At 36.9% G+C, this 576,716-nt stretch overlaps 1 protein-coding gene, 1 long non-coding RNA gene and 1 pseudogene across 3 annotated transcripts; 2 read left to right on the forward strand and 1 right to left on the reverse strand.

Annotated features, from left to right (window-relative positions):
- Window positions 1-110,229: 110,229 nt before the first annotated feature.
- On the reverse strand, window positions 110,230-354,112 carry ANGPT1 (angiopoietin 1). 2 transcript variants are annotated; one of them, XM_054590395.1, is made up of 9 exons: window positions 353,370-354,112; window positions 210,191-210,346; window positions 201,408-201,529; window positions 190,855-191,084; window positions 171,194-171,315; window positions 162,231-162,332; window positions 151,579-151,745; window positions 122,806-122,936; window positions 110,230-111,302 (listed from the first exon to the last, which is right to left on the reverse strand). In XM_054590395.1, exons 1-9 carry the CDS (start codon window positions 353,664-353,666, stop codon window positions 111,142-111,144), a joined length of 1,488 nt encoding a protein of 495 aa, XP_054446370.1. In that variant the 5' UTR covers window positions 353,667-354,112; the 3' UTR covers window positions 110,230-111,141. The 2 variants fall into 2 exon arrangements, with proteins under 2 accessions (XP_054446370.1, XP_054446369.1); XM_054590394.1 differs by having other exon boundaries at window positions 190,852-191,084.
- On the forward strand, window positions 300,862-321,519 carry LOC129084275 (uncharacterized). The gene is made up of 4 exons (XR_008530574.1): window positions 300,862-300,977; window positions 301,097-301,194; window positions 318,372-318,451; window positions 321,268-321,519. It is a non-coding gene; the product is annotated as an uncharacterized LOC129084275 (long non-coding RNA).
- Window positions 354,113-398,918: 44,806 nt separating the features above from the next.
- LOC129084055 (sperm-egg fusion protein Juno-like) lies at window positions 398,919-399,659 on the forward strand (annotated as a pseudogene).
- Window positions 399,660-576,716: the final 177,057 nt, after the last annotated feature.

The raw sequence follows: 576,716 nt of genomic DNA on the forward strand, positions 1-576,716 counted from the left end.
CTCATGTGCTACTGCAGTGGCGTGGTGGGAGTGTGGCTGGGCTCCGCCACACTGGCTCACAAAACAAGGGCAGCAACATTTGGGCATTTTGTATACTCTTTAACCTGACCCTACGTCTCTTATCATTGGCTTGGAGTAGACTGACGTCTCATTGATTCTCTTCAGAAAGGATTCTTACAAGTGGGTGGGTTTTGTTTCATTTTCGGGTTTTCTTTATCTGTAACAGCAACTGAGAGGGCCTAATTCATAATGTCAATCTGATTTTTGTAAACATTATCTTAGTGAATAGAAAGTGCACAAGAAGAAGGGAAGGCCAAACCTTCTGTTGAGTCAAGCCTTTGCCTAAAGGAAGTCTGCTGAACAGGAAGCTTTATATAAGTTGACAGGTGGTTAACTGGGGATCACTCTAGACTGGGGTCTGTTGTTGTCAGCATGCTACTTTAGTTGCTTGTGGTTTGTTTTTTCCTTAAGAAAAAATAGTAGTCTATAAATGTGCCTTGAGATATTTGATTACACATATGAGCCAATAAATTCTAAAATAACAAAATGTCTTTAAATAAGGGAGTTTATGAACCAGGATAGCAATGGGAGAGATGGCAAATCTCCCCAGAGACCCAAGCCACACAAGGGAAAGTAATGAGCTCTTAAATTTTATGTTTTTGAAAATGTTGTTATCCTAAAAATAGATATATGTAAAATTACATATGTGTATGTAGATATACATACACATATACACATATTTATACATACATATACCAACACACTTCATTAGAAAACACAAAGTTCACTTTCTATTTGTACTGTAAGATTTTCAAATACATTTGGTCCATTATATTAAAGTAATGTCTTAGCTATTCAACACTCTTTTTCCTTGATCTTCAAACCTTTCAGGCAAGCCAGGAACCAAGAATGAACAAGCCAAAGACTCCAGTGAAGAGTAAGAGGAATTCTTAGAAGCTGAGTGAAAGATGTTAAGATGCAGAAAGAGCTTAGCCTACCAGCCAGAAGATACAATCAGCACGCGGTCAAAGCCAAACCTCACTGGTGCTAAGTCAAAGATGTTTAGAAAAACATTTAAAAAGCAGAGAAAGCAGCTGTGTCAGCATTGTGTGTTGGGCAGCAAAGCAGCAGAGAGCAGATGATGTGCTGGTGATTAATGGAAGTCACAGGGCTTGAGGAACACCGAGAAAAGTTACACCAGTGAATAGATCTGTAGGCAAATGCCTTAACTTCCCTGAATCTGTTTCTTCATTAGTAAAATTTAGATAATAGCAGTATCTATCTTATAGTATCTATCCTATAGATACTTTGTTATTTAAAAAGATATTTATGTAACAAATAAAAAGCGTGTCTGGATTATATTTACTGAGTTCTCACTGTTAACTCTATAACGTGAAGTTTTCAAATATCAGTGTCTCTCCTGGCATCTCATGCCTGTCCACCTATCTGTGCCTTATGTTGATTGTATGTTTTACTTGTCGGTGGGTTGGATTGTGCATTATGATTTTCCTGTGTGGCATGCTAGTCATTCTAGGTCACATTCAGTGTTGTGATGGGTACAGTGTTATGGATAAATTAGTGGCCATGGAAGCAAAGATTTTTCAGAGTGAGATATTGTCAGAGGAGAACTGTAGAGAAGCTTCATGTAACATATGTATCAACTGATAAGAGCAGGTACTGACTCAGTTTGAAAAGACATCAGTTACATCTAACTGGAGTAAATGTCCCACAGTGGACCAGAGAGCATCTGTCCTGCCTCAGCGGTTCCAAGTTCAGCTAATCTGTCGTGGGGAAGTTTCAGGGAGAGGATTTTTGTGGGTGGAAGATCTTCCTCTGTTTTCCACCTGGTGTTATGGCCTTAAAGCAGACATCTGCCTAGTCATTCTGGGTCCCTAGGAGAGAGGAAGGGAGGGAAGACAGAAGGGAGAGAAGGAGGAGCGAGGAAGAGAGGGAGGGAGGGAACAATAACAAAACCAAAGATAAAAACAAACAAACAAAAAAATTTAGGTTTAAATTTTTTTAATTTAAAACTTCTAATGATTGATTAGCTTAAAATAAAATCTCTTGTGAGTATTTGATTTGTTAAAGCCATAAAAATAAATAATATAAAATAATTAAAATTAGGAAAAATATTCTTTCTTAATTTGGGTGAAGTATTATTATATTCGCAAAGATTAAAAGAGAAGGACTGCCTCCATGGGGATGAAACAATACTTTGATTATTGAAATCCTGAAAATATTATAAATATTTATAAAAAGAATTAAGTTGACTGTAAATGTAAACAAATAGGTTTTTTAAAAAAAAAAATCTTGAAAAGCCTGTGTGAAAAATGACAAAAGGACTTAGGACGTCCAGTCAGAAAGGCATTGATTGTAAGAGATTTGGTCACTGGACACACTTCTCATTAAATTGCTTCTAGGGGCAGGGACCTCAGGCAACCTAGACTGAAATAAATTAACCAGGGTCTACTTGATCCAGTGAGAGCATCATGTCACATCACAGGAGAAGGATTTTCCAGGCTCACCAGACCTGCCCCTCACCTGGATTTGAATGTCTGAACTGTGCATGTGGTGTGATGCAGGTGGATTTAGTGATCCTGTAAGAACATGCCTCGTCATTTCTGGGACCAACTTCTTATGAACTTAGTTGGTACCTGGGTACTCTATTATGTTCCAATAATGACTGTTCCTACTGGGGGGCCTTTTTGAAGCAGTTCATTCGTGGCACATAAAAGGCAGAGAAATGAAACTTAGACTATCTGGAGTTTTGCTGAAACCACAGAAACTTTGGCAATCTCAGCTAGGCTGCTGGATGTTGATGAATGAATGGGAAAGGTTATACCCAGGGTCCACAGCTTGGATGAAAACATTACCTGGGATTAGCTTTAAGTGGTGCTGACTGAGCGCTATGTAGATTAAAGATCTGCAAGAAAGTCTGAACTGTATGTTAGTGTATCATCCAAATATATTATACACTAACTCTGGTCTTTCCCAGGGAAGGAATTCATGGAGCAAACCATTTATTAACTAATGAGACACAGCATTACACATGGCTAACAGGCATCATAAAGTTTGAATTGGCTTAGATACATACCCAGAGGAGTGTGTAGGGACCCCAGGGGACTGGGTTGTTGTGGACACAGGATTCTCTAATACAGGTAAACCAACTCGTATCATTAACTATCTTGAATCCAAGGAAGACCTATAAGGCCAGAGGGTCCCATTCTTTCATTTTTGATATGAGGACAATTGAAAAATAACAATTGTGGTGTGAGTCTCAGTTTTTAGCTCCCTAATTAGAAAAGTGTCCTTGGTATATCAGATGTTTAGGCAGTCTCTAAAGTAAGGGATGAAGTGGAGCTGCGATCGCAACTGGCTAGAAATAAATGCTTCAGAAGCATTCTGTTAGAAAGCACAGTAAGGACAGGCAGTCCTCCTTTTGCATGGCATTATGTTAAATGATACATGTGCGGGTCAGAGTAGTTTCATTGTTTCTATGATTCTACTGTGCAAAGCCAGGAAACCATTCTGACATGCTTAAGTTGCTATTAACATAATACATGCAAAGTGAGGGCTATCTGTAGTTACTCCAGAACATAGTGGGTCACAGGTAGGTGATGATACAATTTATTATTCAAACTGGAATGGGTTGGAGAGTGAAATCAGGACCTATTAATTATCACACTGGGACAACCGGCTTAATTCCATTGTTCTAGGCAAAAATATGATCACTGTGATCTTAGATTTATAAACCAGGTGAGACCAAGAACAAATGGAAAAGAGGAGGTGATAGACATCACTGTGGTGCCAAGAGCTGTCTGTCCATAAACACGGCATGGTCTTGAGATGATTTCGTAGCCAGAATACCACAGTGCCATTTCCTCGACATCTATCATATTGTGCCTCCAAAAACTGGTCTTGACCTGCCCTGTATTATAATGGCAGTTCAACACGCCCACGATTGGGAAGAGGTTCAGCATCAGTGAAGGTCAAGCCTGAGCTTTCCCTAACACTGGTAGTATGGTGTATTTACCAGCAACAGGTGTGATGCACAATGGATTTGCTTTCCTAGCTGCATATGGTTATAATAATTTAGCATGTCGGTACGTAAAAGACATTTGATAGATATGCAAAAAAATAAAATCCAAGATGCCGTCCTACAATTTCCTTGACAAAGTCATCTAAATTCTGCTAGAACTCAATAGAACATCATCTGTGACAGAAAATATACAACTTCATAAGGAGTCAATTTCATTGTGAGCCAACTCTGGTTCTAAAATATTCTTTCTTAGATTATGTTCACTTTTTTTTAACATATGTCTTTTTATACTTCCTTCACTTTCTGTCTTCTGAATTAACAAAGAACAAGATCCTTTCTTTTCTCGATACCCTTATGTTATCTCTTAGACAATTTCTTTATTTCAGGAAAAAATCCCCATTGCTTCAACTATCATTCTATGATCTGTTTCTAGGTATTTAGGAGAAAAGTATATTAGAAACATCTTGGGAAGGCACATGGAATTTTCTTGCTTTGTGTCAGAATTAACAGATAAGTCGTACTATTTGTTTTCTCTATGATATAGAGCATTAACATCTTGATTCATGAGTTGTACTTATTACTGGTGATAAATTTTAGTGTCCTGTTCTGCTAGCTATTATCTTTGCTTTTTCTCATTTATCACTTTTTAATCTACTTTGTGAACAGTCAGATCTGTCACTAAAATTTCAAGAAACTATTAAATAAAACTGTTTTCTAAGAAAATATACTGTCCTGTCACTGCATTAAAAAGGTTTTGTTTTAATAAGGCTTCCAGAGTCCAGGCATCGCCGTTCTACTCCCAGCTCGCCGTTGCCTCAGTGCTACTAAACGAAGCTTTAGCGGATATACTGATTCTTTTAACTGGTCATTATCTCCATAGATATTTTTAAGAGTACAGACTATAGATGCACACTTGACACATATATTGTCAAGTTTCTGGCAAGGAAATAAAGTTAAGTCTGGATAAATTTTAAAAAAAGTTGTGTGTGTAAACCACAAACTTTCACACGGTGATTAGAGGCCTAATGAATAATTTAGGTTTGTAGAGGGGACAGCGCCTTTATAAAGTGCCTGAAGGGTTAAAAAGCATTTTTGTTAATTTTTTTCTCATGCAGTCCTACCAAAAATCTGGAGGTTTGAAATATAGGAAACTCTCAAGGCTATGTGCACTGTGAGGATGCTTCCCAGAATATATTTCTAATTTTTGAAATGCAAAGTCATGTGGCAAATAAAAGGAGAAAACCTTGGTCCAGTGGCCTGGGTAGGCAGAGGAAGGCTCTATTCAACGCATACACACACACAGGCCATTGTTTGAAATCAGCTGCTCTGTGGTCTCTGCTCTTTATAGCACCTTCCCTTTGTCTAGTTTGGAACAAACACATTTTTCTATAAACCCTCTCTCGGTGTTCACAGCAGGATTCTTTGCAGGTACTTCTGAAGCAGGGCGGACAAGAGCCATTGTTTATAGATTTAGGTTATTTGAGAATTGAATGTGTATAAGCTGGGGACTTGAAAAGAACCAAATCATAGGAAAATGCATTATTCCAGAGGCTGGATTTCTTACTTCTCCCCAAACACTTTAACTGTAAACCCACCAATTTTTAAATGACTCTGGTTTTTCAGAAACACATATTTAGCTCTAAGACAGTAAAGGGCTTGGATTTGCCCCAGGTCAGCAGTTGTGCTCTAATTGCTGACATTAGGTGAACACCAACCAGCTAAATCACAGTGGCTCCAGACCGTTTTAAGGAGCTGGGTCTGCACAGTATATAGCCTCCTGTGCAAAAGAGCAGATCGCTTATACGAACCGAAGAGCGCACGTGCAAATTCCTCTTTGTGTTGAGAGCTGCTTATTTCGTACAGATAATTACCAGGCCGCATTCCCACTAAATATATTCTGCTGCCTTAAATTGGGGTCTTAATTGTGAAAATTGATCCTTTGAAGAGATGAAACCCTTTGAAGGTTTCTTTCCTGACTGCAAAATTTTATGGGTTTTGTCTATAAATTGAGTTGTGCAGGATGACTAGGCTGATGGATTCTATAGACTGAGGTCCAGTGGTGTCATGTTACCTATTTTCTACCAGAATCCCGTCTCTGGCACAAGGGTCCATGGGCCATGAATTGATGGTGACCTTACCGCTCCAGGAAGTCAGGCCTCTGCCTTGGGACATTTTCCCCATTCAACAGTCTTTCATTGTTGACAGCAAAGGAATTGGAAAACATGGTCTGTGTATTAGAAGAAGCTATGATATGAGGTAGTCCTAACTGTTACATGAAGATGAAAGGGTATTAATATTAACAAATGATTATATTTATTACTTATGTAAAATACTTTGAACACTAGAGAGAAATGGCTCTATAAAGTTCAAGGCTTATACTTTTCTTATATGGCACTTCTGAGAGAGAGGTTTGACAAGACTAATATCGGAGCCCCAGATCTTTCCATAGTGAGAAATGAAATTAGTTTGACATGCAGATGCAGAGACTGTCTACACACACAGGCTTCGTTTGCCGAATTACTTTTAAGAAGCTTAGGTTGGCCTTTAGGTGGAGGTCTTCTTTGTGTATTTTCATTTCTTTCCTTCCCTATTCTGCTGGTGTGGTCTTACAGGATTTAAACATAATCCTAAAAGTGATAGTACTAACCCAGCTGGGAAAAAAAAATTTTTTTAAATGAGCATGTGACTGTTACAAGCATGCAAGGCAGGCATGAATAGTTGCCTGTGGTCTGCACTCGAAGCCGGGGCTGCTGCTGCTGCGCTGTAACAGGGCCTCCAGCATGTGCACAATGAGAACCTTCCTCATTGCCATATGCCGCGCTGTTGTGGTGTGACCTGGAAGCCCACATCTATGCTGTGTTGTGAAGGTGGGTCACCCTGTGGTTTCCAAAAACTGCCTTTAATATATGTTGTGTGTGAATCGATGCAACCCTTCTGGAGGGAAATTCAGCAGCAGCCATTCAAGGACTTAAAAATGCCTACATTCCATGACTCAGCAACTTGACTTTCTGGAATTTACGAGAAGAAAAAAAACTCAATTGACATGTGTGAAAATTTACAAATACAGTTGTTCTTCAAAGTGTTAGGTACAATAAAAATTTTGAAATTTATTATGCTGTACAATGAAAGATTGTTCATATAAATTCCATAGAATAGATTGGTTTGGAGCCATTAAAAAATCATTAGATAAAAGAGTTAGATAAAAATAGATAAAATGATTAGATAAAAATCATTAGGATATCAGGAGATGTTTATATGTGTTTAAAAATTGAAAAAATATTTTTGGAAAGTCTTACTTTGAAACTACTGCTTTTAGTAAAAAAGAGAGGTAAATATATAACAAGCATTAATATATTATATAATATCTGTGTGTATGTGTATAATGCTAAACACTATTGTCATCATATGTTATTAACCCCTAATTTTTTTTGTGCTTTTGGGTATTTTTCCAAAAAACTCATAATGATCATGTATTAATAGTACCATAATTAGGTAAACAATAGTTGTTCTACTTCCCCACTCTTATAGAATTTCCAAGGGTAGCAGTATTTTATGGAGAAGTCCTAAGGATAAAACCTAAGGATAAACAAGAAATGAGTAGGCCTTCAATGAAACAAATCCTTTATTACTACACAAGTAATCTAGTTAACATACCCTCTTATCCTGCCTTCTCTCTTTCTGTATGCAATAAAAATGGCTGCAGTTTGATTATGAAATTATCGTCCTTTCTCTTCCAAACATTACCAAGCTACAACGCTACAACCTCTAGCACTTTCTCTCTGCTGGGAGCTGGAAATCAACAATGCCTCTGCACCCACAGCAAATGCCACCCATACTTCAACCTGTGAGGGGGTATGCTTTGATGAAGCTGTATCTAATACACTAGAAATTGAGGAACAGTTGAAGAAATATTAAAGAGGTAGAAAAGAGATAGATGTGGGCAGGAAATGGGATAGGCAAGTTGGATTTCCAGGTTCCTGGTTTGGGCAACTGGTGAAATGTGATGCCATTATCCAAAATGGGGGGAAAGGAAAGGGAACAGGGTGAATGGGAAAAAATGGATTTGATTCTGAACATTTGTAGTATAAATAAAATGGCAATGACACTTGCAAGTAAATGGTGCAGGGTGATTTTTGCAGATGGATATTAAAACAATTTTTTCTGGTAAAAATACTGCAAAAAATTAAAGAAGAACCCTCTTGCTACTTCCACTGGAATTCAAGTGCCTTTGCATGTTATACTCCAAGTATTACTGAGCTGCAACACCACGTTCCATCACTGACGCACCCAATGGTTAGCACGCAGGGCCTAGGGATGTAGAGATGGGTAAGGCACTTCTCGCTGCCCAGGGGGCTCTTAGTGTGGAGGGTGAGAAACAAATATTATAATGCAGTGTGGTTAATACAGTAATTAACAATAGGTACCCTACCCTGCCAGCTCAGAAGAAGGAATAATTACTCTCTGGACACTGGAGCTCTATTTAAGGTCCAAAATCAGGGAGATGCTTGATTTGGATCTTGAAGATTGAGTAGCCATGGAAATTTTGAGTTCTTGCAAATTATGAGTACCAACAAATTATGAGTGGTGACATGTGGCAATGTAGCCCCCATCATTTAAGGTTTTCTTAGACCAAAGCAAAGGTCAAATTTGGTTCAGTCAAGAGAACCATTAGAAAATGTCATTTTGAATTACGCATGTCCAGACTTCTCCCAACATACCATCTAAGAAATGCCAAGAGTTTCACTGCTGTGAGAAATGACACAACTCTTCAACATCAAAGCGGCAGGACCCACACAGTTGGTGAATTGTTTGCGAAGCATAAACTTCAGAACAAGAACAGATAAATGCTGGAGAAATGAACTTGCAATAATTTCACTAATTTATCATAAGTTTCAGTGTTTCTCAGCTTAATTTTCATTATCACTCCCCTGCCAAGGAGACTTTTTAGGCTTTTTCCTAATTTTCTTTTTTTCTCCTCATGAAATATAAATACCACGGATAAACGTTATCTGTTTTTCCCAACCACATGTCATTGTAACATCTGAGAATTTCCCCCCCATAAGAGCTCATTTTTGCCCAGCTGGGATTCACATAGCCCCATTACTCACATGGGGTTTAGATGAAGATGCTAATGTAAAAGTTTGTGCCCTAGCTTGCTCGGGGTCCAACATTATTTTAAAAGAGTCCTGTATTTTGTTTTGTTGTTTACATGTCTCAAGCATATCAATCACAAGCTAGACATTGATTGATATCTAACCCTTTAATGACTTCAAATCCCATGCAAAGCAGAAATTTTGTTCAGATTCCCTATGAAACCATTCTCATCTGAAGTATAGTTCCCCTTGAAGATCTTGACTGCTTCATATTTCTTAGATTTTCTAACATCTCATTTTGTTTTCACAATATCAAGGATAATAATTAAAAATAGAGAACAAAAATTCTTCATATGGACAGTCCTTTTTTAGGACATAAATTTCCTCTGGCTAACCTCAACTACACAAAATCACAGCAACAAGCAGTTAGAGCAATTTCAAAGAACACACACACACTCACAAACTAAAAAAGAGACATAATTTGACTTGGCAAACACAAGCTCTGACCAAAATTGTTATGTAAAGTATAATGCTTCAGAAAATAGCATACCCACAACTATGCAGCGTGGAGGCTCCGTAAAGAAGGAAGCAGAGCTCTGCTGGAGGAGAGGGAACCCCCACAGGAAGATAAAAGGGGCCACTTCTGGACAAGTTTTAACTTGGACAAGTTAAAGTGGAAAGGTGAGGGTTGAGAGTAACAAGTGAATGGAAAAATGTCCCCTCTTCTCCGGACATGTTTAGACTCCGAGGAACGAAGGGCTTTAGACCCTTTCCTAGGATAACCAGCATGCATGTGAGGGGACTCAGCCAAATGCAGATGAAGCCCATGAGCCCCAAAAGAGGACTGTCCAGGGGACTAAAGAGTGAACTTCAGAAAGACATGGAGGAAACCAGAGGAAGACTTCCCCGGGTTCGACTGTCACAGTTTGACTCACATGCAGTGGAATTTTGGAGCATCAGGCAAAAGATTTTGCCAGTTCTATACATTAATCATGAATGAAACATTATTAAAACCATTAATTAAAAACCATGAATAAAATATTTAGATATGGTCCCCAGGAGTAATAGGAATTGGGATGAAGGGCTGGGGAAGGATAGATCTAGGTCATCTTGTCATCCATGGGAGCATTTATATGCGAAAATAATTCAGGTAGAAGTGGTCTGAGATGGGGTCCATACACAAAGCATGCCTTGGTGCTCCTCCCTCCCCTTGGTGTGCCCTTCACTCGTGGCTGAAAGGGTGATCTCTCTATCACCCTTTCAGCCCTTGGGCACCTGCCTTCTTCGCTGCTACTAGGTGAGAGAAGAGTTACCATCTCAGACACATTGAGGTTGCTGATTTGTAACCTTTCTGCTGGTCTAGGGCTTAAAGTTCCTAAACCGCTGTCCCAAAAGGATGATCGATATATATAAATAAAATACTCCATGGGAGAGAATGCTGGGAATCTGGGATGAATAAATTCGAACAGCTTTACCAATGTGCTAACGACCACTTGATTCTTCAAGAAGAGCATCTGGTGTATGTAGTTTCCTAACATATATTAGAAGATAGTCTGAGAAATGCTAAAATGCAATTCTATTTGACTTTCACATTGATGAACAGGAACAAATATTTGTCAATGAAAATTTTACTTCCCGATTAGGGGCAAAAGTAACTCTTGGTGAGAAAAAGTAACTCTTTGTAGTTACTTGAGATCTGAATTAATATTCAATTAATTAAATTTAACGAATTTTAAAATTTCCTTTAGCCTTTTAATTCAACCTATAGATCTTGACTTTTTATCAGTATATCTTCTATTATAATATGAAATAAAATCACTTTGTATGCATCAAAATAGAAATTAAATCCATTTGAACAGACTAAACCACCTTAATCAGTGACATTTAAAATTTCATTATATTTTAAAAATACTTTATCTACACCTGTAAATTTAATCATTTCATTTTCTTAAGTGATTCAAATGTATGACAGGGTACACATATGACCTTCCTTGCAGAACCTTTTTAAACTCTTATAGCTACACATTTCCATGGTGTTTTACTCCATGCCAGATACTGTTCTAAGCTTTTTACACATATCAATATATTTAATCCTCACATCACATAAGGTAGGTAACTATTCTGATTTCTATGTCATTGAGGAAACTGAAGTATTAAAGTATTGAGCAACTTGGTCAAAGCCACACAAATAAGAAGTGGCAGTCAAAGTTCTTATTAATACCTTAAACTTAGTGTAATGAAATCAAATTCTCTTAGACATTCCCAATCTCTTGACTAACTAAATTCTTTAATAATGTTTACTTAAAAATTACAAAACTGATATGTTACATTTTCTCAAACATACAAATGCCTTAAATAACAAACACACAGATTATTTGGAATTTCACATAATCTTTCAATACTAAGGATTGAGTTTGGCTTTTATTTTTAAGTTTTTTTAGAGCTTAAAAGGCCCAGATAAGGAGAGTTACCATCTCAGACACACTGAGGTTACGAGCCCATTAACTCAGGACCACAGTATTGTTTCTTCTCAGTAAGAAACCAGAACCTAGAACATGAGGCCAGGAAGCAAAAAGCTTCCAGACAATGCTCCAAGAACTACAGTGGGAACATTGGACCCCTGATTTTAGTGCAGCCTATGGGACATCAAGTCTATTGTGTTCAGCTGAAATGGTAGTCTACTTCTGAAATTAGAACCTACATCTCCTGGTGTGTGTGTCTAAGGAATGCTTGGTTGGATCCATGTTTGTTTGTTTGTTTTTTTAACTGTCTCATTGAATTCTGTACTCCTTCCATGTTTTCTTTTTAGCAAAACATAGTCTTTCTAATGATAAATTATTATCAGTTGTTTGCAAACAAGGAAGGGGAGGATCTGAGAATTAATTAATTTGCCTTGAGTCTAGTATGGATAAATGGTAGAGTTGAGATACAAGTACAGCCTTTCATATTCAAATCTATTGCTTGTTCAGTGATTACAATTGGTTCCTAGTCCCCCTATTGAGGTTGCTCAGGCTGAACTTCCCACCAGTCATGTGACAGCTGAAATTACATTCTTTTAACTCCTTTCCTTCATCTGTGCCTTTGAAAATAATCAGTTCCTATTAGGTCATTCATTCTTTCTTCAGTCAGTCACAAAGTATTTACCGAATTTCTGTCATATGCTGGGTACTGTTCTTGGCACTTGGGATTTTATGAGGGCAAAATATTAATTTATACTGAGGGAAGGGTTAGACTTCTGTTTAAACAGATCCGTCCCTCATGTATTTGTCAGGTTTCCGCCCCCCCTCCAAGTAAACCAACTTAAATTTAAAGCAAATGGATTGATCTGTGGAACTGCAAGCTGCTTGAGCAAGAAGATGATCCTTCACATGTGGCTGCTCCGGGGCCTGCAGCATGTCACAAAGTCCACCTTGCTGGCTCTTGCAATCCATTTCCACACATCCTCTGTCTCCATGTCTCAATCTGCTATATTATGAGTTTTGGTCTGATTTTCTTCCTGCTGCTGAATACTTCTTCCATGTGGCAAATGAAAATGACTGCAGATTCTTCATTTGTATTTTCCTTTCATCTTGTGATTTAAGAGAAAACAAGAGCATCTCTTCCCAAAGCCCTTAGAAGAGAGCTCTTGGAGAGAATTTTAATTGACTCAGTTGGAGCCACATGCTCATCTCTGAATATGGTGACCGGGAATATGGGCCACTCAGAATGGTGGGGGTGGTTAGTTAAAGGAAAAATGGTAGGCCGACAAATCTCCTGACCCACGAGTGTATTCATTGTCTGTCTGCCTGCCTCTCTCTCTCCCCCTGCTTCTCTCACTCTCCCTTCCTTCCTTCCTTCCTTCCTTCCTTCCTTCCTTCCTTCCTTCCTTCCTTCCTTCCTTCCTTCCTTCCTTCCTTCCTTCCTTTCCTTCCTCTAATAGTTATCATGTATCTGCTATGTGCTACTTACTGTGTACAGAGCCAGGAAGAAGACATACATAGCCTTGCCTCTACAAAGCTTCATATACTAGCAAGGAAGATAGAAATCAAATGACTGGTTAATTATTCAGCTTATTAATTCATTTGAATTGTAATAAATGTTCAGAAGCAGAAGTGCAACATGTTAACAGTATATAGTGAAAAAGTAGTCTGGCCTGGAGGGTCAGGGAAGGCTTACTTAAGGAAAACATGACTGAGATATTTATTGAGCTCCAAAGGAAACATAACAATTAACTAGAGAAAGAAGAGAGCGAAGAGCACCACAGGGAGAAAGACGAGCGGCTGTGAAGACAGCGAGGTGGGCAGAACAATGGCGATGAAGTGAACTGGAGGCCAAGATGACTGCCTTGTGCTAAGCGTGGGGGAGCGAGTCAGGGGCATAGTGACCACATCCCTCACTGTGTGGCCCAGTGCTGAGCACAGAGTAGGGGGTCAGCAATGATTTAGCAATAAAGGAATAATGTCAACTGGTCTGGTTGATATTTACTTTTTAGATTTATACTTAAATCTGGTGGTATCTTAAAATATGTACTTGGTCTCCTGTTGAAAACTTGCTCATCACGAGCTCTCAATAGGATTTGCTGAAAGGAATTAAATGAAGAAAAATAAATCCAGGCTGTTTTTAGAATGGCTGAGCCATGTAACTTTTTTTACACATAATTTGATTAAGAGATCAAAAGCACAGAAGAACTATCCAAGTAATCTCCTTTTAAATTCCTCTCTGTGTCGAGTCACACATTCATGACCCCTGTTCCTGTCTCTGGATGCCACTATCAGAAAGATGCCTGCTGCTGTGACCGGCGGGGGATGAGACATGAGGAAGAGGGGACAGAACCTCCGGGCCAAGTATAACCTCATCTCCTCTGGCAAATACTCATACCATAATATTCTATGGCTTAGCTCTTGTCTGTCAAGATCTTCTTAGACATTTTTATTTATTAACTGTTAAATGCTTCTCAATGGAGGAGTACTAAACACATACACACACACAAAAATACAAATATATATTTCTTATTTGCTGAAGATGTCTCTTGTGGTTAGCTCCAGTGGCAACCAAAACTCTGACAATTTTACGTTATGTGTTAACCTCCAGTTTTCTCTTGAATAAACCTCATGTCGGGGCCTCCAGCAGTAGCTGGTTAGAACTGCTCTGTGGCTACTAGATGAGATTTCAATGATACTAAAATATTCATGGTATTTGGACTTGCAACTGTTGTGCTCTTCTAGAAGGGGAATCTTGAAGATGAGTTGACATAGCTCCATGAACAAACATCCCACCGGATGTTTTCTTAAGCATTCTGAACAAAGTTCAACTGTCCTTTGGGAGAGAACACACATTTCTTTCTAATTTATAATTTCTGGAATGGTCCCAACCAAAAAAATCTGAAGAGTTCATTAGAGGAAAAAAAAGTCCAAATATAACATACTTGTCTGTTATTTCATAGAATCATATAGTTCTTTTTAAGTATCAGCAATCAATTACTATGATTTCTTAAGGAAGGCAGGATATACTGGCCTCATTTTAAAGATGTTTTAAAAGAAACAGGACAGCCTAACTCTTCTGAGATTAAGAGCCTTCCTGGAAGACGGTTAACTTCTTGGAGAATGTGTTAATAATTTCAGATCATGCTTGAGAAGCAATGCAATGCATTACTAATTTTAGCTCTGCACAGGAACAGCAGAATTAAAAGTGATCTGAATAGACTTTTAATTTTTCAAATACAGGTTGTTTTATGGAGTTTGCTTTAAAACATGAAGGACCTGGTGATTTAGAAAACATGTAATATTCATGTGACTCAATGTGGAAAACATTTATGCTTGGTTTAATTACATTTGCACATTTATCTTATATTTCTTCAGGCCACTGTAGCCAGTAGTGCACTACAGACCAGACACAAAATAAAATAATAGTTTTTGACCATAGCCCTTTCCAGCAACACCACTGAAACCTGAGTGGTCTAAAACATGTTCCTCCCGCTTAAGCCACATTTGGTTTTTTCCCAGGTATTAGGAGTGACGTAGTGATTCCTATCTTCCGTTTTCTGATAAGCATCCTTGAACTCTGTTTGTTCTCCATCTTCACTGATTCGTCTCCCTGCCCCTGAACCAATACCATTTAAAAATTTATTGATGTTTCTCTTGCTGCTGTGCTGCTGTCGCTGTAGCAAGGGCATGATGGCGCACGGCCGCTCTGCTCCCACGTTGCCATGCTGAGGGTGCAGAGTGCGGTGCGCTCTCGGGTATTTAAAAAAAAATAATCATACATTGAATACATGTACTTCAGTTCAAAATTTTAAAAAAATATATAAAAGTGAATATAATATGCCTGTATGTATAAAAAACAAACAACAACGATACTATTACTAATGAAATGACCGTTCAAGGACCCACCAGCCAGCTTAGGAAATAGAACGTTCCTAACATCTTTAAATCCCTCTGTGTGGCCTGTCTCATCCCTCCTCCACAGCAGAGGCGGTAACCACTAGCCTCAATTTTCCATTACTCATTGTCTTGTCTTTCTTACTATTTTCCCACATATATGTACATCCCAAAAGAATATGGTATTTAGTTTTGTCTGGTTTTGATGTTTACATGCATGAAATTACAACATATATGTCCTCTGACTTGCTTGTTTTGCTTACTATATAATATATATTTCAAGACTATTTTTTTCAGAGCCATTTTAGGTTCACAGGAAAATTTAGGAGAAGGTGCAAAGATTCCCCATATGTCCCAGCCCTCAGACATGTATCGCCTCCCCCGTTATCAACATCCTCCATAGAATGGTACATTTGTTACAACTGATGGACCTACATTGACACATCTAAATCATCCAGAATCATAACTTTCCTTAGGGTTCACTCCTGGTGTTGTGCAACCTGTGGGTATGGACAAATGTGTAGTGACATGTATCTATATCATTAAATCATGCAGAGTGTTTTCATGCCCTAAAAATCCTCTGTGCTCTACCTATTCCTCTGTCCCCCTACCCCAAACCCCTGAAAACCACTGACATTTTTACACCCTCCATAGTTTTGCCTTTTCCAGAATGTCATATAGTCAGAATCATACAGAATGCAGCCTTTTCAGATTGGCTTCTTTTGCTTAGTAATATGCATTTAAGACCCTCCATGCCTTTTTGTGTCTTGATAGTGGGTTTCTTTTTAATGCTAAATACTATTCCAGTGTCTGGATGTACCACAATCTATCCAATTTACCTACTGGAGGACATCTTGGCTGATTCATTCACATTGGTGTGTATAGCTGAGGTTTATTCATTCTTATTGCTGTATAATATTATACTGTATGTACTGCCACTTTAAAAATAATTTCTCCTCTGGATGGACTTCTTGGTTGTCAGTAGTGTTTTTAATAATATGAATAATGCTGTTGTGAACCATCATGTTCTGTGTAATTCTGTGTAAATATGCACAAGTGTTTCTCTAGGGTATATGCCTTATGAGTGAAACAGCTGTTGTGGAGTTAATACAATTTCAATTCAACATTACTAGGCAAGGCCCATTTGTCTTCCAAAGAAGTTGACTCTATTAATATATTACCAAATAGTGAATAAAAATTCCTTTTACCTTATAATCTCATCAATGTTTGATCTGGTATTTAAAATTTTTGCAAGTCAAGTAAGTGTGAAATGTTACTGTATTATTAGCAAAGTTGAGTATTTTTTTACATTTTTATTGATCACATGTTTCCAGTAAATGACTCTCCATGTCTTTGTTCATTTTGCTTTTGAGCTGTCTTTTCCTTACAGACTGTAGAAGTATTCTATAGTTTGCATGTTTAGAGTCTTAAGAATTTCTTCCATAACTACAGCTTACAAAGTTATTCTCCTACAGATTTTTCTAAAAGTTTTAAAATTTTGTCTTTCAGATTAAAGTCCTGGTTTAATCCATGTGGAATTGTTTCATGCATTTTATGTGGTAAATGATCCATTTCAATTTTCCCCCATGTATATATTTCATTTTTATACCACTTATTGAATGATAATCCTTCTTCTTCCCAGTTACCTGAGCTGCATCTATGCCCTGCACCCATTTCCATGAATTTGGCATTATTTCTGAACCCTCTACTTGGTTTCATTGGAATATTTGTCCAATCTTTTTCACTATTACTTTGTCTTATTAACTATAGCTTTAAACATTTTGATGCCTAATAAGTCATTTTCCTCTAGCTAATTATTCTAGAATGTTTTAGCTCTTCTTGGCCTTTTGACCTTTCATATAAATTTAATATCCATCAATGTTAAAATTTTGTAAATTTCTATTGCATTATATGGTGGTATATATTTACAACTTTCTTTGCTCACCATTCATCATATATCATGGATCTTTGTCTCTAAAGACATCATTTAGAAGATATTTTCATGTAAATCTTTGTGTAATAAAGATGATGTTTTTGTTTACCTGAAGTGGTCGCTTTTTGACCTTATTGTTAAAAGAAGGTTTGATTAGTTATAGTAACTGGCAAATATTTTAAATGCCAGTTACTTTTTTACTCTGTACTTGGAGTATGTTTTTGCATACTTTATGCCTTCTATAATTTTGAACCATAGCTATAGTTCTGTAGACCATTCTAGTCTCAAACCAAGGCAGGGTTACAATTTGTTGACGAGAATTTTTTTTCTCTGGCTGTCATGCCAACAAACATCATGGAAATTCAGCATCTCCTTCAGAGTCTCTATACTATCCTTGGGGATGTCTCAAGTAGGCCCCAAAACAAGTCACTCCTGCTCTTATGTGGCAGTTGCCATCTTTTCTGCCGTTGCTGGACCTCACATGCCTATAAACCTTCATGAGAAGGTGAACCACCTCTGGATGTGCCCAGTGCCCAGGGCTGATATTCATGCCCCATCAGGTTGCCTGATCTCCATGCCCTTGCTGGTCCTCTTCTTATGCCAATGACAGACTGTGTTCTCCAGAGACCTGTGATGTGTTATCCATGCATGGGAGAAACAGATCTCTCTCTCATACAAGGTCTTACAAGGATAGGTGTTAAACATCTTTTGATTCTTGTTCTGTTTGCTGACTGTTTTTAGGATGATCACACTGCTTTCCCCTAGGCCTTAGACACGCATATGTGGAGAGGAAGGGGATGGGGCAGGAGGACTGGTGTGGGGGGGGGGGAGGGAGAACTCAGTATATGACAGATGATGAATAAGCCCTATTCAGATCAGACAGGCCTGCTGCTCCAATGGCTAATGTGTTGTTATTGGCTAATCCTAAATCCTGTTCTTTTCTTCTTTAAGATGATCTCTTTCCCAGGTAGTTCTTTCTCTATCAGATGAGTAGCTTCCTGGTGGACTCATCCTATAAGCCTTCCCTTCATACCTGAATCCCAGGCTGCGGATCTGGGTATTACTTTAAGCTGGAGCCTCCGGAACAGCATAAATTGGATGTTTTGTATGTATATTTATTTCAATGTAACACTCTGATTCTTTGTGGCATCTCTCTTAATTTGCTTTACATTGAAAAACAAAGACTGGTATTATTTTTCTAAAATCTCCCTACTGAGGCACATGCCATTTATTTAGCTGGCCTCAATCTCTGTACTTTAAATATAATTAAGCTCCTCTTTTTTCTATTTGTTGGTGGTTTCTTCTCACATTTTCAAAAACAATTTCTCCTATTTTCTTAATTTCCTGTTTTCTATTTGTATATTTTCTAGATGATGGTGTTTTTAGGTTTTGAAAGTTTAATTCCTTGATGTCTGTTTCTTCTTTTTCCCTTTGTTCCCTTCATTCAAGAATTTTTTGCATTTTTATTCTTTTTCCAATGTTGTTTAGAGGCTCTTTGATGATTTACTCCTGACTCTCTTCATATATTTAAAAATTAATTGAATAAAGATTTCTTTTCAGAAGAAATTTAGTCTGTCTTATTTTAGACATATCTTTATTTCGATGTTCACTTAAACTAAATTTGAAGCTTACAAATATTGAGTAACGTACTCCGCATTCTCAAATGAAAATAAGGACCATACTCACTGTGTGGCAGCTAAAGCCCGGTAAAATGACACTCACCTCATGGCTCAGGAATGCCAGCCCCCACTGGTGTGACCATCACTGACCCCAGAAAAAAGGAAAGAAGTGAAGTCTCTACTGCATAAAAAACTTGGCTTGAACTTGCAGAAATATAAGTGTTTTGTTCTTTGTTCTCACTTTAATATCAGAGTTCAATAGTGAGACTCCCTGTTTTGAATGGTCACATTTATCTTCAGAGCTCAAAGCACCATGAGAACAAATATGAAACATTAATAATCTCTGTCAGTGGAATCAGCACTCGTAAAGGCAGCCATGGTGTGTGCGCGTGTGCCTGCGTGCTCGCAAGAGTAGAATCGTAGCCATGTTTTGTTTTAATGCTGCCATTCATGAGCTTCTTACATGTGCCTGGGATTCCGTAGATATCTTAGTATATGTATGTTTGATATAGTATAAAGTGATTTAGAATTTTACCTCAAAATATGCATATATTTACAAACAACAATTGAATATATTTATTCCTGAATGCCTGGATGCGTGAGGTGTATGTTTTAACCTTTGGAAAAACCTTCTTTCTCTGACCTTAACATTGGATAAGAGGGACAGTATAACCTATCAGTGAGAATGTATTAGTGCTGGCTCATCAGTAACATGCAAGCCATCCACAAGAGTGTGTAGAACAATCCTTTCTGCAGAACAGTCTTCTCACAGCAGTCTTAGCTGGAGGCCACCTGGAGTTCTTCTGCCCATGACAACCAAGCTCTCCTCTGCACAGCCTTTTCCTCTCCTGTTCCCCATGGAGCCTATTTATTTGGCATGTTCTTCTTCCTTCCAGCATTCACCATTGGCCTTCTAGGTCAGCTTTCAGAGAACACCTTTCTTCTTTTCCCATGGTCTTACTCCACTTTCTTCTTTGGCTGAGGATATCCATCATATAGTTTTAAGGGTTCTCCTCCCCCTCCCCCATGATGAAACTAGAAAGGCTTCAAATCAAAGGATGGCTTGGGAAACTGAAGGGAGCCAGTTAAAAAACTCTTGGTCTTAGCTCAGTGCCAAATCTCTATGGGACAAATAAATTTGAGCATAGCTAAGGTCTGTCTCTTATAGGAAATCTGTGCATTTTTTAATTAAAAAGGCCCTCTGTCTCCTATCTTGCTCTTGGGTTCAGTGAAAAGAGTTTCCTTTTTGCCATTTAGGCTTTCTAAATGCAAGTTTCAAAGAATGAGGGTTTGTTTTATGGTCCAGTTGGGAGTAAGGAGAGAAAAACTCTTACCTTCCACAGCTGTTGAAAATGAATTTGAACACATCAACAAACCCATCACAGATGGTGTTGGGCAAACCCTAAGTGGAAAATTGTAACATTCCTTAGTATGTTTTGGTTTGCAATCCTTTGGCTTAAAATGAAGTTGGGAAAGTAGATCTAGATGGGCAGAAGAAAGAAGAGTGTCAAGTCTACCGATGACATTTTGCCAATCTGTCCTTAAGCAAGTCATACATGTGTGTGGTCAGAGAGAAGCTTGTGGCTTTTGTAAGAAAGCTGCATTTGTGGCAGACTTCCAAGTGGCTGATCAAATAATAATTCACTCTACACCTGCTCAGTTTAATGGACATTTTCAATGCTTTCTGCACTCCATTGTGCTCTGGAGTTAGGAACTTGGGCTTGAAGATTTGATCGTTGATGTGTGTAGTCATTTGAAATACTGGATTGTCTCATCTGTTTTTGGCAGAGCTCAGTTAGAAAGTTAAGTTCAAAATTCTTAAGGGAAAATAATGTAAGTGCCAGTTTTAAATGTTCTTTGGAGATTTAAAAAATACATTCATATAAAATTATCTGTATTGGTAAAATATTCATTTCAAGAGTAAATGGGACATGGCTAAAATCATCATTTGTTGACCTTTTTAGCCTATTTTAATATGAACTTTAAAACATGCCCTAGTTCTAGGGCAGTATCTAATTCTCATAACTATGTATTTGACTGCCATTACCAAACTCAAAGGATGACTAAATAACAAAATCTGGGACAATATTCTTTGATGAACAATGAGTAGTTTCTTTTTGTCGTTTACTTTTTATTTTTTTACCTTTCTATTGAATTTGTTGTAGTGATACTGGTTAATAAAATTATATAGGTTTTTGGTGTACAATTCTATAATAAATCATCTATATATTGTATTATGTGTTTACCAACCCAAGTCGAGTCTCCTTCCATCACCATATATCTCCGTTATATCCTCTTCCACTTCCCATCACACCCTTTCTCTCTGGTAATCACCACACTCTTGTTTGTGCTGAGTTTTTGTTTTTGCTTAATCCCTTTACCTTTTTTGCCCAGCATTGCAACACCTATCCCTCTGATTGCTTTCAGTCTGTTCTTTATCTATGAGTCTGTTTCTATTTTATTTGTTAGTTTACTTGATTCATAAGATTCTACATATAAGTGAAATTATGTGGTACTTGTCTTTCTCTGAAGGGTTTATTTCACTTGGCATAATGCTCTCCTGGTCCATCTATGCTGTTGCAAAAAGTAAGATTTTCTTTTTTTATTTATGGCCAAGTACCACATCATTGTGTAAATGTACTACAGCTTTTTTATCCATTTTTTTTACTGATGGGCACTTAGGTTGCTTCCAAGTCTTGGTTATTGTAAATAATGCTTCAATAAACATAGAGGTACATATACTCTTTTGAATTAGTGTTTTAAGTTTCTTTGAATATATTCCCAGGAGTGGAATCACTGGGTGATAAGACAATTCCAGTTTCAATATTTTGAGGAAACTCCATACTGCTTTCCATAGTGGCTGCACCAATCTGCATTCCCACCAACAGCGCACAAGAGTTCCATTTTCTCCACATTCTCACCAGCACTTGTTTTTTGTTGACTTATTGATGATAGCTATTCTGACAGTTGTAAAGTGATATCTCATTGTGGTTTTAATTTGCATTTCTCTGATGATTAGTGATGTTGACCATCTTTCATATGTCTATTTGGCCATCTGTATGTCCTCTATGAAAAAGCGTCTATTTAGGTCCTTTGCTCATTTTTCAATTGGGTTGCTTGTTTTTTTTGGTGTTGAGTTTTATAAGTCCTTTATATATTTTGGATATTAACCCCTTTTCAGATGCCTGAATTTGGCCACTGGGTGTGTTGGTTCTGGGCCCCTTGGGAGGGACTCTGATGCAGACCAATGCCAGACTCTGCCTGCAACTGGCCCTGGGAAGCCTGATTGGAGTTACCAGTGCTCCACAGTTTGTGGCTGCCTCTGCCTGCAGGTTGCCTGTTAGGCTCAGTCGCTTAAAGAGCCTCTGGAGGCATTTGAGTTGCACGAGGTAGGTTTTCAGTGAGTCACCAGGTAGGGACGAGTGGTGTTCACAGACTGGTACAGGCTCAAACTCAGTGCTAGTGCTGGGTCTGATGCCACTCAGCAAATGTCCCAGGTATACCAAGTCTAGCTGCCTTCCACCTGCTGGGTGCTCAGGCACCTTTGTGGCGGGGCGGGGTCTCAGGGAGTCCAGGGTAACGCCAGCACTGTTTATCAGGCCCAAACAGACCAAGATTTTGCCGTGTAAAGGGAGGGCTCTGCTCTGGTTGGGCATGTGAGGGAAAAATGACCCTTGTCCTAGAGCCACACAACTCAGTCTGGCCCGGATTCTGTTGGGAGGAAACAGAGCTCAGCAAGGTAGCGCCACTGGGAGGATGGGTCTAGTAGATCTCCCATGAAGGGGAGGTGCTAGTTAGACAATGGGGAAGGTGGAGGTTGTGTGTTCCCTGTCCCAGAGCCACACATCTCAGTCTGTTCCAGATTTTGCCCCAGCCTTGGCAGAGCAGAGCCACTAGGAGTTAGGTAGGTGGGGCTACGAGAGCCCTGAGGGTGAGTCTGTAGGGAACCTGGAGGGTGGAGCCAGTAGATTTCCCATGAGAGGGAAAGACCAGTCAAGTTCACAGGAAAGAGGGGGAAATGGCCCCCACATCAAAGCCACACAACATAGTCACTAATACCCCCTTGTCTGTTCAGAGCTCTCTACACCCGGCCAAGGCAGATGGCTCCTCAGCAGTGCATAAGCTCTGCAGGGTGGGGCAACGGAGTCCAGAGGGTGGGCTATTGCTTTCCCCCTGGCTCATGCCATATAGAGGGGAGTGCTCTACCCAAGAAAAATGGCATCTGTGGTGTGGGAGAGACACTCAGCACAGGGATCCTGGTGGCTGTCCCTTCAGCTCTCTCCCCAGAGCCACAAAGCCCACTGTCCTTATGAGACTCTAGCCTGCTCTGCCCAGGGTTTGTGGCTGTGAAAGGAATTCTGTGATTTGGCCCTCTAGGAGGACACCTGTGTCTCTAGCAGACTTCTATCTCTTCCTGATGGACAGAAACCCCACTGCTTGTCACAGCCACCTATTTTGTGGGTGCCTCTTCCTGGCTCTCGTGCTCTGGTCTGGGAAGCCTGGCTTGGGTTTGAGACCCCATGCTTCTCAGGGGGACTGCCCACCCCTGAAGCTGACATATCCCTCTGGAACCTTATCTTCCACCCAGGGGAGCAGGGCCACCCATTTTCATGTCTCCACTCTTCTCACTGGGCTCAATGTGGCTTCCTCTGTAAATCCTTGGTTATAAGGCTTCTCTTCAGCTACTCTTCAGTTGGCTGGTTATTCAGGATAATTGTTTTATAACTTGTAATTTCAGTTTCATCTTGGGATGAGGTGAGCGTAACTTCCATCTACTCTGCTGCCATCTTGGATTCTCTAGTAATTTCTCTGCCTAAGGAAGTATACAGTTGTCCTTTATAATCTAATATCACACAAATGTTCATGCTGATGATACTTTAAAATTCTCCCCTGAAAAGCAACTTAGGAAAAGTAACGTAGGCATGCTGTATAATGCTCCCCCCAAATGATTGGGATTAGTGGCCTCGGATACCATTATTGCCATGTCTCAGGCCTCTGATGCTTAGACTCATCCGATGCTCATGAAAGTATAGGTTAGGCTTTTAGACTGGAGTCCTTAAACTGCCAATGACCTGAATAATGTAAAAATGGTGTTTTTTTGAAATGTGAGCTATAGAATAATAGTGTCTAGGAATATTTATACATGTTAATCATGCAAAGTTAAGTTTTTAAATAAATTTGGGACATTCTGGATCAAACAAACTCAAACAGGATTCTTTATCAGAACCCTGTAATATGCTAAGATGCGCCATGGCTCTAGATTGTATTCAGGCAGTAGATATTCATCCAGTTCCTACTGTGTGCCAGGAACAGCACCATGCATTGCTCAAAGAAATGGCAACAAATCAGACATGCTTTCTGTCCTCGCATCTCCAAAGTAATGGGAAGAGAGAGTTAAACAAATAAAGACTTAAATATTTAGATAGCAGGATATTGCAGACTGTTATGATGAGAAAGAACAAAACGCCAATAGAATAAAGAAAAAGAGTTATCAGTTTCATTGGAGGATGGCTTTAGGAACGGTCTCTGATAAGAAGTGAAATTTAAGCTGAAGCAAAAAGAAGTAGGAATTAACCAGATAAAAGGGGACCTTCCAGCCCAGTGAACAGCACATCCAGAGCCTTGAGGCAGGAAAGAGTTTGCTACATGGGAGAAAAGAAAAGATCTGTGTGGTCAGGGTGTGGTAGACAAGAGACCCAAGAAGAAGCAGGAGAAACAGTGAAGGGTAAATTCATGCAGAATCTTCTAGGTCACATGAAAGATAGTTTTTATTTTAAGTGCAAAGGGTTTTAAGGAAGGGGCTGGGGTTTAAAATACCATTTTCCTGAAGAAAAACACAGTATTCCATTTAGCATTCCCAAATGTCTTTGACCATGGAATCATTTGGATGAGAAATTTCCTGGGAGCAGTATCTTTGGAAAACGCACTGCCAATGATTTAATAAACCCAGAACAAGGTCTCAGTTAGGACCCTCAGATTGTGACAGAAAACAATCAGGGAGACTTTATCAGTTCAAATATAATTATCAGTATCAGAAACATTCAGAAGTAGGGCCACCAACATAGACGAATTTGGGGACTAAGCTTCTCTTCCTCTATCAGCCCCTCCTGCCAATTTGGTTTCCTTCTGGAGGCTCAATGGTATGACTCCAGCAGTCCAGGGTTTTCCACTGTGGCGGCAAGTTGGCAGAATCATCTTTTCACGTGCACCCAGACTGCTCACCAGTGGGAAGGAAAGGGAAGCCTCTTTCACGACATTCCCAGAAAAATTCCCTTGTCTCTTGTTACCGCTCACTGAGGTGCCCCTCTGGGAACCAAGCACATAAACCCAAGTAATAGGACTACGTGGGTTGGTTTAAGCCTAGGTAACCTGCAGCCTTGCCTATTTGGATTCCCAAACATAAATCTGGGAAGACTCTACGAGAAGGAACAATGCTGGGGAGGCAGGAAGCAAAACTCCAGTGCAGATTTCTTTTTTTAATTTTAGTGTTTTAAATTGTGTGGATATAGGTGGGGTCCTCATGTTGTATTTCCAGTTGAAGTGTAAAAGGGAAATGCAATAGTTTCTAAACAGCATAGAATACAGTGTTTTTTGTTGTTTCTGGGCAATGATAGAAATGTTATGGGTCAATAAAAGATGATACTTTGGCTATTACTACTACTAACCATTCACCCCAACCTATGACCTTTTTGTTGTTGTTGTTCCTTTCATCTACATAAAAATTCTTCTACCTGGGCTAGTGAATCACTAAATAAATGTCATATGTTTCATATAAGTTACTGGCTGCAGCCATCATCTCTTTCAAATACACCTTTCACATATATATACAAACACACATATACATATATATGTATAATATGTGTGTGTATGTATTACATATATGCCTTTACAAAAACATAAATCCTGTGGATTATAAAAAATGATTTTATGGTTAGATTCGTTAATCAAAATGTTCTCTAGAGTACTTTTAAGATAGTCATAAATATTGGAATTTATAAGAGGCAGTGAGTCTAACTCCTGAGCATGTAAAATAAATTTTAGAGGTATAAAAGGGGAAAATGCTCTTTTATGAGAAGATAGTAAGGTCTGAGGGATCAAAATAGAATTAGATAAACCATGGAGACTGCATAAAACCACAGGTCAAGGAAAAGCTATGACCCTTGCAATATCAACAAGCAGCCTATTTTTAGTCTTACAGATGGCGGTTAACACTTCTGGTCATATATACTTTGTTCCTTATTTTATGACTGTCATCTAAAAATAGTTGTGGCCTTAACAGGGTAGGAATTTTTAGGGAGGGCTTTGTGGATGAAATGAGACTTTGGGGAATTTTTTGAAAGGGAATGAGACTGGAAGTACATGGTTTTACATGGTCAAGAACCTAATGTAAAGACAAACAGAAGGAAAAAACAGTTTGGCAAGTGGAATTTCACTGTCTCCATCTCAAAACCTGGCCTTGTTTGCCTCAGACCTCAAGGACGGCCTAGAGCAATTTTTTAAATGCTCTTCAGCTTCATAGATAACCCAGGCCAGATTAAATTTTCTGATTTCGTCCTAGATGGTTATATGCCTACAAATTCTCCTCTCATCCCAGAGAAAGAACAGAAGTAGATTTACCTTTAGAAGTGAAGAGAATGGCAAGTAGGCTCATTTTTCTTGTCCTTTGGAATTGATTTTTTAAAACTTTTGAATTCTGCACACAGGTACAAATGTTTGAAAGCAGGTAGGTTTAAGCATAAATATTGTATAATTATACTTTTTTACTTGGCAATCATTGAGTATTAAAACAGTATACAACTTATAGCTATCATTTGGTCCTTTGACATTTCTTTTTTTGGTTGATGTTTATCACTAAATATCTTTACCTTTAAGCTTTGTTAAAAAAAGGTGATTAGTTAACAACTAATTGTCACACAGTTCTATGAAGTAAAGAGAGCATCTTTGGAAAGCGTATTAGAATTATTTTATTAATGTAACTTCTGCAGTCATTCCCTAAATCAAACAAGATCTCATATATAGTATTCTGGAGCTATAATAAAGTTATTTTAAGAATTTATCAAGACATATTAATTCAAGCTATCAGTGTAAATGAAATGGTCCATTTTCTGAATAATTAATGGGAAATTAAGTATTATGCCATGTTTATGCCATCTTTGTTTCAAATGATAGATTTTTGTACTCTATGTAAATAAGAATGTTAACATTAATATGTTTAGTTAATTAATTATACTCAGGCGATGCATTAATGTAAAAATATTTTAAACAGATGCCAGCATATAAAAGCTTTGGCAATGCCATATACTATCAATCATCAGATTATTAAACTATCAACATTAAATTTTCTAAGGACAATTTTCCCTTGAGATTAATACAATGAATCTAGTTGCTTAGAAACATAGCATTTTTTTTTTTTTTGGTTTAGTGAAATGTAATTGACAAATAGGAATTGTATATATTTAAGGTGTAGGACTTGATGTGTTGATATAAATGCATTGTGAAATCATCGCCACAATCAGGCTAATTAATGTATGTATCAGCTCACAGTTACCATCTTCATTCTTTTTTTCTTTCTTTTTTGTGATGAGAACACATAAGGTTTACCCTCTTAGCAAATTTTAAACATACAATACAGTATTGTTAACTGCCGGCACCGTGTTAGTACCTTATAAGCAGAGAGCAACTGCAATGTAATACATTTTGCATTGACCACATACCTGAGAATTTTAATCTGTCACATTTGGCAGGGGGGATCTTTTTCTTTTAGGTTCCATAACTAAGTGAGATTATACAGTATTCGTCTTTCTCTGTCTGACTTATTTCACTTAGTGTGTAATGCCCTCAAGTTCCACCCATGTTGTCACAAGTTCCACATTTTTTTAAAACAAATAAACAAAATAGGAGGAGGTTATGAAAAAAGTTTGACTGATATAATGGCCAAATTCATAAAGTAGAACTCAAGAATTCAGATTTTCTTTCTCTTAATTTATGTAGAATTATTAAAACTGTCTTAAATTTAAAAAAAGATTATTGAAACTGTCTTAAACTTAAAAAAAAGAAAACCTCACGTATGGCTAGACCCAGGGGCACAAAAAATATTAACTGAACTCTCCCTTACTCTGTGTGTCTCATACTCCACAGTGTGCCTTTCTTCTGTGTTGGCTCAAGTTTCAGAAAGACTTTCTCTTCCTGGGTGTTGCCTCTTCTTCATCTTACAACTTATCTTTTCAGCATTCTATCCAATAATTTTAATAAATCTTAAAATTCAGACTCATTGGCTCTGATTGGGTCACATGTTTATTCCCGAGCCCATCACCATGGACTGGTAACTCCAGTGATCAAATTGACTATGTCTTGGTTACACACCACCCCTTGGGTCTAAGGAGGAAGCCATTTCCCATGGAACCACAAGGGCTAATGTGGAGAAGAGGTAACTTCTAAAAGATTAAATTATTATTCTGTGAATACAAAAACAATAGGCATGAACAATGTATGAGAGAAGAAAAAATATATAGGTATTATATCAATAGGAAATATACATAAAATACAAACAAATAATCATGGAGCTTAGTACATCATGACATAGTCTTAGAAATATTTGACATTAGGCAGTAATTATAGAGTAATCCTCAGATTTTCCAAATACATAATACCTTGGCTTATTTGGAGAATCACCAAAAGGTAGATAAAAGAATTTTCCTTAGTTCCTCTCCACAAGTATTTAAATTTCATCCCTCCTGCCCCTCCACCCCGCCTCCGGAATCAGTGATCCCTTATCCTTTAGAAATCAACAAAAAGGGGGGATTATCTCAAAGACACAGGCACATTTACAGGAAGTCTCAGGATGTCATCCAAACTCTTAAATATTATTCTCTTTCTTTCTTTTTTTTTTTTTTTTTTTGCTCTCCTCACTTGTAAATGTCTTTTGAAACTGATATTAATGGGATCCTTACTGTATGTACTAAAACAAGGAGCATTAAGAAAAATGGATAACAAAGATAATGATTACAATCTATAATTTAAATTCCTTCTAGGTATACTTTGTTGCCCTTAAGGTAAAAGCAAGTAAAGTTCACAATTGTGGGCAGCAGATGCTTTTTCTAAAGTTGGATATAATCAGTAAAGTTATAATTAGAGCAGGTTAGGCAGCTACTCGTCTGGAAGAACAGCGCTCCAGACCCAGAAACAACTGCATCATGTGAAGGAAGAATTGGATCATAGTGGTGACTAGTGGCCAAGAGATATCCAATTTGTTCAGGAAGAAGTCTAGTCTACAAGTCCAGAGACCTGGCCTCTGGTCCTGACTTATTAATTTGTTGTGTGATATTAGCCAAGGACTTCAACTTTCCGGACATTAGTGTTCTCACCTTTAAAATGTGTGCGTGTGACCTCTGTTTTCTAAATTCACTTCTAAGTGCCAGGATATTATAACCCAAGGGGAAGAAGAGAGAATAAAGCACATGGATCAGATAAACCTCTGAGAACTTGTAGGAGCTGTATGGATGGATGTTGCTGTGTTGCTGAAATAAATATTGCAGAAAGGTTCCATGCTTGGGATTTGAGTGGCTTCAACAACAATGGCAGCCAGAATCACCAAGGAATGACTCAATAAAGGGATCACCTCTCCCAAGTGCCCATATCCCATCATCAAAAGAGAACTGGACAGTTGGAGAAAGCTGACCATTTTCATGGCCGCCTATGAAACTCCATTTCTAGAAACTGAGTTGTTGGTTCCTCCCACTAACCCCTTCCAACGACATGACTGTGACAAGAGCAACCTGACTTCAGCTTCCGGGCCAGTAGTGGGCTCAGGGGCCGGAGTGGAGTAGTGAAGCTTTTCCTCAGGGATTTTGACATAGCATGAAAAGAGAGAAGCAATTTTTCCCTCTTGAATGGTTGACCTTGTAACTCTTGGATGATGTTGATGGTCATGACTTCCACTGTATGGTATAGATAAGGGGAAGAAACTAGAGGAGGAGAGAAGGATCAAGTGCTTATTCAGAAATGTGAATAGATGAGAAGCAGAGAGAGACCTACGGGGTATAAAATTTCCAGTTTTTCCTGAGACCCAGTGGCGTTCTTGTCCTAGGGTTCTATGACACACCCCAGTATTATTTTCAATTATTATCAATGAATTTTTAAGTTAATTTGAATTAGTTATAATTCTTGTCAGCTTGTAGAGCTGGCGTCAAATATGTGTTTGATTAAGAAGTTAAACTTTTAATATTTTTTAAACTATATTAGAGTTTCTTGTTGATAAATTATTAGATACTGAGAATTAAACGTAGATTATTTTCTTTAATGCCCCTAAACTCTGTGAAACAGGCAATGTTATATTCTTTGCACAGATAAATAAACTGAGGTTTAGAAAATTTTTTTAAGGCAGCCCAAGTTTGACAACTGTTAAGTAGTGAAGCTATTTCCTAGTAGACTTTCATTAATTGGATTCCAACTCTAATCAGTTTAACCTCAGGTCCATGTTTTGAATCACTATTTTGTAAGATTTGGGAAGATAAGCATGACTGGTGGGAAATCTGAGACAGAGAAAGTATACAAAATACTGATTTTCTTATTTCCAATTTTCCAGAAAAAGAAATCAATACGGTTCTGAGTTGGGAATGAAGATATGAGGAGAGAGTGGATGGTGTTTAGGGGAGTCTGGTATCAAAATGTATCTTTTTATATCAGATTCTGTAATTCTAAAAATTGGAGACTTGATGGAGTTTTTAAGGAAGGGACATTATGTAAGTGTTAGTCATTTAGAAGTGAGGTCTGTGCATCATTTGGCTGGTATTTACTGGTGCCAGAGGTCAAAAGCTACCACTTGAAGTGTTAGTGGATTCTCCCTCAATGAATTTCTCCCAGGCTTCAGGACCTTATAACTCTTTTCAAGTCTGGCAGTGGTGCCTTCACAAGTATTTTTAATCACAAACATGCAGTTTGGCCACAAACACATTCCTATACCATTCCTTCATCGGTGTCTTCTTAAGAGTCAACTGAACTGTTAACTTACTTTTAAACAAAACTGAATAGTTGAAATGTCTGACTGCTTCCTATCAGTATAAAAAATATGAATTTGTACAACAGCTGCAACTTGTTTCAGCAGGATTAAATTTTACCCAGAGAAGGACCAAAAAAAAAAAAAAAAATGTGGTCTGTAACAAGGGAAGACTAATGTTTTCAATGGAGAGAAATGAATATACCCACAGCTTTTTAATGTTGGTTAACATAAAAATGGCTTTGAAGATTAAATGAGGAACATCCTTTCTATTATAATTCATCTCATTTCCAGATGATTAGTGGTCAGACAATAAACATGGTAAATTTATTAAAGAAAATAGAGTAGGATATGAATTATGCTACAAAAATTCAACAGCAGTCCCTAAAAATGGTTGATCAAAATTTATAAACTGTCATGGCTACTTTATAAAAAATGGTAAAAAATATGTCTTTGTGGTCTTTTCTCATTGGGAGTCCTTGCAATCTTTCCCCATGAATAAAATAATTGATACATTTTCAACTGACTGAAGTTATATGACAGTAGTGAATAGATGCAGAATATTTTATAAGTACTCAGAACCCACTACGGCACATTAACAACTCTCCCACGCTTGTACTCTGCTGTAGCAGTGACTGAGGAGAGCTTCGCAGTCACTGTCTGGAGCCCTTAGAGCAAATAATATCTGAACTGAGTCATGGATTCCTGGTCACATCTTGCTCTTTATATTCAGAACTGTGCATTATCAGCATACATAGAGATGATCAGGTTTTTAGTAGTCAACTTGCTCATCAAAGCGTTCAATAAGTCATTCAGAAAGCATGGCGCAGAGGGTGGGAAAAATGCATTAAGAGCGGCTGCCAGATGTGAATCTCCCTTAGCTCTTCCACTTGGGTTATGACTTGGCCATTGTGTGGCTCAGCTTCATGGTCAGCCAAATGGAGGTAATACCAACCTCACAGGATTGTTATGAGAATTAAAGATATTAATACTTAGGAAACCTTTAGGACAGTGCCTGGTCTTATAATGAGCGCTATGTAAATGCTGAATATAAAAAGGAAACTCATTGACTGGTTCCAGCAGTAGTGCTTATGTGCTTCCCCAAGGTCAGGGGCTATGGGTTGCTCAAGACTGATGAAGTACCTGCCCCCATGAGGCTCACAGTCTGGCTGGAGAAGGCAGACGATAAAAAAGCAACCTGTTCCTCTACTGCTCTCTCCTCAGGCTCTCCTTTTCCTGCCTCAGTCCTGAGTTGCTGCTGTTGTTTTAAACAACTTTAGGGTAGACAAACTGGCTCTTATATTACATGCATTCTTCTCAATTCTATTTGTTACAGACAACAATTTAAATTTTGGTAATCAAAAGCCAGGCTTTAGGAACTCAAAAATCCTCTATTTTAACCTAAATCATTTGCTTAGCAATTTTTTTTTTTACATTTTGTAATTTATTAAATTTATTGGGATGACATTGGTTAGTAAAATTATATAAGCTTCAGTGTACAATTTTATAATTTGTCATCTGTATATCCTATTGTGGGTTCACCAACCCAAGTAAAGTTCCTCCTATTACCATTTATCTCCAATTCACCCTCTTTTACTGCCCCGTACCTCTCTTTCCCTCTGGGAATCACCATACTGTTGTCTGTATTTATAAGTTTTTGTGGGGTTTTTTTTTTTTTGCTTAATCCCCTCACCTTTTTCACCCAGTCCCCCAAGCTCCTTTCCCTCTGACAGCTGTCAGTCTATTCTCTGTATCTTAGAGTCTGTGTCTATTTTGTTTATTAAATTCCACATATAAGTGAAATCATATGGTACTTGTCTTCCTCTGACCGGCTTATTTCATTTAGTATATTACTCTCTCGGCCATCCATGTTGTCACAGGAGTAAGATTTCTTTCTTTTTTATAGCCAAATAGTATTTCATTGTGTAAATGTACCAGAACTTTTTTATCCACTTTTTTACTGATGGACACTTGGGCTGCTTCCAAATATTTTTAAAGGTTTTTTTTTTTTTCTTTTTTAAGAATTGAACTTTCTTTTCCCTTTTCTGGTGTGCCTTCATTCCCCAAGGAAGTGAGCCCAATCCATGCTGGCTGATGTATGAAGAGCCCTTTACAGTCAAAAACACTGTGTGCTCCAGATCCACCCTCCTTCCTAATTACTCATATAATCAACAGGCTTTTAAGTTCAATGAGTCTCTATGTTTGGCCTAGTGTTTAGACTTTATCTCAAGTCTATTAAGCTCATGAGATCTTTGCTTGTTATCACTAATGACAGCACTTTTTGGCAATATTTCTTTTTTAAATAATAAAAATAAAATGCAATAAAGCACATAATAACATACAAGTTTTAAAAATGTCTGTGTTAAGTGGCTAACACACTTATAAATTACACTGCAAGAATACCATCAAAAATGTACCTTAATAGATGGGGTACAAACATGTAAATTTAGGACATAAAAGGCATTTATAGGCTTTTCAAACATGATGTCTAAAAGTGAGGGAAAGCCTTCAGGCTCGGAGGATACTGATGAGGAACGCATGGAGTGTTTAATATTTATTGCTGGGGTGATCTCTGGAGATGTCCTAAAGCAGCTGAGTAAAACTTGGACAAATTACAGAGACTGGGCAAGAGACTCCAAAATCTGCTTCGTTGTGAGTAATGAGACTCCAAAGTGCCTATGGTTTTGTGACCTCTAGGACCACTTTAGATACACAAATGACCTTATCTATTATCCACACGTAGCTTTCAAAATATGCATTATTATTTTTCTCTTAGAAGTTTAAAAAAATGGAACTCAGAGAAATACATAGCTTATTCAGGACCAGGATGCTTGTAGACAGCAGAGCTAGGATTCAAACACAGCTATCTCTGACTTGAAAGTTTACATTCTTTCCACTGTGCATACTGACTTCCTGAAATGATGGGGGAAAAAAAAACCCCGAAAAAAAGAAACCAAACTATTGTATCTTCTGTTTGACACATACCAGCAAAACCTTCCTTTTTTGGTACTTGGCATTTCCCATGACCTAGAAATTAGAATTCATTGATAATTTTATAAAATGAGGTCCCCAGAGAAGAATTTTATTCTCGCCCATTTAGATAAACCTCCGTATGCTGTTACAGTCTGATGATTCTCGATATGGTTTTCTTTAGAAAATGGGACCTCAGATGGAGCTATCACTTTCGATGTGTGAGGCAACACACATGCACCCCCTAGTTGCTCACCGCCCATTCATATGGCGCACAGATGAGAGCAAAACACTTCATCTCCCACAGTGCGCAGTCTAGCCTCTCACAAGTATTTTCTTTACTGTTTACAACAAAATGTGTTTCCCAAGACATTATTCTTCATAAATCTGGACATTATCCTACTTAAGAAATTCTATAAACCTCTTCCTTGATTAAAAAGAAAAAAGAAAATCAGATCTCAAAAGTAGAAAGGAGAGAGGGTGCTATAATATCTTCAACAGAAATGTAACTCAGGGGATTCTGAATTGAATTACATTGCATTCCTATCAGTTCTGATGAAATTATAAATTTGATTTTTGTCAGAGGGAATTTGATCATGCATAATTTAATTCTGAGTAATTTATGATTCCATAATTCAGAAGACAAAAAAGAGGGAGCACCGTTTATGGCCAAAGTTGACAGTTTCACTAAGAACCTGAGTTCAGTTGTCTGCTGATTATACGTGGGTCAGGGAAGCATATCTAATGCACTTGGACACCTCAGCCGAGGGTGGGAGTGCTCCCCAGGGTGGGCTGCTTCTCCCTGCACGTGCTCCCGTGTCTCCCCGAGTCTGTCTGAATTGCTGGGGTCAAGGTGGTGAAGGGACGCCACTCCCTTGCCCTTATTCTGACTGGCTAAAGCATATCAGCAAAGTTTCAGAAATTAAAGCCTTCTTAGTGGAGTTAAAAATTTTAATCCTCATGCTACACAATTGGGATTTTTATTGGAAGGTACAAAGGCAATAGATGTATATTCATATAAATGCACAATTTTATAAACAATATGTATTAGCAGCAGGAAAGGAAAAAACCCCAACTATGTCTCGGAGTTACTGCCTTATAGTTACGAAAAAGTTTCCAAACTAATGGCCTGCGGGAAAATGAAGAATATATTTTGCCAAGAATGTTACCCCTCTAGTATTTTAATCCCAATAAATTCTATGTATCTCAGAAAATGAATACATTCTTTTCGAACATCCTTAATTTGTTAATGCTTGTGATTTTCTCCACATTAATTTGAATCAAAGTGTGAAGTGCAAAATTAGTTCCAAAAAGATGCACATTGAGTTTTGTACTTGGTTGGACTCCAAATAGGTTATTTTAAATATTTGAGGTTTTTCTTTCTCTTTTAACAATCATGAATAAGCCACCATTCTTGCACAATGTGGATGATTAAACGATAAAACTTGGAAATAAATTCAATAAGGAATAACAATGAAAACGTATGAGGGTGTGCCAGCGAGAGGTCCTGGTGTTTCAGTGAAACGGCTGACGCTTCTTAACAAATCATGTGTCACTGCATTTGAGGCTGCTGTGTTGGAGGCCAACTGACTGCTAAAAATTTAGCAAACTAACTGTTAGAGGATCGTGAGAGGGAAGACTTGTTCAAACAGATCTTCAAGGCGCCACTAGAATCTAAAATCGTTGCTAAATGAATGCCTGTCCTGTTCTCTTAGGGAGGAAAGCATTAGCCCCCGCTTCTCCCACCCCTCCACGCCGCCCCCACCTCCAGCTGGTCAAACTCTCTTCATATTTCTAAATCCAGTTCAAATACCACCTTCTCCATAAATTCCCCTCATATCCACCTTGTTCCTTTAAAGTCAGTTTTCTTCTTTAGATGCCCACACGATTACCAGTATTTCTCCTAAGGCATATTTACCCCTTTCTATGATGCTCCTTTGAGTCCCCAACATATCTCCCCGACTTGATTCTAAAAACGTTTACAGTTCAGGTTTCCTACCTGACCCATCTTTGAATTCTCAGGGATTAAGGTGTCCTTTACACAGGTTGGGAATAGCCTAAAGAGAGTGGACACTTATCGAGGGTCTACTACCTACCTATCAGCCTGAAAGGTGTCATTTAATCCCTCAAAAACCATCCATGGTAGGCAACATAATTTCTGTTTTACAAGTATGAGATCTAAGACTCCAAGAGAATGAATAACTAGTAAGTGTTCAAACATGGGACTCAAACGCAGGGAGTGTGACTTCAGAGCTAGTGATGGAATCCATACAAACAGAGGTTAAGATTACATTTTCCCACTTTCTGCTACAAGATCATTCACAGAACCTAGTTCCACTTCCCATGTTCTAGCCCTTGCTGAGCCTCTATGAAAGCAGCACCCCACAGTTTCCCGCTATCCATGGTTTTCAGGTCAGTTTTATTCTAATCTGGCAGAGCCAGCATTTAAATCCAGGGACACTGAAGCCCTGTGTTGTCAGTCACGGTGCCAGGGCTCGCTAAGCCCCTCCCACTTTATCCTCTACTGCCGTGTGGTCGCTGGGACTCATCTCCACTGTGTTCCCCTCTTGCCCTGTTGCCCAAGCCCTAGAAGCTCTCCCTTTAAAACCTGTTATATACTCTCAGGCTTCTAATTTCTCCCCAGCCCCCTGTTTCCAAAGTCGGAAAAGCCACTTTTTCATGCTTTTCTGAAGGTCAAATTTTTAGGTCTTGCAACATTCTTGCGGCTCCTCCCTCTGTCCTCTTCAAGTTACGCACACATGATATTAATATTAAGTGACTGCTTTGAATTATTCAATTGTTGATGTAATAATTGTCATGTGCGTTTTTCTGAAAACAATAATTGCACAGGCTGGTTCAGTAACTCTGCTGTCATGAGCATGAATATAAAATAAACACAAGGGAGCAGATGAGAGTTGGGGAAAGTAGCTGCCAGCTGGGCCTTCAGAAAAGAACAATGTTCTGTAACCTCAGGAGCCATTGAGCACATTGAACCTTGTCTATTTTTGGCAACATATTAAGGATACATGTAATATTGTGGCTTCCCTCCCCTGCCCCTGCACTTTTGGGGTGTATGGAACTGATCTGGGTATAATGGTAAGCAGCCTAGTAATCTTGGTTGCATGGCACTTTGTTAGCTTATAGCTCAGAACTATTTTTGGCATTTTCTTCCTATGAAAATTCATAATGATATAGCAAACCTGGACACACATATTTTCTATTTCCTAACATTTCTGTGCTTGCTCTATAGAAATGAGCCAATGTGATTTTTCTTGTACACAGAGCATATAGATTTTATGAGGTTATTACATAGAGCTTTAGTATTTAATTTTGTTTTCTTTTTAATTAGCCTCTGTCAAAACACATGGAAGTAAAGAAGAATGTCAACATTTTCTTGCACATACCATAAAATACAATGCCATTTCACTTCATACTCTTAAGGGTTTTCCCTTTAATTTGACTTTCCCCAACAGAAAAAAAATATGTAAAAGCAAGTACTGAGTGACTGTAAAACACTAGTCTTAGTTATTGTCATAATTGCTATTATTATAGTTATCATTTTTCACTATTAGGCAGGGAAAAGTCATCACCAGCCTTGCCTTATGACTCTTTGATTTTAAGAATTTAATTTGCTTACTCTGGTGATGTTTCCCTAAGAAGTCTCACCTAATTACGTACGCAAGGCCATCTGAATAGGTCCTTATTCTTGATCCATGTATAATTTAAACATGCCCCTGCATTTTCTTCTTTTGGTTTCAATGTTTTGGTTCTAATCTGCTCTCCTACCATTGTGTGTGCCTCACCGCCAAGGTTGCCCTCCTTTGGAATGCTTCTCAAACTTTAATGTGCATACCAATCACCTGGAAATCTCATTAAGAGCCCTGTTCTTAGTGGATCTGGGTTGTGGCCAGAGATTTTGTATATTTCTAACAAGCTCTCTGGTGATGCTGCTGGTGGTTCCGTGGACAACACCCTGAGTACACAACAACCTTATTAAATTCTTTATTAAACCAGCATGACAGGTATCCTTGATTCCTCTTTCTTCTTAAATACAGAACTAATCAGTCATTCATCCAACAAATATTTATTAAAGTCCATTATGAGGCAGGTTAAGTCAAATAGTCTTCATTCTAGTGCACAGTCACCTACTTTTTTCCATTTCTACTGCTACCACCACCCAAGGTCATGCTACCATTACCTCTCTTCATGATTTTTGCAGTAGCTGCTGAATGTATCTCTTCACATAACATCCTCACTTCCTTCTTCAATTCACTTAATAGCAAAAAAAAAAAATAATGTATTTTAAAAAGTTCATTTCTAATCATAGCATTCCAGGGGACCAAATACTTAAAACTCTTCCCATTAACTTTTAAGATAAAATCCCAAATTTTTAACCTGAAAAGTCAGCAAGATCCTGCTTACATTAACACCTTCATTTTTCATCATTCCCCTTCTGGCTTTTGATGTTCCAGCCACTTTGGCTCTCTTTAGGTTATTAAATACGCTAAGTATCTTCCCATCCCAAGCGTTCAGTACATGTTGTTCCTTTGCCTGGAATGCTCTTTCTTCTCTTCTTTATCTAATACTCTTCATCCCTTGTAACTCAGATTAGTGTCACTTCATCAAAGAGCCCTCATTTGTCCTTTCAGATTAAGTCAGGATGTCCTGTTACAAGTACTTTTAGTGCCACTTACTTTTTATCGAGGGCACTTTTCACAGACATAATTACAATATTAAATAAGCAAATTAGTCTGCTTCCTCTGATAACTAAGTTGCATGAGGGCATGCATGGATCTTGTCTTTGTCTTATATTATATACCTAGTCCCAAACACTGTACCTGGCATATAGTTAATGTCAACAAATACTTAATAAATGACTAAAAAAATAGAAAGAGGTTGAAACATTTTAGTCCATCTGTATCCCTCTGTGAAGAACAGAAGTAGTTTGCCAATTTTAAATGAACCACTCTGTAAAAATATACACCTCATTAAAATGTTATCCAGTCTCTTAGATGTATTCATAAGGTGTTTCAATATCTTTCAGTGTTCCCATGTCATTAATATGGTATCCATTTTCCTCTAAAGTTCATGAGATGACTAACAGTAACTTAAATTTCTTGCATATGAAGGAAACCCCCCAACTGTTTATGCATTTGAGAAGTGTTTAATACACTGCCACATACTACCTCCTACCACCTCATAAACTCTTTCTGATGACACATTGTCTTCATAAATGGTGAATTACTGCATGTGTTTAAGATTCCTTTGTCAAAAAGGAAGATGAGTCTCTAGGAGCTACATCCCAGAAAATGTTTGTAATTGCATTGTTTGGGTATTCTAAGAAGCCATGGACTCATCTTTCCTCTGGTTGATAAATTTCACTTGTGAAATACATGTTGAAATTCCTTCTTAAAGTTCTACCACCACCCTGGGGAACAAGGGGGAAGAGCATGAGTTGGGGGAGCGGCTCCTGATGATGATGGTCCCTGAGCCCTGCATGCCCCTAGGTATCTGGGACCATAAAGATGCTGGTCTAGCAGATCTCTATGATCTCTTCAGTAAAAATTACTTTAGAAATATTTTCCGAGGTCTGGAAATACATCCTTAACTTTCTGAAATCAATGGAGAAGCAAAAATAAATTTGGAAAATTCATTTCTGTCTCCTGCATAATAAAAAGGAAAAATAATTCAAATTGGTAAACTGAGGTAAGACGGCTTATGGCTTGGTTAACATAACTTCTGAAGACCTTTATGACAGGGTGACCTAAGAAGGTCACAAGCAAAGACTTCAGTTCTCCCCAGGATGACACATTCTGTATCTCCAAAGTGGTGATTCAGCTTTATTTTAAGCCCTGAATGAAAGGGGGAGCATTATTCTCCTCAGGTCCACAGTGGGCTGCAGGCCAGCAGCAGCTGTCAGCTCAGAGGGTTTCAGCTTGCGGCTCAATGCAGACTGACTTAGAGCCCTTGGCAGGAACGAATGAGAGCCCTGTGCGTATGGGAAAATACTTAAGTTGTCTGCTCTCTTTTTGTTGCCATTGTTTTACAGTCCAAGTTCCACTTAATAGGTATCAGGAAAAAGCTGTTCCATCCTCAGTAGCACTGAAACATCCATTCTCGCGGGTACACATTGCATCAACACAGCTTACTTGGGGGTCATTGAACTCCTGAACCAACAAACAGGGTGAAGGTAGGTGCTCTGTAAATGAGGAGATCCGACTACTCGTTGTCACAGGGTCATCCTTGGCCATATGCTGGCTCTGGCTCTGGCTCTGGCTCTAACTCTTACTCATCTTCTCACATGCACATTCTTATACTTATCCATTCCCAAAGGTTTGATAATGGGAATACAATAAGCAGTGTTTTTACTATTTCTTTCTCCTAACAAATCTCATTCCAATTTTTGTCCTTCATTTTCATTAATCATTTGAGTTAACACACAAAACATCGTTGAGCTTTAATCTTCTATCTGGATTTCCCAATTTATAAACTAAAGTAACTAAGTAACTAAGGTAACCAATAGGCCAATATGAGTGAGCCAATAAGCTCAGTCAGTTCCTGTAGAGCATATGAAGACTTTTGTTTTTGTAGTATTTTGGATATTCCCCTCTGATTTTCCCTTCTTTCTTAAGGTCAAGTCCCATAGTAATATCCCCAAAGGATCCTGGGATATCCTAACACATGCTTTCATTTTGTCCACATAGATTTTGTGGGGGAAACAAAATTATTTTCAAAAGGGTTTGAAAATGATCCACAGAAGAAAACCGCTCATTCTAATTCTCTCTTCTCTCCTTCACTGTGAACACATACTTCTCTCCTCCTCTCATCTTTCCATTTCATTATAAACATTTTCATTCTTCTCTTCATTCTCTTATTCAACAACATTACTCTAAGGTTCACCACATTTCAGAAGCTGTACTAAGCATCAGGGATGTAATAATGGGCAAGACAGAACTTTTCCCTGCCCAGTTTGCATTCCAGTGAGGAAGACCAATAGTAAACAAGTAAACAAAGCCATAATCAGGGGAATAAGGGTTGACATTATAGATACTAACAGAAACTGGTTTCTTTCTACTTGAAGTAGACACTCTACCTAACATTCAGAACCTTCACGGTAGAGAGATATCGAAGTTGAGATCTGGGGAATGAGACAAACTTGAACATGCAAAGAATGTGGGGAAAGACATTTCAGGCAGAGGGCAATTCAGGCAGCAGGAGAGAGCATGTTTTACTTTTAAAGAATGACCAAAATCCATGTGGCTGATGGGGAACTCAGAATGTCCCCTATAGGCCTTGGTGAGCAAGGATCACATGAGAACCTTGCAGGTCACAACAAATTCTTGAAGAACAAGGCTAAGCTCTCTGTGAGGAGTAACCTTATGAGAGTTCTGATGGCTGGCTAGTAAAACCAGGTGATGTAATTCCAAGGAAATCATCTTGGTACATTATGTATTGACATGTTCACATTGGACATGGGGTAAGTATCAGGGGAGAAATTCAAGAAAGTCCATTCTCAGCACTCTTGTCCACAAAACAGTATCTAGAAGAACCAGCTCTCTCATTTTTAAGAGTATATTGTGTAATATCATGTATACAGTGCTGTATTACTCCAGCTCTTGGAATGTGTCCCCTACATTATTTCTAGTCCATACTTCCACCCACTGAGCCTATCACATTCTATATATTCAAGATCTATTTATCAGGCATTTGGATTACGCAGGCCAATGTGAATTTCTAGGCAAATTTGGTTGATACCAGCCTACTTGAACATAGACTAAAACAACCTCAGGAAACTTCATTTAGATTTTCATTCCTATGGTTATTTTCTATGTGGATGCCTATTGGGTTTGTACTTGGTACAGTATCCTACGTCTGTTAGTATTTGACTTTTTTTCCTATTCTTAATGTACTCTTGTCACCCTCCCTGGTTCCATGTTAGAATGTGATCATTTGATTCCTAAATCTCCACCTAATACTTTGGTAATAGTTTTAGAAATTTAAAATACAAATGCACTTTCTGCATTATTTTCCAACAAAGTAGTTTTTCAATCTTACTTCAAATGAACAGTTTAATTGACTTCGTTAGGCTTTTTGAATAATAAGTTGAGCCAAAGGTGAAATAATGTCTTGTTACTTACATTATTGTATTGCAGAGCATGTGACTAACTCTGGTGGAGAACTAGGAAAGTTACATATAAAGGACCCAGATGATGGAAACACACGTGTTCTATGTCTTAGTATGAGAAATAGCACAAGCAAGTAAATTATTCCCAGATGTTTATTACAATAGTCCAGGTCTGGAATAATTATTGTGCTTCTGGCAAGAGACAAAGGTGGAAAATAGACATTTAAGTAAAGTTAACATAAAAGGAATTATTGCATTCTTTTCTGAACATAATCACCTGTAGCTGGAAAAGTAATGGTTCCACATGTCATGTTCTTTATTGATTTCTGTTACATATTTGCATTTGTTTGACCCAAATATAGGTTTAGAATGTTGCTAACCTAGATATTCTTGAGAACTTAATAAAACCAGCTGGTACTTGATAATACAGCAGTATGTTTAGAGTATATGTAAGCTAATATTTCCAAAAATATAAATAGCATACCTCTATTAAAGTATCTAAAAGCATGTCCGTTCTCTATTACCTACATACTTTTTTCAAAAAGATTGACATACATTTGCCCACTTTGTGCAAATTGTACATATATTTCATTTCATGCATATACTTCTGAATTATATATGTATGTATACACACACACATATATCTATCTATCTATCTATATATCTATATCTATCTATCTATCTATATCTATATCTCAAGCCTCTTTTTCATGGCATTTCTTATTACTAAGTCATGATTTTGAGCTGGCATCTCAGTATCTTACTGATGATGTTATTTCCTCATTAACAAATACATCATTTCTCCTATTGAAACTACCTAGAATATTTGAATATTTTTTGGTAGCCCAGAATGAAGATGAAACAGAATGAGAGACTTTTAATGAACAAAACTTTTATCTTTTTAAAGAAATTCAGATATGAGTAAATGGACCAAGGCTGGTTCCAGCAAATACCTCATGTCACCTGAATACAACCAACAAAGTACATTCTGCTTCTTTTAGCATTAAAAACACATTTACAGAGGAGAGACAGCTACTCAGAACTCCAAAGAGAAAATCACACATGAGCAACTCTATGCATAAATCACAGCTCTCTTGGCTTTGATAGTACAATGCATGATGATGGGAAAGAATCCAAATATTTATCCTCCATTTCCTGTATGAACTTCATCTTGAGGTATCCAAATAATCTATGAAGAGAGTTTTTATTTATAGAATAATACGAGCTACTCAACTCAAGACGTGGATTTTAGAAAATCACCTAAAAATATCCTTGGGAAAAAAAATGTAGAACTCAGGCCAGAGTGTCAAGATTTATATCCAGTTAATAGTTTAAAAACTACCCTCAACAGAATTCCAAACACTATTACGATGTCTCCTTTTTTTTCAGCATGGAAATCCAGACCCAGGGGAGTAAAGGGAACGTGGCCCGTGTCATACGGGAATTCTGTGGCTTATTCACATTAGAATTGCAAGCTAAGTCTTCTCAATCCTGGTCTTTTGTCCTTTTGAGATAACGCACTGCTTGTTATTTCGGTGCTTTTTCCATAGCACGAGGAGAATGGCTCTATGATTCTACTGGGTAATGAGGGCAGCATGTCATAACATGGCTGCTGTATTTATTTTAATTTTCTTGGGAGAAAGAGTCCCAAAGTGAAATAAAGTGAGTGAAGACTCTGAGGCCTCTCTCCCCAGACTCTTTTCGGAGTGAGGCTGACAGAAGTCTGCATTGGCACTGTGTATGGCGGTCAGAATCACGACTGCCCAGTCCGTTTAAGAAAAAGCTTTGGTTCTTCATAATTAGTGGGTCTGGGGGAAAAGAGAATCTCTATCGCATTCTTCCCAGGCTTTTCCCTAACTCTCCATGGCTCACAGCTCAGAGAGGAGGCAAAGCATGAGGAGAACAAACAGAGACAGGCCTTCGCTGTGTGCTGGCTCTCGGCCTGCCAAATCAGCCGGCTGGATGCAGAGGCAATTTCCTTAGAGTTTGCGGCCTCACACTGACTTCTGCACAGAGAAGTTGGGCAATATTTATTGTTGAATGGAGCCCCGGGAGATTATTCTTGGAAGGAAAAAACCTCTGTGAACCTTTGTGTGTTGACTGAAAATCTCTTATAGCCAGGGTTTCACAAAGTAGATGTGATTGCCTCCATCCGACACAGAAATGACTGGGCAAGAAGAAAATTCTTAACGTTTGGAAATCCAGGCATGGTTTCTTCTTACTCAGGTGATTTATATCTCTGGAGCACTGGGTTAGGGTAGTGTGGAAGTAATTGGATAACTTAAAGATCCTGTGAACTGCTCTCTAGGATTTTGTGAAACTTGAAATTTTAAAATATCTATTTACTCATTACTTATTTCCAGGGGATTTTTGGTTTTCAGCTCCCTTTGTATGCAGAATCATGGGTCAGGTACTGGAATAGTTTTTTAAAAAGTCTAATTCTTGACATTAAGATGCTCGCACTATTCACTATCACCCCATCCTACCCCCAAATCAAACAATAAGAATAAATAAACCATCTGGAAGCAATAGTAGTCTAAGTTAAAGAGTCCATTTAAATGTCATAAAATAGTCATTGAAATACCACCTCTTGCCACTCCTTCTCTCCCTAAGTTAGTGTCTAAGAATAGGGAGAAAGGGGAGCCAGCACATGACTTAAGTTGATGGGAAGAGTTGGGTCCTCAGGCCCAGTGCTGTCTGGGCTCTAGGACAATGTCCCTCATCCAGCTGGTGCTGCTTAGTCTTCTCTTGTCTCCAGCTGAACTGGGAGGTTGGCAAGATTCACGAGCTGGCCTTTCTCAGCGCAGCCAGGGCTAAGCAGTTTCCCTGGCAAACAGGGGTCACATCGGCTTCTGCCCTTGTCTCGACCTTGCAGGTCTAGCTCAGTCAGCGTTGGGTCTTGCAGGCTGCTCCATACCCCTGGTACAGAGTCATGTTGTTAAACAGTGTGTAAGCTCCCCAGCTAGAGTCTCAGTTGCTTTGAAATCCAGGGTGACTTCGGAAAGTTGATCTTTGAAGCCTTCCTCTGCTTGACACCACCTAATGCTGCCAAGTCACTGTACCCACTTCCCGGCTTTGTGACTGGAGGGTGTCACAAAGCTGATCAATCTGGAGGCCTTGATGTGGAGAGAGAAGAACCCTCCTCTGCCTTCAGTGTTTCCCTCACATCTCTGGAATCACATTTTCACCACAGAGAGGACATCAGAAGATACATGACTAACACTCTCAGTTTTTCTCTTCTCTGTTCCTTCCTACATATTGTCTTGGCCTGAAAAGGATTGGGCATTTTTTTCTATTTCCCCCAAATTCTATTTTCTCTTTACATTCACTTGGCTGGATGGGGCTTGCCCTCTACACCACAGTAAGTCCCCTGAACATACTTGTTATGAGCAAAGGCACTGTGGGACTTCAACATTCTACTTTCATAACAACAGTCTGTTTTGGTCTCAGAGGCCAGGCACTACCTTGTTCTTTTCTTCATAATATCCAAATGTCCCCTGAGGCTAAGGGTTGCTTTGGGTAAATGGGGTGAAGATCTTATGTTCAGAAAAGCAAAAGGAAAAACATATTGATAATGTTTATGATTATTATATTTACCATTTGGACCCTTCCCCTACCTCCAGAGTACAAAAGGACTCAAGACTTAATCCTCATATTAGGAGCTCTACAGAATCGAGTGAGTAAAACCTAGTTTATTTGCCAATGAAATCTCCATGAAAAGGGGAGATCAGAAACTTTTAACGGCATCTAGCAATGATGAGAAACAATGCCAGAACCTTCTATAATGACGGAAGCCACTCCCAGGTACAGTCAGTAGAGGCCAGGGTATAAGATGTAAGCAATCAATTGCTTCAAGACAGATATTGTGGGCCAACAAGGCCTTCCTGTGGTACCCATCAGCTCCTGGTCAACGGCAGCAGGAGTAAAGGTAAGTACACAGGAAAGATGCTGCTTCAGGGTTCATGAGCCAGAAGGATATGGAAGAGGCTGAGAGTCTTTGTCTACGGAGTGCATGTGAGATAATCTGCATTGGACTTCCAGCCCTCTTCTGGAAGAATGTGAGAAGGCCTCAGGTCCTTAAACATCAGTCGCGGGTTAGAGAATTTGGGGGGAAGACAACTTAGAACAGTAGTGAGACTTCTTACCTTTTTTAATTCCCCTTCTCCTCTGTTGAGACCTGGGAGAAGTGACAGAAACCTCTTAGATCACAATGGCAATGACTATATTCATATAATTACAATCTAAAGTATTATCATTTCTCATTTTATATTGATTTAGTCTCAGTCTTTAAGAATCTATGTGTTGTGATTTTATTTTTTAAAATTTCTAAGCATTAAATCATTTATAGGTCAGTTGGCTCTGCAGCCCATCTGGTTTCTGGAACAGACACGGGCGCTGCTTCTCAGAGGCACTGTCCCAGTGACGCTAAAACAGAAGCCTTCCCTCTGCCCAGAGACCTCTTCCTCCTGTTCTCTACCCACTTCTGCTTATTTTGCTGCCCCACGTCTCAGCCCTGGCCCCAGGCTTCAGTCAGATCTCCGTTGCATTCTCTCATTGCATCCTTTTCTTAGCACATATCTTGATTTCAAAGCACCTGCCTCTTGGGGTCTATACCCCATGGGCCCTTGGACCTCCAACTCCTCCCTCTCCTGACTTACCGAGAGCCCATGTTTGTGACCGTTACTCTCCTATCTAATTTTTAATTTATTCTTCACTTCTTTTTCTTCCACCACATCATCCTCTGTCTGAGCCCCACCCCCAGTGAAATAGCCTGGGGGGTATATCTCCAATTGGTTGGGAAAGGACAGATCCCGGTGGGGTAGTGGGAAGAATGTTATAAACCCCTGAAGAGCTCCAGTACAGAAAGCGCGCTTCTGGAATCCCATGTTGGACCCCCAGATGCACTTTTCTCAAAACACATGATCGTGGGGATCTAAAGTGGACATAGAAAAATGCAAGTCAATGTGTTTAAAAACATGCCCATTTGTGGCAGATTGGGACTCAAACCCCAGCCAACCTGAATCCAAAGTCCATGAGCTACCTCGTTACATCCAGCGGCTTTGTGCTCACAGCTCAGTATCAGGATCAACCTCAGCACAATTCTCTCTCTGATCCTGAGCTCAGGAACCTTAGCGACCAAGCCCCTATTTTAGGGGTTTTCAGTATTTTACCTTTTTTTCTTTTGTCCTGACACATTGGTGCAATACGAAGCTTTCCTATCAGTAACAGTGGCTATTGCAACGGAGGGGAGGCTGGATGGCAGTAGGACAACTGTGCAATTTGAAAATGGCTCGCTGTTACCCCACGCGGGCTCTGCCAGGGACCGTCTGAGCAGGGGTGGGCAGCCTTGGGGTGTCTCGGGGCCACACTGCGAGAAGAGTTGCCTTGGGCCACATATAAAATACTTGGCAACATGTAATCACACACACACACACATCTCATAGTGTTTTAAGTAGATTTACAGTTTTGCGTTGGGCCACATTCCCATTCAGCCTGGGCCACGGGCTGGACATCCCGGGCCTAGAAAGAAGGGCCCCCCTACCATTTGTGAGCATCAGCCCTTTCAGGGCCCTTTGACTTCAGAAGCAGGGTCGTTTGTGCGTTACTCCTTGCTTCCTGAGCCTCCCCTTATCCCAGTTTCTCTGGAGCCCGGCACTTGGAACATCAGGTTTACTTTTGAACATGCTTCCTTGGCACAGGCTATAGCTGCACTTCTGCTCCTGTGTGTTGCTTTCCACGCATTCCTTTCCACCACCTCCCCCACCGCCACCCCCATGCTCAGCTGGCCTCTGCTAACCCCAGGATGCCCCACATCACACTTTCCTCACTAATTGACATGTCTGCCAACTGTTTACCATGAACCTTTGGCACATCTGCATAGCTCTCCTTGTCTTTATTTCTACTCAAATAAGCCCTCAGGGGTCGTCGCTGTGGTCTGGCTGGTTGCTGGCTCTCCATCATTTTAACCTCACCAACATTTGTCTGGGCCTTCTGGCCATGGATATCCACATAATCATCCCTTGTTCTTTAGTGTTAACTTGAACTTCCTTGTAATAGCTCCATCATGGATGAATGAGCTTTTAACAAAAGACATGTATCTTCCTCACATGCCTTTTTATATGACTTCTTGTTTTATAGTTACAACACATGATGGACATGTTTTCCTTTTGGAAGTTTATTTTGTTTCCTCAGTGTTGTCAAAATTTGGATTTGTAAACTACGTCTGTGGAATATTTATTTAAAATATCACTAACAAGATATATGAGTCTGTATATTAAAGTTTATGAAACCACTTTCATAAAAAAACATTAAACTCTTTAAAGGTGAATATCATTAAACATTCTCCACCAGGTTAGGACCTGTTGGTTCATACTCTTGCTCTGAGGAAGTTCTATTATTCTTCCTCCTGAGTCATCAAGAGCGGCTCTGGTAAGAATGTGTTGATATAGCATGATGTGTTGTGGTCATAGTGGATGGGAACTTTGTCAAATACCTGTTCTATAAAATCACTGAGGGAAAAACACTGTCTTTATTGTGAGGTTTTTTTTTTTTTTTTTTTTAAGAATTTATGTTTCTTCTGGTAACTGTAGCCACAGCAATTACCTGAAACAAAACTGGTAACTGATTTCCTTCTCTTTACTCAAAGCAGATACAGACTGACAGTATACTCTGGGGAAGTTAACATTAGTTTTTATGTTTTTTATATTTTAATCTTCTAATGTTTTTGCTTATGAAGAGAATACTCACACAGGAACTGATAATAACAGAACATTTTCAATTAGTAACAATAATCATTCATGTTTTCACGTGCAGAGGTTTTGAATACCTGGAGCATTGGATTATTATTTCCATGACATTACCTGAGACATATCTATATCTATATCATCTATATCTATCTATGTCATCTATATCTAGATGTATCTAGACATAGATACAGATACAGATAGATAGCCTTAAATTTCAGTGAATGGATATGGTCAAATACATTCAGTTGATTATGCTGTTTCAGAGAAGTTCAAAATAAGGTCATATTTGAAAAGTGAGCCCTTTCTGCATTCTGGAGAAAATGCCAGTTTGGAATTTTCATATTTAAGACACCCCTACCCTCGCCAATAAAATATAGGTTACACGATTCTAAAGTTTTCAGTGAGAGAGTTTTACTTTCATGGCAGAAGAAAACTGCAAGTTATTATAACCCATGGTGTGTATTTAAGGATAATTGGGGATAACACATAATTTCAACTTATTTCTGGACTAAATTAATATGATTATATATTATTTTATACCACAAGAGTAAAAGTATGCTTTCATAGAAGTTGATCCTTTCCCCGATGAACCAGATTGTTAGGTATTTTAATCAATATTTTCAATTAATACCACTACCAGACAGATATTCTTAGGAAAGAATAAATTCACATTGTCACTAGTGCTATTTCAAATTAATAATGAGAAGTGGGTAGCTCACAGGGTATGTGCCTATGTTAGTTTGAAATTGGGGGTAGGGGGTTGGTCCTTATTGGTTATCTGTCCACACAGCTGATCTAGAAGCAAACAGTCATTAGAACACTTGAGGTTCAGGTTTATAGACAGATAACCACTAAAGACTAATTAAATAGGCTGCCCTCTTGAAAGAAAGAAATAGAGACATGTATGGGAGGTATTTGTTTTTCACCTATTTCACATGAATAGGTGAAGATGCTAAGAAAGATGCTGTTTAAGAGCTAGGATCCTAAATTAATGGTGAAATATGCATTTTAGAAGCCACACGCAGATGCCCTCCTACTAAGGAACATTCGGGATAATATTCAGAATAGTCACCATAAACCTATTCAAGATGAATTGAGGTGTTCTAATTCAACCAGGTAAATGAGAGAAAGAATTAGAATTGAGAAATATGCTTTTGCTTACATTACGTGGCTGGCTTCTTCCAGCTACCCCATCAAACGGGTTGAAAGAGGTGTCTCCTAAATGAATGAGAATTGAGGTCTATACTGTAGACTATCATAGGTCCTAATGTGCTGGGTTAAAAAAAAATGCAGAGAGAACTGATCTACTGCCCATGTTCACTGGACTTGGAGTCTTAAGCATAGCTCCTTAAGAGAGTTTACCAGAAACAGTGAGCTGATGAGTTACCCATCGGTGGACTACACCAGACCCCCAAGGAGAGGCACCCTGTGCAGAGGATTCAATGCTCCTTCAGCTGTCAAGAGGGAGCCCCTCTCCAGGAAGCGCCCCATGAGCCAAAAGTGATGGACAGTCATTTCCCTAGGTGTGACATTTAGAATAAGTCTTTCTGTTCCTCTTTTTCTTATTTCAAAAATCAAATAGATGCTCTGCTTAATAAATTTGACTGTCTATAAATTGTTTAGATAAAAAGTGTTCAGCTAAAATAAAACATTGAAAAACAAGTTTAGTAAAAGTATTTGTAGCAAATATTAATAGACTTTATTCATATTATATTAGATAAAAGGATCAGAAAAATAGTAAGAAAAGCCTCAAGGATCTCAATAGACACATGTACAAGATGTATAAATAACTAGTTCATCTTGAGACACTGAAAACATTTTGAACATCAATGATAAAGAATATAAATGAAGATGTCACATGATGCTATTCCTGGTGAAAAATAAAAGGAATATTCTGACCCCATTAATTGAAACAGAAAAATGATTACCGTAGCCCCACACCCGCCATGCCTTGTCTGTGGGGAACACATTCCAAGATCCCCGAAACATAGAAAACACCAAACCCTATATATACTACGTTTTTCTATACATACATACCTGTAACAAAGTTTAATTTATAAATTAGGCACAGTAAAAGATTAACAACAAGAACCTATAATAAAACAGAACAATTATAACAATATAAGATATACGAATATGGTCTCTTTCTCTCAAAATATCTTATTGCACTGTACTAACCCTGTTTTTGTGATGATGTAAGATGATACAATGCCTACATAATGAGATGAAGTGAGATGAGTGGTATAGGCATTGTAATGTTGTGTGAGGCTACTACAAAGGTTACTTGAACACAAGCAATTTGATATTGCAACAGTTGATCTGATAACCAACACAGCTAAGTGACTAACAGGTGCATAGTGTACACTGAACAAAGGAATGAGTCACATCTCAGGAAATACAGAGTGGGAAGGTGTGAGATTTCATCACAATAATCTGAATGATGTGCAATTTAAAACTTAGGAATTGTTTATTTCTGGAATTTTCCATTTAATATTTTTGAACCACAGTTGGTCACAGGCAACTGTAACTGTGGAAAGAAAAGCCATGGATAAGGGTTTAATATTTTTTTTTGGTTATGTCTCCTTGGACAAGGGAGACAAAAGAAAAAAATAAATGGGGCCATATCAGACTAAAGAGTTTTTGCACAGCAAATGAAGCCGTCGACAAAATGAAAAGACAGTCTACTGAATTGGAGAAGATAATCATCAATGATATATCCAATAAGGGTTTAACACCCAAAATATATAAGGAACTCATACATCTTAACACACACACACACAAAAACAATTTAAAAAATGGACAGAGGATCTGAATAGGCATTTCTCCAAAGAGACCATACAGATGGCCAATAGACATATTCAAAGATGCTCAACATCACTAGGCATCAGGGAAATACAAATTAAAACCACAGTGAGATATCATCTCATTCCTGTCAGAATGGCTGCAATCAATAAATCAATAAATAACAAGTGTTGACAAGAATGCAGAGAAAAGGGAACCCTCATTCACCATTTATGGGAACATAACTAGTGGAGGCACTATGAAATCAGTATGAAGGGTCCTCAAAAATTAAAAATGAAACTGCAATATGTCCTAGCAATTCTTCTTTTCAGTTTTTATCCAAAGAAATCCAAAACACTAGTTCTAAATTACATATGCACCCCTATGTTCATTGCAGCATTATTTATAATAGCCAGGATATGGAAGCAATCTAAGTGTCCATTAATAGATGAACAAATAAAGAAAAGTGGCATATATATACAATGGATTATTACTCAGCCATAAAAGAGAATGAAATCTTGCCATTTGCAAAAACATGGATGGAGAGAGGGTATTATGCTAAGTGAAATCAGAGGAAAAACAAATACCATATGATTTCACTTATATGCAAAATCTAAAACAAAACAAACAAACAAAACAGAAACAGACTTATAGATACAGAGAACAAACTAATGATTTCCAGAAGTGAGTGGGGTTGAAGGTTTGATAAAAATGGTAAAGGGGAATAAGAGGTACATATTTCCAGTTATAAAATAAATAAGTTATGGGGATGTAATGTATAGCATTGGGGATTTTGTTAATAATATCATAACAACTTTGTATAGTGACAGATGGTTACTAGACTTACTGTGGTGATCACATTGTAAGGTATATAAATGTTGGATCATATGTGGTACAACTGACAAGTTTATATAGAGGAGCCACTGAGAAGTAACTTAAAGAGTGTAAAAATAACATTAAAGGAGTTATATGTGAGTAAATTTTTGTGATTTAGGTGGCAAAACCTTCTTAGATATGATACTAAAAGTACAGGCAACAAAAAAATAGATAACTTGGACTTCATCAAAATTAAGACCTCTTTTTTTAAAAAAAGTGCCATTAAGTATATGAAAAGACAACCCATATAATATAAGAAAATACTGCATTGGTAAGTAATTTGTATTTAGAATGTACAAAGTATCCTTACAACTAAATAATAAAAGACAACCCTGTCAAAAGTGGGCAAAGGAATTGAATAGACATTTCTATGAAAAATATGCAAATAGCCAATAAGTTTATAAAAATCTGATCATCATTGGCCATCAGAAAAATACAGGATACAGTCAAAACCATAATGAGATACCATTTCAAATCCACCAGGATGGATTTAATAAAAATGTCAGATAATAATGAATGATAACATGGATGTGAAGAAATAAGAACACATCTACTTCTGGTGGGAATGGAAAATGATGGAAAATAGTCTGGTAGTTTCTCAAAAGGTTAAACACAAAGTTACCATATTACCCAGTAATTCCACTCTTAGGAATACACCTAAGAGAAATGAAACATAATTCCTCACAAAAACTTCTACACAAATATCCATAATAGCCCCAAAGTCAAAACAGATCCAATTCCCATCATCTAATGGACAATAAACAGAAATATGTCTATCTTATATGAGTGCATGTTTCCATGCCTGTGTATGAATATGTGTCTAATATGATGTATGATTCCATTTATATGAAATGTCCAGAATAGTCAAATCTAATTGGGACAGAAAGTTGATAAATGGTTGCTCAGGGTGGTAAAGTTGGGTCAAAATGGGGAGTGACTGTTAATGCATATTGGGTTTCCTTTTAGGGTAATAAAAATGTTACAAAATTTATTGGGGTAATTGTTTCATAGCCCTGCAAATATACTAAAAACTATTGGATTGTACACTTTAAATGGGTGACCTATATGGTACATGAATTGTATATCATAAAGATGTTATATTTAAATAAATAGTGTAACAAAATGTGTACAAATGCAAACATGTAATACATCTTTCCCTATAGAGATGGACTATTTTATAAAGTTCTGCTAATGTTAAATACAATTCCATGAGAATAGCCAACCAAGAAAGAACATATAAAGCTTTTTATAATGACAGATTGAATATAATTAGGCAGCAAAATATGAAGAGACCTTAAGAATGGGGAGGGCTTGAGTGCACATAGTGAAGTATAGCAATTATTCCTCACTACAACTGCAATAAAAGGAGAAGAAAGTGGAAAGATTTAGGTTTGCCAATTTTGGGAGAATACCATTCTCAAGAAGATAAAACTTGACAGAATCCTTAAATGACTGAGGTAATTGGTGAAGTCTCTCAGGAACAGACATGTTTTGTTCTAAAAGGGCTCTGTTCTCTTAAGTACAGCTGCTATTTTGTCAGGTATTTTTTAATGCATTTTACACACATTGTCATTAGTTCTCACAAAACAAAATTTTACAAAAGAGAATATTGGAGCTTTTTAAAAGGGTAACTGCCAATTTTCTCATAACTAGTCTGTGGTAAAGACCAGAATTCAGGAATGCTTAGGGAACCATTATATGTTGATATAGTAATTTCAAACTCTATATGATCCACCAAACAAACTTTTTCAAACATCTTTTGTATGTCAGTTGATTCAAAACAAAGAGGAGAGAATTGAACTTCATGGTCAAGTTATTAATTTATGTTTCCCAAAGTTCACCCCTAAAATTCCTAAATTCCTGTTAATATAAATTAAAAAAATTAAATATTAAGCCTTTTTTAAACGGAAATTACTTAGATCATGTTAGGGATTTTTGCAAGTGAAAGTAATTTTTTTTTTTTTTTAGTTCTTTCTGGATAGGTATCATTAAAGTTTTTTATTTCTCATTTAATTCTTTATAAAATCATTGTATGAGTCCTGTCAGTGAAGAAATCTTGGTCACATTTATGAAAAATCTTTGAGATTGCTTCTTTCTCAGACTGTGACAAGTAACATATCAAGTAGTTTCTCTGCTCAATATATTATAAAAATATCCTGTATGTAAATAATATGTTAATGTGAATAACATACCGTAACACTGCACTCACCCTTATGATTTAGATTAGATTTTTTTAAGTTTATTTTTTTAAGATTTTATTTACTTAGTTAGTTATTTTTAGAGAGAGGAGAATGGAGGGAGAAAGAGAGAGAAACATCAATGTGTGGTTGCCTCCCGCACGCCCCTCACTGGGGACCTGGCCTGCAACCCGGGCATGTGCCCTGACTGGGAATTGAACCAGTGACCTTTTGGTGCTCAGGTCACACTCAATCCACTGAGCCACACCAGTCAGGGCTAGATTAGATATTAAAACAAGAAAAACATCAGGCTTATGTGGGTTTTAAAAATTATTTAAAAGTTTGCAGTTGTTTTACAGGAAATATAAAATGGAAAAGTTGCAGAGAATTTATTTACGTTACAGGAAAATAATTGTTTTACCCCAATGGAGAAGAAAACCAGCAATAGAATTTTGACAAGATTTATTTGATTTTTAATCATAATTTAGATCACAAAGAGTAGTAACTGTGTTGGTTATAATCTCCTGCTTGTCTGAGTCCCTTAGGAATCCTTCCTATGGAACCCTGATGAAGCCATACCTTCGCGAACATCAGTTCACCAGCATCTGGGAGAGGATATTTTCAGGTTGATTCCGATAGGTTGATCAGGCAGGACTACGCTGATTAGAGTGGAGAGAAAGGGTGGGCTCCAATTAAAGCAGCCAAAACTTAAACAGACGACAACATTTCTTTTGGGGATTGATTAATTTAACATGCTGCAAATTTAACATTCACCCTGGTGGAACCCCAAATGATTCTCCAACTGGCAAAATGCCCAACAGGGCTTTGAGAACAGACATGTACCTTACATGACAGCTGTTTATGCCTTTTAATATAAAGGGGAGAACGCTTTGCTTTGATTTTGGCAATGACATACTCTTTTTGGCCAGCAGAATAGAGATATTGCAGATTAAGATGAAAGGTAGAAAAAGGTAGATCACAAGAAGCAATCACAGGGCAATGATAAAACAGGACAGGAAATGCTTATTTAGATAAATGAGGTATAGTAAAAGCTAAACCATTATTTCAGGAGATTCCCCTCCAAAAGGATTTTAAACTCTAAAACAGACTGAGATGAAAGCACATGTAGCTTTTAAAAAAATGCATGACACACAAATACAGTCTAAAAAACTCTAAATTTTAAAAACATTATGTAAAAACAAAAGATGATGTTAATTAAAACCCCGCCACCACACCAAAATAAATGCTATAGAAAAGCTTGACACTGGAGAAAGACATCTGAGTTTCAGTTTTCTTATCTATAAAAGTCACAATAAAAATACTTGCTAGTTTGAACTGTGACCTCTGAGATTCTTTCCAAATTAGTTTTCATGATTCTAGGTAAGATATACCTATTGTAAGTTCAAGGTGTCACATGTACCAGGAGCATAAAAATTTTGACAAGTAATGAAGAGGCTTCCATACCCAATGGGATGAATCTCTGAGGAGGAACCATCATACAACCTGACAGGTTTGTGACAGGCATTTATGTGTGCGGTGGGGGAAGCCACCACAGCCCTTAAATCATACTGCCGTGATCCAAAGCCAATGCTAATAATGAATTCTCAAGCTTAGCTGCACGTGAGACTCTGAGAGCTTTAAAAAATCCTCATGTCCAGGCCACACCACAGACCAATTAAATCAGGATCTCTGGGGCTGGGACAGTATTTCTTGAAAACTCTGGAGGGGATTCCATTGATTCCATTGTGAGCTAATGAACAATGAGTACCACTGCCTCATGCCTTCATGCCAAAAGGAGAAAATTGAGACCCTCATAAGCTAAATGACTGAGTTTAATTCAGGGAATTGGTGATGAAGTCAGGATGAGTCTTGGTCTCCCAACTCTCTACCCTATTCTTTCCACTGCATCTCTCTCTCTCTCTCTCTCTCTCTTTCTCCTTCTCCCGCTCTCTCATTTCACATTGCTGCTTCTACAGCAGCCCGCCTCTGGCCTCAGTTTCAGATCTCCCATTCAATATCTGTATACATCACAGAACAAAGCTGTGAGCAGCTTCTTCCAGCACAATTTTTGCATGTTACTTTTATTTTTATAGGCATTGCTTTCTTAGGCTTGCCAGGTTAGAGGTGGCCCAAATTCTTTCATCTTATTAATGAAAAAATTGAGCACCAGAGAAATGATGTGGCTCTTCTTTGACTCTCCTATGGTCATTCAATCCAGCAAAGAGCAAACTCCAGAACTGAAATTGCTTGACATTTTATCCAAGTTCTTTCCTCCCTCCCAAGCCTCCAACTGTGATGATTGGAATGTCCTGCGGGAGACACTGGGATCCTTTGTCAAGAATCCAACGCACCTTAGTCCCAGAGTAGAGAAGCTGAATGAGGGTCAGGCAGTGGCTGTATCTGCAGCAGGCGCCTTCCTTTCTGCGTTTGGAGGTCAGAGGACAGCCCTGGGCGCTGCTGCTGCTGTAACTCACACATGGGTGTTGCTTGCATACTGGCTCCACTGCTCAGGGGCAGCAACTCAGCCCGTGGCGAGGTTGGTGGCTAGGGAACCATGAGGGACCCTGCAGGTTCTAGTTTTCCTTGTTTTCCCTGCATGTCCATTCTCCTTTTTTAACCTCTTATCTTCTGAACTTCAGATTCCCACGTCAGACACAGAAATAGTTTACGTAACCACCTCTGACAACTGCGTAAGGTCAAATCTCTATATATCTATATCTTCTAGGGGTTATTCCCTTCAATCAGGACTCTGACCCACACAGGGGGCTAGGACTGGGAAACAGAATCAATTGGCTTCACGCTCTTGGCCATGACTCCCCTATGTCTACAGGCACAAAACTAGAACTGAAAAACTTCCAAGTCCGATAGCAGGTCTTCACTGACCTTTTGACAACATCCAGCTGGGGCAGAGCAATGACTGCCTCTATCCATTTTTCCACCATCTCCAACTCTGTCTACGACATCTTTATAGTGGCCTATTTTGTACATTTGCCTTGCCAGCCTGGCCCTGTGGGTGTTTGAGTTTGCACCCTCCCATCTTAAGTCCAACCAACAATACTCAGCTGTTGCAATAACCTTTTCTTGATCCCCATTATGACCATTTTTCTGATTTTTTCATGCCTCTCATTCCCACCTCCTCAAGCATGTTTGTGTCATTACAAATGTTGTCATTTGTGCTGCTCTTCACTCTTTGTTAGAATTCTAGTTCTTGCGTTTAGAATGCTACCATTCTTATACTCTTTTTAGCTATGTAAGGATTACCATGGAGTTAGGGATGTAGCAGAGACTCATTCTATAACTATTGAAGTTAATAGATACTTATTAAAGGCCCATTGTTTCTATGTGAGCATGTTTATTCAGTTGAAAGGGGGCTGGCCACTTGTTTTCTTGCACTTGCTTTAAACAGAGCAATAACATTAACCTACAGCAATGTTTGACTCTGTGCCTCTCAGGCATCTTAACACAGACCTGACTGACAATTCTGTTAGTTTAGAAAGATAACTACCATAGAGTCACCCTGCAAACTTTCATAGCCAAGTATTTTGAAAGGAAATAATACTTTAAACCCAATTACATAATAGTAGAGAACAGGTTTTTTAAATAATTTACTGTAGTTTTCTATTTTTAGGAAAACATCATTAATTTTTTTAAAACATGCACTACTATATTGTATGACATATATGACTTAGTCTTGCTTTTGAAGTCTGAGGTGTTGGACTTGTTTTTAAAAGTTACAATCTGCAAATGATTGGCTCTTTATATTTATAACTTATGTTTACAAATGCTTATATAATTATTCTGCATATTTTAAAATAGAGAAATTATGTTATAACTCTGACCTATTGTAAAAAAAAAAGTATGCACAATGCAAAAACTTGACACTTGGAAAACAAAGTGACTTCCCCTTCAGAGAGATAGAAGTTTTTATTTAAGTATAAATATATCTATGATTAGATAGGTAGATAAATAGATCTTCATTCCATAAGTGAAACTTTATAGTTTGCTCAATTTTTAAAGTATAAGAATTTTATATTAAAACATGACTTTTAATGCCCACATATTTTTTCACACAATTATAACTAGTTCATCTTCTACTGTAGGACATTTGATTAATGGTTCAGAAAATCTTCCTTGTCCATCAATCTCTTGGCTCATGATTTTAATAATTGCAAGATAAAAAATATAAGGCCAAGTTGCTTAAAATATATGTATATTTTAAAAGTTTTGATACATATTTTCTGCTTTTTCTTAGAAACACTATGCCAATTATACTTTCATCAATAATTGATCCTCCTTTTTACTTTGCCAAGTTGATAACCCCAAATTACATAATTATGCTTTAATTTGCATTTCCTCAAAGCTACAGTTCCAAGGACAATAAATATTTTTATACCTTGAGATAACTTGGGGTTTGATATGCTAAAGAATGCATTTTTCTTTTTGTTTAAACTTTCAAATTATCGGGTTTTTAAAAACATACAACAGGTAGTGATAGCAAAAATTATCTTCAGAAGAGGAAAAAAGTATAATTTTGAAATGAGAGCAGCAGAATCCAAGAAAGTAGGACAATTGCAGAACAATATTTCTTTCCCCATCCAAAATTCACAGTGGACAGAGAGGAATGAGATTTGCCTAAAGGGGGATTAAGTTGCTCTGGGTATCAAATGGAGACTAGGACTGTGTTCACAACTTTGGCTGGGATTCTACAAATGTTAGATGTTAAAACTGACAAGGCACCAAGCCAAACATTATACATCAAGGCTGATAAAGGACGTTAAAGTAGAAACTGCAGAAGTGTCAGTCGATATTTTCACAACATTCTTGAGCTCAAAATGAGATCCCTGAAGACAAAGACAATGATTAACATAATCCCATTATGATAAAAGGGGGAAGGGCTGAAGAATTACTTAGGAATTACATATCAATCTATTGTAATCTCATTCAGGAGGGAAATGCATGAGCCTTTCCGGCAGTCCAATAGAACAACACTTAGCAAGCTCCTGGTTTGCTTGATGGAGACCAGCCACATGCTCTTACTCCTTGGCTAATCAGAATTCTTTGAGGATTTCATTACTGCAAAGGTGCTAAGCTCTTTTCTGAAAAAAGAAAGCATAGTGTTCTCTTACTGCTTTGAATGGAAGTCATCTTGTCTGTGCTGGTTTGGAGCTGATATTGGCTACTGAGAGGAGATTAGATTTATGATCATATGCAAGCTGTGAAGAATTTAAGTCCTTCTGAAGTGGTTTGTACTCTTTTTAGAAATTCTTTTTGGCTCTCCAGGGTTCCGGTGAGTTAAAGCGTCCACTAACAAGGGAACTGCCTTTCTATAAGGAAGAGCTGAGGATATGGCCGCTTTGATCAGTGTGGGTTAATATGGCAAATGCGTGAGGTGCCTTGCAGGCAACCTAAACCTACAGCTTCTCCAGTATCTCTCGTGACCTCTGAGAAGCAGAATAGCTAGCTAAAGGTTTGAGTTTGCCCAAAGTTCAAATGAGGAAAAAGAAAACCCAAGAGAGGGCAGGATTGAAATGACAGGAGGTAGCGTAACACAGATAACCCACATAGAAAGGCTTCTAAGGACAGTGTTCTTCTACCCACTCTTCACTCCCAGTTTGAGTCTTCCTTTGGGCCTACAAAACTGGGCAGAAAATGTTAAGCCAATTAGTTCCTTGCCTTTCCTTTCCTTCCCTTCCCTTCCCTTTCCTTCCCCTTCCTCTTTCCCTTCCTTTCATGCAAGGAAATAGCCAGAAAACATCCTAATATTTCCTCTTTTAGAGCTAGCTGGAAGAAAAAAAAAAGGGAAAAACACATGTAATGAACTATTGAGTACACATATCAACAGAATCAAGGCATTATGTACAATAATAGAAATGTCAGTCATCTGCCTGAGAGAGTGGGTGCACCCCGTTGTTCCATGGACCTAGGCTTGGCCAGTCTAGCAGCTCTTTAGTAAGCAAGCAGACAAAAACCTCAAAATCCTCTTTAAATATTTGAGTGGCTATTCTTATCCAGGAATCTATCTGGATGGATTCTATTGTAGATTTTCTGTGCTAGATTAGATATAATTTCCTGTAATCCAGACCTAATGGTTGTGAAATCGAATAACCACAGAATATTTACGAGTCCCTTGAATAACGCATCCTGCCTGGGAAACAGTTTCCTGCTTTTGGCTACAGCTCTGAAGGGTAGATCAGGGCATCCTTGGACAGAATATGCTGCCCAGGCACACAGGGTGAACACAGAGTGGACATGACGTTTGGGTGCTTCTGCAAGTCCAAGTGGCGCCCACAATTTATACTTATTTTCAGAAATGAGGGACAATCTTCCTGCATTTTATTAAGCCACAGTCCTAGTTGTGGGAGATCACTGAGATCCAACATATTGGCCTAGAACAAGTTTTGGCAAGCCTCTAGGAAGAACACGTCTTTTCTGTCCTAGCTGAGTATGTTTCCAAGACATTTCCTCAGTTCAAATTGGAGTCAGCCAACCACAACCCCTTATAGTAGTTTCTTTTATTAACCAAGCCTTACCTTTTACCTGAATATGCCCCGCTCTGTCTGAACTCCTGAAGTAGCTGAAACATTTTAGAGTGGGTAAAATAAAGAAAGGATGGCCACCGTGCTAAACAGGTTCCTATATCAATCATCCTTTTGTGAGAGGGCATGATAACCCTTAGGCGACAGAGTGGCCAAGCACAACTGTGCGTGTTTAATTACCATAACTTTTTTTCAACACCTCAGCATGGGGAAATGGATTTCCAGTCTTCATACTTTTATACAACATCTCTTTCTATGTATTAAACTAAACATTTTCTTATGACACTACTGAATTACTATAAGCAATGTGAGGGCAAGTACAAGTTGTCATAGAACCTACAACAATGGTCTGCAAATAGTAAACTTTAATTGAAAAATTTTTGCTATCTCACTGGTATGAGCCTATGGATATCAAATCGCGCATCCTCCTCCAGCACACATTTAAATAGTTTCCATTCTAAACACTAGTCATGTCACTTGATTTCCCAAGAGTTTTATTGAGAATGTATTCTAACTCTTCTTGAACTTTTTGACTGGTAATCTTGATATAGGCATGTATCTTCTGCTTAAAACCAAATTTCACTTGGCCTTGTTTAAATCCAGAATAATTACTCTTAGACCCAGGATAGCTCACTTGCACAGTTAGCTTAAATAATGGGTATTTGAACCTTTCCTTGAAAGGCTTCACCACTTGAACTATCATGGTGTTCCTTTTTGGTATTTAGGAAAGAAAAAAAAATTATTTTTATAATGCCCAGGGAGACAAAAAATTAGTCAAAGTGGTTATGGTCTATATTCTCCTATTATGCACAGATATCCAGAGTTGGAAAGAAAAATTTCACAGTTAAAAAAAATTGTACCCCAACGGTACGATTTTGTAATCCACAGGGAAATACCAGGATTGCAATAGAGGAAGAGACCTGTTTCTAATTGAGAAGGCCCTGCCCTGCTCACCAGCCCGGCTGGGAATCTGAAGTCTTTTCAAGTTTGGGGAAATCCACTCCTAGCTTCTCCCTTCATTATGAAGGCTTTAAATGTTCTCCACTTCTCTCTGGCTCTTTCAAAAATAATTAGTACCCTCATCAATTTCCCTGCCCTTGCTCATTTGACAAACAAGTGCCATTTGAGTGAAATGTTTGCCTTCTCTGCTAAGCAGAATTTGGGGGGAGTTTCTAATTCTATAGCTTTCACAGTGCTGCTGTTCCCAAGAGAGTCATAAGTGAATTTGTGGTAACTCAAGCAGTTTTTGACAACCAACAGTGTTGTGTTACCTCTTTGAATTGGCCTTTTATTTTGGTGATTAACAGGTGTCTGTGCAGAAAGCCTTTAGTTTCAGCTCCATTTAATTCAACAGCTGACTTCTGCTTTGCTACCAGGTCTAAGAACCAATAATATCAGGCTTCCAAGAGAGTAACTAGACTTCTGCATATTTAGATAGTTCAGAAATTACTTAGCTAGAAAAATCTAACACATAGCACCAAGCAGGCACTGGTTCTTGGCTCTTTGTTTCTATAATTTCATAGATAGAATAATTTATTCCAAGCTCTGTGTCTAAACTAAAAATTTCTTTTTATATTGTATCATAAGTACATAATAAATTACAATTGTTAATCAGTAAGATTAGTTCAAATCATCAGCATGCAAGTGAGCCATTTTCCTGAATTTTCCTCCTTCTTTCCCCAAATGCCTACACTTGGGCAATATAATTCCAGAAAGTTCCCACTGCAAATGCTGATTAGAAAGCAGAGTGGAGGATTTAATAATAAAGGTATTTTATGTTACCGTTTGTTTTTAACAAACAGTTGGTTTGGAGGGTTAACAAAGAGAAAGAGTTTTGTGAGGAGACAAGACAACTCTACTGAGAGGTTTTCCCAAATTGCTTTGATGTCTCTTTATACATCAAGCATGTGTGAAGCATCTACTGCATGCTGAGTACTGCAGTTTGCTCTGGATAAAACATCAAGGAAGAAAACCACTTGTTTCTGCCTTTTTGAGAATGAGTGGCATCCTGGAGCTGAAACTGGCAGAAGAGGGTTTTTTTTTTTTTTTACTTTGAGGAAAGCGAAAGGAAAGGCACAGAAGGTGGAGGGCAGGGAAGCGAGGAGAAGCAAGTACATGGACCACAAGGTGAGGCGGAGTCAGCTGCACCTGCTGAGAGCAGGGCACCACTCTGGGACCAGCTATTCTCAGGAATAATGGCTTTAGTGATGAGAGAGACACTCTAGTTCCCTCATCAGAGAACTGATGCAGAGAGATCTTGTGTGTTTCGTTGCTGTAATCTGAAGCAGACACGATGTTCACTTATGAAAAAATCGTTTGATGCAAAGAATCAAGCATTAATAATAATGTGAACAATTGAGGAAGTGCTCAAAATCAGCTAACTTTGGTTGCTTATCTTGGGATTGGTATCAATTAAAATAGACTGAAATTAATGGATTTGTTTGAGTTCCAAGTAACTTTAAACATTATTTCAGAGTCACTGTGGCCATCTATGTTTCCAAATGATTCACCTTAAATAATTATGAGGCAAAATTATTACCTGAGATGTGATCAGATCCAGACATCTAAGACAGGAAACTTACAGAGCAGGTTATTAACATATTCCATTCCTCATCATGACACGTAAAACCCTGGGGGAAAGGCGGGGCTTCTTATTCACAGGTTTATGGGATTCCCTGGAACCAAGGATGCCCCCATAATCCCTACAGTCTGTCTTCAGAGAGATCTCACTAACAATGTAACTGTTTGGAAGCAGAGTTGTCATTACAAGATCTGGACATAAAGTCAGGATTTATGGTCAGTACAATGTTCGTGATATGCCTTGCGATGTGAATTAGGCTTTGATAGAGTTTGACATTCACTGAAGGATAGTTTAAAAGCAAGACTTGGCTTTAGGTCTGGTCAATGGTTTCTTCATTATCTACAACAGAAGAAAGCATTTTTCAATGCATCAATCAAAGGTTCAGATATCTCAGAATGCAAAATTATTTTAAGGGCACTCAAGAGAGCCACTGCAAACTATCTACCTAAAATGACTTCAATGTTATTTTTATTTTTAATAGGAATACTAAAGTTATCTGGCAAAAGCAACTTTGTGTTATACTTACTGAAGAACAGACTCATGACCCTGCTTTCAAACTGAATTTAAACCTTAGAGAGATTCCAAAGTACAAAAGAAACATCGTAATCAATACCATCCTTTTGACAAGACAATGGGCAATAAATCAGAAATTCCCTTTCTCTAAAAATGAAACAGAAATGAACAAGATTTCCAAAATATAGTTTACATATTGTAATTTGGCTACATCCTCAATTGTTGTTTTCAAAACAGAAGCTAAACTATAGCATATTCAATTGAGAACAGAGCATACTTTGTAATCAGAAGGAACATCTCCATGTGCTACTACTTTTTTGCATTATTTTCATGTTAATTCACTCATTCTACAAATAACTGTTTAGTAATTATCATGCGTCAAAGACCATGCGAGATGCTAGGAGACAAAAAGAAATATAGGGAAAACCAATTTTGCCACTATCCATCCTCCCATTATTTAAAGGCATTCCTTCCAAGTTCTTAGACTATTTGGCCCAAGATTCTTTTTTTTTCCTCCACCCACAGAATCTAAAGAAAGGTTCAGCTAAATGAATGCATTGTTAATCTAGGTTGATTATTAATGGAAGTTGGAAATTAATATGCTTCCCGGTTCCTTTAATATTGGTGTTGTAAGAAGGCTACTTTAGTCAATTCTTGATTTTTGAAGAACAAGTATTCCTAAAATAGTTCCTAACTCAAGAAAAAGATTGTATCAGTTTCCAGGATGCCATAAAAGAAAGTGTAACACTCATTAAAGAGAATGAAAGAGCCAAAGGTAAGGAAAGGTCTCTCTTGATTACAGGAGTCAGAAGGAAGAAGACAAAGAGTGTGAAAAAGAATACACATACGGCCAACTTTGAAGCCACTCATGTTTTAAGAGTTTATAATGTTCTGTAGAGAAATGGGGTGGGGTGTGTATGTGAATCATGTTAGAATCTTTTGACAACCTCATTTATTGTGCACAGAAAAAAATCTACATTAAATGGACAGAAGAAAAGGGAGGCCAGTGTTGCCATAATTCCTCCACGTGATTAGCAGGGCATGGATTTCATTTTTTATGGTAAATGTAAGTATGTTGTAAATATTATGGACAAAGCATAGGAGACAGAACTGAACCAAGAGAAATACTTACAGCGGGCCCCACATGGCTACCTGTGAGAACTGCAGAGGTGTGAAGCTCACACTACAGATGAAGACAAGCGGGGCAGGAACCCGGGCTGGGTGGAAGTAGCAAGCGTGAGGTTGTCTATATGATGATAGATTTGCAGGCTGTGAGAAATGTGGGCAAAAGCATCTGAAAGCTTAAAGTGTAGGTTTGGACAGGAGGAGTAGTCAGGTTGGCTCAGAAAGGTAGATCTGGGAATGATCTACATCAACAAAATGATGCTGCTGTAGCCGGGAGAGCGTAGGGGTCTGCCAGGGAGAGGGAGGTCTGGGCGCCACGTAATCCAGGAGTCAAGCCAAGTTGGAGCTGGTCCCAGACACAGAGGCGGAAGGCTGAGGTGGGAGTGCGGAGGGAGGGTGCTTCCCGGGAGTCTGGAGTTAAAGATTCTGTATCTATTCTAATCCTGCCTCTTCCTATAGCTGAGGGTGGAGGGGGGGACGTGGGTTGTAGTTCAGAAGCTTAAAGCTAGGAAGAAAATCTAAAAGCAAAGAGAGACAATGCTTGCAAAAATCGGGATGAGCAAACAAAATGGAAATGTTACTATAGACCAAGCACAGTGAGGATGGGCAAATGGAATGTCTATTTAATGTTCTCATTACTTTAGTTTTTAATTTTAGGTAATTAGTTACAACATCTTACTAAAAGCACTTGTTTGACTCAGGTTTGAATTGCTTTCACTGACATTATAGATTGATATTATGAATCAGCACTTAATCTAATTTCCTTATCCTGCGCAGAGCACTTTGCTGGTTTCCTGGGTTGCACAGAAGACAGCTTTGAGGAGTTGGCAGTCTGGCTGGGAAACTAAGTCCGATGAAGAAACGTTGAGCAGAGTCAAAAATATGCATAGCTAAGGAGCAAATTGTTGTAAGTCAATTGCAGTTATTGAATTTCACAATTTGCAGGATCAGTGAAGGCTAGAAAAATACAAGGAGGGTTAAGGAAGCTGATTCGGAGCTGGGCTTTGAAGGATGGCTAGGATTTGTCTTAACAGGGAAGGAGAAAGGCATCACTGGTATGAGAAATGACATGAAGGTGGACTAAAAATGGCTTATTTGAGGTCTGGTAAAATAACCAGGCTCTCAAGAGTAAATGGTGGGTGTTTAAAGGTTGTGGGAACTCAAGTTGCTTGGAAAGCTGGGATGAGGAGTTGGGATTTTAAACTATGTCTGAGTGCCTGACTTTTGCATTTGGAAGGTGAGGCCTCACTGAGGCTGCTTATGTTGCTGATTTAGAAAACCAGAGGCGCCTACAAGAGGCGGAGGGAGACATGTGTTCCTTCCGACAGGGGTCCCTGCACCAAAGCAAGACCAATTTGCTTCTCCTCCTGTCTTCCTGAGACTATTAGCTGCAGTTCCAATGTGCAGTCACATCAAAGCCTTATGCTTAAGACTTAGTAATTGTTTAGTTAAATGGAAACTGGAAATTTAGTGATTAGCACAGACTGTTGCAGATGGTAAATGGCAATCGATGGACCATGTGGCCTCTTATTTCCCTGCAATCAGTAAATTAAAATCCAACTTAAATGCTATAATGTTCTTTATTTTTTTTTTTAAAACTGCGTCTGGCTCTCTGTTCTTAACAGGAGTGGCTTGCAAAGTGTGCTCTGCTGACCAGCGGCATTAGCATCACCTGGGGGCTTGTTGGAGTTGCACGTCCTTGGGCCCCACCCCACCTGCTTAATCAGAAACTCCACAGGTGCAGCCCAGCAATCTCGGTTTTAAAGAGCCATCCACGTGATCCTCAGGGGTGCTAACGTGGCACCACTCCCCTGCAGGGTTCAGTGATGGCTCAGAATAGCATCCACGGTTCTTCACAGTCTATTTCTAAGTTACTTCTCCTGCCCATTTCAGCCCTGGCCTTCAACCCAACCCCCACCTGGAGCACAGGTGTGTTGTAGACACAGGCGCAGTTTGCTGGGTCTCCAGACCACACCAAACTCTTTAATACATCCCTGGTTTTGGTAGTAGTGTCCCCAAGATCTTGTCTAGACTACACCTCCCTCGGGACACCCCTACTTTTCATGTCCACCCTCAACATCCCTTGGCAGTGGCCAGCAGTTACTCTTGCCTTTAGCCCCGAAGCCCCTTGTCTATCCCGCCAGTGTAACAGTTATCACAATGCACTGAAATATTTGTTCATGTGCCTGGCTAGTTTGAGGACAGGAACCTTGTTGCTTTCTGAACGCTTACCCACCTCGGAGAGTCCGGACGTCAGGATTCCCCTCCCAGCTCTGCGGACCCGCTGGGTGCCCTCCGGCACTTGCCGCACCTCCTCCGCTCCGTCTGCATATGTAAATGAGGCAGGGGCTGCATTTCCCGGGAGCGGCCAGGTGGTTCCTCTGCATTCTGAAATTTGACAGTCTCTGCCTATAAAAAGTTTAAAACCCTCCAGCTCTGTATTTAGAAAGATTTTTATCTTCTTTGGCTCTTGCCCTTTAAGTAATTCAAACTCCTACATTCCTCGCGTACCAGCAAACCCTGAGTAAACCAGCCCAGGCCTCCTTCCTGCCGTCAGCTGAGACTCACCTGCAGACACTTCCTCCTTCTTTCAGAAGTCGGCGGAGGCCCAGCGAAGAGCTTCATTGCAAGCTCCTTACAGTTATCAGGAACTTGGAGAAGGAGCTGAAGTAAGACCTGCGAAGAATTAAAAAAAAAAAAAAAAAAATGTTCTGCCCTGACTGGGTGCTATATTGGTTAGAGTGCCATCCTGATAGGCCAAGGTGGTGGGCTCAGTCCCCAGACAGGGCACACTCAGGTGTCAACCAATGTTAGTGCTTAAATTAAGTGGAACAACAATTCAATGTTTCTCTCTCCCCGCCCCCCCTTCCTCTCTTTCTAGAATCAATCAATAAAAGAAATGATAAAAACTGTGTCAAGCACATTTCTGTTTGCTTGCCCAAATTAAAGAAATTATTTAACAAATCAATACACATATATTCCAATAATTAAATTAGTCCCCAGTTACAGATAAAATGGCATAGCCTCTCCAGGCCCAATTTCTCAGGGGCTGTTGTTACAGTTTTTGTAAAGTGGTAAACACCTAGGAATGTGAACTCTAACTATATTCTTCTTCTTATCAGTGACAGCTGATTCAGTGGCCAAGGCAGGCCACCCACGGTCCCTTGAAGCAGCAGTTTGCTACCAGCAATGAGTTGGTTAACCTTTGATTAAACATAGGAATTTAAAGCATGAAAAGGTCTGGAACCCGACACAACCCTTTGACACCATGCTGTCTGTCATTAATGATAATCCAGCATTAGATGTTCGGCTTTGAAAATGAAATTAGACGACTTCAGTTTTCAACCCTAACCTTGCTGTACTGTAAACTGAACCCTGCTGTGTTTGCAGACTTCCTGATTTACTGCTTTGCCTTTTAACTATTTTCAGGCAAATGCAAGTTGGGGGCAGGGGATAGAGTCCAGGGATCAAGTGAGTACAAACAAGCCATCTCAACTACTATCAAGGGAAACGACTTTCTGCTTAGATAAGTCACCAGGTCAAAAGAGCTTTATTCCCACAGTTGATTTAATCTTGCTTTTTTTTTTTCCAAACTAGGTGTACACTTTTTTTTTTTTGACTGGGACATCATACAAGAAATATTCGGTATCCCTTTTCACTTCCTTTTAAAAACGACAGCAATAATGTTAGAGATCCCTGGGGCCCCTCCTAAGTCTCAGAGGTTCTTTCCCTTTCTAACAATATATTGGTGTGTCTGAAGGCTCTGCATCTCATTTCACATGCAGTGCGGTGTTTAGAGCAGGGTACAAGATGTGTCTAAATGCTTGGTGACTGAACAAACGACCAACTCTGTCTCCTAGTTCATAAACGTTGTTTGCACTTAAAAGCAAATTTTAGACAATAACAAAATTATAGACAGTTGACCCAGACCTCTTCGTATTAACCTTAATTTGCTTTTCTTACATTCACATTTTTTGGCTCTTGAGCCTGGCTAGCCCTCTCAACTTCCGCCCATAGCTTTTTGGCTAGTTGGACTTGGGAATCTCGGCCCTTAGCAGAGTTGGCTCCTGGGATTCAATGCCCAGAGGACCCTCCTTCAGCCTCCACCCTGAGGAACCCCCTCGAGGATGGACTACAATTCCTTTTCCCCATTTTCTGTGAGAAGAGAGATTTGGGCACCATATTCCATCTTTTTAGGCAAGAAGAACTAGAGTAAACTAGTATTTTCTTTGGCTTCTTCTCAGATGTAGAGATTGTTTAACATACCTTAGTCATTTCTTTTCTGTTTAGCAACATTGTCTCGCCACCATGCAAAACCTTTCAAACTGCACTAACCTCCATGAAACTTCTGTTTCCAGCAGCACGATGACATCGCCTTGATGTGCACTGCATCAGCATAATTTTGGGATTCTGGATGCGACTCCAATTAAACAGTCAACTGCTCTACTTGGGCATTTTATTTTCTTTAACAAACACACAGCACTTACCACGAAACAAGCAATGTTTTGTGTGCTCCATGAATATTAATTCATTTACTTTTCAAAACAATGCGAGAGGTAGGTACCATTATTTGTCCTATTTCAAAACGTAGACAGTGCGACACGGAGAGTTAAGGAGCTTACCCGAGAGCACCCAGGGCAGGAATACAGAGCTGGGATCCGGCCTGGGGGATCCCACTGCCGCGTCTCTGCTCACCACCCCTCGCTGCATTGACTGGTTCCTGACTCCATCTTGTGCTTCTCAGAGAAACTTTAAGTTATAGAAAAATGATCGTTTAATAGTACCATTAAATGTCACTAATGATAAAAGAATAATAAGATATATGATTTTATTATAAATAATAAAATAGTAATAGTAAGAGAAAAAAGAATTCCTCCTATTACTGGAGGGTATCGTAAATATCCGGTATGTATTTTACCAGACACAGTTTTGATACTAGTTTTAAAATGAAATTGCTGTTATTTTTACTATGATGCATTATCACTATAGTAGTGTTTGTTTTTTTACTGTGAATGTATATTTATTTATATTATATATTATAAATATAGGTATACATATAAATGCACACATACATATATAATATAACTATGTTCTAATCAACCTCAATAAGCTTTGAAGGTCAGCAGTTTTGTATCGGTAAGTCTTTGCGTTCCATAAAACACTGAGTTTAATGAGCTAAAGCTATTTACTCTAAATATTTAATTTTTTAATCTTTATTGTATTCTTTCCATTGCCAGTTACTCCCCTTATACCCCCTCCCCCCAGCAATCCCCACAGCGCTGTCCATGTCCATGAGCACTTGTCCCTTTTTGCTCAGTCTCTCCACTCCCTTCCCTCCCCCACCTTAGCTGTCAGCCTGCTTTTTCTGTATGAGTCTATATCTGTTTTGCTTGTGAGTTCAGTGTGTTCATTAGATTCCACATATGAATGAAATCCTATGGTAGTTGTCTTTCTCTAATTGGCCTATTTCACTTGGCCTGATGTTCTCTAGGTCCACCCATACTGTTGCAAAAGGTAAAAATTTTCTTCTTTTTTATAGCTGAGTAGTGTTCCACTGTGTAAATTTCCCATAGTTGTTTTATCCACTCATCTACTGATGGATACTTAGGCTGCTTCCATATCTTGGCAACTGTAAATAATGCCGCAATGAACATAGGGGAACTTATGTTCTTTGGAATTAGTAAACAATTAATTCTAACATCAGAGAATTGGAGCTCACTGATAGCCAATCTCCCATTCATTGCGCACAAACTGAAGGCTTCAGAGGTCATATGACTAGCTCTGGCCAATAAGCCCTGAGCAGACAGGATGAGTGTCAGTCATTTCTAGACCAAACATGAAAGAGTGACTGTGAGATCTCCATGCCTCTCTCCTCTTGCTTTGCCAACCAATGATGTGGTGGGTTCAGACAGTGCAGCTACAGAGATGGAGCCTAACCTGTGTCCCTGAGTGACTATGTGGACTAGAGACCCTCTACCTCCACCCAACCCAGGTGGTCTGTGATGAACAAGGAGCATATGTGACAAATGATCTTTTGTTGGGATAAACCACAGGAATTCGGGGGTATGGCTGTTAACATAGAACATGCGTTCTCAAGGTGTGATCCTTAGGACAAAGAACATCAGCTTCAGCAAGTAATTATTTGAAACACAATTTCTCTGGCCCCACCCCGGAATACTGAGTCAGAATCTCTGCCGGTGAGGCCCAGAAATCGATATATTAAAAATCCCTGCAAGATATCGTTTTGCAAGCTCAAGTTTGAACACCACTGCAGTGACACAATCTAGCCTATCCTGTCTAATACTTGGCGATGAGTTTTTTAACTTGTTGAATAATTAGGTACAGTAGCTGCAGTACAGGATATGCAAAGAGGAGTAATGGAAAAGAAGATTGTCGATTAAGGTTTAGGCCATATCAAGCATGATGTAGGCGCACTCACTCCTCAATTAAAAATGGTCATCTGCCTCTGCCCTTCAGCTCCTTCCTACTTTTGATTAGACTCAAGTAGAAACCCCCTAATTCTCTTTACTGTGTTCAGCTTTTCTCCACTCTAGTCCCCCCTATGCTAAGTTTGCAGCAACTTTTCAGAAGTTCAGCTTTGATGACATCATTATTTTTTAACAGCTTTGTTGAGATATCATTCCCATCCAGCAACTTCTGCCATTTAGTGGAACGCAGCACAATGGCTCACTGTGCCTCACCTGCTTGCACAAAGAATGTGGCTTATGCTGAACTCCTGTTTTCCTTCTGGGATTTTTGTGCATGCTGGGCCATGTCTGGGTGACCAGTTTCCAATAAAAACCAGAGTCTCTAATGAGCTTCTCCACTGGACAACTTCTCACAGGTGCTAGTGAACATGTAGCTGGAGGATTTATACATCCCGAGTGACTCCTCTGGGAAGGGACCCTTGGAAGCTTGCACCTGGTTTCCCCTGTACCTCACCTCCTTCACCTTTTGTCTTTGCTGATTTTACTTTGTTGCCTTTCATTGCAATAAATCATTGGCCTGACTACAACTGCGTGCTGAGTCCTCTGAGTTGTCCCCGTGAACTGCGGAACAGAGAGCAGTTTTGAGGGTCCCCAACATAACCTCTAACTGTTAACTTCCACTAATTGCAAACTGATTGCTCTGCTGTTTTTTGACAATGCTCTTGGGAATAAATTGCTTCACTGTTTCATCCAATTAATGCTTGGCCCCTTAGTAGAGAGGGTAGGACAGTGCCAGCCCTTGAGGCTTGCTATACCCCACTGGGGGTCCTCTCAGCTAACTCTTTTTCAGTTTCAGTTTCACTTTAAGCTGGTCTACCATTTTGCTTACTGCTACTAGTATCTTGGAGCTATAAATTTTCTCTCAACTATTTGTCACCAAAGTTGCCGATGTCTGTGACCACATCTTCAGGCATGAACTTCCCAACAGTCTGTTCCAAGTGAAGTATTTCCTTAGAGCACTCTGATCTGATGGCTGCTTAACCCACACTCCTTGGGCAGAACTTTGATTCCACTGCTGGAGCTGGAGCTGGAGCTGGGGACGCAAGCTTGCTCCTTCCACAGACACCTGCTCTTCCTGTGAAGAGTGCTGGGTGGGGAGGGAGCCCCGGTTCTTTCAGCTCGTCCCTTCTGGCATGCACCCTTTACCAGTGAGTGAGCTGGAGTGGGGGAAATTGAGGCCAGATCTTCCTGACCTACCACATCTGGGATGAGGTTCCTGCCCAGGGAGTGGGGGTTGGGTGGCGGACGCAAGCCCCAACCCCTCTTAGCTGTTTCTGCCTGGGAGAGTTTGCTCAACACACAGTGGGGGAGTGAGGTAAAATTATGGTCCTAGACTAGGAGCGGGGGAAGATGGAGCCCCCTCTTTCTGGCCACCGCTGTCTGGAATAGAGCTTCCATTACACTGATCAAGGGAAAGGGGTGGGGGGTAGATTGGAGCTAAGATGCCACAGGCTGTCACTGCTCTTGTTAAGAGTTAGTAGATTTTTTTAAATATATACTTCCCCACTTATAATTCCCAGACACAAGTTGTTATTTTTTTAAAAAATTATTATTTATCATTTTTGTCAATTAAACGGTCACTTCACTGGGGAAAGAGTTCCCTGAACAACTCACCCCGCCACCGGGAAGTCCTACTTCCAATCATATCATGATCACACCCCAAATTGGCAAATACTCTCAATTTCCTGTTAAAATAAAATCTATATTTTTAAATTTGATTTTCAATGCCCTGTATAATTTGGCTCCATATGGTATCACCATGACCAGGACAGGACAATTCTGGTGTTCCTTGAACATATTTCATGCTGTTCACTCTGTCAAAACTTTTCATGTCTTTTTATATCATGGCACATACTTACAGTCTTCATTGCTTCACAGTAAATACTCCTTTCGGTATCCTTCGCCAATTTTCCTCCTCACAGTTGCCTCTCCCTATAAAATGTGTTAGGACTGAAAGACACCAATCACTTTCTCTTTTCTACTTTTGTACAAGTATTAATAGAAGCTTGTATTCACCCCAGTTAGTGTAACAGCTGACACACAGTAGGCACTCTAGAAATATTTCTTGTTCCATGAACAAATGGCTGAAGGAGAACAAGTCATAGCAGAAAGACTATTGAAATAAGGGTGGCTTTGCCATTTAAAGAGAACGTTCCCACACATGCATTCCATTTGCTTGTCCCAGCAACAATGTTAGTTAAGGTTGTCGTTATTACACCCATGAGGAAATTGGGGCTTTGAAGTTTAAGATTCCTACCTAAATCATACAGATACTGAGTAGCCATTGCAGATCTGAGTTCAAAGCCTGCGTTCTTTTAAGAACCAAACCTTTTCTATACTGAAAGGGGTCGGAAAAAGAAAATGCTTTCTACCACTGAGGTCTGCTCATTTTTCAGTTAGAAAGGAATAAGCATGATTTAAAATAAGAACAATATAGATAAAGAAACCCTTTCTGTTAAAATTTTTGCTTAGATATCTAAAACGTAAATGTAAAGCTTCGGAAATGAATGTTGGTTATAGAACAGACAAGAACAAAGTCGGTCTATTCTTCACAGAAGTGCTCTGTGCTAACCTAACCCCAAGGCCGTTTTATTACAGTGACTATGTTGTTTTGAAAAATAACTCATTCCACTGGAGATGAAAGATAAGTGGCTGCAGTATGTGGAGCAAAAAAGGGGAACTTTTGTTGCATGTATGAACAAGGGTAAAGTTGGGTGTGCATGGCTGAAGAAAAGGATTGGGGAAGGAATTCATTTCTGGGTGCTGGTGCATACTGTTTAAAAATGGTATTTCACTCTTATCTTTCTTTACTTTTTTTTTAATGGGATCACCTACATAGTCATTCACTGAGAGCTACTGTACCCCTCAGAAGTCCTATTAGTCAACACTTGGATTTTCTTTACAACCACACTTAGCATTGCGTTTGATTTCTCCATTTAGGGAGTTATCCACCTAGGAACCTTTCCTACGGGTGCTGGTTAAGAGAGTGAAGAATGTCTACGTGGTTGATGGAAGGGCAGAACCAGTATCATAACATTGTACCCTGTACCTTGAACCCTGAACCTTGAGCATCACTTTCCCCTTCTTTAAAATGGACATCATACTGCTATTTGTATGTTGCCCTAAAGATTAAAAAAATGTGAGCATTTCCAGCACGAAGCCTGGCATGCTGTGTGCTCCCTGAGGTTCTGCGGCCTTCCCCTCATGGCTGTACTCCACATTCGGTCCCAGATCCCCTGACTGGTTTCACCAAACTGGACAACAACGTATAAACAAGAAAGCTGACAATGTAATACTTTAAAGGAGCTTGAATTTCCCCTCATTCACTTATTTTAATCATGCCATTATAGTAGCGGTAGGAGTGGATGAGTAGAGAAGCAAACTGTGGAAATGGTATATTTACAGGAGATAATAAAACCAACAGATGATTTATCCTGTGTGCTGTCCAGGTGAAAAAATATTTTCATGTATATAATCTCACTTGATTCTCTCCAAGCATGATGATGTAGCTGTGCTTATTTTCATTTTACAATGGGAGAGAACTAAGTTCAGAGAGGACTGATTATATACCAAAAGCATTAGAATGAAAACATGCATGAGTGACCAAGTTTTCTATACGGGAAGAAAAAAGTGGTCATTTTATAATCCCTTGTAAAAAGAAACTATGCAATAGATAGGAATGAGCTGTCATAGGTATTTTTATACTTGCAGTTGATGAACAAAATTTATTTGGAGACTTTACTTGCAATTATGTAACTTCTCACCACTGGTATTAGATACCTTTTTGAAAAGAATTTTTATCTTCCTTTTCTTATTGTTCTTTAGAATTCTGATGAATACACATCGGATTTCATAATGAAAACATATATACATTCATTTATCATATGTTCATTCATACAAAAAGCACTAATTGAATAAAAACAAGGAATTTGGAATGCTATAAAATAATTGTATTTTATTGACCAATTTCTTAATCTTAGTTCACTTTTAATGAATGAGGTGAAGAGTCCAATGAATGGGTTGAAATGTTATATTTTATCAATATATTTTTGTTTTCTTTTTTTAATGTTAAGTCTCTCTGAAGATTCTGACTTCCTGATGCATGGTTTTTTAAAATTCTCAATTATTTGATGAGGTTTGTTTCCAGTTACAACAAGAGGTGGATGACAGTAAATATTTATAGTATTCAATTTCATAAACATGGAAAGATTTCATAACAAAATACTGAAGAACCAAAATAAAAAAAAGGTCAAGATAAAAAATTTGAAAGTAACTTAAGCAAACCTGAGTTTTGGAGAAATAAAATGACATAATGTGAATATTTTTGGCTTATGGTGTTCTGTGCCAATGATTGAATTATTTAGAAAAAGTATGTCCTTAACAATGTACACTATTATTACTATTATCATAATTTACATAAAAACATAATTTTAGAATGCATGGATATAAACAAGGAAGTCTAACATAAGCTTAGTAGAGTGTTTTTCCTCCCTGAAAATATGTATTAAATGGTATTCCAGGTTCACTGTAGAGAAAATTAAACCTTGATTTATTTTTAGTCTGATTTTTGCTAAAAGATTAAAACTCCTTTTTAAAAAAATGATTGTCTCTGATAACATTGCCCAGAGCACTTGCTGAAGATAAACACAATGGAATCAACACAGTAATATGATATTTCCTCCTGGAATACCAAGCTTATCTCTCATGGGACACAAAACCCATAATCAACTGTCAGGGTTGGGAAGGTCTTTCTTCCACACTAGATTGATCAGATAATCCATACCATGTTTGGACATATTTTATGTATTACAACTTATATTCCTTTGCTTCTATAGCAACTGATGGCTTTGTAAATTTCTTAAACACTAGGGAAAGAAACACATTGGCGGAATGCTTAGGTTTCCATTTTTTCATAAGCTAGAAAAAGCAAGATACCCGATGACTGGCTGTGATGATGTGACAAGAGATTATTTAATTATTCTTGACATGCCTCCATGTAGCCAAGAAGTGATCTTAATTTGTTAAAGGCCTGCGTTGATTTAAAAACAAACTTAAAGTACAAAAATTTATTTTTCTTATTTTAATAAAATAATAGAGTTTTCAGCATAACAGCATGCAGTACTTTTTGGTACAACCGTAAAAATGAAGCATTGCAATTTTGAGTATCCATATAGATTTTAGTTTTCAGTCATTCTGCTTCAATAATAATACAATGATGGGTTTTTAAAAATCTCAAGTTTTTAAAACCTATTTCTTCATGGGGAAATTTTCTTAAATATTTGCAGCTTTTTAGTCAAATTCTTTATTTTTATTAATTGGCTAATGATGTCTATTATAATAAATCAGGGGTTGGTAAATTATGAACTATGAGCCAAGTCTAGCCCAATGATGTATCTGTACATGTTGTGAACTAATAGTGATATTTACTTTTTCAATGGTTGAAAAAAATTCAAAGAATATTTCATAACACATGAAAACTGTCTGAAATTCAAATATTAGTGTTCCTAAGTAAAGCTTTATGGGGACATAGCATGCCCACTTGTACTGTACTAACCACTGAGCAGTTGGGACAGAGACTATATGGCCCACAAACCTGAAAATATTTATTAACTGACCCTTTACAGACAAACTTGCTGGCCTCTGAGATAGTTACCTCTAAATTACAGGTGGCTACTAATACATGCACACACCCAGTACATTCTGGATGTGTGTCCCGTAGAAATACTTTCATTCCAAACTCATGGGGACTATCATTTATATTTTGAATATCCTTTTCAGGTTTTAAAATTATTAGGAAAACAGACTCCTAGCTTAAAAATCAATATTAGGACAGTTAAAAAAATAAAAACTAAAGACAACATACTGTGTAAAAATAAATCCTATAGCTTAAAAATATGTAAATTCTGTGACCACAAATACATTACAGTGATATCAAAGCATCCTTATTCTTGTTCCTTATTTCCCATCATTGGACTAAAACATGGATATAGTCATTATTAGGATATTTGTTGTCAACATGGTTGGTATTATTATTCAGAGTTGTATGTTGGATCATTACTGAAAAATGATAGAATCTAGGGTTACCTTAATTTTAATAATTTATATTATCTTGACTGGACATTCAATTATGTGTTACTTAACAGTCTTATGCCTAAATGACATCTTATCTCTATGATATGACATATCTAACATTTTACACACTGATCTGTATTTTCCAGAAAAAAAAAAAGAGCTCAACTGAAAATAGCTTTTAAACTGTGAGACTCCTGGGGAGGGATGGCTCTGGGAGAGACACATGTAAGGAAGAAGGTAGAGAGTTTAGGCTCTTTGATCTTTGCTCCTTTCAGCTAGAGAAGTTTGGTTTTTGTTTTCTGACATTGCTGGTTTATATGAGGATTTTTTAAAAACAGTTCTACTGTTGCTAAATGCGATGGTTTTATACTGGGCCAACAAAATCTAATTAGAACTACAATGTCCAGAAAACTCTTCCTTGTATGATTCCAGATTAGGGCTGGCTGCAGGGAAGTTTACATTAGATTTGGTAGGCACTTAGAGAGATATCACTAAGCTCTGAGGTTCATTCAGTGTGGGGAGGGGCCAGCTCATACACGTTGTGAGCAATGTTCCGTATTACCTTGTTTGCCTGAGACAGCAACTGGTCCACAGATCCTCCAGCTTCTCCATGTCTGGAGCAAATCACACTATGATGAAGGGTGCTGGCGTCTTCTGTAGGTCACCATCTAGGTTGGAGGTGGTGAGGAGCAGGAATAAAATTCTAGCGTGGATTTCTGTTGTCCTTGAGAAGTTTAGTAGTCCATGCTCTCCCTGATTCATGTTCAGGATTTCTTTCCAGATATGCATTCTGTTGACCTACAGTACCTTCCGGCCCTCTACCTGACATAGATGCAACCTTCCATAGACATCTTCAGAGCTCACACCTTTGTATATGGTATAGTATCAAAAATAAGTCACTTATTTCAAATTATTTAAAGAGGCTCTGCCTATCTAGCAATTATAGGTACACTAAAAGTGTTTGAAAGCTACTCATCTTTCATACACATTGTTTCTTTAATGAACAACTTGAATCCAGACCAAGTAGCAGTAGCAGTAGTAATTCATCCTCCTCACAGGCATGGTAGTAGTAAACATTTACCTAGTGCTTACTCTGTAAATACTTTAACATGTAAAACCATCTAATCCTCATTATAATTCTATGAATTAGTGTCACTGCTTCTCTCACTTTAAAGGCAAGAAAAACAGAAGCAGAGAGAATTGTAAATTGAAGGCTGGAAGTCATAGTTACTTAAGTGGTGAAATTAGAATTTGAATCAAAGCATTTCACTCAACTGCAAGCCCTTAACCATAGTTCATCTTTCATGGCAGAGATTTGTAGAGATGTAATAAAAAAATTTTCCCCAGCTTTCTATTTTTCTAGGCAATTGCTAGAACAATTCACAAAAATTTACTGAGCACCTACTATAGTATCTCTCCTTGGCAAGTAGGACAAATATGGAGCTAGCATATATTTTTCTTTACTTGCCCTTGTGAAATGAGAATTGTGCTCCTGCTAGAGTCTACCTTTATAGCTATCTCTCTCACTCTCTATCTCTCTAGGTAACTATATTTCATTGTAATCAAAACAAATATATTAGAGGTGATTTGAAGAAAAGCTTAGACATTTAGACTAAATGTATGGAATGACAAGGAATAATAAAAATTTGGTAGTTTCCAAAATATCTAAATTAACATTTATATTTTTATAAGTGTTATCACATGTCATGAAAATGATGAAATATTATTTGGGAAGAAAATTATATAGGTACATTTCTTGATTCATAAATGAATACAGAAGTCAAATATGTACTGAGGTTGACAATAAATTATCATAAATAAGCCACAGTAGTAAACACTCTTTAGACACTTACACCTTTTGGAGAACGCTGGTAGGGCTCACTCTGAAGATTCTTGATAACATGTGTAATTGACTGTAAATTAGAGTCCGTATTACTGCTGGCCCTGGTGCAGAACTCGGTTTCCAACTGTCTTTCCAGAAAACTCAAGATCCTGTACCAAGTTCCAGCATTAAGTGGTCTCCTAAAAATGTGCCCTTCTTTGCTTGTAAAGCAGACACCTTAAGTAGCCTTAAGTAGCAAAGCAAACCTGTGGTGCATATCATTAGTCAGGCTGCCATGCAGAAAATAGCTTTTGCTAGCCGGTGCTGTCACTAAAATGTTATTGTGTCACGCGTTAATTGGGAGGCTTGTGAGAGAAATGACAAGATATCAACAAAGCAAAAAGAAGGAGAGAGAGGTTCAGAAGAGGTAAGAATGCAGTAGAATTTGATTCCATACAGAGGTGATTGCAATGAGAAGTGGCAATAGGACGGGCGACTGGCAAACATTGAGGCAGGGGAAGAATGGTAAGACTGTGGGGGATGAGACTGAGCACGTATTGTTCATGAGCTTTTAAAGGGCAGGGAGCATCAAGTCTTAGCGCTGTGTGTGGCTGGGTGAAGGCGCCTCCTTTCCTCTGCTCTTTCCGTTTGTGTAGCATCTCATCCTCTCTCTGCTCTCTGACTCGCTATTCCCCTTGCCAAGTCTGGTGACTGATTTGTAGACTTCTCAGGGATTGGTTCTCTATTACACCTTTCTTTCTCCCTTTCTTCTCTGGGGATGGTCTGGCTGTTGAGGATGCGGTCAGGTTGACTGCCAGCAGCAATGGGGTGAATGTAAAGGAGAGAGTTCTGCCTGTGAATGGAGGGGAAACCTGCGTGATTCTGCGATTCGCCAGTAAGATCCACTATTGCTTGATCAGGCATTGACCATCATAACAGGCCATCCTGGAATTTGGATGGAAGTACACTCTGTTCTCTTACTGACAGGCCAAGAGACATGTGGGAGCAGTAGGGAGGACAAGTAGGAGATGTGGCTATATCTAAGCAATGGGTTCTCTTGTACTTCACAGGGAATAGATACTGCCCAGCCCAAGATACACCCACATGCATCCCTCAGGGACCCTGTCAGTGCTGGAGTCTGCTAGTGGCATTGTCATGTCATGTTACTGTGAAAGTGACAGTGTAGTGAAAGTTACTTATAATGCTCATGACAAGAAAGAAGCCACATAGAGGCACTTGGACAGCTCGTTTTTCTTTGCGTTCGTTTTTCCCTGTCTCTTACCATTTACAATGATGTGACTATAAAGACTGTGTGTGAAAGTGAAACAAAGGTGCCAACAAGCCTGCTCCGGGGAGCCTCAGGCGGGCATGTCAGCAGGACACCGTCCGTTTCTCATAGTAGTCAGCCTGGTTCGCTGCAGGGAAGGCCACAGAGACACTCGAGGCTAAGTCCTGTCATGTAACGAAGGGTGTTTTTGACCAGAGTATCAAGTGAGCATCCCCCTCTCGGGATCAGTGTTGGCAAAAGGCCCGTGGTTAAGGATGGGGCATTTCTCAGTTTGGGGTATATTTCCTTCTTTGTCTCAAAGATGGTTCTGATAAAACTGCTTCCTTATTCTCACAAATAAATTAGCAGGAGCTCTAGGTCAGTGTTTTTAAGGAAATAGACTCTGGCCAAAAATGTGTTAATCTTTTGAATTCTGCTAGACCTTGTGTGTGTGTGTGTGTGTGTGTGTGTGTGTGTGTGAGTGTGTGTGACCTGTCTCTATTACTTACAAAATATTACCTAAAATTTCACCATCTAGGTTAAATTAACACTGGAACTTCTCTCTATGGGACCTTTTATTTTCATGCCTCATTTATATACTTGTAGAAAGTTCCCCATTTCTTATCACTTTGTCTATTCAGACTGCTGCCTTGAAGAGGTTCTGCAACACCGTGGACTCTGCCAGTTAATCCTAGACATGGCGTGTGCCTGTGCGTGCGCTTCTGTAGCAGTCTGTGGCCTGAACGCTCTGCTCATTTTGACTCTTCTTTGATGGATGTGCTGTATCGACACAGGTGAAGGTTACATTCTCCTCCTTGAGAAGAGAAGGGTTTCTCTCTTCTTTATCAAGGTCAATGCTGAGAACTCGAGCCCCCATTGCACAGCACCGTGCGTAGCTTTCAGTGCAACGACACTGCAGTCGGGTCAGGGGCGCTGCTGCTAAGCGGCTTCACACCCGCTATCAGGTGGGACGTGGGATTTGGGGCCTTGCTTATCTGCACTTCACTCCTGTGGCTGTTGAAGGGATTAGAAACAACAGGATAAGCCAAAGCCTGGTTCGCAGCACATTTGTGAGCATCGTAACACTGGGGGTGCCGTGGATGCCATATTCTACAGTGCATGGTATTTTCTTATATGTGTTCTAAGGCTCATGAGTTTTGAGACTTTTGGATAATAGCTTAATGAGAAAAGAGTTTTGAAACTGGTAAATACTGCATACACATTGGGGCAAAAGAAGGTTTACAGCTGTTCATATGGAGAATTATACAACAATGATAAGTGATAATACAAGAATAAACTCTGTTTTGCATACTCCCAACTGTAAACCTATTTTTGCCCCACACTTACTATAATTGCCTCATGGCAAATTACAACTACACTACCATATTAAAAGCAAGTAGTTCTGCAATCAACATACCTATTTAATTTTTAATCTAGTATTGATGGAATTTATTTGAACATAGGCTTTTCTTTGTTCTCATCAAATCCTTTCGTCATTTGCAATAAAAATATTGGTGATACAGAATGAAAAGCAAAGTGCAGAACCCTATCATCGATTGTGTTTACATAAAGAAGGAGACTGGACATCTTTTTACCTGCAAGTATGAGAGAAGCAAGGTCACTGAAGCACTATGATACAGATTCATGCCCCTTGTTGAATATCAGAATCAAGAAAGGGTAGCTCCAAAGACCTCAAAGACTCGCAGGGCACTTGAGTGAAAAGGACATGATTAAATACATTGTCGAGTGATGGGTTAAAACTGTGCTCTGAGGAACCCCTCAGGCCGCCTTGATAAGTGTCGTGGATGTTGCTGAGTTTCATCCATAATTGCTTCTCCTAATCTGTCAGACATGTGAAAGACTGTACGTCTCAGTCCTCTCACTGTGCCCTGAGCAATGTGACGAGTACTGGTCAGTGAAACTCGAGCGGAGTGACGCACTTCACTTCCTGGTTAAGGCAGTTAAAGAATCTGCACAATTACCCCGTCCCTCCTTCCCTGCCCTCACGCCCAGGGAGTCCACGAGCAGCTGAAAGCAAAGCAATGAGATGGAGGAATCTCCTCCACCTTGGATCCCTGGGTGACAGTGCAGAGCTGAATCCACCTCCACCTTTCCACCTCCCCTCACCCACCCAGCTATCTCAGACATACAGCGTGGGCAAGGAGCTCTTGTTGACTGAAATGACTGAAAGTTTGAGATTGCTTATCCCTGCATAACTAGGCCTTTTCTGACTGTGTCTGTGTGTGGTGGTGGAATGGTTTGCCTCTCTACTCTGTGTTCCCCCTCTTCAAACTCTCCCCTACTATAATGAGAGAAGGTATATATGCTGATTTGTTTATCAGATTGGACTTCTTAAAATAAAACTCACCTAAAGAATTCCATAGGTAGAAATACTGAAATTCACCATTCAATATCATACATATTTACAATCGCTAAAGAACCACTATAGTGAGCAACTCTGTAAAGTTGCTTCTGACCGTGATGGAATCAGAACTATACCCCAGATTCTTGTTGTGTTTTACCTTATTTTAAGTTTACTTTATTTTATTTCACTATAAAGTTGAGAGTTAATAGTAAAGTATTTTAAAGTAATACAGAGTGAAATAATAAAAAATAACATCCATAGGCCCATCACAGAAAAATAAGCACTCTTTATTTTTTCGTGTCATTCTTTCTGATCTTTTTAATTAATAATAATAGAAATAATCAGCTGTGTTTATTGAGTCCACCCAGGTGCCAGACACCCAGTAGTTAAAGGCAAAGCTTCTGGAGTGAGACAGCCGGGTAAACACTCCTACTCCTACACTTATCCGCTGAGGGACCTTGTGCAACCGTCTGCACATCAGGATCCTTGTTGTAAAAATGAGGCTTTACTATGCTTATATGAAGATTAAATACATTTAAAATATATGTAAAATATTAATACTTGGAGGAGTACCCAGATTACTGTAAACACTTGATAATGCTAACAATTTTACTTCTCATTTTTTCCCTAGTTAATGCTCACATACAATGCAATAGGTACTATTATCCATCTATTATAGATAATGTATAAAAGGATTAGGGGTGTTAATCATTTCTCAAAGTCACACAGCTGAAAGGCAGACAAGATTTATTCCAGAATCTGTTCTCTTAATAACTATAATATACAAATATGTCACTTTGTGAATCATTAGTTAATGCACAAATGACAGGTATTCCTGGTTCTGATTTTTCACAATTATAAATAATATCTTGAATACAGTGTATGTGTGTGAATTAAATATTCCTTTATTAAATTTTTGTGTATGTGTGTGTTTTTATAATTGTTCCTTAGGCAAGATTACTAGAAATCATATTAATTAGTAAAATAATGTTTTTTAAAAATTCCTCACTCATACTCCTAAGATTTCATCTCAAATTCTTTATTAGCCTACCAGTTGTAAACAAAGATGTGCTATCAGTAAAAAAGTATTTGCTGTTCAGATTTCAAAGGAGAGGTGGTCGTAAGGCTCATATGGGTTCAGTAGGGGCTCTCCCTTTAATTTTCAGCGCTCTAGTGTGCATTCTTCAACCAGTAACATTTTATTTACTGTGAAGTTTTAGAGGATCAGGTGCTCAAATGGAGCGTGATAAGGGCCCTGAGCCCCCCTTTGGTTGAACTAGAAATTTGAAGCTATGTTTCTGCCCGGCTGTATCCTCTGCCGCCCGTCCTCCTGACGGCCCACTCACTCCAGAGAAGTCGCCCACACCTGAGGCCTGTCCGTCATTGCTGTCCCGCTGACGTCCACATCTCCGTATCTGCCAGCCTCCAACTCAAGTCTTTCTTCTGAGCAGCACCCCAGACATCCACACGTGGTCCAAAAATGCCGTCTGCTGTTCCTTCTGCACCTTGAACTCAAACTCTCCAATGCCTCGCTCATCCCCTTTACCTGAAGACCAACTCTTACTTTGTTCTGCAGGTGGTGACTTGGTGATTGGAAGAAACCATCAGATGGCCCAAACTGGAATGAGTGTTTTTCCTTGACTTATCTATTTCCCTTACACTCCCTGCCACGTCAACTCTGGGCTTCTAAATAGTCATTAAATCCATCCCTTCCCTGCATCTCCCATAGCAGCATGTGTTACCCATTGGCAGGAATCAATAAACTCTCGTTTCCCTGCCTCCTACCTAGTTCCCACGCAATTCAACCTTCACATGACCTCCAAAAAGAAAGAACATGTCTGTCTGACCACAACACCTTCCATTTGAAATTCCAGAAGGTTCCCTACTTTGTTTACATGATGAGACCTAAATTTCATCATCTGGAAAGGGGGGTGCCCACCTCCGGCATCATCCCCTGCTGCCTCTGCACCCTTCCCCCACCCTGCATGTTAGAGCACTAGCTCTGAAATCTGACTATACATTAGAATCACCGTGGGGGCTTTTAACAAAGACCAGAGCCAGGACCCCATGCCCGGGGCCTACAATTTAATTGGCTTCAGGTGAAACCTAGACATTAGTATTTTTAAAAACCCATCAAGAGAGTCTAATGTGTTGCCAGAGTGAGACCCACTTCTTCTCACCAAATGAAACTATTTGAATTCCCCCATTTCTCTTTTTCTACAAGGGATGCCCTTATCGTTTCAATCTTGCAAACCTCAATTCATCTTTAAAGACTTGGCTCAAATTGGTTGCGGTACTGAATGGGAAGAGAGACTTAGAGTGACTTCGGTATCCGCCCTCCCCACCGCCCCGAATATCTTAGTTTCCCTCCACATTTCCCCTCTTGTGAACAACTGCCATTCTGCCACACTTAAATAAAGTGCTATACTAACAAGCACAGCTTCAAGCCAGCCACTTGTGACCAGACGGCTGCCCCCGAGGCTCTCCTAGCCGGTTATTCCCACACCACTTGTTCAAGGGTTCAACCTCAGCAAAGTCTCTTCTGTCCCTTGGGGACAGTGCTCCTTCCTGGAGGTCTACCTGGCACCTGGCACTGTGACACTCTTTAGTGACTCCGGTCACCATGCTGCACAGTAACTCCTCGTCTGAATGTTTTTAGGGACACTGGATGGGACAGAATTCTAAGGTGGCCAAAGCAGAGTGTCTTAGTCATCTTTGTGTCCCTACAGTCTGACCTAGCTTCTGGCTACGTAATAGATCCTTACTAAGCGTTTCTCCAATGAATGCCTTTGAAAGCCAGCCCAGCTGCTGCCAGGTCCCGAAGGGACTTGGGTAGATGAAGAAACAAGTTATAAGGAAATAACTCTCTGACCTCTTGAGTCTTGGCTTAATCACCATATTTCACCTTAGGGTTCTATTCTGTTTCTATTATTAATCTTTATTTTCAGATCTTTGCAGTATATCTGGAAAATATCCTTCCCATGCGTTCAAGTTTAAGTGAAATAGTTTCAAGCCTTACAACACTGATTTCTGCTTCTGGAGTATTGACTGTGCTTGCTCTGTTCTTTCTGCAGTTCAAGAGTTTGGGATTTATAATAGGTTCAGGATGTGCATCTCTCCAGTTTCTTTACATATAAATAAATCAAATTAATGAAAAGTCATTATTTACTGTGTTTTTAATAAGGCTTATAGTCTTTAAACTGGAATAGTTAGAAAAGTCCAATTTATTTCTGCTTTTCTTAAGGGAAAATGTGCTCCTTAATCTTAATTAGCTTGTAGAACTGGTTTTTTTTTTTCTATAATTTCAACCTGACTGAAGATGTCTGAGTTTGTTGGTTGATAATCCTTACACTTGACCCTGTGCACTCTGCTGGGGCCCCATTAAGCAACAATATCCCCCTCGGATTGAGGGTTAATAAAAATAAGGGTATAGTACTAGTATTACTACTATACTGATTGCTCTGAATCAGATAATGAGCTAAGTACATATAATGCGTTATGTTATTTAATACTACTGCTGAAGTTCAAGAGGTGAAGTTAATTCTCAGTGTCTCATACCTACTAATCCACAGGCCTGGCGTTGCATGCATGACCTGAGCACCAAGCGGTGCTCCCTGAAAGGCTGCTAGATATCTGACTAATGCATAGAAACACCTTGCTGTACCACTCTAGCCTGTGGGTGTAAGCTGCTCCACACACCCAAGAGGTGGGTTCAGAGTCCTCAGGTACCACCCCCAAACACGAGTCACCCAATGCAAGAAGGTATCTGAGCTTTTCAAACCAAAATATTTTCTTGTGTTTTTGTTATTATTTACAAAGCATGTAAGAAAATGGTAAAGAGATGTTGTTTAAGACATACTGTGAATTGTTTTATCTGGTAAATGCAAACTTTGTATCTTTGCACATAAAAAGAGTTTCTAATAAATTAAGGGCTGTGTTTGCTGAAAGCTAGCCCCTTAACAGCTATAGTATCAAGAAATTTTGAAAGACAATTTTATTCAGAACTGGTTGCCCTATAATAAATTATACTTTTATATATTACATACATATGTATTAAATATACACATGAGCAAATTCGTTCATTAATTAGTTAAAATAGGCTTAATGTTTATTGTCTTAATTTCACATAGATGCCTGTTCAGTAATGCCAACAATGTTCAAGAAAAGTCATTATTGACTAACTTTCCAAAAAACATTAAATTAATTTCTGAGTGTTAGTGAATCTATGAAATAAGAAATCTTTCTTTGGTGGTTATATATTGATGGCATGGACTACAGTGTGGTGATTGTTGGGGAGAGGGGGTGGGAGAAGGTGGACCAGGGTGTCGGGGAGATAAACGGTGAAGGGAGACTTGACCTGCGTGGTGAACACACAATGCAGCGTGCAGAAGATGTGTTGTGGAATTGTGCACCTGAAACCAGTATAATTATGTTAATCAGTGTCACCCCAATAAATTCAATAAAAAGGAAAAAGAATACAATCCTAGAACAAAGACCAGCCAGCAGTCTTTGAAATGACCAGATGGGTATGATACTGAAGCAATGGTTAGATGAGTTCACCAACTGTGCACAACGTGAAGAAGAGCATCGTAGGGGGAAGCACTGATGAATATATTACTGAACATTTTAACGACCGGGGTTGTTGTCCAGAGCCCAACTGAGTGTGCTCACTACTTATGTATGAGAAAACAAATAAGAAAGTTTTTGAAATAAAAAAAATTAAATTTCTGAGTGCCAGCTATTCTGTAAAATAAGAAATCTTTCTTTGGTGGTTAGATATTGATGGTATTTATTTGCTTTAGCAAATAAAATGTCATATATTGTGTTAACACCGAGAGAGAGAGATATGATTAGTGATTTTCTGATAAGGGGATGGGAGAATACTGTGTATGGATTCATATCATGGACTTTATTTTAATTAAAAGTGGCCTCATTCTCCCAAAGGAAATAATTTTTATAGCATTCTCAATGCAAGGAGATAAAATTGCTTTTCATTTATCAAAAAGTTTTCCCCCAAGACAGCTTGATTTCTGTAACTGGTGTAATAATTATTCTTTTGTTTAAATTTCACACTACCAAAGAAACTGAGCTGCATTTCCCAAGGATGACTAATTGTTTGATAAAGATGTTAGTGAAGGATTTTTCTCTCTCCTCCACTCTCTGTCCCTCCTGCCCCCTCTCTCTGTTTTTTTTTTTCAGTCTAGTTTCTGAAATTCTCATTGAGTAATACAGCCTCATTGTCTATGAATGTATTTGAGCTCATACTTATATCCTAAACCTACAATTTTACAGAAAAATTAAAATCAGCCAATACCAGCAACAATAAAAGCAACAACAAGAAGAAATAGTGGTATTTGGAAATACTGTATCAGCATATCCTTTATCTGAATTATTAAATCACTTCGAATCATTCCATATCTTGTGGTACCCCCACCCCCCCGAAAATTAAACACACATGAAAGACACCTGGTTTTGAATTCTTAGATGAAATGCGAACCAGATGGATTTTGTTGAAAATGTGGTCCTTGACTTTTATCCTGAAATAGGAAGTTGATTTTTTTAAGTGGCAGCTTTTGTTGATCAGATGTTAGGGCTGTTGGGGTCTTGGCCTATTGCAACAAATTGTCCAATAGAGTATTTGGCCTCTTGCATTGGATGATAAAAAAAGAGCTTCTGTTGAAACATCATATTGAAAAGTACAAAAAAAAATACTTTTATTTCTAAATTTTGAGAGAGCATCACTGCTTTAGCAAAGTAATTCAAGTCAGCAAAAGGCAGGGAAATAAAGGGGAAATCTTGATAGTAAGATTTTTTCAAGTTAATGATATAATTAAAATGTTGTAAATTATAACATTAACTAATTTTTGAGTGCCTACTTTGTGCCAAGCTCGGGAAATATAATGGTCAACAACCAGATTTGGTTCTTATCTTCATGCAGCTTAGTCTTGTGAAACTATCTTGTTCATTGTTTACAAACAAATAAATCAAGAATCAACTTCTTGAAGAGAAGAAATCTAACATATATCAAATATTCACTCTGTACCAGGACTGAACTAGGATTTTTTTTCTTCTTATTTGAATTGGTTGTTGTCCTTCTTTTGCTTGTGCAAGGAAGCCAAGCATATCTACCTACACCTCCATCTTGGCCAGAAGGTTAAATTTTCCAATAACTCTGCAAGGCAGTTACCATTATCCTCATTTCATTGATGGGGAAACTGAGGCTCACAGAGGTCAAGTAACTTGTTTAAAGGTACACAGCTAGTAAATTAGCAAATGGCAGAGTGAGCACTTGAATGCAGGCCTGATTTCACAGTTTGACATCTCTCTAATAGTGCCGTCTGTGCTTGATAGAATTTTGATTCAATAGGACAAATTGTTTTCTTCTGCCCCACTAAGCAATTTAACTTTCTCAAAAGAAACAAGATGCTGTAGATCACAGAATACCAGCTAAAAATATGAAATCTGCACTTCTAATATTGTCATTGGCATTAGAGCTTTGACTTTCCTCCGAGGGCTGAGGAAATTGGGTGAGTAAATGCACCTAATACATTTCAAAATTAAAAGTCTATATAAATAGGAGGATTTTTTTTCTTTTAATTTTAGAGAAAAGACCAATATTGAATAATTGTCTTTTGATTGTTTTGGTTATATGATGGTGTCATGAGGCCGAGGTCTTTGCTGGGTAAGATGGGACTTTGTGAAGCTGGTTTCCACTTAATTTTATTATTTCCTCCAGAGAGATGCCCTCCATGGAAGCTCAAGTCCTTCCAGGCCAACTAATACAAAACTTAAAACTTATTTTTTTTCATATAATTCTCGAATTTTTTCTAGAGCCTACTTACCAAGTGTCTTCTAGCTTTTTTTCTTTTTTCTTTTAAAACATCTACAATGATAGAACTCTCACAACTCTTTTAGAAGGGTTCATTTTATCTTTGCTTGGTTCTAATAATCAGGTCATTTTCTCTCAGAATTAGACAATGCTCATGCAGTTCCTAGGTCCAGAACATATTTAGTTGCTCTCCTGTGTGACAATCATTCAGATCTATCCCATACAGGACATATCTATCTTCTGAGTGGCAGCCACTCAAATAATAACTATTTAAAAATAACTATCACGATCTCTGCTACTTCTGTTAAATATCCCCAATTCCTTCATCTGTTTCTGCAATAACAGAACTTGATGTTTCTTCACTTTAAATAAAGATGGTAGCCAGAAGTAAGCCCCATATTCCTACTGTAATTTTACAAATAACATATCAGTTCTAAAACTTTTCCCTTTACGCTAATATTTCTATAAGTAAGGTCTAAGTTCCTATTAATTTATTTTGGAAGTCACTTCTTAATTTTGGCTGAAACTGAGTTTTCTCTCAACTGAACTTTTTTTTTTTAAACTATGCTTAGTTTCAATTCTCAGCATTACCTTTAATGTTGCTCTTTGGGTGTTTTCTGTCAGCCTAATTTTCCTTCCTTTCATATTATCTGCCTTTTCTCCCTACTTGCTTTTAAAATGTATGTTTAGAGTTTTGTAGTTTTAAAATGAGATCCATAGTTGTAGGTTAAGTTGTCTTTCCTGAAGGAAAGCATTTATATCTTTCATTGGTTTTGGAACTTTCTCAGCCATTTTTTTCCTTCACATTTAGCCTCTCCAATATTTTCTGCATTTTCTGTGTCTGACTCCCCAAAATGATATGTTAGACTATTTTATGTCATCACATCTCATTACCTTTATGTTTCTATTTTATTGTATTCTGAATAATTATTCAGATCTATTACATATTTGTTGCATTGAGTCTTTTTTTAAAGCTGAGTTTGATTTTGGTTATTTTTTGGGATATTTTAGTAATTTACAGATCTTTTTATTCCTTGGTCCAATAATTCTACTTTTAAAAGTTCATGCAGTATATAAACATTTGCACATAAGGATGTTCATTTCAACATTATATATAAACAACCTGAATTTCAATCTATCAGAAATTAATTAAATAAATACTACTTGATAGTTATGCAAGTGTTTACAAGAATGAAGTATGTGTGTATGTGTATATTTACACACACAAACATATATATTTATGTAATACATGTACCTATGTTAAAATAGAAAATGTCTAAAAAGATAGTAAGAAACCTTGAAGAGTGATTATATTTGAGGAGTGAGTAGGAGTCTGAAAGGATGGGAGACAATCATATAAATTTTACTTTATAGCCTTCAGTTTTGTTTGATATTTTTCTAAAATTAGTTTTTATAATAAACATGACCTTCTATAATTAAAATATAAATTTAAAACACCCTATTGAGTTCATTTTCTTACCTCATTTATCTTTATTTTTTAAAATTTTTGCAGGAGGCATACATCTGGCAGATGGTCAATAGGTTAGATAGCCTCCTCTACTTCATGTCGTCTGAAAATTGGTTAAACATGAATCCTATAACATCATCAGTCACTGGAAAAAGTTTGGAATGCTTTTCAGAAACTTCCTTCCAGGGAGGCCTTATCAACTGGAAACCAGGGACAAATGAAATTATCTGAATCCATATATCTTTCTTCCTTTCTCCTTCCTTCCTTTCTCTCTTTCTTTCATATATATATAATATATATATTTTATATATATATGAAAGAGCTCACTGCCATGCACATTTCTTTCTTTTAGACAAATTTAATATAAAAATATTGACATTCATTCATTGCATGTAAGAGAATATATCATCATCTTTCCTCTTATATCAAAATTACTTGGGATTACTGAATGGTAAAAATCCATATTTTGGCCATTTTTCAAATCTTTTAAGCATCCCATTTTATTATGTCAACCTACAAAAGCATTCTTGACCTACTTGTCCTTCTTGATACTCACAAACTGCAAGAGGTAAGTCTAAGATAGGAGACCATTTTGAATGAAGAAGAATTGTGGCTACAGGCCATGTACACCTTTGGTTTGAGTCCTTTTATGTCATACTTCTATGTATCATCAAGTTAAGATTTCAAATTGAAATGAAATCTGAATTAAATTTTGCAAAATCTGAAGGGAAAAGTGAAACTGCTTGCTAAGAAATGTGTTTTCCATAGTGATTAAGTTGGGTTTTCTGTTGACTGATGCTGATTCTGAATATATTCTTGTGAACTACCAGAGTGAAGAAGGTGAAAAGTGCTTCTTTAGTTATTGTACATTTTTGGCTCTGTAACATCTTTCCCAAAGCTCTCTCCAAGCCTTGTGGGGCACCACTGAAGACCACTGGAAGGCCAGGCAGGAGCTTCATGCCCCTAAGTTTTTCTATTAAATTTCTGGAGAATAATGAGACCATTTGTTTCCCAGTCATTGCTTTTTACTATGCCCATTCCTAGGTGCTATGTAAGATGTCAGTTTGAAACTATGCATCTTTGTGTTATTATAGCCTGATACCTTTGGGAGCTCTTCTGCTCCTTCTCCACATTCCATGAAGATTAATCATTTTGTTTATCCCAGTTGGATTCAACTATTTTGGAAAGTCTGGTGTGAGGATACTGTCCTTTGGAGCCCCCTGGATGACTTTCAGAGAACAATGAGCATCTCATTTTAAGTCACCTGTCCCTAGGAAGTCCAGAGGATCTGACTTTTTTCAGAAGTGTGGTTTTATTTGCTTCATGCCTTTTAATATATATATGTTTCTCAAAACATGGAAACTCTTCACGAATCAAAATCACTTTTTAGGTAGTATAAACCAACCTGAATAGATAGGAATAGTACAAGGCTTAAATAAAAATTAATGTATTATTTTTGTTACAATTGGTGGATCTCAGTTTCCTGACTGCTATTGAATTAGGCTCCAGAAATAAATGACAAAATTTTGTGATTTCAGAATCAAGTCTAAATGAAGTAATGTTTACAGACAAAATTGGTCTAGCCATTTTGACAGGCTTAAGAGCTCAAAGTAAATTAACATACATCCCAAAAATTAAAAGTAAGCAATGTTTGCCAGAAGGGACCAATTATTTTTTTTCAGGTAAACTATCTCGTAAAGTAATTAAAACTGTTAATCTGGTTATATATCTAACCCAATATGTATAAATACAATCAGCTTTCATTTCCTTCTATAAATTTACAAGGCTGTAAAACCTCATATAATTATGTCCACTGTGCTAAAACACTTTATAAGATTTATTTCATTTTTTCCTTGATATAACCGTAAGTTAGAGGAATTAATACTACTGATTCCTCTTTGCAGATGAGAAACCAAGGCTGGACACGTTCCCTAACAGTCACAGGGTCACCCAGCTCACAAGTGGAAAGTTGGTTCTTAAAATCGAAGTCCAGATCGGTGCTATAGCCCAAGCTCAGAGCCATTACACCGAATCACTTTTTAGTCTTCCCAACTTCCCACGCATAGTGTGAGTATTATATTCACTAGTAAACTCCATACTACAGAAAAAGTCAAGTGTTCAATTCAACTCTAACTAAGCTGATACAGGAAGGTTTTTTTTTTTTTTTTTTTTTAAAGGTAAGTGGTTGCATAATAATGGCTCACTGTAGAAATCATATGGTGTTACAGGGCAGCAGTTACTGAGGCGAATTTCAGAGATTCTTGCACGAGGTCTGGTTCTAATTACTAGTGCATTGTGAAGAATACTAAACACAGACAGGCAGTGAGGACTAAATGAAGAAAGAAAAGGCTGTTATATCCAATGGGAGCCTTCTAAACATTGTCCTGAATAAATTGTTGAATACCTAACAATTTTCTCCTGGTGTTTATTACAGGATGTTGCCAAAGTATGCCTATTTGGTGCAAAGCCAAAAGTTTTGCAATTTCCCTCTGATCTGAAAACATTCTTGTCAGATTTTCTTTTGCGTCATCAACTTTTCCAGACATCACACAGTTGAGTCAATTAAAATAAAGTTAATTGGTATTTTTTTCCTTTGTCAAATTAAATCATTCCATATGGAGGGGTTTGCAGATTGCTGGAGATATCTTTCCCGAAGGTGAAAGTTCAGAGGTGGAGGCCAAGAAACTGTTTTACTCCTTTGGAATAAAATAAGTGATCTCTTTCTAAAAATAAGAAATGTCATTTTAAAATAATCTAGATGCCAGCCCTTGGAAAAATAATCCCTTGAGTCTCCTAGGGCTTTACTTGAGTGCGTGCCCACAGAGGAATGTGAGTAGAAGTGAGCACCAAAAGAAATCATCCTGAGAGCTTGCTCTCTTTCATAGCTGCTTCATCCTATTATTTTATTCATTACTTTGCGTTGTTTATTTCACTCTTAAAATACACATCGGAAGTTGAGCTATTTTGTGGTGAATTTATGTAAATTTTAGTTAAAAATATTCATGTGATCAAATAACTTGTTGTCCTTTTCTTAAAAGCCATCTCATGCAGTCCTCTGCATTTCTTTACATGGTTGAGGGACCAGGAATGGTTATAGGTTCACTGTGATTTTTTTCTTTTAATCAAAATATTAGGTTGTACTGGTAATTTTTATTTTAACAACTTAATAAGAATTAAAGACCATTATTTATTTGATCTACCATGTATATTTTGCTGGAATGTGAAATAAGTTTATACAATTTCTCCTTAAGCCTTGTAATGGTCTTATGAGATAGAAATTAGTCCCATTAGGACACTGTGGTCCAGATAGGTTAGGCAATTTTCTCAAGATCACACAGCTTTAAGTGACAGGGACTCAATCCTTTCTCTGCATGTGAAACAATTGTCTTCCCAAAGCTCATCTATTGATTCTGAATGCAGTTCTTAGCGTGGACACAGAAATAATCAAAAGGTCATATTTACTGGTAATGAGAACTGACTGGAAATTTTGACAAAAAGAGACACAGCCAAAGACTGGTTTAAATGAAAAGGAAAGAGTATGTAGAATGAGTGTTTAAACAAATAATTGTGCCTGTCCTGATGGCAGATGAGCAGCGTCCTGGCTGCAGTAGGAAGCGTGGAATAGGAAGTGTGCCCAAGGAGGCGGCAGTTGCTGAGAGAACACTGAGGAGCGGATCCTGAATCAGGAAGCACCCGTCTGCTGCCAGAATTCTGTTCCAATGTATTATTTTGCTTCTGATCATCATGTAGGAATTTTTGGCACCATTATTTTTTAAAGAGAGTAGTGTGTACTCCATTGTTACCAGATTCTGCACCAACAGAAGAACTGTACTGTGTGTGGAAACATTTTATGCTCTAAAGACTTTTTGTTCATGGAATTCATCTGTAAAATTTATTTTTATTCATTGCTGTCTTAAATGTTTCCTCAGTGTAGATAGATATCCTCAGAAGAACCCCTGACTGGTAGACATTTCTGGAATAATACAATAATGTTTGGCCCCTGCTTGTGCCGTAGTGGGATCAGTGATGAGAAAGGGATGTAGAGTATCAGAGATCAGCTGTGGCTCTCATTGCAAAGCAAAAAAAATAAGTTTTCAGAATCAAATCAGATCACATTGCTCCATGTTCAAAACCCTCCACTGCTTCCCACAGGCCCTGGAACAAAACCTAAGTCCTTAAAATACACTATAAAGACCCATGGATCATGGTTGCCACCAACTTCTCCAAACTCCTCCATCACCCCTAGCACGTCACTCCTGTGCATTGACCCTCTCCCTCCCTAGTTCATGCCTGCTTGCTCCTCTAGGGCACCATCCCGGAGCTCCTGCTTGGCTCACTTCTTCATGTTAAAGTCCCCTACGGCCTCTTTTTACTATTGTCTGACCACTTTCCCTGACCTCACTCCCTGCCCCTTCATTCTCACATCCTACCCTACTTTATTTTCTTAATAGCATCTTTAGTTATCTGAAACTAAATTAAATAATTAAGTCATCATTTAATTATTTATATATTAAGCCTTTCACAGAAAAATACATGTTTAGTAATGTAGAGAATATGTCAGTCTTGGTCCCAGCCTAACATTTACTCATCATATTCACTAATAAACAAACAAACAAATGTAGGAAGTAGCTTCTAACTCCCTCCCCACACTCCCAGCAGCACCCTATGTCTCCATGTTTTAGAATGAAAGCCCAAAAGAAAGAAAGATTTGCCTCTGACCAATTTAAAGTTTGCCTTCTACATCACTACTTCCTCTTCAGGCTGTTTGCTGTGAGAACAATTCCTGCCTTCAGGAGAAATGCCATCTCTACTTAGTCACTATTTATTATCTGTGACAATTTCCTAGAACTATATTTCTATCTTATTCCTGGGCTCCCACAGCCTCACCCTCTACCCTACCCTGCACTGGGTGTTACTGTGTTCCTGCCTTGTTTATAATCAGATCTCCAAAAATGATTTTGGGTAGTCTGCTATTTGCTTCAACTCCACCAAAATGTAAGTATGATTACCTGCCCCTCACCCCCAGCCCACAGATCAAAGCTTCTTTCTTCAAGCAGGCTTCCACACACCTACCTGTATATGTGCTCGTATTCAGTGCCTTCTTGTAACACGAGTGCAATTATTGATTCCGTTTTTAGACATTTAACTAGTGCTTGTTCCCTGACAATTTTGGCTTTCTAAACTGAGTCTTCTGTTATTCCTGGCATATTTGTAATATTTGCTGCTCAGGGCTGCATATTAACCTCTAGTTTGGGATGATGCTTTCACTTATCATTGATTATTCCCCTGATTTTTGAGGTGCCCTTCAGTAACTGTTGGAAGAACTTTCTCTTTCTTTGAGAATTGCAGCCAGCTCTTTGGGAACGAAGCCCTAATTCCCGTTTTCTATTTTATGAAGAAGAACTAAGAGCATTTATGCAAATAGAACCCGGGAAGCTTGCCTTGCCATCCCAACAACCTGGGGTAGAAATAACGAGTGCACTCTCCCTGGATGTTGAGTATGTGGCAGTCATATTCAGCGTGGGGCAGAATCGTGGACAAGGCCTTCGTGTTGTAGAAAAATAAAAATACTTGAGGGAGTTTGCTTGTTAATGTTGCATTCAATTTCATATCAGGGTGACTAGCCTGACACCGAGGGTTTGACACAGTTGCATTCCAACTGAATTGTTCATGCCTCATAATAAAATGCTTACTCTGTATTTAGGTATCCATGGTGCCGCCACAGCCTTTTCCACACAGTGGGTGCTCTGTAAATATTGACTGGTTGGAATTTGGGATTTTCAAGTGTCATAACTTAGGAGGTTATTGGCTCCTTATAATTATATTTGTGAACTACAAATGCGGCTACAATTGGATTTCTACCTTGAAAAATTTCCATTTGGCTTCTGGTCCAAGTTATACAGCAAACCCTTAAGGTAGAAATTATCCTTTTTTAATAGCTCTAAGTTATTATTTAAGGCCAGTAAATAGTGGTTAATAAAAGAGAAACTTCAGGCATGTTTCTAGAGACTGAACCTAATAATATTATTAAGTGGAGGCAAAGAAATATTTGTTTTGGTCATAGTCATTAAATAGCCAAGAGAAGCACGCATATCATGCCCAGTAATGGTTTTGTGGTTAGACTCTTGCTTCCTTAAGTGTAGGAAGTGGTATTTAGAATAATAGATTTCTTCTATGGTTACAGTCTACCTTTTAAATAACAGATATTTGTAATATTATAAATCAAATTTCAGATACTTGAGGATAGTTTGTTTTTATGAATTATGATAAAATGTAGCTCTCCTTCACTGGGGTTATTATTAAACACTGATATATCTGTAATCAGTTCATTAGAAGGTGATAAAATGATAATAAGCTAAGTAGCGTAAACTAGACAAATTTCCAAACTTCCTCCTCTGAAAGAATAAGAATATATATAACTTAAGATATAATATTTCAGTTCTGCTTAGTTCTGTAAACAGTTATTTAGCTTGAGCCAAATACTGAACTTGGGCCTAGGGCTACAAAGGTGAATACAACCTAGTCCCTATCTAGGAGGACCTTGCAGGGGACAAGCAGTTTTGGAGTGGGGTTCCTACACCAGGGTGACGGGTGGGGGTCTGCAGGACAAGTGTTTGATTACTGGGAGAAATATTAAATCCTCCATGTCTGTTTATAAAATAAAAGGAAACAGCATGGTGATTGGGGGGGGTGGGGGTGGAGGGTGGAAGGGGACTAAAGGGTAATGGAAAAAAATACAATAAAAAATTAAATAAAAGAAATTTAAAATAATAAAGAAGAAATCAATAAAATATGAATGTTATAGTTGTCCAATGCGAAGAAATTAAAACTTGCTCATCATCCACGAAGGCCCCGGTGTCTTGACTTTCTCACATTTAGCCTCAGGAATTTTGGAGGAAGTGGTCAGAACATAAAAACAAATATCTTTACCTTAGTGTAATGTTTAAAGTCATAGGACACTCAGACAGACTTTACAGAACTTTACTAAATAAAACAATTAATGTTCAAAAGATTCTTTTGAGGTTTGTTACTTAATGATGGAAAACAGGAAGCCAAATATATTTAGGGATATACTTATTCTTCTCACCACAATAAAATGACTACAGTACTACACATATTTAAATGACTGTTTTTGTCATAAAATCATTGAAAGCTACACAATACTGATATAGATGAATAGACATGAGTATTAGAAACCCAAGCTGGAAATTTTGCAATGTAGTTGGAAAAAGGCACAAAAGTTATTAACATGTCTCAGCTGATGGCATTTTCTCAATTCTATTTCAATAATGAAATGCACAAAGAACTCCTTGTTTTATAAACCACCAAAGGAAAGATGTAGCAGAGATGATGCATTCTCAGCAGAAAACTATTTTGTTAATAAAAACAATGTTTTGTGGAAATAGCTGCGAAGTGTAACCACTGATGAAGCAGCTGGTCTTTACTGGAATATTTCAAAAAGATCCCAAGGAAACACTGAGCAGAGAACATCATTTCCTGAATCCTTCATAGGTAAGCTGTTTAGGCTAAAGGGTGCATAAATCTAGAAATGTTTAGAGTGATGAACTTTTAAAGAATATTCTCTATATTAAAGAAGGTTTGCTAAGATATTGTAGAATTTACAAAATATATTGCACTCAGATAAGGAGTAATTATGATAATATTTTGTATAAACATGTCACAACTGGAAAGATAAAATGCTTTAAAGAAAGTTTTAAAATAGTGTTGTTGGACTGAAGGCTAACCGCACTTACTCTTCCACATAAAAGAGTATTAGAAATTTGTTGATGATAATTAAATATTACTAATATGGCAATTAATGGATAAAGTTTAAAAAATTTCATACATTCTAAAAAGATTGATATTCAAAGAAATATTTGTTATGGAAAAATAATTTTGAAAAAGAAAATTAAAAGATTTTTCCAGGTTATTTTGTTTTTGAAAGTGACATGAGTGTGTTTACTTTGAAACATTAATCTTGACACATTAAAAAAAATTGGAAACTTTTTTCACTTGTTAAGAATTTTATAAATAAAGAGTTCTTGTGGGTTTTGAATCCATTTATTAAAGTCATCAACTAATAATCAAGTAATAAACTAATAATCAACTACTCAAGTAATAGTTTTGTTCAATATGTAAGAAAAACTGACCACACAAAGGAAGATGAAAAGTTACCAGTAGATTTCAACAAAAAACATTTGCATAATTTATGAATAAGGTAAAAAATGAGTTTCTTTAATAAATTCACTCTCTGATGCCCCTGTTCCATTTGGACTTGAATGTCATTTAAAAATTTCTTTTTCAAATTTTCCTAATTGTCTTATGAATATATGGGACAGTTTGTTTATTTAAGTAGCGATCCTAGAGGGCATTTTGCTAAGTGAAATAAATCAAAGACAAAGACAAATACTATATGATTTCACTTACATGTGGAATCTAAAGAACAAAATAAAAAAAAAATGCACAAACAAAACAGAAACAGATTCATAGATGCAGAGAACAGACCGACGGTTGCCAGACGGGAGGTTTGAGGGGCTGGGTGAAGAAGGTGAAGGGATTCAGAAGTACAAATTGATAATTACCAAATAGTCACAGGGACATAAAATACAGTATAGAGAATATAGTCAATAATGTTGTAATAACCATGTATGATGACACGTGGGTGTTTGAATTACCCAGTGATCATTTTGTAAATTATATAATTGTCTAATCACAACATGTGCACCTGAAGCTAATATTGAATGTCAAAAAATACAAATAAAAATAAAAACAAGGATCCTACAAACTGACAGTTAAATCTAAAGTTTGGATAAGATTTATTACCATTATCTATATTTAATGACTGAAGAGACAATTTCAGAGAGGGTAAGAGACTTTTCCAGGATAAATATTAATGCTAGGTTACGGGCCTAGATTATATATACATATATACACACATATATATACGTGTGTGTGTGTGTGTGTGTATATATATATATACACTATATGCATATATATATATATTTATAAAGGTGTTTACCTACAGAGACTTATCATCTGTTGAAGATTGCATCCGAAGATCGCATCCAAAGTTTGTATCTCAAGACAGTAACTGTATATATGACAAAGTTTCACTGTACAGTCTCCAGTTCCAAAACCCTATATCCTTTTACTGATAAGCAGAGTATGATTACATCCTTGGTTCTATCCTTGGTAGACAGAACGTTATCATGGCTCCCTGTTGTACTTGTCCTGTATAATCCTCCGGACTGTGGATGCCATGGATTTCACTCCTGTCTCTGATTTCTAGACCCAGGTTTAACGTGATCATGTGATTAGGTCAAGCCCAAATAGACAATCTGCCCTAAGAATGGTCAGGAGCTGACTAAGGTCCACAGCTGACATCAAGCCAAAACACAACCAACCAACCAAAAAGAAACAGACTTCAGTCCTACAACCTCAAGACTTAATTCTGCTAACAGTTAGCTTGCAAGAGGATCCTGAACTCCAGATGAGAATGAAGTCAGCTGAGGTCTTTATTTCGGCCTTGTGAGACACTGGACAGAAAGCTCAGTGCTATGACACAAAAGAATATGACAGTTTAAAATAAATATTTTGATAAAATTCTTCTTGGAACAAACAAATTAGGGTTTAATGTTGTAAAACAGTAAAACACTGAAATACTTTAAGCCAAATATATGTTTCCCACTAAAATAGAAATACTGAAAACCAGCTTGAGTTTTCATTTAATCACTCTTAAGTATATGTAAAACTGAATTATATGGTTTACAGGACTAAGAATGTTGTTAGTTTATATAACAAGGAAGGGATGAGTTTGGAGCAACAGAATGGTAGGAAGGAGAAGGCGGTGAAGCAGTGAGTGGCATGTGGCAATGGAAGAGCAGAGAAATGATGTAGAAGCAGGCTGCCGGCTTCAGTCTAGGCAAATGCAACCACTCCGTGGAGTGTGCATTAAGTTGGGAGCGCTCTAAAGAAATCTGATGACTTCATTAATCCGAACAATTCCAAAGTTGCAGGGGGGCAAGTATACGCTCATGAAGAAGAGCAGTATGACTTGGCTGCTCTAATTCTTTTCACTTCAGGTTCACCAGCTCCTACTCTCTCCTCCCTTAGAGAATGTCCCAGTTCCCATTGTCATCCCCCAAATCGCTCCTTAGAGATTATTATTTTTAACTATTCTACTCTAGCACAAAGTGTGCATAAATCTTCTCTCAATTTTCCATGGTACATTTGATTCTAGCCTGGCACATTTAACAAACTTCTTAAAGTGAAATAGAATGATAACAACTGGTATTTTGATGACTGCTTTCAGAGACCAGCAGTTCTTACTGGAAACATCTCTCTGTTTCTCAAGGATATACCTTGACCCAAGTAGACTTCTCCTGGTTTGGCTTCTGCCAGAAGTACAGCATGAGAAAAGGGTTGAAAGGCAAATAGTGTATTTGGGAGGGGGTTCCAGGAAACACTGGTAAATGACTGAAGATAAGACATGAAAGAGAATAAAAAAATACAGTGTGCTATCAAGCTCGTTGCCAAAGTGAGCAACTGGAGCTCATTTCTGCTGGGAAATCTGAAAGACAGTGCAGAATATACCCCAGAGTTACCTTGATGAAGCGGGGAAGCAGCTGAGGTATTCATCTGCAAATATCTATCATCTGTTGAATACTATTTCTTGAGACATTAACTACACAGCATTTCAAGTTCACCCCGTGTAGGTGCTGAGCATACTCTCCTGGCCAAATAAACAAACATACACACCCATGCACACACACAAATATCCTCTTGCTAGAGAATTGCAGGTTTTCCCAGTCAATAGCCTTTCCTATGTAGAGGCAAACCTTTCCTATATAGAGATAAATGCAGGGAGGGGGGTACTGATACTGTCTGCTGTTAGGTTTCTCAGAACCTTGAGGTCCAGAGACAGCCAATAAACAAAATTTTACTGATCCCTGTCTGCACACCAGGCACCCTCTTCAAGTGGCTCATTCCCACTCTTAATCTACAGTCTCATAGAGCAATAATATAGGAACATAATAAGTAGTCCAAGAGAGAATGCAGTGGAGGCCTTTGTCTTTTTGTACAATAATGGAGATTCCCATATCTCCGTTTCCCCCTCCACTGTCCCAAGACAAGCTGTCATCCTCTCCTCCTGGGGTAAGCTCAGACCAGTGTTGCTGTGCTCTGGACACTAGACTCACTGTACGAATCATTAGTTTAGACATAGGCAGCTCAAATATTATCAAATGGTTTTGTCATGCCAGGATTCAGTACTTGTTTCTGTTTCTTTTTTTCCTTATACTTTAAACAAAAAAAAAAACTTTAATTTTGAAGAAACATAATCCACATGATTCTCATTAGTATATAAATAATCTGATGTTCTTTTTACATGAGCTCTTTGATGTTTAAAAAATGTGCCTTTGTAATCTTTTTGTTGAGAGCAGGAAGACATTTTTCTTAAAGTATAAACTCTCAGGAACAAAAAACGATTTGGTAGATCATTCTGAGTTCCTTCCATTTTCATTCACATGTCACGGATCCATCCACCCAACCAATAAACCTTACTCACCACCTAAGCTATCTTAGCATTATGCGAGGTCCTGGAAACACAAAGTAAAATAAGACAATAAGAACTCGAGGAGTTTATAGTATGGAACAGAAAAAGACAGAGCAAATCATTAATTGAGATTCAAAGATGTTACAGACACATTATTAGGTTCTAGTAACACAAAACTAATTCCATTTGATACCTGCTCAAAATGTTTATTATCTGGAGAGGGAACAAGTATGTTAACTGTGGACTAGGATGCAAGTCAAACTGTGAAAATCCTGTAATATCAGTAGAGGTAAAGTGCTGTGGGGCACAGAAGAGGGGGAGTAATTGCGTATGGGGAAATTTGGGTGGACTTCAAAGAGGAGGCAATATTTCCTTGGTGTGAACATTCACATGTACAAGTGTTGTGGACTGAGCTAGACACTCAATGTTGTAAAGTGACGTAGGTGTGGCAGGGTGAAGCTGTTAAGCTGAGTGATGCTATTCATTATTTTGACACGTGAAAGTCACTGGAAAACGTGGATTTGTCTGTTCATCTTCATGATTTCTAATCTCATTAAATGTTTAATAGCACTTGGTAAAGTTGGAACTCCTCTGGTCAGTTAGTTAGTTCTCCAATTACCTTAAGTGGCTAGTCTGAGCCTATTTTCCAGCACTATTTAATTAAACTGCCAATAGTCTCATAAAGCTCCCTTCCCTTCCACTTCCTCTATAAAACAGAGGCCATTAGGGGGCTGTTCTTCCTATGGCAATTCATCCCCTCCCAGTCTTTCTTAGAGGAAGAGATACTTCCTCTGTGCAAACTAAGCCTCCTCTCTCTCCCTCCACTCTTAGTCCCATGTAACCAGCTTCCTCAAAGTACACGCTCTGTCAAGGACCTTTCTGTTCTCCTTCAACCTCAGCTCTTCTAAAGGCTCCTTGTCTTAGCCTGCAGATACATGCACACACCTCTCATCCTACAAACCGTCCTATCCTGTCTCTGTCCCCTGGCATCTTATCTCCTTCCAGTCTAACCCATATTCTGGAAAGTATAATCTTAAACCAAAGCTTCTCAAACTTTCATGTTCAGAAGAGTCACTTGATGACTTTGTTAAAATGAAGGAAAATTCCAATTCCATAGTCCAGACTGGGGCCCAAGATTCTGCATTTCTAACCAGGGAAGTCATTTTCAATAACAAGGGTCTATCTAATTCTCCTCAAGAACTTACTTCCCATCCATTCAGAACCCTCTTTTCATCTGGATTCTAACTCCTACACCTCTAATGCTGGCTTATAAAAATCACCAATTTGCCTTCGAATGCCAAAGCCAGTGGACACTTGGCAATCACAGTGCCTCCCGCCCTCTGTGGTGAGTCACTCATCCGATTCTCAGTGCAATCTACTGAGATGCCTCTTGGGGTTCCTCCTGTCTATCTAGCCATAATTTCTCATCTCCTTTTTGAATTTCCTAATTTACTTTCTCCTTGTACTTTTTATGCTCACTCAAGTTCTCCTGAGTTCTATTTCACTATATACTCTCTTGAAATGATCTCATCCAGTAATTTTAATTTCTGCTGAGAAATTACAGAACCCCAAGTCTTCCACTTAAGTCCTGCTTGAGCTCAGATTCACATACCCAATTGCCAAACTTGACTCACTAGCATCTCGAACTCAGCATGTAAAATCTAACTCATTAGCTACTTCTCTAAATCTCTGTTCCCTATTTTGGACATTTGCATCACCTTCGAGCTAATTAATCAAGACATAAACATGGAATGACCTTGATCTTGTCACCACATTCCACCCAATCATTAAATTCTTTTGGTTTTTTCTCCTTAATGTTTCTCAGAGTCCAACTTCTCCAGCCCATTCCTACGGTCACTGCTGCACAGATCAGGCCCTGATCCTAAAAGCTTGTTAATAGCATCCTCACTAATCCAAACATCTCTGATCTTACCCTTCCCCATGCATACTGATTGCGGAGAGCATGGTCTTCCTGCGTGTCTCCCTCTAACAAGAAAATAAAGCCTAAGCATAGGAATGGACTTAAAGTCCTGCTCTGTCTGGCCGTATCTCTAGGCTTCCCTTCTGCTGCCCCTCCAAAAAATAAACTTTACAGTCTGTGCATACTGTGAATGACTTGGAGGCCCCATAACTCCATGATTTCTGACACCTTTATGCCCTTGCATTTCCTCCTCCATCTCCCTATAAACTACCCACAAATTTTCCAAATAAAGCTGGGATACCATCTTCTGTGAAATGGATGACATAAATTGAGGGAGACTTATGTGTTTCTTTTAAATTTAAGAATATGCATATAAGATTTACTATTGAGGAGTATTACTCATTTTCCTACACACATTATTATCATACACAAGTATACATAGCACAGCGTTCAGCAACTTAATTGCTCTATTCTCGTTGCAATGTAAACATACTTATATTAACTCTAATAATTTAAAATTTTTCTATTGTTCATTAATGTCTTTTTTTATCCACTAATCGTGAATTTCTTCTGCCTTAATCATCTGTATCCCTAGTACCTTCCTAAAGCTTCATCTAGATACTAGTAATTGTTCAATATATTTGTTAAATATAATTCACACTCTGCCATTAAATTAAAGCTATGACATAATTTCCTAAAGGAAAAGCTTATGTAACTACAGTCTAGCATCTTATCATGACTATGATGGTTGTACTTTTCTCCTAAAAGAAATATTCAAATTAATTTGGAGCCTTAATGATTTTCTCCTCTAACCTTTTCCAACATTGTTTTGGTGTTTAGACATTGTATTAAAGCACACACAAATGAGTATTGGCTGCTTATAATATTTTCTTTTAAGCCCATTTTTAACTTACAATGGTTTAGTACTTTTTCTCATTGATTCTGGTTCCTTACAGTATATCTAGGAAAAAAGATGCATTATTAAAAATTGATTTATATGAGAAACTTCAGGAGAGTAGTCTTAGCCATTGGTGTAAATAGCAGGTCGTGGTACTCTTAGCTCCCACCGTCACAGCATGCACAGCGACCGCCCCTCCCCGGCCCCGGCCCCGAGGGCCAGGGCAGAGCTGCTGGACGGGCAGGAGGCAGATTGGTCTTACGAGTGGATGCAATAGGAGCCTGCCTGTAAAGTATGACACCAGGTGTCATCCTACTCTCCACCAAAACCAAACTAAGGAAAATATCTTTTCACTTTATGATGAGAGTTAACATGTCTGATTTTGAGATTCCTTTTCCTTCGTTAAAAGGTCAAGCCCTGGATATTAGTAACTCTTAATAATATCTGTCATTTGGGGTTAGCTCATTGCCTTCTTTCTTGAAAGAATACAAGAGATGTAATATTTAATGTCAGTAGTTCCTAAGAATCCCTTTATTGCATTCACTATCATAACCTCAAAGGCTGATATAAAGTAATCAATAAAGTAATGATCAAAGGAATACATGAGAAAATACTGACCTTGAGTTAGAAGAAACAACTTTTACTAAAAGAGCCAAATCAACTAAAAAAAAGGGGGGCTTCATTTGAACTTTAAATACTAAAGCTAAAAATAAGCTCTCTTTCTCTCTCTCTAGATATCTAAAATCAAAATCTTTCTTACATTAAAATAATTGTATAATAAAAAATACTATTTAATTGTATGTTTCATATATTGACATTATTTTAAAATTAAAATAGGAGTTCGACCTCCCTTGTTCTCTATATGTTCCAACAAAGTTGGTAATAAAGTAAATTTCTGAGGTGACTCAAGTTATGAATTTGGGCATTTTTTTTTTTTCTGGAAGAGAATGGGCTGATTTTAAAGTGTGAAAATAAATGCTTTAAGATAGTGGTCAAATCTATAAATATTGGAATTTTTATAGATAAAAGGGATTTCTTAATGTTTCAGAGTAATTCAATTCTATTCAGCAAATATGAAGGTCTACTAGGCGCTGTGGAATATTCAAAGATAATAAGAAACAGCCCCTGACAGAACAGTAGGGAATGTAAGAGAAAGCTCAAACAAAATGCGCCAAGAGTTGAGAGTTGTAAAGAGTATGTGGGTGGAGGGAGGGAGACAATTAATAGCGGGCATCAGAAAAGATGCCATGAAGCAGCTAACATTTTGATGCCCTATAGAGAATTGTTGAAACTTTTGCCCTTCTGATGAAGGTGAACAAACGTCATTTTAGGGGAGGTTCTGAAACCTTAGTTTATATAAGAATCTCATATGTGCTTGCGTGTGTGGGGGGTGGGGCTGTATTATTCTGTATCAGTTAGCTCTTGTCACAATAATGTTTAACAAAACACCCCAAAATATAGTGGCTTAAAAGAACCACCCCTTATTGTTTCTCATGATTACTCAGGTTAGCTGGGCAGTTCCACTGACCTAAGCCAGGCTCAGCTATCTCAGCTGAGATCGCGCATGTATCTGGGGTCATCTAGGGGGTCAGCTGGGGGCCAGCTGAACTCGGGTGGTCTCAGCTGGTAAACTCTCTTTTGCTTCCTCCGGTCTCTAATCCATTAGGCTACTCTGGGCTTCTCCTGCTGGCACTTCTCCTAGGGTGGAGCTGAATGACTCTTGAGACCTAGGCTCAGAAGTGACACAAGGTACACCGGCATTGTTCTGGCAAGAGCAAGGCTCAAGCCAGCCACTTGGGATATGGGGAAATAGACCCTGCCTCTTTATGGGATGAGCTGCAAATTTACATTGCAAAGGCATGCACAGAGAAATGGGAAGGATGGGCCATGTTTTGTAATCAGCCTCGCACAGAGGCTTCTTCATTTTGATTGGAATACAAGGTGATGGAAGGGAACTATCTGGAAATGGAGGCTGAGATTAACTGGACATGTTTATTTCAAATGTAGGCAATTGTGAGGAAACACTGAGGGGTTTTCAGGAAGGAATAAAAATGTCTTCGGAAGTCTGGCTTTAAGAATAAGGTTGTGTGGATCTAGGGTGAATGGGGGCAGAGAATAGCAGAAGAAAGAGTATCATTTCCATTCATGAAGGTGGAAATTAATGAGTGTTCAAATCAATTGGTGGCAGTGGGAGCAGAGTCAAAGAGAAAGGTAAGACACTTCCTTGTAACTGGTTAGACCGCTGATGGATAGGAGGCACCAGAGGTGAGTAGCATCTCTTCTCTGCTCTTTATCTTTATACTAAATTCAGATATTCAACTTACATCCTATTATTCTACACGCAGAGTCCCCAGATCTTATTGTCAATCCCCATATGGCAACACAGCATTTAATAATTGGCAGGACATAATAATCATACGATAGTGATGTGGGACTCAGACCCATTGTTTGGACTGACTACTCTAATGAAGCTAAGCTTTCCTAATCACATTCCAGACTCAAAGCTTTTCAAAAGATGAGGCTTTAGTTCATTCAGTTTTTTTTCTGTGGTCTCATACTTCCACAGGTATTTAACTCTAAAACATTTATTTAAAATGATGTAAGGTTGTACAAATATTATTTGAACAATAAATAAAAATGAAAATTATTTTCAATTTTATTTAAATCAAATAAATCTGTGACTGATGTGAAGAAATTTTCAAAGAAACCACATGAATTTTATTGAAATAAAAATTTAAAGACAAAATCCTCATAGCTAATTATTTTATCCTGAAATAATGAAATGCAAAGAATATACATGTTAAATGGCCAAAAACATGAAGGCATTATACAATGCACATAATAAAGTCATAAAACATTTTAAACTGCTTTATTATAAATAATTGAAAACAATATTTCATTTTCCAAACCCAGATAACAAAACAGTAAATATCATGCTTTATTTTTTCATTATTTCATTTTAATTTTGTAATATGAGTTGGGAATAGTATTTCTTATCAAAGATTGGTTAAAAAATCTGTATAAATACAAAAGAATTAAAAACTCACTCTCATTCTTTTAAACACAAACAAGAAGGTTTTTAGAAGGGGAGGCTAAACAGTACTATGAAGGAGTCACCAAGAACAGAAAAACTGTGTAATTCCTGCATAGATCACATGTAAGGCAAAATAAGGTTGGATACAGGTGCATAAAGACTTGACAGTAAATTTAAAAAAAATATTTTCTTAACTGTGACTAGCTCTATTCTTTCAGAGAGAGGAGTGCCATAAAGTCATGATAGATCAAGTCACCAAGTTTGAAATTGGTATTGCTGCTTTGAAAAAAACTTTTATTTTTCTAAAAGGATACCCAACATGTATTTCAATTTTCTTATCTCATGTTTTGATAAAACCTGTTCACGATTGTAAACTTGAACACTTAGAAACAGTAGTAACGTCAAATTGCAACAAAAAATGTATGCCCCCAAACTCACTTAAAATAGATGATCCCCTAGGCATATTTTCATTAAGAGATTTATAGCAACTAGCAGTCAGAATTTTCTTATTCAATAGGTGACTATGATTAATTTTTTGTGTGATTTCCTTATGTATACCATAGAATCTTGCCACTTTTCATCACTAATACTAAGTTTTAAAAAAATCAGAAACTGCTTAAAAAAAACAGCCCGAGGGAGGAAAAAATGAAAAAATGATGTATTTCATAAACTAGTGTAGTAGATTTCTTTGAAAACTTGCGTTTATTTGCAACAATTAAGGACAATGTCGTATATTCCATATTGAACAGCTATTTAGGTTAACCTTGGATATAAACACGCTATATACAATATAATTCTTTTATTTTTCATAGACTTCAAAGTGTATCTTTTACAGAAATTGGAACAGGGTAAATCTGGAAAGCATGTTTCAGTTAGTTAGCAAAAATTAAATTAGCATGAAATAACAGGGTGAAGAATTGAAGATCATTATTTCAAAAATAATGAAGTTCTACTTACATGTACACATGCAAGAAAATATTGTAAAATAAACTGTTCCAGTTTACTTGGTTTTACTTCAATTTAATACACTCTAAAAAACTGCTTTCATGTATAATATCATGGGAAATATTAAATGCATGTATATTATTTTAAGAGCTTGATGATATATTTCACATTCTTTAAACTTTACTCAGGCTATAAATATATTTATATATCAGTCAGTCAGTTTTTAAAGTAAATGAAAACTATAGCATGGGGGGGATAATTTTTCACCTTTTAGGTCCAGATTTGATTACGTCCATTTTTTCTGAGAACTGTATGAAAAAAAAGATTAATGGAGCATGTTCCGACATCACACTGTTATTCTTCATGCACTACAATTCATTATGGTGTAACAAAATGGAATTTACAGTTGAAGATGGGTTAACTGAAATCAACTAATAAGTATGATTTAGGAATAGGCTTCTGAAATCCATCAACATTTAACCAACTCCAAGAGCAATGCTGTTCTTCCTGAACTTTTATTAAAATTGTGCAACAGTATAAACTTACTGTTAGCAGGTTTGCATAGAAATAACACCGTTTCACTGGTGTGACACATCTTTTCCAAAGGATTATGGCAGGCCTGTTTCTCTTCTCCATGTACATTCTTTTTGTTATTGTTCATTTTTCTTCTTCAGTTTTACGTGAAATAACTATATTTATCATCTGGCTACCACAGTTCCAAAATAAGATCCAGTAGTAGTCTGAAACGCAGTGAGCTGAGCAGTTTCTTCCCTTTTTAAAGCACCCGCTATAGTTGAGCCTTATGAACACTGTCACCCCCAAGTAGTAGAGACTTCTGTGAACTCAAAAGGCTCCAAATCCACACTCAAGAACCTTGGTGATTTCACATCATGGCCACTTGTTGCTGGAAGGGGGACAAATTGCTTTGCTTCAGAAGTTTTCAAGCAGTTCCTCATCTGGTAGCTTCTCCAGATTTCCTTGTTGTTTTTATAACTGCTTCTGACAGTGTGCCTTCAAAAATCCAAAGGCCGAATCATCATAGTTGCGGAATGTAAGGAGTAACTGGGCCCTTTGAAGTAATGCCACTTTATCCCATTCAGTTTTCCAAGGTTTTGTCCCGCTGTATAGAACATGCCGTTTAGATTGGATGGACCGCAAGCATCAAACCACCAGCCTGAAGAATTAGTTAATAATGAAAGAAAGAAGAAACAATTACAAAGAAATTGAACATTTGGAAAACAATGGCATTAACTGAGGGGATTATTTGCAACAAGGAGGCATTCACTAAATATCCTCTTTGTCGGAGAACTGTAACGTCTGATTTAAGCAGCGTAAGAACAATCCCAGGGAGGAATGCTGTCCTGGAAATCAAGTTCCAGTGTCACTCCATCGGGACACATTCTCCACTGTAACGATGGGAAGCTTCTAGGCTTCAAGAAATGGTCTCAGTCAGGGTATTTACCTGTGTATTTTACCTTCAGCCTATTACTGGGAATACAACAATAAATTATTAGTGAAGAAATTCAGACATTTAGACAACTGACGTCTAAATAGAGAGAAAGGGATGTTTTCCATCTACTTCGTAATTTTGCGAAGAACTTGCCCACAGCTGCATCTGAAATTAATTGAATACTGGGCAATGACTATGATGCTCAAGCTCAATTTGAATTTCTATGCCCTTTCTGCATTTAATAGCTATATGGGATGTTCAACAGTGGCCGCATATTCCTATATAGCAGTAGTTTTCTGAGATTGTTTAAGACCTTTCAAAACTTGGTAAAAAGAAAAACAAACAACTTGATCAGTAACATGGGGATCCTATGCTTGCACAGCTCTCTATAAGGATAACTCTGGACTTTATTTTTCTAATGAATTAAGTTCTCAGATTTTTAGATAAAGCATAGTACTTTTTCCTTCTCTCCTGAAGTAACACTGCTGAAATCTTCAGGGAGAAACTGATGCCAGAGACATTCTGGCACATTTTTATTTGGATACAGTTGACCTCCCTTTGATTGTAGAGCTATACCTGAGGGACTAATAGCTAAAGAAAGAGAAAGCTGTACAGCTGATGTTTAACTGTAACATGAGCATCATCTTGCAGAAACTTTAAAAAAAAGTTAAATGCAGAAAAGCTAGTTCTCATTTTTCAATTTTGGAAGATGGATACAGCTGGGTTGTGTTTATGAAGTCTTATTTGAGACATAACAAGCTGTATTAATAACCAGTTCATACTGGGAAATAGCAAGGTATGCCGATGAATTTGGAAACATTGTATTCAAGTCTGTTTTACCAACTGTACGCAAACAACACAGATGGTGGTAGAGTGCAAACACAGGGGCCAAGAAGGTGCTGTGGCTAAGAAGGAGGAGCTGTAAGATTCTACTTTTTTTTTTTCCTTAAGATTCATTCCTTTAAATTTTTTGGTAAGTACCACTAGGAAAAATATGCTATTGTAAAAGACATTCTAATAACAGAGAATTTATTTACTCTGAAGGCTCCCAAAGGAGAAAAGAAACCCAACTTGATTGCTTCAGAGCTTTCACTTTCTCCTCTTCTCTGGCCGTCTTGAGCTCCTCCCTCATGTATATGAGCCTTTCATAGCCTCCCACATATCTACCATGGTCTCTGAAGCAAATTCAGTTACTCTGTTGTTGAAAACTGCTAAAAATCAGAGAACGATCCTCCAGATTACTTTAGGGGACTTGGGGTAAAAGGGTGGTTTTGTTGGGTTTATGGAACATCATAAGAACTCTGGAGGATTGTGGGAAGGCAGAGGTCTGTTTCAGCAGTGGCTTAGCAATAAAGGGCATGGGCCAAGGGATATATTCATTGGGAAATTTTGGATGAGCTTAAGAAAATGACAAGAAACAGTAGGGTACATGAGAAAATCAGATACATTGATCTTGTGTATCTTTTCTAATGAGTAACATGGGGAACTGTTTGTAGTAAGGAGAATGGCATTTTAGAGACGTTGAAAGAAGACCTATGGCTGGGTCAGAGTCAACAAGAGAAATAGTGACCTGAAGCTGAGAAGACCTGAAGGCCAAATCACAGGGTTTTTTGTTCATTATCCTAAGAGAAACAGAAAGGCATGGTCTACATGTAGGCCCTTTCTGCGTACTTCGTTACTCAGTGCTGCACCTAAGAGAGTGTGCTTAACAAATGACTGACAAGTGACTACAGGCTTGTTGACAGATTGACTGGCTTTGACTATTTCTTCTTGTAAAGTCTCTATGGTCTGAAGTAGTTTATTTTACTCAAAATTTACATTTGATAAACCATCCATGCTTATTATATCTATTTTTTTCATTATCTCTTCATTCAATATGTAATTATTGTTGCATTGTCACACAATATTCAGTAAGACAAATGTAGTCCCTGCCCTCATGAAACTTACTTCTAATGTGAAAAACAAATGAAAAGTAAGCAAATCAATAAGTCCAAATAATGAACAAAGAAAAAAAGGAAAGCAAAGCATTAGAGAGCTATAGAAGAGACTGGCAGGAGATCTACTTGACTTTTCACAGTCATGGAAGAATGTGCTAGTTAATGAGACCTGAAGGATGAGAGGGAGGCAGCCAAGTCAAGATGGGAAGGACTCTCCTCAGCAGAGCACTGCATGTACCAGCACTGATGAAGGAACAAAGCTTGGAGTGTTCAGGGACTAAGAGAACATCAGTGTTGCTATTTGAGTGAACAAGGAATAAAGGTGAGAGGTAGGCGGGCTTGGTAGGAAGTTGAATGATGTTCATGGAAAAAAATTATAGTTGATTCAGTCTGCTTGTCCAACATCAGGTGAACAAGTAAAATATTCTCTAGGATTGGGAATCAACATTTAACTGGGGGAACTAGACCTCCAGGTTAAATGTTTCACGTGTAGAGCCCTCCTTCTGTAACTGCAGTCTGCTGAAGCCATCCTGAGCATATGTGGCAGCATGACAGAGGGGAGAAAATTAAATCTAGGATCAATTAGACAAATATTAACCAATGGATAGGCATGTAGGTCAGAGTTAAGTAAAACAAAATTCCTGACATTAAGGAGTGCACAGTTTTATGTAGGAGAGCGAAAACAAACTGACAAAAAATGAAATAGCCATTAAACAGAGATTTTTAAAAATCTTACAAACAGAGGCAGAAAGACTTATTTGCGGGTCCATAAGGTCCACTCATTACCAACTGAGCTGGGTCCTGAAGGGTGAATGTCTCTGGACAGAAAGAAATTCTGAAGACAATAAGCGTGTGTCCTGGGAGTGTAGAAGAGAGCATCTGCCAACAGCCTGGGCTGGCGAGAATGCCAGTGGGCAAGGGGCTGGAGGATTAAGGCTGGCAAATAAACAGGAGTGGTAGACACAAAGATTTTTATTATATTTTTAAAAATTTTCTTGTGGGCAATGGGGAGTGTGTGAGCACCAGACTAGACATTAGAAGGCTCTGATTTTGATGCTGACTTCATCAACTAATAACCAAGAGATTTTAGGCAATAATGTAAATAATATTTGATATTTTTGAACAATTAATATGTGTCAGGGACTCTGCTAAAACATTTATCTGTACTTTCTCATTTTATTCCCCAAACAGCCTTATGTGGTGTGGTTAGTATCATAGTAATGATATCAATGTTCAGATAGTTTAAGGAACTTCTCCAAGGACACACAGCCACTTAGCTCTTCATTCATAAGATGTGGTTTATAAATGTCTGATCAACAATTTTCCCAGAACAGAGCTTTGAAGTTATCTAGGAAGTAAGGCAGAAGGTTTAGAGTAGGAACAAAAGGGATCAAGTCTTGTGGGCGCCATAATGATTTAATAATGAAAACCCGGCCGTCAGTGCCAATATAGTTCCTTATTTGCTTGGTAGGGTTTATTAGAGAAATGTGAAAATAATTTAAACCCAAAGAATATAGTTGCACAACGTTTACATTGTAAAGACATAGAATTTAAGTACCCAATGTGGATTTTGTTTTCAAGTATTTGTTTGATTTCATGAGGAAACCAAAGAGCTTAAGGTGCTAGATTATTTCTTTATCTTAAGAACAGTGGGCCGTGCACACTGTGGACTATCAGAGAGCGACTGATGATAATAGATGATGGAATAAGATGACAGAAAACAAAATCAAAGGGCATTACTTCTCATGACAGCTTCAGTTGTAATGTCCTTTATAAAATACCTTGAACTTCAAGGTATCAAAAATAGTTATTTCTGTATAAGTAAATATTGTGTTTTCTTAGGCGCATGAATGGATAGGCCTGGAGAACATTATGCTAAGTGAAATAAGCCAGTCAGAGAGAGACCATATGTAAACACCATATGATTTCACTCATATGTGGAATCTAATGAACGAACTGAACTCACAAGCTAAATAGAGACAGACTCATAGATGGAGAGCAGGATGGCAGCTAAGAGTGGGGGAGGTTAGGAGGTGGAGGGATTGCGCAAAAAGGAAAAATGACTCATGGACACGACAACAGTGTGGTGATTGAGAGGGGGAGGGGGATAAGGGGACTAAATGGTAATGGAAAAAAAATACAATAAAAAAGTCTAAAAATTCTTTGTATCAAATATTTTGCCAACTTTCTACCTCTCTCAGAAAAAATTAAGCATGACTGGGCCCGTTAAAAAAAATCCTAAAAAGTTGTGGTTTTAAAGCATATTTATAAAAAACAGGCAAAAAGAACAGCAGACTCCTGGTTTGTCAGGCGCACTTCTGGGCATGCGCAGATAATCACAGGTGAGTGTGCAGGGAACGAAGGTGTTCTCTGCGAACATGAGTACCCTTGGATTTGCGTACTCTGGTAAGATAACAAACAGCTGAATTATATATCCTCTCCAATCCTGGGGAACTGTTCACTTTGTACTTTGTTCTTTATGTGTCTGGGAATAACAAATAAGCAATATGCTAAACAAGTTAATCTAGGAAAGGCATTTTAAGCTTGAAAGAACTCAGTGATGTAAGCAAAGGACAGAGGAAAGCAGCAGCTTCCATCTGCTGTTGGGACAACTGATAACATGTCTCAAATGCTTTAAAATTGGCAACTGCTGAGATGTACTTTGCCAGGCATTTTTGCTCATAACCTGTAACCTCATGTATATTTTAATAAGAAATCTGAGATGCATGTTTTTAATTCATTTACACTTAACTCATTAAAATTTAGTTTTGTAATAACTATCCTGGGCTTCCCAGGCCTTTAAAAATCACTCAAGTCTTTTATCTTTGAAACAGAAAATTCACATTTTATCACCAAGAAGTGAAACTTTGCCCAGAAAATAGGAATTTGATTCTAAACTTTGTACTCAGGAAGTTCAAATTTATTTGAAAGTCAGGAAACCTAACTCTAAAATTCTGATCTAAACAAAATGTCTCTCAACACTTCTTTTCTAAGGTAAAGAGTATAGCAAAATAAAAAGATCTATCTGTTTTTATAGATTTCATTCACTTATTTTCAATGCATGTGTTCTTATCATTGATATGCAAACGAACTTGCACAGAAAATAAGATTTTCCTCTTTTATAGCTAAGGACGAAGCTGAACTAAACTGATTGGTGCCATTGTTATCAATGGGATCATCACAAAAAACCATTTGCCAAGTTCAAGTGTACAATTTTGGGCCCAGGCCAGGGACTTGGCTTTTTACCCTTTCTTTTCTTTTTGTTCCAAAGATGAAAAGTTGCTTATCCTGGCGAGTAATCTTGAATTCATTTAAAACCCCTAGGTATTCTCTTACTGTCTCTTCCTTCCCCTGACTTCATTTCATGTCAAAACCTCATTAAAATGTGCTCAAACAGTAAAAATAGAGCTGTACTCTTGATTTTGAATGCCATTCCTTTAAACAGAGGCAGAGGAAGGAGTGGACAAGGTGCTGACTTATATGAAGGTTGTGTTGAAATCTTACCTTTGACACTAATTCTGTGACCTTTGGCAAACTATCTAACTTTTCTGTATCTCAGTTGTTGCCAAAGGCACTATTGTCATCCCTATTTCAAAGGGTTTTTAGAAAGATCATGTAAGTTATTAAACATAAATCACTTAGACTAATGCAAAAATGTCCGTTAGATAGTAAGACTGCAATGAATATTCACTATGTCATTATTAGAGTTAAATACAAGAAACATTTTGGATTATTTCTCATCCACTGTCAGTTATTGATCTTCGGTGATAGTCTCATGCTGTAGGGTTATCGGTTCTGGTGTACCTTTTCCAAAGTTAGCTTTCAAAAGAGATTTTATTACATTCTTTACTCTTTTCCAATAAGTGAAAAATTTCCCCAGAAAAAAAGGAATATAATCCTAGATTTTGCACTTAGGATGTTAAAATTTATTTGAAAATCAGGAACCTAGCAGTCAAATTTTTGAAATTTAGAAGTTTGGTCTTATGGGGTTTAGTATTCTTAATGTTTAGTCCCAATCTTCAATATTCGTCCCTTTGTTCTGTGTGCACATGCAAATACTATGTGTGTGTGTGTGTGTGTGTTTTCTTATATATATTTTTTCTTTAATCTAAGTTCACACAAAGCCACATTCATACCCATATTGATTTATTTTTATGTCTTCTCACCAGGATTATTAGTAATTTTGCAGTGTCTTCTCAGATTCAGTGAAAACATATTCATTTATTTAACCAATATTTATTGAGCACCTACTATGTGCCAGCACTATGCTAGGCATGGAGGTTGCAGTGGCAGATAGCATGAAGTCCCTGCCTTCAATAAATGTACATTTTTGTGGAGCAGGCTTACAGATTATGTACTAAATAAGAAACTGCTTTGAATTAAAGTAGCACAATGTAGATTTCTGTGATCATCCTTAAATTATCCACATGGATCTTTCCTCTTAACATTTTTGCCTAAAAATCTGGGGAATGCCAGTTATCTAACAATGCTTAGCACATCTTTCCTGGGTTAAGACCTCTAAAATGATTATATGTTCCCCCAAATCTTGTCACTTTAACCAGTTGAAGAAGATACTAATTTCTTTCATTTTCTTTGTCTTTTTTAAGATTTTATAGGAGGTAAGACAAACATTTATCAACTCTGCTGCTAGCATCTGTTAAGTTCTAGGGTCAGCTAAGAAATTTATGTGGATGGCTTTATGCTCTCTTTTAGAACTGAACTGAGAGATATCCTTTGTTAGCATCAGCAAAGTCTTGTCTGTCGGCTGACATAGTTTATGCGTGGGAAAAGACATCGAAGTTTCCACTACAACAGATTTCTTTCTGCAGAAGGTTAGGCCACATTTTTACATAGATTTTATTATGTACTAAATATGGAAATTGTGTTGAAAGAAAAGTTAGGTAAGGGAAAGAATTTAAAACAATACCATGTTTTGTCTTTGCCAGCAACCTTTAGTAACCGTAGTTTCTAACAGATTTTTAGAAATACTTATTTTGAAGAATGCTAACTTAGTACTGGACCACATTTTCTTTGAATGTAAATTTGCTTTCAATGTGACAATCTACTGATAAAAGGTTTTCATTTTCATAATTTGGAAGTTAGAGGTTTTTTTGCATATTTATTTTATGTACAATAAATCCATTGAATGAGATATTTTCATTTTCTTAATGTTAAATAGCAGGTAAAATGTTAAGTTTATAAGATTCCTTTCATTGGGCTCAGGAGGGCACAACTGAACTCTCCTATGGGACTAAAACAATATTTCCTACAATCAGGTCTTAAATTTATCCCTCCTACCACTTAAATATTCAGAGTTGTCATAATATGCTATATAAAGGGAGAAAACTTATGAATTTTTCTAAGGTCAATGGAGTCACTGAACACAGATTATTTTTGACTTACAAATCTATGCTGAAAAAATCATCTCTATTTAATGATTAATAGAAAATGTGTGTGGTAATTTTGATCTTAAAATATATAGTTTGATTCCATAAGAGACGTGTAGTGAAACAAAAATTATTCACAATTTAAATTGGATGAAAGAATTGCTGGCCTTCTGGGAAAGCAGGAATAAGTACACATGCTTCTGTGAAAGGATGGGCAAAACACTGCAGTATCTATTTCTATTGTGCTTTCTCAGCCAACTACACCTCCTTTCCACTGAACAGTGCACTATGAATGGCAACCCATGCATTGAGATTAATATCACTGCAGCCTCAATGAGTATATGGAATAACTGACTCATAGAACCAGAAGAAAATGTAAGAGACAATCCTTTCTCAATCCCCAACTACAGGAACATGCGTAAGTAAACTCTTTCATATGAACAGCTCATACTCACTTTGTGAAGATATCCGTTACTGGAAATGCATAATCCTCCCTGGCAACTCCTTCCAACATTTGATCCCCGGACACTTCATCCACAGCCTCTTCCCTATTCCTCCCATAACTCTAGCACATGTTATACTGTGTCCCTAGAACTTTTACTGTTTTAAGTTGTGTTATTTCTCATTTACTTTTTTTGTGGATGGTCTCCCTCAATAGAGGCAAGCTCTAGTCTATCTTGTTCATTTCTCTAATATGAGTTGACCTTTATTACTCATTAAGGTATGTTAAATTGATAGAAGAAAGTTAAAAAGTTAGACTGTTAAGAAATAAGAAAGATCAAAATGTTCTACTATCTGTCTAGCTGAAATACCTTCTGCTTTCAATTAAGCCCATCTCCTGTTTTTCAGTCTTTGACAGATAAGGGTAAACAATGATACCTCATTCTCCAACTAAAACCTCCCCATGTACTTGAAGGAAACTATTGAGGACAGTTAGCGGGCTATAAATCTTACTTTACCCTTAATTCCTTTTAGAAGAAACAAAGCAAAACATAAACAAGATTAAAAAAGCTTTAACTGATGATGACAGAGAACTATAAATTATTAGTTTCAAAGAGAATGGAACTTCATTGCTTAAGCGAGACTATTTTAAATAGGCAACAAGTTCAAATACAAATTTTAAAAAAGGAAATATAGATGAAGAAAAGTGGTTCTAAGGGAAAAATATGACAGAGAATATACAGTGGTGGGGAGTAGCTGAGCAGGCGTGAGTTCCAGGCAATACTCAAGTCACCTGGACTGTCGCTGCCATTCATCCTTACGTTCTCCAGCTCTTAGCTGTCTAAACGCCACGTACTAGCTTTGTAGAGTGAATAGCTTTGCAAGCCCTGGAGTTTTTCAAAAGGATATTTGATAGGGTAGTGGCATTTATTACAGAAACACATTTACTTAAGACTATTCCAGCCTGAGCAACAAATGGAAATTTTCTCTCCCCAACATATGTGTTTATTGGTGAGTAAGAACCAGGTCCAAGAATGATTATGGATGAAAGAACATGACAAAGTACAATCATCTGAAGCAGAAATAAAATCATAAATCTGAGCAATGAAGTTTTTACATCTACAACCAAGAGGTGCATTCTCCTCTTTACTTTGCTCTACATTTTCATTATTATGACAGAAATATGAACATATTGGATGCTCTTCTAAGGAAACATTTGAAAGATTTTATTGTTGGTCTTTCATGTGCTGTATTTATTTAGTAAGAAAAATTATCTGTAAAAATAGGCATGAAGAAAATGAAGTGTATTTCAATATTAAAATGGGCAGGAAATTAGACAATCTAAGTCTTTTTGTCTTTGTATCAAGTTTCTGACAATTCCATTCATGGGATCAGGAAGGTAATAAAAAGGAAAGTTTTTTTCCTGTGGAAAAGAAGTGTAAAACCTAATCTGTGGGTACAATTTTTAAAATACTCTGAATTTCCAACAACTGCTTTGGGAGGGATCATAGAATTACAATAGAAGACTTTTAACCATTTGATGAGTTTGAATGTGATGCTAAATGGCATGTTTCAAGCTTAAGGAGAAGGGTATAATGGAGACAGAATCGTAATGGGTTGGCAATGATAATACTAGGGCTGGTCTCACCTTGAAAAGATGTTAATATAAATGAAGTAGATGGGGTCAATAGGATGCCATTTGGTGGTGGTACTAATGGAGAGTTGGGGATGGGGTGAAGGTAGAAAGATTTCTCCAAAAGCTTCCCTCCATACTCTTCTATGCTTTGTTAATTGATGAGAAAATTCTTGACCTAATGATTTATTTCATTGGCTTCAAACTTTGAAAGTGATTTCAAAAATTACAAGACAGTTATTCATTTATTCATGCACCATATTTTTTTATTGAGTTCCTATGTGCAACAATCTACTGCTCTAGATGTTAAAGATAAAATCGTGAACGTTTACTTTTGCTTTCTTTATGTACAAAGTGGAGATTAGAATTTCTCTCCCTACTTATCTTACAGAGTTGGTTTGGAGTTGAAATAATTAAGACAGTGCAATAAATATATTAACATATAATAATAATGGTAGTAATATATTTTGGGAAAAAAATGTCTGATTTAAACAGGTTTTCCTTACTAGGATGAAAAGGCTTTTTGTTGGAGAAGACAGAGAATCAGAAGAGTTAAAGGTGGGGCAGCTATTCTATTAAAAGAGGGAAACAACACTGAAACTGTGAGGAGAAACACTGGGAAAAAGCTTCCTGTACAATTTTGTTTGGGGGCAACTCTGACTTTGCCAGAGCCTCTAACATTCTTGAGCCACATCATTTGCCATTGGGGTTTAGTGTAGTGCTTCTTCAATTTCAGTCAGTCATCTATCAACTTCGCAGTTTTTGCCATTTCCACTTAGAGCTTTTATTAATAATTAATAAGAATAAAAATATTTTTTCTTTAAATAATTATTTAAATATCACATATTTTGAATACATTTTAAAATGCTAAGTTTATTTTGGAAAACTACCTTTATTACACTGTGGGATCTGTATAATATTTCACTGTCAAGTATTGTTTCTGTAAAATTAATAAATTCCCAAATGAGAAAAAAAATGCTAAGTTTGTATCATTCTTTAAATAGAAAGATCAGTACCACTTGCTATAAAAAAGGTAGATCTGAAGCTCCATATAATTAAAACAAAATCACTTTATTTAATTCTAGGTATCTACCATTGCCTAAGCAAGGCCTGAAGCCTACGGATGAAGGTTTTGCTCTTTCTTTGCTAAGAAGGGTGATTATTGAGAAAGTACTGAAGGATATATACAGATACACTAGCATCAAATTGAGAATTTCCCTTTTACACAATCAGAATGCTGGAAATATCCTGGAAAGGTATAAAAAAAGATTACTTTTCTTACTCAGAGATATAAGGTTACTTAATGGTGTCTCACATCAGCTCACATATCTTACATAGGTCAGTAGCATTGTAATGCAAAGCCCTGGCACAGTTGGTCTGAAACGTATGACTTTAGATCTAACTATATCTCTTTATTCTTCTTACTCCATTCCAATAGAATTGTCAATGAACCCTGCTCCACAGTTGCAAAACATTTGGTCAGATTTTTTCCAGTCTGCTGAATTATCAAGTTGTTGTTCATTCCACTATGGGTATCATTATGATTATTTGGAAGATAGAGTAACTGGGACTTTAAGAGGCTAAAGAATTTATTTAGGACCAAACTTAGCACACCCCCTTCTAGACGCTGGGAAAAGAGGACAATGTTTAAATGGGCTAGCAGTATCTTGCAGAAGAACACATGATAAATCAGTGGGCAGAACAAATTATCTCTAGGGACTGGCTCTTAAGTTTCCTGACCAGAAGATCATAGTTCTTTCTCACAGATAAGAAACCTCAAGCCTCAAACCAATGAAACATAACTTAGAGAATGGCCCCACAGGACTTACCTCCTGTTAGCATGAGGGCGCATTTGCACAGACAGTTGTCATTATCAGCATCTTTCGTGCTGAAATCAGCACCATGTATGACGAGGCTGCTCTGTTGTCCTGCTGTCCCAGTGTGACCCTTTAAATACAACCTGAAGTTAAAAGAAAAAAAGAAAAGAAAAAGAAAGATAAGCCATTCAATAGAATAAAAGAACCCAGAGGACCTTTTGTAGAATGTTTACTTTTTTCCATCATTTTCTTCTTTTTTTTTTTCTTCAGGGAACAAATTTATTTTAATTTTTCAGAAAGTATCAGGAACTATAAAAATCAAGCTCAATATTTGACCATACCCAAAGCAAAATACGAGTAAAAATAACATTTAGACACCATGTTTAACCTTAGAGAAACATGTTTTAAAATACTAAGTTTAACACTCTTTCCTCTATAGAGCAAAACAAGTTTACTAAACCACATTGCTGAGGTGGACTTTCAAAAACTGACATAACTTTTTAAAATAAAAAATAAAGAAAAAAAGCACTCAATTCTAACCCTGGAAACTCATCATTTATGAAATAACATGCTCAAGTGTCAGTGAAAATAAACAGTTGGTAAACCTGAAAACAAATCTTCCACTGAACGAATTCAAATTCCAACAGAATACAGGGCTTTCGAGCTGGGGAAGAAAAACTCTGGTCACACTCTGGTTTTACCAAATACAAATAAATACACAAAGAGATTAAAACAAGCTACTAAACCAACATCTTTCTGTAGAATAGCAGCTTTCTTTCACAAAGTAAAAGGAACCCGCAGAATGGTATGTTCTGTAAGCACACAGCCAATTTTATTCCCAGAATCCCAGAGTTTTGCACTACTGAAATAAAAATAATTTTTGTCTCAGAGCAAGTCTAATGAAGGCATAAAAATCCTATCCTCTGTGTTCCCCCAAACGATACTTACATGGCTCTTATCTTCCTTTCAAGATGACTTCAACCTATTACGAGTTAACTTCCTAAATATGTGAAGATATATAAGGAAGCTCCAGCTCACCTGCATTAGCAAGGCCCTGTCTATTCTCTTCATCCCTCCCAAATCCTTTTAGTCTGGTTGGCCAAGCAGGACCCTTAGCTAAGAGGATACAAATACATTCCCACATTCACTAGATATTAAGTAAACATAGTCATTGGTAAGGGAAGACTTAACATTCATAATACTTCCAAACTTTTTCTAGTTTAAAAATAAACCCATCTCCAAAAGTTAATTTCACAGCCTTTTATTATTAGCAATCTGGACATTTTATTCTGCAGTCCTCTTTGGTGTTTATCTCTTCTGGCTTTTTTTTTTTCTTTTTTTTAAGTAGTGTTGTCCTGGAAGAACACTTGAATAAACTTTCAAATTAATGGAACCCTCATTGTTTGTGTGTTATGAGGACTAGCTGGGACTCACAGAGTTCTGTCTCTTCTCTCAGACAAAATCTCAGGCTGAAGATTTAGAGAAGGGGTTCCTCTCCCAGCCATGCACATGGAGGGGAAATGGTATTTAATTTGTTTTTGCAGTTCATCAAGGAGAATTTTAGTTAAAACTTGAGAGTTGTTAACTACCTTTCTTCATTCTTAAGTCCAAGTGGCTGTGGAAACATTTCAAGAGTTCCCTGGGCAACATGATTGTTCCAGATTTATTTATTTTTTAAATCTAAGAATCTTGTCACTTTTAAGAAAAAACACCTTCTCAAGGACCTCGTAGAAACTTGTTCATTTGTTCACGCAATAAAACATGTCTGCTAAGTAGACTTGTTTCTGTAGCCATTCCTCATCATCACAGCAGTCAGCAAAATCTGATATAGTATCTTCTCATTCACCTTTCAGTTCAAGGTTCCTGCTGAGAGCTCTTCCTTTGATAAGCCACTGGGTTTCTGTATGTAGAAGAGGTATGTGCTCTTTGTTCAGGTCTTTGTTTGTTTTTGTTTTATTGTTGTTCCATTACAATTGCCCCAATTTTTCCCTCGTTGCTCTCCCTTGCCCTGCATACCCGCCCTCTGCCCCCGCACCTACTCAGTCAGTCCCCAGCCTGTTGTCCATTACCATGGGTCCTGTATACATATTCCTTGACTAGGCCCTTCCCCTTCTCCCCCCGCCCCGACCCCATCTTCACCGTTATCCCCTTCCCCCTTCCCCGTGGTCACTGTCAGTTTGTTCCTTATTTCTATGTCTCTGGTTCTGTTTTGCTTATTTGTTTATTAGGTTTTAAAAAAAGTATTCTTGCATAAATGAGTCTTGAATCAAGTTAACCATTTTTGTAGCATTATCCAGAACTCTCTTCATTTTATCAGAATTTATCTATATCAGCACCTCTCTGTGTAGAAAAGCAGTGTGCTGTAACATCAACACTGGGGTTTACTTTTTTAAAAATCAGGGAAAACTTGTCATGAAGCCAACCACTGATCAGCGCCAGGAGTAAAGATGACAGACCTTTGTTTTTCAGATATGAAGACCCATGAAATTTATATTGGCTTTTGTTTTGGGAGGCTCTTAGCAGCAGAAACATTTTCTTGAATTTCATTCATCGTCCACAAACCTTGCAAATGCTACAGCATGTCAAATATTGAACTCTGGACTTGTCAACCCAGGTAGAGAAGATGATGCTTTTCAGTTAATTACACAAAACTACTTTAGCATCATATACTGTAAGTCAATTTATTAAACTGGAGTAAAGTCTTTTCAATTACTTGTATTTCTTGCCCTAGCATTTTAATGTTGGTATTATTAGCTTCTTACCAACTTTGTGAAATTTCCTTTTCTGGAATAACTTCCTTGACTGGATAATTTGCTTCCTAAATCTTTTCAGCAAATGTGATTTTTTTAAACCAAAGATTTACTGTTTTGATATTCTAAAAGCCATTTAAAATAATCAGCATCTTTACTTATCAAACCGCTATTATTTATAGTTATAAATGCTGGACCAAATGCTAGATTGTAAATTGCATTCCACAGACAATATACAACGGAATAGGACAGCTTGGATTATAAATCCATATAAAATGATTAAAAAGTAGCTTTCATTGGAAAGAAAGAATTTCCTTCTTTCCTTCTTCCACTCGTATACTGAAGTAACTCAGAAGACGGTAGTTTTCATCCCTAACCTTATGAGCAATGTCCGCAGTTCTGGGCCCAGCACGGTCCTCTTCTATCGCACACCTCGCCTTCAAAAACTGCAGCACTGGGCCGTCAGATTTGTTTGTAACAAACACATCTTCATAAAATATAAAAACAGGCATACTAGATAAATAAGGAACCACAAAAAAAAATTATAAACAATTCACTGCTAACCTATAGGATCCATGTTTTTGCAAAGTTCACAACAAAGTGGCCAAGGACAACTGAGTTACAACACATGAAAATTTCTTCTTTAGAATGAAAATTGCCCTCCAAGTCTATACAAGGTGGGCAAAAATAAGTTTACAGCTGTTTGTGTGGAAAATAATCCAATAACTAATAAATAATAATACGAGAATCAACTCTGTGTCTCAACTACTCACAACTGTAACGCTACCTCTGCCCCACCGTGTACTTCAGCGCTTCCTCGGTCCCATAGGCCAGCTGGCAATGCAGAGGAAGAGGCCGGGAGGGTAACTGTGAGGGAGAGGACAGCATCGTGCTCCTACCATGCTCCCCGCTGTGTAATGTGGTCACCAACTACCCACAGCTTCTCCTCGATCAGCCCCACGTTCACGGGCCTACTGCACAAGGCCCTGCCGGCCTGAAAAGGTCTCTAATGAGACGCTACAGGGCTGGTCAGTCGCTGTCTCCTACTGTATTAATTCAGCGTTACGCAGCACAAAAAAATTCAAAAACAGTATTTTCAGTCATAATTTTATATGGAATCCCAGCAGTATCCCACAGAATCTCTGTTGAGAAAGTCCCCTCCAACACAAGTGATTTTTTTTTTCCTTTGAAAGGTCATTTTCATTTGACTCAGATCCTTTACGACCTGGCTTGCCAAGTTCAGGTTCAGCTCCTCCTTCATTATCTGACCTGTGTCTCAGATACTGGTTTTGTCTGTCCCAGCCCCTCACTATTCTCTGGTACCACCTGCTGGTCATTTTTTCCTTCTGTTGGGTCATATTGTTTTGATCTGTCACCAGATGCCAATACAGCTTCTTTCTCATTTCCTGCTTGCACTGCCCGCTTTGGGTTAATCTGGGGCAGGTTCTTAGGGCTCTTTACCACCTCCTGGAGATTATGTTTTCTGAACAATGTGTAATCTTTCACAACATTCAGGCAACAGACAGCTTTAATGACTTCTACCACCCCTGTGAACTGCGGAGTGGTAAGATCCATTTTGTTTTCTGAATTTAGGCTTCCTACTACTCCTGCCAATTCTTTGGTCACTTCTCTATTCATGCGACTGTTATTTTGAGATTTGTATACAGTGTAAAATGTCCCTTTATTTAGAGTTTAAAACCAGGGTTCTGAAAAAGATATTTTTCATATCTTCTAATAAACTTTGCATGTGTCTGAGATGGTTAATGTTTGAAAAATAACCAGAGTCGTCGTCTTCTTGGTTCTGTATATATCCTAGAGAATACAATGCATCAGTTTCTCAGGTTCTGTCCCAAGTATCCTGATGAAGACATTATTTGCTCCTCTCCACTGACTGGAATCTTCTCAGCTTCATTTCCGTAGATGCCTTAATGTAACCAACTTCTTTCTTCAGGCAGCCGCCTCGTCATGATCCTCTCCCTCACTTCCAGAGGGCTGCTGATCTCTGTCTATAAACTTCTCCAGCCCATGCTAATCATCTCCACATTTCTTGGGCAAGCTGTTGACTTCCACCACTCACTTGCCCCTCATTTGTTCCTGTTGCGCGTGAGGAGAATGCTGTGTAGCCCAGGTCCCAGCTGCCAGGGCCAGTCATGGCTCTGGAGTTCCCACTCCTGCTGGTGAGAGCTGGTCCCCGTTTCTCCCTTCTTTGAACTCAGCCCTGCCAGCCAGCTGTTATAAGATCCAAGCTCTCTGAAACTAAAAGGAAGGAAGGAAGGGGGATAGGGAATGAAGAAGGGAGGGAAAGAGGTAGGAGAGAAGGGAGGGAGAACTCCAAAATTACACAAGATGCTGTGGCTTGTGTGCTTGCTGTTTATTCCACTATGCATCTTCAAACTCATACAGTTCTCTACTAATGCAGGATCAACAAAAGAAAAATGGGTTTATTTTTATTATTTAAGTATGAATCTCTAAACAACAAAAAAAGCCTTTTGGAGTATCGCTATAGCATATCATTCATTGTGTTAATTTTGATTACTGGTAATGTGCTAAACATTATTATTAATAGCAGCAAAAATAAAAATTTTTATTGGTTAAGGACTTGTCCTGTGCCAAGCACTCTGCTAAATGCTTTGCAGCTGTTATTAAATTTAATTTTTACATTAAATTTGTGATACAGGCATCGATATTCCCATTTTGTATAGCAACGCTTAGAGATGCTAATTAAGCTGAAATTTAGCAGTGCTTTTAAAATCCAAACTCTTAATAATTATGCATTCCCTGGACAAATGTTTGTTGAGCACATACTGTATTTTAGAAATTGTTCTAAGCACTTTGGATAGAGCAGCAAACAGAACAGATAAAAATCCTGAGGAGCTTGCATTCTAGTGGTATCCCTAAAATTAAGTTCAAAATTCTAATAGTTTAACCTCAAATATGGCATTCTTCAGGAAATCTACCCTTATTCTCTATTTCTTATGTAAAATCTGCATTAACCTGGACCAGGAGCTCTAACAGTTGTATTTATAGCAAATCATTTGTGAGAAAAGCCTTTCACTAGGGCTAGAAACTTGTTTTCAACCAGCATCTCAGATTCCTCAGATTGTTCAAGGAGAACATTTTGAAGAGTATTAGTCTGGAATTTAAAAGAAAACACAAAAAACAGTGCACAAATCACAATAGTTGCTTAATACAGTTCACAGTCTGATGTCTGCTTATTTCCTATTGATACTACACACTGCTTTCATCCTTAGCCAGGCACTTTGAACAAGTACCAACTTGCTCAGGTCGCTTAGGAGCTCCTCAGGGCCCAGAATGACCAAGGTAGTGTTCCCAGTAGCATTAATTGATACCTAAGGTCTTCTCTGGTTGAGACTTTACCCCTCCATCTAACTCTACCTAACACTCTGCTCCTCTGACCTTATCAAAATCATCTGGCAATATTCTTTAAAAATCCATGTATGTGACCACTTCTGGTCTGGAGCCATATTTCTGAATCCTATCCACCTACATTAAAGCTAGTGAGTAATTAATAGTTCTGTCTCAGTGAGACACTACTAGGACCTAGGCCAGCTCTGAACAAAATTTTACATTATTATTGAAAAGAAATAATGAAGACCAATTACTATTTGGAGATCTATTTTGATTTGTATTTGCATCTAAGTAATACATGTGTATGTCCCTTATTATTTTGTAAGATTTGGTATTATTTTTAGCAAGTAAAAGCATGATTATATATTTGTGCCAAAGCATTTTACAAATGTTCTACAGAGATTTTTTTAAGCCAGAGCAAAATATACAATAATTAAACCCCAGGAAAGTTTTCTTGATTTCAATGATTACTACAACTTGTAGTTAACAGCAGGCTGAAGGAAGCTTCTAATGCTAAATTATCACATACAAGCTTGCATTTTAAAATTTTGAGAGGCAGGCTAGAAGTCACTGGTGATGCAACAGTGTAGAACTTTTTAAGTGCAGATGTACCTTTTAGGTTGTGGGCAGCCTGTGCAGAGGTGGGTTTCACCAAGGAAAGTAAGGTGACAGGTTACCATTGGGAGTCCTATGCAGGTTCCCTGGGTGAATTCACCACCTTCCGGATCTGATCTGAAGTTTTAGTTTGATATTTGATCACTTTCTCAGTCTCAGAGACAGACCCACACGTAAGACTAAGGAAGACCTTTGTCAGGTCTCCATTTACAGTCAAAATAAGAACACATGGGGGTCGAGTCCTCTGGTCTCCTTAGAATTTCATATAGAAATTCTTTGTCAGAATTTTTGTCAGAAACTGGTTATATGGTGAAACCAGAATCAGAGTCAGAGGAAGATGAATGATTCCCAAATTAAGTAGCTGGGACTATTAGCCTGACATCTCCTGTTCCCCTTGGACTCGGTGAGTTTAGCCCTCAGCTGCTCCTTCTTGTGGGAACAATGCTAACTCCAAGACCAATTCTTGGATTCTCTGTGATTTGTGATGACTTTCCTTCTTCTTTCTTAAGGCAAGTCAATACCATTTTTCCTGCAGTAGCTTTAAGCTCACTAATAGGAACAGGCTTTCCAGGACACAATGATTTTCTACAGTGTCTTTTGCAGGTAATTCAGTACAAATGTTCAATTGACATTAGTGAGTGAGTGCTTGGTATACTTTATACTTTTTCCTTTCACCTGAGGGTTATAGGTTAAGCCTTATAATCTGCAAGGGTTTCTTTGTGTTGCCAAGGAAATAGAAATATATAATTATAAATTTGGGCAGTAGAGAAATACAAAAATCAATCCAAATCTCATCTCTGAATATGACTACTCTTGATATTATGGTTTATATACATTTAGGCTAAATAGAAAATATTGTTTATTTTTAAGTATACATATAATATCTGAACATATTCTTACAAAAATTTCTAACAATATGTGTAAAGTTTGTGCCCCAACCTCATCTCATCTACCTCTCTGGAGATAAAACCCTTCAAATCAGTTTCTCCTTATGTATAAATACAATTGAAAATGAAATCATATTGTACATGTTTATAACATGATTTTCATATATAATTTTATGATCTTTTTCCAATGCGATGGCATATTCTTCTCCAGTATCACTTAAAAGTTATTGTATATCATCAATTGTCTTAAGTTTAAGGATATCTTTATATATCTCTAAATAAGTATGCAAGTATATATGTTAGGGCCAGAATAAAGTCTCCAGTGTTTATTCCCAACCTTCGCCTCTACAGACCTCATCAATGATCTTTGTTAGGACCTGTGTGGGGCAGAGGGGTGGGGGAAGAATACACTTCCAGATCCATGTAAACAAGATTTGAAGGTCAGTCTTCCAGTCCTGGCAACTCTTCTCTGTATAATTTCAGAAGTCTTACAATAGTTCTCAATGCCTTGAGTCTTGTTCCTTTCTCTCCCCTCTAAAATACATGCTCCATGTGGCTCATTCAAAAACACGCATTTCTCCATTCCTTTAGTCTGGTTAAAATCCCTCAGTATTTACAAGGATTTTGAAGATCAATCCCTCCTCTACCTTCTTTCCATACTCCCACCCTCCCTCACACAGCTCCCATGTCTTGTTATTTCCTGCACACATACATCATGCTTCAGACTTGGCCAATCACTTATTCCCTCGAGGCAAAAAACACACTGTCTCATTTCTCGGTGCATAAATACATACTGTCCCCTCTTCTTGGGACACCCTGTCCAGCTCTGATTAGCTGCAGAAATCCTATTCATCCTTTAAGATTTCAAGCATAACCTCAAAGAACATAAGAGAAATAACTTTATGATAACACATTGTGCATACACTTGTGGTTTTATTCATTTTCTCCCATAATAAGCTGTGAGCTCCTTCAGGCATAATCTGTGTATTACTCATCTTTGAATCAGCAGAATCTAAAACTGTATCTTAACCAGAGGATGAATTCAATGTTTACTGAATAAATGTTAAATAACAAATTTTCTGTAAGGTGAAGATAGCAAGTAAAAGCCAACTCAAATATAACCCTAATAATCAAAATATACCTGGCCCATGTGTTCAGAGGCATAGCTTTTACATATTATTTAGCTAAGTAGTCAAGATCCCACTTCCTTGCTATCCTACTCAAATAATTAAACACACACACACACCCCCACCCCATCTACATCCTTGATCTTCTTTCCAGTTCTTTTTTTTTTTTTTGCTGTTCCCAGAATATGAAAACATGTTTAATGTATTATACTCATAGGATAAAGAAAGGCTGTCTTAATTCAAATTAGTTTTTATATTTTATTGAATGATTTATTTGTATTGTGTGCATAACCAACTGATATCAGAGAACTAATTCAAAATAGTTATGCCAATTCTTTTGAATAAAATTATTTTGGAAAAAAGCCTAATAAGGTATAGAAATATTTCCTTAAAGTCATGCCCAGACTAGGAGTCTTTAAAACAAGAAGCAGAAGCAGAGAAGAGTCCTAAGAGAGTAAAATGTAAACACTGGTTTATGTTTTGGTTATTATGATTTGAAAGTAGAAGAGACCCATATTTTGAAGAATAACACATTTTTGCTGTACGAGACTGAGTCAAACTTGTACTCTCTACCTAATAACATCTACCCTTCCAATGTGCATACCTTCAGCCTGTCACAGAGCTGCTTGTTCTCTTTGAAGGAACAGGCACCCCTCTGAACGGGGTTTTCTTACACTGGGCAATAGAGAGGGCCTATCACAAAAAGTAGTTTTTCTAGACATTATTTTAAGAAGCTTGCAAGTGAGGACAACTTTGCTTCTGTGGAATCCCATAAGAATTCTGGGAGCCACTATGCAGTCAAGGACAGGTCCTCTGCACAATCAAGGTGTTCAGCCTTCCCAAGCAGCTATTTAGTTAGCATAGAATAGCAATTATTACCCAAAGCCAACAACCATATCTGGTTATTTGATACAGGCCAACTAGGGGCCAGCTTTTAATGTCAAGCATTTTTTTAATTAGATAAGAAACATTTAACTTGTGGCTCAAACAGAATATTTAGATGGTTCTTTTTAATAGTGGTTCTGGCTCATTTCTAAAGTCCTTATATATATTTAACTATCCACATAGCTTTCTCTGTTTCACTAATGGTTGTTTCAAATGGGCCTTCACTTTACAAAAGAAAAGTCAATATACATAAGGGCCAAAGTTAGCTTTGCTTCTGACTATAGTGAAAGGGAATTGGAAGTGTGACTCATTACAGAGAATACTTCCCCTAGAATAACACCATGGGAAGCCTGGACATTTATTTCTTGTCTAGCCAGTGTAGATGAGGTTTTCATGAAGGATGATATGGTATAAGTTAAGAAATAAATGTTATTGCAGAGCAAAGTATTTGATTTAGGGACAGCAAAATGGAAGGTGCAAAAAACAAACAAAAAGCAAAGATCCCCCCCAAAACCAAAATAACAACAATAACAACAAAACCCCAAAGAATATGATTAGGTGTGACCAAAAAGGCAGCTACAAAGTAAAATCATGGTTTATCCTTTTAAACCCATTTTTCCTCATAAAGGGAAAAAATTATGAGTACCATTTGATCAATGACTATAAAGAATATCAGGATTTTGATTTTCTCCTTAGCATCTCAAGGGAAAATGAAACAGATAAATGCACACTGAAATTGGTCATGAATCTCTCGTGTTCCTTGGTGACAATATATTTACTCCTTTTCTCTCATTTATAGAAATTCAATGAACATGTAGGTTCATGGGTCTGTTTGAGTGTGTGTTCTTCTTTTCTTCAGAAAAATAACCAGAAGTAAAATTGCTGGATCATGTGGTAGTTCTTTTTTTAAAAATTTTTTTGAGAAACCATCATACTGGTTTCCATAGTGGTTGCATCAGTTTATTATCCCACAAATAGCGCATGAGGCTTCTAACTTCTCCACATCTCTATGTTCACTGTAGCACTATTTCAAGTAGCCAACGTATGGAAACCACCTAAGTATCCATCATGGATGGATAAAGAAGATGTGGTACATACACACAATTAAATATTACTGTGCTGTAAAAAAGAATGAATCTTGCTATTTACAACAACATGGATGGGCCTTGAAGGTATTATGCTAATAAAACAAGTTAGGGAAAGACAAATACTGTAAGATCTTTCTTATGTGTGGAATCTTAAAACAAAACAGGAGGAAATCAAGCCCAAAGCTACAGAGAATAGAGTGGTGGCTGTCAGAAGTAGAAAGGAGTGGGAAGAGGGAGAAATGAGCGAAGGGGGTCAGAAAATCACAAAAATTAAAATTAAGAAGTAATTTCAATAAATAAAACAATTAAATCATATTTCTTAATGAATGAAGGACAGTGATAAGTTCTATTATGGAAGAACAGACTTCAGACTATATCATATAAGTAACTCTGTAATTCCGTAATTTTCTTTTCTTTAAAATAGGCGGCCCAATCTCATATATCCAGTTTCTCATTAATTTTGTATACTTAAGAGACAGCCATACTCCTCACATTTTTACATCTTCACTGTATTCAGGGGGGCAGGAGTCCCTTTCATTATCCAAGGCAGTGGGAGTTGTATGTATGACAAATTGAAGTTTGGCCTCAGCTCTTTTAAACAGTAGACAGACTCTCAGATATGTGAACTTTAAGGTCTTACGTACTGACAAGCTGAGCAGATTTTATTTTGGCTCTGAGCTCTCTCCCTGCCACCATATGGAACTAGTTTGTCTTTCTCACAATCACTTGAAGAAAATGCAAAATGACCCCCATGGTTCTCTTTCAGAGCCTGGTATTAATGGCTCAATCTGACAGAGTTTCCCAGCACTGCTGCCTTCTGGTTGCTGCCCCAGGGCTGCCGCTGCTGGAACCACCCGCCCAGCCCTGCCCCGCCCTGCTGAAAGTGCTGGGCACCTCCAGCAAGGAAGGGTGGCGCAGCGCGTCTTTCTGAACTGAGTTTAAATGATACAACGTAGCATCTTCGGATAAAAATAAAGACAGTATTTCTCTTGTCAATCTATATTTAGAGACAACAGTATTTGCCTTTCTTAGACCTGTAGCAATATTAGCATTTGTTTAGCATTATGAAAACATCAGGAGTCATACAAATAATTAGTATTGTAGGAAAAAGGGTATGTATTCATGTCTTAGCCATCCTTGTGAACTATATATACTATATACATAACAGGCATGCAATAAATATTCTAAGTTTTATTAATCTCAAGAGACGGTTTATACATAGCAACATTTACATAGCAAAATCCCATGTGCATTTTTTTTCTGATCTGAAATATTAATGACTTAATGGTCTCCTCAAATCATACTGGGGCACTGCCAAATGAGGAAGGAATTAGTTTGTGGCTGTTGACAGATATTTGAAGAAATAGCTCATGGAATAACCCACTCAAATAAATACCAGAGAGTTCATATGAGAAATGAGACCATCCAATTTTACTAAGGAACCTATATCTATACATGTGTCCATTCTATTACATAATTCCATCTGGGACCTCAGCATTCATTAAAAAAAGTTTCAAAATTTTATCTTCTTTGTAAGAAGAGAGAGGATTTATTTCCAATGTTAAATCTTAGGACTGTGACCTCTGTTGGAGGAGCTCTGTTAAGTCTGTGCCATTATGTGCAACACTGTTTTTTCATGTTGTAGATATAGTCTGGTACTCCATTATTCATAAGGAAACAGTGTTATTTACTCATTTGCTAGAGCCTATCAATGAGAATGTGAGAAAATGATAGAAAAATATATGAATCAAAGTCAGTGCACCTATGAAAAAATGAATGAATAAATGCCTATGATAGGTAGTTGAGGACAATGATCTATACTCATAGATATAAATCTATAAGTAGAAGAGAAAGTTCAAAAGAAGTTTGAAAAGAGGATACAGGTAGGAAGATTAAAAGACCTATTACTGTACAATTTGGCTAATCAAGAGTTAAGGATATGGGATTTATAAATACCTAAAGAAGACATAAAGATCAGCAGATATAGGTGGTTTGGTACAAAATTAGTACAAATGAAAGAAATAACTGACAATAAAGACATTACCCAAAATTCTTCCTTTTTTCCCTTCCTCTCCCCAATTCCCACAAAATAAATAAATAAAACATTAGCTTCTGAAGAGTATATTTGCCTTAAGAGACATTATAACAGAACAGAGTTCGGAGTTTAATTGTCTGGCTTTGAAGCCTAGCTCTTATCCTTTCTGACCGTAAGTTGTTGCATCTGTAAAATGGCTCTATTAACAATAATGGCATTATCCTTCTTGGGAAGATTACAGGAGGTAATACATATGAAGTCCTTAAAAAGACTCTCACATGTAGATTAAATACTTGATGAATATCAATAAAAATAAACAAAGAAACCTACCTTTCCTAACCAATAACCATAAAATACACTGTAGCTCAGTAAATATGAGTTTTATGAATAATAGTGTAAATTAGACCACTGTCAATATATATGACATTCATAGACATATGCAAGCATACTGAGAGCGGTGAAAGTAATGAGACAGAGATGTAACTGATTAAGACATACATGTAGGCAATAAACTGGAGAAATTACATATGAAAAGGACACATTTTCTCAAATCCATAAGGCCCCATTTCCTTTGAAAGTTTTTTTTTTTTCATGTTATATAGAGCAAGCAAATACCAAGTAGAAAGAATGAGAAACCTAAGAGCTGCTTTGCTGACTGACATCCTAGATGGAGGTGTACTTTATTTCAAACCAAAATGTCTGAAAAATTATCTTTTAATTCAAATTTTTTACTCTTTAATAAATTAGAATTCCAATCTTTTGATAATCCACATTTCTTTTTCTTACCATATAATAGGGGGTTTTATTGGCTGAATCCAGCATGTGTTTTTTTCTTTTTTCTTTGTCCCTATTTGATACTGTGAAAAATCCCTGAAAAGATCATCCATGCTGACCTGCCTATAATTCTCACCTGTATTTCCTGAAAGCTTTCTTTATCATGTTCCATCTTCTTTAAATGGTGTCATTTATTCTCAGATGAAATCGGATCATTGGGGAGTCACCAGAACTTGGGTATAAACCTAACCATTATGCTAAGAAGGGGTACATTATTTTATTTGCTTTTTAACCTTCAGATGCAATGAGGTAAACAGGTTATATATCTTTGAACATGTTCAGTGGAAGTTGTGCAAGTGTGAAAAAAATGCTTGAGATAGTCAGGGTCATGGAAATCTGAGCTGCTATTGAGAAAGGTAAATTTCCCGAGTTACAGAAAACATCAGCCCCAATAATGAGAAACTTCAGAAAGTCCAGTTTCATTTTTTTCTGATTCTACTATGATTATTTCACATATTAGCTTTTATTAGATGTACATAAATTGTACACTAAATTTTCATCTATTTAAGTCTTTTTATTATTATTTTTTATCCTCACGCAAGGACATTTTTCATTGTTTTTAGACAGAGAGGAAAGGAGACAGGAAGAGACAGAGAGAAACATCGAGTGGAAGCCTCCCATACATGCCCAGACCAAGGATTGCAGGTGCCCTGCCTGGGGATCCAACCCACAACCCAGGCACGCACCTGACTGGGAAGGGAAGAAGGGAACTCCTCGGCTGTGGGATGCTGCTCCAGCCGACCCAGCCACACCAGCCAGGGCTCATCTGTTTAAGTTTTGAAGATATACATTTTAATGTCTCTCCCTTGAGTTACAAATTAATACAATGAAGGACTTTGATTAAAATGAGTTTATCAACCATCTAATTCTTCTTAAATTCTTGACACTGGGAACAATGACTGTTATTTCAAAACCCCAGTAAAACAAAGTTCTCAATGTTTCTCAATGACATGAAGGTTGCATATGTTCAGAACTCATGATAAATTCTTCCTCCAAAGAAAATAGGGAACTCACATACTGTTATCTCTGAGTTCCTTTGCATAGTGATGAGAGAGTACACTCTTTCCTGTAAATTAAAAGAAAACTAACCTATTTTAATGAAATCTTTGACAATAAAAACATATTTTCCAAAGTTCAGAAATACAATTTAGTGATTTGTGCTTAGTTCTAAATAGAGTTCTTTCAGTATTCCTCTTCTTTTTTAAGAATACATTAAAAAAATTAGTGTCAAAATGAATTAAGTGGCACTGAGACCTCTGTAAAAAATACAGACTCTTAAATGTATTTCACTTCCCTTGGCGTCCTGTGTGGCTGACTGTCAGCTCCAAGTGAGAGGCTCATGGACTAGACCCTCCTTTGGTGCCTGAAAGACCAGGCCAATGGCCATTTCAGAGAGTTTATGGGTTTGCTTTTTTACCAAAAATTAAGTCAAGACATCGTAAAACTTGTGATTGAAATTAGTGACTTTTTTAGTATAAACATGCTCAGGGGAGGTAGGCTTGTTCTCATTTTTATTTCTGTTTAAAACGCAGCAAGAAACTTTCTTTCCAGCATCCTCGAGGGGAAGGCAGAGAGAGAGGAAAGGGCGAGTAGAATTTTGAAAACCATTGAGAGACACTATCTGAGGTTTCTTTGCAAAGAGGAAATACTTTCTCCTGTTATACTTGGACAGTGAGTTGCTGTAAGGTCTACAAATAAGGCTGCAGCATGTATAAGCATCTTCTTCTGTCGACCAGAACCATCAGTGTGCTCATTTCTCTCCACGATTAGTGTTCGGTAGAGCCCCAACTCCTTATCATGGAATACAGCCCTCTGGGTCCTGCAGCACAGTGAACCCCTGCGTAACAAAGCACTTGCTATTTTCTGAGGCAGGCTCTCTTCTGCTTCTGGGTCTTTGTTCACAGTTTTCCCTCTGGCTGAATGTAAGGACCTTCCTCCCTTGCCACCATCCTCCATATGAACAAACATTCCTCATGAACACTTACTCATATTTCACAAATCTCCAAGGATTTCCTCTATGAAGCCTTTCCTGGCTCCTTCCATCTCTCCCAATGTACCCCATTCAAACTCAACCCCAGTCAATTGACAACTTTCCTTTAGTGCCCAAAGATCGCCTATTTATAAGGGTTCTTACCCAGGGACTGGGAGTGTGGAGCTGATCAGACATAAATGTAAGCAAAATATAGGATTTATTTATTTATTCTGAAGAGAAGAGCCATAGCTCCATTAAATTTTTAAAAAGATATGTAATTCCCTGATCAAAAAACAGGACAAAACAAGCAAAACAAAAAAACCCCAACCACACATGCTGATACACACTGCAGCTAGAAGTTTTGTTCCAAGCCAACTACCCCATGTTTTTTTTCTTCTTTCCCCTTAACTATTAGCCCAGTGAGACCACCAAGCATGGTGTCTTCTTTCAGTGTCACTAAAGTGCTGCTTCTACATTAGCGTTACCTGAGAATACTTGGTAGGATTGAGATGTCTGGGTCCTACCCCCAAGATTAGAATCTCTGCATATGGGAGCCAGAAATATGCACTTTGAATACTCTGGTTAACTATATGAACACTCACGTGAGGAAATGACTGAAGAGTACCAGGGAAATAATAGCAACATGGTGTTTGGTGACTGAATGGCTGGCTGGCTGGCTGGCTGGCTAATGAATGAATGCAGAGTATAATTTTAAAAGAATTGTAACAACTTTTAAGAAAGTAATTTTAGTGAAGTTATACAGATTAAAGTAAAACTATATCCAGTTAAAAGAGAAATAACACTATCATGGATATTGGACAACTACATATTTAATAATTATTATTTATTAACAAGCCAAAAAGTAGTGACTTAATGCCTGTAATTATAAGCATAACTTCTAGGTTGGGGGATGTTAAAGAAGCATACAATATTCAGATGTAACTCTTCTGCTAAGGATACTATGTGCCTATTAAATCAGATTATAAATAGGTACAACTATTTATTTGATCTTTAACCACATCTATTATTTTAAAAGTATAATATTTTAAAAGTATTATGAAATAGTTGTTTCATAGCAATAATGTGGCCTCTAATTGTTTATATAATGACTTGTGATCTTCACATCTAGAAAATTTTCTTTAGAATTGTTCATAAGGGCATGTGAGAAAAAGTAAGTTGTTTTTTATTTGCAGGTAGAGGTGAATAGACCAAAATTATTTTTTATCTAGCTATTTATTTGAACTTCTAACTGAGGCAGGTAATACTGATAAAACAGCACTTTTAATTATTTTAATAGAGCATGAGCAGAACAACATAAATTTTGGCATTTGTAATGTTAATGCCAAAAGAGGCATATCACTTTGAAAATATTTGGAATGGAATAAATGTTAAATTAATATTAAAGTTGAACGTTATGATACTATTGTCAACACAGGGTTTGTAGTTGATACATTTAATGTTAGTATTTGTTCATACTTGATGGATTCATGATGTTTATGGTTGAAAGGGGTAAAGTCTCTTATAAAAGAAATAAATCATCTGGAGGGAAAATGGATTGTATAATTTATAGGCTAATCAATATTTTATAGTTTTATTTTCATAATTTTAAGATTTTTACTAAGAAATATAAGGCACTAATTTGAAAAAATACATACATCCTTGTGTTCATTGCAACATTATTTACAATAGCCAAGATATGGAAGCAGCCCAAGTGCTCATCCATAGACAAGTAGATAAAAATGCTGTGATACATATGTGCAGTGGAATATTACTTGGCCATAAAAAAGAATAAAATCTTACCACTTGGTACAGTATGGATATATCTAATGGGTATTACATTAAGTGAAATAAGCCAAACAAAGACAAATATTGTATGACTTCCCTTATGTGGAATTTAAGAACAAAATTAACAAAGTAGAGACTAATAGCTGCAGAGAACAGACTGGTGGATGCCAGAGGACAGAGGGGTTGGGGGTCTGGGTGAAAAAGGTGTAAGGATTAAGAATTACTAATTGATAGTTACAGAACAGTCATGGGGATGGAAAGTAGAGCATAAGGAACATGGTCAATAACATTCTAATCACTACGTATGGCATGAGGTGGGTACTTGAAATATGGGGGGAGGACACTTTGTAAAGTATAGAATTGTCTAACCACTATGCAGTACACCTGGAACTAATACAAAAGAATGTTGGGGGATGTTATTATAACAGAAAAGTAAAGGTTTTCCAATTGGAAATAAATTTAGTTGTATTGCTTTCAGGTATAAAAAGAAAAAATTGTATACAAAATTTTTAGCCTCAGCTCTGGCCAGGTTGCTCAGTTAATTAAATTAACTTAAAAAAATTAAATTAAAAAAAAATGAACTTAATCTTGTACTTTCAGTTAAGCTCTCAGTTATTTGCCCATGGTGCTTTCTATAAAATCAAGCTATCAAAACTGTAGGCAGAGCACCTGGTCCCTGTAACCCACAAATTATGTATCAGTGCCAGTAACATCTTTTTTCAGGATCAGCTGGCCTACAGAATAAGGTATGTTGTGTGTTTATCTTATTAACATTTTATTTTATTTGCTTGGCATCACACAATATACAAAGTCTTGCATATCTTTTGCAAGTGAAAAAAAAAAAAGAAACTGAAGAACCAGCAGTTGAATACGTTGGGGAAATGACTCTCATCCAAGCAACAATCCAAGAAACTAAAGGACAGAGCTCTTTATTAAAAATCTTACGTGGAAGGTATAATATGCTGCCATTCTATATCATACACATCTGGGGACAGAAATTTTGACTTCTTGGTCTCTGAATTTCTGGCATCTAGATCAAAATCAGCTGTGTTTCTTGAAATGCCTTTGTTGATATGTCTTTCACATATTTATTAGAAAGTGCTTCCTCTCCAGTATTGTGCCAAGTGTTGCAGAGAGATCTCTGCCCTCCTAGGGAATGGCCAATTGCAACCCAGTGTGATAAGTAAGGACTCTGGTAAAGATAGGCACAGAGCCCAGGGAGAGCACAGGGGAGGAGCTCCGTTTCCCATCTAAAAAGTAGAGCTCTACAGACTGATTAAGGCTAAAAGGATAGAGAAAATCAAGTCAGGCAAAGAAGTTAAAATCCCTAAATGATAGAGGTTAAATTCTTTGGGGTATGTTTCACACACATGTCTTGTACATTGTTGTTGCTCATATTTAATGAAGAGAGCAATCAAAATATTGAGAGAAAAAAATGATTGAAATGTGATAACAGACCATTTTAGATGGGCTGGCTTCAGAGGCTATCACTGGTTGCCAGTTCAAAGTCTTCCAAATACTATACTATTGCTAGGTGTCTGGCTCTCCTTTGCTCTTAGCACCATGCTTTGTCATTTCCCCCTTATACTCTATGCTTAAGATATCTATGTTTCGATCTTGATCAGTCCAGGAATGCTGTAAAAAATCATTCCTTATAAGACATGCTGGGTCTCACTTATCAGCCTTCACATATTTTATTCCCCATTCTAGTTCTAACTCCTAACCGTTCCTCCAGCTAATTCCAATGTGCTATTTTTATGTCAACTTAGGTCACCCCTTGGAGGCCCCCCCCAACTTCTCCAAATTGGTTAGATTCCACCTATTCATTAGTGAGCTTACTATGTTCATGGCATTGCAATTACCTGTCTGCCTGTGTACTCTCCACCCCTTCCCATATCCTACCAAATATGTGCATGCACATGCATGAACATACACATACATGAAATCTTTGTGGACATTTTATTTCAGGATAGCACATAATAAAAAATGACAAATAATGCATTTGGTAAAGATACAGCCTTCATCTTTTCATTGGTGAATGGCACTAGGAAGACCCAGAGCAGGGGATCACATGACATCTCCCTACTAGACTATTTTTTGGAGGCAGTGCCAGCTGGTTCCAGCAACGTTTGCTGACTTATAAGTATCTAGGATAGCACTTGTTCAAGTCCCACCCAGCATTAATCATTTTGGAGCAGGAATCTTCTGGGAATCCTTAGACCTACCAGCACTGGGGCATTTGTTTTTGTCAGCTTGGAAAAATACAAAACTCTAGTGACTGACATTAATCTATGCTAAAGTCAAGAGATTTTTCTGACCCTCAGAAGACCTGAAGAAAGTACAAAGTGACTTTGTATGACCGTGCCTTTTTCCTCTTGAACATATCTCAGTCAAGGCGTATAAAATATAATTTTGTTGACTAAAACAATTTCTTCTCTGTTTTAGGAAGTAACCACAACAAAAATTATAGTTTGAAAAATAATATACCCCCCAAGTTGGAGAAATAATGTGAAAATACAAATAAAACTATTTAAAATATTGAGTTTTATATCTGGGCTAAAAATTCAAGAGCACAGAAACTGCCAGGAGATTCCCTATATATATACCTTGATTAGCTTAAGAATGCTGGAAAACATAACTTTTCCTTTTAGCATTTCAACACATCTGCTACTGGGTCCAGCCAGGGCCATGTAACCCAGAGGATTAGACAAATAAAAAACATTTCACTAAAAAGAATGAAATGAGTTTTGCAATACATATAAAAGTGCACGGTTTAAATTTACATGTGCAGTTCAAGAGAATTCTTTTCAATCTGCACTAATTTGTTTTGTCCTTATACTACATACACAACATGGGAGTACTTAAATAATTTTTTTTTAAGAAAAGGATTCTGGAATTGGAAAAAATTGGACAGGCTTTATCTTTACCTCCTCATTTTACTTCTGAAGACTTGAAAGTTGGAAAAGTGAAATAACTTATCCAAGGCCATTCAGAAAAGTATCTATAGATCCAGCCTAGAGTTTGTGTCTCTTGATTCATAATATAATGTTTTAGTCACTAAGTCAAACTTTTTCCCAATAAAAACCCTGGCCCAAATAAACTTTGTACAAAGGAAAAATATTTAATGGCAAGGTTTGTTTTTTTTTAATTTTGTTTCAAACATTCTATTAGTCTCTTCATGTGGAATCTCATCCAGAACAAGACTTTAACATAGGCGTAGTCAGTTCTAACCTGAAGGTATTCCCAACACATAATATAGATAAAATATGAAAAATATTTCAAAATTATGCATTATAAATATTATGTAAGATTATAATTGTAATATAAGATATTCATTACAATGGTTAAACCTCACTTGGACTTTACTAATACAAATTATTTTTTGGTTCAAAGGCGGGGTTATTTTTAAGTCTCTCATTATATTATGCATGATAAAGAATTCACTAATCAAGTTAATACTATAAAGATATAAAGGATTTAACTTTAGGGGAAAAAGTGTAACCAAGACCTGAAAATATTAACATGCAAAATCAACTTATCTAAAGAAATACATTCACTAAAACTGTGCCTCTCTAATGAGGCTAGAGTGTTTTTATTTTTATTTATTTATTGATTTTAGAGAGAGAGGAGAAGGGGGGAGGGGAGAGAGAAAGATAGAAAGAGGGAGAAAGAAAGAGAGAAACATTGATTTGTTGTTCCACTTATTTATGCATTCATTGGTTACTTCTGTTATGTGCCCTGACCGGGGGCTGAATCTGCAACCCTGGTGCATCGGAAGATGCTCTAACTGAGCTACCTGGCCAGGGCTGAGGCTAAAAATTTTGTATACAATTTTCTTTTTCTTTTTATACCTGAAAGCAATACAACTAAATTTATTTCCAATTGGAAAACCTTTACTTTTCTGTTATAATAACATGATATGTTGGTTTTTAAACAGTGCTCTACAAATATCCAAGGCATCAGCAAGGGAAGGAACAAAGATATATTGTATTGATATTAGGCTGCATAGCAACTTCGAAGTAGATGAGCTTCATTTGATTTATACATTATGATATTTTGTTAGAATTTTCTTTAAGAGAATACACATTCCATTGCAAAAACAAATGTAAAACCTTAACAAACAAATGAGACTTAGTCCAACCAACAGTGGAAAAAATGGACTTTTGTGCCTTTGGATTTGAAAAAATAAATGAATCAGTTATATATAATTCTTGTCCAAAAAAATCTACTTTGAATCTCATCACAAAGAAATAATTAGATAAATCCAGAAAGAAACATTTCTGAGGAAAACTAACCTGGTTTCTTCAAAAATATTAGTGGTGGGTATGTAGCAGACTACTCTAGGTTAAAGGTGACTAAAGAGACCACAGGTGCAATGAGCATATCTAGACTGGGTTCTGAATTCAAATATATAAGTAGATCAGTAAAATTTATTTTTGGGACAGTGTGGGAGTGGATTTGATATAGATGTATGAGGTCTATCTGGAAAAAGTCCAGCCATTGTTAATATAACAAGATCAGTTTGCACAACATTGATGTAACCTGGTAGTCAAGGAGAGTGGGCTGGAATGCATATATATGAATAATGACGACTTCACTACTCTAGTCAGTGGAAGCAGTAGACACCACTGAGTGAGCATGTGTACTGTGTGGCTGTTGCATTTAAAGTGACTGAGCAAGTAGAGCAATGAATCTGCATCAAATTTTGCATTAAGCCTGAACATTCTTCTGCAGAAACCATCTGGATGATTCTGAAGGCCACAGCTATGGGCAACTGGTAATTAGCAGCTTCATCACAACAATGTGCCTACTCATACATCATATCTCGTGCAGTTTTTTTGGTGAAACAGCAAATCACCCAGGACTCAGCCCTACTACAGCCCAGATTTGGTGCCCTGAGACTTCTGGTTTTTCCCCAAAACTAAAATCCCCTTTGAAAGGGAAGAGATTTCAAGTCATCGATGAGATTCAGGGAAATACAACGGGGAGGCCGATGGCAATTAGGAGAACTGTATGAGGTACTAAGGTGACTACTTTGATGGGGACTGAGGCATCATTGACTTATGTAAAATGATCCTTGTATCTTATATCTTCTTCAATAAATGTCTCTATTTTTCATATTACATGGCTGGATACCTTCTGAAGAGTATAATTAAACATTTTTATTGAATCAATTATAAATCAAAAATAAATTACAAATATCTAAATATCTTTCATAGTTGCATGGAATTTCAGTTCAATATAAAATGTGTTTGCGTACTCTTTCTGATTGGGTCCCTATAACAGAGTGGTACAGATATAAGAGACAGAATATTTTTCCCACTTAAAGATTAAAAAACTGAGGTATAAAAGTAGTAGGTGATTTGCTCAAGGTATAGAGCTAGATTGTGTTATTGTCCCCTTAGTTTACCTGGAAACTATTTTTCCCACAATCTCCTCCCTTGTATGGCTCCAAGCTAGAGCTGGCCAAAGGAAGACTTGTGAGATTCTGAAGGTAGAAGTGAAGTACCAGCCTGACCCATCAGGTATGGTGATGTTCAAGGGCAGAGGTGCCCAGCAGTTCTCAGCTTTCCTCCTCTTCTACTCTCCTTCCTCCTTGCCTTCCCCAGGCTGTAAATGGTTCCAGACCCACCACCAGATGCTTAATTGTACAACACCAGGTTAATACAGCTACACTGAAGCAACAGCTTTCCTTACTCCTTTGTGGGCCCACTTTGGTGGCTGAACATGCTAGATTTCTATGATTTCTCTATAAGCTCTTGGTTGTCCACCACATGCCAGCTCTTAACCATTTGTGATAGTGACCCTTTCACTGATTTTCTACCTTAACCTTCCAGACATTCACTTCTCCAGCTCACCTCACATTTGCGTAAATTTAAATTTGTATAACAAATCCCTTACTTCCGTAACAACTGTCATGCCTCTGTTTCCCTGACTCAACACCAATACAAGGAAGTTGGTTTTATGGATAGAGAAACTAGCCCTCCCTATTTAATAGTTTCCAAATCATCTGGCTCCTTCTCCAGAAATCTTTATAGAAGACCATACCATCTTTACAACTTGACAAATAATATTTTTTTAAGCATTTATCTTGGTGGTGGTGGTTATGTATTTGTTACATCTAAGTATCAGGAATAGCAATATTTTCAAGAGAAAGTAAAAGGTCACTATAAGCCCTAAATTGATGGAAACTCTTACTGAAGTATTTATTACAGAGATCAACATTTATCAAGAAATTGAAGGGCTACACCCTGGCTGGTGTGGTTAAGTAGATTGAGCTCCAGCCTGTGAACCAAAGGATCACTGGTTTGATTTCCAGTCAGGGCACATGCCTGGGTTGTGGGTCAGGTCCCCAGTAGGGGGTGCATGAAAGGCAACCACATACTGATGTTTCTCTCCCTCTCTTTCTCTCTCCCTTCCTCTCTGTCTAAAAATAAATAAATAAGATCTGTAAAAAAAGAGAATTGAAGAGCTATATAATAAAAAAAGAATTGTGTACATAAAGGTAATTCTATTCTAGAAAATAATCTCTGAGCTGTAAAGAGCTTTACAATTTTAAATTTATAAGACATAAAATTGAGAACCAGAGAGATTAGATGTGTCCATGAACATTCATATTATTAAAGACAGAAATGGGATTAGGAGAAACATTATATCTCTTAGAATATGTGCTTTGAATGTATTTAATTCTAGAAATTAACTAATGGATTTTCCTTTTTCAAGGGATAAATATATGGTAAGTAGTTATGAGATCAAAGCTCAAATCTTGACTTCTAGTCATATTAGTACCTGTGACCTTGTGCAAAGTACAATGCCTCAATTTTCTCATATGAAAGCAAGGGGCACAGTATGTATTCACTAAATATTGGCTATTAACTATCAGTTAATAATTTGGCTAATTTAGGTATAGATCTTGAATTTTGAGGAAAACGTTTCCTAACTTCTAAAAGATTAGACATAGTGGGAAAGGACACACACGGTTATTTAAAAATAAAAACAAAATACTTGATGAGTGTACCACAGAATGTGGATACTGAATTGTTAGCCACAGAAGTGTTACAAATACATGAGAGCACAGAGCATCCAAATTAGCCAGAGAGTGAGGGTGACACATTTCTCTAGGAAATCACAATGGGGAGACTTACAGGGGAATCCTCTTAGGATCAATCCATGTGGCAAAGTGAAGAAAGCAGTACTGAGCAGAGGGAAAATCTGGGCTCACACACAGTCACAGTGAAGACCTCAGCTAATCTCAAGTGCAATTCTTGACCTTGGATGGCCCTTCAGAATTGTCCCAAATTGGGGCAAGGGGATCTTTATATACTCCTATATTGATCAGTCATTGACTTGCAGGGAGGAGCAGTGACTTTGGGTGATGTAACTTTCTTTCTAGCAGGCAATGCCCAGGTAGGAGACCTTGGCCATAAGCTGTTAGCCAGCAACCCAGGAGGTGGGAGGAGTACTTCAGTTCTGAAGGGAGGCAACAGGTTGGCGCATCACAGTCTCCACCATAGTAGGTGTGAGGGAGACTTCCCGGAATAAGGGAGAATCTTAAAAATTTAGAAGATGTATCAAAGTTGGGTATATGTATATAGGGTAAGATACAGCATAAGCAAAGGCATAAGTAATTACTGGAACATAATCATAATAAAGGAGTGGTTGGGTGAGGCTTGGGGAGAATATGGCAGCAAGACCTGAATAAGTAAGCAATGGTCAGGTCATGAAGAGTTTTAAATGGCAGACTTTAACCTGTAGATATTTGAACATTTTTGAAATACATGAAGGAGGGTATAGACCAAGTGAGATTGTCTTCTGGAAAAAACATCCCACAACAGTGTGGAAGACACATTGGAGAGCATCAAGAGTGGAGGCAGGCAGGCTCTGTAATGGCCTGGGTGTCAGATGACAAGAAGCTAGATAATACCACCTCTCTAGGGAAAGTAATAATTCCACACTGATTTCATATTATTCCATAAGATCTGTTCATCATGACATGCTTATATTATTTTTTTTCTAATTTATATTCTTCTGGGTTCTTTAGCTTTTCTTTTCTATTGGAGAAAATCATTTGAAATTTCCTTAGAGGATAAAAGAAAAATATGTGTATTACATGCACATTTATAAGCCTATCTATCCATTCACAACACTTACTTTTAGTCAATATGAGTCTATAGCACAAGGAAAACTTTTTTCAAGTTAGATTTATATACATGGCTACAACTTTTATAAGAGTTTTTACAATATAACTTCTGTTAGGATAGAATATTAAAAATTAAAGTCTCAAAGAACTTCTGAATTTAAGTTGAAAGAGAAAAAAATATAGAAAATGTAGAAATATAAAACAAAAACTGAGCATAAATGTTGGTTTTATTTCAATTGAATTTGAGTAGGTCAATTGACCCAGGTCCTAGTTTCCACATCTTTAAAATGTGTCTAAAAATATTTCCAAGTCAATGTCAGGATTAAATGAATAAAGTACTAAAAATCATCTCATAAATTATACAATACTATATAAATGTCAGTATTAATACTTTTAATAATTTATCTCAATGAAGCATCCTAATTCAGAGAGAAAGCCAGTGAGTGGAGGAGAAGCACAGAAGCAAAGCGGGACACGTAGAGTTCTAACTAGGGGCCATGGGAGATTTGCTGGACCTGGACAATCAGTGCTGGGCATGAGTGAGTGATGACAAAAGTGGAGAGGGGAGTCACAAGGGTGTAGCTTCCCTTTTCCAAGCTTCTGTTTGACTTTCTTTGAGAGAGTGAATCATGCCATTTCATAGTGTGCTTATTTTAACTAAGCTTTCACCAGAACAGGCATTATGTTTTAATGAGTTCTCATTTCCCACTTGATGCCAACATGAATCTTAATACTTAATTGCATGAGAAAGTGATGATTACAGACCTATTTTCTGCTGAGTCTTGGCAGGAAAGAGGGCCAGAGCCACCAACTTTATTGCTGCAGCATGATAGAGTGGAAACCACACTGAACTACGTAGGAGTCAAACATCCTCTATTTGAGTCTTTCTCTCTCCTTGAGCAAAATATTACATATTTCTGAACCTCAGCTTTCTTTTCATTAAAACAAGAGGTTTGGAACTAATTTATTAAATTCCTTCTGGATTTATAGTCTGATTTTCAAGGTTCATAATACTCTCAAGAAAAAAGAATAGGGATCTCAGAGTGTATGCTTCATTCTAGCTAGGAACACTTACTTTTTAAAAATATTTTAAATTAAATTTATTGGGATGACATTGGTTAATAAAATTATATAGGTTTCAAGATACAATTCTATTATGTATCATCTGTACATTGTATTGTGTATTTATTGTCCAGAGTTAAATCTCCTTCCATCATCATATATTTGACCCCATTTATTTTTTACTTCCTCCCCCTACCCTTCTTTCCCTCTGGTAACTACCATACTGTTGTCTATGTCTATGAATTTTTGTTTGTTTGTCTTGTTTGTTCATTTGTTGTTGTTCACATTATTGCCCAAATGTGAGTGCAATCATATGGTTCTTGACTTTATCCATCTTTTTGATAATAGAACCCTATCATATGGGTAAAGACCAGAATTACATAGTATTAAAGAACTAGGAACTGCTCAATGAGAACAGGGGAGCACTCAAAGAGGAGGTAAGTGCTCCTTCCTCATGCAGACACAGGAATGCCATTCATACCATTCACCCTAAAGCCTACTGCAGATGCCCACTGTCCTCCTTAACCTGTGCAAAGACTTCGTCCCTTAATACCACTCCAGCCTTGCAAGCACAGGCATGAGCACATGCATGCGCATACACACACATACACACACAGACAAGAACTGAGAGACATTCTGGAAAGGAACCAAAGAAAATTCTTCAGGAGCCTAGAAAAAGACTAGACTAATTATTTGCTAGTCCTATTGTCAGGCCGTCTGACATTAGCCAAGTTTCATATAGTTTCAAGTTTCAGGTCAAAACATTTACATAAGAGTACCCCTGATGTTTTACAGTGGTTTTTCTTGTTATAAAAATCTCAAAATATTGACCTCCTTGGAAACATTTCTTCTTACACTCCATTGCATTTTATAAATGTCTCTTCTTTGGTTTCTTGAGTTGCCATTATGTACCCCCTAACTCCCCCTCATGAGACCATGAACTCTTTAGATCTATTTCTCATCCTCTGTTGATGTGGTGACATCATCACTGTTTGTTAAGAAAATGATTATTATGTCTCCAGGGATCCAATCCCATACATAATTCATTAAAACACAATGAGATGTGTTCATAAAAAAGTTGTAGATTCAAAACCCTAACGAACAATATGCCTCAAAAGACAAATAAGCAGCAGAAACAGTTGAGCTACAAGGAGGGGGCCACACAAGTTGGAGAAAAAGCAAAAGGCTCTGGTTGCTTTCATTGCAGTTTGCTTGCAGCAACGTGCCCACCCTTCAACGCAAACAACTCTGTTTACCTGACTGATGCAGCATAGCCACAATATTGAGAGTTTAAAATCACTGCAACTCTAATTTATGGATGATGAAATTGAGGCACACACAATTATTAATGACCTGCTATTTCCAGGTATTGCATTAATGGGTAACGATATAAAAGTAACTAAAATATATTCCCATATGTTTAGTGATCTAGTTCATAACAAAGCTGGACTGTGAGGTCTGGGAAATTAGAGATCTCATCACTGACTACAAAATTGCTAGTGAACAGCAGAGTTCCTGCAACAGAGAGTAACAGTGAGTGTGAAGTGAATTTACCATACCACATTACTTGCTTAGCCATTTTTAATGATTTTTCTTTTTGTATGTGAGCTAGTCATAGGAAAAATCAGAGATGTTAACAATTAAGTATGTACATTGTCTATTTTTACATCTTTAATGATGGACTGTGTACACTGATGTCATTATTTGGGTTTATTTTTGTCTTTTACATATTTACCAAAAAAATTAAATTACACCTCACCTTAATTTTTATGTCAATTATTCAAAAACATAAAATTTTGTTCCTCTTTTATCATCTTCAAAATAATGTGAAAAATAATAATTTAAGAAAGGTAAATAAAGAATGTATAAGTAGAACACCTTTTGATAGAAGGAAGAGGATATTTATTTTAGTTCACTAAGTTTCAGTAAATTCTCTGTCATCAGCTTCAAATGTATGAATCTACTGAAACTTTTTAACAGTAACACCAACAATAATATTGTGCTTGACTTAATTCCCTATCTTCAAAGATTGACCCAATATCAAGACCATCAGGAGTTTCAAGCTTTTAAGAAATCTTTACAGGACTTTTTGTATCTTTATCAGAAGCCTAGACAAACAACCTAATTTTCAATTGAAGGATGACTTACATCATTTCTTTTTTTCACACTTTTCCATTGAAACTATTAAGTGGGTTAGGCCCAAGGCAACTGAGCACTATAGGGAAGGAAGATTTACCTGTAGTTTTGCTTTTCATTTCCTATGTGGAATCTGTCGTACTGTGAATAGGCTTGGTTTCCTTCCCAGTCCATGAGCTGGATTCTTAGTGTGTACTGCCTCTGACTGGTCATGGCAAAAATAAACTCATTTCCCAGCCAGTATTCACCGGACGGATTTCCAAAACCCTGCGAAGAAAGGCAGAGATGCAGTTGTTACTTCAGAGAGAAAGTCTGTTCGTGTTCAGTATTAACTGTGCTCTAAGTAATAATTAAACGTTTTAAAAAGGATAAATTTCTTTCACATTTTTATATACTTTTTTCAATTATTGGCTTAATATTCTTCTGCTGTTTTTCTCTCCATTGAAGCTTAAATCTAAATCTTATTAGGGGAAAACTTTGTATTCATATGTGTAGATTAGATATTTTTGGACTAAATGAATCTGATTAATGGGTTTGGCCAGTAAACACTTCTCTATCACAGCTTGCTTGAGAAAATGTTTATAAAATACTAGTTAATGGAATGTTTTTTAACATAATTAAATATTTTCTAATGAATTACCAGGGTAGTATCAGTCAATTATTTAACAATACTGTAATTGTTTGTGTTTTTATTATTATTTAGCTTTAATTCTCATTTTTTAAACAATTAATTTTCAATTACAGTTGACATACTATATTGTATCAGTTGCAGGTGTATAACAGAGTGATTAGACATTTATATACCTTTCAAAGTCCTCCAATAAGTCCAGTACCCATCTGACACCATATAGAGTTATGACAGTATTATTGACTATATTACTATGCTATACTTCACATCCCCATAACTATTTTAATAACCAGCAATTTTCACTTCTTAAACCCTTCTCCTTTTTCACCTATTCCTCCCAACCCCTCTTATCTGACTACTATCAATTTGTTCACTCTATGAGTTTGTACCTATTTTGTTTGTTTACTTTTTAGATTCCACATATAAGTGAAATCATATGATATTTGTCTTTCTCTGACTTATTTCAGAAGAATATTTGCAAATGATACATTCAATAGTGGTGTTAATATCTAAAACATATAAGGAACTCATACAGCTTAACACGCAAAAAATAACAATCTAATTAAAAAATGAGCGAAGAACCTGAATAGACATTTCTCCAAAGAGGAAACCGATGGGCAATAGACACACGAAAAGGTGCCCCACATCACTAATCATCAAGGAAATGCAAATTAAAACCACAAAGAGATATTACCTTATACCTTCAGATGACTATCATCAACAAAATCAACAAACAACAAGTGCTGGTGAGGATATAGGGAAAGGGGAACCCTATGCACTGGTGATAGGATTGTAAATTGGTGCATACATATCTAAAAACAGTATGAAGATTCCTCAAATCTTATGGTAGTTTTATTTTTAATAGAACTCCTTTCATCTTTCCTTCCCTCCTTCCTACTTTTTAAATATATTAAATCTATTAAAAATAAAACTACCATATAACCTAGCAATTCCATATAACATAGCAATTCCGTTTCCAGGTTTTTATCCAAAGAAATCTAAAATACTAATTAGAAAGATACATGCACTCCTATAACATAACATTCTCATTTTAAAATAGTAATTAGCAAACATGTAAATCCAGGACTGCAATCATTGCTGGCATGAATTTGGATTTTGAGGCAGAAGGCTGAACATAAGAGCTAGTGAGTAAACCTAGCTGGCTGCTCTATATAGCTCCATTGTTTTTTTCAGGGCAATCCCGGTCATGGTTATTAAGTGTTCAAAATAGTTTCTTTGTGAGAGGAAAATATTGTCCCCAAAAGAAAGCCATCTCTTAATGTTGGAGATGTTAATGATAAAAAATAAAGAACCTTAAAAGTAACTGTTGGCATTCTAGACTTTGTGTATTCTCACCTGCCTCAGAAAGTGTTCCTTGGTAATGCTTGAGGTTCAATGTAATTGTTGCTCTACATGTTTGTCTACTGACCAGACTATGTACTCCTTGAGGACAGAGTTGTGATGTATTTGCGAATCCGCAAAAACTAGTGGAAAACTAGCATATCCTGAATATTCCATGTGTTTTATTGAAGTTCAAAGAAAAAGGAGGAAGGAGGGAAGGAAAGATGAAAGGCGGAAACAAAGAAAAGAGGGAAAGAAGGAAGAAAAATACTATAGCAATTTGTAATGCCATTCAGAGAAATAACCTTAAAACATAATTCTTGTTGTAGATAATTTGGTTAAAAAGTGTTTTTTTGTTTGTTTTTTGTTTTAGAGAGAGGAGAAGAGAGGAGGAGAGAAACATCAACGTGAGAGAAACACTGATAGGTTGCCTCTTGTATATGCTCTGACCGGGGATTGAACCTACAACCTATGTACGTGCCCTAAGCCACATCGGCCAGGGCTCAGGGGAGCATTTCTTGAAGTGCCCAGCTGAATCATAATCACTGAAGGGCTGGCTGAAAACAAAAATTCCTGGCTTCACACTGAACTAGAATATCTAAGAGCCAGCCCTGTGAATCTGCACCTGAATAAGCTCCCAATTTGTCTTGTGCACTTTCATATTTAGGAGACCTCCAGGAATAACAAGATACGCTCTGATGTTTCAGAAAAAAAAAATCTGGTTAATTGAGGAATTCATTAATAAAGGTTTTATATTATCTATATTAGGGAGAAGTATGTGGGAAGAAGTAAAATAATCACATCAATCCTTACTTTCTCAACATGATAGAATTTGGAAAATCTTTATTTTCAAATTTCATGTATATCAACTATATAGAATTATCACTACATTAGAATTATTCTTAATGGCTTTCTCTTAATCCACTTAACACATGAATCAGTATTTTCCATTCCTTCTTTAAAATATATTGATGCTCAGAGTATATTAAAAGAATTAAATGTATTTGTGCACTATAGTCTCTGCCAATTAAGTTACTTACCAAAGCCAGTTGTGTTTGGTCTCAAATATGCTTATGCCAAATCTGCTATTGTAATGATAAAATTTATAATGTTATGTAAATAAGTTAAATATTAGTGGGTAAAGCAGGGTTTTTAAAAAAAACTAATTTAAATATTTAGGTTTGCTTAATTAAACAAATCCCTAAAAAAATTGCTTTTGAACTGTGTGTTGTTGAAATAACTCTAAAAGCTGGGAAAAATAAAACATTACAGGATTTTAATTGCTGTTCATATGTCTTACTTGCTTTAGTTTAAAGAAACAAAAACCAGAAATTTGATGCATTTCATTATGGGAATGTTTATGAAAAAACTACTTACCCAGAATTCCAGGGTTTGGTCCTACATTAAAAGAATGGATAAATGATGTCCCTGGCTGGTGTGGCTCAGTGGATTGAGCACCAGCCTGCAAACCAAAGGGTCTCCGGTTCAGTTCCCAGTCAGGGCACATGCCTGGGTTGTGGGCCAGGTCCCCCGTCAGGGGTGCATGAGAGGCAATGACACATTGATATTTTTCTCTCTTTCTCCCTCCCTTCCCCGCTCTCTAAAAATAATAAAATCTTTTTAAAAAATGGATAAATGAATGCATATTTTTAAATTTAAAGTTAAAATAAAATGATGCAGGCAGGCTTTTAAAGCTATTCTCCAATTTAACTTAGTTTTTGATGAACTGAACACCCTTTGTCCAGGTTGCACTGGGTACATCCATATGTCCCCCCAAAGACCAACTACCTATAACTCAGCCTAAAAATATCAGACCCAATGAGGTCAGTATTCCAGGGGCTCCTTTTCTGTTCCTAAAATACTCAAGTCACATTTGGCAAAAGTTCCACAGTGGCAGGAAATATCAGAGCAATTTAGGATGTGCGAAGAATTTTATACATTCTTATGGCAATTGGTGCCACACACCACGGAGAAGAGTGAGGCTTACCTTCTCCAATGAGTATGCAAAACAGAAAATTACAGAGGACTGAAGTCAAAGAATTAGCACATTCTCAGATGCAGCAGCACTGGGAAGAAAAAAAAAGATGCTGGGTTTTCCTTGCATTTCTTCTCAGCTCAGACATGTCAAAACTCTCCCTCTAACCACTTGACAATTCCCTCTTCCGTGAAGTCAGAAGGGACTCACGATTGTACTAAATGTGAATAAGGAGGCTGGGAATGATGAAGTGTTAAGTTTTAGGTCACATATTTCCATGCTGTTGAAAGCGTTGCATGGATAAAACTCTCCAGCTTCCCCAGGGAAATGTACAGAGATCTCCAGCGAGCCTCAGAAATGGACGAGCATTAATGTCATTCCTACAAGCCTCCATCCCTGTCTTGGCACGCAGGCCTGTACCTCCCTCTAAGTGAGATTAACATCCCTTCCTAAATAGTTTGATTTTTTTTTCTCACTGAAAAGAGGAGGAAGAAGCAACTGAAAAGTAAGCAACAAAACTTGTTTAGAGAAACCATAATTCTATTTCATGCACTTTCCTGAACACTATCTACATGTGCTCTATTGTAGGAGCAAAAGGTTGGACTGCAATGAATCAAAATGGCTATTGGAGAGATAGCATAGGGAGGAAACCTTCTAACAGCTAAAAGTGCAGTGATGCAGCAAGAACCGTTTCATCCTAAAGATGAAAAATAAATGAAAGAAGGGGAAATGGGTTCCCACATTAGTAAACTGTCTATTGTATAATTTATCAGACCTACCATGAACCTGATGCCTAGCAACAAAGGATTGGCTTTGATTAAATAACTTCTACTCCCTCTCTCTGTTCTAGTTTGAAGCCTTTCTGCCACATGTTTGCTTTGGACAATCCAACATTATTTCTGAGCCTCAGTTTCCCTCTGCAAAACACAGCTTAAAATATAGTTTCCATATAGAGTATTTTGGGAAAGAAATGAGATAATATACCTAAAACATTTAACTCAGTGTTGATACATGAGAAGAACTTAATAAAATTCTAGTTGTTGTTCTAGAGCATATATCATAATACATAGTAATTTTCTGTTACTTGCCTCTCTCCTATGAGACTGTGAGCTATTTGAGGGTGAACAGGTTCCTTCCTACTGTATGAGAAAGGGAACAAAATAATCCACAGTCTTGTTTTAGCCTAAAAATTAGTAAAAGGATACTGATACAATTATTTAAAAGGCTTTCAGATGATAGGAACTAATGAATTCTTATGACAAGTTGAATGTTGGTTTATCAACTGAGTAGTATCATTCTAATCCAAAAAGATAATTACTGAATAAGAAATTAAAACCGGCATGTTACAATTGAGGCTAATCTATGATATAAACCAAAGTGTGACTAACTTCTCATTCTTACTTCTGCTTCCTAATGCTAAAGAGAAGCTGTCTTCAACTTTCCTTTTCCCATTTATTTTAATCACCTTCTCTTTCTAGCTCATGAGTTTCAGGATCTACAAAAAAGGTAATTTCTGAGATCTTAACCCCATGCCAATAAATGGATATTTCTGACAGTTGCTTTCACCCTGCAGTGCACATCAAAAACAGCTGTGGAACTTTTTAAAAATATAGATGACTTGGTTTCCCCACATGCTGGTCCAGACTCAGTATATCGGGGGTGGTTTTAGAGATCTGCACATTTAAAAGTTTCACTGCTGAGCCTGCTGTACACAAAGGTGAAGGATCATATTTCCTGATGTGAAATAGCTATTCCGAGGACATAATAGAAAGAATATATTAACCAGATCAAATTATCTGGGTGGTACACAGGGAAGAGAGAGGCATAAAACCTCATCTTCATAGTCAGGTCCACATTAAGGGACAAGTTTTGATTACGTATTATAGACTGTCCTTGAAAAAAATTCATATTCAAGCCTGAAATACAGAGATGGCCAATGGACATTTAAAAGTCGATTTCCACATTATTGCATACATAACAGCTTATCTACCACAGGTCTATATTTTATACCACATAGCCTGTAATATCCATAAAAATAAAAATTAAAGCTTAAACAAAATTCAGTTCCAATACTGAAAGAGCAGCAACTACTTAGTGAATTAATATACAACAGTAATAAAAATAGAATTTATTTTTCACAAATGAGATCTAAGAATGTCATACCATATTCTTCCATGAAAATTACTATATTTAGCTATGCCAATCACAATCCCATACAATATTTTTATACCATAATTCAGATAGATTGTTAATTCTGCTTCTCCCTTAACTCTTTACTAAAAGGCAAACAGACACTGGAATTTAACCTAAACTGATGGTGACTTAACACTGGCCTTAAAAACCACATATTGTCTTAGAAATGCACACAGAGGAAAAACCAATATTCATTAGTTTTTGCCAAAACCTGCAGAAATGCTCAGTTGTGGTTTGTATTTTTCCAAGTTAATAAAATAATTGTCTCAGATACTTTATTTGTTTTGTCTGATAATACTCATAGGAAGTATCGACTTTTTATAGCTGAACACAATTGAAACCAGACATAGTCCATGGGTTTCATCTCTTTTCATATAAATAATTAAAGAAAACAGATAAGAAAGTCATGGTTACTGAGCTGTGGCTTCCAAAGGTGCTTTAATTCACAATTCAGTTGTGCATTTCCTCTAACTGCTGAGACTCTCAGCCCAAGAAAGATCAAACAAATGATTTCTTTCCATGTTTTAAATTTCTTATAGATTTTTCTCTTTTTAATGCAAAGATGTTAAAATGCAGTTGAAAGTGTGCTCTTAATTTCTTTCCAGAAACAAAGAACCCCCAGAAGGTGTGGTGCTCAGACTGAAATACTTGTGTTAATAGGAAGCTCTGTTTATTGGGGCAATTGTTTTCAATACCAACCCAGGCTGTCTCCAGGGCATTAGTCACTACCTTCCATAAAGTCAGGCCGCTGGGGTACTGTTTGGAACTCCTAGCTTGATTGGGCTTTATGTGCAAAAGTACTGCTGATAAGTGTTATTGCTGGAGGCCACTGAGTAGTATTTGCATGGCTTGAAGGAGTTAATATAGTTCCCTAAGTGCCTCATTAAAAAGGCCCACTCCAGACTTCCCTCTCAGCAAACATCTTTACAAATCCATAAACCAGAATTTGCTGAATCTCCTCATAAGGAAGGTTAAGTAAAAACAAAGCTCAGGTGAAAGAGTTTTGTAGGCTGAAAGCCAAGGAATCAAACAGAAAGTAGCAGATCTTCCATGTTGAGAGGTTTAAAAATGACAATCTTAACATATAATATATATTTGTAATTTCACGGTGATCATTTTAACATATTTTTTCTGAAAACCTTGAGGCAAGAGGCAGCCCTTAGGGGTCAGCCAGTACGAAGGGAAGGAAGAGGAAAGGCAGAAATGAAGGTGGGATGAAACTTTATTTCTACACTCGGTGCCCGAGAAAGAAGTGAAGCATCTTAGGTTGTATTACAGTAGATTAGTGACGATTGAGGAGGAAGTGGTGCAAGCCAAGAAGTTCTTGTTTCCCCGAAGGATGTACACACCCTAGCAGCCAGTTCTTCTAATGCAGGGAGCACAAGTGTGTGTGATTGATAAGAACTGGCATAAGGAGTCTCTGTCTATTCCTTGTGGAGTCATGTTATTTGGTCTTTAGGTGAAAGAAAAGCTCTGGAGGAAACAACTGAAACACTTTCTACCATGTGTTTTGGTGAAAGTTAACCAAGTTGTAACATATGATGAATTCTTTTAATTAAAACAAATAAGCCTTCGGACTCATTTTTGTCAAAATGCTTCAGAATTTTGGAGCCTTATCTCATTTACTGACCATGCAGAACTGACACTCAGCTGATAAATTGTTGATAAATTGTTCTCGTTTGACTAAAACATGATAGTCTTTCTATTTTAAAGAGGGAGAGGGCAAACATCATAAAAGCTACAATTCAGTGATAATTCATTCTCATTCCAATAATGAAAATGTATAAATGAAAAAGTATATATATATATATTTGATAAATACTCTTAAGACATAAATCAATACCATACTTCAATCTCTCTTACTTAAGGTGACTAGTCTGTCAAGGCAGCAGCAGATACTTATAGCTAATAATTCATTCTTTTGGAAAGTCACCATGACGACAACTTCATATTCATTTTTTCTGTCATCGCTAATATTCGTAAGGAGGTATCACAGACCTGCCTGAACCTGCAGCCATAGCCTGAATCTCAGGTGACCCCTTCCCATCCTATTTTAGTTGTGAAAGTGATCACGAGCTGAGGTGGTTTGCAAAATAATAGTTTTGGCAGAGTTAAGTAAAAATTTTGCAGTCTTTTAGTAATAATAATAACTACTGTTTATTGAACATTCATTGTGCCAAGTGCTTTACTTATATCGAATCCTCGCAACATCCCTGCAAGTCAGGTGAGGTATTATTATTACTGTCCCCTTTTAATGAGTGAGAAAGTTAGGTATGTGTTCAGTGATTTGCCAGAAATCACTTGATTCGTAAATGACAGTGAAGACTTGAAGTGTTAATGTAATGCAAGGTCCTCTTTCAGAGCTTAGATTGCTCCCCTCACCATATGTTCTTAGAATCACATGGGCAGGAGACCTTAAAATCAAACCTACATTCCCGTTCTCCTTAGCAATCCTGAAATACCGTGATTTACCTTCTACAGGGGTGTTTTCACGAAAGAGTGGTCCTTACCACTTAACAGCCAGTCCATTCAGGTTGGAAAGAACCATTAGAGAGAGTCCTGTTCACACTTAGTTACATTTTGCCTCTCTGGAATGTTCCTCCATTCATTTGGAGGTTCCTTGTTTAAAACAATGTTAAAATGCAGATTCCGATTCAGGAAGTCTGGGGTGGAGCTTCACATTCTGCATTTCTACTATCTCCCAGACAAGGCCGGGGCTGCGAGTCCCTGGGCCACACTGCGAGTAGCAGGCTCCAGCACCACATACCTCCATAAGGTCAATTAAAGGAACTATCAGGTTTATACCTAATTCTTTTTCCTCCGGGTTAGACACCAATTATTCACCTGCTCCAAATATGGCTTCTAGATTCCTCTCATCCTGCTTGTACCCTCTGGGATAAGTTCACTCACTGGGAATCTTCTGGAATTGAAAGCATATTCTTGATGTAACCAGACCATGACAGACACCAGGACGTTCTGCATTTTTACAACTAAAACCTATTATTAATGTAGATTGTGTACATAAGTCTTTGTTTCGTATTGTTTTTTTACTAGCCAGAAACATGAAATGAGCTTATAGCCTTATAAATCTCTCCATATTTCAAATACTAGGTTCTTAAGCTAGTCACCTTTGTCCTCTATTCTCACAGTTAATTTTGCATATTTTTAGGTCTAGTAAACATTTTGGTCTAGTTTACATTTATCTCTGGAGAATTCTATTTGTTTTTTCTTTTTTTGGCTTCCTACCTTTCTATCTTGAGTTTATTGTTTGTTGAAGACATCAAGATTCCATTTTGTGAAACTCCAAACTTTATTAACCTACATTCAGAATGTTCAACTGAGTATCTCACAAAAATATTGAAGGCACAGAGACACCACTTGAGACTTGTCTTTATTAAAACCCCTTATTTATTGTCATTCAACCAACAACAAACCCACTAATGGATGAACTGCAATGTCCAATGGCCGGTTTTTACACATTGTTTTTAAGACAGAACTTAGGCCAGTAGGTCATTTCTCGTCACCTTTTTTTAACCTTCTTTCTGAGAAAGAAATCTGTCAAAAAATGGTCAAGAATTATCAAAATGATTTAGATGTAAAAAAAATGAGAATTAGTCCATACATGAAAATCTCCTTCCATTACGGTGTCTGCCTTGATATCCTGCCAGCAGATTTTAATACTTAATATTACAGGCACTGGGTATGAGATTATCGAATTATGAATTATTCCAACCATCTAGTATATTATTGTGAAAAAGTTTATCTCCCAACTTGTTCATTTTCTTCTTAAAATGGAGACAGTATTAGCTGTGATTGCTATAGTTTTGATATTAAAAAATTAGATAAGAATTCATGTATAGGGCTGGCACATGTTAAGCATTGGAAAGGTTGGCTGTGGACATGGTGGTGATGATAATGATGTGTGCTGTTATTTTGGAGACCCCAATGAACCATGCCTCACAGTTCATACCCTTGTGGGCTCCTCTCATCTTGAATCTGGACTGGCCCTGTCATCAACTTTAACCAAGAAAAAAAAAAAGCAGTGAAAAGGAAACCAAGCTATTTCTATATCAAATAAAACTTAAAAAGGTCTAGAGGCTTCTGTTTTTGTGCTTGAGGGATACCCACTGCCACATAAGATGTTTGATGACCCTGGATCATCGTACTCCTAAGTCTAACCCAGCCCACGTGGAGGAGCTCTCAGTCAACAGCCAGCAACAACTTGCCAGTCATGTGAGTGAGTCCATCGGTAGTTCCTGTCTTGCTCTACAACCCAGAGCCCTGCACAACTCCCTTGTCTTGACTCATGTACCCAGCCTGGATCTGAGTTCTAGCTTCCCTCACCCTCCTTCAACCAGGAACAAATCCAGGCAATATATAACAGTTCACCAAAGAATTTCAGTAACACATTTTTCTTTCTAATGCACACATGGAAATAATTTACTGAAAATGATTTATGAGTGTCTTGTGTTTAATGAAAATAATGTCACTAATTTATCATTTTATTCTTAAAATAACTGAAAAAACACCTAAAAATACAAGGGTTTATCACATAGTGTGTTGAAGATAACCTCATGATAAAAACATCAAAAACTACTAAATTCTTCCATCTTACCATTTTATATTCTTTCCAACCTCTTTGGAAATCCACACTTCCATCCTCACGATGTTGTATAACAGTCCAACCTCCCCCATTGAGATCCATATTGCAAAATACCTGACAGAAAAGGGGAAAATAAAGTCAAGTAAAATAATTCTGTCTGTTTTAAAGAAACATGTATCCGATATGTTTTAAAACAGAAATAGGCTAGGACTATAGATAAAAGAGTAAAAATCACTATGTTGAAAAATGTTACTTAAGACATATTATTGGTTATTTGTCTTGTTTTTGAGTTGTTTCTGATTATTTTCCATTAAAGATGCATTCATTACTTTAAGCATTTAAATCCATCATCTGAAAATTGTCTCAGTCTCAGATTATAAAATTTTTTAACATCCTTTTTAAAGGGTAATAGGTTACTAGTATAGGCTTGATTTTTAAAAATGCTACTAAAGTTTCTAAAAGTATAGAACTTTATCATCAAAACATATGACTGGAGATTTTTAAATCTTTAGTTAATTGAAATGGCAATATAGTAATAAGAAAGGTTTTAGAAAAACAATTTTTAAAAAACATTTATATTTAGCTATTATATATTTCATTGCATATTAACTTCTATGCACTTACATAACTACAATAATTATTCCTGAATGGTTCAATGTTACATGAGAGACAAAATTTTGTCCTTGGCGTATGGAGAACACATTATTTGCATGAGTTTTCATCATGAACAGTAAGAGGGAATATGACATACTGTATTCCTTCTGACCGCAACAAGCATTTCTTTCCCATGTGGAAAAGTTATCCAAATATTTCAAAGAGTTATGCTTATTTCAATTATTCTAAATACCATGGTATTTATTTAGAAATTGATTCATTCCCCCCAGAGTCCACCCAAGGAGAGAAACATATCTGTAATGGGATTATCTTTGGAGAGTAGTCACTATAATTGACGCAGCATGAATGTGGCAGTTTGGTTATTAAAGGGCCCAACTATGGGGAATACCATTCCCCTGGCAATTCACTACAAAAGCATTTGGGAAGCTGGCTGAAGGTGCAGATACGATGCATCAGCCGCAGGCAGGCAGTGTGGGCATAGAGCTAAGCTCTGGTTAAAGGTAAAAACTTTAAGTGTTTTCCTTGAGGCATTAAATTTGGGGCACGAATAGCAAAAGGGTATGAAAACAATGGCAAGAACTGTCATTCAAAAGACAAATTATCCATGTACTTCTTTAGAGTGAATGAAACTAAAAAATGCATGCCTATTTGAGAGTATATAAATAGGTAAACTGCTCTCCAGAGGATTGGATGTCCTTCTAATTTGACAACAGCCACCCATCAGCATGTCTTCATAATCCCTAAGAATTGACTCACCTCCAAGGTTATAAATGTGAAATTTCCCTCCCTGAGTCCCTCCCTCAACTAATCCCTTAACCCTTCTGTGCCTGTTTATTGTCCTCAACAGAACCTCTGGCTAGTCTTTTGTCCTCCTTACTTCTAATTCATTCATTCAATTATTTTTCACTCAATGAGCATTGCATTGATTCTGTATTATAACTGGAGATATCAACGATAAATAAAATACAGATCATGTCTTGAAAAATGCCTAAAAGTTTCAACAGTGGCTACTCCTGTGGAATTAAGGAGATGCAGGAGTCCACAATTCTCAACTCCTGTGGCCTGAAGAATGATGAAAACAGTGATCCATATGAGAAATTTAAGGAAGTGAGCTAATATATGAGAAAGAAAATCATCATGGTTTTGAACATGTAGCATAGTCACCCAAAAGGGGAAGTTTATTAATCAGTTAGAGATGATTTGCTGAAGGCAGTCCAAGGATAGAATATGGATAAGAGAATATGGGAGTAAGAAAGGAAGAGCCATTAATAATAGCATGCTTATTAAGTGCTAGATAATTTAAACTCTTTACATGTAATTCTAACTTATCTCACAACAACCCTCTGATTTAGGTATGATTATTATCCCCATTTTACAGATGAAGAAACTGAGTCTAGAGTAGTTCAGTAATTTACCAATGGTTAATATTAATAGAAAGTACTGGATTCAAGATTTGAACTCCAGGTCTACATAATTCAAAATGGTATTGGGAGTAATAAGCTTAAAAATAGCAGTTGATACTTTGATGATAGATTATCTAAAGATGAAAAGAAAGAAGTGGAAAGAGATGTGTGGGGGGGGGGATGGTGAGGATCCAAGAAAAGGCAACTGATGAAGATAAAATAAGTCAATAAGCTTTAAGAGGGCAGTGCCTAACCTATAGTGGGTACTAAACAAATATTTGTTGAATAGAGATGCAAGGAGGACAGACAAAAAAGAAAAACTTGATTAATGCAAAGCAATGATAATGCAATGCAATAAAAGATGAAAAAGAAAAACGTGATTAATGTAATGCAATAAAAGAAGGGGATGGGTTTTCAGTTGGGGAAGTGATCAACTTAATCAAATATTCCAGAGAAGTCAAGACAAATAAAGATTAAGAAAATACAGAGTCAAATTTAAAATGAAGGAGCCATTAGTGACCTTGAGAAGAGGGAGTACAGGATTCCTGTGACAATAAAATCCAGATGGCACAGGTTAAAGAGGGCACAGGTGGTGATTCAAGACTAGTGGCCAAGGAGGAACTCGGCTGTTGAAACATAAGAGCAAATGAAAATGTTGAGAAAACATTTTGCTAGGGGAAACTGATGTCATCATTTCTTAATTAAATTTTACCCTGACTTGACTGGTTAATAAAGTATTTTTTTTTCCAAATTTTTATATTCTAATGGACATTGATTGCCTGATGTCTTGCCACACTGTGTTTACAAACCTATGAATTCCACTTCAATACTCGGGGAAATAAAGCACTACATATATAAACATTGAGTGTGTAGAGAAAATTATTTACAGTTTTTTACTACTATTATCTATATTATTAAAATTCTATGCAAAATTTTAAAATCACTTGCAAAGTTTGGAAAAAGACTACTGTCCTTTAAACAAAGGCATTCAGTGATTTGAAACTGTTAAGATATTTTGAGAGCCTTTCTTAGATAAAAAGCCAGAGAAAGTCGGAGAGAACTACATGGGAGATAGATGTTACCCAGGAAGATTATTGTGTTGGAAGCTGATGTGCAGAGAAGTTAACTGGTTGGACATACACTCCACAGTTCTTATCAGGCCTCAATAACAACGGAAATAACAGCTGCCATTTGTGGAAAATGAACATAATATTGTAGAATTGAACAGCACTTTGGTTGAGAGCTTGGACTTGGCTACTAGGTTGCCTGTGTTCAAATCTCACCTCTTCTTTCCCTATCTCACATCTTTTGCAAGGATTAAATGTATCAATTCATATAGAGTTTTTAGAATAGTGTTTGGTACATATTAGGCTTTGTCATTACTTATGTCTCTTAGATGTATGTAACATATGAGATAATATATATTTATGTTATGCATTATATACTCTGTATATATCTCTTATTATTGTAGTTTACTATTACATATACCTGCATATAATTTTTTAATAATTTATTATAAATAATATAGAATGTACAAAGCCAAACTCAGTATAAATTCAATAAATTGTCCTTATGATTATGTTTACCAAATTCTTGTTAATACTAGCATTACTAATCTTTGCACATGCCACTTTTTATTATTATATAGTTTTTAGAAGTTGGATTTACTCTAGAAAAAAAAGACCATGTTCTTTCTAGTCAGAAGAAAAATATTAATAAAATACCTATGCTTAACAGATGAAGGAAGTTCAAGAAAAAGGCAGTTGATTTCAAAAGATTTGAGACATGAAAGGACTTGAAAAGTTCATTTGCCAATATTGTGTGGTCTGTGCTATCTTCCTGTAGACAAGAGCCCTGATACATTTACTATGCTGGTTGCATTTATTGATCATATGACTTGGGCTTAACTCTATCCAAGAAAAGATTGAACTGGCTCTTATCCCAGGCAAGGTCAAAGCTTTCAAGCATTAAATACCTTTTAACATAATACAGAGATTTAAACCCAAACAAAAAGGGGAAATTTGATTCACATAGTTCTTATGTTTTTATGCTCCATACAAGTTGGAATGATTAGGCCTGTGGATGTTAATTATTTTTCCATAACTTTAAATAAAAAAGACTCAAAACATTTGTTACAGCACTTTTTTAAGAGTTAGGAAATTATGAATTCAGAAACAAATTTTTAATATTTTACAATAAGCAGAGTTATGATTTAATGGATTTTTTGGGTGAAGCTGAGCTAACTATAGGGCATTTGGTTTAGAAACTTATGAAATGAAAAAAATGTTATTTCCTACTACTATGCATTGAAGAGAATTCAAAGAAGAAAATAACCACAAGCTATTAATATAAAAAAATAAATATATAAATAATAATTCTCATTTTCTATCTACTTAAAAAATTAAAGTCCTAGAAAACGGCCTTTGGCTTCCACATTACATTGGAAAAGACAGTACTTTTCTAGCTTTCGCAGACACTCTTTCTTGGCAGGGAATGATGGCAGACGATACAGTAATTGCATCACAATTCTGTATACTTGCAATTCACACTCTGCCTAAAAGATGAATAATTCCTGTTAATAGTTTTCCTCAGCTGCCTAAGTAGCCCAGTTTTATTGATTGGCCCATATTCCATATCATACATATTTGAACTTTTAGTTTACTTTTGTTTTTATATAGGCCTGCCTTGACTTTCTTACCCTCGCTCACACTTCTGCAAACATTACAATGAGCAAAGCTTTTGCTGAGTATATCCAAAAGTATCACCAAACTTTGGATTTGTAAAGCATAATCTAAATACTTGGGAAGGTGAAGGTCCTAAAGAGAAAATTTCTAAGCACCTTTTATAGGATTGAGAGAATACCAATGGTTTATATTAAAGTAGAAGAATAAAATGGCTTACAGGGTAAAAGGGAGGGAGGTGGCATATAATCAGAGAATAAATTAACTTTACATAATTTTTTGATAATAAACTTTTTCCTGTGTCACTCACTGAAGTTTATACTAAAAAATTATGAACAGTGCAACTTCAGTCATTATTAGTACAAGCAATTATCATACTTAGCCTCCATTAAGATGGCAAAGTCTGGAATCGATTCCTTTGTTACAAAGCCTGTATTCAATATTCTCCATGTGATTTGTGCAAATTATTTTTCTAAAATAGAGATAATAGGAGCTCCTATTTAACAGAGTTATTGAAGAGTGAACAAGTGAGATATATATATATATATACATATATAAACATATATGTATATATATAAATATATAAAAGTATATTTTTCTATATATTTATGTATTTTATTATATATAAATATTTTATGTATATTTATATATATACCTAGAATAGGACCTGGCAAGCTGTAAATAATTAATACATTTTTAACTATTATAGTATTAATCAACTCCTAAATTACATTGGCAAAATACATATAATATTTATTTTATTCCAAGTTATGTGAATATAATAATGGACTTCTAAAGTTTTTTATTTATTGAATTTAAAGAAAGACAGAGGGAGTGAGGAAAGGTGGGGGAGAGAGAGAAGCATCGATTTTTTGCCCACTTATTTTTGCTTTCATTGATTGATTCTGTATAAGCCCTGACCAGGGATTGAACCTGCAACCGCGGCTACATTAATGACTTAGAACAAAATTTGCTACCTACAAAAAAGTGCAGATATATCAAATCTAAAGTATTCATCTCCACAAGAGAACAATATTACTACTTGAAAGAAGGTTCATGATCATAAAGGGGAACAAATAAAACAAGACAATGCACACCTAAGTCAAGAAGAAATCCAAAGTTGTTTTCCTTTCTCCTCAGTTATCTCCCTCTCTCACCATACTCTGCTCTTATTTCCAATGAAACTAAGTCTGTAACAGTCCTGACCATATGATGAGTAAATGACCATGGAACCATTTCTACAATGATGAAATTTTGTTACAGGCCTATACCAATTTCATTGCTAATCTGTGCAGGCTACTGTGTTTTCCTAGGCCCAAATCTCAGAAGTTTAATCCAGCAGACATTTGACACTTGTGGATTTAATATTTCAGATTTTGTTTACTTGGGAACTGTGAAGCTCCACAGTATGCAAAATTCATCAGAGGTGTAAGTTTAAATCACACTATCCTGGAGAAACCAACATAAGAGTCAGCCACTGAACTCATGAATTGAATCCTCCAGTCTACTTCTTTACATAAATATGAAAAGCACATTTATTAAAGTTTATGACTTGTTATTCAAGGTTATGAACTATTCAGGATAACACGTTAAGATGGGCTATTTTTCTTCCACCCTAAAAGAAGTGTGGTTCTGCAAATAGCCTATGCATCATTTGTATCTCAAAGCATTATGGACTAGAATAGAGTTGTGGTTATACATGAATTAAAGTTAATGGAATGATAAAAATTATATTTGAATAATGTCTGTACCAAGGCCACATGGTAGTACTAGTGACAGAATTAAAAAAATTCTATAAGGGTGAATGTTAATCTAAAAACTCTAAAAATTATATTATTTTTATATTCATATATATCACAGAATTATTAGGGGTGTAAAATGAGGGTCACTTAATATTTTTAGTTAACTTTATTTTTATAATCAAGTTATTTTACAGGGGAGCTGACAATAATTTAGAGGTTCTTCTGAGGTCTTGGGCAATAACGTGGGTAAAATACAGAGAGTATTTATGTTAGCTCCACTACTGTCCCTCAGGGCAGCTTCTGACCACTTCATATGCTCTGTGTAGGGTGTAGGAGAGTGTGCAGTGTTTACACGTCTGTGTGTGTGTATATGAATCGAAGCTTAAGTATGATTTTAAGATGCCAGCAAATAGAGTAGGAAAGTTTCTTGTCATCTGATCCAAAGGATTTAAAAGGCTCCTCCTATAAGCTACTCTTTGCTCTTTACGCCTACCCTTGCCATTGTAACCTCACAGCCTGTTTGTTTGTTTGTTTGTTTGTTTGTTTGTTTTTTAAGCCATGGAGCATGTGATTCAGTGAAATTTTTCCCTGAAGCCCAAAGTGAAAAACAGGTGAGACCAAACTTCTCTAGTAGGTGGCCCAGGTAGCAATGCGCCTGCCCTTTCCACACTGGTGCTTTCTCCCCTTCCTGCCTTCCTCTTATAGAACCGCAAGCAAGGCCTCTTTTTAGGGTAAAATTTTGTCCTAGCGAAGGGGAAAAAAAACACTGAGCTAACTTGAACCACTAATCTTTATTGAAATCAGGAGACAGGGGATGCTGGTAGAGATTCTCCCTCTTGACAACTGTGTGACACCTGACAAACTGGTCCCCAAGATTCCTTTCCCTCTCCAATCAAAGGAACCTTAACAAACAGGAAGACTAAATAAGTTAGGCTTACTTACAATGCACTACATAGAAGTGTTAATACCATCAGCAGGCCATCCATTTATTCATTCACTCATTTCAGCACATAGTCATTGAGGACCTATGATGTGCTAGAAACTATGCTTGGTCCCAGGAAATCAAAGATAAAAAGGTACATACAATGGAATACTACTTGGCCATAAAAAGAAGGGAATCTTGCCATTTGCAACAAAATGGATGGATCTTGAGGGTATTAGGCTAACTGAAATAAGTCGGACAGAGAAAAACTAGTATCTTATGATTTCACTTATTTGTGGAATCTAAAAAAATGAAACAACCAAGCAAAACTTATAGATGCAGAGAACAGATTGGCTACCAGAGGGAAAGGGAGTTGCAGGATGGGCAAAATGGGTGGCAGGGTCAACCCCATGATCATGGATGGTAAGTAGACACTGAGGTGATAACTTCGTACTATACACAATTATCGAATCACTATGTTATACACCTGAAAGGAATGTAACATTATAAACCAGCAGTACCTCAATTAAAAAGGGAAAACAAAAAATAAAAAGTTACAATCCTTGGCCTTGTAGAATCCTGGTATGAGAAAGTCATGCAAATTTGTCGGAGGGCCCAGGGGAGGCCTTCCAGGAGCATGTGCACAGCATCCAGAGGAAACAGGGATGGGGTGGGTAGTTCGGGGGCAAAGAGAGGAGACGTTGTTCCACGCTTTGACAAAGCATGGCAGGGGCAGGCAATCTTCCTGGGCCCTTGGCCATCTAGCTAACACTTTATGCTGAAGAGCAAGCCTCTCCTCAAGGCTCTCTAAAAACTCTGCTTCACACAGAATGTCTCTATCACTAACTTCTGCAGTGCAATTATCTGTGTAATTGCCAGTTTTCACCACACGCCAGGAACTGTTTGTTCTCTTATTATGTCCATAGTCAGGGACTGACAAATGAATGACATACCCTTAAGATGCACTGAATGAAAGAATGGACTGATGATTTAATGAATAAATAGGGAGAAAGAGTATATAAAAGAAATGCGACAGCAAGAAGATAGTGTTTTCTTACTTCAAAGTTTACTTTGGATCCTGTTCAAAATACTGGTGAATCCAATCCTCCAACCCATTCTTTTAGGTAAATATGAAAAGTAAATCCTTTCAAGATTATGAGTTCACACAGAACGTCTTTCTCTCACCCTAACAGGAGCAGTGATTCTGGAAATGTGTCCCTAGCTGCCTCTGCACAGCATCTGGACTGTAGGTGATATGTGCCATCTGGGTCCTTGGGACTCTTCCCCATGCGCGTGAGGGACATAGGACATATGAGGCAAGTCTGTGACTTGCAATCTGAACAAGGCAAGCATTTATAAGCAACAGGACATCCCAGGAACGAGAAAGAATACACAGAAAACTGTGTGAAAGCGGGATGGTAGATGCGGGAGTTGGGGGAGGTCTGTACAATAGGTTTTCATCTTTTATGATCTGGGAAACAGAGTATCTTTTGAGAGAAAAGAGCTCAGGCATATATATTTTCAGTTTAACAAGCTCACAAATCAATCTGATTATTCAGCAATTCAACGAGGATCTGCTTTACATCTTGTAAACAAACACTTCTGGTTTTACCTTTTTGGGTTCTGGCATATTATTAATATAAATAGTGTAGATTCCACTTTTATTAAAACCAGCTTGATATACATCTGCACAGTCTCTAAATGGTTCCTCTTTTTTTCCTCCCTTTAGTAAAACTGCAAAAAAAAAAAAAGATTACAATATGTGAATAAAAATATAAGTACCATTAGTACCAAATGGACTTCAAGTATAACGACTGTCCTCCATTTAACAAACATCAATATTGCATTTATTGAAAAATCTACCATAAACACAATACTAGATTTTTGAGGTGACTCGCAAAATTACAAAGCTGAAGAAAAAAATCTGTAGAGCAATTTTCAACAGAATACTTTTTATATTTTGCTTAATTTCTTAAATTTTGTTTTTCTCTAAAGGTTTTCCAGAACATCAACTCAACTGATATGATTATGTAATATCTCCTATCAGTGACAATTACATGGATATTCCTGCAAAATTTCTAAAAAGTCCTTACCTACATTTCATAGGAAAGTTTTTAAAAAATGCTGCAAATTTTTGGAGGAAGAAGAGACTAAGATAAGAAATTCAAACATAAAAATACAGTATGGAGACTTAAAACACTGAAGGAAGGCAGTACTGTTTTTTCCATGGTTTTATACTGAAGAAGTCCTAGGAATTTTTAATTTAAAAAAAAACCACTCAAAATAATTAGATTTAGAAAGTAGAAAAGAATCACTGACCCAATTTAACTTTCTAGAAAAACAAGGAAACTGAATTTTGTTTCTTATGTAATGTCCTGTCATTAAACTATTAGGTAGATGATACACAAATATAAAAATAAAAGTAAGTAAGTTTTGAAATTAAATAATATAGGGAAGTGCTCAGAAAAAGCTAAAAGTCAAGTAGAAAATAAATTTAATTAGAAATGGTCTTTAACAGAACTTTATTTGCTAATCTTCATCCACTATTAATTCTTACTAATGAAATCAAAGTACAAAAATGACTCATTTAGTAGTCTTCATCTAAAGATATTAGAGGTATATTTATAAAATATTTATGATGTAGTATTTCTTAATAAATATATATTATTTCAGTAATTGGTTTTATTATGCTTTTTCTAGAAGATTAATAGTATTTTATCATTTGCCCTTAAAGTCTTTTGTTATTTACTAAATATCCATTTTTAATCACTTTGAATTACAATAGTCTTTTATAATAAAAATATAAAAAATATAAATCAATGCTTTTAAATTGATTTTAAATTTTCTGTCAATCTAAAATACTAGCCTGATTTAAACATAAGATGCATAATGTTACTAATTTATAGATAATTAAATATAAACAGTCCAGTCTTGGTAGAGAGAAGGACTACCTCAATATAAATATTTCAAATTTTCAAAAATACTTAATTATGTTTCAAGAAAATTAAACATCCATGCGAGATATTTCCATAATGAAAAGGTATAATTATTTAATAATATCATGTTTTTTTCTATAGTTCATGTCTGTACTAATGGTTTACCTACTTATATTAATAATTATGTTTAAACACCACCATTACAATTGCAATACGAACACATTATTATAGGTTATAATAATGAAGAAGTATTGCACAGAATGTATGCAAATAGTAATTTAAAAATAAATAAATGCTTACTCAAAAGCTATTTGAAATGCCATTGGACAGGTCAACAAATTATATGAAGGTATTATTTTCAAAAACATCATTGCAGTTCACTTGTGCTGGCTTATTTTAAGTTAATAGACTGTTCTTTTCTAGAATAAAATGTTTTAAGTTCCAAATGCTTGCTCTTCGATTGAAAAGCAGGAAATAACCTGATTAGATGCAAAAGGGTTGTACAGAAATACCAACTAAAATGTGTGATCTCTTAAGAGGATGAACAATAGAGGAAGCTGTGGGCAACAGAAATTCAATGCCAAACCCATTTTCTTTTTTTTTTTTGGAGTGAAAGATAGAGAAAGCCATTTATCTTTAAGGAGAAAATGCTTCTCCTTGCCTGTACCACTTCCTGCCCTGCCTTTGTAGTTCTGTAGGGAGAAGCAATCCCTTCCCACTATCCAGCCACCTCCCCTCCCCTCTTCTTTTCCTTTTCAGGAGAATGTGGGTAAACAGGCTGCTGTGTGGGAAGAGGGAAGTTATTTCATATACATTTAAAATAACAGAAAAATTAAAGGTATTATCTTGTTTTTCTGCAAACTAACTGTATAATGATGTCTAAATCATGAATGTAAGTCTTATAACTGGAAAAATGGTTTGAGGATTCTACTATAAAAGGCACAGCTAGTTCTATGGTTATACTATGGATTCATTGTTATGGCAACATACCTAATATAGATATTTCATTTTCTTGAAATATAGCTTGGTATTTAAAAAAAATTGAACCACTTGCATTGTTTTCTCCCAGAAGAAATAGTCTTCCTAAGACTAATTAGATTGCTTGTTTTTATTTAGTTATTAACTAGTAAACATTATGGTTGAAAGTTTGATCCAGGTTACATTTTAGAGTATTGGCTTTAAAATCAATTTAAAGCTTCATTCATTGCTTACTTCTGATATTTGTATAATATACTGTGGTTTGGAGAAGCTTCTTTCTGTAAGGATAGATTGACTTTCAGAGCTTTTCTTTCTTTTTTTAAATCTACAAATTGGGGCAGTTATACAAATCTCTGAGGCAAGTCTGTGAACTATGTAACAGAGCTGAGCGTTAGAATTACTGTAAGTACTCAAGAAATGATAGTTATCATTTTTGTTGCTGTGGTAATATAGTCATTTTATTAATAACAATGTTGTATTATTATTTTCTCTTATGGAAGGATACTAGCAAACTATAGAAACCAGCGAGTCTAATCAATGGAGTCGTGGATGCTATTGTCATCTATCTGCAAATGCAAATATTGTAGCTGACTAAATGCAGGGCAATTACAATTGTACACTTGACTGGTTACATGTAGCAATGGGACTGGCCTCTCCTTGTCAAAATTGGCTAATTGGCTTGTTTTATTCATTGACTGCATCAGGTCATACCATCACTGTTTAAGTCTTTAAAAAACAAACAGGTAATCTAATCTTTTTGTATATTATAAGCTTTATCTGAGTAGTTAAGATTTATGGATTATTTCAGAAGATATGATATATATTGCATATACCGATGTGTTGATTATAGAGATTTTAATCCTGTAATTTAAATTTGCAAGACTAATTCTTCGTTAAGTACTAGAGAATTCTGAAATACAGTGTAATGACTACATATTATAAAACCGGACACATACTAAACATTTTAAAATATAGAACGACGAGAACAAAGATGAATTCACTGAAGATTACAGGAGTCAGAAGTAAGGATAAATTTTTTCAGGAGGTCTTGAGATTCAATAAGATGGAAGATATAAAAAAAAAACAAACCAAAACCAAAATGCATAAATGGAGCCACTTTAAATGGAGCCACTTTAAACGGAGCCAGAGCGGCCATCTCAGAGGAACTGCATGTCATGTTTCTTAAACTGTTGGAATGTCAAAACAGGGCAAAATAACATTTGGACTAGGCCCAAACAACTGTTTGCAAAGGTAACAAGAAATCAGGTATTGTGACTACTGGACTGATGGCTACCAGGCTGAAAATGAAAAACACTGCTAAGAATTAGAGCCATCATGTCAGCTTATGTGCCCTCAATAGAAATGCCTTCCTTCTAGAATAATTGTCCCCTTTCCCTTTCTCATAGATACTCTTTGCCTTTGTCTCCTAATCAGAACACTGCTGGGTTTGCGCCTGAATCAGCACATCCCAAATAGCTCTTCTTTTCTGATGTCAAATAAATGCTCATTGCTTCTCCCTTTAGCCTTTTACTTTTAGGTCAACAAAGATAATGTCTGGAGGAATGCATGGTAAATAACAAAAGACAGATACGCCAAACCTGGTGGAAGAGGATTAAAGGAAGCATGAACTGGACAGCCCTGGGGAGGGCAATCTGGAGACCCGACAGAGGTATTTATCTATCTGTCAAAGCAGTTTAAACTCTCTATAATAATAAACTGGTTTAAAAGCACAAATTAAAAAATAATTATAATTGTACAATTGACTGGTTCCATGTAAGATTAAAACTGGCCTCTTTCTGTCACGTGCTCTTAAGTTTCTCCCTCTCATTCTTTAATCCTTAATGAGTTTGTCTTTTTTGAGTGTGACTCTAGACCCCATCATTACTATCAGCCCCTCCCCAGCTGCCATTTTCTTTTTTCCTAACGTCGATCTCAGAGTCGGGCAGTAAAGGACGGTTCAGAAGATGTAACACCTGAATGGATAAAACATGGAAAAAAAAGAGTTTATCTGAACTATATTTTAAGAGCCTGGTATGCCAGTTCAAAGACTTTACCTATACGTCTATCAGTAAATAAAATCTTTCTTTTTCATTTAGTCTTATCTGCACGACAAAATGTTCATGAATTAAAGGGAAGGAACAGGGACACAAGCAGGTGCATGTCTGTCTTTCACCTGCCAACATTCAGTCAATAAGCAACCCGAGACCCTGACTCCAGCAGCTATTGATTTTATCAGGCTCTTCCTTTTATTTTCCCAAGCAGCTTCAATCCAGATGGCATATCTGCCACCAGGCTGACTTCAGGGAAGAACCATGAAAGTTGAGGCAGAGGGTCACTTCAATTCAGATGAACCCTCAAGAGAAAACTTCCTGGAATGTAGAATGGGTCATTATGAATCTCAGCAGACCTAGCAGAAAACACAGATGGCAATTAGCCTTGCTATCAGAGACAATGTAAAAAGCAAAAGCCCTTGAATCCTACTCATACCCTAATAAGCTGCTATAAAGAAATCAACTCTTCAAACATCCTGTTTAAATCTTAGGTGTGGCTAGTCCATATCTCTCCAGTATTTAGCAAGTATCGGAATGAATGTGGATTGAGTTATTGGTTTAAGGATTATTCTTGTGATGCTTTTAGGCCATTGTCATTGAGGAGATCACAGTACTGGGAATTTCCCCTACATCTGTGATTTTCAACATGACAGGTCACTGAAGGAAACTGAGCATATGGATTAAAAAACAAACAAAAAACAACAAAAAAACTGGCATTTCTGACAACGTGAAAACAAGCTAACAAGTGATTGTACACTTGAGACAGGTGTGTGGATATTTCATGGAAAGCCCATTTGAAGACACTACCTAGAATCATAATTTATTTGAAAGGACTTTTAGGAGTGGAAGACAGTAATACCTTACATTTAAAGTTTGTGGTAAGATTAAAAGAAGGTTTGCAGGCAATGTTTAATATTTCAATATTTTGTGGATAGGTGTGAGGGTAAAAGAGACTTACTAATGATTTCACAGATATATATCACATATGTATAGCTACACAAATATATAAAGGCTTTATGCTAAATTGAAAATTTCAAAGTTCATATTTTATCTCATATAAAATATATGCATATAAATCTAAATATCTATGGGTTGATGTCTCAGCATGATTGATTTTAACCAACAAAAATGGCAATTGAATATAGTTTAATTTACTTAATTCAATTGTGGTGACATTGGTTAATAAAATTATATAGGTTTCAAGTGTACAGTTCTATAATGCATAATACATTACCTGTACATTGTATTGTGTGTTCATCACCCCAAGTCAAGTCTCCTTCCAAACCATTTATCCACCCTTTACCGCCCTCCACCCCTCCTTTCCCTTGTTGTCTATTGGTAAATTGGCTTTTTTTCCCTTCGATTAATCCCTTCATCTTTTTCACTTAGCTCCCCAACAGCACTTGGTCTGTTCTCTGTATCTATGAGCCTGTTTCTATTTTGTTTGTAAGTTTATTTTGTTCATTAGATTCCACATATAAGTGAAATCATATATATATATACACCTACATATGCATTGCTATGACACAGTATAACAATCAATATATTCTATTTGTAAATACTTTAATTCTTAAGTCTGGCTAAGTAACAAACAACTTCCCTTTTAAAAGCCTACTATAGCCCTGGCTGGTGTGGCTCAGTGGGTTGAGTGCTGGCCTGTAAATCAAAGGGTTGCAGGTTTGATTCTGAGTCAGGGCACATGCCTGGGTTGCAGGCCAGGTCCCCAGTAGGAGGTGTGCAAGAAGCGACCACACACTGATGCTTTTCTCCCTCCCTTTCCCTCTCTTTAATAATAAATAAAATCTTTAAAAAAAAAACTACTATACCTTTTCCCACAATGCCCCCAACCCTAATGTAAGGGAACACTCGAACATCATTTATTTGCTTCATTACTACTTTAAATATTTTTAACAGACTGTTTTATTCTCATTTAAATTCCTTATGTGTTATTATTTTATAGATAATCTGTAAAATCTTAACTGTCCATTATCTTCTTGGTGGAACTATAATAATCATGAGCATAATAAAATCAACTAGCATTAATTGAACACTATGTTTGCTCAACTCTGATTTCATGTGCTAGGTATGTTTCATAAGCTGCATTTCATTTAATCCTCATAAATATGAGGTAGGTTTGTCAATATATTGTTTTATATAGAAGGAAAATGAGGCCCAGAGATACTATCTAACCTCACAAAAACTTATAAGTAGTGGAACTCTTTAACGATGTAGCCAAGAATCTTAACTACTTCTTACTTCTGGAGTGAAGTCAAACCTAAACAGAACTCCAATGAGTCATCTATCAGAGTCCCTCACGGTACTTATCTCAGCTAACGATGTCACACCCAGGGTCTTGAGTGAATCAGGACAAGCTTCACTTCTGAATGGGTACAGGCTCTTGATATGGTAGCAGGAAGTATGGGGGGAGTGACAGGAGGCAGAAATGACAAAGAAGAAGAAAAATGTTGAAATAGAAGAGAACTCCATGCAGCAAAATTGTCTGAGAAGGTGGAACTCTTAGCCAAAATGTATAACAGAGCTTCAAAAGCTAACAGAGGATTAGAAAGTAAAAGGTCCTTAGGAAGTCATACTGAATTTCATAATGTCCATACCTTAAAAGTTTTACTAACCAGAATTTACCCCACTGTTTTAAGATACAGTTTTCACAAGGCTAATTATTTGATTTCCCAGCCTCTGGACCATTAAGGAGAAGGGCTGGAGGGGGATGTGGGAGAAGGCATGTGTGTGTGCGCATTTGTGAGTGTGTTGGTGTTCATCTGCCAGAATCAGGCAGGAAAATGACAAACGGTTGATATTAAAAAGCTTTTTTGTGCATACAAGGATCAGGCAGGACAATTTCAAAATTAAGCAAAAAAAAGAAATAATAGTTGAGACAGTAAGGAACAAATTACATACTTTTTCAAAGACATCATGGTATTTTGATGCTTATCAATTCAAGCATATGATAATATATTTACAAACTTATTTAAAGCTTTGATTTTATTCAATTTCTTCTTCAAGGAAAAAAATAAAGGATAAAAACACTGCAGAAAATTTACCATCACAATATTTTTAAACTTTCTTAAAATTTTACTACTTAAAAGAACTAGATTATAATTATCTGAACAATATATTACCCATTATATATAATTTTATGTATATATTTAATAATACTGAGATATATGTGTAAGGTACATAAAGTGTTGAATTTATGTGGACATGCAAAGCACTCCACAGCACACACACATGGGTGGGTTGCTAATTTAATGGTACCTTTTTATTGTAGAATAATGAAATGTGAAGTAATATTTTTATATTTCTACTTTGGTTTGATTAGTGTATTCAAATACATTTTCTCATACTCCTCTAATGTGAAATGACTCATATATTTGATGAGCATTCCACTTAAGTAGAACAAAAAAAATCAATTGACAGTTGAAAACGGATTTGCACACAACCTTTGTTTAATCAAGTGATCATTCATTTTTCAAAAAATTTACTTCTGTGTTTTTCTTTTGGGCGCCCTGATGGGCAGTCACAAGTGCTAGATGATGACCACGGCCATTTATTCAGAAGGCCATTTCATTAACAAAGATATTTCAGGGGTTTCATGTGTGTTAATGTCTCATGTAATGTTTTTTGGCATGACTGGAATATATTGATTTTGAACAAAAGGTTTCTTATGCATGTGGGAAAGCTTAAAAGGCATCTTTTGTGCCTTATTATGAGACAAATTGATTTCAGCAAGAGACATTAAACGTGGGATGGAAGTCCCTGCGTGATGATATAAATGTAGCAAGTAGCTGCTAAAATGCTTTTGAAAACTGACACACACACACACAACCCTTTGAAGTTTTAAATAAATAAAGGCTGTCACTGTAGGTATGGAACTTTGTTTCTTATTCCCGCAGTGAAATATACTTGAAGAACAGTTCTCAGCCACCAGCTGGGGTTCTATGTGGAGTCCTGCTCTGAACTTGGGGCTTCCCCAGTCATTATGAGTGATACAAAACCAAGAGATGTGGAATGACTGATAAAAATTATAAAGTGTACAGGTATATCTAGGCCACCAGGCAAATTCCCAAGGTGGGTGGTTCCCTTCTTATAAGTGATCTGGCAGCAGAGCTAGGACTAGAACGCAGGTGTCTGGATTCCCGTTCCTTCTAGACCATCGTGCCTCGCCCTTCAGATGACAAATGCCATGGCTGTTCCAAGACACTGGTGAGAAGACCATCTTGAACTAAGTCTTAGTTTAGGGACATAGGCTGGATTAATTACAGTTGATATTTGATTTACTTGTGCATTTGTAAGTGTGTACATGAGGGCAAAACAACTGGCAAAGCCTTCTATTAGAATGAAATATCCACTTAAAATTAAACCCAAGGTTTAGATTCACTGTTCTAAAGGAACTCATCCTAGTTGTGAAAACAAAATGTTCACACCTAAAAACAATTATGAGTTCATGAAAGGACACAATAAAATTAAAGCAGTTTTGACTTAATTGGTTTTACATTTAATTATTTAACTTCATCATCAATACATTGAAAAGGTCGGTTATTCTCAGTGGGTCCCCTATTAATGAGATTTGTTACTGAAGGTGGTCCCCCTCAGAATGCGAACCCCAAACCAGTAGCAGGATTCCAGCATACTTAGAATTAGTTATGATACTGCTATCTTTAGTTGAAAAGGAATGATGAGTTTCCATAGAAAGCTAAACATTTTTTAAATCACATTTTAAAGGTTCTTTGCAATTGACTTTAGAAAAGTTTTATGCTAAAAATCAGTATTTTGTTTATGGGTATTTAAGGCTAACTATACAGTTGCAACATTTTCTCAGGTTTTATTTTATATTTTTTCTCCTCCTTAAAGCACAAGGAATTTCATGAGGGATTCATTCTATGGCTGATGTGATGTATATATACTGAATAATGGTAATAACATTTTTTTTCTTACTTTCTCTCTGAGTAATTATAGGTGTCATTTGACTCAGTGTAAAGTATCATAGCTTATCTGTAACTAATGTCCAATGTCCCATTACATCCCCAGACTTTGAGAATATCTGTTGAATTTGACTTGAGTGTGGATGAGTCCAGGAAATGACTTAGTTGAAATTCTATTAAAAATATTTTGCACTTCTTTGCTTTAGACAACCAGGCCATGGAAGCATAAGAGAGGACGGAATGGCGCTTACTCACAGTAATGCTGGAACATCAAGGCAACACTCTTTTTTGTGGCCTTTCACCCTGGTAGCTCCCAGGCCCAGCTGGAACCAGGAGATATTCTTTTTCAGATAGTCTAGTTTCTGAAGTTGAAACTGTAATTCCAAAAGAGAATTAACCACAAAATTTCAAATCTCCCCCAAAAGATGTGGTTTAGAAATAGTTCATGGGAGAGGTCAAGGACTGTATTATTTTTTATTTTGTTATCATTAGTTTGGCTATTCACTATTCACACAATTTTTTCTAAAGAAAGTACTTTTCGAAAGTCAGATAACATGCTCCATCAAAAAGGAGAAATATACCATTTCCAAAAATAAACACTTTCTCCTTAAGCCATTGGGTTTTATGAAAGGAAGTGCTAGGAAGTATGGTTCATTTTAAGGAAATTGTAAATGTTTGACATATAATTTTCTGTCAAGATAAAGCACTCCCCTCATTAAAAGGGAACAAGTGCTTACTGTTGTGTTCAGCAGATGACTTCCTGTATTTTTCTTTCTCTTTCTACCTAACGTTAAATTGTACATTACACATGGTCAATGAAAAACCAAATATTTTACTCAGTCAATGAAAATGATATTTTCTATTTTTATCAATGTTTATGTGAGTGACATTCAAAAACTTTTAATTTCCTCCCCTCACTCGTGATGTTTTTAGACTCAGTCTTAACTCAAGGGACTTGCAGGAGGAGTTCAAACTATCTTATCCATTGACTGAATGATTTACTTCACAAACTCAATAGACACCGCACAGGAGGTAAATTCCTTTCAGATGGCAGAATTACTCTGAGACCAGAGCCAAATGTCTCCTCAGCAGTGGGAAGGAAGCAAATGCCTCATTTCCCCTTTTCAGAAGGCCGGAGGGCTGAAAATAATGATCAAACGTTCCATACCACTGCAATCAGCCTCTGGGAAAGACACTAAACCAAATAACTTAGATCACTTAAAAAATTGTAGTATCAGTCAGTATGACTTTCAGATGATGTGAAAAAGGTTTTTAAAATGAACTTCATGAGAAGCTCCTTATGATGTGAAATCTGAACTTCATAATAGGGTGCAAAGTATATAAACATGCTCATGTCTCAGTATTCACTTTTAAGATTCTTTTAGTTCTCTCTACCTTGTGTGCCCTCTATCCAAAGCTGTTATCTGTCCTTTCCCAGTCAAGTTTCTGGGATGTGGGTCGACAACATTTTCTACTTTTACTTCCTCTTACTCATTCTAGTCTTCGACCTATGCAACTGAGCCACACATGTCACCAAAACTCTCCCTCCAGGAGGTCATCCCAGTTCTGAAATTCAGTTCTCAGTATATATATATATATATATATATATATATATATATATATATATATATTTTTTTTTTTTTTTTACTTGACTGTCTGGCTATTTGCACTAAAAGAGACCTTTCATGAAGTCATTTTCTCCCTGCCATAAAACTGCTCACCACTAGCTTCTCTCCCTAATTCTCTTTTTGGACTCTTTTATTTCTCCCTTAAAGAACTCTCCATTTTCTGTCTTTAATTTTACATTGTTAATATTTTTTAAAAGGTTTCATAATCTTAGTATGACAATTCTCTGAAACTGTACATAAACTTGTGCATGTGTGCTTGCACTAGGTGGAAAAGAAAGGTAGCTAGTTTTGGTCAGACTCTGAAATGGATCCATAATATCTGATGGTTGAGCTGTTGCTTTATATGCACCTCCCATGACTTCTCTTGCTGCAGGGTTTTACCGCTGGTCTCCTCTGAGACATCCGTCTATACATGGCCATCCAGATTTCACTCCTGAATTTCACATTCCTATTTCTCTGCTTTATAGATTTTAATTGTCCCACAGTTACCTCGGTCAATTGCCCCACGCTAAACTCATTATCTTTCTCCCTTAAACTTGTTTTTCTTCACACATTGCTGATTTTAAAGAATGGCACCAACATTTCCTCAGTTATTCAAACCTCAAACTTGGATGTTATATTTAACTCTTCTTCCAATAAGTCATTATTTCTTATTGATTCTAATTCTTCTTTGTTCACAAATTCCCTCTCCACTTGCCTTTCCATTTGCTCCTTTTTTGAGCCTGACCTCATTCTTCTTCTCCTAGGAGAGCCTTTTGAGAATCTGATAAAACCACCATTAACTATACCCTTCCTCCCCATCACGGAACAGTGTACAATGCACAGACTCCAAAACCAGACTCTCCGGGTTCAAGTCTTAGCTTGATAGCAGTGTGATATTTATAAATTGTTTACCTTTCTGTGCTTCGTTTCCTTATCTGTCATATGAGGTTAATAATAGCACTTAGCTTATAAAGTTGTTATTAGAATTGAGTTAAGATATGTAAAGGGGTCAGAAGATTGGCTTGTACTCTCTAAGTACTTGTTAATATTGTAATAATGACAAAAAGACCCACCTTGTTGATCTGCTCCCAGCTTGTCAACTTTCCAATACATTCTTCCTACCCTGTGATGGGGTAATTTTCCTACAATGTAAATGTCACCACTGTCCTTACATATTGACAATGACTCTGTTGTTTTAAGGGGAAAAAAATGCAGCTTCTTTGCTCTCTCTTAGTACACCTCTCTAACTTTATGTTTCACTGTGCACCTACCTTTGCATCTGAGGTTTAGGCTCTGTATCTCCCCAATGTCCACCCTGGTCCCATAAGTCCTGGCAAATATCTCTGTTGTTTGAACTTTGAGTATACTCTGCTTTCTTTATTTTGAAGACTTGGTCATTATCTCCCCATAAAAGCTGGCCTGCCTATGTTTTAATCTTGGATCAACCTTTTCCAGCTATGTAACCTTGGGGAAACTACTCAAATTCCCTGTGAAATTTATAAAATTGGACTAACCATAGCAATTTCTTCAGACTGTTGTTGTGAGGACAAACTAAATTAATACACAAAGCTTAAGCAATGCCTGAATTATAATAAACATTTAAAAAAATCCTTAAGAAGACTCTGCAGATGTTGGATTCTGCCCTCATCCTTCCGACTCTGCCATGATTTTAATGTTTCTCCTGTGTGTTTTGCTAGTGCCCTGGCGCCCTGGCTGCACCTCTAGCAAACAGTTACAGAATATAACTATTTACCTTTCTGCCCACTAAATTCTAGTTTCCTTGAAGCCAAAGACTAAATTACATCTTTTCTCTCTTTCCAGCATTCTGAACAGTATCTGGCATATTTAGGAACTCAGCAAACATTTGGTAAATAGAAATGGATGAATATCCTTATCCCTAGAAGGAAATCTGAAACAGAACATTCATTGTCTAACTATTTTGTGAATGAATGGATACATTTCTGAATCATATCTTGGTATAGCAAGAGTATGCTCTGAGCTGATTTGGACAGTAAAAGAATGAGCTCACATAATTTTATGATGGCGCCTAAATACTATTTTCTTTTTTAAATTTTTTCTTTTTTTTTAATGCTTTGTTAGTCATTAAATTCATGATCAGATGTTTGCCTTGTGTGTGTTCAACATATGCTATGATGTACTAATCACCTCTGAGCACAGATGACTGGTGAATGTTTGATAGTCATCATCCTCCCTAAAGAAGTCCAAACCTCGTTTCCATGTCATTATCAATTTAAACTATTTAATTCCCGCATTAACTGTGAATTGCCAAAAGCATGAGGCAATCAGCTAAGTTTTGACTCTATGGTAGCACTGAGGGCAACAGGCAATATTTCTTTAATGAGGCAATGTTCCCAAGAATAAATGTGACCAAATGTTGGCAGTCAAAGGTTAGACAGAAATAAATGTTACCGCAAGTCTTACAAAGCAGATGCTCTTCAGTTTGAAATGACTGTTTACCAAAGACACTGCTATTGCCTGTTCAAAACAAAAGGTTTGGTGAATTATTTCAGAAAAAGTGTATATTAACTGTACTTAGCTTAAATGTATCTCATGACATAGATGTTTTGGTAGGAGAAATTCTGTGAAACTAAACAAAAATACTCCCTACATGCAAAGATAGATTTATAGTTCCTGGACCAAACACACGTTTGGGGAAAGATACATTTCTAGCCAACACTTCCTAGGAATGCTTTTATCATATAATTTAAGTTGGTTATAAGCACTTCAGCAAGCATAAAAATAAAAACAAGTACAATTTCTTGAGCATTTATAATTGCACACCGCTTATCAACGGGGATCCCTTCTGTGAAATGAGTCCTTCAGGCATTCTGTGCGAACACCACATAGTGCACTTACACAGAACTAGACGGTGTAGCCGGCCACACACTGAGGCTGAATGGTATAGCCTCCTGCCCCTGGGCTACATGCCTGCATGGCATATTGTTGTACTGAACACTGCAAGCAACTGTAACACAATGGTAAGTATTCATGTATCTAAACATGTCTAAGCACAGAAAAGGCACAGTAAAAATATGGTATAAAAGCTTTAAAATGGTACACCTGGGTAGGGCACTTAGCCATGAATGGAGCTTGCGTGGCTGGAAGTTGTCGGGCGAGTCAGTGAGCGGCAAGTGAGCGTGAAGGCCTGGGACACAACCGCACACTCTGTGGACTTTATAAACACTGTGCACTTAGGCTACGCTGCATGTGTAGAAAATACTTTCCTTCCTTCAACAGTAAACTAACCTTAGCTTATTATAATTGTTTTACTTTATATACCTTCAAATTTTACTTAGCTTTTCAACTCTTTTGTAGTAACAGTTGAAAACACAAACACATTGCACAGCTGTACAAAATATTGTTTTTCCTTTCTATTCTTACTCGTTTTATAAGCTTTTTTTCTGTTTCTAAAGTTTTTTTCTTTTTTACTTTTAAATTTGTTTGTTGAAAGTGAGACATAAGCACACCTACGGCTGCCCACGCTCAGGCTCATCATGTGTCACCAGCTGTCTTCCACCTCCACATCTTGTCTCACCAGAAGCTGCTCAGGAGTCAATAGCACGCATGCAGCTGTCGTCCCTTACGATAACCATGCCTTCTTCTGGTCCTGAAGGACCTGCCTGAGGCTCTTCTTGAGGAGTTGTCACTCTTTTCAGAAATATGTCTATGGTGGTTTGTTTGATTTGTTTCATTTTTTCATCATAGATTTGCTTGGAAACAGGTAATGTACCATAAACATTCCTCCCCATTAATAAAAACATTTTAGTGTTGGAGTCCTTTTTTTCAAACTTCTTAAGAAGCTTGTTGATGTCTGCAAAAGCTTCTGCTAAACCTTTCCCTGTGAATTTCCTTGGGGTTCTTCATCTTCTCCTGCAGTTTCTTTTTCTCTTGTCTGTTCTTTAGCTACTGCATTTCTGGTCCAGTTCCAACAGCTCCTCATTAGCCAATCCCTCAGGAGCCACCTCTAGGAGACCCTTGATGTCATAGTCATCCACACCCGGGATAAAGTGTTTCCCACCTCAACCACAGCCTTACTGATTTTTGCAACTTCCTCATCCATGGCAAACCTTTTCAAGTCATGGATGAATCTTCTGAGTGTCCTCTTCCGGATGTCATTCATACACTCTTTGGAAACATCACCACAAGCTCAAGCAAGTTTTCTGATGCAGTCATAAGTGTAATAATCCTTCCACAATTACATCAGTGTCTTCTTCAGTTGCATCAATAGCCTGGACAAAGGTTATTATAAGCTGCTATAATTCCTTGATCCATTGGTTGGATCAAAGAGGTAGCCTTTAGAGAGACAAAAATCACTTTGGTATGGGGTAACGATCCTCAATAAAAGGAAAATGTCTGGAAACATTATCAACAATAAGCACAGTCTTGAAAAGTATGTTATTCTACACACAGAACTTTTCCACTTTGCTGACATAGCAACCCAAGAGGACATGTTGGAAGAGGAACTGGGTCATGTATGACTTCTTATCATCCTATAGTAAACTGGCAATAGGTGCTTATTGATATGCTTGAAGGCCCTGGAGTTCTCACTGTGCCTGATCAAAAAGGGTGTCAATTTGTAGCCTGCAACATTACTCCCAAACAAGGCTGTTAGCATAAAACCTGGAATTGGGTTGGCCTCCTTATGAATAAAAGTCCTTTTATACACCCATTTTCGGAATAGGGTAGTTTCATCCATATTGAATATTTGCTCTGGCAAGTAATTTTCCTCCACAGTCAGCTTATCTGGAGTTTCCAAACATTCTTCAGCTGCCTTCACATCAGCACTCACAGACTCACCACACACTTGCACACTATGTAATAAATAATGATTCTTGAATGGTTTAAACTATCCAGAACTAGCAATAAATTCAACATCACAGTCAGGCCTAGCCTTTTCTTTCAACGAACTTGTTGCTTTGGCTACGATCATCATAGTGCTTATAGAGATATGCTTCTGGATCTGGTCTTCAATCCAGGTCATTAGAAGTTTCTCCACATTTGATATAGGTCCTTCTTGAATTTTTGTTAGTCTCGTTGCCTTCAATAAAGTAGATCTTTGATAGCTTCTGTCACTTTATTCTTGTTCTTCAAGATTGTAGCTATGGTGGAACAGGACATGCCTGACTGGTAAGCAATGAACATCACTGATTTTCCACTTTGGTAGTCCTTAGTCACTATTAATTTCATTTCTATGTCAATCATTTAGTGTGGTCTCTTACTGGTAACATAAGCAGTAGATTTTGTATGATTGGAGGTTACGATAAATAAAATGTGAAATTAATCAAGCACAAAAGAAATGGCGTAACCAAGAGACTCCATAAACATGAGCTATATGGGGCTGCTGCTGGAATAACATGACATTGTTTTATAGCAAACTTTTTCATAAGTAGAAAGAGTACACTCTCAACTAATGATAAAACGTATAGCATAGTAAACATGTAAACCAGTAGCATAGTCATTTATTATCATAATCAAGTATTACATAGTATATATAACTATATGTGGTATACTTTACATACTGGCAGGAAAGTATGTTTCTTTACACCAGAATCACCCAAACATGAGTAATGCATTGTGCTATGATGTTGAGATGGCTACATCGCTAGGCAATAGAAATTTTTCAGCCCCATTATAGTCTTGGGTTATAATCAATGGACCACACAGTCATATGTGGTCCACTGTGGACTGAAATGTCATTATGCAGCGCATCACTAACTATAGGTAAGCACTATTTATGGATAGACAGTGTTTATACAAACCTCCTTTAACTCTTACTACAAGCTCATCAATTATGTATTATGACCCCATTTTAGAGATAAGAAACTGAAGCTAAAAGAAAATGTTAGGGTGACAACAGTCAGACATTCTCTACAGCATTTCACTCAGACATTTTCCATGAAAAAAATTTTACTTAAAGATAGTACTTAATAAATTTGTGTTTAACTAAAGATTGTTACTTGGAGGGGAAAGAAGCACCCAAAGTCTCTTTGCTTTTAGGTGAGGTTTATCTAATTTAATTCTTTCCTTATCACTGTGAAGTAAACCAATTTCCCTGACTTTATAAATGATGAAACAACTTCATAAAGGTTAAATTAGTTGCCAAGGACAGATAAAACTAAAAAAAAAAAAATCTTCCCTTGCCTTGTATTATATTCCAGCTGTCTCCATAAATAACTGAGTCAAGTTTGAACTAGAAGACCCTTAGGGTCAATTAAAAGTTTTACTTTTTGGATTAAAACACAGTTGATGATGTATTTGGGAAACCTTTCAGAAGACTACTCTTTGAACTACACTTTGGAACACTGGTGCATTTATTGTGGTGTTCTGATGTAGGCACACTTACATATACTTAAATTTAAAAGTAGAATATTTATATATAATCTTTTGATAAATAATAAATCCATTTGATAAATAAAGCTTTGGTCATAAAAGTTTTACTTATATGTTTTAGAAATAAAATGAAAGTTACTTTTAGTTACTGACATTTAGCTAGTATTATGCTATTAGTCATTTAAAATTTTAAATTTACCATAACTAAGGACAGTGGTGCCAATGAAAATAAAGATATAAAGAATATTAAAATCTTGGTGGAAAACTTAATGAGAGGCACTTTCCATTTTTGTGTCTCTTAAGAGTCCTTAAATGACCAAATATTTACTTAGAATACTTAAGTGTGGGATTAAAGAGAAAAGATTAACAAGAATCAAATAAAATCTATTATTATGAGAGCAGAGAGCCCATTGGAAAATAGGGCAATGCACTTACTTTAGGAGCACAAGTCCGGTAGTTAAATCAGAATTTTAGGATTATATCATTAAACACAAAATAAATACTTAGAGGCCTGAAGTATTAGACAATTTCTGTCTCCATTGTTATTTTTAGTGTGTTATATCATAGAATAGATGCAGTGGACATAGTTACTTTTCTCACACCCTGAGTGGCTGTTAGGGTAGCAAAGAGGTGCCATCATAGTTGTTCAATAAATATTTCTCTAATTGAACAGATGTTTGGTTGCCTGGTGTCTCATCCAAACTCCAAAGCTAGCCAGGAATTTTAATTTTGAAGTCATCTCCCGGCTTCTAAAAGTTTAGACACATTTATTAGACGAATACTTAGAGAAGAAGTAAAATTATGATAAGTAGGCAGACATATGAGCTCTGTGAGAATCACCAGGGCTTGCTATTTCTAACATTGTGAAAAAAGCAGAACTACTTAACTCCATGTGCTTTAAGTCTCAGGATGATAAGAAAAATATGTTTTCAATCTTTCCCCAAATGTATTCAGTTCAATATGAGAATAGATATGTCTCATATTAATACTTAATTTCTAAATACTCATGAGCTCTATTAAAATTCTCTGGCAAAACCCTACCATGCTTTCCTTCCAGTGGACGCTAACTCAAGGTTTTGGCAGGCTCTGACTCATTAGCAGGTTTTTTCCTTCCCAGTCACATTCCTGAGCACACCCAAACGGAGCTCTGGGAAGTCGCTGTTTAAAAAAATATTCTTTACAGAGAATACTCAGGGCTTGTTTTGACTATCTAAAGGCGATATAACTCAAGGTAATGGAATATAGTAGAGAAATATAAAATGTCTTTAAAACAAGCCCACTTAATGTGGCGTTACCCTCGACATTCATATCTATACATGAAAGTATGGAATTGAGCTCATTTTTCATGTAGCTCAAGTCCACTATTAAATTAAAGGAGTCTCTACTTTACGTCTAGTGCATGTGCACACTGAACCATTACATGAATGGCCACATAAGCCACACTTAATGACAGTCATAACTTTCAGATGTAAGTGGTGTTCTCTTTCACTCATCACCCTTTACCATTCCATCTTCACTCAGAGAAAGGCTGATTAGCAAGCAAAGCTGCAGAAGATGACCTTAAGCTCTAAACTTTGAAGAGGTCTCCTGAGGCCCCAGAGAGGTTCTGTGTGAAGTGGATAAGTACACACTGAGGCACTGATTCAATAACCGTTAGGTGGATGGATAAACAGATGGATGAATGCTTTTTAGAGAGATGCAGGCCTGTGATATTTCCAGTGGCTGAATGGCTCCAGATATTCCAATGATATTAAAAATTTGTATTTCCACTGTCACAAAGACACCCCTGAATAAATACGCCCACTTGCCTTGGTTAGGTCTGTTCCACACAGAACTAAGCATTAGGGACGTGGGCTTTATAAAGTCTTAATAGGTCTTAATGAAGACTTTTAATAACAGAATTTTTCCTATCATAATAGTTTTTGGGAACTACTATATTTCCTTTTCTTTGTAGGCAACTCTCCCCTCTCCCATCCACAAAAGAAACAATATTAGTTTTAAAATGAGAACCCTCCTGAAATGCTACCTGTCACTCTGAACTAATCTTGAACACTAGCTAGTTTCTGTCCTATATCATTAAGTGAGTAAGGCCATACCACCAAGTATTTGTCTGTAACGGTACCATAAATTTTATCTAAGGATAAAAAGACCAAGAAAGAAAGAAGGAACAAGAAGGTTCTTTTAGAAAGATATTGTGAATTCATGAATTCCAGCTTATGAAAACATGCTCTGAAGTTAAAAATATGAGAAAATTAGTGCAAACTTCAGAAGATGCTTCTAAAAATAAAGGTGTTTTGCTTCTTTTACTCAGTAATCAATGCAACATAGAAAGTTATGTAAAATATTTACTTGCTTCACATTAAATAAAATATTTGCTATCCCAAAGTGAGAAAGAAACTCTTACCACCTTCTTTAGTGAAAAGGTTGACGAGGTTGTGCACTGTGTCTGTCAGCTCCAGCTGCTGCTTCTGAAGGACGCTGTTGTTGGTGGTGGCTCTGTTCAATTGTTTCCCTAGTTCCTGGATTATATAGGTTTGACGAGTAACCAAGCCTTGGAGGGTCTCTTTCTCTTCCTTTAAGGTGTCCAACTCTTCCTTGTGCTTTCCCTCCAATTCTAAGATTTTATGCTCTAATAAACTATAAGGGAATGAAGATAGGATTTAGTTTCTAAAATGCTATATACAAAATTGTGATTCAACTAGGTCCTGAGTTTATTTAGTTAGAAAGTTTCAGGAGATATTTCACCATAGAAATGTTCTGTGAGAGACTCAGGACATACATACATAATTTGTATCCTGGGGGTGCATCTTATATCCAGGGTAGGTGACGTGGACCCAAACAATTATAGTGTGGACAAATATGAACAAAAAAAGAAACTATGTCACATGTTCTTTGCTTTATTCCATTGAGATTTTTAAAGCATTAACAATGATTAAATTTCTTAACAGTTCTGTGGGGTCAGGGAACAGCATTTCAGCACAGAAACCACAAGATCAGAGAGCGAGCTATGTAAAAATCACAATGAATTAGATTTCTTGGGATTTTTGATACCTGGTCTGCTATCATAACGACTAGCTTACTTTATCTCTCAACCTAAGCTTCATAATGGGGCATAAAAACACTACAAATTCCCAAATCACTGCATAAATGGTTCCAAGAAAGACCACAGGCCGGCGGCACGGTCCCACAGAAGGACTTGAGATGCTTTGCTCAGGGTGATGCGGCCTTCGACCAAGAACCTTCCTTCCCTCAGGACTCTTCAGAGGATACTCTCCCTGCAGATTGCACATTAAAAATGATAGTGAATGCAGAAGCACTCTTGGATCCTAGCAACGGACTGGAAATAAAAAGCATTTACATTTTATAGAGTGCATAATGGACTGGTATTCCTCAGAGGAAAGCCTTGCTCAGTTTTCTCAGTTCTGTTTTCAGAAGGTTCAACCAGTCGTTAGTTTACAAGGTGCTATTCAAATGTAACATACCAGACTGGGCACTTAATTTACCTTGGAGAAATATAGCCCTGAATCATTTCTATAAGTTTTCATAAAAGGGACACTAGGGAGTGTTTTAAATTTAATACTTAAATAATAAAGGAGAGCATGTTTGAAGAGCCAAATTTTCCAACTCCATGTACTGGGAGACGAGCTAGGATATCTGATTATCTCTCATGCCGATGAAGTGTGAAGAGAACTGCTCTTGGGCATTCCAGAGCTTCGCCAGCAAATCTGTTCTCCAGGAGAATGTGGCCCGGAGTACGGCAGGAAAGTTGCCTGTCGAACCAAGCCTGAAAGACACCTGGATGCCTCTGAGTGTAAAGACCCTGTTAGTTTACAACACCTTTGGTCCCGTGCCCAGATTCACATACGAACATTTCACACTGAGACCCAGTAAGGACAGTCCTGCGACTGGGGCAAGAGAAGGAAAGCTATGCCTCCATATTGAGCTGCTGTCATCCTGCAGGACGTCAGCAGTGAAAGGAGCTCTGCCCTGCCCGGTCCGTGTGCAAATTCAATTTGCATAGATCTAGGGTATAGTGATTTGCGGGGGCGGGGGGGGGGTGCGATGACTGTTAATATTTTTTAAAATGTTTTCTTTGGAAATGAAAAATGTAGGCAAGGAAGTCAGGGTGAGATGAAAGACAGTGTCCCTAAGGAGTAGGTATGATTCAGAGTCCTTTAGCCTTTTTTTCTGCTCCAGTAACTTGCTACTGGAGAACTTGGTCGTTAAAAAAACAAAACAAAAAACCTCTATTGGTTAAAAAGGTCATCCTGCCCATTGGTTAAGTGATTAGTGTACTTCTGTGGATGTCAGAAGTGGTTTTCTCTGTATCTATATTTGGCCTTCAGGTCTGAGAATTAATCATAACAGATGAGTTAATTCATTCTCAGATTGCTTTTGAATTATTTTTGTTTCTCCTCAGATAATGAAAAGATACAAGATGTCCACAATATAGAGTCAATTGACTTATAAATAATTGTCTTTTAAATTCAGAAGTTACAGCATGCTACCAAGAAACCTCAGAATTAACTATTAAATTAACAACAATGTAAAGATCAACATTTGGATATATTACTAGTCATATATTAGTAGATAAAAATTCTGAATTACTGCTTTGTTCCTGAAATAAGATGTGCATTGGCCTTTCACTTTTCCTGCTCAGTAGGTAACACTCTGGTTTGGAAAATAACATGCTATAGTTATAATTTCTGTTTATTACTTTCTAAGTGCCAATAGTGCTCTCAGCACCATGTCAAATATAAAATGACACTATTATTCTTACTTTAAGAATTTATTTTTAGAGAAAAAACCTCAAATAAAATAAGAGCAGCTATAAGAAACTTCTCTCTATATAATTATAATTATATAATAATTTAAAAATTTTGCATCAACGCTTTCCCATTTTCTACTTTTGATGCCTTTCTTGTTCCAGAGGACACACAAAGATGGCCACTATCAGAGATGTCAAGAAAAGTGTTTTGTTTGTTCTGTTCTGCTTTGTTTTGATTTTCAGGTTAACCTGAAAACACCTATGATTAGAAAGTTCATTAAAGAAGTTACGGTGCCAAAGAAAATAATTTTGGACACTGGTTTATGGTAAAAAATGCTTGGATTTTCTAAGTAAAAGGAATATGCTCTTAGCATGTTGGGAAGGACATTAATTTTCAAAATTTACTAAACACCCTTTAATGTACCACGACTAACAGGTATCAAAAGACATCAACATAGCTGTCATCTGAAAATAGACATTCATGGAAAGAAGGGGCTGCTCGTGCAAGTAAGGAGCCTGCTCTGCATCATAGACATCTTACGGAATTTGGAATAAAGCATATGCATTAAAAATAATATGCATGAAAACTACAAGCAAATTAGAAACCTGTCACAATGTTTCCCAAACAGCAGGTCTTACCAGTATTTTATTTCTTCTCATCATTTTTCTCATTTCATTTCTCCACTTGGAATCACTTTAACAACTTTAAAACTCTAGTAATTCTCTACTAGCTTTATTTATAAGGTATATGCTTTATATTAACGATAACTTTTTAAATTTCTTCAGGCAAGACTGATCTCTTCTTGACCCTTCCATTTTCTTTGACACTATGAATCCCTCCCTCCTGTCTTCTCTTCACATTTGGCTTCCAAAAAGCTATTCTATTTTCTTTGATACTTCACATCTCTTGGTTATTATCTACTTGGGAAGTCAGCTCTTTGTTCTCACTATTTGTAAACTGGTTTGACTCCAAAACTTCCTTCCCAGAAAAATTCATATGCTATCTCTACTTACTAATTACATTGTTGCAATATACCATTATGGTTGTGTAGCATTTTAAAGCTTTTATGTCCTTTTATTCTTAAAGTAATATAGTGTTATAGACTGAGTAGATATCATAAGCCCCAGTTTATAGGTAAAAATCTAAATATCTTATCCAAAACTGTGCACATATTGTGTCAGAACCAAAGTCACGTCTTCTAACTCATCAAACTAGAAATTTTCCCACAGCATCCCAGTGCTGTGAAAACTAGTGCCAGAGCCTCATCTCTTTGATTTAGGATAATATGATCTCTACCTATTTCCACCCATTTATATTTTATAAGGAATCAAGAAATCATCTTAACACCATCTCCTTAGTATTTGCTGCTCTCTATCTGGTTATTCTGGGAGTTCTTCTTTCACAATATTTAAACCTATCTACCTTCTACATGTATAAAGAACAAATGTTTTAGCCAAGCCAGGTTTTCTTTTTAATATCAACTGATATTTTCTTAGCACCACTCTGCCTTAAGAGCTCTGCCATTAAATTTAATTTTCTTACACAATAGATTAATCATATTCCATGTTCTCCTGAAGCATTTTTTTGGTTCTTTTACATTTCCCCTATTCAGGTCAGTTGGCAGAGGCCACCTCAGATAGGCACAAATGCCTCTGTACATAAAGGTGGGTCTGAAGGACATTACAATTCCATTGTCCTAAAATTAGATAAGCAGAGTAGGCATGTTTCCTGTGATGATGGCCGTCAGCAAAAAGTTTCATATAGGTTTATACGCATAACCAAAAACCTAGATGCTGATTCCAAACTCCAGTGCACAGTTTTTAGAGTGCATTCAGTATTTTTATTAGTTAAGTTTTCCATTGTCAAGTTTTTGAAAAGCCTAGGTTAAATAAAGTTTTTATTAAGATGCACCTTTTAGAATTAGCGTTGTGTGGAACAACATTTTTAAGAAACTGTGCACTTACATCTTGATATACAAACTGAAGCTAGAAATCCAAAGACAAGAGTTTCTCACAGGATTCTCCATACTTCCTGTTTCCCATCTTTCTGGAAACACTTTGAGAAGAGACATATATAGAATTTTGGCACTTAGCTTCCAGTTTGAGGCAGAGGTGTACTTTAATGAAGAATAAAATAAACAAAATAATATATGTCTTGAACCTCAAGCAAAGGATTCTGAGTATATACAAAGCCTTATTTAAAGTTTTTGGTTAAGTTTTTCCCCTCATTTCCACAGTCTGCCTCCTCTAACATATCTTATTGGAAATATTTCAAATCATTGAACACATCTTGAAGCTTTCACAGAAAAAGCTCTCCCTTTCAAATTGTTTCCCACAATAGAGTTCTTAACATAGCAGCCAATGAATTCACAGTGCTGACAGTTGCCTAAGCTCTATTTGTGTAAATATAGCTCTTAAACAAGGAGGAAGATGTTAAAAATATAGAAATCTTCTCATTTTTATCTGTCTGAACCTACTTACAGATGTTTCGATTTTTAATTTTTTATTTTTAATGTACGAAGTGTCGACTTGTGTTGCAAATACAATTTTAAAAAGTGATTTTTCCCCATTCAAATAACGGTATAGTAAGTTCAGGTTAAATTTATACTTTCAGTTTATATTTGTACAGAGCAAATTTTCTCTCAGAATATGAAGTTAAATATTTTTGTAATTCAAATGAGGACAGAAATATAGATTACTACAAGTAAACATTGGCAAACAAATGTTTTATAGTTTGGGGTAAATAAGAATAAGCTAAATATGTTGTAGAAGCCAGAAACCAAGAAGCAAAAATAGATACAGCTCATGACATACAAATCTAATATGTCTCTAAAAAATAGGTTGGACAATAAATGATAGAGAAAATATTTGCAACATATATGAAAAACTTTCAATATTTATTAGTTTATATGTATTAATAAAGCAAAGAAAAAGCTAGTCACAGATAAAGAAATGCAAGTGGTCATAAATGTGAAAAGATGTACAAGCTAACTCTCAGGTAGACAAGATTAATAAGATGGCTAGCAAGGTTTGGGGAAATTAGCACACCCATGCACACTTGAGGAGAACATAAAATTATAGTACATGTATAGTAATGAATGAGGCATATCTGTAGATATTTACGTGTGTAATATATCCATGATAAATTGTTATGAAATAGAACTAAACTCAGCATTTAAAAAAGTTATAATCTATACACATACATCATATAAACATGTGCTTATGCATGTGTGTTAATTGTATAGAGGTGTGTGTTTGTGCAAACACACACGTAAGAACGCACACTCTCTCAACACACATATATCTTAGTATTCACAGAAAAAGTCTGAAAGAATAAGCACCAAACTGTTAATCTGTTGATGGTTCTTTGCAGGGGGTGTTGATGGTGGAGGATAAGGTGTTAGGGAGACTTTGATTTTCAGTTGTTAAACTTCCATATAATTGAATACTTAGATCAAGTTTGTGTTACTTTTTTTATTAATCAGAAAGTTGTAAGCAGTCATGAGTCTAGAGTGATCTGGGAATATGCTCTCTAGAGATTTAAAAATTGGGCTGAATTAGTGACTCTCAGAATGTAAACTGATAATTTGGGGTGCAATGCAATGAGCTTTTGGGGATGCAGAACAGTGGTTAAACACCTTCTCTGTTTTATCTGTTTAAGAACAATGAATACATCTATAATATTTAAAGCAAACTACGTGATTTGTGTTTTTCATTAAAAATTTTGTTAGCTGCACACGTGTGTGTGGGTACATAGAAAACTCATTTGCTGGGATAGAGTTAGTGGGACATTTACTAATTCATCATTCATTCACCATTCAAAAAACATTTAATACTGTATATACTATCTGTAGAGAATTGTGCCTAAGAGCATGAAGACAAAGATAAATAAAACACAGCCTCTGTGTTCCAGAAGTTCACACCTAATAGTAGAGAGATAGATAAACACACACACGCACACACACACACATTGCAATGTGATGTGCTAAGTGAAAAAATGGGGGAACAAACAAGGTACAGTGTTATACACATAGTGAATAATTCTATCGGCAGAGTCAGAGACGGGCTCTTGGAGGGGGTAACATCTGAAGTAACATCTGAATTTTGAAGGGTGGGAAGAAATTTGTGAGTTGAATAAAGAATTACAGGACATTTCAAGTAAGTCAAACATCAAATACATCTGAAATGACATCAAGCTTTCGGTGTGATACTAACAACTAGCGCATTAAACACTTACTATGTTTGTCAGTCACTATTGTCAGTGTTTTAGATTCATTAAGTCTCAATCTTTTGTCAACTCCATCACTACTATTTTTACCACCCCTATGATACAAATGAAGAAACTAAAGCACAGAGAGTGTAAGCAACTTACTCAAAGTCAAACAAATAATATGTGGCAGAGTCAGTTTTAACATAATCAAGGAAAGGTGAAATTTAGGCAGTTTGGCCTCAGGGTTCATGTTCCTAGCTACCAGGCCAGACTTTGCAAAATTTAAGAAGGCTTGTGGAAGTAAGGCTGTAAAATTGGGATTATAATGATCATGGACTATGTGCTATGCTAAAGAACTTGAGTTTTCTTAAGGCAGTACAGAGAATCATTCAGTGGCTGGGCAGATGCTGTCTAGAGATTTAAAAGTCGAGCTGAGTTAGTGCATGGGGTACCTAAACAGAAGGGCATAGTAATCTGACTTGCATTTTAGAGAGAAGGTTGGGGCAGTGCTGTGGCTAATCGGTTTGAGAGACATCAAGACTTAAGGCACAAAGATCACTACAAAGGCTAAGACAAAAATTAACAGTTTGAGCTAAGATATAGTAGAAATAGAAGGAACAGGATAAGTTGGAAAAAATATTTAGGAGATGAAATGGACAGCATCAACAATCATTACTGAGTTGTTCGAAATCAGGGAAAGGAAAGAATTAAGATGGTCCCTGGATTTTTGACTCAGAATTGTTTCACAGTCATATCCTAAGGTTAACAAAATTTAAATGAAAAAAAGTTATATAAATTAAATTAATTTTTAGAACACGAGAGAAAGAAAAAAATGTTCTATTCAATCAGTGTCTGTAGGTGTTCATATATAATGTATAGAATAAAGCAGTATAAATTCAAGTATTTTTCCTTGATCCCTTCTATACGTAACTAACACAATTCAACCTAATTTAACACTAGAAGTTAAAAAGATTTCACTTTAGTATTTTGTAAAGAACTTATCAAATGGAAGATAGCTTTAATTAATAAGACTGTGATTTAATTTTTCATTTCTTTGGTCAGATTAAGTACTAAAAATATCAATATTTTATTATGCCATTACAATACGTTGTTCATAAGGTATACTTTAGTATCTTGAAATTACACACACTTCAATAACTTAAAATTAATTAACATAATAACTTCCCATAAACTCCAGCTAGAAGATAGATGAGACTTGTCAAAGAAGTTCAGCGAATTCCTAAGGTAAAATAAATAGTTTATATTTCCTACTCCAGTATTAGGAGGAATAAATAATGATCTATGTAGGAATATGCCAAAAACAACTGGCCTACTCCTTTCCTCAAATTTATATTTGTTTGTGTTAAGAGGATAACTTGACAACCACATCAATTAATCTTGAAGCTGCATCATGTTGGAAAAATATTTTTATAATAATTAAGACAGAGAATCGTCATGTACTTGAACCCTAACATTGCCATACACTAGCTATTTGGTCATAGGCCAGTTACTTGACCTCTGTGAACTTCAGTTTCTTTATATGTAAAATGGAAATAATAATAAGTGCTTTGAAGAATTAGTTGAAGGATTATTGTAGTGTAAAGCATATATTACGTTAATACACCTGGCACAACTGCTCACGTGATATTAGGTAGCAAAGGCAGCAGAGCTTTGCTAAAACTATGTTGGATTAACCAGGGCATGTGTAGTTTCACTTCATTCTGGATGGTCTTACTAAAGATTTCCCTAATCTTCACTCTGTATATTCAACACAAGTATCAAGAAAACCCAAGTGCTCCATCTTTGTATACATGGAATGTTAATTTCCCTTCCTGTAATCCTACTGAGGCAGAAGAATTTCTTCTGGACTATTTTTCACCTGGCTGTGCTCCCTCAGTGGAAAAAGTTGGGGTTAAGTTAGAACTGGTCAGCTGACCAAACCTTTAAATCAAAAGACTCATTTACCTATTTGGTTCAGCTGAAGGAATCTGTATTATGATATCTTTCCATGTTTACCTCTTTTCTGTTGTTTTGAGCAGAAGTGGCAAGAAACATACTAGGGGAATCCAACGGAAGTTGACAATGATATGTCACGCGTTATGGTCATACCAACCCCCTATGTGCAAAGTAAATATTAATGCTTCCCATTTCTTGTGTGCTTGCTTGTATAATTTCAATTATATGGGCCAGTTCCTCACCTCTTACTTCCAAGTGCTGCTTCCTTGAGGTAAGAAACAAGACTAAGTTTTGAGATTAAGGACGGCATCCAACAAAAGAAAAAATATCTTAAAGAAAACAATCTGGAAGCTTCTTAGTATCACCCATGCCAGATTGTTAGGAAAACAAAAAGAAGAGCAAATGTTGTTAATCATATTCCTGCTTTGTGCCTCGTGCCATTTAGGGGATAAAGAAATGAATCTAATGAGGCTAAAAATCCATTTTCAACCTTACAAGTGATGCATTTAATTTGTCAGGATGTAAATTAGCAGGACCTCTCAGCATAATTGTGAAGTATAATCCTGTCCATAAAATGTTCCTCTTTGTTCTGCCAAAGAAGTGGTGGACCTTCCTAAGGATCAGTTCACTCCATTGGCAGTTGAGGCCCCATCATATTCAAACGAGTAAGTCACACACCCAGACACAACCACTGACATTCCTTGGGGAGGAAGCAAAGCTTAATTTAGATAATCCCCTTTGCAAAGTGTACAAGCTGATCCAAACCAGACCTGGCTGTCTAAAGGCATATTGTTCTTACATTTCAGAGATGCCTCGAGGTAGAATTAGCTTCTTTTTCCTTTGGACTGTTAAGGTTCATTTATAGACTAGGTAGGGATGATCAATAGTTATTTTGAAATATATAAACCAGCTTCATGTTTGACTTTGGCCTTCTATCCACTTAAATGGGTTGAGGTCCCATATTTCTTTGTTGCTCTAGAAGGTGCTTGGCAGAGTTCCTCTAATTCTATTTCACATAGGAAAATAAACTATAACAATAAACAGAACAGGGAAAGTATGCTGCACAATACAAGTAGGTACTTTTGGTTTCTATGAGGAAGAAGACTTTAGAAGTGGCTCATGGAAGAAACGCCTGGTTTAACAATAGATGTCCCACCAACACTCTATTACACACACTGAGTCCTTCAACAGGAAGACACAGATAACTGCAGAAATAGGGCAATGCTAGGAGATATAGCACACCAGTAGAAGGCTGCTCCCTGGGACCACATGTGAGCTAATGTCATAATTGAGGGTCAAAAAAGAAAGGGGTGCAGAGTAGGAGTAAAAGATACATATTTTTGTCAGCATGAGCACAGAGATAAATTTCAAATTAAAACATAAATTCCTTAATTTATTGTGAAATAACCTCTGTCACTGGAAAATGGAATGGTTATAGTCCTGGAAAAATGTTATTAGCAATGAATGGTGTGATTTATACATGTCAGAAAACCTGAATTTTCCTTAGAAATTAGAATTCAATGAAGGAGAAATTCATCAGTAGCAGAGATGCATGTGCTTGGGGTTGGGAGGCAGACTCCTCCCACAGGCTGCAGCACAGAGAAGGCTCTGGTGCCAGAGCTGCAGCCGCGTTCAAACCTGGGCTTAGCTTTACTGATGGAGCAGAGGGAAGAACTTTTAAGCAGGTCCCTTGAAAAAGAATATTCCATATTGAAAATTCCGTAGTAGGAAGAGAGACCAGATATTATATCAAGAATCATGATGGAAAGAAAAAAAAGTCTACAGTGATCTAGAATTAGGATAGCAGGAATATATTTTTTTAAAAAACAAAGCATGAATATGAGAAGGAGAGAAGAAAGGAGAGAGACATGGCTCTCCTCTATTTTTATTCAAATTTAACTTGGCTCTCTCTCTCTCTGTCTTTCTCTCTGTTTCTTTTGCAAACCACTTCAATTTTTTTTAAGATGAGAGAGTTGGAAGATATAAATGTCATGTTTAAATATTTTTGGAATACAACAATCCTCACCTGTTTTTCTCATGAATCTTTAGGATTTCATTTGTCTGTTGAAGAAGTTGCTTCTCTAGCTTGTATGTTGATAATGAATTCTCCAGCAGTTGTATTTCAAGTCGAGATGTTTGATTTAGCATCTGAAGTTCAAGACAAAAAACATTTCAAACTTCCATCACAAAGAGTAAAAACAATTACTTGGGTTTTTAAAATTTAGTTGTGTTGTCTTTTAAATTAATATTTCCTCCAGAATATTTAAGTAAACAGTCTACATTCTCCAAATTAATGATTTACATATCTATTAAACGTATTCATTTGAGATTGAGGTTGCAATTGAATGAGAAAATTATGTTGTTAAATCCATTTTCAAATTTATATTTTTGTGTCCTGAATTCCTAGAATATTTCCCTGTGCTAGTTGCTTTATATATATTATCATCAATATTTACAAGTGAATGATCAGTATTAGCATAAGTTCTTAAGGTACTGTGTATAATTAAGAATAATTAATAGGTATGTAAAATGTGCCTGCCTGGATCCATCACTTTACATAAACCAATTACAAATGTGTAAACAGCTTTTGACATAGTTTAGTCAGATTCATGATCACACATTTATTGAACACCTATGTTAGGTCTTGTCAGCCCTTCCAGATGTCATATCATTTCATATACAGGGACCCTGTTGAAGGAGGAATTATCACCATTACTCTACAAATGAGGAAACAGGTTTAGCAAGAGGCAAATCCACACAGGAACTTGGGGAAGAGCTGGTTTTCTATTCTAATTCTAATTCTAATTCTAATTCTCAATACAGAAAACTAAGAAGGAGAGTCAAACTATCCTATTCTGGGCCTTCACCTGAAGAGATGAAGTCACCAGGACCCCAGATCCCGATGAAGACAGACTGTGGTTATCCTTTCAGGTCACTACACTGAGTCCTCTACAAACTAAATATTTGACTCATCTGGAATCATGAAGACTCACGTTGCTACTTAAGCTTTACTGTAATGTGAGTCTGTGATCCCGCACATGGTCATCATCGGAGCAAACACTCCAGTCCTAGAAGGTGCCTCAAACTATGTCAATGTGCTTGTCCCTCCCTATCTCTGTCCTGCCCCCACTCTTCTTCCTTAAAAGAGGTAAAAAGGGCAAAGAAGTTTTTAAAATTCCCCATGTCACTTGAAAATTTTTGCGATCATCCCATTTTTGCTACAACTACTTATGGAAAGGGACCTGGAAAATCTTCTGGAGGGTCAATATCAATGCAAAGTGTCTTCGTCTAAAAATGCCACCGTTAGTGCTTCCCTCCTTTTCTGTAGCAGGCCTCAGGGTATGTCAGATGCACAGAGAAAACCTTTAGGAAATAGACGGACGTGATGAGGGCTGGGCTTGGGCCACCAGCCGCTGTGGGGGAAGGAGACAGTCAGGGGAGCAGAATGGGGACAAGGGGGATGAGAGGGGCAATTTCTTCCATTGAAAAATTGAAGGAGGTGCCCAAAAAACTCAGTAATCAAAATAAATAAGATTTTAATCCGACATTTTGAAAGATCAAAATTAAAGCAAAAAATCCGCATTGAATGCACTATAATTTTAAAATACAAAAGGACCCGCCCCTGAATATGTAGGTATAGCTCAGTGTCGCTTTGTTTGGTCTCACTCCCCTCACCCTGGTCCCAGTGGGGGCGCAGCACGGCCGGGGGCGCGGGGTGGAGAAGAGAATAGTGAGATGGGGCATTTGTGCTTTAAAAAAACTAAGGGCTATGATTCATTTATACAACTGTCATGGATATGGATCTGAAAGCCAGTCTAAAAGCTACTACAACCTATCAAAGCTTCCATTCGTGGAGTGCTCTAGGGTTTTTAGAAATATTTTACTATTCTGAATCAGTTCATTTGAGGGAAAACAGGAGCGAGAGGACCCGGGACAGAGTTCAGAGCAGTCCAGAGGACAAACTGGAAGAGAATATAAGACTGTGAATACACAAAACATAACTTTCATCTATTAAACATGTTTTTGTACAAATTATTTGTTTATTAACTAGAATGACAATTTATCAAATATTTAAATAGGGGATGAGACAGCTATGTGTTTTGGTGACAGTGCCTGGCACAGAGAAGACAGTACTTATTGAATAAACAAAAGGTACATTGCCTCACTAAATTAAGCATATCGTATGCCATTAAATAAATTTTTTTCCTTACTCATCATACTCTCTGATCACTCCTGATATTCTCAAATACCAAAATTTTTATTGTACAAATGATAGAAATTGTTCTCCTCCATGTCTGAGATCAGCATGAGAGAATACTGAGAAAAGAATGAATCCATCCAAAATTAAAAATGAAGCTCCCTATCTCTAAGTCTAGAGATTACTACAGCTCCTGATTTTTCTCTTCTTTGTCCTAAGTCTAATCCACTTGTTACACAGCAACCAGAGTGATCTTTGTAAAAACATAAATCAGATCATGCTATCTTCTATGTTAAATCTGCTAATGGCTTCCCTTTGCAGTTAGAATAAATTCTGAACTTCTTAGCCTGGAGTACAAGGTCCTGTATGATTGAGACCTAGCTTACTTCTCAGGTTACGCTCCTTGTTTATTATGCTTTAGCCATACTGGCCTGCTTTCTGCCATCACAACATGTCGAATAATTTCCACCTCAAGGCCTTTGCATTTGCAGCTTCTCCTGCCTGGAATGCCCACCATTTCCCAAATGCACCTCTAGTTTCTTCCCATCACTCAGGCCTTGCTCAGGAGGACCTTACTGGCCACTCTCTGTAAAGTAACTCCCCCATCATCCTCTGTTAGGTCCCCCTGTTTTATTTTATTTTTTAATGGAATAATCACTATTTGAAATCAACCTGTCCATTCACTCATTGGCTATCTTTCTTCCCCAAAAGGATGTCATCTGTACAAAGGCAGGACTACTCCACCTGGAGCCCTCCAAACCTCCAGGGCCAGGCATGGGTCGGAGCGCTTGGTTGAACGATAGGCTAGACAACAGACAATAAGTTGTTCAAGTCGGATAACAGGACGAGAGAGGGTAAGAGGCCATGTGAATATCAAGCTGGACTTCAGTGATAGCCCAAATCTAAAGCAGCATCTGAATGTGGAAGAAGGAGGACCAATCTCTGAAGTCCAAGCTCAGTGTCAGGACATCTCAGGCTAGTTTTGAGCAAAAATGCTAATCCTTTCTTTTCTTTGTCCATCACCTTGACCCAATAGCTGCTTTATTTCAGCTCTCTCCACTGGTGTATTAAAATAGGCTTGAAGTTCGAAAGCGAGCGACTGAGAGAACTGTGCAGGAAACTATGATAAATTGACCACTTTCTTGCCTTGTGTCTATGGAACTTGCTGCTTAGCAATAATCTAAGTGTTCCATTAAAATGACAAAAGATATTTCCTTCTTTAGCCTAAACACATTCCAAAAGCTCATCTCTGTAAAAATGAAAGAAAGGAAAAAAAAGACAGATGAAGAGTATATGAAACAAGACCTCACTAAACCATTGCAAAGCTTAAATATTCCAGAATATACCAGACAAAAAGGAAGACTTAAGACTTGAAACTGAGGATTTATGGACTATGAAATTTTAGCTCTTTTAAAAATAAACAGAAATTTAAAATAAAAATTTCTAGTTCCTCAATGAAAGTGAGCTAGAGAATTTCAGTCAGCTTCCCTTTAATACTCTTAAAAGTGCCTCTCATCTTTCTTAAAAGGAACATCTCCCACACACACACACAAAATTCATTCAACAACCTATCAACTTTGCAATCAGCCTTGTTTGTAGGTTTGTGTTTCCTTTTACTTTACTCACGTTTTTCAAATGAAAAATATAATACAAGTTATGATACCTTGGCAATTAGATTTTTACAGAAGAATAAGGGCTGATGCATGCACAAGGAGTGAGAGTGAGGAGATCACCATTTTACAAAATCAATGAAATAATTTACTTGGTCAATGATGGGCAATGTGACAACGGACCACTCTATAGGTTATTCATTAATTCTCAAGGGGAAAGTGGATGATTGGGATAGAGACATGGAGGCTTCTAACTAAACTTAACTTAAAACAGCATCACTGAGAGGGTGGCAAGCTGGCATTCGTGCCTGCTGATAGGATGGAATAGGTGGTGACCAACGGTTCTACAGAGTACTCTCACTGCAAAGTTCAGCCCAACCTAACTGAGCCGACAGGCTTAATTTCCAGCTTAAATGAGAAATGGAAGACTTAATTTAAAAGCATCTTTATAAAATATTCAGACAAATTCAGAATATGGGACAGATTAAAAAACAATTCACTCAGTTTCTTAAAAATCTCAAGAAAAAAAATCAGAAGATTGCTCCTAAAAACAGAAACTATTGTCTTAAAAAATAAAATGCCTATAAATTTTTGATAGAAGACCTGAGGAAACTTGAATATGAAAAGTAGATAATCTTAGATTAATCTAGAATAATCATTAATTTTAATCATGATAATACAAATATAATTAATACCACTAATTATTTTGTACAATATTTTATATTTTTAATTATATTATCTATAACTATAAATCATATTTATAATATATTGATAACCTTACTGGTTTACGGAGTTTAGTAGAGATAGTACTTATATTACTATTTTACATTATACACAAAAGTTGGGGGTAGAAGAAACTCGCCCAGCAGTAGGATCGGAATGGAACCCAGTATTCTGTCTCCAGAGCTGAGTTCTTTCCCACAGGCTCACACAGCTATGCACAAGCAGCTTCCCTCTGGCTAAGAAAGACACCTCTCCTCAGTCAATAACTGCTATCAAAATGGTTTCTTTCAAATTACCATGAGATCTTCTGCTGACAACAACCTATTCCTTCCCTCTCCCCACCCCAACACTAACTCACACAAGACAGGAAGGTGGCCACATTTGTCGTGCTCCTCAGAGGACAGAGAAAATATATTCATCCAATGTTCTTAGTCAAATGTCCTTGCAAATACACTCGCTGCTTCCGTTCAAAGTCTTAATTCAATGGAATGTTAAGAAAGAAATGGTTTAGAAAAGTTTGCCACATTAACTCAGTTAAACTCACTGAGGATAAGGGCTGTTTTACTTATGGTTGTATTCTACATAGTACCTATTAAAATATCTTCTATCAAGGAGGTACTTAAAATATAAAATTCCGTTTCTAATACTAGGGGACCCATGTAAGTTACAGGAAACTGGAGGAAACTTAGTCTCAGTATCTGAGGAACTAGCCTACAGTTACATGGCCAGCAAGGATGACGCCGGGTGCTGGGATTGCAGGAGGCGATGTGCAGTCACATGGTAAAATGGCAATAACTGGTGGTGCCTTCAGCAGCAACAGAGAAGCAACAGCAGCATCTCCATCCCTTAGAGATGTGGCTACTATTAGGGTTCCTTTACGTTTCCTTTATCTGATTTCCATCTTACCCTCCACTGAAATCCATTTAGTGTGCACACACTTAGAGAGGGACAGGAATCACAAGAGGGAGGCAGTATAGATGGGAGCTGTTAAAGCATGTAGACTCTGATGCCAGACTTCCTGGGTTCAAATCTCTCTAACATTTATTGATGTTAGTTCTTTCATCTGGGGCAAGTTGCTTCAACTCTCTCGGTTTCAGTTTCCATATATTTAAAAAAAAGGTGGTCATATGCCTACCACATAGAATTTTTTTTAAAAAAATTATTAAATAGCTAATATATGTAAAATTTCTTAGAACAGAGCTGAGTATAGATTATATTTTAGAGGTGAACTGTAATATAGTTTGCCTATTATTGTGCCTCTCATCAAAAGGGGCCTGAGGAAGAAATCAGAAATAGACTCTCACTGCAGGAAAGGACATGAATAATGAATAATGCTGGATACTAACCCCTTCATATTGTGCACTGGGAAAGAGGAGCTGGAAGGAGAGGTGATATTGGTACAAACTGGTAACAGAGTGAGGAAAACATTGCAGGCTAAGGTAGAGAGGAAGAAACGGGCACGGCGTGGGTGCCTGATTCTCACCACCATGGCCAGCTGGGTTACTTACTGTGCTCATTACCAGTCTCTTTTCTGATCCTGATGCTTATTGAGCGCAAGAATATTTGTAAATGCCACTACATAAAGCCATGGCTCTAACAGCTCTTGCTAAGTTCAAGCCTAGGAGGTGAGCAGAAGACTGGAAAGCGGTGTTACTTATCTTTATAACATCATCAGGCAAAAGGTAGGGCACTAAAATATATTGCAAAATGATTGGCATGAGCTCCTAAAATAACTGAGGACCTGAAGTCAGTTCTGGAAAAGCAGCACTTAGTAACCATGAAATGAAGTAGAATGAATATGGGAGAAAAATCTCGGGAGCACACCTAAATAGCACAGAAAGCTTTATTGTTTTATAAATGCTTACTATAAAATAATAGAGAAATTAAGGAATAATTCAAGACTCATATCATAACCGTGGCCATGCATCAGGACTTGAGTGCACTTGAATAATTATGCCTAAGTCAAGTATGTCCTGTTGCAAAGGTTCAAATAAACACCATATAGGTATACGTTGACATGAAAAGGGTTTGGAGCCTTCCTCTCATGGTGAGTTGTGATGGGTTTTTTATTTTTAAGATGCTTTCAAGGTTTTAGCTATCTCAAGATTCTTGATGCATCTAAAACTTTCACTGGCCTTTAATGACTACTTAATTTTAGCTGCTTAACATAGGGAGTAAGTTTTGTTCCTATGAATTTTCTGTATTATTTTCCATAAAGTACATCCCTTAACCTTAATGATGTAGAACACATTATCTCTTAAAGTCTTACATAGCATGTGTCTCTTAACAGTGATCAGTACATTAACAATGGGATTTTTCCCCCCCGCACAACTCCAATTCCTAGGTAGAAAGACAAGAAAAACAACTCAAGGTTTTCTGGGATGGAAAAAAAACAAAACAAAATCCTGACATGTTTGTCATAAAACTTGTTATAACATTACAACAGAAATGGATACAAATTTCAAAGTTCAATCAGGTATGTTAATATTAATTGTGTATTTTGGTTTTTGAATATATAGAAGGCTTTGTAGCAGATGGTGAGCATTCTGTTCTGATGAAAATAGAGAAAACATGCTCACATTATTTATACCACAAGAAGTCAATGTTCATAGATCACCCAGCTTACTTACTGTGATGATAGATGAGTTTATAAAGTCTCATCCATTTTAGTTATATGTAGTTTTCCCTTCCCCATCCCCATGGTTATCTGATGATAGTGTGCTATCATTAAAAAATATTTTTTAAAGCCTATGTGATTTATTACTCCAGTGTAATCCATATTTAAGTTCTCATTCAGTTACTTAATTAATCAAGAGGGACAAAAAGAGAAATAAATAAGCATGTCTCAGTTGGAGTACCAGATTTGATTCACTAGCTATAACAATGTGAGGAAGTCACTCAAACTTTCTGACCTCCCGCCTGCTCTAAATGGTTTTCATAAAAATCATTTGTATATATGGGCAAGTGGTTTGTGTAACACAAACTGTTCTATACATGTAAATTATTATTTCTCTTTAAATATCAACAATGTAATGCTAGTAAAACAAATGAACTAAAACAAATAAGGCTGCATCTTACTTTTAAATTTCTATCACTAAAATAATTAAGTAAGGAGGACATTAGATTGAGGGGTTCTAATGCTTTGAAACTATGTAAGCAAACCAAGACCTAAGCCAGAGTCAATGTACTTGAATCCAGTGACCAACCACAAACAGCCAATAAGGCTTTCCCACATAATGCAACTGCAGTCTACTGCTAAACCACCCTGAATGCCCCGATCTCCTCCAAAGAAGGCAACTACTTAAGCTATAGCCAATCAAATAATTGCTTTGGCCTTGCTTCCGCATTGTCTCTATTAGATCCCTTCCTTCAGCTCCTGAGATAGAGCACTTCTAACTAGTTAGGCACTGTCCAATTCTAACCAATGTTTGCCCAAATAAACTCTTGAAAATTTTAATGTGCCTCAGTGTGTCTTTTAATAGAATTATCTCAGCTTTTTTTTCCAGAAATCAACTATACTGGGTTTCAGAATGGTAACTGAAATAACTATTTTTATGGTTCAAAGCAGACCAAGAGATCAACTTCTGGACATCAAAAATATTTTCACTAAACTGTAATAATAGGTTTGTGACAGAAGGATTAAAGGGCATTCTAGCGATTTGTGTATAGATAAGTATGATTGTATATACATATATTTCTTTGTCCATAGTAGGGTAATATATATATTATATAAATATATATATTCATGCACATATATGTATTATGTATATAAATGGAAAAAGCATTTTTATTAATTCATTATAAAATCATGCTAAATAAACAAATAAACTACACCTTCCTGATTAGTTCACTTGGGGTTTTCCTTCCTATGCCCTGAATGCACAAAACCTCGGCAGGTACCATTATGGCTAAAGTACTGCCAGAGACAAAAGTCAGGGCCAAGGCCACACACCACATTGGGACAGGTCAAAAATGTACAGAAAAGGTATCAATTTGACCCAAATGGTAGCTTCAGTGTTTATTTTAATTTAAACACTGATTAAGTCTTTTGCCTGTGCTGTTACTACAAACACATACAAAGCTAAATATACCAAACTTCATTTAATCAAAAGAAACATGCATAGCATCTCAGGCAGTCATTGTTGTTACCAATAAACAAAAATGTATATGTTTTCCCAGTCCCAGTGCTGAAATGTGCCCTGTGTTTATGGAGTAAGCTAAAGGAAAAAAAAAAAAACCTTCCCTGGTTAAGAGTTTGCCAATTGGCCTGGGGAGTACCTGGGTCTCCACATCTGTCAGCTTTCTGGTTTGCTCTGCGCTCTGAGAGAGGAGGCTGGTTCCTATCTCAAGCATGGTGGCCGTGTGGTTCTGAACTGCATTCTGCTGTATCTGGGCCATTTCCGACTTCATATTTTCCACAACGTAATTCTCAATCTGCAAGAGATGAAGGACAAAATATACTACATTACAAGCAAAGCTTCTCAGTTGGAGCATGTAATATTTACAATGACAAAACGAGACACAGCTGGCAAATCAGCCATCTGGCAGGGATCCTCTGCAACTCTGGGAGTTGGGGAAATTGAAGCAGGGAACACAGAAATCCAGTTGTTAACAAACTGCTAATATACTGATACATATATGTAATCATCACAATCATAATAAAAATTTGCGCTTGGATAGTACTTTCTTGTTTTTGACATCATCTCATTTAACCCTCAGAGCAAAGATGTGAGAGAGTTAGGCACAGATGGGCTCGTTGTTCTTTTAATTTTACAGCTGAGGAAACAGAATAAGAGACAGTCAATAACGAGCCCAAGATCACCCAAAAAGAATGCAGCAGAGTTAGCATTAGATAATGTAAACCTAAATCTTGGTTCTCTGGTCTTTCCATTACACCATATTGACCACTCATCTCAGAAAAATTCAGCCTTCTTCTTCCATTTCTATAATGAAAATTAAAGACCATGCTGTTAGGGGAATGGAATGAGGGGTGGGAAGGGAGCAAATGCCCCAACATAAGCCTTTGAGGGAATATTAAAGTATAGGCAATGGTATATGGAGTGAGCTGCAGAGCCTTGGAGGTAACTAAAACTGTTCTTGTTGCTCCTTTGCAAGCTCAAAAAAAAAAAAAAAAGAAAAAGAAAGGCACTGAAAGTAGCCAATAAAGCTGCATTTGCCCTTCTCATCTTGGGTAATATCTGGTCCTATTTATGGTGTCATCTTAGCGAATACTACAGTTATAAACTAAATGATATGCCATAGGAGCCAAGAAGAACTACGAAGTGACTTACTATGAGGGAGTCTGGAAGGCATCTGGGAGAACACAGCTAAGCATACGCACTGCTTGAAAAACACAGAAGAAGCCTGCACCTCCCTGTCAGTGCGCTTAATTCCCCCCACCGCTGCGTAGTGACTACATTTTATGACCCAATTACACATATGGGGAAATTGCATCCCAGAGAAGTCAGGTCCAAGGCCACACACCACAAAAACAGCCAGACTAGGATTTGAGTGCTGAAGTCCTTAATTTTCATACCAACACTTTTAACCACTTGATAGCTCTGCCAAGTCATGCTTCACAGGCTGAGTTCCAAATCATTAACAGCTTTGTGATTTTTACTGATTTAGTGACCCATAATATGCCCATTATTTTATAATCCATAGTAACATTATTGCCATGTAACTAATATAGTCTAAAACTAAATTCTCCTTTGTGAAATTTTGGCAGCTTACTTTCTAACACCGTCTCTTGCTTATTTCTATTTATCAAATATGAGTGAATCTGCCTCAAGCTAAAGACAAAGAAAGGTTAGAACCAAACTCATATTGTTGTTAAGGAATTCTTTTGTTCAAGGTCAATATAAGATAACTTCCCTTCATCCTTTTTCCCAGATTAGAAGTAGAGGGAAAAAATTCAACCTACAAAAACTTATTATAAAATAAATATATGGTAGGTTAAAACAAGTATCTGGAAATTACCTTTACAGAATGCAATATCTCTAAACCAAATCTTGGCTTTATTTTAATTGAACTAATACATTTAAACAATGGAAGGGTAAAAGGAGGGTCAGTCAAAGTATCCAACATCTGTTGTTTTGGATTCTACATTGTATGTTTCCCCTTTTCATACTAACACTCCTTAAATTTATTTTTGGAAATTATCTTTCCCACCTTCAAAACAAATGCTTCTTGTAGAGTTGTCCCACCCTAGATTCAGAAGTGGGTATATGTTTGAGCCTGAAAACCAGACTCTTCTGCCCTTAGTTTAGAGCAAATAATTCACAAATAGAAGAAGATTGTAAGTTTCAGTTCTGGAATTTTGTTCAATTATTTCACAAAAGAGTTTCTTTTACCCCTGTTTAGATATGCTGGTAACAAGTATGCCTGACTAACACTTCATCACAAAACCAGAACCAACCTAAGAATGAAGCCAACTGAGAAAGACAGACAGAGAGACAGAGAGGCAGACAGGTAATATAGATAGAAGGATATCTTCAGAGCACCTTGATCCAGGCATATTTTTTTAGCCAGATCCACTCTTGGACATTCAATTGTAAAGTGTGTGATCTAATAATCTCCCCTTGAGCAGCCCACTTTTTTTCCCTTTAAACTCACTGATTTAGATTCCTAACACAAGCAAAAGAGTCTAGATTAATGCTTTTGATAGACAGATGTTTGACAAAGGAAGCCTCAGATAGGCAAACACTAGCAGTGTGTTCTTTTCTTGTCCAGGGAATTTGGAGCTGTATAGGAACATGTATATTCTCAAATATGGCAGGTAAATCTCTATCATGGAGATGATAGCTATCATTTATTGCTGATACTTATCAATTATCTACTCTGGCATTATTACCATAGTACTCTCTAAGATGACACCACAAATAGGGGTGTGTGTGTGTGTGTGTGTGTGTGTGTGTAGACATACATATATATACACCTGTCCAGAAAGTACCAAATCATGTTACATGAAAAAGAGACATTTATTGTAGAATATACAAGATACAAATTGTACATAGGACAATGGTGTGTCAGTATTCATCAGCGGTCTGAAATCTCTTCCCTTTCAAAGATGATTTTAGTTTTGGGAAAAGTCAGAAGCTGGAGGGCACCAAGTCTGGGCTGGAGGGGGTGCTGGTCACCTGAATGATTTGATGTTTTGCCAAAATGCTACATGAGACATGATGCACAAGTGGGTGCGTTGTCGTGGTGAAGTTGCCAATGACCAGCTGCCCATAGCTGTGGCCGTTTTCATTGTATTACATCTCTCAACCAATGAAGAACACTGAGGTAGTACTCCTTATTGTTTGTCCTGGTGGGGCATACTCATGATGGACGACATCTTTCTAATCAAAAAACACAGTTAACATGGTTTTGATCTTGCTGCAACTTTGCCGCACCTTCTTGGGCATAGAGAACCAAGCAACTTCCATTGGGATGACTGGGCCTTCATTTCTGGATCATAGTTGTAGACCTATGATTCATCTCTGGTTATGATCTTGAGAAAATCTGGTTCATTGTTAGTGGTTTGAATCAAGTCATTAGCAACTGCGGCACGATGTTCCTTCTGTTCTGGTAGCAGAAGCCATGAAACAAATTTTGCCACATGTTTCTTGCCAAGATCCTGAGTCAAAATCTCAGACACAGCATTTTTTGGAATCCTCAGGTCACCTTCTAGTTCTCACACTGTCAGTTGCCAGCTTTTGTTAATTTCAGCCCATACACATTCAACATTCTCAGGTGTCCTGCTTGTTGCAGGCCTTCCAGAACATGGATCACTTTCAACAGATTCTTGGCCATCTTTGAAACATTTGTGCCACGCTTTTTTTTGTGCTGCACTCATTGCATCATCGCCAAAAGTGTTCTGAATCATCCAGTTTTCATGGAGGAATGTTTAAGCTTAACACAAAATATGATGCAGATTCATTCCTCTACTCACTCAGTCATTTTGAATGTGACGACCACACAGTACACATGTTCACTCAACAGCATCTCCTACTCCATGGACTAGTACTGTGAAGTGGCCATTGTTCACACATGTGCATTCCAGTCCACTCTCCCTGACTACCAGGTACATTGATATTGCACAAACTGTTCTTGTTATATTAACAATGATTGGAATTTTCTGGATAGAGGACAGACCATGTATATATAAAAGCACTTTTTTGCAGACACGTTATAGGTGAAACTATTGATGCTTAGAAAACTTACAACTTGCTTAAGAAGAAACAAGAACTCAACCCTCAGTGCCAGCCCATGCTCTTAACCTTTAACTGATTCAGCTTGGCACTACTTAATTGCTATATATATATTTTATTATCCAGCTCATAAACCTTGAATGTTCATCAAAAAGCTCCTTGGGGAGGGTTTTAAAAATGTAGACCCAAGGCACCACACACAAGAACTCTGAATAAGGATTTTCAAGGGAATATTACCAAGAAACTATGTATTTTCAAAGACTTCTGGCTGTAATTCTGATTCAGGCAAAGACCAGTGCTTCTCAAGGTGTGATCCACAAAATAGCTGCCTATATGAGAACTATTCGTGAACAGTGTGCCATGCAGTAAAGAACTTATGTCAGAATGCAAATTAGTGCCACTAAGCACACTGTTGAGTTTATTTATACTATCTGTTTATCTATCTATACAAGACTTTCTCAATGAAGAAAGTGATGTTCTAACACTTTAATTTATATTCTGGTGCAAGCTTCTTACATTGTTCACAAAATTTCCTTGAGTGCCATTAATTTAGTATTCTGATATGTCAGATTCCCTGTTTACAATGAAATTTCAAATAACAACTTGTTTTCCATGTAGATTTCTCTCCCGAGAAAGAATTCACTAATCAGTGAGCTCCGGTACAATCTGCTTAATAATTATACATCAACTTTTTTATGCAGTTGGTTAGTGAGAGTCAGTTCCCATAGCTTGACTTGCTCTGGTGTCATGTGCTCCAGACTCCATAGAGGGTGGCATCTCGTGTATAGGGTAACTACATCAAGGTTCAGCTGTTTTACGATCCTATCTATGATAGGTTCTGTCTATCTCTCTGCCTATCTATCTATCTATCTTGATTTTTTGGGCTTTTTAACTGTATAAGGTAATACCACAAAGAAAAAAAACTGTTTTATGCCAGCATTCATCACAAAAAGCCTCCCAATTCTGCTGGCTCAGTTGTAGAAATAAAGTAGGTCTTCCACTAAATTCTCATTTGAGCTTCCATTATAAGTAACATGAATATAGCTCTAGTTAATTATTTTTTAATGAAATGGAGCTGCTTTCTTTAAGAGTAACTGCCTTTTAATGCAAAAGGTAATGGCACACTTAAGTAGCAAAATCCAGATGTAGTTGATTTAAAGGCTGAAGAGAGAGGCAGAAGTCAAATATACAATGTGTGATTAATAAGGAGGACTACTTTCATCTTATCTCTAAACATTCCTCTGTAGATGTATAACTATGAAATCCATCTTGATGTGCCATGTCTGCTGAGTTCAGGCAAGTTTTGCAACAAATTTGATTGTCGTCATGTATTACCTACTGGTTTTCCAAATGTTTACAGAATATGATAGCTACATCAAGATTCAATATATTATAAGTATCTAAGATACGAATTTTAGGCTTTGAAGAGTTGATGGGTTGTAAGGTAGAAGAGTCCCAATCTGAATCATAATTATAATCACTATATTGTCACTCTCAGTGTTTGACTCCAAAGTTTTATAACTATTGGCCAAAATACTTACCAACAGTATGCAGGATGTGATTTAAAATGAAACAATGAACAATAAATGACCATTTTTAAGTAGGGAAATAATGTTACAGTTCTAAAGTGATTTGGTGTTTACAAAGAGCTCTCATACACATTGACTTGATTCTTGTACCACCTCTGCAAGGGGACTCTCTTATGGTTTAAGAACTGGATGTCCAGATACTTTAGGTGACTTGGTAGAGATGAAAGAAAGGACTCAAATATATCTTCTGATATTCCACTAATCTCAGAGCTGTAGGAACTGCTCTCTTGATGGGTTGTTAATTGATTAGTTCATTTCATTTTTTAGCTAGCTCATTGAGAATTCGTTTACTTACTCCTTTCAGAAAAACATGCATCATTAGAAGGCAATCACTTCACTGTGCTTCACCAAGTTGGAGGCTAAATTAATTTGTGGCGAGAGGATCTAGGGCAAAGGATATGAAAAGTATACTTTTCCAGCACTTTAAATACAACAGGCCATTAAAAATCCTTTCATCAGTTCCTATCATTTTTTTCTTACTACGTAATTTATAACATATTTGTTGACTTCTTTCCATTCTATTTCTATAAACCATCGTAAAATATAACAAAAAGAATAACAATGATAACAATACTCTAAGCCCTGGATTAAGGCTAGGTACATACCGGATTTTATGAGTGTGTAGCTCATTGACTTCTTTAATAATCTAGGTACTGTATGCATTTTCTTCATTTCACTGATAAGGAAACAGGCTCAGGGAGGTTAAATAAATTGTCTATGATCACACAGTGAATCAGTGGAAGAGCTGGCATGTTGATTTGAAAGTTGGCTACATGGCCTCACAAGTTGTATTCCACTCTAAAGGGCAGTCACCCATCATGCACAAGCACACTTCCACCGATATCACAGACAAACTCTGGTAATACACAATATCCATGCACGGAACGCATAAAATGAAGGCAACCAAACTGACGAGGTGAAACTTGTTCAGAGATATAATTTCTTGGTTTTTTTTCTTTAACCATTTTCAAGCTGATTGATGTCTACGATATCTTAGTAAATGGTATAGGTGATGAGAAAGCAAACATACAGGTAACCGCATTACAAATAGCATTATTAATTAGAAAAAGAATATATTTAAGAAGTTAAGATTATCATACATTTGTAGTTCCTTCACATATTGCTTGCCCATGTCTTCTGTCCAATGACTAAAAGAGAGTTAATGCTATCATTTTGTATTGTAAGAGAGTTTTAGAAGAACTCTCTTGCTGGACCCTCAAAATTCTTGCTGCTTCATGTTCATGAGAACCAAAATATGTGTGAGATTATTACATGTCTTGCATGTGCAAATGCATTCTCTATCATTTCACTTCAAGAGATCACTTTAAGGGATCTCTGAAATGAGAGCATATCTTAAAGCACAAAGAAGAGAATTTCTCCATGCAATTCTTAAGAAAATAACATTCTAAGCCCTATAAAAATTTACAAAGGCATTGTTCACTTCAAATATGTTGTAGATTATGTGGACTCTCATTGAATGTTGGTGCATGTGGTATTACTCAGTTACGGCAAAACAGCCATGAAATAAAGTAACAGGGTAAATATGAGAGAACAATAAAAAGGTAAAACAATGCAAAAAATGCCTTATCATTGTTTCATAAATCAGTGACAATATTGAAAAACTAGGTTTATAGTTTTATAATAAAAATGGCTGAGGCCAAATATATTATTTGCAGGAATTTCTATTATTAGATCCCCCAATATACTGTTTCTTTTACCAAAAGGATAAGCATAATTGTCTCTTTAGACAACAGATCTATTTAGCTGACATTTGAAATAGTTTCCATACTGATATGTGTGACATAAATCCCATTTCTCATTTTGGTATATGAAGGAACACTTACTATTTATGCAATAAAGAAACATTAGAGTAAGTGAGCTAAAAGAGACATTAAGTATTTTAAGCTCCAAGGACCTTGTTTTATAGACATGGTGACTGAGGTTCAGAGAGAATATGGAAAGCAAGGTGAAGAAGCCCATTGATGTCCGACGTGGGGCTGTGGCCATGCAGTGTGTGGGGGACTCAGACTTACATCAGCACACCGAGCCGACAACTATGGCTGCTAGTATTGCTGGCCCCTCTCACATTTCTTTCCCAATTCCTTGCTTTTCATTACCACTTGCTTTACTTCTGATGGCTGCTCCTATGAAGCTCCCCTTTCATAATACCAATTCATCACTGCCAGTTTTGCAGGTGTTGGCTTTGCTTCCTGCACTCTACCCTCGCTTCTCAGCACCGACGCCCATCAGCTGCTCCTCAGTCACTGAGTCTCAGCATCTGCCTGGTTCTCTTCTTCCTATGTATCACCCCACAGAGTGGTAACAAACCAGGACCAGACTCTAAAATTAGTTCAGGCTTATTAACCCTGCATCAGTTCAATTGAGTCCTAGCAAATTTGGGATAAATGTTCCCTAAACCTGGTACCAGATAGTATAAGTACAAAGAATTGTCTTGTAGAAAATAGAAAACATATAAATGGGTCATTTCAATAGAATTAGTGAATACTGTAATGGAGTTTACCTCTAAGTACATTTCTTCCTGCACATGTTCTTATCTCTCTTTGGTAGAGAGAAACTCTCAGTTACTGACATTAATAATGCAAGGGGATGTTTGTTACATCACCTGCAATGAAGTAGTAGCAACACTTCCATTGAGGTGTATGGAAAAGCTAAGCTATCAATGGCACACCAGAAAATCCCATGTGAACAGAATCTTCTGAATTCATTTTTGTTGGTTATCATTCTTTTTAGCCTGCATTTTTATGGTAATCATTTTTGTTGGTTATGATTCATTTAAGACCATGTTTTTGTGGCTTCCAAAAGTTGCCTGTTACATATAGTGTCCCAGATTTGGGCCAAGACCCAAGAAAGTCATTCTCTCTTCATATAAACAACAGAGATGTTTTCTGTGCCAAAATGCATTTTACTAGCCTAGCACCTCTCTTTCACACCACCTTCTCACATCCAGAAAAAGTCAGAGTCATGAAACTTTGAAAATATTTCTAAGTGTCTGCTTAAATTTTTCCTTTGCATTTTTAAAAGGCAAATGGTATATAAAAAGCACACTCAGCCAGGAGCCAGGTTATCTGGATTCTAATCTAGGTACTATTGTTGATCTATTCCATGAACTTGAGCAAGTCACTTAAGCAATTTTGGTGTCAGATCTTCATCTACAAAATGAAGGGCTGGAGTAGGCTATTTATAATGTTTCTCTTAAAGCTCTCAAGTTACTTGAATTAAAACTTTCTTTATAAAGTACACAGGAATCCACAAAATTTTAATTTTTATTTATTACAGAAAATTAAAATATGGATTTTCATGTTTATGTCTATAAAATATATAATACTCATATATATCCTTAATGGCAGCTAGGAAACAATGATATAGGAACACAGTAGAAAAGCCCTGGATCAACTCTCTAGAGCAGGCACATCTGTTTTAAGATAAAGGGCTTGAATTTCTGATTCCCTTAATCCCCAGGCACCATTCTGTCCAAAATATATTCCTTGTCATTCATCAACACAACCTGGCTTTCTTCCTGCGTTGCTTGTATCAGTGAATGGCACCACCACCACCTGCCTGTTCATCCAGGCCACAGGACTGACTACTTCACGCCTCCATTGTCTACATTCAGTCGGCACCAGACTGTGTTATTTCTGTTTCCTGGAGGGTGCCTAGACCCATCGCTCCCCAGCCCCTTCCCTTTCTCCCTACCACATTTCTTTATCTTCACTGGCACTGACTTAGGTCAGACTCTCATCATTTTTCTTCTGGATTTGTTAATGGCCCTGTAACTGGTCTCCTGACTCCAGACTTGCTTCCTCCAATCCATCATCCGTGGCATAACCAGAGGGATCTATTTGAAACATAAATATGGCCTCATCATGCCACTGCTTAAGCTTTTCAGTAGCTTCCTCTACCTGCAGATAAAACCACAACTCCTTCCGTATTCAGTGTAGAAGAATCTTTATAATCTGGGCCCAGTTTCCCTCTCTCTACTTTCACCCTAGCTTCAGACATGCCAAGTTATGTGTATTTTTCCAGACACATTATTTTCTTTTACTTCCATGCTTTTGCATATGACTGCACTTTGACTGTACCTCATCCTCCCTTTTCTTGGGCTAGGTCGTACTTTTTAATATTCAGTTCAAGCTTTTCCTCCTCAACAAAACTTTTCTTGACACCCCTTTCTATAATACCCTTCCTTTGTACTTCAAGGGCACCCTGTGTCTCTTTTTCACCCTGTGTCTCTTTTTTTCCCCACCACCCCAGTATACCACTAGCTCCTGGAAGGCAAGTACTATCTTGTTAAACTTTGTATCACTTGGTGCCTGGCACACACAGTTCCTCGGTAATATTTAGATAAATATGCTAATTTACAAATGAATAAACCGTGTATGAAAATGCTCACAGTCTCCCATTGTGAGCTTAGCCTAGTCACATTTGTTCCTGAAAATACAGGTTGTCATACTACCAATTATTAATGATGTCTTTTTGGGTGTCAATGAGACCAATGTAAATGATACAAAAGTAGACAGGCATGAAGATACATATCCTTACTTACTGGACCACCATCTTGTCTTACTGTATCTTCCCTACTTTTCTTTCCCCACTCATCTCTCTTATGGGTAATTATTTAAATTAAGTAAAATCCAACAAACACATTGAAACTAATCATGTTTTCATCACTGTGCTATCATATTACAGCCAAAGCATGACTAAAACTTGATTCTGATGACCAAGACTGCTTATAACGCAAGTGTGTTACAAGGGCTAGAATGAAGGTTCAGATGTCCTGCCTGCCTGATTGGGCAGGATGAAGGAAAGGAATGAATCCTCTAAATGAGCAAATAAAGGACATCTTCCCAGAGGAAGTCCTAAATGGACAGAGCAGGGAGGACATAAATTTCTTATGTCTGCCTAATACACAAAAATGTGGCCTGGAAAGCCCGGAGGCCAGGGGGATACAGCAGGAAGCCAGCAGCCTACGACAGTACAACGGAGCTGTGCCTGCTTCGGCAAGACGACTTTCCTGGCCACCTTCTGAGATGTGCTGTTCAGGAAATCAAGAGGTAAGTCAGTCAGAGGCAAGGGCAAGTCATTGAGGCCATACATACAAGGCTATTAAATTTTTAATATGAAATTCATATAACACACTTAGGTAGATAATTTCTTTACTGTATTTTCAAAACACTATGCACAAAGTTCAACCCCCTTTCATGAACACATGCAAGTGCATGTTTGTATATATTCACTTATATATGTGAACATATGCTCTTACAAACATATATTCCCATACTCCCAACCCATGTGTACCAGCTTCTCTATTCATACCTGTGATTTTGTTCATTTTATTGTAGTTTCTCTCATTAAAGGTCCATTTAAAATACCTAATGCGTCACTTTCCTATGGATGAAGTGTATTTTATATCAAATTTAATCACTACAGATTGTGATTTTCAAACTTTTCCTCTCATGCACACATAAACTAATTACTAAAATTTTGTAGCACACCAAAAAAATACTACATTTTTTCCAATACAACAAAAAAGACATGTATAATTTTGATTCACTCACACCAGATGGCTACTGTGTTGGCTACTGTCATTTTTCATTTCTCATCTAAGGGAAAAAGAGGTCAGTGCCCTTGACTAACCAGTCAGGTAAAGCATGCTTTAAGAATTCTTGGGGCACATGGGTTGAAAATCGCTGCTATAGATAATGTCTATTAAACAGTATTCTGCCTAACAACTGAGGAACCTTTTCCCCAGATTCCGAATTTATACTTTGATGACAGAAAAACTGGAAGAAACACAAAGCAACTCTGTACACATTGTTTTCACATCAATGAAAATAATAGTTTTTGAATAAAAGGTGTTGTTTGCAATGGAAAAAATGGAAATGTATCTTCCTTTAATTTAATGCTTTTTCTTTCTAATTTATCTTCTGAAATGGAATTCAACCCCCTGAAAGCTACATACAAATAAGTTCTGGTTCACCTGAAAGAGGGAGAGAGGGAGGGAAGGAGAGAGAGAGAGAGAGAGAGAGAGAGAGAGAGAGAGCGCGCGCACACGAGAGCGCGCTTTGCTATTTGAACTGGAGACTACCGCAGCTGACAGTAGGTCGTGAGGGTCGGATGCAGTAAAAGAGACTCCCCACAGGATAATTCTAAGAATCATCTTTGCAAACTACATTTTTTTCTCATATGACAAATGGCAGTGATGCAAATGAGTAGCTTATGATATTCAGCTTTTAAAGAAAATCCTGTACATTAAATGAAACATTGTAGGAGAAATCATGCAATTTAAATACTCAGCAGATGATACAAGGTACTCAGTTACAGAAATTCAAAAGCCTTAATAATTAAGGGATTTATAGATTTTTCAGGAATACCATTACTACATAGAAAATTGCCATCATTTTACTCTGGTATTTCATATGAAATTGCAAGGTATTAGCACTTTAAATCTAACCTTATCCCCTCCAATCCCGCTCTGTTCAACATTCTGACTTTTTAGGCTATTGCTTTTCCATATATGCTGCTTCTTTTCATGAAATAAAGTTGCTCTATTAGTCTTCCTTCTCTTCTGTAATATTTCTAATGTTCATGGTTGCTTTTTAAAAATTAACTTTCTTTCATTTGCTTCAACAGGGCAAAATTAATAGTAAGTGTGTGTGTGTGTGTGTGTGTGTGTGCGTGCGCACTCATGTGTTCCTACAATATGGGATTGCTCAGTAGAACACACATAAGTTTGTACAGGCATAAAACTGTCAATGTCATTGTATAATAAACATTCCAAAGCATATGTGTGAGGTCTAACTAATTTTTCCTGATGAGTAATATTTGTTGAGTAGTTCTTATTTAAATTACCTTTGGTCCAACTACTGGAAAGATTGCTAGGATGAAAATAGTCATTCAAAGCATAAGAAAGGGACAATGATTGCTGACATCTTATAAATGAAATGAAATCCCTGTTTTTCCTCACTTTGATCAAAGGACTACAAACACCACGGGGCATTGTTTCTTCTTTTACAAAGACCATTTTGGTACCCTGGTGATGCTTGTTATTTCTCAAGTACTGTTAGAGGAGAGCCCAAATTAACATTACAATGAATTACTCTCTTAGAATTAACCACACACCACAAGACAGAATGAAACTAAGCATGAATAACTGCTAAAATACCTCTCCCACTACCACATGTATTGACAAAGGAATTTTGTAAAAGTCCGTTTTGAAGAGCCACTAGTCTAGTTTTGGGAGCCGTCCGTATAAAAGCTCACAGGGCTCCTTCTGATTTCATCCCAATCTCCAACAAGCAATGACCCCTCAAAACCTCATATTTCTCACTAACTGAAAGAAGACTGGTCTAATTTATTATAAAGGCTAAATCTTAGAATCTTAGAAATATTTTTAAAATCATGAAACATTGATAATAGACACTACCACACTACCATTAAAGATTAGGCAGGCGCTATTTTTGATATATTTGCTTTGAACTTGCTTGGTTTTTAGTAAGAAATAAAATGTAGCATAAACAACCGAAGCACCCCCTCTACACACACACTGGAATTAACCGTTATCCTGAAGTTGATATAGACTTATGCGACATAGGTGTATACCAAAAATAATAAACTGATAAACTTCAGTATATTTTCAAGTTTTATAAAAACATTATTTTATTGCAGCACCTTTCAACCTTTTTCATCTCATGGCATACCTAAACTAATTACTAAAATTCAGCAGCACACCAAAAAATAGATTTTTTGCCGATCTGACACATAAAAAATAGATATGATTTTGATTTAGTCAGAACAGATGGCTATAGTTGTGTTGGTTGTTGTCATTTTTTTTTTATTTGACAGCTTAAGGGGAAAGAGGTCAGTGCCCCTGGCTAAAGAGTCAGGTATTGCATGTTTTAAAAATTCTTGCAGCACACCAGGGTACCGTGGTACGTGGGGTGAAAATTGCTGCTTTATTGTATGATTCCCTCAACTCTTTCATTTTTTTTAATAAACATTATGTGTTTGAGACTTAGAAGTCTTAGAAGTATAGTTTTATTATGAATTATGGGACAGAGTTAGTAAAGTTAACTGTGAATAAAACAGTCTTGTGCCTGAAGGCCTGACTTACTCTGTAGGGAAGAGTACAAACTAATAAAGACCCATTACTCAGAGTTGTAGTTCTGTTGCACCCAGAACAAATTGTTCCTCAGCCTCCACAAAGCCCCTAGGAACTCTTCTTTAAGGAGCAGAAGGAAGACTGAGTGATGAATCTTCCCCATTTACAGACTGCACTTCAAAAATCCATACATAATTTTTATCTTTGGCAAATAGTTATCTCCCAGAATAAATTGAGAGAACAATTAGGGGGTTGAGAAAGAAAGAGAAACAAGAAAACAGTTAATGAAACTAAAAATGAATTCTATCATCCCTCTCATAAATTACTACATTCAGATTTTAAAATAACCATGACTGCAATTATAAAGACAGCCTTTTCAACTTCCTAGCCAGCATTCCACTGAACAGATTGTGTAGTCTAGATTCCAACATACAAAGTGACTAAAAATACTGGCTTTACATAGCTTCAAAAAAACTTTCTGCTCAACATAATAAGTAGTATACAAAATGATATATTTAGTACATTCTCAATTATGGGTCAGACACATTTGTATGCATTGGGAAAAAAAGAAAAAACACTGAATTTTGAACAATGGCTATTCCTGGCTGATGGGAATACAGGGCAGTTGTATTTTTTTCTTGAAATGATTAGAAATTTTGTACTTTAAGAAAAAATGATAATTTAATTTTATATTCAGGGGAAAAAACATAAAAATAAGAGAAAAGCAGAAATTTGCCTTGAATGCAATCACTAAGTGGAAACTTATAAACATGTGGCAGTTTAGTGGCAGCCTGGTGGGCGCCAACATGGAAAACACACACCACTGTGACCCACAGATGTGTGCCCCTGGTTCCATTGGTTTCTCTCACCCAGACCCGTCTCCTGTTTTGTGGAGTCTGTGATAATAGCCAATGTTTACTGAGCACTTCTATGTGTGATCCAGTAAGTTTAGGTTTCTATATACTTCCTTAAATTATTCCTCACAGCAGCCCTTTGGAATAGATATTGCTACTGTCTCACACCAATAAGGTGGTAGTTTTGAGCAATTAAGTAATGTGATCAGGGTCACTGAGCCCAAATGCTGAAGGTGGTATTCAAACTTAACTCTGTCTGATGCCCAAGTACTTTCTCTTTCCACTTTAGTCAGCATCAGCTCCTTGGTTGTTGCAAGGATCACAAACAGGCCATTCCCTGCCCAGATCTGTTCAGTTGAAGTATTTTTGTTTGGCTAGCGTTATATTTTTTAAGTAGTGTCAAGCCTTTAGCCAGGAAGCATAGTCTCCAGTTAGCTACTGCCCCTGCCTCTCCTAGACGTAAGACTCCTGGACCTTTTAGTTATTAAGATAAGCTGGCCTAGTAAAAAACATTTGAGTTGCCACCAGTGGGTTGGTGGGTGGGGGTATAAAGGCACTAACATTTGACTATTACTTTCCAATGTTAGAAGAAAAAAACCTTCTTCATTCGCTTGCCCCCCTTCTTTAAATACAATGAAAACTCCCCTTCACCACTATCATGCTTAGGAATGTTAAAAGAATGATTGAGTCAATAAGGAGTGTACCCTTTGAGGCCTTCCTAAACCAAGCATAAATTATTTTATAATATGACAAGGTGACTTATTCTTTCCTCAGCTCCATGATGATGTGCTATTTATGGCCTCATTAATTATCCTTGTTGAAAAGTATGAGTATTTTCTTTCATTTGCTCAACCAGAACAGCGATACCATCTTTATACGGCATATGGGTTAGTATCATGCTTGTTTTCCTGTTCATTACAACATCACACCTTCAAATAAAATTTCCAGGAAATACTTACTCTAATGTTCATATACACACTGAAAACTTTTTCTCATAGTGTATTCTAAAATTATGATTTTTAAAAAAGCTTACCAAAAACATGTCACCAATAATCCTCAAACAATCCCTCTTTCTTTTGGAAATAAATGTTTTCTATGTTACTAAATTAAAACATGCTAAATTATATCTAAATTGAAACCACTGAACTGAAATAATTTTTGCTCAAAAATTTTTAATCATTAAAAGTAAAGATGTACTTACAGGTAAATATTCTTACAGCAATTTTGCAGGTTCACATATTTATACAGAATACATATGTGATAAAGGAGCAGACCATAACAGGTTCCCTTTGGAAATGCCATGACTTATCAAGTAGCTGTTAGATCACAGAATAGATTAGATACTGACAAAGACATATAGGCACATACACAGATATGGGTGTGTAATTATGTATGTTTATATAATATATATACATTCATATGCATTTTATATGAGAAAACATAGTTCAATAAACATCTACTGAGTCACTTTATATATTTTCTATGTTAACAGGCCTTGTGTCATGGAGATATAATAATGCAAAAGATACAGCTCTTGCCTAATCCTTGTCTAGTGGGAAACACAAGTATATAAACAGACAACATTATAATGTGGTAACAGTTAGAATAGAAAGAGCCTGTACAGATTGTGAAACGTACATCCCAAGTTTATGAAATCCATGAGAATTTTATTCATATACTCACAGAGAAGAAATAAAGAGTCTGGTAGACCATGTCAGTTAACTCAATGTGACTGAGCACAGACATAATTGGGTGGAAGCACAGGCTTAATCAGCCTCTTTTCTGTATTGATGTGCATTCCCACCCAGGACTGGTTACTCTCAGAATTCAGTTTCATTGCAACTATCTACATATTAAAATTATATCAGCATCATTATTTCCAAGAAACTATGAAGCTCAAACATTACAGATGCTAGGATGTTACTGAGTCCTGTTACATTCTTGACTTCTGAAAGCCAAGGGTTCTCATGCCATAGCATGAGGTATCTTATGTTAAAAAGTCAAGTAAGTTTGCTGGAAAAGTACCATCATGCCAGGAAATCACATTTGTTTTCTCACAACTTTTTCATCTGTAAAAAAAGGAGAGTCAGAGAAAATAGGTAATTTCCCCAAAGATACACAGTTAAATAGAGCTAACAGCAGAGCCAAAATTCAAAGAAACCCTTCTTGTCTATGTTCAGAGTTTTTGATTCTGCTAATAATATACTCCATGCCTGTCAGCCCAGTTGTAAGGTTCTCCCGTATCAAAAGTGGAGATTCCTCAGGGTCTACCTGATTCCTTCCAAAGTAGGGGAAAGGTCTTGGTGACCTAGCACAGGCAGGTGGAGACCTGAGGAATGACGGGCTATCTTTAGTGTAGTTTTGTGGAGAGCTCCCAGAATGTGTCATCAGGAGGCCTGAGTGATTTGCTTTTTCACTTATCAGCCATGTGAACTTCACAGTCTTTCACTTCTCTGGAAAGTATCTCTGAGATAAATATTTCTCCTTAGTAAAATCATCTTGCTAATTGTACCTGTTCTAGATATTTCGTAAGTTTGTTCTAATAATCAAATGAACAGTGAGTGAAAACACTTGGTCAGCTATAAGATGTTATGCAAATGACAGACAGGTATACTTTGGTCTAGAGCCAAAGTAGGAGAAGCAGTTTTAAAATCTATTAGGAGAAGTGACAATTCTCTGGTATAACTATAAATACACAATGAGAAAGCAATTGACAGTTAAAATTAGTCATCCTATTATTTCTTTTACCAAATACAAATTTATAGGCCCATGAGAAGTAGCGTATGAGAAGCAGCTGTGTATGAGACAGAAGAGGAAGCCCTGGGCTCCCACGGCTTTAGATCCTCAGACAACTGTGTGACTTGGAGCAGGTTGCTTTCCCTCTCTGTGTTCCAGCTTCTGCATCTAGAAAATGGTAATAAGAATGTACCTACATCATAGTATTGTTTGAGGACTAAAAAAGAAAAATTATGAACATATCTACATTAAAAAACAAATTTCTAGTAGAAAACAACAGGGTTTGAACTTCCTCATTAGCTGTGGAAATACAAGGTGATGTGGGAGAGTTAAGATATATATTAATGAGGGATTCCTTCTTAGAGTCCTCCCTTCCTAACACTTATTAGCATTATGACTATGAAGAAGTCACTTAACTATTTGAGCCTTGGTCTCCTCATCTGAGGAAAGTAACTGTAAAGCAATATTTATATCAAAGCTTTGTAAAATTAAAATAAAACCATTTTGTAAACCATAGCCATACAAAGATAAAGGACTTATTACAGCACATGTGGAGCCTCAATACTACTTGCCTGCCTAATGCTAAAGAGTTTTGCAAATCTTCACTCTTAAAGAATTGTATCTTTCCTGTTTACACTAACCCAGGAATCTATGTACTATAGGGTGGCCAAAATGTCTTGGGAACAGATAATAATATTTTATTGCATTTTAATTTAATGTCAGGAGCCATTTATTACACATATTCACTAGTTCTTCCAGGTTTTATGGCCACAGGGTATTAAAAAAAGCCTCTTGTACAACATGTGCTAGCTGTTTTAAACCTTCAGAGGGAACATTCATTCTCCTTGAGCAATTTTAACACAGAAATATCTATAATTATTATTTTGATGATGATTAGACTCTGAATTGCTAGGCCGGCAATGAATAAAGTGAGAGACTGCAGTGAATAAAGTTCCCAGATGTCTTTCATAAAAATACTGTGGGGTGGGGTCGAGACAGCAGGATTGGAGGAAGACTATAAAAAGGGAAAAATGGTCTTTTTTTAAAAAAGCATTTTAAACATTACAGTTAAATACAACTAGCTGGACATGTGACTTAAAAGCTGATAAATTAAAGTATAAAATTAGTCACATTATAAAATTATTCATCACTTTACTTAAGATAATAGGAATTTGGAGATTAACAATATTGCAAGTGTTTAAGTTTTGTTTTGTTTTCTGATAAAATTACTGATAAATTGAAGATGAAGCATTTCGAGGCACTGACAATTATCAATAAAAATTTAAGACGAAGCAAATATGACATTAAAACAATAAAAAGAGCATTTACTCACATGGTTTACTACTGGACATTTGGCAAACTTGGCAGTAAAAGGCCACAAATGGTTCTTTCTTCCATGAGAATCAGTGCCTCTTTTAAGAAAGATTGATGTTTAGAATTTCATAAACCTCAGGGGCTTAGCACTTCTTTATTTAACCACACAACTAAAAAAATCCTTGTGGTTGCTTGCTATATAAAAGATTCCAAACAATTAAGTCCATTGAGATTTCTGAGCTTCCTATGATGTTTACCATTAATGCATTTGCAGCCATCGAACTACTAGACAAGAAGCAATGAGCTTTGTGCTTGCCTGGTGTGCATCTAATGGCATAACACAGGAAGGTCATGGCTCGACACATATTGGGATTTCACCTTTAAATGGGATTCTAAACGGGAAGCGGCTCTCCAACAAGAAGGCATTAAAATATTCCGCAACTTCCAAAACATTTAGGGAGACATAATCACTAGACAAGAACAAAGTTTGTTCTCCTCAGGAGAAAACACAAATGAAACAAACCTTCTCTTTTTGCATTACTACTGTAACCCAAAGAATAGCTGTAATCATGACCAGAAACATATACCCATCCCCCGCCCCATCACACACATCAGCTTATATGTGCACACAAATACGAAATGGAAGTTTTATCAAACGTATTCACTCCACTGACGCAATAAATAAAACCCAGGTCTTGACCCTCTGAAGCTTTGATATTTCATTTCATTCGTACAAGAAGATTGCACCCAACCAATTTTTTAGTATCACAACTTACTAAAGGTCATTAAGTTCAGTTCAAAAACACTAGATTGGAAGCTCTATTGGGTTCCTGAATCCAAATGCACTGGTCAAAAAGCAATTCTCAGACAGCAGCAGGGTATCCAAGAATGCAACTCAATTCTGACACCCTCTACCAGGAGACAGCAGCAGATTCCAAAGGTTAGGGTTCAGTCCTATAGGACTGCTCCCCTAAACACACACACACTTCACATGCCAGTCGCAGTCTCAGGCTCTCTGTGCTTCTGACCAACTGGTTAAAGATTGGAGGTTCCCATGACCCCCACGAACTCAGAATGCCAATTGCAAGTCCCGGTTGTTACTTGCAGTTCTGGCCAACTAGTATAAATCGGCATCCATGTAAGAAATGTCCAAATCTATATAGACAAACTGACAAACATTGCTGGCAAGCAAAATCTTAATGGATTGAGAAAATGCTCCAGAGCATGGCAGATTAGCATCTCCTTTTATATATTAGAAAGAAAGGAGGAGATATAAGGAGGTTGATGTGAAATCCATTGGTGATAGATGAAGGGATCACGAAAAAGCAAAGTGGGGAAATCTCTGGAATTAGATAAAAAGTAAATTGGAGAGACACTTATTTTACACCGTTGGGTACAGCATAGTTAATAATTAACATTTACAGCGCATAGGGATAGTGTTTGGGGAACAAGATAATAATGAGGGGCTCTGTGGTCTCCAGCTCTGGTGCTGTGGTTACACCCTGAGGGGTCTGGGAAAGAACACTGCTCTGACATTTCGAAGGTATATTGTCTTAGATGCAAAAAGGCAATAGACAGGCTCGCTTAAGGTCAAGGGAGCTACAGTCCGAGGATGTGACTACTCACCATGACCTACTTTTAGTTAAGAACTTTTACGACCAGCATCCTACTTGGTTGTTTTTGGTTTCTGGGTCTCTGAGTTTGTGAGGCCTGCCATGAGGCCTCCCCTGAGATTGTCAGGTTTAGTACGTGGCACTGTTTTCATCCACAAAAGGTTCATACAACCTCTTTCCTGGGTTCAATAAATCAGAACTGCTCACAGAACTCAAACATATTACTCACTAGATCACTGGTTTATTGGAAAATGTAACTCAGAAACAGCCAGATGGAAAAGATGCATAGGGCAAGGTATGTGGAAAGGGGCATATAGCTCCCATGCCCTCTCAGAGTGTACCCCTCTTCCCAGATTTCCACGAGTTCATTAACTCAGAAGCCCTCTAAATTCCATCCTTTAGGTTTTTTGGAGGCTTCATTATGTGGTCACGACTGATTAAATCATTGGCCATTGGGGACTGATTTAATCTTTAGCCCCTCTCCCCTTCCTGGAGGGATTGGTGGTAGTATTGAAAGTTTCAACTCTCTAATCAAGTGGGTAGCTGTCCTGGCAACCAGCCCCTATCCTAGGTGCTTCCAAGTCACTTCATTCACATAACAAGAGACATCTTTATCACTGTTAACACTCTGGAAATCCACGAGTTGAGGGACCCATGAGTCAGTAATTGTAAATTAAGACCAAATATATTTTGGCCATCTGAATGACCAAATATACATTTCTTACAGATCACAACATTGCAGAAGCTGATATTCATAACTACTACTTATTATGTTCTCATTGTGTGTGAAGCAATGTGCTGAACAGTTTGTTCACATCACAGCATTTAGTCCTCAAAACAACAATGCTGTTATATTATTTTGCAGATAAGGCACCTGAGGTTATGGCCTGGCTTTGGCTATGCAGCAAGGAGATGGAAGAGCAGGGACTAGATGTCAACCTTACTTGGAATTGTCCTCTTTATACAATACCACCAAAAAGCCCAGAGTTGATATTTCAGGACAGACTAGACAGAATTGTGACTGGATTACCACAAAAACCAAACAAAACAAAACAAAAAACCATCTATTCCTATACAACAAATAAATTGCCAGAACCTAATATATGCTTATTTTTTTAAAATCATTGACTCTATGTACTATAAACTCAATATAGTTCTCACAACATGGGTTCACTTTTTTCCCCCCAGCAAAGTCTGTTGTCATTATTTTAAGGGACCATTTGCAGAGTTTCTCTGTGTATTGTTCTTTAGAGACATTTCAATAGGGTGGATTCTAGCTGATTATTGATTTCAAAGACAATTTCAGTATGGTAATCAGCCTCAAGATGGTCCAATAATCCCCTCTTCTTGGTATTCATATTCTTGTGTTGTCCCCTCCAGCATTCTGCCTGAGTTGGCTGTGTGACCAATAGGATATGACAGAGCAGATGAAATGTCACTTTAGATAAAAGACACCAGGACTTCCATCTTGGTCTCTCTCTTGTCACTCATTCTGGTGGAAGCCATGTTAATAAGCAGCCCCATGGAGAGGTCCATGTGGTGGGGAATTGAAGCCCCTGGCCACCAGCCAGGCGAAGGGGCTTTAAATGAACCCTCCAGCCTGTCAGGGCTACAGAAACAGGAGTCCCAGCCAACAGCTTGCCTGGACCCTCACAAAGGATCCCAAGCCAGAACCACCCAGCCAAGCTGTCTCCAGGTCCCTGACTCTCAGAAACTAGGTGAGATGGTAAATGATTGCTATTTGAAGCTAGTAAATAGGGGTATAATATGTTAGGCAACAATAAATAATTAATACAAACAGTTACAGCTTAAAATTCACAGGATGCTATCTCAACAGGGTTTTGTCTGTGTGTGTTACATAGTACCCCTAATAGCAAAAACACAGTTCAAAAGTAACAGAATATTCAGGTTGGAGAAATTAAGGAAAAAAACTAAATCATGAATGGTTTAGGAAATCTCATAGTTTATCATTAGGCTTTCAAGTCAAACTACATAGTTTAAACTAGAGGCTAGTGATGCAGTTTATGAATCATTGAGACCCCTTAATCCCAAGAAGTTAATATAACAATTTGTCAGCTGACCTATATTGAATCAATACTTCCTTTATTCTTATTTTCCCCAATCATTGGCTATTGTAAAAATCACCAGCACATCCCACTTAAAGTATAAAAAAAGAAGGGAATTGAACTCACATATGTGAGTTTTGCTACTCTTTGTAGCTTCATGTGGCACTAGTTTTTGAAATTTGAAAAGTAGGCAAAACTGGGCACCACCATCCTTCCTGAATCTCCCCTTCTGTTACAGAGGATTCTCACCCTGTCTCCCAGCTCCACAACCCTTTTTACATTGGCATTCACTCAGGTCTGCCTTGCCCCACAATGACTCCTCATTGTATGAATGCACTCAAAGGCATGAATAGATTATTGCTCTTCTGGCTCTTTTCATTTCCTAAAAGATTCTTGGTTGCTGAATTAAATTCTGACTTTGTGGAATTCAGTGACCATTATAAGCAGAAATGAAAATTTCATCACTGAAAATAAATGTATCATGTCTGTGTCATATGGACCAAAACTGAAATTCCTAGAAAAAAATTAAATTGGTTTACAATGTGAGGGTTGTTATTCAATTATTTATACACTTGAATTGGGGTTTCTCTACTTCAGCGCTATTGACAGTTAGGGCAGGATAATGTCTTGTTGTGTGTGAATGTGTGAGGACATCCATGGATTATAGGATGTTTAGCAGCATCACTGGCCTCCACCCCCAAGATGCCAGTAGTGTCCCCAGCTGTGGACACCAAAAATGTCTCCAGACATTGCCAAATGTCCACTGGGACTGAGGATCATGTCCAGTTGAGAACCACAAATATAAACAATTGTTACATTTTTTAGCAAGTATGTGTATATATTTATTAAGAGGATATAAGAAAATAGTTTCACGAGATGTTGTGGGGATGTTTAGGAGGTGACCACTCTCTTGTACTCCTAAATTACAATCATACCGTAGAACCTGATGTGTTAGTCTAATTCTTACCCTGCATTCTAATAACAAGCGGAGATTGAAACTATTAATTTTAACTCTATTATTTAACTTATCAGATAACTGAAAACGGGCCATATTTACACAATTCGAGGCTGGAAAGGATCACGGCTGCTGTCTCCTGCAATTCCCTGTCCTTTAAAGACCATGAGTACAGAAGATCTCAGAGGAATTCAACCATGCAGTCGGGACCAGGATCCAAGTCTCTGACCTCCATCTGCTCTCGAGAGAGAGGGGAAAATAGAAGACACTTTTCTCTTGGTTAGTAGCTCACCAACATGATATATAATATATTTTTTCTCTGAGTTTGTGTATTATACATGCTTTGTGCTTACCTAGGGGCACCAAGCAGAAGGCATGAGCGTGACAGTGGATTCTGCCAGATATTTGCAGGGTAAAAGTCAATTTCTCAGCCTCAGTTTCCTCATCTTTAGTAAGTGGATAACCATCATGTGTGATTAAAATGTGAATTAGCTTACTGTCATGCTAAAATGTTTAACATGTTTATACAAAGGGTGAATGCACACTGAAGTTTACCTCAGACAGAAAAAGTGATAATCCCAATGCTGTCAAAACTGAATTTACAAAGAGCTTTGTTGTTGCTCTGATAAGGTGCTAAAAATGGCCTCTTTGACAAAGTGTAAATCCTTTTCCATTTCCTAACTGTTCTTTTCCGTATCTGAATTCCCTACTCTCTGAAGTGGGAATTAACTTCATCACTATTTTTAGTCAAGTACAAAATAGATTTTCTTCATCAACAGGAGAATACATTTGAAAACATATGAAGAAAATTATATGAACTTTGAAGGAGCACATCCTTTTGCCAGTGTGTTTCTAAATCAAATTATCATTATTGACAATTCAGAGGTTAAACTTTAAAATATGCTGGAACATGAAAAATAGACAATTGACCACTCTGGGAATTGGATAGCAAAGGCAGTGATGGTGTGTCTGAGTAGGAGTACGTTTGTTGTGTTGGAGGATGAAATGAAATATAGATTTAAGGGGTGAAATGATGTTTGTTGTCCATGAGAGATCATTCATAGAAGCATTTCCCCTTCAAAAAGATATTATTTACCACTTGAGTCTGAAAAAAATGTTTGATATATTCTACCCTGAAAGAAGTTTTTCCTTCCAGAGGCTCTTTTGAAAATCTTCTTTAATGCATCATTAATTTCTGATGGGCTGAAAGATTTGCTAGATTTCTCTATGTGCTTCGCTTTTCCCTAGGGAGCAACCTAAGCTTTCAGGAAAAATCTGATTTACTGTATCTAACAATGGAGTATAAGGACCTAATTAAGAACAAAGAATTAAATAGATAAATATAACAATTTTGTATAATCTCTCGTCATTCTTTCAGAAGAAATGACCTATTAAAAAAGAACTGACTTGGAAAGACATCATCAGTGCTATGCACCTAACTCTTGAAATGCCTTTTTCTCTAGTGCAAGTCAGCTGTTTGGTTTCCTTTCCAAAGAATTTCTGAACTTAGCACCACTTCAGTTGGCTGCTTTAAGAATGCTGACCTTAATTCCCATTTAAAAGAGTGAAGGGTTAGGATTAATGTTTCATTTTTATATATGCTGCTCTGTAAAACCCTTTCCATTTACTCATAAAAGAAGTTTGCCAACCTTTTTCTTTTTATTGAACAGATTAAAACTAGGTTACTTCCATCCTAAAAGTGTGATCAAAGATAGTTGTGGTAAGCAAAAAGGAGACCAGGAGAGCCAACTGCAATAGACTGTAATATAATGCTACAGGATAGTTTATTGAGTATATTTATCAGGAAACTATTATAAGATTTTAAAGTATAATATTTACATTTCATTATAATTTACACATGTCAGTTCTCATGAGGAAATACACTTTTAAAAAAGGCAAATTAAACCAACATGCTCAAATGCACTCTATGTTCTGGCCGGAGTTCACCACAGTAGTCGTGTGTGAGGAGAGGCTGCAGTCAGTCCACTTTTAGCTCCCTAAGCCTTGGTGCTGGGTGCAGGCCTGGGGCATTTTCTCGTTCTCTCAACATTGTATGGATTCGTGGTGGTCACTTTTGGACTGCTTGAAGTCCCAAACTGCCTTTCATCTAATGGTCCAGATGCAATCTTTCTCTTTTAACAGCACTCTATCAGAGGAAAAGGGAGCACATGGCTGTAGGCCATGACTTGCATTTCCCAACCTGACATGATCCCACACTCAGTCCCCAAAAGGGACTAGGGGAATCTAGCCTTCACTGTCAGAAATTCTGGTAGAAATTGGGGTGGTATCAGATGATATGTAGCCGGAGGAATAAAACAATGCTTAAATCCTTATTTTTTTCTCGTCAAAACCCTGTCCCCTTGAGGAGCCCTAGGAAAATACACCCCAAGGGACAGTGGCAAAGAGAAAGCTAAGTTCCAAATTATTATTAGTTGGATCTTCTTGCCAAATTCCAACACAGAGCTCTTAGATTAACTGTACTGAAGCATAAAGCCGAGCACTGAAGCATAGGAAGGTGAGCCCATCCTCCGCTGAAACTAAAATTCAGACCTGAAGGGATGGAGCATAGTTTCGTACGCTGCCTTCCTTCCGCGCCTATACTCTGTGCTCTTGGTTCTGAATACACCAAGCTGAGCACACTGAAGAGAGTTAAATTCACACTTCTTGTCCCAAGCCATACACCATATGGTTGTAAAGACAGGATCTATGTCCATGGTAAAGAACTGCAAAATTTTAACAAATGATTTCAATATACATTTTGTGAATCCTATGAGTTTATTGCAAGATAGAATACTATAATTTGGAGGGGAGAAGAAACTTTTCATGGGACATGTAGAAGTTAATCTTAAATCTGATGAATGTCAAGGGAGGATGAGGGAGGGAATTGTTAGTTAAAAGAATAGCTCTTATAAAGGCATCGAGGCAATAAAAATGCATGCTCCATTTTGGTGCAGGTGGGAGGAAACAATGCACATTCTACTCTAGCCACAGTCTAGGCTTGGAAAGGGAAAGCAGTAAGAAACAGGGAAGGCCCAGACGAAGTGTAGTGGGTATTTAACGTTAAGCTAAAGGGAATTTGACATTTATCCCACTGGGGGAAGGAAGGAAGGGAGGGAGGGAGGGAAGGAGAGAGGGAAGGAAGGACTATCCAAGAATATAGGCCTTCAAGCCTGACTTTTAGTTCTCGTTAAATTCTCAAACTTTTAAAAATTTGTTATAACAACTGGACACAAGATTTTTGGGTAAGTGCATTAGAGAAATAGAGTATTTCCCAGATTTTTGAACTTGATGTTTAGGAAATTTCCAATTTTGAAGCAAATATTCTCTAATATTCCAAAATATCAAGTACAATTTTCTTTCTTTTTTATTCTAATGCTTAATCTGCAGCACTCCATTTCAAAGCACAGCTCATCGCTGATTATCCAAATACTTAGAAGCAGGACTCATTTTTAGTAGGTAATGAAGTGTAAGGGTGAAGCTTAAATGATGCAATATACGCAATGACTAGCCTTACATAAATAAATAAAGGACCATTTGTTTCTTTTCACTTCCATACACACTTTTGCAAGGGAATGTTCTATTTCTTTTGGCACACATGAACGTATACATCAACATCTTTTTAATGTTGAAATATAGCTTTTGTTTGCCTTTTATTCAAAAATAACTATATAATAAACATACTGAAAAATTTTGGGTTCCTTGTTCAAAATGAACAGGCTGAATTTCCTCACCAGATGTCTCCTGACATTGGCACAGCATAGCGAGAAAGTTACAGACTCCCAGTCATGATCCCATCTGACTGAGTATGCTACGTATGCTGGCCAGGCCAGATCTCACCTGTAGATACTGAACTTTAACTCATCTTCAAACCTTGTGTAGGGACTTCCTACAGATAGTAACCCATTGGAGGGGAAGTTTAAAGGTTGCTACTCCATGGGACTGTTGTTTTTTTTTAAATTAATTTATTTGTCCATGGGACTATTTTAAAAACAGATGAGTAGATTTCACAGAAGAAGAAAAAAAATGACCCAAACATTGGTATTTGTAAACCCAAATTAATATTTTTGTTAAGTTGACTTGGTCCTTAGAGGGTACCTCCATCCAAAATAAACTTTGATATTGTCATTTTAAAAAATTGCACCAGTTGCCAAAATTAACTCTATTACATTGGCATATACTGCACAACATGTCTCAACTGACTGCAAAGCTTGGCAAAGCAGATAACTGAAAAATTACCCATTGGACCTCTTACCGTAACTAGTCAATCTTGATAATTTATACCATACAATATGGCTTTTCCATACGATGCGTAAAGCTGAATTGAGACATTCACTACTCAATTTACCAGACTTAATAGCACTTAAAACATCCTTGAATTTTTTATTTTAAAAAATGGAAGGAAATATTACTTAATTCTGTTCTTATTGTTATTATTATTATGGTTATCTGAGGAACTATGTGTTTTAACCTGCAACTTCCTCTGAAAATGTCTATTTACATGATTTGAGGAAAGTGCATTTGAAAATTTTACCAAATTTTAATTTCCAATGAATATTATGTGTATAGTAAGGTAAAATGCAGATGCCACTGACATACTAATCATATACAGGGGTAGGCAAAAGTAGGTTTATAGTTATGAGTACAAGGAACAGTTTATTCTTGTATTATTATTTATTAATTATTGTATTATTCTCCATAGAAACAACTGTAAACCTCGTTTGGCTCACCCCAGTATTATATATATATACACACACACACATACACGAACTCATTCAACACTATCTATAAACCTAGAATCTATTCATATTTTTGTTAAATTTTCCAAAGTTCTACAAGTTCTGTAACTTAATTTTTCTTATTTTAATACAAAAGCAATGTTCTAAATATTGAAGGCAATGGGTATTTAGGAATGAAGGATAGGGATTATTTGCCCTGAGGGAAATGATATTTTATCACTGACATTGTTTAGAATTGCTATTCCCTGCTGATTATAAAACACAGGCCAACTTTTAGTTGGTTTTGTTATTAGTTTTAAATTATCTACTAAAATACTTCTGGAGTAAGCCATCTCCCTCGACCTTACCTTGATATGCAATGGACAGAAGTAACTGACAGGTGAAAATCACCATGTTTAAATGTCTTGTTTCCTTATCTTTACAGTGAAATTATTAATAGAATATAGGAATAAAGTGGATTTTTATACATTGATTCTGTATCCTGCAACTTTACTCTGTTTATTGTTTCTATTCAATTGTTTTTTGGTGGAGTTTTTAGAGTTTTCTGTATAAAGAATCACATCATTTGCAAAAAGTGACACTTTTACTTCTTCATTCTCAATTTGTATGCCTTTTATTATTTCCTTGTTTTGCCTAATTGCTCTGGCTAGGACTTTCAGTACTATGTGGAATAAGAGTGATGAGACTGGACATCCTTGTCCTGTCCCTGAGAGAAGCTTTCAGTTTTTCACAAATGAGTATGATATTAGCTGAGGGTATGTCATATATGGGCTTTATTATGTTGAGGTACCTTCCTTCTATACCCATTTTAATAAGTATCTTAATCACAAATGGATGTTGTATCTTATTAAATGCCTTTTCTGCATCCATTGATAAAATGATACGATTTTTATCCTTTGTTTTGTTAATGTGGTTCACTACATTGATCTATTTGCATATGTTGAACCATTCTTACCCCCTGGAATGTACCCCACGTGATTGTGGTGTTTTATTTTTTAATGCATTGTTGTATTTGATTTGCTAGTATTTTGATTAGGATTTTTGCAACTGTATTCATCAGAGCTATTGGCTTGTCACTGTGTATGTGTGTGTGTTATCCTTGCCTGGTTTTGGTATCAGAGACCTAAATGTAGTATCTTGAAACAATAAATTATATAGAAGAAAAGATAGGTACTAAACTTATAGACCTTGGTCTTACAGAAGATTTTATGAATTTGACCCCAAAGGCAAGGGAAGTAAAGCAAAAATAAAAGAATGGGATTATATCGCGTTAAAAAGCCTCTGCACAGCAAAATAAAGGACCAACAAAATAAAAAAAATAAAAAAAAACAGAACCACCAACTGAATGGGAGAAGATATTTGCAAACAACAGCTCTGACAAGAGGTTGATATCCAAAATATATAAAGAACTCATACAACTCAACACCAAACAATCCAATTTAAAAATAGGCAGAGGACCTGAACAGACATTCCTCCCAAGAAGACATACCAGTGACCAACAGTTACATGAAAAGATGGACACCTTCACCAGCTATTAGGGAAATGCAAATCAAAACTACAATGAGATACCTCCGCATACTTGTAGAATGGCTATTATCAACAAGGCAAGTAATAACAAGTGTTGGAAAGGTTGTGGAGAAAAAGAAACTCTCATCCATTGCCAAGGGGAATGCATACTGATACATACACTATGGAAAACAGTATGGAGATTCCTTAAAATATTAAGACTGAAATGACCATACGACCCAAGCAATCACTCTTGTGGGCATTTAAAAACATTTATGTGCAAAGATACATGCACCTCTCTGTTCATTGCAGCACTATTCATGGTGGCCATGACATGGAAACAACTGAAGTGTCCTCTAGGTGACTGGATAAAGAAGATGTGGTGCATATATATAATGAACTACTACTCAGCCATAAGAAAAGATGAAATATTGCCCTTTGTGAGATTATCATACCAAATAAATAAGTAAATCAGAAAAATCTAAGAACCATATGATTTCACTCACATATGGGATATAAACCTGAAACTCATAGACACAGGCAACAATACGATGGATACGAGTGGGAAGGGGTTTGGGGGATAGTAAAGGGGGCCAAGCATATGGTGACCGAAGATGATGTGACTTTGGGGGGCGGGCGCACAATGTGATCTACAGATCATGTGTCACAGACATGTACCCTTGAAACCTATAAAATTTTATTAACCAATGTCACCCCAATAAATTTAATTAAAAAAAGAAAGTAGAACTAGAAGTGGTTACTCCATAAGCCTGCCATGAAAATTAAATAAATTACAATTTGGAAAGAACTCAGAAGACTGCCTGGCATATAATAATATAATAAGCATTACAACACTGTTAGCTTAAATTAGAAAAAAACAATATTTATGAGAAGTCTGAGGTATGAACCTACCAATTTTATAGATTAGGAAACTGAATCTCAGAGGGGATTAAAATAATTTCTCAAACTTCAAAGTGGTAAAATCAGGGTGTGAATTTGTTTATCCATACTAAATGTGTACCTACTCTTCTTCTTCCACAAAAAATAGGTGTTTTATGTTACCCATGTGCCTACCACCACATCACTTCTTCAGCTTTTATTGAGTATTCCAAATATTTCCATATTTTGCATATTAACTTACCAAATTATTTATCTGCATATATATTTTTAACCTAAAGTTTCATGTTCTTTCAAAATAAGTACCTTGAAGTATTATAAGGCAAAAGCTTATGATATTTCTTAGGAAAAGTTAATTTTATTCGATATTTTAAGCTACTAAAAGGATGCAAATTAGGTTGTTATTGTTATTTTAAGAAAAAGAACATTTCATATTGAAAAAGTGTGCCTTTCCAAGAAACTATTAACCAGATGTTGGTGTCTCGAGATATCCCATAGGGATACTGGTAGAAGAAAAATGATGAAAGAACTCCTTCCACACAAAAACCAAGAAAGTACACACATATTTTATAACTATGAACATTGTTTGCAAAAAAAATTAGTAAATGTGCTTTATCATCAGATACCAGAGCCCTGGAATACCCTAGTTTTGTAAATATGGTTTAACAGAGAAGGAAAGAACAAATACCTAAGAAATATTTCCAGGAAAATGTTAAAACAACAATTAAATGGAATATAGAGTGGAAATACCAAATATCTAAAGTTTATTACATGCCTATGCCAGGCATTTAAAATCTGTTTCTGGTACTGAGCTGCTCAGTCTTTGATTCTATTTACAAAGACAGCATTTAAAGGCTACATGATATATTCATCAGCCAGCTATTTGTGATCAAATATTTATTGTTTAGTATGTGTAGAGCACTTTACTACATACACACATATATACACATATGTATGCTATGTATGAAAAAAGATACACATACAAAACTAGGAGCTATTTTAAGTTATGATTTTCCCTCAACTTTTTGTTTTTACTTCATTTCTTAAGGTGATTGTTTTTCATTTTTTGTTTGGTTTGTTTTGGCTTGGTTTGCTGTACATTAGATCTCCAGAAATTATTGGGTGATTTTTAAAAAAGATTTTATTTGTTTTTTAGAGAGAGGGAAAGGGAAAGAGAAAGAGAGAGAGAGACGACAATGTGCTAGAGAAACACTGATCAGTTGCCTCTAGCATGCACAAACCCGGGGCCTGGCCTGCAACTCAGGCCTGAGCCCTGACCAGGAATTGAACTGGTGACCTTTTGGTTTGCAGGACAATGCCCAACCAGCTGAGCCACACCATCCAGGGCTTCTTTGTTTTGTTTTGTTTTGTTTTTTAACAGGTGAAATAGATAGAACCACTGTGAGTTTACCCTCTGAACTGTAACTCCCTTTATGCAGATTAATTTTTTAACTGACCCATCTGGTGGCATGTCGATCTTGTTTGCATTTTATCAAAAAGAAAATACATTTCAAAAATGAACACATTGTTCTAAAGGAAACTCTTTTTCCACCCCACTTTCCACCTATCTCATCTATGTATCTCCTCTACTGATGACGGGCAGTCACAGCGCAAAAAACTGAGTTTCACTGAACTTGGTGATCACTGCGTGGGACAAAGTGCCTGAAAGACCCCATCACTCATTCATTCGTGTTTGTTCACAGGGGCTTTGTAGGTGTGTGTTCAGTACTTTGTCATTAGCTAAATAAAAGCAAGCTCCTCTCTGCTGGGAAATATACTGAGTACTCTTCCCGACGGAGTTCACTAATTCTTGGGAAGGCCTGAAGTTTAGATAAGTGGAAACTGTGGAAAAGTTGTATTCTTCCTGTTCCTGGTTTCCTTAGTGTTTTAATTTCATCTCCTAGTGGGCAGCTTTTTGTTTTATGTCACTGGGCAGATGGCCATTGGCTCTCTTTCTGGTTTTATTGGAAGTTTCTTCAAATGGCTGTGGTAAATTTCAATGAACTTTTTTTATCATGCTCATTTCATTTAATTTGGTAGCTGAGGAGTTCCAAGTCAAACAGAAATTTCAGGCAAAATGCTAAAAGGGAAAAACTTGAATCCAAATCAGCAGGACTTAAAAGCAACACTGTGTGTGCCGGGAACTTGCCCAGAGATCAACGCTGTTGGATAGTGATAGGCAGCTGTGACGTTACCTGTCAATGTTTGCTTCTCCAGAGGTTCCCGAGAAGCACTTCATGCTTACTGAAGCCCTCCTTCATAGTGTGGAGCCTGAGTAACTGGATATCTTTGAAAGAGAAGACTAGGTGCCCTCATGAAGGCACCTTGCTGCGTCTTGGCAGAAGTATGAGGGCAGCCCTGACGAGGAATTATATTCATGGAGTCTCCTGAACTCTCTCTTTGTGAAACCCCATCCCCTTTGTAGCATGCTTCTGGCAAACTGAGAGCATCCTGAGAATGGGTCAAGATCTTTCAAAGGAATCCCTGCCAGCAAGACTGAATCAAATTTCCAAAAGCAAACTGAAACATTTTTTCATGTCAGAGTGGGACGTTATGACAACTGGGTACTGAGGCTGTGGGTATGACAGGAATAGGAGATGGAAAGGTGTTTTTTCCAAAAGATAGAGCATGTTCTACAGGGTATTAATTTTTAAAATTAGGTGAAGTGCCTTAGTTGATTGAAATAATGCTGCTTCTCTCCTTACTCCATCACTTTTTCCTGCTCTTTGCCTATTTTTCGCCTACATCTGGGCGGTCAAAAAATTTCTTTTAAGGTATGAAGGATAGCCATTTAGGAGTCCTGGTAAAAGAGCCAGACTTGATTTATGTCAGGGATTGTTACTCTAAATTATTGACTCCATTATTTATTTCTGCCTCTATATTCTGAATTGGCCCAAATAGTATGTCAGTTAATTATTTCAGACACATCAAAGAAACTTAATATTTTTAGTTGTATAAAATGGAAAAAATATATAAATAGGTCATAAATCTGAAAAATAAAAATAAAGAAAAAGGAATTTTTGGCATATGTTTATAAAACCTTCACTTCCCTATAGCATTTTTATTTTTTTCCAACAAAGTAAATTATAGGAACACAGAATAATTTTGATAAACCACATATGATAATTAGGAAAGGACATCCAAGTGAAGCTGAAGTGTGCATGAATCCCATACTTGTCTCAAGGTTTAGTATGGTTTTCTGGAGAATATTATGCTAAGTGAAAAAAGCCAGTCAGTGAAAGACAAATACCATATGATCTCAGCTATAAGTGGAACCTATTCAACAAAATAAACTAACGAACAAAATAAACCACAGGCACGGAAACATGGAGCAGACTGAGAGTGACCAGAGGGGATGGGGAAGGAGGACAATGGTGGAAGGAGAAGGGACTAGACAAAGAACATGTATGAATGACCCATGGACATGGACAACAGAGTGGGAATTGACTGTGGGAGCCAGAGGGGGGGTGGTAGGATGGGTGGAGGAGGGCAAAGGGGGAAAAATTGAGACAACTGTAATAGAATAAGCATGATTTAAAAATAAAAATTTAAAAAATATATTTAATATAGTTTTCTGTGAGTTGGGCACTACAGCAAGTCCCTGGTTATTATGTATGTGCTGTGATGGTGAGGTGGCTCTTCCAAAAAATATGCCCCTATTTGTAGTGTTTGCCATTTTCCATGGTGTAAATGCTCCCATCATGGCAGATTTCAATCTATCAACTGATGTCACCAAACAGAGTTGGGAAAGATGTGCAGAATTGACTCTTGTGAGCCTTTTACAGCCAACTTCAGCACATTACATATAGATATACTTGGAGCTAGGTACCAACTTATCCAAAAACCCTTAATTTTTAAAATTAGGAAATGAGACTTAAGAGGTGGAGTGATCAAAGCCAAGCAAAAAGTGGCTAAGTAGGTAATGGATACTTTACATTATTTCTAGTTCAGGGCCCTTTCTACTACACTAAAATATAAAGAATAAATCTGCCTGTGCATCTTTATATTTCAGTCTGTACAATGATAAAAAAGAAATGAGAGGTTACAGTTTTAAAAATGGAGATAATAGAGGTTAATATATAGAGTCAGGCACCGGTGACTACTGAAAAGCTATGCTTAATTCTTCCCATTGTAAAAATGCAAAACAGTGCTACTTTTCTCACTAAAAGTTTTTGTTTTAGAAATAGTTATTTTCATTTAAACATGTTATTTATATTAGGAAGTAGGTGTAGTCCTGTTCTTTTCAAATAAATAAATAAATATTTCTGAAATGTCTCCATTTTAATTTCTAATATAATACACATTAATAGATAGAGCCCAAATAGACAAAAGAACATCAATAATTTTTAAGACTATGAGGAGGTTGTATTATCAAAAAATTGCAGAACTGCTGGTCTTAACTTACCATTCCAAAGAGATATAGTTTAGGGGTTAAAAAGGGAATATGGTGAGTGTGTGACATTCATTGACGGTTTCCATTAATCCCTTCCCTCTTTTAAGTGCATGCTGTGCCTACCATTGAGAGTTGAAGTCTGTTCCCTTCTTTATTGAATCCGGGATGGCCTTTTGACCTGGATTTATTGATACAACCTGGCAGAAATGACATTCTGGGATTCAGGTCTTAAGAAGATTTGCAGCTTCTACCCAGGTATCTTAGAATATTCATCCTTGGGATGCTAGGAAACTAGCCATAAGGAGAGGTCACATGTAGTTTCTGTGGCCATTAGACCTAGGTGAGTCCCCAGCCAATAACCAACATCAACTGTCAATCTTTTGAGGAGGTCCTCTTGGATGTCTGGCCCCTTTGATGTGCCATCTGATTGCAATTGTGTATGAGTAGCCCAACCAAAAACCTCTAAGCTGAGCCTGCTTAACCTCCAAGAAAAATAAGATATAATAATTTACTTTAAGCCACAAAGTTTAGGGGTAGTTTGTTATGCACCAGTAGATGACCAGAACAGGGAGGGCAACTACAAGACTATTAGCTATGGAGTGTAGCTATGGAGGTGGCTATGATTTCAGGTGATCGTGTGCTTCTCTACCAGACCTGAAGAGACCTAGTCAGGGAATAAGTAGGTCAGTTTGAGAGCTACTCAGTGAGCATTAGGTTGGTTGTAGAGGCCCAGCAAAGAAAAAAGTGATTCAAGTCAGAGCTCCAAGAAAGAAGTGAGCACATGGCTGAGGTGGCAAGAGAGAAGGAGAACTGGCATGTTAATCACAGTCAAAGCTGAAGACCAGCCTTAGAAACTGAGCAAACACAGCTGTGTCAGAGAACAGCTTCAGCTAGCTTATCAATATCCATAACTCACTTTGTTGGACCCAACTCCAGGTGCACCACAGAAGAAACATTAACATTAGCAAGTCATACTCCAAGTCCCATTGATGGCTGAGTGTGAAGGTGCTGCCTGCCACAGAGTTATTCAGAATTACTTCAGAGGTAGGCAGTTAGTAACTCACAGCATCTTTAAAACCCACAGTCATCCTGAATATTTTCAGCCTGAAGAGATACCTAAGAGTAACAATTCAACATCAAAACTTAGATAGAGAGCGGTGGACTGTGACAACTCCAGAATTTTATACATAAGGGGTTAAAGGGCTACAAACTTGGAAAGGAGGGCTGGAATTCTCTTTAAGGGACATTTGCCCTGAGAACATAGTGTTTTACATAGACTATTTAGTTGGGAGGCTTTGTAGGAGCTGATAGAGATTTCAACGTGTGTGTGTTACATTTCCCATAAACCTCTCCATGGCACCTCATCTTTCTATAATATAAATGAGATTTCTTAAAAGAAGTTTAGGCCAATAATTGCTATCGTTCACCCAGATTTTCTCTTAAGAATGAACAAAGAATCCTCACTGCACACGTGGCAACACAATTAAAGGTGTCAGTAATCCTTAGAAAAAGATACCCACAGCAGTTTGTGTTAGAGGAAGTAAATATGGCTTACCATAGCCTGTGAAGACAGAAGTCCAGGATTTAGGGTTCAGCTTGTGAGTTTTGGGTGATTCATTTACCCCAGGGGGTCTCAGCTTCAATGGACATTGGAATCACTGGTGGGGGCGGAAGGGGGCGGTGCTTACCAAAACGCTGATGTCTTGGTCCAGCCCAGAGACTATAAATTAATTTGTCTTGAGTGGACTGCCAGGTGTCAGCTTGTTTTTCTTTAAGAGACCCAGGTGATTCTAATATGCATCCAGAGGCAAAAGCCTCTAGTTAACCTCTCTAAATCTCAGCAACCTTCTGTGTTAAATAGGAAAAGTAACATCTAACTCTCAGAAACATTGAAAAGAGCTTCACAGATATTGCATATAAAAGTTCTTCATAATCAGAAGGATAGTATATAAGTATTTTTTATTTTCTGTGTTAACTGTAAAGAATAAAAATAAGAAACGATGTACTGTTTTTCATAACATTAAAACTTCTTTATCAAAAATACGTAGTTCTATTTTACAGATTTTTATTTTTCTTCAGTAGTATGAAGTCTCAATGTTTTGTTGTACTTTGCTAGGAATTAGGACAGGAGAAAGGGGTAACAAGAAGAAAAACTGCCTTGAAATTTGAAGTCATTCAAAAGCTGCTGTTATCCATCAGGTGAAACATCCAATAGTCAGTGTTTCTGTATCATATTTGTTAGAAATCAGCTTGGTCTGGTGGTTAAGAACAATGACTCTGTAAACAGCTTGTCTGGCATTGAATCTCACAAAAACATATAATTTTAGTGAGGTATTAATGGTGTCAATAATAATTATATCTTAGAATTTGGGAGAAGATCAATACATGTAAAGTGTTCTTAATAATGCCTGGCATATAGTAAATTCTCAGCAAATGTTAGCTATTATTATACACCAAAAGAGTCTTACAAGTCAATAACTGATTAATATACATGTGCTGAATGCTTTTTTCTGGTAGACTTGAAGTAGTCTCTTTTAGAATTAATATTTTGTATAAACTGAGTAATCTAAGGGCTACATGACATAGTGTATTTATATGGGAATTCATTCATTTTAAAATCATCAGACACCAACTGTGTGCCAGGTACTACGCTAAATGCTGGGTTACAAAAATGAATTAGGCTCCTTTAAAAATTCATAGTTTAGTGGACTAGATAGACATGTGAAATATAGGGACTCATAATTGAAGTGTGTGCACAGCAGTATGAAAAAAGAAGAGGGAAGGCACCATGGATTGTTGGGAAAGTCTCTACAAAGAGGGCGACTTTTGAGGTAAGCCTTGAACGAGACTGTAGAAGAGAAAAGACAACATGACGGCTCAAAGGTGCCAAATATCAGCAACGTTGATGTAATGACCTAAAATACTCTCCAAGCTCAGATTCCTTTGCTTGTAACCAATCGCTGCTTTACTGAAATGACTTTGGAGTGGCCAGCACCTCACCATGAAGCCCTTCTCTGTTAAGCCCGTCATTAAGGCATTATTGACATACGCTACTGCGTCTAAAGGCTGGCAAACACCTCCCTCTATGCACTGAAAACTAACAGGGACAACAGAACTTTCATACAGAGAGTTCTCAAACTGAAGTGACCTTTTTATACTTGATAATCATTTGGGGAAATTATAATATTATCAATAATCAAGTATTTATAATCTTGAGCAAAGTTAAATCTTGAAAAGGCCTTTGAAATGGAAAACAATGGCAGAAAAAGTTGAAAGATTTCAGATCCTGAATACAGGTGCTTTTTAAAGACTTGTGTCCGGTGACTGTTAAATAATAATAAAGACTTGTTTCCAAGTGACGCTAATATCAACCTAGGTTAATTTTTTTTCAGATGAAATTTTGTACTGTGTAACTACTGAAACTCTACGTTTTTTCCCCATAGCTCAAAAAATAAATTTCTATCTTTTAAATAAATTGTTAAGATGTCTGGATCCCAATTCCTCTCTAAATTTCCAGTGTCTTAGAGAATATTTCAGAAATTGCTCTATTATTCTTGGTTTTGGTCTACTATTTAATAGTAAGAATAACTTGGACAACAATTACTAGTGATACATACTAATTATTTCTTAAGAGACTTGCTCAACTTGTTATGACAAATTGAAGGTTTTCTATGAAAGAATTACTTTGTATTTTTATAACCTGGTTTCTAACATCAACTGCAAAAAAATCAAACCATAAAGAATGCATGATGACCTTGACAACTTTGACAAAGGTTCTTGAAAGAAAATATTATGCAAAGTATCTTGATCAATGACTGATATACCCAAAAGGAGTCAAGTTCCATTTTGTAAACAGATATTTATTCTGAGCCTTCCTTCTCAAAGCATTCTAGTCCACCATCATTTGAATGAACAAAACTGCCTTATTGTACCACCTGTACATCACCTTGATGGACTTTATCAAGCTTAGTCTCTAGAGTGGGCCTCGTTTATTGTAGAATTTTCAATGCACATCCTTGAATCTGTAAAGAGAATGAGGTAGTAACCTTCTATGCCCTAGCAGGAATTGATGGTACAACTGAGTTGACTAGCTGAGAGTATGAAGCATTTACTTCAGCCAAGAACTCTTCCTGAATTGTATAGATTATATTAACACTAGACAGTAATCCTTCAGAATACTAAAAAAAAGAACTGGAAAGTTCCTACATGATTTAAGAAAGAGATAATATGAAAAGTGATAAATGCTTCTTCTTTAAAAATCACTAGAGCCCAGTAAATCCTTGAAGTGATCCACAAAATGAGTGCATTTTTATGGGAAAGAGAAGAGAAAAAATGGAAAAGTAAAAATTACAATGTAATCCTAAATGGTACAAGGGGGAAGAAACAACGAGAAACAAGGGCGAAGAGGAGGGGGAAAAAGAGTGGGAAAGGAAGAGGATATTCACCGAGTTCTTACAATGTCTAGATACCATTTTCAGCACTTAACTTACTTACTCTGTTTGTGATCATAGCTTTATTAGGTAGGTACTATTATTTTCCTGTTTTGTAGACAGAGAAACGAAACAATGAGCTAAGGTGTGGTGGACGTGGTATGTATTTCAAGTAAAAAGAAAATGTAAAGAAAGTACCCCTTTATTAATGTGACATATTGAAGCATTACCAAGTAGAGTAATTTCAAAGGTGATTATAGACTGGCTCAGAGGAAACTGCAATATTCTGTTGTTTAATCTGCAGATCTATGTCTACATGGCTGCACACATTGGTAATACATTCATTCACACAATTAAGACAGTCTCTGGGATTCAGATAGGCCAAATGGACCTAATATTTAAATTCCACATAGTCTACTGTTACAATGACCCAATATTAATATGACATTCTAGAACAAAAATATGGTGACACAAAAATGGAGAATTATTGAGCCTGGAAAGCTGAATTCTAATCATGACTCTGATACTACCGAGTTCTATGACTTTGGGGATAATTGTATAAAATGGGAAGAACATGTCTCCTATCTGCCTCACAGGTTTGTTCTAAACAGGGCAAGGGCTATATATGGTGTGTCTGAATGCCCAGCATCCAGTCCTTAACTTTCTATGGGAATATCTAAACCTACCATGCATAACATGTTGGAGTTCAGTTATCCTAAATCAGGTTAGTTTGGGAACTGAAGAGACGGATAATCCTTCAGAGGTCTGGGAGAGGTAAATTTGATATGTAAGGCAATTACATTTCATAATAATGGATGTGGAAGAACTTTGACAGGATAGCAAATTAGAGAAGATCCTTAGTCTCTGTTAGTTCCATTGCAAATCCTCCCCGGGGGACTCTTCCATTTCCAGATTTGAGAACTGGTTTAATTTTCCTGGACATCTCTTGTCTGTTTTAGCTAACAGTAAGGCCAAACAGAGGATAACATATAATAAAAACAATTACATACTGCCAAAGTAAACCTCTGTGCAAAAGAGAGGGTTTGTAACTCTTTAGAAACATTTAAAATATAATTAAGAATATATATAATGCACAGAGTAAACCCAAACAACAGAGCTGTAGAAATTGGTTGTGAATACTCCCTCCATCTAAAAATAATTTTGACCTAGGCAATGTGGTAGGGGCACTGTAATATTCTTTTGTACATTCTTACATGCCATAAAAGTGGAATACCCTTTTTTTTCTGGGAAAAAAAAAAGTCTTGTTGCAGCAAGAAGCACTATGCCAGTAGTAGCAAATCAGTATCTCATGGTTCCTACTTACTTTCCAAAATGTGTGGTAAATTACAAATGCCACGGGCCTCAAACCTAAACTCAGTAAATGCACTCCCGTTGAAGCCAGCAGGCCAAATACACCATAAGGAAAACTACCCATATTAATTTTACCACATCATTTACTCCTTTATTTATTTACTTACTTTTGAGCCAAAAACTGTGCTAGGCATTGCTTGGAGGGCTACAGAAGTATAGGAGATGTAGCTTAATTTCATTTCCTGTTTTTTATTTTATATTTGTTTCAGGTGTAGAGCATCACATCACTTATTCTTCAATGATTTCAAGAGTTGCTTATTTTCAATCTTATGCTCAAAAGACATATCTCCATTAGCAACCCACCCATTTAATATGTATTTTGCTATTTATCGGAGAGAGGTCTACATGTACACAGTTTTGTTTTATTAAACTGAGCACACTGAAGCTAACCATGATGCTAAAGTAAACAAGACTATCCACATGCTTATGATTGGAAAGTAGAACCAAATTCGTTGTGACCAGGAAGTCTGGCTCCAGAAGGCATGCTCTGATACCTCTGCTCTTTATTCCCTCCACTACTAAAATGAATGCTCACAACGAAAGATCCTTTTCACTCAGAATCCCATTGTCTAAGATTTGCTATTGTTAATTTTTTTAAAAGGTCACATTTTCAAATTGGCATATCATTTACCAGGTAATTAAAAAAAAAAAAACAAAACAAAACTACCTACTAATCAAGAATTCCTTTAACTAACAAACAGTTGCCCAAGCTCCAGCCCAGGTCTCTGCCTGCGGCCGCAGCCTCAGGTGAGGTATGTCTTCACGCCTCTGGCCCCCATAATAACATGGGCTTTGTCTGCTGAGCACAGGGGAGCAAGTTTCTCAGTCCATGTGACAGCTTATTTATTGTCTCTGGCCCCAGTTCACTTGGAAGCCTGACTCAGTCTTTTTATTTCCCCATTTATTTTTTTATTAGTTTCAAAATTTTACATGTGTTCATTATAATGGAAGCAATAATCTAAAGATATATTTTCTAAAAATAATAATCTCCTTTGACACTCTTGGGATAACACCCTGACATTCTGGTCATTCTGGTGCACACAACTTCACGACTTTTCCTATGTTCATACTTATAAATGTATTTATTTTAAAACATAGGCACACTGTTTTATTAAAGTGAGATCACACTGTACACATTACTGTGCAATGTGGTTTCTCAAAACAACACAACGAATATCCAAGCCAACCAACAAATATAATTCATATTTTTCCAAATTATAAGAGAAGGTTTATTTAGAAAGTCACAGAGGTAGTAGATGTGAGCCAGCTGGGCTGCATAGGCTCAGAAAACTACTTACAGAAGCAAATAAAGGCCCCTTGGAGCTTAGGAGAAAGAAAGGCAAGGGTACCACTCCCTGGGGCATAGGGAGTCCTGCCTGCTCTCCAGAGGGGGAGTCTGCCTAATTCATTTGTTTTAATAAGCTACATCCTACTTTGAAATGTATATGTGTTATAATGTATTCAGTTATTTTATTCTTAAAAGAACTTCAGCTTGTCTCTTGCCTCTTAGAAAATAATGCAATAAATATCTTAGAAAATAGTCTTGTATGATGTTATGAGTACTGGTACTTTTATTGCAATAGGACAGATTCCTGTAGTAGGATGGAAAATTTCAATCTTGCCATTTCTTTTCAGAATGATGGCAGTAATCTGCAGTCACCCCAATATGTTAGGATATCTGTTTCCCCACCTCCTCATAAAGTATCAGGTATTACCCTATCTTAGAATTTTGCCAATCTTATAAAAGAAAAAAAGAATTGATTGTCATTTTAATTTTTATTTTTACTAATAATGAGGATGAACATTTTTCTATTTATCAACCACTGGGGTTACAAATTTACTGAGATAATGCCATTCTTTTGATTATTTTTATGAGTTTTCAGGAAATTTTTGTATATGAAAAATGTTTACTCTTTGACATAAGTCAATCTTTTTTTTTACCTAGTTTATACCATTTTTTTTCACCATGCTAAAACATCTATATCTGATGTGTATGCCCTTTGAGTTTTCTGTTTCTCCTAGGAATATCTTTTCTACTCCTATTCTTCTCCTAAATTATTTCATAATATTTTAACAGCATATTTTACATTTAAATTTTTCAATATATTTGAAATTTCATGTGTGGTGTGAGATAACTTTATTCCCCTGAAGAATGAGAGCTGCTTTGCCAAACCGTTCACTGAATAAAATGATCTTTTTCACTTGAATTGAAATGCCAGCCTTGCCCTATATTAAGTCCCCATATATGCATGGATCTATTTCTGGCCTCTTCATTCTATTCCATCGAACTCTTTCAATTCCTAAGCTAAAGTGTATTGGTTTGATTACGGTGGCAGCTTCGTTCTTACTGTTCTTTAAGTAGGGCCAAACACTCAGTAACAATGAATGTTTGAACAAGACGTGTAAGTGTAGAAGAAAAAAAGTTAGCGTTCAAATCAGAAACTATAAACTGAAATTTTCATACCAATCACATTACTTTTTTATTTCTTCCATCAGTTCTTGCTGATGTCTTAACTTTTTACCTCTAAGTTTTTATTCTCAGTATTATTTTTTTAATATCCTGAGTGTGAATCCTATGTAAAAGGCAAAACTACAAGGACTACAAGTAGATCAGCAGATGTCCAGAGTTTAGGGTGCACAAAGGGGACCGATTACAAAGGGTCACAGAGGTACTTCTCAGGACCATGGAGATCTGTACATCTTGATAGTAGTGGTAGTAAATGATCACATACATTTGTTGTAGCTCAAAAAACAGTGCACTTACAAAATAGGAATGTAACTATATCTCAGTAAATTTGAATTAAAATGTATGGGTGTGAACAATGTATTTTTTTTTTTTTTTGTATATTTTAGGGGTAAATCCTGATCTACTTTCTGCAATAGACTTTTTGGAGCTTCTATCCAACCCTGACTTTGTTTTAACCCCCTGTAATAAAACAAGAGCAGAGTCTTAAGTGAAATTCTATGGGGACTCTGCCTACTGATGCATTTTGTCCTTCTGTCTTTTTAAGAAATCTACAGTTTTAACTGTACAACAGTTTACACTCTTTACCACAGGTTCATAAATTTTATTACAGTTCTCAAGGATTCTAGGAACTGTGAAAGATACTGACATTTTCCTAAAGCTGAGGATTACACCTGGCGTTCTGGTCCTCAGTAGCATCTAAGCAGCAATTTTCCACTTAAGGAGACTGATGAGGTTAACATTGTGAGGTTAACACTGGCAAATTCATGAGCTAGTGCTCTCATTCCCGATTTCTCTACTTTTGTCAGTGCATTTTAAGGAAAACCCTTCTCCTTGCTGACTCTTACTAGAATATACAAGCAAGAAACTAGACCCTCTCTCAGAAACCAGAGGGCAAAGGCAAGGGAAGATTAATGAGCATTTCTGCAGAAAGCCAGCCCCAGTCTCAGTCTCAGACTTAAGGCCAGGAGGTTCAGCATGGTAATCTATTGAAATGGCCCTGATGGTAACTCCAGATCTAATGTTATCAGGGTTTATCCCACAGAAGTTGGTTTTCAGAGTCAGAACAAGGAGGAGGGAAGGGGAAGATGCTGGGTTTAAAAGATATCATGACAATGTGCCTGCTTTTTCTCACTTGTGAAAATGGAGGCTATTTGGAGGTAAACTGATAGGAGCCATCTTGAATGAACAGATTATCACTAATACCTTTTAAGCACTTACACTAAATTGCAGAAAACATTTATGTGATTTTTATTCATGGTACCATTCAGTCTTCAGATGTTTGCTATGTTCTCCCTTCTATATTCATATTTATAGTTTATTACATTAATTTTTGTATTCATTTGAACAGGATAACTTAGCATATAAAAACAATGTAGAATATTAATGAGCCATTGCAAATAAGATGGCTCTTCCTAGGGCTTCCCTGCGGATCGTCTTCCCCCTTAAAAAGCCCAGGGGTCATAAACTTTGGCCTGGTATTTCTTTCAGCTGGGATATTTCTTTTTATATATTAGAAACTATCAATATGGCATTAATAATAAATAATAATAAAGTAATAAATCCATAAAAGCTCTTTACACGTTAGAACTGTGCAAAATAGAATAAGCTGCCTTCAGAAAGGAATTCCTAGAAATGCCTTAGCTAAACCAAGATGCTTTCTTTCTTTTATTCATTCGCCATATTTATTGAGCACCTGATGACTCTTGCCAGGCATGTGGTTAACGTATCTCACACTGGGGAGCAGGGCTGGACACAATAACCTTTAAGCTTTCAGCCCTTTCTATGCGTTTTAATTTCATGTTTCCACATCTTTATTAAGAATTTCCAGTGGAAGGCATTAGACCATGTATAAATCACTGGTTTCATAATTTCATCTCCTATTACTAAATAATTTTCCACCATATCTTTGCCAATTAATGATAGTAAGTACCTTTATAAGTTTGCACTGACTTATGGAAATCGTAACAAAGATGGCAAATAAAAATACCTCTCATAATATTTTATTTTGGCGTGAATTATAATAAGGATATTGCATAACATCTAAAATAAAACTATATGTCACATCAATACATTAGGATATAAGCTTAAAATATATAGATAATTATGTATGTGTTTATTTATGACATCATACAGGTTTAATTTTGCATCAGTGCACACCATTGAAAGACAGAATCCTTACTTCCCACTAGCAAGAAAACTGTTAGAGACATCAAGAAAAAGCCAGGATGTACTTCTTAATCATTATGTGCCCAGGGCTAGAGACTGTGGATAAAATAATTTATCTCAATTATATGACCAGAGATTGACCAAATATCATGCTTGCACAATACATTCAGGACAGTCATGTTCCATTTGCAGTATGATTACTTATCCTATCCAATTAGCTGAATTATTCCTCATTCATCTCTGCATTTTATCCCATGTAGGTATTGCCTTAATCACCAACAGACAATGAAGCCCAGATTTCAACCACAAAATAATAAAAAGTCATTATAATAAGCAAGTCACCATTATCTTTAGAAAAGGAAGATAATAAAAACATAAGAAATTAAATTCAAACGTAACTAAAAACAGTTCATTTTAGTTAGATGTTTTCAAACATTGACTAAAAACAGTGTTCACGTATTTCCTTCTTAACATTTTATGAGACAAACTACAAGGCAGCAGTGTTTGATTGGCAGGTCGGCAACTCTCTTTTTTACTCTCTGGCGAGTACTGTAAGAGAAGTGGACAAATGCTGATAGAAAGAAGGAAGAAACAATGAGCAGGGGACTACAGACCTGTCCTTGAGAATGACAGTGTTGCTGTACTTTAAAGAGCTCAATTAGGTAATTTTTATCATTTGCTTTCAATTTTTTCAAAAATGACAATAGTTACTTATAGAAAGAACATGTGATGTATATACTTTTAATTTAGCTAACAGCATCTTTCCTAGGGGAAACACACATGTATTTGTTTGTTTCTCCCCTCCTTCTCCTCCTGGAAATGCCCATAAGGACAACTGGCCAGGGACCTCTGAAAAGTCTATGGCAAGCAATATAAAAATGGTACTAGCTGGAAAATTTTAGGCATGAACAAAATAAAGCCAGATGCTTCTGACCCATACAAACATTTACTTTTTCTTATGCTGACATGAGGGCCCTCTTCCTTTAAAAAAAAAAAAAAAGGTCTCTTTAATTTCCCTCCTTGTATGAGCTACAAGTCTGTGATAACTCCCCCAAATACCAGGTGTTTCATGAACATAACTTTGTCATTAGAAAGGTTCCCAAGGACCACTTGTTTTATAGTTTCCAGATCACGGAAGCTATTCTACAGAATCATATAGCACTGCTTTCTTCCAACCTAAAGTCTATCTGGAAATGCTGAAGAAGGTGATCAAAAGAACTAGTCAGGTCCCAAATCTACCATTCACATTGGAAGTATTTTTCCATTTGCCTTCATTTCCCTACCCCATTTCAGTCCCACAATCTTGCTTTGCATTCTGAAGAGATCATATTTTCAATTCTTGAAGGCCACATGGAAACTCAGTTAGAAGAGTTATATGTTCACATTCAAAACATTTCATTCTGTTTAACAAACCCACCAAATGCCCTGAAAGACCAACCTGTCTACGCAGGGAAGGGCTCTGGCTTCCAACGATTTACATACCTTGAAATAAAACTGAATTGAATAGATTATCAGGGTTTGGCTGACTCTTTGGCCTTCAACAGGAGGCAGCTGAATTCTAAACTGACTTACTCCCATCCCAGTTGCTGACAATGCCTTCAAGGCTATTGCGGGAGGGATGAAGTGTTAAGTATCCCTGGAGGACCTGTATGTGTTCTAAACATGCAGCTACCTGATTATCCACAGTCTACTAATATGCCCAAAGGAGTAGAAATAGTTTTCACAAATTTAATTCTTACTTATGTCAAAGCATTGATTCCATTGAAGATTATAAGTTTTATAATTGTTAATTGATCATAAGACATGTAGAACATAAAAATGCCATCTAACATACTAATAAGCTGTGACAGCTTTAACAATCCTTGTCATTTTCTCATGAACCGCCTGAATTTGAGATAATAATGGAAAATTCTTACTTTGTCCAAGTAAATAATTTTAGATTTCCTAACCGTAGTGCTGCAAAATGTCACTTAACTCATTTTATTAGTTGTTGAAACTAAGCGATTGGTTACATGAATAGTTATATGTTCTGTTCTCTACTGTTTTTGTGTTTGAAATTTTCCATCAGATAAAATTTAAAGATATAATTTAAATTAAAAAAAATTGTTCTTAAGCCCAATTATTTCAAAAGAAGCTTCAAGATTTTAAGCAAAGATTTGCTTGATTCAAAGGTAAACCATCTATACGCTTTAAAATTCTTTACAAATTTTGAATTTCCTACCAAGTACAAAAAATTCCCTGTGAGTTAGAGTCAAAGATTTCGTATTTTTTTTTACAGTACCCACAAGTATGAAAGGTCTGTTGATGGTTCATATAATCCATTTCCTAGTCTAAAAGCAGACTTAATTCAAAACTGTCCTGAGAAGAGTGGTACCTAGCTTTATACATAATTTTTAAAACTACCAGAGAAAGCTATGTATACTTCATGTATTATTATAAAAACAAATGTTTTCTATTCTGCTTTTTAAGTCTGCTTCTACAGAAGTAGCCTGGCAAAACAGGAGAGGAATGAAGATTACGATCAGGAGAACAAGTGCTCATTATTCCATGAGGAGACAGCTTGAGAAGACACTGGGACATTTTCAGTGGTCTATAATTCTAGCCATTCTGGGAAAATTATGAGTGAGATTCTTTCAGAGTTATTTTAGTAGCTGTGGTACTTAACCAAATAAAAAGTAACAAGATCAGACAAAATGTGAAAGAAATTAGAATATATATTTAAAACCACACAAACAAAAATTGCACAATTTTTAAAGCCTCCATTGGCCTTCCAAGATATGCAAATAAATTTTAGTTTGAATTAAATTAATTCAATGTTTTAACAAATTTTTGAGTATATTAATGCTACACACTGTGGCTATTACTGAGCACCAACATTTGCACAAAACAGTAATTGCTGGAGAGGAAGTGGGACAACTTCACGGGTGAAGCTCTCATTCCAACTTCTAGAAGCTTCTCTTTGTTATTCTCTGACTTACTCTCTGATTATACCTTCTCCATCACCAATATCAGCCTTTTCCAAGGTCAATGAGGGAAAGTCAAGGACTATGATAGACACAGGGGAAAGAGTTAAAAAGACGGAAACATTTAGAATTTTTTTTTTTTTGGTTTTACCTGAAAACAAATTTGATTCTGAGAGTTGTAAAACATGAATATGTTATTTTAAAAAGTATTTGCAATTTTTATCATACTATCAAAACGTTCTGCTTTAACATTAATCATCATTAAGAAATATGTATTTCTCTTCCAAAATTGTTTATGTTTATCAGGCTCTTAATTTTGTACCATTGAAAAGTGCACCATTTTAAGGAGTGGTGTTTCACTGACTCATAGGAATAAAACAGTAAGACCTTTCAAGGTCCTTTGCAGGCATGGAGGGTATGGCTGGCCTGAGAGTTTGCCATAGGTTACTGGCTGAGCCAGGCTCCGGCCTCGCAGGGCCTCCCTCTCAGGAGGCTCAGGAGTCCGGTGCCAAACCCTTTCCACTCTATCATCCCAAGAACGTGATCCTGGTAAACTACATGGCAAAGTGACATGACTTAAAAGGTTGATGTGGTGGTCAGACACATGATCTCACTGATAATTTAAGAAGTCAAGTGCCATTTGGGTAGGTTAGAAAGGGCTTGAAATGTTGGGACAGCTGAGATGTTGCCACACCAAGACTGGCCCTCAGCAGAGGAGTCCAGCATAAGAAGCAGGAATTAGAGTAGGAGGTCTTCTCTCTCTTTCCACATTACAACTTTGCCAAAAACAGAGTAGAACCTCTTGAACATCATCAGAAAGAGGATGGGAGATTTTTCTAAAATATGTAAACATTTTTTTATGTAAAATATGTAAACTACTGTTCATCTACTACTTTTGTAGTTTATCTATACTTGGTTCCAAGCCCTTTTCTGACATAGGACATTGATCTTTGAATTCCCATTTGTGGGATGTCACATCAGGAAAGAGGGGAGTTAGTTCCTTTCAAATTATTTACGTAAATTCATTTTAAAATATATCTCATAATTTCATCCTCATCCTTAAAAAGCATGCTGCATGAGTATTATTGAATATATCCTGGTCCCTCAGCCAAATTGATTAATTCAGTAACTCTTCTCTTGGTAATGCTTCCTTAGAGCAAGATGTTTTGTCTGATTTATTCCCTGCTACATCCCAAACACCAAGAACAGCGACAGACACACAGTAGGTCCTCAATAAACAATTAATGAATAGATGAATGAAAGATATAATTTTTTTTTACAGCAATAAACATCAAGCATTACAGCTGTGTGGAAAATAGTAATTGTCAACTAGAAAATGTAGGAACACAAATCGGAGGTTTCTAAGCAGGGGTTTTGTCATTTAAAAATTTATTTAAAAAATAACTTGAAAGTATATACTTTTATACTAGATTCTGCTGAGAAATGACTGATCTTTTTTAAAATATATGAATGCACACACCCCACCACACAAACACACCAATGATCGATTTAATACAAAATGCCAGTCTCTAACCTTTAAGCCTGTCTTATAAGTTACTTTCTGAAATATGTTTCTGGTGCTTCTGCAAACTGTTTTGTAGCTTGCTGATTGGCACCGTCTGTTCAGTCCATAAACTTCGCTTTTTGGGGACCACAATTTGGATATTATAGCTACAGCAGTCTTTATTTTAATCTCCTGTACTTCATTTGCAACTTTCCTACTGTTCAGTTCATTCTGGGTAATCTATTAATATTAACTGATCATCTGTCACTAAAGTAAATGCAGAATATGCATTTCTTTTCCTTTTCTTGTCATTAATTAGATCTTAAGAGCTTAATATTCAGATAAAACTTTTCTTTTTCCTTTTTCCAAATACAAATACTCTCAAAATCAATAAAAGTACAAGAGTTACCAAAAAACCACTGTAACAATCTTGGCTGTTTCTATAGGTTGAAATAGTCATTTCATTTTGGTAGCCTCATATACTGTTGAGTAGATTAGGGAGATGATATAATGCACCAAAGATCTGAAGTGACCTGCTTTTAAATCCTTAAAAGGATAATGCATAACTGAGGGCAATGAGTGGGTTTGATTGATAGTTATTAGCCAAAGGGTAAGATAGTTGGATGTCACATAAAACTTCCATTAAGTTCAACAGTCCTTTGATGCAGGATTATTCTATTTGCACTTAATAATATAGTTAAATTTATTGTAGAAAACAGATTTGTATATTCGCATACACTGTAACATACATACACGTTTATATGTATAAAAAAGTCATGTATTTTACGCTCTCATTGTTCATTTTATGTACTGTTTCTCTGAAAAATTAGTGTAGATTTTAAAAAGAAATCTACAATTTAATGCTTAGTTTTAATGCTTAAAACTATAATATCTATAAAATGTGATATCTTTGTTTTGCTTAATGCTTATGTTGGATAAAACAACCTTCTATCAGTGGTTTTCATCCACCTCTGAGATTTTAAAATAATGGAGAGATTCAATCAGCCATTGGGTGATTATCTAGCTGTAATACTATGGAGCAAATCGCTTCATTGGCTGAGAGATCATAAACTATAAAAATCCTTCTCTTTTGAACATGCAATCCTTCCTCACTACTGTGACTCTTCAAAGAGCAAGTGGGTATCTGGGGAAAGCAAGCTCATTTTTTGTAACACAGTGTGCCCATCCTAAAGATGTTTTATATTTGAGCTTCTCCTGTGTTAAAAATCTGCGCTCTTAACTGTAATGTGATAATCCAGTTCAATTTATGGTGTCAGAAAAAAAGACACATAAGAGAGGCAAAAGCAAACAAAATGAATTGCAGAAACACTTAGTCCAGAGAGTAACCTTGGACTTATTATTCTTTCCTTCCCTTATTTAATAAATATTTATTAAGTACTTTAAAAATATCAATTACTGGGATAGGATGTGAGGCTACACAGAGGAACAAAGAGCACTAACACTGAAGTAGACAGTTCTAATAGCATAACAGGTACTAACTTAACTAATCCTCACCAAAAAACAAGTAATGTAGGAGCTTTTTTTTACCCTAGTATTACATATGACCAAACTAAGGGGGAGATAAGTAACATGCCTAAAATCAACCAACTACAATAGGAAGTAATGTGGGCAGGAACCTGTATATCTCCTTAACTCATGATATTACTCTCTAAATTAAGCCACAATTAGAAACTCTAAGAATAAGGAATAGAATACTAAAAAATGGCTAAAATGCCCTTAAAGTATTTTAAATTTATATTTAAAGTGAGCCTAACCTCTGATCCAGGAATTCCACTACCAAGAATATCTCAGGAATACTCCTGAACAGAATTGCAAAACTGTACATTTAACAATGAACATTTCAGCTTTGTTTGAGGTAGTGAAAAACTGGCAACAACCTTCTATCAGTTAGCTTGCACTGGGCTGTAAGCAAGAAAATATTTGATTAAGGTGGATTAAAATAGTACTTATTAGCCCATAAGAATTCCTGAAGAGAACATTAGTTCAGTAGCTCAGGAATGTCATCAAAGATTTAGAATCTCAGCCTTCACACCCCATTACTCTTGGCATGGTTTGTTCTCAGGCTTCATTCCTCAGAATCACAAGAAAGCCCCTACAGCTCCAGGCATCACACCTGACACAACAACCTCTGAAGTCAGGAAGAGGGTGTTTCTCCAAGACTTTCTACTATTTATCTAGGAGGAAAATTTATTCCAGAAACTTTCCTTGGTTCCTTTGACCAGGTTTGGACCTCCCTCCCTATGCCTTAGCTGCAAGGGAGGCTGAGAGAGTGAGTAACTGGCATTGCACACTCTATTATGGGAAGCAGGATTTGCCAAGAGGAAGATGAAGAGGTGGTAGCATTAACAACCATTTGGGCCTGCCAGAAACACTGATCTCTAAAAATAGACTGCCCATGTGATGCAATCCTGTGCATGCTTATGTTACAAATGAGAATATGCAAATGAGAAAATAAACAAGGTATGAGAAATCTGAAGTACACAAAGGATATATACTAAAATGCTAACAATGGTTATCTCTTTGTGGTAGAAAGAGAAGGGTATTTTTACTTTCTTTATATTGATATACAGGGTCTGGCAGAAGTAATGCCTGCTTGAGTGTGGTTGGTAGGGTAATAATATGGTATAGTAATTTGTAGTTTTAATTTGAACATTTCACCTAAAATGTCATATGGTGTGCTTGAGTGTAACATTGTTATGTTAGAGAATTATACACTTATGATTTGGTTATAAAAGATTTTGTAGTAAAAAGGGGTATTATTTGTGCCAGACTCTTGTATATTATCTACCATTTCAAAATTAACATAAATTACTTTTTAATAAAAAAGACTTTTTCTGCTTTGAAAAACAATATAATTCAAAGAGAAAAATTATTTCCTATCAAAATATTAATGTTCTTTGGCTGGGCTTGGAAGCAGAGAGTTGAGCAGTCAAAAAAACGAACAAGGCATTTTTATCAAAATTTGTTTTGCATTACTGTCATGAAGAAATGAAAGAAAGACAAAAGAGAAATCAAGCAAAATGGTCACTGGAGGATTTTAAAACTGGGAAAATAAAAATGTTTTGTTAAGAGATGATGATATAACCAAAAGCCTTAAAGAAAGGGCTGTTGCAACTTAATATATTGGAGGCATGGCTCTATGGACTTCTCCTCTTGTGAGAATGCCTTTCACTCTTGCCAAGATCAGCTTTATGCTAGCCACAAAAATTAAAATAGTTTAAGGGAAGATTTTATTTAAGGGAAAGTAATTCACAGTTTTAACAGCATGATGATATCTGCCAATATATTAGTGTTTATTTAGAATAAATGGCTAACACTTTCCTTGGTTCACTTCACATTTTAAATCATTGTAATTATGTATGTTATACATGAATACTTCTCGCTGCACATACCATCAAAGAATAAAAATAAAAATAAAATTTCTGTTTCATTGCTTCCAACAATCCTTGGCTTGTTTCCCTTCGAAGAGATAACCACTGTTAAATGTAGGATTTATCTTTTCAATTTTTTTCTACATATTCACATTTTTTCAAGCCTCAGTTAAATCATACTATACACATTGCTGTGCCATGTGCTTTTAAAAACATAATATGTCTCGCATATCTACATCTCTCTCAATGTCATTACATACAGATCTCTCAAAAATTTTTGGCAGCTACCAAATCTATTTGAATGCTTTTTTAATGAACATTTAGATTGCCCCTAATATCTTGCTTTTATTAAAAAAAATGCTTCAATGATCATTTCATACACCCAATTCTGTTGACATGGGTAGATAGTTTAGTAGTATCAGTTCCTAGAAGTGAAATTGCTAACTTCAATGTGTGTACAATGTAAATTTTGATAGGTTGTGACACACTGCCCTCCAAAAAGGCTGAGGTAATTTCACTCTCCAGCCAGCAGCCTTTGCAAATAAATGACCATTCTTCCCATCTTCAGCAGCGCTGAACATCGCAGATGTAGGGAACTCACGTTACTTGTGTTGTTTTTTATTTTTACCTTTTCTTCTTTTCCCATCCCCAACCCCTCCCACTTTCTTCCCTCTGATAACCACCAGACCGTTGTCTGTGTCCTTGAGTTTCAGTTTTATATCCCACATATGAATGAAATTATGTGGTTCTCAGCTCTTTCTGACTGATTTCATTTAGCCTACTATTCTCACACTGTACTTGTTTTAATTCACATTTCTGGAATAGTGAGGTTGAACTTCTTTCATGTATTTACTCCAACATTTACACTAACAACAGTATTTTGGACTTATATTGGGCTATTATTTCCTGAGGACATCATTATTATTTCACTCTTATTATTTTAGCCATATTCATCTTTATTTTATAAACCTCACTTTATATATTTCAATTATAAAATATATATACATATATTAATTATAGTAAATATTTAAATGCAGAAAACTTAAAAAAATAAACATCACCTATAATTCTACCATGTTCAGATAATTGATATTTTCATATTCCATTAGATATTACATATGCATATATAATATCACTGTATTATACATATACCTACAGAAAAGACATTTATTTTAAAAATAGAGATCATACTGTATATATTCATTTTATATCCTTTTTTATAACAGTATATTGTAAATGTTATATTATTTTTAAATTAATTGGTTTTAAAGTATGGCTCTCATGTGGCTAAATAATAAATTTGTTACCTAGGCTTTTATGTTGTGTTGAATTTAGAAATCATTTAATATTTTTAAAGTTACAATAAGATTTGCTAAATATCTCATGGGTAAAATTTTATATTCCTCATATTTGCTCCATATATATTGCTATATGTAAAATTATTGGCTAAAGTTATATACACACTTTTAAGTGTTGGGATTTCTACCTGTATTTTATTATGTGTATGTGCACACATGGTTTAATAATTTATACTCCCACAAGTGATGTTTCAGAGTGCTTCCATTTCTGTATCCTTAAAACAATAGATATGAAGCATAGTTTTAATCTTTTATACACTAATAAAGTATTATATTGTTTGTAATTCCTGTAATTATACTCAATATGAAACATTTTATCATATATGTTTGAGTTTAACCATTTCTGTTTATTCTTCATTGAATTTACTGGATACATTATCTATTTTTCAATTTTGTTGTCTACATTTTCATATTGATTCATAAAATCTCTTTCTATAGTAAAGACATTGATCTGTTTTTTAATTTTTAATATTTACTTCTTTAATAAATCTACCACATATATAATGTACAGATTTAACTTAAGCAAAATTATGAGACAATATAAATAGAAAACAAATATTGGAAAAAATGGTCTAGGTTTAGAAACCTTGGAATAGATGTGAGCGACATATATGCTTCAAATATGCATTCCATTGTGACATTTTCAAGCTACTAGAAATGACCTTCAACAGCCAAAATTAAATAAAATTTCTTTTGAGTGTCCCAGAATCAAACTACAGGAGCATTAGTGAGCTCTTTAAAAAAGATTTCAGCATATAAGTGAAATAAATAAGTACAATATATATGCTTTCAAGCCCAATGCTTAAGTTTTGGAGTAAAATAAAGGCAATTCAAATTCCGGTGTTCTGTGAACTCCAGCAAGATACTTAATTTCTCTGTGCTTCCTTGCCCTCATTTATAATAGTACAGATGAGTAATAACATTAGCTATCTTATAGGGTTTAAAAAATAAATCATGTAACTTATGTAAAGCACTTGGCATTGTGCTAAGTTGGAAGAAAACTGTTACTTCTTAGATTATAATAATGACTATTTTAGAATTATTTTTATTACTTACAAAAAATTCCATCTACCATAAAAATCTGCATCTGCAGCAAACAAAAATCAGTTTTACTTAAAGTCTATCTCCTTTGGGAAACTGCTTTAAGTTCGTTTATGTCTGATGAAAGCCTGCAGTGTGTGAGATCTTAGAGAAAGAGTGAGCATCTTTGAAGTGTTGGTGACTCAGATTGATGTGTTCCTTCCTCTTTGGTGCTCATTCTTAGTCCTTGGACAATTGAAACAGAAAAGACATGGCCAGAGGGCATTCTTTTCACAACGGTGCTTCCACAGATTTGACCCAGGCCATGCATAGTGCTCCCAGTAGGCGGATTTTATTTAAATGATGACATTGTACCATGTTTAATTCATGACACAAGAATTTAAAAGCACACTGATAGAGGGGGTAGATCAAAACATAACTCAATGGGGATCATATTTTTATAAACTGTGGGCTGCCCCTTATAAAGTAAGTGGATATATAAAATACCAAACTGCATAATTCAAGTACCACCCTCATATTTAGAGCTGTATGTAAATACCAAAGATTGATGAACTGCTTTTGAATTTCCACAACTACTTTGTGACCTTCATTCCTGTTGCTCACTGACAAAGCTTCATGCACAATTGAAAAGCCTGTTTTCAGAGGACAGAGGATGGAAACGTTGTGCTTGAACATCCCGAGAATCTGGCAGCCTACCTGGACCTCATTCAAGGGCTCTGCTCCCTTGCTTGGAAAAAGGTGGTTAGCTCTAGGAGAGGAAAGAAAACACAACATGAAAGTCTTCTAAAAAAAAAATCACACACACACACACACACAAACACACACACACACACATCTGAGAAAGCACAAATCAGTGAATAATAGAAAACAGCCAACATTCAGCTGCTTGGGGTCGATCACTCGGTTTGTTTTTCTTTCCTCTCCCTCCTACTGCCTGCCTTGTCCTTACTTCACTGCTCCTTGGCACCTCTGCGAGGCTGGGTGTGCATGTCGAGGGTCAGACAAGGGAAGGGGGGAAATCATTAGTCAGTTTTGCATCTTGCTGGTCATTCTAGAGAAAGGTTAGGTTGAAAGAGAAGACGACAATGAGGATTAGGGATTATCTGTGACTTTCAAAGACCATTGTTCCTCCATTATTATGAAAACTCAGCAGTGGGTTGCAGGCTCACTCTTATTTATTTATTATGCGCATGGAGACAGTGAATTCAGTAAGCATTCTCATGTAGTCCAGAACTCACTGCTCTGAAAGTAAGAGAAATGTACAGAAATGCCATTCTCTTAATAATAACGATAATTTTTAAAAAAAGCGATTTGGGTCAGACACAATTAGAGAAAACCAAAGTCCAGCTGTTTTCAGGATTTATCCAATATTAGTAACATTGTGGTTTTGCAATAACAATATAAAATGTGCTTTCAGGGGTGTTTTTCCATTTAATTCACTAACTCCTAAATGTTTGCTATTTTATCCATATGTTTCTAGTTTGTGTACATTGAATATTTTTAAAATGTCATTTTGCAAGAGCTATTTGATGTTCAAGAAAGCTTTTTGGTTATTGTTAGAAAGGAGAAATCATGATTTGTAGAGGGAAATTTTACAAGTTTGGAAAGATTGCTTTTGAGATTTTACTTCACTTCATTTCCCCTGATGTCTTTCAGAGAGAAAAACGTATTCCTCTGTCTGACACTAAAGACAGTCTTCATGCTGGAAATAGAAAAACAGAGCAGGAGATGGGGTAGGGAGGTGAGGGCTCTGCTGTCTTTATGAACCGCTACTGTTCAAAATCAACCCATCTAACTCCTTGAAAGTACAGCTTCAGCAATGAAAGATGTTTAAGTAGTGATAATGGATTGCAAATAAAGGGACTCTTATCTTTGGAATTTTGAAGTAGACACCAGGAAGCAGTGCAAATTTAGTTTAAGGCTTACCCCCAAAGCAGAACTTTCATCTTTTATATGTCAGTCTGTGCTTGGGTGCTTCAGGAATACATAATGGAACTTTAGAAGCCTGGCTAATCACATACATAAACAAAACTTAGAACACTTTATGTGAAATCAAGGAATTTGAGGCAAGATTATTTTTTATTTTCCCAGAAGAACAGTGTCAGATGAATGAAGGAAAGATGTGAGAACAGCACATAAATGTGTTGTGAACAGCAGGAAAATAAATCTTACTCCGTCATTCATTACTTCATCCACTCACCAGTCATTCATTTATTCACTTATTCAGCTATTACTCTATTATTGATAGTTGCTCATCAAATTTAAAAAGATAAAGTATGATCATGCATAGAGCTAATTTTTATAATGATTCATGTAACTCCTTTCTCTGATTAATCCAAAGGCAGTTGATAAATAGAAAATCAAATGGCTTCAGAAGTGGCAAAAAAGATTTTAATCAGGAGCAAATGAATCTTTTCTTTAAAATAACTCCAGGTTTCCCTCTTAGTTGTTACTAAACAAGTAGCCCCAAAGCCAATTCTTTCATCTCTGATTGATATAATGGCCTCAACTTTCCATCAAAAAAACCCCACAACACACTCTCATAGAGTTTTCGCCATTTTTCAGTCACATTTCGCTCCTGCAGCCCATCTATTCAGCTTGGTCCGCTGGGGCGCCTCATCCCATCAGGTGGGCCAGTGGGGCTCTGGCTGATTGGTCCTCGCTCCTCCCGGCTCCTCGGTGCCCTGGCCAGGCTCTAGCTCACAGGCTGACCTGGTCTGCGCAGGCCCTCCCTGGCCTTGTCTTCACTCAGCCCAGGGCTGCATGGGCAGCAATCAGGAACTCAGTTCTCCTTTCCTTGAAATGGTTTCCCTCCATCCAAAGCTGCTGATTCTCTGTGTGCTCTACTTTTACTCTTTCATGGGCGAATTCTCTAAGCATCTACACAGGGCCAATAACGTTGTAATATTTCTTCCTGCCAATATCTTTACATTTCAACTGGAGTCATTTTTTTCCTATCAGAAATGCCTTCTTTGGACAAACTTTTTAATGTCTCTTTCCCTTAGCACCCTGTTTATTTCCTTCTAAACCTTCAGAACCCGCACTTAAAACAGTTATATTTATTTTATCTTCTTTTCTGTCTAACTAGATTTGGAGCCTCACGAAAAAGGGAAAAGTGTTGATTGTGTTTACTTTTGAAGCCTCGGCATTTTGCGTAGTACCTGGCATGCATAACTACTAAATACATATGGGCTAAGTAAGTTCATCCATCCATCCATCCATCCATCTGTCCATCCATCCATCCAAGATTTATTGAGCCAGATGTTGTACTAGGTAATCGGTAAGTTTTGACAGACCCAGGGGAAAATAATTAGGGCCAAGTGGGCCTCTTGATGCCCTTCAAATCACACTCCACTGGCAGCTGCTTACACTACTTGTGCAGGCCAGCCCTGGACAAAGGTTAGAGGGGTGAAGCACAAGCAAGGACAGATCTCACAAATCATGGGCTCCTGACACTTGTAACAACTTTGAAAGCGTTTAAAACTGTTACCTTCAACTTCAAGGCTCTAGTACTCACCCTGTTAAAAAAGCTTTTGACACTCTAACCCCTAACTTCCTCCCCCACCACTGACTCACAACAATTGGCAGATCTCAGGATTGATGGTCTAGGAACTGGGGAGAAAGTCCCTAGGTCAGGGTCCTAAGGCTCTGGAATTTGGAATTTCTTCCCTCTCAAGTTCTGCTTTTTTCTACATAGGGCAATGTGCCAAAAGAGCCCCTTTTACTCCTGGTCTGAAAGGGGCATATGGATATCAAAAACTTCATTTCTGAACCTCCATATCCTCCATTCGGCAGCTGCGTCTGAGTTGTTTGGATAACTGAAAAGTTTCTGTCTAAAAATGTTAGGTTCTTATTTGGAACTCAGAACTTGCTAGAGAGAGGAGATTAACTAAAATCTTCTACTGCTATGTTCATTATACACAACAGTAACTTTCAGAATATGCCTAAAGTACAGCCATATCAAATGACTTGACACCGTGAACAAATAAAAAATGTAGTAGTTCTCCCTGCTAGTAAAAATATATAGTCAGCATAAACTAAGTCTAACCATAACAGATTAATCAAAGTGATACCTAAGTTGGATTTTTTAATGAAACTTAAGTAATATTTGGTTATATTTCTCACAAACTTGCCCAGTTATCATTTATCTCTTATAAAGCATTAAGATTTCAGCATTATAAAATGTTATATAAGTTTCTTGTGGCGATTAATTCTCATTTTTAATTTTTTGTAGGCCTCTAAAATCATTCTCATTTTAGAGATATAATGAGAAAAACAAAACTTCAAATGTATTTGAACAAAAATTACAGAATATAAAATTGCTAAACAAGGGTTAAAGAACTAATTTAATTTAACTATTCTGCAAATACTTAAAGATTTACTTTAATAACAGACCTAAGAAATATAAGAAAATTCACATAATTCTACTTATTTGTTTTTGCCCCAGAAGAGGGTGGTTAGACATACCTGTGGAGAAAAAGAAGAGCAGCTAATCTATAGGTTTCCATCTCCTAAAACGATGGCATACAGATGAAGTTTTGGTTCCTTTGTTGTCTCCAAGTTAAATCAAGTGCTGTTGTACAATTTTCAAAAACCAACAAAATGTAAGGAATATTAATATTGAAAAAAGCATTGTTTGGTAATATTCTTAATCTCACAAATAAGTTTTTAGTCCTTATTTGATCGATCATTCGATAAAATCTATATCATTCAATAAAACTGACAAATAATACTTTTAAATATATGTTATTACACATATTCAGTGCAAAATATATAAATCAAACTAAAAGAAAAGGCTATATAGAAAACCGGAATGCACAGATGCAGGTGAAAAAAATTCTACAGTTATTAAGATTGGAAGGACCTTTTGGTTGAAAACCAAAGCAACTGGATCCCTATTGTTTAAAATATATATAGGCTCATTTACATAGAGTAGAATGTTTTTAATGGCTATTTTAAAATAATCCAGCTCAAACTGGCATAAGCAATTAGGAAATCCATTGGATCAGATAACTAAAGTCTAGAGCCAAGGACAGATTCAAGATTAGTTGCTACAACTACTTGGAGAAGTAATCAAAAGCCCCTGATCTTTCTCATTCTTCTTTCTAACATCTACAGTATTGAGGTTCAGCCTAAAGCTAGTTTTCCTGTGGTTTTCTCATGGTAGGAACCACCAGAGAGAGTTACGTGCATCTTTGCTTATGTTAGATCAGGATTTCTCCACCTTTACACTATTGACACTAGTGACCTTTTGGGACAAATAATTCTTTAGGATACTTTGCATCATCATTTCGCCTCTACCTACTAAATGCCAGTAGTATCTCAAGTTGCGACAATCAAAAATTATCTCCAAGTATTGCTAAATGTCCTCTGGGAGACAAAATCATACACAGTTAAGAATAACTGAAGAAAGACCCTTAGGAAAATAAATGAAAATTTTTTTAAGAAGCCCTTATAAAACATCGCAGATTAAACTGACCTAGACTGATTGCCCATACCTAAAGCAATCATGGCCAACAAGATTAAATACTTTTATTAGGACTAATTGTGTTAAATTCCTGGCAATAGAAAAGGAGTCAGCATGCCTTGAATCTTAGGGGCTATGTGGGGGAAGGTGGATTCCTGAACCAAATCAGAGTTCTATTAGGAAGAAACAAAGGGATAATGGATTCAGAGTAAATAACTAACAATATTCATGTAACAGTTTCTCAGAACAAACAAGAGTAGCTCTGACATTTACATTTAAAAGAAATTACTCGGGTAGGTCTTCATAGAAGAAATACTGAGAAATGTAGTTACCTCATTGATTTAAATCTTCATTGAGTATATTCCATATGCCAGGCCACTAGGCATTAGGAGACAATGTGGTCAATATGATGGATACATGGAATTTATAGCAGATACACTTGAAAGAGATTACAAAATGTATGGTGAATGTTCATGTTGCCAGGTGCCATTAGGTTATAACCTCGCCTGCCTGAGAATAAAGGAAGGCCTCTCTAGGTTTTGTTTGTCTTGTTCACTCTCTAGTCCCAGCAAATAGAAAAGTGGGTGACTCATAGTAGGCTCTTATGAATATTTACTGAGTAAATGAATAAATGAATTCCAAAATATTAAGCTCCTACTATGTGTCAGGCACTGTTCTAGGTAATAAGGGTAAAGCAGTCAACAAATTAGAGAGAAGAAACAGACATCAAGGAAATAGATTTGGTTAGAAGTCTGGCTTTTGAAATAACTAAGAATGAGTGTGCTTCTTGCTCACCCTGTCCCTTTAGTATTTAGTTGAAGGGGGGAAGTTGACTCAGCCCTGGATGAAACAGCAGCAGGCATATGACTATTCCGTTTATTCTTAGGTAATTCAGGCTATGGTAACTCCAAGTTGCAAATATAACCTTTTTCTCTCATCTTATCTTTTTTAACTTTTCTATCAAATTTGTTGGGATGACATTGGTTAGTAAGATAATATAGGTTTCGAGTGTACAGTTCTATGATATATCACGACCTGTATGTTGCATTGTGTGTCCAACACCCAGAATCAAATCTTCTTCCATTGCCACTCGTATTTGGCCCCCTTTACCCTTTACTATTTCCCCACCCCCTTACCTCTGGTAACCACCGTACTATTTTCTGGGTCTGTGAGTTTCTGTTTGTTTGTTTTTCTTGTTTGTTTGTTTATTTGTTGCTTTTAGTTTTATATCTCACATATGAGTGAATCATATGGTTCTTAACTTTTTCTGTCTGACTTATTTTGCTTAGCATGACACGATATTCTCAAGATCCATCCACGTTTTTACAAACAGCAATATTTTATCTCTTCTTATGGCCGAGTAGTGTTCCGCTGTATATATGTACCACATATTCTTTATCTAATGCTCTAGTGAGGGACACTTCGGCTATTTCCTTGTCTTTACCACCATGAATAATGCTGCATAAGGAGTACATACATCTTTGTGAATGGATGTTCCAATTTGGGGGGTAGATATCCAGAAGAGGGGATGCTGAGTCCACACTGTTTTCCACAGTGGCTATTCTAGCTTAGGTTCCCACCAGCAGTGAATGAGGGTTGCTTTTTTCTCCACAACTTCTCCAACACCTGTTATTACTTGTCTTGTTGTTAACAACTATTGTAACAGGTATAAGGTGGTATCTGTCTCATTGTAGTTTTGATTTGCATTTCCCTAATAGCTAGTGAAATAGAGCATCTTTTTGTATATCTGCAGGCCATTTGTATGTTTTCTTGACTACTGTTTCTACCCATATACAAAAATTAACTTATAAGGATCAAAGACCTAAATGTAAGACCTGAAACAATAAGATATATAGAAGAAAAATAGGTACTAAACTTAATGGGTATTGGTATTACAGAAGATTTTAGGTATTTGATCCCCAAGGCAAGGGAAATAAAGGTAAAGATAAATGATAGGACCTTATCAAACTAAGAAAGTTCTGCACAGCAAAAGAGACCACCAGCAAAGCAAAAAGGCAACCAACCAAATGAGAGAAGATATTTGCAAACACCAGCTTCGACAAGGAGTTAATATCCAAAGTATATTTCAGAACTCACTCAACTCAAGACCAAATAAACAAACAATCCAATCAAACTGTCTTAAGGCATAAACTGAGTGACCTGTCCAAGGTAACTGTTAAAACTTTAAATTTGACTTAGTGTTAATCTTCTTCCACTCCCCTCTTGAAACAGCTTCAGACTGGAAGGCAAAGTCCTGATTCCTCTGCTTTCCCTGCCCCTGTCCTCTAATCCTTTGTAGCTGCTTTGTTTCAGATTCAGAAAAAAGCAAAAATTAATAAAGCCAAGTAAGGGGGATTTGGGAAACACTGTTGGGACTAGAGTGAAGTGAGTGAGGTATTTGCCTTAGGCACAAAATTTCACCAAAAATCTCAGGAACCAAGATAGAAAACATTTACTGAAATATTAAATTGATATTAAAATATTAATTAATGTTAATATTAATGTGAAAATACAGGGTCTGGCAGAAGTAACGCCTGCTTGAGTGTGGTTGGTAGGGTAATAATATGGGTGTAATAATTTATAGTTTTAATTTGAACATTTCACCTAAAATGTCATATGGTGTGCTTGAGTGTGATACTGTTATGCTTCAGACTTACATGCTTATGATTTTGTAATAAAAAAAGAGGCATTATTTGTGCTGAACCCTGTATTTTAAAACCAAAAATAATTTTTAAAAATCTATGATGAAGAAAGTATCAAATTTTTAAATAAAGACAGCATCGATGACATTGCCTTGGTGAGCCGTATTAAAGTCTCTGGCAAAAGAAAAATAATCAGTTATACTAAGTTAGGGCAGTGAGTCTTCTGATAGGTGGATGGATTTTAGAGATCTTTTGTAGGTAGAATGGTAAAGATTGGTGATTGACTATGTGGCAAGATGCACAATCATTCTAATTATTGGGAAGGAGAATATAGGAAGACAAGCAGGTTTGGTGGTGAAAGTAAATTCAGGAAGAAAATAATGGTTAAACAGAGATTATGGCACCTAACCATCTTTCATCGGATTATGGTGTCCAAAGGGCCCCTGATACACGGGGGTAGGGTTTATAACAATGCTCTTAGCAGCATTAATTGTTCATCAGGAGCCTCTGACAGACTCTAAAAGGAGAAAGTGCAATGGAGGCCATTCTTTGGAATCTGGTAGGAACAGATAAATGGGGCCTCCAACACAATGAAAGGCAAATACACAGCTTCTGAGAGCTCACTATGAGTCCGATTAAAAAAGAGATTAAAATCAGATTAGAAAGCAGACTAGTTAAAGGAATGAACGGACTACATGGCCTTGCAATTATTTCCCATTCACAATGTTTCATTCAATCAACTTTAAATATCGAACAGCATACAAGTTGAGGTTATTACCATAGGAACAGGCATTTGTGTTGCAGATTAAGAGCAGATAAAAATCAAGTGACTGGAGAGTATTTTTTGTAATTACAGTTTAACTACATTTTTCCCAAGCCTCTCCTAATACACAGATAGCGAGATGGCCGTGGCTGTGAGACATTTTGCTGTAAAATTTTTAAACGCGATTTCACTCTCATGACTACAGAAAAATCTCAAGCTGCTAACAACAAAATACCTAACTAAAACCAAAGCTGGTGGGAACATCCCTTTCAGGAAAGTTAGTTGCAATATGTTGTAGTAAAGTACCAAGTGAATCTACCTACTATGAGGACAAGACAGATGATAATAAATTAAATTTATGGAAATAATGTGAAATATCTTGTTTTATAAAGAAATTGATCTTAAACCATTCTATCTGATAACTATTAGGTAGGAGAAGCTTTTACTTATTGATGCCACTCCTAATAAATTAATAATAAATATTCATATCTAGATCATGTGTGAGGGCATATGGGGAAAGAGGTACCAATTTTAAAATGTAAAAAAATCAACATTTACAAACATCATGAGTCAGTTTCAGAAATTATTTGTTATTTGATTTTTTACTTTGCATTTTTTATAGATTACATAAATTAATCTATATAATGAGCACGATTTGAGGTATAATGTGATATACACAATGCTAAAATATGTATATAGTTAACAGTTCTATTAAAAGATTACCTTGACTATGGCTTCTTTAAATTCTCATAATAATTGGGACACTGTGACTAACAACTTAGTTCTCTGTTCTATATTTCCAAGGATACAAACTCTCAAAATAATCAAAACAAAAAATAAAACCTCTTTAAATATTTTAATTGGTCTTATTAACATTTTGTGATGAACCATAAATATTAATTAACCAAACACATTAATTAGTGAACCACAGAGATGGATTCACTTATTAATCATTTCTCTGAAAAAATCACTGTTTTGCTTGGCTTTCTTGTATCTTCATGAAAGGCAATTTTCTCAGGGAACCAGCCATTGGCCTCTTTGCACAATTTTCTTTGTTAATCTCTGTGTCAAATGTTTTTCAGATTGTTTTTTCTATTTAAATATTTTTCAGGCTGTGAAAAATAAATGATGTATGAGTTAGTCAGAATCGATTCTGATTGATTCAAAAGCAATTGGCTTCCAGATATTTACAAAGCCTACACTGGGGGATAGGCACCTGTAGGAATAAAACGTTTTCAACTCATGAACGAATATAACTAAAATGAAGTATTGGTTATTACAAGATTTTAATAAGTCTTTGTACTGAAAAATGTAACACAATTGGGTAAAAATTACAGGAAAATATTAGCATTTAGGAAAACATTCAACTGAAGCACCAACACTCTCCTTAAAAGGAGAATGTACTAGAAACTCTGATTTGTAAACAGGAAAGTGAAGACCAAATTCACAGTCTTAGGTATTCTGGCCAGTGAAATAAGGTATGAAATAGAAATAAGTAGAACTTTTGAACAGGGGAGACAAAATTATTTGTAGGCTGTTAAGAAATTCATTCATTCATTATCTTTTTACTGATTTCTACAGGAATTGTTTTAGCTGCTGGGAATACAATGATAAACCGGGCAGACAAGGTTTAAGGTCCTTCCCATCTTTAAGTCTCTCTGTTTCATGATTCATTATTAGTTCACTAAGTGCTATACTGCTCTACGGGATATCAGTATGACCAAAGATAACAGAGACCAAAAATAAATGGGCATAAACAACATGGAAGATTATATTCTTACACGTAAATGTCAAGACTCAATTGGTTAGATCTGTAAAGGAAGCTCTGTTCAACAAAGCCCTGAGAACCCAGTCTGTTTCCAGTTTTCTGCCTGATCATCCATAGAAATAATCCTCTTTGTCCATGGTCCTAATTTAGAACTCTAGCTATCACATATAAATTCCAAGGAATAAGACAGGAAGAAGGGGAGAAAAAACAGAAAGCACAAGTCGTCAGTCTTTTAAGGCAATCCATGGAATTGCTGTATCATGCTTCTGCTAGCATCCCATTTATCAGAATTTAGATACATGGCTTCACTTGTTTGAGAAAAGGGCTGCAAATGTAATTTTTGTTTGTTTTGTATGTTTTTTATGAGACAGCCACAGGTCCAGGAAAAAAAAATGAGGGTTGTGATTCAGAGAAAGCAGGTGTTGAGGTAGAGAACTAGCAGCCTCATTCAAACCGGGCAACTGTAAGATCATCTTAACATCAACCTCTGTAGCCTAGTCCAACACTTTCCATTTCCAAATGCTTGTTTGACCACTGAATTCCAAATGAAGCGTAAGAAAGCTACACATATGAACTTTAATGTTTGTGTATGTCCTGTTTGTTACAGGAAATCTATTAATAGCTACTGGATATGAGAGGAAGTTTGAAGAAAGGAAAGGTTACACGATGGTCACGTTCCAAAGAGCTGCCACCCTCTTTAAATTTCATCAAATTGGTTACACTATTATTATTATAAACTGCTTTGAACACACCAAACAGATAATCATAGAATGTAGGACTAAACCACACTGCCTGCTCTAAGTTTAATTCTGAGGGTTGCTGAATGCGGTAGTTGCCAAATCTAGTTTTCACTGCCCTGAGAAGGAATGTGGATTGCATCATTCTAAACCATCATGATTTAAAGACATCTTGAACAAAGGCAGTAGTGCTAAAATTAGTTGCTCGCTCGTGATTTTGTTCACCATGATTATATGGTAAAGTGTGTGTGGACATTTCCTACAGAAGAGGCTACGTCTAAGTGGAAGGGTTTTCTCATGGAGTAAAACTTTATAGCCAGACTATTCATTTTGAATGATCTGGAATGAAAGAACCCAATTACTTCTAACATTATCTAGGTTTGTGTTTAGAGTCAGGTAAGATTTCTTCTAGTGACATTTTAGGCTAAGTGAAAACCACTGATAATTTTATAAAATGAACCTGAAACCTTTCAAAGACCATACTCAAGTTTCCCATCGTAGAGCTCTGTATGTCAGACTGAGTATGCGAGTTTATTAAGGTATTTCCCATTGCCAGGAAAGGTTTACTTTACCCATTTAAACCTCACTCAAATGGATATCAAGTATCTCTTGTGTCTTGTTACATGATGTAATTTAAGTCTGAAAATGTCCATGCTTTGCTTTAACCACAAAGTTAAAATCTTTCTCAATGGAAGCAGTAGAGTATATCACTGATAAGGTGAAGGTGATCCAGTAAAGGGTCATGACTTAGCCCTTTCTGGACAAACAACGAAAGGAAACTCATCTGCTCCCGTGTTATGTGGCATCAATACTCCTGTCTATTTACACATCAAATCCCTTCCGGGCTTTGGTGCCAACCCTTCCATTTACAATCTTAGTACCATATACACAGTACTAGGCGGCCACAGCAGGCTCCCCCTTACAATCGTGCTAGCGCTATAGAACAATTATGTGAAACCATGTACTAACCGCTGAGGGAGACAAATAAATGAATAAAATATAATCTCTATTTTTAAAGAACTAACAATTCAGGAAGAGAAGGAATTTGACTAAAAAAATATAGGAATTCCGACTCAAGATCCCTATGATGAATGTCTTGAGGGAAATAAGATATACAATGGAGAGATCACATTGGTCTGGAGGAGTAAGAACACCTATGAGGTGAAGTTAGCATTTGAAAAACATCTTGAACAGTAGGTAGACACAAAAAGAAGGGTTCGAGAGAGGGGGTATGAGACCGGGGAAAGAGGGCAAGGTTTAAGATATAGTGGTCAACTGCTTGGCGCATATGATAAGACTAGAAGCAAAATGGAGACAGGGTGGACAGGTGAATGGTTACCACACTGAAGTTACTGTGGACACAGATGAAGGAGTGAACAACTTTTCTTAATTTATAATCATGTGGGCAGCCATTATGAACTTTTGCCAAGAGGAAGTCATGATAGAACTGTACTTTTGGGAGAATGATCAGATGTCAGGGTGTCAGGCAGAGTGGACAAAAAGGCCAGTTAGAGGCCATGGCCACTGTTATCACATGCTACAACACCGGGAACATCCTCATTATTTATGTAGAACTTTGAGGCCAGTGAGAAAAGGACAAGATTAGCATTTGCAAAATCTGTTCTCTTGGGAAGAATGGCTTCAAAACTTGGCAATCTAATTCAAGTGTTCTTCAATCAAGAAACCTCTCCAAATCAATCCTTTCTTTTCCCATTACTTTTACACCTGGGAAGAGAATTTTGCATCTGTCCACCTTTAAATGTTACATTTCCCTCACAAAGATTGTGAGCATGCTAAAAGCAGCTAAGATGAAGGGAATTAAATGAAGCTGCAAATTCATGAGGGAGAGTCAGATATGGCCAGAAAAATATTTGAAGGGCATGGTATTCTCTCCAACGAAAAGAGGGAAGGTAGGAGATGGAACAGATATGTTCTGTGACTGTGAATTTGGTCAGTTTGTTTCAGTCCCCAACTACTGAAGCACAAGTCAGCATTTTTAAATTATAGAATTCTCCAGTGGGAAGGGAAGACCTCAGGGAACAGGGTTTTCCCTACAGTCTTGTAAAAACGATAAAGGCATCAAGTAAGGCAAATAGAATCGTTTTGTCTCTGCAAATTGCCATGTGCATGTCTATTTTCTGTAACATGTTATGACCTCAGATCATTTACTAGAAATTATAACTTCACAGCATCTTCTACAGACCAACATGCCATAACATACTTTTCCTTTTTGTGTGAAGCAGATATTTGTGTTTGATATAAGAAAACTTTAGACTTTTTTTAAAAGGTCAAAGAACATAAGGCAACATATGCAGCAAATATTATGGAATCAAATCTGATGGAAAATAGTGATTTACTTTATCTTCTCTAGACAACCCCCTTCCACTTTTTATCACTTTCCATGACAATTGTATTTAGTTGAGCATAATTTAAGTTTTTCACTCCAAAAGCATTATAGCTACTTTTCCATAGGGGGGAGGGGGCACATGAGTGTCTGTCTTTTCATGTTTGTGATGATACCAAATCACTTAGTAATTACGTGACATTCATGTGAATGTGGTATTGACCTGCGATGAACCAACAGATATGATAAGACAATGGGCTCATCTGGCTTGGTAATTTCCATGCTTTCCTATTTTGTAATTTGAAAAACAATAAAAATACAATATTTGCTGATATATGCCAAAGCTCTTTGAAAAATCCAGCAATAAAAATAGTGAAATGGAAAAGGCTGATGGTTTTTGAAGGTGTAAGTAAAGGAGCAGTTCATATGCGAATGCTGGGAAGAAGAATATGAAACCACATATGGCTCATGCAAAATAGGAGCTTTGGATCCAATCTAGAAATTTGCATTTTGTTCACATAATAAGAGCCAGCTGAGGCCAGGCAGGGACAAAGTATCGAACTCTGTCACCAGCCATAAGCTTCCACTGAGCGCTTCCTTCAGTGTCCCTGAATTAATAGAGGTTTGTTCCTATTCAGACAAAGCTGTAAAACTGCCTGCTAGCAGTTTTCTCATAATGAAGAGAAAATAATCCTGTCTCTGGAAATACTTGATGTATTCAGTGTTTTGTACAAAAGGCAAATATGTATCTTTTACTTCTTCGCTGACATAGAAAGTAAAATAAGTATCCTAAGCCAAGAATTAATTCATCAATTTTTCAATAATATATGTTCTACGTCTAAAATCAATCGCAACCGCTCCCCACTCCATCCTGTTATGCACACAAGTGAGAAAGAGGGAAAAAACATGCAAATTTGACTTCAATTCAGCCAAAGCTCTGGGTTATTTCAAAGCTTTTCTTGTGAGTGGAAAAAAACATCTATTTAGGTTTAACTAATTTCGTATGGCTTCACAGGATAATGCTTGTTAGTTGTCATTATAAATAAGTCATGTATTGTGCTTCTATTCTATGCCAATCACTGTGCTAAGTACAATACACTCATGATTACATTTAATCACTACAATAGCCTTATGAGTCAATATGCACCCATTTTACAGAGGGAGAGGAATCTTAGGCTTAGAGAGGATAAGGGTAGAAGCCGAGATTTCAGCTCAGGTTAGTTTGACTCAGACTCCAAAGGCCATTAACCATGAAGCTTTCACAGAATGCATATCATAATTGTTTTTGTACACTGATAGTTGTTCATGGCTCTAGTAGTTTATTTGATAAGCAATTAATTATTCATTTCACTTGCCATATAAAAATATGTGTCTGTTATTATTTATAGGTGAATGAAGAAGGGCTTGCTGGTGTGATTGCTAACATTGGGCATAATGGCCTTGGATCAGCAGTCAACAAAAGACACCTGAGCTTTGCTCAGTACCAGTCCAAGTGTTAAAAAAAAAGAAATCCCTGGCCTAATTAATATGGTATTAATAAACTACAAATGGCAGAGCCTACTGAGTTCTTAAAAAAAGAAAAAAAGTCTGCTGTTGTTTTGTTCCGAGTAGGAATCAGCAAAATTTAATACTATTATTGCCTGTATCCAAGTAAACATCTCAGGTTCACTGTTAGTCATTAGTATCTCTTTCAGTTACTTGACTTTTCCATTCATAAACTTGGCGGAGTATGTTTTTAAAGCTATATTCATTCTCAATCAGGTGGAGAATAGCCTGAGGTTTCACACCCTCTCAGACATATAATAATCTTTTTGTAAACCCTAGAGGAATTAGGAATTGGTCCAAAACTTTGTTACTAATTTGTCACTCAGATCGTAATTCACATATGGTCCATGGAAAATGAATCACTAGATATATGGTTTAGGAAGTTACTTTCATTATATGATAACACACAAGTACTTCAAAAAAATTAAAAATAAAAATTTGTAACTGTCCCAATGTTTTTTTGGTCTGAAAATATGCCATAAATATAAAAACATATAGATAATCTATCAAGGCCACACTGATCATTAAAAGAACTGATTTTATATGAAAATTATATTCATTAATATTTCTTTTAACATTTATATTTGTTAATATATATATTAGAACATGTGTGAAAAAATGATCCTTGAGAATTATTTTTTATAATTTCCCCGAATATTTCTTCCATCTGAAATTTTTCTAAAGATAGGCATAAATTCTGACACTCTTGATTTTATTGTTCTTGTAGAAATAGCAAGATAATATATTTTTTTTAATTTTGAAAAGGACAGTACAGTATTACATATTATTGGATATAATTTTTAAAATTTTTCAATTAAATACCTTGGAAATACATGGCAAGGTAAAGAGTATATCCTTTATCTGGTAGCTGCTGGCATTTCACATTGTGAGTGAAAAATTGTCTTTTCTTCTCTTGTCAAATTACAATGAAAGCAGTGTTAGTCACAGTTTTCATGGAAATCTGCCAATAAAAGAAAGTTAAGTAACATTTCTCTCCAAGCCTAATAAAAATGTCCCGTAGCCTTTTGTGAAGTTATAAAGTATGACTCAAGATACCAGCCAAAGCAAAGTAAAATCAGAGGAATAAAAAGATAATAAAGTCTCACTTTTTCTGTACCACTTACAAGTATCCTAAAAAAAAAAAATGTTGAGAATAAGAAAAATGCGACTTCAGTGTCTCTGTCAATCCTCTCCTGAGTTACAAAAAGAAAAAAGAAAAAACCTTCTTCCCCATCAGAAGTGTACAAAAGAGGAGTCTTGCTGGTAAGGTTAGCATCTGTCAATATCAGGTCTGGAACAAAAGCAAAGCCGCTCTTTGAATTGTTTGCTTAATGAGATCTCCAAGTGAATGGAGTGTGTCTGCAGCTTGAGGTTTCACAAGGAATCAGTATTGCCTGTGGGTTATTTTATGTAGGAAAGAGGTTAGTTTCAGGAAAGCAAGTGAGAAATAGTACGCTAGTCATTCTGAGCGTCTGCATTGAACATTATTAAGATAGCTTTTTAATGCAATGTTCATAAGAATAATTCATATATTTCATTCCAGCCATCTGATTTTTCTCTGTGACGTTCTTATTGCTACTGGCTTCCATTCATTGTTTGTGTTCCATTTGTGGACCACTGCTACAGAATTTTAATGAGTTTCTTGTTAAACACCTATTAGAATTCATTCTTCAGGGTCTGTCTACACAGAGCAAGCCCATAGATATTCCTTGAGTTTACTAATATGTTCTACAAATGAAAATAATGTATTCCAATCTTGAAAGGTAATTCTAAGAAACATAAAACAATCACTTTGTTCTACTGAAAACTCCATATTCAATTACAAATACTCAGCTTCTGTCTACTTACATCATTATAATTTATTGTACATGTGTATGCAGGCAATCAGATGCCAAACTTATACTTGTCAACAATGTGCAAGAAAGGTATTGTTTTCCCTTACACAGATGAGAAAACTGGGGATCATAGAATTTGAGTATTTGCCCAAGGCATAGTTATAATTCCAACCTGAACCTATCATTCAATAAACCTCAAGCTCTCTTATTATACTACATTGTAGTTGCTCCACTACATTCATAAAATAACTAGCTTTCTTTTTGTTTTTCAAAAATATTTTATTGATTATGATATTATGGTTATCCCTATTTTCCCCCTTTTCCCCCTTGCCCAGTACCCCCATTCCCTCCAGCAATCCCCATCTTAGTTCATGTCCATGGGTCGTGCATGTAAGTTCTTTGACTTCTCCATTTCCTATACTATTCTTAACATCCCAATGTCTATTTTGTACCTACCAATTATGCTTCTTAATTCCTACACCTTTTCCCCCATTCTCCCCCTTCCCCTCCCCAGTTGATAACCCTCCAAATGATCTCCATATCTATGTTTCTGTTCCTGTTCTTGTTTCTTGCTTAGTTTGTTTTTTTAGATTCAGTTGTTAACAGTTGTGAATCTGTTGCCATTTTAATGTTCATATTTTTTATCTTTTTTTCTTAATAAGTCCCTTTAACATTTCATATGGTAATGGCTTGGTGATGTTGAGCTCCTTTACCTTTACCTTGTCTGGGAAGCACTTATCTGCCCTTCAATTCTAAATGATAGCTTTGCTGGGTAGAGTAATCTTTGCTGTAGGTCCTGCTTTTCATGGCTTTGAATAATTCTTGCCAGTCCCTTCTTGACTGCAAAGTTTCCTTTTGAGAAATCAGCTGACAGTCTTACAGGAACTCCTTGTACATAATGTCTGCTTTTCTCTTGCTGCTTTAAAGATTCTCTCTTTATCTTTAAACTTTGGCATTTTAATTATGATGTGCCTTGACGTGGCCCTCTTTGGGTCCAACTTATTTGGGACTCTCTGTGCTTTATGGACTTGTATGTCTATTTCCTTCACCAAAATAGGGACATTTTCTTTCACTATTTTTTCAAATAAGTTTTCAATTTCTTGTTCTTCCTCTTTTCCTTCTGGCATCACTGTGATTTAGATGTTGGTACATTTGGCAATGTCCTAGAGGTGCCTTGTTATTTTGAATTCTTTTTTCTTCTTGCTGTTCTGGTTGAATGCTTATTTCTTCCTTATGTTCCAAATTGTTGATATGAATCCCACTTCATCCCCTCCACTGATGGTTCCCTATAGACTTTTTGTCATTTCACTTAGTGTAACCTTCATTTCTTCCTGGATCTTTTTTATTTTGTTGCCAGACTCAATGAGTTCTTTGAGCATCCTGATCACCAGTGTTTTGAACTCTGCACCTGATAGGTCAATTATCTCTGTTTTGTTTAGTTTTCTTCCTGGAGTTTTGTTCTGTTCTCTCGTTTGGGTCATATTTCTTTGTTTCCTCAATTTGTCAGCCTCCCTGTGTTTGTTTCTGTGCACTAGGTAGAGCTGCTTTGACTCCCTGCCTTAGTAGCGTGGCCTATTGTAGAAAAGGCACCTGTAAATTGTGTGGGGCAGAGCCTTAGGTAGTTGCCAGGGCAGGGCAAGCCACTTCACCGCTTTGTAGCTCTGTGTCGGGGGAGGGCTTGGAGAGGGAACAATGCTGTTTGCCTGGTACTTGCCCTGTGCAACTGGAGCCCTTCCAGGTGTTGCCCTGGTGCTGAATCCCGGGGGCTGGGGGGCAGGGCGGGGAGGCGGGTCTGCACAGTTTTTAAGTCCATGCAGGCCCTTTAAGCTGAGTCTCCTGAAAATCTGTTAGTTTCTTCCTCAACCCCAGTCACTACTGGTTTTTACAGTCAGAAGTTATGGGAATTTATTTTCCTAGTGCTGGAACCCTGGGCAGGGCGGTCTGGCCTGGGGCTGGGATCGTTTGCTCCCAAGGTATCCCTCCCAAATTTTATCCACCACACATGAAAGTGGAACCACCCGTTCTGCTGCTGTCCCCTGTTCGTGTCTCCATGCCTCTCAGCCTGTCTTCTTCTGCTTCTGTAAATCCTTGGTTGTCGGACCTCCATACAGCTCAATTTTCTGACAGATCTGGGTATTGTTTTGAGGTCTAGGTGTAATTCTTTCTGCGGCTGAGCGAGGTGGCGAAGCATGTTTACCTATGCCTCTATCTTGACCAGAAGTCAGCTTTCTTTTTCTTTAAAGACTTTTTAAAGAGCACTTTTAGATTCATGCAAAATTAAGAGAGGAATGTTCAGAGATTTCCCATACCCATCTATCTCCCACACCTACACATGCATGTCCTCCCTCATTATATATATCACCAGTCACTTAAAACACAAAGGCCTGGACTTTATGACATATATTTTACACCTAGAGTTTAATTCAGTCCAATTTAAATTTTATTTAAAGAAATCACTGTGCTAATTACCCAAATCAGTATTTAGGTATTACTTGGAAAATTTAAAAAGCCTGGTTTGACTCAAATATAAGAAACTGAGTATGTGCAGGCAGGTGCAAATGTTGCTGTACAAAATTCTTTGGTAAATACTTTTGCAGAAAAGTTTGCAGTTGTATATGTAGAAAAATTGAGCAATGTATTTCTTATATGTTTTCCCATGTCACAAATGGAAATATTGCTTTACCAAAGGCTTAATAATGATTAAAGTGGATGTCCTGGAGCCTGCTAATACTTCTGCAAACTGATTGTGCATACTTCTTCCCAACTTTGTGTTCACTGTCAGGTTGATAACCTGAAATCGGTCATAGTGGGAATATTTACACCATGGAAATTGACAGACTACAAATCAAGCCTGCCTCTGCCTTCCCCGTATTCGGAACCAGTTGGTAAACATTTATCAGTGCACTGATGAAGTGAGATAATACATTACAGTGGATATGAAGTGTGACTTTGTTTCTCCAGGTGCGGGGAGTATTGGCTGTTGATGGTCCTCAGCTGAAGGGAGTTGTCCTGCCCAATATTATGCACCTTCCTCTCTGGACAGCCTAGTTAATATGAGGTATAAAGACGTGGGCCCTCCAAAAGCCATTCCATAATCAGAGTTCCTTGTCTCTTTAAACTGCATCACAATTTACTCCCTTCATCCAGTCCAGCTTCTCTCTCTCCTTTACAGGTGTTACTTATGAGAGCAGGTCCCCAAAAGTCCACAAAAATCTCTCAGTGTTTTTTCCCAGGGATTCTAACTATATATATATATTTGGCACATTACCTGGCACGCAGTGAGTATTCAATAAATGTTAGTTGTTAATATATTTGTGGCTATTCTTTCACTGTTCCTTAGTGTCTAATCTAGTTGTTAGAGACAGAAGAAAATGGTTTTAAGTACCTTTTCCTCTTTTTAAGGTAAAAAAAGATTTTGCTCTGGACGAAAACAACAAAATGATAGTTGCCAATCATCTTAGTTAACTCTTCAAAATGCTGGGCATGAATGAAGTATATATTTGGGTCAAGTAACCACCTACAAATTGAATGGATTCCTAGGGAATTTTATGCAGTAAAAAAAATCCCTTCAAGTGTCAGGAAAAAAGTTGTAAAACTTGACTAAGGTAATAAAATAATTTTAAGAGTTTGTCAAATTTTAATTGCTGAAACTTAAGCAAATGTAATTTCTAACTAAGATACCCACTCAGGAGTCTTTAATTATAATATGAATGCCAATTTGCTAACATCATAGTTCCGAGAAGTTTGGCTAAGAGGATGTTTCCTCAGTAATCTCATTAGTTGATAAAAACATTTTTTGGTCAATTTAAAAGAAATTGAATATTATGGACACATTATTCTCCTCCTGAGACTGCACAGGACCTAAGCACAATGCATCCCTCAGAGCACACACCACAGCTGAAACACATTAGGCAGCCATTCATAGCCAGCCTGCAAAATAATATTCTGTGTACATTCTTGGTTATGCATGAATATCATAATTACTGCTGAGGGATTAATTATTTTATTTGGAATCATAATATTTCTTAGAACCCTGTGAAGAACCTAACAAAATTAAGTAATAATAATTCACATATTGGTCATATATTAAAATAAAATATCTCTGACACATTAGAAAGACCACTTTTAAAACTTTCCATGCATTGAAAATCACATTAAGGGAATACTGATCGGTATCTGATTTCTAGTATGAAATTCAGGCTCAGTTAACAATATAATACTTATACGCTGTTACAGGAGGATGCTACCTTGATATTTTCCTATTCATTTGCTATGTATTAGTTTATTCAAACAACTCTCTTAGACAAGATATTATAGATGGCACTGAGATAATGAGAGAAATAAGAAAGGCCATCCCTTTTACAGAACCCACAGTTTTATGGAAGAGACAACACATGAATAGAAATAAATTCAAACTCAAGTAGAGAGAATTTAGTAGCTATTGGCTCTGCACGTTTTACTTGCTTTTGGAGATAACATCATACTGCCTCTTTACATCCTTTATGTTCATTATCCTTTCTATGTGGCTCTGTTGGGGGCGACCAGTCGCAGAAATTAAATTGCTGGACACACATTTCAAGCTGAGAGGCATACCCTGAGAACGCCCCAACCAAGGCTTCCTGCCTTTTCGATGTGGAAGGATGTGAACGCAAGGCTGCAGGCAGTTATTTTTCCACCACTCCAATAATACAGTTAGGGCAACGAAAGATAAAAAGGGTCCCAAGGTTCCCCACAATAAACCAAGAGTTGTTTTCCATCATCTACCCTGGAGGCAATCTGGGTATCTTTTCAGAACAAGCTTGAGTCAAGTTTCTCCAACTCTCAACAGATAGTGCTCACTACTATGCAGGTACCAGGCAGGAGTGGCTCCAGGTTTTGTGAGCCCGGAAGCTTTTACAATTTGGGGATCCTCAAAAAAAAAATTATAAAGTTACAACCAGATACAAATGTGATTATTTTGAAAGAGAACAGAAAATACAAGTTACTGGACCCTCGGAGTGTTATTTCTTGGGTAATTTACCAGACTTTGCTTACACAGAAGTGCTTCCTAGCTGCGAACTGGCCCCCTTCCCACAGAGAACTCTGTGCACCAGCCAGCAACTCCAAGGACATAAAAAGGCAAGTGCAAGAGAGGGGCCCTGAAGCTCGGGCTTCACCAGCTTCCAGGTAAGTCCACTCACAGGGGCACATATGTCTACAGTACAGTTGGACAACAAAGAGACCAAGGGCGCCCCTGGGTCCTAGAAGAGCTTTTTCCGAGGGGTGAGCACTCAGGGGATGATTAACCTGTGTGTAAAGGAAAGGAAGCAGGTGAGGCCCAAGATTGTGTGAGTTTTTGGCACTAACAAAAGTTTATCTTAAATGTGAAGGAAAGGTGATTTCAGGGTGGCAAGTTAGAGAACCTCTCACCCTGTAATCCTAGAACACGCCTGTTAAGTATGTGGTTTTCCTCCCTTCCCCTTCTCTGCTCTTGTTCTTTTTTTCACTTTTTTTTTTTTTTTGGCCTTTGAGGGAGGACACTTCAAAGATTTGCTTCCAGGATTTTTATGTACAGCATATACTTTTTATTTTTGAGATATTTCACCAAATCCCAATATTTTGTCCTTGTCCTTAAAATAAGCACAACACTCAAAAAAGGAGAGGGAAAAAAAAAAGGAGAACAATAACAGATGACAAGGCTTTTCTCCTTTATACCAAGACCCTAAGGCATTAAGACGCTTAACAAGAATAACAAATGCTACCCTTTTCCATACAGGAACTATGTCACCCAGAGTTCACCTAGGTGGCGCTGAATGGAGTGGGTGGAAAACCAGAGGAAATACTTTAGGTGGACGAATATGACACCCCATATTTTTAAAAATTAAAATCAAGTAAATTAGACTTTTCACAGACTTTACACAAGACTTCTAATATGGACAAAGAATGTGGGTCCAAACTCTGCTATCTATACAGTCTCTTTTCCTGACTCAGATTAAAACAAAACAAAACAAAAAACTGGATATGGTGAATTTGGTGAATCCTGCTAGCTGTAGGCAGGATCAGCCTGCTTTAGACAATAATACAGTTAAAACTAAAGAGAAAACATTGGTCCCTGGTCCATAACATTGGGAAGGATACTTCTGCGTGTTCTGGAGGAATCGGGGCTGAGGGAGACAGTCTGTGTAAGGTCCAGGGCTGAACTTACTTTGAAATGTCTCTAATAGGAAGATTTGGGATCCAGTAAAAATTCCTGCATCATCCTATTGTTAGACTGTAAGGACCTCACCAGGTGTCCTGCCCAAACTGTGACCACAACTCATGCATCAGAAAGTCAGGTCTGAGCCACTTGTGAAGCAGATGCTGGTGTTTGCAGAGCCTCCTTAATTGGTCCATCCTGCATCAGCTACCTTTGGAGGTACTTCTTCCTCCTTCCGTTTGTAGACACCATTCTGAAGATACTCCTGTCTACTCAGAACACATAGACACACCTGGGCCTGTCCTTTAGGCCATGTCCTGTGTTCTGCATCTTGCCTGATCCCCTTCTCCATAGCATTCTCTGTTTGAGTCCCCCTTTGGCCAGGTAAGATTTTCTAAAATAAAAATAATCACTAAAGGAAGATCTCTCTGCTACTGTATGTTTGAAATTGTATGAATTATTTTAGACTGTCTTCTGGTATGGAGTCCAGGTGTGGTCTCTGATAAAGGCAAATTCCTACAGGTAAGGATTGGTGTCTTCTCCCAAGAGGGAGAGAGAGGAGAAAAAGTTACTATTCTCAATGTCATTTATGCGGAAGATGCAGTTCCCAAGGTAAAACACTGAAATTGGGAAGATAGAGACAAAGCAAGGCGTTACAGGACCTGGGGAAGGCAAGGCTGCTTGAAGTACCTATGCAGCAAGTAGATCAAAGCAAAGGGATCTCCATATTGCAGAATGAGGAAGCCATATTTGGAAACCCAATGTCTCCAGTAGGTGAATTTTTAGGAACTAGCAGGACTCTACTTTCCATTTGTCTTTTCCTGTGGCCTTTCTTCACTTATTTATTACAATATCAACCATGAAGCATCTGGACCTGAAGTTTAGGGAGTAGATATATTGTCCTGCAAGCTACAAACAATGAAACACGGTATACAGGCTTCCTTCTGAGGTGACAGTCATCTTTTCTGCGGTCATCTGTTAGCTACACCTCAGGATACATGAATTCAGCTAGTTAGTGTGGAATGTGCCATATGTGTCTAGCCCATTCCAGCAAACCTTGAGAGACTACAAGGAATATAGCAGGTCTAGGACCTGCCATGCTGGAAGCAGGTGTAACTTCCATGAGACTTTTTGATGCAATGACAGTCTTTGCAAAGTATAACTGAAGGCCAATCAAAACAAAAACAAACAAAATGGTACTATAGTTATGTCAGAGAAATCCAAATATCTCAGAGAAAACCATATAGCTTTGTCATAGTGTGTCAGAGAAAACTTTCTCCCAGCGTTCAATCTTCAGCCCTTCTTCTTTGATCATCTTACACACTCTTTTTTTCATGATGTCATAGTGTCTAGGTCAGGTCTCTCTCGGTCTTTTTGTTGTGCTGATGTTGGTAGTTGTTTTATATTGCTTTTCCTACTGCTGATATTGAACAAGAACAATCACAGATACTCATCAGGTACTTTTTTAAGCAAGGGCACACATTTTGACAGTAATTGGGGACAGCCATGGCTAAAGTTACCAGTAGTAACTTTATAAGAATCACACCTGTTATTTTGACCTCTTAGCTCATTCTTTTAACCAAGTTGGCAAAATTCCCAACCCACACAGAGGGATTCTAAAAAGCATTCTTCGTATCAAGTGCCTTCCGCTAAACCCTCAGGTTAAGTGAAGGAAAAGCTATTCATTCAATATTGCCTATTATGCACTTTGAAAACTTGAATCCATTTCCAAATATGTTAAAAAACTAATATAATAAAATTCTGCCATTTCAAACCCTAAGTGTCATGTCATATAACATAAACCAAGTTATTAATAAATAAAATCCAAGAGAAAAATGGTAGCATTAAAGCTATTTAAGAGAACAGGTAACAAGGTCAGTTAAGGATAACTGGCTATGTATCACTCTAATTAATAGATGTTTACACGTCACGACTTCAAGCCGTGAGATGATATGGAACCCCTTCCGTGGGCAAGAGGGAGACGGGGGAGAAGCATTTAGAGCATGAAGGGGCACAGCGAGCCCCACAGAAGGCACGACTGGTTACTGCGGTGAGTGAAACCAGGGCTTCCCAGGGAGGCTCTCTAATCAGCATCTCATCACTTAACAGTTCAGTTAACAACTTTGGACAGAAAAGCAACTGAAAACTTCATCTCTAATTATCAAACCCCCTTGAAGCTTAAGTTCCCAAAGGCTTTTCTAAGAGAATGGGTGTCACTAATCAATACTGACATTGAGTAAGACACACTGAAGGAGCTCTCTTTCTGAGAAATGTTTGTTAACTCAGCAGGAAGAGTCTGCAGTGAAATGCCTTTTACTTCAGGGTTAATTATTTGTTTTTTCTCCCCAAAGCCAATGGGCGGTTGAAGAAAGTATGAAAGCCTACTGCTGAATTATAGGAAGGCAAAAAGAAACAACTCTGCTGGATTCCCAGCAACTCTTTGGTTTTTGGATTGCTTTTTTCTTGATGAGGGAGAAATTCCTGTAGCTTGTTTTATAATGTAAAGGTGTTTTCTATAGACTAATATCATTTTAGAAATGCAGGCCTTCACCAATCTTTTGTTTTAGGACACTCATAAAAGCAATAGAGAGGTAATTTTAAAAAAGCACATATCTGGATCAATAACTGGGTTACATTTCATTTCTGAGGGAAGAAAATCCATTGTCAAGTGCGTTAGTGTTCACTTAAGTAACAGGCTAGGTAGTCACATACATACAAATCAACTCCTTGATTAGAATCTTACTTCTGGATTTAAAGAATTTGTTTTAATAACAAATAAGTTTGCCATTTTCTCAATGGAAAATTAATTTGAGACAATGGCCTTTCCGGGTGGGTCTTGATAATATTTCAAATACAAGGGAGTACTGTATAGCTCTCCTTGTAATGTCCTCAGGCTAATTGTTAAATACTCACTGTGTACTCTGTAGCATCTTGACCCATTTTACTGTCCTATTGGTTAATATGCCTGAGTCCCACTAGACTCTGAGCTCTTTGAAAGCAGAATTCATGCTTATTCAATCTTCCTTACCTAGAATATAAACATAATTAATTTTCCTAGATTGTATCAGTTTTTCTATGTTAACCTAAATACTGGCCTCCCCAAAATGTCCTCATCCTAAACTTCAGGTGCTATGAGTATGTTACTTTATGTGATGAAATGGACTTTGTAAATGAGACTAAATTAAGGGTCCTGGGATGGAGAGGTTGTCCTGGATTATCGCAGGGGCGGGGGGTGCCCGATGTAATTGCAGGGTATGTGGAAGAGGGAGGAAGGAGTATCTGTGCCGGTAGGGAAAGATGTGACCACAGAAGCAAAAGGCTGGAGTGATAAAGTGGTCAGCGAGCCAAGGAATGCCGGCGGCCTCCAGAACCTAAAAAAGACAGGAAAATGGATTCTCCCCTCATGAGCCCCAGAAGGAACCAGACAGCCAAAATCTTGACTAAGTTTGAGACAATTTGTTAAAACAACAATATGAAATTAATATAGTTTGTTATTATTAGGTAAACTAAAATAATCTATTCTTCTTGAGTTCCCCTCTGATGAACCTTGTAGCATCAGGTGGTTTTAGAAGAGGCAATATGTGAAAGACAAAAAGTCTTGGGCTTGTAAGTCACATATCCTGGGTTCAAGTCTGAACTCTGTTCTAATTAGCCATCTGACCTTGGTGTCATTTAACCTCCTGAAACTTCAGTCTCCACACTGGGAAAGGGAAATAACAGTAGTTCTAACATCACAGGCATGTTTTTATTCCTCTGAGAAATAAGGTAGAGTGTGTGTGTATGTGTATGTAACATACTGGTATTTGGTCAGTGATTGTTTTTTAATAGAAAATATAAGTATAAAAATATTGACTGTGTCTAAATAAATCACCTTAGAAAAACACAGATTCTGGTTGTGAGTCACCTGTTGCTCTGCCCATTTGTTGTCACAAAGCATACATGAGAAAGAATTTTTGTAGTGTTTAATTTTCTGACAGGCTTGGTAACTGAAGACAGATCCAGGGAACACCATGACTTAGGCCAAGGTGAATCCAGCTTTATTCTGGCTCTGTCCGCACCCATAGCTTTCTTTACATAGCATGTTCACCTGGGCCTCCAGGGCCTTCAACATGTCACGTGCCACATGCCCTCTGCCAGAAATGACCCCCTGTTACAACTACCAACACCCTTTTCCCTTAGCAAAAACCTACAATCTCTATAATGTCTTTCTTGCCTTCTCAAGTTCCCAGTTATGAATTTTTCAATTCTTTCAACATACTTTCACAAGAATCCCCTTGAATTTTTTATCTACCTCCCTGTCAGATCTTCAGGGAGATTGCTTTGTCTTTTTTTTTTTTTTTTTTTAAATCTCTGAGTATCATGCTAGGCACTGAGAATATAATTCAAGAAGTTTAAAGGCTAGTTTATCTGAGAAACCAGTCTATCTGAGAAACCAGTCTTTCAGGGTGATGTAGTGGTTTAAGTTACTTTAAATATATATACTCCTCTATAATTATACACAATTATAATACATTTGCATTTTAGAATAAGATTCCTTGCCCCCACCATTTTAATCTAGAGGAGTTATTGTACTGGTACATATTTCAGCCAACTGTGGTAAGTCAATTGAACATAGACCTTGGCATGAGAAAAATTTTTGGTACATCTCAAGTAGCACAATGACTTAAACTAACTGAGTAAAACTAAAAACTGTTTTGCTATGCAATAGAGGTAAAGATGTTTAAGGTTTTTGTGTTTTTTGGAAATATTTACAACAATTGTATAATATTTATACAATTAAAATAATAACTGAACTATGAAATTCTTTAAAAATGAAATCAATTTCACTTTTCTCCAGAGACATTATAGTAAGATATAAATTAAACATACGCTAAATAAATAGTGTTGGGAGTATGCCCATTCTATAATGATGCTATAATTGAAGTCAGGTGAGACAACCAAAATTATTTTCCTGGTAAATTTTTCTGAAATATAGTTTCTAAAGAAAGCAAAAGCTATTTGCATGAGTGTTTAACCCACCTGCCAGACTTTAAATAGTTTAATATGTATTAGACATCTCATAATGCTCTTAATAATAGTTCTTTATTTAAAAGGATATATATATTATACCTTGGTTCACTTGAACAAATTGAGATCATCAGGACAATATGAGAGAATTGCTATGTCTCATTCTCTATGTATTTTGTTAAATTTCCTGCTTTAATTCTACGGTTTCCTTAGGCATTTGTTTCTGTAGGTATTCTTTCCAATTTACAATTTATAATTCTTGGCCTTAGAAAGAAAGATCTTATGAAAACAATGTCGTCTTGATTTGTTCAAAAAAACCCTCTCAATTTAATAAACATTTATATTTCACATTCATGTGAAATAGTTCTTCTTTTCCCTCTCCATTTTTCTTAAAATACTTTTTAAGCATCAAACTTTCTTAAATAATGATTAAGGTCATTGCCCAGTTGATGGGGGTGTAGGTGAAATTGAGGTGTTCTTTTTATGATCCCCAAAATACAGGGTTGATACATAATGGAGAGAAGTAGCCAAAAGTAAATTTCAGACCTTTCATTTGGCACCACATAATTCTTTTTCATTAAACACAAATCCCAATAGCTACCAAGTGGCAAATAAATGTTAGGTGGGTTGGAGTGGTGAGCTCTTCCCCAGGAAACCAGACTTGCCTTATGAAATAGTTCTGTGGCTTTAAAGATCCTGTGCCGAGAAGGGGCATTTCCAGGAACAGCATTTAATTACATTACTAAAAAGGAGATATTGAGTCAAGGATTAGAAACAAAACCCAAACCCCTGCCATGCAAGATGAAAAAGAAAATGATACAAATAAAGATCCTGGGCAATATTTTCCTCATCTGGAAAATTTGTGGATTGAAAAAAAAAATCTTCCAATTCCTTTCAGCTATTAGACTTTATGATTTTAAATGGATGAAACAGGATATTAACTTCCATCATAAGCCAGGCTTCTAGGACCAAGTCCACAAAAATCTCTTGTGAATGCTTTCCCTTATCTCAAACAGGAAGTTTAAAAGTTTCACTAGATACCTTTCCACAAAAAGAACATACACAAAAAAGTACAAAGTACTCTCAACTGGAGAGTTGGAAGTGTACGTCTCATCCAGATGTCAGAGCCATTCCAGGTCCAACAATCTTCAAAGGCAGGATTTCAAAGAGTCCCTCCTCCATTCATGAATTTATACATTCTTTATTAAGCTCCTACTAAAGGTGGTAGGAACCTATAATTAACTGGCATTACCCTCATCCTTCTATACAATAAATTTGAGTTAAAAATACAATGTTAACTGAGTACAAATGAAAAGAGGCAATCTTGATTGAAGAAACGGGTGAATATTGGAGAAGGGGTTATAGAAGCATTTGCTGTTGTCTAAATGGTAAGATTTCAATACCTAAGGAGGGATAAAAAAGGATAGCATTCCAGAGGAAGGGGATGGGCTTAGCAAAGGTAGGGAAAATGTGTGATGTTTTTGGCAAGTCTTGAAAATAGTGAAAAGTGTAGCATGTCTAAGAGGATGGGTGGGAATGTGAGAGAAGCAAGCAATGAGACATGAAAAACAAGCTGGACTAACTGTGTGATAGGAAGTTTAGACTTCATTATGTGGGCAATTGGAAATCATGTAAGATTTTGGAGCAGAGGATTTGAAATACCTCCTGCTGGGCTTGGAAGAGGAGAGTACAGGGGCTAAGTCCAGAGTGACTGGGGCCAATGAGATCATCTATTGGCCTACTCGTAAAGTCCGGGATCCTAAGAACCTCAATTCAGTAGAAAAGTCCAACTAATAGACTTTTCCCAGAGAAAGCCAGTCTCAGCTAACACAAAATTCTAAAGAAATGCAAAACTTCAAACAGCAAATGAAGTTAAAGGTTGTAGGCTGGCCTTCTACTGGCCCTGAATAGATAGCAATGATCTGTAATTTGCATATTAAAGAAGAAGACTAAACTCTTAAGGCTTCTGTTCTTGTTCGATTGATAGTGTTTGCTTGTAACTGTGTGCCCAGTAACTTTAGAAAATAAACTATTTGAAAATGTTTTGTTCCCTAAAAGTGGTAAACATTCCATTTGAATCACATTGAAACACTTAGTTGTTTAGCAAATCCATTTAGGTGTGGTTAATGCCAAGTTAAACTACAGTGAAACTCATTTAAGAACCACTTACTTACTGCAGTGTAAATATAAGAGGTATATTTGTTTGTACCTTAGTTATTCTCTATCTAAAATGGGGACTGGCAGGTGGATATTAAAATAATGTTATTACAGTGGTTGGGTTTGGGGTTGGGGTTGGAAATGGGGAATTACTGAAGACGGTTACAAAGATCTCATTGTGATAAAAATGTTCTGAAATTGGATTGCGCTGCTGGTTGCACAACTCTGTAAATTTACTAAAAGTCATTGGATTATAAATTTTAAATGGGTGAATTTTGTAGTTATGTAAATTAAACTTCATTACAGCTGTCAAAAACATTACTGATATGCACGCATTAAGGATTCTAAATCTCCTGAATGTGATAAATAACTTGCAGTCATTTATCCAGTAACAGTTCATAGAGAAATATGCTAGGTACAGGTAAGTTATATGCCAGTGCTTATGAGAATTTAATATGTTTAAGAATCATGAATGGATAGTAAATGTTGATTCTAGTTCAGTAAATCTTGGTCTGGGTCCATAATTCTACCATTTAAACAAACTTTCAGGTAATGCCATAAGGTGGCTGAAAAACCACATTTGAATGTCAAAGTTCTAGGAAGGGAGGTGGGTAATAATGAAATAAACAAATAAAAGCTCAAGACAGTTTCTCATATATATTATATAACCTTCAAAACAACTCTATAATTTAACATTCTTTCAAAATATTTGGTTCACTGCCTACTACATATCAGGCATCATGATAGGCAAAACAGAGACACAATTGTGAGCAAACCACTATTTCTGATCTCATGGAATTTACAATCTACTGCTAGACGTACTTTACCCTCCGAATGACCCTATGAGGTATGTAATAAAATTCTTTTTATTTTATAGAAGCAGAAGGCCACACAGCTCATATCAGTGCTGGGTCTCAAGCCGAAGACATCATCTCAACACTATACTGGACTATACTTCCCTCAAAATCATTGTTACATTTTAGAAATGAGAGACTTAGACTGCATTTATCATCACAGAATATTATGTTCTCTTGGACTTTGGTGCCCTTAGTGAGTTATATTGCCTATTTGTACTGTTTACTGGCTTGGCTCTTTCCTCTTTCTGGGTTTTGTAATATTAAAGCAGTCTTTGTGCTTATATGGAAGATCATTATTTAGGCCTACATTTCTTTCTCTTCTTTGCTACCAATTTCAGCAACCTTCTGAGGATCTATTTATACTCTCTTCTCCTGGGAATTTGAAGTTCATCTTCATTTATCATCTGCAGATGTACGTGCCTCATGCCACTTACTTCCTTTTCTCAGTGCACTAATCATGTAGTTAAACAACACGGAATCCAACACTGACCCATGAGTTCGGCTCTTCAGATTCTGAGCTCATTTTATGTCAATAATCCATTCCTTCAATGATGTCTTAGTTTAAAGTGCTCAGAGCTGGGACAAGAACGAACTACTGTTGTTTACAAAAGAATATAAGTTCCTAGATACATATAGGATAAATATTTGAAAATCAATAGCTTATTTGCATGAATATGAACAATGATGGAAATACAAAATGGGACATTATATCCTAGTATATTTGAACAATTAACAGTAACCAACATTTGTTGAAGATGAACAATCACTTGATTATATTATTAGTATATCTAATTGTAAAAATTATCTTTCAATATCACCACCATTACTTTGCAGGCCAGAAACAGAGAGCCAGTATTATAAATTGTTATTATGTACTGTTTAAATTAATACTTATGTTTTTGGTTGGTATTTTAACTGACTTGTTAAGAAACTAGCCATACTACTTTTCTAATTTGGAATATGAAACTTGTCAGTACTCTCCCAAAGAATAATTGATTTGGAAAGTTTGAACAAGAGTACGTCTCCCCAAGGAACAATTGACTCTAAAAGAACCGATAATTTGAGTTTTTACCAGTTACCTTGAAATAAGTTTTATGAAACAAATTCCAGTTTGTACAAAGCTGAAGGAGAACAGAGAATTAAATAAAAATTCATGTAAACCACCTATAGTATAGTTTCAAGACAATTATATTAAGTACACAAATCTGGTTTGAATGGGATGCTTAGAAGATGGGCAGAGTGCTAAATGTGTAAGTAATTATGAACTTGGCACAGTAGCTCTGTTTATTTTAAGCTCTCTTTTGCTGCTTTGGTTGAGAATGTTTACTTAACCAGACTCTATTAAACATGCTAAAAACATTATTGCAGATTTTGTCTCTGTGAGCACTTTCAACTGACAAACTACAGAAACAATAAATCATCGGGCATGGTAGATGATGGCAGATGGGCTAAAGCAGACACAAAGTGGACAGGCAGGTATCTCTTTATCTTGGACTTAAAAAAAAAAATCAGTTGAATTAAGTGTTTTTGAAAAGCAAAGGACTGATAGTACTGGAGACTGAAGTCTTCTGTTTTGCAGACACCAGGCTCTGAGCAGAGAGCTGCTGAGCAAGTCCCTCGCTAGCATGCCTTGACCTGCAGGAACTAGATGATTAGCCCTCTACGGTGTCAGGGAAATCCCATGCTAATAACTACTGCGTGGAATATAGTCTCTAAATCTATACTTGATGCAGTTACTGAAAGAGCCTGATATGTACATAACACTTTGACCATCCATGATGCTATCGAAGCATAGGAAAGAAGGAAACTTGTAGGTTTTTCACAGTGCAGGAACAAGGAACTGGGAATCCCAGAAACTTCTGTCAATAATGATCCACGTGGAAACCCAGTTTTTAGCTTTACTATTTCTTTTCCTTCCTCCTCCTCCTCTTCCTTTTTTTCTTCTATCTTCATCTTTATCTTCTTTGTTGTTCCGTCTTTATTTAGCTTTATTGAGGAGGGAGGCTTCTTACTTCCATTTTAAATAATTCCAGTGGTATTTCCTGATAAAATTAGTTAGCTACACACAAACATTTAAACTAATTATTAAAAATAATTTGACTTTTTTCTCTATAAAATTTTAAATATTAGGTTCTCACAAAGTAAGAATTCTCGTATTAACAAAGTTCACAGTAGAGAGGCGGTGATTTTATTCTAAATGATGAAGCTGAAGAATTTTTGCCATACACTATATTTATTATAGTAAACTTGAAAGGCAGTGAATTGGCAGGCAGGAAAAAAACCCATCTGTTTATCTTTACAATTTACATAAATCTCAACCAGAAAAAAAAGGATTTTAGGGCATGGCTATCACAGAAATTATCTGATATGGTTTTCTGAAGTTTATTGACAAAAACCACTCCAGTCACAAATCCATTTTAAGTGGTGTGTGGTCTTGGAGGAAAAAATAACTTTAATTTTATTTATCTGAAAATGGGCATTCTAAAATAGTCCTAACAAGGTTTATAGGAGGTTGGGATTAGAAAATAAGATCACGAGAGAATGGTTATATGCTATATCCTTTTCAAAAAGCAGAATGTGATATTTAAGTAACAAAAATGTACATTTTTAAATGAATTAAAAAACGAAATGTTTTTGAGATCCAAATAAAATGTATTATCATTGTATAAAGTTGTTCACATATATAGAGTCCTTGTGTACCATGGAATACTTCTTACAATAGAGTTTATGATGTAAATAATAAACTTTATATGTCAGTAACCACAGCACCACTTAGGAGAAAAAAGAAAGCCTAAATACATATCAGTTATTTGCATTTATAGAAAACTGCTAAGATGTTATAATAATGAATTAATGCCAAAAATTTAGGAACAATTAAATTCCAGTATAGGCTAGTAAAAATAAGGAACAGGACTTCAGAATCACACAGATCTTGGACAAGCTACATAACCTCTTCTAACCTTATTCTGTTCATCTGCAAAATGGGGAAAATGATTTCATTAGTACAAAATTTTCAAAAAGTTTACCATTAACAATACTCTATTGTACATGGGAAAGTTGCTAAGAGAGATCTTAAAAGTTACTGCCACAAAAAAATTGCACCTATGTGAGGTGATAGGTGTATTAACTAACCTTATTTGTGGTAATCATTGTATATATATATGTATATGTATGTGTGTGTGTATGTAATCATCATGTTGCACATCTTAAACTTAGATAATTTTATAAGTCAATTATATCTCAATAAAGCTGGGAAAAAATTTTCAAGAGGACTTTCATGAGCTAACTTATTTCATGACCTAAGCCCAGTGCCTAAATGTATTCAACTAAAATAGTTTCCTTTACTTTAGACAGTGGGAATATTCTTTCCAAGGATAAGAGACATGTTTCATTTATATTTGTAGCTGTCAGAGTGCTTGGTAGAGCACCTTATCCCTGTAGACATTCAATAAAATCTGCAGGAAAAATGAAGAAGAGAGGGAATAACCTAGTTCCAATTCTAAACTAACTTCTGATCTAGCATAAGAGACAGAACTTACGTAAGTAAACATTTATGTTTAAAATTTACATATACAATAAATACTACCCTAAAGGCACACACCAGCTGCTAAATTATTAAAATTAGGAAAGGAGTTTGTTTTGTTGCTCAGTAGGCATTTTAATATGAGAATTCTATGTCTCTTCATAGTGCTCCTAAAAATAAGGAAAAAATATAGGCAGAAAGACTCACCAGGAGATCCGTACAATAATCTGGGTGTTTAGGGCATGGACGTGGCCAAGACTGTGGAAAAGCATAAGGACAGGAATTTAAAGACACCGAGTAGGTATCCGTGGAACCTGGGAGCAGTCTGGAATGGTAAGCGAACGGATCAGGCCGCAAAGCCCAGAGTCTCTGCCTGGCAACGAGGATGCTTGGAAAGCAGAATAGATGACACGGGGGAGGTCCTGGGTCCCCCCTCCACTTTTTTCCATGTTTAAATTTAGGAGATGGCAGAACATCTAAGTAAAGATGTTCCATAAACAGAAAGAAAGCTGTGACAGGAGCATATAAAAGGTCAGGGCAGAAGAGAAAGATCTGGAAATTGTCTGCACGGAGGTAGGTGGTAAATAAAACTGGGGGCTCAAGCATCCTGACTTGGTCAGAGGATTTGAGTGGCAAACCACATAAACACTTCCTATTTTAATTACATTTTACACATTTTACATTCTTATCCGTTTACAGCTTGAGGACAACTTGAGAAGTTTCTGGTCCAATTCCTTCATTTTACAGACTGGCAGAAGACCGGAGGTGTGATGTGACGTGTGAAGGTTATTAAGCAAGTAAGTTTCCATTTGCTCACATAAGTACAAATATAGATGAGTACAAATATGGGATGATTTAAAATTTTATATTGATAAGTATTTCTATTTACAAATCCTCAATCCTGTTTATGACTATATTTTAGTCATACTTGTGCTGAGTTAAAATATACATATACTTTAAATGATTGACCTAAAGCTATATACACTACCATAATTGGGAAACCCAAAGTTTTCAACAAGTATTAATGTGTCCTTTAAAAAACAATAGGCTGATGGTATTGAAACATATTCACATTTAGAAGCCCTTCCTTACGTTAGTTGGATTGAGTCAGAATAACCTATAGGTAATAAAGGATGTTTTCTAAACCTCAATTTGAGGACATATGAGATTCTTATCTTTTTTAAAGTTAGTCCCAGACATGTTATATGTTTAAGTTAAATGTATGATGTGGGCACTCAAAACTAGAAAAAAAGAGGTATACTTTCCAAGTCACCTTTATATACTTGGGTAAAACCAAAGGAGAAAGAAACCTAGCAGAAACCCAGCATGGCTATATAATCTAAGAGCTCAGCTTTCAGTTGTTTATTTGGAAAAATCACTCCATCACTGTCTTAGCACTTAATCCTAACTGCACAAGTTATTCAACTGACATTAGTCAAAATTTTTTAAAAGGCAAATTAATTTAACTACAAGTTTTACATTGGATTTTTTTTGGGGGGGGTAACATAACCTGTGATTGAATATGATGTCCAATGACAGAAAACTGACTAGCTATGACATTCCCTTTCCGCTTACACATAAATATTGTTTCATATTCTACCCCTAAAGATCCTAAGAAGCAATCATAGTTCCTTTGGCCTGAAAATCCTTTCAATATCTGAAGAAGGCTACCAGGTTCCCTCTGAGTTTCCATGTACCCTGGTTATTTCTCCCATGAATTGTTCTAAATGCCTTGCTCAATTGGTTTTTCTCCACAGTATTTGCCCCTGTTCATTTCAGATTTTCTGTAATGAGGTACAGCATACTAGAGTATACAGAAGTTAACTCAGCAGTTGGACAGATCTTGGAGTTTCTAACAGTCTGTTTGACTGTATATAATTTACTTAAGCTCCCGAAGCCTCAATTTTCTTATGTCAAGTTTGAAATAAGAATAATGACCTCAGGGTCCTGTTGTAATAACAAAATGAGATCATATGTGACTAGTGCCTATTCTAGCTCTCATCAAACCTACGCCTCTAAAGAAAGTCAGACCTGTGCAGGTACAAAGAGGAGCCTCATCACCTCCTAGATTCGGGTATCATACATTATCTAGAAACCAAGGAGAACTGAAATATTTACTTAAATATTTGCCTATTTCACATGTGCACACACATACATCCTCCATAAAGAATTCAGAGTGCAACTGCACAAAAGGTATTTGCATTGAAAATACTTTGCAACAGAAAGGACAAACATACAAAAGGAAAAAGGACTCCATTCTGGCAAAAGGTATAGCAGAGACTGATGAAAACAACTGACATCAGTCATGTTGCACTCTTAGTTTTTTTTTTTTATGTTACCATCTAACTTACTTTATTATTACAATATTACTAAAAGCAATATTACTTTTGTACTTTTCTTCTTATTCTAATTTATATTTAATTTTAAGGTTTTATAAATGCCGTATCTGCCATTGTGCATCTCATTACCAGGTAATATATTTATCAAGGAGAAAAAAGTGTAAGAATAAGCAAACCAAAACCCCTACTATATTGTCAAACAGTGTGAGCTGCTTTTCTTCTGAAATGATTTCCTTCTGTAAGACAATATTTGTTCTTGAGTGATTTGCATATTCCTTATATGATTACCTTACTCCATATCTTCTAGCTTCCGTAGTTCCCTTACTCCAAAATATAGTAATTTCAACCTGTTGCTCTGAAAGATGGCAATGATTGAATTCACACACACACACGCAACCTGTGCAGTAGAAAAATACTGCTGACACTGCCTAAATTTCACTATGCCCCCTGAGTTTCTGTAACGGAGCCTGTTAAGCATCTGCCAGTAAGAAGACGCCACATTTTTTTCAGCATAGGGCAAATAAGAAAACATTCTTTCAGCTGCACTCATATTTCTGGTAACATCTGCACAATGTCTTCATGTCAGAGACCAGAATTAAATATTCTCCCCTTAACGTGGAATGCCCAGCCTGGTCTCTCTTTCAATATCCTCAAGGCTCACTCTCTATTAAGCATGTCCCAATCCCCAACCAGCATATCAGATTTTTTTTTTGTGTGTTCCCATTTTCTACTTTACATACTTCAGTCAGAGTATCTATAAAAACCTAAACGCTCTAATTTGCTTGTTTAGCTGTCTTTCTCTTTAGACCATAAACTTTCTGAGGGAGGGAAAAGTGTCTTACTCATCCTAGAGGTCTGGAACATTACCTAGCTCAACATTTTTTCCCTCTCCAGTGAATCTCTTTATTCAATTATTAGGGCAAAATTATGTAGTGAAATGACTGGCATTGGAATTTAGAAGTTCTGGGTTTCAGCCCCAGTACTCTCAGTTATTAATTGATGTCTTTGGGGAAGTTAATTAACTTCTAGGAGTACCTAAAAAAAGGAGGTCCAGCTAAGTCATTTTAGTCATCTTCCTCGGTTTGAAAGTTCTGAACTCAGTGCTCAAGAATCTCTAATATACTTTATAATATAATGGAAATAATGAAATATTTTTTGAAAGTATATTAATTAGTATACCATTCTAACCAATAAGATAAAATGAGACTGGGTCATTAATGTTGTTGAACATGAAGTTACCATGCAGATGAACATAAAATTAAAGTTTTCTCTCACATTTTAAGTACAGGTTCAGGCTGCTTGGGTAGAATTTACTATACTTCATGGCTATGACATTAGGAGTGCCTGAGAAGGGACAATGTCCTTCCAGAATGATCTGGATTGCTCTCAGAATATCTCCCGTGACAAGAGAATCTGGCTCACCATGTCCATGGGTTATGTGTGGGCGGGCCACGTCTGAATCACTGGCACCAGTGCCTAATGCCACACGTAAAACCCCTAAACCTCAAACTATTAAGTGTTGAGCAAGATATTTAGCAACAGTGGGAATTCTGAAAGTACATCTTATTTTGGCTTAGGATACTTAAGGGAAAGAATAAGTTTTTAGGTTTAAATTGAACATTGAGCATCATTATCACGGTGCTTTCACATGGAAGCCAGGCTGTTAATAAGGAGAAAAAAGCAAATTGCTCACTTTTCAAGCATACGTTTATATGGGGAGTAATTGGCCCACCTTCTTCTGTTTCTGTTGGTTGAACAACATTACTGAACACCCAAATGAGGTCAGCATTCTAAAATTAGTTCTTACCCCTTGTTTTCAGTAAAATGAAGTAGCTCTGTAAACTTACAAGAAGACTTTGCATAAAGAGGTGAAATTTTATGAAGCTGCCATCAATAAGGTATAGAAGAATTGTTAAAATTTGCTTAATTCAAGCTAATATGGAATAGAAAGAGAGACACAGATCGACATATTATGCTTAAGAATGGTTTCCTAAATATTTAAGAGTTTCAGCAGGGAGTCCCTTTAGTCTCAGATTTAGGCATCAGTTTTATTATTTTACTACAATAATGAGAGTGAAAAATTATTTAGCCAAACCAAGCAGACAGGATAGGGATTTGTAGATCAGATGATGGCTATTAATTTATCATGGGAGATAAACTGTGCCTCTTTCTTGAAGGACAGAGCACTCTTGAGACCACATAACAAACCCAAACCCTGTTGAGTGAACCATAAAAGGGGGAATTCAGTTTGCCAAAGAGAGATTTACATCAAATTAACATATCTTGAGATGTTATTCTTCTTCCCTGCAGGGGTATTTCTGTCTAGACACCTAGGAACAGTCATTAGAATCCATGCGCTTCACTCTGAACAGGACTGACAGTACATAAATAATTTGCACCTTCTAACTCGTTTTTACTATAGTGTTTTCCCTACATTATGCCCCTATAGTGAGTTATGTTTCATCCCCTATTTTATTAGAACATTGTTTCTCAGAGACAGTTTCAGAAAGCTTTTTACTTCTGTCTCCATTAACCTCTCCATGTGGTGGGTGCTGGTCTTATCAGATCTCCTTGTTCAGAGGATACTTTTTTAAACTTTTACTTGCAAAATCACAAGGGGTATTTGCACACAATGAGGAGAGAGAAAGTGAAGAGAATAATAAACTTACAATCTTACTTACTTATCCTATTTTTGTCCCCTGGAAATACTACTAAGTCTCTAGAATTCCTTCAAAATGTATAATGTTTGTTTATATAAAGCTATGTATTATTATATTTTACTTCTTTCACAACTAATTAAGAAAAATAATTGAGTATTAGTCTCTTAATATGTAAATGCCATTAAAATCAATGTAATAAGAAGTCACTTGAAAAAAGTCAGAACTTAGAATTTAAATGTCTTTGTAAAAATTAAATTGAAGAATTTAGCTATAGTTATGTGACATTATTAATTTTACTACAAATGTATACTATTTTAATCTTTAATTTGGTTGTGAATGTACTACTTTTAGAAAAGAGGTGATTGAAATAATACAAACCAGTAATCAGCTCAAATTTTGGCCAACTTTGGCAAAGTAGTTGGGTTTCTTAAATATATATTATGGACCTCCTAAAGTTGATTTTTTTTCAAATTATGTTTACATTATTGGTAATCTGCCCCACAGATCAGTGTCTGAAGACAAGCAACAATCAGAAATCAATAAACTTTCCATTAACTTTTATTGAGCATCTAGTCAAAAACTTTAGTCAGTCTTAGAAAAGAAAAATCAAACATAATTTCTGTTTCAAAAACTCAGAATCTTTCAGAAAAATAGATATGATATAACTAATGAATATGGAATCACACAGTGGTATTCATGTTCTAAGGCAGTACTGTCCACTAGAAATAAATTGCAAGCCATAAATGAGAAGCCACATATGTAATTTTAGAATTTGTAGCAGGTCATATTTAAAAAGCAAAAATTAAAAGTGGTGGGGGGTAGGCAGAGACAAATGTATTTGAAAAAATAAGTTAAAAAAATAAAAAAATAAAAAGCAAAAATTGAACAGATGAAATTAATTTTAATATGTTTTATTTAACCTAATATATCCAAAATAGTATCATTTCATGAGTATTTCATAAGAAGAATTATTAATGGCACACTTTTTATCCTTTTGTACTTAGTCTTTGCACGAGATACGGATTTCACATTTGCAGCACATCTTAATTTGGACTCGTCACATTTCAATTGTACAACAGCTACATACGGCTAGTGGCTGCCACGTTGGGCAATGCAGAAAGGGGCATACAACAAGTTTTGACTGAAGATAGAGGGAAAAAGATGAATTCTTCCTCAACCATTAGAAAAACTGAATGAAAGAGTTGACACTTGAGTTTGGCTGGCAAAGATAAATAGGATTTTATTAGGTAAAGTGAGAATAGATTGTGGACAGATTGTAAAACTTTACATTAAGTTTGGATCTGGCTAGGTTTTTAAGGCACAGAGTAAGAGGATGAGTTTTGCTTTCAAATACATGTTGGAAGAAAAGAGAGACGCATTGGAAAATGAAACAAGTAAAACCAAAAAGACCAGTTATATGGTGAAAATTTTAAAGTCAACCTTTCATTCCTCTTTTCTCTTCATCTCCCATATCCAATCCCTCAGGAATTCCTGTTGACTCTACCTTCAAAACATATCCACAATCAGACCACTTCTTTCTACTTCTGTTACCACCCTAGTCTGAGGCACCAGTATTCACTAAATTGTGATAGCTCCTGCCTGGTCTGCTTGCTCTTACCCTTGACCCTAGGGTATATTTTCAGCACAGAAACCAGACTGGAACTTTGGAAATTTACATCAGATTCTCTCCTGAGACCCTCCAAAGTCTCCCCATTTTACTCAGAGGCAAAGTGCCTATGTGGCAGATTAGAATATTCCCAAAGTATCGTGTCCTCTCTACAATAAAATTATGCATTCATCATTCATGCTCTTTGCCATTGAACTTATATCATGTCTCACAAGAGTAGCCAAAGTATACACCCTTGTCCCATTGACTTTAGCCTTGGAAAATGACTGTCATTGGTCAATGAAATAGGTAAAAAATATGATACTTCAGTTCTCAGTCAAGACTTCAAGAGTCATCTTGTGTTTTCACTCAACCCTCTTAAACTATGCCATCTGCTAAGAGAACCCAGAATGAGGAGACATGTGAGACAAATTTGACTTCAGCTTGCAACCTGGACCCACAGCCAGCCAATCCAAGCCAAGTTTAGTAGAAGCACAACTGACCTGTTGACCCCTGAGTGAGAAACAAATGACACTGTGGAAGACATTAAGTTTTGGGTTGTTTGTTATCATCATTATCACTGTAATAGTTGCCTAATAATCCAACAATGGCCTATAACGCCCCTCATGATCTGCACACATCCTCTCCCTCCTTCTCTCTTCCCTCTTTACTTACTATTCTATATTTCATTTACTTCATTTCCAATGCTATGCCCTCCTTGTTCCTCAAATATACCAAGCATGTTCCACCCTTAGGGTCTTTGCACAAGCTAATCCCTCTGTCCAGACCACTTCTCCTCTAGCTGCCTGTATAGCTCACTCCCTTATTTCCTCCAACCTAAATGTCACCTTTTCAATGACATCTATCAGAAAAACCCATTTACAATTGCATGTCTACTTCCCACTCCAAAGATTAAAGGAGAAGGAATATGAGTAAAGTTTCTGGGACCATGCAAATGTTCTATACATGGATATATATTATAGAAGTATATACATGTAACAAAAATTAATCAATTTGTACATTAAGATGTGTGTACATCGCTGTATATAAATCTACAATAGAAAGAAAAACTGTAAATATTGAAAATATTGACCTCTAGTTAGTAGGTTTGCCTTTTACAGTTATCAATTATGAAAGTTTCTCTTTTATATTTGAGTCATTAGCAAATGAAAAAATATGTCATGAATAATGCACACCAAGCCTTTTCTTTGGGGGAAGACAGCTACATATAGGAAGAAATAAGAGTAGATGGAAAGTACCTTCTAGTGCTATAAAGCAATTGGATATAGAAACACACGCGTTATATAGATAGATTTAGATGTAGATACCAAAATAAATACATAATGATAAGACTGATATCTGAACTATTCACTGAGAGGGCCTAAATGGAATGTCACACCAGGAATACTGAGTACAGTCAGCGCCCAGCTCTTGGTTTTCACATACCACTCTCCACTAAAAGAAACCATAGCTCCTTATATAAATGGCTAACTCCCTGGCAGAAGCAGGGAAAGTAAAAGATGAACTGGAATGTCTTGGTACGTCAGAAAGTACGAAAGTGCCCAAGGCACCATGGGGATGTCTCAAAAGGCCACAGCAGCCAGCTGGAAGGAAATGCTACTGGCCAAATCTGTGTATCAAGATAATGATGGAAATGGATTACAATCTATTAAATACAGTAAGAATCTATGAGTCTATCTGCTATAAATAAGTACATGAGAAAATAAACAAATAAATGAAGAATGTAAATGCCTTCTTTACAGTGGAATTTTAATAGATAATGTAGAAGTAACAATGGATTTAGAAAATCATCAATGGATGTCAAAGTGTGATGAGACACAGGTATCTAAATATTCTTAAAGTATCTCCCTACAAATTACTCACTAATTTACAGAGTAAAAATGTTGACTTTACAGTGGAGACACCTCCTGGATCACCATCAGGAAATCAAAGCTAAGATCAACATTGGAACAAGCCAACCTCTTTTGACACCTAATTGACATACTGAAAAAGGCTGAATATCATTTCAGTGCTTTTCCTATAAAAAAAAATGCATAGCATTATTCAAGTCAAGAAGAAACACAGCAAATCCATATCAAACATAATTGGCCTGAACTCTTCAAAATGTCAAGATCAAGAAACACAATTAAAACAAATAAAACTTGACAAAAACATTCAATACAGGACCCTGGGTTGATTTCTGGACTAGGATTTTTAAAAAAAAGGTTATAAAGAATATTATTGGGACAACTGATGAAATATGAATAGGGTTCTGTGTTAGATAACAGTACTGTATCAATATTAAATATCCTGATTTTGATAATTGTAATATAATTATGCTTAAGAATGTTCTTATTCTTTGTAAATACACATTGAAATATTTAGAAGAGACATAACATTTTCAACTGTCTCCCAAAAGTTCAGAAAAAAAAATCTGTATATCTGTGTTTATAAATAGGAAGGAAGGGAAAAAGAAAGGAAGGAAGGGGGAAAAGAAAGGAAACAAAGGTGTTAGGAAGGGAGGGAAAGAAGGAAGGAGGGAGGGAAAGGGAGTAAGAGAACAAATTGAGCAAAATCAATTGGTATATATTGATAATAGGTATGCAGTTCTTTGTACTAATTTTGCAATTCTTCTGTAACTCTGAAATAATATTAATTTTTAAAATGCCTCCCACTGATCATAACCTGCTCAACTTATGCCATTTTTTTCTTTTTTCCCCAGCACTTGCTACCTTTTAACATATTATGTGTTTATTATTTATTCTCTATGTCATTTACCTAGAACAATTAAATGGGGGCAAGGATGGGGTTTTTTTATTGTTTTTTGTTTCACTGATATATTCTAAGCTCTCAAAAAGTGCTTAGCACAGTACAAGTGCTCGATAAATCTTCCTTGCATGAAAAGAGAGAGAGGTGTCAAAGGTGAACTAGGAAGGTGGTGATGGTAATAGAGGAGGTCCCTGAGTCAATGAGAGCTAATAGCATAATAACACATGCTTACTGAGCATTTTCTACACACCCAATATCATTCTCAGTGCTTTACACATATTACTTATTTTAATCTGCAAAACTTGAGAGAGATACTATCATTATCTTCACTTTACCAATTAGAAACCTAAAGCACTGAGAGAGTAAGTAACTTTCCCAAGTAAGTGGTAGGGACAGAAGGAGAAACTCAGCTGTTCTGGCCCTACAGTCCATGATTCTGCCTGAGGCGGAGGCAGTGCGGGGCAAGGCAAAGGCAAGCCATTAGGATCAGACACCCTCGGAGGTGAGTCTTATGCCTGACATGTATTAGCTGTATCACTTTGAGACAATAACTTAATTACTCTGTGACCAAGTTTCCTAATTTAAAAGATGCAAATGACATCTACTACATACAAATGTGAGGCTTATATGAGATAATGAAGACATAGTGTCTAAAAGCACCTGGAACTTCACACTCAATCATTATTAATTTTATACTTCTCTAAGCGAGCGACTAACTTTTGTTGTCATTTGTTTGTTTTTTAGGTTGACCTACCAGATAACGAGGTTGAATAAGCTAGGAAACAGTTGTTAGTCACCATCAATTTCCATTTCTGGAATCATCCACTGTTGGTCTTTAGCATTCATAGACACACTTTATCCTCTCTTTGTTCAACCCAGTATTCTTCATACACACCCCTTCCCCGTGCGGGCAAATCAACTGTCTGAAGGTGGTCTACGCTAGAAGCAAAATATCCAGGTGCAGCATACATTAAATTTGAAGAGGAATGCTCTTGCTCTGTTGTTGAAATGATGATCTGGGGACCTCCAGACGGCCTGTCTGAGTGGGAAATAAAAACAAAATCGTATTTCTTCCCTGAAGTGAGTTGTAAATGGAGAAGAGTGGGAGGATTGGATATGTCTAAATACTACATGAACACTGCTATGACTTTATGAAATATTTTTATTTAACATTAAGGCTGCTCAGTGTGATAATAAAACTGTCAATGATAATTACTGTTCTACTTATTTTGTCACCACAGACTCCCTCCTTGGTGATGCTTTTGGTCTATTACTTGCAATTATGACATAGTTACCTCTTGAGTGAACAATACGAGTATATTTCAATCTAGAGTGTAGGTAGAGTTTTCTGCTACCTTTATGAGTCCCTTATTAACAACAAAAAAAAAGAAGACAAAACTTTTGGTGTTCTTAAGAAAAATGTATCAGGAGACCAAGACCCCCAAACCAAGAGTTTTACTTAAGATTCTGGGGCCCAAAGATGACAGAGCAGGTGAGCAGGAGTGTTTGGATACTGGTGCTTAGATGAAGTTTACTCAAACGGAGGTGTATTTTACCTGTTACACAATATAAATGAGTCCTATTTCTCTACCTCTTCATCAAATTATGTAATCAGACATACCTTTGCTTGGAATCAACATTTTCAACTTTTGCAAGACTTCTTACATTAGCAGAAAGACGTTTTGAATTTAGGCCACACTGTAATATTTATTGATTTCTTAGTTTGCACAAAGCACTCTTCTTAGTTCTTTATACTTAGTTCTTAGTTCTTTATTAGTACATACTAATTCACATAAATCTGATGTTATCAGGTGTATCTTTTTACATATTTATCTTAGATGATTAGATACATAGTTTTGTTTGGTGGGCTTCCCTTGTTTCAATTTGCTGTAATGTAGATACACTTAACAAAGTTTGAAAAAGACTAAAATATCTAATTTTAAAATTCAGCCTTTAGGAATGAATCCAACAATCAACAATTGTTAAAATCCTTAAAATATGACAATGCATTAGAGTTTAGTGTTTTGATTAAAAGCACAAAATTAAACCACGAGAGTGTGGCAAAAGTGTCCTTTTGCTTTCACTTTAAAAGTGAAGCCAAATAAAGTTAACACAGAAGTAGAAATGAGTTCATAGAGGAATCATATGGTATATTACATATTGTTAAAAACATTTCAAAATTTTTAAAGTGATTTTAAAGCCACTGCGCTAGATATAATATCTGTATTATTTTTTGTTAGTATCCACATTTCAAGGTTTCTATAGCTAGTTACACATTCTAAGCATCTGCTAAAGCTCAAATTCTGCTCAGGCTTCCTGTAGAGGAGTTAAGGATTATTTGCTTTTATATGGTTCATTTATGTCTGTGGTATGTGATAAAGGTGGTGATTTCTTGACACAGCAATATAGATGGGCTTTCCCCATTAAAAGCTCTATGGGAGGAGGGGGCCCTTATAAATCACTGTGTGGTCTTGTAAATCACGCAGTGTTGTGAGGTATTTTCCTCCCAGGTTTGGATCAGAATAATAAGCACACATGAAATTGCCAAGTGCATCCAAAAAGAAAGCATAACCACCCAAAACAAACAAAACATAGTCTAATATTATTTTAAGAAAAAATGCTAAAATATTGTTGGTCCCAAATGAAATATTTCTAAGAGTGTTGCCAAGAATATGAATATGGGAATAGGTATATATGTACTCCTATTTTAAATCAAGAAATTATAGATATTAAACCTACAGTAATGCCAGTAACAGTAGAATAAATCATATTTATTGAGCACTAACTCTCCTTGACACTCTGCTAATTGCTTTCCCTTGATTTACTTTGTTTAATCCCCACAATCATACCATGCAGTTAGTATCATATTACAGATGAGAAAATTTACAACTGCCTCCAGCATAGTTACTAGAATATTCTGTAAATGCACCATGATACTTTTCTTTCAAGTCACATCTCCTTTAGGTAAAAATTATTTGACAAGATGTAATCTCCTCCCTAAATTTTTATGGTTACACCTCTAATTAGGACTAAAAAATTATCTTCATATCTACATTTCTTAAATTAAAAAAATAATACTAGGATTTGCATTAACTCTTTCCTATCATCTGTTTCCTAAATAATGATTACCAACAGGAGACATCAATTGAGTATTGGCTGTGTATGAAGTCCAGGTATAAGATAGAGATTAAAAGTGAGAGGAACTGCTGTCCCAAAACTTACACATATACATAAATACACAGACACACACACACAATTTTTTTAGCCTATGACAGTAGGTATATCTTCCAAAGAATGCCCTAGCTCTAAAGGTCTTAAGCTTTAATGGAGATTGAGCTTTATTTATAGTAAGGGGAGAGTTACTATCAATGAAAAATTCTGGCTCATTGTTATCTTTGAAAATACCTTAGTACTATAGAAACAGGTCTGTATCTATATAGAAACATTTGTTCGTTTTGCATTTTCTCAAAATAAATAAAATGGGTGAGTCTTTTAAACACTGAACTTGTTATTTTATAAATGTTTTGAACAGTGATTTGTGAGAGGTTCTATCTAACTAGATTATTCTACTGGGAAACAGACCTGAAATCTCACTGTAACAGAGATGCTACTGTGGAAGTCATCCTGTGCTTGCGGTGATCTTCTGTGGAGCAACAAGGGAGGTCTTTCTTTTTAGATCACTGATATAAGAGTATCAGAGAAAATATGTTTCTCCTGAATTCCTAACGTCTTATTCCTTATGTGTTTACCTTTTCTTTTGGCTGCCAGAAAATTTAGTCTAACTTTTGATTCACCACTAGCAATTTTAAAGAACTATATAGTGTGTATTTCATCAGACTGATTGTATTTTTCTATCTTTATTTTCTCCTAATCTAATTCCCAAATGTTTATCTTATAATTATATATGTTTGTGTATTTATATAAAAATGTATGTAAGTTTGTAAGTTATGTATATGTATGTACCTTAGATACATCAAGTTATTTATAGAATGAATAGAATAAGACAAGGCAGTAATATTTAGAAAAATAAGATCAACAAGCATTCTGACACAATGCTTACCACAGACATGATATTTTTATATAATATATATTCTACTATTTTCCAGGGATAGAGATGTGTGCCAAATCTTCTTGCCTGTAAGTAAAAAACAAAATTACAAGGCAATGTAAGGGACGAAACTTACTCCTATCTTTCACAACTAAGGTCTTATGAATAGACCATGGACCATCAAGCCAAACAGATGTGGATTCCCGGTTCATCTTAGGTCAGGCCATTTGGGGAAGTAGCATGAACAGCCCAACCTCCAAGAGCTTAAGCTTCCTCATTCCAAAATTGGAGAGAATTATTTTTTGCCAGATGTTTGTAAGGGTTAAATGAGATTAAATAAGTTTGACACATAATACAGGCTCAAGCGATGCTGGTTCTGGTGTTAGCCATCTTCTGCACAGAAATCTCTACTCACTAGAAATTCCTACATATACACTAGACATTCTGCAGATGTTTAGTAAATGAATTGTGATGAAGAATTTATAGGGACCTATTTTCCCTTACTGGAATTGGCTGCACAGGAAGAAATTTACTATAACTTTACATCCAGAAGGGACAAATGCTTAATAAATTTTTTTAAGTGATGGTGTCCAGTGCTTGTAAAAATGTATATGTGGTGTGTGTTTCTGCTTGTTGAGATATGGTCAGTCTCACATAATGCTACGTGAGTATATATGAATATGCCACAGATTGTCTGAAGAGGTCTTTGGACTTGTGCATATTATTTAATTTTGATCTAGAAACCATTTTAACACTTTTGATGAAGAGTAATTAAGACTAGAAATATATATACAAATATGTTCATGCAATATTATTTATCATATTAAATTGGTTAGAAATCTACACATTCAAGAGCAGATGATTGGGTAAAGGAGAATGGCTTTAAATAATTGAATTTTAACTGGCCATTATAATGAGACAGCAAAGCATATTACTTGACATGAAAAAAGGTACGTAGTATACTGTTGTGATAAAAGAAAAGAATTTGAAACACCATATACAGAATGACCTGATTTTTTGGAATTAATTCGTACTTCCGTAAAGGAACAAAAAATTACGAGAGTGTATTTTTTTAAAATAAGAAGAATGGTTATGGTTGTCTCTGCAAATGGCAGGTGACTTGTACTTCTTTTAGCCTATCCATATTTCCTAACTTTTCAGTAATAAAGATCTACTACTTACGGAGTAAGAGTCGTTAACTGAAAGACAACTGCTACCAGTCCCTTCTGCATTTTGCTTTTCTGGTGTTATATAGTAAGGCAAGTGGTTTAGGAAAGAATTGAGCATCACATGCTGCTTTTACAATGTGGTCCACATTCCTGTCTTTTTTCTTTCTTTTTTTAAAAATAGATGTAACTGACTGACCTTAAACAGCCTAAAAACACAATAGTTGAGAAGGAGTTTCGTGGGGAGGGTGACTGGGCTTGTGAGATGTTATCAGCACCATTTAGATTCTCTCTCTTTTCTTTTACTTAAGACATGCTGCTATTTGACAAAACTAACCATCCTACTTATTTGTTACAATAGAAATCAATTGCCAGACAGGTCATTTAGTGGAACTTTTGAGCAGTTTTTTGTCACTTTTGATTATCTGGTAGTGCTACAGAAATTTTAATATAAACTTTCAACTGTTAATTACTTTTAGTGATTAGAGTAAACCGGTATCTAGACATCCTGCATGTTATCAAATTAAAGAAGTACATTCTAAGTAGGAAGTAGTACATTCCTACTCAAAAGAATTATCACATATATTCTTAGCCAACCTAATAACATGCCAATAAATTGATGTATAATACGCAGTCTTTAGTATCTAACTTATTACCCTGGAAGGGCTTGAATTTGAAGTGGGAATGTCTGGTTTCTCTGATAAATGTCACCTGCCAAATAATGCTGTTTTTGGCTCTTGAATTCAACATAATAGTCATTTTCCTGTATTTTTAAAAAAGAAATGAATAAATACATCTACACTAGGGCTAAAGTGGTCTGTAAAATGCATTTGTATGATCTGGTTGAGAAGGCAAAACACACACAATAGGAGGACCATCTAAGAGGTGTAAATGGCTAGGGTGTATTTTCCCAAAACACTGCCTGTACTCGTAAAATGAAGCGGTTTGGAAACAGGTCCCACCCTCTTCCACTGACCTTTGGCTCCCATACGTCTTCCTCTCTACCCACCTTCTCAAAATATTCCCTCAGAAGCCTTTTACTCAACCTAAAAATAGCTCCCAGATGTCTTGCTACTTCACTAGGTAGCCTCTCTCTCCTTTACTGAGATTGTATGATTAGGAAAGACAGCAGAAGGGCCTTAACAATAGGACCTTTCTTGGTTCAAAATAAGTTCATTGCTTGGCAGATCTTTTATCTTTTTATGAGTACTGCAGAAATGTAGAAAACTGTTTTCTGTAACTTTATTTATAAATAAGGTTTGGAAGTTTTAGCTCAGTTCTTTGGTTTATAGTTTAAATTTACATGTCACTAATTTTTGGTGGTGCTGCCTCATATATTAAACTAATGAGTGACTTAAACGCTAACCATCTTGCTAAATGTCTTCATTGAATTCTTCACTTACATTGCCATCAAGTATATCCGGTTTTCCCACATCCTATGATTAACAAGTATCACTGAATTCCCTGTCAACGTGGTGGATAAGTGGTTTAACCCTGAGCTTCCATTCTAGAAATAAAAGTCAAGTAAATTAAAAAACCTTTGCATAACACACCTTGGTGAACCAACATGTTTTAAATAGGGCAAAATATTTCAAAGGAGAGTCTTTGTTAATAAGAAAATAGATACCTGTGGTAATTCCTGTCCCCTACTCCTGACTTACTGTGGGTAAAGTTTGTAATTTTGCTGTGGTGGTTACAAAATATCCCTTACCTATGGCCAAACTTGCAATAAAATATCTCCAATAAGAGAGGCAGTGAGACCTGGCTACATTCACAGGCAAGGCATTCGTTTTCAAGAAAGAGTGTTGTTGGAGAACCTCCCTCCTTATTAGTCTCTTTTGTCAACATTTTCAAGCATGGAAAGGGAACAGACCATAGTATGTGACTTTGGGATTCGAATAAAACTGTAAAAATCATGTTTTCATAAGAACAAGAAGTCAGAAAGTAGATCTTCATTGGTTTTCTGCCTGCCATGCAGAATGGCCCCAAGACCTGGTGTGTGCGCCAGCATATCAGCTGACGGTAAAGCAGCATCATCATATTAAAAATGGGGTTCATCAAGCCTTGCTTTCAAATGAACAAAGTTTAAAAAAAGCTTCCAGGTTCAGAAATGTTCTTTGTGCTGTTATAATTAGGTCAACCAAACATTATTTGGTCAACATTAAACCAGAAAGCTGGGTAGCAGTTGAAGTCACAAATAGTTTTCTGTGAACTTGGATGTCTTGAGAAAGGCTGAGATGTTTGCATAATCTCTTCTGTAACAACAACATTCCACAGGCATATTTCTCTTTAAAAAGAAACTCCACACACAGTGGTATTCTGGGTTCAAGGCCTGAATAAAAAGCATCTCAAGTCAAAGTCCTGTTCTAAAAATTGAGATGTAGAGAAGGTCATAAGTTGTTTGACTTCTTTTAAATCATTTATGGGTGACTAAAAGTCACATTGATTCAAAGTACAAATTTACTTAAATCTCTGAACTTGAACTTTTAGCCATCTAACCCAATTCCTCAAAACCTTCCCAAGTGTTTGAGGTTTCTACAAAAAAGTTAAGTCACTGCACAAAACCCAACAGAGAAGGTGAAATGCACAATAAATTTGCTTGCGTAATTTTTCTCAAGGCCTTGAAATAAGAACATTAAATGTACCCTACCACTTTCATGGCATTTTTCCAACATACAAGTCTCCAAGTGTATGAGGAAGGAAACCCCCAAAAATGGAATTTGTTTATAAAATATAGTGCATTTATTCTTACATTTAAACTTCAGTCACCTTCAAAGTATTCTCCATTTCATGCAATATACCTCTTGAGGCTTCTTTTTTTCTACTGCTCAAAACAGTTTATGAATTGGTCAGTTTTGATGCCTGTTAATGCTTCTGTTTTTTGTTTTGTTTTTGTCACCTCTTCAACATGGGCAAAACATTTCCCTTTGAGGAATTTTTTCATCCAGAGAAAAAAATGTTGCTGGGGTGAGATCAGGTGAATAGGAAGGGTCGGGCACCGAGGTCATAGCATTTTTGGTCAACAGCTGCTGACCACTCAGCGTGGTGTGGGCAGGTGAGCTTATAAGTCACCTGTCATGAAATGGGCAAATGCTTTGAAAGAGTCTTCAGAAAAATTCACTGATGCCGAACACAGCCTCTCACAACAACGCCAGTTAACACACTGATACAGATGAGATCCTAGAACACTCACCTAGCATGGAAGCATATGCTACAAGGGACCCACCCTCCAGAATATGATTCTGTTTTCTTTGGGGGGGTCCCCTCTCGTATGTGATACAATACTTATTGTTTAAAAACAGAAATATAAAACCTAGAGATCCAGACCTAAAAAATGAAATGCAAATCTCTGAATTATACTTATTTTGAACATCTTTCTTTCCCAGGACTTTGATCAAGACAGCACTTAGCAAAGCAACATTTTTAAGATGAAATTACTTTGCTTTCTGCATTGAGCCAATGGGAGGTATGCCCTAAATTGTAATGTTTCCTCAATAGAGTTGTATCATATGCTCTTTTAATTTTAGGAATCCAACTATGTGATGAGAGTAACTTTACTAGTGTAATGAAAAATAAAAATTATACACACTATCACACACATTCTTAATTATAGATTGTACATTCATTTGATTATTATACATTAATACATATATATCACTGCACAGATGCATACACAAGTCTAAAACCCCTGAGTAAGACTGCTACCAATAATCTAATGTATAGATGACAAAAGAAAGTAATTGTTGCATGCTTATGTGCTCTACCCTTTTTGGAAATAATGATAATATTTCCAAATAATGATTGTGTTATAAAAGTCTTAGACAACAAAGCTATGATAAGGGGCGAGGTAGTTAAGCAGCTAACCAAAGTGCCCTTTTCCTCTCTCTCTTTTTTCTTTTCTTTTCTTTTCTTTTCTTTTCTTTTCTTTTCTCTTTTCTTTTCTTTTTCTTCCTTCCTCCTTCCTTCCTTCCTTCCTTCCTTCCTTCCTTCCTTCTTTCCTTTCTTCCTTCCTTCCTTCCTTCCTTCCTTCCTTCCTTCCTTCCTTCCTTCCTTCCTTCCTTCCTTCCTTCCTTCCTTCTTCTTTCTTTTCTTTCTCTCTTTTTCTTGGAAGATTAAACATCACTGGAATAAATGGTATATGATGTTCAGGTTAACTCGGATTTCTACATGAGACTTCTTTTCTGGTTGTTGAGGTAAAAATTGATCCCAATCATTCCAAATTAATGCCAGTAAGCAAAATTTAAAATGAATAAATCTTTACTGACCCCCAGCCTCTCTTTTCTGAGAGGTAAATAGCAAAGTATAACTTCCAGCTCTGCCACCAAACCTTAAACCAGCCAGCTGAGGCTTTTATTATCTCACAGACTTCATCAACGGAAACTACAAATATTAATATGTGGGTAAGGCTCTTTACCAGACCAAGCAACCTATTCATTGTCTGAAGTTTAAACCATTCACTATGCCTCTCAGGAAGTTTATTATTTAGGAAATCAAACACACACACACACACACACACACACCCTCCCTCCCCCCACCCCCCCCCCCCCCGCCAAAAGAGGGAGAAAAAAGACTAAGGGAATTTTTTTAGGACACTGACTCTGTGGGTGAACATCAACTAATAAGTAAAGCTATTTTAACTCCTTCTTTAACTAAAAAATCTATTCTTTACAGAAGATTATATTCATACTGCATGTGAAACCAAAAATAAAATGGAAGAACATTCAATTTTTGTTCTGTCCAATAATTACTTTCAAGCTTCTGAAAGTGAAGGCCAAGTTGGTAATAGAACAGTTCCTGCCTATGTGTACTTGAGATTCCAGTATGTGCTGATAAACAGGGTTTGACTGATGTTTTTGACATTAATTACAATGGTCTGCTTACTGGCCTTTTGGACTTGAGTATTTTATGATTCTACTGTAACATGTAGGAGATATACGAGAATAAACAATGAGTTTATTTATCTTTGAGATTCCAATAGCTGCTATTTCTCTGTTTGAAAGTATTACAGAAAAACTGCTAATGGAAAATACGATATGAACTTGCTTTGTGACATAAATAAACTTAAGCTTGTCAAAGTTCTGAGGATCGTCTCTGTCAAAAGAAAGTCTGAGTTCATTGACCTACTTATAGGTTAGAAATGCTTCTAATCAAAAACTAGAAGTATCATAAAGTGCAAAATATTTTATAAACTGAAACAAAGAAAAATAATTTTAAAAGATTTGGAACAAGAAATTGCAACTGTGCCTAGTAAGTAATCTTTATTCTGGTGAATGAAATGACTAATTGTAACTAAGGAGTCAGGGAATATTAAAAGAAAAATACAAATGCATAAAAATGTTACATTATGTTTGGTGTAGCAATATAGCTTTTATTATAAAGGACAAGATAAATTATTTTTTATAAAATATCAGTTTCTCTCACTAAAGAAACATTAAATGCATTGAACATGGGTCTAGAAGATCTAATATCATGTTAGTGGCCAGGCATATATTATTTCATTTAATCTTCTTAATAACCCTATTAAATAAATTCTATTATTCTCCCTTTACATATGACATATGATGAAATTAAGGCCCAAAAGAATTAAGTAGCAGAAAATCACATAGTTAGCAAGTTCAAACCCAGGATGGTTAAACTTCAAAACTAGTGTTTATAAATCCAAGACAATTTGAGCTCTGTTCAGCAAGTTCCTATGTTTTGGAATGTTCAGTTTATTCTAAGAGCTCCAAATATGTGTACTTCATCACAGTTTTTTGTCCCCTCATTCTCTCTTTTTAAATCTCCTGTGGAATAATCTTTGGTTTCATTTCATATTCAAGAAGCAAACTTGTCTATGTGCCCAGAAACTACATGGAATACAGTATGAAACACTTTAATTAAATAAAAATTTTTAATCAATAAAACAAAATGAGAAGTTGATTAAAATTCAACCCATATTATACAAGAAATGGACATGAGTAAGAAAACTCACTCTGGCCTACTACCAATGTTTACAATAGTTTCAGTTTTCATAACTCAAAAATGACTACTTTCACTTTGCATTAACCAATAAAAGTTTTAGGCTACTTGGTTACATGATCAAACCAGTTTGCATAAAATAAGTAATTTCTTATATATAACCTTAAACCTTTAAAAGATGCTTGACTGTTTTTCCAGAATGTCATTGTAGTAAGGGAAAAAATGGTAGGCTCCAAAGACACATTGAATAAGTAATACAGAGAATTGAATGAACATGCAAATTTACTCTAAAACTAACTTTCAATTTTCTGCCCTTTGCTTTAGAAACAGATGCAAAGAGAACAAAGGCCTATTTGGTGACTAAGTGCTAAAACCTTCTGTCATAAGTTTCATGAACTCCAAGTGATTTTCCACAGTTCGAACTTGCCCTGTGAAAACATGCAGAAAGCATCACCATCAATTCGCTGCTTTGTTTTGGACAATTATATCTCCGTGTAATGTTTCCATTCAAGGGAAAAGGACACATTAATCTGAGTCTTTCACAGTATAAACCTGGTGAAACATCACAGGAATCCTCCAAGTAGAACTATTCAACAATTTCTAAATATGGTGAAGTGTAAAGTGCTTATTTTTAGTTATGTATCTACAAGCATATTTGACAACATGCAAAGATTTTCTTTATTTTTTGTGGGGGGTAAGGCCGAGGAGTAGGGATCAGCATTGGGGAGGGATCGGGGGTGGGGAAGTTTAAGCAGGAGATGTATGTACAGACCGTGTTTTTGGATGTATAATAAAAGGTCTACTGGCTGCCTATTTGGATGATGTGAATAAAACTAAAGATGAAATAGGATTACTATCTCATAAAATAGATTAAACTAGTGAACTATAACTCAGACATTATTCATGAATGAGTGAACGCTTCTCTGTTTTTGGACAAATGAAAAACTGCAGATCTTAATGTAACTCTGCCACTGTTTTTTATCTAAGGTCAGTTTAAATCCTTACTAGAAAATGAAAGGCTTTCTAAAGAAACATTTCTGTAACACGCATACAAAAGATACTCAGGGTACACTATGTGCTGGTCAACTTGTTGCATGATTAATGCATACTGGGATAAGGAGGAAAACTGAGATTCAATTCAATTATGGGAGATTTTTATAATCAAGCAAGGCAATTCCAGTTTTCTCTCATTTAGATATAATTTTCAGTTAAATCCTAATAGATGTAACTCTTCACAAGAAGGCATTGCCTGGATGGAGTCCAATGCAGGGAATTTATGTTAATACTCTTTAACGAGACTAGGCAATTTATTTTGGCCTTTTGTCAGATTTTTTTTGAGTAAGTCATGAAGATCCTTTGCTAGGCTTCTGGTTGCCTGAGTCTCCAAGTGCACTTGAACTTCAGAGGCACATTTCAGTACCTTCAGGACACACAAAGCCATAGGAAAAACAGGGAACATCTTTTTAAAGGTTAATTTTATTTAAAATGTGTAAATAAAAGCATTATTTTATATTCAAAGAAACTGATAGTTTAACATATTTCTATCACATTAATATTCATAAATTTTGTGATGGGCTAGATCATTTCAGGCTATACTTGCCAACTCTTAGGTTTCATTCTCCCTCTCTTCTAAAGAGCTTTTCAGTGGGAAAGTTTGAGAAACTCAGGTGATTAATTACATTAGGAAAAACCTAAATTAAATTTTTGTGAAAGGCATTGTACTATTAAAAACGTTAAGCAGCAGGCTTCATGTCAGTATTCATAAGAGACACTTAAACAAAGCAACTCAGTGTTTCTTTTGAATTATTGCTATTGATCAGCTGAGAGTTGCTGCTATAATAGTTTAACTTCTCCAAGCCAGGATACATCTTAATCAGAGTAATAAGAAATTATAGTTTCCTAGTTGAATTGGTGGTATCTTTATTTTTACTGAAAATAAAAATGCTGCTTACGATCACTGGTATCTTGAAGTCAACACAACGTATTAAAAGATCATTGCACTACCTTACTATATTTCCAAGCCTATCCTTCAAAATACAGTTACTTTTAACCTATATTCAAAAGGGATACAAGCTGTGATCAAAGTATACTGTAAACAGTCAATAAATTTTGGGCGTCAATTTCATTTTGCTTTGTTGTTTCTATTTTCATAAATAAATACATAAATACATACATAAATAAACACATATTGGTAATAATGGGCTTTCTGCACACTGAAACATACAGAATGCTTTAGCTATCATTCTATATTCAAAGCAGGCCAACTGATGTATTACTTACATTCATTTTTTAATTGAAGAACATGACACACAAGTGCAGGAAGTGTCAGTTTAATAAACAAACCACTAGTTAAGAACACTTACGTGTCAAGGTTTTACTCATTAAGTATATACTAACCATATGACAACTCTGTCTGGGACTGTAAACTTTCAGGGGGACAGATGATGCAGACTATGTCTAGTTCCATTTTCTGGGAGGTTAAGTAAACTCTCAGTACTTTATTGCTTAATTGAAAAAAAAGTGCATGCTTTTAGATGGTAAAGACATTGACAACGATGATATGAAGAGAGAGGAAGCAGACAAAAGGTGAAGGCCAAAACTGAAATGATCCTAATGGGACTTCTCAATATTGTCTCTTAAGCAGCACAGATTGGCTCTAGATAGCATGAACATAAGCCTCCAGTGGAAGAGCCAATGTGAACTACATAATTTGGTTCAGCCATACAAAAAATACTGGGTCATAGAGCTAGTATGAAAAATAGACACTCACAGATGGAGCCTTTAGATAAGACAGTCAAAGGAAATTCGGAAAATGAGGGATTAAATGTGTAAGATCCTTACAGTTGAGGTAGCTGGTTCCCATGCTCCAACTCACTGGTGCTCATCAGGCTTCCACAGTCGGGGTGACACAGATCCAAGAATAAAAAGGGGCTGTTTTTGGTTTAGAGGGTCATTTTGTAGTAAAAGTCTTATGAATCACAAAACAGGACACACAAAAATAATTTCTTGATGCTGCTCAACTGTAGTATATTCAATATAACCCCAATAAAAACTTAAAATGTTTAAAGAAGCTTTTATTTTTTTATAATCTGCAAACTAATAGCAAGCATAAAAGAACAAAGCTAATCAATCAATTAACCCTCTGCGCACACACACAAACAAATCCAATAAAGAGGAAGGAAATTGTAAATTGAGTGCTAAAAAAAAATAAATGTTTAAATTAAGCTATATTTCCCCTTGGGTCCCTTAGACTCAAAAAAGAAAGTTTCTGTTTCTGTGGTAGGCAGGCCTCTAAGATGGTCCCCATTCTTCCCTGCATCCTAAAATCACATACAGGTGTAATTTCTTCTGGAGCATGGGCTGGATGAAGTGACTTGCTTCTAAGTAATAAACTACTGGAAAATTGAGGGAATGTCACTTGTGTGATCAGGTTGCAAAAGATGTTGACCTTCAGCTTCTTAGAAGACTCTATTGCCTTTTCAGCATGCACGCTTTAATGAAGTAAGCTGTATGTCAGAGAGGCCTATGTGGTAAAAAGAACTGTGGCCCTCAGTTCAACCACCCACAAGGAACTGATTCCAAGTGAGCTTGGAGGCGATTTCCCCAGTCAAACATTCAGATGAGGCCACAGCCCTGGTCAACATCTTGACTACAGCCTCATAAGGAACCATAAAGCAGAGGACTCATGTAAGCTGTGCCCAGATATCTGAACCACAAAATTGTCAGATAATAACTGTGTGGTGTTATAAGCTACTAGTAAGTAGATTATAATATGCTGTATAATAACTTATTATATAGCATAAAAAAACTAATACAGTCTCTAAATGTTCTTCTGAGAGTTAGAATGTATTTAGGTTCATCTAGGACCAACAAAAATTCTATTAACAATGTCTTTTTAATAACACACAGCTTTTTACAAGTACTCAGAAGGTGGCAACTTTATCATCATGTCATTCTCTTTTATTTTTAATGGAAACCAATGTCTACAGAGAAAATTTCCTAAATCTATTTTGAATAAGACAATATTTAAAGATAAGATCACATATACAACACACACACACATTTCAATTCCTGTATACAGCTGCTGATAATTTTAGGAGACTCATAAATAACCTTTTAAAAAATGAAAGTTCTCTAGGTTAAATGAAAGTATTGCTCTAAAAGCTGCCTACAGATTTAATTCAGTAACCTTTGTAGACATAGAAAATATTTGAAAAATTGAGACTTTAAAGGTCAAATAAAACATACTAAATGCATTATAAAATTAAGACAATGTAAAGACTGAGACAAAATAAAAATAAGTGCATTTTTTAAAAAATATATGACAGGATATAGAAAGACTCTGGAATTTAGCATTCACTCGGGGCTATGTCTGACATCACTGGATATGTGAGAGCCCATTTAGTGTGGTGGGTAAGAACATGAATCCAAAAGCCAGTCAGCCTGGCTCCTTTTCCTTCTTCTGCCACCTAACAACTATGAGATGGTGGACAATCTTTTTATGCCTCAGTTTCCTCATCTGTGAAATGAAGATAGAGTATGTACTCAAATGAGGATCATATGGGATGCAAATGGTTTTGAACAGCTTTTGGCTTAATATAAAGTAAAAAAAAGAAAAGAAAATGTTAACTCAACTACAAAAGTGATCATATGCCCTGGCTGGTATGGCTCAGTGGACTGAGCGCCAGCCTGCAAACCAAAGGATTGCTGGTTCGATTCCCAGTCAGGGCACATGCCTGGGGTGAGGGCCAGAGCCCCAGTAGGCAGTGCATGAGAGGCAATCACACATTGATGTTTCTCTCTCTCTTTCTCCTTTCCTTCCCCTCTGTCTAAAAATAAATAAATAAAATCTTTTAAAAATATTTTTTTAAAAAGCAATCTTATGCATATGACTTACTGCTATGCATCATGGTTTTCCCAAGCAAATAAATAAATAAATGCTTCAATAAGACGAGTTTTTTAAATCCTTTACAGTCTTAACAAACCTTGATAATTTTTGTCTTCTATCACTCAAAATACTAAAATAAGTAGAAAACATGTAGTCCTCCATTTAATTATTCATTCAATACTTCTTTATGTTCCAGGTAGTACACTAGATGTTGTTAATAGCAAGATAAAAGCCTGTTCCTGACTTCTGGGAGCTAATCTAGAGAGGCAGAATAGGGTAATGGTTAAGAATCTGAGCTTTGGAAATCATGGTCTCTGAAACTTAGCTTTTTATGATTCTGGACAATTTCCTGAACTTTCAGAGCCCTCGTTTCCTTTCCTTTGATATGGGAATGATAATAGTTGCATTCTCACAAGTTTGCTGTGAGGATTAACTCAGTTTATACAGGTCAACCTTATAGACAGAACTTGGGATAGAGTAAGTATTCAATAGACAGTAATATTGTCAGGAGCAAAGTCAGGCAGGAAAACACACACTATGTGGTAAGTATGATCATTGTCGGGGGGTTGGTGGAAAACAGTGCATAGAGAGCCGGAACCGTAAATGGAAGAAGATGCAAAACAGTATGGAGGGCTCATGAAAAGTTTCCCAGCAGAATCAATCTCTGATTTCACATTAAAGAATTAAGAAACATGGTTGAAGAAGGTGCACTATGGTAAAATATTTCAATGTGAAATATTTAAAAAGCATAACAGAATTTTCATAAAAGATAAGTAACTACAGATTTACTCCACTTCAATATACGCTAATAAGTCTAAGTCACCTTCTTTGTTCCTTTATTATACATCCCCATTTTCAAATAAATGCAATATAGCATCTGTTGAGGTTGCCAATAGCAATCATATGCAAGGGGAAAAAAGTCCAAATAACCATATTGTTCTCATAGGGAGATTTTTATCTTAAACACAAATGCCTCTACAACTGGTACATTTCAAAAGCAATTTTGGGTGAGGGTCCTGGTGGTACTCTTACCATTATATCACTCACCTAACTCTTTTATATAGTTGTAAAGCTGCCAAGCAGTCTATAATGTAACTTATACATTATGTGACTCATATGTTGGTAGGAAGTGCATTACTAAGAGCATATTTTAGAAGGACTTCTATCTAGGAGAACTAATACTTAGAACTGATAAACCCTCCGGGAGCCTTTTCCTTACCCCTCCAGACAGTGCCATTCCTGGCACAGAAGACATCCAAGCAGACTAAAAAAAAATCTTCTATTCAGGGGTGTTATAAACATGGAATGTGAGAGGCTGGACTGAGTGAAAATGTTTTTATATGGAGGGAGAAAGTGGACAAAATGACTTCTAAATTTCCTTTCAATGTTAAAGTGCAATTTAATTACTTAAATATCCATTTTAGTGAGTATAAAATATGAGTCAGGAATGTGAGAATTTCCTCTACAGTCCTGTTTATGCCTATTATCTTAAGTTATTAATAGAGTACCCTTGGAATCTCAAAAGTATCCACTGTCACTAGTAAATATTAATTCCTTCATTTTTTATTGTATTTTTTTCCAGTACCGTTTAGTTCCCTTGTACCTCCCCACCCCAGCAATCACCACACTGTTGTCCATGTCCATGAGTCCCTTTTTCTTTTTGCTCGATCCAAAAAGTGACACGCCTTAGGAGTCTGTCACCCAGCCCCATGGAGATCAGCAAGTGGGATTCTTTGGCTGGAAAGAATAGTTGCTTTGGTTTTCCTACTGAAGTAGGCTTTTACCCTACAAAAGGCTATAGTATCACCTACTCCTCCCTCAGCTCCTGCCCCCTACCTGCCAGGCCTGATGTGTCCCATGTATTCTGTGTAGGCGGGAGTAAGAAAACAATTAAGAAAAGGGAATGGTTTTTAAAGCCAAGGAAAACTGAAGGACTTCAGCATTTACCTGAGCACTGACTGCTAAAAATTATAATTGGGGAAACAACCAAATTCATTCCCTTACCCTCCAGTTCCACTGTTACTACCCTAATATCCTCTTACTGGATTACAAGTACAATGTTGAAACGCTAATCCTTATCCATGTCTTAGTGAACATGATGGCTTGACTGAAGATTTAGACCACAGACTTGTCAAATGTACAGAAGACCAAAAGTTAGAATTAAAACATAATCTTCTGAAAAGAGGCTAAAGAGTCGTAAAGTTGTTAATGGGCTGAAACAGTAAGCCCACCCAAAGAAAAACACAATTTAATATAGATAAATTGAAAGCCCTACTTTTAGTTTAAAATGAGTACTAGATGAGGAAGGACAGGTGTAAAAGTCGATCACATAAAGAAACCTGGGGACTTATTTGGGATTGTACGATCCAATGGTGGGATAAGCTACCAGGAATGGGTCATGTCTACAGTAAGATAAAAGCAGCAGAATGTCCAGACCAGTAAACAAAACAGTCTCATGGTTTCTTTGTTAGGACCACATGTGGATACTGTGCTCAGCTGTATAATTTAAGGTAAAATTGACCAAAGTCTATTTAGAACAGACGATGAAGCAAAGCATGTCTAGCTGTACAAAAAAAAAAGTTAGGGAAGTAAAATAACCATACAACAGTAGTACTGTAATAACTGCAACATTGATAAAGTAGTGTTATGTGCTGGAGTGAGCTGGGGACACTTTAAACAAGCTGTCTGCTTTGACTCCTGCATGAATCCTAGGAAATGACAGTATTAGCTCCCCTTTTTCAAAAGGAGAGGAATAGGATTACTTTCACACTAAATATTGGAAGGCATTTGTGTAGAAGAGAGAAAGACTTGTTCTTTCAGAGGGAAATGAATGGAAGTAACAACTTAACACAAAAGAAAAATTCCTAGGATTCATAACTGCATTAGAGTCAAATTGTCTACCCGCATCTTGTCTACCTGCATCTGCCTGCTTAGTAGTAAGTTCTCCTTTGCTACACGTGATCAAGCTGAGGTGAATTGCCAGGAATAAAATTTTCAGGAGTGAAAAAAGCATTCATGGGCTGGTTGAGAGGTGAGGTTGGGTAAGCTTCGGGTTCTCTTTCAACATTAAAGTCCTTGTTTTGATTCTGAGAAATGGGTACTTTTGATGCCTTGGTATTATACACCACTACTTAGGTCAAATAAAAATATATCAGATAAAAAAAGTCATTCAAACCAGTTGTTATGCTGATCTGATAGGTCTCTTCGATCAAAACAGTTATTCCAATTAGTCTATGTAGACACATTCTTTAGTCTATTTCTGTGATTGGTCACATTTAATATGGGTTTGCTGTTTTTAAAAGCAATTTTATGAATATCACCTATATATCATATTGTAACAAGAGTAATAAAAGTGTCATTATCCACAAGGTTACAGAATACAGTTACTTCAAAATTTCTCACTGCCCACACTGGACATCTGCTGCTGAATGGGGTGAGTTTCTAACAAGCTACTTCTGAATATATATTAATATCATAATTAAAAGAAAATTTCAGCCAGTGTTTGGCAATGGAAAATAAGAGTCCTCTCCATGTCTTGAACCTGTATCCTCCCTGAAATGTAAACTAAAATACAATATGAGGCCTGTTGTAGGTGAAAGGAAACCCTCCAACTGAGATCAAGTTACAAAACATTCATGGCAGAACTGGCACACATGAGCTATGTCTATAAAACCAATATCTTCTGCCTTTGCCGAGTTCATGTCAGTTGTTTAAAAGTCAAACTCAAATGTAAAAAAAAAAAGTAACTATTGATTGTGTGCATGAAGCAACAATAGAGAAACTTGAAAGAACCCATAACAGACCCTGTTTACTTGGGGAAGTAAAATCACAACACTCCAGGGTTTCCCTTACATGGACACAGAGACAGACATGGAATATAGACAAATTGGTCTCATTCATTTAATTCTTTCTTTCTGCTTTTTATAAAATAATTTTTTGCAGTGTCGGTAGCATGTCAGTAGCTGGACACTTCAAATCCAGACAAAGTCCAATCTTTTCTTTTAGACTCTCACTGTCCTGTGTATTGATCTCTTTTGTATTGTGTTAACTTAAATTTATATTACTATTTCATTAATATCAATTTCCTCACTAAATAGTTCAACTTATGAGGGTAGGCATAATGTCTTTTTTTGTTCACCTTTGTACCCAGTGTTTCAGCATAAGGCTTGTCAATAAATGACCAGTCAATAAACATTCAATGAATGACAACCTTGAAGAACAAATTTTAATTAACTATGGGCTTTATGAACCATGTGCATGAGCTCCAGGACAGACTTTATCATATACAAAGAATGTCTTTACAAAACAAGTTTGAGGCAAAACCGTTCTCACACTGTTGGAGAACACCGCCATTAATTGCGTCATCCCTGAAAACTAAAAAGGGCAGTAAAAGCTCACAGATCAACCCTAAATCGGCCAAAGTCTAGAATGTTTTTCCATCCCTAATTTATAAAATTTTACCCCTGTTACCTACCAATTATTTTTCTGGAGAGCCAAGCCAGATTCCCAGCTTTTCAAATTGTACTTTATAAGCTCCTGAGTAATACACAACAGGTTTGTTATGAGTTACCAAGCACTGAGATTTGATATTAGGCAATATGGATAATACCATACCACATCTTAAACATACATTTTCATGAGGCATACAAAAGGATAACTTGATGCAGATTCTGCCAGCTTGCTTGAGCAGTACCTTTAACCATTTACTGTAAACTAAATGAGCAGAAAATATTTCACGATTGATCTGCGTACAATTTACGTAATGCTCATAATAGCTGTTACAGTACTGAGAGGTCAAAACCATATCCATATTCACAAACAATAATACTTTACAGATCTGTTGTATTATAATAAAAATTTAAGGCCATGTTGTTTTACAGTAAATATTTTAATTAAATGATATAGTTCTGATTTCTTGTTCTGTTGCAACTTGTAGGTCTTTTAATGCTGGACAAAGGAAATTAATATACTTTTTGGAAGAAAAATTTTATCTTAAGTTTTCTTACTCAACATAAATCTTCAGCCTCAAGGGCCTGGAAGAAATGCATTTACAGAGCTGTAATGTTAAGTAACTGTTATTAGCAAACTCACTAATTTTTTCATTTGTATTATGGTAGGAGGGTAATAAAATACATCAAGTCGCACTTAATGCATTCTCAATGACCTGGCAAATTCATTTTTATATACTTGTGTAGGACTTTGTTTTTGAACAGTACAATCTCTTTGGCATATAGCTATCATATCACCCATAAATATTAGGATGTGTTCCAGGTTTTTATGCCAGGTAGGAAAAGCTTTATCATTCTTATTTCAGGAAGCTTTTAAAGAATTCTTCAGATTGAGAATTTGGAATCTATTTTTTGCAGGCCTTTTCCTTTTCAAACAATTCTCTATAAGGAGCAAGCACTGGCCAGTAGGTTTGTTTCTTAGACTCTCATTGAGGGTACTCATTTTACAGCAGAATTAAGTGCTATGTCCTCATCACATCTAGAGAAACTCATTCATAATATAATCATGCATGCCTATCAAATCCAAGGCAGTATATGTTTTCACCAGGATTTTTTGTGTTTGTTTCTGTATTTGTTTATGCATTTTGTTAACTAAAGTCCATACTTTGTTCAGATTTTCTCACTTTTACTCTTTTTTTTTTGGTCCAGGATCCCATCCAGGATGACACATGACATTTATTCATCCTGTCTCCTTAGGCTCCTCTTGCTTCTTTTTGATGACCTTGACATTTCTGAGGAGTGTTTGCCAGATATTTTATAAAATATCCCTAAACTGAGATTTTTATGATGTTTTTGTCATGATTAGATTGGGGTTTCAGGAGACCTCCGAAGAAGGTATCATACTGTCCTTTTCTCATAACACTGATAAGCAGGCATACTGTCAAATCAATATCACTTATCACTGTTGAAACTGACCTTCACCACCTTGCTGAGATAATATTTTGTGAGGTTCCTGCACTGTAAAGTTACTCTCTTTCTTCCCTTTCAGTATTATACCCTTCAGAAAGAAGACACTGGGTGCAGCCCACACTTAAGGACGGGGGAGTTGTGCTTCCCTGTCCTTAAGGGTGGAATCTCTGTATAAATTATTTTAAACTCTTCTGTACATAAGATTTGTTCACTGGGATTTGAAAAAGGGAATCTTAAAACAATCCTTATCTGATTATTAACAAGCCATGTAGCCCTAATAAACTCATTTACCTTTGTTGGACACAGCTCATAAAGAAAATGTTTAAATTTTTTAAAAAATTAGTTGTAATTTACTAAACATACGCTTTATGCAAGACTTTGTTATGAGGCACTTGGTTAATCTTGTCTCGTATAATCACTATAACAACCTTATGAGAAGGCATTATTATTCTCATTTCATAGATGCAGAAATTTGAAGCTCAAATAGGTAAAGTAGCCTGCCCAATTCATGCCTACAATCCATCACATGCTGAAAGCTGAACTACCTACAGGCACATGCAAACACACATGTATGCATTATATACCATGAAAATAACACTTTCCCATATATAACAAAGGCAGGAAGCAAGTCGAAGTCTGGTTTGTCTTTTTAGAAGAAGAGATGACTAAATGGAGATTTCTAATTTTTCCCAGTTCATGACCATCATAAAGAATATAAACAGCTTCCCCATCCCTACTACCATTAGACCTAGTCATCACCTGGTTTGAGGTGTCCAATTCTGTATGAGCTGTGGTGATTTTAGTGAATAAGACTCCATGATATAAAGTCATGAGACTGTAATACAAGTATGTATTTTTAAGAGGACATGAATTTCCCAGTGAGCATATTTTATTTCTACACATAAATATGCGTTCGCTTAAATATCCACATGTTCCATGTTACAAAACCATTATTCTTACTCGCAAACACATACTGTTTTTACAGAACCAGATTTCCACTTAAACATTTTATCTGAAACTTGTATGACTACGAGGGCATGCATATTCCTAATATTACCCAGGAATCTCTCTGTGCTTTACAAAGTCACAAAATCCATTATAAGGCATCATCCACTTGATAAATGGTAAAGAGTATTTCACATTTCTTTATTAGAAGATACACATGCTAGTAATGTATAATTACCCAATTGAAAACACAAGTTTCAATTCAGGTCATTTAAAACAAATAAAAATGCCATATAAGACATACAGGTCAGCAAGTATCACTTGTTATACTTTAATGTCTCTCTTAATAGAGAGGGATTTGGTATTTAACCAATTCTTCACTGCAATGGTTAATGCCTTTATTTTCAAAATGAAACCAAAGAGTGTTATTTTTCAGTGGGATTTACTTAATTTGCAAGAATCAATCAGACTTAAAAAAACAAATCACTCCTTTATGTAAGTGTGTATATAATACAAATAGAATAGAGCAGTATATATCTTGCCTAATGTGTATTCCTAAGTCTTTGGAAGCCTGAATGCAAGGTTTATTAACCTTAGACTTAAAAAGTAATCTGACTCAATTCCCTAACACATTCTGTATTGTATTCTGTAAATGCGTGGGATACACAAAGAAATGGAAGACACAATGGAGCTCTTCTATTTGAATTAAGAAATTTTAAAGCATCTCAGGATTGTCCTTTCCTCTCATTTCAAAAGATGGGAATGGGGTCAATCTTTATGTAATATTGAGAATTATTCTTATAGTCACTTAAAGTTAACAGCTCCATATGATACAAATACAGAAGTATTTCTAGTCATAATTTTACATTTTTCACAGTATGTGTTACCTGAGTAAAGTACTCTTGTAATGTCCCCAGTTTTATTTTCATTTACCTAAATGCTATTATGATTGTCCCCTCAGAATTTCACCATTTACTTAATTCTCTAGCTGCTTTCCCCATCCTTTTATCTATTTACCTTAATTCTTTATTCCTTTAGGTGAGTGCAGTCTGCTCTTCCAACCATCCCAACTTCTTGTTATTCACCATTTCAGAATGAACTGCAGAATCCAACACCATTTCTCACCATTATTATTCTTAATGTTCATATCCTTTAAAAATTTGACAGTGTCTATCATCTTTGTGGGCTACCTTTCTATGAAATCCCATTGCTTCACAGTGAGTTGCAGAACCTGTAATCCACCTACTTAGTAATGAATTCCTCCAATCATCCATCTCTCCACCCGTCCATTCATTTAATACTATCTGGAGGATGGGGCAGGAGAGATGTAAGGAATTTGCTACAGCATAGAAATCACAAAGTTAAGAAGAAAGAATAAATCATGGTATTTTAACAGAACTGCCAGGATTTAGATATGTCTACAACATGAAACATAGAGAAAATTGTGAAAGATAAGACTGGAGACATGAGCAAGGGCCAACTGAAGACACGGAGTTTGAACTTCATTTTGAGGGTATCTTGGGGCCAGTGATACATTTTAACTAGGAAAATGATATGATTAGCTTTTGACTTAGAAAAGCCCTAGATGCCCAATGTAGTTTGCATGGGGATAGAAATTAAGATTTTCTTAATATCATATCAAAGTAACTTGTTATCAAATTAATATCAAAGTAATTTCATATATATTGTACCATATAATAACTTCCTTAATCTCTCTCAAATATGCTTTCCTCCTCTCTTTGCTGCATCAAATCCTGGAGCATTTAATCCTAGTTTTATCATCTACAAACCTACATCACCAATTCACCTTGTTTTATAACTTACCTGTCTGTAAATGTTACATAAAATACTTTAAATGTATTTCTTCCTTTGAATAAAAATAATAAATTTAGCTGAGGATTGTGGACTACCCCAACCCAATTTCTGTCTGTAATTTGCCATTTTTGGAGCTTCCAACATCAATCTACCACAAAAGTAGAGAAAAAGAAAAGAAAGAAAAACTGGTATGAAATGAATAAATGAATACCACAAGATAAAAGTGGATTTAGAACTGGTCATAAAGGAAGGTAGTCACTGGGGTGATAAAACGTGATGTTACCAGAGGAAAAAAATTGGTCCAAAATATTTCTTCTAGATTTCCTTCATCTGCAAATTCTGTCCCTCTTTCAGAAAGGCCCTCCATATTTACCTTGCTCTGAAAAGAGTTATTTCAAAAAGTCATGGAAGTTTTAACATGGTCAGCGTCCCATCATTTCTACTTCACTCCTGCTGATTTGCATTTGGCTTCAGTCTAAATATACCTATTTTCTTCAATAAAATACAGCTTCCATTACTCTGATTATAGAAGTGGCACATGCTCATTTTGTACGATATATACACTAGGCATAAAAGATAAAATGCAAAAAATATTCTTCAATTCCACCATTAAAAATGAACCCTGGGTGTGTTTTCTGCATGTACTTACAAATACACACCCACCCCTCCACCACCCACTATCCTTATAAAAAGTCAGGGATGTAAAATATGTAGAGCTTTTCTAAAATGAGGACAAGGTATCTATGTCCATAGTTGCAAGGATCAAATAAAATAACGCCTTTAAAGTGTTTGTCTCAGACTTGGTACAAGGTACATATTAAATCCTCAAAATATTAGCTGTTATTTTTTATTGCTATAATTATTTAGGTATATAAATGTATTCAGTCAACATCTTATGGGCATTTCCCTTGTGAAATTATGATTTTTAACAGCTGCAGATGCGGTGTCACTGAAGACGTGGCCTTTTATCAGACCGTCCTGGGTTGGGTGTCTGCTGGTTCTGCCTTTTACTGCTTAAGGAAACTTCTATGTGGTTTCCTGATTCAAAACTGTAGATAATATTGTTTATCTTTTCCAGTTTTTAAAAAATAATTAGAGGCCATGTGTGCAATGTATCATAGTAAATACCAAATAAATAATACCTATCGTTTCCAATGTTCCTGCTATGATAGCTGCAATAACATATATAAGTATATTGCTTTTCTCCTTTTTTTGAATTATTTCCTTGGGAATGATTCCCAGAAGTAAGATTGTTGCATCAAGGGGTATAAAAAATAGTTATGTTCTTTGTATTTACTGTTATGTTGTTTTCCAATAAGTTTCAACCAATATATAATGTAATAAGCAAAATACCTCATATATTTAAACAATGTTTCTACACCTGATTCATTCAAGTCCAAATCCTATGCTCATCAGTTAAGAAGGGGAGAATCTGGGATGGATTTTACTGCAGAAATTCTAGACTTTTGGGAATTGAACAGATGCTGCTAACTCATTTTACATTTGGGAGACCACCAGTTAGCCTTGCTCAATAACAGCTTTCAGAAACATCTGGATTTAAACTTACAGCCTAAACATGCCTGGCTAAGTAGTACATGTATAGTTATAAAATAGCTTCATGTTTTAATTCTCAAAAATATGAATTGACTGAGATTTTTACAATTTTTAAATGACTGAAAAAATTGCAAATAATGTAAGCATTAAGACCCACATAAACTATAAATGTATATCATTTTGGTATTATGAACTTCTACTTGAGTTGGAGTTTAGAAAGGCTCAGGATTTTTACAAATACTATTGCGAAGATAGTAAAATCTTTACTCTTAACTACTTTACTCAAAGGAACCCAAATATATATGCAGTTTTCAAGTTACATTTATTGAATCTTCATTTATGTGAAACTGAAATAGTTAAGTTATAAGAGCAAATAAAGTAAATGCATTGGTTTAAAAACCATACGTATGACATTCCACCCATGTCACAAGCCTGGAAGGCAAAGCTCACACCTCATGTATTGCTCTTCAGTGATTACTACAGTGATAGGTACCACAGTAAGCCCTGCACTTACGCTTAAGTAAGTGGTCACTGTTCCAGTCACTACTGTTGCATTAATATACTATGCCCAAATTTAGTGGCTTGTAACAACCATCCAATTGTGTTCACTAGGTTCACAGACTTTATGTATCAGAATTTCAGACAAGGTGCAGTAGGGGTCAGTTGTTTCTATTCCATGACGTATGGGACTTTATATTTGGAGGTAATGAAGTGAGCTGGGGGCTGGAATCATTCTAAGACTCATTCACTAAATTGCCTAAAGCCTGGGCTAGAATGACTCAAAAAACAGGGACTTGCTAACCAGAGTAACTACCCACATGTGGCCTCTCCATGTGGCTTGGCTTCCTTACAACACGGTGGCCTCAAGGTAGATGAACTTCTAACATGGAGGTCATGACTCCAAGTATGAGTATTGCAATGAATAAGATGAAAACTGAATTGCCTTTCATGACCCAGACAGATTCAAAGGGAAGGGAATCTTTTTTATGGGATGACGGTGTGTAAGACATAATACTATTTATGACATAGATAGATATACACATAGTACTATTATAACAATCTAGAAAATACCAGCCAAAATGGAGGCATAGAGAGATACACTTCACCTCTTCCAAAAGAAAGACAACAACATTAAAAACAAAAAACAACAGGAACTGCCAGAAAATCAAACTGTATGTAAGTCTGACAATCAAGGGGTTAAAGAAGAAACATTCATCCAGACTGGTAGGAGGGGCAGAGACAGGCAGCTGGGGTAGAGAGGACACATGGCAAGGTAGTGGCAGGAAGACCAGGTGGGTGAGAGGGCTGCTGGTGGGGCCACATTTGCGTGAAGATAAATTGGGAGGAACAACAGGGGAGTAAGACAGACCGTGTAAAATAGTTCTAGTGTGGGAAAAGGAAGCCTCAAAACCTCTGGCTGTAAAAACCTGTGGGTGATGTGGCATCGGAAGAAAACTCCCAGCCTCAAAGGAGTTTTCACTGGAGAGACCCAGAGAGTCCTAGAATGTACACAAACCCACTCACCCAGGAATGAGCACCAGAAGGGCTAAATTTGCTTGTGGATAGCAGGGGAAGTGACTGAAAGCTGGCAGGTGGCATTGTTCCCTCTCCAACGTCTCTCCCACATACATCATCACAACGCAGTGACCTGGGTTGCCCCACCCTGGTAAACACCTAATCCTCCACCCCTTAGAACATAACACGTATGCCAAGGTAAAGACATACATCCCAAATGAAAGAAGAATCAAGGCTCCAGAAAAAATACAACTAAGCAATGAAGAGATAGCCAACCTATCAGATGCATAGTTCAAAACACTAGTAATCAGGATGCTCACAGAAATGACTGAGTATGGTCACAAAATAGAGGAAAAAGTGAAGGCTATGCAAAGTGAAATAAAGAAAAATACACAGGGGACCAACAGTAAAGGGAAGGAAACTGGGACTCAAATCAATGGTTTGGAACAGTAGGAAGAAATAAATATTCAACCAGAACAGAATAAAGAAACAAGAATTCAAAGAAATGAGGAGAGGCTTAGGAACCTCCAGGACAATTTTAAACATTCCATCATCTAAATCATCATGGGGTGCCAGAAGGAGAAGAGGAAGAGCAAGAAATTGAAAACTTATTTGAACAAATAATGAAGGAAAAATTCCCCAATCTGTCAAAGGAAATAGACTTACAGGAAGTCCAGGAAGCTCAGAGAGTCCCAAAGAAGTTGGGCCCAAGGAAGCACACACCAAGGCACATAATAATTATATTACCCAAGATTAAAGATAAGGATAGAGTCTTAAAAGCAGCAAGAGAAAAGGAGACAGTTACCTACAAAAGAGTTTCCATAAGACTACCAGCTGATTTCTCAAAAGAAACCTTACAGGCAAAGAGGGGCTGGAAAGAAGTATTCAAAGCCATGAAAGGCAAGGACCTACATCCAAGATTACTCTACCCAGCAAAGCTATCATTTAGAATGGAAGAGTAGATAAAGTGCTTCCCAGATGTGGTAAAGTTAAAGGAGTTCATCATCACCAAGCCCTATTATATGAAATGTTAAAGAGACTTATCTGAGAAAAAGAGAAAGATTGAAACTATGAACAGTAAAATGACAACAAACTCACAACTATCAAAACCTGAACCTAAAAAAAACAAAAACAAACAAACAAAAAAAACCTAAGCAAACAACTAGACCAGGAACAGAATCACAGAAATGGAGATCACATGGAGGGTTATCAGTGGGGAGGGGGGAAAACAGGGGGAAAAGCACAGGGAACAAAAAGCATAAATGGTTGTAGAAAATACACAGGGAGAGGTTAAGAATACTATAGGAAATGGGGAAGCCAAAGACCTTACATATACAATCCATGGACATGAACTAAGGCAGCAGGGGGCGGGGGGGATTGATGGGAATGAATGGCAGGATGGGGGATTCAGGGAGAAGGGGAATAAAGGGGAGAAAAAATGGGACAACTGTAATAGCATAATCAATAAAATATACTTAAAAAGATAATACAACCAACAATTACCCTTATTTCTATTTTCTATGTATTTAATTTATATTCTTTCCAGATTGTTAAATTTATAAATTGCATTTTCTTTGCATAAAACAGTACCCAAACATGGTGGGGGAACATTTTGGTTCTAGATTTAAAAACTATACATAATTTTTAAAATTACACCTTCCTCAAAAATTCTGATAAAACCTCACTGAGTGGACAGTTAAAACTGGTATGTCTTCCCGATAGAAAGTCACCCCAGTCGATAATTTCTCAATTGCCCAGCAATCACAGAAGGCCCAGGCACATTTTATCTCATTGTCCACAGGAGATATTTTGTATTTGACAAAAGAGAAATTCTCAAAATATTTGGTAAATTATTGGAAATATGAGCAATTTTAAAATATGCTTACAGAGTTTATTTGAATTTTTTAGTTACCTATGATATATTTTTGGCCATGACTTTCAAAATTAGAACCAAGAGAAGTTTCAATTTAGTAGAATAATATATAGTGATAGTTTATCTCAGGATAATTCATTTCCATAGTGACCTTTTCTGTCTGGAAATTATAAAATTTGACTTGTGATCTCAAAGTACGTAAGCTTTAGTGCCATATGAAACATAATGGTCACAAAATAAAGAATTCCCCCTTCACTATGATATAGAGGCTTCTTAGCTGATACATGTACTCAATTCTCAGTTAAGAGTTTTGCTGAGGACTGAGTGTAGGACTTCCTCTTCTATTATTAATTTTAATCATCTATTTGAACTAGTCTCTTTGGTTCATTCATTTATCTTGACTGTCAGAAAGAGACAATGACGGTTTTACTTTCATGATGGTTCATTAATTTTCTGTTCTTTTTTTCTAAGCATAAACCTGGGATCAATGATTAATTTCATACACTGAAGAACTAAAATAAAGTTAAAAATACTTATGGCATACAGTCATTTTCCCATAAATACTACAAACAGGATGTAGATTCATTAACATTGAAATATTAAAGGATTGACTATATTTTATCACTATTTGGTCTTTAACTGAAAGAAATACAACACAGCACTATAATGTAGGGTTCATAAGCCAAAATACACATAAATTAGTTTAAAATATTATCTTCATTTGTATACTCATATCAAGATAATCTCAACTGAAGCAGTTCATATAAGCAACTTACTTATTTGAAAAAATGTAAAAACAGCAATTATTCATTGATCTGACATATAAATTTAAATAAAAATTTATATCCAGTCAGAAATGAGGGTAAGAAGTAGCTGTTTGAAGAACCGTGGCTTTCTTACAGCAATTTTTATACATGGATAGCAAATTATTCTGATCTCCAGTTTATTAATTCTGGGTATATTCTCTAAAAACTGAGAGGAAAGCATCATTCATTTGTACTTCTTCCCCACTCTCCATCAATCAAAATGTGTTTTAATTTGTGAAGGAAAAGTGAAAGAGGCATGAACAAAAAAGGAGCTTTAGATTTAACTCAGAATACCTGGATGCGAATTCCAAATCTGTCTCAGAATAAATATGTAACCTTTTAAAAATCATTTGATTTCTCTGGTCCTCAGTTTTTATCTATAAAATGGATATGATAATACCTACTCTTTATAAAAATGTATGTGCTTGTCTGCCTGGATGATAATACTGCTTAACCAGGGTAGACTGATTAATACCCTATCTATTACTAAACACCTTTCTTGAAATAGAATGTCATTTTCATACTTCCTTTAGTAACAACTATCCTACATCCATCCCCATCTTTGCAGATAAATTGATTTATTCTATACACAAAGCAGAAGCATTTTAGCATCAGGAAGTGTGATGATGGTTGTGTGTGTGTGTCTGGTGTGATAAGTCACACCATAATTGTGTCCACATAAACTAAAAACTATATACCTAAATATAGGAGGTCACTTGTGTTGATTCGCTATTTTGTCAGCTAGCTCTTGAGAGAGATGAAAAGTATCAGACAGAATAGATGAAAGATGAACAATATGGAGGGGATGAAGAAAGAAACCCTTAAATTTGAGAAAGGTATATTCCTTAATTTAATTCAATAGTTTCTTGCAAATTGGGAAAAGGTCCTTGTTATTCAGCATTAGCACTAGAATCTTTCGGACCACATAACCGACCAAAATGTTGCCCCAAATAGTATGAGTACTATATCATGCATTTATTCATGTATATACCCTACTCCTATCTATCTATGAGGCACCTACAACATCAACATGCCGTATACTTTCTGTTGATCCTCATCATTCCACAGAGAACTAAGGTCAAGCAAGTGGATACACATTGAGTTGTTTTCCTTTCTCCTTAATGTGTGTTAAATCTGTCCCACTAGGCAAAAGTGGATAACAAGCACACCTGAATTCTATTTTGCTCCCATCCTGTTTTGTCCTCTCTCCTCTTTGCGACTCCATGAAGAAGAATGGACAAAGGGAAGTTAGTGTAGCCTGAAGTCCTTCCACCTTATGTAAGTGATACTTAGCTATGAAGGCAGCAATCCTCAAAACCAAGGCATCTAAGTGGTCGGGCCTCTGAGATCAGAAATAAAGAAAGAGCCATCACAACTGCTGCAAGTTGCAGTGTTTTGGCCTTGGATCAAAATACCAGAAATATTTTAATTAATAGGGACAATGATAAATAAAATAGGAAGTCAGATAAGAGGTCATTGCCTGAGAAAACAAGGCTTTTCTTCTCATTTTTACAACTCTCTGAATGACCCACAAAAGAAAGTGCATGCAAATAATATTTTAAGTTTCAGGATGTGCTTTTGCTTTTCCAAGAAGGATTGCCCACAGATAAATTCAAGAAGGAGGTCATTAAATTGAACGGAAGATATTTAGAATAGGCTGCTTCACCCCATGTAAAGCAATTGTAAGCTTTTCTTTGTGTTTTTAGAAGTTTTTAGATAAATAGTCAGATTCAATTAAGCTCTGTAACTTCAAGAGATGGTGCTTCTAAGAAGATGGGCGGGAGGGACGAACGAGGAGGGACTGCAGACTCGGGATTCCTCTATTTGTTAACAGACCTGTGGGAGGGCAGAGAGAATTGGGCTATTGTGCTTCAATCAGCAGCATAACCTACGTGTCACAGTCAATTTAACCATGGAGCTTTAGAGCAGCGATGAGGACAAACGGCTGCCTGAAACAGACCTTGAGAAAGGGGCAACTCATTTAGTATGAAAGAATTAAGGGTTTAGATGCAAAGATACAGAAAAAAAAATTAAGTAGACTTAAGGTTTGAAGATTGACAAGAGGGGACATATAAAAATTGCTGTCACTAATCCCATGCTTGGTTAAGAGCACAGGTCATAGAGCCAGACTGATAGGGATTAAATGCTGGCTATTGGGTAATACAGGGCAAGTTACTTCCCCTTCTCTGCCTTAGTTTCTTCATTTGCCACATGGAAAAACTGTACTACTATTTACCTCATATTGGCTTTTGAAAGTATTTAATAAATTAATACATGTAAAGTTTTCCAAAGAGTCTGAGAGTTGGTAAAAGTGCGCAACATTAAACTATTACTGTAACCCAGAACTGCCCCAAGGAATAACTAATATTTACTTAACATTTTCTATGTGATGGAACTTAAAGTAATTTAGATGAATCATGCTTACTCTTATCACTCACTCTATGATGTATCTACTACCTCAATTTTACAGGTAATGAAAGTGAAGCACTGAGAAGTCAAGGACTTTGCTCAAGGTCACACAGCAAGGAAATGGTCCTGCCAAAATTCAATTCCAGGCAGTCTGGCTCTAGGTGTTTCGCACTTTGTCCCTGTTTGTTATTGTCTGTAGGCTTGACATAGGAAATAGGGGACACAAACAATGCATTTACTTGCATGTCTCTCTATTTCAGTGGATTTAGGTTTCTTAACAGCAAAGGCTGTAAGTGGATTCATTGTCACCTCCCAATACCTAGCAGATCACCTTGCATGCAGTACATATTTAATTAGATAACTGGCTAACTAGCTGCCTGTCCTTTCTTAATGGCAGGAGCTTAGCTCTATGATGTGTGCCTGTATCCCAAAATCCCATGACAGAACTCACTGCCATCTCTCCTGACGCTGCCATAATCCCATGGCCCCTCTCTGTGACCTCCTCCCCAGCCTCCAATAAAGGGACAGTCAATGGTCTCCCTGTTCATTTGCCTTCCCTCTTGTCTATCCTCTTTCTAGCACTTTCTCTCCAAGGACAGTATAAGGAGGATCACATAGGACTTTACTGAAAACAAAACCAAGGGAGAGAAGAGGAATGAAAAGGAGAGGCCGGCCCAGGAATAGAGTTCTTTGAGTCCTTTTGTCTTTCCAGCTCTGAGGACTGCCTCTCCTCTCTCTTTTCTAGTTTTTGAGTCTCTGAAGTCTCCAAACTGCAGGATGGACAAACTGACACTTGAAAAAAAGCAAGCCATTGGGAAGCCAGAAAAAAATTAGAATTTTCATATCCAAAATAATAAAAAAGCTAATAAGAAATTCATATAAGCCCTGAGTTCTGGAGCCTTCACTCCTCAGTATATCAAAGAGTTGTGCATTATTCATCTCCTAAAGAAGGAGAAATAACTCCACAGAGCTAACAGAATTGAAAGCAGCAACATGACTGCTCTCTTTTAAGTGTGTTTGGGAAAGTAGATTCGAGGATGATTTTATCTAGTCTTAACTAAATTAACCTTCACAGAGCTGACTAGTGTCTTAAAAAAAATAAATAACCAGCACATATGAACAAGAAAATGGCAATTCTGAGATTCCAATCCCGATGTTACATACTAGCAGTAAAAGGAAAGATTAGCTAAGTAGATCTAACAAGAACTTTGAAATTTTGAAAACAAAATTTTCAAACACAAAATTATGAAACTATTAAAATGCCTATTAAAATTCAGATTTCCTTTCACTATACTTAATGAATTCTGTTCTAAGTGAATACTGTAGTTTGAAATTTCAGATAATCAATATATGTGTTATATTCCTAAATTTAAAAGAGAAATATAAATATCACAAAATTAGATACTTTAGGAAATAAGTCATACAATTTGCAACTAATTACCCAAGAGCTGTCTATTATCTTAACATGTTTGGGTCATACTGAATATCCATGGCCTTCAACATATTTGAGTCCAGAACGAACTGTATTTATGTAATTTACCTATTAATATTCTTAAACTGCTTTGCCTACTACAGACTTGGACATTTTTACATCTGCTTGCCAACAAACATTCAAACTATCAAGTATTATGTTTCTTGCTGCCTGCCAGATTGGTTTAGGCAGCTTTACCTACCGGATAGCTGATTATCTGGGAGTCTTACTGCAGCCATTTTGAAATGGCGTGCCTGTGAGCTCACAGAGCTCCTTGAGCGGCCCCCGGGAGAGGAGCGGGGTGAGAGGGACCTGGCTGGGCCACCCTCCACTTCTCCTTCAGCCCCTCCATGTGCATCTAGGTTGCATATTAAACTTCTGCCTAATAATTTGCTTAAAAATAAGGTTCTATTGCTAAGAAATATTTTACATTCTTAGTTCATTTCTACAAATACAGGGCAGAGCAAAGGTAGGTTTACAGTTGTGAGTAAGAGAAACACAGAGTTTATTCTTATGTATTTATTAATTATTGTGTTATTTTCTATACAAACACATGTAAACCTACTTTTGCCCCATGCTTTCTATTAAAACGGCACTGTTTTATTAACATTTTCAAGTTATTAAATATTCAGCCCTGGCTGGTGTGGCTCAGTGGACTGAGCGCCAACCTGCAAACTGAAGGCTCACTGGTTGGATTCCCAGTCAGGGCACATGTCTGGGTTGCAGGCCAGGTCCTCAGTAGGGGGCATGCAAAAAGCAACCACACATTGACGTTTCTCTCCCTTCTCCTTCTCCTTCCCTTCTCCTCTCTCTCTAAAAATAAATAAATAAAATCTTTAAAAAAAGAAAGTTATTAAATATTCAATTTATTTAGTGCATTATTCATTTATTGTATAAACATTAACATTACTACTTATGGTAGCTCTGTTCTTGCTATTTAAAACTGAGTAAAATTGTAAGATAAAGAAAAGGCTGGTAATAATAATAAGGATACAATTCTCACCTCTTATATCTGTGCACCTGAGATAAAGTGGATGCAAGTTCTGCTGGGTACAGCAAATTTTTAGTTGCAATAAATACCCATTGGTGCTTAGTCATCTGTACATGAATAGTAAAGACCAGAAGAGTGTTAAAATGTTTTATAAAACCTTGGAACTATCTTTAAAGGTTTAGAAGTGAAATGTAATTTGGGATTTTAAAATATTTATTTTCTTGAAATAGAAATTCTCCAATTATCTTTAGGGTCTAGTATTGTAATTCAATTCAACTCATTCAGCTTTCATAATAGCAGCTATCTATAAAATACACCTAATGAGTTAAACTAAAAATGTCACTAAACTTTAAAATAAACTATCACCCGAAGTTATCATTAGCCATTCCATAGAAATGTATGGTATGGTAAGTTTACCTATTTAATACCAGTGAGTTTGGTGTTACATATTATTAATGACTTGGTGTATTTGCATTTCATTTGCATTTTATTAATATTTCAGCTACTGATTTATTTTGGCCACAGCTTTGATGCTTGTGCTAATTCACATGCTCTTTCAATAGTTCAACACAAACTTAGAAAATACATGCTGATGTAGAACTGTATAGTCATGTAGTACATATATAAAAGTAACATTTATAAAGTAACATGTAGTACATATATACAAAGTAACATTTATAAAGTAACATGTAGAACTGTATAGTCATGTAGTACATATATAAAAAGTAACATTTATAACATTTATTTCATTCTATATTCTTCAATACTTACTGCCAAAAGAAAAGATCTAGTTATGTCCAAATATATTACTGATGAAAGTGTTAGCTACCAGTAGGGTTGTATCTGGATTTATATAGTTTACATCACTTTTTTTGTTAAGTATTACCTTTTCAATTGCTTGAAGGAATAAATCTGATCATTTGGATAGGCAACTAAGACTAAACCAAGCTGAAAATCCCTCACTACTAATATTTCTGTGTAAGAATTAGAAAAGACAGTTTAGGTACAGAGTCTCCAAAAACAAGAAAAGATAATCCACAGAGTGTTTCATTCTTTAGCAACCTCTTTGGTAAGGGAGGGGGCACATCTTTTGTACATTTTTGTAAGGAGATTTAAACACGAAGAGGCCCTCTCTCTCATACCATGGGGCCAGGACCAAAGAGGGTTTGGAACTTCCTAAAGTCACAGCAAACGATAATCTTGTATTGGAACAAAAGGCAAGGATGACTCAGAATGTAATTAGGGCTGTGCATCTAAGCAAATGACACAATATCACTTGTGGTATTAAAAAAAGAAAAGAAGAACACAAAGCCCAGGAAAAGACTGCTGTTTCCACACAGAAACAAGACCATGGCAGAATAAAATAAAAAAACCTGAAAACAAAAAACCCCCTTAATTATCAAATTATATAGCAGAGGAGCTGACAACCCTCTGTATTTTGTAGCTGAGCAACTGGCTTGTTGTTCCTCCCCTCTCCCCATCCACACAAGTGGGAATACTTGTAATGTTTATATCTAAACAAATGACAGAGGAGAAAAGGTTTCTAAACAGACTGAATGTGAAAGGCTGAGCCAAAGTCCAATACCTATGAAAACAGAATGCCTCCGATGTTTTGTCAACAGGCCTGCTGATGCCGCAGCCAGCAGGACGAAACAGGCGCATAAAGCAGAGAGCCCTGGCACCCATCCATGTTTATCCAGAGGCTGCTGATCTGTCCTGCTATGCGGGTGCTTTTCCCTTTTAACATGGATCTGCTTTTGGAATACTCCTATGTTCACATGCTGATGGACAGGGGAAAGAAAAGACATGAAATTTCCCTGCCCATACTACTCTAAAATGTCACCTCACAGCATGTCTCAATACCAAGCCAAGAAATGGCTTAGTCAGGCTCTCTGCCAGCTGGCATGGACCTGAAGATTACTGGGCCTCCTGGAGGGCAATCTTTTTTCCCACACAGCAAACCTCACAATTTACCTTGAAATGGTCCTAATATTAATACCATGAACATTTTGTGATATAGAACAGAAGTGAGCAAACCTTTGCTGTGAAAGGCTAGATATTAAATTTTAGACTGTGGGTCATTTGGTCTCTGTTAACTCATTTAAACTCTTCAATTCTGCCTTTGTTGGAAGAAAGCAGCCATAGACAATATATAAGCAAATGGGGGTGACTGTTCCAATAAAACTTTATTTACAAATGCATAGACAACAAATTAAAGAATGGATGTGGTTGTGTGCCAATAAAACTTTATTTACAATCACAGGTGGCTGGCAGGATTTAGCTGAATGGCCATAGTTTACTGGTCCTTGATATAGAGGATGGCAACTCAGAAGATAAATTAAAATTTCTCCTATTACACAAGTTTGCAAAGTAATATATGAAATAGAGTTAGGTTTCGTTTTCCAGACATATATCTATTTATAGTCCATATTTGCCCATGAAATTCATTCATTTCTCTATTCCTTAAAAAAGGCAAATTTTCCAACTATGTTCTAGAAAAGTAGACCTGATAGAAAAAAATAATAAATAACATACTAAATAAACACTGGTGAACAAGATAGGCACAGTGTCTACCGCACAGACTGTAGAGTTTGGGAGAATATATTCTGCAAGTATTTAATGAGGTCCCACTCTGTGTCACATACCTTCTAGGAGTGAGGTATACTATAGGGAACAAGATAGACAAAGAACTCTTGTAGCATTTACATTCTTAGTAGAGGGAGACATAATAAATAATGTGACAAACACTAAGCCATAAAAGGTCACACAGTGGTAAATGCCACAAAGAAATAATGATATAATATGAAGGAAAGTCACTTAGCAGAGTGGAGGAAGGTGGAAGGCAATGGTGCTTAGAGAAGGCTTACTGAGAAGACTGGTGAGCAAAGACCTGAAATGAAGAAAAAGAGCCGTCTATGCCAAGATTTGGGGGAAGAATTTTCCGAGCTAAGCGAGCAGCATGTAAAGTCCCTGAGACAGGAATGAGCTAGTCTGTTGGAGAAACAATAAGAAGGCAATTGTCTCTGGAGTGTCTGGAATGAGGGAAAGGTGGCAAATGATAAATCCAGAGAGAAGTGTGGGAACACATCATATAGGGCCTCATGGTAAGAAATTTGGATTTTATTTTTACATAATGAAAAACTGTAGGGAGATTTTAAGGAAAGAATGACACATTCTTATTCGTTTTAAATTACACTGAACATAATTACATATGAGATAAGTGCTAGTAAAACAAGGCTCAATGTGAAATGGCACAGTCAGGGGTAAGGAAGGGCTGCAGTCACCCATAGAAAAGGACCTACTTGCCATGGTCCTAAAAATGGGCACATGTGGGAAGAGGCTTGCTCCATCCTACAAAGAAATCCAAAGGGCCTTGATAGCTCCAACTGCCCACATTCTGGGGACCAGAAAGGTTTTTATGACTTCTTGGATCTTTTGACTCTAATATATTACAAGCAAACAATAACACCCAACTGTTTCTTGAGAATTTAGTACAGGGTATTAACTAAAAAGCTCCTCGGCTTGAAAATCAGGGGTTGTTCTTTAAATAAAGCTAGTTGAGTACATACCTACAACTGGACTTAAAAGACAATAATTCCTATTAACCTTTCCTGCAATTGGCATTTTTTTCTATCTCTATGCATAAATTACATATGTATATTTTCTTCAAGTTCAGTGATAAATTTTTAAAAACATACTTATCAACTGTCTGCTCATTTCACAAATTCAGGAAGTCTCCCCACATGTGCAAATAAAATACAAAACATCCCCTGTGGCTCAGTATTGCACAGTCAGCAACCACCAAAACAATGCACAGATGAGAAGTCAATTTGAATTACTTAGTTTCACACGTGCAGATATTATGTGTAAATATATGCCATTGTTGTATACAGTAAATTGTTGCCTACTGGTCTGGAAATACAAAATTTTTCCTCCCAAAGGAAGACCTAGCTGACCTTCAAGTAACTAGCACCAAAGATTATAGCAACTGTAGCATCTGAAAGTAGTTACGAGGTCCCTTAACTTGCATGTTTTTATACCCAGCGCCACACACTTGAGCACTTGATGTTTTTTATTTTCAGATGATGATGATAACAGAGATATTTTTCAGACACTTAATAAATATCTTAGGAGATATAAAAATGGATAAAGAGACATTCACTACATTATTGTCCAACTAAGAAACAGGACTTGAAACAAATACTAGAAATGACAACAACCACACAACATGAAGTGCAGTGCTAACATGGTACCCGCAATGTACTTTGATAATTAACGCTGGAGAACTGTGTGGGTAGTTTTCCAGGAGAAACTGGCAACAAAGCTGATTCTTAAAGAATAATTAAGAGCACAAAATAGAGTCACTGTAAACGTTTTTGAGGTCTTAGATCACTGGATAAATGCAATTTGAATAATTAATAACCACTTACTCTAAACTCAATTATTGCTCTAATATTAGGACAAAAATAATTATAGGATGTAGTCCTTGCCTATTGACAGCTTACAATCTATTTTGGGAGGTAAGTGTATATCCAAAATAAAATGTTAATAGTACATAGTAAAGTGTAGACTACAACACATAACATTGCATTCATTCGTTCATAATATTTATTGCCTATCTACTATGGACCATATACTGCCCTAACTTGGGATATGGCAATGGACAAACACACAAGGTCATTGGCCTCATGGAGGTCACATTCTAGTGATACTAGTATGGGTTAATATATGTACTGTCTGGTTTTTAAAAGATCATTATCAACATTAATATGTTTTAGGTAATAGCATGCTAAATCCTAATTTTCTGAAGCAAAGACTATAATATACAAGTACAGGATGCTGTTTAGTCAAAAAATGCTGTCAAACAGAAAATAGCCAAGCATTCCAGTAAAAGTTTTTCATTTATTAAAATATTTTAAATGGCAATTCATAACTATATTTTCTAAAATCATCTTCATTGATTTTAGGTAGTGTGAAATATTTATAATAAATAAACCCTAAGTCATGTTTTTGACTCAATTTATACTTTCAGCCAAAAGATATCCTTTACAAAGGCAAAACAGACTTTCTAAGCATTCGTCCAAATTCTAAACCATACGTTATAAATTTGAATATTTTAAATGCACATGTGTGTGAACTTTTGGGATATAGGAGAAAGAATATAATAGTTCAAAAAGTATAATAAGATACGGAGTAGACATTAAACATTAGACATTTCTCCTCCATAAAAGAGTTGAAAGGAATTAAAAAAAAAAGTGTCAAAGCCACAAAGGCCATTTCTACTTACTGCTACTAGCCTGGTATCTCGTCACTTTCAGGTATTGAGTATGGTTTGCCAATAATTCTGAAAAGACTATATGATAGAAGAGAGTCAAACCGAGACATATAGTCCAGGTGTTTCACCCAATAAAATTGTGATTTTTGAGCATATTATTTATTGTTCTTCCCCATCTGACAAGTGAGAATAATGCTATCAACCTGCCTCATATCGGTATTAATCAACAAGTTACCATAGAAAGTTGATCTCTGTGAATTAAATTCACTACATCAAAAGACCAATGCCATAACAATGAGCAGTCCCAGCACTTACAGTGACCAATACACCCTTTACCCCAGGCATACCTTGTTTCTCATCTTGTTCAGCTGCAAGACCAGGAAAGTTTTGAGGAACGAGATTTGAGAGTGTATCAGAAGTGACTTTTAGTGACAGCCAGTGTCTTGTGAAGAATATTTAAAAGAATGCAGTCTATCAAACTTCAAGGAAGGTAGATTAAAATAAACCATCAGCTAGCTGCATCTAGCATTGATAACACACATTCTACATCAAACACTTTCCTGATAGTGATTCCATGAGCTGCATAATAATCACTCTGCTTTAATTATTTTGTTGGATAAGTGGATGAATTAATTGCACTTACACACTGATGTCTCAGTTTCTGCAGGGTATTGCTTCTCATTTTACCACAACTATTGGAATCGAAATAGTAGTACAAATTCCAGTGCTAAGCATACCAAATGGTTACAGTAAAAAGATTTCCATTTGAATTATCAAAATAAATACATTACTTGAAATTCAGAACTTGAAGGGAAGAAAGCCTCTAATTAAGGGAAACTTATGAGAGCCTTTAGCAAGTTCCTTGCTGAATGCAATTATTTGCTTTCTTGATCCTCAGACCAATTGCATTAACGATGACAAAAGATATGCAAATTTAAACAGACAATAGTCAAGCCAAGCTGCTGTGACTCATACCGACAGAGACATTTTCAGCATATATTCAGCTCCATTTATGCCAGTAAAGATCAGTGTAATAGTTATGCTTGGCAATAATCTGAAAACTATACAGTAGTCATTGACCAAGAACAATACAAACAAAAATCAAATTTATTTCACACAACAAATTAACAACTGATACATGTGAATGATTTAAGCCCAGCAGAATCATGTATTTATCCTATCACTGATGAATAATTGCATAGCAACAAAAAATATGCATTACTTTGTTTAAGTCACTATTTTAATTGTATATTTTAAGAAAACAAAATATCACATTTTTAGTAAATAGCTCATTCAAGACAATTAGGGACTAAATTTCCTTCCTTACCCTCTCAAGAATCAAGGCTAATTTAAAATGATTGAATTCTCATTAAAAACTCTATAGACAGTATATTAAGAATAATATTAAGCAATTCAACCAAATTCATTTGTTTCCTATGGAAATAAGTTTTGGCAAAGAAAAAAAACAGATATCCTATTATAAACAGCTCCTGTAATTAGTATCTGAAATTTGTTACAATTATCAAAAGACGGCAGAATTCTGCTTGCTTTCTATTCTTCTGCCTATTTTTATTTTACCTGTACTCCACAGTGAAAAGATTAACTACAATTCTAGGTCTGAAAACTCTAAAACTACTGAGTTTCATTTAACTTGTCAAATAAAGTAACAGTGATCTTAGTTCAGTCCCTAGTGGACGAAAGTAGAATAACTATTACTTGGCATGATTCAGCAGGCGGTGGTCTAAGTGATTGTGACCAGACCGGAACAAAAAAGAGAATTTATCCTTCCCTTGTTTTTTATCTTCTTAAAAGGTTTGCTCTGTTAACCAACTAACCTAAAGAAGAGTAAACTGGTGCATCCCTATCTATATGCATGCACTCAGTGGGTTTTTTGCAAAGATCCCCGAGGGTGGAGGGAAGGCTTTTCACAAATTAGGGATATTTGCTCCCCTTATAGTGACATGGTTGAATACACTTGTTATCTGCTACTTACCTCTTACACAATTAAATAGAGCAAAGACAGGATGAACTGCAGAAACTGTTTCATATTTTAAGAGGCACATTTTCAATAAAAAATTTTTAATGGTTTATAGAGAAATACTGAATAAAATGTTTCATTTGATTTCTATAGATTGAGATTACATGCATACTCAATGCTAACATTCATCTGGATACCTACACTCCCACATAACACTGTCTGTAACTATCATGTCCTGAGCTAAAAAAAGGGCACCTCAGGAATGTAGCCAAGTCTACATGCTGTGTTCAGTCCAAATGTGCAGGTGCACATCTTTGGGAACAGCCTCCACCAGCTCTATTTCTCCTTTCATAGTGGGCAAATAAATTTTAATGTGACTGCATCAAGAAGAGGTTATCTTCCTTATTTTTTTCCCCCAAGGACAGAATATGACAGAAATCAGTCCTCCACTATTCTACTACTTGCTAAAATTAGTTTCCTTTACAAACTTATACAATTTCTCCAACCACGTATCACATTTTATATTTACTCTCATTTCATTTACTAGAGGTTGAAAAGTAAGTATTTGGTGATAATTTCCCATCCCAGCTGCCCAAAATTTCCTGGTGTAGATTTGATCCTGAATTAGTACTGGCATCATTACTGTCTTTTTGCCAACTTGCTCAAAATGTACATATTTTTAAAAAGTTGGGTTTTTACAGTCAGAAAACTCAAGCTAAATTTTAAATAACAGAAAAACAGATGCCATAAAATGTGCCATTGCTAGGCACACAAATGGGGTGCCACCACACCTTTATAAGCTAGAAAAAAACCTAAAAACCTTGGGGCATCCATGAAGTCACAGAGAGAAAGCCCTCTTGCATTTGCAAACACTGCCCCCCGGAGCAAAAGGTAAACACACAAATGCTCCCCTGAGGATCTCTAAGTTAGCTACAGTACAAGAACGGAAAAGGCTCCATGCAATTAGAAACCGAAAGCAATCACTTACTTTTTGCAGCCACTGAGTATAATTTTCCAGCACATGCTCCAGATGTTGAAGTTTCTGGGAAGAGAAATCCGGTTCCACGTGTGGAGCATCTCTCTGCAGAGCATTTGTGTTGTACTGGTCTGTCCTACTCTCACGACAGTTCCCGTCGTGTTCTGGAAGAATGAACGTGTAGGCACACTGCCCATATTGAATCCGGCTATATCTTCTCCCACCGTTTTCTGGACTTCGGCGCTGGTTGCTGCACCCTACGTGAGTCAGAATGGCAGCGAGGAAAGCTAAGGAAAGGAAAACTGTCATTGTACTGCCAGCACTCTCTTTCCGTGCCTCTCGCAAAACTTGCTCCTTTCTTCTGACCTTTAAACTACTTCTTTATTTCAGGTAAAACTGCTTGTCTCTTTCTTTAGCTTTCTCCCGTTCCAAGAAAGCTTTTGAAGAAGAATCACAGAAAATTAGCCATTTGTTAGCTTTGTTCTAAAATGTTATTTTTTATTTCACTGTAATGGTAGTTTCCTTAGTTAAAACTTGAGATATTTATTGCATAGTAGCTGAGATTTATTGTTTCCTCTCTGTGTAACCGTTCAGCGTGGAGCCTGCCTGAGTTAGCTGCGTGTACATATTCTAGACCCTTTCCTCTACCCTATCTGCTGCAGATCTGCTATTTTCTCCCAGACCTCAGTGAGTTTTATTAAGGTTGCACATCCAAGCCAAGCTGGAAGCAGGCAGCCTTTCACAAGATGACTTGACAGGAATGCATGAGGGTGCCCCTATGCAAGGATTGCTGATGGCTTGGAGCAGCAGGATCGTCTTACAAATTGGCTAGATGCGCATGACCTCGATCATGTATGGGCCTCCCGCCCCTTCCGCAGACAATTGTCTGGAGCCTTTAGCAGACTCATGGCAAATCAATAAATAGAGCAGTCCACCTTAATACACTTTTAGTGTGCATGCTGACCTACTAAAACCCAGCAAAGCAGCAGTAAGTTTTTAAAGTTTCTATTTAATTGAGGAATCCTAAGAAGAAAATTGGCATAGTGTCCAGTGAAATTATTTCTTATTATTTTTGAATGATAAATCTGAATAATTATTAATTTTTTAAAAATTTATTCTTGACTCTGGGGAAAAAGATATTGTAAATCACTTTAGAAATGGTATTCTTCCGTTGTATTCACTTAGACTTTTAGGAGTGGGAGAAACTTATCAGGGAGTGTCAAATTAGCAAAAACATTTCATAACTTATCACTCAAAGGAATATAGCATGTGCATATTAAGTTGAATAATAGGAGTACTTTTTGAGGTAGGGATTTTAAATAAACTGCTTCCTGATTAAAATGCAGCTCTATGTGATCTCTTTATGTAAATTAAGCAACTTCCTTACAAAAACAGCATGGTTACAATTTAAGACAGTGGCCTGAAAAGTATTAATTCCTGTGGTATCCAAATCATATATTTCATAAGGACCTGTTTGGTGTTACTATGGTTATCTTTACTACTGGTATGGAAGTTCCACAGAAATTCTCCTGTGGCTGCATAGAAAAATGATCTGAGAAGAAAACATGTATCAGGTGTGCCAATGGGCCAGGAAAGGGCTGTATAGGAGAATTCTATTATGTGAAAACCAGAAATTATCAGAAAGTGATTTCCCAAATCTAAGGTGTAAACATTTGAACGAAGACACCCGGAAAACATAAAAAAAAAAAAAAGAGGAGATAATTACAGAATTAAGGCTACAGCACTGAGATCTTTAACTGTGTGCAGAAAACACGAATTATGGGCAGGGGCTTTCTTCAAGAACTGGGAGGGATTTTAGGGAATGGAGCTTCTCCACTGCAGTCATGGTGTCGAACAGAAGCCACAGATGCTTACTTTCATGCCCTGGAAAGGTGGGGTAAGGGGTGATACACAGGGAAGTGGGTGAAGGACAGTAGACATTAGAGATTGGCAGGTTGGGACAAGTTAGAGGAGAGAGTGAAACAAATTCCAGAAAGAATGTCTTTTTCTTTCCCGGGAGAAATAAAATATTCTGAGATTCATCAGTCCTTTTCATACCAAAAATCCAAATTTCTGATATGACAAATATGGAAGCAAGTAATATCAAACATAGCAGTAAAGTCTTTCAACCACTTTTGCCAAAAGGCTTCTAAAAGGGCTGCAGTTGCACTGATTCACAGTTCTAAAGCAGGTTAACTGATGGTGCTTAGAAGAAAAAGAACTGATTAAAAGCCAGTTCATGTTGCCAAGGTGATTTTATCCTTTCTCTGTACCCAAAAAGCACATAAACAAAAAAAGTGACAGGTAACCCATATAATCAAGTTTTTCAGGGCCCAGAAGGATGAAGTGGACTGGCAAAGGACAAATTTGTGTAAGAACACTTTCCAACATTGCTTGCTTTGAAAATTATCCCTGGAAAGAACAAAGTCCAAAATCAACACCTATAAGTGCTTTGTTAAGAACTAAATACAGCCAAAAATCGGCAGAAGACACACGGGTGAGCACTGAGGGCTCTATTAAAGCGCTCCTGTGTTTTTTAACAGCCAAGATTGTTAAAATCTGTCCCTGTATGTGTGTTGTGTGTATATCTACATGTGCTTATTCATGTAAACTTTTCTGATCTGAAAAATAAAGAGGAATGCACAATTTCTGAGGTAAAAGTAGACAAACGAAGAAAGGAAAGCCTGAAACACAAGTCAAAAAGGAGGGGACATAGACACAGTGAGTGAAAGAAATGGAGGTTGATTTATATCTTTCCAGAAAAACAAAGAAACATAAAAACATGACATTGGAATTGTCAACCTGGGAAGAAAAAGTCTCAAGATTAATTTTAAGCAACTGGAAAACACAGCGGCATGCAGAATGGGCTCATGCACTTTGGGACTCGAGCTCAGGAGACACTGGGTACATATGAGAGTCCCAATGATATGCTAAACGCCATATGCCTTCAGGTACCTGAATCTAACCAATAACAATACTGTTATTATTGTTGGTGATTATTCAGAAATGGTACAGTTTAAGAGACTTCAGAATTTAGGAGACAGTATGAAGAATGGGCCACATTTTATTTTTTAAGCTCCTCTCTGCCCTGGTTGGGTGGCTCAGCTGGTTGGAGCACCACTTTGTACACCAAAAGGTTGCAGGTTTGATCCTTGATCAGGGCACATACTTAGATTGTGGGTTTGATCTCCAGCTGGGGCACATATGAGAGGTAGCCAATGGATCCCTCTCTCTCCCCCAACAACCACCCCAAAAATCAATAAATGTATCTTTGGGTGAGGATAAAAAAAATTCCTCTACCACACTTCAAAAAAATGTAAAAAACATCTTCTTCTAAAGAACTAAATAATTCTATTCAATTGCATACTAACAGAGCTTGATCTTGAAAGCTTTGTATCTTTGTATTTTATTTGCATTAGCAGAGCTCTGGAATCAAGGAAATGTATGCTCTAAGATTCCTACCTTATACTACAATAGTCCCAGCAAACTTTAGGCTCATCTAGAAATTTCCTGTGGGATGGGAACTTGATGGCCCTGAATCTATCCTAAGACCCAGTCTTTGTTACTTCTTTTGTGAGCTTTTTCGAGGCCCAATGACTGGCTCTCTCTGATGTATTTCAATAACTTTCTCTTCATATCTTTGCAATGGCACTTCTCTCACTGCTTTCTAATTATTTCTTTTCTAGTCTGTCTCTTCCTTTAGCTGTGAGTTCATAAAGCGATCTCTTTTTAATAATTGACTTCTCAGCACTTACTTTACACTTTGGTTGAAGGAATGAAAGAATGAATTAAAGAGTGAATGAGTTAACTACTTTACTATCTACTACATGACTGGCTACATCTGTTGTGATCACTGGAGCAAGTTTGCCTAGAATTGGGATGAAGCCACACTTTTTCTAAAGAATGAATCAGACACAAGAACATGTACAATAATAATGCAGAGCATTTTTAACCCTTAACAAATTAATTTCCTCATTTAATATTTATAGCACCCATAATTATGTATTAATCCCATTTTGCAGATAAGAAATTGCAGCACACAAAAGTTAATTGCCTAGGATTTATGATCTCTTATGTGGCAGAATAAGAATTTGATTCTCAATCCACTTAATTCTGGGGCTCACATTCATATCCCACTGAGCTATAATGTCTCCAACCATACCTTAGCATTAGGAAATAGAAAAAATTCTTAAATTTGGGGAACAGAAACATGACATCTGTAACTAAGAGGGTTTCCTCTTCCTCCTCCTACCCAAGGCCTTCATGAATTCATGTTATGACTTTCAAAACAGAGCTAATATTAAACAGTATGGTTGTCCCAACTGCTAACCAACAAGTCTGATTGTCCAGTTATACTGTGGGTCCATTCTGAATGTTAGTCCTGTGCCATATCACCTGTTATACAGCTTGATTATCACCCATGATCTAAAATAAAACTAGAAAATATAAAATAAAATAGAATATATTTCTCCAAAACATCGTCAGGCACTCCGCTGGCATTCCTATGACACCCTATGATAATCAAAGGGGTGGGAAAGCATTCTCCTCCCTTGCATACTGAACACAACGTTGTGCAGCATGTATTCTATGGCTCCGCTCTGGCACTTGCAGGGATCAAAAGTATCAGCAGGGCTATGGTCATGGCAGGTATGTGCAAAAGGAGGGCACCTTGAATATAATCCCTGAAGGCAGAGCCAAGACCTCTTCAGTCAACTATATAGGCAACAAAGGTAACCACACCAAATGGAAATACCATAGAGAGCTAAAAGAAAAGAGAAGATGGAGGCTATTGCCTGACTGATAGAACTTCATGAGTACATGTGAAATATCTGTTGGGAACTTCCAAACCAATTGCAATGACCTTGGAAAGAGTTGGTGACACTGCAGGGGCTGAGAGTGGGCAAGATACTCCAGTGTGTGCAGTAGATAGGTGATGAAAATAAAAAATTATAATATAAATATTCCCTTGTTTTCTGATGAGAGAAACTCCTGGTAATTGGTGGGTGCCTTGCTTGTTAAGTCAGTTTTTAATTGTAGCTATGCAAGTTGGAAAGAGCTCAGACAGAACTCACTTGCTCTACCTGAGAAAGAAGTGACTAGAAATGGAGGACTTGAACAAGAAAGGCTCATAAAGGGGTCAAAAGAGACAGGAGCCCTGGGCAGGTGGCTCAGTTGGTTGGAGTGTCATCTCATACACAAAAATGTGACAGGTTTGATCCCTGGTCAGAGCAAGTTTCTCACATCAATGTCTGTCTGCCTGTCTGACTGTATCTCTCTCCCCACCCCCCCACCCCTGTTCTTCTCTCTCTAAGGGCAATTTTAAAAGTGCCTTCAAGGTGAGGATAAAAAATATTTTTAAATAAATAAATAGAAGAGACAAGGACGTTGTGGCTGTGTGGCTGGCTATAAGAAATTTGTGAAGATGTATAGAGTATGGAGGTTTGGAGGGAAATGGTGTTTCCTATGAGATAAAACCTCTCTTATTTTTTTTTTCAGTAAAATAGATACTTTGGGGGAAGTGACTTCTTTAGTGTAAATGAGAAGAATTGTTGGTCCTTGCTCCAAACATGGGGACAGTTAACATTTGGGTTATGCAGACTGTTGATGTGAATACAATTAAAGTCCTTTATTTCACATTGGTCTTTCATACAAGATTAGAGCCTCTCTTGGACTGAGACTGGGTCTATCACTCTATGCCTTTTTCTAGCAACATAAAAGGCCAATGATAAATATTTGTGACTGACTGACTGACTCATTCACTTTAATTCTTGATGATGATATTTGAAGACATAGAAGCATCACATCACACTCCCTTGGAGGTGTTCATGTATTGATACTGCTCAGACCCCAAGACCTCCCATAGAAAGTAGTCACATAAGAGACTCAGAGATCATGGATTCCAAAGCAAATCCCAGAGCTGACAGTGCTGTGGTATCTAACCCTCCCTACTACCCAGAGACATTGCCATGGTTGAAGAGCCATTGAAGAAACATCACAGAAATACCTTCCAGTGTGAGATTTACTCGTCAATTCTGCAACATAGGTAAGTTCTAGAAGTGCCCAAATCAGAAACAGTAAAAGCTGGAAACTTCCAAGTAGACATGCAGATGCCAACATTCCCTTCATACCATAATAAAGAAAGATTTCCACTAAAGAGCCAATGAGATGAGACCTTATTATGGGAAAAAGCATATAAACCACTTTGCATTTACTAAGTGTCTTCATTCTCCTTTTACCTACAGATACTTTGATTCATCAGAGAAAAATGCAAAGGTCTCTTTGTCTCAACTTCTCCAACTTCAGAAAGAACATGTATTTAAAAAGAATGGCTGGAATCAACATGTAATTAATTATGCACATAATGGCCCTTGGATGGTGGCTAATCACTGTAGCCAAAGCTGTTATCTGCCCTTGATTAAGCAGTGACTCAAGGATACAGGACTTTGTGTGATTTTGTTATTAGAGTTATGAGAAGCTCTGCTCATCAAAGGTGTAAAAAAAAGGATTACTCACCAGTTTTGCAAATTTAGATGAAGATATGGAAAGAAGATCCCTGAATTTTTCTAAAATCTGTAATTCTTTCTTTTTAGTTTTATTTTCATCTGTTACTCTCATCTTACTTTCCCTTCCTCTTCTTGCCAGGTTGGATAAACTGTCTTACAGTGGGTAAGGTGGGAGACAGATTGCTTCATTTTTATTTCTGTTTATACTATCAAGCAAGATTGGATTACATTGAACAAAACATTTAATTATTCTAAGGTCAGTTTCTTCATCCATAAAATGAGGATGATGATACAATTCCATTTTATAAGAGTGGTGTGAAGATTAAATAAGATAATGGATATAAAGTACTGAACACAGTGACTAGAACATATCAAGGACTCTAAACATCAGTTCTTGTTTCTAAATGTGAGTTCTCTTTCTTGTACTCAAAAATGGTCCTACTTTTAAACTTGTTAAATTAAAATTTATGACTATGGTCACCTGACTCAATTCATTGTCATTTTTCCTTTTGTTTAAAATCACTTCTGAACCTTTTAAAAATCACAGTATTTAAAAAGCACATGTTAATATGGGCAGGTGACCATGTTCACAGTGATAGTCTCATGAACAGCTCTGGTTCCTCAGAGGGCACGGACTTCAGTGTTCCTCCTCACTGCTGCATCCCCGGCAGGCACCTGAACTGCGAGTACCTGACACATAATAGGTGCTCAATTAATAATATGCTGAATGAATGAAACAAATTGGAAACAGTTTAGGAGGAATATACTACTCCACAGAGACATTTAGTAGGGAAGACAGACATATAAACCAATCACATTTGGTAGTTCAATGAGAATTTTATTCCCTGAAAACCATGGGAGCAATGTGGATGCCATTTATGGCTTGTCGTCATGACTTGTTATCTGAGTCATTTCCGGCCAATTCAACTAAATGACCTTATTTTTAAGAGCTTCTTTTATGACTAGACTTGTGGCATATATCGCCCCATTCTGTTTCCTGGGAGGGAGAGATAGAGTAGCAAGTGTTTGCTTCTGATAAAATGAAAAAGAATTGAAGCATTCTACCATTAATCTTATAAGAAATATACAGCTTGACATGACTTGTACATAAGCAAAGGAAACCTTATTTTATTTATATTTTTCTTCAAAACTAATTTTGTTTCCCCTCAGGCTCTAACCAGATTAGGAATTTGATGTTAAATTAGAAAATAAATTCTACTAGTACACAAAATATGTGAAAATGTAATGGCTTTAACCAGGCTCTTAGTTCATAAACTGACAGGCAAAGACCAATCATTTTAATGGTAAACTTAAAGTATCCATTATTAACTCTGAAAATTTTATGCTTTTTTTTTTTAACTAAATATGTGTTTTGGTTCTTTCCTCTTTATATCTGTCTTATAAAAATCATTACAGGGGAGAATTGTGACAAGTAAAGAAAGGCTAAGATAGACAACCATACATGACTAAAATATTGAAAAAGATTGTCATAGCCATTTCATTCTCCACAGTTAAATGTTCCTTCTATTTGTGGTATAATATACAGATAGGTCATTTTTAGCTCCAGAGGTACCAAAAAGGTTGTATAATTTGCAAACATTTCCCAAATTTGTATGTTTACCTTCAGTATATTTACCAAAACTATACACATACCCCTTGGACCATCATTTACCTAACAGTTTGCTTAACTCAAATTTTAAGCTTTCTATATGTCTCAGATTTACCTTACACAAGAGTAACTGGAAAACCAAGCACTTGTGTTTTTTCCTAATGTATACTAAAATAAATATAGAGTATTAAGATGAATTCGGTCCATATGCCACCCATGAAATATTTCATGTCCCCAATGTAATGTGTATCACACGTTGGGAAACATGACCTAGTGCTATCAAGAGTAGAGTCATCTTCTCTGGCGAAATAAATAAAACAATACTTCCTGCCAACATCTGTGGAAAAGACTGTTGTAGCTGAAGTTCCTCAAGATAAGTTTGCATCATGTCCAAAGTGTTTGGGGATTGTTTCCACTCTGTAGTCAAGTCAGAAATTTAAAAAAAAAAAAAAAAAGGCTTTTGAAAGAGAGTCTTCTCCATTTACACTGCTAGAAAGTACTTGAAGGATTTCCCTACATCCTAACTAGGGAAGTGATGGCGGGGATTGGCAGCAGCCCTATTTGTGATGCTGTCCACTGACAGGAATGCCCAGCTGAAAGTCTGAAATTGAAACTAATGATTGACCAGGAATTTCAACAGCTCTTTTCTTGGTTCTGAAAATTGGAAGAATAATGCAGTATTTAGTGTCTGAAGAATAAATTGTCACTCCTTCTTTAGTCTTGGGTTTGGAAGAGTAATAGGGAAACAGTAAACAAATTTCTTCTCAAGAGTTGAATTCCCCTTGAAGACTTTACATTCCTTCTTGACATCCCTCAAAGAACCATAAAAACACATCAGTTCAAGAAAAACGGAATGGAGAGTTAATATTTAAAGGAAAAGTTAGGAATCAATTACCCTCAGTTTAATAATAGCTAACATTTATTGAGTACCTATGATGTTCAGGACTGTGCTAATCACTGTACCTGCATTATCTGTTCTACTACAATCACAACAATCCAATATGTAAGAACTTTTATTGCCATCATTTTACAGAGGAAAAAAAAACCCAAACTTACAGAAGTTTAAGGCAGGACACAAACCCAGTGTTCTGACCCCAGCGTTGAAGCTTTTAACCATTACATTTATACAAAGCCTCAGTCAGTCCTTTGAAAACACCTGTTCACTTAGATTCACAAATTATTGTACTGATATCAGCATACCTTTCCTTATATGTTAAACCAATAAAAAACACAGAACTTGATAGCCTATTAGACCAAAGGAAAGTTGGAACAGTTGCAAATGAAAGCTATCAAGAAAAGTTAACAATTATAGCATATTTACTATATGAGAATCACTTTATATACATTTTCAAATTAAACCTTTAAAACAATCATACCCATTTCACAGAAGAAGAAACTGGAATCCTATAAAATAAGGAACTTGATCAGATTATACAGAAGAGTTATACAGATTTAACCAAGCCATCTGACTTAGGGCTTGATCATCTTAATTAGTATGCTAAAGAAAAGGTCCTAAAATAGGTGAAAAAATCATTTTCAAGTTACTTATTTGAAGGACTTTAGTCAGCCATATCCTGCTCTTTAATGTATGTAAAGTTTACAGGTAAAGTATCATGGCAGGCTCAGTGGGCAGTTTAATAATACTGTTTTTTATTCTGAGATGGAAAGCCATTTTGAATTTTTGAACGGAGAAATGTGATCTGTCTTGTATCTTAAAGGGACAGTTTCTCTATAGAAGATCAAGGACCAAAGCCTAGATCTCAGTGAGAAGCTCTCTCCATGACCCAGATGATGGTGGCTTCAGTGGAGGCACTGGCTGTGGAGATGAGATGTAATCAGGTAAATATTTTGAAAGTGAGGCCAGAAATAATTTCTGGTGGCTTGCATGCCAGGTGGGAGACATGTCTCAAGGTTCTGACCTAAAGAAATGGAAAGCTGACTTCTGTTAACTGAAAGGTAGATGACTGTGACAGGAGAAAGAATAAGAGCTTAGTTTCAGACATGTTACCTTTGAAATCCTTATTGAAGAGACAGCTAATAAGCAGTTGAATATATGACTCTAGAGTTAGGGAAATGCCCATAATGGAGATATATGACTGGATATCATCAGGGAATATTTAGATGGTATTTAGATGCTGTGAGAGTAGAGGCAATCATCAACGAGGTAAGGGTACATAAGGAAAAAAAGGTCTAACTTTTGGACTCTGAAAGGCTCTAGTGTTAAGAGTTTAGGAATATGAGAAATCAGCAAAGGGGCCTGAAGAGAAATAATCAATAAGATAAGAATACAATGGGAAGGTGTCTTAGAAACCAAGTGAACTATATGTTTCAAGAAGGAGGGTGATCAATTAGGACAAATGTAGCTCTTATATCAAAGGATATGAGGACTGGGCTTCCTCCAGTCAAGATGGCAGAGTAGGTAAATATTGAGCTTGTCTCTTTACATCCCCACATCAAAATTACAACTAAATTACAGAATGACCACCCTTAAGAGTGACCTGAAGACCAGCTGCACAGAACCTCTATAACTAAGGATATTTTAAATTTTTAAAAAAAATACATCAAAACTGGTAAAAAAAAAGGGCAGAGACACAAAATGGGCTCCAGAACCAACACACCTGGTGGCCAGCTTCAGACCACACCAGAGTCCCCCCAATTAGCACTACAAATGATACATCCAAAGGATGGACTCAGCAGGTACCAGAGCCCTGCTAAAACAAATCCCATTCAGTGGGGCGGGCCACCTTCCAACATTAAGCATAACAACATTCACACCCTAAGGGTACCAGAAAGAGAAGAGAGAGAATGAGAGAAAACCTATTTGAGGAAATATTGACTGAAAACTTATCTAAACTGGTGAAGGAACTAGACATATAAGTTAAAAAGTACAGAATCTCAAAGAAGAGGAACCCAGAGAAGCCTATACCAAGACACATCATAGTTAAAATACAAAGATAAAAGACAAAGAATCTTAAAAGAAGCAAGTGAAAGACAGTTAGTTGCCTACAAGGGAGCTCTCATAAGACCCTCAGCTGATTTATCAATAGAAACTTTGCAGACCAGAAGGGATTGGCACACAATATTCAAACAGATGAAAAGCAAAAGCTTACAAACAAGAGTACCCATCAAGGCTATCTATCACTTAGAATCAAACAAAAGATAAATAGCACTCCAGACAATAAAAAGTTGAAGGAAGTCATCACCACCAAACCAGTGTTACAGAAAATTTTACAGGGAAATTTTTAAGAAGAAAAAACAAAAATATGAATAAGAAAATCTCTCAAAGGAAAAAATTCTTTCTGACAAAGGCAAACACGTAATAAAAGCATAGGGTCAACCAACACTAAAACTAGTATAAAAGTTAAAAGGCAAAGAAGGAATATCATGTGTAATTACAACAGCAAATTAGGGATACACACAAGCACACATAAAAGAAGTAAAAAAAATAATGACAAAAACATACACATGGAGAGGGTGAGTAAAAATGGTAGTGATTTTAGAATGTGTTTGAATTTAAGTGACCATCAACTTAAAATAGACTACTATAAACATAGGTTGGTATATATGAAGCACATGATAACCACAAACCAAAAATCTACAAGAGTTATACAAGAATAAAGAGAAAGGAATCAAACACAGCATTATAGAATGTCATCAATATACAAGAGAGCAAGAGAATGAGAAAGGAAGAGAGAACTACTAAAATAATCAGAAAACAATAATAAAATGGCAATAATCACATAACTATCAATAATTTATTTTAAATGTAAATGGATTAAATGCTCCAATCTAAAAACAAATGGATATATACAATGAAATATTACTAAGCTATAAAAAAAGAATGAATCTTAGTATTTGTGACACCATGGATATGGACCCTAGAGAGTTTTATGCTAAGTGAAAAGTCAGAGAAAGACAAATACTATATGATTTCACTTACATGTGGAATCTAAAGAACAAAATAAATGAACAAACAAAACAGAATCAAACTCATACAGAGAACAAACTGATGACTGCCAGATAGGCGAGGAGTTAGGGTATGGGAGAAAAATGTGGAGGGATTAAGAAATACAAATTAGCAGTTACAAAATAGTCACTAGGATTTTAAGTACAACTTAGGGAATACAGTCAATAACATTATAATAACTACATTCAATGTCAGGTGGGTGCAAGACCTATGCAGGGGGGGGTCACTTAGTTATATAAATGTCTAACCACTCCGCTATACACCTGAAACTATTACCATTGGAAATTTTAAACAATAATTTTAAATAATATGAGAACTGAGAATTAACCAATGGTTTAAGCAACGTGGAGGTTGTACACGCCTTGGAAAGAACAGTGGGATGCTGAGTCTGATCAGAGCTGGTTAAAAAAAGGACTGAAAGATTAGGAACTGGCATCAGCCAATGATAATGACCTTCTCAAGGAGTTTGCTGTAAACAGCAACATTGGTCTCAAAGATGAAGGCACCTAGAAAAATATATGAGAAGATTTTGCACAGCATTTTCTGCTAACATTAAAGGAAGATGATGACATAAGGTCTAAACCCCCAATCCTGGTGTGAAATACGCTAACCTGGAAATACTGATTTTATAGGCATTGACTTTGGTCTTATTTTTATACCTTGTTATGCCAGTGGAGTTACTGAAACACTATCTTTGAACTTGCCACTAAAGTACCCTAAAATCTCTTGCACGAATAAACAAGCTTTACTCAAAGAAGTACTGCTGCCAGAAAATAAATCTATGTATAGACATATGACTGTACTATTGCCCTTTTACTTGGCTTGATAAGATTTTTGAAGTGAATTACTTTTCTCTTTAATGGCAAAACCTGGTAGTTTCCTATTAAAGGGAATAATGACTTGCAGCAGGAGATTTATGCTTAGAGATGTATATTATGTTCTTTATTCCATTTTTTCCCCTTAAGCATCATAAACTTTTTCCCCTTTGACCACTTGTAGAGATTTCCTAAGTGGTATAAATGACTTGGCGACACATCTTTAGAAATAAAAGAAAAACCTATTGTTTGAGGAATTTTATAGCAATAATATTTAGAGAAGTATTTTTCTTCTGGGCTTATACATGGTTTCCCTAAAATTATTTTTCTTTATATGAGAAATTATCACATATCCTTCCCAACTCTTTCATTCATTTGTGGCATAAAAAACTACTGATGAATAAGTTAAAACTTATTTTACCTTAAGAAGCATGATGAAAGGGAAACAAAATTGGACTTGGAATTTTAGAAAATCTGGTTTAAAATAATATTTCCAGATACCTAGACAAATTCAGTATATGGCCAAAGTAACATTTCACATTAATGGGCAAAGGATTTTTAAAAATAAATGGTATTCATACAGCTGGGTAACCATCTGAAAGAAGACAAAGTTGGCATCATGCTTTACATTGTACACAAAGGCAAACTCCATGTCAATTTAAGTTTTATATGAAAAAATAATTATTAGATGAAAACCTATCCTTAGGTTAAAGCCTTTCTAACTTAAAATCTGGAATCTATTTTTTTAAATTGATCACATGACTACCAAAAAATATTAAAAGTCTGAATACCAAATTAAAAAGCTTAATGAGCAAAACCAAAAGACAAATGACAGAGAAAAAAATTCATTGCAATTCATAGCATATAAGAAAAATACAATTAAAACTACACCAAGCAATCAGTCTAAACAATCATGTTGGCAAAAATTCCAATGTTAGAAAATACCAATTTGTTGGCAAGTTTATGGGGAAACTGCAGACAAAAATAGGACAATTCCTATGAAGAGAAGTCTGGCTATTTTTATTTAATTATAAGTGCATTTGTCCTTTGACCCAGAGTTTTGCTTTGGTGAACTATCCTACAGAAGCATAAGCATGAGATGGCATATGTTCAAATATTTACTAATACCTGGTTTGCTATAGAAGTAAAACCAAGTGTTGTCAACCTCAAACTTGTAATATATGTTGTGTAACATCCCCCCAATAGAGTACGATACAGCTATAAAAAGCAAGGAGTAAGCTGGGCACAGAAAGAGCTCCAGGATATATAACTGAGTTGTTTTTTTTTAAGTCAAAAAATAGGATAAACAATATGATATCTTTTGTTTATAAAAAAAGGAGGTGATTATATTAGACAGGGACAGGTTGGAAAGGAACTTCTTAAATCCTGTTACAGCTGGATTTTTTTAATGATATAACTGTGTAAACAATCCAAATCAAAAATAAATTTAATATAAGAAAAACAAAGAAGAACTGGAGTTAAATCCTGATTCATTTATAGATTATATAAACTTGAATAGTAATCTAACCAACCTGATCTTGGTTTCTTAGTCTGTGAATCTGGAAAAACAAATTTTGCTTATCTCATATTTTTCTTTATAATAAATGATATAAAACACGTGAAAATGCTCTTGAATAATGAAATGGGATGAAAGAAAGATGTATCTTTTATTTTTAGGTTTTTTTTTCATTTTTTAAATTTATTTACTTTTTAAATACATTTGTCTCTGCCTCCCCCCCACCTCTGTCCCTTGCCCCCTCCCTCCTTCCCTCCCTCAGCTCTTCCCCTTTGGTTTTGTCCATGAGTCCTTGCTATATGTTCCTTGACTTTCCCCTTCCCTTCCCTTTCCCCGCCCCCGCCTTCCCTCTTGTCTCTGTTGATTTCTTAAAATGACTTGCTGGTAAACACACAAAGTAGGCAGAATATAATCAGGCAAGTATATGAACAGAGAAACCTCTAATATTTATCTCTTTATTCATTCTTCTTATTCTTCATTAATTTTTCATTTATTCTCCTCAAATTTTGTTTTACCCATAAAATCTTTTATGCAGGACTGGTTACAGTTAGAGAACAGAGAGTGGGGACATAAGAGTTGAATCACTGGAATGACAGCTCCTCCAAATTCTTCCCTGTGGGGTGGCCCTCAGCTGCCACCCTTCTCCTGGGGGCCAGGTGGTATGGGACACCTTTGGTTTTCTGTCCTGCTGTTACCCAGAGAATCCACTGCTACTCACTGTAGCTTCATATCCTTATTTCTGTCTGCTACTCTAGCCATCTCTGCTGTCCCCCTTCCGCCAAATCTGCTACTTCTGAGGCTCCTGCCTCTGAGGAAGGCAGCCAGGTACAGGGGTCCGGAATGAGTCATGGGAACAGCTCCTGAGATTCACCTCCCACACACTGCAGCTTCTCATCCTTCCACTGGTCCCCCTGTGTGGAGTGGGGACCTCTGCTAAGAAGCTAAAACTAGTAGGCCCCAGGTACCCTTGTGATTATGTCCTGCCGTAGTCTGCTTTTTTTCCTTCAGGTCTCCTGCCCTTATTCCCACAAGGGAACTGCACTTCTTCCCAAAAGGAAGCAATTTCTATCGTTCCCCTTCCTTCATCTTTGGTTGGCAGTGAGGGGGTCTGTCATCTTTTTACCATCCCTCCAACCCCACTCCCTCCATGTCTTTCCATCTGTGGGCGGACTGATTTCCCTGGAGAAGGACCCATGCCTCCCTGTTCTTCTCCCCACAAGTATCACCAGCCTGTGGCGTTTTCTCTACAGACTCACCTCTCAATTCTGGCCAGTTCTTCATTTAAAAAGAACAACTGTGGGGCAGTCACAAACACTAAAGACCTTTCCTGAGTTCATTGCTCAGAAAAATTACACCTTTAGGATAGCAATCCTCAGCTTTGGTTGATGAGTGTAAGATTTTCCAAAAGACAATGACCCTAAATTTACCAAAATTCCCTCTGAAAATATTTTTAAAGTTAATTAACTTTAAGCATGACTGCCATATGACACTCTAAGACCAACTAAAAGCAAGGTAGCAATGCCCCTCAAATCCCAGAATATATATTATTATGTAACCTGTCCAGTTTATGAGGTCAGTCAGAAAGGATTAAGAACGTTCATAAAAATTTTTAAATATCAAATAAAGAAAGAAAATAAAATTTTTAACATCGAAATTATTTAGGTCAATCTTTAATGGGAAAGATCATAAAACCATAAGATAAAAACATTTCCAAACAGAATTTAAAGAAATATGTACATTATTTTGGCGAAATTTGTATTTGAAAAGAGGAAAAGCCTGAATCTGCACCTTGCTAGACTCGACAGGCTACAGGAAAATAAAGCAGGCATCTCTAATACCAGTGGAATATGCTATACATTAGGGTCATGTTCAGTAATGTTTGAGAATTCAGAAAAGCACAGTCATCTGCTGAATTACGTTTTGTTCATCTAGAGTTCAATCTGGTAGAAATGTCTGTTTCTCATGTATACACAAAGTCCGCACTAAGAACTGAGACCAAAGAATTACTGTGGTTTCACTACAAAGTTTCAACGACTTCCACACAACATTTCTAGATTTCACTGGAAATTGTTATAAACATCTCCTTATGCTTCTGCCTTCCACTCAGTTGAAAAGCTCTCTTTTCTTTCTTATCTTGAGCCGTTGCTGAAGTGTTGCCTATCTGTTCTTGTACTTCTTGGATGCCATGTCCTGTAACCTTGTGCTGTGACCCCAGCATGACAGCTGCGCAGATGGTTTTGGCTGAGCCTGGTGCATTCACTCACTGAGGGAGGTACACCCTTTGGCTCCTCACACTTACTGTATGCCTGCTGCTCCCGGCTGCGGGCCTCCTGACAGGTCGGCTCTGTCATTTACTAGGTAAAAGGTCCGAAGGAAGGCTTGTTTTACATAGGTGGGCTGCATAACGTTCCTGACATCTCCTCAGCAAGAAGGCAAATATTACCCCGCTAAACCTCTAAACTTCATGCTTATGACCCTTGAATGGGTCCATTTTTCACAAATATTCATGGTGCAGTGAGGATAATTAAACTCACATGATTGCAGGTGAATCAGGAACACAAGAATACAGACTACGGCTTCTTGTACAATTAGTCTAAGATTCAGACAGTCATTACATAAAGGAAAAAAACATTCTGAATATTCCAATATTATTTTAAACAAGGGAAATTGTAAGAGTATAAAATTCTGACACCGAATAATTTTTTAAAAACACTTTTATTTTACAAATAAGAAAACTATAACTCAAATATTTGCCCAAGGTTATAATGGCTTTCAACTAGAAGCTGGTTGACACATTCCCATAATATTTTCACCACACTTTCAAAATTTGTACCCTGAAACATAAGCTCCAAATCAGGAATTCAGTATCTAAAGCACCAAAACCAAATTTTATTTTTCACTTTTTACCTTTTCTCTTCCCTTTCTTCACAATCTTACCTGATTTTCATTAAAAAAATAGTTTCCAATCCAATGGTAGGGTTATTTGACACATGCAAGGGAGTTAGAGATCTTCAAGATAAATTCCTACATGGCAAACCAAATAAAACATGACTATAAATAATCATGGCCATAAAAACCAGCATACTTGATCAGGGCCTGAGAGGAATCAGAGGAGTAAAAAAAAAATTAGGCAGAAGATTGGTATGGTGCTAAGCAAAGGAAAAAGACAGCATGACCTGTTATTCTATTCGTGGCCCTCTATATCTGGGGTGTGGGTGTGAAGGTGGGGGAACTAGTCTGTGATGGGGAGGAGGATGGGGAGGCTCTATTTTCAGTCATCAGTTCTATTTCTCACCTGAATGATTTGATGCCTGCTGGAGGACATAAAGAATTCATGGACTCTGTCTGTTGTCCTGGGTTCAAATCCCTTTTCCAATGCTTAGCAGTTATGTGCTTTGCAGAAGGCATTTAATTGCTTCAAACTTGGGTTTCTTCCTTGGTTGACAGGAAAGTAACCATGTCTCCCTCTCAGGGATCATGGTGAGGTTGAAATCAGCACAAGCAGAATACTTAGTATTCAGAGGCCAAATTAGTGCAGTTTTCATTTGTTTTTATAAAGTAAGGCTGCATTAATAAATAGGAGGGAAAATGTGAACAGTAAGGAGCATATAGAAATGTTGGTTTTGTTTCTTTGCAGACTAGTGATGTTTAAAAACCCTTTCCGAGAATACTCTTAACTCCAAATGGAATTCTTTCTAATGCCATCTGAAAGTTCACTGAATTTGAGAAACACTATTTGGAGATGCTGTTTGATACAAGAGCCTGGTGAAACATTTTCTTGGTCTGGTTCACTTTTGACTCCCTGAGATTTATTTTTTCCACTGTCCCTCCTCTCTCTCTCTCTCTCTCTCTCCCCCCCGCCGTCCCTCTTTCTCTCTTTGTTTTTCTTCTTGCTGGCACTGCCCCTGATAACTCCCTGAGCAAAAATCCAGTTTTTCATTTTACTACTATGTGCCCTCCTGCAACAGGTTTAGTAAGAGCTGAAAAGGCTGAGGCATAAATGGACAAGAGAACCTAACCCACACACACTCCCACTCTTCCCAATCCCAAAAAGCACCCTTCAGTAACTTCTATCACAACCCTGCTTTCCTTTCTGGTTCAGTTTGTTCATCTGTTCAGGGCAAGGGTGAAAGGTCACTGGGCAGAGCCACACTAATTACACTAGGAAATCTCCCAGTAATGCAAGGACAATGGGGAAAACCAAGAAAGAAAAAATAGAAGCACGAAGGAGAAACTGCTGCCAAAAATTATTATTGAATCCCTTTGGATTTATTTAGAGCATATTGCTCTGCATATAAATACAAAACCAAACAAATCTCTAAGCCAGCCTGTTTAGACCAATTTGACATTTCACTGGAAACTAAAGCTGTGCCTCTGTGATGCCAAAATATCTGGATGAAAAGTGAAAAACTGTGTCAATAAACAAATATCTGTTAAGCCTATTAGCCAAGTCCAGCCCAGAGCTCACGCAATGATGGGAGGATAAAAGTGGTAAAACAACAGGACCTTCTCTTCGAGGAATTTGCAATATGGCAGCAGACAATGATGATAACCTGGCTAAGAGTGAGAGAGCATTCCAGACGTGGACGCAGCATAACCTAAGATCCCAGGGCTAGAATGGCACAGCATACAAAATGCAAGGGACATATTCCCATCCTGTCGAAACCAATGCGTAGGACACCTATGTCTGGCTGCTTAGATTTAGATAGATAAAACATTCTAATTACTATATTTCTTTAATTCACAGATGTTAAGATCATCCAAACAGGTTGTCTAAGTATTTGCCTTATCTTTGTAGGAGCTTGCAATCCAGGATCTTCATTCCAGGAATGGATCCTAATTGTTAATCGGGATAAGTGAAACTCAAACTTTAGGGAGTTCAAAAGAGGAGTGACTACTATTGATGTCTAGTTTGTCCCACCATAATTTCTTCCCATTTGCTTTCTAATCTCTTTTGTTCTTCCTATTTTATAGCCCCTTGCAATAGTATTCCATATATACTCCTTTTCCCCCTTTTCATGGAAACCAATATGATGTTTGTTTGCATGTGACAACATGGAAGGACAATTATGGCACGATTCTGCTTAAACGAAGTATCTAAAATAGTCTAACTCATAAAATCAGAGAATAGAATGTTGGTTGCCAGGGGCTGAAGGGAGAGGAAAATGGTAAATTTCTAATCAACAGGCATAAAATCTCAATTATGAAAGATGAATACATTCTAGTGATTTGTTGCTTAACACGTCCCCACAATTAACAATACTTCATCGTACATTTAAAAGTTTGTTACAAAGGTAAGTCTCATTTTCAGTGTTCTTACCACAATAAAATAACATCAAAAAATCAAAATCAAAATAATTAAACACACAAACCCTGAGCCTTGTGTTACCAGCCACACAGTACCACACATACACATCAGGCCACATTCTCTTTTTTTGGTGGTGATCTGAGATCCTAGGCACTGTTCTTGGCATAGTGAAAGTTATATGAGTGAGTTAATTCTGAAGGTAACTGATCATTGCTGAAGAAATCCATGGGTTTATAAAAGAGTCCAAAATTAGAACCCAAGAATCATAGTCATTTCTTACTTAAGCAAGATATCTCAAAAATAAAATAGTCATATTATCTCCATCCTTAAACATGTTGACTGCTATTAGTTCTATGTGTGTAATATGCCTGGCTATGTATGGCCATGACTATTATAGGCAGTAAAGTCTAGGTTTAGTCTGAGCTATTTTAAAAATACATAATAGCAGTGGGTGACGTGGGTTAACAGTGAGCCGTTGATAGAAATAAAGGAGTTCAGTTAATCCTGACCTTAGACCATTTAAGCACATAAGAGAACACATCTTCCCAGCTATCCTGCAACTTAGTTTGGTTTTAATTCTTCGGTCGAGGCAGCCATTGTTATATAAATAAATGTTTGTTTGGCAATATAAGTTGTCACACTGGTAAAAATGTGGTTGTATTCTCCAGCCTTCACTTCTCTTTTATAAGCTTCTCTTTTATTCTGCTGTCTCTTAATTCAGGTTTATCTCTGTCCTGAATTTCTTGCATGTTGTACAGTTTTCTTGGTGGCTATAGATCACTTTGCCTACAAACAGTTTGCCAATGTACATTTAACCAAAAGGTAATTCCCTAACTGACTAATTCATGGAAAGCAGTTCCCTAAAGAAGATGACTTTCCGCAAATCGCTTTTTTGGTACAATGGTCCATTTCCTCCCTGGATGAGTGATCTTATCTATTCACAGGAATTGAACTATATGTTTATGTCTCTTACATGCCTATCACTGAAATAGTCAACTTGTATGCTCCCTTGACTTGTTAAATTTGTATATCCAAAGTCCCCATTCTCCGCTCTCTTAGGTCCCAACTGTTCCTCCAGTGTTTCAGAGCTCAACAAAAAGCACCGCTTGTCACCCACTTCCCCAAGTCACGAACCTGAGTCATCATGGAAGGATTCGCTCATCCTCTCCTCGTCCTCCATGTGCAACCAATTGTCTACTCCTGCTGACTTTAACCTCCTAATGAAACAGAAGAATGAAATCATCAGATCTGTGTTTCCCATAGATTCCTAAGTGCTTCTCAATCAATCACCTTCTTTCTCGTCAACATTGTTGTCTACTGATGAAAGTTAAGTCTACCCATCTCTCTTTAGGCCACTCCAGGACTATTACAATGAGATAATAATAAATCTGCCTCCATCTAATTTTTCCCCTTTCAGATTCCTCCTTCACTTTGCCACTAGAATAAACCATACTCCCACAATTAAAATTATTTATAAACTCCCTGTTGTCTACAGCAGTGACTTCCACAAGTGTGTTTCATTAAACACACATCCTGCAAGATGGTCTGTGTTCAAATATGTTTAGAAAATGCTACAAATCTTGCAAGATGAAAAACAAATGCTACAGGGTGATCTGTGTTCAAATAAATATAGAAAATACTGCAAACTATATCTTCCTCTTGCAATCACAAAGGCCATTAACATAATAAAGGCCCTGAAAAAAAACTTGAATATATAACATTGTCCAAACCAGCATTTCCCACAAGCATTTGACTCATAATCTCTTCTCTTTCACTAACAGTCATTAACAAGCAGTAGAACACACCTTGTAAATGCTAGCACATTCTGATCCGATCAAGTTAGGGAAGTGAAGTGAACGGCCTGACCCAGTCCAGTGCCACTGTCTTATTTCATTCCCTTTCCACCTCACAGTTAACATCTTGGGAAGCCTGCATGCCTTGCAATTCTTCCTGAGCAGCGTGTTCTTCCCCATGCATACGGCCTGTTGCTTACTTTACCTGGAATGCCCCATGCTAAACCCATCACCCTCTTCCACCTCATTAATTCTTGTTTGTCTTTCAAATCATGTTCCAAGTTTCATCTCTTCTAGAAACTTTTATTGACCTCTCTGACCTACTTTTTGTTTCCTTCATAAAGTCTTTCTACTCATCATGACACTTACCATCTTTTAATTGAAACTAGCTTTATTTCTCCCATTTATGCAATCTCCTCAGAGACCAAATCATTAGTATATAGTAAGTGCTCAAGAAATAGCTGTTGAACTGAAATAAAACAGCCCACAATGAAGATAATAGATGATAATGTAGTAAAGTTTTAAGGAATGTATAAAATACCATAATCCCTCAATATTTCAAAAATATATTTATTTTTTTCTTTTTAGAAAAGGAGTTCATAGCACATATCTCATTCCTTTAATTAATGCCATTTGTTTATAAATGTTGTTAGTGATCTGTAATGAAATTTTCCTTCTCACTTACATCTGCATGCTTCAATCACTTTACCAGGTATTCAAATGTTTTTTCTTTCCTTTACCAAGAGTGAGGAAGAAAAAGAAACTGCTGAAAATATTCACTATGCAACTTTTTACTGTAGAAATTGGCAATACCACATTGGATCTTGAAATATAAATACTACCTAAAATCAATGTAAGGACACTGAATCCATGTCTTTGCCTGGCCTTATTTAAACAACAGCTGTTCTTCATTTTATTTGACTCAAACCTACCAAACCTGTTTAGGCCATGAAGCAGGTCTGAGCCAAGCCTTCTATGTTTAGCTTTTCTTCTGGGTAAAATTACCTCATGCCACATTTCCTCCTAAACATCAATTCCCTTTTATTCCAGATCTAGATTTTCAAGAGTGAGCAAATCTCTTAACCAAGTCTGACATAGTTATCAACTTATTTGTGAACACAGGTTGGGCCTGCAGGTGTGATATACAATAAATGTTTGAACTGAATATTCATTGATCCTAACTGACCTATTTCATATTAAAGAAGATATCCCCTGCATATATATTCATTTATTCATTCACTCACTTGATAAATATGTGCTAAACACCTACTGAATACTATACTGTCACAACGGCCAAAGTGGGGTAATAATAATGTCATACATAATAGCTGCATGTATTGAGTACATACAATGCGGAAGGTGCCATGCTAAATCGTGTATGTATATTACCTCATTTGATCTTTGTAACAAGCTTGTGAGATCATTGCATTGCTATCCCTTTTGATATATTAGGACACTGAGACTTAGGGACATTGGTAGATCATCTGAGATCACAGAGCTAGCCAACAGCAGAGTAACGTCTGAATCCAGACAGCCTGTCTCCTGACAAGCCCCTGTGCTTAGTTACCAGGCAAAACAGCCCATCAGTGGTCACACAATAACACTCTACCATCACACTTTCCACAGACATGTTCATTGCCTGACCACTGTCATGCTATATCTTAAAAAGCATTGAGCAGAAACCTCTTCGGGGGATTTTAAAGTGACAAAAGCTTAGAGAATCATTTTAAAATGTTTATTTTTTAATCTAACAACTTTGGAGCATATGGTGTTGGCAAGTGTTTGATGAATATTAACTGATTATAGTTAATGTTAAACTGTAGTTAATGTGGTTGTACTGTGTGACCTTTGAGGTACCTTTCAACCAGGAGATTCTATGATTAAAGTGGTGGCTCAATCTAGTTGTTTCTAGATTCCATCTCCAGACTGTCTCTTGAGAATCACATTTAATTCAGACTATTTTCAAAGGAATGTACTGGACTAAGTAAGATGCTTACCCTTATTTATATCAAATAAAAGAGGTCACCTGCAGAGGAGTGGCCAGTTAGGCACCTTTTTGTCTCAACTATATCCTGTGAGAAAAAGGACCTCAAGATTAAAAACACAACTCATGTGTTATATGGCATTATGGAAGGACAGTCGGGAAGAAATACTGATTTATCCAAACCTGTAATAAATGACTTAATAACTAAGCTACGCTAAAATAGTGATAAATGTTCTCTATAGATCCAATATACTAGAAGTTGCTCTCCAGGAATTTGATCAGTGCAATAAATTATGGTGGATCCTGAATGTACAAAGAATGTAATTCCCCAATGTTTGCCATGTAAATTTCCTGCCTTACCCCACCCCCTGGCTCACTTAACCAAATAGTCTCCCTATAGGCCAAAAAACAAGATTGTTTGAACAATGTATTTCCTGACTAATTTATTAAGATGGTTTCTTGAGTTATACAATATTCCCAACCCAAAGGCCACTCAATGGCAAGAGAAAATAATCCCTTTTTTAATTAACAAAGAAAAAAATATCAGACTGAATTTCAAGCTGTTTGACCAATTTGACCTGGTCTTAGACCTTAGTCACATTTCCATGAGCTCAGAGGTGAACTTCAAATCCCACTTTGGGTTTAAGTTTTGTTTAAAGTAGTTTTCAATGGAAAAGAGTCATTTTTCTAGCTGTTCTGGAATTTGAATGTCAGTAAGGTGATAATCAGGTGCCAAGGTGATAGGCTGCTATAACATGACATGGCCCGAAGTTCATTTATGCACAGAAGCTCTAGGCTTCATGGCAAGAGCTGAAATGCTGCGTACCAATTCCTACATCCTAAATGTATCTTTCCCCATGAGAAGCAACATTTTCACAAGAATTTTGGAACTGAATCAACCAGTGACCTGAAATTACATTTAAGTCCAGGGTCCCTCAGTTTCTTAAGAAGGCACTTAGAGCAAAACAAATAAAATACCTTACATAAGCCAGTAAAACTTGTAGCAACAGTATGACCATGTATAATCATTGTCATTTAAAACAAAAAAAGTTTGTGTGAACAGAACAAGAGAGTATACCAACAATTTAGCCCCTGGTGGAAACTCTCCAACTTTAAGCTGCTTTAAGACAGCGTATCCTCATAATTAAAAGCACCATCATGAAAAACATAGGTCTTGTTTCAAATCCTGCCTCCCTCACTCACTGGGCGACCTTGGGCTTATAACAGAAGTCTCGGTTTCTATAACAGTACCTCATAGAATTATTATGTGGTTTAAATGTGATAAGGTAGTTAGAAGTTCTCATTATACTGTTTAAGACAGAGAAAGCACTCAGCAAATACTGGCTTCCAGGTTTTACTCATTCAACCAACAAACAAGAACTAAATTATGGGAAACAAAAAGAACTAAAAACAGGATGAAAATAAGGTTTAAACATTGTGTTTTTTTTCCTTTGCTTTTTAAAAAATTCTTGTGTTTTTGGGTATTTTTTTCATTGGCTGTGCTTCTTCTAATGGCTTGTAAGCTACTCTAACACTAGATGCCATATCTGCACTTTTGAATGGCTTCTTGTATACAATGATTACTTTGCGGTTGGTTAATTTTTCTCTGCCACAGGCTAATTCTGAAAGTTTATGAGGTATAGACTCAAGCAATAGTTAAGGTTCAGATTTTCTTACATGAGTCCTAGCATTGCTGAGACCTTATCATGGACATCTGAAGAGATTGGGAGGATTAGGACCTTTATGAAAGCAGAACCTCTAAAAACTAACCTGTCTTCCCACTGAGATGCCTTCACCCAACCGAGACTTGACTTTTTCAGAACTGCTCAAGATATCAGAGGGCAGGATCGCATTAGGACTTAGCTACTGGCCTTGTCCTCACTAACTTGGCCTCTGTGATTCTAAGAGTCGTAGGTTTGCTTTAAAAACTGTGTGTGCATGCTTGCGTGTGTTTCAAAATGTACCTGCAGAAACAGTCTATTTGCAAATGACGGAAGTCAAAAAAACTGCATATACAAAACTGTTGAACTAATTAAAAGTACAATATACACATATTGCTAAAATTAGTGGTTTAGTAAATAAAAGACATTCACATTGTTTTTTGAATTTGATATCTTATACTCATTATATGGTTCAACTTACTGTTTACCCAAATGAAATTTCTGAAAATTTTATTGTCTTTGGCTCATGAGTTTGATCTCAAAAGAATTTTGAAACTAACTTTATTAAATTTCAAGTTATAAATCAATTTTATTTTTCAATGTTGGATAAAACCTACCTTAATTTTAATTTTCATGCCATAAGTGCATTTCAGCATTAATCTTGTGAAAATGCCTTTAACTTGCTAAACTCAACATCAGGTTATGACCCAGGTTACAACTTGAGGATTAGATCTATTTCTAATACAGTTCATCTTAAATTCTCTGGAAACAGGATAGGAAAGTGCTGTTTTCCTGAGTTAGAGTGGCAATTCTGTGTTGTCACTGACTAATGACGGGAAATGGATCATATCATGATTTCTCTGGGTCTCAGTTTTCTCACGAATAAAATAAGAGAATCAGGCTAAATGAGTACTAAGGCCAATCCCAGTTTTTAAACTCTGTGATTCTTTGTTTCGATTAATGTTTACATCTTCTTACAAATGGAAAACAAACCATAAGTTTACTTAAAAATTAATATACACATATATACACATCAAGAAGCTTAATTGTGAATGAATATTTGAGGGTTAAAAAATCCTTAAAAATACTTTTTCCCATAAGCTAATGCACTTTTTTTTTCATTTTTTAGGAACTGCTTAGATGAAATAATTGTTTAGAGGCAGGATGACAGTAAAGATTTTAAAATAGGAAGATCTAGGTTCAAATCCTGGTTTCATGATATTGTCTTGGGTAAACTATACAACTGCGTGAGCATCAATTTCTTCATCTGTGAAGTGTGGATAATATGTACCTTCCAGTACTGCTGTAAAGCTTAAATAAGACATTTAAGTCATCTAGCATGGCTACTAGTTCATGGTAAAAACTCAAATATTATTCACATTTTCTTTTCCTCTCTAGTAGTTTTTGTACTAAGAGCAAGAAATTCTTGTTTCAGTAGGAGCAAGAGTGAAATCAATAGGCTGAGACTATGAATCTCCTGAGTGTAAGAAGGAAGTATTTCATAGCAGTTACCAGTGTGTGCTTTAGGATCTTATAGACTTGCATTCAAAATCAAGCTTTGTCATTTATTACCTTTGGGATCATAGAAAATTTATTTAAGTTCTTTGAGATGCAGTTTTTCATCAGTAAATTGATTTATTATAAGACTTAGAAGAGAGAACATAGCACAGTATCTATATCACATCATAAGAACTCAATAAGTGGTAGGTATTTTTATTATACTTATGTTTTCCAAATTTAAAACAGAGATGGAAATCACTGAATATTTCTGAAGGAACAATTAAGTAAATTATTGTTTTTTGTTTGACAAACAACACCCAGAATTTCTGTGTATCTTCTGGGAGTAAGGCAGGCCCTGGAATCCCACAACTTCCTAGAGAAGGCACGTCATTTTCAAAGACATCTTTCTTGACATAAAAAGAATGCCTTATAAACCACTTGTGTTCTTTATATGAAACCAACTAGAAATTACTCATGTTTTTTGTCCTCAGTTAAAAAACTCTTTCGTGACATTTTTTCATGGGTGTGACCTGGTTGTCTGTAGCTAAACTTGTTAGGGGTACATATGTGAAGAAGTGGATATGGCTACAAAAACTCTGGGAAATCTGAAATAAAAGTCAGATTAGCTCCATTGGGAATTCTTGAATTGGTTGCACAAATAGATATAAAAACTGTTTACTTACATAAACATATCATAAATTAAGAAGTACTGGTGCTTCATTAGATTTAAATATCAACAATAACAAAAATGACATTAAAGTATTTATACTCTGCTGGGCAGACAGCTCTAGAATCAAAAAAAAAAGTCAAGAGTTCTTTTAGTAGAACAATTAAAATAAAATTATATCATCATTTTATACTGACATTTTAAAAAACAACAATAATGTATGGGCTCCCTCTGCTGGATCTTTAGACTGTGAATGCCAGAAAGAGGTTTAGTATCATAGTTACCTAATCAACTGGATTAGTCATAGTGATAAAACGAACATACAAAAAAATGTCTGCTTGCCATACTTCATCTCAAAATCCACAGTAAACAGTTTGCCAAATAAAGAAGCTAAAATCGGTTAGGAATATTTTTTTCTGTTAGTGTTAAAAGAAGGGATTTTATTTTGTTTCAAGTAGGAAACAGCAGATTTTTGTTTGTTTTATGTCTTAAAAAGGAGGCATAGACTTTCTCTGAAGAGGGGTCACATATGGTCCATGGTGCCTGTTGCCAAGGTAACCATGTCCTCTGTCTATACATGTTAAGGCCAGTTGCTTCACTTGGAGACGATCAGACTATCAGGTCAAAGGAAACAGAAAATGCAAATTATGATGCTCACGCTGCTTCAGAAAAACTACAATGCTATTATCCTGCAACAAAACCCAGAGAAGTTTTCACTTTAATAATGAATTTCTTTTAATATTATTACTGTTATTTTCTCCTTAAAACATTTATGTTAAAATAATTATGTTCTGGTGAATATGTAGGCGCTTCATGCCTTTGCATTGAGGCTTCTTCTGTTTATTAAACTCAAAAGGAAAAGAGAGAACAAAAATGTCCTTTAATGAAAATAGAATTTTTCTACAATTCGTAAAACATTTATTCAAAACTCTATAAAAATATCACTCCTTTTAGCTATGGAGCACTTCTGAATAAGGTTCTCCTTTTTATTTTTCTTTTGCGTTAATGCCCAATTATCCTGAGTTTAGATACTGTGTTTAAAAATTGTTTGCTGAAGGAAGACTACAATTAGTATAAGGAATATTGAGTTCTACTTTGAGAATGGTAAGTTACTGGTTGTTTTGTTTGTTTATATGAAGAACAGAAATTAACTTTAGTTTTATCCTTTAGTCTGGCGTAGATTTTTATAGAAAGATGCATACAATTTAAATAGACAAGTGAGTGCTCATGTACTCATGAAAAAGTAGTTTATTTTGTTGCATTTCACAGACTTTGCACTCTTACTACTTATTTTTTGTAATAAAATTTCCAAACCCATAAAAATCTTTTTAAAAATCTTACTTCATAGGTATTGATAATGATCTCCATAGGAAACATCTCCAAAATTCATCAATATAACCAAAATCATCTCTCTCATAATATCTCTGGGAAGGTAACCAAACAATTCCTTAAGTTGAAAAGTCTAAATTAGTCATTTCGGGGATGACAAAGTTCTTTATTTTGCTAGAAAAGGTTATGCACCTATTTACTCCAAATTTTCATTTTTAATTTTCTCTTTTATGGTACATTATGTTACTAAAGATTTCAGAAGATCTTCATCCAAAAGGAGAACATAGCTATTACTTCCTTTGATGCAGGATATCCCCTTAGTTTCTCTAGCCCCCTTGGGAGATGGGTCCAAGATAACGTATGTGGAGAAAGATAATGAATACACAATGAAATTATCGGACCTCCTTGTTTATACAGTCTAAGATCTTCTGGCTGCATTAGCACTTGTTTTCTGTACCATCATTTCCAAATGTACATTCACCTAAACTCTTATCCTCCCACATGTCAGGAGTTTTCTGGTTAACTAAGGTTGAGAAATGCTGCCTATTAAGTGCACTAGTCTTCCTTGAGAGTCTAAGATACATTCATATATTTAAGGATGCTCAACTTTGTTTACTACAAAAACTCCAAAACGTTTTGGACTACATGCCCCCGTTGTTGCATAATACTTAATATACTACAACACAAAGCTAGAACTACTCATAATTACATGTGTGCTCAATTCAAATTAGCACAGGATCCACACCCCATTCCTATGCTTGATTCACTGCACCCTATCTGAAGAACCAAAACTTTGGGGAGACAGAGGTATCCATGAGAAGGCCAGTTTCAAAAACCCTGTTAGAGGATATAATGGGGGCTCCCACTTAAAATAAAAGATGTTCATAAAGTTCATCTAACTTGTTTAGCGTGAAATTACGTATCATTTCTCCACACATTCTCACTGAATTCAGTTGCTGTTTATTTAGTGCTTATTATGTTCAAAGTACTAGTTATGCAATATTTGAGGAGGCACAAGAGAAACTTCTGCATCCAGGGACTTAGAGTGGGGACCAGACTCCTCTCCACTCAGGATGTCACTTTCTCTATTCTATTTTTTCCCCGTGGAAATAACACACTTCCACCACCTTATACAATTTTCTAATTGATTACATTTAGCTCTTTATTTTCTATCTTCTCAAATAAAAGACAAAACCTCAAGAGCAAATGTTTTGTCTGTTTTATTCAGGAACTTATCTCAAGCATCTAAAAAGTAGCTAGCATAAATTCTATGCTTAATCTATCTTCAATGAACAAATAAGTTAATAAGTGAACTCCTTAAGGAAAGTTTTAGTCATGGGACCTAGCTTACAGTAGAATTTATTTTTAAAGAATGAAGAAATAAAGGCTTAGATGCATGAGATTTACAGGTATAAGGCCGGATCTGAGAGTAGACTATAAGGCTGGAAAGGTATTTTAGAATTAGATCATGGAGAACCATGGATGTCATCTTAATGGCCTAGTTATCATTTATTGTGCAATTACTATTGGCAATGCACTGTGGAGGAACAATAACATCTTACTGTAACAGAACCAAAAGGTAAAAATTGCTGCCCCCTGCTTTAAATGAGGAAACAGAATCTCATAAAGGTTAAGTGATTGTCCCAAGTCACATGCAAGTCAGCCATGAGTCTAGAATTGACATCTAATTTCCTGACTCCAAGACTTAGGCTCATCATGCCACCTTTCGTTGGGCCCATAGAGTACCATAAAGATTTGTGGGCAATAAAGTGAAACCTTTGTCCTGTGTTTTTACAGATAAGTGCCCCTACTGTGAGTGATAGATTGTTGCAGGTAAGCTGTCTAATGTGAGCAGGACTTGGAATTCTAGCTCTGGATCTCAAAATTCAGGACTGGTTCATAGATTCCAGAGTTGTGACATCCAAAACAGTGGTTACTAGCCTCATGAAATGATTGAGTGTTTGAAATGGGACTAGTCCAATGATTTGTGCTCTGACTGTAAAGTACACATTAGATATTGAAGACATGATACAAAAAAAGGATTTAAAATATTTTATTAAGGGGAAAGAGGGTATGGGGAGGGAGGAGTGGGTAAAGGGGACCAAATTTAAGATAATGGGAGGAAATCAGACTTCAGGTGGGGAGCACACAATAAAGTGTGCAAATGTTGAATTACAATTTTACACTTGAAAATTATGTTATTTATCAATGTTACTCCAATAAATTTATAAAAATATGTCATTAATAATTTTAATTGACTACACATTAAAATAAAATGTAGATATAGTGAGTTAAAGCATGTTGAAATTAATCTGTTTCTTGTTTTGTAACGTGCCTACTAGGAAAATTAAAATTGTGGCTTATACTATATCTCTGTGGCACAAAGCTATTATAGTTTTTTATAAAGGAGCAATTTGAATTCTTAAAAAACCACAGAAGGAATAGAAGGAAGAGTAAGTAGGCCAAGGTAAAAATCTTGAGAAAAGCCTATATTTAGGGGCTGAGCAAAGAAGGAGCTAGCAAACATGATTAAGGAGTGATTAAAAATTGTAATATGAAAAGTAAACGTGGATACATGCTGCAGAAAGGCCAAGGAGGATGACAATAGAGAAGAGGCTGTTAGATTTGCTAATTAGGGGATTGTTTTTAGGACTTTTCACAGAGTATTTGTGGTGGAAGCTCGTTTGAATAATAGGATAGGGGTAGGACTCAAGATACATACATTTTTGAGAAAATGGATGATATAAACATGTTTGTAAATTTGGTGAAGAGGAAGGGATTAAAAGTTCAAAAGGAAGACAAGATCATTGATGTAACAAGGTCCTATGACTAGTTCTAAGAAAGTAGCCCACCTAAGAAAGAATTCAGGATACTTTTCCTATGAGACCACAGAGGGAAATGGAAATTCAGAGATTTCACATGATTTTATTTCCTAAATTCTTTGAGATAGAAAAGATGAGCATATAGTCTGAGAGAAGGTTCAAGGTGAATTTGAGAGCTTGAGAAGTGTGAGACAGGAGAATAACACAGTAGCATGTCATCACTGTGGAATAATAAATGATTGGGAAGTGAACAGGGCAGAGCCAGTGGAGATTGGAGAGCATAAATATTCAGGAGCATCTGCTGACACAATGATGTTGCTTTCTCCAGCAGAGCTAAGCTTTCTGAGGCTTACCCGAGATTAGATTTGACCAAGTAAGTGTGATTGAAGGGCAAGGGGACTCTTCTGTTGTTTCTGAAGAATAATGAAATTGTAGAACACAATGGCCAGATTGGATAAGAAGGCTTTCAAAGCCAATAGGGGAGATTTTTTGGAGGATGGAATGGAGGCAGCAGCCGTTTTGTAGCACATACCCTTTGCCAGACTACTGACTGACCTCCCTGATGTGAAACACTAGCTGGGTCAGCATGTGTTTGGCTCTGTGAGGAAGTGCCTCAGCTTCTGCAGGTCACCTGCACCATCAAGATAGAGGCAGCAAGAACAAACGCATATTTCATTGCATCCTTAAAAGGTTCTAGCTCATCCTTGTGGAGTTCCAGCCTGCTGGTGGTTTCTTTCTGCCTGCCTGCCTGCCCTGTGGCCAGCACCAGCCACAGACAGTACTACATATCCAGCCCCAACATGTTAGTTTCCTGTAATTAATCCTTTAAATACCTATATATTATATACCTACATATAGATCTATATATTTGCTAATGTTTCTACTTCTCCAGTTGAATTCTAACTGATACAGACTTAAAAGCCTAAGAAAAAGATGGCAAACCCTGGAGTTCAGGAAGAAGAGATTTCATTTATTTATTCACTTATCCATTTATTCTAGGCGCCAAAATCATACATCATACAAGATACAGATCTTGACAAGTTTTCATTAAAACAAGCAAGTGAAATAAAACTGTCTGCATGAAGTAGAGAGGGGTTCAAGGCAGGGATGGTCATTCTGCCTGGCTTGGATTTCAAAGGAACGCTGAATTGAGATTGTGGTCTATTGTCTAGAAAGTACATTAGAGAACAAGAAGAAAACCAATCTCTCCTTTGGGTCCCAAGAAACTGAACAAGTAGAAAGAGAGACTGATGTTTGGAAGAGATTCTCAGGAAATGATGTAGGCTCCTGAGTTTTAAAACTGTAATTCCACTTCAAACATCACTTATTTATTATCCATCACTCTAAATCAGTTCATTCTCTCATATTCCATGGCAATAATTTCCCAAGCTCCTTAAATACAAATCTTTGCAATTTGCTCTGCTCTTTTGTCCCCATTTCATCTAGCACCACTACACATCCTGCCCTCTGCCACAGCCTCGCCAACTGGACATCAAGTCCTGTTACTTGTGCTTCAGTGTAGTCTCCTGCATGAACGCCCTCCTCTGCACCTCTGCCGTCACTGCACAAATAAGACCATCACGGTCCCTCACTTGGGCATTTTCACAAACCTTCTCAATTGAATACTTCTTCCCCCAGAGTTCCCACAAAATAAATCAAATCCAGTTATTCTCCTGCATAAACATCACTGTATCTCTCCAGGCACATTTCAAACTCCTTATCATAATATCTTTCAATCAAGGCTCTGGCAACCATTTCCTACATCTCCCATAACTTCTTATCATCTACCTCCAATGGACTTCTTCTGGTCATTCCTGAAGAAGTATTCTAGTAGAGAGCCTACTAGAAAGGTAGAAGCCACAATCTGATGTATATTCATCTTTATGTTATCAGTTTACATGGGAGAAACAGGAATGAAAAGGGCAGGTGTGGTAAACAGATCCAAAATAATCACCCTTGGCTATTCTTGCTTTGGCTATTCTTGACGACTCATCTTTATGTAATCCTCTCCCTTTGAGTATGAGTGGGATCTGTGAGATGCTTCTAACTAATAGAATATGGCAAAAGTGATGGGATATCACTTTCATTCTAGTCATTCAGACACCATGCCATTCAGAACTTTGTGTCTTTGCCTGTGCTCTTTCTATGGCTTAGAAGTCCTCTACACCCTTTGATCTGAAATGAATACCTCCAAATTCTTTGGGTTCTCTATCAGGCAGACCCCATCTTTGGTATCACAGAGTACTCTATGCTAACCTCTCTTTTCACACAAATTCCACATTAAATAATAATTATCAGTTTATATAGATGCTTCCCATTTTGTCACTGTCATCTCCTGAGGATTAAGACTGCAATGGGCATCTCTTAGTTGGCACATAGGAATGGTTTCATAACATTTTATTATACAGATTAATGAATATCATGGAGAACCATGTTTCAGATGGAGGTTTACAGGTATTGCTCAGGCTCCTGGGCTAACTCACAGAAGTCTATTTCATCTATAAGGTAACTAGAATATGGTAGTATAAATGTATTTTCCACATATTGCATTCTAGAACTGTGATTGCAAAAAGACAATAATATTTCAGCCATTTAATGAGTCAGACCTACATTGTGGGCTGGCACAGAAAGCCAATTAAAATTTATACTATTTCTATAGGAAAGTACATTCTTCAATTTACAGGGAGAAGGGAATACAACCACTCCAGAAATGAGAGTTCGTTAGGTACTGCTGTGCTGTCTGGTAGGGAAGAAAGAAACGGAAGAAAACCAAAAACACTATTTTTTCCTTCCTTTTTTTTTTCTTCTTCACAGGCATGGCTTTTGGATCCTGGCATACAAGTTAAGCCAGTGATTTGAGGTGTATGACTTCCCTCTCCATCATTAGAACATCTTTTGTCTCAGAGAAGTAAGAAACCCAGTACTCACAGAATGGCTCTTGCTCTCTGGGATATTCTTTTCTGCCCATACATTCTAATGTTCTTTGTGTTATTCTCTTTTAGTGTGAATATATGTAACTGTGGTTACTTATATTTAAGGAATGCCTATGAATGTTAAATAAACAGTGAAATCCATTTTTCACTGAATATAGTCCTCCTGAATTATCTCAGCGATAGGCAGCATTTTTTTGTCTAAGCAGCCATCTGACAAACTTTCATTGAATTTCCACCATGTACTAGCCAATGTTCTAAGCATTGGAAATAGAAATAGGTAATTCTATTTCACAGTTTCATAAACAATGTTCTAAGCATTGGAAATAGAAATAGGTAATTCTATTTCACAGTTTCATAAAGTCAGTAAAAGTTTACTACACATGAAGTAAATTAGAGAAGTGACAAAGATAGATTATTTCTGCCCTTATGGAGTTTATATGCCAGCCAGGAAAAGTGTATATAATAATGTGACTGAGATATTCAATAACTGGGTGAGTTAAAGTACTTCAGAAGCGCAGCGAGGCAGTCTCTAATCCAGACATGGGAGAAACAGGAATGAAAAGGGCAGGTGTGGTAAACAGATCCAAAATAATCACCCTTGACTATTCTTGCTTTGCCTATTCTTGACTATTCATCTTTATGTAATCCTCTCCCTTTGAGTATGAGTGGGATCTGTGAGATGTTTCTAACTAACAGAATATGGCAAAAGTGATGGGATATCACTTTCAGGATTATATACATCAGATTGTGGCTTCTACCTTTCTAGTAGGCTCTCTCTATTGCATTCTCAGCTTGCACACTTTGACAAAGAAAAAAGCCATGTTAGAGACATCCATATAGCAAGGAACCAAGGACTGCCTCTTACCAACAGCCATCTAGGAACGAAGGGTGGCCTCCCGGCAACAACTGAAAAATAAATGGGCATACTCACTAAAAGGCCTCAAGGAACTGAATCTTGCCAACATCACGTAAGTTGGGAAGTGGGTAGTAAGATGAAACCTAAGCCCTACTTGATGCCTTGGTTGAAGCCTCATGAGAGACACTGAAGCAGAATTGTGCTACGCAATACCCAGATTCTTGACCCACAGAAATCATAAATAATAATGATAATGAAATAACAACAATAAAAATATAAATAAGTTTTTAAACCACTAAGTTAGTGATAATACTGTTTCATAGCAAAGCAATAGATAATAGGTACAGCAATTAAGACTTATTGAAGAAGGAGACTGATGCCTGAGATAAGTATTAAAGAATAAAACAGGTAGCATGAGGTATTGAAAAGAATTCTAGGGAAATGGAACAGGATAACTAAAAGTACACAGTCAAGAAGTATGTTTGAGGACTGTACTACAAGCATTTCTATGTTACTGAGACCACAAGTACAGACCATTGAATGGTGGGAAATATGAAAGTAAAGGTGTTTGAGTAGGAGCTGCATTGTGAAGGACCTTTTAGGCTTGTATGTCATATTAATAATTTGGATTTTATCCTATAGGCAATGGGAAACCACTGAATTTTTTAAGGGCAGGAACAATGGAGCATTTTATGGTTTAGAGAGACCACTCCAGGAACTATATGGATAGATACTTAGGAAAAGAATGACCAAAGTTGTACCCTGGCTGGTGTGGCTCAGTGGACTGAGCGCTGGCCTGTGAACCAAAGGGCCACTGGTTCAATTCCAAGTCAGGGTAAATGCCTGGGTTGCAGGCAAGGTCCCCAGTAGGGGGCACATGAGAGGCAACCACACATTGATGTTTCTCTTCCTCTCTTTCTCCCTCCCTATCCTTCTCTAAAAATAAAAAAGAATGACCAAAGTTGTCCTACTGTTGAGAAACTGTTCCCAAGGGTTCCCAAGGACATGCAAAGAATGGGAAGATGGTGACTAATTTGAGAAAAAATTAGCAAGTAAAAATCAGCAGGACTTGGGAATTCGTTGAGAGTCAGGCATAATGGGAAGGAAGACATCAAAAGTGAATCCTGTATTTCCAGTTTGTATAATCATTAGTGATGGTTCCATAAACTGGGACCAAGAATGCAGGAGGAGAAAGAGCAGTTCTAGGAGCAAAAGATGAATGAGGTTTTTAATGAATCTGAAGTTCAGGGTTGAGCTCTGCATAGAGATGTAGATCTGAATCTTGAGCATAGTGATAGTGGCTGAAATCAAGAGTTGATGAGATTGGCCAGAATCAACAGGAAAAATAAGATCAGTGAGCTGAAAATAAACTTCAGGGACAACAGCTAGGGAGTGGACAGCAGAAGAAACTGTTGCAGTGAAAAGCAGAAAGAATGAGAAAGGAATGAGAAGAGCATTAAAAGCTTCTTAGAAATTCCATCTAATGTTTAAGAAACTCCCTTCTTTATATAATTTGCTCTGGCTGATTTGGACTTGAGCAGATTTGGGTGAATTTATATGAAACTCCTTTTTCTCATGTCTCTTTTCTTCTCCACATATTTATCATATCCCTCCCTTCACCGAACAATTTTCTACACTTTCTTGACTAAAATGGCACTGAAGCAGGAGATGGTCAGGAGCGAGGAAACTCAGGAAGTGCCCCAGGACTAAGACAAAGAACATTGATACAGGACAGAGACCCTGTTCTAAGATCCATTGCCCCCACTTTCTGAAAAAGCACTGAATCATGGTGAATCATGACTGTACTTGTGCAGAAGTTGCTACAGGAACCCTGCTTCATGATAATAGCATTATAATAACTTAGCATTGTGGGACTCCTTCCCTCGTGGACAATCAAGGAAAATCATGGGAGACCTCATGTGCTGTAGCTTAAAAGTAATATAACTATATGTACATGCACAATAAAGATCCACCAAAACTGGCCAGGAAATACTCACCCTATAAGAATAGAATCCCTCTGGCCACTGAGGGTCAATCTCTGCTTGGAGTTGACCCACTCCCAAGTTCTGCGGAATTGTACTATAGCTTAAATCCTGTCTCTCTCTCTCTCTCTCTGTCTCTCTCTGTCTCTTTCTCTCTCTCTCTCTATTTCACACACACACACACACACACACACACACACACACACACACACACTCTTTCTGTGTGTTCAGTTCAATTCATAGTTCATGATCACTAAGAACCTGGTTACCTGTGCCCACCTGTGACAGCACTAACTATTAACAGAGAGCGCTGGACCTGAAGTTAATTCTGGAAGAGATTCTGATACATTGGAATATGTCCTGGGAATAATAATTTACCATCAAGGAAATTGCTTTGGATACTAGAAATTTTAGAGAGACTAAGGGCAGAGAACTGTTGAGGAATCTTTTTCCGAAAGAAGTTCAATGTTATGTTTTGGGGGAGAATTTATTTACAGAGAAACAAACTGATATACTGAGGTGAAAGAATTCTTTGTTGTTAGGGTTATGAGACTATCAACAGGCCAAGACTGGGAGTGAGGCAGTGGGAACAGAAAAGAGAAACACTTTATATGAGAACATGGCAGGATTCTTTAACAGCCTTCGGCAGGGGCAAGGAGAGGGTAAAAGGGAGCTACTCCAGTATTTCAGAATCTGTGTGCTGTGATAATGCAGGTGTGACTCCTGAGTGAGGGCAAGGCAGCAGGAAATAAAGCCAGTCTCCCCCAAACTTACAAGATTATTTTACAGATGGTTTGTTTGAGGTAATGGGGAGGTCTATACCAGAAATTTATCATGTATACCAGAAATAACAGGCAAGCAGTGAGATGAGAGGGTGGAATAAGTGAGAGACATCTGAGGTGAACCTGGAAAGAGGCATGGTTGGAGCCTTTAGTGTTGCAAACACATTAAGAGTTAGAAAAGCAAAACCCATTTTGGAAGCCAGAAGGGGGACATGAAAGAAAAAGAAAAGCAGTGCTTGTAGAGGTTGGAGGGAAACTGAGATTATACAGTTGGATAAAGAGGTTTGTTCATCCTTTCTGTGCCCCTTTATCTGTTTTCTGACCAAAAAAAAAAAAAAAAAAAAAAAAAAAGATTTAGAGTAGACATCTCATTGCTCATTTCACACAGAATAATGAAGCTATTTCAGTTCACCAGAGGACACAGAACACAAATATAACACCAATAACAGACGTGATGATAGATTTGAACATGAATTCCCACATGTTACAAGTAAATTTCCTTTTGAGTCCAAATCATGGTGTCTGGTTACAGGAGAAGATTTACTGGCAGCAGCATAAACTCCTGGAAAGTTACTGTCTTACTCAGCTATTAGCAATGAACACATGGACTGTACTCTAAGTCAGACATGCTTGGTTTTAAAACTACAAAAACTAATCCCCAAAGTTCCTCTAACCTAAGCAAGACAAGAAATTTATTGTGTGACTGTTACCAAAGAGAGTACAAGCTTAAGTTATCTTACTTGTAAAATTAACTCTTCATTTTAGAAGTCATTTTTATCAGGAAGTGACTTTTAGAATATCACACTACTACTCTATAAGAAAAAATATGTAACTGTCTACATGTTTCGATTGGACATTTTTCAAAAAAATATAATTACAAATTGATATCACCTGTTTGTATCAGTGAAACAAATTTAGATTCCAGGGTTCCAATAGTCTCTAAACCTTTAAAACCCTCTGCTTTTAGGTCTCTACATTCTGCTGGACTAAGCTATCTTGAAAAAAACACCGCTACTCATGAAAATGTGCCAATAAACCACAATGATTTCTATAGCCAGTGAACAAAAAATTCCCTCATTGCTAATACTCATCACAAAAGTACCATATCCTAAAAAAAGTACTTGTAATTCAGCTTAAGGGATCAACCAAATGCATACTATTGTCTACTAAAGCTAATATTTAGATGAAGTTAGAAAATTATTATAGTCCAAACATACCTTTTTTGGGTTAAAATATAGATTCCTCAGTCACTTAGATGGATAACATACTGGACTCAGGATAATAATTAAATGGTTAGAATTCCAAAACTCCCTAGAAAATCATGATTACTCTGACAATTATAATGTTAACATTCTGATAAATCTGACCTTTGCAAGCGACATTTACACACTGTCAGTTGGCAGTCATATCAAAACGAATGTCCCTTTACTGTCTTTCTAGTGCCCTGTGATATTCCACGACTCTTAGTTAAATATGAAAACTGGCAGGGGTTTCAGTTCAGTCTTCCTTTCCAAAAATCTGTGTATTACTGGAGTTTTAATGCCCCTAGAATGCTTAGCATAGTACCTTGCATATAGTAGTAAATATTCATAAAATACGTGTTGAAAGTGTCAATTTATTAGTGAATTTATATTCATTTAGATGTATTCTTCTTGGATGCCAAGCACTGTTACTGTGCATCGTAGGCACTTAGTGAATATTGCAGATTAGATTTTGAAAAAAATCTTTTAATTAATTCAGGGAACATAAACTATGTGATTTGCCTCAGCTGGTGTGGCTCAGTGGATTGAGTACCAGCCTGCAAAACAAAGGGTTGCTGGTTCAGTTACCAATCAGGGCACATGGCTGGGCTGTAGGCCAGGTCCCCAGTAGGGGGCACGTAAGAGGCAACCACATATGGATGTTTCTCTCCCTTTCTTTCTCCCTCCCTTCCCCTCTGTCGAAAAATAAATAAATAACATCTTTAAAAAAAATTGTTCAACGTAAAATTATTGTGACTAATTTATATGACATGTAACTTTTAAAGCCTAAAGCTCTTTTATTTATTCATTTATTTTTGGTTGTTTTATACTGGCTTTTGATTATTTTTTTAAAAGAGAATCTTTTCCCATTCTAAGGGGTCTGCATTAGCCAAATATTAAGCAGAATTGAGATAGATTTCTATTCAGGCACATTGCCTTGGGAGGCAACTCAAATTCTGAAGGAGACTATTAATCCTCCCAATATGCTTGACTGTTAATAACATGTCTGTGAAAACTGGTAGCGTAAAGTATCCACATTCCGAGTACTTCTTAGTCTATTTTTTCAGTCCTTACACGACGATATGTTTATTGATTTTAGAGAGAGAGGAAAAGGGAGGGAGACAGAAATAAAAATGAGAGAGAGAAACATCAACCAGCTAGCTGCCTGCCGTATGCACCTGGACTGGGGATCGAACCTTCAACTTAGGTATGTGCCCTGACTGGGAATTGAATCCACAGTCTTTTGGTGTACAGAAAGACACTCCAACCAACTGAGCCAACTGGCCAGGACCCAAGTACTTCTTAGAAAATATAACTTTTACCTCTTAGCCACTCATACCTTAGCCAAGATCAGTTGAAATAGGTGTTGGTAACAGTGAATTCCTGATGTAATGCAGTACTTGCAGTCCTCTAATCCTTATCTGCCCTTGGATTCATTCAAGCCAGCAGAATTTAACACCTCATTGTTTTAATGCCCTATTTATAATCTTTTACTAAATTGAACTTTGACATTACACCGTCACCAAATATTGACAGCCTTTATAAGATACTGCCTTTTACAGCTCATTATTGTACCTATTTTTTTTTTTTTTTTACTGTAATTGAAGCTGTGGTTCATGACACCACTCTCCTTTAGTAGATCTTCTTTAGAAAACTGCAGGTAAAATTTCTCCTGGCTCAGTACCACAAATAGTTGAACTTCTCTGGAGCAACTAATTTGTCTTTATTTTGAGACCCTGAATCATGTAACTCGTTATGGTTTCCTCTTTGCTATGTCTGCTAAAAGTCAAATTTGTTGCCTAACCTTGGCAACTGAGAGAACATGAATTTGATTGCTGACCTTATACCACAGTTCAACTCATTTTTCATAACCCTGCTTTGCCTTTTTCTTAAATAGCTCACGTATTTTCTTTTTAAATTATATTTTATTGATTATGCTATTACAGTTGTCTCAATTTCTCCCCTTTTGCCCCTTTCCACCCAGCACCTCCCACTTCCTCAGGCAATGCCCACACCATTGTTCATGTCCATGGGTCATGCATATAAGTTCTTCGGCTACTCTATTATCTGCTTATATTGTATGTTTTTCAAAACCTACCTTCAATTTTTTTAAGACAAAGTTAAGCAGTAAGTAACTAAATAAAAAATAAATATCCAGCCCTGGCTGGTGTGGCTCAGTGGATTGAGTGCCAGCCTGCAAACTGAAGGATTTGCCAGTTCAATTCCCAGTCAGGGTACATACTTGGGTTGCAGGTCAGGAGTCCACTTGGGGGCATGCGAGAGGCAACTGATCAATGTATTTCTCACATATCGATGTCTCTCTCCCTTTCTTTCTCCCTCCCTTGTCCCATCTCTAAAAATAAATAAAGTCTTGAGAGAAAGAAAGAGAGAGAGATCTGACAAATGTTCAGTGAGTATTCACTATGTGTTACTAAGAGCTTGTAAGTGGGATCCTACCTTACTATGCCTTTAAACACATGCTTTCCAGCTATGAAAAATAGGAGCATATATTTAATGGATGATCTCACCTGAGTTTAATCAGATATTGGGTGTATGAGACTGGATCTATATCTTGTTGAATCCATTTTAATTGAGGAGCCTACAAGAATAATTCAGTACTAATAGTTAGAATTCAGAAATTTTCAGGCCTGTAGGGTAACCATCATTGGTGAGAAAGGGATTATGGTCCCAGGAGAAAATTTCACTCTGAAGAAAAGCTATGGCATTTGCTAACATTTTAAACTGTCAATCTAAAAAACCCTAAATAATAAGTTACGTTTTAGTTCCCTAGACATGCATATAGTAACTGTCATTTTATGGGGCCCAATATCTTGCAACTCAAAATATAAGGCTCAGTTCAAACTATTGTAGGGACTTTTGTTATTGTTTTCTGTTTTGTTTTGAAATAAACATATTCAAACTTGCTCTAAAATATTTTCAGGTTAAATAAGTGGTTCTCAATTGAGGATGATGCCCCAAGACACTCCTGGTAGCCGTAACTGGAAGTGGTGGTAGTACTGACATCTTATTGGCAGAGGTCAGGAACACTGGTACCCATCCTAAAATGCATAGGACAGCACCCCACAACAAAGAATTGTCCAGTCCAAATGTCATTAGTGTTGAGACTAAGAAATGCTCATTTAATGTCACATGCTGTGATATACCAATAACTAGTGTAAGAGGTTAGAACAATGTAAAATTTGGGGGGGAAATAATTGTTGGCTTTCAATAATATTGGAGGCTTTTTGCAATTATGTCACATTTATTTCTGTACATATAACATCTTGCATAAGGCCTCTTCTATAAAGTCTTGTTGAAAGAAGCAGCAAATGACTGATCAGCAGCCATTATGAAGGGATACTGCTGATTTCCATTCTGAAGGGAGTTGGCCTTTTTTAACTTCCCCCAGAGAAAGCCCCTTTTGCCTCTCTTTTACTTGGTTCTATGCTAGTCAGAAAGACCTGTAATTAAGGTATTTATGAGAATTTTTGCTTAAAAATTCAATGAAATCCAGCAGCTGTGAAATCTTAAGACATCTGATATTTGAGAGACAGTCTAATTGTTATTTTCTATCTCAGCACCTAGATTGCCCCAGTACTACCTCTGTATTATGTAAGCTCAAGGAGCAAAGTGCCTGGATGTGTTGCTGTCTTCTTGTCCGAAGGATTAATATAAGAACTATCTGGATGAAAGAAGGTGAAGGGATTAGCCAAAGAACATATATGCATAACCCATAGACACAAACAATAGTGTGGTGATAGCCAGAGGGAAGGGGGGCAAGTGGGCAAAGAGGGAGACAATGGCGACATCTGTAATAGTGTAAACAATAAAAATAAAGTAAAAAAATAGGACTATCCGATAAAACAGGATTTCTGTATCTCCTGTGATATTAGAGTTAAAGCCATTGTCCAGTGTGTCACATAATATATTTTATGCAACCACATGCTATTAACTCAGACTGCAGATTTGTTCCAGAAAAAAAAAATGCCTCAGCATATTATTTTCTTGTCAAAACACAAAACTATATATAACTATTTTTTTTCTTTTTCACCTAGCTACAAGAAAAATGAGCTGCCTGAAATTATTTGCTACTACTAAGGCTGTATCCTGAATGGTTACAGTGACACACCCTGGACCCAAGCTCTCTGGATTTAAATCCCAGAGCCACCAATTACTAGCCAAGGACTTCACTTCTCTGTGCCTCAGTTTCCTCATAGACAAAATGAAAATAATTACACTGACTTAAGGTTATTGTTAGGATTAAAATCGTTTACAGTTAAGGACTTAAAACAGTGCCAGGCTCATAAAAAGTCCTTGGTAAGTATCATCTATTATTAGTTCTGTTTTCTTTAGACAGAACTAATAGAATCTGCTGTATTTTCTAGTAGCCTTTTGACTTGCAGGCTTTATAGGGCCAGAGCATTTTGTAGGTTGCTCAACACAATGAACTGTAAATCTCTAGAAGAACAGCTAACATAGAGGACGCCTTTAAAAAAATATGAACTGAATAAAAGAATGGAGACTTGCACCACCACATTTAAATGTTACTTTCAGTTTAGAGTTAGATCAGAGGGGATTGAATGAGATTTCCTTACAATTCAATTAAAAATTACTTAAGAACAATTTTCACCACAGATGGTATAGACTCTGACACTGGAATAAAAATTTTTGCACTTTGCATAATGGATGCAAAGAAAAGAGGCCCAGAAACTCCTTCCTCCAGGAGTTTATCGTCCACCATCTATGAGGAATTCAGGTGCTTTTCTGTACTTACGTGACACACACACAAATGTTGCGCGTGTCCTTTTTTTCTAAGAATTTGCTCATTTCAGTTTAGAAGCATTTTCTTTGAACATAAGAGAGCATTGATGAGATTTCCAGGGTGCAAAGGGAAAGCCAGCTACCTCAAACTGCACACTGTCTTAGAGATTTGACATGAGAATTAAATTGTCCAAAATAAAACACCCTAATTTTTCAAAAAAAAAGCTTTTCCACAATTATCCAAACACCACCAAAATTACATCTTGCCAAATGTTGGAAATAAAGTTTTTGATCCTGTCATAAATATGTCTAAGAAATCATAGTGTTTAATTAATTGAAAAACAAAACTCACCTGCTTGCCTATCACTTAACCAACTAGGGCACCGATGTGCTTTGTTGCAGGTTTATTTGCAGAGGTGAATCCCTCCTCAGTGAAAATGAGACAGTGAGTAAGATATTGAGGGCAAAGCCATCTGTAAGGACTGTTCTCTCAAGGTCAGCTCCTCCAACAGCCCTGAATTTGAAGAAAGCCAACATTTGACGGAAGACAGCAGGATGGTAAGAGGCCCTGAAGAAATCTCAATGACGCCAGTAAGGTCCTTCTAATATTCCACGACATTGTGTGACTTGATGAATCCCTGTGTTGTGAAACTATGCCCATGCCATATATTAATTTCATTTCTCTCCCCCTCTCTTTCTTGATCATTTTCACGCTTATAGGGCTGGAAGAGAAGCTAATTTTCCACCGTTTGACCTGACTCTGTTAGCATTGCCAATTATGTGATTTTGAGAATCATGAATAAGTGATATACCCATTATTTAACAGTTTTAGATATCTAAAGATTACAAAATATGCAATACTTGTAATTTTGAACATGTAATGAGAATAACTGATTGTCCTTTGGGAATTGTTTTCTGATGAGCTTCCTGTTGCCCTGAGATAGTTAAAGGCAGTTTTCCCCTCTCTCCACACTCCTTTTGACTTTATTTGTTCCTTCCTGAATCATCTAAAGACTGCTTTAATACAGCTTAAGATTTAAATCACAGGAGGAAGGGAGAGAATAGAAATATCTAGTAAGATTTGGTTGAATATCAGGCGCTACGCTAGGTAGTTTGAAATATGTTATCTAATTTCCACAACGACCTTGTGTGGTTTGTATTGTTAAATCTATTTTATAAATTGAGAAATGGGGTCTCAGAAATATTAAGTAATTTATCCAAAGTCATACAGCTAGCAAGTGGCAGAAGCAGGCTTCCCCTTCCAAATCTGTGTCTAGAGTTTCGCCACTACATCAGAATGCACAAGCAGGTCATCTGGAGAGCCTCGCCCTGACCTACACTGTCCTAATATAGCACTTCCCATGAAGGAAATGATCAGGACTGGTCTCACTCTAACATGGTCATCATGCATAGTTCTTGCTTACTCTGTCCTCGAGAGCACTCCAGGTTGGGCTGCCTGCAAGAGGTTCATCTAGGAAAACTGCTCCCAAGCCTCACAAAACCTGGAGGTGGGAGGAGCGGGGCCTGCTTTGAAATGGGCCATGGACTGGTGGTGGCAGCTCTCACTAGGGCTGTGGATAGCCACGCCCATCTGGGCTGGGGACAAGCTGCTCAATGTCTGCATGAAGGCCAGGCACCACAAACAGGCGCCCGGCCCAGAAGACCGGCTCTACGAGGAGTGCCTCCCCTGGAAAGACAATGCCTGCTGTTCGGCCAACATAAGCTAGGAAGCCCACCTGACTGTGTCCCTGCTCTATGACTTCAGCCTCGTTCACTGCGGATTGATGATGCTTGACTGTCAGAAGCACTTCATCCAGGCCGTCTGCTTCTACGAGTGCTCCCCAAACCTGGGGCCTTGGATCCAGCAGGTGGCCCCAAGGGGATAGAGAGAGCAAATTTTGGACGCACCGCGATGCTGGGAGGACTGTGAGCAGTGGTGGGCAGACTGCCACACATCCTACACTTGCAGATCCAACTGGCACAGCGGCTGGGACTGGAGTCAGGGGAACAGCCACTGTCCTGCAAGGGCCCCGGGCCATCCTGTCCCCCATTACTTCCCCACGCCGGCTGACTTGTGTGAGAAGATTTGGAACAACTCCTTCAAGGCCAGCCCTGAGCAAAGGAGCAGCAGGCGGTGCCTGCAGAAGTGGTTCGAGCCTTCTCAGGGCAACCGCAACGTGGCCATAGCCCCCCTCTTCGCTAGCCCTGCCCCACCCTGGGAACTCTCCTGTACTCTCATGGCCTTCTCTCTGCTCCTGCTATTTCTTTCCTGAAAGCCCCTTCTTCTGCCCACACTCATGCGCTCCCCCAGCTATGGGCCGGGCCTGGCCGTGGCAGCCTCCTTCTTTGGTCCCTTCCTGAAGCAGAGCAGACAGGCTGGGGCACTGGTGGGCCATGGAGGCTGCAGGAGTGGGCACCTGAGCCTTGAACCTTTAGTTCTAGAGCCTCTCCACTGCTCCGCTCTGCCTTTCCCTGCCTGGAAGGAGCCAGGGGTCCTGCCTTTAAGGCTGGTAGTGGGCCTCCGAGGTGGCACTCCAGGCCCTTCTCTCATCCAGCGAACACCCACCCTTCCATGGCCAAGCTGCTGGTGACAGACCTGGGCTTCCCTCCCATGATGGTGCCTCCACTACAACAGCGGTTGAGCTCTCCTCTCTGTGTGACCTACTCGGTCCCAACTCTGTGGTCAGGGTGTTAAGGTGCACAAAGAGGGGGTAGTGTGCCTGCTGCACTTAAGTCTCAGAGTTGGTTGCTACTTACCCCATAATGATTTACTTCTGTAATGCACCCAGGCCCCCTCATTATTACCTTACACTTCTTGGGTGGGAGCACTTTCAACACACCCCTCCCCCTCCTTTTTTTTTCAGTAAGTGATACACTGTACAAAAGACCTAAAACCAGGGTGAGGATAGAGCCACCAGATCATCAGCTCTATTTTGGGCACCAAGATTGAAGCAGCTGCCTCAATTGCTTTCTGCTTTCCCTCCGGACAGCCCGAAATTTGGGAAGTCTGAGCTCTAATCCAGCTCTCCCACTTTCTGTAAGACTTTTAGCAAGTCCTCTAAGCTTCCTCTAAGACTCTTTTGGCTTTCCTCTCTGCTGAGAGGAGTGAGGTAGTTGAACGAGATGATCTTAACTTACAACTAGGAAAAGGAAAGAGCCAGTGCCATTGTTTGTTGGGATACAGTATGTGCTTCTCAGGCAGCAGCTTGTCCTGAAGAGTAAGACAAAAGAGTCAGAGCCAAACTAGAGAAGGTGCCCTGTGGCGGCCTTGATGTCTTCTTGTAAGTGGACTGGCAGGTGACTGCCCACTCAGAACCTTCCGGAGCCTGAAGCCCAGTAGCTTCCCAGCAGAGATGATCCCTTCCCCTCAACTTTTTTTTTTGTTTGTTTGGACTAAGAAAGGCTCCTAATGTTTCTGCACCAGAGTTAGTTGGCTTTTCTAATAATAACCTGTTCTTGCCAGACACCAGCAAGCCCTGCTCATCATTTGAGCTCCACCTCCATTGCTGCCACACTCACGTTGAACATGCTCCTTCCCTGAGCAAACCCTGTTAGAGAGAGGGCCCTCAAGTTCTAAAACCAACAAAAGGACAGCCTTTCCTAGTGAGGGGCTCAGAGTCCAGAGCAGGGGACAGGCAGCGGTCGTTTTCTGGAAGTCTGCAAGAGTGAGGGCAGGGCGTCCAGGAAGGCCTCACAGAAGGAGCGAGGCATAAGCCCCACTGAAGAAGGGTCCCTTCATTGAGAACAGAAAGAAAATGCTAGACGTGAACTTTGGGAAACAGGGTCTCTAATGCCTCTTAGTCAATAAATTGTGTGTACTTGGTAATAAAGATAAGAGTTTTAAAAAAAAAGGAAGAAAGAAAAAGAAAACTGCTTCCAGAAAAAAAGAAGGCATATGGGAAATAATCATGTATAAAATCCTCTGACTGAGGTCTACAATTAAATGGGAATTGCAGCTGCACCTCTTAACTAAGGTTGGAACCCAGAAGAATTCAGTATCTTGCCACACATTTGATTTCCAGGTTCAACTTGATCTATAGGCACAGTAAGCAAACATTATCTAATTTAATCTTTCTGAAAGACATGGAAGTACTATGATTTTCTGCATTTTTAGAATTATCTCAAGAAACCAACGTTTAAAATAATTACCAGTGTGGTGATTGCTGGGAACGGGGAGGAGGTATAAGGGGAGTAAATGGTAGTGGAAAACAAATACAATAAAGAATAAATAAAATAAATAAATAAAATAATTAAGTGCCTTTTCCAAGGCCATGCAGCTAAACTTCTGTACTATAACATCAAAATCTTTCTGTTAAAGTTTAGTCCTTTTCCTGGAGTCCTGAAACATTTCTTCTTTTGCTCGGTTCATTTCAATCATTCCTATTGGTCCTCCGCCACAATTTGCTATATGGTGGCAAACATCCTTATCAACTCCACTTACTTAAATTCTATCCCCGCTCTTAGAGCTCCTCTCAGTCTGCTCAATCATTCCACAGAATGTTTCCTCTAGTAGTACTGTCTAATTAAAGATCTCTTCAACTTCTCTCCATAAACATTTTCAATGCACTTGAAATCAAAATAGGTATTATACTTCACTTTTTTACTATAATGTGACATTTTGATTCATAGTCATCCTCATACTAATATCTACACAAAATGACAGTTATGTTTTTATATATTAATGTAGTAAGTCTCTTTAATATTTGAACACTTCAGCCACTTTGAAATTTTTTAGGTCACTGCTTCTAGAAGCCAATACTTGCGTCTGATAAGGCAAACCCCCATTAGGAGGCCCCCTAATAAATATGCCAAAAAGAAAACTAGAACACATTTATCTGATAGGTGGAGTCCAAATGACTTTGATCTATTTATTAAACAATCATTTATTTGGCACCTATTATGTTTAATATTTTGTACTAAGTGTTCATATGATGCAAAGTGTAACATTAATTAAACACCACTTAACTTATTTGGTTTGGTTCCTTTCTAAGTTGAGTGTGACTACAGGTCTGTCAGGTAACCACTCGGTACCTCAGTTTCTTCTTTTATAAACAGGGGATTAGATGATGTCAAAAATCCCCTTCAGTTGTGTAGGTCCATGATTCAAAGTGGTTGTGTCACTCCTTAAACTGGTAAGTCATCTCTTCTAACTTTCCAAATTAGATATGGTTTAATCTTCGTAGATATATAACTTAAAGAAAACTTCTTTTAAAATGATGTGTGAGTGACAAGAACTACCTTGGATGTACTGTGGATTTATCTTAGAAGTATACTGATTTAAGTATAAGTGAATCATAAACATAAGGATTATATTTCTCCTCAAGTAAACATGACTAAAGTATCAGATGATATTTTCTTGGCAAAATGCATCTAGGATTTTTATTAAACCCATGACATTTGAAAATCAGATGAAATACTGAGAACAGAATATTCACACAAGATCTATACCTATGAAATGAAGTAAATTGAGGCAATTTGTTGGGTATTACTGACTAAGGAGCTCTGTTGCCTTTATTCACCTGATACTAAAGTCAAAATAAATTAGAAACTTAATAGTCTATTTAAAGGCCCAAGCCACAAAGATCCATATCCACTGTATGGACTTCTTTGCCCAATAGTTAAACAAATCCCCCTCTACCACTTGCCTCTCTGTTGACCATTTTTTTCAGATTGCCTGAACTGGACACTGGCTCCTTCCATAAGTTCTCCCTGTCCTCTTAAGTGTAGAAGCTCTTTCTCTCAAATACCACATATTTTAGGGTTTAAAACCAACTTTCAGCTCATGACTTCCTCATCTTCACATAAAAACAAACAAATAAACACATATATATTCCCTTGAAGTTCTTGGCAATTGACTATACATTTTTCTTATTTTCTGGTATTATGTTGTATTATCCTCCTGGTCACTTCCCTTGATTCAATTTAATCTTCGGCATCTGTTGAAATCATTAATGCCTGATATTTGGAATAATGTCATCATCTCCTGGACAACTCATCCAAACATGAACATAATAATCTTTGAACTTCAATTCTTCACTTGTTACCCTTTTCATGGACCCACCAGATATGCCGCACTTCTGAAATTAGAAAATCCTTCTCTTTACTCTGAAACCCCAGTTTTCTATCTTTCCCACAAATCTCTTAAACTTCTTTAGACTCCAATTCACAGGTCTTTCTACCTTCTCCCCAATTAGCCACTGCTTCCTTCTTTCTCTTCCATATCTAGGATCCACTGCTTTAAAACTTCTTTCTTGACGCTATCCTTGCAGACACTTAAAATCTGATTGAAATCAACTAGGTTGAGAATGCTGTTTAGTAAACCACACAACTGAGCACTAAACCAGTAACTGAGTTCTCTCTTCACTTCCCTAACTGCTAATAAGAAAAAAAGCAATTGAATCATATGGCAATATTAACCGTTTCCTTCTTAAAGTCATTTCTTTCTTACACCTCAACTCCAAATCAATTTTCTCAACAGAGAAATCCATCATGGAGGCAGTGCCTAAAATTTTAGAGAAGAAAATAAGAAGAAATCATATAAGAACACTATGTGATCTTTTTATACTTTATATTCATAGAGTGAAGTCTATCTACAGAGAGTTGAGGAGTAGCATTTATTATTACCCATCAATTTCCTCAGAAGGTAAAAGGAAAGACTCTTGTTCTCCTTTTTAAACTTAGGACACAGCACATTAGGAGTTCAAACAATATTCACTGAACAAATGAATAAATGACTAGGTAATAAACAGGGAATTTCTGACAAATACATGTGTAGTTTCAAACCTCCAGATAATTGCTTCAGTTGAATGCCTGTTATATATGAAGACCTGGCTTTTGTTTCAGAAAACTATCTCAAACCATTTTCATGTGCTTTTGGTTTTAATATAACTCAAAATATACTCTGCGCAGTATATTTCTCCATAGATTTTAAACGCAAAATTCTTTCAGGGTAAATATAATCCTAATGTTTATGATTCATTTACACTTAAATCATTAAAACATCACTTGGCTATCTAATTTTACTATTCCCTAACTGGATACTTGTTTGTATATTTAAGACAAATTGTTATTTGTTCTTAATTTATTTAGGTACTTGTCTCAATTATATACTTTTTGTCTTGTATGCAATAAACCATAATAAAATTTAAAGACACTGTGATTTAGGGATATTTTAGTCTTCATGTTTATGGATAAAGCTTTTGTATAAAAGAAGTGAAACTAGAAATTAGAAACTTAAAAAAATGTTACTTTAAATAAAGGCTTATTTAGCAATTATTGTATAACCCCTAGAGGTCATTCTTAATACAGAGAAATCCTTAGATCAGTTTAGCAGTTTTCACTATTCCTGCTTATTTCAAAATAAATCAATTGTCAATCTCATGAAAAAAATGAGTCTAGTATTGTAAATAGAAAATCAAGTTTGGATGCTAAAAATTGTAAAGACTTTAAGATTCTTTAAAATTTTTTAAATCTTAAGATTTAAGATTTTAAAAATTTAAGATTTTTAAAATTCTCCATCTCTAGATGGAGAACTAGAGAAAGGAACTTAAGTTTCCTGGAATTTAGTCTCTCTTGTCTTCGTAAAGTACTTTCCCATGTCACTTTTACCTTCTCTTTCCTTTCTCCTTCTCACTCACTCTGCCCTGACTATGCTGGCTTTGACAATTCAAACACATTTCTTTCTCAGAACCTATTCCTATTCCATTCTATCTCCTGGAGTCACATGGCCCATTCCAATTATGTCTCTATTCCAAAAGTCACCTTTTAATAGGCCTTTCATAATCACTCTAGACACAGTAGTCATTTCTTCCCACTCAGTCATTCTCTTCTTACCCTGATGTATTCTTATCATAATACTTATTGTTGTAATAATATCACTACCTAGATTTATAAAATATACTTATTAATTTAGCTATCTATGTCAAATTCCACCCCCCCCCCAAGGTAGGGACTTTGATTTCTTTACTACCATACCTCCCAATATTTGTTGAATCAATGAATGAATCCTTAGTATTAGTATTTAGTTCAGTGTTAGTATTAGTTTTTCGTTGTTTTTGTTTTTGTTTTGGTTTGGTTTTCCATTTCCCTTTACTCAGTTCTGTAATATGCTAAGGTGAAAACACAACATTTGCAAAAATTAATAATGAAAAAAAGGAAGGATAATGTTCTCAATAGTACAAAGTTTATTCTGGTTCAAAGGTGGAACTAAAGTTTATCAATTCTGCTTCATACATGGTTTAAAATTATTTAAAGACTTGGGATAGACTAAGCAAATGAAATTCTTTGTTGTTGTTTTGATAAAAGTGGGAGGAATGGTCAATATTTGTACTCCTGGGTGTGTAGATAATGGGATGTTCTAATCTGGATGTACACTAAATATAAATAAAAACTGACTTCTTGTTAATTACATTAAGCAATATGAATTGTATTTCACCAAACAGTATTTTCATATTTTGGAGTACAAACATATATTATTTACTACTAAATTGATACTATCTAATTTTTCCAAATACTATGAGGGTAATTGAAGCTAGGGATGGGATGTGGAAGATATAGAGGTTATTTTAACCATTAAAAAAAGTATCCAATTCTTTTTTTAATTTATTGATTTTGAGAGAGAGAGAGAGAGAGAGAGGAAGGGAGAGACAAAGAGAAACACTTATTTTTTTAAATTCAATTTATTTATTTTTTCAAATACATTTGTCTCTGCCTCCCCCCATACCACTTTCCCCTGGCCCCCGCTCCCTCCCTCAATCTTTCCCCACTTTGGCTTTGTCCATGAGTCCTTGAGAAACATTGATTTTTTTGTTCCACTTATTTATGCACTCATTGGTTGATTCTTATATGTGCCCTGATAGGGGATCAAACCACAACTTTGGCATATGGGGACAACAGTGTAACCAACTGAGCTGCCCAGCCAGGCCTCCAATCCTTATTATCCAATTTTTATTAACATCTAAATAAAGTGACAGAATGACAATACCCATCACTCCTGGACATATATTAGGTTCCATAAGTTTTGTGTACTAAGTGCTTTGTGTATATTTCCCATTTCATTCTCTCATCAAAAATAAATAAATAAATAAATAAACTACTAGAAAGTTTAACTAACTTGCTCAAGATTACCCTGACTTTTTCTGAGGGAGATTGCCTTCCATACCATTCTGCAATAATGAGCAATTTATCCAGTGTGAGTACTCTGTTAGGCATCAATACTCTATATCAGCGCACAAAGCATGGCACTAATGCCCTCAGACAATATGGTCCAATTGCTCAACTCTTCAAAAATGTGTTAAAGCACTTAGCACACAAAATCCATTTTGTTTTTAAATGAAAGATGCACATTTTTTAATATATATAATTAAATTTGGAAAACTTAAAAACTATATTTATGACCAGGAAAGAGATTAACTGTTGTGATGACCAGAAAGATAAACCAGTTTTAAAGCTAACTCTCCTTCCTTCACATAGCCAAGACAGAGCAGGAGGCCCAAGGAGTGGGTCAGGCACTGCTGAGCCAGCTCCATGAAGGGCTTCAAACTCATGCTCAGGCCACAGTCCATGTTCTCACTGGGACTGTGGTGGTTTCTGCAAAGATTTATAAGCCACTCAGAGTGACTATCATGCACATGTCACATAGGCACCAAGGTTTGGAATTTGTTATTTTGAATATATAGATCGCCATGTGTAGCCTATGCCTTGACTCAAAGTGGCCTTTGTTTCCAGTGATATGTCCCTGACTTCCAGCTTAAGAGATAATGGTCAGGGTTCTCAGCAGAAAATAAAGAGCTTAGACGTATTTTTTCTCCTTATCTCCTATTTCTTGAATAATTCCTGTAATCTGAACCTCAAAGATCAGACTGCAGTATCTCCCATGCTAGCTTGTTATGATAACTAAGGTTGCAATGGAAACATCCAGTCCAAGACTTTGCCTGATAACTGACATTAAACCAATAGTTGAACTCCTTATCCCCTCTTTGACTGGTATAAAGACAAGCAGTTGAGTTGTATGGCCATACTAACCAAGAGATAAGTGGCCAGAGGTCCCTTTAAATAACAGCAAGACCAGTTCTGCCAAAACTATAAAAATGACTCACACAAAAAAAGACACTGATGTCAAGTCTATAGAATTCTATATATCATTAGCCTCTGTGAACTGTGGTTTTTGGCTGACACAGAGAGACCCAGATAATCCCCAAAAAGAGGCTGAGAACTTACCTTATACTATTTCTCTCTTACAACCATCCTTTGTTTAGAAGTCATGCACTTTGTATTTAATTAAGAGATAACTGGTAATACTGCTTTTAATTTCAGAATATCCATATGGAAGAAGAATCCAGTCCATGCGGCACAGAAAAGCATGAGATCAAATGTTAAGACCAATATCTGCCCTGACTGGTGTGGCTCAGTTGGTTGGGTGTCATCCTGCAAACCAAAAGGTCACCAGTTCAATTCCTGGTCAGGGCTTGTGTCTGGATTGGGGGCCAGGTTTATGGTTGGGGGTGTGCAAGAGGTAACTGATTGATGTTTCCCTCCCTCTCCTTCTCCTTCCCTTCCCCTCTCTCTAAAAATAAATAAATACAATCTTTTTTTTCAAAAAAAGGCCAATTTCTTATTGTCAGGCAGTACTCAGAAGAGACCTTCATTTGTAATCCACCATTTTTTTTTCCTGCTTGTGTGGATATAGTCACATTTCAGAGAATCTAAGAATCACAAAGTGGCTTAAATTATCAGGTCCAAAGCGCTATTCTTTTTGGCACATATTTCTTCAGAAAAACATTGCTACGTGTGTGGTTCCATAGAAAACTAAGCTTCATTTTTTTCTCAATGTTGGGTCAGTTAATTTAGTACAATGCCACACATACCCAGGCAGAAGTCTCTGTTTTCAAGGATCATTTAAACTCTTCCTTACTAGCAAAGGGTGATTGAAATTAGAACTTTGAAAATAGACCTTTGCTGGTTATAGTTTCATAATTCACCCTTTGTCCTTCACTGTTTAATTGACATATCATAATTTCCCACAATATAATAAAATTAGTATCAAGGGAGTTATTGGCCTATGAAAACTATATCATTACACAAGTATTCCTATTTTAGCAATCTAGGGATTTCACAATTTCAGTCTGAAAATATTTCCATTAATGAGTAACCATTATAAAAATATCCTGTCTCTTTAGTTGTTTTAGAGCTCATTTAGTATTTTCCAGATCTTTCAACTCAGACCTATGTTAGGTATGTAGTTAACACACCTGAACTCTAAATAATTATATTATCTGTATAATAATACTGCTGATCTGCATACAGGACCTGAATAACTGTATGCAAATTGTATATACTGACTGACTATATTTCCAGATTAAGCGGGCTGCCACTATCTTTCCCCACAAAAATAGCAATTTCTTACATCTGAGGTTATTTAAGATTGTCCCTTCTCCTTTCTTCTGCAGCTAGATGTCCTTTTCCCTGACGTTGCCTTTTAGAGTTAAGAACAAAGAAAATTTCATTATTGTGAAGACAAAGAATGTAAACCAATGTTCTATCATGTAATGCTCTAAGGTAAAAAGGAAGCTGAAAATTACATATAAACTGTGTCTCTGCCTTTAATATCTGACTCTCTCAACACTGCAGAATTACTCTAATATGGCAATGCCAGGCACTGAAGAGGCAGGCAGACTTTCTGGCCCTCCTCCAATCAATGCGGCAGCTCCTTTTTTGTCTATGGAGTCCATTCCAAGTCAGATGAATGGTAACCACTGGAATGTCTTTTTCAAATCTGAGCAGGCAAAGAAATGATTTCTTTCTCTCTTTCTGCATTTTTAGTTCTCAATATTAGTTTTATTTCTTAATGTTCCCAAAATAATATACCTCAAAATGTACATATGAAGCATACAGCATTAGAAACACACACTGGGCCCTGACTGGGTGGCTCAGATGGCTGGGGCATCGTCCCATTTACCAAAAGGCTGCGGTTTTGATTCCCGGTGGGGGTGCATACAGGAGACAACCAATTGATGTTTCTCTCTCTCTTTCTCTCCATTCCTCTCTATCTCTGCATTCCTCTCTCCCTAAAAATATCAATAAACGTATCCTTCGGTGAGGATTTTTAAAAGGGGGGGAGGGGAGAAGACCTGAACAGCCACTTGTCCCAAAAAGACACATTGTTCAGATGGCCAGCAGTTATATGAAATGATGCTCATCTTTGTTAGCTATTAGGGAAATGCAAATCAAAACTACAATAAGATACCTCCTCGCACCTATTAGAATGGGTATTATCAATAAGACAAGTGAGAACAACTGTCAGAGAGGTTGTAGAGGAAGAGGAACCTTCATTCACTGCTGGTGGAAATGTAAACAGTACACTACTATGGAAAACACTATCAATGTTCCTCAAAAAATTAGGAATAGAGTTATCATATGACCCAACAACCCCTCTTCCGGGTGTCTACCCAAAAAATTTGAAGACATCTATTCACAAAGATGTATGCATCCCTATGTTCACTGCAGCATTATTCATGGTGGCCAAGACATAGAAACAACTGAAGTGTCCTTTGATAAGTGACTGTATAAAGATGCGATACATATATACTTTGGAATGGTACTCGGCCATAAGAAAAGATGAAATACTATCATTTGTGACAACATGGATGGACCTTGAGAATATCATGATAAACTAAATCAGTCAGAGAGAAAGGTTAAGAACCATATGATTTCACTCATCTGTGGGATATAAAATTGAAAGCAACAAATGAACAATCTAGAAAAACAAACAAACAAAAGCTCATAGACACAGACAACAGTATGGTAGTTACCAGAGAGAAGAGGGTTTGGGGGGAACAGTAAAAGGTAAATGGGGTCAAATATATGGTGATGGAAGATGATTTGACTTTGAGTGGTGGGTACACAATAAAACATACAGATCATGTATCACAGAAATGTACACTTGAAACCTATATAATCTTATTAACCAATGTCACCCCAATAAACTTAATTTTAAAAAATAAGAAAAAATAATAACATAGCCTTAAGAATCATGGGCAAAGTAAGCAAGCAAGAAAAACACAGTTCAAGAGTAGGCAATATTGATATTTACATATGCTATCATTTACACAGAAAATCCTGAATAATCAACAGACAAACAACTGAAAAAATAATGAGGTCTGTTAATTGGCCGATACAAGACCAGCATATAAATATCAACAGTATTTCTCTACTTTCACAATAACTTGAAAATGTAATAGTATATGCAGATGCAATTTAAAATATGAAAATATAGACCTTACTTGTGTGGCTCAGTTGATTGGAGCACTATCTCAAAACCAAAGGGCCGCAGGTTCGCTTCCCAACCAGGGTACATACTGGGTTGCAAGTTTGATCCTTGGTACGGGAGTGTATGGTCCCTGGTCCAGGCACATACAGGAGGTAACCAATCAATATTTCTCTCTCACATCAATGTTTCTCTCTCTTCCTTCCTTTTTCTCTAAAAGCAATGAAAAAATTATCCTTGGGTGAAGATAAAATTTTTTTTTTTAAATAACCAAAAAGTAGCCAGTTCTATTTAAAGACAAAAAAGAATGCCTGATTAAAAGGGAGGATATACAAATGTTCCTGGATAGTCCATCCTATCATTACAAAGCTGTCAATTTTCTCCAAATAAATCTATATATTTAAAAGAATTTCCACCTGAAATCCAAGCAGAATTTTTAGAGCAAACATTGTGACTGGTTCTAAAAATGTATGGATGAAATATCTAGGATAATTCATGAAATATTAAGAGCCCATACTGCTCTATCATTTGCATTAATTCAATTTATTATAATAGGTGGTGGTTATACATTTGGACCTAGGTTTCATTTCAATTCCTACATGGCTCAAAATTCTACCAGACACCAAAAATCTCTGTTTACATCTCCAAAGTTAGGTGTAGATGAGGCCGTATGTGGTCTATGCCACTCTCAAGAGCCTTTTTCTTCTTTGTTGCATGTGAATTTAAAAATATTCTTAGATATTTTTAAAGATAGATATATACTCTGAGTCCAACTGATAAGGTGGTTGCATCCATCCAGAACAGGCTAGTCTCTGAACAAAATTTCCTCCTATCTGAGACTCTCAGAGCACAGAGACACAACTGTAACCTGAGTTCTTTGTGTGTTATTTAAGTGTCACAGCGTAAGGAAAAAGATTCTTGTTTTGCAAACATAGCTCCCTATCAAGGATGGCTGCCTATTTCTCTCTCCCCATCTTTTAACTCCCTGAGTTTCACTTTATCTCACAGACATAAATACAATGCTGCTGAGAGTTTCTGGATCTCTTCTGTAAAATAAAAGGGTTTTATTGTATTATTCCACAATTTTAAGCTTCTAAACTCATATATCATATGGAGAGCATATGAAAATCATGAGACTGAGACTTCTATTTCACCATTACACAATGGTTTATATATATAAACCCTGCCTCACCCAAAATATTTACATATGTAAATATATACATATAATTTAAAACTGTAAATAAATATCACTTTATTGTGACTATAAATTTATATCCACTAACTCTTCCTGTCTTCATGTTTTGTCTCTCATCCAAACTAATTTTAAAGGTCTTTGCAATGCCTTTGTTATAAGGCCAGAACATCAAAATAAAACACAAACTATTTTGTGAATAGAAAAGTATGTTAGCACAATGTTAATTTATAAATATACTCAGTAGGTATTGCATATTATAGAAACTTCAAAATAGCTTGTAAACATTGCATCCAGATAGCTCTGAAAGGCTTCCATTCTCCTATAATTGTTATCATATCTTGCTATTTCTTTCTAGTTCTCTTAAAGCAATTTTAAAGGCTTAGTCTTTAAAAGCAATTGCAGTTAATTGGACTGTGGATACTATTTTTTGCTTGGTTTTATCTTATAACATTTTGGTATTTAAATTTTGAAAGAAGTAGTTTTTGATAAAACACTATACATAACTAAAGAAGAAATTTTAAAAGAGAACAAGCAGAATCTCTCTCACAATTATAATACCAGTTTCTAAATATATGTGTATTTTTCTTTAAAATTCAAAGCTATTAAAAGGTGAACTCAGACCATCCATTGTACTTTAAAAGATGAGTAAAGGGGTCCAGTAAAGATAGTAGAGAGGAGGGACACTGCACTCACCTCCACCCATGACCACATCAAAATTATAATTAATTATGAGTCAACCTTGATAATCATCTGAAGACTAAGTGAAAAGCCCTGTAACTAAGGATACAGAGGAAAAAAATGTATCATGCCTGGTAAAATGGGTAGAGACACAAAATGGGCTGGCCCTCCACCCACCTGTCACAGTTGAGAATCTGATGGGATATCTCAGTTTTTAAGGTTCCTCCTTAAGAGCAGGGGGTCTCAGTTCCATGCCAGCTCCCCAGCCCTGAACACCTGGAGACAACGTAACATTCAGCTATAAAATCAAATGGGAATTCCATCCAACAAGGTGAGACAGAAAGGCTGCTGGAAACCCAGGGCAACTCTTAAAAGAGTCAGCGCACAAACTCACTCACAGGTACTCACCTTGGGCTCTGGCCAAAAAAACAAACACCCAACATCAATAATAAAACAACAACAACTTGGGGGCACCAGAGACATAAAGGAAGAAACTGAGTTGTGTGGCTTCGGAGCTAGGGCTGGAGGGTCAGCCACCATTGTCCCTGTGTTGAGCCATCCTCCCATGTGACTAATGACCTCCATTATTTCTGGGTTGAGCCTTCCCACCGCATAGCCAAATCAGAATCTACATTAGCTTGGTGAGCTCCACTAGCTCTACAATGAAGACTCCCTGAGACCGGGCCCTATCCAATTCACAAAGAGTCCAAGGGTCTCTTGATACCAACCAACCAGGGAAACATTGCAATTTTTCTTAAAACACTCTTGAGGAATTCTGGTCAAGCTTGGGAGGTGCTAGAGACAAATGGGAAAACTGAGTTGTGTAGCTTCAGGACAAGGGCTGGAGGGAATGATTGCTATTGCGCTTTTGTGTTGAGCTCTCCTTCACCACAGCACCATCTTTCCTGGGTTGAGCCCTCCCCAAAAAAGGTCAAATCTGATTCTGCATGAGCCTGGTGAACTCCAAAAGCCCCTCTGTGATGATGCCCTGAGACCCCAACCCACTCCAAAGGTCCCCAGGAGGATGACAAACTGTCCACGGTATACTCTGAAACTTTTGCTGAGTGGCCTCAGGCCCAGCACTGGGTGCCAAATCTTAATCTGTATTAACCTGATGAACACCACTTGCCCCACACTAGTGACTCCCCGAAGCACTGCCTCACCCAACTCATGTACTACCCAGGGCTCTTTCAGTGGCTGAGGCTTATGGGTAGCTAGCAGGCAGTGTGGACTTTTGCTGACCTGACCCAGGTTTGGTACGAATGGCAGCTAGCCTTGGTTTGTAGCATGTCCTGGTGGCAACTAACCTTGGTATATAGGTTGGCCCTTCCCATTCACATCTAGGCCCACCACGAGAAGCTACCAACCACAGATTGCTCTGTAGATCCTAACAGGTAGCCCTAGGCCAGTCACAGGCAGCATCTGACATTGTACTGCACTGGAGGTCCTCCAAAGAGGCCTCAGAAACAGCACACCTGGGTGGGCAGCCTCAGACCACAAATAAGTTACAACAGATTAGATCCACAAGAGGCCCTCCCAATGGGAAGTTTTGGCAGGCATCAGACAATACTGAAGTAAATCTCCTTCCACAGAATCAACACCAGCACATCAGCCTGTATGCTGCGGCCATAACCAATACTCACAGCCAGCCAGCCTGACAGTCAATCCCACAAGCTGACATGCCAACAGCAATGAAGGTTTAACTACTACAGGAGGGCACACAGAACTTGCAAAAGGGACATTTCCTGGAACACCCGGCTCAGAGAATCAGGGAGACTATGCCACTGGGCCCAACAGGACACCTACTATATAAGGCCACCCTGAAAGGCCTGGGAGACATAGTAGATCATCCTTATACAGAGGAACAAACACAGAGAGGCAGTCAAAATGGAGAGACAAAGGATCATGTCCCAAATGAAAGAACTGAAAAAATGTCCAGAAAAAGAATTAAGTAAAGTGGAGGCAAGCAATCTATTAGATATGGAGTTCAAGACACTGATTATAAGGATATTAGAGAAACTTATAAGAAGAATAAATGAACTCAGTAAGACCTTCAACAAAGAGATAGCATAAAGTAGGACATAAAAATATAAGAGAGCCAGTCACAAGTGAAAAATATAGTAACTGAAATGGAGAATTCCCTAGAAGGAAATCAACAGAAGATTAGATAAAGGAGAAGACTGAATCAGCAATATGGAAAAAAGAATACAAAATTGAGGGAAGTTTAAGGGATCTCTGGGACAATATCAAGTGTAACAACATTTGCATCACAGGACCACGAGAAAATGAAAAGAGAGAAGCACAAGGAATTGAGAAACTATTTGAAAAAACAATGACTGAAAACTTTCTTAACCTGGCAAAGAAAAAGACACAGAAGCCCAGGAAAAATAAGAGTCCCAAACAAAATGAATCCAAAGAGCCTCACAACAAGACACATCATAATTAAAATAACAAATGTTAAAGACAAAGAGAGAACCTTAAAATCATCAAGAGAAAGCTAGTTACCTACAAGTGAGCTCCCACAGATTGTATCAACAGACACACTTTTAAAAAATTTAACACACATAAAAATATACTCTCTAAATATTTATTGTAGTACTTCCATTAAGTAAGACCTTCTCTATTTCAATCTTGTGCTATTGTTTGTTTGTTGGTGGGTTGGTTGGCTTTGATACAAATTAATGTCTTTCTATATATCATTTTTTATTTCTGTTTAAGACTGGACAATTATTCAGCCTTTTGACATTTCTCTCCCTCTTTCTGTCTATAATCCACTCTTCTCTTCATTGAAAGGATAAGTTTTAGATTTAAAAAATGAGCTACAAACAAACCTAGGTGTCAGTAATAGAAACTGAGTGTTAAAATGAGAGTTAGGATTCTTCCCAACTCTGTGATTTTAGAACTCTTGTACCTTGTAAATCAAGAAATAATTTTATAATTTAGTTTCCATATATAGTTAAGAAACTGATGTGATGTAGTGATGAGTCAATTGTCAAAAGCATTTTCTCTTCATCTATATTAATTTCATATGATTTTTAATATACTGTACATTATATTACATATGTAAACATATGTATCCACATGCATTTATTTGTAGAGCTGTTTATCAGACAGACTTAATTTCTAGGCCTATGCTTAATCCACTAGTTTAATGATTACAATACTTATAATTTTACAACTGAGCTGCAGCAAAAAGTTCATTTGTGACTTTCTTAAATGACCCTTTTAGAATCAATGTTTATGACTCAATCTGGAAAATACATGTATACATAGTATAAGAAGTGTGATTAGGATCCTCCAACTATGTTGCTAAGTAAGGCTTAAAACACTGAAATTCTGTGATACAAAGATGAGAAACAAACCCTAGAAGGAGAAATCATTTGTCCTCCTGACATATTCTCTAGTTTATTGTGATTCCTACACCCCAAAGCATTACCTCATTACCATATGCTCCCAACTTTTAACTCCCACCTCTGACATTTTTAAGTGAGGCAATGGGAACAGTCATGGACCGCCCAGATCCTGTGAAACTATTATACAATTGAATCTTGTCTGCAGACATATATTCTGCAGTTCAAATCTCACTGGGAAAAGACATCAATTCAGAGTAGATCTTTGGCAGAGTTTAAAGAAAAGTCTGGGTGAACAGAAGGTCAAAGAGATAGCTACATATGTTAAATAATAAAGTCTGAAAATAAATATGAAGTTAAATACTACAGTGAAACATGAGAGACATAGTCAAGGAATGATAATAAATGTAATAATCTGAAAAAGTAAAATAGAGACAGTGTAATAAGAATTAAGTGCTAATGAAAACAAGAGACCTAGTAAGACTGGGCATTGTTATTAATTGATAAAAGTTGGGAAGAAAGATAACATTATACTGTGGAAAGACATAATCTGCTTCTGAAGTTTTTGCTGTATTCTTTATAAATCTGAATGTTATTCACTCATTGCTCATTGATCCATTTACACATAAGCATTTAACGTGTATCTACAACGTACATGGATCTAAGCCAGAAACCTAATAGGAAGCAAAAGAAATCCAAGACACAGTCCACGTATTCTACAATATCCTACAATCTGGCACATATATATGAAATAAATAATAGTGTAATATATTATTTGCATAAATACCAAAATGAGAAAAACAATAAATCGTTTGGGAGTTCAAAAAAAAAGGACACCATTGTGAACTTGAACATCTTTGAAAGGCATCTTTAATATGTGACTTTGCTTTCAGAGAATGAGCAAGATTTAAATTTGTAGTAGAATGGGGGTCAAATCTTCCACACGAAGGCTTCCAAAAGGAAAGAATTGTTGTTTGTTGAGGGGGAATGTTCCCTGACTCCTTTTTTCCTCACATCTTCACTCTAGTCAGTCATGAAGTCCTGTTGAGCTTCTACTATGAACACACCTGTACCCAATTGTCTTCAAACCGTTATCCTAATCTATGCCATCATCTTCTCTTGTCTGAATGGTTGAACCTAACTGTTCATTCTCCCAATTAAAGCTAAGATAATGATGAAATAAGCAGGTGAATATGTCCTCTGGTCAAAAGAAATATAGAATCAGAGGTAGAGATTTAAAATATCACAGTAAAAGTGACCGTCTACAGCAGGGGTCAGTAAATTAAGATCAAATATTGGCCCGTCACTGCCCGTTTTTGTAAGTGAAGTGTTATTGGAGCACAGATATGCCCATTTGTTAGCACACTGTCAATGCTGCTTTCATGCTACAACAGCAGAGAGGAGTAGTTCCTGTAAAGATCACCTGGACAGCAAACGGAAACAATTTACCATCTGACCCTTTTCAGAAAGTTTGCTGATCCTCAACCTATGATAATGGACCAAATGCAAAAATGATGTTATTAATTTCAAATATAAATAATTGAATCACATTTATACAAATTTTTAGGTATATGCAAATGTCTACATGTATACATATATTGAACTTACTTTTCCAAATGCTGCAGAATTCATAAACATCTAAGGAACAGTAGGAGACAGAGATAAAGATAATTTAAAACACTGATAATTTTTTTAGGAAAAGATGTGGAGCTCTAAGACTCAGGGTATTATCATTGTTATGCTCCTTAAAGAAAAACAAATTATATTGTCTTCTATTTAAGAAATTAAGGGGCCTTAGCCTGTGTGGCTGTTAGTTGAAGTATAGTCCTGTAACCAAAAGGTTAAGGGTTTGAGTCCCAACCAGGGCACATGCCTAGGTTGCAGGTTCAATCCCTGATTCAGATAAGTATGGGAGGCAACCAACTAATGTTTCTCTCCCACACTGATCATTCTCTCTCCCCTTCCTCTCTTCTTCTCGTCCTTCCTCTCTCTTGTAAAACAATGCAAAAATGTCCTTAGGTGAGGATTAAAAAAAAGAATGAAAGAAATGTTGCAAAAATAACAATAACAGCGTGGAATCTAAACTACTTCTAATTATAATCATTTATAATCTTTGTCTGCTTCACAGTTTAACTCAGCAAGGCTTTTTTGGGGGGGTGCAGTAAGTCCATGAATTTATCTCATCATCTGAGCTTTGCATGCTGGATGCTATGTACCAGATAAAGCTAGTATTTGACTTCATTGGAACTCCTGCTGTCACTGAATACTCCATGACAAAATGAAGTCTAGCCTTCAACCCTTGAAACACATCAGGTATGTCCTAATGGCCTCAATAAGGAAAAAAAGAGAAGCGGAAACAGTAGTATGTCTTGAGCATATTGAAAATATTCATTAGTTTCTCTGAGGCAATTCATTTAGATATGACTGCTACATGCACATCATCAATGAAAGTGTCAAGACACTTTGGTTGCAATTGACAGATACTCATATGCCAGTTGAGCGAGGGTATACCAAAAAGGAGAGTTTATTGGAAAACATAATAAAATTTCACCAGAACGGGTGTGTAAACCATCTCTGAGATGACAGGCCCAGGTGTTAAGGACCCTTTATCCCTCTCTCTCTTTCCATTTTTTTTTTCATGGAGTACTTTCCCCAAAAGGGAAATTCATACTTTATGGGTGTGGATTATAGAGTAAAAATGTGTTGTCCCCTATCCAGTTCCAGCTTGGAAAATTCTGGATTCCTAATTAATTTATTCTTTGGACCAAGACAAGCGGCTCTGCCAGGCTGTGGCCAAGGGTGGGAGATGGAAATCAGATGTATGATTTTATGAGGGGAAGGGCAGAAGTGTAAACACACTCATATCAAAATCAGGAGCTCCTTCAGCTACCAAGTGTTTCCTTTCCTATGATTACCTATGGTCAACTTACTCAGTAACTTACTGGATATAAAGATTAATGTTTCAGCAATGGTAATAGATAACTGCTGGGATTTTCCCTATTGCCTCAAAATCTGTCTAAGTCTCAGATGAAACTAAATGTGCAAATACTCCACATTTCCTTTCTATAGACCTTTCAATGATTAAAGCCAGCAACTTCCCTTCAGGGCTCCCTAGGAAGTGCCAGTTCAGTAATCTTGGCCAAAACTTAACCCTTCTCCAGTTCCACTTTCAACTTAACTTAAGGATGAGACTAGGAAAGAGAATACAAGCTTTCATGGGCATGTTGTTTTCAGCAAGAGTGGTTATATCCACCAAACACCTTATATGGATACCATCCTTTCTGGACATCAAAGATATGAGACCCCAAAAGCAATTGCTTCTAAAGATACAGGTGCTTGTAAGAAGGGGACACTAGAGTTTAGGTCTCTGGACATCTGCTTAGCCAATGGAAATAAGCTAACTTTGCCAAAAACAGAAAATGCTTTAGATTATTAGCTATTTCCTCTGAAACTATCTAGTTCTTTTTTTAAAAGATTTTATTTATTTATTTTCAGAGAGAGGGGAAGGGAGGAAGAAAGAAAGGGAGAGAATGAGAGAAACATCTGATCAGTTGCCACTCATGCGTCTCCAACTGGGGATCTGGCCCATAACCCAGGCATGTGTCTTGACCTGGAATCAAATTGGCAACTTTTTGGTTTTCAGGCAGCACTCAATCCACTGAGCCCCCTAAACCAGAGTGTGTCTAGTTCTTATAAAATGTAAACCCAGTTTCTGCTTTGATAAATTTCAAGTCTGAGTTTCTTAGGCCAATATTCTCCATATGAACCAGCAGTTAGGCACAGTTACTACTTCTGACCATTTTACACTCTCTGTCACCATGTCAATTAATCTATAGAAATTAATTTGCAGCTTTTATTGATGTTCTGTTGGCCTATGACTGAAAACAAAGATAGGCTCTTAAGATAAACTATGTTAGCTCAGGGTAGTACCCACAGCTTAATATCAAAATGAAAACCAGAGCTGTCAGAACAGATTTTCCTTTCATTATAGTAAAATATGAATGCGTTCTGAACTCTCTTCAGTTTTCTTTGTATATTTAAGACTTGACATTTTTTAGTTGATCTACTTTCCACTTTACTTTAAAGGAAAGCAAAATATCTTCCTACATGTTTATGATAAAGTTTTCTATTGTCTTAAAATCAGAGTTGACTTAGTACACAGTTGTTCTCTCAATGTAGTAAATCTAAGTACTGTCCAAATGAATGCATGATAACTAGGCAAAATGATTCAAGCTATCATTTTGGAGAACCATTCCCAAATATTGATTAAATTAAAAGATTAAAAAAAGAGAAGAAGCCTTTAAATGAGTTCATTTCCTTACCGATGGGTTATATCTTATGAAAAGTTTATCATGGAAGGTCCTCAGTTAAATTGTTACACCAATTAAAGTGTTTTTCTGAGGATTCTAATAGCTATAAGTAGGTATTTTAAAACATCTGTTTTAAAAATGTAAGCTAAAATTATTTCTTCTATGTGCTATGACATCGAACTTTGAGGTGTCCATTGCTCATTTTTTCCTGTGATTAGCAGGGCCATACCATATGGTAAATAATTAATAGCTCTGACTGAACTGTCTCTTTTCCAGGGAAGGTGGCTTTCTATTTGAAAACCTGGTTAAAATTCTCAATCTTCCTTAGAATATATCATTTGTTTGTGTGGAAGGCAACATTTTGGATCTGCCCTTAATCAGTAACACAGAGTATGTGCATTCTGGATATGATCAGAGACCAAAACCCAAATCGTTTTTCTCCCCAATACTCATAAAAATATTTATTGAAATATATCATATTAATTCAGAGTTGGCTGGAGCCATATAATTAATCTGTTTCTCGTAACATTTTTTTTTCCCCAGAGTAGACAAGAGTATCAGAGAGCTAAATATACAGATATTTCATCATCAATTATCTTTCCAGGTTAAGGTAAATATGGTAGGCCGAATAATCAGCCCCCCAAAATGATCATAATTTCCAAATATGTTACCTTACAAAGCAAAAGGATTTATAGATCTTAAGATGGGCAAATTATCCAGGATTGTCCCAGTGAGCCCAAGTAATCACAATGGTCCTTGTAAAACAGAGGCACAATGGTCAGTCAGGGAAAAAGATTGAATGACAGAAGCAGAGGCGAGAGTGATATGGTCAGGAACCAAGGAATGCAGGCAGAATCTAGAAGCTGCAAAATGCAAGGACAGATTTCTCCCTAGAGGCTCCAGAAATAATCTCAGTTCTGCTGACACCTTGATCTTTACACTGGCAGATCCGTTTCAATATTTTGACCACTAGGATTGTGAGGTAAAAAAATTGTATAAATTTAAGCCACTAAGTCTGTGGTAATTTGTTACAGCACAGTAAGAAACTAATATAGCATGCTAATATAAAATAGTATCTAAAATCTATAGCAAGGACTCATGGACAAAACCAAAGGGGAAGAGTTGAGGGAGGGAGTGAGGGAGGGAGGGGGTAAGGGAAAGTGGCGGGGGGAAGGCAGAGACAAATGTATTTGAAAAAATAAATTAATGAATTTAAAAAAATAAAATCTTTTTTTAGTGAACTGATATTCATCCCACTACAGAATGTCTGTTTTTCAGAGTTGCGCAAGAGAAATATTTTTCAGGTATCAGTACACAAATAAACTGTATTCTCTTGAGCTACTACTAAAATCTGTAGTTAGAGTAAGTTCCTGGTTATTCTTTCTCATCTAGTCTTTACTACTAAGAAACTCCAATGTGATCCATTATGAACAATAACTTTATCTCTGATTCAACTTTACTTTTCTGTTTTTGTTTTCTCTTTACACACTTCCTCATTTACCAGGCTTGCACCTTCTTGACTTACATATAAGTCACTTTAAAACATTTTTTGAAAATGAATATAAATAAATGTCATAAAACAAATAAAATATTACAAATATTTTATTAAGAAAGATATTCATGCTAATTGAAGTCCCCATTGTAAATTAATCTCATTGAAAATTTGGCCTAAAAAGGGAGGAAATTTGGAAGAGATCCATTTTGAAAAAGAAAAAAAAGTTCAAAGTTTCTTCTTGGTTTGGACTTAGACAAATTTTTACCTGTAACTTTATTGAAAGATCCTTTCTTATAAAATCCATTATATAGCCTCCATTCTAGAAGCTCAATCACTAGTCTTATTTCTCAAGTAATATAATGAATGAGTGTATTCCTTTTTTACATTTATAGATTTATAATTCTTATTTTCCTTTATATGTGATGACAAACTGATATTGGCCGCATCTGAATAGGGATCTGATTAAGACAGATAGCTACTTTTAAAAATTGTCCTTTGAATTTTGATAATAGCTGGCTCCCCCTTTGATTAGACTTTCACATTCTGTAACATTGGCCTTCCATGTTAGAAGGGCTCTTGTGTAAGGATGAAGAGCTGGCTTTCTCTGCTCTTCACCCACTGACACATGACATTGAAACAATCTAACTTTGCCTACGTTGTGACAGAAATGTTCTCATTTAATAGTTGTCAAAGACCACAGCTCATTTGATGAGCCCCACTTAGCAGTAACCCTGCAAATACATTTCCTATAGTTGGTGCTGATATTGGGGAATTAACCTTTCATGCCTCTTTCCATTTGATCTTACCTGTTGACATTTGTATGCCAAAAAAAGAAAATGTCAGTGGCAGGAGAAAGAGTAGATATGAAGTTCCAAAGTGCTTGTCTGCCAAGTAGACAGGTTTAACTGAGGAAGGTGACTGGGAAAAGTGTGAAGATCATGCCAGACATTGGGATATATGTTTAGAAACAGGAAAAAAACTGACTAGCAGGAAAAGCTTGTGAGAACAAAACCTCTGGGGAGTAAGCAGATGATGGCAGGTGACAAAGTGGACCACAAAGAGGTGAATAGAAGAGGATAATTTGCAGAGATACATGAAGCACTCAACATGGAAATTGGGCAGCCAGTCAAAGATACATCAGCTTTGACTGGTCAAAAGCACATTTCGATTTGGCTGTTCACATTTTGTTGTTGAGTGAGAATTTCCTTTATCATGTGGAAAGTAGGGAAGATCAACGTCCAAAACATTCATAAAGGTTTATGGAGAGAATGAGGGTAACAGAAAATGGTCGATTATAATTATAATACTACACGGCCACATAAGAAAATGTTCACTCCAGATAATGAACATTAATGTTTTTATAGAAGGAATAGGAAAAATTCTTCTAAATCTGCTTGTATATTATGACAGTTATATATATATTCATCTTGCTCATTTATTTTCTAGACTTCTGTAATTAAATTTCCTTCCTTTTTTTATGGCTGTTTTCTTTATAGGCTATAAGCTACAAGAGGGCAGGAATCACATCTATTTTGTTCACTTTTCAGTATTCAGCAACAAGCTCAATGCCTGTAACACAAAAGATACTGAATATGTATTTATCAAATATATAAATTAATACATGAAATAACAAAACTCAATTTATCTGCATACTTCTTGGTGTGTGGCTGACTTGCAAAACTATGACCATCCCAAAATACATTTTGTTCCTATATCAATAAAACATCAGTATATTTGAAACATCTAAATGATCATTTCTGTGTTGAACTAAGTATTTATCATTTTGTAGAAACTGTATTAAGGAAATAAGACTCTGTAATACTTTCAGTCTTTTCTCGCTCTGGGTGAGTGAGAACAACCATAAATAGAACTAGAGCCTGTTTTGGTTTGGGGTTTTTGTTTTTAATTTCTGGAATCTATGGAAACCACTAAAAATACTAAATATTTAAAAGATGTAGAATTTAGATTAGTTTTAGGATTAAATAATAGATCCAGTCTTTTCTCCATTTGTTTGCCAATCTCTGTACTCATATTAAGAAGATGTTTAGATCTATTTGTAAGCCGTGTTTGGATTTAGATTTGAAAACTAGATAGCACTTGGATAATACAATGACTCACTTTAGACATTGCCATACTTTAAGGAGACACATATGCATGCGCGCACGTGCACACACACACACACACACACACACACACACACACACACACTTCCCACAGCTGGAACAACCCAGTATATCTAATCTCTAACTTCTTTTCCTAGAAGAAAATCTAAACAAAATCTATTTTGTAACATGTTAGGAAGTAGCATGTTCCTGTTTGTCAATGATACTGGTACCATCGCAGGAAAAACAGGTACCTGTACATAATGGCCTCTGGGCTCACAGGGTTCTGCTGAACCTTGTCCCCTGTATTTACAACATACATATAGCCCCTACTGCAGGAGGTAGATTTTACAAAATAACATCTGTTTTCAAACTCAGGAGTAGTAACGTATCAATTGCATATTTGATCATAATTATGAGGCACAGTCAAAGAAAATAGAGAAAAGGGGCAACCATGTAAACACTGGCACCTCTACAGTTTCTTTTTGGCAATCCTATGCTGAAACTCTCATTATAATTTACTTTCAAAAACATGAAACTAGATTTCAACTCATTAAAGTCTGCATGAGGGTCTTATTTTCAGAAATCTTTAATTGATCACAATTGATACATCTTGAAGAGTCTTGCCAAAGCCAAGATTCCTCTGTACAGCTTATTACTTTGTATGGTAGGAAAAAATGGAGAGGAGCTTGCAGGGAAAAAGAAAAAGAAAACAAAAGCATGTTTTTTCCTGAAGAAGCATGTCCTTGAGGACAATAACCGATTTAGGAATCAGAGCTTATAATTTAGAAGGCATTGACTTTATTACATAAAAGTGCCTGCTAGAAACTGGTCTCCATTTCGTTTATTCTTGGTTTTGCTTCTTTTTTAAGGTCATACCTATAGACAGTAAAAATATTTAAATATGTAGACTATAGAAGCAGCAACAGAGAAAAAATATAGTGTAGATTGGTGTAGTGTTGTCACCTCTATTTGTAAATGTTCTGGAAATATGTAAGTAGATCAAAACTCAGGCAAAATAAGTGTAAATGTTGCTTCATTCTGTTGCCTGGAATATACAGAAAATTTAAACCAAAGGAAAACATATATTCTACTACCTTGTCATCCTCCACTCTACTTGGCTTTGTGTTGGAAGAAAGGTTTCTTTGTTAGAGGCCAAAGCAGAGGCACAGAGGCACAGACAACTTCTTATGAGACTTACTAAAAGCAGACTGGTGCTTAAGATGCTCTGCTCCTAAGTCAGGCTACCAGAATTTGGGTTCCAGGCCCACCAATTTATTGTTGATGTGAGCAAGCTTTTTAGATTTTCTAAGTTTTATCTTAAAATGAGGACTTACTTGTCACATGTTGAATATGCCTAGCATGTGGCTAAGCATTAAGTGACACTATAAAATTCTTAAAGAAGTGCTTTTATAACGTCTACCTAGAAGGCAATATTTTAGGATGATTGCTATGGGGGGGTAGAGAAATAAAAATATATTTTTTATTTTTAGGTATATATTATGCTCAATAAGCTTTTTCTTCTACAAAGCTTTAAGTTTAGTAAAATAAATAAGACATACATACATAGTTACAAATAAAAATGGAAGTGACAAAATGATGTGATAAAAAATTCTTAGAATATAAAGATTTATTGAAACTCACAAGGGGGAAAGATTTCTTCTGATTAATCTGATATTATTCAACGAGAGAATTAGTTTAGTTCTGCAATAACATAGAATTAGTTATTTCTGCAAAGAAATAACATAGACAAGCAGGTCAGGGAAGAGACAGGTCAGGTGCTAGAATAGGACACAGGAGGAGTCTCTAGATGCAAAGTTAAGCTGTCAGGACACAAAAAGTTTGTGTCTTCCAAATAAGGCAAGGCAGTGCCTGGCTAGTGCTTCATGATGTAGTTCTGCACAGGAGGGATTAAATTTGCAGTGTCCACCTTTTCCTCTGGCACATTAATTATCTTCAAAATGGTCAATCAGCTCAATCTTTATACCTTTACAAGTGTTTCTTTTGCTGAAAGCAATGACTACTGAGGTAAAAATGCAAGGCTCAGCTCCAGATAATAGAAAGGCACTCCCATTATTACAGGTTCCCTATTCTGAAAGGAACACTGAAGAATTGGGAGAAAGGGACCTTTGTTTCAGTTTAATTCTACTGTCTTCCTTGCTACTCATCTGTTTAGCAAATAAAGAGAGAAATTAAAAATGATGATGAGTGAAAACCAGAGGGGAAATTGTGTACGCACTGCAAAGTTAGGTCAATCTACACACCTGTCTCCAAAATGAGTTTGAAGCTTATCTTCCCAGACTTTAGACCCCTAACTTTATTCTTGGTTTTTCTTTATTTTTCCATTTATTCTCAAAGGCACCAATGTGCAAAGTGTGTCTGTAGTCAGCTTGCCACAGAGGGGTAAAGAGCTCTATTAAATTCCCAGCTCTAATCTACAGAATCTGAGATTCTTTCATACCTAACAAGATAGATCACAAGAGTGAGACAGAAGTATACAGAGTGGTGCAAAAATAGGTTTACAGTTGTGAGTATGTGAAACACAGAGTTTATTCTTGTATCATTATTATTATTATACAAACTGTAAACCTACTTTTGTCCCACCCTGTAGGGACCTCAAATTACCAGAATAAAGCACAGGCTTTCAGTGCTCACAACGACCTTTTTGAGCGCACAAGAAAGAAAACTAGCAAATAAGAAAATATACATATACACACAGTACATACACATACATAAACACACATACACACAATATACTCCACTAAAGAATACAAAGAAATAAAGAATTTGATTGGTGCCTAGGTATTTTCTATATGATCTGTCCCTACCCTCCCACCCACACGCATCTTTTTTCCCTCCTTTGACAGCCTTCTCTTCTAAGGAAAAAAAAAATATATATATATATATATAAAGTACAGGATTTCAACTCATGTGAGCTTGAGAGCAAATTTCACCACTTATGTTCTCTTTCTCTAGTCATTTTACTTAAACTTTCTGAGCTCAATTTTCTCATCTGTAAATGGGACTAAAAATAACATCTACCTCTAGATTCTGGTGTGCACTCAATGAGATCATATAGATAAATGCTCACAATCATAATTAATAAGCAATCAATACATATTATTATTAGCTATTTTGTTGTTATTGTCATTATTATTAAACCTCTTGGAAGAAGGAAGCCACATAATTAAAAGGCACAATTCCTTGGACATAAAATGCAGTTAAAATCCCAGTGTGTGCCAGCAGGTCTTGAAAGTGGAAACTCACTTAAAACCCAGGCGTCCAGGGGTAGCTACTATCACCTCTAAGAAGAGTGAGATACATACAACTCCAAAACTTAAAATAGCTCTGAAGTGTTGGCAAAGATATCCTTGTTGTGAAGGTACAATAAGTGCCCTTTGTGAATTTCACTCCCTGAGTGTTAACTGACATACAGCATGCAACACTTGACAGTCTCGCTCAAAAGCAGTTTAAAAGAAAGTGCCTGAAATACAGAGAATTTGGCTGCTCATTATAGACTCCACTTTGGCAAACATCATGTTGAGGCATCAAAGCTTTTCAAACATTGGAGGACCTAACCCAGACTCAGATAAGCAAGTTGATAAGCAAACTGTCCCTAATTCCGGGGTATATCTGCTTAATATAATTGTTCTTACCAGTTAAAACTGCAGGCTTGGTTTAATTTAAATTGTTCAAACAGAAAACTGTTTTTAAAATCTGTATGTGGGTTCTTTTACTCCTGATTTCTCTGGAGTAGCAAGTATGAGGATGGCAACTCTTCACTCGCAGATCCTAACCTTTCACTGACTCTAGCTTTCTTAAGGATCCCTGAACTTCCCAGGCTATTTAAGAAGTCATCTCCAGTACTGCAATAAGACAAGGGCTCTTACCTCACCCTGGAACCATCCATGCTCTACTACTAAAATGAATACAAAAATTTTAAAGAAATTTAAAAGTACATGTGAGGAATGTCCTATGATTGCTTATATATTGCAAATATCAGATACATCAGTTGTGATACATTCATATTTCATATATAAAAAGCTATAGAATATGAATCATTTTATGAGTTGGTACAGTGTACCTTCATCTCTGTAAGAGCTTACCAGTATGTCTATCAACAGCATACATGTTATGTTAAAATAGAGACAGTTGTACAGGCTATCAATCAAACTATTCATTTACCTATGGTTGATTGTTTCATGACCAGTTTCAGGAGGGAGTTTACCCCTATATAAATAACTCTATTTGCAAACTTCTTGAGCATATCAATTCAGGAAACATTTCATGAACATTGGCTATGAACCAGCAGCACCACGTTGGACTCTTGGACAAAAACATCATGAAAGTATAAATAAATTGTTTTGTGCCATATGATAGATGCTATCATAAAGATCAATTGGGGTGGAGGTGGAATTAAGGTAGTAAGAAGTATGCAGATCCCAATTTCAATCCATAGTGTCATATTCCACAGGTTAAGGCTTCAGTCCTACAAGACTCTCCCGCCAAACTTCAGACACCAGCCCCCAACTCAGGTTGTTACCTATACTTCTAACCAGCTGGCTGTAAGTCAGAGGTTTCCCAAAACATTCTCCTCCCCTTGGCATTTGATTAATTTGCTAGAGTGGCTCACAGAACTCAGGAAACCATTTCCTCACTAGATCACCAGTTTATTGTGAAAGGAATAGGCCAAATGGAAGAAATGCATAGGGCAAAATATGGGGGAAGCATGAGGAGCTCCCACGCCCTCTCCAAGCATGGCACGCTCCCCAGATCTCCACGCCAACTTGGAAGTTGTCCAAACCCTGCCTTTTTTTGGTCTTTATGGAGGCTTGTGGGAGGGAGAACAGGGACTGAAAGTTCCAGCTCTATAATCACTAATCATGATTGGTTCTGGCAACCAGCCTCCTGCCTTAGGATACCTTTCCAAAAGTAATCTCATTAACATAATAAAGACACTTTTATTGCCCTTATCAGGGAAATTCAAGGGTTTGAGGAGTTATGAGCAAGGAACCCTGGACAAAGACCAAATATATTGGTCTGAATGCCCAAATATGTATTTCTTGTATGTCACAGTATCACAGAGAGCATTAGAAGACAGTGCCTTATTTAGGAACAGAAAAGTATGGGAATACATCCTATAGAAATAAAACCTGAGCTGAGTATGGGTATTGATTTAGCCTGGCTGTGGCATGGGTAGATTTGGGGCTGAGGTAACAGATGATTTAAGAGAGAACGGGGAAGAAGGTAAAGCCTGAAGCAGAGACATGAAAGGCTGGATTACAGAGAAAGCAAGGATTTATACAAGCCAAATCTGAGCAGTTTACTGTTGGTAGAGGGCAGAGTATAAAGCATGGAGTTCATATGTGAGGCAGGTGAGCTGAGCAAGTTCCAGGCTTGGACTGGCAAGGCTGAGGATTTTGGATTTTATTCCAATTGCAAGGGAAAGCTGTAGTTGTCTCCCACTGCAACAAATTACCATGGGCTTAGGATGTTAAAGGAACATAAATTTATTACCTTATAGATCTCGATTCAGAAGTCCTAAATGGGGTTATCAGCATTCTATTCCTTCTGAAGGCTCTAGGAAAGAATGTTTCCCTTTCTTTTCCAGAGTCTAATGGTTGCTCACATTCACATTTCTTAGCACATGTCCCCCTTACAGAAATTCTACCACTTCAATGTCTTATTTCCATCATTCTGACTCTTGTGCATGAAAAAAAAAAGGGCCACATACTCAACCTGACAAGCTCAGGGGAAGCCTGCATGATGGGCCCCACAAACTCCGAGACCAAAAGTAACTATGGAGGATGGTCTGAACATAAAAATCCTAACTAAAAGTGGGTCATGGTGGGTAGTGTCACATCCTAGGTCCGCAGCTCCCTTGACAAAAGTCAAGTGAGCCTGTCTGTTATCTTTTGTATCTAGGATAACATACCTTTGTCACAGTAATCATCTTTTCCAGATCCCTCAAGGCGCAACCACCAGTACTAGAGGATGAGACCACAGAGCCCCTCACCGTTACCTTGTTGTCCACATATCGCCACCCCTATATGCTATAAAATGTTAATTATTAACTATCCTGTGCCCACCGATGTAAAAGAAGTATGTGTTACTCTATTTTGCCTTTTTATGTAATCCCAGAGATTTTCCCACTTTGCTTTCTCCTGCCCCCTTCATCTACCACCAATGGATTTCATGTAACCCTCCTTCTGTCTCCTCTTTTTATTTTAATGTATCAAATAAGCTGCAAAACTGCCATTCTTGAGAGTAGATCTATTGAGATTTTGCTTCCCAGCAACTGTCATCAGTTTGACTCAAATAAAGTCATAAAAATCCTCTATGGGCTTGGCTATTTCTTACTTTGACACTCTTCTACCTCACTCTTTCAATTTAAAAAAATGATTACATTGAGCTCACCAGGACAATTTCCCATCTTGAGATCCTCAATTTAATCACATCTGTAAAGTCCCTTTTGCCATATAAGGTAACACAGTCAAAGGTTCCTAGGATTAGAATGTGGGTATCAATGCAGAGCCATCATTCTGCTTACCACAGAAGTTACTTCAGGTTTTAAGCCAAGAGCCAAAAATCTGAGTTAACATAAAGATAACCGAGAATCAAGGACATTTTATAATTCGTTAGTTTCTGTGTATTTTGCAATATCAGGTGATCATGTTAAAAAACATATCTTAGGTATCTTACTATTTTATATCCAGTATTTCTCCTTTCTGTCTCTCTTCCTCAGTTAGGGGTATGTGGGAATGTGTGTGTGTGTGAGTGTTATTTAAAGGGTCGGTAATAAGCGTAAAGAAAATATGTGGGGATGAGGGCTTATGTATCTCAAAAAATTACTTATGCTTAATTAAACACATGGGTTCTTAGCTTGAATTTATAACTACATCGAAATCAACACTTGATGGCATGAGAAGGACATCTGGATATGAGCCCTACCTTTGCTATATTGCAGGTACATGTTCCTTGAACTAGCTGCCTGAGCTTCTTGTGACTTGTGTTCCTCATCTGATAAAGGGATACAACAATGTCTGCCCAGCAGTTTTGTTGTAGGAATTAAATAATAGATATTGGCAGTAACATTTTGGAATTAATGGTATTAGGCTTTCATAATGGGGAAAGCATGGTATGTCTGTGCATATGTTCTAAAGCACCTTACTCTCAATATGGAAACTAGATGTGAATTATGTAAGTCAGATATTGCAAGTAAAAAAAAATACTAGATAGAATCTCTCATATTTAGTTTAACATAACAATATAGTGTTTAAAAAACAGTAGTCAATATAATTATTATAATTACTCATCTATTGAAACACACAAAAAAATTGTGAAATATGTTGTCAATATTTTTTTAAATTGCCTCAAAATCAACATCTTTGCAGGAGTCACTGTTGGCCTGGAGCTCTCCAGTGTATTTCCTCCAGCCCAAGCTGGCAGCCTTATTCTCTTTCTTTATTATCATTACTCACAGCTGCTGAAGAACGGAAACGAGTAACATTCATGCTCCCAGGGATCCAAAGTAATTTCCAATCTTTTTTATTTTTCCAAACATAGTCACCCCAAGGGTGTGAGTGCACAAGATATTCAGAAATCTAAAAAAGGCTTTTAAAAAAATCACATTTCCTTTGAAATACTGAAAAGGTCCTCAGGCCACTTCAGCATTCAGTCCACAGAAGGATATATATACATATATAAACTTGTGCTAGCCAAGCAACGGAAGGCTCAAACTGATGATCTGTGTTTGTGGCTGCTCATCCCAGCCAGTATTAGGGCACAGATATAAATGAATTTGCCTTCAGATGAGAAACATTGTATAATGAAAAACATGCAGGGCCTGGAGTCAGAAAGCCTTTATTTTTAACCCTGCAGCTAGAAGGGCATATACAAATAATTTATTCCACCTCTCTCATGTTGTCGATTAATTCACTCAGAAAATATTAATCCAAACTCTATCATGTGCCAGGCATTGTTCTAGGCACTTGGGAAAAAAATGAGCAAAAGAGACAGTAGACATGAAGCTAAGAAAGTATGGAAAGAACAGGCCTCATAGAGACATTTTTAACTATATGCATAATTTTCTCATTTTTATCAGATTTTCATTCCAAGGTTTGTAGAAAATGACATTAAGAGAAAGGTAAAACATTTGTAGAAATGAATAACAAATAAATATTATTTGAGTGTTTATCTTTTACTTTCATGCTTAAAAATTTCTTGGTGATCCTAAGTTCAATTAAATATTCAAAGATAACTTCTTTTACATTCTAACATTTAATTTTTGACCTTAACTCTTTCATTCATTTACATGAATTCTGCTCAAAGAGGGAAAAAAAGCCCAATACTGGACTATTCAATAAATAATCTATAAATTAACAGATGATTCTAAATGCTTTAAAAAAACCCTGTTTAGTCTGTTTTAGCCTTTCCTATTACTGTACTACACTTGTTGAGTCTAGTACCGTACCACATTATTATAGGTATCTCAATTTTTTTAGAACTTTTTTACTGCTGTTCAATTACAGTTGTCCCATTTCCCCCCATTATTCTCCCCTGCCCTGCCTGCCCCTCCAACGTTCCATCCTCGCTCCATTGTCCTTGTCCATGGTTACTTTATACTTGTTCCTTGGCCCTTTCCCTTCTTTCCCCTGTTCCCCTCAACCCCTTCAAATTTCACTTGGTAAGATGAAATCTGTCTTTTTGCTCTATTTTCCTATAAATGTATTAGCGTTTAGAAGATATATTGCCCTTCCTAAGAGATTTTTGAGTAGTCATTTTGATTATAAGTAGTTTTAATTTTAAGTGCTTACTTTAGAATCAAATAGCCAATGTTTCTTATAATGGGTTATTTCTCACTATATAAAAGCTGTTGACCAGAGTTTCTGGAAAAACAACTGATATTAGGACCAACGCAGGGTAGTAACAAGATGAGCCTGGAACATCTTGTAATGCCAAAAAGTAAGGAAGTGGTTTAAAAAAATGGGACAAAAAAGAAAAGTCTGTCAAAAAACACAGGAACCAGATCAAAGAGGTTCCTATTGACCAAATATTAGACAATTTGAGCATGAAAGTAATTAAGTTCAGTAATGAATTATAAACCATTGAAAAAAAGGAATTTATGAACCCATATCAGTAACAATCAGATAAATAAATGAAGAAGAAGGAAGGGTTTTGCTTATAGAATGACAAATGCTAACTGATGAAGATGGAGGGAAGAGTAGAGATTAAAAAATCATTATATAGCAAATAATAAAGAGTAAACCAGGAGTCAAGGTTGAACCATGAGTAAAGCTTGAACCAGGAAAGAAATGTAAATGTATGCTAAGTCCAGGGAAATGTTTTGCTGAGGAGAAGGATATTTTCATGGTCTTAAGATGTCTTCCTACAGACTGCATTTTAGTTATAAGGGAAAGAAACAGTAATTATAAAGCGGAGAAATCGTTTCCACAAGTGATCAAATTGAATATCACCAAAGAGGGGCAGGTACACAGAGGGGCTTCAGATGCAATAGCCTGTAAAGGACAAACATCACCTATGAAAAATTCTGAGAATGCATAACCTGAATCTAATCATGAGGAAACATCAGACAAACTCAAAGTAAAAAATGTTCTCTTAAAAAAGGGAGGGGGCACCTGTCTGGTGTGGCTCAGTGGATTGAGTGTGGGCCTGCAAACCCTCCCTTTCCTTCTCTCTAAAAATAAATAAATAAATAATATTTTTAAAAATTATAAAAAGGGGCAGGGATGGGACTGTATGTAATCCTCAAAAATGTCAATGTCACAAAAGATAAAGAAAAGATTAAGAGCCATAATGACTAAATGTACTATCTGAGCCTAGAGGCTAGATCCTATACTGAAAAATGAAGGACAATGCTGCATTGGACAGTATTAGGTCAAGTGACAAAGAATAGAAATGATGGTTTAGATAAAACTGTCTCATCAATGAGAATTTTACTTCAAATTGGTATTTGTGGTTATATAAGAGAATATCTTTCTTCTTAGGAAATACCCACTGAACTATTTAGTGTTAATGGCTCATAATGCATACATGCTTAAAAGACTCAGAAAAACAAATTATGTCGCCAGATAAATGGATAGCGAGAGATGGACAGACAGACAGACTGATTTAGAAAACAAATGATAAGAATGGTATAATGAGGTGCCCAACCTTTTGGCGTTGCTGGGCCACACTGGAAGAAGAAGAGTTGTCTTAGGCACACATTAACACACTAACACTAATGAAAACTGATGAGCAAAAAAAAAAGGTTTTAAGTGAATTTACAGTTCTGTGTTGGGCTGCATTCACAGCTGTCCTGGGCCACATGCAGCCCGCAGGCCATGGGTTGGACACCCCTGGACTGCAGCAGTATGTAAACCTGAGAAAGTATATATAGGTACTCTTCATACTTATTTTTGTATTTCTGTAAATTTAAAAGTATTCAAAATAAAATTTTTAAATGATAAAAAATATATTTAAAATGGTAAAATAGAGAGGGGGATCAAAAATCTTTCCTTTGAACCATCCTATCAAAGTAGATTTTCCCATTATTTTCTTTTGCTTCACCTGCTAATTCCTTTTGCAATAGTCAAATGATTTGAATTATGTATTTATTCAGTATTTGCTAATTTTCTGTCTTCCTATGAAACAATCCCTTAACAAAAGGAATAATGTTTGTTATTGTTCACCCCATCCCAGCATGTAGCTTAGTGGGTGACACAATTCGGGCATTGAACAAATATCTGTTGATTAGATGGGGAAAAACTATTGATTTTTACATATTTAGCCTAATATCTATGTGCTTTCAACTTTATCTTGTTTCTAGTTTTTCATAAAGGGACATGTGATACATTTATATGGGGATTTGAGTGGAATGGAGAATGTATGATTGAATTCACTTATACTATATGAAGTACTGTGAAGAGTACTAATAGACTAGTATTAAAAGAATGTGATACCTACATAAAAGGTTTAAAATTTTGTTAAGAATAAAGCAAATTTAAAAAAATTTATTATGATCTCTGGAATTTAAAACTTTGGCCTAAAGATTATGCAATATTTAGTAATGTCAATGAATGAAAATTCTGAAGTAAAATAAAACTTTTGTAAATACTTCTGGCTTATTATCTGCATCTATATATGTGGATTTTGGAGCACCTTCATATAATGAATCAATTATACAGCTAAGAACCTAGAAATCCTTATTTTTAGAACAAATATTGCAATTATGACAGCTCTTGAAACATTTAAGTGGAATAGCAAATTTGAAACTCTGGAAATAGAAACCATTAAAAAATATTGCACTAACCAAGCTATATTAATAATGACCTCATCTAATTAACAGTGGTTTTAGCATGTAGTTACTTTGGGTTATTCATCAAGTTTTTTACCTTTAAATATTACAAAATATCCAAGAATGTATGCAATATATTTTATAGTGGTTTATTTAGTAAAAATAATAAAATATATAACTACCTAGTTCTGATATAAAGTTCCAAACAAAAAAAAGTGTAAGAAAGAGTTGTAAATTATAAAATAGCCAATCTTTTAAATATTAAAATTAATTTAGAGAAAAAAAACAATGTAAGTTGTTTCTAACTTTTAGTTTGATAGAAAACTAAACTAGTTGGGCAAAAATGTCAAAAACAATCATTTAGCTTTGCTGATTTCATCAGAGTGGGCTCCTTTGATATGAAGTGTTGACAGTTAAAGTGGTGACCTTGGTGGCAAGCAAAGAGTGATGGACAGCACTTCTGCTAGTCTGAGGTTACAGTCCTGTCTGAGGCAAACAATGGACTAGGGTACAGATGGAGACTTAACAGGGAATTTTAGGATACAAAACAATCATGGAATGTTTCAATATTCATGATTACAACACCAATACACAATATGAAAATAAAAGAAAAAAATTACATATACATTTGAAAAATAAATTAGAAGTAAATTTAATAAAAGAAATTAAAGATTTGTACATTGAGAACTATAAAATATTGTCAAAAAAAAATAAGAACTTAGAAAGGACCTCAACAGCATAAAAAAGTTATAGTCAGAAACCAAGGATTCACTAATTGAGATAAAGAACAATTTACAGGGAAACAACAGTAGAGTGGATGAAGCTGAGACTCAAATCAATTATATGGAACATAAGGAAGCAAAACTAACCAATTCGAACAATAAGAAGAAAAAAAGAATCCAAAAAAATGAGGATAGTATTAGCTGCCCCTGGGACAAGTTTAAGAGGTCCAAAATATGCATCATAGGGATGCTGGAAGGAGGAGAGAAAGAGCAAGAAATTGGAAATCTATTTGAAAAAAATAACAAAAGAAAAGTTCCCTAATTTGGTGAAGGAAACAGACACGCAAGTCCAGGAAATACAGAGAATCCCAAACAAGATGGATGCAAAGAGGTCCACTCCGAGACACATCATGGTTAAAATGCCAAAGATTAAAAATAAAGAGAGAATCTTAAAAGTAGCAAAACAAGTTAGTTATGCACAAGGGAGTTCCAATAAGACTGTCAGCTGATTTCTCAAAAGAAACTTTGCAGGCTAGAAGGGATTGGCAAGAAATATTCAGTCATGAAAAGCAAGGACCAACAGCCAAGATTGCTAAGCAAAACTATCATTTAGAATCAAAGGGCATAAAGAGCTTCCAAGACAGGGAAAAAAAACTAAAGGAGTTCATCATCACCAAGCCATTACTATACAAAATGTTAAAGAGACTTATTTAAGGAAAAAAAGATCAAAACTATAAACAATAAAATGGCAAAAAATCAACAATTGAATTTTAGTTATCAACGTTTGAAGCTAAAAAAACAAAGCAAACAAGAACAGAAACAAAATCATGGATACAGAGAAATATATTGTAAATTATATTTCAATAAAGTTGTTTATAAAAGAATAATCTGCTCTATAACAAATTAACAAACTGAGAAAGATGTAGTAAAATTATTTTTTAATAAAATCTAATGTGTCCCCTGCATACACACATCACCCACATACCCATATACTTTCATCTTATATCACAGCCCTTCCTCATTAAATTATTTCATGAGGCAGCCATTTTGTCAGGATGTGGTTATTCCAAAAACAGTGTTAATACAAATATGTAAGTCCTTTTCCTTTAAGCTTCAAATTACATTTCTAAAGCACCTGGAAGAAATAATAGCTTTGAGAATGTTCTCCCAAAAGGGACTTATACTCTGTACACTCCATCCCACATTCTACCCCTAAAGGAAACCATGGGGTAGGACAGTGACAACATAGAGAAGCCGGTAAAGTTTTGAGAAATCTAAAGGCACTGGAATCCTTGGTTGCTATATTTGGATAAAGCCCAAAATATGTACAAAATCTGTGAATTCCTGACGTTCAAAGAACTATTTGAAGGGTAGGTCAAGACAGAAGGCCTCAAAGAGCTCTACCAAGTTTTGTGCAATTCTAGAAATTCTAGAGCAGCCAGCTTTGACCTGCATACTACAGAGGCAGATTCTTCTGGAATAGCTCATAAATGATAGGCGAAAGGCATGTTTAGACTAAAAAGGGCAAGAACCAACCACAGGTTGCTTTGAAGTTAAATTTGGTACAGAAGAGAATTCTAAAACTTCTGGGGGTTTATCAGAGGATACAAATGTTAGCCGGGCACATTACTCAATCTGCCAGCCCCTGAGAAGGACCATGGCCTCAATTATATGGAAGAGACTCAGAGGTGAAGGTCAAAGGACCAACTATACCATGAAATTTCATGGAAGCCCAGCTGGATGCCCCAACTTTCCAGTGTGAAACACTACAGTGCCAACATTGTGGTCGCTGTGCTGTGAGGGCATTAACAACTGATCACCAGATCTACTGAGATCACTAGCAGCTGGAGCCAGCATAAAAGTTCCCCTGGATTCTTTGAGATACCTCCCAGTACTGACAAGTAGGCAATAATATACACAAACCCTGTGCCTCTCTTCTACCACCTTACAAGTTTTCAGCATCTTAGGAAAATAGAAATAGAATAACGGATGGCAAAACCCTTGAAGGGAATAACAGCTTCATATGTAGAGTTTTCAACTGCCAAGATAATACCTAAATATGTTTGAAGACACTTCACTGGTCTAGAGTAAGTTGTCCAAGCTAGATAAGGCACGAGGTTTCCCTTTTAGAAAAGTTTTTATAGTTATAAAATGAGAGTCTCCTTTTAGTTTCACTAAATTTTGGGAATTATCCCAACTGTGAAGTATCCCATCAAATACACTGAAAAATAAAATGGTCTTTTCCTTAAGTTGCAAAAATAGAATGCAGAAAGCTTCAAAATTCCATAAAAGATCACAGAAATTTAGGAAGCCAAAGGTAATTAAGAAATTTAATAGGAATGGGAAAATAATTATATGTTTTAAAAATGGCTGTGAAAAAAACCCCTGAAATCTGAGGTTGCCTCTGAATCTCTTATAAATTCTAGTTTATCTTAAAAAATAAACATACAAGGTTTCCATGGAGACCAACTCCATTTTCCACTCAGACCAAAACTGCAGAATCTTAAGTTTTTAAGTACTGAGATGTAAGAAAACTTCAGAAATACTTCAAACTGACAGATAAAATATTAATAAGCTGAAAAAAACAAACGGCAAATATTGGGCTGGACTTACAGAAAAATAAACAATATATGGTTGACAGTGAGTTTAAATGTTTAAGCTATCTGATGAGAATGGCCCAAAACAAATGCAAAATGATAATAAAAATAGGCTATTATTAAGAATGTGTCTAGAGGTTCCTGAAGTGCTTCCAGAAAAGCCAATCAGTATTGAGATAGCACAGTAAATATATGTGTAACAGTTGAAAGACCCAAGGATCTTTCATTTGGAAAAGTTAAGATTTATTAGTGGACATGTCATGCGACTTTTGGCTTCCAATAACTAAAGGGCTGTTGCATGAGCACACAGAAGAGAAACCATGTTTATCCTATGTGACTTTCTTAGCATTTGAGAACAGAATTCATTATAGTTGGTGTTGGGCATTGGTGACAGGTTTTTGTCCAAGATGATAATGAAAGTTACAACTACAAAGACTGCTCAATAAAGCAGTCTTGCGTGGTAAGGAGTTCCATGACACTTCAAGTATTACTTACAAAAAAGCAGGACCCAAATGGAACAACTGAGAGAATTCATACAATGAAGAGAGAGGGAAGATTAGATGGCTTTAGACCTCTTTCAATTCTACAAATCCTTGATTTCATTATACTTTATAGTCTTCCATAGATAAAATAATGAATATTTGAAATTTGGAATGTTTGATACTGATTTTTAGGCTATATTCTTTTGTCTGAAATTTTGAGACTTTGTTTTCAACTTTCTGAATTTTATGATCAAATTGACTCATGTAGAATTTCTGGTCAAGATGATGGCATAAGTAAACCCAGCACTCACAATTACAACTGAACTATAGAACAACCATCATTCAGAACCCCCTGAAATCTAGCTGAATGGAAATTCTACAACTAAGGATATAAAGAAGAAGACACATAGAGACTAGTAAGAGGGGTGGAGACACAGAAAAACCAGGAGGGATATCTCGGTTGCAGAGGCCCCATAAGAAGCGAGTTCCCAGCCCCACACCAGGCCCCCAGCCCAGGGCTGCAGTGCCAGGAAGAGAAGTCCCCATAACTTCTGGCTGTAAAAACCAATGGGATTAAGCCTGAGAAAGACAGAGGATTTCTGGAGTCACAGGCAGTTTCTCCTAAAGCAGGGGTCCCCAAACCCTGAAAAGTGAACCAGTATCAGTCTGTGGCCTGTTAGGAATCAGGCCGCACAGCAGGAGGCGAGCTGCAGGTCAGTGAGCAAAGCTGTGCTGGCATTACAGCCTGAGCTCTGTCTCCTGTCTCCCCCACCCCGACTCCACCAGTCCATTTCATTTTTGGTGAAAAAATTGTCTTTCACCAAACTGGTCCCTGGTGCCAAAAAGGTTGGGGACCACTGTCACCAATGGTCTACACTCGGTCTTAGACTCACTCCCTAGGAGCATCAGCACTGGGACAGCAGCTTGAAAGGCTCCAGAGACGTACAGGAAGGAAATTAATTGTCTAGCATCATGAGAGCTGGGTGGGGGAAGCTTAATGCCAGACAAAAGTGCTAGCAGAGGCCATTGTTCCTTTTCTGAGACCCCAACACTACCACTGAGAGCTGACAGGAAAGTACCATATCAGAGTCTCCATCACCCTGGCTCAAAATGTTCTGTTCACCCCACCCTGATGATCATCTGAGACCCTACCCCACCCAACTTGCAGGCCCACCCAAGCTGTTTCCAGTGACTTTTCCATACTAATGGCCTGTCTTGGTTCATGCTTCAGACTTTCCTAAAATCTCTCTAACAAGCAGCATCTGGCCTCACATGCCCTGTGCCTCTTAATAAGTGGCCCCAGGAAAGGCCAGCATTGGTTTGTAGCCTGTCCTCACCTGCACACCTCTAAGTCCAGCACAAGCAGCAGTCATCTGTAGATCACTTTAAGTTTACGGGGATGACTACAGGCAGAACAGTGGTGGCTGACATTGGTCTACATACCCCATGAGGCCCCAGAGCCAGCACACCCAATGGACAGCTTCAGACCACACTGAAGCACCCCCCAACCACCTCCACACATGACATGCTCAAAGGGCAGACTCAGCAGGCACCAGAGTCCTGCCAAAGTCAGTCTTGCTCTCTGTGGTGGGTCCCTATACAGCTAATCCTCTATGGTGGTCAGTGGTCACAACCAGTCCTTACAGCCAGTTGACCTAGAAGTAAAACCCTGTCACTGATGTCCCAGCAGCAATCAAGGCTCACCTACAACAGCAGGGTATACACAGCCCACATGGTGGGGCACACCTAAAGGGCCCAGCTTGGGTGTTCAGGGAGGTTGTACCATAAACTTTACAGAATGCTAACTGTGTAAGGCTACTCTACCAAGCCCAGGAGACATAGTATTACCTAACACATAGAAGCAAACACAGGGAGTCTGCCGTATAATGAGGAGACAAAGAAACATGTTCCCAATGAAGAACAGAACAAAACTCCAAGAAAAAAACTAAAGAAAATGGAGATAAGCAATCTACTAGATGCAGAGTTCAAAGCACTGGTTATAAGGCTGCTCAATGAACTTAGTGAGAACCTCAATGGCATAAAAAAGAACCAGTTGGAAATGAAGGATAGTCTATCTGAAATGAAGAATAGTTTAAATAGTTTACAGGGAATCAAAAGTAGAGTTGGTGAAGCTGAGAATCAAATCAGTGTTTTGGAAGAAAAGAAAGCAAAAAACAAAAAACAAACAAAAAAAAACCTCAACCAACCAACCAAACAAACCAACCCAATAAGAACAGCAAAAAGAAAAGAGAATCCCAAAAAAGTGAAGATAATGTAAGGGGCCTCTGGGACAACTTCAAGAACACCAACATTCGCATCTTGGCAGTGGTGGTGGGGGAGTTGAAGGGGGTGGTGTGCCAGAAGGAGAAGAGAGAGAACAAGGATTGAAAACCTATTAGCAGAAATAATGACAGAAAAAGTCCCTAACCTGGTGAAGGAAACAGACATACAAGTCCAATAAGCAGAGAGACTCCCAAACTAGATGAACCTAAAGAGGCCCTCACCAAGACACATCATAACTAAAGTGAAAATGGTTAAAAACAGAAAGAATCTTATAAGCAGCAAGAGAAAAGCAGTTAGCTACCTTCAAGGGAGCTCCCATAAGACTATCAGCTGATTTCTCAACAGAAACTTTGCAGGCCAGAAGGCATCGGTAATAAATACCCAAAGAGATGAAAAGCAAGGACCTACAACCAAGTTTACTCTACACAGAAAGCTATCATTCAGAACTGACAGGGAAAGAGCTTCCTGGACAAGAAAAAGCTACAAGAGTTCATCACCACCAAACCAGTATTACATGAAATGTTAAAGGGTCTTCTTTAAGTATAAGAAGAAAAAAAGGATTAAAAGTATGGATAATAAAATGGTAATAAATAGATACCAATCAACAACTGAAACTGTTAAACAAAATAAAGGAACAAGCAGAGCAGGAGACTCATAGATACAGAGAACATTCTGAAAGCTGCCAAATAGGAAGGGAGAAGGTGAGGATGGGTGAAAAAGGTTAAGGGGTTAAGAAGTATGAATTTGTTGCTACAGAACAGTCATGGGGATATAAAGTACAGAATAAGGAATATAGTCAATAATATTCTAATAACTATGTATGGTGTCACATGGGCATGAGATTTATCAGGATTATCACTAAATAAGTTATATAATGTCTAATCACTGAAGTGTACCCCTGAAATTAATATTGTATGTCAACTGTAATTGAAAATTAAAAAATGATTTATGCTCTAAAAAACAAACAAAAAAATTGACTCCTGCAATAGAGAAACTGACCAAGAAATTACAGGGAAATCAATGATCAACAGCTTCATTAAGAAAAAGGTCTCAAAATCAAAAACCTGAAGGGATCAAGTAGGTATTATAAATTACTTTCATGAGCAGATCATTTTCTGTTTCACTTTTAAAACACACCATTGTCTTGAATAATCTTTTTTGCATTAATTTTGGTAAGAGACATGATATCTTACCTAAGTTGATGCTAGTTGGTGTCAAATAAATCCCAATGGTTCACTGACTGTGTTTTTGCTCCCAGGGTGCCTTTCTTTCATATGGAAACCTGTCATCCTGGCTACTTCTATCCTGTGGTTCAGAAGATATAGGATATTCTGATTTAGCCCTCAGAAGAGAGAAAAGAAAGTGAAGAGACTACTACTTTTTTTTTCTTAAAAGTCATCTCCAGAAAGAAAACCATTTACTTCTGCTCATTCCATTGGTGAGAATTTTTCACATAACCTGGATATAAAAGAATCTGTGAAATGTAGTATCTTGTTGAGACTCCACTTTCCCATGGCAACTCTACTGTATGAGAGAGTGTAAATAATTATTGGACAGCTACCTGTCTTTGCCATATTTTGATACAGTTTTTTTCCTTCAGGATGAGAATATCAATAGTGTAAGAGTTATGATAAATAGCTACTGAAAGTAGGCTTCAGTGCTGTGCCTTGGACTGTGGCACACTGGAGGACATATACAGCTACCACTCCACTACTTAAAGGGAATGGCTGCTTCAGGGTGCCAGGTGACTGACTGAGGTGTCCGGCACATAGTAGGCACTCAGAAAATATTTGTAGACTACATGAACAAATGCAGAACATAAGTGTCCTATATTAGCAGACCTTTCAAATTATTTCGAGAGAACAAAACTTTTAATTTGTATGAAAAATCTACTGAATTTTAAATTTTTGACCTTTTACAAAAACCCTTGCTTATTAGATACACAAAACACTTTTATGACAAATGTGGACTGTGGGCAACTAATTTGCATTTGCAAGCTCTGTACAACAGTTACCACTGAGCTTTTCAAAAGTGCTACAAACATTTTCAAAATATTAGCTTCATTTGAGTGGTAATATTTTATAAAAATATTGGTTCATTTAATAATATTAATTATTATTGGTTCATTTAAAACATTTTTCCTAAGAACATACAATCCTCCCCATGGTTTAAAGAGTTTAGAACACTGTCTGCTAAACATAAATACTTGGTTAGGTATAATTTTAGATTCTGATGAGGATGAAAAATAGAATATAAAACCAGAAAATATTGCTTCCCAGTTTAATTTTATGCTTGATTGAAGATGATGGAGGTATTGGAAAGATAGGGAAAACCAAATGAAATGGAAACGAACAGAGTCTGCAAAGTGTCCTCGGGCGATTTGACTTTGGCAGGGTTCCTTGAGTCCAGTTCACCAGCTCTTGCTTGTTTGTTTTACCAATGGGGAAGATTTCTGGTTTATCTCTGAACATTTTTCACGAGTTAAATGTGACATTTTCTTTCTCATCTAACGCTGTCTCATCATATTGTTTCTGAACTAGTGATATCCCTAAGGCTTTTTCCAAAAATGGAAGCTGTGAAACTAATTATCTTCACATAAGTTCCATAAATTACTTCTGACTTTTTCACAAAGATGGTTGGTCCTGTGCAGTACACTGAATTTACCCTCGCTTGAGCATTCAAATTTTGCCAAATTGGTCTAAACATATAGTTTAGCTACTCTAAAAAGCTTAATCCAAGTCTTGCCTTCTACAGAACAAAGGTCAGGTTGGAACTTTCAGTCAGAAGGAAACCACACACACACACACACACACACACACACACACACAGAGCAACAAAAATGAATTTCTTAAAGCAGGGGTAAAAAATGCATTATATCATCTTGTTCAGGAGAACCCAAGTTCTTTCTGCTAAAATACTTGCTTTTCCATTTTCATAAATGCTGGAGTGTACATGGACATCCAAACAAGGTGTTAGTTGGTTCTGATAAGGGATTTGTTATTTTTCAACCTTCATTCAACTAGTGCCAATGAGGACCTGCTGTTGTTCCAAGCACTGGTCTCTGTAAGTGGGCAAAACTCTACACCTAATAGACACAAACCCTGCCTGCACAATACAGTTTACATGGCTCATGGAGATTACAGACACAGGCAGGTATAAAACAGCCTGATATAATGGTAGTGAGAATTTGACAGCCCCTAAGAATACCTAGAAGCACTATAGGAGTCCCACAGCCAAATGACTCTCCTTCTAACTGGGAGGCCAGATAAACCTCTGCACAAGGAGCAAGGGGACAGGGACTGGGACAGCCGCAACAAGCTTCCAGGTCTACCACCAAGACTTGAAACTTCTAATAGAGGAATGCTTAGTGTAGACTAAGCCACTCGTTTTAGAGAGAGGAAAATCAGAACATGTTCTTTTTTGGGGGGGGTATTTTTTGTTCTTTTTAAAAAGATTTTATTTATTTTTAGAGAGAGTTGGAAAGAAGGGAGAAAGAGGGAGAGAGAAACATTAATGTGTGAGTGCCTCTTGTGTGCTTTCTACTGGAGACCTGGCCTGCAACTGAGGCATGTGCCCTGAATGGGAATCAAACCAGTGACCCTTTGGTTCACAGGCTGGCACTCAATCCATTGAGCCACACCAGCCAGGACAGAACAGTTTCTAATGTTGACTAACATGCCTACTCTTTTTGTCACTGTCCACATCTTTCCTCAGTCCCCTGAACTCCTCAGCTAGAAATAATCAACCCCTCCTTTTGGATTTCTATGAAATTTTGTTGATATCTCTCTAGTGAAATCTACCTTATTTTATCAAATCTAAAGTGTCAGCTATTAAAATAATCCTGATTTCAGAGATATTAAATTCAAGGTGGGAGGAGCTATTAAAATAATCCTGATTTCAGAGATATTAAATTCAAGGTGGGGGGATATGCAGTTTAGAATAGGTTAAATGCGATACTATTTTGTGACCTGTGTTTAAGCTATACACAAACTTATCTCCACCAACAGATTTCAAACTCTCAAGGGCAAGCTATGTCTAATCATTTTTTGTAGTCTAGTGCAAAATTTAACATCTTGTACTTCAGAGAATGGAAAGCATATTTAAAAAATTTTTTTAAAAAATCAGGTTTATCATGTGGACCCAATAGGAGCCAAGTTTCCCAATTCTCAATATAGTGTTCATTATACCAAATAACAACATATCATCAATCTTTATTAAGAGGAAGTCAATAAGAAATTTAAAATAAAACAATAATCATAAAAATTGTAATCATAACGAAGCATGAGAAAGGTAAAGGGATAAAGGAGTACAAATTAGTTGTTACAGAACAGTCATGGAGATTAAAGTACAGCATAGGGAATATAGTCAATAATATGCCAGTAAATATGTATGGTGTAGATGGGAACAAGATTTACTGGGATAATCATTTAGAAGATTATATAATGCCTAATCACTGGGATGTCCCCTGAAACTAATATGTCAACCGTAGTTGAAAAATAAAAATGATTTAAATTTAAAAGTGTATATAATACTTGTAAGGCACTACTGATATGCAAGATATTGTTGTAAGTACAAGGGGCTGTACTTAGGGGCAATACTTATCTTTTAATACTCACAGCAGCCTGATGTCCTGAGTATTTTTTATGCTCCTTGTTTCCATTTTCTCAGCCCACCCTCCTGCTCTGGTCAGTGTATGTTGATGGAGCCCTCTGGATCTTGCCTCAACCACACTACTTGTCTCTTGCTTTTGACTAGATCTCTGTGCCTTTACTGAGTGGGGTGTCCAGGACATATCTCTCAGCCACAGCAGTGCTTGCACAAACTTGAAAGGGTCATTAACAGGGTGGTTATATCCGCAAGGGGGAACCCTGACCAATGGGGCTAGGGAGCTAATAGATGAATAACTCCCTCTTCTTAGGCAGATGAGTCTGAGCTAGCTTTTCCAGCTTCGCAGGACAGGCCCAATAGAATCTCAGACCATTTTCCACATCAGGATGGGGCTCAGTCATGACCTCCTGGACCAGCCGGGTTTCCTTCCTGTTTTATTCCTTCCATTCTCAGAGTCTAATAAATTCCTAGAATTACTTCCAGAAGTAAACCAGGTACCCGTAATCCTTCTTCTCAGACTCAGTATTAGGGGGAACCCAAAATAAGATCCCTGTTACGTAGCTGCTCCATGAATAGCCAAGGTTTCAGATGAAGCCTAGGAGAGAAGCCAGGAAAAAGTGAAGCACCAACAGGTTAAATCAAATGCCCAAGATCCCATGGCCAGTAAGTAGTAGAGCTGGGATTCAAACCCAGGGAATCTGATACCAGAGTCAATATCTTTAACCACTTTACCTTCTCTTTCTTTACAGGAAATGAAACTTGATTTTTAAATAAATAAATCAAATAATTTTCTGCATAATTAATCATAATTTGTTATATTGTTATAATGTTGAATAATGGGTCCTCTATCAAATACTGTAGCGAGTTAATATTTACTTAGCTCCTACTTTATGCCAGGTACTTAGTACGTATTATCTCATTACTCCTCATACTTTTGAATGATTAATATTTAAAACATTCATTGTACATATGAGAAAGAAGGCCTATCAAAAATTTAAGTAATTTGCCAAAGTCACAGGACTACTAACAGCTGGAACCAAGATTATAACCCACTCAGTTATTTAGTTGATTAACAAATATATATTCAGTACCTGCTGTGTGTTGGGCACTGTTCTGGAAGTTCAGATGAAGTCCAGGCCTCTGCATTCATGGAGCTTATATTCTGACAGAGGATCTGCACATTAATGCAAACAAATAAACAATAGTACTTATGTAATGATAAGTTGCTTTAAGACAATAAAACAGGGAGGTGACAGGGCAACTACATTTGTGAAAGGAGCACCCATGTTAAGGGAACATCTAGAAGTTTCTCAACTTTGGCAATAATTTCTCAACTATTGACACTTTGGAACTAATAATTCTCTGTTATGGTATATTATCCTGTGCATTGTGGGATGTTTACCAGTATTATTGGCCTCAACCCACAGGATGCGAGTTGGATGTGAGTAGGATGCGAGTAGCACACTCCAAATCCTGGTAGCCAGAACATCTCCAGATATTGTTAAATTTCTTCTAGCAGGCAAAATAGCCCCCTTGACTGAGAACCAGCTACACAGAGCAAAGCTGTTCAAGTGGGATCAGATTTGGTATTTATAAAAGGCAAAATAAGCTCATACTGAGTAAGGATAAGAGGGGCAGGAGATGAAGTTATAAAGACAGGCGAAGGCCCCACTAGGCAAAGACTTGTAGGCCAAGGACTTTTAGTTCAGGGAGAAAGAATTCTGATTTTATTTCAGGCTGCCCCTAATTTGGATGACTTGGAAACTCTGTGGTTGTTGAATTGTCACTGATTATTTTCCCTCTTTTTATTTTTCAAGAGCTCGTAATCCTCAAGACTGGCCATTCTCTACCCTGAATCTCACACTATCCAAGATTTCTGGGTCATCCACATCTGTCCTGTGCTGCTTTCTCTTACAGGTTCCTGGGGTTTGGCACTTTGGTTACACATGTGCCTTTTCTGGCCTTGGTGCCTTTTCCCTGTGGTTCTTTGCTTGGAACACAATGTCCTGACCTTCCTGCTTGGAAAAACCCCTAGTCATGCTTCAAGGGGCCAGTTCAAGTATTTGCCTCTCTAGGGTGTCTTTCCCCAACTCCTTCCTGCAAGCAAATGCTGTAGCATAGATACTAGTGCATTACTGTTCTTTACAGCTGAATCAAGTTCTTCCCCCATACTGCAACTTCCCCAAGGGTGTGACCAAAATCTTGGTCATCTTTGATTCTCCAGTAACTACCCAAAGCATATAACTGACATGCATATGGAAGGTTTGATCCTTGACCAAAATCTATGTTATTGTTTTGAGCCTTCTTCCAAACACAAAAATACCACCTAAGAAAAACTCTTGCTATGCTTCTATCATCTTTGAGATTCTTCAACTTTTTCTTTAGTAAATATTGATTGGTACTTTTTATCTAAATACACACATATATTTTCACTCAAATTTAGCTATTTGGAAAATATACCTTTAGCGTTATAGTTGTTCTAGGTCATTCACTTTTAACTTGATGCTAGGTGGACCTAAACCAAGGAGCAAAAGTAATTAATGTGAGGATCACAAGTCTCTGAAAGGGAGCAACGTACCCCAGTTGTGACTGATAAGTTTAAAACTGCTCTTAGCTCACCCTGTAGCCCTGAAGGCCTGTCCACCCTGCAAGGATTAGGATCCAATCAGAGTAAACAGATCAAAGAGTTTATAAGTCATAGGTCTCACAAAATTTCCTTTCACAAATGCATTGTTTTAATAAATGACTTCAAAGCCAATACTGCAGATTTTATGATGTGTATTCAGACAGTCAAGGAAAAGGCTGAGAAAAGAGAAAGCAGCAATAAAAATCTGCCACGCGATGAGTCAAACTGTAAGCAATTTGCTGCTTTGTAAACTCATCTGAGTGAAAGTGAAATACTGGACTAATAAAAAGAGATGGTTTAAAAGATCAACTTTTGCATCCAAATTTGTTCCAACTCAGAACAAGATTCTTAATTTCTTAGCACTGTGTTTTGTAGATAGTAGGAAGCTACTAAAATGAATGAATGTGCTTTAGCACATACCTGTTTTCCTAATATTAAAATATATAATACATTTAATCATATCTCTTCCACATGACTCATACAGTTTGAACTTTGGCAAAAACAACAAATCTAGGCAGCAGTTTGAGTAATTCAATCTAGAGGGGGAAAAAAATGCAACTAAAGTGTGTGGTAAACTTAGCCATGCAATGAAACCATTAAAAAGATTTCTCAATTCCACTTTCTTTCATTTTTTTCCTTTAAAGATATCGTGTGAACCAAGAACTCACAGGGAGAAGGCAGAGCTGGGTGTGAATCCTTCTTTTAAATAGTCTGTCAGTGGGGATAAACAGCCAAAAGGAACCCAGAACCTGGTCTATGTTCTCTTAGCTAACCACTCATCATAGTCACCATCATCACATAATATTTACTGCAGCTGACAGACTGCCACAGGAAGTTCATTTTTCAAAATTATTCTGCCATTTCTTTTTCTAACAATTGACAAACATAAGACAAAGGAGTGATTCCACTGTGCACCCTTATACGTTATCAAACATGAAAGCATATAATTGAAAATGGACTAGTGTTAAGTCAGGGAATTACAACATAATCTCTTAAAATAATAATCGTGAATTGGAAGGACTGGCTTCCTGTTTTCTTAAGAAAACAAACAGCTTTTCTTTTAAAATCAAAGATATTCAAGATTTAGTAATAGGTTTTAAATTTTGTTTTGTTTTTTTTTATTACCTTAGCAGTTGTTTGGGTTAATGGGTACATTCAGTCAAATAACAGGGTGAATGTGTGTTTAAAAAAAAAAAAGAGCCTGCTATCAAAGGCCTACAAAAGCTTTTAGGAAATAATCAGCATCCTTCCAAAAACATTATCCATGTTCAATCTAGGTACTAAAAAAGGCAAATGGAACTCTCTATGCTTTAGGACACTTATTACAATATTTCCCCACAGCCTTAGCTGATATTACTCTATTTTTTGTTAATAACTCGAATAAGCATGTTTTCACAGTTGCTTTTTCTTAAATGACTTTCACCCTTCTTTAGGTTTTTCTACTGTCCCCTTTCAAATAGTCCCCAAGATGGCGGCCGAGTGTCCTTTCCCAAAACAGTCACTGCACTGTGTCCTATCCCATATTGCATCTAAAACATGGCCCTTCCCTCGGTCAAGCTATGCAGTTCACACACCTCCTCTTGAACCTGGAGGCCTTTATGACTGTCTCAGCCAATGCAGAAGTGCCGCTGTGTGACTTGCAGGGCTAGGACAGAGAAGTGCAATTCCCTCTTCCCTGGCACGCTTGTCCGGGAACTCGGCCACTGTGCTGTGCCCAACCCCACGCGGGCTCTGCAGAGGCGGATTTTAAGAGGAATCCAGGCTCTCAGCCGCGACCCGGAAGCGCCTGAGGCGAACGGGAGCTTGGCCACCACCAGATCCTGGGTCGCAAGGAAATGAGGCAAGATGGCGGCAAACAGAAGCCGCGGCTCCTTCTCAGCTTCCACCAGGGGAAGTCGCGGGAATACCTGAGAGGCTTCCACACGCGGAACGGGGAGCAGGAGAAAGTTGCCCCTGGGGAGCTCGCCCAGGAGGAGCAGAAGCGGCGCAGGAAGGAGTGCCGTGAGGAATAGCGAAGAACCTGACAGAGAGAAGACCCTAGACGAGGCCGAGAAGCTCCTCCTTTTGGGAGGGCAAAGACAGTTGGCGCAGTACGACCACCCCGACCACACAGGCACCCCTGTTGTGACAGTCCTCACCAGAGCTAGGTAGGGTCCGGCATGAGTCAGAAGAGGGGGACGCACCCGGTGAAAGGCCAGCGTCTATAGGGAGGCCAAGCAGAGCCTTTCCCAGGCAGTCCCTGCAAGTCCAGCCCATCTCCTCTCGCGAGACATGGCCGCGAGAGGAAACGTCCTTGACCCGCTCACAACTCCACCAAGAAGCCCTTGAGTGTCACTGGTATCAGGACCCAGCGCCACTAGCCAACAGGCAAAGCCCGGCACAGCTGGAGGAGCTCTGAGAATTGGGTCAGTGCCCAGCCTAGACGGTAGAGACCCGCCCCATCCCTGCTTGGCTGTCCCCATAATGCAGCCTCCCCCGGGGCGATGACTGCATGACCCGAGGTTGGGATGCCAGTACCCCTCCAGCCTGGAGAGTCAGCAGGAGGGGGCCTCTGAGAGCCGGCCTCACCCGGGAGGAAGCCCAGAGACAAGTCTGGGGCTCCTTCCCAGATGTATACCCCATCCAATCTTCATCAGATGTGTGTGTGAAAATAAAAGGAAAAAAAAATGAGTAAGCACTCTCAGGCTCAGCTCTTGCTAACCAACACCCACTTGAAAAACATGTGAGTAACCATCTTACAAGCAGAGCTTTCAGACCCCCTTTGAACCATCCTACTGATACCTAGACAGCCATTCCCACTGAGACCTAGCCAAATTGCAAATTTGTTGCTTTTTAGCTTAAACTACATGTTGGGGTGGTTAGGCAACAATATGTAACATCCTCCCTAGTGTCTATATGTTCCACGCCTGTCATCAGTCTTCTAAATTCAGGTTCTTGTTACTTTTCTGGAAAATTGCGATAGCTCTCCCTTCCCTCAGACTCTTCTTCCTGGTTGATTTTCATTTCCACATTCCATCCTGTCTTGCTAACATATTTGTTTATATTCCCCCCTTGAATACAGAAAAAGTTCTGATTGTGATCTGAGAACTTTCTAACATCTATCGATAGTGGTTCTCAATTCTGGCTGCTCATTAGAATTACCCAAGGAATTTTTTAAACCAATGCCTGAACTTCAACTCAGAGATTCTTACTCAGTTGGTCTAAGGTACCCATTCCTTCCCATGGCTTTCTAAATGCTATCCAGATATTCTACAAGGCAGTCAAAGTGAGACAGAAAAGAACATGCAGGGATGGGGTATAATGAGAATAGGGCCACCACCAATATTTAAGGTACGAATAAATGATAAAGATAAAAAAGACTGATCCAGAGTTTTCAGGGTAGGAGGAAAAGCAGAGGATTAAAATATCAAGAAAAGGAAATGACTGGGGAATAGGAATTAAATGTCAGGAAGATACTGAAGATAGTTCAGAGAGTTTATGAATTTCTCTCGTTTCATTTTATTTTATTGCAATAAAATGATTCATACAATCCTGGTAGGCAGAGTTAACTCCAGACTTGAAAGAAAACTTACATGAATCCATGAGGACATGATTTAATTTTATGTCTTAGCATATTCTCCAACCTGTCAAAATTCACTTATTGGTTCAACAAATATATATGAAGTGCCTACTATTTGTCACACATTATGTGGGGATATAGAAGTGAACAACACAAAGTCCTTGCTCTCAAGGAGTTTACATTGAAGTTGAGTATGGAAGAAAACTAAAAAGTATTAACAAGAGCATAATATGTCAGAGGTTGGTAAATGATACAAAGTAAAAGAAGGGAAGGGGCAAAAGGAACTCTAGGGCATAGGAGATGGCATGTGGGGAGTGTTATTTTTTAAAGTGTCAAAAAAGGCTTCACGGGTAAGGCTCCTTTGAGCAGAGACCCCAAAAAAGTGAAGAAACTAGTCATGTGAATGGATGGATACTTACGGAAGGGATGCAAGCAGAACAAAAAGCAAGTGAGAACATGCTTGAAATTTATAAGGTACAGCAAGGATGCTAGGCCAGCATGATTAGGGTGGAGGAAAAACAATCTAGGGTAGGAGGAGATGAGATCAAAGGGATAACCAAGGTAAAATGAAGGGGTTTCATGAATGGGGAGAAAAAACTGTGAAAGGCAGTAGCTCTCCATGCTTGGTCTGCACCTATAAAGATTCTGTTTGAATTTATCCGGGATGGACCCGGACAGCAGCAGTTTTCAAATGCCCCCAGTTTATTGAAAAACGTTGTAATGATTTATATGGATTATAGGTCACTGTAATTCTATAGGTTTTGCTCTGAGAGAAATGAAAAGTCATTGAAGGGTTCTAATAAGAGAAGAGACAGGATCAATATTTTAACTTCTCTGCAGCCACTGTGTGGAAAATAGACTGTATAGGGCAAGGACCGATTCAGACAACATATGTCTTTTTAACGTTTTCTGTAATGACCATGTGTAGATTTTGTATTAATAATATAAATATCTCATTTAAAAGCATTTAAAAATAGATTGAAAGACCATCAATGAGAAACAAAGCATTGTATTTTCTATTAATCTTTATTCTTCCAGATGTACTTCTTAAGGAAAGATGTTCATGATGAACAGTCGGTTGTGTATTATTTTACTAGAGTTACCATAATAGTATCACAACTGAGTGGCTTAAAACAGCAAAAATGTTTTAAGGGGCTAGAAGTCCCAAATTCAGGTGTTAGCAGAGCTATACGTCCTCTAAGAAGTATAATTCTGGGTAGAATTCTTCTTAGCCTCTTCCTACCTTCTGGTGTGGGCAACAATCCTTAGCTTTCCTTGGCTTGCACTACCTTCCCTCTTTTTGTGTCTTTGTCCCAATTTCCCTTTTATAAGGACACCGGTTGAATTGGATTAGAGCCCACCCTAATCACTTCAGCTTAACTTGGTTAAATCTGCAAAGACCCTTTTTCCAAATATCACATTCTGAGGTATTAAGAGGTTAGGACTTCAGCATATCTTTTTATGGGGAAGACACAAACGAACCAATACATATTGGTTCTCATGAAAAATTTAATGAGAAATAATAGAATTGGTCACATGTACCACCTTCTCCATCAAGGTAAAAATATACTAAGGGAAAAAGGATACATTCCCAAAAGTTAATTAAATTCTTGACTGAAGGATGATTGCCCTGAAAACAAGATTCTACTATATGTTTTTTTAAATTATTATCTCATTTTTTTCCACTCTGGCAGACATTTCCCTGAGAATAACTGAAAACTCTATGAAAAGACTTGGTTATTTTTGGTGACTTTCATTCATGGAACATGAATTTTCAATGCTTTGACAAGTTAACACTTAGGGCTAAATCCGTTAGCCTTTATGGCCATATAACTCCCAACACAGGGTTGTTGAAATTAGAGAGTTATCCACACCTTTGGAATTGGTTTCACAGTTCCAAAGGAGTAGAAATTAGAACTTTAATTAACATTGATCTGGGAGGGAATGGGCATTAGTCCATAAACATGTTTAAAATATGTCTAACTTACTGAACAACTTAATTTTGCCTAATGAAGGTTTTTGTTTCCAGCATCAGAATGAAAATTGTTAGTCTAAGAGATGAACTTTATGGGGGCTGAACTTTGTTGAATGCTGGCTTTTAATGTTGAATGTTGGCCAGTAACAAGCTCCATAAAGAGAAACCCAAGCAACACATAATGTTTAGCCTCAAGATATCCCCCAGGCAAAGCAAATCCTTATCAAGAAACCACTGGTGACCCTAGTAACCAAGTTGAGCTGAAATTAATGTGTTGGCACACATGCTGTACTAGGAAAGTGAGCATTCTGTCATGGGACAGAGAGCAAAAGAAGATGAAGAACAAACACCTACTTCTCGATATATTATCAAACATTGTGTTTGCAATTACACTAAAAGTACACACAGTGAAGTATAAACTGTGTTTGACCCATCTATTATCTGGAAGTTAAGTATCTCCAAATTCATTTATTTCCACTAATCAGCTGCTACACATTTTTCTCCAGCTTCTGCCATCTGCTTTTAATTACCAAAACAATCCACAATTCAAATTGAAATGATAGTTAATCATCACAAGCTTTCAGTTTACAGGTGTAGTCCAAAAGAAAAGAAATAAGCAGAACTATTTAGTTTCAAAGAGAGTGGAACTTACATGAATCCAGGATATTGCCAAAATTACCTTATTTCTTTGACATTTTGAGATTTCATAAACAAAAATCCACTTTTAAGTAAACAGCTATAAAATAAATTTGGATTAACAAGATTAACAAATAGTGTTATTCTGGGCAGAAATGTTGACGGAAAGTTAAACAGACCCAAACAGATTTTATGGAAAGAATATGACTGCAAAGAAAAATGAAGCTCCCCCCACCAAAAACAGGAACAACTAAAACTGAACATCAGATGTTGGATAGCATAAATGTTTCAACCACTAATAAGTTTACCTTAATATCATATTCATATTAGTTTTGGGGGAAAGAAAACCAAATGTCCACTTTTCCTTTTCAAACCAGGGAACTCAAGGTAAAAAAAAGAAATGAAAAGAACAATGCTGAGTCTGCTGTGTATTTGTGAATGTTCACTGTGTATTTGTATGCACATATTCAGTCCTGTAAACAGTCCTAGGGAGATTATTTCTCCCACTTTAAAGATAAGGAAACTGAGCCTGGAAGATAAAATAAAGTCAAGTTGAGAGTCAAACCTAGGGCAGTCTGTGATTGATAGATACCTTCTACTGCCTGATTAACACATAATGAATAGCAAAAAACCTGATAAAAGAAAATTTCAGTGTATTTTTTTAAGGACACTACCAGATTAAAAAGTATTGGTGCTCAAAATAATAAACAGTTCGCTTTCATTAGTACTTTCTCATCAAGGCTAAAGACCAAATGATTTTATACATGCAAAATACATATATTCTGAAATGTTGAAGACAATATATATTTTTTTAACATTTTGGTGCTTTTTCAGTTTTAACAATGTATAGAGCTCTAATTGATTACAGGTGGTATTTAAAGTTTCCCAAAGCAAAAAAGTTATGTAAATGTACAAAAATTAATATTTTAGACTGTAGTAAGAGGTTTTTAAGTTATAGTTATTTTGGAAATACATACATTTTATTTAGGAAAGGGCTGCTTTTATTTTTTTATGTCTGCTTAGACCCAGGGTTTTCTCAGGTGTACTGCTTAGCACATTCATATTGGAATAGTCCTGAGTGTTTAAAAATTCAAGCCCCGGACATTGCCCCAGGAATTTATATTTTTAATACTCTCAAGGTGATTTAGTAGCTTCAACATGCTTCTTTGTCTTAATCTTGCAAGTGTCAAATGCTAGCTCCCAAAGTGTCACCGAAGAAGCCTGTTGATAAGACAAAGCTGAGTTGATTGTTTACCATGTAACTTACTTCGAAGCGTCTTTGTAGTCCTCAAAGGCCAAAGTTGGATGTTAATTGAGATTATGAAGTTTGGTTTAAGGTGGGTCTTTCAATTCAAGGACTTAGTTAGGATTTGGTAAGGATTATGATATATAGTTTAGAGTTTGTGGGCAAAGCAAGATAAAAATCTTGATGCAAGAAGATCATTGAATCTGATAGTATAAACTGTCAAGTGATGTTTTCTGTTGATGTTGAAGACTTGATAGGTCCTTCAGGAAATTCCTAAAAATGATTAATAAAATATTTACCTCTTCTAGCTGACATCTATGAAAGAGACTATCTTTAAATTTAGGAAGTAAAAGCTAAAATAAAAGAGAAAACTGTAAAAAATCTAGGGTAATTTCAGTCTTTGAGAAAAGTACAGGTTGTCAATGGTCTACTTTATGGTCAGTTCCCCCTCTAATAAAGCCAATGAGAGATATTGGAGGTTTTACTGGGGCCTTGTCAATTCTATAATATGAGACAGGAACAATTTCATACAAGTTTTCAAACTAAGATTCAAGAATAGCTGGTTTTTAAAGTAACAGCAAAAAACTGTGTGCTAAATTACAGGTTTATACAATTCCTTCTTTTCAACCATCTAAGAAAGGTGGCTCTTCATGTTAGTAAGATATTTGACTCTTGAGGATACATTTTGGAGATGACAAAAAGAGGAATTAATAGAATTAAAAAGAAGAAAGATAGATGGACCCAGAGGGGGAAAAAAGGAGAGAAGACTGAAGTGAGTTGTCAAAAGGGAGGTTGGAGAGAGAAGATGAAAGAATGGAAGGAAAGACAAGGAGAAAAATAAGAAATGTGACAGATGCTATATAGGCAAAAGATTTTGGATAAAGGGCAAGAATGTTTAAAGACATTTTAGGAAGATTTTTATGAGATGTCAAATAAAATCCTTTCTGTGATCTCCCTGTGACATCATCAGTCCAAGGCTGTACTTATAAATGTGTTAGTTTAGCTCACCTCTGCCAATACCCAAATGCCAGGACTTTTTCCTCTCAAGAACCAACCAAGGGCTATTCAACCAAGCATAACATCCCAAAGTAACAGGAGCAGTTGCTCAAATCCCTCTTGGGATTCTCAGTAAGGGGGAATCAGGTGGAACTCAGAAACCAGTCTGCACTAGAGGTAGCAGATAACTAGCACTGTCTTATGTAACTGTAGTGTAAGAACCTTTTTGACCTGAGTAAGGATGTCTATGTACCTGAGTAGGATGCACTCCTCTTCACCTTTCTTTCTGATTCACATCCTTGAAATGTATTTGTAAAATGAAGCAGAGGAGAACAAAATAAACCTTCTTCTGTCTCACCCTACTTTCTGATGGCCTAGGACGTGGCCATCAGAGCAGTTTATTAAGAAACTAAGACACTAGGAGACGAGAAGCAAAGAGAGGTAGAAACCAGTGTTTGTTGTTTGGTATCACAGAACCTGTCCCAGTCCCCTCCAGAGTGAATTAAATGTTGTCCTTTGGTCAAACACATGTACAAGCACCCAGTTAACAAGTATGATAGAACTTCTGACCTTTACTGTCATCCAACAGCTTAAGTGGGGATTTGGAATTCTCTGAACTTGTCAGGAACTTAGGGTCTCATATGTCCTTTACCCTTACTTATATTTTGGTTATATAATATCAAATTTAATGCCATATATTAAATTTGGGGGCGGGGGAAACAGGCAGGATGAACCAGCTGAGATGTAAACAAAGAAAGATTGGTAATATAAGAGTGAAGTGATGAAATGTTCTTTATTTAACAAAGAAAAGAGAAGTGGCTGCCTCTTCACCCTCCATGGCTTAGAGTGTCTGTCTCCTTAAAAACAATATTAGACTCCAGAATAGAAATGACATTTTGATTATACACTATAAGCTCACAGGCCTTCTGACCCTTAGAACTGTAAACACATATTTTGAAAAGGAACACAGGAGTCATTCAAGAGTTAGCAATCACAGGTGCATCATTTGTCTCTTGAGGTGACAAGAGAAGTACATGTTCTTTCTTCTACTTACTGGGTAAATTTGTGTGCAATTCTGTCCAGACTTCGTAGACACTTTCATACTACCTTAATGCAAATAAATCTGTTAATAGTTTCCCAGTAATGTTTGTTCTCTCTTCTTTATCTGCACAGAGGAAACTTTCATTGTCAGGATTGTTTCCCCAACAGCGAAACAGTAATACATGCATCTACATGGCAAGAAAAATAAATAATAACGGGATGCCACTTGAATAGTTGTGTGGCTAGTGATATAATTTACTGTGAACAGTCACACACACAAAAAAAGGAGCAGTCCTTTCACAGAAAGCAGAAGTCTAGTTTGGAGGAGAATTTAACTACCAAACCTCTATCTCATATTTTAATTTCTTCTAACACATCCTGAGTTTCTTACACATCTAGTTAATCAGAAGACCTGGTTTTTCATTTATTCACAATCTCTTTAAAATCAATATAGTTCTCTCCAATCACAGAGCCATTATATCAGATCATATGGCCATCAACTCTCCCTTAACAAGTTCAATCAGCTTCAGTTTTGCAGCCTCTCAAACTATTTCTACATATGCTCTGAGTAATATTTTTAAAACACAAGGGGTTGGTTTAAAAACATAGTATTTAATGACCTCCATCTTGCTCCTGTTACTCCACCAGCTTGCTTTCTCGTAACACCAAAACTCTTTCTCCACTTCTTAAATTCCTGCCATAGTGAATTACTCAATGTTACTTGAAGATGTTTACTCTGGTCTCTAGCATTTTGCACAGATAGGGAGGACAATTCTCAGCCATTCCTTTGTCTAGGCACCTTTTTTATCCTCCCAAATATTGCTACTTTTCACTCTTCATTTAGGATTTGACTAGAATGGATCACCTCCTTCTGAATCCCTTGTTTGACCCTTCCACGGTATTCCTAATTTCCCTGATAGCACCTTGCTTTGGCCTAATATTTATCATGCTGTACTATATTTTCCAATTTGTAGTATCTTTTATGTTGTAAGGTCTTTGAAAAAATTCTTAGTAAGTGTTTAGCAAGTAAGTCAAAAGGTTAATGTCCAAGAGTTGAGTGAGCTTGCATACCAACTTGATCCAGGGTTTCAGATGAGGTCACAAGCACCCAGCTACTTTCTAGTCCTTAATATTGCTCTCTTCCATGTTGGTTTTACTCTCAGACTTCCTCTCCCTGATGTTTCATCCCAGCAAAATCCTCATTGAATTCCATTAACTCTGATTGGGCCTCACCCCCATTCTTGAAGTAATCGCTTGCGCCAAGGAGAATAAGATGCTCTGACTGGACTTGAATAACATATTCATCCTAGAGCCAGAAATTGAAAGCCAGATGGAGTATAGGGGGTGGTTCTTCAGAAAGTAATAGAATTACTGGTACCAAAAGAAGAATGAACACAAGCTGGGAAGCAGAAACAAAACCAAAAACAAAACCAAAAACAACTGTCCACTACATTAAATAAATGACATGGCTATGTAAATCAATATATTCTGTGGCAGGTTAAGAAATAACAGCTTTGCAATTTAATGCAGCTACAGACACTTTAAATCTCATTTATGTGACGGTTTGTCTCATCTTTCTCTGTGAATTAGGTTTCTTTGGAAACTAAACTGAAATTCATTCAGGTTTAGAGAATTTTGCAAAATAAATAGAAACTTATTTCCAAGTTGCATGCTGTGGCTTCCAAAGAGGATTATACAGACTTTGACTTAATTTTTTAGTTTGAATGTGATATGTTAAGTTGATGATTATATTTCCTAAATAAATTGGAAACATGGAAAACATTTCTGAATAAATGGCTAATTCTGAATAATAAAGGCAAAAAATAGCACTTTTTATGTCATTGCAATTCTATATGATTAATAGTGATTTAACATATAATTTATCATATGTGATTTAATTGAAATATTCAATTTATAATAGAAAGATTAACATGATGAAATAGGGCAGAAAATGTGAAAAGAGCCAATTTATGTTCAGCAAAAAGATTCTAGTTACTTCTTAACAACCGAGAAAAACTTTAAATACACTTTTCCTCCTCTGGGAATTTTAGTACAATTTGGCTGCTCAGAAAAAAATTTCCCTCTTGCAACATCTTTTTGGGATGACAACAGGCTGCCAAGAAAGCTCCCCCAGAGAGAAGAAGTCTAAAGAATGTCTGTCTTGAGTCAGGTGTTATTTTTATTTTTGACAACACTTTCACAGTAAAACCCCTTAATCCTCCTGAAATTTTATGGAGGGATAAGTTAAGCACCTGCTATGTTATATACATTATTTCAGAGGTCTCTTTAATCTCTCCTGTTCATACTTTAGGAGATAGAAATATTTCAGGTATGGACATGTAGACTGCCTTAGAAGCATCAGACAGATTCTTTTCATGTTTAAAATATACACTTTTCTAAATAAGAAGACTGTGTGCACAGTTTACACAGCTATATGATACAAAAGGTTCTGTTCCCAAAGACAACATTGCTAAATCAGAAAAAACACTCAGTTTGGAAGTCAGACGCTTTTAGTTGAAGTCCCAAGGCTTTTCCATAAAGCTTGTAACCGTTAAGAGTTTCCTCATCTCCACAGGGAAGAAAAAATATCTTTGTATCATAGAGTTATTGTGTAGATCAAAAGAAAATCAATAACATATGCAAAAGAACTCTGTAAATATACAGTCATACAGTTTCAGCCTTGATAGTGCTCTATAACAAAGGTCTTAAAAGTTGTAGGAACCAAATATAGTATGATGGAGTCAAGACAAATTTGTACTGTGAATTGGCGTGTGTGTGTGTATGCATTTGTGTATCTATATATAATAGATAATATTAACTAAGCACTAATCATATTCAAGGTACATTGTGAGGCTTCCATTTCCAGGCCTGGCAATAGTCCCATCAGGTGGCTTATATTGTTATTTTATGTATCGAGAAACCAAGGCTAACAAAGATTAAGTGACTTCCCCAAATCCACACAACCAGAAAGTGTGGACCATTGTGAGGCTTCCATTTCCAGGCCTGGCAACAATCCCATCAGGTGGCTTATATTGTTATTTTATTTATAGAAAAACCAAGGCTAACAAAGATTAAGTGACTTCCCCAAGTCCACACAACCAGAAAGTATGGGCCGACACAAGCTACTTTGTTCAAAGCCAATATTCTTAGCTCTGCAAAGCTGCTCCATTCATACAAGTTCAGATGACAGAAGTTTTCCTAACACTATCTTGTATAAATATTAAACTTTTTTGTGATAAAGGAGCATCATTAACTAATGAGTAATTGCTCACTTAAAAATAACTTCAGGAAAATTGACTTTTTTTGTTTTACCATAGCCTCTTACACCAGAATGCTTAAAAAAGTGAAATAAACCAGTCACTTTTAAAAACTTTTCAAAAAGACTTTTTAAGTCTTAAGCCTGTTTCAGGCTGAATAATAGTTCAGCATATGTAAATATCACATTGTATCTATTCATTTATCTGTCGATGGCCACTTGTGTTGTTTACACCTTTCTGCTACTGTGAATAATGCTGCTGTGAACATTGGCAGGAGTACAGGCTCCTGCTTTTAATTCTTTTGGGTATATACTCAGAAGTACAATTTCTGGATCATATGGTAATTTTATTTTTTATTTTTTGAGGAACCTCCATACTGTTTTCCATATAGGCAGTACCATTTTACATTCTCACCAACAATGTACAAGAATTCCAATTTCTCCACATCCTCACCGATGCTTATTAATTTCTGTTATTTTAAATAACAATCTTGAATTTTATAAATTTTATTTGCAATACAAATGTATTATTTTCAAATTTCAGGAGGAAAGATCTTTAAAAACTATGAAATAAAATCAATAATAGTGAGATTTTGTTGAAATTGAAAATGTTGAAAGTTTTATGTCCTTAATTGTCATGGATTTAAGGTCTCTGTTTTGAGATTTTTCTATGATGAAGTTCTTAAAAATTGATGGAAAGTCTTTCTTTTTTCTGTATTCTTCATCTCAGTTGATGAGATAGCACTGTCATTAATTGATACGCAGCCTCACCGTGGTCTTCATTATCCGTTGCATTCATTTGAAGACTAGTTAATTGTCCTTATACGTGTTTCTGAAATCACTTCTCTCCATCACCACTGTTACTGCCTTGGTGTGGGCCTCATCAGTTCTAGTCTGGTCTGGAGTATTTTTCTCTTCTATCTCTATCCCTTCAAAATTATCATTCAAAGAAGTAAATATAATTATATCATCGCTTTGCCTCCTGCCCCACCAACATCTTCAGCTTAACTTCTCAAACACAGGGTACTTCATAATGTAAATCATACAAATCATTCGAAAACATTGATTTTCTTGCGTGCAAAATAATTTAAAATAATAATTTACATATTAAAGTAAGTATGATTGCATTATATAATTGTAAGCAAACTTGCTTATTTTTAAACAAAATCATAAGCTTCAAAAGTTTCCCCACATGAGGACTTCAGACTATTGAAGGGGCACTTGGAGAAATACTGATTTATAGGAGAAAATATAGCCCCTCTATCATGTTATATGAGGTCCCTTATAAATTATATCTTTAGACTCACTTCCTGCCACCTCCCTCCATATGGACACCTTATATTTCAGAAATGCCACATCATTTGTATTTTCAATAACATCACACTACTGTTTCATGTATCTCTGTATTTCATGTGCTTTTATCTCATTGAAGGACTTTCCCCATTCTATCCCCCTACCTAAGCTGTTCTATGCATTTCTACCTTACCATCTGCACCCAAATCTCATTTCTTCTTTGAAGCCTCCCCAACTCTCTCCTTTCTCCTCCACCCCTTCATTATTAGCTTTATATTTCAATTATACTTTCTTTATTGTTCCATACTATACTGTGCTATTAGTTTGCACGTCTGTGTCCCACCTTAAAATGCCAATATTTTGAGAGAGTATATGATTAAAAGCAGAGTTTCTAAAGATATTCTACCTCGGTTTGAATCCCAGCACTACCATTTTCTACCTTTGTGACTTGAAGCAAGTTAATTGATTTCTTTACACCCTAATGTTCCCTGTGAAGTAGTCTATCAATACCAGAGCTTACCTTATAAGGCTGGTGTAGGCTTCTGTAGGACAATATATGCACAGGGCTTAGAAGACCTCCTGGCAAACAATCAGCAGTCACAAAAGTCACCTACTTTGGTCTTATTTATTTTAGAATCCACAAAACCTGCCACAGAGTAGGTGCTTGGGAAATGTTTACTGAAACAAATTGAATTTTCTTTTTACTATCTACATGTTTTTGGCCTTCAGTTCCTTCTCTTTGGCCAAAAGAAAAAAAAATGCATTTTTAAACAACTGAAAGAAATCTTGGTGACTGAGAAACCCCAAATGTACTCCTCATATCCCCGGTGGTTCAAAGTATTTTGCATGCCTTGCCCTAGAGTTGGCAGTGGCCGTGTCATGTCAGAACAACTAGATTGAAAGAGGAAGAAGTTAAAAAATTGATGGTTTGAAAGGTTCATTTTCTGTTCTGCTATCAGGAAGTGGTCTAAACCTCCACACGGGAACCTATACTTGGAGACCCCATCTTTCAGAGTTATGAAAACCCATTACATATTTGTTGAAAGGAAGATGTTTGTATTTGGACAATAACTCCACATAGAGGGAGAATACTGCCAGAATGCATGTATAATTGCTTGGACTGCTAAAGGTTTTGCTCAGGGCCTTGAGATTAGTGATAGATGAGCCTAAAAAGACTGCTTTAAATAAACCAAATGTCATGGATTAGCATTGCCGAACTTAGAGTCCCTTGGGAAAGGCCTGTCTCCAGTGATTTCCAGTATACTCTACTTCCAATGAGCTGGAAATACCACAAGAAAACCACTGTTCTCACGGTATTTTTGCCTTTTCCATTTCTGGTTTTAGCTTAAGGAAAAAAATGGTATGTGTAGATCAAAAATGGCATATGTACATGACAGAAAAATAAGAGTATCCAAATGTTTAATCTCTATACTAAATATAATTCATTGTTAATTTCAAATAAATTCAAATAAAATAACTTTAGGCATATTCACATAAGTTTCACTTAAGCAAATGTATACACTGACTATCCTGAAATTGTACTGCATACCTATTCATTGAAGCATAGTGGCAGAATAACTAAAATCAGTTAACATTTCTAAATTTTGTTTAGGGACGTTTACTTAAACTTCTTCCAAGAATGTGCTGTAAATAAGTAAGTATATTTAAATAAATATTTAGATATTTTTCAAGAAGAGATTGACTTTTACCTATTTACATATTTGCTAGAAAAATTTAATTTCATGTTTAGATTATGTGTCAATAAAAAGTAACAAGTATTTGTTCATCACTAACTGTATGCAAGGCAGAGTCCTGAGAGTTGGGGACATACTTAACGGCACGGTTGGCATATTCTAATTCTTTTTAAATACGTGCAATTAAGAATATTTAGATAAGGTAACCAAAGGAATGTGAAGGGAGGGAGAAAAAAAAGATACAATGCAAATCTTCAAAGAACTATGTAAGTGTGTGACTTTCTTCAATAGTGTCCTTAATGTTTCATCTATTATTAGTAGCAGGGAAAAATGACTAAAAATTTAGTAAAACAAAGCTTTTTTATCCTACAAAAACTTGACTTTTGCATACAGTTAGTATGTAAATTTACTTATAAAGAATAAAAAGGACAATTGCTATTTAAATTTTCTGAGTGGCAAATATCACAACTATTCCCAAACCAATTAAGCAGATCCTAGAATACAGGTGATAAGAGATGTTATTATTTATATAGTACATATTAATAGATACATAATAATATGCACTTTAAAATGCAGATACTATCTGATGGTTAAGAGCTCAGAATATGGAGTTGGTCAGACACATTTAAATCTGAATTTTTGTTTTACTTCTTCATGATGTGTCACCATAATTGCTTAACTTATCTAAGCTGCAGAGTCCTATAAAATAAGAATTATAACAGTAACTACCTGATAAAGTTATTGAGAGAATGAAGTGGTGACACACATAATGAGTTTAGCTGAGTACATAGTGAGGATGCAATAAATGTTTCCTTTATTTGTAGAAACAATAACAAGGTTAATGCAAATTTGTGTTAAACTATAAACTGAAGAAAATTGAGATAGGAGGAAATCAATGGTGTAAAAATAAATAATCAGACCAGAAATTGTAACAACTATGAGTAATGAAACTATCTGAATATTTCATAGTTTTAACTTAAATATAGCATGTGATAATGTCGGAATTTAATTATTTAACACTCAACTCCAGGAGTCTGAATTATCCATCCCCAAAGGCTATTTTTCTGCAATTTGGTTAATGTGCCTAAGAATAACCAACATGTAAGCACTGTTCAACCATCATCTCTCTGTTTCTCTACTATGAATTCTGTGAGCTGTGAATAGTGTGATGATATGTGAGCTGGTACTGGAATTCCTGCTGAAAATATGGGACAGCATGTCCGAGCATCAGACAATCCCCACTGCTAGCAAAATGTAGTAAATATAGTCTTCCTGTTTCTCAAGAACATTAGGAAAACATGACTTTTCTTTATAGAATCAGTGACATGTCTGTTAGGGAATTTGTTTTCTCCTAACTGGAGTAAATATTTTTCTGGCCCCGAAGAGAAATAAACTCATATAAAAACAATAGCCTGAACCCTAGGGATGTGTTCAGTTAGCAGCTTTCAGGGTGCTCCTGCAGGCCACCACTGGTAAGAAGGAAATTGGACTAACTGCTTAAGGACGTGTCTCAGTCTCATGTTAGCCTAGGAAGTTAACTTCTCCAGTAACTTCCTCAAGAAAAGAAGGAACCTGCACTTGTCCAGGTGAAATGAAAGGTTAGGAGGATGTCCGGGCTCCATCCTTGGGCCTGTTATTGCCCCAGTGGCAAAGAGGCAGTGCAGTGGTAAAGAGTCTTCCCCTTTATTGTGGTGATCATTTCTCAATTTATACCTGTTTCAAATTTTTATATTGTACCCCTGAAACTAATATAATTTTATATGTCAATTACATCTCAATTAAAAAAAAGATGGGCCCTAGCCAGTGTGGCTCAGTGGGTTGAGTGTCATACTGTGAACCAAAAGGTTGTGGGTTCTATTCCTGGTCAGGGCACATGTCTGTGTGGCCAATTCAGTCCCCAGTCAGGCTGTATATGGAATACAGCCAATTGATGTTTCTCACATCAATGTTTCTCTTCCTCTCCTTCTCCCTCCCTTCCCCTCTCTCTAAAATCAAAATAAAAATTAAAAATAAAAACATGGGTAATGAATTAGAAAAATAAAGGAAATATGGAGTGGGCAAAAGTAGGTTTACAGTTGTGAGTGCATGAAAGAGTTAATAAAGCTATTATAATAATTATAACCCGCCTTTTTCCATACACACAACTGCAAACATAATTTTGCCCACCCATGTACATTGATGTTTTTTCAAAGCTGTGTCTGAAGTGCTTCTCAGGACACCAATCCTCTTGAACCATAACAGAGTATTGTTCACCATAGAAAATAATTTGTCGTGACAAGGACCTCTTTTGTACTAAGTCTAAGATTTAGATAATGGAAACAATGTTATAATGGCTTCATAGTTGAGAAACAATTGAGCTAACTGTAGTTTACATTAATGGGGAGTCTTTGAGGATCAACCCTTTGTCATTATGCCCTTATGAAGGGTGTTTACAAGTAATTTATTACATAACATCAGGAAAAGCTTCTCCCCTCATAAAATGCTATTCCCCCTTAGTACTTTTAGGTACTAGTTGTATGAGTGGTGAAGTAAAATAATGTTTCCTGTTTGTTCATATAACTATTTCTGATAAATAGTGGCATGGATCTAGGATTAATGACCAAATAAAATATTTCCACCTTGTCAGAGATGTAGCAGTTCCAAAGCTTCACAAAAAATACTGTTTTCATCCAGTCTCAGCCTCTATTGGGACAGCAAATAACAACCAATTATGATGACTTTGCATGGGCTGAGATATGCTATTAACGAGCGACTGATCTCTTCTTCATAATATAATTATCAAATCTTAAAATTAATATCTAACTCCCAATAAAACTCTTAAGAGATCTACTCCATTCTTGCTTAGGTGTTCATTATCTACCTTTCCATTTGGTGAAAATAGAGTCCTCTTTGTCAGGCAAGAGCAAGAACATCAGTGGTAAAAACGAAAAGGAATAAGCCTCTCAGCAGGGCAGGGAACTCTCTTTAACAGTCATAGAGTTTAGGAGGCTGTTGAGATTGTAGCATGTGGTCTCTCTGGGCATGAGGTGGGAACCAATATTAATTAGGATCATCTGGTAGCTAGAAGCAACTAAGACCCTAGAGAAGATGGGGCACCACCACAGGAAAAAAGAGAACAAAAAAGACTTCTGGTTATTTTGTATCCCAAATAATTCCCAGGCTTCATTGGCCTGGAGAAGTACCCATGACATAAGTAACTCTGAATTCTCCAAATCAATGTTTTCCTGTAGTTAAAACAATTAGTGAGTACAAGAAAACATTAAAACAGATTGTATTTCTCTTTTTGGGGAAAACCTGAGATTTGTTTGCTTTTGAATCATGAAAAAAGATCAGAATTTTTTTTTCCTCCTAGTAAGTCATTAATGCCTGTCATCTGAAATGTTGCTTTTGCCAAAGACTGTTTATAAATGAGAAATTAGAACTTACTAAAGCATTTTAGATGAAGTTTATTTAATTGATGAGTGAACTAACACTATACATCAAGTTGCGATTTTTCTTCTTTAGCAAAAGGCTAATATGACATTAGGAGACATAGTACAGAGCTTTTCTGTGTTTGCACAAATGTCATGAACCAGAGTTTTGAGACTATTTAACATGGAAACAAAATGGGAAATATTTTGGTAGATATAAATAAAACCATAGCCACTCATGGCAGCGATATACCTATGTTTTGTTGTTGTATATACGTTTGTATTGTGTGTATGAGAGAGAGCAAGAGCATGAGAGGGCAAGAGCATGAGGGAGAAAGAAAGAGAAAATGAGAGGACAATCAGGGAAAGATGAGTGAAATTTGTTTTGGAAAAAAGGTTGTACTACTTTGATCCCTAAAGGTGGTTATCACATACATAAAAATCACGTTTATTTATAAAATATGATTTAGGAAATTAGCAGAGGTAACACAATTTAGCTCTGTATTATTTCAATCATTATACAAGAAAATTTGAAGAAAAAAATGTTTTTCAATTAAAAACAATCATGTTTTCTCACTGCCTAGATAACATGTAATATGGATTGTAATTGAAATATAAGAATTGGAATTTAGCTTCTGCTTCATGCTCCTATTCTTTAACTTGATACAAATTGATGTATCACAGTAATATATTTTTCTCATTTGATCCTCAGAAGATAAAAATAATCCACATACTTATCCTTCATGGTATAAACCAAAATCTCCAAACTTAAGGATCATAGCTTCACAAAGGAAAATTCCAAACAACCCTTAATCAAAACATTGATTCCTTTCCTGTTTCCTATGAAAGTACTTTTTCTGATTAAAAACTTCCTTATAGAATATCAGTGCTAGAATATGATTAAGATAAAGCTAAAGTCAGATGGCTCAACACAGGCAATTTCTTAACAGACAAATATCTTTCTCCAACTTTCAATCCATTGACATCAACTACCTTCATGACATCAACATGAAGGCTTCAAACATTGAAATTGGCAGGTTTTAAACCTTTATATCTTGTCTTCTTTTTAAAAGAGTTGTGTGAAACAGAAATGCTATCTTCCTGTGCAGAGGGAAAAGAAACATGCTCTTTCTTGGAAGTTCTCAATGAGTCTAAAAGTGAGAGGTCCCTTCCGGTGCCAAGGGAGAGCCTTGAAAGCAGGAGAATGCTTTCTTAAGATTAGCCATTTCCTTCCTGGCGGGACAACCAAGGACAAATTCCTTTATCTCTATTCTGTGCCATATCCTCTTTATCCAGGAATAAAATCACTTCTAGTGACTCACACTTTGTGGTGTTGAGCACTTAAGAAAAGGAGGGACACATTCATGCAGCCACCTAATAGGACAGACACTTAACATCCCCTGATTCTGAAACTCCATGAACTAGGAAACTCTTACTGGGGAAGAGGAGGGACATTTAGTCCATGCTTGTGTTTCCATGTGGAAGGGCTCCACCTAGACTAACATTGTCTTTTTCCCACCTGTTACTCACTCCTTCCCCAGGGGTAGGAGAAGTAAAAATACATGAATGGGGAGTTACAAAAATGAACCTCAGATCTCAGCAAACTCCATGGGAACGGTTCCTCCTGAGATCTGGGAGGCAGCTGAGAGAATGTCTGCCAGACTGCTCCATCTGTATGTTCGGAAGTCTACTCCTATGGGGTAACTTGTGATCGTCTAGCTCGCCAGTAGCAGGGGTAGGGGCTTAATTAATTATAGAATAAAGGATTAACATGCCCATTCCCCTGCAGACTTAAAGGCATATTCTATAATCAGTTTTGTCAATGTAACAAAACAAGTGATATTTTGAGTACATGCTTCTGACTCCTGTACTTAGCTCTAATGTGCTCCACACTCGGTTGGGAAAGAGGGGATTTATTTACTGACTCCCTAAAATCCTAATAGCTTCCAGCTGTATAAATAAACTAATGTTCATCAATGAATAGCTGACTTTAAAAAAAAATTTATTTCCATCAAAGTTCTTTATTAAGCAACTGAAAACCATTTAAAAAATTAAAATAAATGGAAGGGAAATGTGATGTCAATGAACATTGAAAATGATCATGAATGTAACTGTATCTACAGCCTGAAAAGCTACCTCAGTATTTAGGGATCCGTGATTGTAAGGGCCTGCCCATACATCCAGCCAAAGGACATTTTGGCTTGGTAAACTAGATGGAAATTCCAGTGAAACTCTATCAAAGGCCCTTATTAGTTTGTATGCTTCATAGACATGAAGATGGACTACAATGTATATGCCCCCAAAACAGAATTTATTTATAAAAAATTGTGTGTTTATTCTTACATGTTTAAACTTCAGTCACCTTCAAAGTACTCTCCATTTGATGCAAATGAGACAGTTTTTGAACTCATCCATTTTTTTTAATTTATTTATTTACTTTTTAAATACATTTGTCTCTGCCTCCCCCCCACCTCTTTCCCTTGCCCCCTCCCACCTTCCCTCCCTCAGCTCTTCCCCTTTGGTTTTGTCCATGAGTCCTTGCTATATGTTCCTTGACTTTCCCCTTCCCTTCCTTTTCCCCGCCCCCCCCCCGCCCCCCGCTCCTTCCCTCTTGTCTCTGTTGATTTCTTTTCCTTTCAGTGTTGCTGGTCATATTTTCCTTGCATCTTTGCATTGTTGGTTAGGTTCCGCTTATAGGTGAGATCATATGGTATTTGTCTTTCGCCCCTTGGCTTATTTCGCTTAGCATGATGCTCTCCAGTTCCATCCATGCTGTTGCAAAGTTTAGTACTTCTTTTTTTCTTTCTGCCGCGTAGTACTCCATTGTGTATATGTACCGTAATTTTTTGATCCAATCATCTACTAATGGGCATTTAGGTCGCTTCCAAGACTTGGCTATTGTAAATTGTGCTGCTATGAACATTGGAGTGCATAGGTTCTTTTGTATTGGCGTTTTGGTGTTCTCAGGGTATAGTCCCAGCAGGGGAATCGCTGGATCAAAAGGCATGAACTCATCAATTTTGATGACGTTCAGTGCTTCAGCCATTTTCTGTTTCACTTCTTCCACATAAGCAAAGCATTTCCCTTTGAGGACTTTTTCCATCCAGGGAAACAAACAAAAAAAAAGTCTCTTGGAGTGAGATTGGGTGAATAGAGAGAATGGAGTAGGGAGGTCCCGCCGTTTGGTCCAAAACTGCTGAACACTCAGCGTGGTGTGGGCAGGTGTGTTCATACATAAATCAACCCTCATGAAATGGGCAAATATGTTAAAAGAGTCTTCAAAAAAAAAAATTCACTGAAGCCGAATGCAGCCTTTCACACCACCACCAGCTGGAACACTGATAAAGATGGGTTCCCAGAACACTCACAGAGTGAAAAAAGCCTGTACCACCAGGCACCCACTCTTTGGAAGATAATTTGGATTTTTGGGATCCCTCCTTGATTTCTTTTTGGGTGGGAATGGGATTGTGGGATATAAGATGAACTATGAAACATCCCACATACATTATTTCATTAACCTCCTCAACAGGGTAAAAGAGGCACTATTCTTTTTCCCATTTACAGGTGGGGGAAAAAACAAAACAAAAACAAAAACAAGGCTTAGACACACAGAAGCCTTGCCCAAGACCACAAAGACTAGAAATGACTGAACCAAGGTTTAATCCCCGATCTGTCCAAATCAAAGCTCTTGCATTTACCGCTCTGTCATTCTACCTTACCGGTCCCGGTACTGTCAGTGTCAGTCACCTTAAAACCAATTGCTTGTTTTGAATAGAATTGACTGAAATAGAATTAAGAACATAGTTAAAAACAACTGCACTCTTCATTCAGTTTTTATGTTTCTGGACATTGCAATTGACAGGTAACCTAGAACTAGAATAAGCTAAATATCAGAGAATCAGAATAACTGTGAGATTATTAAAAAACTGGAAGAGCTAACTCATCCAAGGAAAAAATCAACAGTCCTGAAAATGTTTGTTTAACAAAGTGGTGACTAAAGGCGTCATGATAGCCAACAGATTTGTCAAGTACAAAAATGAATGGTGAAAGAATAAATTTAATTAAATGAAATAATTGAGGAAATGGAAATTTAGGTTTAATTTGATGGAAAGCATTTTCATCATGGGAACTCAAATATGACAGAATAATCTCAAAAGGAATAGAAGATTTTCTACTATGGACATTTAAAAATAGATTGTATTTACCCAAGGGGGGAAAAATATGTCTGCACAAAGACTTGCACATAAATGTTCATAGCAGCTTTATTGTAATTAGCAAAAATCAGCTCAAATGTCCGTCGACAGCTAAATGCATTAAAAATTGTGGTATATCCATACAATGGAATACTATTCAGCAATAAAAATAAATGAGCTATTAATAAATGCAATAACATGAGTGAGTTCTACTCTCCCTTCTTTTCCCCTTTACTCCCCAAAAGTAAGTAAAATCCTGAAACTGCTAAAATTTCATAGTAAAAGGTTAAGTAAAAATTCATAGAAGAATATTTTTTTTAATTATTGTTCAATTACAGCTGTCCCCATTTTCCCCCCATTAGCTTCCCCTGCCCTACCCACCCCCACCTCCCACATTCAATCCTCCCCCATTGTCTTTGTCCGTGGCTTCTTTATATATGTTCCTTGACCCTTCCCCTTCAAGGAGAGTATTTTAAAAGCCACAGTGTTTTAAAATAATTCCTATTAAAATACAGGGTCTGGCACAAATAATCCCCCTTTTGTATTACAAAATCATAAGTGTTATTCTGTAACATAACAATATCGCACTCAAGTACACCATAGGACCTTTTATGTGAAATGTTCAAATTAAAACTATAAATTATTACACCCATATTATTACCCTACCAACCCCACTCAAGCAGACTTTACTTCTCCCGGACCCTGTATATGTATTTATGCTTTATGTATATACACATATATGAGTATATATATATATATATATACATGACAAATACATACGTTGTTTTGTGCTTTTAAAAATTCCATAAATTGGCCCTGGCTGGTGTGGCTCGGTGGATTGAGTGCCGGCTTGAGAACCAAAGGGTCACTAGTTCAATTCCCAGTCAAGGGGCTCATGCCTGGGTTGCAGACCAGGTCCCCAGTAGGGGGCATGAGAGAGGCAGCCACACATTGATGTTTCTTTCCCTCTGGTTCTCCCTCCCTTTCCCTCTCTCTAAAAATAAATAAATAAAATATTTTTTAAAAAATAAAAAATAAACATTTTATAAATTGTATCATGGAAAGCGTCATTTTACATCTCGCTTTTTCTTTCACTGTGTTTTTGAGGTTTATCCATGTTGATGCATATAATCCCAATATATCTCTTTTGACTATATCCAATTGTATGAATAAATCAGTTTAGCATTCCTGTTTCACTTAATATTATATTGTGATTGCTCTCCAAGCCCTTGTGGTTTTTCTTCTCTGGAAGGCTTTTCCCTTCCAGCTCTTTCTGGCTGCCTCTTTCTCCTCCCTCAGGTCACAAGTCAGAAAAGATTCCCAGACTACCCTATCTGAAATGTCTTCTATCCTTGACCCTCAACAAATGGTTGTACTTTTTTTCAAATTACTCTGTTAACTTCTTTTACTTTTCATTTTCTCCATTTGTTTATTGTATGATTCCTCCAAAGATGGTAAGTACCCTGAGATCAAGGACCTTGTTTTTTTGGTTGTTGTTGTTCACCTTTGTATTTTAAAGAGGCATATCACATTGGAAAAATGCATGTCACATTAAAATGGCTCAACTAACATTTAAAGAAAAAATGAATTAATAGATGAATGGATGATGGGCAGTAGGAATGACAGCTAGCTAGTTGGATGCCGACTATAAAGGTAATATTTGGTTTAAATTCTATAAGGCCCCAGTCTAACATCAACCAAAAGCCAAGAACTTAAATTTTATATCTTATCCCTCAGCCACATATGGGTCAGTCCACTCGCAATGGCCAAGTAGCTAAGTCTACTGTAGAAATAAGCTTTCTAAATATTTTTCTTGCAGTGTTTGAAAGTTACAGTTCAGTCCTTTAATCTTCTCTTTCCAAATTGTCAACTCACAGAGAAACTAAAATTCCGATCATTCAGCTAAGTTACCAGAATATATACTTTATTTTATCCTGAGAAGTATTCAGTAAGGCCATAAATAATTCATGGTTAGTTTCATGAATTATTTATGATTTATATAGCATATAGATTATTGTTTTCATATCTAAAATAGAGATTATCCTAAAGTCTTAGAAATTTGAAAAGGTTTTTATACCAACTACTTTTTAAATTCTATAGAGTTGGCTTTGTAATATAATAATGATAAATTAGAAATTTTAGATAGTAATTTTAGCTTTATATAATATTTACAAATATACATGCTTCTAAAATAGTATAAACATCACTATAATAGGTTTGGAAAATTGGCTTAGAATAATTTAAAAATACGTGGAATTTTCCTGAACTAAAGTGGTTATTTTTATTCTGTGACTATCACCTAGATTAAAAATATTCTTTGTATTTGAGGATGCTTTAAAATGGTAAATATTCTGCAGATGTCATAATCTGTTCCAATAAAATACATAATAATACCAGTTAGCATTTACTGCACTATGGGAAAGACACAGTACTCAGCACTTATGCATATATCACATTGAGACATCACAACAGCCCTGAAAGGCAGGTATTACTTGCTCCATTTTACATGCAAAATGAAAAAGAGAAAAAGAAAAGAAAATTAAATAGGTTATTTAACTTGTCCAAGTAAATGACAGGACTGACATAACTCTTAACAATACGCAGTAATGGAAATGAGGTATATTATAAATGAGGAAATAAAAATCACTCTTTATTCCATTACTGAGAAAAAATGATTCTCAATACTCTTAGCTTATTTTCCCCTAGTTTTTAGAATTGAGATTGTATAATGTATACCTTGTTACTTAATTGCATATCACAAATATTTCCCATTTTGTTACATATGTTTTACAACATTTCTTGTTATGAGATGCAACACTTCAACAATTTGCCTTTCCAAAATTGTTTGCATTCTCTACCATTCCTAACCTCTCACAACCCATTAATTAATTCAAGTGTGCTTGTTTAAGTCATTCCATTTTCTAAATCATATATTTTAATTAAGAAAATAAAATATTAAAAAGCCCCAAGAGTACCTAGAATGTTTTCATTGGCTGATAGAAGGAAAATGACCAATCATGTCAATGTTTTTAAAAACTTACCATTCTTCTTAAATATTACATTCTCTAAATGCTTTTCAATAGAATGTGATAAATATGTTGGTTACAATTCTAAAGATTGTCCCTGAAGAATATGTCTTGGTACCTATCTCATAAAAGTGAGTCTAGTAAGTACCATAGAAATGTTTTATATTGATGATTTTTATGCTGAGTGAAAAAGCATTAATAGCATAGTAGCAAAGCAACAAAACAATGAAATGCATGCCTTAGAAGCCCAGGTTGGCCTTGGGCATCACAGAAGTCATCACCTTGATGGATCTGGGTGTCTCCATGTCCTCGGATTGTCTGCACTGAGGCTCCAGGTCACTGTAAATTTGAAACAAGCTAAAGCTGCTTCAAGCCCAGATTTACAAAGCCTTTCAGCAAAAAGATAAGGTACAAGTGTGATCATTTTTACAAAGAGCACTGATAAACCTATGCTAAAGAAACATTTTACTGATGTATTAAGTATCAATACTTAAGTGAGATGTTTTAGATTGGCATCACTCAAAAGCCCTCAGATTAAAGTAAAAATATTCATCTATTTGTTCTTCAACTCAAAGATTTTGAAAAACTATAAATATAAGAGGTGCAAATTTAATTTCCTGAGAAAATTTTGTTAGCAATTGCTAGGCAGCGCATCCTAACAGCAAGTCTATAAAAATGGTTATCAAGTTAATAGCCACTTCCACAGTTCCTCTTAACATCAAAAAACTTATGCCATGTGTATAATAATGGAGGTTTATTTTTACTTTCTCAACAAGACACTTTTGTGTTGTGAGGAAAATGGAAGAAATATGTCTAAAAGTGTCTATACCCTATTTTTAAGCTTTTTATGCTCAAGACAAATGTTCATGATTATTATAAAGATTATTTAGCTTCAATTACTGTTAAGCCTTACAAATAAAGTCTTTATAAACTGCTGAATGTGCAGAGCTTTTTGCTTATTTTCTTAACTTTTTATTAAAATAGAATTTTGTTATTTAACATATGACATGATTTTTCCAGCCATTTGTGCTGGTACAAGAGAGGTTTAAAAAGTAAAAACCAATATTTAGAGAAATATATATAAATATATTTAATGTTATCTTCATGTTATAACTACTTTTTAAACTGGTTACAAGAATATAAATATCTTTTGTTTCTGTGATCTAATTTTCATTCAAACAAAGCCTAAAAGACCTGATTAACTTACTCAGTAAAATAGCATGCTGTAGGGTATGTTGATCAAGTGAATTAAAACTGCTTTTGCAGGAATCAGAAATTCAGCCAAAAAGCTTATTTTTTTTTGTAAATGGCAATTCACCATTGTGTATTTTTTATTTTTTTATTTTTTTATTTTTTAATTCTCACCCGAGGATATGTTTATTGATTTTAGAAAGAGAGGAAAGGAAACATCAATATGAGAAAGAAATCAATCTGTTGCTTCCCATATGTGCCCTGACCAGGGATTGAACCTGCAACCTTTTGGTGTATGGGACAATATTACAACCAACTGAGTCACCCAGCCAGCACACTATTGTGTGTTCTTTTAATTGGAGTTATTTCTACATCACTAATAGAGGAAATACTCTCATCCTAACTGTACAAATTGGATTTGGCTTTTTAAATGTAATTTATTGGTGTACAACTCAAGAGTTCAGTCATTAGATTGAAGATTCCTTATTACCAAGATTTTATAATTACTGAAATTATTACCTCTTGTTTTATTCAAAATGTTGCTCAACTGCACACCTCTTTTTGCCTTGGATTCAAAGTATTCTTGCTTAATGTTCTTGCTTAACCTTCAAACATGAAAAATCATGTGGCCTTCTCACATCCTTTAATTTTAAAAGTAAATTTCTGCTTAGTACAGAGTAAAATTTTCTAGTTCTTTTAATGACCCAGTAGTAGATTTTATTTGGTTAAAGCAACCTAATTTTGTACCCAATGATATTGTGTAAATCCGAAATGAATAGGGAGGGGAAAAACTTTACTTCACAAAAATGCTACTTTAATACGGTGTATTCAAAGTCCTTAGGAAAGCTTTCCCCCTTGAATTAACTTAGAGCAATGTAAAAGACATCTCACTCTCTGGTTAGAGACTGCTAATTTCTGTGTGGACAAGGTCATTTCAATGACAAAATTTGAATCAGTGAAGGGAAACTCTGACCAAAGATAAGCATCTTTGTAATTGTTTACAGAGAACTCAGAGTAATTTACTTAAGGAAAAAGGGCTGGCAGTACAACCATTGGAAATGGCTATGACTAATCATTTATTTCTATGCCAGAATTCTTATTTCTCACTTCAAAAAAAAAAAAAAAAAAAAAAAAAAACTCTCTTCAGTAAGTGTTGAGTTTAGATTGTTGGATTTAGGATTTAGGGTTTAGGAAGAAGTTTTCTCATCATATTTATCTTTTTGCTCCTCCTGAATGACATCTACAGAAGTGCCCTGGGAATCTAAGTAACTTCTTATCTGAAAATCTCTGAAATTATATAGTAAATGAGACATAAATTGAATAATTTTTTTGCATAATAACTGGAGACAATGTCAAAATTCTGTTTCAGAAATTCCTCCTTTACTGCACAGGTTGAAAATGCACACTTGTTACACTGTTGGGTGCTTTCTTTATTTCTGACCTCATCCAGATGCTCCCTAAATAGGGTAATACAACTTCCCAACTTAATTTATCCTTGTCAATTAAATAAAACAAACGAATGTCAAGGAGTCTCAAGAAAGAAGTATTTACTAAGGCACAATTTATTGTCTTTGGTTCAGTGTAAGGGTACTTTAAATTGCACATGTTAAAACATGCTGGGAAAGCTATACAATCATAATCCTTTCCTGGATGACAGAATGTACTTTGCCATCCTGCAACTGATAAATGTAATGGATGCCTAGTTTGTTTCTAGTAACTAAGTATCTTTTCATAGCCACTGAATGGCCAGAAATTACATGCTTTAATTCTGTTTCTCCTTGTGCTGTTGAAGTGAGATTTATTTTATCGTGAAGACATTTGTTCTTAAAATATGTCCTTGGAAAATTAAAGTTATATACCTTGAATTGGTTTTTAGGACAAACAAAATCAGTGTCAGCTATCCTGGAAAGGAACTGTGACAAATGACACTCTAATGCCTGATGGTCAGAAGTGGAGCCACTAGAGACTGAACCAGTGCCCTTGACCCCTTTGTCTCTCTGAGAATGACAGAGATCACTGGGAACATGGGAGAGGCTCTTCTTCATGCTGTGTTGCCTAACACTGTAAAAATTCAAAAATGGCAAGCTGATTGATGCCATTTATGTGGAGGAATTACATTCTGTGAATTTTTATCTGTTTTATTCATAGTTGTATATCGAATCCTAGAATAGTGATCACTGCATAGTAGTTGTCTAATTAGTATTTCTCAAATGAACCTTTTCAAAACTTGATGTCCCAGTAAAAAGCAGACTCCTCCTTATGTGCATCAGCAGATAAGATCCACTATTTAATAATGCCCTATCAACCATTTGTACTTATCATGTATTTTAATCTTTTAAAAGGCCTTATAGAAAAAAATTCATTATCCTAATTTAAAAATAACAACAACAATATTTTAGGAGAACACTGGTGTTATGGACTGAATGTTTGTGTCCCCCCAAAATGCATATTAAAACCCTACTCCCCGAGTGATGGTGTTGGGTAGTGAGGCCTTTAGGAAGTAATAAGTTTTACAAGAGGTCATGAGAGTGAAGCCTTCATGAATGGAATTAGTGTCCTTATAAGAATCACAACAAAACTTTCTTCCTCTTTCTGCCCTCAGCCACAGGAAGATACAAGAAGTCAGCACTCTGCAACCCAACGCAGGAGAGAGCCTTCACTAGAAATCATTCATTCTGGTACTATAATCTCAAACTCCAGCCTTCAGAACTATGAAATATAAATTTCTGTTGTTTATAAGCCACCCATTGTGTGATTCCTTTTCACAGCAGCCTGAACTGAGTATGACAACTAGAAAACTTGCCCAGGTTTCATGGCCTAGTCAAAATGGTAAGTGACAAAGGGACTATAGTAAAAGACATGTCCTGTTGAGGCAGGAAAGTTATAACAGGGAACAAAGGCCTCAAGCTTTATTCCTCTCCTTCTCCATCTTGGCTAGAACATTGCAGACAAGAACTTCCCTGACCACTTGTTTCCCCCTTTTGCCCTCCCCAATTTCCTGTAAATGGGAGGACCAAAAAAATATCACTCTCTGGAGAGGAGAGACAAGAATGAGCCACACAGGCAGCATCAAAAGCAGACGATCACACCGTGCCCCACCCTGGCTCATGTTTAATAAAAGCCTTCCACCCAGACCATTTCACTCCATGAATGCATCTTATCCTCCAAGGTCGCCCACTCTCACTTACCAAGTGCATATTATTGCTTTAATAGATTTACTGTGCTTTGCTAAATTTTCTATTGTGTTCTTAAGTTCCTTCTTGTTCCGTGACAAGAACCTGGATTGGGTTGACACCTCCCGTGGCCTCTTTGGGTGCTGCCCAGCAGCACTGGTGTCAGCTTGGTTATTTTCTCACTACTTCATTTTCTCATGTGCAGACTGAGGGCAACAATTCAGCCTCTACAACAGAGCATATCTAAAGTCAACTGAACCAATCAAGATCTGCATAAACACGGATATAATCCCTCATCAACGTTGATCAGCAAAAGTATTTATGGAAAATTTTATTCTAGATGTATATAAATATTCATGTTTTTAAAAAACACAAGTTTGAAATTCAATTGTTGAATACATAATCCATTCACTTGATTCAAAGTTCAAAAGTGTAAAATGCATCAGTGTCCCTTAGGCACCCTGAGTATAAAACTCATAAAACATGAGTTTTTAGCTGTGTTCAACAGACTTAATATATATAGTACTTTCATTATCATTCTTTTCTATGTATTTATTCTACAATTTCTCTTTGAATAGTCTCTTGACCCAAGAGTTTTAAGATAAAGTTTTTGTATTTTCTTTTCTTTCTGGGTTGGTTTTTTTCCCTTCTTTTTAAAAAGAATTTCTCAGTTTTTTATAATTTTTTGTCATACTACACTGGGATCACAGGATGTTATGAACTATTTTCACTTTTTAGGATTTATTTAGGTTTTTCTTATGGCCTAGGATATGGTTAATTTTCTTTTACTATTACAGAAGCATGTGGAAATAGAGTATGTCCTGTAGTAGTTGTTTGTGCATCCATGTATGTGTGACTATGTAGTTATAGGTGTTCTAACTCATTTCTTTTTTTTATGTTCAATCAATTGTCATGAATTATGAAACAGTAATTAAAATCTCTCATTACAATCTCTTCTATAATTTTTATATTCCCTCTGCTATCTTTTTGACTATAAAAATATTGATGCTATATTATTTGATGCACAGGTATTCATAATTATTATGAATTGTAAATTTTAGCACTGAAATATACCCCTCTTTATTTAATGCTTTGAGGTCTGAGTTTAATCTGCCAGATTGGAAAATTACAACCCCTGCTTTCTTTTGTTTTGACTGGCCTGGTATATGTTTATCAACTCTTTTATTTTCAGCCTTTATGACTCATTTGTTTTAGGTGTGGTTCTTGTATACAACATAAAATTGGGTTTTAATATGTGATCTGATCTGATCTGAAAGCCTTTTTTTAAAATAAGTGAGTTTAGTCCTTATTGATATGACAATATGTTTAATTGTAGCGTGTAATTATTTATTCTTTCATTTACCTAGTTTCTATTGATTTCTAACTGTATTCGATTCCCTTTTTTCTTCTTCCATTCTCTCTCCTCCACCATCTGATTTTAATCATTATCTTCCTTAATACTTAAATTTTTGGTCTTACATATATTTGACACATATTAATTGAGTTGTCCCTTTGATACTACCCACTAGAGTTTTTTAAAATGAGGAGAAATAACTTACTTAAACTTCTTTCCTCCTTTCACTCCTAATTATTGCTGTAATTTTTCTATACTATCAGGGTATATAATACTCTCTTTTAATTCATCCTTATTTCTACTCTTATTATAGTATTTTAAGTAGATCTATTTAAAGATTCAGTGCTCATCAACAGTACTTTTACATGGATTTTCACTTCCCGTTTGTCTTGAGAATCCCTTAAAAGTCTCATGGGAACAACATTCCCTAAGAATCTGATGTTTAATGTGTCTAAATGCTGTTGCCTTATACTGAACATCAGTTTGGGGAAGTATAAAATCCTTGGTCATGCTTTCTTTCTTTGACATTTTTCCTGAAGTTTCTTCACTTTCTCTTAGCATTGACTTTTGCTGTGGAGAAGTCTGAGAACAACCTGATGTTTTCCTCACTTAGAGGTAATTATATTTTGTTTCATTCCTCAAAGTTTTCTTTCTTCATCTTTGTGGATCATCATGCTTATTTGATTATAGCTCTATGGTGTCTTTCCTGGTTCACCTTCCCCTGGGACATGATATGTACGTATGAAAATTCAAAGGTCTTTTATTTCAAGAAACTAATTTAAAAATATTTGCCCTGATCCACTAATTTGTTTTTCTCCACTGGGGACTGCAAAATCTCCTTTTTTTTGCCTGTCCTCAATATTTATCCTTTTCTCTCTGATCCTTCTTCATTACCATTTCATATTTTATAATATACTGTGTTTGCAACAGAGTTCCCTTACAATCGACAAGATATAAAAGGAGATACAAGGGTATGGAAGAGAAAGAAATAAAAATAAAAGATGAATACAATAAAATATAAATAATGGCATAATGGCATATTTGTTTTCAGTAGTATCTCATGTCTACTCTCCCTTATTTCTCTTTTATTGTCTATTCCTTCTATTTTTTTCCCTCTTGGTTCCTGAGCTTTGCCATCTCACATTTCGTTTCTTTCTATTATCTCACGATCTCCTCCCAGAGCTTTTTTGTTTCTGCCCAGTGATCTTGTTTCATGGAAGCAATTTCTTCATCATGTGTTTTTAATTCACTTGGCAATTTTTTTTCTTGTGGGAGATCTAAATCTGTTACTTGCTTTTCCTGTCCTTCCTACTCCTTATTCTCCTCCTCATCTTCTTCCTCCTTCTCTTTTTCTTTCTCCCTTCTCTCCTTCCCTCTCTGTATCTTGTTACATCTTTTTGTTGTTGTTTTTTGATAAGGGAAGTAAAATTGGGTTAATCGGTTAACATACTTTCATCACTAATTCATTAATGAACATTTTATTTTTGATTATTTTGTTTTAATAACAGTAATAACCCATAAAACCACCATTCAATATTAAAAACTGGAATATTACTGTAAATACATCTACAACTGCACCTCTCTCATTCTGTCTCCTACCCTCATCCAAACTAATTACCAACCTGAAAAGCAGTTTTATACGCCAGCCTTTCAATATAGAATCTATCACATAAATATTATATTTGATAAATGTATGTTACACACACGTTTTTATAAGTATATAAACATACACACATATTTCTGAAATATGTTGTTTGACTTAATTGTTTTCAACTTTATAAAATCCAATTAAACATATTATACATGATATATGAAGAGATTTTCAAATTTATTATTGAAATGAAGATTAAGACTAATAATATTTTATGACCTTTCTATTGGAAACAATATAGTGTGATTATAGTATATGTTTGAAAATCTCTTTTAAATCTCCTGTTTATTCTCCCCTTTTTTCTCTATTGTAGCAAATTTTTATAAATTTACAGTCTACCATTCTCTCCTTATTACTTACTTCTGATGAAGGTGATTTTAATTTCTTTTTTTATTGTTCAAATACATTTGTCTCCATTTTCCCACCACCACTTTCGCCTCCCCCGCCGACCCCACCTCCCACCTTCAATCCTTCCCCACTTTGGCTTTGTCCATGTGTCCTTTATACATGTTCCTTGATGACCCTTCCCCTTTTTATATCCGTTATCCCCTCTCCCCTCTCCTCTAGTTACTGTTAATTTGTTCTTTATCTCAATGTCTCTGGTTATATTTTGCTTCCTTGTTTGTTTTCTTGATTAAGTTCCACTTATAGGTGAGATCATATGATATTTGTCTTTCGCCCCCTGGCTTATTTCACTTAGCTTAATGCTCTCCAGTTCCATCCACGCTGTCACGAAGGATAGTAGCCCTTTCTTTCTTTCTGCTGCATAGTATCCCACTGTGTAAATATACCATAGTTTTTTGATCCACTCATTCTTGATATCAATTATTTACAGAAAAGAATATATGTAGAGTATGGGCTATGTTCCTATATATATGGATTCTTTTAACCTGAGATTTTGAATGTGAGTTAACTAGGTCTTAATTTTCCCAACAAATGAGTCTCAATTTAAATCTACCCCTATGTTTGTCACAATGAAATTAGGTTCAGGAAACTCTGGGCACTAATTGGTGTATCTTGTTTCTGCTGTTCCACAGTAATTAACTAGGATTTTAAGATTGCGTCACACTGCATCTCACCTTCAAAGATTATGTTCTTATTTTTAAGACTATGCATATTTTGAGGCCATATGGAGCAACAGGGCCTGGATTTATCCTCAACCTAAAATCATTTAAAATGCAGACAAACTATATGAAATAACAATTGTTAGATCCTGATCCATGAAAGGAGGGAAACAAATGAGGCGAGCTGTACAAGTGTGTCACTTGAATTCCTGAAGAACATTCCCAGACTTCTGAGCAAAAATTTTTAAAAAACTCAGGAAGAACTCCACAATCTAAGCTGAGAAGAAAGTAAGCAGTCAAGGATGCCAAACTAGGTCTAGTTTTCAGTGCAGAACACAAGAGAAGAGAAAGCTTCACGGAAGAAAAAGAAAAGCTCTGGGTAAACTTTGAATATTCTACAGAGTGCAGATCGGTATGCGTGTGGAGAAAGCTATTGGAGACCAGGTTAAAACAAAACAAAACATACAACCCCCCGCTGAAAAAATAAAACCATTAAGTGGAGCAGGAGGAAAATTCTGTGGAGTGCAAACAGGGCCAGGAATAGTTCATTTCTCCACCAGCTAGAGCAGAAAAATCTTGCAATACATGGAATACCAGGTAGAATTAATATTAAAGGGTATTTTCAAAGTAAATTAGTCTTAAAATAACTTCTGTTCCACTCCTGCCAAACAAAGCTTAAAAGCAGGACTCAAAGAATCAAACTGTTTCCGAGTTATCCATCCATGAACAAACTTCAAGAACCCTTTGAAGAATATGAGTAACCAAAAAAATTTACAATGTGTGGTATCCAATAGTAGATATAAAAAAGATACAAAATGTAATTTTAGAGATGGAGAGTACAATGTCTGACTTAAAAACAATACTTGATAAGATTAATAGCAGATTAGACATTGCACAATGAAAGGTTAATTTAAGACATCATAATAGAGACTATCCAGATTGAAACAGAGAGAAAAGAAAGACTTAAAAATTAAAAGTGCATCAGGGAATGCTGGAATAACTTTAAGCAGCTGGAATAACTAAATTAGGTTTGTGTAAACAAACCTAATGTGCTGCTAGTTTTATAAAAGTGTAGCACATTCAATTATGTGTAGTAGAAAATACTTGCTGATGATAATAAACAAGTATGTAACTGGCTTATGTATTTCCTATATTATACTTCTTATCATTATTTAGAATGTAATCTTTCTACTTATAAAAGTTTTTTTTTTAAGACCTAGTTAACTCACATTCAAAATCTCAGGTTAAAAATTAGGTGTATAAGTTTAATCAGAGCCTCAAAGAAGGGAAGCGAGGAGATAGGATAGAAAAATATTTGAAAAAATAAAGGCCAAAACTTTTCACATTTGATGACCAGTGTAATTCCGTATATCCAAGAAGCTCTAGGAAATCCAAGGCAAAGACACTTGACAAAAACAACACAAAGTGACATTTAAATGATTGCTTACAACAAGTGATCAAGAGAAAATCTTAGACTCCTGAGTAAGAATAGCAGAGGTAAGAATAATAGCAGATTTCTCTTCACACACAGTACAAGCCTAAAGACAGTAGAACAGTATCTTTAAAGTACTCAGAGAAAAACACTGTCAAACTAGAATTCTAAATTCTAATCAGATATATTTTTAAAAATTTAATGAAATCTTTCACAGACATACTGAAGCTGATGAAAGTCATTACCAGCAGACACATACTACAAGAAATTTCAAACAAAGTCATTCATGGTGAAGTCAGTATCAGATGAAAGTTTAGATCTTTACAAAGCAATGGAAGAGTACCAGAAATGATAATTATCAAATAATTGTATTCTATGTTTAAATCACATTAAAATATACTTGACTAGTTAAAGCAGAAATACAGTCTTGTGTCACTTAACGACAGGGATACAGTCTGAGAAATGCATTGTTAGGCAATTTTATTGTGGGAACATAATAGAATATACTTGCACAAACCCAGTTACTATAGCCTACTACACACCTGGCAACATGGGATAGCCTATTGCTACTAGGCTACAAATCTACAATATACAGTAAATTACTATACTGAGTATTATGGGCAAGGTAACACAATGGTAAGTACAGTGGTACTTGTCATTAATTTATTCTAGAACTCACACTGAGCGCCAAAACTAACATGTACCAAACAATAAAGCAGTTTCTCTTGAGAGGCTGTGTCATGGCTTATATAAGTTCTAGCAAGTGCAATGAGTCCCAAGCAAGTGCTGAGTGCTGAAACATTTTTTTCTCATCAAAATGCCATGAGTACAGGGTTTTATGAGTTCTGCAGGCTACGGGTGCCATGGTATAACTATATTCTTTTATCTAAACATATCCAAGCATAGGATAAATCAAGTAAAAATGTAGTGTAAAAATTAGAAAGCAGTGCCCCTGTAGGGGCTTACAGGACTAGAAATTGCTCTTGGTAAGTCAGTGAGTGGGTGGTGAGTAAATGTGAAGGCCTGGGACATTATTGCACACTACTGTAGACTTTATAAATACTCTACACTTAGGCTACACTAAATTTACAAAACAACATGAGATTAAAGCAAGCACAAAAGAAAATATACACTCAAGAGCCACCATAAACATGAGATGTATGTGGCTGCTGCCAGCGTAGCACAGCATACTGTTTTACAAAAAACTTTTATAAGTAGAAAGATTACATTCTAAATAATGATAAGAAGTATAATATAGGAAATACATAAGCCAGTTACATACTTGTTTATTATCATCAGCAAGTATTTTCTACTACACATAATTGAATGTGCTACACTTTTATAAAACTAGCAGCACATTAGGTTTGTTTACACAAGCAGCACCACAAACATGTGAAGAATGCATTGCACTATGACCATTACAACAGATATGATTTCCCTAGGCCACAGGAATTTTTCAGATACATTATAATCTTATGGGATTGCTGTTGCATAGGCTGTTTGTCATTGACCAAAACATTATGTGGTATATGACTATACTGCAATGAATTTGGGGATTTATAATAAATATAAAAGTAAAGTGTGTGACAACAACAGTGTAAAGCCCAGAATTGCCCTAATAGGAGAAAAGGACTTTAGGAAAAAAAACAAACAAATAAAAACATAGGCCAATTTTCTTTATCAATATAGACACAAAATTCCTTAGCAATATTCTGGAAGTTCAAGTTAAAAAATACATGGAAAAATAAGCCCTGGCCAGTGGCTCAGTTGGATGGAGCATTCTCCCATACATGAAAACTTTGTAGGTTCATTTCCGGGTCAGGGCACATGCCTAGGTTTCGGGTTCCATCCCTGGTCGGGGTGCATATGGGAGGCAATGGATGTCTCTCTCTCTCTCTCTCATCAATAAACATATCCTCAGGTGAAGATTAAAATATAATAAAAATAATTACTAATAATATATCATGGCCACATCAGATTTATCTCCAGATGCAAAGTATATTTAAATTAATATTTTAATTATCAATTATAGTTAATGTCAAATATAAATTTAAAAAAAATAAATCAATATAATTCTTTGTACTAAAAGCTTAAAAAGAAAGTCATATGATCATCTCAATAAATACAGGAAAATCACTACAATAGCCAATATCCACCAATGGTTAAAACTCTTAGCAGACAAGAAAACCCTCAACCTCATAAAGATTACTTACAAAAAGCCTATAGTTACCACCAAACTAATGATGAATTACTGAACTTTTTCTTTCATGATTGAGAAAAAGCCAAGGGTATTTGTTTTAATCACTTCTTTTCAACATTGTTAGGTCTAGCCAATGAATGAAGCAAGGAAAAAAAAAGGCATAGATATTGGGAAGGAGGAATAAAACTATCTTTGTGCATAGAAGATGATTGTCTATGTATAAAAGTCTAAGAAACCTACCAAAAAAAAAAGCCTCTAGAACTAATAAATGAGTTTAGCAAGATTGCAGTCATACAAAATTCAATTGAATCTATATGTGAGCAGCAGAGAATCTGAAATGAAATTTTAAAAAGTACAATTTACAATATGAAAAATATGAAACACCTAATAGCAAGGCTTATAAAGCTATAGCAGTCAAAACAATGTGGTATTTCATATTAATATGAAAAATAAATTTTTAAAAACTTGGACCCTAACTTCACCTCATAGCCAAAAATTAACTAAAAATTAATCAGATCTAAATGTAAGAGCTAATACTATGAAATTTCTAGGAAAAAAAAATGGGAGAAAATTTCAGTCCCATTGAGTTTAGTCAAGAATCCTTTACTAGGACACAGAGCACACAGTATAAAATAAAAAACATCAATAAATTGAACTTTATCAAAGTTATACATTTTTGCTCTCCAAAAGATACACATAAAAGAGGAGGGCAATTCATAGATTTTTAGAAATATTTACAAAATATGTATTTGACAAGTGATTTATATCAAAAAGATTTAAATAACTGTTACATCCCACTCATAATACAAACAAACCAATAAAAATCTGACAGACTATTTGAACACACAGCTTACCAGGTGCAAATGACAAATAAGGACACAGATGATAACCATGCTAGTCATTGGAGAACACAATAATATTTTACTATACAATCAATAGGATGTCTAAAATTAAAATACTGCCCAGAGATGTGGAGCAACTGGAACTTTTATACATTACTGGTTAGAATGTAAAAACAAAAACAAAAACAAAAACAAAAACAACAAATCCAACTTGGAAAACAGGTTGGTTGTGTTTTAAGATGTTAAATGTGCATTTACCATACTACGCAGCCTTATTACTTCAAGGTATCTTTTCAAGAGAAATGAAAGTGTATGTCCATACAAAGAGTTGTATGTGAATGTTCATAGCTTTATTTTTAAAACCCCAAAACTGAACCAAAATTTAAAATTTTCAACAACAGGTGAATGGATTAAAAAAAGATGAAATATCTATACTATGGGTATACAAACTTTTCCTGTAATGAGACAAATAATACATATTTTCAGCTTTCAACTCTGCTGTTGTAGAATGAAAGCAACCATAACATCTAAGCAGATTGCATGGCTGGATTTGGCCAAAAACAAATTGCTTTTAGCCAGCTGGACATAGCCTGCTGGATTTGATCTATATATAATAAACTATTATTTCTATATAATAGATACATAGCCTGATCTATATATAATAAACTATTACTCAGCAATAAAAAGAAACACATTATTGACACATGTAATAGCTTTGATGAATCTTAAAAATAATTATGCTGAGTTTTAAAAAAACTACCATATGATTCCATTTATAAAATTCTAGAATTTATAAACCAATCAATAGTGACAGAAGGTTTATCAGTGTTATCTTCAGCATGGTTAAATAATTCCTTAGACATGGTTCCTTCAGGTCCTTAAACCTATTTGTAATATTTGATTTAAAGCCTTTGTCTAATAAACCCAACACCTGAGCTTACCCAAGGACAATTTCTATTGACAGCTTTACCCTTATGTATAAGCCATACCTTTCTGATTATTTCATGAATTTTCACTTTTTTTTTGTTGAAAAGTAGATACTTTAAATAAAACAATGTGGCAACTCTGGAAATAAGATTCCCTTTCCCCAGAGGGTTTTCGCTGTTGTTTGTTGTTTTTATTGCTGTTTTTTTGTTTAGTGAATTTCATGGACAAATTGTTTATGATTTGCTTTCTTTGTCATGTGTACCCTTTGAAGTCTCTGCTTCGTTAGTTTAGTGATCAGCTAATGATTGGACAAAGATTTCCTTAAATTCCAATTCTAAGGAAGTACCAGGGAGTATTTACAAGAGCACAAGTAGAGTTCTATATTTACACCCAGAGAGGAGAGGCCTTCAATTTTAAATCTCACTAGAACCACAAAAGGAGAGGGGCAGTCCTCCAAAATTGGAGGAAGAAATCAAAACATAGGTGTCTTATTCAGGAGCCACTCCCAGGATATGCTATTATTCCTGCACTTTCCCGGGCCCACTTATGACAAACACAAGCATAATTACCCTGCAACTTTGTCTCTGGGCAACCCCTTCAAGACCAAGATTGGTACAGGCCCAGATTTAACTACAGGGAGTGCTTTAAATAAAACATTTTATCTATTCCCTGACTAACCATAGTCTGACTTTGAAGTCCAATTTTTGAAAATCCTAGACCAGGCCTAAATATCTCATCTTAACCTAAATCAGTCTGACTTTGGGATTTGATGAGCCAGCCTTCATTCAGTTCTTTTCATCAGGAGTATTTGCATGGATTCATATACTTATGTGAAAACTTTTACTTCAAGTGTTAATTAGGGAAAAGAAAAGTTTAAAGGCAGAATGCCAATTCAGAAAGAAGGTAAGGATACTGTTTGTTGATTGATTTCCAGATGGAAAGGAAAAAGTTTTTAACCTCAGGCAAAATGCTCTGTTGAAAAGGAAACATAGCCAAGGGTAGACCTATTACAAGTCATCAGGCTTATGTCTTTGGCTCTGGTGCCTCTATGATAAAATGGCAGAAATAGATTTGAGTTGAAAATATTGAAAGGGTCATTCAATTGAACTTAATTTCTATTAATAAATGTTCAGAACTCATGTTGAAACATAGCAATAAACTAAATTATCAGTGGAATCCCCTGTTAAATAACTCTTATGACATAAAGACAATGAGCTCTTCTGTAGTACATTTTCTATATTTACAACTGTTTAATGACTAGAAGTCCCTCGATGTAAAAAATCTGGTTTCCAGAAGATCCTGGGAAGTATTCCAAAGAGAGCCAGATGCTTTAAAAAAAAGTGTCATAGTGTATCATATATTTACTACATTGAGACAGTTAAACTTTACGAATTTAAACAATGCTAGTTGGAAAAACACAATTTTCTAAATAATAGCAGGTTAATCATGGTGAAAAAGTTTATCAAAACATACCTACCCCAAAGGAATTATAATAAATGCCTTTTGTTGTAAATTAAATTTTAAGCGGCTAAGATAGTCTTTTAACTTGTACTATTTTAGTCACATCTATTCCCATCAGTCACATTAAATCTACATTAAACAAAACTAATTGCACACACACGCTTTTGTGCTTAAAGCACAGCACTTCCTTATGCAGACACCCATATCTTGCTCCTGCCTAATTTGTTTATGTACCAAAGTATATCAGTTTTTGTCATACAAATTATTTTAAAAGATACAACCTAATACTGTAATATACAAGTTAAAATTTTCTTTTAGTCTAGACCTTGGTCAAAGACACTTTATTTTTCTTAAGAACATTTAATAATGTTCCTAGAAACTAGTATTTAACTCATCAACTATCCCAACATTTAATAGTAAGTAGAATATATATATATATATATTTTTTTGAAAATCTGAACCCATTCCATGGGCTCTCTTGTTTTATGAACAGCTGCAGGGGAACAGTAATGGTCTTTGGTAAAACCTAATGGATATGTTTTTGTTACTTGTAATGCACTACATTTTAAAAATAAACTCTCTGGGGCATTTTGTTATTTTAAAATTCAAGGAATTTAAAACCATTGTTATAAAGGTTTAGAACTATTCTACTGTTTCATAAACAGTTACACTCAGTCACTGTATCAAAATACAACATCAGGTTAAAGATAAACATTTTTCTATACCATTTTTATGCAGTAACTTGGCAATGGAAATATATATATATATTTGTAACAGAAATTACAATGCATATGTGCAAAAGTCTGTATTAAGTGCTTACAACTGTGTTTTTGGAATTTCTTTTTTTTTATGTCATATGTAGCATGTTTTATGCTGCAAAAGTCTCAAAAAAAAAAGATTTTTTTGAGGAAGAGTAACCCTTTCAAATATGTAGTTGGGAAGTAATCCTGCTTCCTTCTAGCCATGACTGGAGTGACCCTCCTGCTCCCCGCACCCAAGTTAAGCTGTAACCACAGTGCTGAAAGATAAGTCATCAAAATATTTGTTAATTATCCATACCTACCTTCAAAAATCCTAGAGGTCATATAGAATTATAAGTTAGAATTTAAGGCACAGTACCTAGTCTTTACTTCTACAAAATTATTCAAGTGTACATCTCCTCACCTCATTGTTTAAAAATGAATGTATAGCAGAGCCTTTCATATCCTGGCCAAGAAAATGTTTGTATGCCCCATGTCTATACTGGCTCAAATCCAGTGGTTTTAAGTGCTCAATGTCTTCTTGCATTCCCCTGAGAAAAATCTAGATGTACCAAACACATTTAGGAGAGAGGCAGATTTTAATAAAGATTTTATAGGACATAAAAAAAGGATTTCACATCAACCTCTGCCATAATTTCATAAATACCCATGCAACTTGTATCTTCTTCCTAATCCCTCTGGTAGTTCTACCGGTTGCCAATTCAGAAGGAAGGCAGTTATCTTTTCCTTTCTTTTACTACTCGAAACCTGGGTTTTGTCACAACAATGAAGGAAATTTCAATTTTTTTCAGTTACAGTTGGCAAACAATATTATATTAGTTTCAGTGTACAACAAAGTAATTAGATATTTCTATAACTTATGAAGTGATGATCACCTAGATTAATCTATAACCCATATAACACCCTACATCACAGTTATTACTAATTATTGACTGTATTCCCTATGCTATATTTTACATCCCCATGTCTACTTTTTAACAACCAAATTGTATTTCTTAATCCCTTTCTTTTTTTCACCCATCTTCCCCTAACTCCCTATCTTTCTGGCAAGTGTCAAAATGTTCTCTCTACCAATGAGTTTGTTTCTGTTTTGTTTGTTCATTTATTTTGTTTTTAGATTTCACATGTAAGTGAAATCCTATAGCATTTGTCTTTCTCTGTCTGACTTATTCCACTCAGAATAGTACCACCTAAGTTCATCCATGTTGTTGCAGATGACAATATTTTCTTCTTTTTTTAGCTGAGTCACAGTCCATTGTATATATGCACTTCTTCTTTATTCACTCATTTATTGAAAGATATGTAGGTTGCTTTCATATCTTGGCTGTTGTAAATAATGCTGCAGTGAACATATGAGTGCATATGTCTTTTCAAATTAGTGTTTTTGGTTTCTGTGGATAAATACCCAGGAGTGGAATTGTTGGGTCCTTCTTTGTCTTTTGTTGTAGACTTTGTTTTAAAGTCTATTTTATCTGGTATATGTATTGCTAATCTAGTTTTTTTTTAAATGTCCATTTTCATGAAATATTTTTTCCATACTTTTATTTTCAATCTGTGTATATCTTTCAATCAGAAGTGAGTCTCCTATAGACAGCATATGTAAGGTCCTGTTCAGCCATCCTATATCTTTTGATTGGTGCATTTAATGAATTTACATTTAAATTAATTGTCAATATATATTTATTACCATTTTATTATTCATAACTTGGGCCTTTTTTCTTTTCTTTTTCTTAAAGAGGTCCCTGTATTTCTTGTAATATTGGTTTGGTGGTGATAAATTCCTTTAGCTTTTTCTTGTCCAGGAAGTTCTTTATCTGTCCTTCAATTCTTGAATGGTAGCTTTTCTCTGTAGAGTAAACTTGGTTGTAGGTTCTTGCTTTTCATCACTTTGGGTATTTCTTGTCAATGCCTTCTGGCCTGCAAAGTTTCTGTTGAGAAATCAGCTGATAGTATAATAGAAGCTTCCTTGTATGTAACTGACTGCTTTTCTCTTGCTGTTTTTAGTATTCCCTCTGTCTTTAACCTTCTGCTGTTTAATTATGATGTGTCTTGGTGTGGTCCTCTTTGGGTTCACCTTGTTTGGGACTCTCTGTGCTTCCTGGACTTCTACATCTACTTCCTTTACCAGGTTAGGGAACTGAAATTTTCCATCATTATTTCTTCAAATAAGCTTTCTCTCTTGTTCTCCCTCTTCACTTTCTGATATCCCCATGCTGTGAATGTTGGTATGCTTGAAGTTGTCTCAGAGGCTCCTTACACTATCCTTATATTTTTGGACTTTTTCTTTTCTTTTTTGCTGTTCTGTTTTCTGCCTTCTTATTTTCCAAATCATGGACTCAGACCCTCTACTTCATCTAATCTACTGATTCCCTCTAATGTATTCTTTATCTCAGCTATTATATTAATTTCCGACTGGTTCATTTTTGTTTTATGTCTCCATTTTTATGTTTTCTATCTTTTTATTGAAGTTCTCACTGATATTATTGAGCATCCTTATAAACATTGTTCTGCACTCTGCATCTGGTGGATTGCTTGTCTCCATTTTGTTTAGTTCTTTGTCTAGAGTTTTGTTCTATTCTTTCATTTGGGACACGTTTCTTTGTCTCATCATTTCAACTGCCTCCCTGTCTTTGTTTCTATATATTAGGTAGAGCTGCTACATGTCCCAGTCTTGGTAGAGTGATTCTGTGCAGTAGGTATCCATAGTGGCCTAGTGACACAGACTCTCTGGTCACCTGAAATGGGTGCTCCAGGTGTATCCTTTGTGTGGGTCATGCATGCCCTCTTGTTACAGCTGAGCCTTGATTTCTGTTGGCACATCAGTGAGAGGGATTGACTCTCAGGCTAATGGGTTGTAAGGCCTGGCCATGACTGCAATGGAGGGGCTTAACCGATAGAATAGATTTGCTTTAGTGAGGCTCTTCTGGGGCTTCTTGGAAGGTGCAGGCTAAAGTCAGCACACTCTATGCCCTACCAGGGACCACCTGGTATGAGCTACAAAGTGATCCTCTGATGGTTGCCACTTGTGCTGGGCTTAGAGGTCTGTGGGAGATGCTAAATTGTGAACTGTGGCTGACTGCCACTGGTGCCAAGCTCAGGGCTGCTTATCAAGAGGTACAAGAGGGCATGCCAAGGCCAGATGGTGCTTGTTTGGCATTTGTAAACTTTTGAGAGATTTTAGGAAACTCTGCAGTATAAGGCAAAACAGGTTGTTTATATGAAAAAGCCACTGTAAGTGGCTTGGGTGGGCCCAGGAATTTGGTGGACAGAATTTTGGAAACATCAGGGTAGGGTGAATGGTGTTAGCTAGTTTGATGGAAACTCAGATATTGAACCCACCCCAAGGGAACAATGGCCTCTCTTAGCACTTTTGTCTGAGAGAAAGCTGCCTCTCCAACCCTTACCCTGAAGACAGACCATTAAGCTTCTTCTTGTAGTAGGTCTCTGGCAACTTTCAAGCTGCTGCACAAGCACTGGAGCTCAGAGCAAGTGAGTCCATCAGCCAGTAACTCTGTGTATGGGCCCTTTAAGAGGAATGCTGGGGACTCCAGCAGCCCACCGTCTCACTCAGCCACAATCTCTGCTGGTTTTCACAGCCAAAAGTTATGAGACTTCTCTTCCTGATGCTGGACCTGGTGAGGGGCTGGGACCCCTCACTCCTCAGGGGGACATCCACAGCTGAGATATCTCTTGATTTTTTAACTGCCACATGTGGGTATGGGATCAGTTGGTTCTACATCTCCACACCTCCTACCAGTCTCCATGCGTCTTCTTCTCTATATCCTTAGTTATAGGTCTTCTGTTCAGCCAAATTTCAGTCAATCAGTTCGGAATGATGGTTGTTCTGTAATTTAATTGTAATTTTGATGTAGTCACAGGATGAGGTGAGTACAATGTTTACATACTTCACTGTGTCAACTGGAAGCCACCACTATGCAGGAAATTAAAAATTTATTTCAACCAAATTGGATTTCCCTTCAAAGGAAATCTCTTACCAACTGCAAAGAAGTTAAAAATATTTATGTGCTTATGTTTTTATTATATATTCATTGCACTTAACAATGGTCCTTTGCAAAATCTGTAGTAAATCATAAGAGTCATTGATTTTATTCATGAGGCTTATTAGATTCTGTTCACCTGGAACTCAAACAGCTACTCACAGAAAATCTTATGAGCATCTTATTGGTAGCTGGGAATAAAAACTCCTCAAAAGTAAGGGCATTTATTTACTTGGCTTTCATACTGAAACAACCAACATGAAATATATGGTCTCCCCAATATATTTAGTGAAGTTGGATGAAGGGTAAGAGGACATTCTAGTGTCATCCAACCACAAACTCATTTGAGTTTGGCAATCCCTGCACTAAAAATATTTATCATGATTTTCCTCAAAATGGGCATACCAAAGAAAGGTCCCCTTGTTTCTGGGGCATGTATCAGCATCTCAGATTCTGTTTACCCATTTTTTTTAAGTAGAGAACTATCCAGAGCCAATTCAGCCTCAAAGACACTTGGGGATTTGGAATGCTGTCCAACTCATTAATTTTGAAGGGCCAAACCACACATTCAAACTCATGTTTAAAGCTATATAAATTCTTAGGTCATGTATCAGCAGAGTATTTTCCTCTACTTAATTTATTTGACAGTATTTATTTTGTAAATTCTTAGAGGCACCTACAATGTCCCAGGTACTGTAATAATTGCTGTACCACCAAAGTGATTCCCACATGCCCCGATTTTTCTTTGTTTACACATCAAAATCCATCTCATCCACTCTGCAGCTTGCCTTGAACCTTGAATGGCTAACCTCAGGTCAACAGAGCTTCACCTGCTCTCCCGATTCCTTTTGGGTTTGGGTTTGCCCAGTGGAAGAGACTGCCAGGAATGAGGACAGAGGTCAGGGTATTTATTCTCCCTGATCCATATGTCACCCCAGTCTGGCTACAGCTGATTTTCTTGGCACTTTAGGCCTTGGGTAATAACTGTCCTCTGTTGGTAATCTCTGAGTGTTTCACCATATCTTGTTAGTTCCCATAATCTTGTTCCCACGTTTGCAAATATTCCTCCTCTTTAAACTCTCTTTAAGTGCCCCATTTTTATGCTATCCTTTTCCTTCTAAGACCCTGACCTGTATACCACCCTCGAGAAGAGTCTCAGAGAACCAGAAATAAATGTAAACAATCTCTTTTATCTGGTATTGTAACCAAGATAACTTAAAAGTACAATGGATACATAAGTAGATAGTCCTACTTGTCTGCACAAAATCTATTTTACTTCACTTCCTTACTTACAGATACCTAAACCTGTTGGATGAGTGCCATATTCAGTTAAAAATACTCATTATTCCAGGTTCCCTGGCTACTAGTTTGGCGAATGAGGATGTGGACAGAAATCTCCCAGGTGGAGCTCCTGGAAAAAAGAATGCATTTCTGATAAACACTGACAGACTTCGCTAGTACACAGAGTTTCCTTTTATTTTTTTATTTCTTCCTGCCTGGAATGAAGTTTCAATATCTGGAAATGCAGTAGTCACCCTGACACCAGGCAAAGTAAAGACTTTTCACCAGATGTCATAAAATAGGAAGCTTGAAACAGCTTTGATCCTTGGTAATTTCTAGAATCTCAATTGCCTGCTCATATGTCAATTTCTTATCAGTGATGAAAATGAACCCAATTTGCTTAACTTACTGTAGTCCATTACTGATACATGCAGATGATCAAACCCCAGGTAGTATACATGAGTCAAAAATGACTCTGACTCTGTGTAAAGACATTACCCAGCCTTGGGTACAAGGAAAAGACGTTTAAATATCGGGACCTAAATCTAGTAACATGTATGGTGCCGTGAAGAAGGAGAGGACGGGAAGATAGATCACAGCCAGATCATAAAGCATCTTATCTACTGTACCAAAGGAGTTCAGGTTTCAGTCTGCCAATAAGAAGGAGTGTATTAATTTTAGTGCTTTTGGCCTTAAGTAATGGGATACCTAATAAATATGACTTAAGCCATACAGGCATTTATTTGTACACATTTATGACAGGCCCACATGTCGGAGGTTACAAGATACATCCAGAGGCTCGATAATATCCTATGCTCACATGGTCCGTTCCTCTGTGATTCTCTCAGCTTGCCCATTACTGGGAGCATTTTGGCAGTAATGCTCCAAGCACCACATCCAAAAGATAAGGGAACAGGGATTGCTAATTAAGCCTTTCTCTTCTCTCTCAATTTCATTTTTTATCAAAGAGGAATATCTTTCCTTGAAGCCCCCATCAGGTTTCCCTGCAGGTCTTCCTGGCAGGACTGAGTTGCATATCCCTGAATTCATCTTTGGCAAAGGGGAGCAATGTTACTGAAGGGGTTCAGAGGCATTCTCCCAGAATAGGGCTATAAGGTAGAACTTACATTCAGTGGGTTAGAGTGTATCCCCAATAGGCCAAGGTTGTGGGTTTGATTCCTGGTCAGAGCACATACAGGAGCAACAAGTGAATTCATAAATAAGTGGAACAACAAATCAATGACTCTCTTTCTCTCCCTCTCATCAATAAATATAAATTTTTTAAAGATTTTATCTATTTATTTTTAGAGAAAGAGAGAGAAACATCAATGGTTTGCCTTTCATGCGCCCCTTACCGGGGACCTGGACTACAACCCAGGCATGTGTCCTGACTGGGAATTGAACCGGTGACCCTTTTTTCACAGGCTGGCACTCAGTCCACTAAGCCACACCAGCCAGGGCCAATAAATAAAATTTTTTTAACTGCCAACCCACAATATACCACTCTGGCATAAGGATTATTTTGAGCTGAATGCAACTGAGGAAGGCATCTCAGGATGTTTTCTGGCTTCTCCCCATCTGTCTGAAAGCAAAACATAAATTACTTTCATGAAGATGTGTCCCCCTCTTCCGATATCAGGAAGGGGATAACAACCCTATCATTAAAGACAACAATGAAATGGCACCTAGATGGACCTGAACAAACTAACTGTGCTAAGTAACTCTTATCGTCCATTAGTTTCTTCAAAATACTTAACTTCTCACAGTTTGCTGCCCAGGAAAATCTAAACCTTTTTTCATTTGTCTTATCGCTTCTTTACAAATATGTTGTTTTTTGTTTAGATGCTACATAGGCTCTTTTGAGTTACTCATAATGCATGAATAGCAGAGAGTTAGTTTTTCCTTAATACATTTATTTTTTCCCTTCTGCTCATCTTCCCAGGAAGAAACCTTCAACTTTAGGCTGTGTATATGATGAACTAGAATAAAGAGTGTGTTTCCCAGCCTTCCTTTGAAACAAATTTTAACCCTGTGACTAAGATCTAGCCACTGAGTTGTAAACCAATAAATTATGTATAAACTTCTGGGAACCTTCTTAAAAGACACTGGGGTTGCTTTCTTTGTCCTTTTCTTTTTAATTTCTTTCTCTTTCCTGCTGACTGGAAGGCAGGCACAGTAACTGCAACTTTAGCAGATATTTGGAGCCATAAAATGTCTTTAAGGATGGAATTCTCCTAGAATAGGGCCATGAGGTAGAACTTAAGCCCTGGATGTCTAGTTCAGTGGGTTAGAACATCATCCCAATACACCAAGGTGTGGGTTCAATTCCTGGTCAGGGCACATACAAGGAGCAATGAGTGAATGCATATATAAGTGGAACAACAAATCAGCATTTCTCTCTCTCTCTCTCTCTCTCTCTCATCAATAAATACAAATTTTTTTAAGATTTTATTTATTTATTTTTAGAGAGAGGGGAAGGGGAAGGAGAAAGAGAGGGAGAGAAACAGCAATGCTTGGTTGCCTCTCACACACCCCTTACCAAGGACCTGACCTGCAACCCAGGCATGTGCCCTGACTGGGAATCAGACTGGCGACACTTTGGTTCACAGGCCAGAGCTCAATCCACTGAGTCACACCAGCCAGGGCTAATAAATAAAAATTTTTTAAAAAGAAAACAAACCCTGTGAACTATGAGGAAAATGACCTACCAGGTCAATTCTTAATTGCCACTTTTGGAAATTAACATGAAAAAGAAATAACATTCTATCATATTTAAATTGCTATTATATTCATCCTCTGTTATTTGCAGCCAAATCTAATATTATAGTAACTAATGACTTAAGCTGTTGACGGTTTATTCCTTATGGCCAAGGAGTGGAACCCACCTCTCCTAAGTACAGTACTGATTTACACTTCAACAAAAAGAGTGAATTTTTATTAAGGGTGGGAAAAGTGACAGTAGAATATGCCACTAAAAGCATAGGCAAAAGGAAAGATGGAGCACTGCTATACTTGCATTCCTGAAAGGTTATTCTACAATGTGTGTGGGACAAATGAGAAGTAGGAGGAACAGATTTAGAAGGCCAGGATCATGAGAACAGAATTAGTGTCAATAGGAATGAAGAAGTGGGAGCAGCTGTGAGGTCTGAGTGGATGGCACGGCAGATGGAAAGGGAAAGGTAGAAGAAAAGACACCAAGATGGCAATCACAGAAAAGTAAAGAAGATTTCAAAAACACAACATTCTGCACTCTTGTGCTTTCTTATTGAAAGAAAAAAATGTATATTCAATCAATCAACAAATAAACATTTACTAAGCACTTACTACATGCCATACACAGGTCTTTGACCATATATTGCAGTTGGGTTAGACTCAGTAGGAGTTACAGTACTTTCCAGAATTCTCTCAGGCCCTAAGCAGAGGACAGAGTTAACTACAGAGTGAGTACCACCTTCAAGGAGCATGCTATCCAGTGGCACGGGTGAAATACATACACTTGGCACGAAATAGGTGTTCAATATTGCTTTCCACGATGAAAGACATAATCACCACAGTAGTAAAATGGGGCAGTAATGTATGGTTTGAAGTTAAAGTATTTTGGGGACACAGAGGAGAAAAATGATAGTTCTATCTAAGTAAACAATGAAGACTTCATGGAGATGATAGTTGACCTCTTTGTAACTTAACTCAGATCATCTCTTGCCTTCATTATTTTTTCTTTACTCATTTTGTTCTACTTCCTTAATCATTTCATACATTCTCAAAATAAGTTATCTTTATAAAATTTATATCTGAACTTCCAGTGCGCTACATACTGATGCTAAACTAAACTCATACTATTTTTGCTTAATATGGATTCATTCAATCAGCTACAATGTACAATATTATGCTCCCATTACGTACCAGAACTTTGATAATAGTTTCTGTACTCAATATTTTATTTCACATTCTTAAGAAATTTTAAGGCATGTCTATTATCAAGATTAGGTTCAACTGTGAATAACAGAGATTAGTAAGATAGAAATGTATTTCTCTATCACATAAAAGTCTGAAAACTGATAAACTGACTGTTACATAAAGTCCTCCAGGAGCCAGTCTCCATCTAGCTCACTGCCATCCTCAAGACGTTGCCCTGCCCTTTTTGCCCAGGCGAACAGCTCGCCTTCCAGCCATCCTACCCTCATTCCAGACAGCAGGATGGGGAAAAGACCTGAAGAATGAAGGAGACAAAAGGCTCACATCAGTCACCTTTTAAAGATGGTTCCTTAAATCTGTCACATGACACTTCTAATTACATTCAGAACGTAATCATATGCCCAAAATTGTGACTTTCATTCCCATGAAGGAAAGAAAGCAGGGATACTGAATGATGGCAATCTTGGTTGCTATTATAATTCTCATTTTTACAGATGAGGAAACAAACACTCAGAGTAACTTGTCCCTGATGACACATCTTGTTCATATCAGAGTCAGGGTACAGATCCCTTTTTTCTTGATCCAAATTTAGCACTAATTTCATTAGGCAACTACAGCCTCCATCAGTTGAAATGTGAAATGGCTCCTTTTTCACAATGATTTTTTTCCCCTCCAAACTGACACAGTATTACAAATATAAGCATAAAATATTTTTAACAAGCCAATACAGTAAATATGTCACATCCCCATTATTATAGTCCTTGATTTTCTGTCTTTACCTTTCTGTAATGTATTAAAATCTTGATATTAATTTCTAGCTTAGTCTTATTTTCTTCACTTTTTGGTCTCGTCTCTATCTTGATACTAGTACAATGTTCCTTTGCTCCCTTTACCCTCTATAATGTACACCTTGTACCTGATGGCTTTGTTATAAAGTTACACAGTTGTCCTGAAGCATCCTTTTATGTTCTCCTTCTGCATCATATCCTATAGATAAAATCATCCACATGTCAGTCTTACATGACTCACATTTACTCTTTTTCATCATCCCCAGCTCTGCTGAACTTTTTGAAAGACTTTCCTGTATTATTCCAATAATCTTCTTCAGAGGCTCTGAAAATTCAGGTACTCATTGCTTCTGAATTCTTATGAAAATTCTACTTGTTCCCTCAAATATATGAAGAACTAACCTCTCAATAATTCCCAGAGGACTTCTTTTGAATATTCTCTACACTACAACCTCATTTATCTGCTGCATCACTGTCATAATATTTTCCACCTTTTCCAGAGTATCTAACGCCTGAACCTCTAAGGCCGTCCCATAGTCTTGCCACTCTTCTTGCCACGGTCATTTTCACCGCATCTCCTGACATCCGGAGCTATCTTCTGCAACCCCCAAACATTGTGTCAATCTTCCAATGTCATAATACTAATTTAAAAACCTTGTCTGCCAAATGACTGCAGTCTCTCTCCCTTTGTATTTGAAATATTCTCTTATTTATCAAAAATAATGTGTAATGCAAAACTTCTATTGTTCAGTGATTTAATTTGTCACCTGGCAAGTACTTAGATCTGAATGCAGACATTTCTCAATTAATTGTCTTGGGAATTTTGGGAGGATAGGTCCAGTTTGGGCCTCTTTTTGAATAATTCCTGATAAAATAGCCATATAAACTGATATCTATATATCTTTGCTATTACTAAAGAGAGAGGAAAGAATACAGCACAAGTTCGAAATTGACTACACTTATCATAGAGAATAATGGAGACCTCCCAGCAAATGGAATTATACAAGACGTGTTCTGATAAAAATATAAAATATGAAATCACAAATCAAACAATTTATGAACAGCAGCAGCTTTCAAAAGAATGTTTCTACTATTGACATACATTAGTGCTTTAATGACAGCGCTTTTGACATTTTAAACCTTATAAATGACTTCATATGATTCACTTCCCTAGACAAATACTTTCTAAGACTAACAATTGGATGAAGACATCTACTTAGTAGGAAAAGAATAAAATGATACAGTCATTATTTTTTATAGAAGCAAAATTTATTTTATTTTGGCAAGATCACTAAACATACTTCAACAGATAAGGATTGGGAAGACATTGTTGGGGGTCTTTCTTCTAAATATTTTTGTCTAATATATTCTCTTTACATTGTGGGAAAATATCAAGGCTCATATTAAAGTATCTTTTGAAGGATTTACAAAGTTTTCAAAAGTTGACTTTTAAAGCCACAGATATAATTAAGGTGAACTGGAAACTAGTTCTATCCTTAGGCTTGGCATGGATTTATTGTTGATTTTTAATATGTTTCTTATTACAGCAATAATTTAGTTTTCTTCTAACTTTATATCTTCATACAATTCTTTAAATTACTGGATACTCCTATGAGAAATGTAAGACTATTCTATTACAATTTCTGTCCAAAAGTTTAAGTTTTTTATGATATACTTTTTTTGTCTATCAAATGCCTTGTATGAAAGACTATTTTTTCTTTTAAATCTATTTTCTCCCACTTAATTATTTAAAAAAGGTAACACAATTAAAAATGGAAAATTATTAACAAAATTATAAAGTAAACAGAATAACTATCTGGGCTTATAAAAGTATCATTTCCACAACTAATTAGATCTCATTTCATTTTAATGTTTAAATTTTAAAACATTCAGTATAACCTTATTTTTTGTAACAAAGGAAAATGCAAATATTTTAAATGAAAATTTAGCTATTATTTCCTTTAAGCTGTGATATAATTCATAGTACTTGAAAATTTATACTGGAAACATTCTTAGTTAAATCTTAAAATGATTTCAGACAAACAGTTACTAGTGCTGTTCACCAACTATATCTGTATCTCTGACTTTTGGCTTATAGTAAGATGGCATTTTGTTTTCCTCTTGATTTAGTGCCATATGACTAGTTTTGGCCAATGAGCTATGAGTGGAAATAACCTGTGTGACCTCAAGACCGAGTATTTACGTCCTGGTGTGATGCTTTCCTGAGGTATCTTTTTAACAAAGTGATCCCATCATGGGGGTCCCCCCTCAGGATCACATTACCTCCCACAGGCCCCACCTCCAACTACCATGATATTAGGTCTCAACATGTGAATTTAGGGGGGACACATGAAGCTTGAGATGGTGGTCTATCTGTTAATCCAGGCTCCTGAGTCGCTATGATGTGTTGAGACCCCTGCTGACTCAAAATGGACATATAATGTTAAGCAGAAATGGCCTTTATTGTTTTAAAATATAGAGTTCTGGAGGTAGATTTTTTCCCCTTTACAATAGCATAATCTATCCTGATTAAAACAGAATGTTAGGATCTTTGAATTCAATTTTTTCAGGCTCTATACACATTTACTTAACTTTGGTCCACTTTAAGAAAACTTAGTAAAGATATTTAAAAAAATAGAGAGAGATACAGAGAGATCAATGAACTGGAAGCTCAGGAAAAATATTTTAAAATATAATAATGCAAGAAAGCACAGAAGTAAGTAAATTTGAATTTTTTTCTTATATTTCTCCATCAATATTTTTTAATTATGAAAGAGGAACTGCATATTAACAAAATAAAATTATACATAGAAATGTAGAAAAAATGATAACTGCCCAGGTAAATCACATAAATCATGTTAATATTTTTATGTTTCCTGGCAATGTTTTCTTATGCATATTCAGTGTGGGCATGTATTTGCTAATGTAATCATGTACTATGTGAATAAACAATTAAAGTAATAAAACATAAGAACTGGAAGGACATGTATTTACGCATTTAACTAAGTTTACGGAAATGAAGCCTTTTCTTAGCCATAAATACAAAGTGAAAACCACTGACACAATTAATTACATTAAACTTTAAACTTTAAACTTATGAATATCAAAAATATCCTAAAAAGGATATGGCACAATTTTCTTGTGCAGCTTAAAGTTGAAACTTTTGTTTATAAAAAGCATATAAAATACTATGCAAGCAAAAAAAAAATTGGGTATGTTTAATTTTCAAAATGATTTAAGGTTTTATACTGTTACACTCAGAATATACACTCAAAAGTATATCATGACAACTTCATAATCTAGTTGTCAAAACAAAATTAATTTACATGAAAATTTCACAAAAAGAGATAAACTGCAGAATTAAGAGCTAGATTTTGTAATATACATAGAAAGTATCTTAAGAGTTCAAAGAAAAGAAATATTTATAATAGGGTAATCAGAGAACCCAACTTTGAAAAATACGAGCTGAGCCGAGCATTGATTTTCCATAATAAAGTAGGAAGAATCTGTTATTTTTATATAGATCATACTTGAGCACAGTGTTGAAGCTTGTTGTAGTGGAGCACACTGTTAGAGCAAGAGCAAGTGCATGGGGCAGAATAGGTACAAAGAGCCTATCTAGCTGTGGGTCTAGCCCTGTAGGAGTGCGTCCAATCCCTATGCCACAATGTCTAAAAGGGTTGGCAAAGGCCAGTACTCAGACACAGTACATCTGCTCTTATGGATGGTAAATGTCTTAGGCAGTTTGAGCTGCTATAACAAAATACAACAGACTGGGTATCTTAAACAACAAACATTTAGTTCTCATAGTTTTGGAGGCTCAGAGTCTTAGATCAGAATGCCAGCATCATCAGGTTCTTGGTGAAGGCTATCTCCCTGGTCTGTAGATGGCCATCTTCTTTTGTTGTATTCTCACATGGTGAAGAAAAAGAGAGCTAGCTCTATTCCTGTCTTATAAGGACACTAATCCATCATGGGACTCTACCCTCATGACCTCACTACCTCCACAGGCTCCAACTACCATCATATTAGGTCTCAAGGTATGAATTTAGGCGGGACACAACATTCTGTCCAAAGGGCAGAAACATGTCTTAGGGCTGACATAATCTGGGGGATAGGATCTTTGTTTTGATTACAAAACAAGAAATAAGGCTGAAGCCAAGCAATAAGGATTGGGCCATGTGATGGTAGGGACCTCTAAAGAGAAGATGCAGCTGCCCAAGGAGTTTAGCCTAAATCTATTAGATAAGGCACTGAAGTCAGCAAAGCTAACTTCAGATTCTAGCCACTGATATAGATAGTATTTCTAAAACTGAGGCTTCAGATTAAGGAGGGTGAAGCTGAGCATGATTGAAGGTCTTTGTTATCTGCAGCTGAACAGAGTTTTGAAAGCAAGAAATAGTTTCCTGATTTTGCAAATATTTCCAAATGTATCATCTTATTTGATCCTCCCCAAATATATAGATCTTTGAAATAGGAAAAGCAGGTATCATTTTCCTCATTTTAGAGGGGAAACATGACATGCCCAGGTCCTGAGATCAGTAAAAGAAGTGTTCTATCTTCAGCTCAGTTTTCTTGTCTATGAAATGTGGAGAATCACAGACAGCTTTTTGTAATGGGATGACACAGAAAAAAGAGAAATTGAGATCACAATGAAAATAAACATTTTGATTTGGTCATATGACTAAAATTTCAAGTTAGAGAAATAGGTTGTAAAACCATGTGGGGCTTCTATGTTACGGATTTTATACAAGTGTTGGCAAAAGGAGGTTTAGCGTTGTAATACAAATAATACAAGAATTAATAAACAATAATATGAGAATAAACTTTGTGCTTCATATACTCACATCTGTAAACCTACTTTTGCCCACCTCTATGTTCTTTTACAAGGGCTGCCATAACAAAATACCATGGACTATGTGGCTTAAACAACAGACATTTATTTTCTTGCAGTTCTGGAGACTACAAGTCTGACCTCAAGGTGTTGGCAGGGTTGGTTTTTTCTAAGGTGCCCCTCCTTGACTTGTAGATGAGTGTTTTCTCTCTTTGTCTTTACGTGGCCTTTCTCTGTGCTTGTCTGTGTCCAAATTTCCTCTTTTTATAAGGACACAAATCAGATTAGGGCCCACCCTATTGACCTCATTTAACTTAAGTACCTCTTTAATGACCTGATCTCCAAATATAGTCACATTCTGAGGTGCTGGGGTTTAGGACATCAACATGAAATTTTGGGGGGAGACACAATTCAACCTATAACTGACAGTTTCAAAATTACAGTATTGGTGACAGGCATGACATAATGGGAAATAGGAAGCCATTGAAAGTTTTTGAAATGAGTGGCATTATGAAAGTGAAGTTTAAGAGAGATTAGTTTGGCAGTGGATTATAAAATGGATATGGGAAAGGTTAGAAACGAGACGACCCACAAGAAGGCTGTTGAAATGGTCTAGAATGAACTACTTAAGAGTATGGCGGTGTTTCCAAATACATGCAACTTTTAAAAAATTTTTTCATAGAATTTATTGGTGTGACATTTGTTAATAAAATTGTATCAGTTTCAGGAGTGTACCATTCTTTAACACATCATCTGTATCTTATATGAAACTTTTAAAGTATGATGGAACTCCTTTTTTTAAACTTTGAGTAGAAGTGTGTATATATAATACATTTCTGTAAGTGGTGCCACAAGCATTCTGTAAATGCTATATAAAGGGGAAAACACATAAAAGGAGTTATAAGGTGGTAGTAAAAGTGTATTCTAGGTGTTGCATTAATGTTATACAATATTGTAATTATAATGTGCTACTGTTTTACTGATTTTTACCCACTCGTCATGCATTTATGTAGTAGGTATGTATTGGGCAGTGGCTACGTGCTCTGTAGAGAAAAAGACATATCTTCCCATAGATGAGCCTGTTATTCTTTCTGCTCCGCTAAAGTGAAACATGAAATTTTTTCAAACAATTTAAACATTTGTATGGTCTTTGCCTAAAAGTCTTCTCCTCCAGGGCTTAAGCTTTGTGAGCAATCATGAATTTACCCACTCATAAACCACTGAGAAGTCATCAAGCTCCTTTTCCATGAAGAAGCATGACATTTTCTCCATAAGAAGACAGTCCTACTATAAACATGCCAGAGAACATGCTCTCATTCCCACAAACCTCTCTAAGTGCTTTCAATCACCCTAATTCCCACTGACTTCAAAGGAAGCTCAGAAAAGATATGGCGGAGGAACCAGAAGTTGGCAGGAGCTGTACCCAACACATCCTCAAACCACAGTGTGTTAAAAACACAAACCTTTCATGAGGCTAAGTGCCAACAAATGATACTTAGCATTTTCAAAGAGCTTCCCAATGGCCTAATTAAATGTTATGAGGTCAATCAGTATTATTAGCCTCATTGTGTAGATAAGAAAATGGAGACACAGAAAGGTTAAGTGATGTGCCCAGGCGTTCACAATTCAACAGAGTTTGCATTAGTGTTGGGCTCAGAGGGCCTGACAACCAGGGAATGCTTTAACTCATCTTCCAGTTCCCCTAAAAAATACTCTAGCTCACTAAAATTTATCAATCACCATTTATGAACTTGAGTTGGTAGATATTTGATTTAATTTCTGAAGTTGAGAGTGCTAAGTCCACATCTAAAATAACCAAAACTTCTCACCTAAAGCTCCAAATTCAATGAAGTATGTTAGAGATTGATAAGATTCTGCTGAATGTGGAATTCTCTTAATAGAGAACTCTGAAATTATCAGTAATTTATAAATGTTCATATATATTTCCATATATCTTAGCGATAAATGTAAAGTAATGAATTTTCCATTGTGATTAACTCAATGAGAATCTTTAAAGTTCCCATGAACTCTCATAAATTTTCTAGTACTCTATCACTGCAAGATGTCATGCAGAATGCTTTTAAATCAAAGTCTGACAGATTTTAATGATGCAACCAAAGTTGTAGTCTTAGAATAAATTGTTAAATAATTCCCACCATGTTAAATATTAAGTATTGGCTTAATATCATCCTCTTGATATAGATGTTAATATAATAAGGTATTATTTAGGGTATTTATTTACTTACTATGAATAATAAATTCATTGCAAGTTCATACAAGAACCATTGTTGCAGATTACATCTAATAACTATGCATACTAAATTTATAATCTCTGGCATATGCTTTTTCAAGTAACTTTTTTTAATTATCAGTTTTTAAAATCTAGCTAACTTTCTTTCATCCCTGCTTAAGTCAAAATCCATATTATGTTTTTCTCACCTCAGAATTATATAATAAATTGTTTCACATTTTTAATAGTTTGATTACATGCAATGCATTGCTAAATATGATTTTAATAAATATGAATAAAATCAATCTTTCAATACTGACCTTATGTTTTAATAATAATAATAGCAAAATTAAGTTTTTAGTTTGCCCATATTCTGTTTTTTTCATAGGAAATTTGACCTTGAAATGTGAAATAATATTAAAGTTAGATGTCTGCACTCTGTCCCTTGTCAGTGCGTCATAGGCAGGCCCTTGAAGTTAGCTTAGAAGACATGCACACTATTAGTTAACATCATGGATATGCTTTCATTAACCAAGAAACTAGCTGTCATCTTCTGAATTAAATTCTCCCCATCAATTTTTCTTCCTAGACCTTGAAGCTTTTCTCTTTGGCATTCTATCCAAGTTATCATTAAAACAGGTATGGACAGGCTGTAGAGTGGCGGTTAAATTCAGGAGCTCGCTCTGCTTAGCTTTACACCTTGACTTAGCCACTGTCCAAATGTATAATCTTGGGCACGTTGCTTAACTTCCCGAAGACCCAATTTCATTCTTCATAGGCTTATTGGATGAATTAAAGGAAATAAAACAGATAAAGCACTTAGTATAGTACCTGAAAGAAAACAAGTACTCAATCAATGTCAGTTATTATTATTAGAAGAAAAACGATGGAACATGCAGACTGGTCAATTTACCATTACTGATTTTTCAAATATCCACTCAGCGAGTATTTTTGAGTGTCTACTCTGTGTATGAACTAGGTAATTACACATACAATTCTAGTTATTGCATTGTATGAGTGAAAAAAAGGAAGATTTTATTCTTATTTGAGATAGTAAAAGTCTAAAGGACCACACAAAACCTGCACACAAATGTCTATGACAGCTTTAGTCATAATTGACAAAACTTCAAGATATTCTTTAGTGGGTGAATGGGTAAATAAATTATCAGATAAGGGACTCCTTTCAGTGCTAAAAAAGAAATGAGTTATCCAGTCATGAAAAGATATGGGGGAACCGTAAATGCATATGACTCAATGAAAGAAGCTAATACAAGCAGGCTACATGTTGTATGATATCAAATATATGACATTCTGGGGAAGGTAGAACTATGGGGACAAAAAGATCCGTAGTTCCTAGGGGGTGGGACTGGGAGAAGGGTAAATAGAGGGAACAAAGATTCTTAAGGCAGTTAAAATTCTCTATATGATACTATAATGATGGATAGACTTCATTATACATTTGTCCAAACCCAAAAAATGTACACATCATAACTGAACTCTGATGTAAACTAAGGACAAAATGCTCGGGGAGCACTATTCCCAGGGGAGGGTATTGCGATGGGCAGTTATCATGTTAGTGGACAATTGACTTTTTTGAGGATCTCTCTTATAAGGGAGGCTGAACTCACTATCCCTTACTCCCTTGCACACTGAGAAAGACATGTAGCCTTGGCTCCACCCATTACTTAACCATACAACAGTTCCACTTAAAACCCATGTTCTGGCAAGGTTGTAGTGGAAACATTTATTGTGAGAAGGCAACAGTGATGGAGATGCTGGTGTTCAGAACTCAGCACTAGCAGGATTGTGGGTTTGCCTCCCATCCTGGTAGAAGTGATGATGCAGGTCTCTATTTGAGCAGCCTCCACCTGTGTTTTGGGTATTATTTCTGTCCTCAGAGCCTCCAAATTGGACTATGGCCTTCCCAGAGCATCTGTGAAGTACCTAATGTCCACTAATAAAGTGTTTAACTATATAAACACAGGGATGGTCCCAGCTGGTAAAAATGCCCAGAGATGTCAGAGAAAAATTAGATAATTAAATGGGCTACTTATAATTGATGAAACCACAACCGTGAGGCTAAGGCCTTGGCCCTCAACAGTGGCTGTGCATCATCAGCTTTGGTCTTAGACTTAACCCTGGACATGTCCATTCTTGTCACTCCTTTCATCCTGGCCCACTGCTGACTCTCCCCGTGTCCTCCCCAAAGGTCACCAGCCTGCTGGTTGAGAGTCTATGTTAGTCAGTGGGAGATGAGAGGTCCACGTGATGGAGCGCCCGTCGAGGGACTTGCTCTGGCCTGTCTGTGCTCCTGCTGTTTCATATTCTTCAGTGTCTCAGGGCCAGGCTGCTCAGAGTAGCTTTTAAAGCAACAAAGAACTGTTTCATTCAATAGTCAGTCTTGTTGCCTATTTTGTGTGCTGCCTATTTTGCTGCTACCCAACTCAATAATTCACTGGAAAGGAATGCTCATACTAACAATTTTCTCACGTAAAATACCCATTGGATCTGTGACCTTGTATACTAGCATCCCTGGAAATGTGAGGGAAAATATATTGTTCTGGCTGAAGCAGAATGTTTATGTTTCACTGAGGCTTAGTCTCTAAGCAGATATTCATTGCAACCTCCAATGTATTTAAGAAAAACAACATTTGCAGAAAAGATTCTCTATTCTTTTCAACAGGCTTGAAGCCTGAAAAAACCTTAGCATAAAACAATAATTCAGTTATATTTATAATCTTAAACACCATCCAGAAGAGCATTTCAAAAATTATATGCTAGGAAAGATAAGACTCTACCCCATAATTTCAGCAACAACTGCATGTCATACTGCCAGATAAATATTTACAACACATTCAAATTTAGCTGAACTTATATGACTTCAATCAGGGAAACCGGTTCCAGACCCCAAGGTCAAAGAAGCTGTTATCAGGTCTCCCGAGCCTGCTGCCACATCGTGTCGGAAACCAAATGCCACACACTCTAGACTTCCCCAAGTCCTAAAAAGCTGATATGACGATAGTCTTCCCCCCCTTTCCTGTCCATGGGAAACTCCTTTTCGCTCTTTTTCCCCCCATAACCGAAGCTTCCCTCTTTGAACAGGTGAAGGAACTGGTCACCCCTCTGAAGCAATCCCATATTTTTTTTCTTTGGGATGCAATTTGCAAAATATCTAGACTGGAATTTCAAGGGTATGAACTGAGGTGATGATGGGGGCGGATGTAAAGACATCCCACTGTAGCAGGCTCCCAGCCAAACTTGCAGTGTCAAGTTATCTGCTAAAAAATGTTACAAGGGCCATGGACGTGCCCAGAGTGGGAGACTGCCAATTAGAAGGAGTGTGAATGAGACTTATGGGGCTGGCCAGGGTGACAGGGCCACAGTCATCATTTGGCAGGAGCCAATTAAAGATAGGTGTCTGACAGCATGGCCAGAGTTCTCAGGAGCTTATGCGCTGTTCTTGGAACTGCACTCTCTGTTGTAAATTATTGTACTCAAATTTAAAGTGCTTACTGCTCACTCCAGTGAGTAAACTGTATGTAACAAGCAGTTTTATTTCCTTAAGTAACCAGCACTTGCATAGTTTAGTCAATGGTTTAGAGACATGTAAGAGAGAAAAGTGAGAGAAAAAAGTGCCATATGTTCAGGGTTTTGGTTTTTCTTTTATGTACTTAACTAAAGAAAAAACTGATAATAGCACAGAGAAAAATCCAAAAAAAAGAACAAAATTAAAAGAAGCAAAATCATTACTAAACTTACAATGACATTCTTGACATCACACATTAAATTTTATTAACTGAAGGATTTGCAAAGTAACATAAAATCTTTCTAAACCATTGTAACAGGATTAGACTTCTAAAAATGAATGATGAGGTTGATAGAAGAAGATAAGAAACATATTACAAATTAAAATCAGAGAAGTCAAACGCTATATTAAACATTATTCTTTGGGTATAATTATGAAATGGGTACACAATGTTGAATTGGTTGGCCCCAAGTGATGAATGTGCAAGGGACGTTTCAGCCACATGTAATAGCTAAGTTACTGTCTCAAGTTTGAGGTAAAACTATGAAAACATGCTATTTCAGGGCTCTGGTATAGGCATCAAGGCAAACCATTGGCAAAAATTGATATTAGGTCCTGGTCACATGGCTTAGCTGGTTGGAGTGTAGTTCCATACACCAAATGGTTGTAGGTTTGATTCCCAGTTGGGGCACATACAGGAGGTAACCAAGTACAATGTTTTTCTGTAACATCAATGTCTGTCTATCTATCTACCTATCTATCTAAAATCAATTAATATAACCTTGAGTGAGGATTAAAATAAATAAATTAAAATTAAAAGAATTGACATTAGGATAGCTAGAGGAAAACTTACAAACCATGGATAATCAACAAGGTACAGGGGTGAAAGGAGATTCCAAGATCATTAGCAGTATCAATTTTACTTTTTTGTTTTCTCAACTTTATAATGACACATTTAGCTAAAAATAAGAGCTAATAGTTTCATGTTCCCTGTGTGCCAGTTTTAGTATATTCTAAGTGCTCTCTATGTATTAACTCATTTACTCCTCAAAGCCAACCCTGTGAGGTGGGTACTGGTATCTCCATTTTACAAGATGAGGAAGTACAAGCAACAGAAGTTATGTGTTCAGTTTAAGTGCCCAAAGCAGGGTTCAGACCAAATAGCCTGGCTCCAAAACTTCTGCTAAAGACCTCTCCAGCTATAACATCACAAGATCAACGTTATGATTAGTTACATACATGTGGAAAACTTTGGATTTTCTTTGGTTGAGATGAATCAGAAGGACAGAAGAGGAAAGTGAAAGGATACGGGCATAAGTTTGAGCACCTTCTCTTCCTTATATATTTTTTCAATGTTGAAAAATACATATTTTTGTCATAAATATAACCTCATTAGAGTTAGCTTCTGAATTCAATTCCTGTAGGTAATATGGAAGAGAACAATTTACTATTGCAAAATCACTGCTGCGGTAGCACCTTAATGTGGTAAATTACAGAGGTTTTCTTGTTGTCTTTGTTTCTGTTGTTGTTGTCAGTTCCCAGAAAGATAGCTGATAAAATAGGTCTGTCCTTATCTCAGGGGAGTTCTCCACAGACAAGAAGTGATTGGAAGGTCTTACTTCTGGGTGGCCTCAGCAACCCGGAGTGGTGTTAACAAAATGATAGCAACTTCTTTAAAAAAAACAAAACAAAAAAACATCCAAAAAATCAGAAAGATAATCGTTGTTCCTGAATCATTGCAGGTATTTTTAAACACAAGGGGCTATCTTGAAGCTCATCCTTAGCATCTCAGTAACTGATTCGTTTTACTAAGACATTTGCTTCTGAGATATCTTTCCATCTGAAAGCTCCTGGAGAGAGTTTCCAAAAGCAAAGCTTCTATTGCCCTTTGCATACTTTGCCCCTTTTCTCCTTACGATCCCCAATGATATTTGGCAACAGTATAGACACAGCTGCAATTCTGTTCATTTTCAGTGATGTCTGGTGCTCTGATTAGAATGTGTGGTCTTTGTTACACAAACTAAAAATGATAGTTCAACTCAGGAGTTAAGCAACAGCTCACTGGGAGAAAGATAGCCTGTTGGAGATGAGAACTGGAAAATATAGGTGCTCTCCTGTATGTGTTCTCATAACTTAGGCATTTCTTTCCTTTGGATCACTCAAAATATCACCCAATTCTCCATACCTCCACTTTTTAAAAAACTTGGAAACTAATCATTATTTTCCTTTTCTTGACAATTATGGAACTCTCTAATTGCAGGATGGTCTCATTATATGTATGCCTGCTTTTCCTCCAAACCACCGGAAGGCTATACCCTAGTCTTCTCCTTTTTGTGTTTCAGACAGACTGATTCCAGAAAGCTGCTCTGAACTGCAAGAGGAGATTGAAAACAAAGTATAAATCACTAAAGAAGAATCTACTGCTTCCTTATCCCTCCGGATCCTAGGCTATTCCAAATGTTAGGGCACATCAGAAATGTGAGGTTCAAGGATGATGTATTAGTTCTTTGGAGAGCTGCACACAATCTGCTTTGGCAGAATTTGTTGTTGTCATCTCTCTCCCTCTCCCCCCCCTTCTATTCCCACTCCCTCTTCCTCTCTCTCTCTCTCTCTCTCTCTCTCTCCGTCTCTCCCCCTTCCCCGACTTGGGAAGGGGAGAGTTGGGACAACTATGGGAATTTGGCTTTCTCCCCTGCTGTACAGGGAAAGAGAAGTAAATAACCAAATGATGACTAGCTTTGGCTTTCAATGTCCAGCAATTATTAAATGTACTACGGTTTTCAGTAAGTTAAAAGAGTTGATAACCCACAGGGTTATGCAAACCATTTATGGTACTGAAATTCTTGAGAATGAAGCTTGATTTTTGTACTAATGTTTCCGCCTTGTGACTGAGAGCATGTGTAAAAATAGAGACAGTGATTCACAACGTGTACTTCCTGAAGACTATGTTTCTGACTTATGCAAATGCTAGTCCCTATTAAAATGTTGATTAACTATTACACTCAATAATGAGCAAGATTAACAGCTTCTTCTCTAAATGTAGCAGCTACCGTCTTTCCCTGGACTCAGAAATTCTCCAGGCCGAGCACCCCATAAGCTGATTAAGCACATTGTGTCTCCAAGAGGCCCAGTTAAAGTGCATGTGACACTATCATAGTAAGTTTCTGCATCAGAGAGGACCCTCATTTGGTAAACTATCTTGACTTGAAAATGGTTCTCCTTTGGATTTCATTTGATGGGATCTACCTATTTAATTCAAGCAAAACAGAAACTCCTGAGCAAAACTATTACCCTCTGTATATTACAAAATAATAGATTTTTCAACATGCATGCCTGAAGACTCAGATCAGGTAATTGACACCAGTTATTTTTTCCTTGGCCTCCAGTATTCAGTCCATTCATTGTTTCTATTTACTTTCTTCCCATGAAAATAAGGGATCCCTAAGTTGGAATCCTCAAAAGTCTAAGTAACTTATTTTCAGTGAATCAGGATTTGCTGGTGAGAGGGGACAGAGGCTGTTGGCCACTTCTCTGTGCAGTGGAGTTCGGAAGTGGTTCTTTCACAACCTTGGGTGGGTCCTTTTCAATATGTAAGTTCTATTTTGATATTTCTGAGCCCTTCGGGGTATCTCCCCAACACCCTGGGGACAAGTAGGAAAACTTTTCGAAGGACCCAGGAGCACTAGGGTGATTTGGGAACAAAAACCAAGTATGTGAGGGCACATCTTCTGTAGTCTGTGCTGACATCAAATGAGCAAGCCCTGCAGAACAACAGAAGGTGAGAGCAGGAACTGAAGCAGCTCTTCCTACTTCAGCTGCTGGAGTTTGTAGACCTTCTCTCTCAGGCTCTGCCTTAACATGATTCAGTATCCACATTCCAGTCTCTGTGTACAGTTCATTTGTGATCCTTGAAAGAGTAATTCTGGAGGAGGGGACAACTAGAGCAGGTGTCCACATTTAAGCCACTCGGCTATGACAAGGGACCCAGGTCAGCTTCTAGAAGGCTGTGAATTTAAGGCAGGCCACACTCTATAGAAGCTGGGGAAACACCTCAATATGAGTTTACTGCCCCACTCATCACTTTTTAACTTTACTGTGTATACAGACACCCAGGGATCTTGTGAAAATGCAGATTATGATCCAGTAGGTCTGGAGTGGGACCGTAGTTTCTGCATCTCTAACAAGCCTCCAGGTGATGTCAATGCTACTGGTCCATGGACTGCACATTCATTAATAGCAAGGCACTATGCTACCATATGCTACAAGTTTGTGTCATAATATAATCATAATTATAATCATTATAAACCTTGACAGAACATTTAACATGCACTAGGCACTACTTGAAGTGCATCACAGGCTAACTTCATTTCAGCCTTATACAATAACAATCATAGAAATAGATACAATGATCTCCACTTTACCTATGAGGAAACTGAGACACAGAAATGTAACCTGTCCAAATTATGAACATTTTATCCAAATTCCATGCAGATATTGTTTGTTATTCTGACCAGATGATTGGAGCAGCCTCCATTGTTCCCTTCTGAACTCCAAGGTCCTGTTCAATATCTGGATACAGACCACTATGTAAGCGTAATATCTGGCCAAACAGCTTCAAAACTTTTCTACATGGAATCAGTTTAGTAACTTTACTTTTAGAATTCTCAGAATCTAAATAAGTCAAGCTCAACAATATATTAGAAAATCCAAATGCGAAAATAACAAGCTCTCTTCTCTGAATATTCTACTCTGTTGCACTTAACTACTGTTCTTTCTTTTTCAACCAGAATGTCTCTCATCATAAGTACACAACGGTTTCTTTTCAGTAGGTGGTCTAAGTCCAGGTTATTTTACCCTGTCAGCACCTTTCAGATGGGACAGTGTGCAGAGGAATAGATGATACTCATAACATGTTCCTTCTGTGTCATAAGCTGTAGGAGGTAGCAGTTCCAGCTGATTAGGACCTAACTCTATTAAATGAGTTCCTCTCTTGCTCTTAAAACTGCCACAAATGCATCATGGAGAAAACCCCACATGTAACTTTCACTTAAGTCTCTCAGGTGGGTGAGTAATTTTATATAAATAACCACCATCTACTGCTGGGTTGGGTTTCTTTATTATTAAAAGTATATTATTTATTCTTCTTACAATTTTTATTGTTAGGGTAAATTGTCAAATATCTTGAGTTAAGAGTACAAATTAGGAATAGAAATTTTATGCTGCAATAATATAGTATGCGACTTTTTAGGGATATAGTTTTTTTGATGATTCCATTTAAGACTCAACTGTGTTTTCCCCCTTCTGTCTAATAATCAGTGGCTAACAGAAACTGATTGTACTTACATTAGAAAGTGGCCTTGGCCAGGTGGATCTGTTGGTTGGAACATTGTCCCTTACACCAAAAGGTTGTGGGCTTCTGGTCTCTCTCTCTCTCCCCGCCCCCCGCAAGCCCACTCTCTCTTAAATCAATAAACATATCCTCAGGTGAGGATTAAAAAGAAAAACTGCCATACTCTTTTCCAGAATGGGTAGCCATCTTATATTCCCATAGCAATGCATGATGATCTGGTTTCTCCATATTTTCATTTGTATTTGCTGTTACCATATTTTTAAAAATTTTTAGCCATTTCGATAAGTGTTCTTTGATATACATTATACTTTTAATTTGCATTTTTCTAATAGCTACTGATGCTGAACATTTTTCATGCACTGTTGTATATATATAGGCAAACTCCTAAAAATTGCCTCTTTTGAGGAATTTAAATTATGGCCAGTACCTTTCAAGTTGACACTTAACTTGCATTGTCTTACAGAAATGTTACTGGAGATAATCAATGAATTTTGACCTGTACATTATTGGTAAAATAGGATTGGAGGTGCTTGCCAGTCACTGTGTAAAACAACATATGGACTATGGGAAATTCTAAGTTTCAAACAACCATCTTACAAATAAATACTTTGGAAAAAAAATCCTAATTGTTATTTACTTTTTTGTTTTGCTATCCCCTAATTAGTCCTCAAAGAATTTGAAGCAGTTCAATTTGTTCACATTAGGAGTTGTATACACAATTTTTTTTTTTTTTTTTTTTTGCTCAGTTCTAAGGAGTTGTATGTATTTATTCAGTTGCTCAGTGAGTATATAGTGAGTACCCGCTAATGTGCTGGGACTCAGGCAAAAAAGCCAGTGAGACAAACAAAATTTTGGCCCTCAGGGTTTATAGTCAGCAAAGGTAATCATTTCATATTATGTTCTTTAAGTGGTATTTGCCTGCTCAGTTTCAAGTTTAATTTTAGGTTGTTATTTACGTTAAATTTGTGACTAGGAGAAAAATCACATCGAGTGCTCATAGATTCCCTGACACCTTTCCAGTTTCCTTCTTTTGTCTTCCCTTTGCAGAGGCCCATGGAGAAGAGAAGGTAAGGCACTGGGCTCCTGCCCTCTGCCTTCAGGCTCGCCCTCCCCTCTGACTTCTGGGCAGCTACTAAAGTGTATTAGCAAGAGAGGGCTCCTCTCTCTGGCCCCTTCAATACTCATCACATAGGAATTTACCAAAGACTGGGCCTCCCAAACCTTTTGAAGTTAACAGAAGAGATGCTACACCTGAAATATAAAATTTTTAAAAAAACAGAAATAGCCAATTTGTTTTATAAATTGACCCATTAGTAAAAGCACTTTTCATCATAACAAAAATATTGCTTTCTATATTGTACAATGTAAAACAAGCTTTAGTCCTCTTTTGATCCATTTAATAAACTTTTGTTGTGTATGTGTTATTATGTTACATTTATGAATACTGTTCAAGGTGCTAGAGAGGTAAAATCAATCACACATTATCCCTTTCCTCCAAGAGCTCACCCTCTTGTAGGACAGAGAATGAAAATGGAGAATTTGAGTAAAATATGCTAAGTGCTTCTGAGTTGTCAAGGGGACAAGAAAAGAAGAAATGACTGTGTAGCTGGTGACAGAGTGAGAGACTGATGAGAAGGGACTTCCACTGTGGCAAATTGTAAGCCATAAATATTTAGAATATGGGTCAAAGGTAAAGTACAGTTATTTTTCTAATGCTGCCTTTCACAGGTACTTTTGTTTTTTTGTCTGTTTTGTTTTTTCTTAGCAAGTTCCCTTCAATTGACCTCTATTTTCTTGAATTTCAGGTTCTACTCTTATTTACTAAGTTATTTTCCAAATTTTAACATATCAATTATTATACCCCATACGAGACATTTCAGATACACGTTTCCATACAGACATTCCCCACTATGTCCAACTTTCATTTTTGTCTTTTAGCCAGTTCTAAATTTAAAGCAAATATTTCCTAAAATACGATGGCAACCTGATTTTGTTTTGCTTTTATCAATCTTTGGTATGGAACCTTGTCAAAAGTCTTGTAAAAGTCTAAGTAAATTTGGTACACTGGTTTTTCTAGTCCAAATGCATGCTCACTCGCTCAAAGAACTTTGATTGGGAAATATTGGCAAGAGTTATATTTCACTGAATAGTATATTCTGCCACTGGCCAGTCTCCTTTCTATTCTTAGATTGAGGGTGGGGGTGGGGGAAGAGTCCCAAGGCTTTTCTTGGTTTATTTGCATCTTTCTTAATGGTGCATTATTTTAATGAGATAAAAATCTAAAGCATAAGTATTTTTAACATCTCAATTTCTTACAGTGAAGCATGTAATAGAATTTTGATAATGGTCTTAAGTTACTATCTTCCTGCCAAAATATGTTAATCCAACTATACAAAAATGCCAAATCTGAGATCAACATGCAGATTATCTGAAGGCATGCTTAAGGTATTTAATTTAATATAATATTAAACCCTAGCTTTTAACCCAAAATCACAAGCATGGATAAGTCATTTAAGATATATAATTTTAAATTTTAAAATAAAATTAATTCAGAAACGAAGTTTTTATCATGTACATGTCAATGACGGCTCTTCCATATAAGATTGCCCGAGAACTGCATGCATAGACAGAGATACCCATTGCTTTTTGTTTTGTTTGTTAAAAATCACATTTGTGTTTATAAGTGATTGTTTGTTGTGCTATTTTTAATGCTGCATTTTTATTATGGTAGGAAAAGAGCAGGCCTTGATAGGTTTTCTTTTTTTTTGAGCAGTGTATTTGTTATTACTTGCAAAGAGTTTTATGTCTTGCCCATTGTCTGTGTTTTGCTTTCTGAGCATAAGTAAAACTTGTAAAAATACTACATGTTCAACCCGTTTTGTCTTTTCTTTAATGAAACATTTTTTTTCTATCTATGTTCTTCAATATCTATTTGACCTCATATCCCTTTATGTAAAGGGGGGAATATTTGGCTCATTTTCATAAAATTGTTTGACACTTAGAGGATTAAAGAAAATTTGATTTATGGCCTGTACCATGAACCCAAAGAGCAAAAATGAACAATAATCTGAGATCTAAATTCAACTACTGATATAAGAATTCAGTTAATTTCCTTTGGTGATTTGAAACCTCTTCATCAAAAACAATCTAAAACTCCTTATTTGTGTGGCTTATCAATTATGACATTAATATTTAAAAGCTAAATAATATATGATATCATCTGATAAATATTTTTCAAATGCCTATTATGTCCCATATCCATGATGTTTTAATTATTAGCTTCATGATTATTAGCTGCTTATGAAAACCAAAGAGTAATATTTCCAACATAAAGAAAGTAATAGATATACAAAGACTTTAAAATGCATGATTTTAAAGAAAAAAAAAGGATGGATGAAAGACATTCAATATTTTCTTTAAAGTAAATATAGTAAAGTCTGATGCTCAAAAAAATCTTGACAGTAAAGATTATATATCTTCTTAATTGATAGGATTATGGTAACGGTATAATATTCTAAAATAATTTCAAGAATAAAATATAAAATGTTGGTAGATAGGACACACTTAAATGAATATTCTTCTGCCTACATATACGCTTTCTGATCGCCACTAAATCTTGTTTGAACATGGAGTGGAGCTTACAGTTTGCTTATTTGCACTGGACAATATGTTAATATGATTCTGTTAAAAAGACGGCTAAGGGAAGGTCATTGTAAAGATGACAAGATGGCAAATATGAACCATCCAGATCCTAACACATAACCTCAGACACCCTTCCCAGCTTTCTGTAATTTTCAAGAAAGACAACTAAAGAGTTTTCTATTTTGTTGCCTTTTGGTGAATGGTACAGTCACACCATTCATGAAAAAGTATAAAAAATATAAAAGTATAATATGTTTCTTTTAAAAGGGTATTCATTTCTTCTTTACTCGATAAAAAATTAGTACAAATAATGAAATAATTATTACTTATTGTTTACTTTGTGACAAGTTTAAAGAGATGAACGAGCACTTTAAGATGATATGTTGCATTAAAGTAAACCCAGGCAGATTCCAGGGACAATGTTCCTAATCCCATTATATTCACTAGAAAGATAAAAATAATCAGATTATTAAGAAACTGTTTTCTTCCTTGAAGGATTCTCAGGGAAGTGAGGGAGACACACTGAAAAGCAAATAATAAGCAACCTCGTAAAGGGAAGAATAGAGGTGGAATAAGACTCTAGGGGAGACAAGAAAAGCCATCCACAGCCTGCAAAGGTCATATTTCTGAACAAAATCAGTTGGTTAGGATTTCACCAATTTAGCATGATTTAGAGAGTAAAAACGATAGAGGAGAAAGTCACTCTAGGCAGAGATAAAAACTATAGCCAGCGCTATAAGGAGACACATGAGCAATGGATTTAGGGAACATGTCCTAGCCAGTGGTAATACTGCGTCTGAGGGCGAGAATAGAAAGGGCTTTGAAGGGGAAGACAAGATCCTGTGAGCTAATATTACATGTCTCACTGGGTATATCATAAGGCTTAAACGACATATAAAGTAACTAGGATGTCATAGACACATAAGAGACATCAGATTCCTTTTAACAAACATTTAAATTTATTTACTTAGGAACTTGTAAATGGATGTTTTTCGTTTGTAAGTAATGCCTTCAGTGTTATATAATCTCCTTTTACCACTTCAAAAAGGGAACTAATCAAGCTTGTTTAAAATTTTCATGTTAAGGACTGATTTAAAATGTTCATATATATACAATATTACATTCTATTTCTACTATTTAGTTAGCCTTATATCTTAAAGAAATATTTTATATAGTTACATAATCTTTATAATATTCATTGTATCTAAAAACTATTTTCTATTGTAGCTTCTTTCACTGGAGATTCATAATATCAGTATTGGAAAATAAACATCTCTGGTGTTATAGGCTGAATTGCATTCCCCCAGTATTCATGGGTTTGAAGACCTAACCCCTGGTATCTTGGAATGTGACTGTATCTGAGAATAAGGCCTTCAAAGCAGTGATTAACTTAAACAAGGACATTATGGTCAGCCCTAATCCAGTCTGATAGGAGTCCTTGTAAGAAGAAGAAATGTGGACACACAGAGACACCATGCATTCACAGAGGGACAACCTCATGAAAAAATAAGAGGGCAGCCACCTGCAGGCCACGAAAGGAGGCCTCAAAGGAAATCAATCCCCACTCCCCACCCCCAACACCTTGATTTTTGGATTTTCAGCCTCCAGAACTGTGAGGAAATAAATTTCTATCATTTAAGCCACGCAGTCTATGGTATTTTGTTATGGCAGCCCAAGCAGACTTAAGACAACACTTACCTGAAGGCAAGGCAAGATCCATAAAATTAAAGCCATGTGGTAGTCCAACTATTATATAATTAATTTGGGCATTGCCATATGTAAGATATTCAGATAATTCAAAGCAACCCATGGATTTTTCCCCCCACTGTTTAATACAAATGACCACAGCACACTTTCTTATAATTATGTACTGGTGTTTAAACAATAATAACTTGTAAAGAGTGTAAAAATGTTTCACTAGATGAAACAGTACAAAATGTAACATTAATATATCAGTTCCTTACACTGTGGCCTTCATTTCAATACTTAATAAAGGTTTACTCAGCAATCTTCCCTTCAGGCTTCTCAATGAATGACAATCATTTCTGGCGCATATGCAGAATATAGCAAACTTTACTGAATTAATAAAATTAAGTCTGTCAGATTTAGGCCAGTTGGGTTTTAAATTCAAACTAGACCAAATACTGGCTGAGCATAGTTGCAGCTTGTATAGATCAGATTTGGCATAAAACTCAGTTTGTGATGTAATGTAAATTGTCAAAGTGATACTGCTTCAAATTTCATGTGGTTTATTTTAAAAGTGATATATATCATACAGAAAAATAAAGCTTAACTTAATGTGAAAATAACTACTTAGAAGAACAATAGAATGAGAATGTAAGTTGAGCAAGCATTCATTAAGAACTGGCATATGGTTCTGCATGCTAATCCAGGACTTCATTGTTTCCATTTGGATTGAACAGAAAAAGAAAGAAGGCTCAATAAAATGCTACCTTCGCTTTTCTTTAATGTGAGAATTTTTTTTTTTAATTTTCTCTTTAGGAATAGGCACATTTTACTCTCTTAAGTAAGTGTAAACTTTTCATTGCATTTTTTATAATGAAAATTTTAAAAACCCCAAACCTGATATGACTGCACAACAGTGACTGGGTCAAAATAAGCTCAATTTAACTTAACATTGTTAAAATATATATGCTTTTTCATGACAAATTTAATATGGGAGTTTTAAACATCAAATCTATGCCACAGCCAGCATCTCAATGCATTGGGATTCTTGTCAAAGTACCCATGCCTGAGTTTCCACCAGCCTGGCTCTGTTCGCGCCGTCCTGCTGATCCCCCGCCACCAACTTATGACCCACCCAAGCTGTTTCCAGAAGCTTTTCCACACAAATGGCCTGTCTTGGCTCACGCTTCAGACTGTCCTAAAATCTTGCAGATGAACAGAATCTGGACTCACTGTGTCCCTGACCTCTCACTAAGTGTCCCCGGGCCCGGCACTAGCAGCAGCCAGCCTTGGCTGGCAGCTTCGCCTCCTCTGGACTCCTCCAAGCCCAGCACACGTATCAGCTATCTGCAGATCGCTTTGCAGAACATGCCAGGTGGCCCTGGGCAGAATACAGGTGACAACTGATCTTTGTCTGCAACTCTAAGGAAGCCCCAGAGCCGATGTGCCCAGCGGACAGCTTCAGACCATGTCAGAGCAACACCCAAACACCTCCACATGTGACATACTCAAGGGTCAGACTAAGCAGGCACCGCTAAAGTGAGTCCTGCTCTATGGGGAGGGCCCCTGCACACGCCCCCCAGTGGCGGGTGGTTAGTGGTGGGTGGTTTGTGATCACAGCCAGTTTTTGCAGACAATTGGCCTGAGAGTAAATCCCTCCCGTCATTGTGTCAACAGCAATCAAGGCTCAATTACAAGACAAAGGTGTACACAGCCCACAAGGGGTGCATGCCTGGAGTGCCCAGGTCGGATGATGGGGAAGGCTGTGCTACTGGACCCTAGAGAACACCTGCTACATAAAGTCACTCTTCCAAGCCCAGGAGACATAGTGGCATTATCTAATACATAGAAGCATACATATCTAGTACATGCAGGGAGAATGCACAAATGAGGAGACAAAGAAACATGTCCCAAATGAAAGTACAGAACAAAACTCCAGAAATAAAACTAAACAAAATGGAGACAAGCAATCTACTAGATGCAGAGTTCAAAACACAAATTATAAGGATGCTCAATAAACTTAGTGAGAACTTCAACAGCATAAAAAAGACATGAAAACCATAAAAATGAACCAAAGATAAAGGATACACTAACTGAAATGAAGAATACAGGGAATCAACAGTAGAGTAGATGAAGCTGAAATTAAATCAGTGATTTGGAATATAAGGAAGCAAAAAACACCCAGTCAAAACAGCAAAAAGAAAAAAAAAATTTTAATGAGGTTAGTATAAGGAACCGCTGGGCCAACTTCAAGCATACCAACATTTACATCATGGGGGTGCCAGAACAAAAAGAGAGAGAACAAAAATTTGAAAACCTACTTGAAAAAATAATGACAGAAAACTTTCCTAACCTGGTAAAGGAAATAGACTTATAAATCCAAGAAGCACAGAGTCTCAAACAAGATGAACCCAAAGAGGCCCTCACCAAGACCCATCATAATTGAAATGAATAAGGTTAAAGACAAAGAGAGAATCTTAATAGCAGCAAGAGAAAAGCAGTTAGTTACCTACAGGGGAGCCCCCCCAAGACTCTCAGCTGATTTCTCAACAAAAAGTTTGAAGGCCAGAAGGGAGTGGCAAGAAACATTCAAAGTGATGAAAAGCAAGGACTTAAAACTAATATTACTTTACCCAGAAAAGCTATCATTTAAAACCAAAGGACAGATAGTTTCCCCATCAAGAAAAAGCTGAAGGAGTTTATCACCACCAAACCAGTATTATATGAAATGTTAAAAGGTCTTCTTTAAGAGGAAGAAAGAAAAAAGATCAAATATATCAATAACAAAATGGCAATAAATACACATCTATCAACAGTTGAATCTAAGAAAAAAAAAATGAACAAGCAGAACAGAAACAGACTCATAGATACAGAGAACATTTTGATGGTTGCCAGATGGACAAGCGTTGGGGGATGGGTGAAAAAGGTGACAGGGTTAAGAAGTACAAATTGGTTGTTATAGAAGAGTTACGGGGGTATAAGGTACAGCATAGAGAATGCAGTCAATGATATTCTAATAACCATGTATGGTGTCAGATTGGTACAAGATTTCTCAGGATGATAACTTAGTAAGTTATATCATGTCTAATCACTGGAGTATACACCTGAAACTAATATAATATTGTATGTCAAGTATAATTGAAAAATAAAAAAAATGATCTAAATAAAGAAAAATATAAATAAATAATTAAATGTTTATGTAATCAAATCTATTAAATTCAAGTTATCATACTATTAGTTCACTTATTTGTTTATTTATTTATTCAGCACATGATTCTGACACACCTATTGCCTGTTGGGGACAGTGGTTCACACACAGGCATTCTCATCACCCACACAGAGCTTGAGAGAAAGATGAAGATTTCATAATTAAACACAAATACGGATAAAAATTTGATGTACCAGAACAATATACAAGTGCTTAAAGATATTCTGTCATTGAATTCTCATAATACCCATAAGGTCATTACTACTCCATTTTACTCATAAAAATATCTGAGGCACAAAAAAGTGAAATAATAGCCCGAGGTCATAGTCTGTAAGTGGCAGACCTGAGTCTTTGAACCCATGCACTCTGACTCCAGGGCTTGTTTTCTTTACTACTATGATACTGCACACATTTTCAAATGTAACATTGTAAATTGTGATGAATGATGTAAAGAAAAATACCATCGACAAAAAGTTGCATACACAAAGCCAAAGTTAACGCGAGGCTGTCAATGGAAGCCTCTCAAAAGCACTGACTTTGAAGCTGAGATTGGAAGGACAACTGAAGACAAGGAGAAGACAGTGAGGGGGAGGGTGCTGGGTAGTGTTTCAACAAAGTAAATAACATATCCCAAGGTCCTGGCATTAAAAAAATAGAGAGAGTTTACCCTCTTGAACATTTTCCCCCAATCTCTGTTTCACGTGAGCCAAGATGTATTTTTATTTTTTATATTTTATTTAAAAAAAATGAATTCAAATTTTTAAGCAGAGGAAAAAACCTGAAAATATTTAAAAGAACCAGAAATGCTTAAGCACATGATAGGTTGCAAGATGGCTTTGCACAGTGCTAAGATTTCTAATACTTGAAAAAACAGTGCAAAAAATTATCACTTTCAAATGCATTTCTACCAAAAAAGTCACCTTGAACCAAATTTTATCCCACCAAATTGAACGTTTCAATTCTGTCTTGGCAGTCAGGTAGAGTGGGCAAGCAGAGGGATCTGTACAATAAAAAAATAAAAGAGGAACACGGTATGGCTTGTTCTCAGAACTACAAAGAACTTGGAGGTGTTTGGAAAGGTGTGGGGAGGAGAAGCTCTCAGGGTGAAAGATAAGGTAAGACAGGGCAGTAGGAACTGGATTGCAGAGGAAATTATAAATCATACTAACAGTTTTATTCCTTAGGTCATGGAAAACTATTAAAAATTTTCAAATGGAGATTTGCATTTTAGGAAGCTCTTTTAAGAGTGCTGGGAGCTGAGAGAAACATGAAAACCAGAAAAAATAAAATCTGACTATCTAACATGCTAACATTTAAAATAGTCTGTTAATTGATAAATTAGTAAACTCATAATGTTATTAATAGCAAAATGAAGTATGGAGAAAGAAAAATAAAAATAAATGGCTGTTGCCTTAATATCAAGTATATTTTATTGTAATTTTTTGAAAGGTAATCAACATGAGTCTATATGGTGACATCGAAGAATTTGATGAACTAATATATGTAAAAACATCCAGCACATGCCTGAAATATAATGGATGCTCAATAAATGTTGTATCACTTCACTTGATAAGTTCCATTACCAAACATGTCCTAAACTGTAGTGTCACTCTGGAGACACCCATCATTCCAAGAGTCAAAGCAATAAGTTCAAGGGTAAAACATTTTACTTTTGATTTATAATTTGAAATTCATCAGTGTTGATGGCACTGATCATTTATATGGTTAGTGATAATAAGGCAAATATCACCGTTTAATGCCATCTCTTAATCATTTTGTCTCTTCAGACTTACTACCAATTCATCAACACTCTGTTCTAGACCTCAAAATAGTTGCTTAATGTCATTTTGGGAAAACATTCCAATAGTGGCATTATATGAACTGAACTCCTATGTTTAAAAATTAACTTTGAGCCCTGGCTGGTGTGGCTTAGTGGGTTAAGTCCTGGCCCACACTAAAAAGGTCACAGGTTTGAATCCTAGTCGGGGCACATGCCTGGGTTGAGGGCTAGGCTCAGTTAGGGGCATTTGGGAGGCAACCAACCAATGTTTCTCTCACACATTGGTGTGTCTCTCCCTCCTTCTCCCTCCCTTCTCCTCTCTCTAAAAAAGAAATAAATAAAATCTTAAAAAAAAATTAACCTTGAGATTGAAGTAAAAGAAGCTTGAGTGGGAGGTAAAGAAAACATATGTTATGTGTTGAGCACTTTGAGTTATTAAGGCCCCTCACTTCACTCTAGCAACATCTGTATAAGCTATCCCTGTTTATGTCCTTGGGGAAACTGGTAAAACTCAAAGAGATTGTGTGCTACACTTTCCTCTGGAAGCAGGTGGAGTGAAAGAGCTGAGGCTTTGGAATCTGACACTTCCGGGTTTCAATCACATTGTTTCCTCTATCTGTACCGTGTTCCCAGGGAGAAGACCTTATCTTAGTTGTCATTAATCTCCAGCATATAGCAAATCAAACAATTCAGAAGAGAAGGTTAATCAATATTGAAGAGAAAGAAGGAAGAAAATTTCAGAATGTAACAAGCTTAAGCTCATTTTTAGAAAAGAGTTCAGTGTACACTCACTTATAATTACACAAATAATTAGGAATTGATCTTTTAGAAGACTTTATTCATTTTTTAGAGAGAGGGAAAGCAAAGGAGCAAGAGAGAGAAAGAAACATCAATGTGTGAGAGAAACATCAATAGGTTGCCTCTTGTATGCCTCCAACTGGGGACCTGGCTCGCAACCTAGACATGTGCCTGCTGGGAATCAAACCAGCAACCTTTGGTTTGCGGGACAATGTCAAACCAACTGAGCCACACCAGTTATGGCAGGAATTCATTTTTAGATGTGCCTGGGAGATAGCTTTAAGGAGGAACTACTGTTTATTAAACTGATCCATAAAAAGAATGAAGTCGAATGAACAATGACACCTGATCTTACACTTTCCAAGTTATCAAAAAATAAAACGGAAGAAATAATTTCTTAAAAAGATAGGACAGCAATGGCTAGTTGTCTCCCAATATCTGTTTTCTCATTTTCTACCACAATAGAACTTTTTTGATTTTTAGCTAGCCATATGTCTTCCTGAAATAGCAATCATTTCCCTGTTTTCTTCTTATCTAACTATAGCTACATGATTAAGTTCAGGTCAGTAGAATGTGAGACAAAGTGATATGTGCAACTTCTAAGCTATGTCCATAAATGGAAGCAGTATGACCTTTCTCCTGCTTTCTCCATCCAACCTCTTGGAACACAGATGTAATGGGGCTCCACCCTGGACCATAATGATGAGGTCAATGGCATCTATGCTGTGGACAAAAGAGTGACAAGACAGCAGGGGCCTGGGTCTAGCTCTGCAGCTGAGCAGCCATGCTAGTCCTATACTACCTACCTTCTCACACTATCAGGCAAGAGAAACATAAGGTTCTATCTTGCATAAGCCACTGTTGTATGGGGTCCCTGATCCAAGCCACTGACCCCAAATGCTCATTAACTCAGATGGAGCCCATGATGGCAGTGTTCTTGTGGACTAGCCCATAATCTCTTCCAGTCTCAGGATTTCCTTCCTCCTAAGAAGATGGAAGCCAGGGAAGTAGTCATTGCAAATCACAAATCAGTTTACATCTTCAACGGGGCAAGAGGACTGTTGGAAGTAATTCTGAGTTCACTGAGACATTTATCTTCAAACACTATAATGTAATTTTAGCCAAATGTTTTTTTTTTTCCTTCACAGTGTGACAAAAACAAAATATACATCTCATCTGGCTCTTTTTACATTGAAAAGAATGAGATCAAAAGATGTAGCTTGCTACATCTCCCTCTCTCCTTTCCTCCCTCCCTCCCTTCCTTCATTCCTTCCTTCCTTTTTTTGCTTCCTTTCACTCTTTTTTATTTTAAATCTATGGAAGATTCATGACTTGTTGAAATAAGTTGGCTAATGTCAGAACAAATTTCAAGCCAGGAAAAAAGTGTTAAACGAGACACTTCGCAAATGCCTAGGGGTTAGAATTCACATCCAATGTCCCAGATCATGTAGTATTTGCCTTTACATATTCTTTGAATTCCACTCCAGATTCTGCTTTAGGCTCTGTGTATATTAAACGTTTTAGTAGAAATAAAACTGAATTGCATGCTGACATTTCTAATTTTTGAGCATTTTGCCTGCCATTTTAAAGGGTATGAATTTTGAAAAATTTAATAAAATAACTCCCAGTCATGTCTCCTTATTACAATACTGAAGCAGCCTACTCCCTGCAACCTACAGGCTATGTGACTTTAAGTAATTCACTTAACCTTGCCTAACCTTGGTCTTTCCACGTATAAGGTGGGGACAGTAATTGTACTCAGGACTGTGCATGAAACACTGATGACGCAGAATGCCTGGCGCATTATAGGAATTAAGTAAATAAGTATCAGCTGTTATGCAAATTATTATGATGACATTATTTGCCACAGATACTTGCAGTTTCTGTGCTCCAAAAATTGACCTCTTTCCTATAGGATGCTAATACTCCTTGACTGATAATTGTATACCATCTGCTCTAGTTATTTCGTACAAATGAGTTTATGCTGAGAAATCTATATTTTGTGAAGTGGCTGAAAGGACTTGAGAATGAGCTTACATCCATACAATAAAATGAGCTAATGGTGCAAAGTGCACTTCTTAATCAGCTCTTTAATTTTACCTACTTGAAATTCACACCAAATCCATGTGGATATTTAATATTAATAAAATATAATTACTACTCTATTAACTTTGCATGATTCTAAAAGACTACATTGAGAATATTTTAATTCCTTCCGGTTTTTCACAATAAAGATATGATAAAAGTGTGTGTGTATATACACACATATATAATTTTATATAATCTATGAGCATGTATTTATACCATGTAGTAAGATAAAGGTTTCTAATAAATACTCTAAGTTGAGAGAAACAGGAATATTCATCCTTTTTCTCTCTAACAGCTATGAGTTCAAAATAAAATTAGGAAATTACATAATAATAAAATTTACTGGAACTGCATTTTTTAAAGGTATGTGACAAATAAAAATGAGAAGATCATGTAAGGCAGAAAGACACGTCTGTGAAACAGACATTGTCACACAGCACATTTAATAACTGCACACTCTTAAATCACCTCTGAGGTCAAAGGAGACCTCAAATGTAATTCAAGGGTTAGACATTATTTTCAACTAGGTGATAATTCTCCTTTCATTTTCATTTTGTGCCTGTGAAAAAATGTATTATATAGTATTTACTCTGCATATTATCTATATTCATTTAACACTCTCGAAATCCCCAACTCTTACATGCTTCCCACCCCATCCAAGGCAAACCAAGAAAAGAATAAATTTTCTCAACGGGAAAAAATAAAACTTAATCATATGTCCTGATTGTTTCTTTTAAAGTACTGAACTATAGCCATTTTGCTTAATTTCTTTTCAAATCATTTGTATTTGAGTGTGGCTAACACATGATACTTACAATATAAAAAGAGTTAAGATACCAGGTTTTAATAATCCATAGATGACTCTATGCAAAGCAGATGTTCTATTATACTTTCCAGATGCTAGCTGTAAGCATAATTAATTAAAGACAGGGTTTACATATCATTTTAGTACATTTCAGTACATAGTTAAAACTACGTTAGAGAAAAGGGAGAATGAGTGAAAGCCAGGACTACTTAACTGCAAAGAGAATTGCCAAGAAAGATTAAGTTCACATATGTTATGCCAACAATGGGCAGAACTAAAAAGCAACTGTAACCAAACTTAGAAGTGCTTGTTTGGCACACAGTGAAAATGCTAAGAATTATTAAATACTTTGTTCACAGCTTTGCATTCCTGATGCTTTTAGTGAGGTTTTAACAGTTATTAGTTATTCCAAAAATCTTCAGACAACCTAAAAAGCCAATCTACACTTAGGAGTACAATAGTCTGATAAAACTCAGATTGAGTAGTTTTTATCCAATTTTCTAAAGAAGCCAAGTGTCATGTTTCAAACAATACTCCTATTTCCCCCCACGGGTCACTTTAGTCTTTCAAGGTATTGCATGCTAATCAGTCTCTTTTATTGAGTGTTGCCTTGTCTTTTGTGTTCTCTTCAAATTATCTCTAACACTTAGTTCAATGAGCTTCAAGTACCTGTAATGTTCAAAGGCCTGTAACTGGGGAGACAGGTATACCTCCCAGAGTTTTCTCAGAGAGAGAGTCTTCTTGCATAGACCATCAAAGCACCATAGTGAAATTCAGTTCCCAACTTACCAACAACACTGGTTATGCACCCTAAAACTTTAGGTTGTCTATTATACTGAGTTTACCTTCGTTGTCACAACTCCTGTTAAACCAGTATCCAGTAGCATTTTCTCAAGGCAGAGAACACAAATAAGTAGTTAATGCAGATCTTAAAAAAAAAAGAAAAAGAACACCTCCTCCAGATCAACCAAGTGAATCGATATGAATCACTCATTGTTTGAAAGTGTCTTGTTAGTTCCTTAGAAACAAAAATGAGGTAATCAGAAATGGAAAACCAAAATTTGTGAAATGACTTACTAATCATCTTACTAATTTTCTGAATTTTACCCTTGGGGTTCCTTAGAACTATGGTATACTTTTTTTCTAAACTGAAATAGAGGGAGAGAAGTCCAATTATTTTTACTCTAAGCATGATTTACAGAGATTTCAATTTATTTTTCTTCATTAATTTTTTGGGGGAGGTGCTCAGATCTCTTCTTGCATACTTTATTTGTAAATCAAGGCTCATGTTACTTATGATGTATCCTGCTATTTTAAAATTTAAATATATATGTTATAAATGTTCTACCTGAATAAATACATTGCTTTAACATTTTATATTTACAGTATTCCATTGTATATCTGTATCATAACTTCTTTAACCAATTCCTATATGCTACATTTAGGCCTTATCCACATTTATATTATTAAAAAAACATGTCGTATATACATTTACATAAATTTTCACATATGACTGTTACTTCCTTAAAATAAATTCCCAAAAGTGGAATTATTAGGTCAAAGGGCATATATACATGTTAATCCTTTGTTATATTTTGCCAGAATTCCTCCAGAAGGCTATAAAAATTTGTAAACTCACAAGCATTATTTACTTTTGTTCTACTGTTTTCTGATTCATTTTGATCATTTAAATTAAGTAATAAACAAATAATATCTCATTGTTTAATATATAATTTACTTGGTTAATTTCAAATGGGTATATATAAAAATTGAAAACTTACTTTGGATTGTCTGATTAATGTTGAACTTTATAAAATTTTTAGTATTTAATAGTTTTTGACCTAAGAATAAAAATTTCATACAGTTCAACCTGTAACACTGATAACTTGTATTTTGAACATTCTGTTTCATAAAATCAGTAACCTGAAAACTTTTACATTTAATTCATTAGGACTTGTAGAGTCACACAAGTGACTTAATGACTTTAAAATGACATTTCATTTTTAAAAATAGCAAGATGGAAAGATGGAAAAAACACATAAAAAGTAAGGAAGTTACACTTTCCTCAAACATGAAAGTAAACCCATTGATGAATTCAAGAAAGTATCCTCTTTCTAAGATACAGACCAATATCCCTGATTAATACAGACGCAAAATTTCTCAATAAAACACTAGCAAGCCAAATTCAGCAGCACATTGAAAGGATAATTTACCATGATCAAATGGGATCTATTCCTGGGATGCAAAGGTGATCTGACATAAGGAAATCAATCAATGTGAAACATCAAATTAATAGAATGGAAGAAAAGAATTATGTAATCATGTCAATAAACATAGAAAAAGTATTTGACAAAATTCAACATCCATTCATGATAAACCTCTTAACAAATTAGGCATAGAAAGAACATATCTCAACATAATAAAGGCCATATGTTTCAAGTCCACAGCTAACATCATATTCATTGGTGAAAGTGATAGGGAAACTCAGGAATTAAAGATTTTTGGCTTTAGTTATAGTTGATAGGCTTAAGTGAGTAAGGCATGTGGAAAGCTGTTATTCCAGGAACTGGACCATATGACCTATATGACTCTAAAAGGTGACAAGCAATTCAACCTTTGTGCCCTAGGGGGTCTGCAAGGGATTGTGATGGTATCTGAGCCATTATGCTCCAGGGAGGGAACCTGGAACACAATGGCAAATAAAGGATTGTTTATTAGTAGATAGAAAAATATCAGGAAAATACCTGACAGACCACAACTCTTATCTGATTAACCTTTTCCAAACCCATTACCTACCCTTCTCTTCTCCTTATAAAAAGGTCAGCTTGAGATGAGATGTTAAGATAGTTTTGGGGGTACATTACCCACCATCTTCTCAGATTGTCAGCATCTGAACAAAGTGCCCATAAAGAGTCAATCCTTGTCTCCATTATCGGTTCTGGTAGTGACAGGCAACACAAAACTCTGACTTTTCCAGTTTAAAAAATAGATTAGCTTTTCCTCTAATATCAGGAACAAGGCAAGGGTGCTTGCTCTCACCACTCATATTAAACATAGTATTGAAAGTCCTAGCTAGAGCAATCAGGCAACAAAAAGAAATAAAAGATATCAGAATTCAAAAGGAAGAAGTAAAATTGTCTCTATTTGCAGATAACTTAATTTTATATGTAGAAAACCTAAAAACCCAGCCAAAATACTATTAGACCTAAATAATAAACTTATCAAAGTTGCAGGAATCAAAATTAACAAACAAAAATCAGCAGCATTTTTTCACACTGACACATTTTTTGGAGAAAAAGGTTGATCCCATTTACAATAGCATCAAAAACAAAATACTTAGGAATAAATTCAAGGAAGTGAAAGATCGCTACTCTAAAAACTACAAGACACTAACTAAAGACATTGAATAAGATAAAAATAAATGGAAAGATATCTTGTGTTCATGAATTAGAAGAATTAATATTGTTAAAACGTCAATATTACCAAGAGCCATCCTTAGAGTCAATGCAATTCTTATCAAGATATAAATGGCATATTTTACAGAAGTGGAAAAAACACTTTTAAAATTTATATGGAACTACAAAAGACTCCAAATAGCCAAAGAAATCCTGAGAAAGAACAACACAGAATGGATCACATTTCATGGTTTCAAACTCTACTATAAAGCTACTGTCATCAAAACAGTACGGTACTATTATAAAAAACAAACAAATAGGCCAATGGAACAGAATCAAGAACCCAGAAATAAACCCAAGCATATATGGTTAACTAATATTTGACAAGAGAGCAAAGAATACCCAATGGAGAAAGGACAGTCTCTTCAATAAATGGTGCTGGCATAATTGTATGTTCATATGTAAAAGGATGACATTGGACCGTATCTTATATCACCCACAAAAATTAACTTGAATGAAAGGCTTAAATATAGTATCTGAAATCATGAAACTCCTAGAGTAAAACATAAGAATCAAACTCCTTGACATGGGTTTTGGTAATGAATTTCTGGATATGATCCCTACAGCACAAGCAACAAAATAAAAAATAAAAAAGTGGGATGACATCAAACTAAAAGTTTCTGCACAACAAAAGAAGCCATCAACAAAGTGAAAAGAGAACTTAAGAAATGGAAAGGACATATCCAAAATATACAAAGAACTCATACAACTCAATAGCAACAAATAACCCAATGAAAAAGTGGGCAAAGAAAATGAACAGACCATTCTCCAAAGATATATGAAAGGCAAACAGATTCATGAAAAAAATGCTCAACATGACTAGTCATAAGGCAAATGCAAATTAAAACCGCAACGAGATGTTACCTCACACCTGTTAGAATGGCTGTCATCAAAAACTCAAGAGATAACAAATGCTGAAGTGGATGTGGAGAAATGCTTGCATACTGTTGGTGGGATTGTAAATTGGTACAACCACTTCAGAAAACAGTGTGGAGGGTCCTCAACAAATTAAAAATAGAAGTATCATATCATCCAGCAATTCTACTTCTGGGAATATATCCAGAAGAAACAAAAATACTAACTGAAAAGAATATCTGCGCCTCTATGTTCTTAGCAACCTCATTTACTAAAGCCAAGGCATGGAAACAACCTAAGTGTCTGTCCATTGATGGATGAATTGATAAAGAAGTTGTGCTATATGTACACATGGAATATTATTAAGCCATTAAAAAATGAGGAGATGAGGAAATCCTCCTATTTACAACAACATGATTGTCCTTGAAACCATTATACTAATTGAAATAAGTCAGACAGAGAAAGACAAATACTGTATGATCTCACCTACAACAACAACAAAGGAAGTGGCCCATGCCTGAAGATAGATGAACTAATGCTCAAAGACCTGGCTCCCTGATGGCTTTTAGGGGGCAGACTATATAGGAGAAAAATCATTAATCATGGAGAATAAGGGAGTTAAAATTGTGGTCAGGGTTTTTGTCTCTGCCTACTGACTGATCAGCAGTAGGAGAGGAGGTAGCTGATCAGCGCATCTGATCCCAAAGTCAGCCATGGCGTCTCTTTGTCTGGTTTTGCCACTTTTTGGGGACTGAAGCTGAAACACAACTGAGACCTAGATGTTATCTCTAGTTTGACCAAAACCTTTCTCTCGGTCAACAGACCCAAGACCGTCTTTGTTCCTAAGATTATTTGATGCTGCTCAGAACCTCATTGTCCTGAGGGTTTAATGCTTAAGGGAGTGGTCTTACATGGGAAGGGGGCAAGTCAGTCAGGGTGCTGGATGAGTCCAGTCTGAATCAAAAGGAAAGAAAGGAGAACAGTTCATATTAAAGAAATGACACTTCTATGAGGTTATATAAGGACTAGGGATGTAATGGACTCATGACGACTATAGCTGACACTGTTGTATAATATATCGGGAAATTGTTAAGAGTTCTAACCACAAGGAGAACTTTTCCCCCTTTTTTTCTTTCTTTTTATTGTATCCATGTGAGAAGATGGATGCTGGTAGAACCTATTGTGGTAATCATGCCACAATATATGTAAATCAAACCATCATGCTGTATGCCTTAAACTTATACAGTGATGTATGTCAATTATTTCTCAATATAACTGGATAAAAACCACAGTGAATCCAAAAACACAATTCCTATAAAATCCAAGTTAACATTAAATTGACATGACACACGATGCTGAATATTTTACTGAATATTAAATTATCTTTTGCAACCTAAATTAGTATCTGTTTGCTACAGTGAAGTTCTTGTGAGTTTAACCTAACTGTAGACCGAGGCATGTTATACCTGTTATTATGTTTCTCTTTTTCAAATTCCTGTGAAACCTTCAAAAAAATAAAATAAAGTAAAACCAGTTTACTCAAGATTCTTTACTACATTATAGCTGACATTTTTGTAGCAAGATCAAAAGTTTACAAGTGTTCAAAGTTGTCTTTTAGGATCAGAACAAACAACCCCGAGGGCTGGTTTTAATCTCATTCTTAAACCAAATCCTTTCAGCTAACCCATTAGCACTCTCCCTAACAGGCTTTCTCATTCACTTGTTTATCTTACTTGTTTATTGTCTTTCTCTGTCCCCTTTTCCTAAAAGGTAAACTTCAGTTGTGGTCCTAGTCTGTCTCATTCATGCTGGCTCTCTCTCTAGTGCCTAAATAATCGCAGACATTTAGGAGAACAATAGTAAATATTGCTAATAATTAAGTAATGAAAATTATAGTACTAACACTAGTAATACCATCTATCCACATGAAAACACTAAAACAAGAATGATTTGTTTGTGCTTATTATTTGTCCCTTCTTAATACTGTTTTCACAAACTTCACAAATTTTACAGATACTTGGCCCCACTTCATAACATCTGGGTTATGAGTAATAAGAAAACATTTATAAAACACTTTGAGTTTCTGCCATGAAGTATTATATGTAAGAGGACCTGTGTGATTCTGAAAATGTGCACTTTGTAGTCATTCATTATAAATCAAACATTTACTGGGTAATATACACTCTCACGCACACTACCATTATTAATCCTCACTAGATGCTGTAGTGGACAGCACGCCTGAAGATTTACAGGTTAGGAACAATGCTTATATCAAGTAGCTACATTATGAACCTACTTGAATCCAGTATTTTGTCATGAAGTTTTCTTGTCTTTTATGCTTCCATTTTAGCTGACACATCAGTGCTGCGTTATGTTCCCACCTTCACAGGGAACGTGCCTTGGCAGTGGGACAGGCTCGTTCATATAAAGGTTTACTCACTGGAGGCAGCTAAGTGTGACTGCTAAGCGCTCAGGCTCTAGATACAGACTGTTCACAAGTGGCTTTGTCACTCCCAGGCAGAGCAACCTTGGGCTTAATGTCTCCATGCCTCAGTTTCCTCACCTGTGAAACAAGGATAATAAACAATAAATGTTTAACCATTGTTAATGACAGAGTAGAACATGGTGGTTGCTAGTATGCTTGATGCAGTTTCTCCATTACTTTTTTTTTTCCTTGCAAAAAGCTATGTTGTTTATATTTTGATCTAAGACTTGGGAGAGGGGCGCCACGTGCTTGAAAAGCTGTCCGGCGGCTGCAGGGAGGGCCTCGGGCTGAACCCTTGATACTAGTGGGGTGCAGAGGGACCCTGAGCAGGCCCGGGACTCCGGAGTCTCCCAGGCAATCGTGTTTGAGGGTGAGCCTTTTGCAAAGATGCTCTCCTAGCACCTGCTGGCAGCCCGCCAATCTGTGGTTCATCAGGTTGTCGCCCATCTGCTTGGGGGGTTTCTTGGTTCTTATCTAGCCAGTGGCTTTCCTGGAAGCACAGCGACAGGGGTCTGTGTGGGGAGGACCTGGGGCATACAGGTCCCAAAGGGCCTGGTTCAGGTTTTTCTCCGGGACCATGGTGGCCTCGGAGGTGCCGGGGCTGTACCCCACTCATCCTGGGAGGGCTTTTGCACCTCCTGGAAGAGGCAGCTGCTGTGCTGGTTTTGCATTGGCAAGAGATTCCCGGGTCCTCCTTGTAATTCTCCTTTGCCAACTCGGACAAGAAATAGATCTTGTTCTCCAGAGTCACCTCGTCACTGTGGAATAGAAGCCCAGAGTGAGGAAGGTGTAAGAGGCCGGCAGATGCGGGTTGACTAGGCTGTGGCCTGCGGCTTCTACCTGGTGAAATAATTCTGATGAACCTGAGGGTTCCTGGTTGGTTAGCAGTAAGGAGCTAAGCTCAAAATATGCTGTATTTGGGGGCGAAGGATGGCCAAGGTGGTTCCAGAAGCTGGGACTAGAAAGGAGACGGGAGGCTGAAAGAAAGAGGTCCCTGGGTATGTTCTCTCCTATCACAGTTGAAATAAGAGAAAGATGGGAAGATCCACCTGGTGGCTGCCTCTATTTCTTCAGGAGGTGAAGTGTCAGGTGGAGAGCCTGGGCCATCAATTCATGGGAATCAGAGGAAGAAGGGGTCCCTGGTGGCTGAGGCAAGGAAAAGGAATGTAAACCAGGGTAAGACTCAGATTAGTAAAGAGAAGCGGGGCAGAAATTTTAGTTTTCAACTACAGATAAAGCCTGTGCTTTTTTTTTTTTTTTACACAATTCAAAAATTCCAAAAGAAGTCACCCAGACACTCTGAGTTATCAATTTGTAATCTATTTAAGTAAGTGTTAAATGGCTGCATCCTCTAAGTTTTCTTAACATATTCCAGGAAATGGGTTTTTAAAGTAAAAAAAGGATGCATGAACAGCTTGCGTGTTCGCATTATACAATGTCTAATTTTGCTCTAAGGATCTGCCATTTCAAAGATCATGAAAAGTTAATATGGAAAAAATGCAGAAAGAAACAAAAAGACTACTTTCTCTATTACAAAGACACAGCTTCTTCAGAGACGGTAGTTGTGTTAAGACTGAGGTTTACAGTATTTTAAACTTGCTTCCCTGTAGCCCCATCTCCTCTGCTAGATCCTTTCATTAAGCTCTTAAAGGGTCCACTAAAGGCAACCCCCTTTCCCTGCCTGGATTCTCGACCCACTGAAGAGTAAGGCAGGGCATAGGGTGGATAAAAGCCATAATATTACCTTTGTCACTGAGAGAGCTGGGTTCCAAGATGTGACATATATCTGCAGGCAAATGTGATACTGAACCCCAAAAATCAAAATACCCAGATGGGCAGGGAAGAGCTTGTGCTTAGAGAAGCAGCTGAGAAGTCCTGCTCTCTGCCTGCAGCTCCCTTGACAGGAAGAAGGGAACAGCTGAATGCAATTCTTTTCTTCCCAGTTTGTTTGGTTTTTTTCCCCAGTGTATCAGGTAAATTAATTCCCCTGCCCAGGAGTAGTGGTTCAGATGTCAAACTCGAGCACCCAACGGGATCACCTGGAGGACTTGTTAAAACACACATTGCTGGGTTCCGTGCGCAGCATTATTGATTTGCATTTCATGTACCCAGGTGAGGCTGCTGCTGCTGGCTTAGGGGGCAGAGGGCCAGGCTGCACACTGAGAACCACTGGCACAGAAAGCGGCCTACAGCATCACATTCCACCGAGGTGGTAGAAGGTGTCCCTATAACAACTTCTACCCTCGTGACTGCTGGTCATATTTTATTTCCTGCATCCATCAGTAATGGGCAGGGAAGCTAGCATACAATGGCAATAAGCTGCTTGCTGGATTGAATTGAATATTAATGTTTGATTTCTGTTTCAACTAGCATGTAAAATAATTTTTAAAATGGTTTAATGTCAGTCTTCAACTTTCAAACATTTTTAAAACTAAACTTCACATTGTCTTCACTTGAAGTCTTGATTCTGATGCATAACAGGTTCTCCACTTCTCAGGGCCGAACTGGATATGTGTTAGGTGTGACTTGAGGCTGCAATGCTGCAAACATACCTGTTTCTGTACAATTTTTATCTGAGAGTAGCAGAAAATCTCTGCAAAACCAGCATTTTTATCTCACTCTTCCTCAGGGGAATTTGATAGTTTGAGAAACTGGGAGACTAAAATCAAGAGTTTGACTTCTCTGATATGACTCTAAACTTTAGAAGGTTTACTTATCTTTCTTTATCTGGCTTTGCTCCCTCACACTCTAAATAAATCATTCAACATTTCTAAATTACATTCATACTTTTTTACAGATACACAGAAAATTTTCATTCTCTGTCTTGCTTTTAAAAAACAATTTAGGCCACATTAAATTAAAGATGATCTAGTTAATAATACTTCACAAATTTCAGATCCTGAATAATTTAAAAGAAATCAATACTTTGTAGCGAGAAAATTGTTATAACTGTAAAAAACTCCAGAACCTGAAAATGATATAATAAGTGCACAGGATTTTATAGAGTCACAGAAGCTTACCTGAAGGGATTCTTCAAGAACTATGTGAAGAGCCTGGATAAGTTAAATTCTATTAGCCACTCTTTGACTGCCCCCTACTGGCTAAATTTCAGAGTGTCGCTCAGAGCAGAGTACTTGGTCTTAAGATTTTAATTGTACCAAATACATTTGCTGTGAGATTTTTATAGGTTTTCAGATTTTCTAGAGGGTTCACATGGCCCTTGTTTTCTACATCTCTATACAACCAAAAGTGATTTCTTTATCTTTAATACTTGCTGATAACATATCTAGATATGTTGATATCTTGTATGATAACATATCTTTTCATTTGTGTTAATTTGTCTAAGGGGTTTTCAATAATAAAAGCACTGCATTCAGGAGTGACCACAAACAAGGAATTTAGTGTATCGCATCTTCAGCAAGAGAGACTGCTCTTACATTTTAGTAAAAGATGTAATTTGCTGCATGCAAGGGATGTCACAAGGGCTATAAATCTAAGTTTTATAACCAATGCTTTGTATGTTACTTTATTATTTCATACCTCAGTGTCTCTACTATTGATAGCAACCAAAGACAGGCTTATGGAAATTTTTTATTGGAAACTGACACAGTTGCTTTTATAAGGTTTCAAGTAATATCAGTGAGAGGATGTCTTCTTAAATTTGAGGGGCGGTTGTGGGAGTTAAATTTAGATGATTAATACGGGTATGATTTTTAAAGCTCTTGAGTGCAGAACTGTATTCCTGGCATCCTGAATTTCTTAGCCTGTGAACTGGGATTAGGGGTAGAGACAATTTAGGTAAGCAAGGCCAATCTGTCTCCCCTGCTCACTTGTCACAAGAACTAAAATAGAAGGGTTGGTGCCCCAACTGCAGTTGTTGGCCAGTTGGGGACTCTATTCTTTCAGTGTCCACCCCCAGGAAGTTAGCTCCTGTCACATGAAGAAGGAATAAAGAAAAAAAATCTCTATTTTTCATCCAGAGAGGGAATTGGAGGACAGGATACTGTCCTGCACATTACATGGCAAGGTCTTTCTGCAGAATAAAAATCCAAGGTTGTACAAAAGGTAGAATTTGTGCTATAAACTTGAGGGCCTAAAATAATGTCATATAACTTTATTTTCTCTAAATCTGAATAACTCTTTTTTTAAAAGATTGTATTTATTTTTTAGAGGGGGGAAGAGAGAGAGAAAGAGAGAGAAGCGTCGATGTGTGAGAGAAGCACTGACCAGTTACCTCTTGCATCCGCCCAACCAGGGACCTGGCCCACAACCCGGGCATGTGCTCTGACTAGGAATTGAACCAGAGACCTTTCAGCTTGCAGGCAGGAGCACAACCCATTGAGCCACACCAGCCGGGGCCAAATATGATAAATCTTGAGATGGAGCCCACATCACATTGAGTTACCAACACATTCAGTTTTTGGCCTTATTATTCTGGGGCTTTTCCTACTCGAAGTTCAGATCAAGACCCTTGCTCTTGTGTAGAACAAAATAGTGGGAATGCACCCCCAGTTACCCATCCTCTCTGACCGCCCTGACACCCATCCAACACTCAAGTCCACATGTTCTGCCCCCTCCCAGGAACACTATGGGCAGGAGATGCAAGTCCCCACAGCTCCCAGAGCCTGCAGCTCTCCTCCCCTTCAGTCCTGGGGAAACGCAACTCTACAAATCTACACCTTCTAATCACTCTCTCCTACCTCTGCATCACCCGCCATAATCTCCTTACTTAGCTCAGACCTTCAGGACAGCCAGGACGAAGTATCCCCAAACAACTGCTGCAAGTCTTATCTGAGCACCTCCCTACAGGGAGACAAACACCAAAGAGGAGAAAACAACGCAGAGAATAACTATAACTTGGTTTTCATTCTTTCTGATTCTTCTGCAGCTGTCAAATTAAAACTGATATTGCTACATTATTAAATTATTCTGCCATGTTGACAAAATCAAGGAGAATGGAATAAAATGAGAAATATATGAGTTTGGGAAACTTAGAAGAAGATTTAGGGAAAGAGCGTCATTTCTCTGGATCTTTGTAATTCATTGTTTAGCCTATTTATTTATTTCTGCTGCCACCTGCTGGTGCACAGGAATTCATCACGTATTGAGCCAGTGAAGGAGATTTGTCATACTTTAAATTCATTGCAGCCTGTACGGATCTGTAAAGGTTGAGGATAAACACCTTCAGAGAATCATAGAAAGTTAAAGCAGGATGCTGACAATGCTTTAATATCAGTCAAAAGGTAGTATGCTGAGGGAGAGGTGTAGAAAAGAAATAAGGAAGCAAGTAATATACAATACCAGAGGTCAGCAGGTTGGAGGTGGAATGCTGCTGACAGAGTGGGGTTTATTAATGCTGTGGGTGCAGTGTTTTGATATTTATAATAGGTACTTCTGGGCTTCTGTGGTTATTGAGGCAGTTAAAGACGATAAAGGAATCCCAGAGTGTATTTGAGCTGCTAAATACATATTCCACTGGAGGCTTGCTGATTTCTTCTTGTCCATTTTACTATTTATCCAAAACAGCAACACCTAGAGTTGATGTAATCTTTTTTTGTTTAAAGCTGGGCAAGAGCAGAGGGTATAAAACCAGTCTTAAATGCCACCAAGGGATGAATCCTACTGTCTGAAAACTACGCGGATGCCGTGCTATACACACTAGCCTAAGTGCCAAAGGATTGGCTTGATATCAGTGTGTGATCTAGAGTTAATATGCCAGGAGGTTTTTGTTCAAATCAAAACAAAGAAGCTAAGGATTCTGCACTTCTAGAAGGCATATTGCCGACGTTCTTGACCATTTATGGAGTCAAAACCTAGTTTATAAAAAGATTTCTCATGATACTGGATTCAGGAGGGACTGACATACTCACTGACAGGATGGCATGGAAGGCCAACTGCCCATGACGCCAACAGGCACTTGAGAGATTTCAGCTCCACAACAGGAATCAGCTGCTATCGAAGACACTGCTGCCTGTGGTGCCATGGCGAGGTTTCTGAGAAAGAGTTCGTGATCGGCTCATCTCGCGTTGCTACTTGAGTGACCTAAATGTGGTGTTCAGAGAATCTAGCCAGTGGACTGTGGATTAGTCAACACTTGTATTCACAAATGACTCCCAACTTGAACTCTCTGAGACAAATGGGAATTTGATGGTTAACAGAATTCAGCTTAAGTTCACATTGCCAAATCACAGGAAGGGCAGGGGTCTGGGTAGACCTCAGAAATAGCTAAAATGAGGATTTGGGGTCCTTCCTGTGCTCTTCAGCAGCACTTCTCAATTCATAACAACTGCATCTCTAGTGCAGAAAGTGTCCCTTCAAAAGGAGGCATTATCTCCTTTGACAGCTTCCCAGCTTCCCATCACCACCACTCCTGCCATTGAAAACTCTCAGGGGAGATTACTGATTGGCTTGAGTCAAGGGCCCATGCCTGACTTCCCTGGGTGGTTCTAACACTTCTTAGCTCTGTGACTTCAGGCAATCTGCTCAACGTCTCTGTGCATCAGTTTCCTCACCTTGTCAAGTGGGGCTATAATAGTGCCTAGTTCAGAAGTTAGTGTGGGAATGAAAAGAGACACTATATTTAAAGTTGTTAAAACTATGCCTGACGCAGAATAAACACCATTTAAGTGGTTGTTATTCCACTGGAACAGCAGTTCTCAATCTCCCTGAATCATCAGGGACCTGTACCTGATGCCTTGGTCTCATCCCCGGATAACTGGTTTGCAGGTATACTTCTCAGAAGACTTATTTTGCATACAGGATTGAGAACTACTTCACTAGATTATAAATATATATGGAGGGATATTCTTTATGTCTGCTACCCAGTCTTCAGTGCTTAAAACCATGCCTGGAACACAAAAGCTGCTCAAAATGTTCGGTGAGTGAGATAATGAAGCAGCTGTAGGAACTGCTGTATCTAGTTGAATGAGGGCAGGTATGTGTGTGTGTGTTTGCGTGCGCGCAGGGAAGCCCATAACATTTGTGGGGCTAGGGTACAAGTACAGATCAGGACTCCCATAGCATATTTATAAATATGTTTATAAACCAAGCTAATAAATGCCTACATAAAATATTTTTGTCCTACCATGAAAAAATAATTCTCTACAACTACTTAGAGGTACAGACAGAAATTTCAAATTTTAGGCCTTATTCAAATTCTAATTATTCAAATACCTCTCCAGATCATGGCAGGCTGAGAAGAGCCATTCCCTGGCTTCTGGTCCTATCTATGACCTCACTCTCCCTCCTCCCCAATCCCGCCCAGCAGGGACCCTTTGGGCATACATTTGATCCCTGTTTCATTCCATCAATCAATATGTATGTTCTTATGCCAGTACCAGGCTGTTTTTATTACAGTGACCTTGTAGTATAGTTTTATATCAGATATTGTGATCCCTCCGACTTTGTTCTTCTTTCTCAAGATTGCTGAGACTATTAGATTGTGTGTCTTTTATGGTGTTAAGTTGTATGAGTTCCCTATATGTTTTGGATGTTTATCCTTTATTGCAAGTATCTGCTCCCTTTCAGTAGGTTTCTTTTTGTTTTGTTGATGGTTTTCACATTTTACATTTTTTAAGACTAGTTATAATTCCCCATTGTGTGAATCATTTTACAAGTTGAAGAAACCCAAAATTTAAAACAAAAGACCTATCATCCATATGCGTGTGTTTATAGTTTAAAGAAAAAAATGAAAATAATTCTGTCTTATACTCTTTTCAGTAGACTATTTGGATATAAAGTATGTTTTTTCCTCATTAGGTTCTTATTGTCCTTAGCTTCTGTTTTAGAATCTGCTGCCAGGAAATGGATTTCTAATTACCTTTGTGACCAATAAAGATTTAGAAAAACAGATGTTAAGCTAGGACTTAATTTCAGCACAAAGAGCCTAAATAGAAAGATGGATTTTCCAAGTTTTTCGCCAAGTCAATGGAAATAAAATCATTCACATTTGTCTTCAGTAAATGTGCAAATTGTGTGCTTTGAATGGAGAGGAAAGCACTAGTTTAGTTGGTTCTCCTCTGAGACGACTTAGCAGGCTGCTTCCTTTAGGATGGACAGTGACGGCTTTTCTGAGGAGGTGACATCTGAATTGAGACCCGAGTAATAGGAAGAACCTTCCAAGAAGAAAAACCAAGGACAAGATCCCTAACAGACCTTTTATGTGTAAGGGACAAAGGAGGCTAGTGGGTCTAAAGCACTTGAATAAGGGGGAGGACGGAAGGATACATCAAGAACAAGAGTAGAAGTGCTCTCTAGCCTCTTCTAAACCCCCCCAGCCTCGTTCTGTTTGGTCCTGCTGAAAAGGAGTGAGATTAAGCCCCTACATTTTGTGAGCCTTTGATTTTAACCTGTCTTTAGTACCTAGAAGAAGGAGTGGACTGATTTAGATACCATGAGAACATACTGGTAGACAGTCTGCTTGGGGTGGAGGGAGACGGCATTGGAGAGAAGGCAGTCTATATCACAAAGGGCTTTCTGGACCAAAGAAAGGAGCCTGAATGTCACTGTAGATTTAGTGGAAAGGCACTAGAATTATACGATTTGATTCACTCATTAGAGTGACCCTCCAGGTTGTTCTCTGGAGGTCAGACTAGGGAGGCACAAGAGAGGGAGTAGGATGATCTCGTCAGGCTTTGGAGCAATAGTCCTTCCACGAGAGGGTGGTGGCTAGGCTAGGGCAGACATAGTGAACACAGAGCGAGGGTGTATACAACCTCAGAGCAACTGGAGAACTAGATAAGCTGGATAATTTCTTAAAAAGGAAGAGGAGAAGAAAGCATGTAGTCAGCATTGATCATGTACCCAGACTGCATTAGGTTCTGGGAAAGACACAAAAAAACTCAACAAGTTCCTGCCCCCACCCCCAAAAATGTGTATAGTCTGGGTGGGATACAAACTAATTAATGCTCTGTAACTAAGGTGATATGTGATGGTGGGACGGTCCTTCCTCTTCTTCAGGACTCAGCAACCAGAGCCACAGCTCTTGGGGGAGAGGGAGAGGGAGAGAGGAGATGAGAGGACAGGAGGGGAGCAGAGGGAGGGGAGGGGAGGGGAGGGGAGAGGGGAGGAGGAGGAAGAGAGGAAGGGAAGGAGGAAGGGAAGGAAAGCAACTAAAACCCCACACTGTCCCATATAGAAACATGGAGACTGACGCTTCCCCAGAGGGAACTGTCTCCGTACCTTCCCCTCGCCTTTCACTGTCTCCCAGTCTATATAAAAGTGGGTTGAGGATATCGCCAGCTGGACTCTCTGGAGGCAATGCTCTGATGGAATTGGGAAGCAAAACATGTCTCAGAATTAAGCACCTGTGACAGGATCGGGGAGGCAGCAGGCTCGGGCAGAGGGAGAAGTTGAGCTGCGATACGGGCAAGCGAAGCCATAGCAATCTGACAGCAGGGCCCACCAGAGTGCCTCACAGGAGGAAGGCGTGGCTGGGATTCATCCTTGCATCCTGCAGTTACCAGAGCAGGTGCAGGCCTCCCTGAGAAGGGAGAGATCCGGAAAGGGGCGGCTCTCTGCTGCGGAGGCAGTCCCTGAGGGAGCTGATCGCTGGAGCAGAAAGTGCTGGACCTGGGCCAGGTACCCTGTGTCCCGGGGTCCATTGCGGGGATAACGGGGGTGGGGTGGCATGGTGGATAAGAAGTTCTGTTTTGGAGCAACCATTTTGGGGAAAGAAATCATCCCTTTTCATCCACTTCCTGTCCCCGATCTGTTCTACTTTTCCTATAAGAGTGAGAGTACCAATGATCATTTCCTTCCACTAAGTTAGAAACACTGTCTTCTGGTCTCTGAAATTTGCTGAGCTCTGAACTGGCCTGATGCTGTGAGAGACGTCACAGCTCTGGAAAGGGGTGTGGTAGCGGTCACCTAGTTTCCACTCTCTGACTTTCCAAAATGGGTCAAGAAGAGTTCCCCATGGGTCAAAAAGTAGAGATTTGGAATGGGGCCTGAGTCCGAAGCATTCTGATTGCTCAGAGAGAGCTATTTGTAGGAGCATGAAGTTACCCACATTTGATCATTGTGAGGTGACAAGAAAGCCTTACGTGTCATGACATTCTGTAGGACCTGGAGGACCCTCCAAAGAAATGATACATGTACCCACGTGAGTAAGCCAGTACTTGGGTGAGTTTCACAATGAAGGTGTCACATTCTAGAAGTGCACTCAGTGACTGTGGTCCTAATGACTTTGAGAAAAGACATTGAAGAAAGATGAATTCTTCTTCATTTCCACTGTAAAATTTCTAACAATAAATTTAACATAGCCAGAAAACAAGCTATTGTTGGCATTTTCCTGCATACTCTAGATACAATTCGCATACAGGATCATCATCAACAAAGCAAAGTAACAACCTTTGAGTAACAGCTGTCCACAGGATAACGCAGCTTCATGAGTAATGATATAGCCAGCGTTGAGTAAATAGTATCAGGGAGCTGCAAGGGCAGGCAGACCAATATCACTGCAACATAAACAAGTTCTAAGGAGCCATGGCCTTGTAAATAATAACAGCATTGCTACCTTTGTCTCATAGTGGGAGATACAAAACTAGCTGGGAACTGCCCACTTGCCAATGAAGACCACAGAAAGATGGCTGCGGGGTCTCAGCAGAGGGAGGTGAGGCAAGGACACGATGGAGAGTCTTTACTGGCACTAATTGGACATTAAACATATATGTACTGTAAATTGCATGTATAATACACATTTTTTGGCCCAAATTTTTGAGGGAAAAATAAGAACGCACATTATACGTGGGTATAATTATTACACACCATGGGTATAGTAATCCCGTGTGTAATGCACACAAAAACATGGGTGTGCATTACACATGGCAAAAATACCTCTTCTCTCTCCATTGTTCTAATCTCCATTAAGAAATCAGTATGCTTTGTAGGGGTCAATGAATTTTACACCACATTTTAAATCAAATTGTTTGTTAGACATGGACCCCACAAAACTACATTTCATCATGATCCTCCACACTTAGGAGCAGCCCTAAATTTGATTTTTTGCCCAAAAAGTAGAAAGGGCCCCCACTTTTTCTTGAGAAGTCACCTAAGGAAATATCATGTGTCCTGTAATTTCCTCCCCAGTGTGTCCCCAGAGGAGTAAGCACACAGAAAGCAAAGGAGGACACAGAGGCTAAGGTAACAGGCCAGGCTCACATACACGCTCCCTAAGTCCCGAGTCTACAGATCTAACCCGAAACAAAGGGGCTGAGAAGTTATGGAATCCAGCAAGGATGAAATTAAAGGAGATTGCTACCTTGTTGGAGAAAATGCTAGCAATTCCTGGGAAAATAAATCACGTAATTATCCCGTAATTCTAGCATCTGCAATCCCAGAGAAGAATCCTTGAAATTGCACATTGCTTTTTTTTTTTTTCAGTCCACAGGCTAAATACCTAATTTTATGATTAGCTAACATCAGATTGGATGATGTATCCGAATTAAATGTAGAGTATGTTTGGACCTCTAAATATAATACACTGTTAGAACCCACAAAAATATTAAATAAAGCAGATGTGTAGCTAGAGGGACACATGAAAACTGAAAACGTCTGTTTGACAAACTAAAAACTCTAGAAAACAACTGAAATTGTAAGGCAATTACAAAATATATGGTTAATGTAATCCTTGCTAAGATTTATTTTTCACATATAATTGGCATAACTAAGGAAATGCTGAAGATTGATGCACCTGGTGGCTTAAAAATATGAATATTTGAAAGTGTTTGATACCAGTATTCCTCCTAACTTATGACCTCATTCTTTTAATGTGTAGAATGCTGGTGATTCAGGATAAAATGTCCATTATAATAATAGACCGAAGCATTTCAGGTCTAGAAATACTTCTTCCATTCTATTGCATCTATAAGTGCACTTACAGGAAATAATTCAGAAAAGCCACTAAAATAAAAAGTTTCCTTTTGTAGGAAAATGTCAAAATGTTGATAAACTGTGATATGCATACCAAACTAGACTTAAAGTATGATGATTTTAGTTTTCAAATCTAGGCCCAAGAAGAAGTGAGTCTAACTAAAGGCAGACTCTAAATGCTGGTATCTGTCTGTGTATCTGTCCACTCATCCATCTATCCATCTATCCATCTGTCCCTCCATCCACCTACCTACCTACCTACCTACCTACCTCCCTCCATTAAAAATTCAGATATTCTAATTTCTTTTAATTTGGTATATGTTCTCTGCATCCTCTAACAAATCTGTAAACTTTTGGATACCTAACACACTTTTGAATAACTTTCCTTTTCTAATAATCAGTGTATGTAAGGAAATTAGCTAATTAATTCCTTCTTTAATTTGATGCTCATTAACATGAGAAAAGCCCTGTGGTAGTTGTGGTGGATGAAATAGTTTCATAGAACTTACATTCTAAGAGAGTTACAGACATCACACAAGTATTTACAAAAGGCCCCATAAGTCTAGTAGCTAGAAAACGCACTTAGAAATTTCACTCCCAGCATCAAATCCGGGCACTCTACAAGCAGCAAGCTTTGTAATAAAAGTGTGAGTATTAAATGTCTCCTAGAGCCGTTACAGGGATTAACTGAACTGTATTTACAAGGGTGTCTGCTATATGGTCAGATTCAATATATGTTGGCTATTATTATTAATATCTATAATAATTGCCGTTAGAGGAGAAATATGGGATGCAATATAATTTTAATATCAATCCACGTAAAGTAGAAACGTATACTATTTTTAAATGTTATTAAAAAATAACATTCCATGTGACATTGTATAGTCAAAATTGACTGTGTCAGTGCTACTTTTCTTTATCTAAACCACTGCTTTACTTGACTTATTCAATATGTATTGAGGTTCCACCGTGTGACTGGCCTGCCCTAGATAATAGGCTCCTGCATTCATGGAGCTTATAATGTATCTTGGGGAATAACGGGGACTGACTCGCTGCCTCACAGATCCAGTGGGCACTTGACTATAAGGGGTAAATCTCAGGAGAACTCAGAGATTTTACAAGTAAATAAAACTTACTAAGTTTTTCGGGATGTACGAATTCCCTTCAAACTCACACGACCCTTAGGACTGGCCTTAGGACTTAAGATTGCTTACTTTGAAATGCTATCTCTCACCTCACATCTACTTTCTTTTTACTTATTACCTAACTATTAAATTTTTATAAGATTTTAAATCTTGAAAGCTAGGTACAGTAGTAGTACCATTTAAAATTCATAAATCTTGTACAGATATTGCCACAATCAGACAGATTACTTACCATCCTACAGATCTAACACAATTTTAGGGTGACCAAGTTCCCACTTCTTGTTCAGTAAAGAATATTCGTGTATAAACTATGGAATTGACAGAGACAGTGTAATGGAGTTGCAAGAGTCCTGGTCTTGGATTCTGAAGTCTTTATTTCTTTTGCTCATTTAAGCAAATATTTATTAAATACATACGTGGTGGATCTCTCTGCTCCTTCAGTCTGTTCAGTAGCTTCTGGCCTCTCTGGGAACATCACCCTCATTTCCCCTTCGGGAATGGAGACCAGCTGACCCCACCCCAGCTTCAGTGTGGTCAGGTAACTCAGGCCTGCCAAAGAAGCATCTCCCATCTCAATAGCCACAGTGGTGGGTTCAGAGATATGATGCAAAACATGCCAGTCCTAGTGCTTTGAGAGCTTTCTTTGCCCTTGAGTTGTCAATCTGTTGCATGTATGCCTGAGGCTTCCCGCTGGGCCTGCCCAGAGCCTGCCTGACAACAAAACCAACCAAGAGGAAACTGGACCAGAGGTGGAGTTTGACTGTAAAGCAAAAGAGAGGGTGAAAGGCAGTCTGAGTGGGTTCAAACTGGGGGGGGGGGGGGGGGGGGGCAAAAGTATAATCTGCTTCCCGTAAGTAAATGTAATTTCTATCTTAATCTCTCGTTCGACCTGGTAAATACGAAGACAGCTCAATGTATCAGTTAACTCAGGGTCTGCTCCCTTGAGGTTGACTCAGGGCCACAGCATTGAGCATGCGGGTCCATCAGATGCCGAACCTTGCTGTGGCTGGCAGCCTCTGAGAAGTCCACAACCCCCCTGGGCCCCTGCTCTCTGTCTACTCAGTTCTTTCTCTGTCCTCATTTTCTCAACCATGTGGTCCCCCAGATTGTCCAGCTCTCTCAAAAATCCCCGAGTCTTCCATAAAAACTCTCTCTCTATATATATATAGTTTTACATATATCTGTGTGTGTGTGTGTGTGTGTGTGTATGTGTAACCAAACTATCTCTCCCATTCTGTTATTTACATGCCATGGTTCACAGAGTGCCCCCTGGGGTGTAGATGGGCGTAATGTCACAGGTGTCCGTTCTTCTTCAGCCCCGCACCCCCAGGTGTGGAGTTTCTAACACCTGCCCCCCCCCCAGGACTCACTCAGGGCCATGGTGCAGCACTATTCTCAGGATTTCATGGGTATCCATACTTGCTTGACTCCTCTCAGTACCTCTGTTTTAAAACCTGGGATGGGAAAATTGACTTTTACATTGTAATCTGTTCCTCCGAGATCTATTTCTTTACATAACTGTGTTGTTTGGAGCTAAAAAAGTCTTGCGCCTGGTGAGAGTTTCTAATGCCACTTTGAAGTTTGAATCTTAATCATCTTTCTAGGCCTCTGAATGTTCTGTCTCCCGGGGCAGTGAGTCAGGGCTACCTCAATTTACGTCCGAAATCAAGGAAGAGAAGGAAATTGCTGATAAAGAAAAACACAGTAAGTTGTCTGAGATTTGCTCTAAGTCATTCCAGGAAATGGTACGGGGATGGGAGCTGTGGGGAAGCCTAGGTGAAACAAGTTTCACCTCGCAGGGGGGTTGTCGGAGCTACGGGGTGGCCTAGGAGTGTTCATCATACTATCTCTTCCACTATCTTACTACAATTTTCTCTGTGTTTTGGATTTTGAAACACTTTCATATTGTAAAGTTTACCTGATGTTAAAATAAAAGAAGCCTTCAAGAGGAGAATAGAACCCTTCACAAACTATAATCTAGGAAGAGTCAGAAAAATTTTCTTCCAGAAGGTTCTGGACCTACCTCAATAGCGTTTGCTGCTTGCTCTTTCGTTTCAGATTCCACAAGGGCAAATCACTTCGGATCTCCAGTAGTCTTATAATGTGGTTTACTTATACAAACAACATCACCACATTTCCCAAATTCTCATTCAGTCCAGCTGGGATTAACATTTTTGGGAGGTAACTCTTATAATGAAGTAAAAGCAGTACTTAGTATGTAAGGATTCTTACCCAGAAGGTCAATAAATTTTTATTTGAATATTAAAAATAATATAACAGAAAAGAAAATGAAAAATTATCAGTTAATATGTAAATATCCCTTCTGTTAAAAAAAACAACACACAAGTTGAGGCTATAAATAGCTTTATTAAGTGATTCATGAATTGGGCAGCATCCCATCCAGCAACGAGAAGGACCCTCTGCCGGGCTGTACAGAATGAAAGGATTTTTACGGGAAGAAGGGTGGGGCAGGGAGCTATTAGCAAAAGAAAAGAGAGGATTATTTTTAGACCAGGATATCTATTGAGAGGGGAGGGGACCAGCACGTGTTTTATCCTGCCAATGGATTCTTCTCCCTGGGGAAGGGGAAGGGGCTGGAAAAGCCCTGTGGGACAGATTCCTACTGTTGTTGAGCCAAAAATTCCAAACTGGCTGATTAAGATTATATTTCTAAGAGCGGTTGAAATGGCAATTAAATCAGGTATTAGGTTTAGGTTTGGTATCTTGGGCTTTAGCACAAGTGATGCCGCTTTGGGCCTGTAGTTTTCCCTTTAACATTCCATTATGCAACGATGTTCAAGGTTTCTGTAATCAATCACTGTTAAAGGAAATCAAACTGAAAAGTAACTTGATCAGATTTGTACTTTGAAAAGTTATTCTGGCAGCTGCATGGGGGAGAGTGCCTGCAGGCAGGAAAACTAGAGGAGACTAGTGCCTTGACATGGAGAAGTTGAGTCAGGAGGTGGGAAAGCTGAAGGCAAGGGTCCAGGCAAAGGCAGTGGGGTCCTGGCCCAGCAGGGTCGGGGGGAGGCAGCCTCACTGTTCCTGCCAGGTTCCTGCTTGGGTTACAGGGAGAACGGCAGGGCGGTTACCAATATGGGGCACTCAGGAGTACAATAAAGACTGAGAAGCAAGATATTTGGCTATGACATCTTTGAAAGGCCTCAGGAGAGTCAGCTAATGCTGTTTAGGTTTTGTGCATGTAAAATTGTGAGAATAATATAAAATAATTTGAAATACTTCAAACTATCAAGCCTGATTGTATACAATTGTTGTTTTCCAAAAATGTATGATATGTTATATGACCCAAGTAAATAACCAGTGATGAAAGGAAGACTATTTAACAGTCTTGGGCTCTAAACCCTATCTTCTTTTAGAGATGGAGATCATAGGAACACACTTGAATGTGAACATTTGGAGAGAAAGCAGTTCCAAACGCAATCAGCAGAAATCTTTGACACAGTTCATCAAAGAAGTATGTGGATTTATTTGAGTAACGTGTTCAGTTCAAACAGTGAGGAGGAAACAAGAGGAGTGCTGAAATTTGAATGGAAACACGGCTATTTATTTCAATCTAATATGGCAAAAACTAAAAAGCTTTCACTCAAGATAGGCAGTATTCATGTAGATACATGCAAAGACAACACTTGCCCACCTCCCTGCAGAGGAATAGGCAGAAACTAAGACAATAATTTCCAAGCCATAAAACACTTGGTGCATAAAAATGGAAGCTGACTTTAACACCTGCATTTTTTTTTTCTTGAAATTTGCACTTCAGGGTTAAAAATCATCATCTTAAAATTGTTCATTCTCTTCTGATCGTGTTTTGTTTTGTTTTGTTTTGAAGTATCTGTTCTCAAAGCTTTTCTTAGAGAAGGGGTCTGTGGCCCAGCTTTAACAAGTGTTATTATAAGAATTCCCTGTGTCTTCCCTTTAAGAAAGTCATGGTTATTTTTCATAAAGAAGCATTGGTAATTTATTCTTAGAATTACAAAGCATTTTCTGGCACTGCAAAGACTGGAGACTCATTTCGTTACACTCTGATGTGCTTATATTGAGCTCAATTCCCAGCGTTCTGTTGAAGTCTGACCTCGCTCTGATGCAGCCTTTATTTTTCTCATCGAAGGGGTCCCTGCAGGGGTCCAGAACGCCCCTACAGAGAAAGCATGTCAGCAGCATTTCTTAGAAAAACACTGCCAGAAATACAGAAAATAAACATCTCTGAAAAATAGCTGAGTTGAAGTGCTTCCAGATTCAACTCCGAATAGCTAAACTGCCTTAAAGCCTGTTAAATATTATAAAAGTCAGGTCTTTAATTGTAGTTCAGCGTGCAGATGGCAGCATGACTTAGAGCCACTGAGAACTAACAAAGTAGGTTTGATAGCAGCCCTATTGATCCTCAGACAGTACAATCTCCAACGGACTTTGGGGGTGGGGAAGAGGGAAGAGGCTGAGAACTCAGTGCTGAGGAGCTCCCAGGGGGATGTGATGTCTAAATTTGGGTTCGCGATGGCTGATAAAGAGCTCAGCACCTAATTAAAGCAGCTTTGCAAACAGTTCCCAAAACAGAATAAATGTCTGCATTTGGAATGAGTGGTCACTCTCTGGGGAGTCATCATTAGCCAAAAATTAGAACTTAGCCTTTTGGAAAATCTTCACCCTGAAAGATGGTAACCCAAAGGGTGATGAAAATCACAAGTTCTATATCGGAGTCCTGGAAGAGATCACATTTGTCTTATCTGCGCAAGATATCTTGCTCAACTCTCAGGCTAGGGATAAATAAAGCCTGGAACTGCTCAGGCTCTAGGGAGAAAGTAATCAGGCTTTCGCACGGTGGATAAGAGTAGTTCATCCATGAAAACACGCGTCCTCAACAATAACAAGGCTCCGTCAATGCAGGCCTCTCTGAAGGTGCTTCCAAGACCTCGGCGCCAACAGGGAGAACATTCTCTTCCTCCCTGGCATGCGAGTGTGAATTGTTAACCACCACTTGGGAGTAAAACGAATATCTCATTACTTCACTACATTCAAATCCTGCTCAGACATCCAGCTTTAAGATTCCACGCAGCCTGAATGACAGGGAATTAATACTCTATCGTTACTCACTCTGTCACTGGCCTTACCTGCCAGCAAGTGATACAAAAGTCCCAAGTTTCTCTTGCAGAGTGAGAGGCCACACTGGTTGCTGCTGAGATAGATGCCCAGCGGTATCCTGAAATTCTTCCTCTTCAGGGCCACGCAGTGTTCCACAGAGAGTCGTGTGTACCTCGGTGGACAGACCTCCCAAGCATCGCCCCAGGGGGCTTCTCCCAAGTGTGTACCCCCTTTCCCTCTCTGAGCCTTCCCTTGCTCTCTGCTTCTCACCCCCTCCTCAGAGACAGGATCAACTCTAAACAAGCAGAGACTTCCAGGAAAGACTGCATGAGAGGTTGTCTTCCAGAAGCTCCTGGTTTGGGCTCCTCAAGGAGAGGAAACAGTCGCCCCTATTACCTTTCCCAAAAAAGAAAGATCTTTCCCCCTCTCTGTTCATCTGCCTATCTATCCATATTTTTCTCTTTATTTCATAGACTTATACATAGACACTAGTTAAAAAATAAGTTAGCATTAGTTTTATCCCTTTTATCTCATTTATCAAATGAAGAAATTAAGGCTCAGAAATGTTGAATAGCTAGCTCCCTGGGTGACAAGAGGGGAGGAGGCATCTGGACCCAGCTCTGTCCGAATCCAAAACCCTGGCTTCTGAAACTTACATCAGAAGCAGAAAAAAAAGCCAGTATTTCAGAGGATGGCTCATAGGAAGGTAGTCATTATTTCACAAAAAAATGAATCAGGTGCTTAAGAAAGTAACACATTAACAGGCGGGTGCTGGCACCATGGTAAGGTGACCTGGCTAAAAAGCTTCAGTTTGGCGTGCCCTGTTCCAGCTGCCACAGGCTGTTACTAGCGCAACTGCTGCTTGGAAAAAAGACACACTTTCCTTCTACAGACAGAAATCCACCGTAGCCTTCCTGCTTTAATAAGAGGAACATGGGCCGGACTTCAGACCCTTTATACCCTTTATTAGTTTCCTGTTGCCACAATAATACTGTGTAACAAACCACTCCAAAACTCAGTGGATTAAGGTAATAACCATTTATTATTCCTGACGAATCTAGGAGTTCCCTCGAGTTCTGCTGGTATTGGCCAATGTTGCCTTATCTCCACTGGACTTGCCATTCATCTGCAATCAGCTCCAGATTGACTGAGGGCTGGATAGCCAAAATGACCGTGGCTGGATCAACTTACCTCTGCTCCGTATGGTCTATCAGCCTCCAGTAGGCCAGCCCAGGCTTGTTCTTATGGGAGAGGCAGGTGTTCAATAGAGAGGGCAGACGTTTTAAGTCCTGTTGACATCTCTGCTTGAAAATGGCACACCATTACTTCTGCCACATTCTATTAGCGAAAGCAACTTACAAAGCTAGCTTAGGCTCAAAGGGTAGGGAATATACTCCAACTCTTGACGGGAGAAGCCTTGAAGTCACTGCAAGGGACATGGATGTGAGGCAGAGAGTTGGGGCCATTCTTTTTTGTTTTGTTTTGTTTCCTGGCTGGATTAATTTATTTTTTATTTTTAAATTTCTCCCCAGTTTTATTAAGAAATAACTGGCATACATCACTATATAAATTTAAGGTGTACAACATGGTAGCTTCATTTACATATACTGTAAAATGATTATCACAGTAGGTTTATAGCCATCATGTGATATATATACAATGAAAAGAAAAAATTTCCCCCTGTGATGAGAACCCTTAGGGTTTATTCTTCTAGCAGCTTTCCCATATATCATATGATAGTGTTAATTATAGTCATCATGTTGTACATTGCATCCCTAGTGCTTATTTATCTTAAAACTGAAGTTTGTATCTTTTGACCACCTTCCTCTAATTCCCATTGTTCCACCCTCCTGCTTCTAATAACTTCAAATCTGATCTCTGTTTCCATGAGTTTTATGGGTTTTTGCAAAAGATTCCACATAGAAGTGTGATTATACAGAATGTGTCTCTGACTTATTTCACTTAGTATAATGCCTTCAAGGTCCATCCATGTTGTCACAAAAGATGTAATTTCCTCAGTTTTTATGGTGAATGATGTTCCATGTTTATATATTCTACAACTTCTTTATCCATTCATCCATTGATGGACAATTAGGTTGTTTCCATGTCTTGGCTGTTGTAAATAATGCTGCAAATAAACATGTATGTAAATGCCTTTTTTAAAAAAGATTTTATTTATTTAGTTTTAGAAAGGGGAAGGGAAGGAGTGAATCATCAATGCGTAGTTGCCTCTTGAGCGTCCCCTCCTGGGGACCTGGCCTGCAACCCAGGCATGTGTCCTGACTGGGAACCAAACTGGTGACCCTTTGGTTCATAGGCTGGTGCTCAGTCCACTGAGCCATACCAGCCAGGGCATAAATTTCTTTTTGATTTAGTGATTTGGGTTCTTAGGGATAAATACACTGAAAAGAAGTTACTGGGCCTTTCTTTGCCTCTTGCTATAGCCTTTGTTTTAAAGTCTATTTGTCTGGTATAAGTATTGCTATCCCAGCCCTTTTTTTATTTTTTTTTCATTTTCATTTTCATGAAATATTTTTTTCTATCCCTTTACTTTCAGCCTATGTGTGTCTTTTGATCTGAATTGAGTCTCTTATAAACAGCATATGTAAGTGTGTTTTTTTTTTTGCTATCTCTTCAGCTACTGTTTGTCTTTCGATTGGAGCATTTAATCCATTTGCATTCAAAGTAATTGTTGATAAGATATGTATTTATTCCTATTTTATTATTCATAGTTTTAATCTTTCTTCTTCTTCTTCTTAAAAAAGACCCTTTAACATTTCACATAATACTAATTTGGTGGTGATGAACTACTCTAGCTTTTTCTTGTGCAGGAAGCTCTTTATCTGCCCTTTGATTCTAAATGATAGCTTTGCTGGGTAGAATAATCTTAGTTATAGATACTTGCTATTCATCACTTTGAATACTTCTTGCCAGTCCCTTTTGACCTGCAAAAGATTTTATTGAGAAATCAGCTGATAGTTTGTGGGAGCTCCCTTGTAGGTAACTAACTGTTTTTTTTTTCCTGGTGCTTTTAAGGTTTTCTTTGTCTTTAACTTTTTGCATTTTAATTATGATGTGTCTTGGTGTAGGGCTCTTCGGATTCTTCTTGTTTCCTGTGCTTCCAGACTCTCTGTGTTTCCTGGACTTGTATGTCTATTTCATTCACCAGGTTAGGGAAGTCTTCCATCATTACTTTTTCATAGATTTTTTTCAATTCCTTGCTCTCTCTCTTCTCCTTACAGCACCCCGTCATGTGAATGTTGGTGTACTTGAAGTTGGCCCAGAGGCTCCTTACACTATCTTCCTTTTTTGGATTTTTTTCTCTTTTTGCTCTTCTAGTTGGGTGTTTTCTCCTTCCTCATCTTCCAAACCACTGATTCAGCTCTCTGCTTTATCTAACCTACTGTTTATTTCTTCTAGTATATTCTAAATATTTCAGATGGTACATTCTTCATTTGACTGGTTCTCTTTTATGGTTTCCATGTTCTTTTTAACACTGTTGAAATTCTCATTAAATTCCTTAAACAACCTTATAATCACTGTTTTGAACTCTGTATAATTATAGTTTGCCTGTCTCCATTTCATTTGGTTCTTCTTTGGGAGGTTTCTCCAATTCTTTCATTTGGGATCTGTTTCTTTGTGTACCCATTCTGGCTGCTTCCCTGTGTTTGTTTCTATGTATTAAATAAAGCATCTATGTCTCCTGGTCTTGGTAGAGTGGTGTGTAGGGCCCAGTGGCACAGCCTCATCAGTCACCTGAGCTGGGTGCTCCAGATACACCCTATATGTGTTGTGTGCACCCTCCTGTTGTAGTTGAGCCTTGACTGCTGTTGGCACGTCTCTGGGAGGAATTGACCCTCAGGCCAATGGGCTGCAAGGAATGGCTATGATTACAGCAGAGGAGCTGCTCTGCGGGGGCCAACCCCACAGAGCAGAACTCATTTCAGTGGGGCTTTGGTGCTCACTGAGTCTGCCACTCTGGGAGGTGGTTGGGTCCTAGTTCAGTGTGGTCTGAAGCTGTCCACTGGATGTACTGGCTCTGGGGCCTCCTGGGAGGTCACGAAGCATGAGCTACCAACTGATCAGCATTTGGCTGAAACTTGTGCTCATCTTGGAGGCACCCAGGAGAGACCAAGCTGTTAAGGGAGGCTGGCTGTTGCTAGACCCAGGCCTGGGGCCACTTAGCAAGAGATATGGGGCATGCCAAGGCTAGATGCTGCTTGTTTAAGAGACTTTAGAAAAGTTTGAATCATGGGCCAAAACAGCCTGTTCGTATGGAAAAACTGCTGGAAATGGCTTGGGTGGGCTCACTATTTGGGGTGGGGGGCAGCCTCGTGGAATCACCAGGGTGGAGTGAACAGTGTGAGCCAGGTTGATGGAGACTCAGATATGGCACCTGCCTGCTGGCTTTCTGGAGGGAAGGCTTGGCAAAGGAACAATGACCACTGCTAGCACTTCTCTCTGATTCCAGACAATTCAGTTCCTCCCTCTATATTCCTGGTGCCTTTTGAGTTGCTGCCCCAGCACTAGAGCTCAGAGGGAGTGAGTCTGAGTAAGTCCATGCATGAGGGATGCCCCTGACTCCAGAAGTCCTGCACCTCCCTCAGCCATAACCCCCGCTAGTTTTCACAGCCAGAAGTAATGACTTTTCTCCCTGGCACTGGAACCCTGGGCTCAGGGGCCTGGTGTAAGCTGGGACCCCAAGTCAGGACCTCTGCAGCTGAGATATTCCTCCCAATTTTTACTGCCACACGTAGGTGTGGGATCAGCTTGTTCCACATCTCCACCCTTCCTACCAGTCTCTATGTGGCTTCTTTATATCTTTAGTTATAGGACTTCTGTTCAGCTAGATTTCAGGCAGTTCTGAATGATGGCTGTTGTGCAGTTTAGTTATAATTTTAATGTGGTTGTTGGTGGTTCCAAGTACCATGTTCACCCATGACACCAAGTGGACCTCCCACATCATTTTTAATTGGGCCATTGCTCCAAGTGTGCAGATTTTTAAAATTGTGATATCTGATCCAATTATATTATTAAATCAATTTTAAAGCACCATCCTGGAGAATCAAGATGGTGGAGGAGTGAGTAGAAGTCACATTGACCTCCGCCCAGGACCAATGTGAAATTGCAACTAAATTGTGGAGAAATCACCTGGAACAAGCAACTGAATAATAGCGAGAGAAGAGCCTTATAACCTAGGACAGAAAGAAGAATCAGCTTTAGCGCAATCTAACTGGTAAGAAATGCAACAGAGACTCAAGACGGCAGGCGGGGTGCCCACAGGTGGCAGCACCAGACGGACACTGAAAGGGCCAGTTGGATCCCCCTGAGAAGAGTGGGGTCTAAACCAAAAGCGGGGATCTCTAGCCTACAGCACCAGAGCCCAAAAAGTACACAGAAAACAGCCGGCTGTGAAAAGCAGCAGGGTTGTTCTCTGCCAGAGACAGGCAGCTGGAGATGCAAAGAGCTGTTTAAAGGGCCAACACATAAATTTTTATTTGTAGCCACTTACCTTGGTCTCTGGCAAAGGCGGGGGCAGAGTGGGCTGCAGACACCTGAGGAGAGACTAGGAAAGGAGGCTTTGGAGAGAGAACTGACAGAGTAGGCCATGGGATCTTGGTGCTGACTCATCCCCCATGTGGCAGAAGCCATCTTGCTCAGGCAGAGACCACTCCCCTGAGTGGCAGCAGCATCAGAGGATCCAATAACCCCGCCTCCAGGAGGGACTCCGTCCTGCCCTGAGCTGTCTAAGCTGGCCTGCTGAGTGCAGAGTGACTAGATTAACAGCTGATTCCTGGAAGTCTCAAACAGATGGCTTAAGGTCAAACAGGAACAACATCTTACATCATCAGAGACAGATCCAGAAAGTAAAAACAGTCGTCTCCTACCATAGAAGTTCACACTACAAAGTCAGGAAATCAAGACAGATCAACTTAAGAAACAGAAGCAAAAGAGAAGAGTTTCACAAATAATGGGAAGACAAAGAAATACCCCCCACTAGAAGGGAAAGGACGAATCCCCACAAAGAGAACTAAATAAAATAGTGTCAAGTAAACTATCAGATACTGAATTCAAAACAATGGTTCTAACGAAGCTCAATGAGCTCAGTGAGCTCAGAGAGAATTGCAAGAAACTACAGGGAAACTACGAGGAACTTACTGCAAACTATATCAACATGAAAAAGGACATAAAAACTATCAATAAGAGACAAGAGGAAATGAAGAATACAATTTCTGAGTTGAAGAACACAGTAGAAGGAATCAAAAGCAGGCTAGATGAAGCCGAGGATCAAATCAGCGAGCTGGGGGACAAGGTAGAAAAAAGCTCCCAGAAAGAGCAAGAAAATTTTAAAAAAAGACGTCATTCAAAAGAATGAAGAGGCATTTAGGGAAATGCAGGACAACCTGAAACATAGTAATATCCATATAATAGGGATACCAGAAGGAGAAGAGAATGAGGAAGGGATAGAGAACCTGTTTGAAAAAGTAATGATGCAAAACTTCCCCCATTTTAGGAGAGAAAGAGTCACACAAGTCCAGGAAGCACAGAGGATCCCATTCAAGAGGAACCCAATGAGGTCCATTCCAAGACACATCATTATTAAAATGGCAAATATCAAAGACAAACAGAGAATCCTCAAGGCAGCAAGGGAGAAAGAGGTAGTAACATATAAGGGAGCCCCGATATGGCTAGCAACTGACTTCTCAACAGAAACACTGCAAGCCAGAAGGGAGTGGCAAGAAATATTTCAAGTAATGAAAAGCAAAGATCTGCAACCAAGATTGCTTTACCCAGCAAGGCTCTCAATTAAAATGGAAGGCAGAATAAGGAGTTTCCCAGACAAAAGACTAAAAGAATACACCTCCACCAAACCAGCACTGCAAAATATGCTAAAGAGACTGCTTTAAGGTGAAGAAAAAGAGTCTATGAATACCTAGTTCCTTTCACAGTTGCCAATACTTGATATTACCAATATTTTTAATACTCATTAATCTGATTGTGACAATGTTGTTATTTTAATTATTCCTTTATTATTTGTTTAAACTAACCTTTTTAGGATATTTCTTGCCTATTTCTATTATTTTTTTAAAAAAAGCTGTAAATGACTTTTTGGTATTCTTTATCCATTTATTGATTAAAGGTTTGTAGAACTTTTTTCCCTAAAAAACCAGCTATTAACTCTTTTTTAGATGTGTGGCAAATACTTTTCCATCCTATTACTTGTCCTTTAACTTTTTTTATATGTATATTACTATATAATCTTAAATGTTTAATATAGTCATATTGTCAATACTTTATAGCCTCTGGGTTTCAATATTTTACTTCGGGATAAGAAAAATATTAGTTTGTATATTCTCCTAAAACTCCTTAGGTTCTACATATTGATTTTTAACTCACCTGAATATTTCTTGTATAATGGGTGAAATAGAGCTCTATATTTGTATTATTTCAAGTAATAGTGGTTTATGCACCTTATTTGTTGAAAAAGCCTTATTTTACCTATTGATTTGAAATATCAATTTAATCATATATTACATTGTTAGATATATACATTTGTTTTTAGAATGCTCATTATATTTCATTGATCTACTTGATTATTTCTGTGCTGGTATCATGTTTTAATTGCTGAGACTTTATAATGGTTTTAAATTTTTGTATATTTTATAATGGATTTTGACATTAAAAAATAAATAAAATCAATCTGCATTTAAGAAAAAAAGAAAGAAGGAAGAAAGAAGGAAGGAAAGAGAGAGAAAGAAAGAAAGAAAGAAAGAAAGAAAGAAAGAAAGAAAGAAAGAAAGAAAGAAAGAAAGAAAGAAAGAAAGAAAAGGAAAGGAAAGGAAGGAAGGAAGAAGGAAAGAAATCCCACCTTTTGCAGCAACATGGATGGAACTGGAAAATATTATGCTAAGTGAAAGAAAGCAGTTGGCGAAAGACAAATACCATACGATCTCACGTATAAGTGGAATCTATTCAATAAAATAAACTAACGAACAAAATTAGCCACAGGCATAGAAACACGGAGCAGACTGAAAATGACCAGAGGGGATGGGGCAAGAGGACAATGGGGGAAAGAAGGGGAAGGGACTAGACAGAGAACATGTCTGAATGACCCATGGACATGGACAACAGAGTGGGAATTGACTGTGTGGGAGCAGGGGATGGGGGTGGGATAGGAGGAGGGGGGTCAAGAGGGGAAAAATTGAGACAACTGTAATAGAATAAACATGATTTAAAACTTAAAAAAGTAAAAATAAAGCAAAAAAATGAAAATAAAAGCATCATCCCAAAAAACTTAATGAAGAAAAGCATTTGGTCCATAATTAGAAATATCTTTGAAAAGATCACTGAATTTTAAAGTTTGAAGTATCTTTAGAGGTCATCTGATCCAAGTTCTTTATTTTACAGATGAATAAGCCAATATCTAGAGAGGCAAATCCAGGCAGTAAGAAATCCAGAACCAGAATTTAGATCTCCTCTTCCATCTCAGCGCTCTGCTCATCGTAGCACGTGCCTCCTTTCTTCAGCTTAGACAGTATACTTGAATATTTTCATTTTCCAGAGGTCTATCACTCATCATGAATGAATGGGAGGAGAATAAGGGTGGATGTGGGGGAAGCAATCTTAAATATTGTTGCAGTGATTCGGGCCACTCCAGGGTCCTGAAATATGTGTGGTAGAAGAGGTGGAGAAAGCTACACGCATTCCAAATATTGTTAGGAGTTAGAAAGGACAGGATTCCTAAAGGCAGTAAAAGAGAAGAAACAAGGATGAAAATGGAGTTTCTGACATGAGCAATGAGGTGGTTAGTGACACCATTTATAGAACGAGGCTCTAGGGGCAGAAATTAAGAGATTGGTTTTGCCACCAGTTTTGTGCCTCCTACATATCCAGTTGGAAATCTCCTTGAGCCAAAAATAGATACAGGTCTGGGTTCCAGGACGGATAAATGCAATGAGTGCATTGGCTCCCTCTTTCAGCAAATATAACCAAACACCTATGTGATGTTGAGTATTGTGCTGTGTCCAGAGAATGCAATGAGAGGCAAGACAGGTAGTACCTGCTGTCACGGAGTTTCCACAGTTGCAGGACAGTGTGATCCTGGGAACATTCCCGTTTGCATTATTTTTTATAGATGTCAAAGGTACAGACTCCAGGGTGTTCAATCAGTTGCTGCAAATCAAGAAACCTGGGAAGTGGTAGAACAAGAGCTCTCATTTGCCTTTCTGCGGCTCATTTGGTCCCAAGCTCTGCTCCTCCCTTACCCCCTACACGGTCTGGAGAGGGAGCTTCTTTATTCCAGCTCAAAGTTTCAGAAACACTAAAAACAAATGTCAAGGATTTAAACATAGATGTCCTTCCTCTCTTGTGTTCTACGAAGCCTTCCCCTTGGCACAGAGGGTCTGTGGAGCTGGAATGAGTGAGGCTCATGACCCTGGTCTCTTTTGACACTCTTTCCTCTCTTGTTTGAAGCAAAAGATCTTTGACCACCATATGCAAATCATTCCTCAGGCTGCCCCAAAGAGGATCCTGCAGTTACAGGACAGTAAGCCAAGAATTTACATTATAAAAAGTTGTTTAGGCAGAATTAGAAATTTCTGGCAAAACGCGGATTTTTCTGCCAGTCATTATGAACTTCATTTGTATTTATTAAAGACTTACTATGTGCCCAACACTGTGCCAAGACTAAGCCATATGTAAAATACTGTATTTAATCCGTACAATTTCCTTATTGGAGAGATAAAGGAACTGAAGCTTAAAAAGGTTAAATAAGTGAAGACGCCACAGCCAGGAAGTATCAGAACTGGAATGTGTATCTGTCGATTCCCTCCAAAGCATGCTCTTAACCACTAAACTAAACTAAATTCCTGTGTATTCAACATTTTCTCCAAATGCGGTTTTGAAGTATGCTGTGTTCTTCTCGGTCCCTCACATAAACTGCGCGTCACAGGGCTTTCATTTGTTCGACCGTGGGCACGAGCTGAATGTTTCATGTGGATCGTCCTTCACACATTCCCCGCAGTACAAACACTGAATTAAGCAGTCCTAAGGGGACCGGATGCTGGGTGGAACAAAGAACTCAAGTTTCCACAATATTTTGTTTAAATTATAAGATAATTTAATAATAATTAGTGTCACGTCTTGCCTGAGGCAAAAAGTTGAACCATAGACTTTTTTAATAATGAAAAGATGTCAAATGATATCTCCTTTACAAACAAGGGACACAAAAGGAAATAAAAGCTGGACAAATTACAGGGAAAATGATCTATGCTATTTGACATAATTAAATGAGAGTTAGATTGGTTTTAGCATGCAATAATAAAGTGAACCAACCAGAATTAGTCGATTGGAAAAACCTATCCAGTTTCAATTTATATAAAATTTGAGTAGGAGAAAATACCCCAAAAAGGTGTTTTTTTTAAATGCTAAGAAACATAGTGAGTGAAAATTTATCATCTTTTTGGATTTTATGTCCTCAAACTTGCTCAGTCCTTTCATGACCTGAAATTTCAACTCCAAACCATATCCATCATTATCCTCTTTGGAGAAAAACAGAATGTAAAGAAAACAAATACAAACCATCGTTTTTGCAAAGCTGAATGCCTTGGGTTTTCAGTAAAACAGAGAAATCAGTTTGCGTTTGAGTAGGTTTTGCGTATACCATGCTTAGCCACTAGATGGCAGAATACAACATGAAATGGAGGCTGCGGACACAGTCGAAAATTTGACTAGGAGTGGAAGTCGAGAAAGTTTGAGTTAGTGAAAAACTGTAATTGTATTATATTCACAAAGATATAACGTAGCTATTCTGGACATGTGTACATTACCTCTCATTAAAAACATTTACTGTTTTATTTAAATTCTTGTCTAGAAGTCCTAAAGCTAAGAACTGGCTGACTGCTGGGCTTGTTCCAGAGCTCCCCTGTCTCTTCCCGTGTCTGCAGTCTCCTTCCCTGGGACTCCCTGCTTAACAATATTTCTCAGTGCCAGTGACCAGTTTGTATGGGTCCTAATTATACAGTGATCTTCTGTCACATTCTCCATAATTTTCTTTGTCTCCTTTTAGCATCCCGCACTACTTCATCCTTGTGTAATTGCTTGGACTGGCCCCAGCTGTGGTCATGCTTTCTGGCACTTTTTGACTCTTCTGGGGCCTAACGAACCCATTTCTCAGCAGTGCACCTTGTCAGATGTTAGATTTCCAGGTCCCAGCCTGAACCAAAATGAGCCCAAGAAGCAAAAGGAATATTTCTTGAAAAAAACGGTTCAGATAAATGTTACAGGAAAGCTGACGGAGAAGAATAAAGACGAATTCAGACCAGTTAAAGCAGCTTATTCAAAGTTTCTTATCAATAACTGTTAAAAAAAATAGAACCAGATATTCCTGACACCTGATTTGGCACTCCATTTGGTCAACAGTATCTTTCTTTGATCATTCAATGAAAGAACAGAGTAGCAATTTGGGGGAAAGTCTGCCAAGTAGACTTAATAATCTTTTCCAAGTGATATCAGTGAAACCAGTAATAGGAAAAAAGCTTTCTGCTAGCCTCTCTGGACGTAATAATTTCTATAATACTCAACACCCTGAAATTGAATCATGATACTAGGCTCTCTTGTTGGAAATTAACTGACATTTCCCAAAGTAAGTGCTCTTTTTGAAAAACCTCCTGTGCAATCCACAGCATGTGTCATTTTCTACACAGATCTCTAATACAATATTGAAACAGCCAAGCAACATTCTCCATGAAATCTTCCCTGACCAAACGTACCCAACTTGAACCAACCTAGTTTTCTTTGTGCCTGGCATATAACAGATGCTTGATTTGCACAAGGAAGGGAGGGAAAGGAGGAAGGAAGACATGGAGAGGGAGAAGGGAGATGAGAGAAAAGATGCACCTCTTGAAGAGTGAGAAACAGTGATTGTAAAATCACCAAGAAGCAGGCTTTCTGTGTCCAGTTAAGGTGAAAAAATGCCCATTCTCTTCTCAGTGTAACCTAATGTTCTAGGCGTGGCCCTTATTAAAATTATTCCCTGACCATGTCTTTTCTAGACTAAACAATCCTAGCTCCTAAAACTCTCCCTCAGGACTTTCATTGATTTTTCTTTTTGGGAGAGCTTATCTATTCCAATTTCGATTTCTTTCTTAAAAGTCAAAGTTACTAGAGATTATATTCCATTGCTTTTCATGACCTTTTTAAATGTTGTCCTCATTTGAGGAGATATTTATAGAGGTAAAAGAAGAACCAAATGAAATTTATATGTTTTTAAAGAAAAAAACATATTTTGGAGCACATGCAAGAATAGTTTATCAAAATAAATACTTTTTGTCTACAAACCAACTTAACCAGAAATTTGATTTTTTTAAAGGATAAAACAGATTAATGATCGCATCTAGATTTCCCAATCCCCCAACACAATACACACACACACTTTATGCAGTGAAAAAATAGTCAAACATGATACTTACTTTTCTTATGATAATATTTAATGAAATAAACTATTAAAAGATTTCTTACCTTGAATTCATGAACTATACAAAGAGTCTGTTGAAACATAAAAACTGAAAATCTGTTGGCAAATATTGTTGGGAACATACAGATACATTTTCCAGTTTAAGCATTTCCCTGTTTCTAACCAAACTGTTGCCTATGACCCACCTTTGTCAGCATCTTCTTGCAAAGGGCAGCTCAGCAGTACTTCTCAATAATGCTGATTGCTCATCTCCGTTCCAGCCCTACAGAATTAGAATCTCTAGAGATGGGGTTCAGAAAATTGGTATACTCCCCAGATAATTCTTAAGAATATCTTGGTTTCATATATACTTTGTATTGTATCAAACATTGTATTTTTCACTTAGTGGAGCACTCCTCTATTTTTTTCCCTCTAGAAATACAGAGATCTATTTTTAAAAGTTGTTATTTAAACAGTGATGGTAAAAATGTGAGAGGCTTATTTTCTATCCAGCAACCTGGTTATTCTGGAAAGAGAACTTAACTGTGTTACTAGGGTTCTGTAAAGTGCTTTGATCTCCCAAAGACTAGCTTTCTTTTTGGATGTTGATGTAAGATAAATCTCACGATTTCTTTTATAATCCACTTACTTGGCCAAGTTCACACTTCACATTGCAGAGAGTTGGATTTGTTCCTTGTAGTGAGTTCTAACATAAGATGTTGTCTTTTTCAATATGGAAGTGGGGAACACTTGCTTTTGATTGGACACCATCTGCCAGGTAGTTGAAAAGAAGGAAAAGCAATGCTAAGCTACAATTGCTAAGAGCGAGTGGTTTGATCTAATAAATGGAATCCCAAGATGTATTCTTATTCTTCTTGTTCCCACCCCCAAGGTGACCTCCAGTTCATTTGTTTTAAAGGTGACCCTTTGCAATTATGTGATAGCTTAGAATTTATGGGATGGCAGTCATGGGATTGTTTAGAATGTTGTCCATAGTTATGTTGGAATCGATTAGTAAGGTTATTCTCTAAAATACTTTGGGTTCACCACTTTTTTTTGGTTTCACCACTTTGTAACATTTTTTTCTCTGAAAATGAATGTATTTTGAAAACTCTATTGCTCCGACATTTACTTTTTGTATAGTTATACATTTTACAAAAACGTTCAGCTTCCATTTGATTTTCACAGCCACTCAAAACATGGCGGGGAATGCATGGTCTATATTTTAATTTAAATAAAATTCAATAAATGTTATAGTCATCAGTATGAATTTTACTGTTAGCAAAACATGAACAAGGATGTGTTGGAAATTAACTTTGGAATAAAGTTAAATTAACACGGAAAATATGTTTTATCTTGTGTTACCGCAGAATACGAGAGAAGCCTACTGATGAAAAAATGTCTCCACGTTGCATGAGCCAAAATTTCTGTTCATTCAGTGTGATATAAGGGCAAGCTTCAGGCTTCCCAGGCGTATGATATCATCTCTGTCAGTAACACAGCAGCTTGGACAAGTCATTACAAGTAGGGTAGTGTCTTGGCGTGCTCCACATTGCCCCATTTTACACCGATACCTCCAGCTCTCTGAGAGTATTCACACTGAATGATACATTAGATAATCACTTTGAGTCCTTGGGCCACAACTGGATCAAATACAACATGCAAGAATTTGACTACATGACTTAATAGTAAGTTCCAACCCTACGACTCAGTGGAAAGAATTTCTTTGTTGATTCATGTCATCTCATTTAATACCTACACTACTTGTCTCATAGAAGTATTATTGTAATGTCAGTGAAGAAAATATAAAACGTTAGGCAAAATAAGTCCAAGTTGGCAATTCACAGATAGGTTGGGTGGTAAAAATACCATTTCAAGTTGATTTCTGGGAAATTGGAACCTATCCTCCCCTATAAACAATGTTATAAATTGTTATTAAATTCCAACATTAATTCAAAATGTATGTAGGTGGGCTACCCTGATAAAAATGAGAAGGAGATATAGTTACCCGGCCTCCAGTAAAGAGTTACGCAGTGCTAGCTGCACATGCGGGCTACTGCCTGTACAATCACAGGTGAGGGTCACAGAGAGACGGATAAGCAAAGGCAAACCACAGTCTCTGAAGCAGGAAGAGGCCTTTGATTTCTTGACAGGATAATGACACAGCATGGGCTAATTTCCCTTGGGAATGATAACCAGATGCGTTTCAGAGTGTTGGACCTAAACCCCTTGTGAGATATGATTGATAAGTTTATTCCAAACACCGGAGAAGAGAATGAAGTGGGGTAACTTCCAGCCCTCCCCCCACCCCAGCTCACCTCCTCCCAACTTTTCCCATTCACAGTTCTCCTCATTTTGGACATCTGTATTTCTTCACCAGGAGATCTAAACAACAACAACAACAACAACAACCAGAAGATAAAAAAACACCTTGGGAAGGGGTCCCTTCTATTCGAGCTCTACAATAGGGAAGAAATTTGATTTTGTTCTAAATCTTTTCTGGTCGCCAAAAGGACCTGAAAGACCTGTTAGCGTAGGACCTCTGGTGCTTGCTTGTAGTTAAGTGGACCTCCTCCTGTCTCCTCCTCTCACGGGCTTCCTCCAATCAGAATGCAACACGGGGACCTGGGGAAGGTTGCTCCTCTCCAAGGAACCACGTCTCCTTATTTGCAGTCTATGCGGAATATTTATAAACTTGCCCTATTAAAAACCAAGGGATCTTTGAATTATGCCAGTTCCAAAACATAGCAAAACCATTCTTGTGAAGGCGGGAGAGGTAGTGGTTTACATGAGTGTTCACTCGACAAATCTCTGCTACGGATTTTCCTTGTGATTTGCCTCACTTCTAGGAAAATTAAACTTTGAATGCAAGGGTTCTGATTGTATGTTTCAGGTTCCTATACTGTTTCATTTAATCTTATACCAAATTTATGCTAAACCAATTAAGGTTATACGCTGAGAGATGAAATTACGGAGATGTGATGTCAGTTTTTTTCTCTACCTGTCACTAGTGCTACCCTGGTTCAGGGACACAATCCATGTGGCTGAATGAGCTGGTCAGAGCAGGGCACTGAGCAGATTCACAGTTTGCCTTTTTAAGTAATTCCAGTTCCCAGGGCAATCCTGGAAGAAGGAAAAATTAACAATTTCTTTTTCTCAACAATTTCTGCTATGCATGCTTCTCCATAGATTAAAACAATGCACAGTGTCTGCTGCTCAGACTTATAAGATGAATTTAATTAAAGCAAGAAGACAAATAAAAAAATGAATTTCTCTCTAAGTACCCAGGAGATGGAACACCATGCCAGTTTGATTTGGGAGTATGTAGTACATTAGAGAATATAAACATGTCTTTCTATTATGATACCCACGTTTAAAATAACTATTTTACCTGGAAACAAACCACCTCTGGCTCTAATTTGAATCAGAAATTAAAGGGAGATGATGTCACTAAACTAGTTTTATTAGGTAGGAGACTGTCTTTTATTAAAATGATTGTCTTTGCTAGCAATATTTCCACTTGAACATCTCACATGCACCTCCAAATGGAATCCACTGTGTTCTTCCTGTGGTTCTCCCGACACCTCAAAGTCTGTTCCTCTCAATGTCCCTTATTTCAGCTGGTGACATTGCCATCCACACAGGGGCTCAAGCAAGAAACTGTGGTCACCTGCAGCCTCTCCATCTGAGTTAGCAGAAGAAACATGTTCCCTATGTACCATTGCAAACAAGTCATTCCTGAACAATGTTTAAGTGATTTTGTGAAATGTGAAGTGTTCAAGTAATTTTTCTGTGAATTAGCTCCCAGAAAAAGATATGATATACCTTGAGTACTATTGCATGAATTTGTTTTCAGAAGTAGCACATTAACCTTTTAGTAAGCTAATCTACCCCTAGTTGCTTTTCTAAAGAGGATAAGTTATAACATATTGCACTGTGGGAGTATATTGGTCTACAGTTAGCTAAGCAGAATGTCAAAAATCTTTTAAGTCTAAAGGAAAATTATCTCCACTTCTGCTGAAATGAACCTCTTCTGGGGTAAAATATCATAGTGCTTGAACACTGTATTATACTAGGCACTTGGGTCAGAACTGCCTATGAAAGTGTTCTTTGTAGGAATCAAAAATTATAATTTTTGCCCTTTATTCAACTCAATTTCATGCTATACTTCTAACATCAGACTATATAGCAACATACAGTCTCATTAGTAAAAGGTACAGAGTTCGCACGCTGTAAAGCATCATGCCACTCAGGAGGAAATATCTCAATGATGATCTCGAATATTTCCAAGAAGGTACCGTCTCAAGGAAAACAAGCAATTGCTATGACCTGGTGCTTCCTAGATTTAGAGATTTTAAGAACATATAATGTCATATAGCTTTAATAAATGCATTTCCACTGTCAGTAAAATCATATTTTGGTTTTTTTTTCTACTTGCTTAGAAAACCTAAAAGTGGCTTATGTAGTACTGTCAGTTTATTAATACGTATAATCAAGTCTCCTTTCATGAGACGGAATGCTATCTTCTACCAAACCATTCTTAAATATGAAGACCGTTATATGAGTCAAAGCCTATTGGAGGCTTCCTTCCAGGTGCCCGTGCCCCACATTTGGTAAGTACCGACGCCAGAGGAACAAAACCGAGACGCCCGCGTGTGCATGAAGAGCGGCCGCACCCGACACCCGCCCACGGAAGCTTTCAAACCTGAAGTGAATTGTTCGAAAGTCATTATCTGGGAACGGAAACAACAAAGACATTGACCCTTGAAGTACCTGGGAAAGTGGTGCACTTCCTACTGGTCACTCTGAGGCTCTGCTCTACAAATGTGTTTACATAAGGATTAGCTCTCCGGACAACAATCTGGGATTTGATGTAGGAACTGAATAGGACTCCACCACAAAAAGCCACCAGATCACAGACAGTGTGTTCTTTTCATTTACTTCCATAAACAGGCAAAAATTGAAGTCAGCTGTCAGCAAAGACCAAATTAAAGAGCTGAGTGTCAGAGCCACAGTTGAATCAAGATCAGTTTTTTTGTGTGTGGGGGGCGAGGGGTCGGGGGAAGAGGAGGTCGAATTTTTAAGCTTCCAAAGGAGATACGTTGTTAGGTACAAAGCTTAGACTTTCACTTGAACTGTGGCTTAGATGTACTATGCATTGTTTATTTTTCAAAAATTAAATTTAGGCTGAAATGAATATCATTCCTAAAAACTTTCCTTACTTAAATGATGTACATAATCTCAAATATAATGCAATAAATGTGCAAACCATAACCATCCCTCATATAATTAAAGCAAATAGAGCTCGGTCTGCTAGGCTTGTGGACTCTGAATCTCCATGACACGGCTCATCTTCACAAAGTCCTAATGCTGCTTTTAGCGATTTTAATGATTGATTTTGTCCTGGTAATTTTTCCTTCTCTTGTTATCTCACAGGGACCTCATTTTTGTGCTCTTCTGTTGTGACAGAACATTTCAGTGGTGACGATTGGGGGAGGAAAGTAAACAAATCTCAAGCCTGGACTTTTGATGATGCAATCAACAGGACATACAATTATCATGTCTATGAAAGTAAGTGCAGACATCTGTGTCTATGTGTGATGCCTTCAAATGTGGCCGACATAAGTACGAATGCGACGGGGGGCCCCGTGGATCAGTGGTGAAACCACGCTGGCTGTGGGGTCAGAGTTGGGTCTGATGTGCAGCTTGGCCGCTTAATAACAAATGAGTTTACTTCTTTGAATTTTAATTGTCTCATTTGTAAAATAAGGACAATAATATTTCATATGGCTGTTTGGAAATAAAATATGATAATATGTATACTCTGCTTGCCTAAAGCTAGGCATATAGATGGCACTCAATAAAATAGGCATTCTTATTACTTTATTACTAGCTCAATTCAGTCAATTGATTGTTAGGACCTGTACTGTGTCCAGAACTGGAGGATACACACACACACAAAAATATGACATAGTGTCCCTGCCCGGAATAAGGTTATAATCTAGTTGTTAGTTTTAATGATGGAAATAAGCTATAGTGCCTGGCAAGAGTGATGTGTTGTTTTGTGGGAAAGGGTCTAAGTGAGCGGGGGGGGGGGGGGGGCGGAAAGAGCTACAAGGGACCAGAAAAAGAAGAGGTCAGCGTGAGTTGAAAGCGTACGGGAACACTGCATGGGAGGTGCTGGCATTATGGTGAGGCTCGAAGAGTGGGCCTCCTACACGTGGAGTGATTGAAAGGTGATAAAAATGAACATGACCTCTTTGAGGAAGAAGCAGCCTCACCAAAGCAGTGTTGGTGCTGAGAGTAGGGAGGATCAGGTCGCAAGGGGTAGCATTTTCCTGAATGTGTTCTAAGAAAGGGCAGATTAGCAGAATAATCAAAGATGTCTTCTCTGTCTCTGCTCTCTCTCTCTCACACACATACATACACACATGCACACACTGAGCATAGTTTAGTTCTTGATCAAATGATTGCAAAACAGTAGGCCAAACAAAGTGAAACACATATGTTCCTTCTACGACTTCTCAGAGACTTTAAATGGGAGCATGTGTAACAGAAATGTAACTCACTGTGGTGCTGAAGGATACAGCTTCTAAGTGTGCCCTAAGTCTCATCAGTGATGAAATACATGGTATATGATTCTTTCTTCTTCTTGAAGGAGCTTGTAGTGATGGAAGAAAGGTGAGACTCAGATGAGAAGAGGGAAGTTAGTGGAGCACAGAAATAACTTTTTAGATGTGCAGAGGGAAATCCTGACTGGAATTTAGTGGCAGGGTTTCGAGAGGGGTTCAAAATTGAATTTGAAGTGTTCATCTTTGGACAGAGGCTGCACTACTCTGAATTCAGACACAAGGGCTTTGAGGGAAAGGAAGGTCAAGGAATCACCTCCTAAGAATGAGGAGCTGGGGGGAGGGGGGATTGTGATGAAGAAGAAGCATAGCAAGAAAGGGATAGTCAACACTTCTTTTTAAGTTGTTTGAGTTAACGCGATGTGTAAAATTCAACTCTGCTAAGGGCTGAGTACAATCTGTGCTATGTGAAGTCCTGTGATCAGTTAGGTTTATCAGTTCACTTATGTATCAACCAACTGCTAGGTTAGCTGGGTGCTGGCTGGTCTAGGGTAGCTTCAAAGGGATGGCCCATCTCCACCGCATATGGCCACTTGTTCTCTGTCAGACTAGACGAGGTTGTTCATTCCCATGGTGTTGGCAAGGCTCCGAGTGAGTCCAGAAACACTCAACATCTCTTGAAGCCTAATCTTGAACTGGCACACTATCATTTCCCAGCTTTCTGTTGGCCAAAGCAAGTCACAGTGTAGCAAAGACTCAAGGGGTGGGGAAATTTTCTCCACTTTTGATGGGAGGAGCTGCAAAATCACAAGGCTAAAGGGTGAAGATAAAGGGAGGGAAATAATTGTAGCCACCTGTACACACAAGTTATGATATCCAGCTTGGATCATATCGTCATGGAAATGATAAAGGACTTTGTTTAATACTTTGTAGAATAACAACAGCATGCTCAGAAAGCTGAACCAGCTTGGTCGAGAAAACACCTCAGAGCCAGGAGTGACCAAGAGAATATAAGCCATTTGTGAAGTCACCAAAGACATGCAGGGAGCATTACACTTTCTTTAAGTTATGGCATGGGTTGCTGGGCTAATATTACTTCACCCTTAAGGGACACTCTCACACCAAGGCAGAGATGCCTTATAGATTGGTATTATGAATGTCCAAAGAGTTACTGTGGGATATGGTGTGCTTCTGGTTTATTTGACCATGGAAAAATTCTCTCCTTCCTCTCCTCTCTTCTCCCCTTCCGCCCCCGCCCCCCGCCTCCCCTGGTCTCCCCTCCCCTTTGCTCTCTTGCATCTCCTATCTTTTCCTCTTCTCCTTTCCATCTCTTCTCCCCCCTCCACTTCTGACAGAACTAAGAAGTAGAACTAGTATGAGAAACAGCTTAGAATATTAAAATGAAGCATTCAACCCAAGCTTATAGGCACTGGCCCGTCTTTAGAAGATGTGGGATACAAAGGTTATGACTGAATTTGAAGCATTCATCTTTGGACAACACTGTTTGGTAGGTCTAGGTCAGAAGGCAGCCCTGTTATTGAGAGCAAAAAGCAAGTTACACTAATAACTTTTAAGAGAATTAAGACAGATACAAAACTGCCTAGTGCATCTGTCTGCCTTCCAGTTCCCAGGCTCCCCAGGCATTCCGTGACCGCTTCGTGACCAACTGCTCTGGGGCGGTCCATGGACTTGGATGATTTTCAAAGGGACTCAACTAATAAAAACATCCAATCGGGCTTCATTCTGTAAGAGATGTTTCCCATGTCCCACACGATTTTTTTCTCTCTAGCCATCAGAAACATGAAATAAAATGTCAGTGGGGTCTACGTGATCCAGGTATATTTTTTTAATAATAGATAAGTGGCTATTTTAACTCTAGACGTCACAGAGACAAACAAAGAAAGTAGGCAAGAATGATTGAAACCTCCCTATGGAATGAATTGTACATAGTTAAGTGAACAGTTAACATAAACACACATAGACACACATCAAAAGAAGCGGCTACAGGTATGGTGTAATTCCATTATGAATCCCAATTACCTTTTATTAGGATATCAGTGATTTTAAGAACTAGTCCTTGTCTT

This window comes from Pteronotus mesoamericanus, unplaced genomic scaffold, assembly GCF_021234165.1.
Source record: "Pteronotus mesoamericanus isolate MK-2021 breed Mesoamerican mustached bat unplaced genomic scaffold, CSHL_Meso_final scaffold_174, whole genome shotgun sequence".
Classification (NCBI taxonomy): domain Eukaryota; kingdom Metazoa; phylum Chordata; class Mammalia; order Chiroptera; family Mormoopidae; genus Pteronotus; species Pteronotus mesoamericanus.

Excerpts from the sequence above, each read along its gene's own strand:
- ANGPT1 (XM_054590394.1), bottom strand. The coding sequence starts at position 353,666 with ATGACAGTTTTCCTTTCCTTAGCTTTCCTCGCTGCCATTCTGACTCAC. Across the intron at positions 210,347-353,369 it reads ATACTCAGTGGCTGCAAAAA|ATTGAGAATTACGTTGTGGA; the intron begins GTAAGTGATTGC and ends CATCTCTTGCAG. Across the intron at positions 111,303-122,805 it reads CGCCCTCATGCTAACAGGAG|GCTGGTGGTTTGATGCTTGC; the intron begins GTAAGTCCTGTG and ends CTAATTCTTCAG.